Raw genomic sequence first — 563,345 nt, forward strand, 5'->3', positions numbered from 1 at the left:
GACAATCATAACATACATTATAAAACCTTAAAATCCTGTAATTTCTTAGGCACAGACTGAATCTAAGGACAAATAATTCTCTATCAGAACAGACAGGTTTGCCAGTGTGAGCAAACTATGGACAGTGTTGTAATGCAGCAGATCAAACAAACAAAACCTGTTATTGATAACTACTACAGTATGTAAAATATCCAGCTTCTCTTGACCTTCTCAGTAAAACACCAGATACCATTCAAGTTAAGAGGCATTTCCTGTAGCACCTTTGGAAATGAAATCACACCTTTTTTGGATTAAGTGGCATCAAAAGCAAATCAATAAGTGAGTGCTGATAACACAACAAGTGCCTTTAAACAGCTACTAACACAGTCAGTGTCCTAGTTAGTGACCATATGTCTCCCTGGCCATGGAAGTGATGCAGTATTTCAGGTAGATTTCTGAATGGAATCAAAGCTCTTGTAGTTTGTGTCGCTTCACACACAATCTTCAATTTTTATCTAAATGTGAGGCACTTGCAAAATAAAAATGTTAACTAAAAATCTCAATCATCAGTCTTTTTTGTTAGACCTCTGAGCTGTCACTGTTACTGAGGCCTTGTGTCATCATAGGCTCTGTGCTGCTGGAGCTCGTGGGTACATCCTTTTTCTCCCGCTTGGACCGAACCAGCAACACCACCACAATGATGATGAGCACCGTGAGCAGCAGCCCGACAAAGACACCAATGATCAACACTAGTCTGTCGTCACTGTCGTCTTTCTGGTTGAGCTCACGGGGAATGATCCCTTTGGTGAAGATCTCCCTCTCTGGGCTGGTCCTCCTCTGGCTGCTCTGATCCAGCGCGATGTGCAAGATGTTGGTGCCACGATTGTTGCTCACGCCAATATCCTCTATGATGTCTGGCACATCATTGGCAGATCTTCTGTGGCGATTTTGACCCTTTAGTTGCACATTTGTGTGCTGGCTTAATGAATGGTACTCCAGGCTTCTCTTCCCTATGCCCCGGTTAGCGTTGTCCCGAGAACGGACTGTGTAGATAGTGTGAATGTACCACTCTCTCCCTGCGGACACCTGGAAAGAGCAACAGTTATTGTTTTCAAAATGATACCTGTAGCTCATTTTTATGGTGCAGCTTTTTGTAGAGCACCAATTTCCTTGTTGAACAATAAGAGTTCAGCAATAAAAGAAGAAGATCCACCATAAAACACTGTTAGAAATAAAAAACACTATCAATGTGAATTCTCTTCTTGGACCCATTTTAATGATTGTTATTTTTCTGCATTCCTGTAAAATTGCCAAAATATAAACAATATCCGGTAACCTCAAATGTATAACTCCAGTGTATTTATATGTATTTTGAAAGGAGAAAAGTTTTCTGCTGTTGGAAAATACTCATTAGGCTTGTAGACATTCTCATACTGACACTTTAACAAGGCAAGAAAAGTCAGACTCACTGACAAGAAGAAGCAATCAGTACTTGATGAAAAGAGGAGAGTCTGAATCATGCAGTGTATATATATATGATCCTGTCATCGGAGACCATATAAAGGACAGCTGCCACAGTGACAAGACTGTTAACTTTCAATAAGACTTCTATGTGCGGGGATGCAGAAAGTGTCAGGTTATAGATTTTTTTCTCAGCTTGTTAAGAAGATAAAGTAAAATATCAAAAGAAAAAAAGCATCTTTTAATGTAACTTTCTATGACTCATGTACAGTACAGTGTGTTTTTATCCTGCGTTTCCACTTGGTCTTGACTCAGTAGGAAAAAATGTAAATTCCAGCACAAAATAACTAGAAAATAACCAGAAAATAACCCAGATTGTTGAAATATGAGAATGTGTAGCATTTGAAAGTTTGTATTGAAGGTGTTTCTTGTACCAAGCCTACAAACTGACCTGGAAGAGAGCTGAGGAATCCATTCTGAAACCATCTGACCCAGGTTGTCTCACTAGAGCTAAAGCGCCGGGGTCGTCCACTGCCAGGAAGGCGTTGAAAGCTACATTTCCAAATGACTTAGCTTGGGTCTCAGGCTGGGCCTTGTCCTTGTGTGGATAGATCAAATAGAAAGGAATATTTAGGTTTGGAAGGACACAAATCATATGTGACATGATGATAAATATATTGCTGTTACACTTACAATTATTTTGAATCTGTAGAGTAGAGATGGAGCATCAGCCAGACAGCCAAATTCAAAGTTGCTGGGGTTGTATTTTGGGACGTATCCATCAGCTCCAGTACAGAGGAAGACTTTCTCTATATTACAAATAAAAGAGTCGCCCAAATTCTGCACTGGATCCACCATCACTCGGCCGTAGATTAAATCCCCTAAAGGAAGAGAAATACAGTTTTCATCATGGCAAAACTCATTGCATGTATATAAACTTCATGGTTTAGTTGGAAGTCGTACAGAGGAACTCCACTGATATCCACTAATGCAGTTCTCTCAAATAACTTATTTAGCTTAGACTACAACAACAACCTCAGCTAAATATGTTTTGTCAGTCTTCACAAAAAAGCATACTAAATTCACTTTGACAGCAGCTTCAAGGATTTTATAAGACTTTCAAGAATTTAGGTTCTCATTAGTACAGTAGCTTGTTTTGGGGATAAGACATGAAAGAGGTCAAAATGACACTTCATGGAGGCCTATTTTATATTTTATTTTTATCATGGAGAGTCACAAAATAATGGGGGAACATGTCTGCTATATATAGCACATTTACAGCCAACCTTGTCTTGTGCTATTTCAAATCCTCAAACATCCAAGAGCATTTGGCATTTTATAACTGCATGTCAAGATTCAAGATTCAAGATTCAAGAACTTTATTTGTCATTTGTCATTTGTGCATGCACACATAGGAACTCTTGTGCCGTCATTTGTTCAGAGAGTCAACTTAAAAAGACACACAAAAAAGACACATAAATCTATAAAACATATACCTCTCTAGAAATAATAAAAGTGCATAAAACCCTATATAAAGGGAAAGTGAGAGCAGTGTAAATTGCACAGGTATATTGCACATTTATGTTACTGCTTTACCCTGTGAGAAGGCAGTGTCACTCTCTTGTCCAAAGCCCATGGAGCCATCTGAGAGCCAGAGTGTCCTTTTAGCAAGTAAAATCATCTGTGTGTTCAGGCTGAACTCAGCAGCCACAGGGTCGCTAACCTGGAAACACATGACACAAACACAAACAGACAAATTCAAGCAAGGTTAAAAATACAAGGTGACACAAAGTGAACAATCTTTATTGAGCCCGTCAACACAACCACTAAGTGTTGAAACTATTACTTTCATATTTCTTTCCTTATTTTAGTCCATATTTGGTTGCTTATCCTAGTTTTGCTGACTGAATTGCTCTAAAGGGATTTAAAAAAAGCTTATTTTTGTGATTTTAAATGAGTTGATATTACCTGCTGAAATCGGATGTCCAAGTCAAAGGTAAGAGGCTCTCTGGGATTGCAGACAGGAGGGATGGTGTACTCCAGGCTGATAGGAGATGTACAGGCGATCAGCTTCACTGTGTACGTACCAGAGTAGTCACGCACCTGATAGGAAAAATCATGTCCAGTAAGAATTAGGTTTAGAAAACAGAAAAGAAAAAAAAAACAGTTAAACTGCTCTTTTGAGAACAAAATGTTTCCTCACAGCAAAATCAGAAACAAATGTCCACTGCTGGATGGGCTGGTTGTAGGTTGGCTCATTCCTCACAAGACTGAGGTTAAAGGTCAAACCAGGGTGGTCCGGACACATGACCATGGAGGTGAGGGTTGAAGCTGATAAGAATTTCATTGATTACATTACATGATATGTACCAGTATAATCACAATACTAAAATACTGTAAATGTGTTTTAAATATGCAATATGACAAATATCATATAAATCATAATATCATACAAAGCATTTGTGAAATTATTAATTATCATCTAAAAGCTGAGTGAATTCTCTTCTACATTAAACATGTTCTATAACAGTGCATGCAAAGCTTTTTTCTCTTAATTTCTTCTTTTTTTTTTTTTTTTAGAGCTGTGGGTTATTTAAATATATGTATATATATTATTATGACGTGCAATAAAGCAGCATTATATACCACATAAAATTCAGAAACTGCTACACCTCTACAGTATACTGTAACATACCTGGATGCCCAAAGACAAACAGGCCTCTGAATCGAGCCTCAGTGCGGAAGTTGACTACTAGTCGTCCCTGGTCATTTATACGCATGCTAGTTGGGTACAGGGCACCTGCAAAGACAGGCACAGACAGCGTTAATTTGGCTACTTAATGAATTTACAATATGTCATTCATTAATAAATTAATAATAATAAATATAGTTTAAAGTAGTCCTCAATTTTGTGTTGGAGACTAATGTTAAATCTTACCTTGCAATTCTGCCTCAGGTGGGCTACCGATACCATCCCTCCATAAGATGGCAGTGTCGTACACAAATGTGAGCCTCAGCTCTGACTGCAAGTCAAAGTGCTGCCATCCCCCTGCTCCCACAGGGGAGTGGAAGACATAGGACACATAAAGTGGAACTCGTAAGGTCACATAGGACTGGACCAAATTCAACACCTGCAGTGAAAACCAACATACTGTGTCAGAGTATTTGTACTTCACAGTTTAACAACCTTGATACAGTAATAGCAAGCCTTAAAAAATCATGTACAGCACCTCTGAGAAGAACAATATTCTGTCAATAAAGATGATATAAGCACGTTCAGTACTGAATACTGTAGTGCTTTATTAAGTCCACAGACTGAATAGAACCTATAGCACACATTACTGGGAAATAATGCATATAACTCCAAGGGGGTATCATTATGTTTGCTTGACAGTTTACAGCTATTAGATTTAATGTGTTCATGGGCTTATTACAGATTAGGTACAGAACTTCAATTGAAAATCAAATTTGTCAAAATCATGATGTATTGCTGTTTTTACTCAGCCAAAAATGCTTATTTACATGTGTTAAGGACATTCCTCCAAACTTTTCTTCTCTAAAAAGAGATGTCCTAAAATGCACAAAGGATTCCAAGTGGTGAAAGTCCTCAGAGGGAGCACACTCTCTGGTATCTGCACTTTCCTCTGACCTGTGAAAGGTACCTGCCTGCACCGGCACTACGTACATGTGGAGACGTGCCTATGCCTCTGGGTGCTGAGAGCTCAGGGAAATGATTTGCAGAATGGCCCTCTGACACAACCTGCTGGGCTTTAATAGATTCCTGTGGTGGTGTTAAGCTGGGCACAAAGCCCCACACTGACACAACACTGGTCTCGACCTGAACAGAGTTGTCTCCTCTCAGCCTGTCTGTCCACTTAGATGTACACTCAGGTCACAGTGTTCCCACAAACAAAGACCGTTTCTCTTTCCATTGATCCTGCCTTACAGATCCTGAAACTAAACCTGTGACGCCTCAGTCTACGCATCTACATACCGTCTTTTGCTCTGTTCAAGAGTAACCATAGCAACAAAATCTACATACAGAACAGTATAAGAGCTGAATGTACACCGTGTGATGAAAAGACACTAGAGACAAGAAGATTGCAAGATATTTATTGATCAGGCCTCAATAGATAGATGGTCAAAATCATTCATCTTCTTTTCCTTTTTTTTTTGACTTATTGGATTATCTCTGATCAATATGGCTCCTAATCAATAAAGAAGTGCAGTCTATCCGGACCAATTATTGCAAAGCATGTATGTGATCAATTTCTGACCTCAGGGTATTACTGCTGACTGAGGTGAATTAATATCAGCGGCTTTCTTGTCAAGACATGTTTATTACTGCTGTATTGACATTTACATCATGTGGCTGCAGGCAACACTTGCTGAGTGAAGGCATCATCTGGGTGATGTCTTTGCTATTTATAAAATATATAATGAATGCTCTTGTTTTATTGATGGTGACTGTTTAGCCCCTGTGTATTGTACTAATTTTACAAGCTTTTTCTGTGTTTTGTATGTCATCAGTCTTGTGCTTGTGTTTTATTTATAGTTTGTATGTGATTACACTTTTTACACTTTTTGTTATATGGTTGTCTTGGTTGTGTATTTGCAGGGCTTTTGTCATCAGTTGGTTTTTCATGCTAAAATAAGACTAACTATCTATTATATAAACTAAAAATGAGAAACTCCTATTATAATAACAAACCAGTACATAGTACATTCTTATATACCTTCAGAGCATAAACATATTTGCTAGTGCTGTAGGGCTTTAATTAATAATCCTCAGTACGGCGCGTAGAGGAGGTTTTCACTGCGATGTGCCCTGTGCACTCTTTCAGTTCTCCTTTATCAACACTCTACCATAATTAACTGCAAGTCAACTAACAGTAGGTTTCCAAGGTGAATGCAAATGTTAGATGCTGTAAGGCTTGTGCATTAGGAGGACTACGACGGGCTTCCAGTTCCACATATAATAGCTGCTACTGCTAAGAGAGAACACATTGTGCACATGGAAAAACAGACTAACAAAGATTTTTATGAGGCTGCTGGTCATTGACTTGCCACTTTGACAAGACAAATAACTGCTCCTACTGGGAGTTAAAGGAAACAGGGTGTTGGGTTAGTCATTACTACGGATGTTGACATGGGTCTCCAGACAATAATGGATAACTCCTCTACAGGCTAGTATTTACTTTAGGATTTTTGAAGGAAAACAAAGTCAGAAAGCAAGGTTTTCATATGCTTGTAAATTATTAATTAGAATTGAAAATCCCAGAGGATTTTAGAATAAAAATGGGCAAGACTTGTTATAGGACAAAGCAGATCAGTAACTGCTGAGTTCACATTCCTGCTCTCAAGGGGGTCTTCAGCTTTATTAACTGACTCCTCGCACTTCATGTCTAGTGATGACAAATAGGGTCAGAGGTGAACTAAAGTTCAAAGGTGGGGTTCCTTACCTGTCCATCAGTCCCAATGTTGCCTCCACAATCACTGAGCAGCTCAGACATGTCATAGTAGCTGCTAAATTCCCACAAACAAGCCTCCAAATTGAGATTTCTGTAGAATCGTAGTGTACTGAATCCTCTGAGGGAAGTGCTGTATTGGTAAGGCGATGTCTCTCCAATCACTTCTGGATTTTTGGTGGCCTCAGTGAGGAAGCCATAGCGAGTCTTGACTTCAGCATAGTCCAACAAATTGGAGCAGCGATGGTTGCCAACACGAGTACCATCAGGGCTCAGCGTGAGCTCAAAGTTAGACAAGGATCTGGTGGATACTACAGGCAACATACCTGAGGGAGTATATATACACATAGCAGTTAGAAAGTGGAAGCGAAAGACTGTAAATTATCAATAAAGGAAAAACTAACTGATGTAGCTTCTTAGTAAAATAATTTGGTTGATTAGTTACACGGGACAAGATTGCCCAGCTCAGGAGGGTTGTTAAACTGACAACCTGCTGGTTTTGAGATAGTTTATTAGAGAAGCAATATTTTCACTAAACTCTGCTTTCTTATGTACCATCAATGTGAGGCATGGTGATCGTTAGCTTGATGAGGTTGGGGTGGTCTGTGTCTTCTGCTCCAGTGTACCGTAGCTTGGCAGAGAAGGGCTCAGCCCCCACAGTGCCTACAACACCAGGCTGACACATTCCTGCATAAACACCATGACAAACAAAACATTAAAAAAAATGTCCCCAACAAATCCACCACAGAAAAGTATTTTATCTTTTAGTTTTCTGTCAGAGCAAAAACAGCAAGTACTGCAGTGGGAGAGGAAAACACTGCCAGCAGCTGCTTATCGTGTTAAGCCATTTCCATAAGAGGAAAGAAGCTGCACTCACCCTCATCCATGCTGATGGACACTATGGGGCTACTGAGCTCCAGTCCTTCATCTCCATTAGAGTTCACAGCCCTTGCGGCACACTGAACCCTAGAACCATGCTGGAAGTAGACTGAATCCAGAGTGATGAGCTTGGATGAGGTGAAGAAGGTATCAAAGTCAACTTCCCTCATTGGACTGGTGACGCCATCTGAGCCTGTTGGGGCACTGACAAGCCAACGGTAACGGGTCAGGGTGTTGTTGATGTTCTCACTCACACAGATAGAACCTGTTTTGTCATAGTCTGGATGCTTGGGGTTACAGGCCTGAAAAAAACAGAAAGAAAATGCTTGTCAGTGAAATCCATGCTAAAATCATTCTGCAGTGCTGATGAGCCCTCAAGGTAGCTGGTAACTGAGCAAAGTATGCACATCTGTCAAATACTATCTAACTGATAGCATTGACCTGTTTTCAAACTTCACTTGTGAGACAAAAAGCTTCACAAAATAAATCATTAGTAGAGTTAATGACTAAAAAATAAGTCACTAAGTATTCATTAGTCAGATTATTATCAGTTGGGACATACAGTGACACAAATAACAGGGTATCCAGCCACAGGGAGAGAGTCCCTGGTCCTATCGATGTCATCATAATGCAGGAGAGAAACCACTCTGGGCACTGAAGGGAAGGTGACATCTGCCATGCTGCTGGTTTCCTCTATATAGATTATGGCTTTGCTCATCTGTTGATTGACAAGAAAGGGCAAATAAGACGATGTTAATGTAGAACAAATTGCTGCTGTCTTGTAATGTGAGCCAGGTAGTTACACATCTGACAGTTAAATTATATGCAAATTCGGCTTAATTTTCACCTTTGTCTCTGCTACCATGTTCTCATCAGGCTTCAGGTGCACAGTGAGTGCCTCCCTCATTTCTCTAACACCATCATATAAAATCTCCACCTCCACATAGTGCTCTGTGTCACCTTCTTTGAACACAATTTCTGCAGAGAAATAAATAAATTTAATAAACATTTCTTCAGGACACTTCAGAACTTTCCAGTTCTAATAAAAGCACAGTCTAGCAGCACTCACCCTCGGATATAGGATGATAGTCTTCCCCAGAAGTAGCAGATCCATCCTTGGTGTGAATTCGAACAACAGAAACCTTGGAGGTGTCTCCAACACGCAGCACTGGAATCTTCACCACAGATATTTGGCCACTTTCCTTTGGTTCATTCACACTGAATTTGGTCTCCCCAAATTTAATAATAGCCTCTGAGAAAGCATGACATAGTCAAAATCATGTTAGTAAACTGTAACTGTGGCATGCCATGGATTAAAGCATGTGTGTGCAACTATTCAAATATGAAGCCTTGCAGTGGTCATTCATATATAGGCAATGTGTTAGATTTGGGTACATGCAGATGAACAAGCTAAAACCAACACAGACCACACCAATATTATTTGACTTTATTCATTAACAAAATGTATGTCATTAGAATAAATTTAAACCATAAATTTACTCCATCATTTTAGCATTTTAATAACCATAAAATGTATGCTAACAGTAGCTTGAAACAGAACTATTGTAAACAACACATACTTACTGTCTGCATCATCATTTATCTTGATAAGTATTTCATTCTGCCCCCCAATAGATGCTCCAAATGGAGATTCACTTTTGGGCCTTCCCAACACAAGACGCAGCTCCTCCTCTTCTTCATGTTCCGTGTCATCAACTAGCACCAGAACACAAGGCTTTTCAATCTCTCCTGAGAAAAAAGCAAAGGGAAAATATATTAAGTAAAATGTCCTTTTAATTTATTTGAACAAGTCAAGCAAACTCAAACAGATATGTTATTACAACACCTGGTAAGAAGGTGATGATGGAGGCGTCGGTGTTAGGTCTCTCATTGAAATCCATCATGACCTGGGCTGTCCCCTGTCTGCTGTAGCATCGTACTGTGGACTTGTAGCTGATATCACCACTGCGGTATACAGTAGCCGAGATCTGTCCTGAGTTCTCATTGCCCACATACACAGCATCACGGAACTGCACCTTTGGCACTAAAACAACACAATTCAACCCATAAATCATCATGATCACGATCACTATAAATCACTAAATGTAAACACTTGAATAAATTCAATGAAGATAATCACTCACAGTCTGAAACAGAGTCATTGATGAAGATAGTAGCCTTGTTTGGCTCTCCAAGGATGCCATTCATGGGCATCCTGAGTACCAGCTCAAACTTCTCTGGCCCCTCCAGTACCGGCTGGCCCAAGTCATCCAAGATGGTCACACGAAACGTCTGCATGGTGACCCCCGGTGCGAAGTCCAGATTCCGGCTGATCCCCACGTAATCCACACCAGCTGCTCGACAACACAATATAGGTCAAGCACAGAGTGTTTATGGAATATAGTGGACATAACATAAATGGACAGTACTTTCTCTTATTTCAACAGCAGTTCTCATGTTACTTCATAATTCATTTGTGAATGTCAGGCAGCGAGCAAGATGAAAGGATATACCCCATGTGCTGACAAAATGACGCTTTCTATCTCATGGTCAATGGCCATGAACAGTTGGAATTTGTTACATGATAAAAGGAATGCTGCTAGAAACTGGATAGCTCCCAGAGCGCAAACAGGTTATTCATTTGCCATTCTTTGAAGAGATTGGGTATTGAGAGCTCACCCCTTGCCCATAGGCTTTTCTCATGTGGCCCAGTTATGTGAGTAAGTGTGGGCTTGCATTTCTATCATGCTGCATATGATTAGATGCTAGTTATTTTTACGGTTGTAATGCAGGCAAGAGCAGAGATGCTAAAAATCTATGCAAGGGGGAGAGGATTGCCTGGGGCAGGAGATAATAGACGCTGTAGGGAAACCTTGGGGAAATCGTAGCCAGACTTTAAGTCCAGAGCACTTACCAACATACAGAACAATCAGAATGCATTCCTAAAGCTCTGTCCTCACTCAAACCACTATTATCTTCATGTCACTGTGCATATCTAATACCTACAAGGCAATGGCCCAACAGTGAAGCCCTGTCTTTTCAAACCTAAAACAATGTTTACATTCCCCAGGTCATCCACCACACATATCCATTGTTAACATCTCCTTGGACTCGTGAGCTCAGGAAAACAGAGTGACAGGGTGACGACACAAGTCTATTGTTATGGTTTCCATTTCTCCAAGCACTAACTAGCTAAAGCTGGCCAAGAAAGGTGCCTTGCACAGACACATACCCTCAGCTGAGACAGGATCTGTCTTTCTCGAGCGCACTGTAACGGTTCCTCCTTTGGAAAGATCAGTTCCTGTCCTCCACACCTGCACTTCCACAAAGCCATCGCTCTCATCCACATGGTAGTCTGTGTTGCCAAAGTAGAAGACAGGAGCTGGAAAGAACAACAGGGGAAGAAATGAAGATTATGAAGAAAAGCACACAGGAGGATGTAATCCATAATCATCTTTTACTTGTTTCTAAACAGGATATTTGAATGCTTGGTGTAATTGCCGAGTTGAATCTGTAATAGCTAGCGTACTCTGGAAGATTAGCACTGATTACAGGAGAAATTGAAAAACCAACAGGTAGCCAAGGCTGTAATTGTACCCTTTAAACACTTTCTAACTTCCTGGAATGGTGTTTTAGGGGGATTTCTCCATCTACAAGTACTAAAAAAACAAAAAGCAACCTGAAGGCAGAGCTAATATTGATTTCCTAGTTTGGTCTGGATGAGCTTGTTGGTGTAGTTGACTTTAATAGTGATGGGTCTGAGAGGCAGACAGGAGGCCTGACAGGAGGTCTGGGGGATGTAGAGCTTGATGTGCCAGCCCAGGCCTGCCTGACTGCAATTAGTGGTTCTATGAGCTGAGATTCCACTGCAGCCAAACTCACCCACTGTTATTCTATTTAACCCCTTCAGACCCTGTTTCCTCTCAACAATGCATGTCATGCTGCTTGTAAAATGGTTGCTTAAGGGCTTGGACCTCAGTGAACGTTCCCTTTGGGAGGTGCAGTAGGCTACTGAAGCACTGTATGAACTGCCATCACAAAGAGACTATTTATGGACTTAAACTGCAGGGAGTCATTCACAGTCCATTATACAAATACAGAAATAACCTGAGGAACCAAGAGATGAAACCAATCCAAATAAGCAATTTTTAGCTCTGAAATGCACACATCCTTATAATTGATCAAATACATCATTGTTATGACTAACAGAGACAAGTAACTACTGAACAGTATAAACCTTATTCTTTTGAGAGAAACTGTGACCAAATAATGAATAAATTAAGTGATGGTCCATGGGAAGAGTTGTGGTTTCCATGACAATGGAGCTCAGCACCTACAAAGCGGTACTTAGCTCTTTCTCATCACACAGTGTGAGACAAAAAGGAGAGCTTGTATTTGGACCTGAGTGATAACTTAACTGAACAAAAACAAATCCATACTGTTGTAACTCCCTAAACACACACAACTATGTAGCTACTTTTGACTTCAACACTTTCGTCAAGTTTGCTGACAACACAGCTGTGGTGTGCCTGATCACAGATAATCATGACAAGACCTTTATCAAGACTGAAGAGCTGGCAGTGGATTTGGGAAAAAGCAATACCTCCTTTAATATCAGCAGGTCAGATAGCCTCAGTGGAAAGGGTGGACAGCTTCAAGTATCTTGGTGTCTACATCACCAAGGGCCTGACCTGAGTGCTGCATACTGGCTCAGTGGTGAGAAAGGCAAGGCAGAGACTGTTCCAATCCAAAACAGGAATTTCTACCTGTGCACCACCAAGAGACGAGAAACATCACTGCCTGGTACAAACAGCACTACAAGACCCTGCAAGGAGTGCTTTGTTTGGCTCAACATACAATAGGTGGTGCTTAGCCCTGCGTATAGGATATTTACACCAGGTGCTGCAAGAATAAGGCAAGGAGACTCATTAAGGATCCCAACAACCTGTATAGCAGTCTTTTCTCTCTGCTGCGGTCAGGAAGAAGTTACCGGATACACCAGGCCAGCACTGAGAGGCTGAAGAGCCTCTAATCAGGCCACTAAAATCCTAAATGAGGTCACTGCCTAAAACCCCAAAAATCATACATTATATTTATCAGTTACTATTCTGGTTCTATTTAAATTATTCTAATTAAATTTAATTAATTTCAAATTAAAAAACTGATAAGATTACATTTCACTGGGATTGCACTTTATATAATGACAAGTGGCAAATAAAACTTGACTGATTGACCGAATATGCTACATACAGTAATGAAACCAAAGTAAAGGAGCAAAGGAAGACACAGATTAACTGTGTAAAACTGTCAGTCAGCAGTGCTGCCAGGCACAATTACTGATCAGAAAAAAGCCTCTGTTTATCGTTTTGCACTATATAATTATAGTTCCAAGTAATACAGTCTCAATGATATGTCATACTGTATTTTGATATAGCCTCTCTTGGCAGTAACATCTCTCCATCCACAAGATATGACACGTTTTAAAAGGGAAATAGTCTTTTTAGGCAAACCCTTTGGATTTGTGGTTCTGAGAGCTGCATGTGTGGTTTAAGTGCAAGCAAAGGACACAAACCTTTATGCTTTAATCTGTCCTGAAAGCACAGCCAGAACAATGAGTGCTGCATCAAGAGGCTTGCAGCTGCCAGAATTTCTCCCCACAGAGAAACCAAACAAAGATGGTTTTGGCTGCCTGCACTGGGTCCCCAACATGAGGAGTAATCAGATCTAGTAGCCTGAGGTTGGCAGCCAGGCCCTGTTGTACTAGTCCAGTAATCAGATAAGGTTTGTGAAGCAGACAAATGGTGAGCTTCAAAGAGCTACGGCCCATTAACTGAAAGGTAAACCGTTGGCTCCTGGATTTCATCAGTCGAGCCAGCAGCAGACTACACCTCCAAATAGCACATTTAAGGTTACCTGGATATAAGTGGAGATTATCCAGATTTAGACCTACATATAATGTCAAATTATGTCAAATATAATAACTCTAATTCATATAAAAAACAACGTTTCTGAATTCATAGAATTATATATAGCATACTTTATTTGTGTTGACAAATGGTTTGATAGGTCTGTGAAGTTACATAACAATGGAAATACTGATAAAAAAGAAACTACTGTGATTTTTCCTTCTTAGAAATAATAAATACATAACCACAAGTCAGAAATAAGAGCAACTTAATATATTAATTATACCTGTCAATTTACTGTGCAATATGCCAGAATCAAAAAGCGAACGATATCTTTACTGTTGCATACTGTACCTTTGAACATAAAATAAAGAAAGAGGCACAAGGAGAGACACCATCATCCCTGAGGGGACTGCTACACTCAAACTGACTGTTTGATTTCACTTGAACTTTGCATGACATTCCCACAGCGCTAAGTGGCTTCTCTAATGGTGAGATTCAACTAAGCCCTGGTAAATTCTCCTTTACCCAACGCCTGCTCAACGAATCTATCTCAAGCAGCAAAAAGCATTCAACAGTAGCTCCATATTCAGCAAAGAATCATCTACAATAATAATCATCAACCATTGTCAGAAACAGAGACATTTTCAAAACAGGCTCTGGATTGAGTGTTTTAAGACTGTTGATGAAAGTCAGCACCTCTCTGCTTAAGTACTTTGGACATCTGTTTATATCAGAATGAATGAGAATCCAGGTGAGACATAATGACAGGGTACGTGGGTTCCCCCTGGATTCATCCCCATCCAGGATATACAGCACATACACAGGACCCGCCCATCTTTAAAACAGCTCATAATCATACCTTTAGAACCAGAGCAAAATTTACAGGCAACTGACACAAGACTATAAATACGCAAGGAGACTCCTGCTGTACAAGTATTCTCATGTCTTACGCCCCCAACCACCAAAACATTTTCCCGGATGCAGAGTCAGTATCAAACAGCTATTACCGCTGCAAGAAAGGACACGTTTCTCTAAACCCGTCTCAGGCGAAAGCCACAGTGGAAACTGTTCGGATGTGGCCATTTATGTACAGATGGTCTGCTGTTGGGAAAATAGCAGGTATTCTGAGGACAGCTTTCCATGCTTGAACTGTAGCATGCATGGACTAGTTGTAAACTTTTCATGCCAAGTTGCCATGAGATTTATCTTAATGCAGAGAAAAGGGTATTCATAATTTATGTTCCTGCTGTAAAAAAAAGTGGTAAACTGTGTTAGCAGCATCTTGTGCCTTGGAAGGCTTAGAGTGTGTGTGTGTGTGTGTGTGTGTGTGTGTGTGTGTGTGTGTGTGTGTGTGTGTGTGTGTGTGTGTGTGTGACAACAAGGGTATGATAATACATTAGGCAGAGTGTTGAGAGTTCCCTATAATATATAAACAACAAACAGATGTAACCTTTTGGACTCATGCACATACACTTTCCTGCTAATTACCGCACCACCTTTTCATGTATTATTGACCTTGTCTATTATAACCTCCTTTTGTTGTTTACTTTATCCTTCAAAGCTGTGTTTTGCTATCATTTAGATTCTGTGTGTCATTCGTGTTGTGCCCTTACTTGTTATTTTGATTTTAATTGATTGTTCCATGCTATTATTTGCTTTTCAGTTAGATTTCTTTCCACCTCTTTGCCCTCTCCAATTTAGTTGTTTTTGCCATTGCACACTCCTACACTGTGTACAGTTCCATGTGCCTTCTCAGATAGCATGGTTGGATTATCCTGGGTAAGGGTACCAGAGGGCAAAATGAGCTGTGCTCTCTATTCCTCCCGGTCTGTTTTTAATGTGCGTGGTTTGTTGCATGGTAATTTATCATTTTAGGAAAACACACCATGTAAGCACAGTTCTAAAACCATTTAAAAATCAATCAAGGTCTTAACTGCACGGGGACGCTCCAATACAGGATCTCAAGATAATAAAACAGAGTAGGAACCACCCTAAGGCATCTCAGCATATCTGCTGAGATGGTCAGTTGATATTATGGTTTAGTGGCGCATATTCTCAAAAAAAGACTATTAACATGCAAGGCATCACACTATCCCTCTGAGACAGCAGTGCTGGAATGAGTTTTGCTTTGGATTACATAATAGTCTAGTGAACTTTTTCACAGCAACCTATGTTCAATCTCACCTTAGCCTACACCGTTTTTATGCAACTAAAATATGGTAAGAAATACATTCCCTCTTCTCATCAGGGTACTTCCAGTGGTCCACCAATAAGCGGCTAAAAAGGTTTGACTCTTACACTGTAACCAATCAACCAACCAAGCAGTGAATATGTTTTTTAAAGGTTTGAAAGAGAATCAATTCATGCCCTATTACATCCAATACGCTACTAACATACAAATAGACAGCACCGCAGCAGAGTGAGGCTTTGTGTGCTAGGCTTATTTCCAAAGTATTTAGTATGCCTTTCACTCCCAAAGCAAAACCTTAACCAGCTATTTGTTTATGTCCAAGTCATCAGTCAGATCTTAGTGGATGTGCAGGAAAAGCAGGCTGTTAAACTCTTTGTCTGTCATTGTAGACTGGATACAACCAAGATCCTCCTCTTGCTCTTGCTGAACAGACAAAATGAACAATCAGCAGAGTAGAAAGTGCAGCAAACAGACAATGATTCCTCACCACTTTTGTGCAGAATGTCAACTGTGCTTTTGTTTGTTTGTTTGTTTGATTTAAGCATCTGGACAGACTTGAAGTTCAGCAGTTTGAAAATGGACCCTAAATAAACTTCAAGCTACCTTTTTAATATTTATTATATACATTATTATTATATTATATATATTATACACATGATGCAGATCTCTCATTTTTTATATTTTTTTGTTTAGTGATATCACAATATATACCATGAGCACATAGAAATGTATCATCCGTCAGTAATTGTGACTGTTTACACCAAGGTAACTATCCCTTTAATATTGGTGCTCAGTACTCACCAACAACATGATGGAGCTGTAGAGCAACCTCAGGCCACACATCAATATCCAACTGACCTCCTGGGTTAGGTTTGTGATGACCCCTGGTGTCATCTTTGTTTGCTGTGTGTTTCACCCACCTGTTCTACTTTTGTAGGTGATTGTTAACATGATTGGGAACACCCTCAGGTTATTTCAGTCCTGCATAGATCACTCTCTGTCTCTGATTTCTTGCCACTCTTTCCTGGGTTTGGTTTAGTTATGCTGTTTTACAACTAAATGTTTTGTTTTGCACGCAACAACACCCATACACATATCCTCCAATCATGCACATTACATCCACTGACTCTGTTATCCACACTCCATATTGCGAATATTTAGTATTTTTTTTAGTATTAAGTTTTTGTTGTTGTTTCTTTGTTTGTTTGGTCTAATTTGGTTGATTGTGTTAAATAAGTTAGTCAGTCAAAGCTAGCATGAGTAAATTGATGAGTAGCTCTCTGCAACGCACAGTGATAATATAAAATATAAAATTACACTTACAACAATAGAGCATTTTGTCTGACTCATAAATAGACAAAATGTGAGTGCACTTCTGTAAATGAACACAGGGCATGCAGACTACATGCATCTGAAGTCAAAATAAGTTGCAAAACATTTCCAGTACTCAATGATTATTATTTACACTTTTCAGTTTCAGTAAATGTACAAGATTTAACCCATCTACTAAGTCTTTTTTCTGCATATATTTCTACCTGGGATCAGTTGCTAGCAAAGCTCTTTTAGAGCCCCAGATATCAGTTCATATGTCATGTAAGAGTCAGCTAGTTTTTATTTCAAACAAAGCTGATTTTAATTACACCATCTGTGGGGTGAAGGCGTGGTGAAGGTTAATTAGTCAACTTGATGTTTTGGTTAGACAGAAAATATATATTCTCTTCCATGACACAGGTCTGCAGAACTAGTTATTGGTGAAGCAAACTTGAGTGTAAAATATATATACACATTCTCAATTTAGATTCCCATAAACTGTCAATTAAACATCAGATCCTTGGCAGACAATACGAGTTCCACCTCCTGCTGCAGTTGTGTAGTTTCTTGCAAAGGCTTGTACCTAGGTGGCCAGGACTGTGTGCTTGCAGGGAGCAGAGAGTGCAAACATCGATGCCCTGTGGCTTCTAATTTCATTATATTGTGCTACTCTGGTTTGCTGGCTTGCTAACAGGATTTTTTTTTTTTTCTGATATCAGTAGTGCACAAGTTTCTATTTGCTGAAAGCCCTCCTGGGGAGCTCCAGCATAGCCCTCTCACAGGCATGGACAGGTGCTCAGCCAGGCACCAACTCTCTCCTCCCATGTAAACCCACTGAACAGCTATTTCCACAAAAGAAAAGACAAAGAAGGATGTGATGCCCCCATTCGCCTCCCTCCCATATCCTGGAGTGAAATTCAGAAAAGGAACCTGGATTACAAACTGAAATTGAATACCTTGGAAGGATAGGTGAACTGAAAGTGGGAATTAATCTCCTGTAGCCTTTCTACTCTGTTTCTACTCAGACAGGAGATTGGTCTGGTTCTTCTTTCCTCAGAACTATTTACCATTTACTCCTCCATCAGTGTTCAAGTCATTTCATTATCACCTCCTTTAGGGAGATATGAAGACTTGACACCACCTTCTTTGTCCCTACTCTTCACATTCCATTTATTCAGTGGATGCAGGCACCCTAAACACCTCCAGCACCAAATCCAAATTACACTTTGGAGGTGTTGCTGCACCATCTTCACACATATTGTGTGGGTGTGTGTGTGTGTATGTGCATGCCTTTGTGTGTTTTCAGGCAGTTGATCTAATTTCAGGTAATTGTGCCATTATAATAAAGAACCACGATGCTGGACAACAGTTCCAGGCATTGTTTGTACCTCTATAATTTAAAAGAAAGTCTTGAAAACAGTAAGAGTCAGGTTTTGAGAAGAACAATAAAAGGTGAACAAAGGATCTTTCTACAAAAGAATGCTGCAGTTTTGCTTTAAATCATACTGTACAGGGGCACCCTTGTGAGTTTGGTGCTTTCTGACAACTGATATGCATAAGAAGATTATGATTGTCACTCAGCCATAATGGCCAAGCCCGAGGCTTTAACATGATTACAGATAAAGCAGGAATAAACAGACTGTTAACGCTGGTTGTCAGTTTGAGTTAATCCTATGATGCACTGACTCCTCTATTCTCCTGTTTCTGTGTGATAATACATTGAGGACCTCTAATTTAGGCAAAAGCAAGTTTCAACTCTGTAGAGCGAAACATTTCTTGGTATATTTTATAATGAATGTACCTTTTAGGCTACAAAAAATAATTGAATATAGATTACTTAATAGCTGTTAGATAAGATAATAACTCTATGAAAAAGCAGTAATACACATGAATGTGGACATGCTGACCTGAAACTGTGTCCCACCAAAAGAGTTTTTTCCTAAACCATTGACTCTTTTCCTTTGTTCTTCTGAGCCCACATCCAAAGCAAACAAGTTGGCATACCTTATCTTTTGTGGCACTTCCTGACATCTATGTGCTTTATTTGTCATCCTCCCTGTTTTTCATATATCCTTGACGTAAATGACAAGCGATAGCACTGTATGAGTCAGACAGTCATAGACATGAATCAGTAATGTTTCAAACCAATCAGCTCTCAGACAATTTCTACACATGACTTACACAGTTCGAGTGAGAGCCATTTATAAAGACTTCAATGCTGTTTTAGTGTGACGACTGTTGCACATCCTATACTGTGTGTGTCTCCACAGCTGTCTTGGATGTCTAGAGCCAATACTCAGGAGCAGTAGAGGTCAAAAGGCCCTGTACTCACACTCAAGTTACACCGGACGCTGCTACAGTGAGAAAACATTCCAACCATGTACCCTCCTTCCTCAAACAGGTCAAACAAATCCACTTGAAGTGTGTCTGCCTCAAGTCTCATGGGAATAGAAGGTGAAAATAACCTGTTACACAGTCTGAAAACCGCTGCTGCTGCAGCCTCTAAGACAACACCTCTTAACCACAGGTTCCAGACTCATGATTTTTGTCCTGTAAATACAATTCTTGGGAGGAGAAATAAGACGTTAAATCAATAGAGGTTCATATGACTTCATGTGGTTATTTTAGCAGCATGCTGAAGGAAAAGGTGCAAACGCCAGGTAAACCGTCACCAACCAAAATCAATACTTTTATTTCTGTGGCTGGGCTATTAGATAGTCAGCTTTCTATGAGCACAACACAATATCGAAACAGCTCAACAAAGTTGCAAATGAATACTGCTATTTTGAAAACGTATTTTATGAAGTCTTCAGCAGCATGTACCATACTAGGAAATGGAGTGGTCTCCTACAATAGGAAGACTAAAGTAGTTAAAAAAGTTAAAGAAGATTAAATTAAATCTCCATGACACTAATTTACTTCATTTACATTCAAAACTCTACTGACCATAATCTTCTCACTATTTAACCTAAGCAATTAGGTAATGGAAATGCTGAATTGGGTAGTGTGTCATCACCCCAATTATCTACTTTCAAATAGGTTTTGATTTAAGCGGGAGAAAAAAACAGTTCCACAATCATGATGGGTTTTTCAGCTCCACAGCCTGCCTGCTATCACAGAGTCTGACTTCACAGCAGTGCTTCCGGAGATTGTCAGTCTGATAGGGAACTCAGGAATGGACGTCAGGTGTTGGGGAACAAAGAGGCGTCAGGGAGATATGGGAGACTATCAGCCCTCCAGTCTGAGCCTGCAGATATGAGATAAAGGTTTTGCCCCCAGAAAGGAGGCTCACACACTCAAACGCTTTCTCCCAGAGACACTGCCACACAAGCACAAGCATACACAGGAGAAAAAACCCACACACACAAAACATGTTTGCTGTCTACCTACCTGCTTGCTAACCAGTCTGAATATGGGCCCTATTTTTTCTGAAATAGGGCATAAGTGTAGATCCTAGTCTTAATTTCCTCACCATCAGTGTTGGCGCAACCCAGGACACACAAGTGAGGAAAAGGGATGTCCGCTTGATTATGAAAGCTGGATCCCAGAGGGGTTTTACTAAGGAAAAGGAGATATCTCCAAAGGTGGAATTACAACTCAAAGGGAGCAAAATTCATCTGGCATATAGACTCCTATGATGAACTCAGGGCTCTAGGCCTCTGGAGATGTCTCCTTTTCCTCAGTGAAACCCATCTGGGATCCAGCTCTTTCATAATCAAGTGGACATGCTCTTTTCTTACACAGAGGCCATACTCTTTACATTTAGAATATATCCATCTCTATCCGTGCAGGTGTTTATGAATGAGACTGACAACATCCTGCAGATTAAGATACTGCTTTTTCTAAGAGACCTCTTGATATAAAAAATTGCTTAAGTTTACTCTCAATAATTACATAACCATGCCTATTGAACAGTTCTACCATGTCAGCATACTTAATGCCCAGTTCAAAGAAAAATTCAATGAGCCGACCCATACTGGGGTGTTGTGCCGCAGGCAGCTGAGCAGAAATAGACATATGCTCAGAAGGAAGAAGAAATGTATTGCCAGGTAACACAAACTTATCTATTTTGGGAGAGAACACAAAAAAATATCTCACTGTGAACCTTTGGAGGCTCCGTAGAACTGACAACTGCAAATATTTTGAGACTTGACTAGAGACAGCAAAACAAAAAATAATCCTGATGAAATGACTTAGCTCATGAATTTTTGAGTCCAAGTGGATGTTTGTGCGAGATGTAATGAAATTACACACAGGTGAGTTCACACTGACCTTGACCTTTGACCTTTACACACCAAAATCTATTCAGTCTATCTTGAATCCAATTGGATGTTTGTGCTAAATTTCAAGAAATTCCCTGGATTATATTATTGGTCCTTAAAAATTGTGTTTTGATTCTCATGTCAATCTGCAGTAGATGAAAAATGTGTAGCAAACTGAAAGGGGCAAAAACTTAAATAAAAACTTACCAATTGAAACCACATGTCTGTGTTTGTGATAAGAGGTGGTGTGAGAAGGTATTATTGCAAACTCAATTTCATGCCAAAATGAGCACCAAAATTACACTGCGTTGCCTAATCTGCATAAACCAGCCTCAGCTGCGCCTCTCCTTCCTTGTTGGTGCAAATGCCAGGAAAGAACCAGATCGGCACATGCGCAAAAACAAAGACTAGCACCTCTGAATGAAGGCTGTGTTTAGCCTGGTGCTGGTCTTGCACCGGCAGCAACCAGGGCCCTGAGTGTCCTTGGATCAATTTATACAGCAACAATTATAAATGTTTGCAATATTGCAACTTACAGTTTCCACTTTTTAAGACTAATTTCCATCCAGTACATGTATGAAACAAGTGATTGCACATATACAGTAATACCTCCAACAAGCTCAGATAAAGGCCCCTCTAACCATGAAACAAATGGAACCATGGAACAGAACAGAAAAGTCTTATCTATTAACAGCACATGTGATTCAGTAATCAGAACTCATTAATCTTGAGTATAATGCTCTTTACCTCCTTCTATGTAAGTTTGTTTTAAGTTGTCTATACACAACTCACCATTGTCTCATGTATGAATCACTTAATTGGTTGCAGCCTAAATCTACTGTATGAGGCAATTTGACTGGTTCATCATGCAATAGCCCTTTTGTTTTTCCCCGAAGTTTTCAAAGAAGTGAGACTCAGGTCATTCCAATACAAAACTCCATCCATTTGGAATATTCTTCCTCTTCTGAGCTCTATTACCTCTTTCTGCTGCTTTCAGACATCTTTATTTTCTTGTCCTAAAACAACTTGTTGATGCTTCTAATTTAAAGTAGTGTGTATTTATACTACTCATAGCACAGACCAACTGCTTCAATAGCTCTTGATATAATTGATTTATTATCCAGGTTATTGTATCCAATTCTTTTTCTTCTTATCTTTGTCTGTAGGACCCCATTGACCCCAAATGAGATGCTATATCTCAAAAAACTATATTCAAAGCTCTTTAATTATGTGTACCTTCACAGACTCCTTGACACTATATTGCATTCCACTTCACACTTGATGCTTGGTGAAATGTGATCTTACCATCATCCATATCGGGTATGATAGTGATTCTGGCTGTAGGGAACTCTGAGCCCAGACGGCCCCCCATGGGCATGCTGAGGGTGACATTGAAGCTTTCCTCGTCTTCATACAGCGAGTCATCGATGATCACAACTCGGCAGGATTTCTCCACCTCTCCCTTGTCGAATCGGAGAATGCTGTGATGTTCCTCAGGCCTGGAGATGTAATCAGAGTAGGACAACACTGTGGTGGGGACTGTGCCTGTGGCTGAAACTATGTGGACAGAAAAGAGAAGAAAGCAAGTTAATATACAGTATACTTTTTTTCTCAAATAAAAAAAGTTGTACATAAATATAATTAACTATTACCCATAAATTTGAGTTTCATTAAGAAAGTTGAATGCATCACTGAATGACTGAGATGATGCCAGCAACATATTTATCTAGTTACTCACAAACATTTGTTTACTCTGTGTACACATCATAGCAAAACAGCTTATCCTAAATCAAGAAAAATCTTCAATCTGGACTTGCATTTTATCATTTAGAGAAACACTTTAATCCAACATTGAACTTATTTTCCCTTCACTTTTTCTCTAGTTTTAAAGTTGACATCATGTGACAACTGAACAGCTGTCACTGAGTCAATAATGAAAGACCATATATGCATATGTGTCACCTTGCACCTGCTTTTTATGCTTATGAATAAAACTCATTCAAACAGTGAGCAGGTGAATTTCTTCACTTCATTCACCATCTGCTACAGCTGCTATCTGCACAGTCTAGGACCGATTTCAAAGAAGAAAGCGAATCAAAATGAATGATAAGTACTGAAGTGAGGAATAGCTATCATGTCGCTCCCCATTACTCTGTCACTTGAATCATCACATCTGTGCCTAAAGATACACATAATTTAGAGTTTAAACTTCAAAACTTCCGACATTCAACACTTGTTTTACCTTGCTGGGTGTAGCAGATGACCATGAGCTCCTGACTGACATCACCACTCCTGTGCACAGGGATAAGCAGCTCACCAATGTCCTCTTCTATGTTGTATGCAGCTGAGGGAATGTACACTGTTGACTCTGTATCAGAGGAAAGTCAAACATCAGTATATCAGATCATCACTTTGACAAATCACATTAATGTTATTTGAGTTGAATACCATAGTGTTAAATATTATCTGACTTGTAGTTTCTGTGTTTGATCAGTTCTCTGGCAAATTAAATGTAAACTGATCTCAACTGAATGATCAGAGATGAAGAAAAAGGAGGAAGCCTCAGGACATCAAATCATTTGTGGTAGTATTTGCATAAAAAGCATAATTACATAAAACAATATTAATTATAATATATATAATTATATATATTATATAATAAGTAGAACCAGGCTTGCAGACTTGCAGACTTACAGCCTGTGCTCTGGGACCAGTGACTGCCCTCATAACATCTCTGTGGATGGTGCTTTAATTATATTTTATCAAAAACCACTATCAACTGTTTGTTCATCAACAGCAAATATTCCAACCAATGGTCAGCTAACACTGATACACAACATAACAAATAAAGAGACAGCACTGGTTACTGACCCAGCAAATGATACAGATGGATGTGGAAAATGTTTCATTTCATATATTTTAAGAAGTCTATTGTTAACTGTCTGTATAAACTGCCAAGAACAAAAAGGTGTGTTAATTCGGTTTTCAAGCAGAGGCACGTTAAGGCATTCTTCTTTTTTTTTCAATTGACAGTTTTACTGGCAGCTCCCCATCTCTTTATCTCCTTCCCTCTTTAAGCTGTGTATGGCAATCAAAAAGGTAATGAGCTTGCAACATTTCAACCCTGAAATCTACAGAGCTCAGAGAGAACCTTTGTACCTTTCTCTGTGAGTATCATTGCTGCACATATTAACAAGGCCTTGGTAAGTCAACAGTACTTGACCCGTCCATTCCCATCCTGAGGACCATCCAAACAATTGAATAGGATGATACGGCTACTCTTGGCGTCTTGTAGCTGTTTCCAGTTTGAAACGCTTTAGTCTACGGCGGCCTAATGGGGCCAACCGCTTCATTTGGGGGAGAAAAGCTGCAAGTACAGAAACGATGCAAACTCCAAAACACAAACAAAAGTCAAAACAAATACAACTACAAAATCATGCTGCAAATAAAAAACACGCTGCAAGAAACAAAAACAAATGCATAAACGTCAAATGCACTGCAAATAAGGAAATGATCGTTTCTGTACTTGCAGCTGTTCTCCCCCAAATGAAGCGGTTGGCTCCGGTCGGCCACCATATTACTCACTCTGGTCTGAAAAAATAGATTTTTCAACCCTGCATGGTGGCAGGCCCTGGGCAATGACATTCTGTGCTTACAGTAAAAGAAATGAAAACTACATTTTTATGAGTCCTCAGAGTTTATCTGACCTTAAAATACTTTAAAACTTTAGAAAACATAAACTGTTTAATGATAGAATAATAGACATATGGCTGCAGAAGGGATAAGTCTGCTCAAGGCGTAAGTAAACAAAAATAGAATTTGACATCTTGCAGAGACATAGTTAACAGTTTTGTTGATTTCCCTCCAGAGACTGATGTTTTGTCAGACAAAGTCCTAGCTGAGCATGTTAATTAGCATAAATCTTTGGCAGCAAATTCTTCCTATTCCTTCAATGAAGCCCTAAGGGATGAGGAGAAATGTTATCCATATTTATATAACACAGTTATTTATCTGAACTCTATAAAGCTGTTTTCAGAAACACTGTCATCTGTTCCAGTAGCACTTCTCCCATATTAACATTATGATTATTTTACATGCAAGGGAAGTCAGCATGGGTTAGGTCCCTGTCTTTTTGACCTTGTTTATCTCCTGAAAATACTGCCATTAAAATTGGTTTGCTTTTTCTCATTATGTATTTTCATGTTTAAGTTGGACTCAAGACATTAGTCCCTCTCACTTCTCAGTCTTCATGTGAATTAATCTTGTACTACTCTGATGTCCTCAGGCAGATAGACAGGAGCAGTTCCACGATCAATCCCCAGAACATGAAACAGCAGACGTGATGACTGAAGTATTCCTAAATGAACTCTCTACTGCTAGAAAAAAGACCCACCTTCAGATACTCTTACAGTGATTTGTAAAATTCAGTTTGTTCCTTGAAATGTAGCTTACTTTGAGGACTTGTGCATCATTTTAGTGTACCTACTTTTCAATAAATGTTATTCCTTTTAGCAATGTTTCATGTTCTTGGCCCCAGAGAAGGGATATGTAGTGTGCTGTGTTTGTTGCTGGCAATGTAGTTTGTCAAAGGTGTGTTGGTCATCCAAATTGCACCTCTTATTCAAAATATAACTGATATCTTTGTCATCTACAATTGATGTCTGTAAGTAAATGCTGAACATACAGTGTGTGTACAAAGGTGGGTTACTCTTTGATTCAAGACATGTGACATCAAACTCAATGTGTTGCCTTTAAAGTTAAGTTCAGTGCTTTGTCTCTTATTGGAAACAGCGTCAAAGTGCTGTGTCCGTCAGGTCTCAGAAACAGTGACAGAGTTAGCGCTCTGTTCGTGTATTTTTATAGCAGCTCTGCAGCTCTCTTCTTCAGCGGGACACAGACAGGAAAGACAGACTGATGAGCACATGTTGCTGAACGCGTTCATAATACGCTTCTGCCTTGGAGACTGTTTGTCTGTAAGTAGCCTAATATGTGTAAATAATTATCTGACACTTTTGGCATTTTTTTAGGAAAGTCATGTTTCTTTTCTGTTTTGTCAGGTAGTAATTACAGCAGTAGACTGAATTATAACTGTTGTGGTACAGTTAGTTGACCTGGGTTTTTATAGAGTAGAGTCCTGCTTTATTTTTTGGTGAGAATTGTGCATTTATGTAATTATGAGTATGATACGTGCCATCTCTATGGATATGTTAATGTTTGTATACTGATTTATGTTCTTATCTCTGTAATATTTCAATATTAAAGTCAAGCCTTGTGTGGTTATTGGAAGACTCATGGATAGTTAACTGGCCGTCTAGCTTTGCACAGGTATACACGCTCAGACACTCAAACTGATATTTCAAATGGCTGAAAAATGTTGCTCTCAAACTCCACTGAAGCTTTACTTGTAATACCTAGGTGTTCTACCATTTTAGGTTATAGTTTATTTAGGGTGGACTTAATTTAAAAGGAACCTATAATGCTTGGCCTTATCCTCTGTCATATATATAATGTTACAATGTCAGATATTCATATTTAACATGGCCAAAGTGTCAGATAATGAGTTTAGGGTTAGGGTGAGGTAAAAAGCACTGGCTTCCAACTGTTTTTTTTTTTCTACTTTCAAAACGAGCTGATGTCATCTCATGAAAGATTTATTTATATCATCATCTGCTCATCAGCGTGCGCCCTCTGTGCTAACATTATGGTAATTTTTCCATTGTTTTGGGGTTAGTCGAATCAAACCTTTACCTGCTTATCAATCCTCATCATCACTGTGGCCGTTTCTGCTTGTACTATTCCTCTCTGCATTATTTATAACTCACTTGCTGGAGAAAGAGCTCCAAATATTTTCCATTTCTTGTTGCATTGACTAATGCAGTGAAGAACATATTTCCTATAAGTTCTTCACAATAAAACTCCTGTTATTTAGTCATTTAAAAGCTTTTAATATGAAGCAGTGAAGCAGGAAATGTAGGGTTTGCATTGGTGGTAACTTAACATGACTATGGTAAGGTTGCCCCTTGGCAGGCTTCTCAATTTAGACAAGAATAATAAATATATGAGAGAGTCTTGTGAGTGCTACTGACAAGTGAAATCATCACTGACCGTCATCAGGGTCGAGGATCTCCACAGTAGCGACCTCTGGGTATTCAAGGGCTGCCATCACAGGCTCAGACAGAATGATCTGGAAGGTCTCTGACACCTCATACTCGCTATCTGACTGGATCCGGACCTTCCAGGTGGCTGTGGTCTGGCCCGGATTGAACTGCACCTGTTTCTGAGATTTCCCCCGGAAATCTTTGTCCTTTTCTGCAGTGCCATCCTTGGTGCCAATACCTTATGAAGGACATAGAAAAAACGGGTTATTACCATAGAAATCTGCAAAACCTGTGAAAATTACATACAATAGCAGCAAAGGATAATGAACGGGTAATTATCTTTGAATAAGCAAATTGTATTTTATTGCATTCTGTGAATCTTAATATCTATATAACTGTAGGGTTTTATAAATTGTCTTATAGATAGATTTACTGCTCTACTGTTGTTTTTTTCTTTTTCATCTGTTATAAAACCAGAATAATATCACACCCCCGTAGCTTTAACCCCTCAATATATTCCAATCCACTGGTTGCAGTTTCCCACCCTAAAGTGTTTCGAATGGCCATGATGGGAATAAAGCCAATTATCCCTCATGTCAGTCTGGTCTCAGCAGCAGTAGTTGGAGGCTGACTTGCGTTGTATGACCTTCAGCATGTGAGCTGTTTGATGGGGCCCACAGTTACTATTGTTGTGACACTGGCAGGATTCCTGTTGAGCATGAGCACTAGAGCCGGTGAAATGTCACACAGAATCTCCACTGTCTTTGTAAAATGGCCACACAATGCACAGCAGGAGTGTGGCAGTACATAGAAAGAAATGGCTGCACACCACAAGGCAATCCTACATGCTGCCACAAATGTAGGAAAAAAAGATTTTACTGGGTGAATAAAACTCTGGAACAGGAGCTCTTTAAAATGTTTTAAAGAATTTGTTCACAACTGAAGGAGGAAGAAAGAAAATAAAAAAACTGGAATATCACATCAGTACTACCAACAAGATCTTCAATAGACCACAGATTGAGAAATGCATGAGTTTGGGTTTTTGAGAAAATTACCATTCTGTTCTTTGATGAAAATAAGAAGTGGGCTTTGATATGCAAGTACAGACAGAAGGAAAAGGCTTGTGCCCATATGTGCTGAGATGAAATGGTCAAGCTCAATGGAGCTTGAAAAATCAGCAGTCTTCAAAGCTAGGAGAGGAGAGACTATGATTTGCTCCTAACTCTATCTCCTGCACAATGCCTAGAGTAGATGGCCCTCATCACAGCAGTCACTCTAAGGCTGAGTGCCACCTGCACTGTGCACATTGACCAGTGAAGCAGCAGACCACCAGTGGGCTCCTCTGATCAGTGTTCACACAGGCAGGGCTGGGCAAGGGGAAAAATCTCCAGTTTTCATGAGAAGGCACTGGCCTGGGCTCAGTCGCTCATTGCAATATTGAGGCAGATGGGTAGCTTGAATTGTCAGGCTTATCTGGTAGCCTGTTTATGCCTCCTAATCAAAACCATTTTTGTTGTTTTTGCTCCCCTACCCTCACTGCAGCAGAGAAAGGGGGAAACTACAAATGATGATACCACTTTACTGGGAGAGGATATTGGTTGTTAGTGCACCTGCAGTGGAAATGCTGCACGTGTGTTTTTGAAGCATGTAAATTATAGGTAGCATGTTTCTAAATAAAACCATATAGTTTCCTCTACCATTGCCTTGGTGGTGCAGCCAGCCCATTAATGGGACCCTCTGAAAGAAACAAAATATTTTATTTATATTTAAAAAAAACTAACATGTGTGCTGCCCTCCCCAAAGCTGCCAACCGAGGGGGAAACACTGCCATAGTTAATTATTAAAGCCTGCTATACAATTGTGTTGCTTTCAGGACCTCTGAATATGGTTGTGCTATTGCTGAAACATGGCAGACAAAGGGCGAAAGATAGGCGTATTACAAATAGACATTCATGTAATGATATGTAAAGATTGGAGGGGTATGTAATGGTATGTAAAAAATTAATAATTTCATTAGGTCTGCAAATGTTTTACTTGGCTGGAAGTTAAAAAGAAATATTTCCATGATCTTTTGATAAGACTAACAAAAAAGATCAGTGTGGTGTCTGATCAAAGAATCATTGCCTGAGGATGTTAACATGTTCACATACTGTAATGAAAAATGGTTAACATAAAAGGTTTCAACACTTGTGTATTTGGAAAGACTACATTGCTATCAGTACTTTAAGGGCATTGTCAAAACAAAACGGTTCTGGTTGGACTTAGGGAAAAAAAATCTCAATTACACATTCCTTAACATGTGTTCTATAACCAGCAGGGAGATGTACATCATCCTCCCTCATTCATTATCATTCCTCTACATTCTGCCTCAATCAGAAGAAAAAGCTGTCCTTTGAAAACCTATGGTTTGGATTTGATAGCACACAACCACAATTTCTGAAAATGCAAGGCATTTTTTTTTCTTGGGGGAACTGAACCCAGAGTGCATCCTAAGTTCAGAGTAGCGCTTCTTTAATTTATAATGCGACCATTAATAAAACAGTAGTGATGCCCCGGAAAATCAAAACAAGGGACAATTATTTGATTATTTGCCTGAGCTCCTTATATGAAAGATATTATTTTGTTGTTTGATATTAATTTGCAAAAAGATCACTTAGGGGTCATAACACAGGCATTTGAGTTGATTTATTATTTATTTTTTCCTTTTGTTCTTACACTTTATCAGTGTGAACAATAAAACAAGTGTATTATAAATGCAAAGTTATTTTTTTATCCTATATATTTGCCCGCAGAATATGATGATCTGTCAAAGGATTTATAATGTTTTATTTCACTGACTCACTTAGGGTAGAAATACTGTGCAGTCTGAGGTATTATAAAGGTCAGCAAAATTTGCATATCACCTCAGAGATGTTTCATTAGCTGGAGGCCCTGGGGCATACAAAGATACAGACGCCAGTACAATAAATGATCCTGCAGGATTTGACCTTTAACATCAAGTCATTTTAATTACACCTCATTTTTATAGACATAATAAATGGAAGCACTAAAGAAAGCCATTGGTGCCAGTTGTAAGAATTCCTGCCACTCATAAACTCAAATACAGCAGCTCGTTTTTTTTTTAACAGTGTTAACAGTTATTGTTCGTTTAGTTCCGGCCAGTAAATTGTCTCGACTAACATTTGGAGTAGCACTTTTCGGAGGCCACTAACTTCGGGTGACCTTTCTCATGTGCCCATGCAGTCTCTGGGGGATTGTCATGTGCTATTGTGTGATTGGAATGTAAATACTGGGCAGAGGAGAGGGGTGAGAGGTCATGACCTATGTGGCCCTAAAGGGTGTCCGGGCCAGCCTTAGGGACGTCTTATATCAGACAGAGTGTGTGTGTGTGTGTGTGTGTGTGTGTGTGTGTGTGTGTGTGTGTGTGTGTGTGTGTTTGTTTCTAGCTGTCTATCAACATGCAGGCCTCTGGCACTCTGTGTTCTCAAAAGTAAAAAAGGAAGATAAAAATGGTCTTTTGTCAAGAGGTTACATTTTTCATTTGTGTCTATCTGACTGTCACTTAATAAGATAAAAAGAATCAGTAGATTCAGCAAGTTAAGCCATGAATGAGTGCGTTTGTGGTATGAAACAAGGATTTTTTTCTTTTTAATAAGATTTCACAGCAACATGAACACATTTGTATATTTCCTTAAGATGTACTGCACTTACCTGAATGCAAACCACATAGCCAAACGGTAACATATGTAATGCAAACCAAATAAAATTACATATGCTACTATTTGCCTATTTTGATGTTTTAAAATGATAATGTATTACAATATATGCATTTTGATTCGATGCAGATCTGGATACAGATAAAGATTAAACCTTTCTTTCTTAAAATACAAACATAAGGATTAATAATAAATAGTCTTCGTCAACATGAGAGACTTGATGGAATTAAAAAGTATCTGCTTACTAACAAACGAAGTCTCCCCCAGGTAGCCTCGACGTCTTAGCACCACCTCCAGGAACTTGACCTCTTCATCCACCACGTAGTGTTCCTTCTCTAAAGAGATCCAAGCCCAGTTCAGACGAAACTGCTGGTTCCTCAGTTTGTTGCCTCCTGCAGTAAAACAATTCATACAGTTAGAACTCACCATAAGGCATGGGGAAGCATGAAGTGAAATAGGCTGACTGGGACTTAATAAACCACAACATGTTTTGAATATTAATATATCTATTTGTCACTGGGATGGTGCAGCAATTTCAATACCCCTTATTAGAAGTATTTCTTGGATACCTTCAGGACTTGACTTTGAGACTCCTAGCCAGCACTCAGTGGGAGGTGTGAAGGGTGCACAGCCCTTATGCAAAAGGAATAGGGTTTGTGCTATCTAATTGCTTCATTTCTAATTAAGATAAAAGGTGTCTGTTTCCTGTCTGAACTAGGTTATTTTATCCTTGCCTTTTGAAGTTGGATTCAAAGGCAGAGGCTACAGTCCTGGAGGGCATCAGTGCTACCGTTTGACCATAAAGAGTCAAAGCATCGCACACACACAGGCATCAAATACAGGCAGATACACAAACACTGATAAAAAGAAAAAATGTGCAAGACGTACACACACCAGCTCATACAGAAACCACAGCAGACTTCAATGTGGTCATTTCTAGAGCTCTGACTAGCAGTCTATATAATTATTCATTGGTTCCTAAAAACCTCCATGCAGTCACCAGCCCGCACAGAGCTGCTGCCTGCTGGCATAGCGGATGAAGATGGTGAGATCCAGACGACTGAGCCACTAAACATCTGGCAGTTCTGAAAGTGGTGGAATAAAAGTGAAACTGCCAGAAGGATACAGGGGCAGTGGTTCAGTGATTTGATGAGAGTGTTGCTTTTGTTTGTGTTAGGCACGACTGAGGCCCCCTCCCCACCCCCACCCCCCACCTCACCCTGGGTGTTACGGTCAGTAAAACTGTCACGTCCAGATGACTGCTCCACTGTTTCCATTCCCTTTCTTAATGGGCACGGTGAGACCTATACACATTCACCCAGGGAGTTTTATTATGTGTGAGGGTGTGTGCATTTACGAGTTTGCGTGTGTGTGAGTGTGTGCAAATGGGAAATCTCCTTGCACCTGTTCATATCGCTTCCCTTTAATCTGTCTACATATGTCCCATATTTATCTTACTGCCACTTACAGAGACGCTTTTTGATAATATAGACCTTTATCTGGGACAAAACGATAAAGTCAGTGTCACGCACATGGACAACAGAGTGTCCCCCCCATCTCTTTATAAATCAACAACTCATTTTAATCATTTATTTGAATATATTCCATTAATCTATAATGAACACATGGACGTTCTTTGATGTTTTTCTACCAGATAGGACATGAAAAAAAAACAGCAAATATGAAGAATCTAATGAGATACTAACGAAACACACCTTTCTCTAATTGATCTGTGCAGTTCTGATAACCCACACGCATGGTCTTTATCAAAAATCTTAGAGGGAAAAAAATACAGAAGACAGGTGCTGATGTTTCATGAATGAATAGATGCAGTTCAGAACTTCAGACAGACTGTGATGTCAACACTGAGCTGAAATTGGGACAAAAGGCTTCAGAACGTCTGAAGAAACAAGACGAGAATCTGCTTTTCTCTCTTAACAGACGTTGTATACATTTCATGAAATTTTCATGAATACAGAATTCCTTTCTCTGTTTCAAAATAGATGTTGTTTCCGTCACAGCTGGTCTCAATATTTTAAGTGGTGAAACATTGTTGATCTAAAAATAATCACTGTCGATGGAAGACTTTTTTGAGTTTCTATTGTTGGTGCTCTTTTGTGGTTCCACTCAACCATGCGGTCCATGTGAATAACTCGATCCCTCTGTTTATTCCAAATAAGCTGCTATTACTACTGATAGTAATGTGATGTGGTCCATGACTGTTGTGCCAAAATTTGCATCTCTTACAGCAAGATTATTAGGAGAGAATAAAAGACAAGTAAACCATAGCAGATGGTAGCAGATTAAGTTTGACAAACATGATATTTGTTGCACTGTTTGGAAAGCTAGCGGTAAGAATTCAATGTAACACCTAAAATAATGTGTTCACAGTTTTTTAGGGTATACAATTTTTGACACAATACTGCAAATTGCAAATATAAAGGTTGATTTGCCATTGTATTTTTTTAGCTGGCAATAGAGCCACACAACTAATATGTGTATTTTTTTAATAAAAATGTCTCAAGTGACACAGTTAATAACTCATGCATTGTTGAGGTCTACCACAGTGGAGGATTTTTGCTTCCTGTGTGTTCCACATCAGTCTTGTGGAGACAGGCGACCTGTGTATGACAGGACCTCCCTACTCCATTTGGATTATAGCCAGCAGTATGGCACGCATGCCACTGGTAAACACTACATGTGTGATCTCTGAGTCGTGAAGGAGCCTGTCCTCCGCTGAGGTAATGGAAACAGAGAAGGTTGGCTATTTATCTGAACACACACACACACACACACACACACACACACACACACACACACACACACACACACACACACACACACACACACACACACACACACACTCTTTGTAATAGTAATGACACCGTTTATACACTTGATCTGATGTATAATTCTAGAAAATGGATAAAATAAATGATTAATGCATCATCCCTCTATAATCAAACACTCAGGCAGGGACATTCCAGGACTATTTAACGGTAGGATTCATCCCAAATACCTCACACATTTTGATAACAACTTTAAATAGTGATGTGCTTTGCTTCATTATTTACATGACACTGAAGAAACAGCCCACACATCAAACTAAGCCTCAAAGAGCCAGCTGTCCCTTTCTAGATGAATCACATTAAACACCTGTTTGACTTTATAGTGAGAACAGTGTGACAGTATTCACAAACATAAAGTGGATTTATCAATTATTCATTTTTCATATCCGGCTAGGTCCAAAGAGGATAGCTCCCAAAGCAATGCTTTCAAATCTCAGAGGAAATAATTTATGTTCATAGTTTATACCACATACAATCCTATCATGACATGAGCAAATATTGAGTTAAGAAGGCCTTAAAGTCCTGCTAAAGCTGCAATGGCCTTCGGGGAGCTGGGGAGTGAAGGTGCTCGTTTCCAGAGGACCACTTCACTCCTCCAGATTTCTTTCTAATTAAGATAAGCAGGGGTTGGATGGAATAAGTCCACTTCAAAGAGGCCCCAAGGAAAACACCAGAGTTAATCTTTCACTAGCACTCACAGTACTGACACAGAATTTAGTGGACAATATCGGTATCTCTTATGTTCAGGTCCATGCACTGCACTGCAGTTCACTGCAGAAGCATACATCACCTGCAGTCACTGCAAGCATAAGCTGCTCCTAACAGGAACATTAACCATGAGATTCTATTTCTGCATAATATCCATACTATCATTCAAATAATAAGGCAGTAACAGGAGTCCTACAAAAGCAGTACTTGTAATCTTAATTAATTCATTGGATTAATCGACCACCTGCCTCACTTGTCTTGTTGCTTTCTTGTAACGTTTGTGATTAAAAAAAAACTCCAAAATCCCTCTAAATAATAGTGTCAGAAAAGTTCCTAAAATTTAAATCAGCTCTTCACAAAAGCCCTTGTCCAGTACATGTAGCTGCACTTCTAAACACAAGCGTTGTCCACTAACATGGTGGATGGGTGGTGAGGGACAGAAGCCTTTTGAGCGAAGCCAAAGAATGTGGGAGGCTCGGCCGTGCCAACTTAGTGCCCCTGTCTCCTCCCTGCACACATGTTGCAGGCGGCCTTATTTGGTCACTGTCAAGTATCGTGGGGCCACAATGCCCTGTGGATCCTCGTCTGTTCATTCAGCCAGGCAGACAGACAGGCGGCCCTTTGCCCACAGAGCCAGCATCACACTGATTAGGGCGGATAAATTGGGACCAGCCAGCGAATCCTGTTCAATAGACACAATACATCTAAAAATACTAATGATCATATACTGCAAATGGACTTTGTGTCTGTAGTCTATTGTAGCATTAGGATGCCCAGTAACATATTACAGAAATAGATAAACAATTGTGCGCAGGACGGCAACATGCTCACAGGCCATAGATTTTACTTTCTACTCTTTCATATTACAATTAAAGAAGGGTTAGGACCAATAATTAGTTCCTGTTTCCAATAAATTTAATTTCACACTTTTTCAAAAGGGGAATATTAAAATCTGGACAAATTCCAGCTCCACACTTAATTAGTTTAAATGCATGTACTGTAAATAGTGAATTTAAACCAGCAATAACTGATTTACATTATCATTCATTTGGATTCAAGGATCCGGTCACCAATGAATGTCCAATATTCTCTTGTCTATGTGACTTTTAGCTCTGTATTTGGTCTCTACCGACTTTTTAGCTGCTAATTGCTTGACTACTGCAGCCATATATGTTCACACTTCGCTATAATTAACTGTGTCTGTTTGATACTGAGCATTTTGTGTACAATTGGTTTGTATATGTTTTTGCTGAAAACAGCTGCCTGTAAAAAATTTAAAACTTTAACTTTGTAGTCTCAAATTACTCAAAAAATGTAAAAAATGTAAATACATTGTTCCCTCAAATATTTCTATAATATGGGGTATGATGAATACTGCAGTGTTTAAAGGGTGTTAGTCGGGCTTTAATCTTTTAATCTTAAAATTAATTTAGTTTAGTTTAGTAGCTTTATTGTCATTATATTGAGGGTCAGACAACAATATAACGAAATTTAGATAATTAGAGGTAAAATTACCTCAAAAATGAATACCAACTACTGATCTTGAAAAATCTGTGACAAATACGAACATATTTCATCGTAGATAGTACTAACTCTAAAATGAGTTTTCTTTCAGTTCCATAATGTACCAGACCATACCAGCATATTTTTCACCTCTCCAATTAAGGGAAAAAGGATATGATAATCCTGTTGAAGGAAAGAAAGCACATGGCAGAGCAGAGAGAGAGAGAGCTATATGGTCTAATCACCCTAAGCCTTGTATCAGCAGTAACGAGTGGGGAGTTGGCCATGGCTTGAAAGATTTAAAACTGTTATGATTTCACAGGCCCTAAACCCTTTGCTGCCAGAACAGCCTTTCAGGGAACTAATCTGCCGTAAATTTGGCTGCTCTGCAGGGTCCATCCTGGTTGCTGCCACCTCTGTGTCCACTTTGACATAGTGGTCACTCTGAGACGACATTTGAGGTGCCTGAAAGAAAGGCCAAAGGCGCTTCTGAACAAAAGTGCTGGGTCAGAGAGCCATGCAAGGCTTAAAGCGAGCAAGGCTTTGCTCTCAGCAGGGAAAGTCCTTTGAGATTAACATCTGAACCACAACTATAAAGTGGTTTAACCCTAAATACTTTTTCCACATTTGTAAATTAACAGATGGAATAACGTTCAGTCAATTTTTTTAGTAAAATATCTTGAATGAACATTTGCTAAAACTCTTTAGCGAGTGTTTTTACATCTACAGCATAATAAATACAGAATCAAATGAATACGCACTTTATAACACCTACTTTATACACTCATAACTACGGTAGTTGTTCTGGAGTCAACACAAACTTTTTATACTTTGTGGATCATAGCTCATTGTCTACTAAACACGATACATTTTTCTACCTTTTAACACACACACACACACACACACACACACACACACACATATATATATATATATATTCATCTTCAATTGCTCATGGGAACAAGGGCATACTTTAAAAATGCTGCAGATGTTTATTAGTGTGCACTATGAACCAAAAGTCATTCAAAGTACAGCACTTAAATTTTTAGTTTAGGATATCAATGTGCATTCTGTAAATTAAAAATGTGCTTCAGTGCACTTATAAATGCTGTCCTCCACAGTAGGAATGACAGTAAGAAACCTTTTAAGTAAAGCGACAACCTTCATCCTGTCCCCAACTTTTGATTATCAAATTGCAGCAAAAGGTTGTTGTGGAAACCGCTTTGCAACCTTCTTCCTGTATCACAAAGTAGGAGCCTCACTTTTGTGTGGAAAGGCAGTGAGGAATTTCCAGAACTCTTATTTCAGATGGGGCTCCTTTATATGTAGCCCAGGAGTGAAATGTGGCTGAGAAATACTGTACAGTGTGATTGTAAGGAAAGGTCATTCTGTCCTGGGAGTCTGCTCCACGCTCCAGTGTTTTCACACACTGCCATAGATGACGTCATTTGTCATCTGCTACAGAAAACACTTCACACAAAAACACATGGGAGTACTTTGGCCAGAAGTTCTTTGGCTTCTGTGTTTCTTAAGTCATTGAGGAACATGAGACACCAAATTAATTTTTTTAAAAAAGCATATGAATCAAAGTGCAGGTGTGAAGAAAAATGTCAGTAGACAGTAAAACAGGTCAAAAATATTCAAAGGACACTAGGTCCTTTGAAATTTAGGTAGGGCCATTTTTTCTCTGTGCCGAGACATTACTGACATCATGTACATGCAAACAACCTGGGTTTTTAAGTATAATCCTATTAGCCTCGCCTGGAAACATTAGTTGAAACAGAATCTTTCCAAACACGTTAAGGATTAGCAAGCAGCCAACTCTGGATGCACAACCTTGCAGAAGATCTACTCTGTTGCGGGTTGCTGATTTCCAACCAAGGGCACAGGGTGTCCTGCCAAGCAGCCAAGATCAGGACTTATCCCTGATCATGGCTTCATCACTAATTCTGGAAAATCAAGTTCAGACTTGGGTGGGCGCAAGTTATGAAAAGTATTTCGTTCTTTTTGGTTGAACTACAATCATTAACTAAATAACTAAAAATACCAACTCGGGGTTGTGGCCTCTGCCAACAAGTGAAGGTGCAGTTTACATCCATGTCTGTCCAGACTCATATATTTGCATGGCCAATAAAGCTGGTTCTGATAGGAAATTCTAAAGTGTGGACGCGTAACATACATCTTCAACTCAGCAGCACAGAAGATCTAATCACTATATTTTCAAGGTGGGCACCCAAGGTTAGTGTCACTAATTCAGTATCAGACCAAATGTGAAATATAGTCAAAATCTCCCATTATGTTCCTGAGTTATGGCGTTGAATAATGGCAAAAAAAAAGTGTTTTTTAGCAGAACATCATGATATCACAGTGATCCTTTGACCTTTTGGATATAAAATGTCATAACTTCATCATTTTATCTTATATGTGTGATATATATTTGTGTGAAACTTTGTAATAATTAGTGTATGAATTCTGAGGTATGACCAAAAACATGTTTTGTGAGGTCACAGTGTCCTTGACTTTTGATCACCAAATTCTAATCAGTTCATCCTTGACTCCAAGTGGACGTTTCTGCCAAATTTAAAGAAATTCACTCAAGGCGTTGCTGAGATATTGCGTTCACAAAAATGGGACAAACAGATGAACGGACAGACAACCCAAAAACATATTGCTTTAAAAGGCATAAAAGGTGAAAGATTCAGAACAAACTCTCAACCCACTATTAAATACATATAGTACATCTGAATAGTTTATATTCCACTAACATATATAAGAAGCATTTTGTTGTCTGGCCTCGCTCAGCGGAGTGAACTATGGGCCTCAAAACTGAAAAGATGAAAAGTCAAACCCTCTGCATAAGCGCTCAAAGAAATCAATGAACTGACCTCGAGTTTTGGAACCCATCCAAATAAGGTATAAAAGTTGTTGCTGAGGGCTTTGCTTGTTTCGATTGTTTAGGTGAGGTCATACAAAGTATTCCTTGATTGCCCTTGAATGGCATTCCTGTCTGTCAAAGAGGATGCAGCCTCAAGTGTCTTAATTAACAGTCACCCACACGGTTTAAAGAGCAAAAGCCTCAACTCTCAATAGCACGGGAAATAACAGCAAAAGGCTGAATTAGCAGCTGCAGGCTTTTCTCTAGAATTCACATGTAAAGGTCATTGTGGGTTTAAAATCAAGAGTTTCTCGCTCATTAGCAGTCAATTATACACAGACTGACAGCCACAAGGCCAAAGTTACTGGAGTAGCTTTGAAAAATCTTCCATATAAATAAAAGAGGAAACTTGTAAAATACATCTATAACCATTTAAAAATTATATATGAACCCATTAATACCTGCCTTCACAGTAAGTTGAAAAATAATTACATGTCACCTCTTTTAAGCTTGTCTTTAAATAATAAAAGAAAATGTCAGACACTCCCTGCCTAAAGAAATGAGCTCATTAAGAGAAAAATCTGGTTATATCTTAGGGACTGAAATGATTGCATTGTTACAAGTGGATGTTTTATAACTCCACTCTCTAATGCTACTGGTGACTGAATACAAAAGAACAGAGGTATAGTGAAATAACAAGGAGATACAAGCGGGAGTGTGAAAATGTGAGAGAAAACAAAGCAACATAAGGATGCAGGATGAAGGGACTTGATAAAGAGAGGGGGACGTTCTTTTTCTTGACCCCTGAATGCACAGTGTTTGCTCTCTTGTCAGACCGAATAATGGTGGACTGTTTGCTGAAAGCAGCAGTGTGAGGCCATAGAATATAAAACCGCATCCCAGTCCCACAGACTCATGAGCTACATACTAATAGAGCTGAGTGTTTGTCGCGGCTGTTATCAGGGCCAGCCTCCATTGGTTTCATTTATAAAGACATGTTTCAACAGTTGTGACTTGCAAATCCCCAAATGTAAAAAAGGCTTTCATCTGAGAGGAAAATGCTCCCTGAAAAGAAGAAACGGTAATTTCTAAAGAAGTGTTAAATGACTCTTGGTTTATTTGTGTATGACTGTGGTGAAAAGGAGCCTCCAAGTAGAACTATGCAAACCTGCATGTTAAAGATAAGCATGCGCATTCATGAAAAGAGGGGAGAAAGTGTCTGAGGATTTAGTGTTGTTATTGTCTTCTTTGTAATATTGGACTAGATTAGTTTTCAATGCAGAACAAACTCAATGTTCAAAATAATGTACAGCATATTACTTCTAAGGATGCTTGCAACATTTTATTTAAACACTAAAACAGAAAACATATATTTCGCTGCATCATTCTTAACAAAACCAATATAGGATGATAGAAATTTTATGATAAAAAAGCTCAAAGATCTTCTGATGATGTCAGAGACACTCTGGTTGTTGCATTGATGAATTATTAAAAAATCAAATTCAAATAAGGATGAAATGGTGACAGCTTTGAAATAACACTCTCAACATTTCATCCTTATTTGAGTGCTATATAGAAAGATTTTATTATTATTATTATTATTATTATTATTATTATTATTATATTATCATTCTGCGACCCTATTGATACAAGGCTGGTATTTTTAATAAAACAAACATATTAGTGTTTAGGAATTGCAAAACACAGTATACCAAACTGCATAATATGAGAAATAGTAGGCAGTAGACATTAGAAGTGTCCTTTACTGGATTATGCTGTGTGAAGTCTGCCATCAGGCCTTTCAGCCTTCTAGTGCTGAACAGGGAAATATAAGCTGTGATATAAGCTACATTAACATAGTGAAGTATGGGCTATGTATCAGTCTCATCTACTGTATAATCTTACAACATTAAGGTGCTCCATCAGATTTCCTATACAGAAGTAGTGATGGAAACTTTATGTCACATGAGTATTCACTTAAAAGATGTCCTTCATTTACTGGTTTATAACTCCCAGGCAAAATGGTAAATGAGTACAGAGTATTATTTTCTAATACAGGTTGTCAGTCATGGAGGTGGCAAATGATTTAATATGGTTAGGGGTTACAGTGTTGAAGATGATGACTGAATTGAAGAGCAAAAACGTTCATAAGTTGAAGCTCACTGATAGAGACAGATAACAACAAGGAAGGAACCTATCTGGAGGTTGTTAACACATTTGAATCAAATGTGTTAAAAACTCAACAAAACATAAACTTCATGAACTTCCAAAACCTGCTTTCTGTGTCCAGACTGTCATAAACCCTCCTGCATCCCCCTGTAGACAGCAACAGCGTAAACAGAGCAAGTTAAAATATATCCCCAAACTTTACTACTTTAAACAATCCGATTAAAATAAATACTGTGCCCAAGAGTTGCTCTGTAGTTGGTTTCACCGACAATAAATCCAAAACCGCTGATCTCCAAATTGTTCCCCTGTCATGTCCTAAAAAAGACCCTGAGAGAAGGTCTTTATGTCTCTGAGCTATATAAATCAGAGAGAGAGAAAGGGGGTGTTGATAAAAATAAAAGGGATGTTGCAATGGCTTTGGACACAGTTGGGATGGAGGAAGAAAGGCAAAGGAGAGCACACTAATGAGAGGTCTTCTGTCCAGTAACGTAGGACATGCCATCCTGTCCTATTGGCTTATGTATTGGCCGCTGCTCGATTGTCAGTGTGTGAAATGAGTCACCTGTGTTACTTGATCCTGTAAGCTCAACTCAGCTTATTTTAGCGGTGAAAAGACAAACCATTTTTACTTCCATTAATTGAATATTAACAGCTGTTCCCTATTAGTAGCACAGATGCTTATCAGTCACAGCACAACTGCAAGGGCAGGTCAGTGGCAGCGAGCCTGTGTGCACTCATCTGCTATGCAGAATCAAGGTAGCTAATAATTGTATGAAACTTCATAACCTCCTGTAACCTACATTATATGAATAATATGTTACATTGGAGCTTGAGTTCTTTGTAGACTATGAACAGTAACTGGTTGTGTCTCTTGTCAGGGCACAGTGATATTGCTAGCTAGCATACTATTTGTAGAGCAGGGCTGAAAAGTCAAATAGTTCGCTGGTAGTATCTGAAGACTCAGTAAGGAAAAAATAGATGTCTGGGTAGGACACATCTGGCCATTCTGTGGGGTTATTGCACCAGTTTGATGCTGCGAGACTTAAGGAACATGACTGAAGATGGATCATATTATCTTGTATGTTACGTGTTCTATGGCTGGCAGAGCGGACATATATTTACTTGACAAAGTCTCTTTGAGTCATTTATCAACTAATTTGATTCTGGTGATTTTCTATTGGTTTAGTTTTGTGCTGATATTTTACATTGAAGTCTATGGTGAGTGTCACCCAAAAAAGGGGCGGGAAGTAGTTGCTAGTCAAAGTTCCTGGATGAGTCAGTCTGATGTATTAAGGGAATCCAAAGATACACAACCTAGTGTGAGGATAAAGACACCTGGACCCCTGAGGAATAGAATAAAGTAATTAGATTAAACAAGTTCTATCTCTCAGACACTGAAAACTATTAGATCTGAAGGACAAAAGCTAAATGTCAAAGGGAAAAAACATGAGAGGTGGGCAGAAGTTGCATTATAGCCTACAGCTCTATCTTTGACATTTTAACTCACAGACACCGAATGCCCTTTAAAGAATTATCAACTGTCTTTAGAAGGTAAGTTGAGTGCAAATTAGCTTTCACAGGTTTCACAGTACCCTAATAGCACTAAATGTCCCCTCACTGCAATGAAACCTAATGCTCTCTCAAAAAAAAAAAAAAAAAAATCTGTTCTCTCACATGGCTTATTGACCGGTGCAACCTTTAAAGTATTACAGTACAATTTTGTGGTAATTGTGACAGCTTCAGACAATTTCTTGGGGATTTAAGGAGCTAAATGTAACTAGTGTATCAGATTGAGTTGATGTCGAGACTTGCACCATGTGGCTTGTCTTTGTTTTTCTAGTCACAATTGCTTGCTAATATGTAACTCTTCACTCCAAGCCCGTGTCCTGGAAAACCAAGATAAGCCCAGGCGCTCTAGTTAATTTCAACCAGTAAGACATTCCTTAGTATTCTTCATGGGGGAGGGGTTCATCTGAGCTCTGGACATTTCCAATGTTGTTCCATATATGCTTTTTTTAGTTATATTAATGTTCCTCAAAGCTTCACGGGACAGCAAACAAAAATAAGAAAACTTGATAAGAAAACAAATTGCTGTAAGAACTCACCCATGCATCAAATACAATTTTGGATGCATACATATTCTAATACAAAATACTTGAAATAGGTCATTAGAAAACAACTTTGGTGTGCAGGCTTAAATTGGAACAGCTAAAAAGCCCAGTCTGTTTTAGTTAGATACAATATATGCTGCCTACAGCACCGTAAAAAGAGACCAGATAAGTATGATTGATTAACAAGGCACCGTCTACATTTTAACACAAAACATGACTGGCTTTCACTTGCATTACTTGTCACCTGACAATAGCTCTTTTAAATACTGCAACTGGAAACCTGCTTTTTTTAGCCCCTTGTTAAAAGTTGACTTTTCAGAGATGTACAATAGGCGCTTGAGGGGAACATGAAGTAAAAGATGAGAATGTTCTCTGACTTAAAACAGTTTGAGACTGTCGCATATTTTAAGAAATGGAAGCGCGATACATACTTCACATTATTTGTTTACAGCTAATCAAGTATGTGGCAAATATCGAAATAATTTCCATTCATATGCAGAAGAGGCTGCATACCCGCAGGGCTCACCTTCCACATTTGATCCCTCACATGTCAACACAGGCGGTGTTTAGAGAGACGAACTGCACATCAGCACATTCATGCCATTGCTACAGGCGACAGGAAGCAGCTTGATGCCTTGCCCCCACCAATACTGGGACCAACAGAGCACTTCTATCTTTCATCTCCTCTGACTGCATTTCCCTCCCATTTCTCAAGTAGATAGCTTCTCATATCCTGCCTATCAGGCTTCACTTGGGGAAAGCAGGTGGTGGAGGTGGTGGTGAGAGGGAGCTTTATCCACACAAAAAATTCCCAAAGGGTTTCATCAACACCTTTTATGAGATGAGAACCGTGTTACTCAAGACACACTCCTATCATGAAAGCTTCCCAAGAGAGTTCACTTCAAACTATCTACAGCATATATTTTCTTGGCATACTGAAATGCTAATGATATCAAAATAAAAGGAACTGGTGTTTTTCTTGGTCTACATCATAGCACTCTAATCAAACGACACAACAGCTTGAAATCAAAGACAAAGCAGTTATCAATTAAACTGTAGTTGATGCCCAGCATCTTGATGCAACATTTTAGCAGTGCCAGCTTCATCTCTGATTATGGGATCAGGCAGCTGGCCCCAAGATGGATAGATGGTGGATGCTTTGTGTGCGTACGTGCATACGTGCGTGCGTATATAAAATGTGTATACAAAGGAGGTGTAGCCTGCATCAGACTCCAATCCTGAAACCCTGGCTCAGCTGGAGAGAGTTGTGACACTTACAGCCTTAGCCCAGCTGTCAGAGGCTTATCATGCAGCAGAGAGGAGCAGCTCAGGCACACTGCTGGGATTCAGGGGCCAAAAACACATTATCCAGAGTGATTTTGCAAAATTGAACAAAAGCTCTGCTTCTGTGAAGAGAGACACAGTAGCGACTGCAGCACCACTGATTCGCCGAGTTCCTGCTGTTTTCGAGAAATATCACATTTCTAAAAACAGTCTCATTGAATCGTTTGATGTTTTACAGTATGGCCAAATATCAAACAAGACACAAACTGATGCTCCCATATGAGAGCTTTTATTTCACTTTTATCATAGATGTAAAATATTCCCAAACTGTTCCATTGTGCAGTTTCTGATTTACACAATCTAAATCCTTTCCTGTTACCATTGAAAGAAAACTTGTAATGTTTTTTATACATATATTTATCACGTTTTCTCGAGTTGATGTGACTCCTGACCTACATTACAAACTTCAGTATGTGAGCTTTTTTCAAAAAAGAGGGATTTTCTACTAAGTCAGTGCTTGAACAATCTCAGTTCTGCTAGACCGATATCCTAAGGCAGGTATGACGACACATCATCATCGAGGGAACAAGCCTGGGCCTGGATTCTTTATTCTGCTGGGAATCCGCCTTTGCTTTGTTAACCCTGGCTCCACACACTTATTTTGGCAGCATACATATAAAGACAGAGGAAAGGAATCATCAAGCCGGGTTTCCCTTGTGTTTTCCAAAAGGGAAAATGAGGGCACATCAATGCAAGAGGGTGCAGCATGTTTCACTGACTTTGATATGTGATATACAATTACTACAAGAACGAAATATTTATAAAATATTGCTCTCACTTTTCTAAAACATTATGTATCCTAAATGCAGAGGCAGCAGATGATTTAAACAGGGGGTGTTTAAATGTAATCTGCTCTCAACAGAAATAATTACAATGGAGAAAAAGAAGAATGAAATAGACATCTGGTAATAGTAATTCAACAGACGGAAAGCCAAGGAAAAAATTAAAAGCATTAATTAAACAGATTTCATAATAGAGCAATACAGCTTTAACCAAGATGTTTTGGCTTACTCGTCGTGTAGAATGAGCCAATCAATAATAAAGGCATTTCAATCTTTTTTCATAGGAATTACATTGGCTGAAGTCTGTTGCATTATTATAAATGTTTCATCATCTCCTAGCCGATGAGTACAGGTTCTTCACTAGTTTGGTTAACCAGTGCAGCACTATCGACATATTCTTTTACTTTAGGCATCTCTGTACATCACACACACATAAAAGGAAGATACACTTGTAGATACACTGTGTTTTTCTTGTGTTGAATAGAAATGACTGATGCTTTGAAAAAAGCATTGCAAATACTGTATATAATACTGCAATGCAGACCAGTGAAAAAAATCTTAACTGAAAATTAACCACTGAGGACATAAGGGACGAGTTAGCCACACAAATCACTCTCCGTCTAAAACAATTAGCCTAAATCCTCTCTGTAATTCAGATTGTTTTTATTCTCAAAGTGAAGCAGCTGTTACCCAGGAATCGCTCTGTCATCAACCCCTGGATGTTTTATCAGAAAACATTTTATTGACTGCAACACAGATGGACTGTGATGAAAGCCTAACACCCTAAAATCTCTTTGAAACGCGAGTGGACCAGCCATGTAATTTGCTGAAGTTTACAGCATATTTTATGTATATGATTCATAGGTACCAAGGACAGAGGAATGTTATACCCCCCAAGAAAAGTGTAGAGGAAGACAATTTTATTAATAACAGGATAGAAACACAAAGAAAACTGCAGAGTCATCACCTGCGCTGTGATGGGGATATTATACCGTACACAAATACTCTATACTAACCTCACAACTGCATGTGAGTGCATGTCCTCCTTTACTTCTGTTGTGCTCAAGCACGCTACAGGGAGAAAGATAATCCCTCCTAACCTGGGATTAGACAGGAGGGGAAACAAGGGAGGTGGATTCAAGTATGCACTGGGTGTCACAAGCGATTACACACCGATAACATGGGAGATGTAGTCAATTTACAGCAGATGTTACTGCAGACTGAAATGGTCCGGAGCATTTATTAGGTAAGGGTACCAACAGTGATCTGAACTTATCTTGTTAAATGAAGCAGAAATAACAAACAAAACACACTTGTTGAGGTAGGTGCTGCAAACTTGTATTGGAAACTGGAGAGGAGAAACATTCCTCTACTGTGTCAGGGATGCCATGTAAGACTAAATGTTCCAGTCAGGAATTTGCTTTGTGTTGTAGACTGCAGACCAATTTCACTAAAAAGCTGAATTATTGATTTACATAGTCTATGCACTTTAAATACTAAACAAGTGGGAAATAGGCAGGAACACTGGACATCCAGTAGCGGTAGAGTTTGACCTTCAGAAGTAGCACATTTGTATAAACCGCACAACCAATAATCTTTGCCTGCCTTTTCTTTAAAAAGAAAGAAAAAAAAGAGGTGGCAGTGAGTGCAAGGAATGAAAAACAAAAGGCCACAGCAGTGTGTCTGTCAGTAGGAACATCCCTGAGGCTGACTGACTGGAGGCAGACAAGGATTCAGCTCCACAAACAACTGCCTGGGAATGCCAGGGCTTGTGTGTGTTCAAGTAAGCTCACCTGAATGCACCCAAATCCTCAGGAGAAAAGGGGAGGGCTGAAGTCCCCCGAAACACAGCAATTAACTGACTTAGAATGACAGGAGCAGCCCCCTCCCGAACACATGCATACATGCGTAGAAACACAAACACCCAGATACCAATCTAAACAAGAAACGTTAATTAAAGAGCTTTCAGGTACATACTTTTGTTTGTGACTTCTCTGACCAGGTGTGATGTTTCTCAAAAACAGTAAACAGACTACCAAAAAATTAATATGTGTAACTTCAGTCCTCAGTGATTATTCATTCAAAGCTTTGACAAGCTTGACAAATAGCTAGACACACAAGCAGCTATGAAAAAATAAGCCCTGTCATTTTGGCAAAAGCACCTTAAATACAGCTGTAAAGGCACACGGTGACAGCTTTCGGTGTTGAAAGAGAAACTGGAGTAGAAAATAACACATGAAGTCCACAAATTAGGTATACAGAATATTAAAAAGTGGTTGACTATCATAAAGAATGTGCACTATGCAAGGACAACTCAAAACGTTAAATCAATTCACTTGTCAATCAGTCAATGAATTGAGTACTCCAGTTTGACACAACTTTTGATGATGAACAACACAAATATAATGTTTAGCCCAAAAAACTCACTCCAAAGACTCAGTCGGCTCAAATTATAGATAATAACTTAATAATTTGTACTTTGCTTGTAGCTGTATATTTCACTTTTATATAAACATTTGACCGAAATTGACTCCTTAAAGAAATGTGGTAATAATATATATAAAGACATTACAACCATGCATTGCAACCATGACAATTATCCCCTTAACATCCTTCGCCCGCCGGCGGGCGATTTCCACCTCCCGCGGCTGAAATTATGATACGCAGCAATATATACAGCTTCAACTTCCGTCAATATGGACATGCTATACATCGTTAGAAAGGTTAGAATCTCCACAATGAAACCATCCAGTTGATTTAACAGAAATCACGAGCACCAAACTATAAATCATTCATATTTACCGGCATGGTAAACGTGAGGTACATAAAATAAACAGCGACTCCCTACCTTTGAAGCGGTCATGAAGCCCAATTATGTGTCCATTCCTCAATTGTTTATATTCATTCTGTTCATAAGAATCCACTGATCAAAAGTATCAAAATGGTTTTTCATAAAATTATTCCAGCTTCTGAATATTGTCCTGTAAAGTCCATTGTTCACTGTCTGCCAACTTTGATCGTCAAATAAAATCCAAACTTTCCCGAGCCTTAGCGATATTTTCCTTAGTTCCTGTATAGTGTTGTTGGGTATGCTTGTTTTCCTTATCTTCCTACCTACAAAACAAAAGTGTCCCTATCTTTTTCTGTTGAGTTTTCATCCCGGTACACCCCGTGAAAGAGACCAAGCGCTCCCAGTTTGGAGGACCAATAGTCTCGGTCTTCTGTTTTTTGAGGCCCTAGTATAGCCTAGGCTTATTGGCTATCAACATGTCAATCATTCAGGATTGTAGCCAATAAATTTACCTTTCCAACGATTTCTTTTATACAGTCTATGGTCCACAGTCTATGCATGTCCATGGGGGGTTAGTATGACTCAAACTATGACGTCGCGTAACCAGTTGCAGGCTCACTTCTAAGAGCATAGCGCATGAGTGTAGTAGTGACGCACGCTCGCCCGGACATTTAAACTTTTTTCTACGGCTATTTTGGATATTTTACGACGCCAAAAGCTACAAAGACGACCAAGTATGTACTGGAAGAGGCTTTGGAGGCTTTTGGAGATGGTTATGGTATCTGAAGAAAGTGAAGATAGTGAATATGACTCTGAGAAAGAGGAGATGTTTACTGACGGACTTCACTACATCTTAGATCGGTGAGTAACGGTATCTTTGATAATGCTTTATAGATTTTATCTGTTTATTTATTTATTTATTTAGCCATGAATGAAAGCTGAATTAACGTTAGTGGGGGGGGGGGGGGGGGGGTTCTGCTTATTCAGAAGTACAGTAGAAAAAAGTGAAAACAGTACAGTCAAGTAGCGTTTCACAAAATGGCTGCCAGCCACTAAATCAAAACAACACAATAAATCCAAGGAGTGGTGGGGGAGGGGAGGAGAGGGGATCTGCTTATTTTGACGTACAGTAAAATACAGTAGCGTTTCACAAAATGGCTGCCAGCCATTAAATGACAACTACACAGCACAATACTTTGCAAATTGTCCCCTGGTAGCTGTAGTTTCAACTGTAGGACTAAAGTTATGTAATCCACCTCTTTCTTTGTGTGCCCCTAATTCCACTTTTATTTAGATTTTTTTATCAAGCTTGTAAACAAATTGAACTGATTTTTTTATTTACTGTATTGACTTTACATTAGGCTTTTATTTATTGTGAATGCCCAGACACTGGGAATCTCCCCCCAATACAATTATTCTGTTTATTACAGTTATTTTTTTCTGATGTTTTTGTGTAATTTTTTGTACTATAATTTGTTTACATCTGTGCATTACATTGTGATTTGTAGGTCACAGACTGACAGTGATGTAGATTTGGAGCCTGAGACTGAGGCAGACAGACCCCCAACCCCCTTCTCCTGCTGTGGGCGGTCGTCAGAAGCGTCAACGATCCGCTTCTGCATCACCTGGACCAAGGACCTGCATCAACATCCCACCCCCACCCATCCACCTCATGTTGCACTGCACCCCCAAACCCAACAGTATTTGCATTACTTTTTACTTTTATACACTTTTTTATAGTTTTTGTATGTTGTTCATATTTAGTTCATATTCTGTATATTTTGTATAGTTTATTCATTGTTCATATTTTGTTGATATTGATACAGTTGTACATATAGTACTAGTACATTTGAAGAATAAAAAAAAAATCCTTGTTTGAAATTCAGCTCAGTATAGTCTGTCATTTTTGTTACTTAGCATTCTGTAGTGTCTTGTCACATGACAATATTTCAATATAGCCACCTAAAAACATGTGGAGACATGTGGATGCTAAGGGGTTAAGATACACCCTAAGATATGACCCTTGCAAAAAAAAAGTCTGAGTTAGCAGCAATTATGAAGTATTATATTTGACCGTATATGTCATTATGGAATCCTCTATGTGATATGATTATACAGTGCTATCAGCAATCATAACACAATCATATGTTTATAATATGTAACAAACATAGACATCACAGAAAGAGTTGCCCAAGTAGTAATGTTTTAGTCACACAGTATGATTTTTTAATTGTGCCACAAACTAATTAGAAATGATAAGGACTTTGGTATGTGGCCTAACTGTTCTGTTGTTACTTGTGGCAAAAGCCCATCTGTTGTCTTTATGTAGCCAAGTTAATTGAGTGAACTAAGCAACTTCTCTTCAAGTTTAAATTACATAAGCATGATTGATCCAGCTACTGTAAGTAAAATCACTTACTCATATTTTACCATCCTTCATAGCAGTTCTTAAAAATGATGAATAATACATATTTGCCCATTCAAACCAAAGGTCATTATTGCAACCAATATAGAACTGTGGCAAATATTAGACAGGAGCTAACATGGATTCAAGTTTGACAAATTTTGGTGTGAACTCTCCATTTATATTTAAAATGACACATCAATTGTTGCCAAGAAGAACTCAGTCCCTAGCAGCTAAGTATAAGAGACACAAAACTATGCCCTGTAGCAAGATAATCAATCTTTCAGAGAAACTATGATCTCAGCTTTCACAGCTAAGACAATGTTGTGGTCAGATGTCTTGCTTCCATAAGTGTTTGGATAGAGTGTAATGAATGGCTTGCCACTTTCCATTCATATACCCTTTATGAAAAAACATGCCAAAAGTAAATTAGTGCCCTGGCCTGTAATTGGTGCAGACTGTGAGTCATTTTATTTTTGGATTGACTATGGAGCCAGTAGAAATCCGATAACAATCAGTTTTGTGGGACACTGATCCCAATGAAATAAATGCACTTTTGAGCAGAAGGAAAGTGACAATAGATACTATCAGTGGGTTCAACTAGTTCTGAAACAAGTAGTTGATAAATCGATTGACAAAAAAATAATTGTATAACAATAGTTGTTAAGTAGTAATTAATAAGGCAAAAGCTGTTTTTAATTTGCTGTTCAAGTTGCTCATACAGTATAAGAGGATTATTTGTTCAATATTGCTGTAAAAATAAATTAAATTGAATATCTTTGTGTTTAGTTGGATGAAATAAGCTATTTGAAAAACTCACTTTATAATAAAGTGTCAGGAGGATATTCCACTATTTCTCTAAGGTTTTATAGATGAAATTATAATCAATTCAATGACAAAAATAGAACAGTGAAAACAACCATTAGCTGCAGCCCTGGCTTCAGTTCTCCAGTAGTATTGTATGTACCGTAAACATAATCACCATCCTAAAATACATATACCAGTATATGCCCATAAAATTTAGGTGCACATACATATCAGCAGACAACAGCAATATACCCAAAATTGTGCACACATTCATGATTCATGACAGCTGTTAGTACAAACTCCTGGAATCACACTGAACAGCTGTGACATAAAAGGTAACTTTTCACCCTAAAAAACTGGCAATCGCAGTTGGTAAATTTCCCAATGAACTTGAAGCAAGGAGGAGAATGTTTTCCACTGCTGAACATGACAGAGTGCAGCTGTGTGCCAGTGTACACCATTCAGCTCCTCCCCGACATGACTGTTCAAAGAGCTGGAGGCTCTGTCTGGGGATTTAGGGCAGCCACCAGCACAGCTTAAATCTTATTTTTTTTAAATGTTCACTGACTGCCTCACAAGCTGCAGTGCAGTACGTGTTGAGTCCTTATGGATGGGTCATCCAACATGACTCTTCATCAATTTGTCAAGCCATTAAGGTGCCGCTATGAAGCACGATTCCCACATCAAAGACATTTTAGAGATATATGATGTGTTTGACAGTTGCAATTTAATGTTTTAGTTTGAGAGCACAACTGTGACAGAGAACAAAATAAGACATATGTTGTTTTGAATCCACTTAAGTCTAAAAGCAATGTAAAAGATTGTATGGAAAGCAAAAAGCAAATCTAATAGCCAGTTCTGGAAGATAAACTAGCAGTGTTGAATACAAATATGTCATCAAGCATCAAGCAAGCTAGAAAGAGAGCGAAAGTGAGAGAGTTAGAAGCCCTGTGAGTCAATAGGGAAGGCACTAAGTGAACTTCTCAATATAACAAAGGAGCTCTGGAAAGGCTCAACACAAGTTTGCCAGCAGCTCAGGTAGAGCATTGTTATTCAGTATCACCTCCTGATAAGGAGTTGCCCCCTGCATTTTAGTCATCACTCATTAGCACTGCATCCACCTGTTAGCATTGATGTTAACCTGTCTATTATTCAACTGAAGCCACAGATTAGTTTCCAGCCTAGAGATGAGAAAATGTATACAGGGGCCCACTGAGGTGCTTGTGGGAAAAAAGGGCCCCTATTAGAGAGGTATTTTGTGCTCACTTATCACCACTGAAGAATAGCAGAAAGGACACGCTGTCAGGCACGCTGCTTCTATTAATCGACAACACCGGCATGATTGCCTCAAACCATTCACAGAGCCTGTGCATGATTACATGTAGAAATAAGTCTTGACTAATTGTTCTACTAATTACTTACTTGCTAAATCAATCATTACTTTCTAAATCAGGAGGCCCGTGCATGAAAAAATAATGAATGGGGAGTGAGCTGTGTAGTCTGTAGGCTACTGCACAGTAAGACTACAATGAATGTTCAGCTACAAAGTTAATAAGCATGGAAACTATGACATTCAAATGTTTTGCTATTAGTGGAGTGCAAAATCAACAGAGCATAATAGATCCAAGAGTTATCTAAAAAAGCTTTCTTTTTCCTTTTCCTGGCTTCTGGTTCACTGCATGCCTATTTTCCCATTTGCCCATGCTGAAATAAGAAACTGTGTGAATGCTCCTAGAAATCTCACCACACAACTTTTACTTAGATATTCTGCTAAATTTAACACATTATAAAGTGCATGCAAGCTGTTCCTTTCCCTTTGTGGAGAAAGCTGAGTTTCTTAAAGTTAAACTTGAGACTGTGCATAAATTCAATATTTCAGCCTCAAAAGTTGGCATAACCAGGAATAATTTCAACCGTAACCGTGTGCTTTCCACAGAGGACAGCTTAAAGAGGGCATATTTAAATATAGTCACTTACCATTGTCTTCAATTGAGAAGTAGAAGATGTCATTTGTAGCGTTGTCACTGTCCCTCAGAACATAGCATATGTTCATGTCATCAATTTCAGCTGAAAATAGATACATTAGCATAAATATTCATGATAATCTACTCATAAAAATTCACAAAACTTTATTTGACTTAAATGTCAGTAAGTACTCCCGAGACCTGCTTTAAGAGAAATGTTGAGTTTATGTGATGAAATGTTCACGCTGCATAGTGTCGGGGGAATCTGAAAAGAGAAACTGCCTGGTAACAAGAGCTGTACATCTGTTAGACTCCTGAATGACACTGAACATAAAGAATAGCTTGATTCTCGGGGCTACATCACTGTGGTCTGTTTGTCATCTCACATGTTTATAGGCAAGGTTCTTTATATCCCTGGATCTGGAAGATTGTGAAGATTACAACCCTTACTGTCTTCAATATTTGATGTCAAAACATTTCCCTTCAAAGGGACCAATGCAAAAATAAATACCCACAACTTCCAAATGCCCAGGAGATAGTGTCTTTATTCAGTGTCTGTTTACTCTTGTGAGAATTCTTGAAATATTGAACAGGCCACTTGGGGAAAGCATCTCACAGTGACTCAGTAAATAAAAGCAGGGAATGCATTGATACTGACTGTGCACTGTAACTTCTGGACTGATGTTTGCATAGCCAGTGGCCCCCTCCCTTTTACATGTTTACATGTTCACATTATATATCATTGTGTCTGTAATCCCCTTGTCTTTTGTCAAAAAAAATATTACCCTGGCAATGTACAAATCACCACTGGTTTTCTCCCACAGTGGCATACATTAGGCACTGTTTGAAAAATGCACTCCTCTAGTGAGATCTGGTCAGCCTGAGGCACTGGCATACTTCATTTCTGTAAACAGGCAGTCTCTTGAGTTGAAACAAAAACCTTTATGTGGGAACTCAACATTTTTCTGGCAGCAGAGGAGAGTACACTTAGCAGAGTGAATGAAAGAGAATGGGCTCAAATACCTATGCAGTACATTACAAATCTAACAGAATGTCACAAGGTTGCAGAGTTGATTGAAATGCTGCTCTCTTACCTTGTGTGAAGGCAGTGATAGTGGCATTTCCTTTGCCGAGGTTGATCAGGTAGCCGTGCTCTGGAGCAACACTAATCCTAAAGGTCACCGAATCCTGAATGCTGTCTCTGTCTTCTGCTTTAAGAGTCTTACTGGTGAACACAAACCCCAAGTGACCAGTCTCTAGAACCCGCAAGGTTGGAGCACCCTTGTTAACCACAATCTGCGGTACTCCATTATCCACTGGGAGGACAGTTATCTTCATCATTTGGGGCTTTCGAGTCCCAAATGCTGTATCAGGGAAGACATAGAAGTCTGTGTGAGTGCCATCAGTGACAGTGAAGGAGAAACTGTCCTCAGCACTCTCTGTGCCATCATGTTTGTAGCTGATCATGTTCTCATTCAGATCCTGCTTTGTGAAGGAGGTGACAGGCCGGGTGTTGTTGAAGAGCAGGTGACCATGAACTGGGATTTGAGTGACTGTGAATTTCAAGAGGCGGTCAACAGTGTCTCTGTCCTCTACTGTTAGCTCAAAAGGCGTGATGAGTTTGTTCTCTCCCTCTGTCACCACCAGGCCATGTACAGTCACCACAGGCTTTTTGTTGTCTACATCAGTGATGGAAATGCGGAAAGTGCGAAACACAGGGTTGTAGCCATCAGTCACTTCAAATTCAAAGCTGTCCATTTTCACCTCATCGTCAGCAGTGTGGATGTAGTAGACTTTGTTGCCGGCCAGCTGGAGCTGTGTAAAGGATGAAATTGGCATCCCAGGTGTGTCTGTGCACTCCAGATGTCCTCTCATCGGAGCCCGGGTGATTGTAAAAACCAAGTGTTCATCTGGACTGTTTAGGTCGCTGGTACTGAGCAGGTCTGTTGTCAGAGAAACCCTGCCACCCTCTTTGAGTGATACACCTTTACTGATTACATCTGGGAAAACCATGTCAATGCCACCCACTGTAACATAAAAGTATCTGTCAATCAAAGGGTTAATACCATCTGTCACATCAAACTTGATGAGGTCGCGAATGCCCTCTTGCCCATTATGTATGTACACAATCAAACCCTGGTCCACTTCATTCTGTGTGAAGTTCATGCCAACAGTGATATTTTGCATCGTCCCAGAGGGCATTGTTTTCTGTAAATACCCCTGACCAGGCCCATAGCGAATGATGTAAGTTAGCGAACTATCCTCAGAGTCCAGATCAGTAGCTTTTAAAACGTTGCTGTTTATGACTTTCATGTCACCTATCTCAATTTCAAGGCCATCATTGATAACCATCCTCGGGGTTTCATCGTCTACGGGGATAATCATAACTATTACCGTTTTCTCCACACTGAACTTTCCATCTGTGAGAACAATATCAAAGCTGTCCTCTGTGGTCTCTGAGTCATCATGCTCATACACAATGCTTGAGGCCTCCCTGATCTGATCCAAGGTGAAGTTAGAGACAGGCACAGTGCCGGTAGTGAGCTGATTCAGAATAAATCCATGCTTTGGAGGTTTGGTGATAATGAATGTGAGCCGATCAGAGGGGAGATCTGCATCAGCACCATTCAGAATGGGGGTGTCAATGACTATGTTCATGCCCTCCATAACTACAAACTCTCTCATGTAAATTTCAGGCTTTTCATCATTAGAGGGGATTATGGAGATAGGGAAAAAATGCCTTTCAGAGAAATTGATGCCATCAGAGCATCTGAATGTAAACCTGTCCTCCACAGGCTCCACTCCTTTGTGAATGCTTTGAACATAGGAAATGTGATTCTGTCTTATATCCTTGATGGTGAAAGCACTAATAGCTGTCCCAGACCTGGATTTCTCTGAGCCTGGGGCTGGGGAGATATTTTCTACATAGCCTGAAGTCGGCTGTACAATGATTGTACAAAGGAGGTCATCATTGGGGGTGTCGACATCATCAGCGCTTATATAAAGGATTTGAATTACATTTTTCCCTCCTTCCACAACAGTGAACTGTGGCCCCACAAAAACCTCTGGAGCCTGGCTGTCCAAGGGAAGAATAGTTACATGCACTCTGACACCTGTGATCTTATTGCCTCCAACAGTCCACTCATCAGACATGTCCGTCAGTGTGAGATTGAAAAAGTCCTCCTTTGTTGTAAAGCCTATCTCCCCATTGGTATGAGCATAGACCACAAGGCCGTTGATGATATCAGCTTGGGTGAATGTACCAGATGGGACCCCTCTCACCAGGATTTCACCTAATGATGGCGGGTCCTCAACAATGAAGGTCAAACGAAGGTCATCTGTGTCCTCATCTCTCCCCTGAATTACATTACTTGTAATTTCTGTTGCCCCATTTTCCAGTACATCTATATAGGAGCCAATTGTGCCAGCCGGAAGACTGATAGTTGGAGTCTCATCATCAATAGGCTTCACACTAATCTTTATAATAATTGGGACAACGTGAACCCCATCACTGACATCAATTTGTATTGAATCAACTGTTGATTCATCTCCATTGTGGATGTAGGAAATTCTACCATTTCCAATATCCTCTAAGCGGAAAGTGTCTCCTTTTTTCATAACAGTGAATGTAAACTGCATCTGGCCATGCAGCGGAGGCTGAGTAATAGTAAAAGATATCACTTTGCTGTCTGTGTCTGTGTCTGAGGTGTCCAGCTCAGCACTTGTGATGATATGTGTACCACGTTCAAACACAGTAAACCCAGAGTTGGTTATTTGAGGTGGCATGTTGTCCACAGGCTTTAAAAATATAGTGAAAACCCCATCAACACTATTTCCGGAAATATCTTCCACAATATATCTAAACTGCAAAACATGTATGGTTATTCCAAGCTCAAGATCAGGTGGTCTGTAAGCTATTTTATGGTGGTTAATTTGTGCCTGAGTGAAAGTATTGACTACAGTGTTTGGCTTTTCAGTTAATACCAGAGCTCCCAATACAACAGGGCTATTCTCATCTGTATCCGTCGGTGGCTGGATGATTGTATATTTGAGATCCCGATCCTCTGAGTCGAGGTCAGTGTAACGAAGTAATTTCTTTCGGAAGTGAGTAAGCTGATACTCGTGCACAGTCATTTGCAGAGTTGTACCTGGATATATTTCAGGCGGGAGGTCATCAACTGGGAGAATTTTGACGATGAATGAGCTCTCACTTGATTGATTTGGTGGGTCATTGTCATCTTGAACTCTAAACACAAACTGATCCATGACTGTGCTGGTACTGTGGGGGCCAGTGTGTTTGTAAAACAGTTTACCATCAGTTATGTCCTGCTGCAACCACTCAGTCACTGCTTTCTCATACATTTCATCCTGTGTATTAAACTTCCAGGTTGATGGGTCCTCTGGGGCCTCGGACTGACGCAGCAACACCTGTCCGATTGTGGAAAACGGAGGCTCTATTGTGAATTTTATGGTAGAATCCTCTGAATCGATGTCTGCTGCGCTGAGCATGAGTGAGGAGATTGGCATCATTTGGTTTTTGAATAAATTCAAACCAGTGTTGGCATTGATTATAGGAGGCTCATCATCAGTTGGAACAACAGTGATTGGAAACAGAAACTCCACCTCATTTGCACCATCTGTCATCCTGAAAATAATATTGTCACTGTATGTGTCACTGCCGTCATGTTGATAAATGACAACTCCAGCACTGAGGTCAGCAGGGGTGAAAAATTTCCTCCTGGAGCCCAGAACAGTTAAGTCCCCATGCCTCAGCCCATCAATTACAGCTATTTTGACTTTGTCTAAATTGTCCTCATCACTGATTTCCAGATTTTGTGAACTAGACAGGGGTCTAGACTGTCCCTCATACAGTAACTGGCCAGTGTTTTTAGTCACCACAGGAGCCAATGTGTTCATAGGCTTAACAACAATCATGAAAGCAAAAGGGTCTGACACAGCCCCCTCTGTGTCTACAACCTCAAACTCAATCTGGAAAATCCGCTCAGTGTCTGAATCCACAGCAGGGGGTTTGTATGCGATTTTCAAGTCTTTGAGGTCTCCTTGGTAAAATGAGGTTATTGGTAAATTCCTATCATCTGTGCTCACTATGTAGCCCTCCTCATAGGACAGGGGGGATGTGATGTTGAAAATTAATTCGTCAGGATTAGACTCAACATCCTCTGCAGCCAGCATGTCCGTGGTTATAGCTGTCATTACAAACTGGTCCACTTCCATCATCATCATTGCCACAAAGCTTGGTTTAGGTGCTGTGTTATCCTCTCCCTCTTTAATTCTCACTAAAATCTGGAAAAATTCCTGCTTGAGCAAATTGCCCTCTTTATCATGCAATTCCACAAGCATTGGAATGTAATCTCTGTTTGGTGACTTCAAGGCAAAAGTGTGCTGATAACGGATGTTCAGATTAATAAAATCATCACAATCCACCATTGTTCCAAGGCTGCCCTCTTCTATAAGTTTTCCGTACCTGGGCAGCATGCTGCCACTGGATAGAGAGGCGATTTTGCATTGCTGTGCGTTTCTGTCATAGGTAAATTCTAATATTCTTCTATCGATGGGGTTACTTATGCCGAGCACTTTCTCAACGGTGAGTGGCATGTTTTTGGTTAGCACTTCCAGCTGTGTGAAAATGACTTCCACCTCCATCATGAAAGGTATTATAATGGTATCCGTTTGGGTATCATACCGGAGTTGTAATTTCACTCTGTCCCTCGGTGGACTCCTGGAGCCAAAGTGAGAGTACTTCACGTCGTTGGGGCCGAATTCACACGGAAACTTTTTCGGAGACAGGTGTCCAGGCCTTTGAGACAAGGGATCATTGTCTAGGACTGTTATGCTGCATCTATCACCGGGTTGAACTTGAATAACCAAATCGTTGATGGGATCAATGAAGACTGATCTCCCGAAAGGCACGCGGATCCCATTATTGGCAACCAATATCGTGTCCTCTGACAGCTCGGACCTCAAGGCGTATGATAATCCATAGCTGTCAAAAACCTGCGCAACTGCATCACCTGTCAGAATCACCGCAAGCAGAATCAAAGCAGCTCCGGTCCCGTGCAGATGCGAGGGAATAATCCAAGCCATTTGTAGTGTAGACCCGTGGAGAAGACGCGTTGAACTTTGCGCATAGGCTACACCCTTTATAAACTAAGTACAGCGGTTAAAGTTGCAAGAATATAAATCAGACTTGGACAATATCACGCACCTATTGGCAGTAAGGTGCACCATTCTCTCACAGCAGCTGTACACTGATAACCTGAACTTCATAGTCCTGCTTTGATGAAGTAAAGAGAGTTACGCCCTCCTCTCTGCGGATTGGTTGAGACCTCCGCTGGAATGCGTTTGTCACAATTTGAATGGACGTGAATTGTGTCATTCAGGGGGGACAAAACGATGCCGCGTGGGCTCATCAGTTTGGATAAAGGTAAGAAAAAAGGTAAATATGGTGATGTTTGGACATAAGGTATGACTAAAAGCCTGCAGTATAACCATACATTCAATTTATGGTCGAAACATTTAAGATGAATAAAGCACACCGAATCTACCTATGTTGTTTTAAATACATTTATTTTCACGTCAGACGTATTCCTTTATGCAGACTGTTCTTAATAACGAGGAAAAGCAACGGAGAGTATAACTGTAAAAGACAGTCATGACTGATAGTATGACAGGAGAAATGCTTTGTCTCCCTCTCGTGGTTTGCGCTGATGAGGATGTTATGCACATTTTCAACCAGGCATCTTGTCATCTTGTTCCAAATGAAAATCTGGTTTATCATGAGATTCTTATATCAACAGGTTCTGCATTGCATGTGCAGCACCATCATACAACACTATGTATTGTCTGGCAATGGGCTCATAATGAAGTAAAATCACTGCAGCTGTTTTTTAATGTTTGAGCCAGTTCATAACCACCAGAGCTGATGGCAAGTAAGCACTGCAGGGATCTGACAATCATGCAATGAAATCTATGTGGCCACAATACACTCTACTCCTCTCAACAGATGTCACCCTGCAAAATAACCCACAAACCACTCTTCAATCATGAGTCAAAAGGTCTAATAGTTGAGTCATGCAGGGGCATTGTCCCATTTACTGTGATGCTGCTCTCTCATCATACAGGTCTTCCAGGTAGCAGACACTTCCCCCAGGAGAGCACTCTTCCGACTCCTGACAAGCCCAGTCATGATCCTGTGCCTCTCTGCACCACTCATCTGGAGAAGCAGTGTTGATTAAGAGGACACCCACATACTTTATGCAGCTCAGCAGGGCAGGTCAAAATGACTCAATTATATTAAAAGTTGGCTTGATTTTGGCACGACAAGCACGGCTGCACATCCAGACAAGAATCACAGATCTTTTAGAACAAACAGTGTCCATGGGGGAGCCTGATTGTGTTGAACAGAGAGAGAGAGTCATGCAAAATCTAATATTCTCTTGTTACCAAAAGTAGGCTTTTATATAGTATTGGTGCAACATCCACACAGTCATAAAAAATGTCAGTAAACTGGGGAAAAATGTCTCTAACGCAACCATGGTATTTATTCTACTGTACATTGCTAAAGACAAAGCTGCCCTGCATGTTTGATTTACACTAGCCTTTATAGATGGATGCACACACACATACCTACACACCCCTGTACAGGGTTAGGTATGTGTAGCATAGAACATTATATTGCCTAGATAATTTGACTTCAACTGCGCTGAGTCCCCTCTGATCCCTTTTAGATTATTTTCATTCCATCCACAAACTCCTGGGTGCAACCATTGTGTCTGCACCTACCTATATTTCTGCATTAACAAGTCAACATACAAACCATCTCGCAGCTGGCATGTGTTGAAATCAGTACACAGTAGCTGCCATAACAAACTATGCAGTTGAGTTGCAGTGGACACTGTTGACAGGGTCCAATTATAAATATAGCCAAGCAAACTGCAAGGCAAAGCCCTCAGGCCCTGACAGCTTCTAGTTATAAGAGAAAATGAAAAAGTGGATGAACAGAACTTTCTGACAGCGGCGATGGCAGACAGGGAATTGGATCATATCCAAACCTTCATTCCTATTTTTGAGATGAAGGGAAGTTTGATGATGTTCTGTCCTATCACATTTATATCAAATTTATTGTAAATGACCAGTCCTCCTTATAGAAGATAGAACCGTTGGTCTATAGAGGAAGTGAAGATACCAATCGCACCCCTGGTATGCAAGGTGATTTATTGTGAGTGCAAAGATACACAAGCCAAGCAGGGGGGGTTAGACTGAAATATTGCAATTCACCTCAACTTTGGGTACCACTTATAAATGTAATAAAATAACAACAGATAACTTTAAGTTGCTCATCCATTTAAGATTTCCTCACAGTCGAAAGCCAAAACATTCAAAGCTGTGTTTTTTCCTGGAGCTCACCTAGTTACTACTTCTGTTATATTTCAGTTTGTTTTGCTTTGTAGTGACTCTAGTGTCAGATGCATCTATAATCTAAAAATATCTTGTTTTTCCTGTTGTTCACACTGGAGCTAACTTTCAATTTGCTCTCATCTTAACGCCCTGCCTTGACATCACTGTACACACACCGACATGACAAACACTAGAAGGTTTGCATTCCCTGTTATCAGTGACAGCATTGTTATTATAACTGTGTTAACAGAGATATACATCATGGAAGGCGCCTTGAGCTCCGAGAAGTGACATCATCAAGTCAATCTGATACAGGGAAAATGAGGTGCTGCAGGATGGATCATCTGTGTGTTCAATCTGAGACCAAGACCAAACCCATACTATCATTACTTTGTAGTTATGTACAAGGTCTTTACAGTATATGCATGTAACATGTGTAAATTAGTGTTGCTGTACATGCTAATACCCTGTTTTTCATTTTTTATGAGTATGGAAAATAGCCTTCATGTGCACTACCCTGGTCAAAAAATAATAGCTAAAAATAGAATAAGTATATTAGAATTAGATAAAATAGACCCATATTAGTTAAAAAAAAACCTAGTGTGAATGAAATAATGTGCTTAATATAAACAAAATACATCAAATGTACTCTATAATGTATTGTACAGTATCTGATATCATTTCCAGTTAATTTCCTCCATACTGCAAAGCTACACAATAGCAATTTTGTGATCCTTTATACAATTCCTATCTCTATCTATACATTGCAGCAGCATTGTCTGTCTGTCACCAGAAACACTCGTGATAATTGCCTCCTGTGGTGTCACCCAAATGTTTATCTTGCTGTTGCTAAAGTGACTCCAATCTAACAATTGCTTGGACTTATCAGGGCTATTTTTGTTGGTGGTTATTCCCTGGAGACAATACAACCCCAGGCTCACTGATCTCATTAAGGCTATTTTAGTTCATTAGGTCTCTGTCACTGACAATTCATTTGATAGTTGAAGCTGGAATGGTGGCAGCAGCTACTCTGAAGTCTTCCCCTATAAAAGCAAATTGTGTAACCTATAGAAACACAATGCTCAGCCAACCGGCAGCCAAATCCATCTTCCCCAGCTTATGTTACTCTGGGGAAACTACAGACCAAAAAAGGCGGCGAAACCAGTCAAGTTTAATCATATTCTTTATTTCTCAAATTCCCCAGGTGTTCATAAGACTATAACATATCACCAGAGCGAATGTACTGCTTTGCAAACAAAAAAAGTTAGGTTTATATACGGCTTGCTTTTAACAAATAGATTCAAGGCAAAGTGTTTTGCAGAAAACAGAGGAGACAAAAATAGATGAAATCCAAAGATAATTTATACAAGAGAAGAAGAGTGAGGACACATGTGCGCACATGCACTCACGTGCAAATGAGGTACTGACATTTAAGAAGAATTATATTCATCGGGGACTGGTGTATATAATTCTGCTTTTTATACCTCAAAAACTGTTTCATTTGCAGAGTATGAAGCTTGTTCAGGAGTGAACCACAATCAAAAATTCAGAAAGACAAAGGTTAATTGACTGTCCTGACACAAATAACAGAAACAGTTTTCATAATGTGTGTCTTCGTCCAAAGTGAGACTATAATTTATACTACACATGCACTCATAGTATAGTGATAATAATGATAAATGTCGATTTTAATGACTTCCTAACAGTGAAAAGGAAAGTATTGTTTCAAGAGGCTTTAGATATAAGTGTATGTTATTAATTTAATAACAGTACTGGTAGATTATCTCGGACGGGAGGTTAACGAATTTTCACAAGACTTAAACCTTAAAATATGGGAGATATATGACATCGAGGCAAATCGGGATCATAATAGTAAACATACAAAATACACTATAATACAATACAGTATATCTGAGTTGCTGATTCATTGTTCACCTTCCTTTTACAAAGATAGCTGTAACGTGATTAAATCAGATCACCTTGCAAACCTTTTCTGTCTGCAAGTCCAACATATTAAAACTGAGAATTCATTCTTTCCTTCACATTTCATCATCTTACTGTCCTGTTTCTTTGGCACATTTGATAATCTTTTGTAAAATAGCAATATATAGTAGACATGAACTGGCGTGAAATCTGAAATCTAGGGTTGACATGTTATTTTAAAATAATTTAAAACGCTTAGTTCAGTATATTTTGTTAGTTTCAATAATATAAAAAATGTTGCCATGTTGTCCAGAACAGATGTGGGTTTCCTAAGTGTTTAAACATTACAAAAAGCTAAGAAACTATTTAAATTAATGCCAGTAAATGTATTGTTTTCAGTTCATTGAGTGCTGCAATCACACTGTGCTGGTACCAAATCAAAGTTTCTGTCTGTGCCAGCAATTAATTACTTGATGTTGTTTCACCCTTGTAAGTACACCATGTTACAGAGAGATTCTAATGAAGCATGAAATATAACGCTGTGCCCAAAAGCCTCTAACAGCATAAAAGCAATTGTATGTGCAACAGGGCATTGTCAAAACTGCTTTCATTACATTCTAACTAACCTGACTGATGTGGTGGCACTTATGGACACACATAAATGCCAACCCGAAGACATTTAATATTTAAACATTCATCCATAACTGAAAACTGTGTCTTTGACTTTAGGCTTTTATATGTTATTAAAACTCAAAATCTTTGGCTTCCTGTGGACTTGTGGTCGCCCACAGGCCAAAGGTTACATCATTTAATCGGATTGCTGCAAGATACCCCGCAGGCCTTCCTTCTCCTGATGAGTTTTAAAGCTGAGAGGCACTTAACATGTATGCCCACCCTGCGGGATGAACTCATTTATACTGTGCAAAAAGAAAGAGAAATGAGAACTCACCTGGTGGGAGTCACTGTGTGATATCTGGATGTTGTCACATCAGCAGCAGAACAATTTGACTATGAGATCTCAGATGTAATTCTTAGAAAACAAAAGTACAAAGTCTGAAGCATGTGATCCTCTGCACATTATGAAAATGATTTTGTTTTTTTATTTGATTTGATTTTTTGATTGAAGTAGCTGCAATAGCAAACACAAATTGTGCAATAATAATCACTGAGATGCTCAAGTTATTCCATTAAAGTAAAGGGTTGTTATCTTGTATGTTGTGGCTGTACATTTTTGCCATTCCTCTCTTAGTTTACTGCATTTTGGCCTCCTCAACCCTTTTTGAGTTACCGCTTTGTACTGTACTGGATGTATTGTCTTTCTACTCTGTTTGATCTAAAGTTGCAGACTATGTCAGCAACAATACAATCTAGATGAAAGAGAATGCATTTACTAGATGCTCATGAAAAAGTTGCACACACTGCACATGTGGGGACAATAATGCTTTCTCTTTGGTCGTGTATCTGTGTTATCACTGTTATTTTATTCTCAAGATGTATTTCTTATTTTAAAAAAAGACCAAACCTATTTTGTTGGATTTATCCTGACATAATGACATTTACTGCCACAGAGTGACAGCGTCTGTATGGGTGCCTATTGTTCCAATATTCTGGGGAATGTCTCAAATATTTCCAAGTTCCCCTGCCAAGCTTTAATTGACTTAATCTTTCCATTAGCCCTAAATCGCCAAAGTCAGCTGTCATTTGGTAGCGTTAACTGTTGTAACAAGGTGCTTTTTCATGCTTCATGATAGATGTGAGTTTTAGCTATGAGACTTAAGGATGATGTTTAACCTCCTAACCCCTGCAGCACTCTGCACAAAACAGACATACACAACCAGTACCACACACACATCTTCCCCACTGACAGCTCTAATAAGCACCAGCACACAAACTGACACAAACACTTGTTCATTTTTGTCAGGTGATGGGGTGTTGCTGATCTTACTGAGTTCACTAAATACCCCCATAGACAGACATAAACAAAGTCTATAACCTCCATGCTTCATCAACCCCTACAGGTAGCAAAAATAGATTTAAAAAAAACAACCCTGCAGAGTGGAGACAATCCAAACAGAAACATTTTTTTATGTACAGTGCCCTATAAATTGTAACAGCTATGCATATCATGTACCATATACTTTACAGCCACTGCCAGGAGATGGCAACATCACATTATTCAATAAGTGAGTTGTATACACAATAGTTTTTCATTATACATGTAATATATTAGAACAAGAAGAGCTAATGAAAGAAACTGACTAATGGTGTATAAACAATACACAAAGGCAATTACTGTGTAAAATTGGGTGTTTTTTAATTTAATGTCTGTTCAACTTTATTAATATGAAGCTAATGCCAAACTGATACCTTCAGTACACTTGGAATTAGTGTATCACATTCGCAGTGAAAACGTATTAATGTCCTGCTTGCAGTGGGAAAAGTAACCATTACCATGGCATAATGTCAGATATAATTGTCAGGTCTCTTCAGTTTGGTTCAACTTGTCAGTCTAGCTATATTGTAGCTGAGTTGTATCACTACTGAAAGACTGGCAGGCCTAATTAGTTCAAGACCTTATCTAATGACTTTGAATTTCTGCTGTAAGTCTGACTATTGCATCAGTGTTCATTTTTAGAAGCGGGTCAAAACCTGGCCGACACATACTACATCTAATTGAGGGAGAGCTGGACTGCAATGCCAAATGAGTTCTTCACTGACATCCACAGCAAAGACTGACGACCTCCCTTGAAAATGAGTTTTGAAAATGTAATGATTTTATTTTAAATTCATGTATCTCTTAAATGTATGCAAGGTAGTGTATTTGTTATGACCCCACGTAAATGAATTTAATTGAAGAAAGCTGAAGAAGCATGAAGCATTTTGCAACCTAATGTTGGAATGTAATTGTATACATGTATAAATGTATAAATGCAAAGATGAAGGATTTGAAACTATAATGATTCTTATTAAGGAAAACAAATGTTATCTCACTTGACAGAATTATGATTTATCATCATGTCAGAACCGCTTAGTAATACAACATATAACATAACATAATATAAACACCTAACAATTAGTATTAAATTGTGATACTGCAAACCTCTACTGCTGGTAGCTGGTAAACCAGAAGCCTGATCTAAAATTTACCAGATATTTTTTACTGTAAGTATATTTTGCAGTATATATTATTTATTATTCCCAGATTAAAGACATATACCCCACGTGCTGGCATAAAAAAAGTGAGAGTCATTGCATACTTAAGAAAAGTGAAAGCAGTAATCAACATGTCAGAAACTGGGTCAGAGAACTTTTATGGCAATAGCACACATCATTAACAAATATTTGGCCCAGATTTTCTAACCCCCACTAAACATCTTTGTAGGAAGTTTATCTTCTGATCAAACAACCTCCCTTTAATTCGCAGATCAGGGACTTTCTTAAGGAATGTTTTTTCCAAATATGGAGCTGCTGCAAGACAGACAGTCAAAAAAAAGTCTGTAGGCGAGAGACTCATCAAGATTTTGGCAGAGAGGTAGAGCTCTGTCTGCCCTCTAGTGGTAATACACTGAGTCAAATACAGTGATATTATTAAAGAGTCAATCAGATTTTTTTTAGCCTGTAAATTTCAGATACAGTAAATTAACTTGTTACCTATAGATACAAAATCAGTATTGCCTAAATCCCTTTTCACTGCTATATTATAACAGATTTAAGACTAAGAAAATATTATTAGTTTAGGTTTAGTTGCTGTCTAGAGTAAGTGTGTGTGATAAAACTGTCAGTCACTTTTGACATGATAATATGGCTCCATTCCTGAGTTGTTTATTTTGATGAGCAAAGCATTTGATTCATGGTCTGTGCCTCTAAGATAGTTTCGAGTGTGGACTTTCCAAAGGAGCCAGCTCTCTGGGTCGGTAGCTTTATCACCAGCCAAAAACAAATAGTGCTTTGACACAAGGGTACACAGGGTGCAGAAATAATGGATAAACCTGTATTATAGTTGAGTAGATTGGGAAAAAGAAATGCATTACAGCAGGTCACATACTGTCTGGTGTCAATCGTGTCTATCAACAACCAGCACAGAAATACAGTAATACAGCAGATCATACAGTGTGACCTTCAGTTATGCTATGAGAGGAATTTCTACCTTTTCCTCTAAAAAAATGAACAGGTAATATTTAAGAGGTGGCCATCAGGGCATTCATATTCAGTTGGAATAAATAGAAAAGACACTCTCTATTGAATGCTCCTCAGGGCACAGTACTGTATAGCAGCTGCTCTGCTGTGCTCTCTAATATTGAAAAAAAAACAAGGTACAAAAAGGAAAAATACAGCATTTGCTCACATTTTAACAGATCCCATAAAACACAGTGAATTGATCATTTTGGGCTTTAATAGGCGTGAATCAGAAGCTGCCAAATTAGCTTTTTTCGCCTTGTTCTTCTAATTTAGATGATTCATGTATTGCTTTAGTGTGATTTCATGTAGAATATTGTTTTCTTAGGTTATGGCTTCATAGTCTTTGAAAGAAAATCTACAATTTAGTATGACAAACACACATGAAACACATATAATTTGCATTAACTCTTAAATCACTGCCATCAATGAATGAGGTAATCCATGTTGTCTATATTCATATTAGCTACTTCTGTTGCTCCCAAAAAACAGATAGGTTCAGTGTAGCTATAGATATGCATTCCTCTGTTGTCCATGATCTTTTATCACAATTAGTAGACAAATTCAATAAATCATTTGAAGAAAACAAACAAACAAAACTTTGGCTGCATGGAAAATTAGTTTTTCCATGCAGCCTGTTTAGCTTTCTAAAACTGGCTGTAATTGACATAAAAAAAGGAAATGCATTAAGTTTAAGCACACCCATTTGAAGCAGGAAGCTTTTATGTATTATTAATATCAAGATGTTCACACATTTTCCTTTATAGTGCAACTGCAACCTGATCTTCCCTCTTCAGAAGCCCATTATGGTGGAGTCCAACCTTTAGTCAACAGTCATGTTCATTGTGGCTGTATTTTTCCTTTCTTTTGTTTTAAATCACATTTAAATCAATCTTGAAAGAACTGTGACATTTATTTACCAATCTGCTACAAGAAAATAAAAATGCTGGCCTGTAGCTTATAAACGAAGACAAACTGAGTCTTTAGTAAAATTAAAAATTAAGAGGGACCCTAACCCTAACCCATACATAGTATTGGGACTGACATAGCTTAGCTCCCATGAACATTTACGAAGGATTTACACAGGAGTGTTCTGTCAGTTGCATAGCATCTTGTGGCAGTGAAATACTTTGCATATGTCCCTGAAAGACATCTGCATCATACAGTTCAACCTTGGATAGTTGTGTTAACTCTTTGGGGCAGGCTTCTCTCCATATATCATATTATCCACCTACATAGCTGGAGACATCATTTCAATACAGCAAATAAAGTGTTGCATAAACCCATAACATGGCGAGTAGAAGGTCACACTGAGTCTGAGAGCCACCCACATTACTTTTCCTGCCAAAATCACCTTCTTATATAACTAAACATCATTTTAGGCTACAAAGACAGATGATTAAATGTGATTTTGTTTAGACTTTGCAGACGTCAACCAGTTCCCTTCTCTAATCTGTGGGTTTTTTTGTTTGTTTTCCACTCTTTCATTCAACACATTACTATCAATGTTGAATATAGTCAGCCTGCAGTCATGTGTTTTTACTTTGACTTGTTTTTCGTTTTGTCTTTCAGTTCGGCAGAATAAACCCCTCTTATGCCAGGTTGCACGAAAAGTTAAATTTTAGTTCACAAAATGGAATGAATGAGTTGTCAATTTGTCAATATTTTAGATTGGACAGGTGGATGTTGTTACCTGCTAGGCATTTCTGCCTGCCATGCCTCCAATGGTACCATGCGGTCAGCTACAGGGTCATCAGCTGGAGACCAGTGGTGGACCAGTGACTTGCGCCTCAGTCATAGCCAAAGGCTGCCCTTCTCTGCTGGATTCTCTCCTCCCATGGGATAGTGAGCTCAATGAGTAGAGCAGTCTATACAGCAGCAGACAAGAGCACTATGTCTGGACAGAGAGGTGTGGAGGTGATCTCAGGGGGGAAGTGCAACTGCTTACCGATATCAACCCTCATTTGCCAATCTTGTCCTGGATACAGGCATGTAGGATGGTTCTTTGAGCTGGAGTCTTCTCTGCTCTCTCCAGGCTTGACAAACTGGATTGAGGTTTTTCTTGGTGTTGAGCTGTTTCTTGCAGCTTGCCTGCAGGTTTCCAGAACTTAAGCCAGCTTCCTCGGGATCTGACCGTGCCCCATTGATAGCACCCTTGTGCTAGACAGCATATGTTGTAAACTTGTATTATGGGTGTTGCAGACAGGGCAGCTCTCCACCCTGCCAAACCACTGATGGGGGTCTCTTGGGTATGGGAGTGTCATACGTTGCCCTAAGCAGGCCTACCGATCTATTGAAAGTGACCTCTCATGTGGTCCAGCATCACTATCAGCCCTTTGCCACTGCCTTGACTTTATACAGCTTCTGTTCTGCCCTTGTTACCTCTTCCATCATCCATTGATTTCCATTCTTTCTTTGTGGCTTTGGACCAGAGACCTGGAGCTTCTCCCCAGTCAAGCCCTGCTTGTCCTATTTACCATGATTCATGTAATCAATCAGTGTGTTCCTAATGACTTCATATCATTGTTCTACATTTCTGTTTTAATTAGTGCTTTTTAAGAATGCCAATGTATGTTGTCATTGGGTCCTAATTTAAACTGTCGCACACTCAGTCAGGAGACAGCAGACATTGATTTGCTCATGTGCTCTGTTGATGACCCTAAATACTGCTCTTCCCACGGGTCTACTGGGAAAGAGTTAACACTAATCCTAAAATAACAATCTGTTTTTTGACATAATTCCATAGCTAATAATGTTTTGAGAACAAATGTTATTATGATTTTATTATGATGGTTGTTTCTTACCATGTTTTTGGTAGGATAAAAGTAATTTTGTCCTGCAAAGCATGATGTATTAAAACACCCACCCCAACTATTAAACCATCATAACCCATGACCAGCTTTTAATGTAAAAGTTTTAACAATACATGCAGTCAATAAAATATTATTTTGTCAGTGTCACTTTTCTCATTAAAACACCAGATTGTCTTGCAGATGACTTGCAATGAGTGAGATATGATAAGATAGCTACAGTACAGTGATGATATATATACTTGACTATGCCTATGACTAAACCAAAACCTCAAATACTTGTGTTAAGATGTTTATTTTACCCTTGCGAAAGTTCTCTTCTAATAAGGTCACAACAAGACAGCCAAATAAAAAGATGAAAAATGCGTTCAGCATGATGGATAAACTTTTCTCTCCTCATATCTCAAGGGGGGAAACATTAACATACAGTACAGTCTGTTTTATTGCCATTTCTTATGGATCTGGAAGAAAGAGATTTAGAGAGAGTTAGAGGTCTCTTAGCAACTGTGCATGCTCACACTAGCCAGCTTAGCTAAATTACCCTCACTCAGAGTTCAATAGAAAAACATGTTAAAGTTATTTCATATTTTCAAAGCTCCAGGCAGGGTTTTTCATGGGAAAATGAGGTGAGTTCGGGTATCAACTGATTCAATTCTGTGCTTTTCATGAGAAAATCTGCAACATTACTGAAAGTCAACACGTGCAAATGTATTTCAGATGGCATAAATCATCTAATTTGTACAAATGACAGTTAACAAGGCCTATGTGTTTTCATATCCTCAGTACCTACTTTACACAATGAGGTTTCTGTATTCCTTGTAGTTTTCAAAAACATCACATGATATATTTTAACATTGTACTAGTTCCCCTTATAGTTTATAATCTGGAGCCTACGGCAGCCATGCTAGCATGTGCTACTGCATCCACTCCTTCAGTCTTCGCTATGTTTCTCTCATCTGAAGACATAGAGAGATCTATCACTCCTGTATGCATGAATATCCTCCTTTTCCAAAGGTACTCTACCGAACAAGGTTTTTAATACGTTTTATTTTTAGCTTCATGGTTCTTTACTGACATAAAATTCACCTTATGAGAAGTAATACTGAACTCATGTTCATTAAGTTGTCAGAACTCCAGCTGACCATGTTTCTATGTGTTCTGAGGAAATTATTTATTTGTTGGACATTTATGCCTTTGTGTGGTGACAGATGAGAGATGACAGAAAACAAGAGTTGAAAGAGGGAGAGACACACAACACGTCTGTTAGTGAAATTAATTGCAGACATTACGGTTACACTGTATGAGACGTAATCATTGGGCTACCAGGGTGTGCCGGCCATACTGGTAAGTCAGTAGCGTCCTGAACTTTCATTGACTTCACAAACCTATCTACAAAGATACTGTATGAGATGGGAAACATAAGGTACTCAATCTCTTAAAACAAGTTATGGCCAAATGATGCTATGTTATGTTACTGTACATTGCAAGACAGGTCTTCTTGAGGGCAACAAAGCTGAGCTCAAGTGGCCACTTTTTAGGCTTATTTTAGTTTTTTGTTGAGTGGGTTTTGTTTTTGTTCTTTTTGTTGTTCATTGTTCATTGTTCATTTTTACTCAGTATGAAAAGCTGGCTAAAGCCAAGCTGTGGTTTGGGATAGAGGATGTTATTTTGGGCAAGTAAACAACTGAGACAGAGAAGTATACAGTATGGTCACACACATCTAATACTCTTTTCCTATTTATGTAACTGTTTTGCCCTTTAGAGCTAAGGGGAGACCGGTGATCAACGGATGGAAACTCATCACAGTAAATATCAGATTCACAAGGAATTCATTAATGTCCCACTATTGTTTATGACCTTACAGTGTGTCCACCCTCTCAGCCTGTGACAAGATCACTCAAATTTCAATTGTTTTTATGTTTTGGAGATAATTTTTGTGGGCAAAACTGGCTTAATGGATCTTTAAAATAAGGAAAATTGAAATATTTAGTATCTTACATTGTTTTTATATAGGCTTAGTCTATATACTTTTAACATGACCAGCAGCAGTGACTTGTTTCCTTCGTGGAAAACCAACATTTTTTTCACCACACCTTGGTTTTGCTGTGACATAGTCTCCGTTTAAAAGGGCGCGGTGATGGTTTCTATTCAAGAGTTAAGAGTGTTGTTTCTCTTCTTCTCCCCACCTGATCACGCGTGTGTTAGCCTACATCGAAGAAAATGTGCAGGATAGAGATCCGAGATAGGCTATGCAACCAAAATGTCCTTACAGATGAGAGAGCGAAATGGGTGGGCGGGGGATTTCATGACATGCCATTAAGTTACAGTGTCTTCAGTGGAGACTTAGTGATAAGATGAGGATCCTGCCGCGTAAGTTTCCTTTCTGACAGACGCAGTCTCTGTTTCTCCGTCGAGTGAAAAGCAACAGGAAGACGGTGAGTTTCTGTGTGTCTTTTGCGCATGATTACTATAAGCGTCGGCTTGATTGTATGCAATTTAGGATATGTTTCTATAAGATAAATATCATAATATGTGAACATTTCATGTAGCTTCTGTTTAGTCACTTGCTGTGAAATAATGGTCTTTAAGTTTTCTGCGAATATTACCAAATTTCACCAGATTTCAAATTATCTTTGTGTTAATTTAAACTGTTGTAAATGTGAATAGGAAGTGTTTTCATTATGTGTTGTCATTATTTTAAGTAAAGACAGCAAACACATCATTTTGGTCAATTATGTCCTAAAAATAAAACATAAACCAATTCTGAACTGAATACTGCTTTTATTAGTTTTTTTAAAGAAAATAAATTGATGTAATAATCTATATTTTACCCATTGTGTGTGAAACATCAGAGCCAACAATGTAACCTGATCTCATATGTTTTCCCTGTCATGTTATTTTTCATCCACATTCAGTTGAGACTTTGCTGCTGTGCTGTAGCAACAATGTCACAGCTGTATTACAGGAAAACTGGAAACTCTACATACAGGGACCGCATCCCCCTGCGGATTGTGCGGTCTGAGTCTGAGCTCTCTGGCCTGGAGAAGGCCTACCTGGGGGCTGTTGAAAAGGGGGACTATGCAAGTGTGAAACAAGCCCTGGAGGAGGCTGAGATCTACTTTAGGATCAATATCAACTGCATCGACCCCCTGGGACGCACAGCTCTGCTCATCGCCATTGAAAATGAGAACCTGGAGATTATCGAGCTTCTGCTTAGCTATAATGTGTATGTGGGTGATGCCCTGCTACATGCCATTCGCAAAGAAGTGGTTGGGGCCGTAGAGCTGCTGCTCAATCACAAGAAACCACGTGGAGAAAAACAGGTAGGCCGCCACAGATAGCATGCCACATAGAGATTACATTTCCACGGGTGCTTTTCTTATAGACTTGAAAACATTTAGTGTATTTCCATGAACTTTATTACATCAATCAATTGTATTTTATTCAGGCAGATTTATAAAGTCAATAACAATCACTTCTTCTATCCATGGATGAATTCACCCTCTGCAGCAAGATGCCAAAGAAAATCAAAACATATTTTATACAGCACAATATATTATACTAAAGTGCCATTTACTATTTACTTCCTTTACTTTTGTTTAAGACTTCAATTTTGTACTAGTTCATCATGTTTGTCCATGGGTATCAGCAGTTTAGAAAATAGATTTGTGGATTTTAATTCCATGTTTAACTTTCATGGACACTAGTGCGACTTGGACAGCAAAGTTCAATATAGGGGCACTGCACATTGTAACTATTAGTTCAGTGTAATATCAGATTGTATAGGATCCCAGAAGGGATAGAGATAAAAGAAAGGAAAAAATGCTTTCCTGTGTCTTGTAGATTCAGGCTTGATTGCGTTTACTGTCGGAATTCAGCTCTTGTTTTCTGCTGGAAGGTTGCACCACTGATACTCTTTGAGGTGCTGCTGTGGATCTTTTTGCCACAGCTTTTATACAAAAAGTCTTTATCCACAGGTTCTCTAACAGGCAGTTTGATAGAGACCCTAGTTGCATGCAACTTCTTGACATCTTTGTATATTTGTTGACCCTGCTGTGTCTCACTCTAATGGACTTTGTGTAGAACGTTGTGTGTAGAGAATGGAAATGAGAAAAAGGTTGTGCTTGCCTCCAACTAGGAAGATATGTTCAGGCCAGTTGAACCACAAGTCATTAGCTGTGTGCTCGCTGTTAGACAAGATAGTCAGAGACCCAAGACAGATGAAATTATACCAATTCAAAGTCTCTATACAGCTTCTAGAGGTTCCAATTCCTGTGAGGGATTTAAAAAGCTTTGTGAACTATCTGATAAAATAATGATGTGTAATAATGCAATGTGTAATGCACCAGGAAGATATTTTGAGGCCAGATGAACAACATGCAGCTTTCATATCTGTTCTTTTGTGTGTTTTTCTCTTGGCTATGTGAAAAGGTCCCACCGATTCTACTGGACAAACAGTTTTCAGATTTCACCCCAGACATCACTCCAATCATCCTTGCAGCCCACACCAACAACTATGAGATCATCAAACTGCTTGTGCAGCGAGGTGTCTCCATACCTCAGCCACATGCAGTGCGCTGCAACTGCTTTGAGTGTGCGTCCAGTTCAGATGTGGATGGCTTGCGTCATTCACGCTCTCGTCTCAACATCTACAAGGCCCTCTCCAGCCCATCTCTCATTGCCCTCTCCAGTGAGGATCCTTTTCTCACAGCTTTTCAGCTCAGCTGGGAGCTGAAGGAGCTCAGCACAGTGGAGAATGAGTTCAAGTCAGAATATGAGGAGCTGTCCCACATTTGTAAGCAATTTGCAAAAGACCTCTTAGACCAGACCCGAAGCTCTAAAGAATTGCAGATAATCCTTAACTACCGTGATGACAGCAACCCTCTGCTGGATGAGAGTACTAATGATCTGGCCCGATTGAAGCTGGCTATCAAATATTGTCAGAAAGAGGTAAGTTGTATGTGATATCCTCTTTGTCACATGACTCCTGCGACCTTCAGCAGTATAGCACCAGTTGTGGGATAGAAAAGGACTGTATTTTGTTTTGGTAAACATATAGATATACTGACAGGGTGTTACAGTATATATTGACACGTATGAACAATTACAACATGAAATAAATATAAATGTAGACTAAATGACTAAAACACTGCCAAGATGAGCTGTAAATGGCTTGAGGGTGGAGATGTCCTGTGGGAGTTTAGAACAACATGTAATTGCCAGGCTGGCTCTTAATGCAATGCATTACAGTAGGCCTCTCAGAGAGTCCCATGACGACTGGATAATTGGGGATAATGATGGAATAAGTGATGGCCATTTCCCTGAAATACAAACTCATAATATTTTAATTAGGAAGGGAACCTTTTACCGCCTTTTAACATCTTCTTTGGAATATTTGGGCAGTTTTCTGTAATTTGTTTTGAAATAAGCTACTAAAAAATACACATGCCAAATGACAAAACTGTTTCACAATAATCAAGCAACTAGTAAAAAAGTAAAAACAGATATTACGTTTATAATGGATCATATCTATAAATGTATTTGCAAAAGGTGACAACAATAAAAGTATAAGCTGGTAAAAATCTATTCCTTTGCTCTTAGTCATCATATTTAGAAAAATGTCATTTTCACATATTTCTTAACAATAGGAGTCCTTGAAATGTGGCACTATAGTATCCAAAAATTTGATTTCAGAATTGTACAATTGTCATATTTCAGACAGCTGGCATTGTGTGAATTAAAGATTAGTCTAAATACACAAAAAGTATTAACAACTACATGTGCTGCAATTGGTTACCAAACCAAAGGTTTACAGCTCAACTCAGTGACTGTTTTGTTATTATTTTACATTATTGTTATATTGCCTGTTATTATTACCTGAGCCTAAAACACAATCAGTAAGATTACATTTACCTAAAACCACAGTGGTAAAAAAAAGGTACTAAATACAAGGGAGATGTCTGAATTTGCCCCTCCCTGAGCTACTACCTTATCGTGGTGGAGGGGTCCCAATGTCCCAATGACCCCAGGAGCTCAGTTGTCGGGGGCTTTATGCCCCTGGTAGGGTCACCCATCGCAAACAGGTCCGGGGGGAGGGATCAGACAAAGCGTACACCCCTTATGATGAGTGAAATATATGGTCAATCGTTTCCCTTGCCCGGACGCCCCCCCCCCCCCCCCCCCCCCCCCCCCCCCCCCGTGGAGCCAGGCCTGGGGGTGGGGCTCGATGGCGAGCGCCTGCTGGCCGGGCCTGCACCCATGGGGCCTGGCGGATCCTGACTGTTGTTTGTGCCTATGGTCCAAACAGCAGTTCAGAGTATCCACCCTTTCTGGACTCCTTGGAGGGGGTGCTTGAAAGTGCTCCCTCTGGGGATTCCCTCGTTCTGCTGGGGGACTTCAACGCTCAAGTCGGCAGCGACAGTGAGACCTGGAAGGGTGTGATTGGGAGGATTGCCCCCCCCCCGATCTGAACCCGAGTGGTGTTTTGTTATTGGACGTCTGTGCTCGTCACAGATTGTCCATAACGAACACCATGTTCAAGCATAAGGGTGTCCATATGTGCACTTGGCACCAGGACACCCTAGGCAGCAGTTCGATGATTGACTTTGTAGTCGTGTCATTGGACTTGCGGACGCATGCAATCGGGCAAAGAAAGGGGCGGAGCTGTCAACTGATCACCACCTGGTGGTGAGTTGGCTCCGATGGTGGGGGAGGATGCCGGTCAGACCTGACAGGCCCAAACGTATTGTGAGGGTCTGCTAGGAACATCTGGCAGAGTCTCCTGTCAACTCCCACCTCCGGAAGAGCTTTGATCATGTATCGGGGGAGGCGGGGGACATTGAGTCCAAGTGGGCCATGTTCCGTGCCTCCATTGTCAATGCTGCGGACCGGTGCTGTGGCTGTAAGGTGGTCGTGCCTGTCGTGGCGGCAATACCCTAACCCGCTGGTGGACACCGGTGGTGAAGGATGCCGTCAAGCTGAAGAAGGAGTCCTTTAGGGCCTTTTTGGCCTGTGGGACGCCAGAGGCAGCAGGCAGGTACCGACAGGCCAAGTGGAGTGAAGCTCAATTACCTCAGGGTCTTGTTTACGAGTGAGGGAAGGATGGAGCGGAAGATCGACAGGTGGATCGGTGCGATGTCTGCAGTAATGTGGGTTCTGTACAGATCCGTCGTGGTGAAGAGGGAGCTGAGCCGAAAGAACAATAAAAGTATAAGCTGGTAAAAATCTATTCCTTTGCTCTTAGTCATCATATTTAGAAAAATGTCATTTTCACATATTTCTTAACAATAGGAGTCCTTGAAATGTGGCACTATAGTATCCAAAAATTTGATTTCAGAATTGTACAATTGTCATATTTCAGACAGCTGGCATTGTGTGAATTAAAGATTAGTCTAAATACACAAAAAGTATTAACAACTACATGTGCTGCAATTGGTTACCAAACCAAAGGTTTACAGCTCAACTCAGTGACTGTTTTGTTATTATTTTACATTATTGTTATATTGCCTGTTATTATTACCTGAGCCTAAAACACAATCAGTAAGATTACATTTACCTAAAACCACAGTGGTAAAAAAAAGGTACTAAATACAAGGGAGATGTCTGAATTTGCCCCTGTCCCAATGACCCCAGGAGCTCAGTTGTCGGGGGCTTTATGCCCCTGGTAGGGTCACCCATCGCAAACAGGTCCGGGGGGAGGGATCAGACAAAGCGTACACCCCTTATGATGAGTGAAATATATGGTCAATCGTTTCCCTTGCCCGGACGCCCCCCCCCCCCCCCCCCCCCCGTGGAGCCAGGCCTGGGGGTGGGGCTCGATGGCGAGCGCCTGCTGGCCGGGCCTGCACCCATGGGGCCTGGCGGATCCTGACTGTTGTTTGTGCCTATGGTCCAAACAGCAGTTCAGAGTATCCACCCTTTCTGGACTCCTTGGAGGGGGTGCTTGAAAGTGCTCCCTCTGGGGATTCCCTCGTTCTGCTGGGGGACTTCAACGCTCAAGTCGGCAGCGACAGTGAGACCTGGAAGGGTGTGATTGGGAGGATTGCCCCCCCCCCGATCTGAACCCGAGTGGTGTTTTGTTATTGGACGTCTGTGCTCGTCACAGATTGTCCATAACGAACACCATGTTCAAGCATAAGGGTGTCCATATGTGCACTTGGCACCAGGACACCCTAGGCAGCAGTTCGATGATTGACTTTGTAGTCGTGTCATTGGACTTGCGGACGCATGCAATCGGGCAAAGAAAGGGGCAGAGCTGTCAACTGATCACCACCTGGTGGTGAGTTGGCTCCGATGGTGGGGGAGGATGCCGGTCAGACCTGACAGGCCCAAACGTATTGTGAGGGTCTGCTAGGAACATCTGGCAGAGTCTCCTGTCAACTCCCACCTCCGGAAGAGCTTTGATCATGTATCGGGGGAGGCGGGGGACATTGAGTCCAAGTGGGCCATGTTCCGTGCCTCCATTGTCAATGCTGCGGACCGGTGCTGTGGCTGTAAGGTGGTCGTGCCTGTCGTGGCGGCAATACCCTAACCCGCTGGTGGACACCGGTGGTGAAGGATGCCGTCAAGCTGAAGAAGGAGTCCTTTAGGGCCTTTTTGGCCTGTGGGACGCCAGAGGCAGCAGGCAGGTACCGACAGGCCAAGTGGAGTGAAGCTCAATTACCTCAGGGTCTTGTTTACGAGTGAGGGAAGGATGGAGCGGAAGATCGACAGGTGGATCGGTGCGATGTCTGCAGTAATGTGGGTTCTGTACAGATCCGTCGTGGTGAAGAGGGAGCTGAGCCGAAAGAACAATAAAAGTATAAGCTGGTAAAAATCTATTCCTTTGCTCTTAGTCATCATATTTAGAAAAATGTCATTTTCACATATTTCTTAACAATAGGAGTCCTTGAAATGTGGCACTATAGTATCCAAAAATTTGATTTCAGAATTGTACAATTGTCATATTTCAGACAGCTGGCATTGTGTGAATTAAAGATTAGTCTAAATACACAAAAAGTATTAACAACTACATGTGCTGCAATTGGTTACCAAACCAAAGGTTTACAGCTCAACTCAGTGACTGTTTTGTTATTATTTTACATTATTGTTATATTGCCTGTTATTATTACCTGAGCCTAAAACACAATCAGTAAGATTACATTTACCTAAAACCACAGTGGTAAAAAAAAGGTACTAAATACAAGGGAGATGTCTGAATTTGCCCCTCCCTGAGCTACTACCTTATCGTGGTGGAGGGGTCCCAATGTCCCAATGACCCCAGGAGCTCAGTTGTCGGGGGCTTTATGCCCCTGGTAGGGTCACCCATCGCAAACAGGTCCGGGGGGAGGGATCAGACAAAGCGTACACCCCTTATGATGAGTGAAATATATGGTCAATCGTTTCCCTTGCCCGGACGCCCCCCCCCCCCCCCCCCCCCGTGGAGCCAGGCCTGGGGGTGGGGCTCGATGGCGAGCGCCTGCTGGCCGGGCCTGCACCCATGGGGCCTGGCGGATCCTGACTGTTGTTTGTGCCTATGGTCCAAACAGCAGTTCAGAGTATCCACCCTTTCTGGACTCCTTGGAGGGGGTGCTTGAAAGTGCTCCCTCTGGGGATTCCCTCGTTCTGCTGGGGGACTTCAACGCTCAAGTCGGCAGCGACAGTGAGACCTGGAAGGGTGTGATTGGGAGGATTGCCCCCCCCCCGATCTGAACCCAAGTGGTGTTTTGTTATTGGACGTCTGTGCTCGTCACAGATTGTCCATAACGAACACCATGTTCAAGCATAAGGGTGTCCATATGTGCACTTGGCACCAGGACACCCTAGGCAGCAGTTCGATGATTGACTTTGTAGTCGTGTCATTGGACTTGCGGACGCATGCAATCGGGCAAAGAAAGGGGCGGAGCTGTCAACTGATCACCACCTGGTGGTGAGTTGGCTCCGATGGTGGGGGAGGATGCCGGTCAGACCTGACAGGCCCAAACGTATTGTGAGGGTCTGCTAGGAACATCTGGCAGAGTCTCCTGTCAACTCCCACCTCCGGAAGAGCTTTGATCATGTATCGGGGGAGGCGGGGGACATTGAGTCCAAGTGGGCCATGTTCCGTGCCTCCATTGTCAATGCTGCGGACCGGTGCTGTGGCTGTAAGGTGGTCGTGCCTGTCGTGGCGGCAATACCCTAACCCGCTGGTGGACACCGGTGGTGAAGGATGCCGTCAAGCTGAAGAAGGAGTCCTTTAGGGCCTTTTTGGCCTGTGGGACGCCAGAGGCAGCAGGCAGGTACCGACAGGCCAAGTGGAGTGAAGCTCAATTACCTCAGGGTCTTGTTTACGAGTGAGGGAAGGATGGAGCGGAAGATCGACAGGTGGATCGGTGCGATGTCTGCAGTAATGTGGGTTCTGTACAGATCCGTCGTGGTGAAGAGGGAGCTGAGCCGAAAGAACAATAAAAGTATAAGCTGGTAAAAATCTATTCCTTTGCTCTTAGTCATCATATTTAGAAAAATGTCATTTTCACATATTTCTTAACAATAGGAGTCCTTGAAATGTGGCACTATAGTATCCAAAAATTTGATTTCAGAATTGTACAATTGTCATATTTCAGACAGCTGGCATTGTGTGAATTAAAGATTAGTCTAAATACACAAAAAGTATTAACAACTACATGTGCTGCAATTGGTTACCAAACCAAAGGTTTACAGCTCAACTCAGTGACTGTTTTGTTATTATTTTACATTATTGTTATATTGCCTGTTATTATTACCTGAGCCTAAAACACAATCAGTAAGATTACATTTACCTAAAACCACAGTGGTAAAAAAAAGGTACTAAATACAAGGGAGATGTCTGAATTTGCCCCTCCCTGAGCTACTACCTTATCGTGGTGGAGGGGTCCCAATGTCCCAATGACCCCAGGAGCTCAGTTGTCGGGGGCTTTATGCCCCTGGTAGGGTCACCCATCGCAAACAGGTCCGGGGGGAGGGATCAGACAAAGCGTACACCCCTTATGATGAGTGAAATATATGGTCAATCGTTTCCCTTGCCCGGACGCCCCCCCCCCCCCCCCCCCCCCCGTGGAGCCAGGCCTGGGGGTGGGGCTCGATGGCGAGCGCCTGCTGGCCGGGCCTGCACCCATGGGGCCTGGCGGATCCTGACTGTTGTTTGTGCCTATGGTCCAAACAGCAGTTCAGAGTATCCACCCTTTCTGGACTCCTTGGAGGGGGTGCTTGAAAGTGCTCCCTCTGGGGATTCCCTCGTTCTGCTGGGGGACTTCAACGCTCAAGTCGGCAGCGACAGTGAGACCTGGAAGGGTGTGATTGGGAGGATTGCCCCCCCCCCGATCTGAACCCGAGTGGTGTTTTGTTATTGGACGTCTGTGCTCGTCACAGATTGTCCATAACGAACACCATGTTCAAGCATAAGGGTGTCCATATGTGCACTTGGCACCAGGACACCCTAGGCAGCAGTTCGATGATTGACTTTGTAGTCGTGTCATTGGACTTGCGGACGCATGCAATCGGGCAAAGAAAGGGGCGGAGCTGTCAACTGATCACCACCTGGTGGTGAGTTGGCTCCGATGGTGGGGGAGGATGCCGGTCAGACCTGACAGGCCCAAACGTATTGTGAGGGTCTGCTAGGAACATCTGGCAGAGTCTCCTGTCAACTCCCACCTCCGGAAGAGCTTTGATCATGTATCGGGGGAGGCGGGGGACATTGAGTCCAAGTGGGCCATGTTCCGTGCCTCCATTGTCAATGCTGCGGACCGGTGCTGTGGCTGTAAGGTGGTCGTGCCTGTCGTGGCGGCAATACCCTAACCCGCTGGTGGACACCGGTGGTGAAGGATGCCGTCAAGCTGAAGAAGGAGTCCTTTAGGGCCTTTTTGGCCTGTGGGACGCCAGAGGCAGCAGGCAGGTACCGACAGGCCAAGTGGAGTGAAGCTCAATTACCTCAGGGTCTTGTTTACGAGTGAGGGAAGGATGGAGCGGAAGATCGACAGGTGGATCGGTGCGATGTCTGCAGTAATGTGGGTTCTGTACAGATCCGTCGTGGTGAAGAGGGAGCTGAGCCGAAAGGCAAAGCTCTTGATTTACTAGTCGATCTTCGTTCCTACCCTCACCTATGGTCATGAGCTTTGGGTAGTGATCGAGAGAACAAATTCGTGGGTACAATCGGCCGAAATGAGTTTCCTTCGTAGGGTGGCTGGGCTCTCCCTTAGAGATAGCGTGAGAAGCTCGGTCATCCGGGAGGAGCTCGGAGTAGACTCGCTGCTCCTCCACGTTGAGAGGAGCCAGATGAGGTGGCTTGGGCTTCTAGTTAGGATGCCCCTCGGACGCCTCCCTGGTGAGGTGTTCAGGGCATGCCCCACAGGTAGGAGACCCCAGGGAAGACCCATGACACGCTGGAGAGACTATGTCCCTTGGCTGGCCTGTGAACGCCTCGGGATCCCCCGGGAAGAGCTTGATGAAGTGGCTGGGGAGAGGAAAGTCTGGGCTTCCCTGCTTAGGCTGCTGCCCACGTGACTCGACCGTTGGACGAGTAACAAAGCAATTGCTAATATAGCAACACAACCTCAGGCATGCCTTGTATAGCTGTGCCACTCATCTTGTGCATTTAATTATTTGCAATATACCTTAGAATGAGATTGAATCTAGAACAATCAATTAAGGTGATAAAGCAAAGAGCTTAATTTGTTTTCCCCACAGGCGCTCAGACATGTGATGCATTTGTGTGGTGCTGTGCAACTCATTGCCACTATTATTTGTATGCTATCCCTGTATAAAGTAAGTGATGATGATAGAGTTGTTTTTCAACTGGCGTATTATGCAAAATAATGCAAATTATGTTTAATTACTTTTGTATTATACCAAGAATTATGATAAATAGTCCATTGTTCGTGGCCCATAGGCAGTATGCTGCATATGGTATACAATGCAAAGTATGGTAAATTTAAAGGTAATGTCAGTGATTCTGGAGAAAGACCGAAAGACTGAAACATCAAAAATAAATAGACCTCTCCCTTCGTGCTCCTTCAGAAGTGCCACCCCCACAAAATTATGGACTTGTGTTGTGGCAATGCCGAGGCAATGACACAACTTGGCTAGCTGACCAAAAGAAAACATATGGCAGTATCTGGGGCAATGCGTCACTCTCACGTGACATCACAAGCAGAAAAAAACTTTTCACACTTCTCACTCAGACTGCGTTCAGTGTCTCTGTCCACAGAAGCAGTCTGTCAGCTGCAGGTCCTGGAGAGCTGAGAGGACAGCGGCTAGCCAAACTGCTTTCACCAGAGTGACTCAGAAATTTACTAAACCAAAACAGTTTGCATGTCAGCTTCACAGGAACAAATAGACAGTGTGAAGCGGGCTCACAGACAGGTTGAGAGCATAGATCAATCAATGTAATGGTTAACAAGTTCAAAACACAAATATAGTAGGATATTTGTGTAATGTAAATAGCTGCTAGCTCAAGACTTCACTAAGTGCAACATATATAGACTTGGCTGGAACAGTGTTGGGTAGCTCATAGGGAGGGGAATCCAAATTGTCCAATTCCTTGAAATTGTATGCCTCCGAGCTTATCAATTTATTTTATAGATGCCAAGGAACAGAAAAGGCGGAATTCATCTGTGACAGTGGTGAAGCCTGCGCACACGCTGAAGTTATCTTCAGCTGTCTTGTAGTTTGTCTTCAAAAATGGCAGTGGTTGCAAACATGTTTCAATTTAATGACTAAATAATTATCTTTATGAGATGAACATAAAGTTTACTGTGAACCTTCTGGGCGCTTAACAGGCTAACGTTGGCAGTGAGCAGTAACAAATGAGACCAGCTGATCAAACACTACAGCATTTAACAACGGTGAGGTGAAGAAAATAACTCGGTACTTAGTCTGTTTCACCTTAATAACCCTGCGCCCACTCAGTGGACAGTGATGACTGTGATAACGGTGCAGCAGAGAGGCTGCTGTCCACTGCTGGATATGTAACATTAATATATAAAATTAACATTAATTACAGAAAAGCAAGAGAGTGGAAGATGCTTTCAAATGAATGGATGAATTAATTCAGTTAACTTTTCACTGCGGACCATTTATCTTACCAATCATCAGCATGCAAGGTCACTGATAAACAGTGGAGACAATAAAACAGTTGCATTGTTATTGAAAACCTACTGTATGTAGGCCAACTGATTGATGAAATCAAGGGAATTGATAAAGAATCAGACCAATAAGCAGAATTAATAATGTCATTGGTACCAATAAAATCTTATTGATTCCCATCCCTGGTGGCACACTTTGAGCCACTTTGTTTGTTCCTATGTACAGAGGCTGGGCTGGACTAGCTAGTGGACTGTGAATTTGACAAATAGTGTACAATCTTTCTCCAGAATCATTGACTCCATCTGTAATAACTTCGGCCAATGTGATTGCATCTAATGTTGCATCTAATGTTCTCTACTGGAATGCAATATAAGTCACACCTTTTGTTGCAGTATCTCAGTAACAAGTGGTGCAAATTTTGGATTTAAGTATTAAGTATCTACCATGAAAAAGCGAAATTAATGAATACCTTCTTTTTGTTGTTCAAATTTACTAGCACAGCCTTTTTTATTTTATACTGTTTCATTAGAATGCACTGGAGGGATTTGTTCTTAGCAATGTAGGCACAATAAAAAAGTGTAGCATCACTGCTGTGCCACTGCAATGGTTATAATTTGGAGACATACTAGAATTCATCAACTACATTGACTTGACTTTTGTTGTGACAAACTTAATACTTGACACAAAGAGCACAGTTCATAGCCCCTTTTCGACCAAAAGTGTGACTCAAGTTAAGTCAATTCATTTATAGAGCACATTTAAAAATAACATGCTTTTTACAGAGTGATTGGAATTACAATCAAATTAAAACACAGATATAATTTCAGTGTCAAAGCAGTCCACAGTTTTGGGCCTACAATGGACAATGCCCGATCACCCCTGAATTTTATTTTATTTTATTTGAAGAACAGTGATTGGACTCAGGTTGACTTGAAATGGTTTAATTACACCATCAAACAGAAGGCCATAAACAGTCGAACAGTTTTCTGTTTAAGATCAGTTATTGAGGGAGGTGGCCATGACTACATATTAAAAGATTAGTGTCATCATTATAGATCAGTATAAGGCGTTGTGCTCCAGATGCTCGCAAACTGAAGATACATACAGTAACTCTACAGTTTTTGCTGCCATAAAGGCTATAAACCATAAGAAAAAATAATTTGGAAATGCTGAATATTTGCCTTGACATGGCCATTATGCATGTTGTTCTGTAATGCAAGTGCGGTATATTGTATATTCAGTACATTAATGCTAATGACCAGAAGAATAACACGTCTTTAAATTGGGCTGCTCTGAGTGTTCGCTATTATAGACTGCTGTAAAGAAAAGCCACCAAAGTGGTTACAGAATTTTAATGGACTACATAGGCTACCAGCAATTACTAGATGTCCACATTATTAGTGGTCATTGTTCCATTAATGTGTATTTCCCTGCTATTTCCTCTGTCTCTGTCCATTAAAATCCTTTAAATGTGATTTGTAAGCATTTAAACCTGAAAAAATTAAAAGCAAGGAAGGGAATCAAAGGCACTCATTCTGCTCTGGACTGCTGTTTTTTATTTTATTGCTTAGTGGTTTCTCTGTATGCTTGGAGAGAGAACATGGCCCTGTAATGGTAAAGTAAGAATAACAAGTTAGAAAAACACTAATGAAACTCTATGTTCACTGATGAAACTCTATCTTCAATACATTGTGGTAGATTTACAACATTCAAACTACTATACTTTAGTGGGATTACAAATCCTACTTTACAGTTAAACTGACACCTTAAATAGCCGTCTCAATCAAAATTAAGATTCACATGATGCCACATGACCTAAGACTCTCTGGGTTCTTTGATGTTTATATGAACTGCCGTGTAGCTCATTATTTTATGATTGAATAAGTGTAAAACAGAGTAGGTCCGTGCTTTTAAAAAAAATGACGTTGTTTTGTAAGGGGTGTGAGACATAAACTATATTCTGACTGTTGTAAATGCTATCTACCAAAAATAACAGCATGGCAAGTCAATCTCACAAGCACAGATAGGAAATATTAAAGATGTCAGATTCTGCATTGATAGATGACCTCATCACCTACAACTCTGCTCTATAGTACCATAATGGGTATCCATTTAGCCATAACTTGGTTAAATCGAAATTAACTTCAATCATCATCTGCAGATATCCAGCAGATGTCAAATCAAATCTCAGAGGGCAGAGAAAATGTGTACAAGAAACAGATTTGACAATCGCTTCTTAACAGAGGATCAGAGAACACTAGTCCACTTTCAACTTTTGCCTTATACGCTTACCAGATGATATTTATTTTGTATTTTACAGTTTTTATTCAGGCCAGAATAATCTCAAAAACATTATGCCTCTCTTTCTTTTCTTGTCCATCTCTCTGTGTCCAATGGGATGAAGAAAACTGGCATTATGGCAAACCTTTAATGTTGGCCAACATAACTATATCTTAAAAATATCAAAAGGGGATGTCAGAAGAAGATTTATTGATGTAAAGAAAGTTTTACACGTATGTCATGAAACATGCTTAACACACGAATGGTTTTGAGGGTTTTTTATTTCAGGAGGAAAAATATTGTATACTGAGATAATTCTCTAATTAATTGCACATCAACATTGGGTATTGCCCCACTACTGGCAATTTTAATAGTATTTATTGCCTTTAATGTTGTTTTGTTTATAAAGTTTTGTTTTGTGTACTGTCTGTACTGTAGGTCGTGGATGGCGGTTATGATTTTTCCACTATTTTCTGATTATATTTCTAAGACAAAGAATTAATTTCAGTTATCTATTTATTTGTCTCTTTCTCAGTTTGTTGCTCAGCCCAACTGTCAGCAGCTTCTGGCGTCACGGTGGTATGATGAGTTCCCAGGCTGGAGGAGGCGTCATTGGTTTGTGAAACTCATCACATGTATCTTCATTGGCCTCCTCTTTCCACTGTTCTCCATCCTCTACTTGGTCTCTCCAAAGAACCGTTACGGGTTATTCATTCGTAAGCCCTTCATCAAGTTCATCTGTCATACTGCTTCCTATCTGACCTTCCTCTTCCTGCTCCTCCTGGCCTCGCAGCATATAGCCAGTGCACATTATGAGCTTCAGGGCCCAGCGCCCACCACTGTGGAATGGATGATCCTGCCCTGGGTTCTCGGTAATATACACACACAATAACAGACGCCTTGTTTAGCCTTGTTTTAGCATGCATCTGTACAGTGAAGTGATATAAATTCATTGTTGAATGAAATCTAACAGAGCTGGTTACTATGAGTGTGTTTGCTACTATCAGTTTGTCATATGTTGTTTGGACCTGTGGGATCACACCTGACAGTGGCAAAATTAAAAATGAACTCTTTTGTTTGTTCATGTTTTCAAGGTTTCATATGGACAGAGATCAAACAGATGTGGGACAGTGGTTTTGAAGACTACATAGATGACTGGTGGAACTTAATGGACTTCATAATGAACTCTTTGTATCTTGCCACCATTTCCCTGAAGATTGTTGCCTATGCAAAGGTATATTATGCAGTTCAGTTATTTGACAGTCATAGATTAAAAAAGTTTGTGATCTACACAGCATATTATAGATCATTTTAAAGTTTACTTCAATTTAAAAAACTTGTATTTTTGCCCTACATTTTACATATTTATCAGTTGAAAAGTATAACTATGCTAGAAATTTGACATTTTTTTCTGATGATAGTCTATGTAGTCATTCTTCTCCTTCTTTTTAACAGTACAGCGGGCACAAACCCAGATCCTCCTGGGAAATGTGGCACCCAACTTTGGTTGCAGAGGCATTGTTTGCCATCGCTAACATCTTCAGCTCCTTGCGCCTCATCTGTCTGTTCACTGCCAACTCCCATCTGGGCCCCTTACAGATCTCATTGGGTCGTATGCTCCTGGACATCCTCAAGTTCCTCTTTATCTACTGTCTAGTGCTGCTAGCCTTTGCCAATGGTCTCAACCAACTCTACTTTTACTATGAAACAACGGGGGATGGTAATTGCAAGGGTATTCGCTGCAGTAACCAAAACAATGCTTTCTCAACGCAAGTTTTTTTTTAAATTAATTCTCCCTAACATATATGCATTGTGAAATATTAATACATTTGTTTTTCAGCAGCACAAAGTCTGATGTATGGTTGTTTGCTTTTCAGGCTATTTGAGACACTACAGTCATTATTCTGGTCTGTATTTGGCCTGATTTCTCTCTACGTGACCAATGTAAAGCCAGACCATGTATTCACTGAGTTTGTGGGAACTACCATGTTTGGCACGTACAATGTCATCTCCCTAGTAGTTCTACTGAACATGCTCATTGCAATGATGAACAACTCCTACCAGCACATTGCTGTGAGTGGTGAAGCTAATCTGTTTTATGGTTTAATTACACTCATTTTTCTTTTTGCAAATATTGTTAATAAATTGTTGTTGGTTTGTTTTTTCAGGATCATGCAGATATAGAGTGGAAATTTGCTAGAACAAAACTATGGATGAGCTACTTTGAAGAAGGGGGAACTTTGCCATCTCCATTCAATATAATCCCCAGTCCCAAGTCGGTTTGTTATCTCATTGGATGGATAAAGACTCATATGTTATGGAGACAAAGCATAAAAAGGCTTGAAACCTTCCAAACTGTGGGGGTAAGTTGTTTCCAGAAATTTGTTCTGATCTGTGTTGTTCCCTAAATGCATATCATACATTTTCAGTGCCTGTCTGGTATTATTGCCTCAAAGCGTGTGGCTCAAAAACGAGTAACAGTCTGTTCTCTTCAGAAATTGATTTTTCACAGAATTAATGTATCATAAAATTTCTAATTGAGAAAGGGAAAGTAATACCTGAGAAGACAACACTTGTGTTTCTCAACTCTCTGCCAATTTACAAAGAGACTTAATATTATTATTTACTGAGCTTGATAAGATGGAACTTTACCGGTTATGGGAAACTGACTTGAAAATGTTGCCGGTGCAGACTAGTATCTTCTCTGATCTTCTCTGACGAGATCCCCTCGAGGATCTCCTCTCAACTTGAAGTTTTATTTGAAATTCGGACTTGGAAGTCGTTGGTTTTTGTTTTTCTGTTTTATTGTTAATTGTTCTTGTTTAGGAAACCATGGTCTAATGTTACACAGGTGTACACAAGTTGAAAAGAGTATATGCATCATCAGGAATATAAGATAGTCACGCTAAATGTCAATGGGCTGCATAATCCAATTAAAAGCAGTAAAATTATAGCTTAAATGAAACGAGAAAAGCTGCAGGTAGTTTCTTTAGAACATGAAAATTTCAAAATACCTATTACTCATCTCATAAATCAGGCCGTAGGAGGGGAGTGGCTATACTGATCCCTAATACAGTAAATTTTGAATTTATTTCAGAAGTGAAAGATAAGGAAGGGAGATTTGTTTTAATAAAGGGCATATTAGATAATGAAGAAGTAACTTTACTTAACGTGTATGCCCTCCTAGGGAGCAAAAAAAAGTTTTTCAAGAAATTATTTGAATTGATAGTCTTGGAAACACAGGGGATTCTAATTTATGGTGGTGATCTTAATGTCCAACTTCAACCTAAATTAGATACATCTAATCAGCGGCAATAGAAAAATCCAAATGCCATTTTAGTCCATTGGATGCTTGCAGAGCTGGGTCTGATTGACGTGTGAAGAGAGTCTCATCCAGGAGAAAAACAATTCACCTATTATTCCTCATGTCACTGTGTATATTCACAAATGGATTATTAATTTATATATAAATCAGACTGGCACAGAGTCAGGGACTGTAAGATAGGGATTAGGGACGTATCTGATCATTCAGGGGTGTACCTAACTCTGCACCTAACTAATCAACGGGAAAAAATACATTCTAGAGACTTAATACAAGCATTTTAAATGACAAAACAGTACAGAAACAGATTCAACAGGAATTTGAAACATATTTACAAAATAATGATAATGGAGAGGTGTCTCGAAATACTGGGACGCAGCAAAGGCAGTCGTTCAAGGTAAAATTATTGCCCTCACGACCTTTCGGAAAAAGGAAAAACAGAGAAGACTTACAGGAGGAAATTAAGTCATTACAAATTAGACACACTGAACAAAAAGATCCTCAGATATTAACTAGAGAAAGGGAAAGTAATGATCTTACCATTGTAAAAAAAAATTATGTCTGTTGTTAATTGACCATTTTTTCTTTTACTGTAGAGACGTGCGGCCGAAAATGTTAGGCAAAACCATGAGTATCAGGTAGTTATTTTTTTCTCCACTGTAATGTTTGATGATTTCTGTTTAATTTAGTCAGCCTAATTTATGACTTGTTTTTCTCAAAAAACAATGTTTACTTTTCAGGAGGTTTTAAGGAACCTAGTGAAGCGGTATGTGGCCGCAAAGATTAGAGATGCCAAGACAGCGGAAGGATTGACAGAAGATAATTTCAAGGTAGTATGCACAACATGGATACCTTGAATACCCACTTGTTTTTCATTGCTTCGTAATCTCTGCTGTATTTGTTCTCGATAATTAACAGGAGCTTAAGCAAGATATCTCCAGCTTCCGCTATGAAGTCCTGGGAATGATGAAGGGTAAATCTCAAGGTGGGGTAGTTGGTACAGTTGCAAGCTCAACCTTGGCTTACCCCGGAAACTCGTTCAAGTACTCTCCCAAATTCTCTACCGATGAGTCACAACAGAAGCTGAACGTGTTTGGTGTGACCACTGTGCTGAGCGGAGCTGCAGCCACCAACAACCCTGATTGCTCCACCAGGCTAGCCAATACTCTAGTTGTCCCAACCAGTGCAGAAAAGAATCAAAACAAGCTAGCCCAAATTGTCTCAGAAGCTGGATTCCTCCAGAGACAGAGCAGACATCTCTCTCAGGAATGTGATGAAATACACTCATTGTCAGAGGATGATACTGAGAAGGTGAAAGTGGAAGTTGTACAGAAAGTAGAGAAGGACATTCAGGAAACTGATCATTCATTCACACAGCAAACTAAAGAAGCTAAAAATGGGAAAAAAACATATAAAAATTAATCTGCAACAATAGCCACGGTTATGTTACATTTCTTAATTCAGTTCTTCAGCTTCCATTTACACAACAGTTGTAAAGTAGTTTATCAAATTATACTAAAATAATTTTCCAACGTTAAGCAATACTGTAGTTAAATTATATATTCATTTTGAATAACCTTATATCCTGTTATGTATATAATAATGAAGTAATATACTGTAATGTTACAATAGCTCACAGTATATTTCATGCTTTCAGCCCTGATCAATAGAAGGCAGACAACAATGCTGAGTGAGGATGGACCTTGGTGAGTGCTGACTTGATGCTCAGGGAATAATGAAACAAGTTAGTAATTCATGTATCACCTGGAGCTATTACTTCCTGCTGCCTATCACCTACTCCTCCATCTTGTACTGTCATGTTAACAGTAATATGCAAAAAAATACTATATCTTATTTATCTATAGACTAGAAGTATTATTTCTAATATGCTGACAGTATTCAGTCCTTTTTGATAAAATTGTTTTTAACACTGTAGCTCTGTGACAATCACTGCAAATAAAAATAGTACAAATTAAATGTATTATTATGAAATTGTTATATATCACCTATTATTGACAAATTATGCAGTTGATTAACAAGTAATGTAGAACTTACTGTTGAATGATGTTGATGATGATGATGTTGATTAAACACAGCTTTTCTTTTACTCCACTGTTGCCTTTCTAACTTGTTCAGGGTCAGATCAAAGGTAAAATCCTATTTTCATGTTGTTACAGGTAGCAGGATTGTCACAGGGATTATTCCTCAACCATGTGCTTGCATTAGCTACTTTGCAGGGCATAAAGGCCCTTCTGCAATTTGTGTATTACTGATTTTTTTTCTAATTTGTGACATGTATAAATTACTCTGTGACTAAATAAAAGAAAAAAAGCTCTTTCAAAAAGTGTTTTTTTTTTTTTAGCCTGGATTGATTCCCATGATTGACTGATTCTTGGTCTACAGAAAAATAAATCTTCTGAGTGCTGCCATAAGGTTGACATTTGTGACATAGTCAGCTCTTTAGTGGACAAACATGAAATTTGCTACAGACATTGAAGTTCCCAAGAGAATCATAAAACTTAAGTGATCCCCTTCCTTTTCCTCTAGCACCTCCAGCTGGTCAAAGTTTTCACTCACTGCGGGGAGCTGAAAAGATAGACAGCTGCTTCTGTGGGTAGAGACGCTGGGGGCAGATCAAGTGAGGAAGGCAGAGTGTGGATTGGCAGTTGTTCTCACATGAGATGCATTTTTTTCCACTCATGATAATGTTTAAGTGGAACAGAAGTGGCTCTCAATCGAACACATTGCTCTGGATTCTGCTATATTTTTTCTTTTGGTCAGCTAGGCCACTTGAGTCGTTGCCTTGAAGATGCACATCCAATCATTTGGGGGATAGAACCTCTGAAGAAGCACAAAGGCAGAGGTGTATTTGTTTCTTGTTGAGTTCAAATCAATAATAATTTTCCTGAATCTCTGAATCTACGTTTAGCTTATAATCACCAAAAATGATTCAAGCATATCATTAATTGAAAGTAATAGCTTTTAGTTATCAATTTCATTAGTGTTATGCTGTTGAAAGTAAGTTACTCATATTCTTTATGTGCACTGATATTAAACTTCACACCTTCAAAGCCTTAAGCTGCAAGCAGCCTGGGGTGCTAGATGAAGTCTTTAGGTCTCTGTTACCATAGCAGCCAAGAGCAAATCACACTATCTTTAGAAAGCCAATCAACAGACTGTTTTGGTCTTTGTAGTCTATCTAAAAAGCTTATTCATTTTAGATTGCTGTCCCATTTCAACCTTTCATTCCCACATAAAAAGGGGCTTATTATCAAGATCTAAAGAGAAGAAACTGTACTTTGGATTGAAAATGAATTTATGCTTTGTGACACATGCAGTGTTTGTGTGTGTCAGTGGCTGTGAAAGTGACTGATTAAGACTTAGAGTGTTCTTAAAGTGTAAAAGCCACACTGCCTTTTATTATTACTGTTGTGAGTTCAGCTGTGCCATTAATTCTCCATGCAAGCAAATACAGTCTTTAGTTTGGAAATTGGCTGAATGAAGAATGTTGGGATTGTAAAGTTAATGTATTCCAGTATTTGGGATTTTTAGGAGAGATGAAAAGCCTCGCTAAGGATTTTATGCATAAGAGCTCTTCTAAAGCCTGTGGCTAATCAGGTTCATAAGTGCCATGAAAGTGTCATCTTTTTCAATGGATGTGGTATGCTGAATTATTCATTTTCTGTTATCTTTTACCTTTTTACTTTCACACTCACTGTTAAAAAAACAAACAGCCAGCCAGAGAGATATAATTTCCTGCTAACACTGTCAACATCTGGCTAGCCAGGAGGTTGATCAACATGTGCAAGGTGAGATGATTTAAGTGATGCCACGTGGGTATGCTGAGTAACACAGATTGGTAAAACTGAACAACAGTTACGCTTTGCAGCCTAGTTCAGTCTTTGTTTTCTTGCCAAGGACATTTGGCTTGCAGCACAGCAAATAACACGCCAAACCCATCAATAAAACAGATTAAAAACAGTCAGACGCCGTGATATTTGCAGTATATAAGCAACATTTTACAATCTGTAATCAACCATTGCTACTAGTCATTCCTATGTAAATGGGAGATTGAGTGAAAGTGTAACAGTAGTTATTGAGGATAGCGATAGAGAAAAACTTTGGTAATTATTCTTGATGTGAAGCATCTTCATTAAACATACTAAAATAGGAAATAGCTTTATTTATAAGGAGTAGTATATTTTTGTATCTTTTTTTAAATCCAAAAACATGTTGACATGTGCTGATGTTGACAACTAATGCTGTCTTTTAGTTGCAGATTACATTTTAACAGTATTTCCACATGCTGCATCTAAGCCATGTAACTGACCATCATTTCCTGTTTTCTTGTGTCTGTAATTGTAGCCAAGGGTTGCACTGTTAACATGAAAGTACAAATGTCTGTTTACCATTGTGTTGGTGTTGCCAGATTTGCCAAACAGTCTTAGAGGGCTGTTGAGACTCCATTAAGAATACATTTGACAATATGTAAACAGTAGTTTGACTGCTGTCTAGTTTAATTTAGGATATATAAGTAGATATATAGTAGTTCTGCTTAAAACTGAAAACACTAACTGAACCATTAAAATACTTTACACTGATATTTAGGTTGTCTAGTTCAAGTAAAGCATCCATATTTCAAATTATAATTTATCCCGATATTTATTCCCTAACCCAACCCAAAGTAGAAGATACAATATCTGTGATCCATGCACAAGTACTGTGAGACCCTGCCTGGCTTGAGGAGACTGCTCACCCCACCACCACCACCACTAGATGGGGCAAACCACATTCTGAAAGATCTTTCAATCACTGCTCTGGCATTTGTTCAGAGCAAAGATTACTTATGCAATGTTTCTTTGTGGTCCAAATAAGTGGCACTTCTAGAGACGAGATACAGCTGTATTCTGCAGCTTAAGCATTCAGTCTACACAGTATGTCTCTTAATGAGGTGCTCAGCTTCAGGGCTCTATGCTGAACAGTTTTGTTGAAGAGCATTGAGAAGTATATTTATTTGCAATTCATTTAGACTGATCATTGAGATTTAAATCTTAAATTCTTTGAAAAATACCAATAGTTTGCTGATACTGCCACATAACAGGTAACAATTTCTTCACGCTACAGCTTTTAATGTGACTTTTCAAATTGTCACATTTCTAGAAAACTAGTCAAATTAAACTAGAAATAATGTTAGGGTTAGGGTTACATATCTTATATCTAACCCCCTTGTGTTCCTTTAAGGGCAATTTCCTTACAGTGTACAATGTTTTAGAACAACAAACCTTCTCAAAAGATATGCATCATTTATATTTAAGGTGCAACATATTAACATTAAAACATACATTTAAACTATTTTTTAAAATGTGGTTGTGATCCCATTTCTAAAAAAATGGTTGTCCATTAATAATACAATTTTTGGAGGGCCGTTACAATATTGATCATATTAAGAATTGCACTAAATATAAAGATATATAATTCAGAATTCATCCTACAAAAAAGATAGAGCCCTCTGTGTATAGAAATGTGGCTTTTGAGTTCTGGGTGGTCCATGCATGAGTATGAAATGTTGCCATCCTCCTTGAGTGGAGGGTGAGACATGAGGTATATAAACTCCCACTCTGAGTCTGCTCCCTTTACTCTGGGTCTGGAAAGGCTAGCTAAGGAACCAAGGATGAAGCTCCTTTTTGTAGCTGCCTTTGCACTCTTTGTGCTCTCTACCTTTGATAAGGCTGATTCCTCAGCATATGACAAAATCGTCGCCCACAGTCGCATCAGGGCAAGGAAAGAAGGGTAAGCATATTAATATTCTTTATTTAGATTTTTTTTTTGACTCCCTTGTGATGCCTTGTTATGTAATCCCAGTTTGCATGTAGTAATAGTCTTAGTAATAGTAGTCTTGATCATAATAAACATAATTTATCACCAGTGGTGTCTTTTGCATTTTATGTGAAAGCTGCCTCTCACCAAATCTGCAGTTGCAATTGCTTTACAAAAATACTGATTGTTCATTAATGACATATGGTATGAAATATTATTGAATAATAGATTTAGCATTGAAGTTTATTTACAAAAGCCACTAATCCAGCAGGGCTATAGCTGTCGAGTGAGAACTAAAACCTGAAAAAAAAGATTTTATATCCAGCAGGCATGGATGTCATTACTCATATTTGACTTGATTTGCCTTGTTTCAGAAGCAGCAGGGTTTATTGCCAAATAATTACTCACATATGACTGTCTGGTATCTAAACCAGGGAGGTCTGCTCGTTATATAATAGTTCACATGTGAATCACGTTTAGATTTCCCATCGAAAAGCTGAAATTTACCTGCCGATTAATGCTGCATTTCCTTTTCACTCTCAATCATCTATCAGACCCAATGTCTGCGCGCTCCAGCAAGTCATGGGAACCAAGAAGAAGTACTTCAGCACTTGTCGTAATTGGTACCAAGGGGCCATCTGTGGAAAGAAAGCGTAAGTGTTGTTTCATGTTTCCAAAAGCCCAAAGTTGTTCCTCCTTTTTAAAGCAGAACATTACAAGCATATTCAATCACATTAAAGTTTAAACTGATTGTCAAGTTAAAATTTAAAAGTTTAAGAATGCATCTCTCTTGAGTATCTGCTTCTTCTCCATCCACTACTTCTTCTTTTTAGGTTTTCATGGAAATGTGGATGTTTCCATAGAGACAGACATCTGTTATCTTACTCTGCTACAGCTTAAAATGAGAAACACATTTATGGATGCAGCTCTAAACTCTTTGTATTAAAGACTTTCCTATTCGATTATATAAACTGCGAGTTAGCTTAGGAAGCCTGGTCTAGTTGAATGCCACAGTGGTGAACCACCGATTCCAGGATATGATGTGGCTGCAAAATGTCGACTGTATTCATGAATGGAAAAGCATTCAGCCCAATCATTTTGGACCACCTCTTTTTTTCTCTTATTGTTCCAGGCATCTCAGCACTTTTGTGTTAAAACATGGATCAAAGCCATGCAGCCATGCATTTACAGTCACTCCTTTTCTCTCCATCTCTCTCATGTGCACTCACATGCACACTCACACACTCACAAACACATTCAGTTTTCCCTCTATGCCTGGGTTATGAGCGAATCATGCTTAACACTGTAAATAGGCGTAGTTCTTCATGATGACTACACTTTGCTCACTGAATTTGGCAAGACAAATTAGGAAAGAGCCAAAGAATGTTATCTGTTCCTGAGGGAGTCTTTAACTTGACAGTTGAGGCAAATCATTTGCAGTCGTCTCCTTTACTAATTTACACCTGTTACATTATGGGGTACTCCCATTTTAGTCACACAAATACTTCTTGAAAGCAGTGCTACACTGGAGGCTGTGTCAAAGTCAAAACTATTATTTATTAGTTATTAGTCTCATTAGTTCAAACTTTAAAGTTTACTACTTAAGTTTGTTGGTAAATTCAAGAGAAATTTTATTTAACTGGTTTCTGATTTAGAGGATCGACAGACTTGTTAATGTACTGCAGAGCAAAAAGGAGATGGAAACATATACAGTTGGAAGCATAAAGATGCACAACAAATGTAAAGTATTATTCTTTTCCAGAACACATTAGTTATCATGACTTAACACATTAGTTATCATGACACAGATCATATTCCCAAATGACCCTCCCATCTTCCCTCTGGTTTCTTCCCTGTCTTTCCGCAAACCCCCGGATATTTCCCAGCAGTCCACATGCAATAAAAAAAACAATTTATTTGATGGTAATTGCTCCAATCTGTATAACTGGATCTGTATGGAGTGGATTTAAAGAAAAACAATTTTCCTGAAATTTTCATTATTATTGATGAAGTTTAGTATATGCGTGTACACCTTTGATATCGGTGTCTAGATCTAAAAATTGGGAACACTGCATATATACACAACACAAAAAGGGGTCTCTTTTAGTGTACCTAAGAAGCAACAGGAAAGGATTACCATTCTGAACATATAAAATAATTCAGCCTAACTAGCAGACCAAGATAATCTGCTGTAAAATGGCTTAAATTAAACTTTTTAGTAACTTTTAGTGCTCAGTCTAACTTTATTTATAAAGTCTTCAACCACTGAAGTTTAATTCAACAAAAGGGCTCTATCTCCCCCCCCAAAAAAAGTGTACAACCAAATTTCCAAACTGACCATTAATGTTGGGTTGAATTGGAATAAAGTCACATACAGTATATGTTTGACCAAGTTACCGTGAATCTGAGTGGAACAGTTCTTTTATGGAGATGCTGACAAGTCAAAAGTTTCCATATGCATGGCCAGACAATCCCTCTGTGTGGGAGAGCAATGTAGCGAAGGTTTTGCTGACTCTGCCCCAATACAGCTTGTGTGATCTCATCCCAGTCCCTCTGACTCCATTCAACTTTAATTCAAAAAGAGGTTCAGTTAGCCATGACCCAGAATCTTTGGTCTGTTCCCTGTGTGAGACATCAGCAGATATTAACCATGAGTAACCCACCACAGTAAAGGGAACAAGTCTACTCTAGAAGTCTTCTCTTTCGACTAAAATACACAGTTGTTTAGTCATTGCTTGCTGGTGATTAATGTCAACATAAGATTTCTGCTCTGTGTACACAATTGTGCTGTGTTAATCACTTACAGTCTTAAACATTGTATCCAGATGTAAAGGCCTGTCCTGAATTCCAAGCCAAATAAAAAATAAAAATAGATGTTTGTTTTCTGAAACAAAAAGAACATTTTTTAATTAACAACTGTACTTGTACAGTCTGTTCCATATTTGTTTGTCTCCAAACATGCTGACAGTCACTTTTATCTGTCTTGAACTCCAAAAGCTTTCCTGGTGTGGAAATGGAGATGTCACAGGGAAACTGCTGATAAAGAAGAAATGCTTAATTTAGAAACTTTAGCACACCCCTCAGATAAAGTGCATTCTTCCTGTAGTTGGATTGTGTGTCATATAGAACCAGGACTCCCACACATGATACTGCTACATGTTATACTGCATCATATACATGCATCATTTCAGAGTAACTTGTAAACACAATCGCTTGATAATGTTGAGCTGAAATGAGAAAAGAAGCTTCCCTGTTGGAGCATTCTTATAATAAAAACTGGGCAAAAATGAACTCCCCAGCCAACTCTGGAACACATGTGGTAGTCTGTATCTTAATAGGTACATCTGTGGTGTTCTTTACGTCCTGCGGGTCTTTTTTTGTTGTCTCACACCCATTAAGTATTTGAGGTGAAATGTACATCTGGTTTTCCAGAGGCTGGAGACAATGCTATAGTTCCAACATGTTCAAACCTGCTGCTGACACAAGGGTTATAGTCATGTTTATATATCTAGCAGCTGCTCTTTTGTGCCTAGTAGTCAAAAGAAGAAAATTCTTCTCTTATCTTTTTCCAACAGCAAATAAACACTTCTTATTTATATCTATTTCATCTGAACAGAAATCAGACTGTTCATTCTCTAAACTATGAAAATCTGTAAAATAAATAAATAAATAAAACCATGTGAAAACTCCGGTGAAAACTAAATAATGTTGTTTTTCAGATTAGGTCAGCTGTTTCCATACACATCATCAAACCCTAAGTTCCTCTAATTACACTGCAGTTTTTCAAGGCCAGCATCTTAATGTTCCTGAGGTTAACCAAATGCCAAGGAGAGTCCAAGCTAATTGTTTAGCTTCAAAGGGGAGGTCTTAGTAATATAAATCTACTACTGTAATGGTAGCCTAATCCTAGCAGCACCATTTCCATTAGGTTTTGGCCCAAGCTGTTGGATCACATGAACTGTTTTTGTGATTAAGGAGATAATGAGTAACATGTGGAAACACTGAATACACAAGACCAACACTGAATGAGGATTCAGTTCAAAATTTGGTATCCAGATAAAATATACATTTCTCATACAGTCATGTTGAAAGATGTTTGCAAACACATTTTCAAAACAGTGTGCTACTTATTTTAGTTAATACCCACAATTGTGATCTGTGTCTTTTGTCTGTAGGACTGTGCTTTACGAGTGCTGCCCAGGATACATGAAACTGGAAGGCATGCGTGGTTGCCCTGCAGGTACAGTATGTTAAATGCTACACTGTTGTAAATTTACTGTATAAAGGTTATATGAAGCTGTGTCCTCCAAATGCAGAGCAGCTGTATGCTATTTTTGAAATCACACCAAATAAACCAGAAGAGGATGTTCTAACATATTGTCAGCACATGTAGTCTTTCTTTTCAAGCCCCAGATGTTTTAGATGTTTCCTATTTTTATATTCAGACAGACAGGCTAACATGTCATGAAATCTATTGTAAATTTATTTTTTTTGTAATTTTTCAGTGGCCCCAATTGACCATGTGTATGGCACCTTGGGTCTGGTGAAGGCCACTTCAACCCAAAAATACTCTGACATTTCTAAGCTGAGGCCTGAGATTGAGGGATCTGGATCATACACCTTCTTTGCCCCAAGCAACGACGCCTGGGAGCTTTTGGATGAAGTGAGTAAAGGACAAAACATTAAGCTGTGGAACCACTCTATCTGTGAAGGTTTTAATATCTCATTTTCATCTCCTAACAGTCAGTGAGGAGTGCACTGGTCAGCAATGTCAACATTGAATTGTACAACGCTCTGCATTATCACATGGCCAACAAACGCCTTTTGACCAAAGATTTAAGGAATGGATTGACAGTCAACTCCATGTACAATGACCTTGGTCTCCATATTAATCATTACTCCAATGGGGTGAGTACTGTCATTCAGTATCATTAAAGCAATCACCTTGTAGTTTCAGTGGAGTAATATTGCTGTGTATATTATGTACAGGTGGTGACTGTGAACTGTGCCAGGATTATCCATGGTAACCAGGTTGCCACCAATGGTATTGTGCATGTTATTGACCGTGTCATCAGCAGTGTTGGAAACACCATCCAGGATGTCATCGAGGTTGACGATGACCTGACAACTCTGTATGTGAGTATGAGTATGAGTGTGAGTATACAGTACACAGAGGTAGATAAAGTAAGGACAAACAGAGTACTTGCAAACACTGCTGCAAAGGTGGGTCACATTGGGCTGCATGCAAGACATCAAAAAGTGTAAAGAAGGCAAATCATTTATTTCCTTTACTTTTTCATTTAACAGGCATAGTGCATAGTATATGAAATCATACATGAAAATAAATATTAAAAAGTTATTTAAATACAGTCCAAGTATGTACATTAAAAAAATAATAAAAATAAGGGCATCAGCCAACAAACAGCAACCTTGACGACACAGGCTGGGTTACATTGGATGTACAAGAAATTAAACAACATACATATAGTTTGCATTTGTGATTGAATAACCTTAATTATATTTTTAAGATGATTAGGTTATTATGTCTATCACCTGCAAATGTTTCTATCAATTCAGTTGTATACTGAAGTCCACTAAATAAACTCATTCCATTGAAATCATCATCTAGGACGTGGCACAGAACTCTGGACTCTTGGAAAAGCTGGGTGAGCCAGGACAGTACACTTTGTTTGCCCCCACCAACGAAGCCTTTGAAAGCCTGGGCAGTGATGTGCTGGAGAGGCTTCAGGGCGACAAGGAGGTCCTCAAAGGTAAACCAGACTTTTATTCTCAGTGGTCTGTCACATTTTTTCAGTGCTTTACGACAGGGATTACTCAAGGCATTGTAAACATTGCAGTGGACACTGCCTGAGGCTTAATATTAACAGTGGCAAACTAGGGCCATATTTATATTTAATGAAGGTACAGGAAAAGAAAAGCAGTGGTTCCCAGGCAGCATGTCTGCCAGACCGAGTTACCCATAAAGGGGCTTTTCTTTTTTTTCACATGTTCAACTTCTTGCAATTCGAAACAGATGAAGCCACAATAGTCTGTACAGTGGATCTGGAACTTACACACATTTGGCAAGCTATACATAACAAAGTTGTGTGGCGAAGCAATAAAAATAGGTCTCCAATTTCAAATCATGCATGAAATTGTCGTTGGAAAGTCAAGCAGTGCAACACGTTATTTGACAATCTAATTTTTATAGTTATAAATGTTTTGAGTAGGGACGAATCTGTATACTGTAGCTATTCTTATTTTCCTCAAACATTTTCAAGGATTATAATTCTTGAAAAACAAGAAACAGCTGCTTCAATGAGCAAGCTGGTCAGATTGGCAACAACTCAACCTTTTTATTAGCCCAGGTTTGCCCTGTGATGTGAGATCAGACCACTTCACACAAAATTAAACGGAACTGTGAAGAAATCGTAAGTTTTCTTACTCAAGGACCCAAGGGATCTAAAGGGTCTTCCGGTTTCCAGGGTTTTACATCATCAGCTGCACTGTAACATGAGAAAGGACATAAAATAGCTCATGAAACCAACTGACCTACTCTTCATTCAAATATAAATCTACCTATACATTAATTTTGACTTTGTCTCATTTTTTCAGCTCTTCTGAATTACCACCGCCTGAACTCAATGCAGTGTTCTGAGGCCATCATGTCTGGCAGCTCTTATGAGACCCTGGAGGGTAGCAACATTGAGATTGGCTGTGATGGTGAAAGTTTAACAGTCAATGGCATTAAGATGGTGCTCAAGAAGGACATTGTCACCACCAATGGAGTCATCCATCTTATTGACAAAGTGCTCATGCCAGACTCAGGTTAGAGTCCTGTTTCCTCTTTTCTATTTATATTATTATACTGTATTATAGTTTACTATATAAATACAAATATTATGCAGGTTTTTAGTGTTTTTTGTAATGCAGATTTTAATGGTGTCCCGATTTCCTCTTCCTTTTAAGCAAAGCAGGTGATGGAACTGCTGGGAACTTCCCAGTCAACCTTCGCTGACTTGGTGTCTGAGCTGGGCCTTTCTACTTCCATGAATCCAGACGATGAGTACACTTTGCTGGCTCCCGTCAATAATGTCTTCAATGGTGCGTCACATACTGGTCATTATATCATGCACTCCCCTGTTTTTTTTCTCTTTGCAGGTGGCTAAATATGAGCCCTGGCCTCTCCACAATCAGTCACAGTCTATAATAAAGGGAAATACGTTTTATTTTCCCCTTGTGTGCTGTATCATGGGTGAATAGATCTTTGCACAATTATGGAGCTTAGGGGAAATTATAGAAGCTTTATGCCAGGTTTGACCAAAGACCTACTCCCCCAGAGAACATTCCTGCGTTTCACCCAACTAGAGTCGAGATGTTTTGTTTCTCAAACTAGAATGTACAGTGAATCCAGGAAGAATTTGTATCTCTAAAGGCATACAGTTTTACATGAGTGTATGCACAAAATAGCAACAACTGTATGTAGGAGGAAGCTTACATTCACTGCAGTTTATTCATAATCAATCTACAGACCAGTGCAGTAAATCACTGATAGCAAACATGTCTTTGCCTGTGGTTGGTGTTGCAGCTGCTGCTCATGGGACACTGTAGCCAAAATAAGTAAAACATATTAAATATTAATGCATTGTCTCTTGATAAAGCTGATGCATTACATGAAAATGTACAAAGTGTGTTTACTATTTTAATGAGAAATGTAAAATATTTTCTTTCCACTACAGATGACGTGATGGCCATGGATCAAGATACACTCAGGATTATCCTGGAGAATCACATTGTGAAGAGTAACGTTGTCCTAGGGCAGTTGTACAATGGTCAGCTGCTGGAGACCATTGGAGGAAAGCGTCTGAGGGTCTTCATCTATCGCACAGTGCGTGTTTTTCTCTGAAGTCATTCCTAAAAATTGTCCATCAATCTTTATGTCTTTGAGATATAACATAAATCCCCTTGCCTTTAACTTGTGGTCTATTTCTTCAGGCTGTGTGCATTGAGAATTCATGTCTGATAAGGGGCAGTAAAGAAGGAAGCAATGGGGCCCTTCATCTCATGAGGACTCTGCTGAAACCGGCAGAACAATCTATGTTTGAAATTCTGACCGAACATGGAGGGTTCAAGTGAGTACAGGGCAATGCACATAGTGGCCTATGGTATTAAAATGCAGCATATGACTCAAACCACATATTTCTGTATCTTTACATTAAATCCATATGGCATGTAATGTATGTGGATGAGAAAGTGCTGTTGTTGTAATATAGTGGTTTCTGTAACAGCCAAGTTACTGTTTTCTTTTCCGTGCTGCAGGATCTTTTTGTCTTTGATGGAGGCTGCTGGCTTGACAGACCTGCTGAAACAAGAGGGAGAATTTACCCTGTTTGCCCCAAGCGATAAGTCTTTTGCTGCATGGAGCGAGAGAGATTTGGAGTTTTTGAAGAGTAAGTCCTTTAGACTCCCTTTGTCTTTTAAAGGTTCAGTGTGTTTAACGGCATCTAGTGGTGTGGTACAACATGGCAGGCTCCATGGAAGAGGACCTGCTCCCTATGTAGATCTAAAAGGTTAATTCTAATGTAGCAAAAACACAGCAATTGTGATTTGATTATGCACTAATTAAAACATATTTGTGAGTATTATATTCCATTTTTGTTCCACTGGATGCCAATTCTACACACTGCACCTTTGCTGTGTTAACAAGCACTTACAATATGTTGCTAGTTCATTTAGTTTATGTGTTTGCTTTTTCCTTCCAGGTGACATAGATGCTCTCAGAACCATCCTTCTGTATCACATCAATAATGGTATCTTTATTGGTGGTGGTTTGGAGTCTGGGGTTACAAATCTTCTCAAGTCTCTCCAGGGCAGCAACCTCAAAGTGTTGTTTGTAAGTAGTGCAGCAAGACAGAACATGTTATCTTAAGGCAATAAACCCATTTGTTATATTTAAGTATAAAAGTTAGCTAAATGTATTTTGTTTGTTCAGAAAGGTATCCTTTATGCTGGTGTCACAACATAAAGGATAATAACATTATGAACTGTACAACTGAGTTCATTCCTCATATTAAAAAAAAACTGGTTCATACAAGCCCGTTATTATTATGTGGTTTTCTTGTCTGTAATTGTTTTCAACCTTCTCCTTCAGGCAAACAACACTGTGCAAGTGAATTCTGTCCATGTCCCTGAATCTGATATAATGGCCACAAATGGAGTCATTCACTATGTCAACCAAGTCTTGTATCCTGGAGGTATAATTTATACCCGGTCAACTTGTTATTACACCCTTCCTTTTGTAAATCTGTCAAGAGATGCATTCTCTGAACTGTTTTTATTGCTGTTGTAAAGGCCTGAAATGTGGTTAACACCCTTCACTTTCTTCCAGATATTCCTGTTGGAAACATGGAACTGCTCACGCTTTTGAAGAGGCTCATCACTTACATGCAAATCAAGGTGTTGTTTAAGAAATATAATACTATGGCTGCCAAAATACAATTTATGTAACTTGGTATAAAGTGCAAGGCAAGAACCTGCTTGAAAAACCATTTAATTAAAGCATTAAGCTAATGTTTTTAAAGAAGGTTTAACCCAAGACAGAATTCAACAGTTGAATCATGAACATTTTCCATAGAAAAAAGAAATTACAGGCCATGTTCTGCAGAATACACACATACATGTTCTACTCAGATTATGGACATATTGTGACTATTTTGTTAATGCATAATGTGCGTATAATGTATAATATAATCTGTTTTTTCCCCCAGTACATTTCAGGATTCAGATATCAGGAAATTCCCCTTACATTTTTGAGTAAGTAGCAATGTCATTGTTTTGCCTTTTGTTTTGTTGTTTGTATTTATTTAAAAGAAGAGAAAAAAATGCAGTACAATATTTAAAATATCATGTATCATATGTCATTATAGAGACTTGTGTGATCCAGGAAGGTACAGTAATGATGACTGAGTATCATCATCATCATGTTGTTCCTCATCATGATGGTTAATTAAACAATTGCACGCACACACAAAAAAGGGTGGGGGTTACTGACTGTTAAGTTGAAACGTGTGCACATCAAGCACTTTTATTCATCCTGATAATCACACACACACATGCAAGTACGAGCACCCTTATGCAAGGCGTGACAGCTTAAGTAGCAGTTATCAGAGAGAAGAAAGGAGACTCTCCCTTATGTTACAGGCTAATTCATGTACAGTGCCAGTCAGCAATAAAATGGATCAAAACAGACAATCACAGTTGAAACTATTTTGCAGGGCCTACCATCACCAAGGTTACTAGAATCATTGAGGGTGAGCCTTCCTACACCAAGGTCACCAGGGTCATTGAGGCTGAGCCCGCCTTCACCAAGGTTACCAGAGTCATTGAGGCTGAGCCTTCCATCACCAAGGTGACCAGAGTCATTGAGGGTGAACCCACCATCACTAAAGTCACCAGGGTCGTCTCAGGTAAACGTTTTTTTTTAACTACTTGAATCAAGATGTCAATGGCTTTGTATCACTTATCACTATTATCTCGGGGACTGATACATGCTGTTGTTTCCAGGCCCCACGTACTCCGTCAGCACTGGCACCAACAACATAGCCCTGGAAGGTCAGTGAAAGTGTATTTGAACACAGACTTTTTAGGACAAGTCCACTTATTTAAGCATGTGAGCTTACTGTTCTAGTTTGTGTAATTATAATGATCAATTCGTTGCTCACTCCTCTCTGCAACATTTGGTTGGATTAGTGGAAAAATGTGTGGGTTCCCTAATTTCCACTTTGTCTCATAAATTTAAACCAATAACTCCACTTGCTAGATGATGATGAATGATCAAATAGATGTGAAAAAAAGTATTACAATGTAATTGTTGTTGACAATCCTCAAAGCTCTGCTGCAAAGTACATTCAGGGTAACATACCCAGAATATAAATTTGCTATAATTCATCTCTGTACAAAATATTCCAGTTTCACTTAAAGGACATTTTCTTTTTTGTTAAGGAGCTGATCTCTCAAGTATTGCCACCATTGAGGGGAACCCTAATTTTGATGCTGATAGTCTTACCAGAATGATCCAAGGTGAGTTTTTATCAAATTTTACATCTCAGTGACTGGGAAAGAATAATGAATAAATAATAAATAAATAAATATGTGTGTTGCCATTGTAGCAGGCAGTTCAAGAAGAACCCCTTCTACAAACCTGCAAACTAGTTCAGGCAGTCAATTTAAGTCCACTGCTACACTCACATGGCATACACACTGCAATATCAATATATATGTGTACTTGCTTGCTTGCTGGGACTTAGTAGAGGAGATTGATACCACTCTTATGTCTGCATGGTAAATATGAAGCTACTGCCAGCAGCTGGTTAACACAAAGATAGGAAACAGTGAAACAGCTAGCCTGGTTAGCTACCAATCTAAAGCTCACAAATTACATGTTGATTTATGTATGTGTAAACAATTGACATGTAACATGTTGAGCTCTATAGGTGTGGAGAGGGTGGGTTTAGCTACTTTTGAATGCAGCCAGGCTAGCTACATTCAACTCTACCGAAATTACATCAATCTTCTGGTCTAACTCTTAGCAAGAAAGCAAATAAATATTTCCCATAATATTCCTTTAAGTTTACTATTACATTACATTCTTTTGCTGCCATGCCTGCTGCCACACCACTCACCTGAGAGCTAAGCTGACACTTGGTGCTCATGCCACTGCAGCTGCTGTTCATTTAGCATTTCATAAATTCATGCACCTCCACCTCAGCATTCACCTGTACACTGTGAGACATTCCTCTATCATTATTAATCACTATATGCTGAGCTTGGTGTTTCCATTTGGGAATAAATGAAGTCAGAGCGTATAGAATATGTAGGTGTTGCTGCCTATAGAAAGGCAGCTTACATATTCTACATTCACAACATGTCTTTTCCACGTGAGCTGACAGGTTTTATCCTTTTACTTTCCTACCAGCTGGCAACAGGAGAAGGGGAAGGGACTGAGCATGGACAGAAGAGAACATCAACGTAAAGGCAGAGGAAAACCAAACCCAGAGGTTGAAACTGGTGTAGTTTCTTTTAGTAGTACAGGGGATACATTTAAAATGACAGTGATTACAAATATACTGTAACAGGTAACTGACATAAAATAAAACAGTTGTCATAAACAATAAATGGTGCTTTGAATGTATATGTATTGAGTGTGCAGTGTCTGCAAATAGTCTTTTGGTTCAGCATACTGTAAACAAAGTTCAAATGAACATTTTGGCATGACTTTAAAGACAGAGCAAGTCAGGGTAGCAATAAAAATCTTTTAAATCCAAGCCATTAGAGTAGCAATAAAAACTTTTAAATTCTAAACTTTTCTGTGCTAAAGGTTAAGGTTAAAGCAACAAGATTGTGATAACTGTTTGGAAACATTTTATAAATATCATGCATGATAAAAATTGAAAAAAATGATGATGTGTTTTCAGACGTTTACTGTTTTATTGTTTAATTTCTTTGGCTGTAAGTTGTTTAGGGTTTTTTGTCTTTGCGTGTATCATTTGGAACAGGCTTTCTATTTTCCAGACATTTTCCAATAAAGTGCATTCTTTGATATAAATATGCCCATTTAAAAGGGCATCTGGTGATGGTGGTTTGGAGCAGTTTCTAATGTCCTTGTAAGGCTCTACACTGGTTCAAGAAAGAGAACTCAAGTATCAAATGTCAGATCTTAATATCATGTCTGCATTTTGTTTTTCCAAGTTTTTCCCAGTACATGGTCTTAAAATTAGACTCTAAGATTCCTGTATCATCCTTTTTAATGGCCCAGTCATTATACTTAATGTTTAAGGGGGAGCCTGGCTGTCCACTTGAGGTTCAAGCAGAAATTTTAAATATGAAATAAACTGGGTTTGATAAAAACAACCTCTCTTTTTCAATTTCTCATGGAATCTGTGTCTTCATATGCTACTGCACACAAACGTACATAAAATACATTGGAAAGACTAATAACTTGCAGTATAAGTTGCATAATGTGAAAATAATTCTATAATTTCAAATTAAGATCAGTAATTAAATCATTTTATTGCCAGTGGGTATTATCAAATAAATATTGAATGCTTTGCCATATGCTGTTTATCAGAAAACGGTGTGAATCATTTTTATGCTGAAATTTGTCACAATGCAGAAAGTTGAAATATTTGGCCCGAGGTTGCAACAAAATCATTTGAGCTGTTGTGTGCAGATATTTGTGGTCAGGCCCAATTCTTCTGTAGTTTTGTCTCATGTGAACAATTATTCATTGCAGAGTTTATGGCTTCTTGGATTGACTAAAATGAGTACAAATATGAGCAATTACCCAAGCACAAACGCAATGATTCCAATATGGCAACGTGTCAAAAGTCATTTTTTTGTTCATCTGTAATTTCACAACAAAAAAGTTGTATTCAAAAACAGGCTTTACTGTGCCAAGTAGCTGGTTCACCACCACATGTAAACCAACAGAAGTGGTTGAAGTGGTTTTATTATGAACTAATTATCATTGTGTTACCATTTACATATTGGTTTAGTCAGTCCTATTTCAAATGACTTTTTTAATTTAGTTTATGAACCAATCAGCAACATGAAGTACACTTATATGTTCCTTTATTATAAAAAAAATAGATAAAACAACTTTTTCTCTAAACACATTAACATATTCAACAGACTGAAACATATGGATACATTACAAACTGACTTCATTACTAAATAACAATCACAGCATTAGAGTAGCAGCTCAATTTGGCATTGTGTCAGGAGAAATAAATCTGTTGTAGATGTTGTGTAACTACTTTTTCAGCGTAGAGAAGGACAGAGAAGCACCATATTCCCAGTAAAGGTTTTATAAGAAGATAAAAGAAGATTGGGGGGGGGGGGGGGTGTATGATATTAAATCTTCTTTTAGTGTGTATGTGGTTGGCTGGGAAGTCCCCACAATCATATTAATAAAGGTAATAAATCCTTTATAACAACATAAAGTATATATGTTTATTGTTTTTTTAAACATTACCCTTGAATGGAAACCCACAAAATATGTTTAGATTGAGTCTACTTCAGTCACCTTAGATTTACAAGCAGAAATTAAGTCACTTTATTTAAGTAAACTGCAAAATCGTCCAATTCTTGCTACAGGGAGAGAATACATTCTGCAGCCAGACGTGAAGCGGGCAATATTTTACACATTTACAACATTCTTCGAGAATTGAGAAAACATCTGTTGGAAGATCCTATTGCTTTTCCATTCGGTGTTGGATTTTCCACACTGTACTCAGCAGCGATCTCCCAATCAATTACAAAGTCATTTATGAGACTGCTGATCACCAACGAGAGATTCAAATTTCACTTGACTTGGCATGGCTCTTTCTACTGCTCATCACTATCATCAACAGGCAGCTGTCTGCTCATTCTTAAGTGAAACCACGCAACAGGTAAATTCACGTATCTTTATGCTAAATGTGTGCTTTTGCAGAAGTTATCTTTCAGGCTTTTCTTGTTTGTAATGCGTCTGTTTCCTGTGCTTGACATTAATCACAATTCAAAAGTGAACCATTCTGTAGTCTGTGTGCAAAAAACAATTTTTAAAACGCTAGAAAAGTAAAATTAGCATTTTAAATTTAGTCCTGAATCCAGAATCCCTTATTATTTATCTCTGAGCAGACAGCAAAAACAGAGCAAAGGCCAAAGTAACAAAACAGACTATGAAAAACACAAAGATAACAATGAATTTAATACCCAAATTAATATAATAGGTGATAAATTCCAGTTGTTTCAATATTAGGGAATGATTTATAGAAAAGATAATAGGTGCTAACTGCAGCTCTTCTTCAGTGTCCAACTTGAAAATGTTGGAATAGTTAAAGTTCTCTGCAATGTAGATTTTATGCCAGGACACACAAAAAAAGCTTTTAAAAACATATTTTATTGTTATATTTAACCGAAAAGTTCAGCCGTATTTGACATTTGACAAACAATATTTTGCAAATGAATAACTTAAATTTTGTGACCAAACTCCCAAATGTCGACAGGTTTAAATTTGCCTATAGAAGAATATGACTCATTGTAAGATATTATTGATGTAGTATAGAAGTATACTTCATCTGACCTACAATAGTAGGAGTTCAGGGACCGTTACAGTCTGTTTTTAATCTGCCAACATCAATCATGTTAGCATACCAGAAGAACTTTGGCCCACTATGTATCGGGAATGCCTTGGATACAGCTGTGTGAAAGTAACTCGTCATCTGGATGCAACATTGATTCCAAAGAACTGACATGTTCCTGGCACAGCAGCTATGCGTCAGTCTCAGATGAGTTTCCACTGCAGCGCTGTCATGTATAGATTTGGCCAAGATAGAATGAAATCTGCCATCATCCACATAGCACGGGACTGTGATTGAACATTATGTACCCAAGCAGTAAAGCAATTTGCACTTTATTCACACTGGAGGAAACATGAATCAGTCCCACTAATCTCCCGCTGAGTTGTGAGTGACAGTTCTAGGCCAGGGAAGCTTTTCTTTACATTGTATGATTACAAAACCATAACACATCACATGAATTGACAGGGTGACTCTCAAAACTAATATGTTACAGATACTGATTATTAATCAAGAGGTGTATTAATCCGGCGCGCAGGTGGGCGAGTGGTTAGAGCGCATGCCATACAGTATACGCAGCCGACCCCGGTTCGAATACCGATCGGAGGTCCTTTGCTGCATGTCACCCCCCCCTCTCTCCCATGTTTCCTGTCGATCTACTGATGAATAATGGCGTCTATGCCAACAAAATCTTGAAAAAAAAGAGTATTAAGTATTTCATTATCTTGTAACAAAATTACGTAAGTATTTGCAAGGGTTTGAAACACTGTGTAAGAATAGCTTATCAGCAATACTAATGACTCAGTATTTACTTGATCTAGCTCTCATGTAGCAACAATAATTGCTTTGCTGTGGGAAAATTCTGGGCTTTTATCTTCATGGTCTCATGACGGCTGCTCAATTTTTTCTAAAACAAATTACAACCAGTCCTAATATATTCTCTGACTTGGATCCAAAAATGGAAAAAGAAAAAAAAAGTAATAAGAGACCACAATTGAACATGGAAAGTGATCAATTTACTATAAATAACTCATTATTAGGAAATGTATTGTTATTATTATTAATTTCAGTTTCATTGGATATAGTCATTTCATGTCAACTTTTATGTCCTAATGTCCAGTTTCTTGGTTACACGTAATTCAATAATTTCAGTTTTCATAACAACACATTTAAAAAATGTAGAATACACAGAAACAGTAACTAAACTGCTTCCTTTATTTAGCTTCCAATAAGATTGCTAATGATGTAGCTGACTAACTTGCTAGGCTAGGCTGTGAGCTTGGATTATTACTCAGCATTGAACTGACGTGCTTGTTATGACAATAAGTATGACAAAAGTACATTTCATGATTGTTTCATTTATTTATTTATTTCATATTGAATACTTTGGGGGTCCATATGTCAGGAAAGTTTCTGATTGTAGCTATGGCTTCTATATATTGTGTATTGTTGATCAATAGTTTATTCAGTAACACTTCACAGTAAAGGTAAAAAAGATACTGTATGATTAGTTTACAAGGAACAAGCAAGAAGGATTTCCTCTGTTTCTGTTGCATATAAGTGGAAAAATACTGTTTAACAAAGCCAATTAATAACCTGCTTTTTGGGTGCACTAACCTCTGTTTGCTTGACAATGTCAAACTTGTTTCGTGAGACAAGCCTAGGCAGAGATTTGCACCTTTTAAAAACTTTCCACTAAAATCCATGTATTGCCTTTTTCAGAAGAACAGGCATCTTGTAAAGACACTAACCTTCAAGAATTTGTTTTTTCCGGTGAGGGTTCAAATTTCTCCGGAATTTCATTTGAAATTATATTTCTTAATATTGCAACACACCGTATTTTTTCCTTTTTGTTTTTATCGATGTAATAAGAACCACATTTACAAACTTGTCTTCCATAAAACCATTTCCAAGCAGTTACACTAATGACTATTAATCCAAACTTGTCGTTGCTAAGGACATATAGAGCACAACAACTTAAGTTTTCCATCTCTGTGTTATGTGTCACACAGGGAGGCTGAATTCAAAAATTACATAAACTGTCATGCTCTGACAGACTGCCAGGAATAATTGCCAGAGCGACATGAATAGAGCCCAATAAATTACCTTCCCTATGGTCAAGCAAGACAATTTATTGAGCATCTTCTGCCAAGGGCTTTATATGCTACGTGGCTACAAATGTATTCATCTTTCTCTCTAGAAGTGTATGTTGTGGGTGTGTATACGTACAACCAAATGTTTTTAGTTTGCACTTTATATTAATGTCAATTTAATGTAGTTTTTTTTTTAAATAACAACTGTAAATATGAACAGCATCATAATTATCAATCATAATGAAGTCTGTGACCCTAGACATGTCTCATCGTATGGCTGAGTTCAAAACATGAAGACTTTAAAGTTGGTTCAACTGTTTCCACTGATGATTACCCAAACATTGCATAATATCTGGCCTCCCCAAATGATGCAAGAGGAGGAGATCATAACTTCACTCTCTAGATGGATTTATTACAAAAGAATAGGTTTTAATGATTTTTTTAATGAACACCTGTTAGCTTTTGTCCCTCCCACTGTCGATAGCTAGCAATAAAGTTTTGATGGCTTTGTACATTTGTAAACACAAGCATTTAAGAGAAAATCTATCATACTAGACTCATGGATGCATTATAAGAGCTGGATACTGGAACAAAAATGGCGCCCCTTAAGTCCTATAAGAATTGCTCTGCTGGTGCATATGCCAAAAAAAGTTTCTAGCTTCCGGGTTTGCTTTTCACATTATGCAGCCTACTGACTATGCACAGTAGTGGTGGTCTATGAGGACAGAGCTTTTTGGGCCATGGGAGATTTTTGGCAGCAATACTGTGAGTGACCACTGGGAAAAATTGACTGCAAGACTGAGCAGCGGTACACTATCCTGCTCTTATAATACATCCATGACTAGACTCTGTAGAAACTGTCTGAAGTACGAGACCACATCCTTATCACGTGCCCAAACTGTGACTTAAATGGTTACAAATGTGTCCTTAGATACACATAAACACAGACTTCCACCAACGTATACAGCCAACAAATGTCTGCTTTGTCTTATGCTCTTGAAAAACCATCTACTGTAGCATGGTGAAAAACACTGATCCCTTCCTTCACCTAGTTTTAAATATGGTCCACTGACACAAAATTGCCATAAGCTGTTGCAACTATGATTCACTTCCACTTTTATTAAGCAACAACTGAACATTTTCATGCGTCTTCACAGTAAATGTTCTCTAATGGTGCCACTTTGCTTCATCCCTTCCATCAAATATATTGTGATATTTTGCTCATGCTACATAAACATTAACAAAATGAGCCATTATGGTTAAACTACTATGTATAGATGTGTCTTTCAGCTTTGACAACTTAATATATCTTCCCTGAAACAGAGCCTTTACATAATCCCCCCCCCCCCCATCATCATTTTCTTAACACTGAGTATTTGTAGAATTTGAATATTTCCAACTTTTCTTCCCCCTATAGTGATAGTATAAAAAAGACAGAGCTGCTGTAATTAACAAATTCTAAAAATAGTGGCTTAAGGAAATTTTTTATCAAATGCTGTGTGTGGTGAAATTTTTAAGTAAGTTTTTGCCTAATTCAAATCCAGCTCAGATGGTGTGATGTAAGAACTACAGTATGAGCTTTATTGTTATTCTGTAAAATATTACAATGCCCTGTAAATGTTTCAGGGGCTTTCTTATCCACATGTTTTCCACTATTTAAATCAGTATCTCTTTGATTTAAACATATGTGCTGTCTTCAGATGGATTCAATATTTTCCTCTGTGAGAAGGAGACAGTCGTTTAGAGTTTAAATCACTCCAGGCAGGTCTAAATACAGATGATTTGGCTATAGTGTAGATAATTACATCGGAATAAAAACCACATGGGGATTAAATAATATTTTGATTCTGTCAAGTAAGTAGCACCTCATTATTTAGCCACAAATCACTCCATGTTCCTTTTCTTCTCTAGATTTTGAAGTAAATGTCACATAAAAATACAAAAGATAGCATTGCTTAATTCACCAATGGGAATCAAATGACACAGTGTCTGTAACAAATGAGGAAATCACTGGACCATTGCCACACAGAAGCAATACGACAATATTTTAAGAACAAGCTCTTCCTGGACCCCTGTCTAGTGCTGGATTTAAAGCGCTGTCTAAATCACATATGAATGGCACATGTGATATAGCCTCACATTCATGCTGAGTGGCCAAATTGTGAGCTGTCCACATCAATTCAGAAGTCTGTTGGTCCGTGAATGCGTGATTATACTCTAATTAAATTAAAACATACTTATTAATATTACATTCAATTTTTTCCTCTATGATTTGAAACATGCAGCTATAAATATATCCGTCATTTAAGTGTTTTTTTAATGCTGTCCATGGAAGTTTCCATGGAAATGTTAGATAATGAGGTAATTTTGTATCCTTCAGAGAATCTTGTGACAGATATGGTTTTCCTTAATCTGAGCCTTTTATCCACACAAAATTCCCTTTTTCCACCCTTCATCTGTTCCCCCAAACGGTGCTTTCCAACTCCAGGCTTCTATGTCTTAAATTTCTTTTGAAGATGTCACATTGAGGTTCCCTGTCATATATCAGTGTACATCTCACATTAAGTTAAATATCTCAGTGCTGAGCTTGGATCGAGTAGTTTAATACTGAGACCTGTCCGGTTACCAAAGAATTAATGGCAGTTTGACCACCAGCAGCTGCAGTTTTTTTCCCCCAAATTCCATGGGTCTTTCAACACACAAGAGGGATCAACAGCATGCAACTTCCCACACAGTTTGTCCAGCACAGGCAGATGGATAGAAAATATTAGGTAATGTTCATTTTTTAATGGAAAATACACTCTCTGACAGTAAGATTTCTAAGATCCAGTATCTGGATTATTCTCTTTATTTTTGACAAATATGAGAATTCCAGAACCAACGCACTCAGTCATCACTGACAGAACAACAATCTTGTTTTTACTCTTTTGTTACCGGTAAACCTTTTTTTGCCCCTGCAGCTGTATATTTGACCTGGTGTTTTGATGTTTTCTTTTGAAATATAGTCTGACAGCTGAGAGCTCCTGCATGCTGATGGAAGGACACATGAGGATACATAAGTCATTGCCCTCAGGTTCAACTCATTTCATTACCTGGGCCAACCCAAACACAGGACACACCTTGGTTACACTTGAATCTCAGCTTGCATGATACATCAAAGTTTTTAACTCTTTCAGAAGCCTGCAACAAAGAGATAAAGACTGATATTTTAATGAGGTTATAAGTTGTTGTGAGCTAATGGTGATTTCTGATAAATGAAATGGCAGTCTGTTAAAGTTGTGTTGGTTGTGTATTTAGTGAAAATTTCTCTCCTAAAATTTATAAACTAGTTCAGCAGCTGGGGGTGTTTTTAGTGCTATATTAGTGCTCCCAAGAGGAATATAGTCCCTTGTCTACATAGGAGGTAAGAAACTCCAGTGAATGCTGCTTTCATCTGCTGTCATATTGCATACAGCACATATATTGGACAGTGGTCTAATAACACACTTTATTTTTACTGGAAATTTACCTGAGCGCTGTTGGCTTGCATGAAAGTTTGGAGAAAATGATAAAATTCAAAGTATTATTGAGCCAGTGAAACAGTTTTAATTGGACAGTATAACCAACAGAATATGCCTAGATCTGGTCTTGTTTGTGATTTTTCCAGGCTCACCCTTGTGGAAAACATTTTCTGCTGTGCCAAAAGAGGATATGAAACATAAAGTTCAAGTGTTTACTGTATCCAAATGGTGTAAAGCGTTTTGTCATATCACTAGATGTTGTAACCCCGTAGACTATCATTTACTATAACGTTCTCCTTCTTGAGTATGCCGTCCAAATTCCAATAATGAAGTTGTGACTAAATATAAAACCATTTAACCTGCAAAGGAAGTAGTGAAAAGTTGCATAATGTCTTTTGTGTCTGTGGTAGAAGGTTTGCCTGGTCAAGGAAAGACCCACAAAAACATTCTTTTGACCAAAACAGAACATATTTTTATAGTCAAATGATGAAGCAAATATGACTGTTTGGAAAAAGTGTGACATGTCTTTTAGCCGTAAGTAGTCATTTTACCCCATGAGTAAACCAAATAGAACCTTAACCATAGTGGCGTCAGATGGGAAAACATTTTAACTGTGGCAGCTGTGATTCATAACAGCTTTGGAAGGCACAGATAAATGTTGCCCTTCTGATAGGGGAGTTAGAAACAATGTATGTATGTTGTTAAATGAAATAATAAAGTGATGCCAACAGAGACTGCTTAGGCTTGGAGACTATGAGCTTTTAATAAAAAAAGCTTGCAATATAAAGTGTAAGGATTGAGTGGAGAGATTTGCGTGAAGGAATGCCCTAGCGAAAAACACTATCTATAAACAATTTAAGAATTCTGCATGCTTAGTGCTTGACCTTTCAGTAAGGACAAAAAGTTAGGATATCTTGGCCTTCATGGAATCTACTTTTAACATTCCTTTTCTTTAATCTGGGTCTTGTGAGTTGCCCAACTTTATAGACGTTAATTAAGTCACCTAATTATTTATACTGTGGTCTAAACCAATTGTAAAATATGTCTCCCTTGAGGTTCCCTTTTTTTCAGTGTAATCCAAGTATTCGCTGTCTTTTACAGTAACAATGCATCACAGCGGATTTATGAACACATGCGCACAGCAAGGAGCCTAGGAAACTCTGAATTACGCTACCTAAGGGAATGCTGTTGAAAACATCCACTGTATGTGACTAATTAAGCCATTAGTGTACTGATTCATAGTGTAATCATTGTTCATTACAAGCTACATGTTCATATAAGAGTTTTGTTTCTTTGCTAGTCACAGGAGTAGGAAGGCAATGCTTTACTCTTTTCCTTCAAGATCAGTTAGCTGATGGCCAACAAGACTCCCCCTCCCCCAGCAGTTTCTGGAAGTCATGAGCCACGTAGACGGGATTCCCTAAGCTTTCATGGTTCAGACTTCCAGTCTGCTGTTTCCTCTTAGTTCAGCCAGTGTTGGTCGAATAGTCTGAGACCTGGCTCAGTGTATTTCCGTGTCAATGCAGGGAGACAAAATTCACATTTTAGAGTCAGTCTCTAAAATGTGGACAATATAATATTATTGGAAAGCCAACTATTTGAATACTATGTATTATTTTATATAAAAAAGGAATCTTTGTAAGAAATTCCATGTTTTCTCTGGAGGACAAACAGATGAAAAAAGGCATTTTTCATGTGCAATATAAACTTCATTTATTGAGAAAAATATAAAAAGTTTTATTTAGAACTAGTTTTTTCCCTATTAAAAGGTTTTTTTATTGAGTTTTTCCTTATTCAAATCAAAGGTCTAAGGACATAGGTTGTTGTACAGCTGTACAAACTGTAAACCCCTTGGGGCAAATTTGGGATTTTTGATATTGAGCTATATAATTTTTTTTTACTTGACTTAACTTGAACCACGGCAAGTCCATCATTACATATTCATGTTGTGCATTGAAGTATGGTTGGATAGAATAGCAGTTTATTTTCAAGCCAAGACAGAATCTCCACAGAATCTCCACTGGAGCACCTTATCTAAATTACAGGAAAATATGCGTCACATGATACATAATGTATTTTGAATTTTCCATGTCATGCAAGTCCATTAAAAACAATGACTTGGAAATGATTTGACTCATTAAAACCAGGGAGCGGAATTAAACTTGATTAGATCAAACAGCAAATGTTTGAAGATTTCTTTCAGACATGTTTTAAGACATATAAAAACAATTATCATTTTATGTCGTTTGTATACTTGGACCACAATTTGCTTCCAAACAAGCAGTGATGCCACAAGTCACACTTGTACATACTGTACACGCCTTAAACTGAGAGTTGAGGTGAACACAGGAAAACTTTCCTTTCCCTTCAGCAGATGAATATGACAACAGCCTTCAAGTGTCAAAGTCTGCACATACATTATTCTGCCCACTGAGGGTCAGACATCTAAGTTAAGTAACAAGAAGCAAAACACATTTCTAAGTTATGGGAAACTGAAGGATAATATTGTCAATGTTAAGTTTCAAAAAGTTCATCACAGGCTATTGTAGACATTTTATATGATGGTGATAAAGAACACTGCATTTTATGATAGGATGAGCATCATAACTTTAAAAAAGATAACAGCTAAAGATGAAGGTCATGTGACTTTTGAAATAGATTTATTTTTCCAGTAATTTTGCAGCATGATGGGGCAGTTACAGGGTTGTTTCGGTACATATTTTGAAAGCTAAACACCAGGTCCTGCCTTGTTATTCTTACATCATTGCTCAGAATGTATTACATTTATAAATGTCATGTTTGAGTTGCAAATGTCAAACTTTGAAGAGAGGCTGAATTGTCTCATTTGTAGCCTTGAGACAAGACAATATCGCTCATGCAGCCACTCCTAAATGCTGCTGATGAATTCCTCTATGTGTGCTGGCATGCTGAACACATCTGTGTTTTCCACACTTGGAGATTTGGCCGACTGCTGTAAGTCATGATGAGCTGAGGCAAGTGGTAACATTGTCACTGCACAGCAAGATTTGTGTTGGAGTCTAACTTTCATTGTGGGTTATAGTATTACTTGAGTAAACAAATTAATTTTGACTTTATGATATTCACTTTTTTTCTGATGTGTTTTTAATCTATTGCCTTTTAAGACAGTAACCAAACTATCTTACTGCAGACTGTATGTGTGGCAAAAAAACAAATGATGGTATAGGCATCTGATGTTTTTCCAAGCAATGTTATTTCCATTTCAATCTGCTGCAGACCATTAATCATGCCTTTTTCAACACTCACTTTAAAGACTTTGTCAGTCTTGATGATAATCACAGTATTTGTATGTATCTTAAGGGCACTCACTCTCTCAGGAATGCTTGGACCAAATTCTTTCATATCAATCATTTACCTCCTTTTTTAATAAACAATATCTTCTCATCTAAATTTAAAAACTGAATGACAACAAAGCACTTGTTCCTTATTTTTCACTCTCTTAGATCGATTGTTGGCTGTCTTCGTGTTGATGTAGCAGACCCAATATGTTTGGCTTTCCCCCATACTTTCCTGCCAGTGATATTCAACTGTCTTGGGAAACCGCACCAATGATGTTTGCATGTGTTTGTGAATCTTCCATTACTGGCTTTGTCATTAGTATGGCTTATCGACTTGATATTCTTAAAATATGGTCTGTGACTATGGGCTCATGCATGTGATTTTCAACATGCAAATATGCAAACACTTGAACTGACTCATACCACTAAATCTGTTAATTATTTTTTTTACTGAGCCAAGACTATTAAATGTGGTCTAAAAAAGACAGAACTTATCTCAGAAGTACACTTCTGACTTGACTTCAAACAACGAGTTTCAAAATGAATGTGGTTCATCAGACTGGCTGGGAGAAAACCATTACATGTGTCTACAGTATGTTTGTCTGAAAAGAAAGTATATAATATGTGCAACATAATAAAAATTAGTGGATGAAGATAAAGTGTTCAATGGTAAGTAAAAGTACACTCTGCAGGTCTAAACAGAAACATGTAGCCACAATTATACAGCAGCAAAACTACTTAAAATGCCTTAGCCTGAAAGTAACCCCAACTACATGAATATAATTCACTAGTTGAGCCATGCACAGACAAGCTGCCACTCCCTTATTTTTTCATGTGATTAAAAATATAAGAACAAAGAAACAAGAGGCAACGGTGGGTAAACTGAGATCTATTATCTTGAATTTGGGGTTTTCACAGAGGAAAATGTCTTACCACAATAACCTCCCTGAGTTGAAATTTATGGCTGGGAAACATACCTTAGTTTAGTGCGAGTGACGTCAGATATCTCAGACATTTCTCCTGAGGTATAAAGTGCTCATGCATGCAGTGCTGTCAGAATGCTGGAAGGACGTACTATAGCCTCTGGTGAAGCTAGTAACTTTTTAACAGCTCCGTGATTTATTGAAGAAATGTTTTTCTTTTTTTCTTACGACGACCGGGCACATAAACATTTACCTTCATGTCATACTTAATCATTCGTGGTATAAGACTGCTTTAGATTAGATGTACCCCATCCCATATTTAGCACGTTTTCAACCACATTGACATAGTGGCTAAACTGGGGACAGTGTTTTTCCAAATATTGGCGCCTTGCTTTACTTCAAGCTTAACACTCTGCCGCTTCTTGGAGTCAGAAAAGAACAGGATCTCTCTCTTCCCATTAATCACAGCACTCAGACAGGTTTACTGGAGACTGTGATCCTATCTCGTTTTCTTCATCCACCATTAGTAAGAAGTTGGGGGACTGGCTTAAATCGGCCTGCTGTAACTTATAAGGATTTCAACTGAGAACAATGAACATTTGTTAATATACTGGAAACTTTTTCATACTATTTCACAATTTCATATACTATGAATCTTAATGATAAATGTAGAAATCTCAAAGCTCAGAAGACTTACTGATATGACCTATCTATCATTTCTAACTACGGCATGATTAATGGAGTGAAGTGTCTTAAAATTTTTCACAATACCTTTTAAAAATGAAGGAGAGTTACAAGCTCAAAGACGGTAACCTCAGGCAACACATAACAGCTGAACTCAAACTGCAGCATCAACCTAGATGGCAGTTGAAGCCTGTAAACCAGACCATTTTTCTGACAAGTTTTATGACGCAAAGACACATATCATAATAATTGTATCCTCTCGTGCATTTATCCAGTTGGTTTGCAGTTTAAATTACACAACAGCTGCTGAAATCTTTTAATCAAGATTCATTTGAAAAGTTTCCCCTACTGAGAAATTATTGTTTTCAAAAGGTCACCTCACTATGTTAAGACTGTACATTCTTACCCATGTCATGAGCTCGCTGGTTAACACTTCTTGAAATCAAATTCCTGAACGAATTACTTCTTGTTGCCAGTATATACTCTCTGCACTATGGGGACAGTGATTTGCTATATTATGAGCCTCAGCAGAAGGTTGAGAGGAAACTGTGACTCAAGGTTCTGATGTCTGCTAGGAACTATATTAGTTCATATGGGTTTTATTAGGCATTTGTGCCTAAAAAATAACTAGATGTGGGACACAGGACAATGCTGCCCTGTTTTTTGTCAGCTTTGTTTTTAACAGTTTCAGTAGGAAATGAAAGACGACATGACTTTTGATTTGGAGTCATGTGCTGTCCATTTTCCCTTTTGTCCTGGGGTCTGTTTTCTTCAGATTTTGTCAAAAATCATGTAGTTCATTCATGAAAATGAAACTATTAACCTTTAATAAATCTGATTATTTTGTGAACATGAAAGACATGAAATTCAATGTATTGAACATTTTGTTTCATTGGTATTTAATTTTTATTCACAAGGGAGGGCTGGGCACAACCTAACACATTTTGGTTTTAGCTAAATAATTAAAAAACATATTTGAGCAAGATTAATCATCACAAAAGAACATCTGAAGATTGTTTCTAGGACTTACCATTCTTGTACAATTGCACCGAGAGTGGTTGGAGTCAAATGAGACAACTTACCTCATGGGCAGGTTAATTGTAACAGACAGAGTGTTAGTTGTAACACTTGCTACAAAGGCTTGCTTGTATCTGATCTACAAATGGTTCAGACTGATCAGACTCTTGTGTGGATTCTCACGTGATCTTGTGAATCCAGTTGCCTTGCAAGGTAAGATGATAGACACATGATTCATCCATTCACCTGCCAAGTGCCTGCCCTTTTCCAGAAAGTTTCCAAGCATGACTTCTCAGATGGTTCCATGTAACAGCCCTCTGATGCAATCGATTACTGACACAACACTGCAGTCATTTAAGTGAGTCAAACTTTGTGTTTGTGGTCTTTTTGTGTGCATGTCTTCATCAAGTTGACTTCCTCAGAAGATTACCAACACTAGCAGCACTTATTGGTTTGTATTAATAAATTAACATTTATAGCCTTTTTATTTTACCATTTATGCAAGAAGACTAAAGTCTAAAATTGAAGCTCCATGTGAATACAGTTCACTAAATATAATAGCGAGAATAGCAGAGCATCAGTGAAACTAATTTAATATTGCTTCTTATTTTTATTTTACTTTCAGAAGCATGTACATCACTTGAATAGTGGCTCTATTGTACCATTCATCATTTATCATTGTGTTACAATTTCTTTTCCTTTTACTGAAACACTCGGGTTAGATTATTCTGACAGGCTGTTTAAGTTGAATAAAATCTCAATGTGGCAATTTTCCTTTGCATCTGGCAGCTTTTGATAAAAAACATTAACACAGCAATAACAATGAGAACAATAACAAAGTTGTCATTGCATCCCAAAACATGATGAAGTGAAACCAAGTTTAGACTTCTATTTTGTAGTCTTTTGGCAAATTTGCTCTGAGCTAACACGACATCCATGACTCTAGTTAAAAAGCCATTGTTATGACCGGCTTGTGGACCACAACAAAAGAGGGAGATGCATGCCAAACTTAGTAATAATGAACTGAAATTTATTGAGAGTAGTAACAAAAACGGAAAGCAAAAATTTTTTGTTTCCAAGCATGACTTCTCAGATGGTTCCATGTAACAGCCCTCTGATGCAATCGATTACTGACCCAACGCTGCAGTCATTTAAGTGAGTCAAACTTTGTGTTTGTGGTCTTTTTGTGTGCATGTCTTCGTCAAGTTGACTTCCTCAGAAGATTACCAACACTAGCAGCTCTTATTGGTTTGTAGGCAAATTAGCTAGCTATTGTAGCAAACAAACAGTATGCCAACGTTACTCTTTTATTATTACCATAATCAGATGTTTTGCACCTCATTTGGATATTTTCTCATCTGTCTGTGTGAAATGTCCACATTTATGGTAGAAGTTAGTTAACTGGACCCTCTTCAGTTCATATGTAAGGATAAGAGGTATTGCAGATGTGATGTACCAAGCTCTTTCTGTTGACAAATTTGTATATTAGCAGCATAGTGTGTGTGTGCAGCAGAGTTAATGATTCCACTTGCCATTTCTAACTGTCCTGTTTTTAATGTATATTTGCACTGATTTTAATTTATTATTGGTCATTTATCTGTTTCGTATTGTGTTATGTATTTTATTATTTTATTATTTATTTTCTCTGGATAATAATAATGGATATTACCACAGAGATTATGAGAGTGATATGAGTGCAGCACCCTCTGCTGGGCCCCTGCAGACTTGGGGGGGGGTACTCCTTGAACTCAGGTAACAGTCTGTGAATGCCGTCTCTGTGGTAGGTGCACATTTTATCAGCTCCGTAAAAATATCAACCTTGTTTTTAAGCCTCCAATCATTGGATAAAATACTGTATGTCAATATTACCAGTGTTTTGAATTGTTTAAATCAGGTTGTTGAGAGCACCATGTTTGCTAGCTTAATCCCTGTATGACAAATCGTATGGGGTAGCTGCTAGCCAGCACCAAGTCAACTTATCTTATTTTATGTTATTTGTTTTGAGAAGTCCATGTGACACACTGACTGTGGGATATCACTCCTTTTACCATCAGGTATGAGGTATTGTTCATTTAATTTACATGTAACAAAAGTAACAGTCTGTGAATGCCGTCTCTGTGCTTTTTTGAGAAGTCCATGTGAGAGACTGACTCTGGGATATCACTCCTTTTACCATTAGAATAAATTGCAGGTTGATGACAAAAGTAACAGTGGTGGTGCTTCTTTCACAACACAACGCAACCGAGATACAAAACCGCTGCATGTGCATGTGCCGAAAAATTCCATTTTGGAGTAAAAGTAAAATTTGACACACTACTTTTTGGATTTTGACTCATCAAATTTTGTATACAGCCTTGGAGAACTGGAATAGACAGTTCTGCTATATGACCAAGATCAATCCAAACATGACAGCCATTGATCAAAAAACTAACATGAAATTGGCTATAACCCATTGACCATTTGTCCAATCATCAAATGCCTTAAACATATACCTCAAAACCCAGTGGACAGAATTTCACCAGTTTAGATGTACATGCTCTTGGGGCAAGTATTAACCAAAATCTGAAGTGCCATATTGACTGTTGCAGATGGGAGCGGCATATCATATGTTTGCTTGTAACTCAAGATGCCTTTGAGCAATCCTAATTAAACTCACTGGAGACATCCTGCATTATCTCCTGCACATACACGTCAAGTTTGTTCACATCTGATGAAGGGAGGATCTTTGAGTGGGCAATTATTAGCTGGGTTGACATGGAGCCTAATATTCCGGTTAAAATCGGTTTAGAAGCGGGGTAGAATATTGCTTTTCCCAAACCGATCAAAGGTAAAATTTTATCAAGTAAACGTTGAAGCGGAAAGTTGTCTCACTGCGTTCTTTCTGTGCATGCTCCGCCTTGACATAGCCTAAATGCGCAGTGACATAGCCTAAATGCTCAGTGATGTTTCCTCACTTGTAGTTATGGTGGCTTCCAAGCAGAGCAACTGGTCCACAGTGGAGAGCTTGTTTCTTATTCAAACTCTAAAAGAAATAAAATATTATCTCACGTATTATTGTACACCGTCTCTTCCGTAGTGCCTCCAGTAGGAGTGCCTTATTATCAAGCTGTTGCTTGAATAAAAGTGTCACAACAGAAACTGCTGTGCTAAGCAGTTGACAGATCAATCAATCAATCAATCACGTGATGTTTACATCAATCTGCGCATGTCACACAATCGGAATGAAAAAAAGTCTCCATGTAAACCTGGCTATTGAAATGCTGCATGTCTGTGATGATGAATTGAATGTGTGATTGGTCTAATTCATTCTTTAAACAAAATTAAACTAGCTAAAGGGACTTTGCTCACCTTTGTGAAGCCTGAAACCCACTAGTTGATGCTTATGGCTTTAATTTTGACTGATTGTGCTGCTTCATTCTTTTCAGTGCAAAAAGGTTTGAAGCTGAAAAATGAAGAACAGCAGTTGGGGAGAATAATTGGTCAGCCAAAGACAAACTGGGGTAATTTTAGAGAAATTATAAAAGCTAATAGGGGCACAATGGTAGAGAACTGCAGAATAGCCTGTAAATATCTGCAATACAGAGCTCTATAGTCGTTACAGGCTCCTTCCAGGTTTCATCTGCTGAATTCCCCCATTAATAAATTAACATTTATAGCCTTTTTATTTTACCATTTATGCAAGAAGACTAAAGTCTAAAATTGAAGCTCCATGTGAATACAGTTTACTAAATATAATAGCGAGAATAGCAGAGCATCAGTGAAACTAATTTAATGTTGCTTCTTATTTTTATTTTACTTTCAGAAGCATGTACATCACTTGAATAGTGGCTCTATTGTACCATTCATCATTTATCATTGTGTTACAATTTCTTTTCCTTTTACTGAAACACTCGGGTTAGATTATTCTGACAGGCTGTTTAAGTTGAATAAAATCTCAATGTGGCAATTTTCCTTTGCATCTGGCAGCTTTTGATAAAAAACATTAACACAGCAATAACAATGAGAACAATAACAAAGTTGTCATTGCATCCCAAAACATGATGAAGTGAAACCAAGTTTAGACTTCTATTTTGAAGTCTTCTGGTAAATTTGCTCTGAGCTAACACGACATCCATGACTCTAGTTAAAAAGCCATTGTTATGACCGGCTTGTGGACCACAACAAAAGAGGGAGATGCATGCCAAACTTAGTAATAATGAAATAATGAATAACGGAAAGCAATGAAGTGTGAAAATCAGTATCATTGATGTTTGAAAGTGTATGAATGTGTTTGCTATTGTGAGGTTCAAGTTGTTGAGGGGACTGGAATCAGGGCAGGCACTGGCCAGGTGTTCCCATTTAGTAATCTGGGCACCTCAGCTCCACCCATCCAAGGACCTGAACACACACACACACACACACACACACACACACACACACACACACACACACACACACACACACACACACACACACACACACACACACACACAAGGAACTAAAGAGAGCCAGCAATCCGCACTGATGATATGCACATTTGTTGCTCATATGTAAACCAACATGTAAGACAGAAGTCATGTTTCACCAGCATGTTTCATTTATTTGTTGTTGTGAAACTCACCACGAGGAAACAAAGTAACTTTACAGCTTCCTTATGGAGACTAATCTGGCAAAATAATCAACATGTGACATGATACTCAATACAACTTACTACACTAACTTCCATGCTTGACAAGAACAATAAATAACAAGAACAATGAAATAGAAGGAGAATGGTTGAGAATGATACACATATAGTATTATAAAGATGGCAAAGTGCATTGACTGTACTGTAAATGGACAAAAGGACAACAGAACAACAATAAATTCTGAATCAATAAATGTTCCTTGTTTCATTGGGTATAACAGAGTGAAACAGGATATGAAGGTGAGTTATATATATATATATGAGTGGCACTATATTACCTCCACAGAGCAGAGCATGTCCAGTCTGGTCCCTGTGCTGTGGAGAAAGAAGATAGCTGTGGTATCTGTGCATGATGTATGCCGGGAATCTGTCAAACTGGCGATGAAACTGATGTTTATCACATACCTTTCTTTGGGGTCAGTGACTTCCCAGACTCATGCAGAAACTGGCAGCAGTCCGAATAATAAAATGGGGACATGAAACATTGTGAAAAAATGACTTTTTACTTAACAATGCATGTTAACTTGCACAACTGACTTTTAAAGCCTGTAGCCTTTTCTGTTTAATGCTGCTTTGCTTAAAATAGGCAATCTACTGTTCATTAGTGGCACATTTCTACCAAGTAGTAGGCTTAATCATTTCCATGCTTAGACAAAATGCTTAAATTATGAGGGTCATAAACTTGATGAAGTTGAACCCACAGCAGTAAAAATACCACTCCAGCTCTATGTATCATCACAGCTTTGCATTTGAGATGGGAGTTGGCGCCCTCTGCAGATAAAAGTCATCCATTAGTATTCCTGTCCCTTTTAATAGTCATTAGTATTCCAATACCCATATTTACAGTGTCAAACATATGGCTGTGAAAGAAACTTTTTTAAAAGACATTTTCAATAACGCAAGCATGTGTGCAACATTTTCATCAATGTGATGCTCAACAAACATCACAACCCAGTGTCATGCAGTTTCCCATCAACCAGCCATGGAATTATGTTTACTGATCAATATTAAAGTACATAGGGAAGTTATCATAACTATTGTAGGCAGTAAGAGAAAGTATTGAACAGTGATAAAGTACAACTTTAAGTATTGCTTAAGTTTATAGATGTTTTAATTATTAAAAAAAGGAATCCATTAATAAATTATTCTGTGTTTGCCATAATAAAAAATGTAAACAATAAAACACTGAAATATACTATGCACTTTTTTGATTTCTGTTATCTATCTATCTATCTATCTATCTATCTATCTATCTATCTATCTATCTATCTATCTATCTATCTATCTAACTAACATGTGACCATTTTCTGTCTCTTTGATTGCTGGTTGGTGTGAGCTTATAAGAGGGAGCTCTGACTGTTGGGAATAAACTTGTAGCATTGAATCCTAAACAGCTGTTTGTTTTTTGCGTCTATGCTGTGGGTGGTCAGTAAACAAGAAAATGTCAGATGTTGCATTAAAGTGGACTCTTCCTGTTTTCTCAGGCTAGTGTTGGGTCTGGCCCTAAGTGTTCTTGTAGAATAAATTTTATTTAGCTTTGTTGCATTCAGAAATAAGATCAGCACAAATACAGCTGACTGTGATACAAAATATCTGAAACATCTCAAGGAACTCCATCAGGGATTTGGGGACATCACTGACCAAATGCTCTGATGTGTGCCCGCATGCAGCTTGAAATGGGCTTGAAATATTTTTCTTAATATATTTTTCTTTCATTTTAGGAATGCCATTTTAACAAATCTAGATTAATCTGTACTACTGATGGTTTTGTAGTAATCATTTCTTTCTATTCTAATTGCCTCTGTTTGCCCCTGTATTTAACATATTAACTGGAAGCTATAGTACGTGACCATGTCTCTATTGACACCTATTTAAATTATATATTGTAGTTCTTCACTGTGGTCACTGGAGGGCGGTAAAGATTGATTACCGGTTTTAAGGCTACATTGTGGTCAACCAAAAGTATCACAGTTGTTTTGATGAATTACACTCACCTCTCTACTCAAAAATATGTTTTTTTTCCTGTTCCCACAGTTGGATGTTTGAGCTTCACAGGATGCTGTATTTGTAGAGTTTGACATGAAGAAGGCTGTTTTCACATCCATCTGCTGAAAGTGGAAAGTTTCTTTGTATCTGTAGGAAAAGCTGTGTTTTTTTTCTTCCAAATCGAATGTATTTTTGGCGGCCTACACATTCACAAAAACTCATAAAAATGTGCACACATATCAGACCTGGCCCCAAATTCATCATGCATGATGAGGGTCCCACGTCCATGTGTCAATATTGACTCATCATCTGATTTACATGAAATTCACATGGTGTGCATAGCATGCTTGATCTATCCTGTGGTGATTTGTCAGTGTTATGGTGAAGTGGACACAGGAGAGCTGTATTGTTATTCTAAAGAAAAATAAAACTTTTTTTTTTTTTAATTATTTTATTCCTGTTTACTCTGAGCTAAAAAGACAGGCTACATTATTACCTCCTGCGCCACAGTCAAGTATATATATATATATATATATATATATCCTCACTCTACTCTAATCTAGCTACTGCAGTCTCCTCGTGACATGAAATCATGACAATTGTAGCTTGGAATTTTCCCCTAAAGTGAGACAAAATCGTTTTCTAGCCAGAGGGTCTGCTATACGCCACTGCGAAAGTAAAACACTTACAAATTTTTCAGTTTGAGCTTCGTGGTCCTGGTACCCTATTTTGTGCCCCTGGTAAGTCCTCTGGAAACCTGAGCTCAGGTCTGCTGGCTGTAGGGGCTTCACCACCAATAGGAATCTTCCACTTGGACATGGTGTTGTGGTCTATATAGGGTGGAGACATACAGCATTAATATTGATACTAATTACCTAATGAAAGCACAAATGCTAGAATTAAAATCATCACAGCTGTTAACAGAGCTTATATAGAGACTATGCTCTATTGGGTCTCTATGACTCTGAAAATCATGAGTTTTACTGCCCTACAGCGGTCAAAGAGAGGAACTGCAATATTAATTTGTCAAAAAAAAGCGTCAATACAGATTACCTGTATTATACAGGTTACCTAATATTATAATTTCTGCTTACAGTTTTTCTCAGTTGCTCTGGTACATTTCTCGAATCATCCTCGACATTTGCAAAACAGTAAGTGCATTTCTCAAAACAATTCCTACAAATAGCAAAACACCATGGATTACCTGCAAAAGCCAGTCTCTTGCTCAAAATCCTTAGTTCATCTCTCAAAAGTAAATATCTGTGTCAATGAACATGTCAGTGCCATCAGAATGGCAAGTCTTGTGTCATTGTGGTGTACAGATAAGACAGCCAAATTGCTTACATAATTATGTTGTCAATATAACAGTGTACTCTGGAGGGATGTTCTAATGTAAACTATGGCTAAAGTTTTGAAGACAATTATTGTAAATTTTAAGTTACACCGTAGTGTATGTGGGAGATTGATTGCAAGAGACTGGACAAGATTCGCATTTACACTTTTACTGTTAGTACTGTAATTTGTTGACAGACCATGTCATTGCGATACAGAAAGGAAAAGATAGCACTGCATAGCACAAAGAAAAAAACAAAAAAACAAAAGTAGAAATGTTAACATAGGACAGTCTCCTTAGGGAAAACTGTACATGCAGTGCTGTAGGAATTACAGTGCAGTCTTTTTACACCTCCTGATGTTCCTGTCTGTTGTGCCACAACTTCTCACCTATAGTTATGTTCCTGTCCCCGTTAATTTTCATATTTAGACACTGAAACTTTTTCAATGCGAATAATACAAATATGAATATGGCAATTAGCAGTGTTTAGTAAAACAAATTCATATTAGTGAAAAGTGCAAAGCCAGTCAAGTATCCCCCACCGCATTCTGTGAACACCCGCCTCACTGTGCTTCTGATTGGCTCTGATGCTGATATCCTTATCCAACCCTAAACAATCGAACCAATCGAACGAACGAAGGTGAAAACTAGCCAATCAGGTATAGTAGGGCGGGTCTTCGCTGAATACGGATGGGAAAAGTTAAGGTTATGACGATAGCCGTGCTTTGTAAAGTCGATACGAGCACTCTAGCCTACATAAGGAACTCGTGACAACTCGCATTAGCGACTGCTTACATTATTAACTTTACGAAAATTGACGGTTACTGAAGTCAACTTTATACGAAGACTTGAAGGGGTTGTTTATCTGACGACAGAGAGTACGTAACGTTAGCTACGAGATAGCTAACTGGCTAATTAAGCTGTCATTCGGAGTTTGTCGCTCACTGGGGTAAGTGTGGATAAGTTAGCTGACAGAGTTGTCTTGCTGATGTATTCATTCATGTATTTATGCTGCTGTTGATTTAATGACATGGCGCAGCTGAACAGAGACGTCAGCTGTTGATCGTTTCTGTTAGCGAAAATAGCATCACTATTAGCTTGTTTGAGCTTACTATAGGTTGTGTCATGCAGGGTCACGTTACGTATCTGTCAGGAAGCGTCATTGTTTCAATGTGACAGTTCACAATATTGATATTATATAAAATAATGTTAATTTTGTTTTTGTCTTATTGATCATGTTGTAAACTATACATGTGTTAAGGATACAGTATAATCCACATGAAATCTAATTTAAATTGTCATTTCAGAGGGAATGGAGAAAGCTAAACAGGATGCATTTGACAATGCTAGACTTCAGGTGATCAAAGATGGCTATGAGAGGGCCTTTGAGTGCATCAATAAAGGGCTGACATCAGATGAAGCTGGAAACAAGGCAGAGGCCCTGGAGCTCTACAAAAAAGGCCGGCAACACCTTCTCAGAGCCATCAGTGTGCCTACACATGGAGAGGAGTGCTTCGGCAGCTCCTGGGAATCAGCCAGAGAGATGCAGCAGAAGATGCGGGAGACGCTGAACAACATCACCACTCGCCTGGCCATATTAGAGACCAGCTCTGACCCCCACACTGGACCATCGCATAGCTTCAGTAGCGGTGTGTCTAGGCCGAGTGCGATAGACGAGTCTGCAGAAGCCCTCTACCCACAACTCCCTGCCAAAGAGAAGCCAGACAGGCCAACTCCACCAAACCTACTTTCTGTTAATGGCCAAGCAGCAGGAGCAGTAGGAGGCATGCCTGCATGCAGCACTGTGGGTCAATCTCTTTCACCTACCAGACAGCCAGTGTTTCTAGGTGACCAGCCTCCAGCTTACTCTGCTCAGGCGGCTGATGGCCACCTCTCTATTTCATACGGAACTGAATCAGGGGAGCTGTCATTGGTTAGTGATGAGTTCTACAGTCGTACGTCGAATTCAACACCATCTCCCCAGAGCATGGCTGAAGAGGGAGAGGAGATGCTGTATATCCCTCACGGGGTTCAGATATTCTTTGTAACACCAGAGGGGCAAGTGAGCGCCCCGTCGTACCCGGGCTACCTGCGGCTGGTGAAGTTTACTAGTGATCGCTCTGAAAGAATGCCCAACAGACCACCAGCATTTCTGCAGGTAAGCGATACATTCTCCCCCAGCAGGTGTTTCACCAAATGTATTACCTTATTTAGAGCTTGACGTAACTAGATAAGCCACCCTCATGCCCATCTGATGCAATGAGTTGAATTGAAATGTCATCACAGCATAGTCACCAGTTCTTTCCAGGCTTTCTTGTGCCCTTTAACCTGATTTTGTAAGATGTTTGCTCCGCTCATCAAGACAGTGAGTCATCTGTGGACGGAGATAGGCCTGTTAATGATCTCTATCCCTCGCCCTATGGACGTGATCATGTGAGCTCTGTTGACTAAATCCCCTAATCCCACTGGGTGATACTGTCATCCTCCTGGGAAATCCCAGATCAGGATCATTACTGGCTCAAAATGAAACAAAGATGGCACTTAAGACGTGACCTACTAGACGTTTATTTTTTGACAGAAAGGTCATGTACTGCCTCCTCTACATCTAACAAACCAGACCATGCCCTGGATTATCTTACTACTGTCCTATTATAAAAACAATATGAATATATATTTATTAAAGGACTGTTCACAAGGCAGTTAAGCAATAAATATTATACAGATGTCATTTGTTACACATTTTCCACTTATACATGAAATACACAGTGACATACCAGATAATAGATACACCTGTATTGTCTAATTCAATCAAATCCAGCAGTCCTGTAATAAATCCAGCATCACTTTCATGTTCCCAAACATCTGCCCTTAGTACTACCAACTACTTCTTTATCCAGGTAAATGTCACCATTTGACAGGGAGACCATCATCATTCTCCTGCAGTCAGTGTTGTCTGGTATGCCAGAGATGATGAATTTACATTGTCTTGGTAGTAACATAAATGATAATATTAATGTTAACTGTATTTATATAGCACCTTTTAAAACAAACTAAGTGCTTTACAGTAAAAACAGATAATGAAAGTAAAATATCCAAAGTAAAAACATAGACAATATACAATAAATTAATAACACAAAAAATATCAACAGTTAAGAAAAAGCAATACGATAAAAGTGAGTCTTAAGAAGAGATTTAAAAGATGACACTTAGTGATACTGTGCTGACCAGTTAGCACATTATCCTGGTGGGTGATTCTCATGAACCCAACCTTTGGTATGTCTTAGAAGATTTTAGAGGCATACTCATGAAAACTAGAAATATTATTATATTATTTGAACAATCATTATGTCTATTATGTGGCACGGTTACCAAAATAGTATTTTTTATGTGTTTTATCATAAATTTATTACTGTAATGCGTCCAAAGAAAAAAATTATTCACCTCAATTTAGCATTATAAATATTCAAGCAAGTTCATAAAAATAAATATGAATTTCATTACTTTCTTTCATTACTGTTGCACTGTGTTGACAGCGTTTTTTTTAAATAAAGATATTTGGACCCATAATGCATCACAAAGAAGAGAAAGATGGCTACAAGCTAAGATTGTTTGACATGTTTTGATCATAATTGTTAAGTTTCTCCTTGCATATGCATATTTCCACACCATAGGTGAACATTACTGTAATGTGTAATATCTCATGTTATTAGTTATCAATTAGATAGTTTTATAGTTTACTGTACTACTAAGAAGATATTAGAGAGCTCAAACTGTTGGTTTTTTAGCTGAGTCATCATGGCATGCTACCATTTTAAGCTAGCTTAGGTGGATGTCATTCATTACCGTAATGTGTAGCTTTCATTACCATGTAATATGAGGCCTGTTGCAATAATGAAAGATAAGATTACGGTGATGAACAGTTTATTTTATATAGTAATACATTTATAGTACATATAAACTTTATTACAGTATGTTATTGTTTATTACACCTTAATTAAACAGTTTTTATATAGTTTTTTTTCTTACTTATGCTAATTTATGCTATCTAATATTCCCTAATATGAAGGGCAAAAGGAAGTGAACAGAAGAGGGCTGCATCAAGAGCTAGGGTGGAGAAACATAGGCAGAAGATTGTTTTAGCAATCCAGACCTTCTAGAGAAGTATTGGAGAAAGGAAAGAGAAAGGTAGGCCTAAATAAGGATAGAGAATAGCAAATTATATTACGAAGCACACACACACACACACACACACTACACTCACTCACATACACACACACATTCACTCACTCACTCACTTACATACACATACACACACACACACACAGTTGTTGCATTTTTGAGAAAGTAAGAGGCATAATACTGTAACTATTACAGTATTAGGTCAGGAAAGGTCCTTCCGGTGCCAGTAAAGTATGTGTAAGCTGAAGAAGTTGCTGTCTCAGAAGTAATTCAGAAGTAGAAGTGGTTTCATATCAGTTTTCCTACTGATACATCTCATATTTTAACAGGTATCAGAAGCGCAAGGAAAAGGGGTTGCTAAAGGCAGCTGCAGACCTAACACCCACACAGCTGCAGAAACAAAAAAAAATGGAGGGGAAATTCAAACAGATATAACAAAAAGAAACACACAGTCCAAATTATATTGAATGAAACCCCTCCCTCAGACGACAATGCGGATGCAAACCCCAACCCTCAACCTCAACCCCGACCATCTAAAATGATCGCCCAACCAATGAACATAAACTACTGTATAATCAGCCCGCAACATCAACACCAAAGAGAAAGAAAACACAAAATGAGAGACAAACTAAGTAAGGCGCAAAAGATACTCAGTGAAAAAAATAAGAAACTAGATTGTCTGAGGAAAAAATTAAAACGGTTGGAGAAACACAGATCCACAGTGCTGCTTGCAAGTCAAGCCAAAAAGAGGATAGAGAACAACAAGAAACAGTGTGAGAGAAGCGAGAGAAGCAAAAGAAGAAGGCTGGTTGACAACATCAGACTCTTCCTAAACAGAGATGATGTGTCCACAGTAATACATAGTAAAGCTGGGGAGGTCAGGAAGGTTGGACAAATTTACACAAAGAGGTTCCTCTCAGATACTATGGAAAATCTCCACAAGTTCTCAGACAGAGAAACATGTGCCTGTAAAATTCATGAGAATTTTTCAAGTAAAGTAAAAAAAAATTGCACCAGTTTGGGATAATAAATACAATAACCATTACTAATCTGGTGGCTTCATCCGTCTGTGATATAGAAAACACTGATTGCATGTTTGGCAGATGTGAAACCTGCAAGGATCTTACATTCCCTGTGGTAGTGGATCCTACAACAAAAAACAAAATTGTATCATGGAGTGAGTGGGTGACAAGGTCGACACCAGTGACCAAGAAACAGCAGGATGGCACTACGACTGAGCTTGACATGACAACCACAACCCTTGACAAGAAAGTTGCTAACATTGAGAAACTTGTAGAGCTAACCAAGACAGACCTGCCCCATGTCTGTACTCATTTATACAACATTGGGCACCAGTTCAAAAAGGGTGTGTTTGTGTGTGTGTATACAATGGTTTTTGATTTTTGCAATGAGTTGTACCATGTTCATGAGAATCACCCTGGTGTGTTGTCTTTTTCACTTACAGACACACAGGGCTGATTTTGCTGTTGCAATTTTAGTTGGCAGGGATGCAATAAATGTAACTCCTGAATGTAGCAGTGAGGTCAGGTATTGATTAGACAGAATGGGATTTCAACGAAGTATCTGTGTAGGCTGGTCGCTAAGGTTGTGTGACAACAATTTGCACAAAAGGGCACTTAGTCCTTAATTTTTCTGATGTAATTTAGTCTTTTAATAGCACAGAAAGAAATCAGGTACACTGTTCCTTTGTCCCCAGCCAGGGTACAAATCATTAAGCCTTTGAGCCACTAGATTGGTTTGTAAATGTGGCGGCCATAAAGTAAACACCACAAGTGATAAGATAAGAAATGATTTAAAACATTTGTGTTCAGATCCTAAATTAATAGTTTATATAATTAAATCCAACTTGTGCTTTTTTTTGTGTGCTGTTTGTCAAAAAGCCACTGCACAGATGCTAGTGGATCATGAGACTGAAATTTGACTCCTCATTGGGGAATTTCCCAGGTGCTACTGGCAGAGGGTGACATCAGTCATTCACATGAGTGCAAGTGATTATCTTAACCCTGCTTACACTGCCTCACCCTATAATCCTGTTAGACACACAGCAGTCAGAGGGAGAGAGTGTCCTCTGGTTTGTCTTCTCTCAGACGTTTCATTGTGTTGCACTAATCACAAACATTCCTAACTAATCAGAAGCAAAACAAACTTTAGGACAACATGCCAGGTGGTCATTAGGAGGTTACCTATAAAAGCCTACAGTTAAAGTTAATCTTATATTTGATTGTATATACACTTACCGTGATGTATTGCTCAGAATATTTTGAGATATGACATCATACATAATCTTATTCACTATCACTTCTTTAAATGATTTTTCTTAACTTCTTCTATCTCTTTGCAGGTGTGTGACTGGCTGTACCCTCTCATGGCCATGGACTCACCAGTGTTGCTGTGTAACACTGGTGTGTTTATGTTTCCGGACATGATGGCGCCAACTCCAGGCTATTATGTCGGGGTGGTGCTATCCTCTGAGCTGCCTGCTGCACAGAGAGAGCTGTTCAAGGACCTGCTGTCCCAGATGACAGATCTGAGGGTTCAGGTCAGTGCTGATATGCAGACAGGACCACAACAGCACAGCACAGGTTTTGACATTCTTTGGGGAATAGGCTTTTGAAGACATATAAAAATAGGTCATCTATAACGAAATGCTGTGTATGCTTTTTCTCCCCCCTTTCCATCTTATTTCCTAGACGCTTAAAGAAACTTCATTCTATTTCTGTGCCATTCCACACTGTTTTTGTGTCAAAATATTTTTAAATAAGTATTTTAAGTCACCCAGGTATTATTAGACTACGCCTTTTTATAGGCAAGGCAAGGCAGCATTATTTATATAATGCAACTCAATGTGCTTTACATTAACAAACATTTAACAGTAAGAATTGGAAGCATAAAAATATGCAATTAAAATAGAGAGAAAAAAACAACTAATTATATAAAAAAAAAACAAAGTACAGAAAAATGGAAAGAGAGAAAGAAAATTTAAAAAAATCCCCTTGTGCAAGTGGTGAGCACAGCAAGTTATTTAAGGAAAATGAGACGGTGAATGTAGACTGTTGTGCCATTGTTTGATTGATCTATATTAAGTTAAAACTAGAACACCTAAGCTTTGGGTGTTGAAACTGACTACACAAATGAACTCAATTTCTTTCCACACACACACACGAAAAAAAAATCTGTATTTGGGAAGCCAACCAAATGGATTTTCCCTCACACAGATGTTTTTATATTTTAAATTCTGTGTCAAAGTGCAGACTGACTTCAAAAGTTAACAAAATGGTGCAGTCACATGCAAATGTTAGTTAACTTGAAAATTCAATTATGTCTTTCATTCCAAAACACCCTCCCCCCTCCTCGTGCTTGATCATCACCAAAAAATCCTGAAATGTATGAAACAGATCTATTCCTCCCATTAAAAAAATAAGAAATAATGTAGTTGCTGCTTACGGAAGCTTTTTAGGCTCCAGACTGAGTGGATTTGAAATCTTGTCATAGTTTTGGCCTGGCATGAAGCTCATGCTCCTACTTACTTCTGAGCTGGCACACTTCTCACAGTTGCCCTGCCTCAGCATTGCAGGGATTTGAGACAGGCAGGGGAGGAGAATTAATTAGATTTAATGCTCTTATCTTTAGCAGTTACAGTAGAACAACCTCAGAGCTTCATTTGAAAGACAAGTGCCAGTTCAGCCATGATGGAGGAAGAGACACTTGCTCAGACTGATGCAAAGCAAGGTCATTTCTAATGTATGCGGGTCAGGCTAGGTTTCTCTGATGGACCTGGTTCCCCATCAGCAAGTATGCACTTTTGTATTCTTGTTATGTCTGTGTCAAGTAGAAGATTTGGAGGATTTTAGCACAAAGGGAGACTGTTTTCTGACTACACAGATATGTGATGTTTTAAAATAGCAATCTCTTTAAACAAATAGAGCATTGTAACAAGTGGCACAGACGAATGAGAGGAGCTATTGTGTGAATGAAGGGGGGGGCCGTTACTTAGAGACAGCTTACAGCTAGCACAAAGAAGCAGAAGGGTTGCCAACAGATTTTGACTGACACGTAGTTATTATTTTTGCCAACTCTGTCTCTTTTATAATAGCTAATGTGTCTGTATGATCAGGTTCCAGATGAAGCTGAAGACAACATTAACCTCAGTCAAAAGGTGTCCATCGTTCCAACTGAGGAGACTGTGCCAGCTGCGACACAGGAGGAAGAGGAGGAGGAGGATAAAGCTCTGCCCGAGTGGAGTGAAAAGGTGGCAAGTGGGATTTTGACAGGTGAGGTCACATCTGGAATACCTTTGTACTTTAGTTTTTAGCAATTATTTACAAGATTATTACATTATAGGAAAGAAATGGAAAAAAATATTGTTGGTGTTGTAGGTAGGTGAGCAGCCTAGCGTAACTATCCCTGTGTGATCCTGTTTGTCCTCTCAGGTGCGTCCTGGTTAAGCTGGGGCCTCGTGAAAGGAGCCGAGTTCACAGGCAAGGCCATTCACAAGGGGGCATCTAAACTCAGAGAACACATCACCCCAGAGGACAAACCCACCCAAGTCAGCCCCACAGTCACCAAAGGCCTGCATGTTGCCAAGCAGGCGACGGGGGGAGCTGTAAAAGTCAGCCAGTTCCTAGGTAGGTGACTAAATCATCTTTGGTCAGCATGTTTCACTGTCCTCGTGTGGTCATTTGGCCATAGATGTGTAATTGAGTAATGCTGTGTCACTGCAGTGGACGGGGTGTGTACTGTTGCTGGCTGTGTGGGTCGGGAGTTGGCTCCACACGTGAAAAAACATGGAGGAAAGCTGCTTCCAGAGTCCATGAAGAAAGACAAGGATGGGCGTTCCAACATAGATGGAGCCATGGTGGTGGCGGCCAGCGGAGTGCAAGGTAGAGTGCACTGACACTTTTTTAAATTCACTAAGTGGATGATTAGAAGAATATTACTCAAATACCTCTCACATTCTTAAGCTTTATAGCCATAATGAAGCTTAGTGTTTGTGCCCAGGATTTGCAACCATGTGGACTGGTTTGGAAGTAGCAGCTAAAGACATCACCACGAGTGTCGCATCAGAGACAGTAACCACTGTAAAACACAAGTAAGTCCACCTTTCTATTTAAAAATGACTTGTCTGACCACTGTCACTTACTAAAATATGAAATGATCCAGATTTTTGCACAACACTGCTTGCCTGACTGTTTTTGTAATGTGAAAGTTGCAAATGACCTCTTGCATTATACAAACAAAACCAAACGTGCTCACTCTCTCTCCTCTTCAATTTACTTTGCAGATTTAGGGGTCTACAAAACCTCTTTGACCCACCTAATGAGAAGAACTGTAATTCTTCTTAATTATACAAAGCTGTTTAACTCTTTACACCACTAATCACAAGCATGACATGAGCCCATATTTTCTCTTTCCTTAAAAAAAAAAAAAAAAAGATTTGGGTCTTGCACAAAGCACTCTAAAATCTTCTGTGCTGTGCTAATTCACTGCTCTTCACCTTTGTGCCCAGATACATGATGGCGCCGCTTTCTCTGATTTCTCCACATATTTCTAATGGAAATCCCACAACACACAATGTTTCTGTGCTGCCTGACTTTGAAATATACCAATATTGTATGATTTGGTGTTATATGTTCCAATGATGAACAAAATACACAATATATACGTGAATATTAATTTATTTAGGTTTGGACGTTATGACTGTACAGAGTGAGGTGACAGAAATTTGTCAACCATTTCTCTGCTCAAAAGTGGAGTCTGCAATTCTGGAAAAAGATTGTTCAATACGCGTTTGCCACATCCATCGAATATCTCCTCACAGTGCGCTAGCTGTCTGTTCTGTGGGCGCACTGAAGAGAAATCGGGTATTTATACACATGCCTGGCTCTGTAAGTGGAAAACAAAGTAGGTCAGGCCGAGCCACAAAACAGTATTCCAGCCAATCGGTTTGTGCTTGTGCACATTACAGGAGGAAGTCATCAGAGCAGCTGTCTGTAATGAAATGACAGTCTCCCAACTTCAGCACCCATTGCATGGTAGGGGAGGGGAAGGTAAAGAAGATGTGGTCACTTTACATAGAAAGCATTTTTGTGCATCTCATGGAGAGCCCTGTTTTACACTCTGAGTCTGTTTCTGTCATATTTAATGATGTATAATCTGAGCACACAGTTGTTTAAATGACAGAAATATTCTACTAGGTATCTATTTTGAAGCTATTAACCATATTTACATTGATTGATCAAGGCTCCCAGTCTGTCTGTGAGCTCACTGTTTCATTAGGCAGGTTCCCCTCATTTGGGGGTTGGAGCTTCTTAAAGAGCATGACAGGAGAGATACATTTGTTTTGATTGTAGTTCAAATATGAACAATCTTTCTCCAGAATCATTGACTCCACCTTTTAATAAAGCTGCTTGGTTTTTTGTTTTTTTTGCTGCAAATCAATGAGCAGGACTTTCTTCCTGAATTTACATTAATTTTGCATCTATGTGATAAAGCACCTTAATTTATCAGGTATTTAATAAACCTGATTAGCAAATACTAGAATCCTATATGGTTATTCTAACCTTAAACATTTTCTAAATTTAATTTACAGAAAATTTACAATATCACAATATATGTCAGTATTGTGATACTAAAATATACCCTGTTTACAGTGATAGCTGATCATATTCATATCACCCTCCCCTAGATGTCTGAATTACAGTGAACAAGTATTAGTATTGATTAAAATGAATTCTGGCAGAAAAACATTTCTAAATTCCAGATTGTGGACTTGCATGGGTGTAATCCTCCTGTTTAAATACACACACTGCATGGCATCTTGGCAATCCTCGCACTGCATATTAATTCTCCTCAAATCCTCTGTCTTTCACCTCTTACTCTGACCTCTCACCCAATCTGACTTCTAATGAAGGTACGGTGCAGAAGCAGGAAACGCTACAGACCACGCTGTCAATTCTGCCATTAATGTCGGTATCACTGCCTTCAATATTGATAACCTGGGGATCAAAGCTGTGGCGAAAAGGACTGGCAGGCACACGGCACAGGCCATTTTGGAAGACTACCACCTTCAGGAAAAACCAGAGAACAAGAAGCAAGTGGAGAAATCCAAGAAGTAGGCAGTAGTGCCAGCCTCCTTCCCTTGCTCAGCAATGCCTTAAAAAAATTGTATTCTTCTATCAAATAAATATATATTTAATATTCTTTTATTTATGATATGATTTATATTCACAAGATAACTCCTGTTATATGCATATCATATAGTTTGATACAGCTCTTAAGCACTTTAATCTATCATATAAAATATTGTAGATGGACCTAGACAGAGAAACAGCTGATTATATAATCCAAAAATACATTTTAATTTTAGTTACACAGTATATTGATATACAGTATGGAATAGATTTTGTAAACTGGTTAATTAATCTGCAATTTCACATCATTCAGGTATTATCAATTAACTTGTAACATAACAATGTCACTGTTTGTACAAAGAAAGCATTGGATTGCTGTTGACTAGCCACTGAAATCTTTCCTAACCTTTATGAAGCTTTGGTCTGTAAGGGTAAGTGCAATTTGTGTACTTTGAATAAATGAAAGGAATAATAATATCTGTATATCACTATGCAGATTCTAACTGCTTTTGACAAAAATAATGGTTGACACATTGTTTTCCCCTGTGGTGTTTAATGTAAGACGTAATCACTGCTGCTCACTGTGCCTGCAATTATCAAATGAAAAGCAAAAATCTAATATTTTGTAAATTTGTTGCAGCTGCATAACAGAAAGTTGTTGCCTATGTATCAATGAAGGTTACAGAAATTCTTCAAGAGGAGGCTAAAACTGTAAAAGTGATGTATTTTTGTTCTGCTGGTTTGTCCATTTCACTCAAACTGTTCCCATATATTTTCAGAATGTTAATGTTGTATTTAATATAAAAACTATAGATTGCATTATTTTGATGTATAGAAAAAAACTTGAACAAAATGTGACTTTTTGAAGTGTGATGCTAAGTGTGTAACTAAACCAGCTGGTCGTTTCCTTAGTGAAGTGATGATGTGGGTTGGGGTTTTTTTTCTCTCTTTTTACTTTGCAGCTTTAAGCCCTCAGCAGGTGATTGTTGCCCATTAAGATGACTTTTCCACTGGAAATACTGAAACATTTCTGACAAAATAAAACGGTTAAAAGAAATGAGTTGCTGAGTTTTTGAAGATTTTATTTTTTTGTTGCCATACTATGTAAGCACAAGATGGATTTGAACATAAATTCTCATTTTTCAACTACTGAAGCAGATATTATGCAGTGAACTATAGCACATTTCATACACAGGGGCAACTCAATGTGCTTTACATGAAACAAAATATTAAACAGTAGAAACAACATTGGAAACATTAAATTAAAGACCAGAAAACCCAAATATAATGAAAAGAAAACGAAAAGCTAGACTAAAATAGAGAATAAAAATGTTACTATATTGAAGCTAACAGCCTATTACCGCCATCTAGCAGCTGTAAGTTGTATTGTGTCATGTTTTTTTTGCAACAGACTGTATTATAGTGCAGGTTTATTCTGTAAATTATCTTTTTCAACTGAATTAGGAACTGTTATGTGTGATGAAGTCTGATATGTTTCATTCCACAGAATAGTCATGGGCTGTTGGAAAGAAATGTTTTTGTACTGTGGAGTCAGCGAAATTTCACTAGGAAAAAAAAGTTGCACTAAAATTAGGTTGCATGTGTGTACCATAGTCAAAATGACTTAATGAATTAACACTAATACATGCCAGATGTAGTTATTAATAAGAAGGTAAAACAAACAAAAAACAGCAGTCCTAAAATGGCTTCCCCATGATGAACCACAAAATGTCCATCATTTATGGATTGGCTAGTTTTAAAACAGACTCATGGAAAATACAATACAATATGACTGCTCTGCTGTACCTCAGAAATTAAAGGAACATACATACTATAATTCTTTGTTGCAAGAACTAGAGATATACTTAACATGAATGGGGATGCCACCTGTAAGTTAGGTGTGCTGTGCTGCATACTTGACTTAACTCATTTGTTGATTGTAACTAAGAAGATATTTCAAAATCCTTCCATATTTTACACTGTAACTATAGATATGTACTGCATGCCAACCTGCTACCCCCCTCAAGCAAATCACATCAATGTAATTTTAGCTCAATCTTATATATGACAGAAATGCTATCAAAAAGTAATGACCAACTTCATCTTTCATATGCATTGTAGACCATCACAAAGCCATAACACGTCTCTTCAAACAATATAGCCAATCCAAACTGCAAAAATATGGTAGAGGTCTAGCATATCATGAGTGGCATTTCATAACACGTTAGTTTAATCCTGTGTAATGTGAAAGAACAGTGTTTGCAAGATTAGCATCAGGGAAGCATAAGTTGCCATTGGTATCTAACAGCAAAATGTACTGACTGCATCCTGTCTGAGATCCACTGAGGTCACTCTCCTGGAGGAGTCTTGAGTCACACAGACCATCTGATGCTAGCTGATATACATTTTCACAAGTGAGATCATCAGTAGTTGTAGTTGTACCTTGATAAAAGGATGATGGAATTATTGCTTGATTTGTAAAATCTACTGCTGAAACACTGTCAGCTGGACCAACCAAAGGTGCATCGATCTGACTTTGTTCAACTAGAATTTGAATTGAATTTGTTACAGCACTCCATTCAGATGGACTATAGGTTTGGCCAAAGTCACTGATTGAATAGCAACAGGGTCTACAAGGTCAAGAGGGGCATCCCATAACACACAACAAAAGGCTGGGAAGGGTCCCACCTGCTGTAAAAAAATATATTTATTGCTGATATGAAGGCACATGAAGTGGGGTTCAAGAATGATGTTGGCTTCAACCAGTTATTTTCCACATCCTAAAACGAGGCAGAGATAAATTGATCCTGGCACACTGGCAGCAATACTCCTCGGGGGAACAGATGATTTGTTCAAAGGTAATGGCGGGCCATGCACTGTGGTCAGGTCACCAGCTGAAGGAAACATTTGATTCATCATTTGAGAATTGGTTATTGTACAAAACGGCTGATATATTTAGAGTTCTGCTGAGTGTATCTTCTTGAGACATGATCTGAAATTAATGTTTACAGATTCACACTGCAGCAGATTCTCAAACAACACAAGGCATAGTCAATACAACTGCAACAACAAACAAACAGCATATGAGGTAACAAATAATTGACTTCTTACTGTAGTAGCTGGCTTTGCTCTCTGGGAAGTGGTCCTCTTTCACTGCAATGCTTTTCTGTAGAAAAGATTTTATCATTAAAAATGTTATGTAAAAAGCTCATAAACAGCACACTCACATTTTCATCGTATTACCCTGTGATAAAAAATACATTAAGTCATAAAAAAATCAAAGTAAAAGTTTGGCTTTCCTTGCAGTTAAAATGATGCACTTGACCCACTTTAGACAGACTGTCTGGAGGCAGCGACTCCCTCAGGTAGCTCATGTGTCTTGCAGTGAGCTCTAATGCGGTTGTCATGTTGAACTGACCACTGACAAATGGCAAAAGGTCGCACATGGGTGTGAAGAGAATGCAAGTGTCAACATGTTCTCATTTGAAACTGGTGAAAACAGGTAAAATATTACTTGAGAATATGTCACAGTTAACTGGAGCCATAAGTTATTGTTGATATAGTGTCACCACTTAACTTATTTCAAATTAGGAATATAACACAATGTAAAAGCTGCTAATGCCTCAACTGAAAACCCAAGTTTAAAAAGATAACACATCTATAATCAGCCGAGTCCAGCCTCTGTTTATTTTCCTTGCAAGAAGGAAAATCTCACACAGAAAAGAGATGGCTCTTTCTATTAGTAGGTCCATTTATAGACTCATCCTTAGACCTGAAGCAAAACACAACCCTGAATCCACACAAAACACATTGATGTCTCCATCATATTCATACCCATTAATTTAGATATTACAGTTTTAAAAAGTAGATGCAACTTGTTTAATGCTTTTCTCTTACTGCTCAGATGCTGAAGTTCATACAGTATATGGAAGGATATGCTCCTAGGTTTGTCCAAAAATAAATAGTCAATCATTAACTGAAAGATCAAATAAATAAGATTATGAGGATGGGTGCATACGCTGTTCAGGGGAGTATGCTATAGGCTATCTGCACTCCATCTTCATGCTTCATGAAATAAGTCAACTTTTCCACAACTCACAAGTTTATCTATTAAATTAAAAATTTTAGGTGGAAAGCCTCATCAGCAAACTAACCTTTTGAGAGTATCCTTCACACCTTTAAGGATAAGTGAATTGTTCCTTCACCCAGCCAGCTGGACAAATGCCCAGTAATAAACTAATAGTTTGGATCAGGTTGAATGAATTCAGAGATGCTGATAGTCATATATGTTAGGATGTGTCCAAGTTAGGACAAGATGTGGAGGCCTATGAAAGTAATATGGCAATCTGCTGTGAAGACTGCGATATAAAAACACATGCTAATTACACACTAGGTGGAATTCTGATTATACTTTAAGGTGCAATGTGTTGAGTGACATACATTTTAAGTCAAGCTGATAGTTTCAGGTCTGAAAAACTGAAGCCAATGCAGAAGTGCCTTAAACCTGCATTCTCTCTAGTGGCCATCAGGGGGTGACTACAGTAGCTCCAAAAGTCCAATTGTATGAACATTTATGAGACAATTATCCAATTTCTAATTTGATGAAGTAAACAGTTTCCTATTGAGTCTATAGTCTCAACTGCTAGTTCCCAGTCTTCCTTAACACAGCATAGCATAATGTTGATTTTTTAAAATTATAGTCCCAATAAATAATGTGACAATAATGCAGTAGATTTAGGGCGTGGCTACATTGTGATTGACAAGTCTCTACAACAGCAACAATGTTGGGTAGGTAACGTTACCATGAGTAACCCCAAATTCACATATCATAGGCATAACTGTCAGTATGTCTGTGTGTTTTCAGTTCATGAAATTATAATAATTTACAACATTTTAGTCTAGTTTCAGTCTAAAAAGTCTTCAACAGCAAATTGTACTCAGAGCCCTCAGTGATGGTCATTTTTTCCAGTAAATCCATTTTGTTTTAATGGTTTTAACCCTATTTTTCATTAGCGAAAATGAGCATTAGCTGATCATGGTTAACCTTAGGCTGTACTACTACTAATACTCCATGCTGTCAGCTCCACCCTCTCTCCCAATGAGAAATCAAGATGGCGATGGTCAAAATGTGTCCTTCAGCTTAGCTCTCATCATCTCCAGGTGTGACTTAACTAATTCATTACTCTGCATTTCCTATACCTGTGTGAGTTGGCGTTCAATCAGGTCAGACTTCACTTCCTCATCCTCATGATCATCTCCAGCAGGTACTCTGTCCAGTCAGCTTGTGTAAGGCTCAGTGGCAATTTTAGACCCTTTTCAGGGATGTTCTACCATCACTAAAATTGATCTCAGCACCCCTAAAAATAAATATATAATTATTGCATTTAAAAAAAAAAAAAAAAAAGTTTAATTATTACTTTAATTATTTTGCAAGCCTGTCTTTTAGAGATGGGACAAAAACCTATGCTACAGGTTCAAATGGTTTTATTTTAACAGGTTTAATGTACTGTCATTATTAATGTGTTTCCCTCAGGGTTCATTAACTATCTTAGAGTGCTCTCTGTAGAAATCTGTCATTGTTTATTCTGAAGCATTATCAATCATTATAGTAGACCACGCTACTATGTATGAATATTTATTGTTGTAATTTACGTTATCCGGTTAAATTAATTATTTAGCAAGGGGTTTGCAGGACATTGTATGTTGAATTGTCATTAGGAGCAGAGCACCCCTAAAGGTCTGATCCTAAAATCGCCCCTGGTAAGGCTATCTTATTTTGGGGCAAATTAGTAGCAAACATAAAGGAAAACTGTCATTGTATGAGGCGTTGTTTGAAATCTGATTGTTGTCAAGTGTGTTTATCATTGACCTCACGGCTATCATCATTTCGCCAATTAGAGACAGCTGCAGAAGTAGTTTAGCAGCAAAATGTTGATGATGTGTGGGAATGTGAGGAGACACCTGCTAGCTAACCACAAACGAGCAATGGTTTTAAACTCATTCAGTCTGGGCTACTTGACTAATAGGTGAACTGTCTACTACACCGTTCAAACGTGAGGTTCAAGCTGCTGCGAGTACGCGCACTGTCAGGGAATGTGCACGAGCAGCGCTGACACCCGAGCAGTCCTGTGTAAATCACTGCAATGGCAGAGGGAGGGGGAAGGACACCGGCTACAGCCCTGCCTCCTCTCTGCATCATGTGAACACCACAGCAGAGTAGACACACGCCAGACAGGCAGACGCACCATCACAGGGGCAACAAAGGGACGCATGGTTCATGTAAGGCATCAAATGAATAAATGATTCATTGAGATAAGTTCCGCTTTTGCAGATTCGCGTTTTTATTGCATCTGTCCTCACCTTAAAGGTAAGAGAAATTCCACCATTACAAGAAAAACTCATTCTGCTCCGTTTTCATGCAATATTTAACATTTTTATTTAACCTACCTATGACAAAAACCCTTAAGCCAAGATCAAGCTGGTGCAGTTATGATGTTACATTATCTACTGCAAATGCATGTGAATTTTATTGCTATAAATATTGCATTGAGTCAAACCAGGCAGAATGAAATGGGTGTGACATGTTACTTCATAATCTGTCCACTAGCAGTATCAATGCTTGTATCTTTGCTGTTTGAGGAGTGTAAGCAACTAGGCTGGCATTTAACACAGTATGTAAGTTCATTTGAAAGATTTTATTCAAATGGAAATTCCCCCTTGTATTATTTAGGGTGTCATAGCATTGCACAGTCATGGAGCTGGAGCACTTTGATGAGAGGGACAAGGCTCAGAGATACACCCGAAGGGGCTCAAGAGGGAATGGGCTCCCCAGTCCCACTCATAGTGCTCACTGCAGCCTGTACAGAACCAGGACACTGCAAGCACTGAGCGTAGAAAAGAAGGCCAAGAAGATACGTTTCTACCGCAATGGAGACCGCTACTTCAAAGGGATTTTGTATGCCGTTTCTCAGGAGAGATTTAGGTCTCTAGATGCACTCCTGGCTGACCTTACAAGAAGTCTCTCAGATAATGTCAACCTGCCCCAAGGGGTGCGGACCATATATTCCATTGATGGCATTACAAAGATCACCAGTATGGACCAGCTGGTGGAAGGTGAGCAATGTTCTTGAATGGTTGTAAGGCTGCCCAAAAATATGTTTATATTGTGTGATGTGAGATTAAGTTACAAACTCCACAATGTAACAAGTCACTACAGATGTAAACTACATGCCTGACTTTCCTTCTTAGAGGTAGCCAATTATTTGTGGAGTAATGGGAAATCTGTTAATGTGTCTTGATTTCTGCAGGAGAAAGCTATGTTTGTGCATCCATAGAGCCCTACAAGAAACTGGATTACACAAAAAATGTAAATCCCAACTGGGCGGCTGGTGCTAAGACTGCAGCTGCCCTCCGTGAACCTTCTTCCCTCGGTAGTGCCAAGGCTGGATACCCAGAAACTAAGGAGAGTAAGGACTTCATCAGACCCAAACTGGTAACCATTGTCCGCAGTGGCGTGAAGCCTCGCAAGGCCGTACGGATCTTGCTCAACAAGAAGACTGCACACTCCTTTGAGCAAGTCATGACTGACATCACAGACGCCATTATGCTGGACTCAGGAGTTGTCAAAAGGATCTATACCGTTGATGGCAAGATGGTAGGTGTTAAATGATCATTCTTAGTGGTAATTTAGTAAACCTCATATAGTAACTGATAAAGCATTTTTAATTAGGGTACAAATTGGACAACATTCGAGTCATGCTATGGATTTGAAAGTCTTAATACAAAACACATAAGTCAATGTACGAGGATAAATAGAATATGTAGTGAGGTATTGTTCTTTTTGTGATTAGTGGACAACTTTTTACATGCAAAATGGGCTAAGGAAAATCTAGGAAATGTTAAATTTACACAGTTAAACTTCATAGTCACAGCATGAGAGGTATCTCTTTAAATTATGTAGTAGTTAACTGTGCACCAATTAATGAATCAGCTTTTGGTCTCAGTGACCTTTGCACAGGCTCAGATTTTGCATGATTTTCACTGCTCCCTAGACTCTTGTCACTTGGAGGGATTAAACAAACTTATTGTCAGTTGCAAAAGACACACTGTGTAGTTCAGGGCACAGTTCTGGGCAACAAAAAGTTAAAATTGCAAGTGAAGTTGATTGATAATCTCCCTGTAGATTTGGTAGCGGTAGTACTTGCAGGACCTTCTAAGTGCTATACACTGATAAAAGATAAGAGTGTTTTTCTTTCTCCATTGATACATTAATTGCTCTGAAGAGGAAAATATGTTTCTGATGGATATGAGTCAAAAGGACACTGGCTTGAAATGTTGTGCATCTGTTTATGCCTTGGTTTAGTGCATTACATATCTACATTTTGCTGTCAGGACGGCTATCCTATCTTGTTTTATTACCTCAGCACAATGTACATAAGGCAGCCTTAATGTACATTTGCAGTCTTCACAGAATAAGGAATCAGCTTAATTTGTAAAGTTAGGAAATGTTGGAGGTTCACAAGAAATACAGTTTTGCCTCTGACATGTCTTTGTCATGTCTTTGAGAATTTCTTCCTTTCTCAAGGAGAGACAACCAAGTACGCTCTGTCAGCTGGGAATATTTGGTAAATCTATTATGAGAAATAGGTTTCTAGGACTCCATTTAATAGTGTGCTACTGTTTGGTAGGAATATGAAATGGATATCCACTTACTGAGTTAGTACCAGGAGAGCAATCTGATCAGTGACTTTTTGCACCCAGATACCAATCTCTTTTGTATTCTCTTCTCTCCCATATATTGAAAAGAACACCGTTCAATATCCATTCTGAACATTATTATATCTTGGTGATCATCCGTCATGTAAGTGTCTGATTTCACACATTCTACCCATCCATTTCTTTAATTAACATTCCTTTGGATATTACAGCAATTACAAGACACAAGGGTTTAGCTTTATGACCTGATATGGATGGAGGCACTTCAAATGTACCTGAAAAATAAGTTATGAAACATCCCACAGAAATATTCAGCTCTATAACTAAACATATTCACAAACTTACCTCAACTCTCTCTTAGTATCCTTATCACAAAATATAATGAGTTTTTTTTCTCTCTGATGGTTTCTATGGTGACATGGTTTCCTGAGCTGGTTGCTAAGGAACAGCCTCTGCGGCAGAGCAGTGCAGTAGTGATGTCAGGACTGTAGGTGTAGTGTGAGAGAGCTCATAGATGCAGTGCTTGGTCTGTCAGCCTTATTATACACATGGCGGCAAGATGGAGCACATGGCAGAGTTTATAGTGTAATCCCAGGATAGGACCCATTCTGAAATGTTGTGTACAGGAAACAGTTGGTGCTTTTCACACCAACAAACAAATCTGCCATCACATATCCACTTACCAAATAATCATACTTCCTAGAATATGTATGGAAGTATAAATTAACATAAAAAATGTTTTTTTTTTTTTAAATATAGTGTTAATGTCCTATATACACCTTCCTAATTAGCTGTTGTATTACATGTATTGCAGTTCTGTGCTCTAGTTTTCCTACTTTGTGCTTTTTGTCATGTTGTGACTCCAGATGGCCAAATAAGCACCCGGTGGCAACAAAGGGCCTGTTTTCACGGGTGTTTACCCTTTGGTAAATGACCTGCTTGCACTTTGGGTCCTGTGACACAGGCATTAATCATTGGCATGTTAACTAGACTTAACACCTTATTAGCCTTAATATCTACTTAAAATGGCATAACTGATATTATGCATTTGTTTGCAATTTTAGCTTTTAACAGCTATGGTCCCTGATGATATACTTAATCACGTTTATCCCCCTTGTCTGTTGTACAACAGAAGCCTGGAGATTTCTTTCATTTCTTGTTTGTTCATAGTTATTTTGGGCTCTTGGATCTGCATAGCAGGTGGCTTTGCTTCTTGGCTGTTCCTTCATATTGCTGAGTCATTCTGTAATGGTGTTCTGCCATGAGAGACCGGATTAACATGGCCAAATGGACACAACCAAGTTAATGGTCTTAGGCTGCACTTTGTGAGCCTCTGATGACTGATAAGAATAACATTATCCATACGGAAAATGGTACAAACATCGGGTAGAGAGAGTGTGATAGACAAACAGACACCCTGTAGACAAGGACCTTCAAGGCATTACGCCTGGTGTGATCCTGCTGTCATGTGTGGGATGAAGCAATGAGTATTTGCCTGTCTGAGTAGGTTTGAGAAGACTTGGCCTATGGCATTCCCATCCCCACTGTAATGGCTATGGCTTTCCACTGTAATTGTATTATGCAGACCACTAACTTCCCTGTGTTAGAGTCAGTGCTTCTTGTTGAAACTGATGTCAACATCCACCCGAGGACCGAGCCTGGCTTGACATCGATTCATGAAAGCAGGGGCTTTATCCTCTGTGGTAAAATTATTCAGTAGATGTGATAAACAGCTCAGTCATGCTTTTGAAATTAGATACCGAGTTGAAGTGGTTAGCAGATTTATGGTGATCTAAGGGTCACACAGCAGAAGCTAACATATGTTTTCCAATTAATTTCTTCCTTTTGACCTTGACTGCCATCCCCAAGTTTGGCCTATGTGTGCCCACAATGAACAAATCTCTGTTGGCCTCTGCTAATACCATAGATGCCATTTCTGCATGAGGAATCAGTTGTTTCACAAAGTAGTTAAAAATAATGATCAAATTATATTTTCCTACAGTTCAGTGGGTTTATTTAAGTAGGTGTTAAAATATATAATAGCCTATCATAGTGGATATTATTGTTACAAAAATAATACTATTTAATGTAGGAAAATATGATTAAAATATTACTTGTGTTACTTTTGTCCTGCTGTTGTAACATATAGTTCTGAATGTTGGCCATTAGAAACCTCTCACTGTAGCTTAAGGGCAGCAGGATGGATAAAAGATAGGAAGGCTGTCTGGCTTTCCTCTCACCAACTGCTGTGACTTGGCTATTAATCACAGCGTGGCCGCTTGCTGACTGTCCCATTGCATTTGGTACAGAGGAGAATTCTTCCCTCTTATCCTCATTTTGTTCTAAAAGGCTTGTAATTATGCTTTCAGTGAAAGTGGAAGTTGCTGCTCTACTACATTTTTCTTGAGTGCTCTAATTTTTACAGCATGTCAAATAAGTACTGTGAGCAATGTTTAAAGCAGATACAGAGTCTGTGCTATGCAGTTTCTATTAGTGATGATAAAGCAAAATTACATTTAATCGTACAGGAAGTACGATTAAACATCTCTTGGTGATTTAACATGACTTGTATATAGATGAATTCTAAAACGCTTCTTTGTGTGAAATGGCAGATTACCTTTATAATATCTCCAAGCAATCCTTTTTCAAAAAAATGACTTGGAAATTGGTTGTCTTTCTGCTGTGGAAAATTAGACATTGCTAGAACTACCAAGAGCTAAATATAGAAACTGATAGACAAGGACACTCGAAACATGTGAGCTAGTATAAATGCAATGAGTTTAAATGTATATTTTAGTTTTGAGTGTGTCTTTTATGGAGCTAAACATCAGTGCATAGTGCTGACCAGCACTTTTTAAGACTGCTCTTTCATCTGATGTATCTTCACAGCTGCTGCAGTAACAGCACTAGTCAAAAAAATGGAACATTCCCTCACATTTACTTGAATGAGGGTGCAGCCGAACAAAATCAAGAGATCAAATTTGAATCATATATGTTTATTTTTTCCAGGACATGTGAGTGGATACAGTAGAGGATGGATAAACACACTGCAGAAATAGTTGTCCCTAAATTCCTGAAAACCGTGTAAAAACATTCAAGTATGTTCTCAAACTGCATATAGCGTCAACTCATTCAAAATGAAGTAGAGCAGTGTTCAGTCATTCACTTCAAAGGGGAGATTCAGCACCCTGGAGAGCTCCACCTGTCCACTGGTGGAGCATTGTTATTACCAGTTTGTGTGTCTTTTTGTGTAATTTATGGTAATTTACATTGCTCAGATTGATTACCTTCTATAACATGTATTCCTTCTACTGTGTTTTACTTTGGTCTGAATTTCAGGAGCAACGCTCGTGCTTGCGGAAATCACAGATAAAACCCTGACGATCAATATTTGCACATAATGCTCCAGGACCTGTGTGTGTGTGTGTGTGTGTGTGTGTGTTCGTGTTAGGGGGAGGGGAGGCCTGATGGAGCTGCTGTGTCACTGAGCCAGCAGCCAGGGATATGTAATCAATATAAAGTAGCACATTCATGATTGCCCCAGTTATGCTGAAAAAGCATAGGTGTGAGGTTTCATATTTCCTAGAATTCAAGATGAACAAAATGTATCACTGTAAATCTCAAATTTAAAAAAGAGGAGTGGCTCTAATGAAATCAGCGAGCTCAAGAAAGGCTTTTAGATGGAACATATTTTGTCACTCTTGAGCTGGACATTGTTAATATGGTCTTATACTGTTGATTAGATGTCTGTTAGTGGCTGTTACCCCTTAATACCAAATATCTACCATCAAAGCCTGATACCATGCTCCTTACTACTGGTCAGATTTATCTTTTTTTGTTTTTATTTAGCAGTTTTACGAGAGAGCTTGGGAGTGTCATCCAACAAAGGTTTTAAGCCTAATTTGATCCCACAGTGTCATAATGCCAAGGTGGTGTTCATTATCTTGTCTCATCCAGACTGATGGTGTCATTGTTCTGGTTTCTGCGGTTTGTACTGCTCACTGCTCCAGATAGAGACTGACAGTGGATCTTAAAGTAGCCGTGTCCCTCTCATCGTCTCAAACTCAGCTGGGATTCTGCCTGGTCTCCTTGGCAACAAATGTGCAGCTCTCCTCCCTTTGGGATCCCGCGCTCTTTTTGGAGGAGGGGTGGGACACAGTGGCCATCATAGTGGGGCGCCAACAAGGGAAAGGACCCTACTAAGCCCTCCTTCAATGCCCAGTGTTTATTTTAAGATGTCACGGCTGAGTGACCTTTGGTTATTCGGCGGGGCTCTTGCTGCAGGTTACTGATAAACCAATCCCTTTTGTTTGGTGGATAATCCAATATTTCATTTTTGGCAAATGGTCTATGTGCTAATGATACAATATTTTCCTTTTCATTTACACTTCATTTTTATGTTTATTTGAATATAATGGTAATTCTGAAATTTAAAGTGTAGGCCTACATTTTCTCTAAAATAATTTTTTTTTTTTTAACAGTAAGCAGGATATTAGCATATCCCATTGTAACTAAGGATGATATAATGACATTTAGGATATGGTTAGAGGACAGTGTGGTTGACAGATTGTGGTGGCTTTCCTTTTTGGCCTACTTTGTTCAACGCATTAGTTGCTCGACTTATCTTATTTGACTCCTGCTGAACTCTTTGTGCTTAATGGTGAGACTACTAAATAATGTATGTAGGCCTACTGTATTAGTGGTTTGCAATTAGCTGTGCTTATGTTTCTCATCTGATTCTACCTTCATATTTAAGTATTAACCTTGTCCTCAACTACATTGTAAAAACATTTGACTACAGGCATTGAGCGCTGAGACCCTAATTCAAAATAAAGAAAAAATAACTAATATCAATATGGCGTCACAGTGTGTTCAGAGGTTTTGCTGAGTCCTTCACTGAGGAAATGAAAATGAGCTGTACATCCTTTGGCACACCACTGTTGTTAAGTAGCCTGGGTATACCCATGCTCTCATTCCAGCGAGATTCTACTTCGCTCAGAAAGTTAGCATAGCCACCAAGACAAAATCTTCACCTGAGATAGGGAACCAATCACAGAACGGGGAGGCGGGCTCAAGGCGATGACGGCCGTAGAGCGACTTCGTTTACATCCAACATGGCGGCCACGGAGATGCAGGTGCTAAATAAATTGGAAGGCAAGTTCACTTTAAAAATAGAACAAAAACTTGCGCTTCATGATTTTTCCTTCATAAAAAGCATGTGTTCGCGCTGCTCCCTACAGGCTCTGAATACGTCATCGTGTGTCGTTGATATGATTGGCTGTAAGTTTCTCAGTAGCATACAGATTTGAACGACATTCGTTGATCCCGCCTCAAGTCAATGAACGACTCCTCGCCAGACCCTACCTCACATGAGATTGAGACGCGGTCTGGTGTTAGCCAGGCTAGTAGTTAAGTATATCCATAACCCTTTTGAGCAGAAGGTCAGGACTCCATAAGCATCTTTATTTATTTATGACACTGCATCCTCTGAGATGGGCTTCTATATTAATGACAGCAGCAGATGCACCAACTCTTTGTAGAAAAGTATTTATCATTATTTTGCACTTGGCATCAAATCATATGTGATGACTGTTCTTAAGCATCACTGCTGTCCTCTGGCTGAGGGTAAAATTCAGTCTCCTTCCATATTACAATTCATAGTATGCTTTTCAGTTTTTCTACAATTTTTAATAGATTTTAGATTTAGTTGATCAGATTTTAACTAAAAGATCTAGTCAATTATAAAATTGTTTCCACTTGAGAACAATATTGTACTGGCTTGCTGAATTGGTTAACTGGTGTTAAAAACATGTTTTAACATGATTTTACACATAATAGTGCAGGACAATAGAGAGCAATTAACTTAATCTCCCACCAGGGATGGAAACAATTTAATGACAGACAGAGTGCATTTGTCACAGACTGTACTGCATTAAATCTAACAGGTTTAAAATGAGATTTTCTTTGCTTAGTGGTTACCCCAGAGACATTTTCATCTGTAGCCAGGCTGATACACCACTAGAGAAAAATGGTTAATTCTATTATTCACATGCATAGTAGTATTAATTTTCCCCATGTACTTTGGCCACTTTGAGTATGCAATAGCAGTGTACCTGCAGCCTTATATCTTGAAGCCAGTGGCATTGTTTTCTCACCTGGACACTGAGATGTCCTGAACTGTGGGATTTTGAGAAAAACAAGTAACTCTTTCCATTTATACATCTGTATAATTAGATTTGAGAAAATTGTTTTTAACTGAATATACAAATCATGAGAGGCCTAGGTTCAAATGGTCATTTGTTCATAATATTACAAAGGTTGATGTTTCAAAGGTCATAGTAGGGTTAATGCTGCTTTTGTGTAATCCTGTATGAACTGACATTAGACAATTGTAGTTTATAGTCTAACTAATGTGTATATGTAATAAGCTGTTTTCACATCTTCAGAGATCACTGTGAATGTATTAACCAATCATTTATCTTTCAAAAGGACAATCTCCTAAATGATGGTTGCATTTGCATGTGACATTTTATTCAGTATATTTTATGCACATGACATTGGGATGGTTATATGATGTCTGAAAACTACACGGCCCTCTGAGGTGTTTTTATGGGTGTTGGTCATTAAGCTATCAAAATGCTACTACTATCTTCCTAAGATGCTCCATTAAATGTTGAAAGTGGTCCAAAACTGGCTTGGGATGGAGCAGCAGCAGTTTCAGTGTGTGGATCTGTGCACTAATCATCCAGAGATATTGATACAGTATTATTTAAGATATTACTGTATTATTGTACTGTGACTGACAGAAAACATTTTTATCTTTACTAGGTCTCCTGCCTTCAGGATTTTTTTGGAGATGATGATATATTCTTCGCTTGTGGCCCTGAGAAGTTCCGTTATCAAGATGACTTCAATTTGGATGAAACTGGTGAGTGTACCTTTTTAAAATTATACAAGGCTTAGATCACATAGTGGGAAGAGCCTAGCACTAACGCCTCCAGGGTTACAGTATGTTTTGTTGCTGTACTTTAAATAGCTTTTTATGAACCTGTCCACCTTTTATGGCACAAGTAGTAAATACTGAATGTTCCAAGCAATGAAACGATTGTTGTATGTCTTGCAGATTTTTACTTGTACATCTATTCTCATGACATTTCTGTTATTGTTACTCCTCAGATTGTTATTTATCATACCATTAGAAGTACTGCAAGTCTATCAATATATCAATCAATCAATCAATCAATCAATCAATCAATCAATCAGTCTTTATTTGTATAGTGCCAAATCACAACAAAGTAATCTCAGGCACTTTACACATGGAGCAGATTCTAAACCTTACTCTTCAGGTTTTCATTTTAAAGAGACCCAACATTCCCACATGAGCAAGCACTTTGCTCAAATACAGATTCACTTCACTTTGAATACAGATTACAAAAGTGGACATTATCATTGCCCTCATTCACCCACATTACCTACTTTTATAGCAGTTATATGCTATAAACTATGTGTATTATGAATATTTGTGACTGTGGTTTAGTCTGATGGTCTATATTACTGATGCATACTGATGAAGATTTTCTAGTTGCCAGTATTTGGAGCTCCAGAGAAGCATTGTTCATTTTCTCTCTAGCAGATGGATAAAGTTAAAATTTAGGAGGCCTAGTATGACCCCTCCCCCTTTTTATCTGTAGAATGCAGGGTGGCAAAGTCTCAATCGTATGGACGGCTCCCCTCCTTGCAGGGACGTTCTTCCCCACGAAGTGGTGGGATGTCCCGCAGAAGCAAGTCTCCCTCATCCACTGGTTCAGGTGAGACTTTAACTGTAACACAAATCCATATTACACATTCATGATGAGCAGGTTTTGAGTATGTAATGTGTTCACTGTGGAAAAGTGACAAAAGTAAGTACACTGCAAAACGGTTCATATGCATACCAAAGTGCTCTCGATTTGAGTGTACTGTTGATGGTCACTATTCTACCACAATGTAATTCACAAAGGAAATGGAGGATCCACTTACAGCTAGACAAAACTGAAACTAACTGTGAATAGTATTGAAACAGCTGGGGGAACACTTGACACATGTATTGCATTATTTCCTGATGGTATAAAACCATGTAGTGTGTTGATTTTTTTTAAAATATACTAACTACAAAAAAAATATTAAAAGATGTATGTTGTTTGTAGTTAATACATGAAATATGGATTTGGGACAGATCGTATGTGTGTATTTGGGTGTTATGTCTTGACACAAGGAGACAAACAAAAGGAAAATCTATTGATCTAACGTTTCACCCAATGGTTTTAGCATTATTCTTATATGCATACACCATGATAAACTTTTTGTCTCCATATCTGATGTGCCTACAGCTAATGGGACTGCAGGCAGTCAGTTGTCCACCCCTCGATCTGGAAAATCTCCAAGCCCCTCTCCAACCAGTCCAGCTAGCCTCCGAAGACGCCAGGTAATGAAAATGAATGTTCCTATAAACAAGCTAATAAAGTTAGATTTATAACGAAAGATCTACATCGTATACAATATTTATTTTAAATGATGACATTTATTGTACAAGAGAGGCTTGGTTAAGACATGTAACAATATTTTGAATCAGTGAATAAGCTATAAAGTATTAGTGGTAACATCATATTTAAAAGAAGCCTTGTCGTGTACTGATGGGAATACATTTGATTAATTTCTCACCATCAGATATTGCCAAAAAAATGTGCTAGCCACCACTAGTAATTACATCAGTGACCTTTTTATTCATTTAGCGGTAATGAGACTGAAAGTGGTTATTTTTAATGAGTGATTTTTGAAAGATGGCACAGGTGATCATAGGCCTGTGTACACTGATGTAAATATCAGCTCAATTACATATTTCTGAGTTCAGGACAAAAAATTTAAAAAAACCACTGCACACTGCTGTGTTTGTAGATATATGATGAAGCTCCAGAGCTGTCTTTTGGATGAAACATTATATGTACTGCTGCAGCACATTTGCACCGTCATTATCTTAGATCTGTGAAGGACAACAAAATTGTGAGACTGCATAGCACAGTCAACTCTGGAGCCAAATCCATTATCAGTGATACCATCATTAATTAATCATAAAGCTGGCTGGGGTTACTATTATGGCTGTAGCAATGGTTTGATATTTTCTCTCAATCCCGTTACAAACTACATGGCAGTCTTTATCTTGGTGAAAAGGTTAGTGTTAAGTTTCACCACGCTTGATTTATTTCTGCCTATTCTCAAACTGCGTACTCAAGGCTGGCAGAGTGGAACAAATAGGCTTTGTGTAAGCTGGCTGTAATCACGTTTTTACAGGCTTTGCCTTCTCTGAAGTTTGTGTAAGACAAGTTTATCAGTGTGTCTTTTGTTGTCACTCCATGGCTGTCTCTTGTTTCCAGGGATCTCAGCACAGTGGCTCCTCACTGTCTTTAGCTTCTACTAAGGTATGCAGCTCAATGGATGAAGGAGATGGGCTTGGCAGTGAAGGTAAGATGTTGCCTAAGACATGAGCCGACTAAGTCATATATTTACTACTGTTTTATAGCTTTTACAATATCAATCTTATGTTTCACTCTACAGTTGAGCTCTTGGATGAGTACCCATCAGTCCCTGCCTCCATAGCAGAGAGGTACAAAGTGGGGAGGACTTTAGGGGACGGAAACTTTGCTGTGGTCCGAGAGTGTATGGAGAGATCCACTGGAAGAGAGTACGCTCTGAAAATCATTAGCAAAGATAAATGCAGAGGAAAGGTGAGCTGGTCTCTGCATCTTCAGGACTTCAGTTATTATTATACCTCCATGTTTGGGCTAATTCATTGTCAGGGAGATTCTTATTTGTTTCTTTAATTTCTGTATTGATCTCTTCCAGGGCTAAAATATTGAGTCTAGATCATTTCTTCTCTCTTATTAACACAATCATATGAACACAAGGTCAATGTGTAGTTTGTAAATACATTTGGGATGATGTTAAAAATCATGAGTTAATGGAGGGGTAGTGAGAACGGGTTAGGAAAGTAAATAAACATTTTTATTCTCGTTTTGTTTGCTGCCTTTATATATCTGTTTTTATTTCCATGTTCAAAATAAATAAATACGTTAATACATCCAAATTCAACATAGCTATTACGTGTTATGGAATATCACAGTTTTGTCATTGATTGATGTTTCCCCGAAATGATTGAAAAGGCAGCTCCTCAGTCTCACAGTGCACTGATAGGTACTGTATGTTCAACTTATCACTGTTCAGTATTAATAGATTTTCCTTTGATCAAATCTCCTGTGTCATGTTCACAGGAGCACATGATCCAGAGTGAGGTGTCGATCCTTCGGCGTGTGAAACATCCCAACATCGTCCTTTTAATTGAGGAAATGGACACCTACAATGAGCTCTATCTAGTAATGGAGTTGGTTAAGGTACTCCACATTTATTCATTCTTACAAAGAGATGTCAGCCTTAGATTTCACAGTGGCTCATTTTGGCCTTCTTTTTGAGCATTAGCTTTGTTTAATCCACGTTCCCTATTTCCACACATCTGAATGTTTTAATTGTTTTTATGAGTCTCTAAAACCTCTCATCTGCATCTTACAAAACTGGCAACTTGCACTCCATAATATTCTCTCTGCAGGGCGGTGATCTCTTTGATGCCATCACCTCCTCCAACAAATACACAGAGCGGGATGCCAGCTGTATGCTGTTCAATCTGGCAAGTGCCATCAAGTACCTGCACAGTCTCAATATTGTCCACAGAGACATAAAACCAGAAAATCTGTTGGTAAGTGTGACTCTACAAAGCTTTTAGTGTCTGGTTGTTTGGCACACAGACAAACACCTCCTCTATAGAGTGTAACCTATCTTTAATTGTTGCTTTTTATTCTCTATCTAAAATGTAGTTTTAGAGATGGAAAACCAGATATGTCAATTGAATTGATACAGGACATTAATCAATTAGTCTAAGCAAAAAATAAAAGCAACTTAATGTGTTTTCCCGTTATCACAGAGTTTTTTATTTTATATTTATTCAGTTTATTGATAAGGACAATGCAAGTTAAAATAGTGCCACTTCCACTCATTACAAACAAGTTGAAATACTGATGTTCTGCATACAGAGATTATGGCTATTTCTGGTTTTAAACTCCAGTCTCTAGTTTAGAGTTATAGTACCTCTACTTTTCTCACATGTCAAATGTTTCCAGATGAACAAAAGTCTGTTTTCACTGTAATGTAAATACAGCTCTAACTCAGTCTATATATTTCAGCTCTATAAAGTTTCTGCACTGCTACTGTTGGCTAATTTTACTGTCACATAGTGCTCATTAATGAATACTTTACTGCAGTAATGTGTAATAATTGGTGACCTCATCACCCAAGGCTTCTTATTTCCTCTTATTGTATGTGTTACACAGGTATATGAGCACCAGGATGGTAGTAAATCTCTGAAGCTAGGGGACTTTGGCCTGGCTACTGTCGTCAACGGGCCCCTCTATACTGTGTGTGGCACTCCTACCTATGTAGCTCCAGAGATCGTTACTGAGAAGGGGTGAGTTATCATTATTATTATTATTATTATTATTAGGACATGACTGTGGAGGAAAAGTTAGAAAATGTATCATAATCCAAAAGAAAGCTTACTAGTTGCAGCAGTCTTTTGTTGCCCCGATGAATCATCTTCCTTTTCATTTACAGGTATGGCCTCAAGGTGGATATTTGGGCAGCTGGTGTCATCACTTACATACTGCTGTGTGGCTTTCCTCCTTTCCGTGGGTATGTGCTCCTGTATCTGAAGGTTTATTTTGAGTCTTTATGAATATTTGGCCCACCACATAAATGCCTCCATCCATTAAAAGTCCCGGTTGCATCTATTGTTGTTCCTCTTTGGTTTAGTAACTCGTTTTATTGTGTGCCATCAGAAGTAAAAACTATCCATGCCTGTGGTTTCAATTTCTACAGCAGTGGTGAAGATCAGGAGGCTCTGTTTGAACAGATTTTGAGGGGTCAGCTTGATTTCCCAGCACCATACTGGGACAATGTGTCTGACACTGCCAAGGTTTGTCTCTGGAAGTAGTCTTTTCATCTGCTGTATCTTTGCTCTGTGTGACACGCTTGAATCTGTCAGTGATCTGCTTCTGTGGTGTCTCAGGCTGCAGTATTTGACTTGATATTCATAGATGATATGTTTCTCTTTAGGCTCTGATCACTGGGATGCTGCAGGTCGATGTGGATCAGAGATTCACACCTGTACAGGTTCTTGACCATCCCTGGGTTAATGTAAGTCCAGCATTTATCATCTTTTGTGTACATTAAAGTACTTCTATCAGAGACTATGCGGTGTGATACAACTGGTAGAGTTGCTGAAGCTTTGTTGTGTGCATTCTCCAGGATGATGGTGGTGCAGAGAACCAGCACCAGCTGCCTGTGGCTGGGAAGATCAAGAAGCACTTCAACACAGGGCCCAAACACAACATCACTGCAGCAGGAGTGTCAGTTATTACAGTAAGGACCCCTCTGCACCCCTCCACACACTAACACTGCATGCAACTCTGCTCCAGCACATTTTAGCTGTGCTTTTTGTTTTTGGAAATGCGCTCCAGCAACGATGCAAAATTAAAAATACCTACACTTTGAATCACAATATGCGCCTACTGCTTAATTCTTTTAGATGTTAAAAAAGCGTTTCATCTTTATGCTTTGGATGTCATTAAATTTTAAGTTGCAGACAGCATTGCCTGCTATTGGCCTGAAGCACATGAATCCATTACAAACTATTTTTGTACTTTCGTACTCCTCCATTTCATTTTATTCTGCATATATGTCATTTGCTTCTTGCTGCCAGGTCATCTTGTGTGTGTGCTCTTGCTCTCATCTGTCTGTTAGATGGACTGTCAGCACTCTTGTCAGGAAAACTTAGATAAGTTTGCCCAGGTTTCGGTAGATGTGATTTCTTGAACAGTTTCAGAGCTGAGTTGAATTTGTGCATTTGGCAGGAAGGCAAATAACCTACATATTCTGCTCTTTCACCACCTGCTTTTGATTGGGGAAATCTATTGCATTCCTCTACATTTCTCATATCTACATTTATTTAATATTTATTTTACAGGTAAGCCATGAACTCAGTTGCGAAATTGAACTATTTCTATACAGAATACTGTACAGAATGTTAGTTGACAGTGAGATGATATTTCTATTGGTTTTTTCCCTTTCATCTCAGCAGTTAATACTGAAGTGTGTAGTTGTGCGCTTTCATGCTAATCAGGTCAGCGATGCTTGAAGTTCAAGGTGATCCACTGAGTTGCGCTCGTCTCTCTCTGCTCAGCTTGAACGGGACTTTACCATCCAGAGGTCAGGGTCTTTGGACCACTACCAGCATACAGGATTGTACTGGATAAGGTATGACGTAGAGTAGTGCTTCCATGGCAATGTGCTGGCAGTCTCCATTTCTCATCCCCTGAAAGGTTTGACTCATTGCCAAGCAGTGGCGCTTTTCTCATGCTTCACCCTTCTTTTGCTTCATCAAATTCATCGACTTGATCAAGTTACTTGATCTTACCAAAGCTGGGACTATTTTCTCCTACCTGGAGTGCAGTTTACCGTGCTCTTTACTTATTCTGCATAGACAGTTATGCATTCAAAATACTAACTCCTTTTGAGTGCATGTTACATATCGAGCCACACGGGTTTGAGTGCATTGTTGCTTCTTTATAAGTGCTGTCACTGATGTAAATATGTGACACACCTATTGCCAGAGTGTATTGCCTCTTGTTGCTTTTCATGCTCTTGTTGTGCTGTACTAGTTGCTGTGTCCTCAGAGTGGACAAGTAGTGGGACAAATGCAGCTTTTCAGATACAACTGCATGCTTATTTCAGCTTAATTGGACCACCACTGAGGCACTTTGGTCAATTAGATAATACCACTCCCCATCTTTTTGGTCTTGTGGGGAAGCTAATGGTTGCTGCTGTTTCACCCTCCCTCAGACCACCCCACTTGATAAGGAGAAGCAAGTTTTCAGACGAAGACGCCACGATGATGTGAAGCCCGCTCACCACCTCCAGCATAGTATCGGTGCCGGCGCCTCCTACAGTGTCAACCCCAGCCTCTCCCCCAATGAGTCTGAAGATTAATCGTGTAGTCGACACTGTCCGTTCACCCACCTCTCCGTTCTAGCTTCCTGCCTGAGGCCACAGCACCATCCACCCCTCTGGGGAAAAGTCTGAGAGGGTGGTGTGCAAAACGGAAAGACCCAACACTTTGTTTAGTCTGCTGACTTGGATGTTCAGACTGCCTGTACCTATTTTATTTTTTCTGCCGTAATACTTTGATTTTAGTTACAGACTACTTTGGTCAGAGTAAGAGACAAGTTAGTGTCTCTTGATTTCAGATTACAACTTCAGAGCATGCAACAGTGTAAAATATTTTCCCTTTCTCTTCTTAAAAAAAAAAAAAAAAGCCACCAAACTGTTAAAGCCTTATTTCTACACAGCAAGCACTGGTCCATTGTAGTACTATAGAGCCCTCTACTGGTTAATATTGTATACTGCAGGAGAGCCAACCTGCTTCATGAAGCACTTAGGGTTTTAGTGGAAATGGTGAATGCAAAACATTTAAACCTAAGCTTCTGGATTTTAAATGACTTGATTTTGTGATATGACAGTTCAGTACATACTGATTTTAACACAAATACTTGTTTGGAAAGTAATTTTCATGCAACAATAGATCACTCAGTTCAATATTTAACAGTAACAGCCTGTTACAGTATATTATTTGACAGCTAGATTACCCTGTGCTGTGGAACTTGAGGTTCTGGTGCATAAATCTTAAATATACTTTTTAAGAAGACTTTACAAAACTGAACAGACATGCTGCTATATTGTTACCATAAACATTAGCTGTACTGAGCAGATTGTGTGTTTTTTGTGTGGGACAAATGAAGAGTTAATTTGCAAAAACAGATAAAAGCCAAACAGCTGTTTGATACTCCTGGAGTGCACACACATAAATACCACAGTTAAGGATATTCTAAATCATGTTTTTTGTATCAATCAAATGGGTAATTTTTAAATTAATTTTGAACTCTTTGTCTGTTTTTGCAAATTAACTTTTCAAATATTATTCTGCCACCCAGTAGCACGCCTCATAAAGATAACCGAGGGCGCTAAAGTTTGACTGTTGGTGGCCGAGCTAACCTGGTGGATTGAGGATGATTAGTGACACAGTTTAGTTAGCGTACATGTCTGTGAGTGTAAAAGGTTGTAATTCAGTGGTGGTACAGATGAATGTCAGTGCAATGTAGTTGATAGTAAGTGCATGTTAAAAGCCTTGCCTTGGCACATATGGGTTTAAGTGCAATTAGGTGTACCGCCCAGTGGGCACAGTATCAAATTTGCCCAATGCAGTGCTGGAATGAGTGAGAATGAATCTGTTGCCTGTATATTATTGACAGCCAACTGACACACTTCTCTGTCAAAGGGGGGCAATTAGCTTTTTTTCACACACACTGAAATAAAAAACAAGTTAAATGTTGGTTAACAAAGCAAAGTGCTTCCAGAAAAATCCATGATCTAAATATTTGTTCATACAATCAATACTTGTGTCAGACTTTTTTAAATACTCAGATCAAACAATATGACTAAGTCTAGCTCTCTGGACTGTATGGTACTGTATGTCCTCTGACCACTTCATACATGGCTCACTATAGACCAGATATTCATGGATGTAAATGTCCTCTTCTCTTCTTCAGAGACTGTACCCTGCATGTGTGCTAATATGCATCCTAAATTAGTTGTTCTGGTCTTTTACTGTTCAATATACACCTGTCAGATATGAAACCATTTCTGTTGTCATTGTGTCTTGGTGAATGCAGTTCAGTTAAGGCAGACTATAGTCATACCATTGCCGAGTAAAGACTTGTATATACATATTTTAAAAGAAATGTGACATCACAACACTGACTTTGTTTGAAGAAAGGGCTCTTAAGTTTCGACTGGAAGGGAATGAACCAAAAAGCACAAGGAAAAGCAGGTTGTGATATTGACTTTTTGGGAATGTGTTAGCTTCCTCAATACTGTATCTGTTTTCATCATCTGAAAAAAAAACCCATGTAATGTTTAGATACAGGATTTAAAAAATGGCACTCAGACAACCAGGAATGTCAGTATTGTTTGGAAGCAAATAGGAAATGTGAATTCTGTATTATGTCCATCCATAGTCCATTAATGTAAGGATGTTTATAAAACAACATGAAGGAGAAGAAAACAGAAAAGATCTATTGTTATGGTTACAAAGCAAACTTCCAACAATGTACCAAAACTGGGAATAAAAATAATTTAATTACTTTGTGACTCAGTGGGTAGCTCTGTGTGAACGACGGCTTGACTGCAACAAATCAGACAGCAGATGGCAGTAAAACCAAACATGAGTTTATAAGATCTAGAGAATCCCACCTTCAGTTGCTTAATATCATTCATTTAGTACATTACCAGTGAAAAGTTCAGACACACTTTTTCATTCTAGTGAATGGGTCAGCAGGTGAGTCCAAACTTTTGACAGGCACTGTATATTTTACACATGATGCATTAACACATACATGAATGTTTTGACACCCCAACATGACAAGAAATACTCCTCACACTGGTAGATTCAGTTTTATTAAAAACACAAAAAATGAATGCAGTTGAATTTACAGTAATCAATTTTAATATTATGGCATAACATATTCTACCTCTGCAAAAACATATGTAAAAACAATTGGCAATACAAATGAAATATATAAATGATATCTTAAAATATATTACATGAAACCAAAATGCTTAATGCTAACAGTGTATTAACAAAATTATCTCTTTCAAGCAAACTTAGATTTTCTAGTAAAAATTATTTCATGGAAAACAAAGTAGGACTAATGTCTTCAGTAGCTTTTAGCATGCAAACACTCAGCTTTGGGCTTTTGAGTGGTGTCTCTTGTGGTACTGCTACAAAATCAAGATGCAAACTCAAAACCTATTTGCATATTTTGTCAAAAACAGCATCTCACAGCAACCGACTTCTCATTTCTGCAAATTAAATGCAGACATAATAGTTTTCTCATCACCAAAAATAGACCACAGTCATTCCTGGAACACTATCCTGTTAATTAGATCTTTTTATTTGTCACACAACTGAAAGCCATTTTTAGACCATTTAAGCAACCAAGTAATAATATTGCTTACCAGTGCATGGTGTTACAGCATGAACTAGTATTCATGACTTCAGATTAACAATGGACAAGCAAACTGAAAAAAACTGAGATGCACAAGTAACAGTATTAATGTCTGCAGAATGTCTTTAGAAATTACGCTTCCCTTTACAAAATGCCTTACAGCTCTACCACATACACAAACACCCTAACAGTCATGACATACTATTCAACAAATGTGATATTTAATCCTCTGGATATGTTTTTTTGAACAAAACTAATCAAAAAAATGTTGGTAATTGTTGTACCAAATGACGTATATAAATCATTTCCAGATCTTACAGACAAGAGTTACTTGCCTTTCAGAAACAAAACAGTCCTCAATTTCAAATAAATGCAGAAATGTCACAATTTTGCTGACATTGTGATCAAAGACAGATATTTCACAAAGGACAAAGCTCACACTGAATTTGACTCTTCTTCCATATAGACACAAACACAACAAAGTAACGGCAAACATTTTGTCTTTTTGTCACATATACATACATCTGACCACTGCTAATAACAATGAGCAAACAATGGTCATGAACATGTATTACTAATAACTAATATCTGAAGTGCAAATGAAGACATTTTGACTCACATGATGGAAATGTTGGCTAATCTAACAGCATTTAGATCTCTCAGCCTTTACAGGGAAGAAACACTTTACACTGTCCATATACATACATATATATACATACACAGGTTTTCATTCTTTTTTTTTTTCTAGAAAAGTGTTCCAAGTGAGATATGCATCTGATATACAAATTTTGTATAAATGTTCCTAACACAGGATTTACTTTATTTTGCATTTTCACAGTTTGAAACAGGAACTTAAAGGTTTGCATTGGATGTGTTTTTTTTAACTTAACCGTTTAATTGTGTTGAGTTGATCTCACTTGCCTTGTTCAGAACAACAGACCTGCTGGAAATGCTTCAGCTGTTGCTCAGGTAAGACATGAAAACCAACAGAAAATGTGTCCCGATTGTTCAGCACAGCAACAGACAACAGTTTTGCCTCAAAGGCCAGATGAACTCATGTAAACGCACCTTGTTTTTTATTAGCTTCAACGTGCCGCTAGTCTCCAGTCCACAGGATTTCCTCCATGCTCGCTGGATCTTCTGCAGCATAGGCGGTTACTGGTTGGTAGGAGTCCCTCTTTCCCTCAACACTTGCCTCCTGCTGTATGGAGCTGCCCTTTACTCTCCTCAGTACCGGTTTTGATGCTCGTAGTGCCACCGATTGAAATCTATGTTAAATGCTACGATACTCCCAGAGGCCATGCCTGTGATCAGAGTCCTGAAGAGCAACACAACCACAGAAAAGATAAAAAAAATGAAAAATGTGGAAAACAAAAAAAAACTACAATTAAACTAAAACTATACATTTAATCTCAATATTGGATTTAAAAAACATTTAATGTAAAATGTACATTCCTTCTATGAGCAAGGAAGTCACAGATATTAAATGTATTAATTGTTAAAGATTATTTCCATTCATATGACCAGTTTGTTAAAATGTCCATTGTGGTGAATGAAACAAGCACAAGAGGTCAACAGGGGCTGTGACAGTAAATTACCGGATTTCTCTGAAAACTCAAATAGACCATTGAGTCCCACTGTCTTACTGCTGCCCCTTTGCCCTCATGTCCACGGCTGGTTGGTATGTAGGAAAAGCAGCTGATTTCACAGGGTCGTCTTATATTGCTACACCCCAAGGGCTTAAATGCTCAAGCACAATGAACAGAGCTGCAGCAGAATGCCTCTCTGTAAATGGAGGTTCAGAGCAGGGCTCACTTGCCTTACCTTAATGTTAACTAATTGCGGAAAAAGATTTTTCTGAAATTGTACAAATAATAATAAAATTGTAATAATAAATAATAATAACAAAAATAAATATCTGCCGGTCCTCTGCACACATAAACAGATTATGAAGTTCGTCATGATGGTGGTTCTTTGAGTTAATTTGTTTAAGAAACAAGAGTCTGTTTAGGGCCGGACTGTTAAGGGGACTAAGGGGGATTTGGCCTGTAGCTGTGAAGTGCAGCTTGAATGTTCAGACTGTCTAACCTCTCTTGACTGCCAGGGTCAAATGATGACGTCAGGCGTATGGCCCCAGAGCCAACACTGTCGCCTCTGCGCCGAAGTCCAGGGAGCCATTATATGACTCCTGACGAATCTTACAGAATGCAAAAACATGCTGCTGACCTGCTGACAGATTTGTGTGCTCACTGTACTCTGCTCATCCAAAATAAGTGCATTCTTCGAACAAACCCCTGTAACTTTTGTCGCTATGGCAACTGTAGGTTCAGTTCAAAGGAAAAGGATGGTGGATATTCCATTGACTAAAATATGCCCTGACAACCCTGAAGCAAACAGGCAACAAGGCTTTTACCTCAACCTGCACACATTTAAATATGAGCATGGAATCACATATCGCAGGACACAGATGACACAAGCATTTTTATATTTAACTAAAAATGGTAAAGCCAAGACTTCATGCACTTTAACGTTCTTTTCATTTGTACACTACACTGTATACACTAAAGTGTGCAGTTCTTTTTACTTCTGAGCTTAAAATAATCTTTTTGTTTGCTTCTCTTCATCTATACGTTATTGTTTTGACTAGTATAGATTCAACACAGGAAATCTATATATTTGTATAATATGAGCAGGAGATAGTTCATCATCATGGGTCTCTGCATACACAGTTTCTTTCTGGCCTTAAATTCACTACCATACAACTACTTGCTCTGACCTTTGATCGTGTGATAGGTCCATGGCTCTGATGCCAGCGTCACAGCCAGGGTACATGTAGAGCTGTTTGAAGTCGCAGGCCTGCCAAATCTCCACCACGCCACTGTCCCCACCTGTCACCAGGTTGTGGCCATCGCTGCTCAGGAGAATAGCCTACAGCAGGGATAGATAGGTGTTAATGTCACTTCCTACTAACTGTTTATTATGGTGGATGTAAAGTATGAGCATGACATACAGCAGCAATGTGCATTTATGTTTTATACAAATATAAGATGGATTATTGATTATAATATTCATACTAATATTTATATTTCACATGCATCCTGTAAGGGACAATTTGGACTATATACTATGATCCAGGCCATGTAAAGTACTGGATGAAAAAAAACCTACTGTATCAGTTATATTTCTGTTTAATGAATCTCTCACTGCTATCTTTGTGGGGATTGTGAAGCTTGTTTTGTTTTTTACTGAAGATTAAAATAATATAATTATTTGAGTATTCTAGGCTGCAGATGAACAAAGATGTATCCACATTTTTGTTGGAGCAGGCTGGTGTCAAAAAGTCAGCTTACCCTGGTGGAATCATTGACCTCCATCTGTGCCAACAGTTTTCCATTAATGCTGAAGTTGCAGAAGCCGCCTCTCTCGTAGTAGATGATGCAGTGGCCCTCGCTGGACACTGAGATCAGCCGCGGGCACTGATAGTGGTCTGGCCCTTCCAGAGCCCGCAGAAGGTCCCCAGTGATGGTATGGACCAGACATGGACCCTCTACCGAACAGAGAAACACACACATAAACACACACAACACTTTTTTGTCCACCAGCCAAATGGCTAGTGAATGTTTACCACTCAATAGATTACCATTGTTTCTTTGGCTAGTGTTAAACTGTACTTAATTGTGCAAAAAAATCTAAATAGCTAATGAGTATGTTCAGAGGTGAACTGGTGTTTTGTCCCATGGGTTGGATTTTTGGGTTGTTCAGCTGGGCACACATGCAGGTGTGGTGTGTTAATGGGAATGTATACCGATCTATGAGAGTTCTGTATAAAACGATAGCTATATATCCTTCATACAACTTAGGGCCTGATTTACTAAAGGTTTGCGTGTGTAAAAACATGGGCAAACTTGACATCACCCGCAAAAAATGTGCAAGCTGATCTACTAACGCAGCGCACTGAGGTTTGCGTCTTGCAACTGTGTAAGATAATACACGATGTCCATTTAGTACATTTGCCATAATGAATATGTAATATGGGGCGTTTCAACCTCAGTGTGCAAAATACAGGGAGGAGAAAATGCAAATATATTATTTAGCACACGCATTGTGATTTACCAAACCTAAAGGTAATTTATTTTTCTGACGCTAACTGCGTCTATAAATAATACCTTTGAAGGGCAGGTATTAACCAGCTGAGCACTGCACACAGATGACTACTGTTACTGTGGAGAGGAGGAGAAGGAGGCAAAATGACAGAATACGTACATGATGGAGTTTTTCCACCTGTACTAATAATTTTGGAGTGGAATATTTTTGGTTTTACTAACAGCATTGACTTAATAATAAAATAATCTCCCATTTCTGGTAATATTTGTTTTTCTTATAACTCAATATATTTGTTAACCTCTTCCACTAGAACCTGATCACATTTCATTTTGTGCTTGCAGCTTTCTGCTTGTCCAAACTCTCCATTCAGACACGCAAAACCCTCATTTAAATACTGCTGTCTGCACCCTGTTGCACCTGTTTTCATTTACGCATTTATTCTCAGTAGATCACCCGCAAAACTCACACAAACGTAACACGCAATCTATTGCACCGTGCACGCAATTTAGTACCTACTATTTGGGATCTTAGTAAATCAGGCCCATACTGAATAAAAAGATGAAGCATGCTCACTTAGTTCTCTCTGAAGACAGGGACATACAGGGGGAACAGAAAAGCACACTGACCTTTGGTTCCACTGATGACTAGGCCCAGCTCTGCACAGACTGACACGCACACCACTTCCTGGTCATGACCTGTCAGAACAGCTCGTGGTGCTGGATAGTCACCTAAAAGATTAGAGATACATGATATGATCAAATTTAATCAGTTAAATCTGTTATCTGACGCTGAAAACAACTAAACAATCTGAAAGACATATTGCAACAGTCTATAATTTGCCACTTTACAGGGTGATGATGGGTTTTCTGTGTTTATACGACGACCAAACCTCAATTTGGCAATAAAATCATATAAACACAAGCACTGTGTTTGTGACACACATCTGCTCACTGGGAGGTCCCTTTGAATTGTCATGTTAATGCAGGGATGCCCAGTGATGACAGTCCAGCCATTTGATTGTATCCCATGTGTCACATGATTGATGATGGCTGGGGGAGAGGTTAGTGAGGGGAGTGTCACGGCACCTGGAGCCGACCTCGAGTACTGCTAGCAGTATGAAGGCAGGCGTCTTTCTGAAATGCACTGATCACCAATACTGCATAAACATCCTTTCCCTTAATACTGCAGGGGGTTCAGTCAATAATTTAGACAACAGCATACTTGAATTGTCATACAGTCGAGTTAAATGAATTAATCACTAAATGTACGTAATCATTGGACATTATCCATACACAAGGAAATGTGGCCAATGAAAAGCAGAAAACATGGATGTCTGGAAAAAAAGTCATTCTTTGATTAATGTTTCAGAGAGCAGAAAGAGTGTAGTTTTGTAGCTTTTACACCACTCATTTCTGGAGAAAAAAACAGCTACTATCACACAATGTCATGTCCTATTTTACCTAAGACATGAAAATATAACATAGCAATAAGGATTTAAATGTATTTTATTGAAAATGAAAATGACAAGAACTTTATGGAACTTTGGGGTTTATTGTATAACCATTAGAGCCATCAGTCTTCACTGCTTCATCATAAAAAGAAATCCTCATAACTACTATCTTTTAAAACTATTAACTGTTAATTTAACAAAAAGCGATGTCAATAGATACGTGTCAAATTGGACCCAGAACAGCCTCGATGGACAAACATTTGTAGCACCTATACAAAAGTATAACATTTAAAATATTTTCATGTTTGTGCATTTTGGGCAACTTTAGGAAAAGTCATCAAATTTCGGAGTAAAATACATTTTGGGTGTTTTTACAGCTGTCAAATGTCTGGTTAAGTTAAACTCTCTGTACGATGTGTTTGTTTTTAATCCTACTGCAATTTGTACATTCCTAAAATGCGATTAGTATTATCACTACGTTTCACCCCACTGGTGATGAAAAACTCATGTCAAATTAATACCATCCAATGAATATGGCCGCTTGTTTTCATACATGTGACCAAAAGTTCAACAAAGTCAGTAGAAGTTTGAATTCATCTAGGTGACATTAATGTCCTGATAGATGATGTAGACATATGTCAGATCACTCTTCACTACTCCTCCAGCCACCCCCATCTCTTTCTCCCGCTCGGCATATCACTTCTAAATCTGCAGCAGTCCAGTCAGTGAGCCGGACTGTGATCGATGCAGCACAGTCCCTTAGAGACCTGGACCTGAGCTACGCTGTCAGTCCCAGCACCCGCTGCTGTGGGGGGCTGAATAGGACAAGTGTCAGAAAAAGCCTCCAGGGGGAAAAAGGGAGCTTGTGCAGCTCACCTACCCGACAAAAGATTCAATCACCCTACACTGCACACCCTCCACCCTCTTCGAGCCCTTGGGACGAGCTGGAGTCAGCCACCACAATTACCCGCTGCAAATATCCCCTCACACCGGTGTGATGGGCTGAGTCTGAGAGGCAGGGCCATGATTGAGCTGGAAGTTATTTTAATTATTACACATTTAAGACACATGAAGCCTTTTGGGGCACGGGTGAAATCAATTTCTTGGGCACGCCACATCTGCAGGACGAGGGGAGCAGTGATCCGGTGGACCGCTGCTACATATTCACGCTGTCCTCAACCAGCATTACAGAAAATATAATAGGCATGAAATCACCAGAATGAGTCCTGTAGAAAGGATCGCTCAATGAATAAGCTGGTAAGTATGAGAATAAAGAGGAATTTGATACTCTTTGTGCTTTCTGACATTCATTTGAGGACTTCCTATGTGGAGATATGGGAAGGTGGTAGTAGTTTATCCTTAAGGGTCCGTGCAAATGCCTACCATCCATATCTGACTGATATTAGCTGGCTGCAGAGATCTGTATAATGCTGTGTCAAGCATACAGTCTATTCTGAGCCATTTCCCACTACATTGTCACTTTTCTTTAACAAAATCTAGGTCCAGCTGATTCTGTGTATTCTTGGACAAAACTAGATTATTATCTGCTGCCTTCAGTGTTTTCTGACATTGTGATACATTGATGAGATATTTCTAAGTGACTGAAAACAATCTGAGTGGAAATACAACCTGTCTTTTGTTTCTTGAGATGAGGTATGCAACTTCCTTTCCCTTTGTCCGTTAAAGATGCATTGTAAGCACTAGTAGCGTTAATATCAGGGGAATACTGTTTTCTTGCTGCAGTAACAGAAGTGCTATTGCCCCTTGCTAATTGGAGGCAACCAAGCTGAAATTCTTAATTAACTGTCGGAGCCTCAGTGAAGTTAATTAGAGAACACTCGCAACTAATCCGAAGCTCCTAGAATCTGTGACAATTGGAAACACAAGATCGCCTAGCACGCACACACACACACACACACACACACTATAGTGTCATCCAGAAATGTAATACAAACACACACTTCATCGTCTTGAGTTTTTCCATCCTACACCATATATGGTGCTCCTCACTTGTACAGTACTGTAACAGCTGCTTCCTCTTTCCTGATGGATTGTTTTGAACACAGACAATCAGTGAGAATGAGCAACTAAATGAACTGAGCAGCAGAAATCACACACTGGGGTCTACCATTTTGAATGCCAAGACATCTGGAGTCCTCTTCTTGAAAGCAGCGCAGCTCAATGCGATGAATCATGCTAATATATTACAGCTACAGTGCAGATAAATTATCCTCTCCCTGTCTCTTCACTTTATTTGATTTCTAGTGTAGAGCCTCTTTTTTTCCAGCGTTGATCAAAGACTTGTGCTATATTAGTTTGTAGAAATACTAACTGTAGTCCCATGCACCTTTTATGCTTCATTTCACAACTCATAATTCATAGATGGAAAACAAAATGATGTAAAATGTTAAAATCCTTGCCCTTGTCCAGATGGAAATGCTACTGTACACTTTGTGTGTGTGTGTGCAGTGAATACTTATGTCCATGCGTGTACTCACTGTTATTGGGGTTGTCGCCAATAATATGGTGCCTCCCACTCCAGTACCATAGCAGCAGGGTCGCATCCCTGGACCCAGACACGATGTAGCAGTCTCCTCCAATGTAAGACTCTGACCTGGCCAGACATGTCACCACATCCCAGTGGCCGAAAACTATCTGGGTCAGCTTTCCTAAAGAAGATAATGCACACACATGATTTTAATGCTGGAAAACTCTGGTCAGAAGATCTTGAAATGCAACATGGAAAAACTATTGCCAATAGTGTTTTCAAAGACCAACTGACTGTAGTTAAGGGAGAATTAGATCCAGTATTTCTCAAAGTCCAAGTGGTTCCCCGCCTTTTGGCTTATGTCTTCTCGAAATTACATAAAGTTTACTTGTGACAGCTCATCACAGGTTATGGCATTAGAGAAGACATGAGTTGAGCAGTTCAACCCACAAGTGAATTTTCTCTGTTTCATTTGAAGGATTTCTTAGAGGCCTGAAGAGGTGAAATCATCCAGTATTTCACAAGAGAAAAGAAAACAACAAAAAATAAACACAAAAGGCTTTTTCTTCTTCAATCATCTTGAGATAAATCTCTTCAGATTTATGTTTGGATCGTATGGAGGGGTTTCCATCTGGACCCAGTGAATTAAATGTTGCTGTGGGCATTTTGAATTTTAGTGATAATTACTTATTCATTATTATGTTGCTGACATTATCATGTTGCCCTTGCTGAATCATAAAAAATGGAGAGAAAATTGGTAAAAGGTACAAGACATGTCAGGAGACAGCAGTGAGTATACTGTATTATTCCCATCATAGCGCTCAGTCCTCCACACACCAGTGCACACCTCTATAGAAAATAGAGTTTACACTGTAACCTACCTGTCTCGGAGGAGTACACACGAAAGCTCTTGTCCCAGAAGCCACACACCAGGATGTAGCGGTTGTCAGCTGTCACCACGAAACAGTGTGTGGTGATTTGGATGCTCTGGTCCACTAGGTCTGTGATCTGACGCTTGTTGCTTCCAGTATTGTTAGCTATAAAAAGAAAGAAGACACACTGAGCACATGTGTCAATATCTGGACAACTACAAACAATTTCTACATTTTAAACAGACCGTTGAAGCCAATATTAATATGAAAGTAATCAGTTCTGTTTATTTTTAATGACAACATAACTAACTCACCAATCAGAGAGTCCATCTCTATGGGTAGATAATGGGCCTGCTCCAGAGAGTAACCTGGAGCTCCTCTGAGACCTGGATTCAGGCAGGGATACAGGAGGAATTGAATCATTGAGGATATTCGTAACCACTGAATGTGTACATTCTTACATACACACAAACACACACACCTGCTACCCTTTTCAAAGCCAAAATTAACTCAATTTCCTCCAGCTGATGGAAGTAATGGAGGTGGATCAGAAAGATTCCCATCTGTCTTACTGGGCTTTTGCTTTTTTGTCAAATTGAATGGAGACATTTTCTCTCTCATGCGAGAGAGTATTTGGAGCCAGTTTTGAAACAGCAACATGCCTCAAAATATGGAGGCCTTATTATCATCATTATTTTGAAACACCAAACCACATAGCCCTTCTCTCTGACATAATGGCAAGGGTGTTGCAGCTGTGTTCATTAGTGTGGGAGCAGCCAGAGCAGCAACACAGTGCAGACTCTTTGGTCCTGAGCTCAGTGTGTTTCTACTGTGACAGATGGGGACGTGTGAGGAGAATGTGGTGCAGTTGCGGCCTAATTTCCTAGTAACCATTGCTTTGGCCCTCTGACCCTGAGGTGAGGCTGATTCTCAGGGAGGGGCTCTGTGGGTAATGTTGTTCACACATGTCTGAGCAGGAACATGTGGAAACACTCATGGTTAGCTTACCTGGGAGGTGCTAGCCTCTCACGTAGCCAGCTGGCTACAGCTCTATTATGAGTGGTGGGCAGGTTTGTGTGTGATGATGAAGTGATTTTACAGGGTCACTGCTGTAATAGGTATTGCATGTGGCATTGCACACTTTTTTTTTACAAGGGCATGTGTGTCCAGTATGTTTGAACAGATCACCTGCCATATGCGCTGAGCTCCACTCACCAACTGTGTTGTGCCATCGGTTGACAGCGAATAGGCGGCTGCAGGTGACTGTGACCACAGCAGGTATGGTAAGATGTGGCAGGGTGTTAGCGGCCACGTGTGTTACTGGTGAATTTGATGGAAACTTCAACACCATGATGACATCTTGCTGCATCTGGTCCTTGAACATGAGTGGACTCTGTGGAAGGAAACACTATTGAGTAGAAGAGAGAAAAGAGGGAGTGTGGAAAAGGATGGAGGGGTGTGATGGAGGGAGAGGAGTAGTAGTAGTAATAGGAAGAGGAAAGGGAAGGAACCGGAAGTCAAGAAATGGAGAAAATGAAAAGAGGTATGAACAGATGAGAGAAAGAATGGAAAGAGGCAATTAGTGTGGAGGTTGGAGGAAAAAACTAGGTACACACACAGAGGAGAGCTACATGAGCTGACCCCTGTCTGGACTGTACAGTCAAACAAAGGGACTGGTCAGACAAGGGTAAGACATGGAAAACTGGAATGGAGTAGGCTGTACATATGAGATGATGCATACATGATATACGTGTATCAGAAAGATTCAGTTTGGTCCACAAAGAAGAAGCATAAAAAGCTATTGCAGCTCTTTTGCTTTTGAAAATGTGCTTCCTTTCTCACCTTAAAATTCAACTCAACTTTTACATGTAGCAGGAGTAAAAGCAATGGAAGAGAGTGATCCTGACAGTGCTCTGAGTTATGGGCAAGATTTAGTTCTTATCTTATACCTGATTCTGGAGGCTTTTGACAGAAATGGACAGAAGTGGATGAAAACATTCACATCTGTTGCAAAAGTTTAAAAAATGAACTAAAAGGTCTCAAGTGGACCTACCTTACAAAGTTTCTTGTAAGGAGAAACAGAGAGAGCCATGTGGGGATAATGAGGGCTAGGCTGGCTATTACATGGATTAGACAGAGAAGAGAGGCTTATGACAGAAAGAGAGGAGCTACTAGGCCAGTAGGGAGCACTCTTCCCTTTACACCACTCAGCCAGTAGGCAGTAACCACTATAAAACACTGCAGACAACCTGTACTGAAAATGCATTGTTATATTGCAGTTCTGTGACCTACATGAAGTGAGTCTTCTGAAATATTTATCTTTTGTTGTAAAAGACTGGATCAAAGGAAATATATAGAAGTGAGGAATTGGGGACATTTATCTCAATCTTTGTCTACCTATTAACTCAGGCACGCAAACACACACCATCCAGGCTTGCACAGGTCCACACAACCTCCTTCACACACACCAGAGGTGCAGAGAATTTTCCCAGCATGCTCGTTGCTCTCACCAGGTGCATGGCAGAGCTGCGTGGAGGATGTGGCTCAATAAGCAACTGAGATGGCGTCTGTCCAAAGCTCTGGATCTGCGCCTCTGTGGCCTGCGGGGGAGAGAGAGGGGAGAAGGAGAGAGAGAGCGGCTGTCACAATCAATATGCATCAAAGTGATGGGTCAATGCGTTACTTGACAATGCAAGCAAATCCTAACTCAGCCGTGCCTCTGAGGAAGGGGGGAGGTAAAGGGAAAGGGGTGCACTCCCAATCCGCCTGGGTGCTCCCCCTTCCCCCCTTTGCCTGCAGAGTCATCCAAGTGTTAGTATGGAAGAGACAAGCCTTTTCCTATTAACATGCTTCAGTTAACCATTCCCATTTCCATGCGCAGGGGCCCCCACTGCACAAACGTTAACCTGGAGTGACATCCAGCTAGGACTGCAGCAGGCCGGCTTGCTTTTAGATGTTATTGTGCTTGAAACAAAGAGGAAAAGCACGTGTATGCACACACACATATACCAATGAGGAAGGAAAAAGCACACAGGGTGATTTGGGTTAGGGAAGGTTAGGGATGAAGGATGATTTATGAGGTATAAAATATGAGTCTGTATGCTTGTGACTGAGAAGGAAAAAAACTAAAAAACAGCCCAAGTCGCACCTTGAGTAAAGTAAAGAAAAAAACAGCACAACACTGGATAAATCAAGCCTTTTCTATTATTAGAATATAACTTCCATTTACACAGACAAAGATCTCCTTTGCCTCCAGTGTGAAAGGGAAAAAAGCAGGTATCAAGAGCTGCTGAGCTTGACTGAAAGTGGGGCACTCCACGGTGGGAGTGATTGATGTGACTGGAGCCACTTCCACCATCAGAGGGGAGCTTGTAGACGTCCGTCAATGCCACTGTGCACAATGGAACATACATCGCTCAGCCTTTCGCCTGCCCCTCTGACTGCCTGGGTGACTAGCCCTCATTTTCCTCCGCCTGTACACACCACTCACTATCAAAAGGACCCATTGGGTAGCACATGCCACAGTGGGAGATGTGGCAAGGGAAGTTTGGAGGTGATACTGGATTAGGACAGGCCACCTGCAAGCCACACAGCCGCCCCCAACATCCACTGGTCACTTCCTATCTTGCACAGCACCAAAAAAGGCCCTGTCCACACGGTTGAGTACTGTCACACTGCAGTGAAAGTTTCATGTGAGTTGGTGAGCACATTTGGCAATCATTAAGTGTTAGTCAGTGTTTCTTTACAACGCAGTCTGTCAAGTAATAAGCAACTGACATTATGGCTATTTAAGGTTAGGTTTGGGGTGAGGGTCACAATGACAATGACTTAAATGGGGCCATGTGGAAAACATCACCATATTTCTTGTGATATTCTATTACCAGTGAAACTGGGCTGTTGCATGCCCCATTTTGGTCGTCTTAGACAACCTTGAAGCCAACAAATATTTCCAGAGTGCAAGGAGGAAAATATGTATGGGTTTGTGTTTTTGTGTGTGTTGTGGGGAGGGGGTCTGAGTTATTGAAGGTTAACTCAAGAACATGTTCTTCCACTAGATGATCAAAACATGTCAATATCTCTCAGGTGCTTCAACACTAATCCTCTCTGAGGTATGTCAGAAATGTATCTCTATCTCGGACTGAGGTGGAGAGCACTTAACAGGCAAGTTCATTATTTTAAGTCACTTCAGGCTCTGCTTTTTGGCTGATAAGTGACACTTATTGCCAAAGCCATCTGGATGATCTCCCCTCCTAGCAACAACTGCCTTGCTTGGGTGAGCACCAAACATCCATCATAATGCACTGTGTCTGCCTGTCTGTCTCACTTTGTTCGCATATGATTTTGGGATAAGTAAAAGGCTTCAGAGGTGAGTGGCTACAGCTCTCTCTCTCTGTATCTGCTGCTTGGTTCCCAAACTGGTGACAGAGAGTCTTTGGAGGATGATCCCCCAACATCATACTCCAGTGCACTCATGCAAAGCAGCAACACAACAGCTCTGTCAGACAGAATGCAGACACGGCCTTGCGTTGACCCGCTAAGAAGCGTGGGATCATGCTGAGTCACGACACCTGAGATTGGCAGATCAACTACAAACATGAAGCTGCACCACCTTTTACCTTTTGACAGATGTGATAGATTACAGACATCAATTTGCTTTCATTTAGTACTTGTGGCTTTTAAGTGGTATAAACAGATTGTAAAAACAGATCAAAATGTTTCAGAAACTATTCACGAATATACATACATAAAAATGAAACATTTACAGTGGAGTCCAAAAGTCTGAGACAATTTAAGGGAAAGTGGTCTTAGACTTTTGGACCCCACTGTATATAAAATTTAATTATCTAATTGCATCATGGCTTGCATTTTCTTGTGACAATACTTTACATGCCAATGGAAATTTGTTGAAGATAAGCTTATCTGGATTTATTTTAATCCTTAAGTACAAACATTGGCTTGAGGGTGTTTTTTTCTGTGATAGCTCAGGAGTTGACATGTGCACTACTGTATGTGGGAGCAGAAATGTCTCCAAAAATGTGTCTACCAGTAGGTGATTGTCTCTATTGTAGCTACCATTACAGACAATGCATGCTATAGCCTATATATGTTTTACACATGAAGGGAGTTTTGTATTATTAAGGTCAGACATTAAAACACTGTATCAGCTAGTTTGTCAGCTGTTTCTAAGCCCTTCATTGGCTAGCCACGGCACACTTTGTTGTCTTTGTTGACCCAATAAATAGTCACAAGAGGCAGGAGCGGCAGTGGCAGTGGAAGAGGAATAGATTCCCACTGATGAATAATTTGTCTGTTTACTTCTGAGTGACATTGTGGGGTCTGAATCAAGGGGTTGCTGTCATGTTTTTCCATAAGAGAAGGCTGTCAGGAGGAACATCGCAGCGCACTGCTGTTCCGGCAGTGTGCCCAGTAGAGCTGTCACCGTGCCCTAAACCACAGGGTGTCATCATTTCCATCTGACACACGGACGGAAATTATCTTTCATGACCTCTAATTTCTTGACATTTCAAATGCCTTAATTGTTATGACTAATGCCAGTTCTGCAGTTTCACCTGTCATGCTTAAAATGAATCAATACCCTGGAGTCAATCGTCACATTTCAGCAGGTCCTAGCAAGACATTCATTGGGCGCTTTTCCATGCTCCACCTCACTGACGCAGCCAGGCATTGCACAGACTGGCCTGTGTGGGATAGTAGGAGTGATAAACAGTAATGGTAATAATAGTACAATAAATTCTGCAGGAAATCACCTACAACATTACCATTATATTACCATTGACTGTGAAGGAAATGGTTCATTTAAATTAAACTATTTCACCTTAGAGCAAGTACAGTGGGAGTGGTGCCTGGAGAAATAATGTGATGGGGAAATTCTAATACTGGGCGTTCATTTATTTATTTATCTTTTATTTTCTACACTTAACATATTTTCAGAGTTGCAAAAGGTCATCTGAAAAATGGTTTGCACTGTAATTACCTATGCACCTACTTTACAGCTTATACATACAAGGAAATCAAACAATTATGTTCTAACATCTCAGTTTAGTAGACTGGTTCATGATGACATTTCAGGATACTGCTATGTTTTATTGCCTGAGGTTTACATATACAAGGTTATGCTTTATGTCACAATGAAAAGAAGAATCCAACTGGAATGAAAACATGACAAAGGTATGAATGCTTGTCTTAATTAGTGCTCATCATATCAGCATTATATCAGCTGCAATTAGCTGAGCCAATTTCTCTCTCCAGCACAAATACATTCATGTGTCACAATGGCGACTACATCAGCTAGGGACAATTATGGAGTCTGAGTAGCAGGCTTCCTAATGTGCAGCTAACTAACAGTACTGTCAGCTCTCAAAGTAGGCAAGGTGGGAGACAGCAACAAACCTCAACCTGCCTGATGCAAAAAAAAAAAAAAACATGGTCTAAAATCTTTCTCAAAATAATGAAAAACCAAACCTTCCACAATATGGTTTGGTAATTAGATCAGCCAAATCTTCTGCAGGTGATTTGCATAATGGTCACTTGATAAATAAAGGCGCCCCTGGAAGTGACAGTATATAAATGACTTGTTTTGCAGACAGCAGATGGTGGATATCACAGAGAGAGAGACGAGCTCACCCTAGAAAGTACCACAATGCATGCCAGCTGCTGCAGTCTCTGCTCCCCTTTCCCCTCTACGCAATTATGCTATTCACAAGTAGTACACTTGAGCTCATAGATATTCAATTAATTACTTAAGAACAAGAGGATTCACTCCCTCATCTATTGACTGAGTGACCTCTGTTGATTGATCAAAGGGCTCAGTCAGATTCATTGATCCGAAGGCAAGGAACATACAGTATACTCAGTGCCAGAAATGAAAAAAAAGATCTAAGACTAATGCAGACAGATATTAAAAGATTACTGTTTATCTAAAAGAAAGGAAATTAATAACTCACTCACAAAATGACAGTTACCACAACACACTCGATGAGTCAGCAGTTGTGCTTGATTCTCTCACGGTTACATTTGCATGACACAATAATTGATTGACAGATGCATGATATGAATGCTCCTGGAGCTGTAGCACATGCCAGGACAAATAGAGGCAGGAAGTTGTGCTTATGGCAAATGAGAGAGGGAGGGGAGGGGTCAGTCACAATGGCAATGTATGTGGGTATGTGTGTGTGTGTGTGTGTGTGCCTTACTTCTCTGAGCGAAGGGTCAGTGATACTGTCCAGGTTGACAGAGCCCTCGTAAGTCAGGTAGTGAAAGACGTTGAGGGCACGCACTGCCTCTGGGCCTCGCTGCTTGTAGCCGAAAATAAGGTCAATCCACTGATGCAGCTGACATGACACAAACTCGCTTTCCAGGGCCTGTCAGAGGAGTACAGGGCAATTAGAGGTGAGAGGCATACCAGCAGCGCACAGCACATGGACCAAAAGACACAATACAAATTGTACACCCACCACACAACAGCGAGCACAACAAAACACAGCGTACTTTACTGGATGCAGATGATGACCTACTAGCACATTACATCACCAGAAAAAAAGAAGAAAAAAAAATCACAAAACAAAAAAACTTTCATATAACTATAATGACAAGTGTTTAACCTGTTTTTCTGCACATGAAGACCACAGAAAAATACAGGCACAGAAGCTGCATTTCTCCTCCTTTAAATGTAATCAGGTAACTCCCCCATATCACATTCTCCTGTCCACTTAAAACATCAACCCACCATCTTTGTAGACAAAGAGATCAGTTCAATACTAACAGGGATCCAATTTACTGTAAAGCTATCCGCACAAGCAACACTGATAAATTACTTGCAAGAGTGAAAAAGGAGACGAGATTTCTTGTGGGTGTGTAAGTGAGAGAGTCAGGATAAGATTTAAGGCTGGTGATTATTATAAATATACCTATGGAATCTATGCAATGAGGGGTTTGATGCATTTTTCCACAATATGGTACAATGTAATTCCCATGCATGCTAGTGTAAGGCTTTGCTAGAGGAATTTACACTCCTCCCCTAGCGTCAGGAATAACAGCCATTACCAACAAAGCCTGCTCAAGCACACAGAGGCAGAGTTTGCCACAGGGCATATCACTACAATTGAAAGTGGCACATGCAAAGATGGGAAGTGGGAGGAAGAGAGAGGGAGGGAAGGAGGGAGGGAGAAAGAGATGAAAAATAGAGGCAGAGTGAGAGAGAGGGAGGGAGAGAGAGAGAGAGAGAGAGAGAGGGGGAGGCAGGGAGAGATCCACTGACAGAAATGAAATAATAGAGGAAGCAAGAGTGTGGGCTAGCTAGGGAACAGAACAAAAGAAAGACAAAAGAAACGGAGGCAGAGGACTATGATTTTCTGCGTGTGTGAATACTGGTCTGTGAATGTAACAATGCAAGGAAACATCACACATGTATCCTTCAACAGTGAGAAAATATCCACAGTAATCCTTTTTTCAGGCATCCTCTCTCCTTGTTTTGGAGATGCAGACATGCCCGTAACAACTCCCAGCTTCTCTTGCTTCTCTCTCCCCCCTCTCCACCCCCCCCCCCCCCCCCCACACTCTGCTGGTGTACAAGCCTGATAGAGCTCGACCAGGCAGCGTGGGTAGAGCACAGGGAAAGGTCACCTCCGTAAGACCGGTCCAGCTCTGTCACTCCAGATGAAAAGGTCAAGTGTGTTCCCACAGTCTCCTACCTCTGGTCTAAAAACACTGTGGCCTCTAACCTCAGGATACATACCACACATGAAACTTTTTGTCCTCCTAACAGTACAATTGAGGATGCACTGGTTTTAGGGAGGAGCCCACTCATCAAGCCTTAATTAGAAAGTGGAAGTGTATTATATGTATTATACTGTCACCACTCTTAACTGAGACAGTATATTTTCCTAATTGTTATTAAAAATGTTAGAGTTGTAAATTATACATTTCAAAATATGAATCAAAACATTAATGTAAGCAAAGTACAAACTGTATCATTATTTAATTCTCTCTTTTTAGTATAGCAGTCATCACAGAGTGGTCAAGCTGGGAAACATGAGCATGAGTATGTGTAGAGCATGTGTGCAGTCTACTGACAGTGTGGTTCAGTATTTGTGGGTACTGAAGCTCAAATTTAATTAGCTCAAATAATTAGCTTTTGTCTAAATTGTAAGTCAACTACATGCAGCTTTACTTCAGCTTTAACAACGAGTTTATTCTAGATGTCAACTTTTGTTAAAAATATGTGCTTTTTTTCAAATTTGGTCAAAATGCTGCTCCAATAGCGGCACATGCAATGGCCATTCATCATGCAGCAGATTTTTTTGTGTTGTCTTTCATTAGGTTTAGCGGGGGAGAACTGCGATTTTCTCCAGTAAGTGATTCCAGATTAAAGGGAGAACAGAGTTTATGTGACGGCGAGAGACGAGTCGGATCTCCATTTCTGCCTCCAGAAACCTGCTGGGAGTTGTGGGCCACATGTTGATAGGCCGTCTGTATTAAATGTGCACATACCGACATTCACACACATGCAGGCAGAAAGGGCCCTGCACACTGCTAGAGTGATGAGGCCCTGCATTACAGGCGGTAACACAATAGGGCAAACTTGCCCTCAGTTTTGTCCTTTAGTGACATCACTGGGGTCAGAGGTACAGTGTTAGTATTGAGCGGTGCACTTTATTAAATGCTTCATGAATAAGACAAGGAGACCCAAATGCATGGGAAGGTTAAAAAGAAGAGAAGGAAATGGATTGTGAGAAGGAGGCAGAAACACTAAATGTGAAGAGTTCATTAAATTGGTACATCTACAGTCATTTACAGTGTATCATCTCATCCTATTTTATATTTAGTACAGCACTGTAGTCTATTGTGAGTACAAATTACACCAAAGTGTATAAAATGAAAAGATGTGCCACACAAGAGAACAAGCACAACTTCTACTGAATAGTATGAGATGAATATCTGAATATCTAAAATATTGTTAAATAATCTTTATATCATAATTTAAAAACAATATATGGTGAATTCAAGATGAGAACAAAGACATTTTGCTGGCAGATAAAGAATTAATGTGGAATTAATGTTTTAATACTACCTGAAAATGTTCTATTTTCTATTTTCTGACAATGTAATCATACGTGAAACTTAGAATTGGACAACAATGCTTAAACCTTACCATTCTGTTTATCCTAACAAAGTCTTCAGGTTTCTTGGCCCAGGCCGGCAAGTCCACATCATGAACCATGATCCCATCGTCCCTCAGTCCCAAATAGTAGCCATTACTGTTGACAAACATCTCTGGTAGGTAGTAGAATTCAGGAGTCAGTTCCTGTGTTTCAAAGGAAGAGGAAAGTTCATGTTATATAGCTGACTGTCAAGACCAAGTTTTCACCATATAATCCACTAACAATTCAGCCAAGTGCAAGAAATAACATGTGGGGACAGAGCCACAAAAACAGAGAAAAAAGGTTTCTGTATCCCACTGAGATGAAGTGAGAATTCAAGGGGAAAGGTAACACAAACAAACTGAACAGCAGGCCACAAGAAGGCGGTGAGAGGTGCTAGTCCAGTTATTCCAGGCAGAGGTGTTAGGTGTGTTAAATGAAACTGGAACTGAGGTGGGTTTTTCTCCCTGGTCTCTGGGATCTTGTGATGGGGTCAGGACCTCGCAGTCGAGGGGAAGTCAGTATAGTAAAGGAGCCCCCAACGTAAAGCCTGGTGTGAGTCCATACACTGAAGAAGAGAGTAAATATTTACCCGACTATTCTTAAAGGAATTTCTCCTGTGTTGAAGGGACCACTCTTGTATTTTGACATGTAACACATCATTTAAACTTAACATTGGCCATTTTTCAAAGCATGCCATTCTTTTTAGACTTTTTACCATCCAGACAGCCACCGAAGTACACTATGAATGTCAGCTTGCAGAGTTGCTTGAGATAGGTAATACACTATGGTGTTTTGTTGTCTTCACTTTTTTGTCAAAGTTTAGAGACCGTTTCAAAAGCTATAGCAAAAACTCATTTTTGCTTATTTATATAACCGGATTATGGATTTATCTCAATATCATTATTATTATATTTGGATTTGATTTTCTAGTAATTCATTATGGGCAAAGCTTTTTCATTGGGAAGTCTTGACATTTAGTTCCAATACTATCTATGAAAGCAACCAAAAATGACCATAATTTCATTTTGACAAAAGAAAAAAATCCAATGAGACACCATTTAATGATCCCCTATTCAAATTTCTAGACGTTTGACTATCTCTAAATGAACAGATGGCTTCCTGTTGGGCAATCAATCAAAAAAATACGCAAGTTAGTTAGTTACTGGGCTAAAATGTGCAACTACTATGACTGATAGGGTATTATGCAATAGTAAATTAAGTACACTTCCTGTGATTTTGCAGTCTCCTCCCTGATCCCTTATCCTCCTGATCATACAGCTACGAAAGGATGAGTGAGTAAAGCCTCCACACAATGATGCACATGAGGAATGTGGATCCTTTGTCTCTGTCCTCATTAGCAAACATACACACAAGACAAGTTAAATGTTGTCCTTTGCCTCTTAGCCTGAGATGAGTCAATTTCCAAGATATTTGAACTCCTTGTATCAGGAATGTTTTATGAACGCAGTGTTTTGTCAGATTCAGTGGTACTATAGAGTTTTATATTGCCTATGGGATACATAACACAGCTTTTAGGCCCCTATAAATCACCAGGTTTTGAGAGAGCAAGTTAGCATGACATGGTACAGGCCAATAACACTGCTGGTCTGCTGTTGGTCACATTTCACCCTCCGCACACGACAAGGCCAGGAGTGAAGTAGTCATTCCTCTGTTTCCCTCTGTCTCTCAAATACACACACATAACCACACTTTCTCTCCCCTTTTTCGTTTCTAAACTTCCTGCCGTAACTCACCACCAAGCCGTTAAAACTGCCAGCTCCGTTTTCAAGCCACCCTCCCTTGGCAGCCATTAATTCTGCAACAGCATCGTAATGGGCTAACAAGTCAATCACACAAGCCTCCATTGCTTTACACTGTGTCACCTTAATGACATGTTCGTCAGAATCTGTCACCAGTGGAGTGCTGCTAGATTCCATCAGACAGCATGGTGGCAGATCGTGTGTGTGTGTGTGTGCGTGTGTGTGAGCGTGCCCATTACTTCCAACAAAAGTCTACTTCTTTTTGCCTATGGGTGGCTGCTGTGCCAGTTTAACATAACTGTGTGCGCTCACATGTAGTAATTAATGAGAGGTATGGATGCACATTAATGACGGGGTGGTCGAGGAGGTGAGGTCCTGGTAGGAGCAGGGTTGTTTCCATTTGACTTGGTCTTTTAGGAGGTCATCCCCATCAGGGGTTCAACCACCCTCGGTCTTGTTGTCATTACTGCTGGAGGAGGCCAGGGTTAATGAAGAGACCCTGGTAAAAACAAGCTGCCTTTTAATCAGAAGCCTCATGCCCTCCTCAGTGGATTGGGCCAAAACTGACCTTAACCTCCGTTAAGTCTCAGTTGCTACATGGTGGCCGTGTGTGCATGCTGTTTGTGTGTGTGTGTGTGCTAGCATGTTTAGCTGCCTTTTGGAAATCTTTTTATTTTATTTCATGTTATCATGGATAGGACATTCCCAAGACAGAAACCATTTAGAAAATAATCATTTTATGCATAGTATGTTCAAGATTATTAATATAAAAAGGGATAGAAGACATAATAAAAATAAATAATGCAAGAGATTAGAAAAAAGGGAAGACAGCAATTGCTAATATTGTGATCAGTCTTGTAGTCAATTGCCTCATAGTATAGCACTATTGCAGCATAAGCTAACCAAACAAGCTCTTGCATAATATTTCTCTCCCTCTAATACATTATGAAATACCAGCATTGTCATCCACAGAACAATTCCTCTCCTAATAGATCAGTAACCATCTTATGTGTGTAAAAACAAATGCATGCAGACATACAAGTAGTTGAAAGTAGCCTGTATTTGTTAACAGGGTGGCGTTTGACTATTCAGCTATTCGCTGGCTTGCAGCTTTCTGCCTCTGCCTCACAAAGATTCTTGGCTGCTCTCCCCCAGATCCTGTCAAGTAAAAGCCCTGTCTGTACATAAAAGACTACATTTTAAATAGCTTTTGTCATTAATGCTTTATTAATTGCCTGGGGCAACACTACCGAATACAGGGTGTGCTAGAAATATATGACACTTTGAGGTCAGTGCATATTCCTGCTGCGTGTTATGCAGTGGGCAAAATGGAGGCGAACCAGCAGGGTTCAGCGTTTTCGGTGACTGCTCTGTGGATTTGCAGAGGGAGGGCTTTGTCTCTCTCTCAGACGCAGCCTTTGTTCAAACTCATGAGTGCTTGCATGCACAGATACAAGATGAGTCTACCTCTGAGATAGTTTGTTGTCTGCAGAAGATAAATCAAATGTGCTTTTCTAAGTGCTCTGGGTCTTCCTGTACACTGTGTTTCTTTGTGATTCGCTGTTTGGATGAGGCATTTATAATTAATGGTATTTTTTTTTGCAATGGTGTAGGAGCACACTAACTGGGGAGGGGGGGCATAGTGGCTTGGCATAGTTATATTGCCAATTTCCTGGTAGATATAACCTACAATATGATATGATATTTTATTATTATTGTCGTTGGAATTAGACACCTTACTCCGACAGACCCAGATCTACAGTACTAGACCTGTGCATCCACATAAATGAAAAAGATGACTTTGCTTTTATTGTGATCCTCACCTTCACATCAGATGTGTCCCTCTGACAGTTCCTCCAGGAGTGGGCAATGCCTGAAAAGGTTCGGTCTGGGTGGTCAAATTTGTTGCTGTTGGCACTGAGGAAGAACGTGGTGAAGGGCTCCTGTGAAGAAAGCAAATTCAACATCACAATGATGAACGATCTCCACCTTCATTATCTTTTCCACCCTGTTGTCATTCATTTTGATTGCAATCATCATAATCTACATGATAAAAATCTCAGTACTGTTCTGAACTTATGACATTACCGTGCAACTTATTCAATATACATGTGATTTTTCTGCAATAGATCATTGTTATTCTTTGCTGTAGCAGAATGAGGAATCTCTATAGAGATCAGTCATTCATTGTATCCAGGCCTGAGGGAAAATTAATTAGTGTTCTTCCTGAGTACAGTGAGCTATAATGATAATTGGCTCAAATTTGGTTTTCTAAGCCTGAGATGGCGATCATTGCCGGTTGGAGCGGATGGATCACTCACCAAAGGAAGAAAGGGATTGTGGGAACAAACCCACAGAGGCCAATCTAACGGCTGTCAACAGAACTCCCTCAGTTCATCATCCTCTCTCTACTAATGATGGGGGAGGAGGAGAAATACAGTACAACTCCCCATAAAGCTCTTTCAAATTAATAAGCTGACTTCAAAATCTAATGTACACCAACTCAAAGAGGCCATGTGGGTTATAAGGGCCAGTTTTGAGGGGAATAGATTGGGAGAGAGCGTGCATGTCCCTCCTCCTTCTCTTTCAGAGTAAATGAGGACAGTGCTCAGTAACCTTGATGGACATGTCTCCAACGCTCACTGGGTTGCCTGAAACACATAAACCTGTCACAGCAGCCTCTGTAAATCATTACCCAGCCACTCTTTATTTAGTTCACATATGCTGGTTTACTGGCCTGTGAAATGTGTTTTCTGAGCGCCATTGGTCTAACTGGGGCCCAATCAAATTGAGATGTTGAGCTGTTTCCTGTGCAGAAGCCGACAGACCTCAAAGTAACAGCATCATCAAGTCTGACAAGTGACAATCAACTAATGCAGACTCAAAAATGAGGGTGTGGGTCTGAATTCGTTCCTATACAGAGGCTTGACTGATCCTCAGATTTTTGAAGACAGTACAGTAAGGCGTGTGTAAGGCGAGTTGAAAAAGTGATTTTACTCACTATTCTGATGAGCCAGTGCAGAGCTGAGGCAGCTGTGGAGTAGTGGGAGTTGTAATGACAAGGTGGCGTCTGGTCGTCTTCCCAAGTCTCATAGCGTTCAGCGTAGAATGCTGCACGCTTTGGATTCAGAGCCCCAACAGGCTAGAAAGAAATGTAGAAATACAAAGTTCACTCTTTACTGTTAAGCAATGTATTCTTTTTGTAATTTGCATCATTAAAATAAAGCTTTAAAGATCCATGTAAACACCAGATATTCTTCATTGTTAAAATTTCAAAACTGTTGATTTCTATGTATCCTTAAAGGTCATATTGTAATACAGTATGTATGAGACAGCAATGACATGCAATACCTTCTTTCTTGAATCCAGGTACTACCATTATCTGGCAATTCATAAAAATAATAGTAATGGGTAAACAGTGTTTACAGTGTTATTAAAGTGTTTTACTCTGCCCATTTTAATATCATAGTACCAGAAGAAGATGGACAACCAAGAGACTCAAAAATGTGATATTACTTGTATAATGTAGTCTAATTTTCCTCATTTGTCATTCAACTACCCAAGTTGCACTCACATCCTCACAAAAGAGAGCTGTGCATATTTTTTTGGGAGGAGGTCCACACACTGTCGGTCTGGTGGAACGAAGGAAATGGAAAAGAGGGAAAACCATCTAGGACTGAGCATCAATGGTGAGGCGGTGGAGAGGTTTACCAGCTTTAGGTTTCTGGGGGTCCACATCACTGATCTCACCTGGAGCCTGAACGTTACACATCTCATAAAAAAACCCAACTTTTTTTGAGGACCCTACAGCGCAGCGGGCTGGCCAAACAACTGCTAATGAACTTTTACCACTGCACCATAGAATCCACCTTGACATATTGCTGTACAGTGTGGTATTCCAGCTGCACTGCTACAGACAGGAAGAACCTGCAGCGAGTAATTTAAACATCAGATCTCCTCTTCTTTCCAAGTTAGAGGACATCCACTCAACCCACCTACAGATACGTGTGGAAAGCATCTTCAGAGACCCAACCCACCCTGGACAGTCACTATTTTCCACTCTCCCGTCAGGCAGACTGAGAATCATCCAAGCACGCACAAACAGACTGAGAAACAGTTTTTTTCCCTCGGGCTGTGGACTGCCTTCAAAAGCTCTAAAGCAAATACAATATGTAAATGAAAACCAATGCAATATTCTCTATTTTTCTATAACTGAATTATTTATTTATTGACTTTTTATATGACAATTATTATGTATTATATTTTAAGGCAATTATTCATTTTAGTACACCCAGTGATTTTTATTTTTGCTGCTTTTTTTGGAATGCTGCAGAACTAAGTTTTGTGGTATTGTTTTATCAGTGCAATGACAAAGTATCTATTTCCTACATGAACAACCCGATATTAATTGTTTTTTAAGTCTTAAATTGGAAACAAATTCTACTGCAAACAGATACAGTACTTCTTATGACCGGTCTGTATTTAAAATTAAGTTTTAATGATCATGCAGTTAATTGAGAGGGTTATGGAAAAATATTCACTCCATATACATGTAAAATAAATTATTTGAGCGCACAGAAGCATCCATATAAAATTAACTCTTTTTGGTGAAGCTCTTAGTATGTGAAATGGCTTTGGTTCTTGCACCACAATTTCTAGTTTGCACCTTCTAGTTGCTATTCATACTATATCTATAGTGTATACCAAAGCAACACAATGATTTGCTGCCAATACTCACATCATGTAGTGACACAACGGTTCAAACTCCCTTTAACTTACTTTATTAAAGACCGTGCCACAGTACAGGCAATGAAGCTACAGTACGTCCACTTTGATTAAAATATGTGTATATTACTGGCTTGTCCATTACTTGTGCGTTGAGCATAATTAACAAAAATAGGCTTGTAGAGTCTCAGTAGTTCCCTGTTAGACTGCATGTGGTGAGGGCAGCTAAGAGGCTGGGGGAGAGTTCAGGGCAGACAAGGAGCTTTACTCTGGGATTTGTCTGTCGGACCCCATTATTCTCCTGAACCCTAAAAAGCTCCTGTTGCGCTGTCTTCTGTCTGGAATTTACAGGGGTATGATGGTAGGGGTGAGCAAGATGGCGCACTGAGGGTGGAGGGAGGAGATATGAGCAACTCCTGCTAAATGTTGTGAGTAATCCATGTGGATTAACCCTGGTTGACCTGATTTACACCCAGCATACCCACCAAGCCAAACACTTTAGTAAGAACTGCTACTCCCATGTGTATTCAGCCCTTCTGTACTACTGTACATGTGCTAATTTGAGTCACCAGGACCCACAAAATGGTCTTAAAATCACTACAAGAAGAGTTGAATCAACAACAGTAACTGAAAAAAAAAAATTATAATCCAGTATTTATTGTGGAAAAAGTGTATTAGACTGTATTACATTTGACATATTATTATGTTATATATATTATGCATGTTATTATAAAAGCTCCCAACAATTTCCTATTATTAATGTAAGAACTAGAAGAAATCCCAAACCAGCCTTTTAATGGTAAATAGCGGTGCTTCGAATTGTCCAAAATGCTAAATGAGTAATGTACAGTGTCAACACTCAAACTACAAATCTCAGAAATCATAAAAACTCTCATATTTGATGTTCTGCATTTGAAGAAATGCCGCCTAATTATTGTGAGGATATAAAACTGAAAAAATTACATTGGTGCTATTTTTTTTGACATCCATCCAATTATTTCATAGTTAGACCAAACCTTGGATAGCGTGGTTCATTATTTAACCGCAGCCTCAGTAATAACTTCAATATTGTACTGACACCATCGCTGGGTTTTTGCCCTTTGGCGGCTGTTTCACTTTCATGTGTTCTTATGGCAACAAAATTACTCTCATTAAACATACGTTTAGTGGAGAATAATTTGCCGTCTCTGCCTTTTCAATCACTCAATCCAATATAAGAGCCTCCGAGGCATATTGGCAGTCAATATTAATATACTCAGTACCAGTGATTCGGTTATAGATGGGGGAGGGAGGCTGGTAAAGTAATCAATGGCAGCTTTTCTACCTGAAAGCTGCAGCTCAGAGGTCAGAAGAAATAAAATAAAATCCGTTATTTCAAAATTGTCTGAGATGGATGCCTAAAAATAAAGCCACTTTAGCCTAACATTATTGAAATTTCACTGGTATTGTTTCAGCTGGGTACAGTTTGCATTAAAACTCAGTACAACAGACAGTCTCCTCGTCATTTAGAAGATTACAGTCATATCCGTGTGTGGCACAACCCACATGCTTGAAGCTCAAAGTCAAAATTAAATGGGGCCAGTTTTTCTTTTGTTTCTTCCTTAAAATTGAATGGCAGTCCACATCAGTGTTAGCACAATTGAATAGACTGAAAGAGAAGTTTATTGAGATCTGCATAGATTTATGAGGTGATAATAGCCTTGCATGTGACGTCTGGGCCCAGCTGGATCGGGGTGCAAGCCACAAGATGTCTCACACTCTGTAAAACCACCGCTAGTTTAACTAATGCAGGTTTGAGCTGTATGAAAGGTCCAGGTAAGACATGTGGCAGAGGCAGAAGAATAAGGAAAAGACAGCTGCAGGTAAAAGTAATGAGTGTGAGAGAGGAAAAAATAAACACTTCATGTTACAGGTATTAGAACCAAAGGTCAGACTGATTGGCAGGATTTTGATTTACAATGTTTTACTTGCCCATTTCATTGTCATGGTAACAGAAGAAAATGGACAACAACCTAACTCATGTTTTTCATCAGTAAGGGTATGTGATATGACCAATATACTGCTTTGGGATTTTTCAACCTGGACCCCATTTTCCCATCCTTTTGTGTGAGTGACTAATGGGGACAACCGTTTTTGAAATAGGTCCAGTATTGAGCAAGAGCACTTTAGCTGGCAATAGCAAAACGGGCCATTGCCAATGGAGCAAATGCTTCTCTTTAATGTCATGTACATTTACTAAAACTACTTGTTTTTGCCACTGGCATGCTCAGATTGTTATTATGAGTGCCTAACAACATTATGGAAGGACCATACAGAGAAATAAAATGTTTTTCTTTACCTTAAGCTTGATCCGTCCAGTTTGTCATTGTGTCTAACCACTCAATAAGTCTCACTCTGAAATTTGTGAAAGTTGAGTTGTTGCAGGAAGACAACAGTGGAAATGTGATTGAGAGTTGGAGAGAGGAGTTGTGGAGTTTGCAGCATTTAAGTGCAGAAAGCATGGCTTACTTTATCTGAAACATTTTCAAAGTCATGGCTGAATAATTAGTTGATTATTTTGCTGTCTTCCTGCAACAACTCTCACAAGATTTCAGGGCGAGACGTCTCTTTGAGTGAGACTTGGTCAGACACAGTAATAAATATAATGCCCATAATGCCCATTGTCACACACTTGTAGTAACAATGTGAGCCCATCAGTGGCAAGAACAAGCATTTTATTACATGTACCTTGATGATGTGCACTGTTGGATTACATTGCTTGGCTGAATCAGTCTCACTCAATACTGGACCAGTATCAAAAACTGTTTTCCCAACTAGTCATTAAGTAAAACAAATGATGGAAAATAGGGCCAATGTTGATCTTGAAGTTTGCCTTTAAATGGATTTCATTAACTAAAATTCAAGTTTTCACAACTTTACATTTTTTGCACTTGCAAAAAGTAGACTCAGACTCCATTCTACTGCCATCAGTTTCTCTACCTTTTCATGAGAGTAAACTAACCACAAACACCTCCTGAATGAAGAACACAGTTACAAGGTAGGAATCCAATGATAGTTTACTGACAAGTTATGTCCTGTTAATTATCTTACTTGGCTCTACTTCAATGAAACAAAAAATGTTCCGTGTTCCAGTGTAATATAATGAGATGTTTTCTACGTGTCTGCTGTTGTGTGTAAGAATGCTTTCATTTTGTTTTCTTGAAAACTTGTGTTGGTGAATTTGTAGATGTTTTTTATTAACTCTGGTTGCTGTCATCTTAACGGGAATTTTCACCTGGCACACTGCTCAAACTGGGACTTTTACAGATTACTTTTACAAATGTCAAAAAAATACACCAAACTCACTGAAATGTTTAAAAAGAAACACAACAGACTACAGATAAAGATAAAGAAACCCTGACAACTGATCCACTAGCAATTTCGCAGGTGATGCAGTTCCCTGTATTGATATACATATAATGAAGCATGATAGATGTACCATATATTTATAGAAAGAAGGTGCATGTGCATTGTAAAATACAAAGATGAATGACAAATTAAGATACAAATCTGAATAAATGAGAGGAGAAGGAACAGTGAAGTTGTTTTGTCTTGTGGTGACCCAAAACCCAAACACAAGACACATGGTTTTTACTTTAATTTGCCAACCATCTGCATATTAAAACAAGGTTGTAAAACACAATCTTAAGATAATGGGGTTGTTGTATCCTCCAAAATCAACATCAGACTATAAAAATGTTGAACTTAGAAAGTGCTCAGCAGTGTACTTCTCCTTGTGCACATTTGTGTTCCAGCTTTGTTTTGTTATTCATTTTGTTGCCCTATTGGTGCACGATAGTTATGATTGCAGTTGCACTTATAATATTTTGTCTAAATGTTCAACACGGCTCAATATTTACATGCTTTGATTCAATCTTGTATATTAACTTAAGATTATTCCTATCTGCCCTAGCCTCAAATGCACATTGTATTGAATAAAGCAAGTGTTTTAAGCAAAAACAGGTTAAAACTTATCAATAAAAGGAACCATGTAAAATCTCAATGAACTGACCTCTGGTGGCCTTGGAGTCTAAAAGAGACACTACTTCGACAACATGTTCACCAAGAAAATTCACCTTTCAGCTACAAGAACATGTACTGTAAGCTTTGCACAACGTGGCTCCCATACTGTTGTTCCAGGAGAGTCAAAGCATAAAGCAAACTGAAAGGCTACTTCAAGGTTCATCCAAATCCTGTATATCTCTGCAGAGCCGCAGAGTGCTGCCTTTGCCATCAGAAAACATGCTATAAATACATGTATGGAATATTCCTAATTTTCCTCAGAAATGTCAAATTCAATGTTCTGGTTAAATAAAACAAATAAGTGTGTTCCACTTGCATTATACTTTTATACCTTGTTTTGACTACCAACGAACAGCAACATATATACGAGAGGCGTATGACTGATTAGCTATTTTATGACAAAAAATGCAAACCCAGTGGATCTTTAGTGCCTTTAGTCCTGTCATTCTCACCATCTGTTGATAAGCCCAAACCAGGCTCTGCTTACCTCTACTCAACAAAGAATAATCACCTCTTCCTTTTTCCCTGCATTGCATTTCATACTGATCACAGACATGAAAACAATTGGTTTAGACAGTTCCACACTTGCTCCTTTCTGAGTTCATTTCTTGGATAACACCTGACCCAGAGAAATACAGCAACACTACTAAACAAAGTATGATCAAACGCAGATTTGGCTTCACGTTCAATCAAGATCATTTCTGGTGTTGCAGTCCAAAGATGCAGGAAATAAACGTGGCTGTTGGTGAGTGAGTATACAGAGAGTGCCTCCATTTGTTTGGGTATATCTAAGCTTCCTCCCAAAGAGACACATATTGCATTTTATATTTCAAAAGAAATTACATTACAGTATGCTGCTATGGTGCTCTGTCAGGAGCAGTCGCAGTCATTTTTGCTTGCCTTGTCAGAGGCACGGCTGCATGCAGCTCCAGTCTAATGCAATCAAGTTGCTCCAACTCAAAATAAAGCAGATGTGCTCCCAAACAGTGTGACTGGAGTGGAAGTGAGGGTGAAAAAGGCTCCATTATGGAAAGAAAAGGGTGGAGGGGATATTTACAGAACCCACACTCTGTCTGCGTTAGTCAGAGTGTGTCTCTTAGAGATGATCAGCTTTCACTGAGGACCACAGCAAAAAAACAGAGAAGGAGGCAGTTAGATTCAAAAGCAGTCTCTCCATCTTAGCACAGCTCATCCAAAATATGCTTACAAAGGTTTCGTGAGGTAAATCAACAATATCAGTTCTATTTGTGTAGAAGTAGGAAAAACATGTGTGTAAACACTTTGAACTGCATGGATTAAGAAATGTGCTTCTTTTTTTTTCTTGGTCTCTGTCTAAAACCAATATTTCACATAGGATATAATAAATTCTGGCCAGTGGATAAAGACAAACACAGAGTTAACCAACATCTGTTCCTTTTGTCTTTTTTACGCAATTATGGGAATTTCTAACACATCATTTAACAGCTATGAGGAAAATTAGCTTCCCCTGGCCTTATCTATCACCCACTTGTCACTCCATCCAGAAATAATCATTAGAATCTGATGAAGCACTTCACTGCATGAATGTATCTGACATCCAAATATGCAGAACTCTGGCCTGGGGGCAGTGCTATGCAGTGTTCAATAGCACAGTTCACAGCTGACTGAATCCCCAACCAGCAGGTAATTGTAGGTGTGTGCAGCAGGTTTGGGAGGAAATTATTTGGCAGATCAGTGCAGAGCTCCAGCCGTTAAAACAATGCTGTCCATCAAGTGGCAGTCACATGGATTTGTCAAACAGGTCTCTGGTATGGCTCTGATGTGTGGGAAAGAAAGCCTCCTGAATTGTGCAATAACATCGTGGGATCATTTGAGAACGACTGAAGTGTGTTATTAATGTTTATAATTTAGCTACAGTCACAATTCAGCTGGTACTATAACAGTTACAGTTTACTGGTGTAATGTTGCAGCTGCAGAGTGATGGATAATGTTACATGAGATGATTTGATATTATTCAACTGCAGAAAAAAAGCGAACCACTACTTATAACACTGTCTAAATGGATCTATTGCAATATATCAAAAATTGTCAAAATTGAAAACTGACATAAGATTCTTGCTCAGATAAATATATATATAATATTATTATCAGTTTCAGATTTAAATCATGATTTTGCCAATTTGTAACAGTAGTGCATTGTATTTTTTATTTATTCATATATTTAGACTACATTTAACAATTGAGAGCTTTTAACCTCTAATATTAAATTAAAAAACAAAAGTTTTGTAGCTTTGTAGTTTGTGTTTATATTCTTCAAAGTAAGGTATCCTGCTGGTGTTGGTACCACAACTCAAGTATCGTATTGACACTAGCTTCAAAAAATGTCAAATGATTGCCAGCCTGAATAACAATGCATACAGCATACATGGCACACAGCCACACCCACCGGACATACACCTCAGAGAGATGCACAGAGCCCCAATATACAATGAACACATCTCTAGAGACTGTGCAACTCTGATCCATAATTGAACAAAAGGGCAGACCAAGCAGGGAGCAGAAATGTGGGGGCCTCTGTCCCTCCCTGCTATACTAGCTGTGAACTTTTGGAGGTAAGAGCCCCGGGGTTCCAAGGACAACTGTCAGGAGACACAGGCTGTGAACTCATGCTAATGAAGGCAGCTCAGTCCTGTAAACAGCATGGGAGGATGTCACTGGAATACATTACAATACATAACTGTCTCCCCAGGGCAGGAGGGTTGCACATGGCTTAGGCCTGATCATCCCCCTCAACACACATACGCATGCATACACACTCATACACACACACACACACACACACACACACACACTCTGGCTCTGTAAGCCCACCTGGATACCCCACAGGCTGGAGCCGCCAAAAGTGCTGAGATGATGGCAGCAAAGACGTGCAACTGAGCAGTTTGTCCAAAAACATTCTGCGTTTACTGAAATGTGAAGAAGTGCTCCTGAGCAGTGGGAGCACATTTTTCAAACTCATAACACTCTATCTAACTTGTTCCTGATTCTTTGATTGTTTCATCGTAACTTCTTTTTCTTATTTATTTCAAGTTCTCTTCCTCTCCCACTACATAACACGGCACACACATGCCTTGAAAAGCTGAAAATTGATACAAACTGTTGAGAACTGAGATGGCAAAGTGAAGCTCTTTGTCAGAATGTCGGCGCTTTGAAGGAAACAAGGGGGAATGAGGGAGCGATAAAGTGAGCGAGAGAAAGAGAGCTCAGACAGGAATGCGACTGTTTTCAGGTCAGTGAGCTGCAGTGTGCGTATGCGAGAGAGAGAGAGAGAGAGAGAGAGAGAGAGAGAGAGAGAGAGAAACAGATAGAGAGGGGGGTGGTAAACCAGTAAACCAGGCCACAGTTTGTGGTAGGGTGATCTGTCTTTTCCCCTTCATTTAAAGACAGAACAAATATAACGTTGAACTTTATCTCCTAGGGTTGTGGGGCATTAGTGTCATTGTGTCTGAGCTCTTGTGATTTGGCAGCGTTAGCAGAACTCTCGCTACTGCACAGCTTGATGTGTTTTCGACCTGCCACAATTAGAACGACTTTCACTGCAATGCTGAGCTGTGCTTGTGACCTGCTCTTATCAGTTCATCAACCTTCAAAATAAGTCAAACTCAAGCACAGACTAAATGTCACTACTAAGAACTGAAGTATTAAATGGAAACATTTGGTGGATACAATTAACAGATATCCAAATGTTGTGCTGAATCTTTGACACAAGACAGAATGATATTTGAACATTTTAGGAAGTTACAATCAGCATTTTCCACTTTCTGCATTCCATCTCTGCATGTGTTTGCTTTACCATTAAATATGATATTCTTTTACAGTCTGGGCCTTTATAAGAAAATCTGCTCCACTCAGAGCCAGCTGCCCCTTCTTGCTCCGCGTCCCCTCCTCCATCATACTGAGGTGTATGGCCAAAGGGGCTTTAGTACCTTTGAGAGATCTCTGAAGTTCCCTGGTAAGGTCAAATCCAGCTCCTCTGAGTCGTAGTTGGTGAGGACCCAGGGAAAGACCGGGTACTGGTTCAGGTCATTGTACGTCCTCCCTAGACACACAGAGCAGACGGAAATCTATGAGTGATGAAGGGTTGGATGGGAACAGAGGGGTTGAAAGCGGGGCAGGGTACACTCAAGGCTTCAGTTTCTTTGGGGGATCAGCATGCAACATTCCAACAAGCCCCCAATCTCTGGACCCTCCGTCAGACGTACTTCCTGTCTCATAGGGAGTCTGCCAGGGAAACACGTATACTAATGGTAAGCTTTGTCTGCTGCGTGAGAATGTTTTCTGTGCTCCCCATGCCTTAGCCTGCTGAGTGTAATGTATCTATGGACTGTAGGAGTCTTTAATTTTAAAGCCTGCATGCGTATTTTTACATTGTATGGAGTGTATGTAATTAGAGAGATATAGGATCTTCTGGGGGCCATGACTCCACACGCTTAAAATGTCACTGCAAGTTTGATCTGCTGATTGGCCAGATGTGAATTATGCTCTGGCAGTGGGAATATGGTTTTCAGATGGCAAAACGTGTCATAGGAAATCCATGGGAAAAGCAGAGAGCATGTAACATTTTGTCACTGATGCTCTACTTTTCTTTTGAAGATGACACTGATACAGCTGCAAGGTCAGGTGGTGGCCAGTTGTAATCCAGGACGGGGTTAGGTCTGCTGTGGATGGTTTTGTTGAATTTTTTACAGCTGTTAATAAATCAATACTAAAGCGTAAATTCAAAGCAAAAATGACAGTAAAAAAAGGCAATGACATATATTTTGACTCACTAAGACAAATGAAAATAAATTACAAAATGAAGCAATGTCAGCTCTAAGGTCTGAACACATTCCTATGATGTGAACACAATACAAGTGTTACCACATATTGGCCCAGACACATTTCACATTTGGTTTTTTTCCCTCTCCATCATTGATGATTAGACACTCCTGCACATTTTGCATTGATAATGTTACAAGTTTTTGTGATTATTGATGTTAATGAAGCACTTACAGCAACCAAGAATAGCTCAGATCAGCAAGTTTAATTGTATAATGTGACATTTTATCTCCATATCAAATTATAAGCTAAAGTATGTCAAATAAGATAACCATTCCTAAATCTTCTAGCTATAGTCTTAAAGTTATTTAATGATTTTGTACAATATTTTCTCAACCAATCCAGCAGGTATGTCTCTGCTCGCTCATGGAGTGCAGCACATCGACATTAGAGAACCTAAATCTAGCTGAGCGAGCGAGTGATAACGTCTGACAGGCTAGTCAATGCTAGGTCTTCTGAGAAGTAGCCAGGGTCTCGGGGAAGCTGGACAGCATAATTATCCAGGTTAATGCCACATAGTGAAAAGACATCATCGGGCTGAATGTTGAGGAAGAGTCAGGGGCGTTGGTGTGGTTAGACCATGGTGCTGAGGCCTGAGTAAGGATGGCAGGATGTTAATAGCAGTGGAATAGTGTTTAATTAGAAGACCACTTCCCGTTCGCACCTCTTCCCAGCACTTCACCCCCCGCCTGTCTACCGCCCACACTATTCTGACAACCCTGTCAGCCCAGGTCATTACCAGGGATTTTTAATGAATTTTGGGCATGTTTTTCTGTCTGCCTTACATCTAATTAGCTGACAATAATGTATCGAACTCAAGCATGGGCTAAATATAAATATGCATGAATATGCAGTGAGAGAGAGGATGACACTTCTCAGAGCAAAGTAGCGTGCAGTCGCTCTCGCCTCCCCTGTTAGTTGCAGTTCAGATCAGAGAGTCGACAACAGAGCCTCTCAACTCCACAGACACACATGTCTACGCTCTCACAAAGCCAGGCACTAATTATCTGGCAAAATCTCCTGTGCCTGCTCGTTGCTTCAAACAGTAGACTCCTACAAACACTGAAGCGTACCGCGTTGAGGACCACTTAAGGATACGATGGATTCTTAAATAAATAGGACATACCTGAGAACTCCTATAGTATGTTTCCAGTGCCACTGACACATAAAGTTTATTAATCATGATTGCTAAACCTAAAGTCATGAGACTCTAATAGGGAAGATGTTCACATAGATAATAGATTAAAACATAACACTTTCAGCACTTGTAAATTTTGCCTGCATAAGGAAGAAAAACAAACCAGAATCTATCTATTTAACTGATGGGTGTAAAAAAAACTCTGAATCTATTATTTCTGTAGCTTCAGTTTTTTCCAAATCATAAGCACAGAGTTTCACTTGGGATTTACAGGTTTGTACATCATTAGGAAGCCTTACCTGATATAGTGTTGAGAAACATGAGGTACTCAAAGTTAGATATCTCTCTCCTCTGCCAGCGCTGGGTCATGTTTGAGGATTTAAAAAGCTGCCGGGGGGTGGCCAGGGAGATGCGCCTGGAAAAAACATTTAAACTGTAAGTCAGACAACAGACGGTTGATTTTTAGTAATGGACATTTTCAAACTTATATTTGTAAAATGTTAAAGCCAAACAGCACCAACAGTACTGTATATGAAGCTGAGCTTAAATTCAAAGGATTGGCACATCACAGTAAAGTGGGACATGAATGATGACATTTAGTAGATGATAACCAGCTCTATGTTTAGCACTTCAGTTTTATAATGAACACACTGAGACGAAGAGCATACATAAAACATTTCAACCTGCAATCTAAGGAAGCATACAATGAATGCAGTGGTTTTCACAGTTACATCTTTTTGATTCCACTAGCTTAAATGAGCTAGGTCCAATTAAAAAACCCTTAAATGACACAGTTAATTAAGTGTTAATTCAGGGAGGTTTGCCTAATACTCCACTTGTATTCCACTTAATTAAAGTAAGACTGAAGGAAACATGCTTGCTTCGTAGCTGTGTATAAATAGGCCTGTTATCACTGTGAATCTGGGGTTTTCTCTGTCTGCAGTGGCCTGGCTGCAGCCCTGCTGTATAGAGTCTTCTGTCAGAGAATTAGGTCAGTTCAGTCAGGGTCAGTGCACATTCACTTCAATGATGGGAGCAATGGGACTTCAAATGACTGCTACAGGCCAAACTGCACAGACGCTCCAACACACAACAGAGAGGAGGTAACGTAGGCAACGAAGGGATGAAACTAGAAATAGCTGTCTGTGTTCTATTAGTTTTATTCTGGCATTACTTCTGAGAGAGTGTGACCCACCTAGCTTGTGGGAGCCCGTAGCTGGTTCCCACTCCAACTCGAGGAAGGCTGTAGACTACTTTCTTTACTGTAGCCTGGTCAGGAAAGTTGAACAGGACTGATGCTGTGAACAGTGAGACACAGTACTTAATGATGGGTAAAGGAAAAGAACTTGACTTTAAAAAGCTGTAATTGGCACTTCACCTACTTCTGTTAGCCATAAAGACCTCCATTGCAGTGTTCTGAAGGAGGTACCGTCTTGCAAAGACTGCCCGGATCTCACTGAACATCCACTTCCCGTGTAAGCCCTCAGTGTATGCTAAGACCTATACGATAGAGGAGGAGGACAGAAAAATCAGGATAAACATTTTTTTTAACAGTATTGTTTGACTTCTCATAGCAGGAAATACTAATGAAATGCAAGACAATTGATGACGGCTCTGTTCTAAGCGTCCCAATAAGCCGTGACAGTGTGACAGTGAGCTAGCATGCACACCTGTGCTTTTCTGACTTTCACGTGTCAAAATGTCCTCTGTGAAATATTTAAATGGGGCAAGTTATTATATTATGATTTAAGTTATTTGTATTGATGTAAACTTAGCCACTGCTTTGCTTTGATGCATTCACAAAAACAGTAAAATCCTACGAAGGAGAGATCAGTGTTTGACATTTATTCACTGCCTTGCTATTAAAAGTTGGCAGCTGCTGTGCCTTTTAGTATTTCTTAAAAACAAAGACAATAGCTAATGAAAGATACTCAGTCATTTAAAAAGTACTCTCATATAGTTATTCTGAATAAAACTTCCTACTGCCAGTCGCTGAGTATCTTAATATAGCTGTCTTGTTAACAGTGGCTGGAAATGGAAAAGTATTGTAGTTCAGTCTTGTGGGAATTGCGGAAAACCTGCTGCTCACAAGCTAATTTACTCTAACCATTATGGTACTCAAATGAACTTCTTCATAATTATTTGATGTGTTGTATTCAAAATTAAACTTATTTCCACTGTAACAAAGCATTTGTGAGGCATTAAATGATATCTCAAGGCACTTCTCTACACAATTTGAAGCTCTCTACACATTCTCTGTGTGTGTTTCACACTTGTTTAGTTGGTCTAGAGTAAAGGTAAGTGGTCAAAAAACGATCCCCTGGGTCAGTGACACATAAATAATCAATAAAAACCATCATACCGAGGAGAGGGCAGACAAAGGATCATTAGTGTATGCAGCACCACTGGGACTGCAGAGCCACGCACAGAAAACCACAATAGTTGTTCTGACAGGTGAGAATGGTCCCCTCACACACCTTTCCCTCCCCCCACCACCCCTTTCATCTCACTTCCCTCCAACTGAACAATTTTGTCCAACAGTATGAGCCGCAGAGCAACCTCATCAACTCCCAAGGTTATAATCACACATAGGTTCAGTGCAGAGTGTGTGTGTGTGTGTGTGAGGGAGAATAAAGATATAACAGAGTAGCAAGGGGGTGAGGCCCTACAGTACTATTAGTGTGTGTGTGTGTGTGTGTGTGTGGATGTGGATGTCTGTATGTGTATGGGGGGTGATTGAGGTGGAGTAAGCAGGGAGGGAGGGAAGCAGAATGAGATGTTCAGCTGGGTTAGGCCTGATGCTAATGCTCATTTAAAATAGTGACAGGCTGGAAGAGTGCAGCGTGAGTCGGGCTGCCTTAATTTCTCCCTGGAATAGCTCATGCCCGACCTCCATGCCACATCCAAAATCTCTGGAGCTCAATTAAAATTGGATTAGGTGGAGATACTGGATGTGCAGCACAGCATCTCTGGTGCTCTCCTCCCAGTAATGCCCCTGCTTGACACCTCTGCAACCCCCAACTCAAACAGTTGTCATAGAGACAGCATAGCCCAGAGGAGGCAGTGTGTGGACTAGAGGGGGGGATAGAGAGGAGGGGAGGTGAGGTGGAGGGATAGCTATAGCTGCAAATGCACTGCTGAGGGCCAGCAGCAGCTCACTAGTAGGCAGGGTAGCTTTTATCCCCCGCCTGCTCTGCAACCAGATGTTCTAGATGTGTCTTCTGAGTGCAATGCTGAAAGGCAAGTCATACAAATATGCATCATGGGAAGGCTACAACGTCTTACTCCATCAATGCACTAGTGAGCTGTTATTTGAATACATATTCATAACATAAGTTATTTCGATGTGTCTGAATGGTTTGTCATTTTCTGCACAGTCTCTGCTCATTTTATTTTATGTTTGTAATTTAACAATGTCATAAATTTGCCGCCTGAATTTTCCATTTGGTATATTATCCATTAGAAATGGTAACATACCAATAAAAACCCACCAAGTAATAAACCAAGCAGTTTACGCTGTTTTGTCAAACACGCCACTGCCCATTGTTAAGAATTAAAAATGCATCATTGTAGCTATAACAAGTTAGCTCTAAAGTGATTGTCAGTAAACTAATATTTTAGCACTGGCTGTTTCTTGTTACCCAGCTTAAGTGAAGTTTTTTGCTGCTGTGACAAAGTGCAGGCCAAAGGCTTAGCTGTCAACAAAAGAGAGGCTAAAGAGGAGAAAAAAGAACTGATTTCAAACAGCCCAGATCAAAAAATTTGTCATAACAACAAAGCTTTAGTCTAAACCAACACACAGGGGCCCCTGTAGACTTGGAGATTTGACAAAGCCCAGCCCTCATTTTTGGAGGCCCAGCTGTAAAAAATGCCATTTAATGAACCTGTCTGCTGAAGCTGTCCCCTGCCTGTCAGAGGTGTCAGCCAGTGACAAGCGCTGGGGACGGCCGCCTCCAGTCACAGACAGGCCTGCCAGCTGGAGACTTCGGCCCCAATCTAATCACGCCACCAGAAAGGGACCGGCGCTCTGCTCTTGGTCTGTCACGCTCAGGGCTGGGGGAGCAGCGAGGGGGGCGATGGAGGGGTCTGCTATGGCCGACAAGCGCAGCCTTTTGTTTCCACACAGGTCCCTCCATGCAGGCTCATTAGGAGCGAGAGGCGCATGCGCTGCTCTGCCAGCTGCAGGGAGATATACCTCTCCAGCATAATAGCCATAATGCAATTTAACGTCTCTGTCCTTTCTTTCCTTTATTCCCCTTCTCTTCTTTCCCAGATTTGACAGAGGGCAGGCTGCATTCTGCCTGTAGAACATCACAGGGGGAAAATGTAAAATATTGTGATAGATGAGATGAGGAGAGGCACAGGTGACACCAGTGTTTAGACTGAAACTCATATATAATAATGTGCAGATGCTCAAATGGAGCACATCATACTTTAAAGTGATAGGAAACCACTTCATGCATGGAAATGGATTCTAATCATATCTGACGTCCGAATAGCTTTAACTGCACATTGGCTGAGACACTATGACAGACGTTATTAATAAATCTAACGAAGAATTTTCTCTAAAACCTGATGCAATTTTTTCCTATATGGAACTGTACAATCCCTGTATTGCATTTATACCAAAATAGGAGAATAATATAATTCAGTGAGACCTCCAAGCCAGCATGACTGATATATTTATATGAGACTGTGGAGCACTCTGACATCCTGGTATCACAGCACCTCTGCTGCATTCTTCTCAGATTTGTCTAATAGGCTTCCACTATAAAGCCTCACAACTGCATAGTCCCAGGCGGCCAGAGAGAACAGTGAAGTGAAAGAATAAGGGGAGGATACGAGAGGCCGTTTCATTTTGAGTGATATGACTACTCCCCCAGGAGCAAGTGGGATGGATTTCACACATGGCAATTTGGAGGATCAGCACACACTGCGTATACTGTATTCAATGGCTGACCTCAGGCAATATGGGCCAAATCTGTGAAGAGGTTGAGCAGTCAGAGAAGGCAAGGAGAAAGCATAAAATCTGGTAACAGTGAGAACAGAGAGCAATTCTTGGCTGAATAGGAGAGCATCATTGGCCATTGACACAATGTTAGACTGGGTAACGAAGAATTTAATTATGAGCATATTTGAAATAAAAACACATACAAGGCTAAATCAGAACATGTATGTTTAACACCAATAATACCAAAAAAAACCCCCAACAACTTAAAGAGATAGTTCACCGAAATTCCAACATAATGTATTCCTCACTTATCTAGTGCTACCATATCTACACATGCAGGAGTTTGTCTGAATTTTGAGTTATGTCTTTTTCAACCCCAAAATAATGGAGGTTAATAGAATTTATTTCTTATGCTCACAGAAATGAAAAATTAGATCTTATAAAAATCAAAAGTACATTGGTATTTTTTTGGGGGGGGGCAATGTTGCTGTTGATTATTTTTAAATTGGCTAAATACCAAAGGACAACATATATATTTCATATATTTTTATAATTTGGGTGATTTACATACACATTACACATTTATATACATATTTTTGCATTAAAATTACTCAGGTGTCAGGTGTTCAACACACTGTGAAGTTACACTAATACTGGCACATTTAACTTTATAAAGTCATGCAGACAGAAATCTTGGTCGTATGACCACGACGTGCACAAATCCACACTAAAACTTTTCATTTGAATCCCTTTTACATCCTGCCAAGATTTATAATGTCTGCCTGAGCATCAAAGCATGTTTCTCATCTGATCCTTCCTTATGTGACAACTGTTACGAAGTGTAGAAATACAAAACTGTAAAAGATTCCCCCAGATTATAAAAAAAAAATAAAAAATCAGTATTCCACTTCCACTCTCTGCGGGGCCCATATCTCAACTTCAATAAAGTAGCAGGCTCCTAATGCAGGTATTGGGGGAAAACAAGATACAGATTTGCATAATCAGTGTCACTATACATTTGGGTGGTAGCTGGAGTGTGGCAAGATGACACAGCTCGGGTGCTCTGGCAAGACCAGTGGGATAAAGGAGATGAATATGCATTAAATATGCTGGCAGTTCACTGCCCCAAATGTCCAGCCAAGTTTGTCAATAACATTTATGTCAGGGATGGTATTACACGCACATTAGCGGGCCCTGCAGCACTGTCTACAACACTGCTATGGTAGGACAGGTGGGAGGAGCCATTATCCTGGTATGCAATTTCTTCTTAAAAACTCAAGCTCTTTACACATTTTGTGTGTGCATGTTAATATATAAAGCCCCAAGAAATGCAATGAAAAAAGAATCCAAACAGTTTCTCATACTTCTCTAGTGATGAGGTTTGGATGAAGTTTGGCATCAAGCCAGTTGAGTTAGTGGTTGTTGCAAACAATCCAAGAAGAGAATGCATTTCTTTCATGATCTTACTGCTATTAGTGGGAACATGTAGAAATATATCATTCATATATTATTATAAGAGCACAGTTTATGTCGTTTTTGTATTTAATTCACACAGACATGAGTGCACACACACTTTCACACTGCCCTCTCTCAGACTTGGAGGTGGATGCACTTTTCTTCACACTCTCATCCTTCACATCTAGTAAAGATAAACAACACTGAACAGCAATGAAGTTACTGCCTATGTACAAAATTGTCACACATGCTCCTGTTGTAAGCAACTCTTACCAAACATAATATACAGTAACCTTTAAAAAAAAGCGATGTCAAACATACATTAGAATGAATTCAGCAGGTGGAAAAAAATGATGTAAAAACTGCATCTCCAAGTCCATCACCACAAATTACAGCTGTGTAGGTGGATAATATCCCTATTTGATCATTTCAATTTAATTCAAAACACACGGTTCCCATTTGTCTCTCAGTTAATCAGTGTTTGGCAGATGTTTTCAAGAGACTGTCTTGATGTATTAAATAATGACACCTATTTAAAATCGCTGCTCCCACAGTTTGGGAATGGATAACTTGCCCTCTTCCACATATGTACTGTATTTTTGAAATCTATCATAGTTGAGATTTTACACCTCCACCAATCTACAAATAAGCATCTAAACTAATAATATTACATTTTGTAGCAGCGTTGATGATCGTGAATAAGACGTGAAGTGTATGCATTTTTTGCCTCCTTTTAAGTATCATTATAACATTATGAGGGCTACGCTGGTGTGGTAGCAAGTACATAAACATCAGACAAACATGTGTGTGTGTGTAAAAAAGGGACACAATAAACATATGAACATGCTCAAGTACTGACCCACCCACAGCCACATCCACACACATACATAAACACACTTAGTGAGCACATCATCCAGATAAACAGCTTGGGGTGCCTTTACTAAGGAGCTTGAGAGAAGGGATGCAGTCATTTGGTATGGGGTCTTTTCAGCAAGCTTTTCCTAATGGGACTTTTTCAGGGACTTGTCAGCCTTAAGATGACTGAAATCTTCCTGGCCTGGGTACCAGCTTCCTCTGGCTGCCACTGAGAGTGCCAAACTGATCGCTTTAAATCCCACTTTTCTTTTCCTTTTTTTTTTTCTTCTCTGGTGTGTGGGAGGGATAACGGTTCAGAGCAAGACAGTGAAGAAGAGAAAGAACGAGACAAGGATGAAGAGGCGGAGAGACAGAGGAGGAGAGGGACAGAAAGAGCAAGTGGTTAGACAGGAAGGCCTGATGAGCAATGAGCGCCTCACTCGTCCTCAATTAATCTTGTCTCTCTACCTTTGCTTAGGCGCTTCCCTCAGCACCAAGGTAATAACGACACCCTCATCCATTATCCTTTTATCCCTGTTATTCACTGGGAATTGCTTAATAATATGTTACAGATTTGTCCCCCTTCATATAATTCTTTCTGTCATTCGCAGTATATCATCTGAAAAACACGCAGCCCCCTTTCTGCTGGACACTCTTTGAGGATTATCGTGGGTGACACCTTCGTGATGCAGCCAGAATCTGGAGCATCATTTTTTCAGGCATAAAGTAGAATTACCCTGACTTATCTGTCATTGCCAAAAGCACAACAAGCCATTCATGGCCAAAGCAAAGGTGGAACTGGTTCTTATCGGCTTCTCCGAACGAGGGGGCTTGTAAATTTATGCTAATGAGGGCCTTTTGTCATCCAGGCTCACCCCTTGGGGCTGAACAGGGCTTGCAAGGGGTGATAATCTGGCTGTTGAGTGCACTAGATAATTTGTACTTTATACTCATGTAATTATATAGTTTAAATCTTTTTACCAGTGCTAATCCTGTGGCACGAGGAAGTGTCTTAACCACGTCTATGGTTCTTAGAGGCGCTAGTTAACGCGCATCTGACTCTCTCTCACAAAATCACGTAGGAGGAGGAGTGCAACACTGATATAATTACTCTGACTTTCTGTAGACCGTGCTATGAATCCTCATATCATTTTGATTCACCTTAGCAGGCAGGCAGAAAGCCAAGCTAGAGGCCTGGGGCTACGGGAGACAACTCGGAAAAAGGTGAAAACAAGCAGAGCTGAAAGAGCTCTTCCCATTTTTGTCAGAAGAGAAAGATGGAGGATACCAGGAAAATGGACTGAAAGGAGTAAAAATAAGTGTAGTAGGGCAGCTTTGCGCTGCCTTTGAGGTCTCTCTATTGTCCAGTGGGAATCCAGGCCATCTTGTGTGCCTGCCAAAGCCGACAGCCTCTGACAAGCTGCTTGGCGAGCTGTAATTTGACTAATTACATTGGATTAGACCATATTAATGCAAGCTGTTTTCTCCAGGGTCACTGACCCACCCAGTGTGTCTCTCGCTATAGTTTCCCCTTATTTGGTGTAAACAAAAGACAACAAAATAAGGTAGACTCTGTGTGTTTCTTGAAATGATAAAAAATGCATCTACTGTATATCACTGACATTTTTTATAATGGGAGAAAATGTGTTGCAACAAGGCATCCACAGCACAGAAAGCTGTGACATACAGCCACCACTTTCCTGAAGCACATCACATTGATAATAAACTAAATCCCTCTGCAGGAAAAGAAAGGCAAAATAAGGACTTTTATGGTTCTCACAGAAGTTTCAGAGACAGATGGGGGATATGTTTCCACAGGCTGACAACAACAGCACAGAACTTCATTTTATTTTTACTTTTATCTTAACAAAATATCAGGATGAAATCTGAGTAATGAGGCACTGTTTTTATGTGTGGTTTGGTCGCACAGATGTTTTTTCTTCTAATGAGGAAATGGTGTGTTGAAATCCATGATTGATATAAATGATGAAAGACAAATTATTTGATCTGCTTTAATATGAGCAGATACACTCAGAAAACCCAGAAAGAATGCTTATTTATCAGAAAAAAGAAGGGAAACCTACACTCATTTGCATTTGCAAAAAATTCACAATGAAAGGGGGGGAAATGAGCCATAGAATGTGTGTGTTTTAATACAAGTGCTCTCCCAATTGTACCAAATCAATTTGAGTTTCACACAATGGAGAGGCAGCTTCACTGTTTGTATGTGCTCCTCTGCCTTGAACACGGTGTAATAATACTCTTAAACCAGGCGTTATAAAGACAGAATACCAAAGAGGCTTACAGCCTTGGTTTCATGAAACATTTAGGCAAAAGTTCCAAGGGTTGAGGATGATGAAAGAAGGTAAGCTTGAAAATGGGCTTCTGGGATCCACAGCCCTTATTGTACAGAAGTCACATCAAATTAATACTGAGGGCCATTTGCAGCCTTTCTTCTCTTGAGCTTTTCAGAACGGATTAGCTATGAAAACTCAGAAATTACTAAAGCACCTATTAGGCATTATGCTCACCCTTTCTTCTCTTTCCCTTTGAAAGTCATTGAATGTGCTTCACTTCTCTCATACTTAAATTCACAAGTTGTTTGCATACTTAAAAGAATGTCAGTTTTATAAAATGTGTCATATAGAATGTACAGTTTCCACTTGCACACTAGGAAACCCATATCCACTATTTATTTTCAAATAAATATTTACTCACAAACACATTTAACACTATTTGCAATGTTGCCACATAACCATACATAATTTTGTGAATATATTTTAATGTTTAATATTGTATAAGCATGTTATTTGTTAATGTTAATAAAACTATGTTGCAGGATTTTTTAGACGACTGCTTGTAGTTTAGTGTGATGATGCAGGCCAATGTTCAGGCGTAAAGAGCCTGTTTCTGGGGCTCTCTCAGGCTCTCCGCATCCTTCTTTGCTTTCTCTATGCCTCTTCAAAGAAGCGCAGGGAGTGCATGAATTGTAATTATGGCTCCTAACAGGATTCAAGAGGACCCAAACGATGGCACTTGAGAAACAGGTCGTGTGGAGTTAAACGGCTGTCAGACACTCAAAGCTCCCCAGCATGTGAACAAACCCACAAAGGCTGGACGTGTCCATTTCTAGGGCCCTCCTACCCACTTTCCCTCTCATAGAGAGAGATTAAAGATTAACTAAGACCCCTTTAAAGACCCATATAGCCTTTCTGCATTTAACACATTACATTTTTCAAGATGTGTTACAGTTTTCAAGGTAAGATACTGGACTTGAAAATGAGGACAAGAAATGCACGATTTTGACTTGAATCCAATCAATGAAAACTACTGAAGTTATGAGGAAATAAATGCTTGGCAAAATTCAGGGCAAATGTGAAAACACCAGTGCAACATGTGAGGAGGAAGCAGAGCCGTGTGAGAGATCAGGTAATTGGTACCACCTGAAAAACCAATCTAACCACAGTGTCAGATTATCTCCGGACCTCGCCTTCAGAATAACGGAAAAGATCATCTGTGCTCCCCAGACACTTTCAATGACTCTCCGGGGCACAAGACCCCTCACTACACATTAAAGAGTCCAGCCCTCAGTCAGGCCCTATCCAACTTCAGCCCCATCCCACTTCCCAAAAGCATCCAAAAGAAACCAACCTGCAGCGTGAAGTCCCTATGCATGACCCTTATTAAACCCTTAATTGGATTGAGACCCTCTAAGAAAAAAAATTCAACATCGTTCATTCAGCTGAGATTTTCTTTAGCATTCCTTCCAGTAGTTTGCCACTTCAACAATAACATTCAAAATCAAGTGACTGAAAACTTTTTTACCCTTTCAAAACACAACCAGATTTTCCAAAAAATGGGAGTTCAGGCAAAACCTTTTTCACCTTGTTTTTCTTTTTAAGGCAAAGCAGTATTTGATTTTCACAGGGTGCAAGTGACAGGCTGAAACAAAGCCCAGCGCAGGCCATTGTGTAGCCTTTCACTGTTGTAATGGTCTTAAAACGGCTACAAGCAGGGATCTATTCAGTGGTGACCAGGCTGCTCAGCTCTCTTCTCCATATCCAAGACAAACTCTGAACTAAGCGGGAACTCTGAGGTCAGCTGATGAGAGAAAAAGGGACTGAGTTCACTCATAACCATAGTCTCAGACTATCAGTGCCTGTGGAAGTTCTCCACACATTTACACTAATTATATAGAATAAATAGCGCCATAACAACAACATCAATCAAGTTCATTACGGAAAATAACATAATGACAATAATTATAATAATATCTCATTAAGAAAGAGAATGAGAGACAGGGGAGAATTAATAGCAGACAGGTGTACAACACACCGCAATTATGGAACCTGAAATTAGTTCATTGCCTCAAGGCAAACAGAAGAGAAAGGGAAGGTTGTAAGGGAGGGAGGGTGTGTGTATGTGTGTGTGTGGAGTGTGTGGTGTGTGTGTGTGTGTGTGGGGGGGGGGGGGGTGGGGGGGGTGGGGGGCTGGTTTCAGGGCTGGAAGTAAGACTGATAGAGAGAGGCTCACTGACAAAAAAAGGAATTGCAAATAAGCAAACAAAAATGTCTTAAATGTGTAAATTAGGGAGAAAAATAAGAGGGAAAAGCAGCTTTTCCCTGCAGACTGGTGCCTTAGATGAGAAGGGAGCAGCGAAACGTGATCAAGGGGAGCCGTGGAGCGGTGCGGCAGGCGTCAAGATGAGCACTCAGCCAGCGAGTGGCAGCTTCTCCTTTTCCAGTCAATCATTCATTACAGAGCCAAGTGCTGTGGAGGAGTGCCTCCTCTTTTTGACCTATCATATTACTGCCTCTGTAAACTCCTAATCCCCCCTTCGTTAGATGGTGTCAACAGCCGACATGCTCTCACCCTGGCGCTGCACTCCCTGCTCAGGCACCTCCCAAGCCCTGCCAAGACCACAGAGTTTACACTCTAATAAAATCGTTTGAAATTTAACAAGGTAGAACGGTACAACTTTATCCATCTTTTTGGTGCTTTCATCCACCTTTTGGGCTGGTTTGTTTTTTCTTTCATTTGAAAGACATTCAGAGAATTCACTCGCTAACTAGTTAACTTTTTCTTGTTTGTTTCATCAATTGCATCTTTCCAGTTTATGGTAAGCAATACTAAGAAAGTCTGACTTTAGCTCTTCAATCTTTCACAGCCCGGTTGTTTTCGCCTTGGGGCTGTTCCTGAGCAGGTGAAAGCCTGGAGGCAGGAACCTGCACATCAGCACTTCTTCGTCCATCATGACTCTTTCATGGGGAGCCCGTCTCCCGTGCTTCTCTAATAGAGCCCAGTGAGATGACTACTATAATGAGTCCAACAGATGAAAGCCCAGCAGGACAAAACAACTTTCAGATACATCTCCAAACACACACGCCAGGACTAGCACCAATCAGGGACTCGCTGTGGGAATGTTATTTAGGTTAACAAAAGAATCAGATGCAGGCTGGATAAAAAGGAAACCAGATGAATCCTCTGTATTTTGGCAGAAGTCCAGAAAAGGAGTTTTGGGGTGAGTGAGTATGACATGCTGATCAAAAACAGCAAACAATCCAGCAATCAAGTTCATCATAGGCATGTGCAACATATCACATACTCCACTGTCCTTCACTCAAATGCATTAGCACACAGACCCCGCCTTCTCTCTCTCTCTCTCTCTCTCTCTCTCACACACACACACACACACACAGAACCAGTGTGTGAATGGGTTTAGGTAGGGTCCCAATTTAAACTGACAGATACCAGATAGTAGATACTCAAGGAAATGACAGCTCTGATTTAGGATGGTCCTGATTTTAGCTGAATGTGACACTGTCACAACAAAACTATTACACATGAGTGAAGCCCAGCAAAGTTAATATACTTCATTTCATAATGACATATAGCACACAAGGCAGTCTGTGTGAGGATCTTAAAATATCTTACCTTATTGGGAAATATATATGTAAATGTATGAGATAAACTTTGTCACGCTGGAGACACACCTACCACATAACACGGTTTAAAGGATGTTAATTACCGTATAAAATAAGCAATTGGCATCTTGCCCCATATGGCCCACTTTTTCAGTGAGGAAGATGGAAATGGAGGAGGGGTAGATTTGATTGTGACATGCTCTCCGTCTGTGCCCCAAACTGTGTGGCTTTGCCAGTAACAGGCTAATATTCAGCACAGCTCACCATCACCAGAACTAATGAAAGTAGACAAAATGTCTCTGCTGCCATCTTTGTCTAGCATCCGCTCAGGGTGAGCCTTCCTCTTTCCCTCCTTTCCTTTTCACCTCCCCTCTTTCCCCTTGCTCTTGAAGGGAGGGTGACAGCGGCATAAAATGGTGGCGAGCAAATGTGCCTTCCATGTGGCAGCAGTGGTGGGGGTGACAGGCCAGGCTGAGGCCAGCGCTATCAGCAGTGTGTGGCTGTTGCTCTGAACAAGCTGGACGGTCGCCACGGAGGATCAAGGCCGAGCAGAAACAGCCCACCCATCCGCAACACAAAACTGCCAGTTCTTTGATAAATAATAACTTAGTTGTCTAGGGTGGCTTATTAATAACTGACTGCACATCATCCTGCTATTCCTAATTGGCAATGTCAGATGTTTTAATGAGCAGAACTACATTCGGAAATCCTTTCTAGATAACAGCCATTCTTATTATAACACTTAAACCAATGTGCTATTGTACTAGATATAAATATCACATAAAACTTTAAGATGTTTCTAAGCTTCCTGTAGAAACTATAAAGTGCCATGAGATAAACTTTCTGGGTTATATAAATACAATTCAGTTTATTAAACTTGAAATATTAAATATAAAACACTTGAATGTCTCTTAAAATATATCCAGCCATACATTAAACTGCTGAACAAAGCAAACTCCCTTCATTCGGCAATATGTGGTTGAGTCATTCAGGGTGTTGTTAGTTAACCCTGAGCTCTGAGGATGATAAAGCAAAGGCATAAATCACAGAGTGAAACAAGGCAGACTCCAGCGATCCCTTAATGGAAATTATCTGTCAATATGCTGGAGTCAATTCACACGTGTCAGCTGGGCTCAGCACACAATGGGCCAGCCAACTTATGAACTCCCAGCACCACTCCACCAAGTCCATAAAACAACTGGCAACGCCACTGGGGAGCACTCCGAGACACCACCCTCTTGCACAGACCACCAGATGACACAGATGGGGCGAAACCAAACAAAGACGAGACTCCCTTTGTACAAAGAGGGACCCCTTTCAAAAGCCATTCATGCAACAAATTGGGGAAATCTGGCCATGCAACACTCTGGGTTTGCTCTTTTATTAGCATGAGCCTTACGTCACAGTAAGTGAAATCAGATTTATGACTCTTTGCTACAAAGGTGGTTAAAATCGAGCTCACTTTTAACGACAGAAAAAAGTTTTTTAAAGCCATGTTAACCAAGAACGGTTAAACTACGTTATCCCTGAACAGTTATTTTGTGCACAAGGCCATTTACTACACATGCATCAAACTACACAAAGCTAATGAGGAAAACTACACACAAGGACAAAGCTGATCAGAGATTGCCTGTGCAGTTGATGGACTGTTTGGCTAAATATAGCTAACTTTACCAACATGCTTAACATATTTTTATTTTATTATTGTGAAATTATCTTAACAAGCTTGCAAACAAATTAACTTCACAGTAGTTTCTATTTTTTGTTCACTATACAGTAGTATAATAATGATTCTTCACAGTCATAGATAATAATGACTTTTAATAATAATAATAATAATAATAATAATAATAATAATAATGATAATAATGATAATAATTATCATTATTATCATTATTATTATATGGTCCTCCATTTTATGGTAGCTCTAAACAGCACCAAGCCTTAGTACTTTCAAAGGCAACCCATCAGGTTGGGAGGTTTGTTTCCATGTAGGTCATTAAATATGTGCACACAAGCTTTCTCTTATTAGGCCCTCTGCATTTTCCTTCTCTTGTGCTTGTTCTCAGCTGCACACCCGTGCTGCTGCAGCAATCTGCATAGAGAGACATTTGTCATCATTAGCCCTGCTCTGACAGTTGGCACCCAGCACCTCAGATCTCTAGGACTGGCAATTATGAACCCTTCATCCCTTATTTAGGCAACATCACCTAATTTTATCACAGGCCTCACCAGCAGCATTTGATTACCAATAGCTTCAAACATAGTATATGCCTCCGACTCTTTTTATTCCTTTTGTTTTGTGGTTTAATGTACTACCACTCTTAGACCAGATGACATATGGGGAAGCACTGTGTTTAGTTAATCTGAGATGTGAAATTACTTATAAGACACATGGGCTGCAGAGAACTGTAGAAGAGCATCATGGGGTCAGTGGGCAGATGATTACAGCGCCCACCTCTAGATGGTAGACATCTCGCAGACATTAAGATTAATCACACTGCTACTGCCTGAATTGTTGCCTTCTATAACAGACAAGAAGGAAAACAGACCCACAGTTTCCCTTGAAAAAAATGAAGTAAAATGAAAATGAATCAAGAGTAGCGTGCTGCATGTTTAAACAAACAGGTCAATTCTTTGAGAACAATCTAAGCTCTACCATTTGTAGAAAAAATATGCTGAATAAAGTAATAATAAACCAGCTGCAATCCCACTCCAGTCTCTAACACACATAATGTTTAGCATTGTCATGTACAACAAAATACATTACTAAACTGGGTGCTAATGAAACAAGTGGAAATCACAACGCCAGCACTTTCACTGCATCCAACTGCCAACTGTATAACCTGTGCAGAAAAAAAAGGTGCACTGAACACTATCGCCTAAGCCTGTTTTTCTTTCTGTGAAGCAAACCAGACATTTTCTGGATCGTTATTTTGGCAAACAAAACTGAGTTCTATTCATGCTAAATTCATGCAAATACATGCATGTAATTTATCACGAAGGCTGACAAGCGTACCATATTGTGGAGGGGAGGGGTGAAGGGCCAAATGAAGCTGAGACAATCAATTAAGTTTCATAATTTACACTTTTCTCTACCTTTCTGTTTTCAGAAAATTTGCATCACGCTGATAAGATTGGTGTTTGGAGTGTATATATCTCGTCAATCTGGATCCCAGTAAACAGAGCCTGTTGAGTTGATCACTAGAGGGGCTCTGAGAGCCTCTGGCTATGTGGACCAGCTTCCTGACTTCTCCAATGGAGGCTGCTAATACACAGTGGAGAGAAAAACAAATGAATGGACACAATCCAAAGGGGGTCCAAAAATTAGTTGGCCTCCTACAGAGACACCATATTGCTTGGAATAATAATGTCCCGTTATTAAAAATCCCAATGACAATTTCATTTTGTCACAAATAAAATTATAGAAAATGTGTCAAAATGAGTGGCTGTCCCATGAGATTAAACTATATTATTTCTCACAGTGTTGATGTCACATCTCTGAAATGTCACTGCTTTAAATCTGATTTATACAGAAATATGTCATCCTATTAAGTCCCCTTAGACTAATCTGCACATTAGCTTGGGAGCTAGCTGGTAAACTCCCTTTATATGGGATCTAGTTTGAAATTCTCTTTTTCCAAATGAAATGACCCCAGAAACATAGCGCAAAAGCATATGGCAGACATTAGTTGTTGTTGCGTAATAGGATTATTAAAATAATAGTATGTCATCTATAATTATGGTGCCAGTTAGATGACTGCTGGTTATAAAGGTCTTGATCCAGATTAAAATAAGCTAAAGGCTTACATCACATCATTGAGTATTTTGTTATTAGCAGTGGGGTAATACAGAAAATTGAAACTTAAAAGTTATGTACTGTTTTGAGACACTATATTAATGTTAAATGTACAACCTTTTGTTTATAACAATTTATAGGGTTCTGTTGGTTAAATGAGCCAATAAATGTACATTTTTGTAGAGCATGGTTTTTTTGGTTTTTTTTCCTCCCTCGAGACTCATTTGTTTTTTTATATTATCTTTTATTAGAGGCTTTACATATCATTTTGTACATACAAATTCATCAGAGATAAATATCATTTGAACATAAATAAATATATGTATAATAAAATACACAGACTGCCTATTACAAATGTATTACCCTTGAGAATAAGATAAAAAGTAAACCAAGATATATTTAATGAGATCGGCTACAGTCAGTGAAATATAATTTCAAGTCGCTCAAAGCATGAGCGCTGCGGTGTCATCAAAGGGTGATTTCAGCCATCAGACAAGTACCATTGACCCTGTGCCCGGCCATGTTAACAGGACTATCAGTCTTGCTAGAAGAAAAGAAAAAGAAAAATGGCGGAAAAAAATGAATAAGTGTAGAGGCATGCTCTGGAAACAAAGAGGCCTTCAAAACAGGGTCACATGCTCGTGCAAAATTAGGGGAAGCAGAAGTCATTGTATTGATTTACACAATCATGCATGCACTTTGCTGGGTCAGAAATAGGCCTGTGCTGGAATCGCAGCCCCATATATCACACTGGAAGGCCTCCAATAGCCTAGCGGGATGGCAAATGAAGCAACAAAGCTTGCAATGTTGTAATGGTAAAGATATGGGTAAGAGGATTGGGTTGTCTTAGGCCAGACCTGACAACTGCTGGAGTCTTGGGACTGCAGAGCAGGTTGTGTGTTGCTGTGAGATCTTTGTAGCCACATGCTTTAGATTAAGAGGTGATAATCTCAATGAAAATCCTCTCCTTCTATCACGCAATTGATGGCCAAAGGCTGGAGCACAAACTCAAGAGGTGCAACTGGATTCGGAGGTATCTGACTTGGAGCAAGATAGCCTGAAAAGTTAGGCTAGTCTGGTTTCAATAAAAGGCAAGTACCTGCTGGGCCACAGACAGTGGGAGAGAGTGAAACAAAAGACTATCAAAGCCTGAGAGGGGAAGAGGCTTTTAGCTACCTCTCACCACATGAAAACCTTCCATAATATCCTCCATATCCTCCAAAAACATGTCAATAGGAATACATATTTACATTCATATTACTGTGACATTTAATCATTACATGTGATAAGAAATTCAATATAGGTCTTATTTTATTATTATGAACTATAAACCTTAATCATGGCCCAAAATTTGATTCATGAAAAAATGTTTTAAAAAATACAATGCTACACCATCATTTCTGCCTGGTAACAGTGTGAAACTGTCACTGGTGCTTGCCAAGAAGCTACTGGCAGTGTGTCCGTGACAGGCTGTGATGATAATGGGAGTCACCTATCTATCAGGGTCCTTCCCGCACACAGCACCTCAGCTCAGATGCATCCATGTAGTCAGATTCAGAGCTGACGAGCAGCGGTTTGCCCTCATAATGTCTGGTCGTATGCAGTTCTGACTAGAGCAGAGATGAGTGTAAATGCCTTTGTGTTCTTTATCTGATCCGTGCAGCATTATCTTTTTGAAGTCCTCTTCAAAGCATGCACTGTACCTTGTGAGATGGAGTGCCAGTGCAATGATGAGAGCCAGAGAGGGTTTAGTGTGGATGCAAGATCTCTTTATTGTGAATCACTGTCTGTACAAGAGAGGCATAGCTGTAACCTAGAACAACCCATCAATGCATCATAGGACTGTATATGAAATGATCAACCATGTATTAAAAGTCTTATTATTTAGTATCTTCTTTTTAAAAAAATATTTAAACTATGTATTTTAATTCTGTATTGATGTTGTTACTCTTACAGTCTTGATAATATAAATATATTTTATAAAACTATTAACAGATTGTAGAAAACCATATTAATAAGTAATGTTACCTTCATTTTAAAAAATAAAGCTTAATCATTGATCTGTAAGAAAATAAAAGCAATAATACTTTTGGCATTAGCACCAATTTCAAGTACAGATTAACACATTAATACATCCACATGTTGAGAATTTGAAAACACTGGAATATATAGTATATTACATAGGTTCATATTCATTTTGTTCCAAATTTAAAAGTTGATGAAAACTGTTAAATGTTTTAGGTATTTTTAATTCTTACAATCTACATGAATTAAATGCGTGAAAATACAATCTGGTCCCGGATAGTAAAAGAGCGACACAGATACGCCTACTGATCCCGCACATTAACACACAAGCTGCATATATGAATTATCCAAAGCTTCACAGTCGCGTTAATTAATTTGTCAAATATACTCAATCTGAGGTTAGAGCGCTAAACTTTTTCATCTTTCTAAAATAAGCCTGCTAGTTCACCAGACTATTCGATAGATTTAAATAACCCTAAGAGAACTACTTCATCAACTAAATCATGAACACTTTAATACATGGATTCAAAAATAAAACGCACAAATAAGACAGACCTTATTTATAAAAAATACATATATATTTTGCGTCATAAAAAACTTCCTAAATGACACCACTCTGTTTTTTATTTATCGGAAGTGCCTTGCGTGGAAGAAATTAGATCCGGTCCAGTTGAGAAAAATAAGAATATTTAAATAATTCGTCAAAAATATATGTTTTATTCTCCAAAGACATCACCAACGACATTCTCAGTTTTAAACACACCTACTGTATCTTATATGATTCAATATAGCAAACTAAAAAAAAATGCTGGATAGTCCAAGAAAAAGCAACGTGAAGCAGTGAAAATTGTTTTTTTTTTCCTCTCCAAAATGCGTAGGTTTACTTCCGCTCCTCGATATACTACAACTACCTGTACTTTTAACTTGTATATAACACCCGGGGATGAATTTGTTTTCGATAAACTGGGAAGTGGTGACGCATCGGACAGCGATTGGATATCTTGGTTTCAACTCCTCCCTTATAATAAAGAGTGTGTGTGTCTCCCTGTTGTAAAGCACAGCAACACCGGCCGCCTGCATCAGGAGGGCACACTTCACTCTGCGCAATTACGCGGACTCTTAACTGGCACGGTGATCAGAGAAACACCAAAAAGGCAATTTTCCCCCCTCGAAGAACACAGGGTTGATATGGACTTTTAAATCAGACGATCCTGCTCATTTCAAGGACTTGCTTCGAGTACTTTAATGCAGTTTACCGTACAACAGCTGTGAATGTTATGATATGATTTTTACGCATGTGCTCTGAGCACAGCCTTGCATAGTTGTCTTACAAATAGACATTTATTTTTTTCTTTTTAAATAGCTTTCTTTCTTCTCTAAAATTGGCTCCCGTACAAACAGCCGCGTTGGATCCCTCGGCTTATTGCGAGACTCCGGTGTATAACCCGGATCTCTGCCCTAATATGATAGCCGCTCAGGCAAAGTTGGTGTATCACCTCAACAAATACTACAACGAGAAATGTCAGTCTCGAAAAGCAGCCATCTCCAAGACCATCCGGGAGGTGTGCAAGGTGGTATCGGATGTCCTGAAGGAGGTCGAGGTCCAGGAGCCCCGCTTCATCAGCTCTCTCAGCGAGATGGATAATCGTTTCGAGGGACTGGAGGTCATTTCACCCACCGAGTTTGAGGTTGTACTCTATCTGAATCAGATGGGAGTATTCAACTTTGTGGATGACGGGTCTCTCCCGGGCTGCGCCGTGCTCAAGCTCAGCGACGGCCGAAAGAGAAGCATGTCTCTCTGGGTTGAATTCATCACAGCCTCCGGTTACCTCTCTGCGCGCAAAATCCGCTCGAGATTTCAGACACTGGTAGCACAGGCAGTGGACAAATGCAGCTACAGAGATGTTGTCAAAATGGTCGCTGACACGAGTGAGGTGAAGTTGCGCATTAGAGACAGATATGTGGTGCAAATCACGCCCGCGTTCAAGTGCACTGGGATCTGGCCACGAAGCGCTGCGCACTGGCCTCTCCCTCACATCCCATGGCCGGGACCTAACAGAGTGGCAGAAGTCAAAGCGGAAGGTTTCAATCTTTTATCCAAAGAGTGCTACTCGCTGAACGGCAAGCAGAGCTCAGCAGAGAGCGACGCCTGGGTCTTGCAGTTCGCCGAGGCCGAGAACCGGCTCCTCCTGGGTGGATGCAGGAAGAAATGCTTGTCAGTCCTCAAAGCTTTACGCGACCGTCACCTCGAACTGCCGGGGACACCCCTAAACAACTACCACATGAAAACTTTGGTTTCCTACGAGTGTGAGAAGCATCCCAGGGAGTCAGACTGGGATGAGAACTGTCTCGGTGACCGCCTGAACGGGATATTATTGCAGCTTATTTCGTGTTTGCAGTGCAGAAGGTGTCCGCATTATTTCCTGCCTAATTTAGACCTGTTTCAAGGAAAACCTCACTCTGCTCTAGAGAACGCAGCCAAACAGACTTGGCGACTGGCAAGAGAAATACTGACCAACCCCAAAAGCTTGGAGAAACTCTGAGGTAAAAAAAAAAAATATGTTAGTTCACCTCGTCTTACAAAATGTGGTTAAGAGGCCTAACAAGCTCAAATACGGACAGAAAAAAAAATATCGCCAAAACAATTTGCAAAGTCTTGTGAAATGTGACTGTCCTCTGTTGTTGAATATGTTTTGGCCTAGCCTGTTTCAAGATGAATTTTATGACAGTTTGGTTCGCCACTATCCCCGTGCACCTTTTGGCGGTGTCAATATTTAGGAGCAAGTTTAAATTATTGGCTACCATTATAATCGAAAAGGCCACCTCAGCAGTGGATTATTTTTCTCTCCGTGCCACACGGTTGCCTAAATCCTAAATTTCCTTAAATGCTTTAAAATAAAGCCCCATGAGAAGCCTTTTAAAAACACACATCTGTACATTTTATAGGCTACTGTAAATACATTCATAGATTGTGATTCCAGTGGTCTGAAATTGTGAATGTTGTTCTGTGACACGTAAATAGGATCCACCTGTTTAAATCTACTTCTGATTTTTTTTTCTTTATCTGGTAGAAACGTTATTAATTTATACTTGCATCAGTGGTAGTCTGATTCCTCTGTTTCAATGGACATTTTCTAATTTTTGAAAGTTTACATTTTGATGGTAGGCGTATAAGACATTTTGTTACATTGAAAACATTCCATCACTTTACTTGAATTATTATTTAAAGTACTCGAACTTTTTTTTTTTTGGTTGTTGTTTTTTCTCGACCATGCTTAGGCCTACATGATAACAAAAGAAAAGAAAATGATAACATATATATATATATAGTATATATATGTATATATATATTGCAGTTTAATTGAAAAAAATGCACTTGAAATACACTGGATTATAACATCTGTGATCTGATCTTTTTTTTATTTCTGTCTTTGATCTAATTTAAAGAGCTAATAAAACGAGCTGTTTTATATTTGTGTCCCATTATGGTTTTATTAAATGTATTTTTGACAGTAGTGAAGTAGGCCCAATAGGTACTATGCAATAATATAATGAAGTCTGTAATTGCAGGCTCTATTGCTTTTAGGTGTTCTATATGAATGAGTCTGACAGCCTAAAAAATTTAAAAAGGAGAGTAAGGAACAATTTTAAACACACAATTTAGATTTTTATAAACCACAATCCCATAAATCCCTGTGTGTTATTATTGTTCTATACATAGCGGTTCAGTCTGTACAGGAGGCCTATATGATCATAATAAGAATGTGTGTGTGTGTGTGTGTGTGTGTGTGTGTGTGTGTGTGTGTGTGTGTGTGTGTGTGTGTGTGTGTGGGTGGAGGGTGGAGGGGGGCATAAATAATAGGATTTTAAAAACACGCAAATTGGAAATGATCCGTGATTGTGAAGAGAGCATTTAAATAAGTGAAGCGCACTTATCTGAACACACCACCTGTGCAAAAGTCAATTTTTCCTTTTTTCATTATGCGTCAATAATGAATTTAGTGAATGTTTAACACCTGGCGGACAGTTACAGTGAACATAGAATATACTGTGAAACATGTCGGAAAGCAAACCGCCCACTCTGAAACTTTGGGTGCACAAGCAACTTGCTTACATGTTACTTACCTTTGAGTCGACCCTTGTGAAGGCAGGGTCATCCTCATCCACCTCAAAGTAGATTTCAGTGGTGGTGATGGACAGAGTCCCCCGGGCCACCAGGACAGGGGCAACAAGCTGGGCCGGGCTACTCAGGACCACTGGGCCTGCAGAGTGGAAGCAATGGGGAAAAGGGGGTAAGAGGGTGGAAAGGGGGGGGGGGACCAGCCACATGTCGAATCAGTGATAATTTTCATGTGAAATAAAGCGAGGCTGAGGTTAATTCTGTAAAACCGACATTATCTATGCGATTACACAGGATCCATCACGCCCACGGCCTGCCTGCACCAAACTACCGCTGCAGCCTGCGCGCATAAAGATTAATGGAAATGATGTGATTTTAAAATGAATTATTATAGTTCAGTGTGATATTACACATCATAAAAAAAAAAAAATCAAGACTTTTTTCGGTAGTGTTACAGTCATTATCACTGACGGCGCGACAAAAGTGCGTCTTCTGAACGCGTTTGTTTCTCTTTGTATTGTAGGCTACATCTTCATATATGCATCACCCGGCCTATAAATAAACAGAGGTGTCAACATGCCTGTTTGTTTTTGGTAAGTGATGCACTTATAACAAAAGATATGTTGTGATCAGATGGCATCATAACGCAAACAGGCCAACACTGCTGAAAAAATATCCCCATGAAATTAAACAATCAGTTAAATTAAAAAGACAAATATTTACTTTCCTCACATGCTAATATTGTACATTTCATTTTGCGTTATAGGTCTCTAATGCGAATTCACACCATTGATATTTTTGAGTCTCCTTTAAAAATAGGTTAAAGTGGATTCCGAAAAAATGTGACTCTCGATACACCTAGCTTCTATTTTTAAAAAGCTGTAGGCTATAGGAAAACCATACAACTTCATATCTCGTTTTCATGTCTAAATAATTGTCCGTGTTTTAAGGTGGGTTTGTGACCCTGGTCAGCTGATAGTGATCACATCTTTATTTCAGTCTCCTCCCTCCTCCTCCTCCTCTCCTCCTCTGCTTCATCCTCCATGTTCTCAGATCAGTGTCGATGTGGAGCACCGTTACAGTGATTTGTCTCCTCTCAAACGAAAAGCTCTCGAAATCAGAATATTTATCGATCTTCTAAACTCCAAAGAGCCACTTTAATGTCTCATCAATCTTAATCTGCGTTCCTCAGCCAATTATGGCCGATCCTGTTACAGGAATACAAGTGGATTTCGGTCTCAACTCCCAGAGCGCTCCTTCATCGCTCTTGCAGGCTGCAGTCAAACCCTCCCGCGGTTTTTTTCCCCTCAGTGTTGCTCGGGTCCATTAACGGTGATCCTATCTGCTGATGCTATCAGCTCAGGCGCTACACGTTGCTTACAAGCCTCATATAGGAGAAATACTTGCAGTAACCTCAGCCCGTGTACAGTTGAGATAAGATTTTGGTGTATTTAAAAAGAAAAAAAGAAGGGGGAAAAAAGGAAAAAGAAATGTCGCCAATGAACAGCAATGAGAAATGATAGGATTTAGTTATAAAATATAATTAATATTAAAATTAAAATAAATTAATACTATTAGTAGTAATTGTGGTATTATTTCTGCCTGTTGACGCTCTTTTGTATAAATAGTGCAATCTGAAAGGAATCTGACTTTATGTCCACTGGAGCTGAATTATAACACCATCCACTTCTTATCAACAATAACAATTTTCGGCTAATGCTTTGCCTCAAGAGCTGCACACAGAGAAAGACACTAGCCTGAAGCATTAAGCCACAGCATCCGTTGCTCATAGGCAGGAAGAGGATTAGGCATTAATCCCCTCAGGGATCCTTCCATAATTAGGCTATATGGCATTAAAATGTTTACACGAGAATAATGAAATTAAGGGCAAGTTATACAGACTGAGTGGTGTATATAGGCTAAAGCTTGGAATAACAGGCTGTTGGGTTGTTCTTTTAATGAAAATGCAAATATTTGTCAAGTGACAAGCTGATTTAATGAAGTGATGAAAAGTCATTTTTTGGTGTGGTGGGAGTTTGGGAGAACTGGGCAGGAGATGGGTATATTATTACCCACAATCCATCCACCGGACTACAGTGCTAGATTAGGCTGCATTCTTTTCTTTTCTTTTTTACATTATGGGAGAAACACAAGTGGAAGTGAGCTACTTGTACACCTGAGCATTATAAATCACATGCAAACATTGTACATGGTGACTTACTGTAGACACACACTACCACAGCTGCAATCATTCTAATCTACAGCGTGCCAAGTATAAGAGGCACAGCACCTTATTGTTCATTTGAGTCACTGAAGCAATGATCATTTTCCCACTGTTTCATAATTGATAAAACATTCATAAAATATGATATAAAATATAGAGTAATATATATTGTGCTACAGAATATTTAATAAGGCTGCATAATAAAATATTGAAATCGTACTACATAAAAAATTCAAGCACTGCTTATGTTTTGTTTTTGACACTGCACACATTCTTTTTATATTAAGTAAAGACCTGTAGACCTTTGCAAAAAAAAAAAAAAGAAATTTGAGGAATATGCTGGAGTAACAACCCCCCTTCCTCCTTCACTTTTTTGAAATACACATTCAGAAATGTTGTGTTGGTTTCATTCTTTTTATAAACTTGTCACCACTCAAGGGATCAGTACTGTGAATGGGGACGAAAATGGATACAGATAGGCTAAATTAAGGCTGAACAAAATGGTTGTGGCCGCTAAACCACACTTCGGGGTATACTAACATGGTTTGGGTATGCCAGCAGAAGAGTAAAATCTACCGACTCTTGTCTGACAAGAGAAATGCTTTGTGAGGCTCAGTCTCTTCTCTTCTTTCCTCTCACATGCTCATCTTAAGTTCCTATTTCACCCGATTACAATGTGTGCACACATAAAGGCTCATTTAATGCCAGTGCAAGCACAGACAGCATTTCCAATGTTTGTGGGGGAGCAAAACTAATCATAGGTTCAGTAACCACAACCGCCTCGGCCCTTGAGTGCAGGCGCCGCCCCTCTGGCAGCAACGGCAGGCACTGACCCAATGGCTGGCAGGAGGAGCACTGTTGTTGACAAGGATCTAGTCCCGGATCTCTCATTAAGGCTGTTCATGCCTGAGATTAGATACAGGCCAAGCACAGACAGTGCATCCTGGTAAAAACATTACCCAAACGTTGCAGTGTGAGGGAGCTCCCCTATTGGTAAAAATATGAACTCAACATAGATTGAACATAAGAAAAACAAAATAAAACATTCAGAATCCCGTCATCTATTCTCTTAAGTCAATATCCACATTCAAAGAGTGGTTTATAATTTGGAACAAGCTCACACCTCATAAATGCATGTATGTCACTCATTACCTTATCCTTAGCAGCTCTGGTTTTATACGGGTCATTATTAGCTCTATGAAAAGGACATCCCACTTGTATTTTGGCGCCCGCCTTACTCTTTAGATGGGGCAGCACAGGGTTCATCTGACAGACATGGCGTGTTTGGCTGCCGACTGGCCCTGGGACAAAGAGGAGGGGTTAGCCTCCTTTGAGATTCATCTGTGGCATCTTAGAGGGGATTTCACTGCTCAGCAGTGCCCTGGTTCAGCATGAGCCTCATATACTAAGCCATGATAACTCACCAATGGATACAAGACAATGAAACAGATATTATAATTGAAGTGTTTGGGAATTTGAAGCATTGAGTCTACTTTCATATAATTTGTATGTGTAAGAAACTATGCTATGGCTAACATGCATTCCAATGGTAGCTGTAATCCTGCACATATTTAACACATTTTGGTAACAATACAGATGTCAACTAGAAGGATTCTGCAATTAAACCTATGACTCCAATTAAAACAAACTTTAAGGCATATTGCAGCCTGTTAATAACTTAAAATTGCGCAATTTCCATATCAGTTTTGTTATTTTTAAGGACAACCCAGCTCATTAGTGAGTGAATTCTTTGAAAGTAGGACAAGCTCAAACATCAGGCAACACTGAAATTAACTATTTTAATAAATATGTCAGTTTGATGGCTAAAGAATGTGTATACAGTATTTTCTTTTCGTTTACATCATCTAAAGTAGCAATTAACCTAAAATAACAAAAGTGTCAATAACAATGGCCAAAGACTGATGGCGAAACCGATTCCTTTACTGACTTTATTATCCTTGTCACAGGAACACAGGGAATATTTTTGTATTCTATGATGATTGCCAGGGTTGAGTATGACTTTATATCTCACTACAAAGCCTGTATCATTTGGGCACTACTAGACGCTGCTTATTTAAACCGCCAATTGTTTGTACGATGTGTTAAGTGAAGATTTGGCTCTACTGAGTACATAGTCCAGCATTTTTGATCTGTGTTCAAAATTCAAGTAAACTCTGGCTAACTTACCTTTTAAAGCCATAGCAGTTACTTGTAAAGCTGCTCAAGGTTGGCTTGATGGTTTGGCTCGAACACAGCATGCGATGCCAGTAAAATTACAGGATGTTTGGGCAAACGTCGCCTTGGCAGTGAGTTGCATTATTGACTGAATTGTGTCAGAGAGTGTATAAAAGCTGGGTTAAGGTATTGGACATAAAATAAATAAGTACAGATTAATAAAGATTTTATATTTTATTTGTCTTTCCTCAGCTGTTAAGGGCCAAAGAATCCCTTAATGATGGCTCACCGTAGAGAGAATGAGGGTTAGTTTAACTAATTAAGTTGTTGTCGGCTCTCCCTTAAAATCCAAATGCTCACATCCACACAGAAAATACACATTTTTATGCTATTTCTTTGTCAAGGTGCTTTCCAGGTTCAGTTTAAATGTAACACATTTCATCAAATTAAATGAGAGTTCATTTCTGTCTTTTTTATTTATTTATTTTGTTAATTAACTGGACCGTCTACTGGGAAAACACAATTATACAGAATTTGAAAAACTAAAATAATATTTAAATTGATTATGTTGTGATAGTTATAGTGATATGTCTGTTTGATTCGGTGTGTGTTTATTTTGCTGTATTTTGTTTGTAAATTCAGTGTTATGGGAGTTTTACTTAGAGTTTTACTCACTAGTTTTTTATAAATTTTAATCAGTATCATCATGATATTGTGAAAAAAAAGTGTTAACAGGTATCTTATATCAGGTGAAACTTTAGTTTGGCCTTATTAAAGTGTAATTAGCCATAGAAGAGCATTATCACTACATTATAATGATCTGTTAGTCCTTTGTATTAATATTATTCATTTTAATATGAGTTAAACAACTTGAACTTGGTACAGCTATTGAATTCATAAAAAAAAATGTTTTTGGATTGTATCTCCCTACCCTTGAGGATACCATTTTAGGCAACAGTTTAAATAAGGTCATTGTAATATCAAGCACTGGGAAGCAATGACTCATATCAACTTTAATCACCGATTGCAAGAAACAATATCTGGATTGATGATCTTTGCAGTGTTAGTTTAACTTTACAAGACTTGCCTCTTGAGACACACTCGAGGTGCTGACGAAATCCAAAACAAAACATAGGAGGACACTTATGACACAAAAACAATATTAAGCTATCAAACTTAAGCAAACCTGTTCATATCAGCACAGCTTCACAAATACAGTATTTGGCTTCACAAATACAGTGAAGCCATATACTGCAGGGATCAACCTGTAAACTCAAACCTCAAATACATATGCAGATATATTTTAAATACTAAATTATATTAATGCCAAATATCTTCCCATTTCAAATGTATTGTTGCCAGTGCACTATAATTAGTTAAAAGCTGCTTAATTGATCAAAACAATTAATTTCATGTACCGATATTAATCACTGTAACTATCCCAGCTATAACGAGGAGGACAGATAAAAGACAGGTGCCGATGCTCCAGCAGAAGTGGTGTTGACTTGGGGTTAATGAAGGAATTCTGTGCTGACTTACCACCCAGGTTGTCCATCTCCTTCTCCTGCAGCAGGCTGACGGCATCGTCGTCTCCATCCAGCAGCAGCTCTGTCTCAGGGTTCTGGCTGGCCACGGTTTGGCTGCGGAAGGTCTTCTTAGACTTGACCACCTCGTCCTCCTCTGTGCCTGGGAAAAAATAGAGAGGAGAAGAGAGTCTGTTAAATACAAACTTTCCGAACTCCTCGAGCTCTGATCAGTATCAATTGTTGGCTATATTTGCCATTACCTGGTTGAGTCATTTACATGCAATTATCTTGCCTGGCCTGAAATTATTTATGAAAAGGGTGAGCTGCTACACTTGTTGATTGAGCAGAGGTTGGCTTCGAAAAAAGAAAAGAACGATGCAGTAAGAACATCTGCTAAGCCTTCTTTTTTTTTTTTTTGTTAACATAAAAATCTACCCATAAATAATTTGGGTAAACCAGAGTTATACGCTTAATGGATTCAAGTTGAGTTTACAAGGGAGGCCCAAACCAAATTAGCAGTGTGATTGTCTGTAATGTGTCAACAAAACAAATCAGCATTTATAGGCTTACAAAATAAATATTATTACTTTGAGCAAAAAAAAATAAAAAATAAAATAAAAAAGTGGGGAATCTCTGCATGTAATATACAATGATACGCAGGATAAACCTGATATGAGATATTGACTAATGTGCTTGCCATAGCATATGAAAGAATGTCAGGGTACATATTAGCTCACTGAATACATTTCACATGGTTGAACATCAGAGGTGTTTCAGCTTTTATTTTTAGACAAGGTCAACAATGAAACCCTATCTGGATCTTGAAAGACCAGCAGTTGAATGGAGGGATACAACTCAAGCTCATAGTCGATTAGAGATATCATTTTGTGCTTTTGGAGGCTTGACAAGAGTGAGACTGAACAGACAGCACAATTAGGAGGCTGCTTACACCAGGACTTTATCATATGGCTATAGTGGAGCACGCTCATTGAAAAAAGATGTGTTCATCCATTCTGCAAAACAAAGAGGTCTCACAACACATTTATCAGCTTAAATCAGCTCATCACCAACATGTGCCTGCCACACGGCTGCTCATGACGTTTATGTGAATTTGTCTTTCTGAAGTTTAATGTAGGAAATAACCAAAGGAAAAGGAACGAAAGGAAGAACACATATCACGAAATGGGAGGTGGCTGACACCCGTCTGACATGTTTCCTTTCAGCACAGTTCTTAATTCGCCTCTCCCTCCCCTGAGGAACATGTACCTTGTCTTGAAGAGGTCACATTTGACTGTTGTCAACATTGCTACCAAGAAAAAACTCTGCTTCCTGCTCTGTCTCATATCTGGTGTGCTTTCATCAGGCGGAGGGAAGAAGTCTTGCGTTTCGGAAATGAATTCTGTGCAATGTTAAAGGCAAAAGCCAGCCAGCGGTCAGGGATCAAAGCAGAATGAGTGAAACTTAAAACTGTAATTCTGTAAACCATCATTATGCTCAGAGTAAATGAGGGAAAGCACAGCAGACATGCTGATGTTCTGATTGGCAACTTTGTATGGGGTTGAATAGACCAAATAAACTATGCTGATTTCTACACGCACATGACCAACATCAACCGGAACAGTGCAGAGCTTTACCCACAGAGCAATTTAGTTCTCACAGAAAACATAATATGGTTATAAATAACGAGAAATGAAGAGGTATGACACGCAGGAGAAAATGTGCTGACATGAAAAGCGATCTGGTCATGAGTGATAGCCTATTGACTCGAAGACATTCTTGTATTAAAAGTGCAGCAGTAAAAACGGCCGCCATTTGTCACTATTAAAGGACATCTTGTGCAGTCGTGTCAAGGCAGACTCGTTAGAAAGCTTTTCGTGTGCTCACCCTTGACCGCTGTACAGAAAACCAAAGAGAGAGCGACCCTTTGAATATCTGATATAATTCATATGAAGTGTGTGCAGGCTGGGGTTGATGCTACTGTACTGTATGTGCACATTCGTTTCTTCACCTCCAGAGCATTCAGTATAATAATATAACATAATTTATAATTTAACATAATTTATCATCCTAGAATTCAACTAAGGTGTTCCTCAGCAAATTGCACGACCAATAGGATATTAAGCTGATCTTTAGAAAAACTGTTTAATTGGTTGAGTGCTATTAAACACAAAATGACAAAAACTCATAAAACTACCAAGGAGAACAATTACAAACAGATGTTTCAGTTTTGGGTTAGGGTTAGAGTATTTCTCTCAAATCCTATTAAAATTGTATTTCATTAAATCAATTGGTAAAATTTACACTGAATAGAAGAATCTTGGCTTATGTCGTGTCACACCAACTAGCATCCATGTAATTAACTTTACAAAGTCAGCAGCTCACCAGAAGCCAGTGCCAATGGCTTTTCAACATCGCTGAAAGAATGACAGCAGTTTCATGTCATGTCTGCTCTCAAGTCCTTCAGGAACAGTGCCAGAAGAAGCCACCAATCACCAGTCTCAAGGGTCCTCTTGTTCAATCACAGAGTTGAACTGCCTTGGAGTGCACTAATTACACTCAGTAAAGTGCATTGCAGAGCTTTCGCGACCCCATTGGAGACTGATGAAGATCTGCCAGCTGTGACCGAAGGATTCAACAGGGATAGATGGTCTAGTTCTGCACATTTTTCTAGAAAAAAAGCTGAAAATATTTACTTACTATGGGAATCTACATTTATGTGGGTCCGAGATGTTCACCTAAAGGATCTCTTCTTGGATCTTGTGATTTTCAAGATTGCATTATAAATCATTATAAAAATCTATCATTTTAGTTTCAATGTCATATTTCTGTGATGGAGGTTTGTATAATGGCCAACACTATGCCTTAAAGGTCCAGTGTGTTTGATTTAGTGGCATCTGGCTAGTGTTTGGTTTGTCTGTTCTGGGCTGCTGTAGAAATATGGTGATGCAACATGGTGGGCTTCATGGAAGAGGACCTCGTACCCTTGACTGATATTAAAGATCTGGTGAAAGCTCTGGAGTCCATGCTGTCTGTATATAAGTATGTATACTTTATATATATACTGTAACTGTATTGCTGCTATCTTGGCCAGGTCTCCCTTGTTAAAGAGATTGGACTAACCTGGTTAAATAAAGGCGCAATAAAAATAAATAAATAAAAATGTGGACAAAACTTTCAAAACTTTTTTGTTTTATTCTGAAGTTGGAGATATTTTAGAAATAGAATAGAAAAAGAGAGATGGATGCATTTCAATTGTTTCCTCAGGCTTAAAAGTGCAGTGTGTACAATTTAGTGGCATCTAGCAGAACAGACTTGGCATTAATTAAATATAATATTAAAACATGTGTTTTTATTAGTGAATAATCACCTGAAAAGAATTGCTGAGTTTTTATTACCTTAGAATGAGTCATTTAAATCTACATAGGGAGCGGGAGTGGGGTCCTCTTCCATGGAGCCCACCATGTTGCACCACCATATTTCTACAGCAGCCCAGAACAGACAAAACAAACACTAGCCAGATGCCACTAAATCAAACACACTGGACCTTTAAGGCATAGTGTTGGCCATTATACAAACCTCCATCACAGAAATATGACACTGAGACTAAAATTATATTTAGATTTTTATAATGATTTAGAATGCAATCTTGAAAATCAAAGGAAGAAAGGAATGTGATCCTTTTTAGACCCTATAATGAGACCCCCATGGCCTTTTTCCTGCTGATGTAACGTGGTGAGAGACTACGTTTTAAGTTTAAGTCAATGACATATTAGTTTGATTTGGTGGAAGGAGCAGAACAGCAGGTTTTGTTTTATTAAATTGTGATGATCTTATTGAATCGATTTTAAGTTCACAGCTAGTAAAACAGGATGAGGTCACCATTAAAGATTCCCTGTTTTTATTTAAAAAGTGACAGTTTTACAGGAAGTTAAAATGTCAATTCCATTGTATTTTTAATTTAATAAATGCAAAGTTGAGTTGCATTAGTACAGAACAATCATGAGCAACGATATTTTATTTGACACAAGACAAAGAAATTATGATCTTCCTGGAAGCCACGGGGGAATGAAGTCAAGTAAATGTATTATTTTGTGAACAAGCGAAAGCTCTGCTGAAATAAACTTTATATTCTCAGAGAAACTTTGGAAACATTTCATTGTTCAGTAGTTTTACTATTCAATATGGAATAGATAAGAGTTTAAAGGCCTTTAAAAGACTGTTGAATCTACCATAATACTGTTGCCAAGGGTCCATGTTTCATATACTGCTATGCTGGAGAGTTTTGTGGCACTAGCCTTTCTTTTTTATGGCCTCAGAGGAGTCGGCAAGCATGTGCTTTTGTGAGTCTCCTATGTGTTACACACCCTGCCTCAACCACTTCACCACCACTCCTCAAAAAAAAAAATCCACATCATGTTTTACTTAGGGTTCAACTAACTTGTATGGGTACTTCTCCTCAAGAGGAAAAAAAAAAGAAGCTGATCACACAAATACTTGGGTAATTCAATATACACGACTATAAATAAAACACAAAATTCCTCAGGTTGCTCATTTTGAAAGGTTTTCATGAGGTGGTTTGATAAGTGATGCAAGATCTGGATAATATGCTGGAAAAAGGTCAAATGCAGGGCTCTTGAAGAAATCACTGAATGTTTGTCAATTGATATGACAGGCAACATTTTAGACACAGCTAAAGCTATCTTGACCTCTTCCTAAACACAGACTTTAAACTTTCGAGCTTTTGCAGGAATTATTCTGTTTCATGTCTCATCCTGTCAAGTCCGTAGATAACACGTAATACTACACGGTTCCATCTCTTATTTACCACACTATCTCGTAATGTACATCAGTGTTTTGAGCAATCTTCCCAACATCCCTATATAACGTGAGCTCTATAGAATGTTTTAAATATATCTCTTCCGTTTCCCAGACTCTATCTGTTTCAGATCCTGCCCTCCTACGCACCCTCTCCACAGGCTCCACATTCCACATGGAGAGAAAAAGTTGTGTCCACGGGATTGCATTACCGCTAAAGCGATGCAATTCTGCCCTCTGTCTCTTCACTTTTATTTACTCTGCACTGAAAGATGAAATGAGAGGAAAAATGACAGCTTCATACTTCCTGTGATGCAAGCCATCCGTTTTGCAGAGTGTGTGTTTTGAGACTGTTAAAGTAAACATCATAACTTTGATGTAGGGGAGTTTATACAGTGCAGACGCTTCCTCTTGGGGTGATCTTTATTCAATATCCTGGGATGTGCCGTGCATGTCTACTGTGCTGCCAGAGGTTACAAACAACCTCATCTTTTCCCCATCAAAACATTAACAGCAGTGTCTAATAATACTCTCATCTGGACCTGAACTCCAGCTGTTTCTGAGCAAATCATGTATCTATATACTGAAATGTTGCATTCAAATGTCTGGATTTGAATGTTAGCAAATGTCCTGATGTAATTTTTCACAGTTTAATGTATTTTCATTGTAAAGCTACAAAAGGTTAATATCGCATCACGAGGCCGGTGCCTCTGCTGCAGTAAAGAGCTATAAAGATCTCTGCCCGGGGCAATCAGCTCTGAGAGAGAAGCTCCTCACCTGAAATGAGACAGCAAGGACACCTGGAGGTAAAACACCCCGTTAAACACTTGGATCAATATTAACGTGACTTCCATTTCATGCTTGCCCAATTCCAGTCACCTAACTATACACTCTAATACTGAGCAGTGGCTGGCTGTAACAGGGCAGGTTATTACAGGCAGAGGGCAGAGACAGAATGTGCTGGCTAAGCTGTCAATGCCGCTAATAGACAACGAGGTAGAGTTTAACCTCCCATCACATACATCCACAATGTACACTCACACAAAGACACACACTTTGCACAAAAGTGATTATGAAGAATACATTGGTGCACTGGTTTTGCCAATAAATCAACTTGTTTTAAAAAAAAAAAGAAAAGTTTCCTCCCCACGTTTCCACTCTTGGAGAATTTCAGTTGTATGACTTTTAGGAACAATGTTAATTTTTCAGAGATGATCTACAGTTTCAAAGAAAAGTGCGAGATTCTTGGATGCTGTCAAAAAAAAAAAAAAAAAACGACATAGGCCACTCACTCACTGAAATGTTATTTGTGAGAAAAAAAAAATCTTTCCAGTTCACTTTCATTTTCCCCAAGTGAGCTCGTAAGACTGACGTTTACTGCGAACACAACAGTGTAAGTCTGCCCTCTTCAAACACAGCATTGTGGCTGAGCGTATATTGTCATATCCTGCTGTCAAACCAGAAACTGTGTATTCAATTTGGACAACCTACTGTTCCCCCAATAGTTGCAGATTTTAAAGCTTTAATAACGACCCTCAATGGCCAACTCACACAAGCTGCTTTGTTTTACTTCTCTGGTGCCTATGCAGCAACAGTAACCCACTAAAAAATTCTATAGAGTCCTCCCTGTCAAATCCCAGAAACAAAGTTAGGATATTATGACTAATGGATATCCACCTCTGAGCCTCTGCACCAGGGTTATCTGTTAAAGATAGGCCTTATCTTTAATACCATGGTAATTAAAAGTGAATATTCATAAAAAAACACAACCTGTCATAATACATTTAAACAAAAAACTGCCAACTGTCTCTGCCAACAAAATCTACTGAAGTTCTACAAAAGAACAAAAGATCCTTCTCATTTCAGCTCATAACAAAACCTGGCCTACGCTGTGCAACCACATCAAAGCCTGCTGGAATAATCCTGAAAGTGCAGCTCACCTCTCAAGGAGAGCAAGAGGGCCATCCGACCGCAGGCGATCCCTTTCACTTGACAAGTTTATACATTATTCCGCTCATTAAAACCACCACATGCCAGCTGGGCTTCAACAAGTTTTCAGTCAACTGCACTGAGGCACTAATGTCAAACAACAGAAACAAAACTGCTATCTCAGAGGCATATTCCTGTGATTTGAATTTACAGCTATTTTTGGAATTTTCTGGAGGAAATATGTTATATAAGTCACTAAATGAGAGAATACACACATATAGTAGGACCAAAGAATTTGAGCAATTGTGTAAAGGTTAAAGAGGGTAATTAAAGATGCCACCAAAATATAATATACTGCTGCCTTCACTATAATCTTCCTCTCAGATTTTATATAAATTTGATCCAAGTTATCTACTATTATTATTTACTGGTTATCATTTACAGTTAGAGGCTATATTCATGTAATTTATTTGCAGATGATACTGAAATTCCCTGATAGCTTTTAATATTTGTTTTTCTATTGATATTTCTGTTTTAGTCAATTTAATAGTCTCTCTTTTTAGTTTCTCTAATTAAGTAAAGAAACAGACCACATACTCTGTTAAAGTGTATTATCCGTTATAGTGTATAATCACCTGAAAACAAGGATTGCAATGTTTCCATTATCTTATAACGAGCCCTTTATATCTACATGGGATCCTCTTCTATGTACCCTGCCACATTACAGTGCCTAGTTCTGTAGAAGCCCAGAACAGACAAACTAAACTGGCTCTAGAGAGGGCCTTTCACATTTTTTGTGACCACTGTAGGTTCTCCTACATGCTTGGAGGGGGAGGGTGAGGTATCTACAGTTGTTCACAATCTGAAACCTCACTCTAAATCCCTCTCTAAATCTTACACACTGGTCCTTTAAGACTGCTAATTGCTGTGTTTTCCTCCCGACTACAGTATCAACACATCACCAAAAGCCTGCAAAATTAGCATATGGCTAAAAATAATAGAACTACTACAAAATCTAAAGCAGACGGTGCAATTATTGCATGTGTGTCTCATATATGGACCACCTGCAGCCGAGGCAGCAGCTGGCATGTGTTTATCTGCAGAGCTGCAATGATCTTCATACAGCAGCTGAAAGAGGCCAGATGACATCCTGAACCAAGCCAACGGTCAGCATCAGTAGCTCAATGCTGAGATACACATGAAGCTTGTGGTCATCATGTATGTGCTGCTGTAAGTCTCCAGTCATTTTATAGGGCTACCCTGAATATAATCCATTGCCTGTTTTCTATTTTCTATAAAGAAGGTGCTTACTCCATTAATTTCAGAATCAATTCATTCACCCTTGTGCCTTTAATAAATTCGCTCTGCTATTCAATTACATTGGGACAGAAGGGCCAGGGGTGTTTAATAGTACTGGGCTGCTTTCCTTTAAAAGTCGGTGTTGCATGACATAAGGCAAAACTGACACAAGGTGGTGGGCAACACTACAAGACTGCCCAGGTCAATAAGAAAAGTTTCAGGCAAAGAGGAGAAAACAGTAAAAGGAGAAATCCAATTTGTTCCTGAGAATGTGTTTTGATGGAAATAAAAAAGTGCAATAAAATAGATGTGTCATATTCAATTCACACGACTCATAAATATGTTACTATAAAAATGACCCTTAACCTCTGCTGAATAATATGCTAAAGTTTTCTATGATGCTTTAACGGCAACACTGACATTCAAAGTTAAATGTGGGAATTTTCAGCTCTCACCATACTCCTGCAATGTCTTGCATGAGACATCCAAGTGGGTGGAGCCAAATGGGTTCCTGACAAATCTCCGCCTCCGGCGCAGGTCATCTTCCCAGTAGTCCAGACGCCAGAAGTCATGCAACTGACTATAAAAGAGACAAGAAGACAGTTAAGTACAATCACAAATTGCATGTGCACTCACAACATGAAAATTTGAAATGTAAGTATTAAAAGAAGAAAAAAGAAAGAGACAAGAAGACAGGCAGTTTAGACAGAGCACACACCTCTCATTGATAGTTTGGTTACAGCAGCTACTTCCTTATCACAGGAAAACATCTTGAGGAGAAAAATCAGGCCACAGATAGCAGATTTATTAGGCTGACTAGTGGCATGCTCTGCAGAGGCCCAGTAATGTTAGCTCTACTAAAGCCCATAGCATCAGAACAGCAGGGAGCAGCAGCAACCACTGCGCACATAAATCACAGGCACTCCCATTAACTAATACAGCATCAAATTACAAGTATAAATGGCACAGCTTGCCTCCTTTTTTACAATGTTTTTTAACAAGTCTTGTAAATCAAAGGTAGGAACCTCAACGCAGACAGCGTGGGGTTTAATGATCGGGGTCTTGGGGCGGTTGAGGCATGAGCCTATAAAGCAAGCCCCCTCCCTGCATATGTGGAGCCATGATTAAAATAATGTGCTGAAATATTCATTGAAATGATTCCCAGAGCCCTGGAGCAACCCGACAGAAAATTGCATTTTTATTCATTATTAATAACAGCGAATTAGGGTCGTAAAAAAGAGAAAAAGAAGAAAACAGTTCCAGCATGTGGTAACCATCTTTATAAATGATTATTCCAACATTAGTGAGGACCTGGGATAATTTTATTGCTTGCAGCTAATGCAAACCATTAAGCATCAGGACTAGCATTAGGTTACTAAGTGCTGCTTGTTCCAACTGTGCACTAGCTGGAGCTATTTCAAAGCCTTTATGTTTCCTTTGGAGGGAAATGTAGCACAAAAAAAGTCTTGTCTTAATTTACCCTTAACAGGGAAGAGGTTAGTTAAAGAAATAGCAATGATTCAAATATTTTGTGTACAGCTGACATTGGGATAGAGGTGACTGCCTCATTTCATTTTCTTTTAATCTAAATGTAAGGAAATGTGCCATCACTGTTTTGGTTGAACTTCAACAGCTACATAACAGTATGTGTGGATAGGCTAAAACAATCCCATATCACACAGTTTCATTCATACAGACATTTTTATTGCTATTTAATCCATACACAGGAACTACATGATGTATAACATGTTCTTATCTAAAATGTTGTCCTTACCTTCATATTATAAAAAAAGCACAAAAAAGCCATCCAAAGCTACAAATGAAACCTTGGATCTATACTATATGTCCAAATCCAAGATTTTTCAGTGTGTGCAGGATACAGTAATGGCTTGGCTGGCAGCCTTCTATTTCATTGTATGGTTTCTGCCCCCTTCCCTGCCATAGTATTGAGGCAGTCTAAACAGATTAAAGTGTTACAGGGGATCACATCACAAAATACAGCCTCCTTGCTCCATGAATATAATATCTACAAATGTCAGAAATCAAGAGGCTCAGGAGACTTAGCCTGGCTCTGACAGCAACAAGAGCTCAGTTTCAGTTAAATATCAATCAAAATTGAGTATGTGTGTGTGCGCGCATGTGTGCACACGTTGTATGCACAGAGTATCACGAGCCGCTGCATGCAAAGCAAGACTAACGCCTTGAGCTTGTCCCCTGTCAATCTCCCTTAAAGCTTAACTGAGGAAAAGAGAGATGTCAGTGGGTGGAAAGGAGAAACCCACGTAAATGATATTGTAAACGCAAGATTACACAGTGTGAAAAATGTAAATCCACTGTAGGCAACCGGGGCGATTACTGCTGAAGATTATGTCCCCTAATTCTTAGTGCAAATAGACAGCAGATGACAGTGGGGGATAAATCCTCCCCTTTGAAGATTTCCTTTTACCAGTATTAACTGTATTTGATGCGTTTTATTTGGTTCGCTAAAGGACACTCATTTGTGTCCAAGTTTAAGTTTGCTTTCAGCCAAAATAAATTAATCTGTCTTAAACAGAAATCTAATGCAACAACAAACCACACTCCCAACAATGACTGATTAAGGAGTTTGATGCCAAAATTTTGTCCTGTGCAGATGGTTTCAGTTTGGATGTGGTATTCTGGTGTTTGACTAGAACCTGTGATACTCTAGACTATGTGGTCAATACTAGACCGGATTTTGACTGTGCCAAAGTGCCGTACTGAAGGAACCTCCTCTCTGAGGGTGGTCCAGAAAGTGTTCAGGAGGATTGGACTCCCAGTGGAGATCTGCAGCCAGGTGCTACTGAGCTCACACACAGGATTTCAGAGCCCTCGGGCCACCAAACCACACATCCATATTTTAGGAGTGTGTGTGGGGAGGGGGGGGGGGGGGGGGTAAAACAAATAACTTTGATGTTATCTCAAAATCAATGTGATCTGCATGCATATTTGACTCAATCCCATATAGTAAAATTGTACTTGGCAAGAAAGTGCACACACTACAGACAATATATTTTCAGTAGAGGTGGTAAAACACAATTCCTGCAACAGAATTATTAATAGAAAGCTGGTTGTCTGTATTGTCTCTGTGACAACAACAAATTGTCCATCCAATAGCATTCTTTATTAAGCAGAGTTGTTTCGAGACCTCCCTATTTTCCACATCAAATGTGTCTGGTTTCATGACAACCATAAAGAATGACTGTGAGCCGGCCTCCTCCTACTGGCAAAATTTATTAGTCCAGTCACCCATCAATCACCCAAATGGATTTCAAACCGCATTTTAAAAGCTAATTTTCCAGCACTGATAACCTACTACAGGAAACGGGAGCACCATTATTTATGGATGCTTTCAGACTTGCTAAGTGCAGCAGGATAAATGTGTAAGAGGACTATCGTCTATTCTCCTCTTTTTCAAATAGGTATTTAAAGCACATCTTTCCTCAAGGACTGAGTGTTGAGATTTTTGAGGTGCCAGATCTAACACCTCAGCCTACTGGGAATGTGTTTTGTTTGTAAAAGGAAAGGGGAAGCTGACAGGCATAATTCACAATAAGATGGGGAGGAAAAGAGGAAAAGAAAAATAAAGGGATTGATAACAGTTTTATAGGAAACTATAATATCATTCTAGAAAAGAGAGATACTTTCGACAGCTGTCAAGAGCCCATAATGGAAAAGAGGATGATATATTCATAGCACTACTGTTGTATTAGGGCAGCAAAACATTGTTTCCACATATTTTCTCTGATTCTTTGGAGAGCAGTATTGATGATCTAGTAAGAGTAAACTTGAGCCAAAGCATGGAAAGAGCGTTTCTATTACCAGGTTAAAGGTGCTTGCTTGAGGCCTGAATTGTCTGCAAAAAAGCAAAAGTAGTCAAACACTCAGTAAAAGGCCACATTAGTAAAAGGAAAACAAAAAGTATAAATTACAAGTCAGCTACATCAGAGTACTCCAAACTGGCTCAAATCCCTACAATTAAGATGCAATTATTGAAATAATAGTAATTGAAATAATAAAACTAATTAAGTCCATCTGCTTAATAATTAACGTCATGGCTTTAAGTCACTTAAACAAGAATGGCCAAGTGAAACATGCACAGGGCTGGATTGCAGACAGATGAGGATCTCATTGTTAAGGATTTCCTTTTTATTCTATTTATGCTCAGAGGAGATTTGTGTGAGGCGGTCGGGAGGAAGGACAGGGACATGCTGATTCAATAAAACACCATTATACTCCTTTTAAAAGCTTCCATTGGTGACATGAGTAGGGGGTAATTATAATAAATACCAGTAATCAGTGACAATTCTATTCAAAGGAGCAGTGACTGGTTTCTATCACACATACACACACACAAACACACCCACACACACGTCAGTTTTTAGTGTTACTCTGAGGACAAGTGATCTTTTCTTTCATTTTCAGTTGTCCTAATAGACTCCAACTATGAGTCCATGAGGAATGTACTTGAGATGCAATTGTCACTGTTTTGTATTTAAAAGTAGTGATTCAAATATTTATTTGAAAATACTTAAAAATAAAACGAAATAAAATAAAATAACACATTCATTCATAATCCAAACAGGATTGTCTAGGAAAATAAGGACATTTTTTTTTTTCAACCAAACATTACTTTCCTGAAACCATCCTTTTGAATCTATAAAAATGACAACCACACATATGCATCCTTAATGATAGGGATTCCTCACATCACGAAAATCGTTGTGTAGCCAGCCAGAAAGTAGAAACCGACGAAATGCAAAATAAAAGAAAAAAAATAGTCTGTCAACCAGTGCATTCTTTTGGTGAGCATTTTTACGCCACATTCCTCAACATACTGCTGCAACATCGAGAAAAAAACAACACACACGGACACTGTGCGTCAAAAAGTGGTGACTGGGAACCATATGGTGGATGAGCATTTCTCAGCCCACTGCTTTCAAAGTAACCTATAAACCGAGAAAAAAATACTGAGTAATTTCCTCTATAAAAACACATCAAGTTTGATCATGCATGATGCGCATGCCAAGTGTTAAGTGACTTTGTGGCCAACATCATGATCACATTATCACAGAGGGCTGGAAATGGTACACAGAACTTTCATCTCTTTATTTTCTCCATTTCTTATTATCACTGCACTCAACACTGATGCAGACGTGAGGACATTAAGCTACGATCCAAGTGCTTCTAGTTATTGGATATGACTTTTCTTTTGTAGATGAAGAGATGGAGAGTAAACACACTGAGCAATGGGTATAGGACAAAGACAAAAGGGAAACAACACACAGCAGCAACAGTATAAACTCCAGGTCATCTGGTGTAATGAAGACAGATGGACGCTATCAGACGAGGGATGAAGAGCCATACTGTACTGTAGGTGAACTCTCTTGGATCGCCAGCTTTGCGGATCTCCATCTTTCGTCGGACATGGGGCACAGTCAGGCGATGCCCGGCTCAATTTCAACACCCGATGAAATTGATGATTGTGTGAATGGGCCTCTTTCCAGAGATAATTAGCACAGTGTGCAAGGTTAAGAGTGCCCCAAGGGAACAGAGCCCGGTGTAGGTCAAGAACAAATGCAAGTAGAATATCAGTTTGCAAGAACAAAAGGAGCATAATGTTTTAAATAAGATCTAATTAAAAGAAGAATAAAAAACATTATCACTTGCAAGCTGCTTTAAATGGAGATCTATTTAACTCTCGCTCGAGAGTGGACTCGAAAATCATAGGTCTTTGGTGGAAGACATAATAGCATCCTTTACAACCTCTTATCTAGCAAAAAATGGTGATTTGAAGGCATCTTATTTAACAGTAATTCCTGGTGATACTAAATGCTACTAATATATTCTTACTACTAATATTCTACTATTTAACACAAAGTAACTGTTTAGTAGAATGGATCATCTTGCTACTGTGGATGTGAGAAAAGGTCATATTTTGAATTAGGTGCGTTATACTGTCGAGATTACTTTTTTTAATATTATGCTCAATGGCTCAACCAGAGACCTTGGCCTTCCTTTTCTGCCCTGGAGAGGTTAACAAACGTCAAACCCTGTGAGACTATCAGGCCATTTGGGTGTAACCCCCCATTGTGTTAGTGGACTTCTATTAGAATTGATAACCCTTTCAGGCAAGACCAAGTACTCTGGGCACATCATGAGTAAAAAGGTTCATTCCATCACAAAGTTATTATCCACAGGCAGATTGTTACCATTCATCACGTGTGAGAGATGAAACTCACTGTTAGTCAAGGGAAACGGCTGTTTCACTGTCTTGCTGCAGATCGATATATGCCGCCATTTTACTTTCTCTCGTCTGCTACAAAAAAGTAATTATACAGAAGAAATGTTGACAATCAATAGACTAGTCAGGTAAGGTTAAGGTCTGCTGTGGGGGCCAGCGGAGGCTCTCGTGTCAGCTGTCAGTGATGCTGCTGATGTGAACATGGACACTCGCATGGGAATAAAAGGAGGTTTGTCTCCTTCAGCCCCTTTTACTTATCTGTTAGGTTGGTTGTGTCACCACAATTAGTTCCTGAGGAGTGTTGGTAAATGAATAGAAGTGAATCATAGGGCAAAGAAGCACTGAATTTCAGGTTGTTAGTATTTTAGTTGAAGCGTCAGCAATATAGGTGTGTCTGTGTAAGGCTACATTACCTGTATATGTAAATTGTAATTGTATATAACCACTTCTGTGATGCAGAAAAACAAAACAAAATAATTCTACATTTTAAAAAATGCAACAGAAATGAATTTATATAAATATCTATAAGCTGGTATGTACCAGTCACTGTGTAATTGTAACCGTTTTAATGTGTGTGGAACAGTTGCTGTTTAATTTACTGTTCAGCAGTGTGAGAGAATTGCAGAAGGAGAGATATTTATAATACTGCCACAGTAAAGTAGTCCAGTGTTACCAAAATGGTGGATGATTTTCTTGAATGAATTCATCAGCCTTGCCTTGACATCTACTTTCACTTTAGACAAGTCTGAACTTTATAATCCACTGGCAGGGTTCAGAGGTCAACAACAGAGGGGACCAGGGGGCAGGGAAAATCACTCTCTCCCTGGAAAAAACTCTGACATCCAATTTTCAACTTGATTTATCAGTGTAAAGCTAAAATTGATAGTGTGTCATTACTGGGCAGGGAGCTGTCTTGGGGAGATGTATCAAAGCCTCCTCGTTTTGATTTAGCGCGGCGGATCAATACCACCCTATACTGTTTCAATTTGAGGAGTATTGATTTTCCTATGCTGGCTCTATACAGGGGGACATTCATCATCAAGCAAGCATATAGTATGATCTAGCAGGCCACCATAGGGTCTGATCTGGTTATTCTCCTCTCAGATCACATGACTGCACAGCAGCTGTTTTCAAGCCTTGCACAGTTCATTTCCTTGTCGTCGGCTGTTGTCATACGTGCTGCAATACAATTTCTTACACTGTTTGCCGCACAGAAGACAACAGCTCAAAATGGAGTGGCCCTCAGAGGTGCAGATAAGCTGCATATGTCTGTAATTCGGGACAAACACATGCACCTCTTAATGGCAGGCCAGGTGGCAATACCCATCTAATGACTACAGTTGCAAATGCACACTGGTAAAAGGGGGGTATAACTACAAGTCATACTAGTTCCTGTGTCTTGCCTGCCTAAGAATAATTTTGTTTATAATATATTCTACACAAATGATAAATATCCTTTGGCATGTCTCAAGGCAGAACTTAGGAGTAAAAGGCAAAGCAATTTCAGTACACGAGGGTGAAAACAAATATTAACAGCTAAAGTCTCTCTTTCTCTCTGCCTCTCTCTCTCTCTCTCACACACACACACATGCACACTCACACAAACACACACAGATATAACAGACAGCCACCTCAAAATGCTTGAGGGCTTTATATTTTACAAGAGCAGCATAAATGGGAAAGTTAATGTAGCATTGAATAAGACTAAGCTGTTGAACTGCAACACTGCCTTGAGCTTGTGAGCATATTGCATCATTTTTCTTCACCAGCAGGTTACCATTAAATTTGAATTTGTTGGAAGTTTTGCGGTATCATTTACAATGCATTCATGCTCAATAACCTTTTGTTTCAATGCAAATGCTATGCGTCTGAGAGGGACTCCATAAATATTTGAACAAGAGCCCAGAATTCAATCCAATAGATTTTGCCATGGGTACTTCTGCTAAGGTTCAGTCAATTTTATGAAAATCTGCACTCTTCTCCATCACTGCCAAAATATTTTTTCATTTGACCATATCTATAATGAAAAACATTAATGCAACATTTTTATACCTATAAATTTAAATATGAGCTTAGATATATTTTTGTTAATGCACAATTTTTGTCTTGAAGCTCTTTAATTTCCATCTATGAAAAGAGTAACACCTACACACAGACACACTGATTTATTTATGTTTCAATCCCATTGAAAATAATCTTTTTTTTTTGTTTTCTTTTCAGCTTTGTTGGCCTTGTACATACATTAATATGTTTAAAATATTGCTCCCTCTTGTAATTCTTAAATGAACCACTTCAACAGAAAAAAAGGATTTTTGTAGAGTGAATTATGCCAATACAGCTACAACTGAATCATGAAGCACATAGCAAGCAACAGTAGCCCATAGGCTTCCAAACTATTTTATTCAATCCATGAAAAAAAGAAACCAAATGTAGCGGCTCATGACATCTGCTGTTTTGGGTGGAAAAATCTTTGAACTTTACAGCGAGTCATGTAGCCGTAAAAAGTAATTACACGAGCTAGAATATTTTTCTTGACAACGGTAAACGTTGTTTAAGATATGAAACAAACCCAATTTCAGCAAACACGGTTACACATCTGCATTGTATTTTCAAAAAAAAATGAAAAAAAGAAAACCAAAAGCTACTGTTTCAGCAAAGAGGCAAAATTCGTTTTGGCAAATCAGCAGCGGTGGTTTGTGTAAGAGTGGCATACTTTCTCTCGAGTGCCTGATCTTTGTCAGGATGCAGCTCACAGCATGATAAACAGACATATTCAGATCAATATTTGGTTTTACTTTAAACTCTGCCTCTGACTTGATTCCACTGATCTGAATTTCACTGTTGAAAAAGACAGTAATGAGCATTCAAACAGTACTACAGTTTCCCCTGCAAGCATAACTGAACCTCTCTCATCATATACTTTGAACAATTGCATGCATACTGTAACTTAGATCTATAACACAAGATACATGGTCAAACTCTCAGCTCTTAGCTCAATACAAATATTTTTTTTGAAAGGCCTTCTGATATAACAAGCTCTTGATCCTTCCCCTCTGCAGTGGTGTCTGTGGGACCATGTGGATGCAGGCGAGTGGTGGGAGGCAGAGCAGGAGAGCCGGCGGTTATTTTAACAGGGCCCATGGGGAAGTCTGCAACTACCACCAGGTGCTGCTCTGTGTTACTGAGAGGGTCAATGAATGCCTGGACAACACTGCAGAAACACCCCCAGCCCCCCATCTTCCACCCCGGTCTGTTGAACAACTGGCCAATCAGCTGTCCCCAGGGGATTAAGCCACTCCACACTGTAATTGCGTTTGCTGACCAGATCGCTGACCCTATTGGATTCTGGGAAAATTACATTAACTGGTGGTCCCATCCCATCACTGCAGAATTTTGTGAACAGGTAACTTTTGTCCTCTAGGTTGGACCTAACGTGGCCCGTGTTGGTCTAAATGTGATCTTCATACATCAAAGTGAAGGGGCTTACCTCTGGGCCAGTGTCCCCCAGGCACCGTGCTTGTTGGTGAGGATGTTGACGATCTTCTGCTTTAACTGGTTGGCCGTCACATGGTCTCTGTGTTTAGCAGCACTGATCAGGTGGTCACACATTTTCTCTTCTTCTTTTCTATCAGCAGCATATTGAGCACAGTTGGACTAATTTGATATTTAAAAAAAAAGAAAGAAGGGAAGGGGGGGGGGGGCAACATAATGTGTGAACATCATCATATATTTATGGCTTTAGGTACAGTATGCCCTGCCAAAAGTGATGTCTGACATTGTTGTAATAGCATTTGAGAATATTTTACTTGAATAAAGCCAGAATAATATATATCCTCTAATGGAGCATTTGTCACGCTGAAGAATGTTATGGCTTCATTCAGCACACTTGAGTGCATAAAGATATTAGTGGACGGCTGAGAGATATATTTCTGCTCCCTTGGAGGAGTGTAGTAAATCATGGCGAGCGGATGAAGGCAGTCCATTCCCTAAATGCGGACAGATGAGGCTCCCTGCTAGGTAGCTGTGGATAGTGCTATTAGGGGAGAAGGGGAAATACTATAATAGATCCACAAAGAATACCGCTGTCAAGGTTAACAAAGCTACACTGCCATTATACCAAAGGGCATGCCATTGTCTTGCTTCATAGTAATGGTGTTAAATGTAAATATGCAGTTATATTTTCTAGGACAAAATGTAACATAAGAATGCACTCCTTTTTTATAACCTGCAATACATTTAAGATAACAACAATCTGATGTAAATAATGCTTGATTCAGTATTTGGGAATATGTTAGGTGTCAAGATGATAAAGTTTTAAAAAATGCATAATCACAACGTCCGTGGTTTGATTCTTGCAGCTGACCTTCATTGCTGCATGTCATCCTGCTTTCTATCTACAGTAATCGTTTCCTTTGTCTCTGCACGCCTAACTGCACAATACACGCAAAAGAAATAATGTGAGAAAAAAAATGTGTGTTGAAAATAAAGTATCCAAAATGTGAAATATAGCTAAAATACATAGATTTGTGTTTTAATATTGGTTTTAAATCAAGTTCCAGAAGTCAGTGCGTCTGAGAAAAAGTGTTCCAGGTGGCTAAAAGTAATCTAGAGGAGCACATCTGACTCTATCTTTGCTGCTGAAACAAGATTGTCTTACTGTGCCACCCTGGGGGAACTCTTGCTAATATTCAAAACCTAATTTGCTAACAGAAGCTGGAAGTTAATTGAATTTCCTGCTTCAAATTTGAATTCTGTCAGATAGTATACTTCAACATATTCTTCATAAAGGAGATAACTCAATCTCTGCTTGTCACCTCACATTACCACGTGATGCTGTGACAAATATCAAATGTTATTTATCACTTTAAAGCATATGACGCTTCACCCTGACACCAACTTAATTGTAAAAATGTCTTATCTGCGTCCTGAATCTTCAATCTTGGAGAGTGGGTAATAAAGTAACGTCAGACCTAGATGAAAAGTGTAGGCTGTCTGGAGTTGGCAGACAGAACGGATGGGGCCAGGTACACTTCCCCCTTCTCCTGACATTGCATATCTAGCCGTCTCTTCCAGTTTATCTACCAGGTCAAGGATCCTCAAGAACTGTATATCAAGCAGCTGTTTGAGGATGGCTGCTTTTTCCAGATAAGAAACTCATCACTCCCAACATGTACAAGCTGTTAACAGAGGTGACGATAGGATGTGTATGTGTGTGTAGGCTTGTGTTGGCACGTTTGTGTGATTACACACACACACACACACACACACACACACACACACACACACACACACACACACACACACACACACACACACACACACACACACACACACACACACACACACGTCCTCTAATGTTCTACAACAACACTATATTTTAATACAGTAAAAAAATTTCCATTCATTTCTATTGTATTCTGTTTATTTAATGTGCTATTCAGCTGAACCTGAGCCTGCATCCAATAATACAAGGTCAATTTCTTTCTTATGGTGGTTTAATACAAACAGAGGAAACTGTAATGCACCATCATTGCAAGAAAATTAATATTCACAAATTGCTATAACCTCATTAGTTTTCCTTTCATGTCTGAAACGGGAGTGGTTTGATGTGGGTGGCCTAAATGTAAACTCAGGAGGCCACCCCCAAAGTTGGTTGGAAAAGCTCATATCAAAATCCTAAATTAATATTGTTGGCATATCCCTTTGCTACAAGTAATTGAATTCCTTTATAAAGAATTGTACTGGTGAGAATTTAATCCTTGTGAGGACACAGAGGGATGAGATTATTGAACATATACAGTTGGATGTCTGTTCCATGCTAATAGGATTTGTTTAGGGTTAATTAGCACATGGACAAAATGGTCTATTTTCAAGGCAAATGATTTAACTTGAATTTAGAAAAGCAAGAAAGAACACAGTTTGTACCTCAAACTCTGCATGTTTGTGGACGTCCTCTGCTCGCTGCCTATTCAGGATGAACTCAGCTTCGTTGGCAACCCGCACTATGTGGTCCTTCATAGCGTGGCAGAGCAACCTTTAACATTGCAGAGAAAGTTAAATAAACCAGACTGCATGTCTCAAACGCATGCTATTAATTATTCATTATGAAATATAGCATTTGCATTAGCTATAGCCTGTTGTAATGACACCCCTAAGGAAGGCGCAAGGTTAAGGTAAAATATAACTTGTCAGAATTGTGTGACATTGTATTTGTTGAAAGAATGGACTAGTAAACAGCATCATTGCTCTGTGATATGTTGCGGGGCTGCAGGTCAGTGACGGATCTCTCTGTAGCATTAAGAGAAGGAATGGAGTGTCATTAGAGCATTGAAGCCTGTCTGGCACACTCTTGATTGACTGGGCATCCCTTCCCACTGACCAGAGCATCAACCCTGCACCTGTATTGCTGACAAGTCTGGCCGTAGACAACTTCTCACATGACTGACTGTGGAGACCCTGCCCACAGTCTAATTTAAATTCCAGTATCTTTAAAATTTGAAAAAAAAACACCCTGGCTATTGTGTGCAGATTACATGCCATTTTACACCCCATTAGGCTAGCTTTGTTTTAATTAAAAGGAGCCCCTGTTCCTCTCCAGTGCTTGATACAGATTGTAATTTCCCTCCTGTCCCAAGGAGAGGCAATAATCCAGAGGCTGCATTCATCAGCTGCTATTGCCTCTTTAACTGTTGACAAGCACTCATTAATAGACAGACGTTCAGTGTTCAAAGAGAGTGGCTGACAACGCCGAGCTTTGTTTTGAAACCAAGAATAGATGTGAAACCAAGTTGACAAGTGATAAAGACTGAAAAAAACCATACACACTCTGCACTACACTTTTGCATTATTATCTCAGAGATAAGGAATTCTTATTAACACAATTATTCACACTTAAGACTGGATTTTACCCTTGTTTTTTGGCTAAAGGCAATCACCTAAAATACCCTAGTTGAACACTGCCTTATCTGGTGATCACACATGTGCTGTAAATCAAAATCATAAAAATAAAACCAGTTCAAAGACAAATGATCTCTAATCTTATGGATCAGAATAGAAGAAGTCTTTTGAAGTGCTAAATTGGTTCTAAATCATTACCTTATACTGCATTTCAAAATGTTTTATTGTTGAGTGCCTCCAAGTACCATATACTTTGTCTTTTCATAACATAAGTCAGTAGTCAACACCGTGATCTCTGCAGACTTAACTTTTGGGGCTTTAAAGCAATGCCATTAAATTACTGTAAACAGAAAATAATCCTGAATGTACTTGTGAGTCTATACTGAGCTATGTCAATATGGTAACCTGAGGCCGGACTCTGGCATGGATGATGGTACAGTCATGCTAGAAAAGAGAATCAATAATGAAGAAGAAAGATCAGTTTATGTTCAAAGTAATTAAAGGTTTCATTCTGTGTATTTTAGTGCATCTGATTACAGGTTTGCATGTAACCTGCTGTTCCTCTGTTTTCATGAAACAGAGGAACAGCACGTAAATACCTCCCTGTTGTTGAACATACAACAGATACATGGTCTGTGTCAGCCACGCCTTGTAAGGCACACAGAGGTAACAGACTAGCTTTCTCTAGATCTGCCTAGTTAAGCAGAGCAGGTGTGAGAAGACTTGAGTAAGACCGGGAAATTATGTATCTGTCAGCAGCACCCTGGACAGCACCGTGTGGCCCGACTGACTGAAACTCTTTGTTCCAGGGCCAGCGGGGGACTGAGAGAAGCCTAGCTGGACTGAGGAAAGAGGCTGGGATACAGGGGGCCTGGCCAGATGGGTCAGCAGATGGGCAAGGAGGCTGAGCCGCCCCTGATCTGCTCTACAGAAAACACTAAGTCTGGCCACACCCAGAGAGCAGAGGAAGAGGGAGAGAGAGCGAGAGAGAGAGCGAGAGCGAGAGAGAGACAGAGAGACAGAGAGAGAGAGAGAGGGAGAGGGAGAGAGAGAGAGAGAGACAGAGACAGAGAGAGAATGAGAAACAAGAGATATTTAGAAATACAGTAAGGCTGGCAAAGATAGAGAGAGATAATGAGGCAGACAGTGAGCTAGTGTATATACATTCCTACTTCAACCACTCACCACAATCTTATTTACATTTACCCCGTACAGAGAAGCCAACAAAGAGGTTTAGAGATTTTCTTCATCCTTCTACTTTGTCCAACAACATTTTTACAAATGCCAGAAATGAAGAAAAAAAGAAAATACACATACAGATAACAAAAAAGATTGATAAATGACTGCTTGGCTGAGGGATTAAACCTACAGTGAATGGATACATTACCTTCCTTCATTGATTAGCTCAATGAATGCCAGGCCAGCATTCTTCTGAATGGAGTTCTGCCACTCCTGAAATGAGAGAGTTTTTTTTATTTTGTTATTCAATGAAGCTCTGACTTTTTGATTAGTTTTAAGGCTGTAAATAGTTAAAGTTCCAGAAAAAAAACTGAATACAATTAAATCCCATTAAATGATATTAGACACACCATGTAAAATGGCCAATTTTGTTGAAGTATCACAGAGGCAGGAAAGCAAAAAAAAATAAACTTAACAAAAAAACCCCACTTTCTCACACAGCCAAAAAGTAAAATAGCAAAGCAGTGAGTAAGAAATGTTCCTTTTGATCCAATATGCAACAAAATCTTTCAGAAATGCATGACAAGAATCACATGTCACCATCCAAATTGCATATTTCAACTGTAATTGAGATTATATTTGATAGCTTGTAATTCAAGTAGGTAAAGAAAGCATTTCGTTCGTACGTCCTTTGAGGAAAAAGTGATGGCTATAAAAAGCTGAAATCCTGCACCACATGTGTGACCATCCTTTCTTCCTCTGTGAAAAGATCTGTAAACACAGGAGAGATGTAATTGTGGGATGAAACTGTATCCTCTCACTTAAATACAGCCATTTCCTCTGTCCCTTACAGTGACAGATTACTGAGCAGGCTTACTGAGCCCTGCAGTGTGCGCCTGGAAGGGATCCGAGCCCTGGGCCGGACTGCCAGCACTTGCTGCCTCACAACATGCTCTGGAAATGATTAAAAAGCAGTTTGAGAGCGCGCCTTTCACTGTGGGAAATTCGGCTCTCCTGTACCCTCACTGAGGTGCAAATGGAATGGAAAACAGAGAAGGCCACAGTTCAAAAGAAGAGGGAAAACACAGGAAAAATGAAAGGAAAAAGGTTTTTAAGTCCTGAGGGCTGTTAATGTATATACAATTGAAGTCTATTCATATAGATAAAGGGCCTTTGAACACGACTATCCATTTCAATTTTTCAATTAATATTACTGTCTGTTTCAAACAGAAAGAATAAATGGAGAAATATAAACCTTGTTCACACATACACAGCTTGTTCTATGTCAGTGTGTACACAAGGTACTGTAAGTAGCATTTGTTGTACAGTACCACAATAACTGACATTGACATTATTATGTATGGGCATGTGTTTTTGTACACAGTTGTCATGCCTGACACATAGCGGTTCATGCAAGAGTACACAGTCTGACCCTATGATGCGTTAAGTCAGGGAGATGGTGCTGACAAACTGCTGAGCATCTGGTCTCCAAATGTTCCCTGTGACCCCTTCCTCTGCTACAGTATCTGCCTGGAATAAGCTGTTCTTGATTTAGACAGGGATCATGTACAGTCAGTCTTCTGAGGTTCTCCTTGCACCACACTCACGTGACAAAAATAAATACGGAAATCAAGGCAAATATGACACTTGGGCAATGGCAGGAAAGTGGCAGCAGGTCAATGGAGCAAGAACTAGTCAAATTTGCTATCTTGTCTGAGGTATGCTTGTTGACAGCTCAGATAGCACTTCAGAGACTTTCTTTTTTCTTGTCTTTTTTTTACTGGAGTGCAGAGCTCCCAAAGGAGGCTGCCTTTGATTGCAGAGATTTTAAAAAGTCCTCTGCTGCCCATTTGAAGACAATTAGGCCTGACGTGCACCTCCTTTAGAATGAGATGTGATCCTTGATGTAAATGTAAACCATGAGGAGAGTGCAGCACCTCTAGCCACTGGAACTTGGTTTAGTGGCTGGGATAAAAATAATAAAATAAAATAATAATCTGGGGATTTTAAGATGCATCAATTGAGGTATTGGCCGTTTGGGAGCAGAAGAGCTCCACAACAAACTGATAAAGTCTCTGCATATTATATGTGCATATGTATTATGGCTAACTTTTCAGCGAACACTTCCTACTTACACATCCAGCAGACATGGATTAGGATCCTTTTTGTCATGTTTCTGGTGACCGGACATAATTTTAACTTTCAATTGACATTGTCATCTCAGGTTTAGTTTCCAAAAACTCCTGAGAAAAAAATGTGTTCATCAGCTGCTCGCTCACTACTGCTGCTGGAAACTAGGTTCATCTGAACGATTAAACTGAAAAAGAACAGAAACTTGCACCTCTCTGACATACTGTGCAAACTGGGAAATTTCAGATGATCAAAGATTATGCTGAAGGTTAATTTTGGGAAATAGCACCATTCTTCCACTTATCCTTGAAAATACCACCACCAACAGGAGACAACAGCTTGCTGGCCTTGAGAAGATTTTCTCTCCTCCCACTTTCATCTTCCTGAAATTCAGCAGGTCACTAAGTATTTGTGGTGTTTCAATCCAACCTGTCAGTGTGCAGGAGCCTTTGCTTTTATCTGCTCCGTTATACTCTCCACATCTGGAGGCCTTCCATCGCTAAATCTCTGTGGCTCCACTCTAGATCCCCCCTGTATGTTTAAGCTGTTACAAGAAACAGAGTCGCTTGACCTTTTCATTCAGCTGCCCAGGCTGAGGAAAGACACATAGTGTCGGCAGCCATGGTCAGCTACACGATGATTGCTGTGATTAGTATGCATAAATAAGAAAAGGCAGATCATTAGCACTAATTTATTCATAAAACTGACAGGTCACCAAACAGAGAGGGACTAAAGGTCAGCTAAGTGCCCTCCTTGCTGTATTAAAACATTAGTGTTGAAATATGTGAGGGATACGTTGAAGCTGACATTTTAGTGATGTCAGCCAAAGCTCAACCTCCATGTGAGAAAACTTGCTGTGCTTTTTGAGATACAGCATGTGACGCAGAGGACATTAATTAGGAGTATATTGTATGTTACAGTGTATGCTAAAGCATGGTAAAGCAGTTCTGCCTGAATCAGCTTTGTCATGTGAAAGAAGTAATGTAGGAGACAGTGATAAACTATGCATCTTTATAGTATGATTTTTCATTACATATCATATTAGCTGGTAACATGACTGATGCTGGTATTAGTATACAAAGCAATGGCTCATCTCTATCTGGAAGGTTGTAGAAGGACACCCAGCTATATGGTCCAGTTTCAAGGCCTCACTGTCTGATCGATATCTCAGCCTGTGTTTCATCCCCAGAGCCTCTAATGGCAGGAACCTCTGGAGGTGCATTAATGCTGTCTGTGTAAAGGGGGGATGGACTCAGACCCCTAACAGTATGCTGACGATCTCATCTGCAATAAATCCAAGAGCTGGAAAAAGCAACTTCCCAGAGTTACTCTACAGACAGAAAAGCGGGAGAAAAAGTAGCCTGTCAAAAACCTTCAAAAGAACAACAATAACTCAATGCTGGCTGCCCCTTTTATGCACATTTTTTAGAGGAAAGCCCCTGAATAATGGCCTCCATATAACAGAGGCTGAGCACCCTGCTGAAGAGGGCTTTGGATGGCAGATACCATGGAGCACACATAGTGGCAATCCACCTCTTCAAGTCTCTGGCCCTGCAGTCTGGATTCACAAAGAGGCACCAAGTAATGGCTTCCTTATGGGCTCCCGATGCAAGACTGATGGGCTGACAGAAGGTATGTTAAATATCTCCTGTTCTAACTGCTACATTGGGGCTTTGACCTTCTCTAAAACAAGGGCTTAACAAGAGATTCAGAGGGTCAGCTTGGAGGTGATCAGTCACTTGCAGCGTTGCATGAGGTGGGGCTCGTTTCTCTTAAAGAAGGCTAGGGATTAAAGCTCTGAGGTGTAGTGAGAAAGTCACTGGATTCTGTATGAAGCTGCATGTTGTCATCAGTTTAATTTAAGTTTAATTCGCTTATGGGACATTTAAAAAAAGAAAACTATGATAAACAAAACTCCAGCAGAGATTAGATAACTTGTTCTCTGATCTAAGACATTGCCCTTATAATTAACTACAAATAAAGACTTTTGAACTTTTTTTGCGATATGGGCTACATAAAGACCGAATCTCTGTTTAAAATATGCATACATATAGAGATGAATAAAATGGACTGTTTAATCATCCAAATTTGCCAGATTTTCTATTCAACAATAGGTTTCTTATTGCACATCTCCACCAACTGATGCCATACAACATTTTGAGGAGCACATGAGCAGAAAATACAGTAAAAACATTATATTACAGAGAAAAAAAGATGAGACAAAAAAAACAAAGGGAGGCTGAGAGAGAAGATTGTGAGGAGAAGGAAGAAAAAAAAACTCACTTGAGAACAAAGCAGCATGACAAGCTCCACCACTGATGTGCTTGACTTCATGCACACTAGACCTGTGGAGACAAAACAGATGAACCACAAACACAATAAGATATTAACCACGATAGTCAGTGTATTATTTAACATTCTCATTATTCAATATCTGTGGGCTTTATCAGTAGATAGTTATTTCATTATGTATGTAGCATGAAATATTCATGATAACCATGTATACATTATTCTTAAACATATATATTCTGATTAGTTCATTAATTGCTTCCAATTTACACTTTATAAAAATATAACAAAAAACAAATGTTTTCATCTGCACAAAACAGATGCACACATGTAGATGTGAGCAGCCCTGCTGTACACACACACACACACTCACACCTACTTTACATGCACATGTGCTCACAGAAGTGAACACAGACATTCACAGCTTCTTCCCTCATCTCCATTCTGTAGACGGCGAGAGCCGCAGAAGCAGACAACGCTCTAATGAAACAAGGGCAGGTGTGAAAAGCTCATTTGCAGAAACAATGGCTGCAACTGGTCCCTTATTCTGCACCTCCAGCTCTTTCTGTTACTCTGCAGAGAGCCATTAAAGGTGCAGTCATTAGTAAAGAAAAGAAAGCAATTCTCCAGGCCTCATTATATACTGCCAGCAGTACAACTATGTGCCACACAGCTGCCATTGTTTCATGGGTGACAGGATGTCAATCAGAGGAGAAAACTGAATATTCTTAATCAAAGATTTCAGTCGCCTTATTTTTAATGAGTGCATGGGATGTGCACTGTCCAGTATACAGCACCCACAATATGTGATAGTGGTTCAAGTGGCATGCCTATTATTTTTTGTAATAATGCAATAATGGTCACATTACTACATGTTTTGTAGTAGTATGTCGATGATGTACCTGAACACCTTCCAGGGAGTAAAAGACAGACATCTGCAACATCATCTCTGTATTATTGTACTGTGGATAAAAAGTTAAAATTTCTCTGTGCATTCTATTCAAATGTGGACAACATTGTAGGTCCATCATCAAAACTGAAAATACAAGACAAGCACCTGCTACGACTGCTATAATGTTGGACAACAACAAAATAATAGTTAGGATCAAGTTATTAATGTTTGTATTAGATTATAATTCAAATTTCTAGTGTGTCACATTACTGCTAAGATTCTGTAACATCAGCAGTGTTTGTTAGTTTCTACTTTGGTTGGATGAGAAACACTAAATGTATATAATTCATGAAGTCAAATTCTTGTTATCTATGTCATTTTAATTCAGATTTATATTGTTGAAGACAGTTCAGGATTAACCATAACAGGTCAACCAGACAACATAGTTTCACTTATATAAATACTGTACAATACAACACAGAATCCTAAATATTCCGAACACTGAACTGGTTGCTAATACTACATCCGTCTCTATTCATGAGTGGAGACTATCCAAGAGAGTGTATTGTAAATACTCTGAAAGGATGTGACCCTTCTCTTGTACACACTGTGCCACGGCTGACCCTTTGTTATAGCAGTGACATGCTGAGCCATAAGTCAGTCTAGTCTGACACAGAAGTCAGGTGGCCAACTGACCCTGGTCTTGTGCTGGTAGACAAACTAAATGCATTCTATTTAAACACGGCCTGCCAGTCCCTTCCTGTAAACAGGGCAGGGTTAAGGCGTGGGTGAATGTGGCATTGTGGGGTGATGTGCCGGCAGGCTGGGCCACGCAGGGGACAGCAAGAAGCAGGCGGCAGGCATCACAACAGCAGCAGTGTTCACACTCAGGCCTTACCAACCGACTCCAAGTGTAAAGCTCAGGGTGCACTCAACATAATTGCCGCAGTGACCACATGTCTGCAAAAGAGGGTGGGGGGTGAAGGAATAGGGTGAGGCAAAGGGGCACACGGGGCACAGGGGGGCTCGACCCCGGGCAATCTAAGGAGTGATGGATGGCTGGTAATTACTGGTAAATGGAGCGCCTTTGCACTACAGCACAGTATTTCAACTGTGAGCCTAGGAAGGGACAGGAAGAAAAGGAGAAAGAGAGAGAGAGAAGGACAGCAATCTCAGCTCCACCATTTGGACAAACACACTATAACTAGGAAAGACTTGAGTGGTTCAATAAAGCAAAAGATTTAAAGAGCATGTGATAAATCAGGGCATTTGTTTAGTCTGATAAACCTATTGTAATCCATGTCAGGGTGCACTTTTCTCAGACCCAGACAGGGTTAAACATATCTGGTGAGGAGTGCTGAGGCTCAAGCTGTCTATCTACGACCTTGTTTGTGGGGTTACACTCTCAGCTCAGCTCTGGTTTGTCAGCTTGGTCAGTCTGCTGACAGACTTTGAGTGAAAGGGTAACAGACATATTCACACTTGTCAAGTCTATGCTACCTGATTTTTCATTCCTTTCCCCTGAGTTTGAGCGAGTAGCTTTGGCCACATGTACGTGATGTACACACATGTCTATTTGCATATGTATATAATGTACAGTATATGCATGATGTATTAAGGAAAAACTGCCTGTTTGTGGAAATTAACTGCCTGGGACACGGAAAATGGAAACAACTTTTTAAAAATGCAATCAGCACTACTTTAAATGTCCTTTTAATGACTGTAGACAAGAGATCAATTAATCATTTCACCAATTATTTTGACAAGATCAGTTTGTGTCAAATACACAGGGACCTGCTCACATGTAAGCTTGTTAAGGTTGATTACTTTTGAAACGTAAATAGCAGTAACAACTCCTGATTTAAGAAAATATATATATTTTTAAAACGCTTGAAACACCAAATGAGCTGAGCAAAATACATGACATTTTAACAGTAACCTATTGGCAGCAATGGGAGGCATTTCCAATCATTGCCATTAAAGGTAACTGGCAATATAAAAAGTATACAAATAAACTATGCTCAGGGAAGTAGACAAGTGGCGTCAGACAATTTCTTTCAGGAACCGGCTTTAATAAAGTCACAGCAGTGCATTCTTTCAGTCTGCTGTCATTCTCTGCGTAGACCTCTGAAACTAATATCGGTTTAGCTTACTGTTAAAAGAACAGACTTTGGCAGTGAAAAAAGGAAAGGATATAATTTTGCTTTGTGCAAACTTCAAGACAAGAGACTGGAGGCCACACACATACACTGTGCACTGTGCACACATGCACAAATGCCTGCAGACACACTCAATGCCACACACACCAGCTTGTGCCGGCTGTGGTGGCAGTGTGTTCTAGTGAAAAGAAGCCAAAACAAGCCTGAGGAATAGAGTGGCAGTGCACACAGATACAGGCAGTGATTCCCTGAGGTTAGGCACAAGTAACACTGTGAAAGGCTGCCAACCTGGGGCCTGAGGAAGGCACTGGGAGTCTTCATACAGCCACCAGGAAACAAAACTAGAGCCCAGAGTGGAGTGCTTTAGATCTATCATACACTTCTGCCAACACTGTGCACAACTCAACCAGTTCTGCCTTTCGAATACTTGCGATCTGACTGCTGTAATTCTGTTTAAAATAAAGTTATGAAAGCTATTATAGGAAGACATTAGTAATCATGGGGCTGTGACAGAGAGCACAGAGAGTCTGTGCTGAAACACTAATTATTCCAGGTTTTACTTGCAGCACTGTATTACTTTAACATCAACAAAGCATTACTGCATTATCCCTGAGACATTAGTGCAAATTTAACAAGGCCTCTGTAAGCATCTACACTTTATTCTACTTTCCATCTGAGTGGATTTGGATTGGACTGTGCAGAAAATCTGTTGGATTGTTTTAGGGCACGGAGTAGGAAAAAGGTCGAATTTCTTCCAATGTAAATAGAGCTATTGCTTTCAGATTTTGGCAAATGGCAAACAGTCTAGCAAAATACCACAAGTTCATTCTGATATTAAAAAAAACAACATTTGACCAAAAAAAGACAAAAATCCCTCTGACACCACAAAACGGAGTGAGTTGGAGATGCAATCTTAGATTTGAGAACTATTAGTACTAAAAATATCACGGGCAGGAGGCAAAGGCCACCAATGATTTCAACATTTGTTTCAACTTGACATTTTTCATCATTTGTTGTGACTATGAAACACTGATGTTTAAAAATACTACATCTAGGAACAACTCTTAATATGTGGAGTGAATCATAAGGAAGACAAACACACAGATGCCACAAGATGAATGAAAGAGAAAGCGGATTTAATCTGAATGTGACAGAGCCCCAGCTTTTGTGCAAAATAGTGACTTTCCTGTCAACAGCTACTACGATGTATGCATCCATCAACGAGGCAGCCAAAGAAGTACATACAGTCGTAGGGCACTGGGGACAGGATTCACACACACACACACACACACACACACACACACACACACACACACACACACACACACACACACACACACACACACACACACACACACACACACACACACACACACACACACACACACACACACACACACAGCTAGAGAATTACAATGCTGCCTATGACACCTGTACCTTCTATGAGCAACTCTTGTCCATGACTGCCCAGCAGGGTGCGTGATAGAAAGGGCGCAAAGTCCACAAAGATCTCTCTCAGCAGGGGTGCCACCTTTTCTAGAGCCCTCTCTAGCTTTGTAGTTATGCTGTGAAAGAGAAAAAAAAAGAAGACATGAAAGCAATTTAGACACCTGAAATACAGTAAAAGTGAATGGGATGAATCGACTCACTGCACACAGCTAACAACCGTTAGTGTGTAGCCAGACTGAGAGTACTGTTGGGTGCAGAAGGTAACTAACACATTTCAGAGGATGCAAACCAAGCCAGATAGCCATAAGAGCAGCTGCTATCACTGGGGATGTCAAAAAAGATAAAATTTTATATCACTGAAAGCCATGAAAACACATTTGTTGCATTCAAAGAAGATGTCTCACCAGTTGTTTGCATCCTTTGTTGTGACAAGTTACCATGCTTGCACATAGGATCACATTTCTGCATTGCGGAGGGAAGTTCCTTATCCTCTACACACTCACTACATGCTGCTGCCTGACATTATCTAAGCACCTGAGAGAAACTGTGAACTGGAGTCATGCAGCCAGACAACTCAGACTGTATACAAGCAGAGATACGACTATAGCTGCAACATATCTCTGTGTATACACATAGATACTAGGCAACATGAGGAGAGTTGAAGCTTGTTTTCCCAGCTAAAATGGGCAGAAAGCAGCAGGATAAGAAGAAAATGAGAGAAAAGAGAGGAAAGGTTTAGTGTGGGATTTGTTTGAGTTTGTAGTCAGGTATTTAGTCCTGTGTGTGCATATGTGAGGTGTGATCTGCCTTCTAGCATCTTGGGAAAACACAGCAGAGGAAAGACAGACTAGTAGAGAGAACAGGGTGCAGGGTGTACTACTACTGTAGGTGACTAATGTAGATTTCCTTGCCTATGACACTGGCCTGCACCTCTGGAGGCTGCCTGTAATCCTGTCAGGGAGCTAAAGGGTTTGTGCTCAGGAGGTGTCAGTCCCTGGCGTAGTGGACACTGGTCCACTTCACAAAAGGCACTGAAATAGAAAGAAAAATGAAAAATGAAACCACAGGCAGTATTTGCTTCATGTTGTTCTGTGACTTAAGGGTTGGGCCCATGACCCAATTATATTTTCAACTGTTTCATCTTTGGTATTAACAAAAAAAATTACATTTATTCAGTGGACTGGAAAAGGCAATTTAGCTTGACTGTTTTTTCTCTATCTAAAATATAAGTTAGGCATCAGGAGGCTCTCGAGATGGTACAATCATTGACTTCACAGTTACGCTAAGTGATGTCGGTTACTGCTGCCATGGCAACAGAATCTCTGTTCCTCCAGCAGAACACACAGAGGCAAAGAAAAAGAGAGAAAGAGCCTCCAGAGAAAGACCTGGGCTCTCAGCAGTCAGTGGGAGAGCAGGACTAAGGATGTATGTCACAAACTATTAGAGCAGGAGGAGATGAGTCAAGGTCACAACAAAATACACACAAAGAAATACACAACTGTTAAACACAAAATAATAAGTAAAGCTTCACCATCATGCTCACATAAACCCACCTCAAATATACCTTGTTGTGGCATTATATTTTTAATACATAGAAACAAAGACAGTCTTTTAAATTAAAGGTGAATATGAAGACAATATGGTTATCCATCAGATCAGATCAGGTAATATAATCAATTCATTAATAATCAGCTCACATAGAAAAATAACAAAAACATTTGCGAGAAAAACAAGCAAAAAATAAAATCCAAACACAACTTTGCAAATGAATAGATGTTATCATACAATTTTAATAAAGTGAGTTTACTAACATAGGAAATAAGATTAAGGGGGAACTGAGAGGGTCCTGTTGTACCTCATGTTTTCCACTGTGTCTTCTGGCATGGGGGCCACCGTCTGTACGGCTGGTAGACTCTTACTGGTGGCTCCGTTGACAAAACTGGATGAAGAAGAACTGTTAGAAGCCGCAGCATCTGTGGCTCCTGCAGGGAAAAACATTCAGAAACATGCAACATTAGAGCATCGCAAGAATAAAAACCAATGTGTTAATGATACTTATTCATTTTAAAGTGAGGTGAGTATTAATGAAAACACATTTAAAATAAAAAAATGTTAATCTTTGTACTATTTTGTTGAAATATGAAAAGCATTACTGGTCTCTGTCACCTCCAGAGACCATGAACTTAGGCGATGCCATGCAGACTGAAGTAATTTAAAGAAAAAGTAAAAAAAATGGTGGAAAATTGGAAAAACAGAGCTGCAGTCTGGCTCTTATCAGTGGACTGCATCAGTCAGCACAAATTTCAACCCAGTCAAACAATGGAAATATGGTAACAGTGTACCATATCTTTAACTCAATCCAAAACAACCTAAACGGGTTGTTCAAACTGGTGTCAGCAGTAACATGTGAAACTATTTTGCTTACTGAGATGACAAAGATGAAGTGCCAACCGACATACCAAATCTCTGACAAACTCGAAACATCATCCCCATCAAATTTCTACATATTACACTTCTGTTTCTGTGTCAAAGCAAAATTAGGGTATTTTGACCACAGTAATTGTAAGGTGAGCGTCAAGTCACATCTTCTTGGCAGTGTATGCACGAGCATAAAATCATTCTGACTGTCCTTGTGAGAGGTTAAAACCAGGGAAAGTGAGATCATGGGGTCTGGGTTAGAGCCTGTGGCTTAAGCTGAAAGAACACTTTGACTTGGATACATTTCTCACATTCCTACAGAGGGGCTCTGGGAGGAGAGGGAGATTTTTTTTTTAATGGAGCACATTAAAAAGGTGTTGGAGTTCCTAATGGCTCTTGGTGTTAAGTGGCTCCTTTCAGAGGCCCAGACTACAGGAGCCTTGAGGTGGAACTGGTTCAATGCAGCAGAGCCCCAGGAGAAGCAATGTGACAGCAGGGGGAGGGAGAAGGTCATGCTGTCAATTAGACAGGAAAACACTACACAGGCTAGTACTATTAAAAGGCGTTTGGTTAATTCTATAATTCAGATAGATTAAAGGGAATTGTTTGATTTGGTTGCATCAGGAGGAATCCTTGGGACTGAAACATGGATTTTATGTGGCATACACAGAGCTGCTGCAGACACTGATAGGAAGGTAAATAGCGCCATCTGGTGGTATGAACCTCTGCACAGTAATACAAGATCACATGACCCAGCAGGGGGAAAACATTGTTTCTATTTTTGGTATGGGTTCACAGAAAAAGAAAACTGGCTTTGTCATGAGATGAACAGTAATTGCTCAAATTAAGCACTCGCAAATTGCTCTAAAATAGTATAATTTGAAAATTTGCCACATTACCATGCCATATTTTAATTGTGTAAGTATGTTCCAGTAACCTTGTGCATGACCTACCCGTGGTGTTGATCATGCTTTTGGGGGTTGCAGAGGCAGCAGCAAAGATATTAGGGGTGCTGCCAGCTGTCAGTCCAGCAGAGGTGCTGCTGCTGTTGCTTCCCACTGTGTTAACTGTTAGGCTGCCAGGAGAGGGCTTCTTCACAGGCACCACCACACTCCTACAGGGAATACACACAATATCTTTCATTCACACATTCACATAATTGAATTATTCTAACAGAGTAAAATATTGTAGAAATTCAACAGAGTTCACATGGTAATACTTTGTGCAGTGTGAACAGCGGTGGATGTAAAAAGGTCAGCAGACATCAGTGAAGAAGAACTGGAGGCTGTGAGTTTATGTCCTTTGTTAAGCAAGTGTCTTTCCTGCTAAAGTGCCCTTGAGCAAGGCACTGAATCTTTCAGGGTGCTGTAGTAACTGCAGGTGATGACAACAGACTCAAACTGTGATAATGCAGTAGAATTATTTATACACTCTGACTAGTAACCTTAACATAATAAAAAGACAGTATAAAATAAATGTTTTCAGTTTTGTGGGTGGATTATAAGTGAGTCCAGTGACTGAGAGCTGGCGTTTGCAAATTAGCCTTGTGTCAGAGGTTGAGATTAAATTAACCAGCTATATACACAGTAGCAGGTTAGCTACTAACTAGGTTTTTTGGCCCTGGTCATAGGACAGAAAATGAATTTTGATTCAAAAGTTAACTTTCTAATCTTTTCTTTCTACAATACCCAGCAGACAATGTTGAGAAGAATTTAATTCTTTCATATTTTTTTCTGAGAAAAAATAGCAAGAATAATAAAAGTATATATAAAGAATAGCAATAATAAGAATAGCAATTATCTTCACCGTCTCTCACTGCTCTCAAGCGCTTCCAGCATGAGCATGCCCAGACATTCGTCAGAACATTCACAAAGGTAAACATCCTGACCTGTAACTCCATCTTTCAGTATAACATATGCAATGCAAACTCACACGAATGCGCACGCACACACACACACGCACACACACACATGCATGCAAACAGGAGGCTAAAGTAAATAAACCTGAGGGCAAGAGGCCAGCCAGGCAGCTACTACACTTTCCTTTACATCTGCTTTTGCCACCGGTGGCCCTCTGCTGCCCTCTGCTCTGCTCAGACGAGCTGAAAACATACCACACTCTAATGAGAGACTCCCCAGGAGCAACTTGGCAGTTGTTACTGACACGCATTTGCATAGCTACCGTCTGTGTTCTGACTGACAAAACTATGGCTCATTGAGCACCAGATTCAAGACCTTTCTATTTGGCATTTGCTCTGTACAGAAATACAGTGGAGCATCTGGTTTTGACAGGCAATACATATGTAGAGTGTTAGACATATTTACATGTTACAACCTATACACTACAGGCTTTTATACTGTGTTCCTAGATAGATCAAGTTTTAAATCTTGTCAAGGAGCTGAGACATCAGCTGGCTGAGACATCAGGATGATAGATGAATAATTACACACAAGAAGTCAACAAGAGACCTAAAAATACCCTTTTATTAGCAGAGTCTACTGTACTAAACATCACATGGTTTTAGCAGAGCTCATGAATGAACCATGTGAAGAAAAGCTTGTGGAGACTTGAGATGAAAGTTACACTTATGACCTCAAGTAAAGCACGGACATAATACTAACCCACCAGACCTCTGTTCACATGCAGTCTGATTGGGCAAGGATTAAAGATGATTCAGTGAACTTGGCCCTGCAAGAGCTCCCTGACAGGAAAGAGAAGGAAAGCTTGTCCTTATCAGGTCTGCAGTTGGCCTTTCGGTTTGTGAGGGTGCCAGATAATGTCTTGTCCAATCTCCTGCAGTTACTCTGGGTGACACAGGCCAGGCCTCTGCTCTGTCATGAGCTAAGCCCTCTGTCATCTGAAGCAAATCCCTAGAAATCCCTCAACAAAACAATACAGACTTTTACTGTTTTATTTTTGCTTTTTTATATATCCACAGTTCCTCCCTTGGATGAGGTAAAACATGCTGGACTCCATGGGAAACAAATCAAACTTGGACTGGATGCATTTCAGGCTTTATGGTAATTTGTCTTACATCTCTTTCCACAACTGAATTCCGAATAACATCAAAGATATGCTGTTTTATGTAACAGATGAAATAGCTCTATAGTTACTTTCTATGGGAAAAAAATATTATATTACACATTACAATACCAAAACTAGTGCTTTAAAAAAATCCAGATCAAAATCAACTCAATCACACAGGGGAGTAAAAAGAGTCAGAGAAAGCTTGAAAGCTTACTGAAATATTCATATCTCCAGAGATACAGCTATGCTCTGAAGAGCACTGATGACAAGTATCATTTATTTAGTAGATCTCTGTACTTGTTTCCTCTATGAAATCTCATTGACACATATCAGGACATCGCAAGCATGTTTTGAATGTGGGAACTGGGCATGAATTTAATCTCGCTTTCCAAATTTACGCCTCACTTGTGTCTTTCAGCGGATGCCTGCCTTTTCTTTGGCATGGCTGGGATGTTACATTAGATCTACAGGATGTTGATAAAACATGAACCTCTTTTAATGAATAATTCATTAGCTGAGTGCTCATGAATCATGTATAGATTATCTAGTGCATATTTTATTAATACAATTGTCTTAATTGAGTTGCAGAGAATAAAGCAAGGATTAATCTTGGAATGAATATTAATTAGTTCTGCGGCTGTGGGAGATAAGTGTGGTGTAAAGTATAACCAAAGAAATGTTTCCTTTATAAATTCAACAGGCAGGACTTAATCTAATAGTGCTCTATTTCGTAATACGAGGAAAGATAGAGAGGAAATATGCTTACATTCCATTTGCAAATTCAATTAAAACCAATTATCATTGCTCTCTGTCGTGTGTAAAGTAAAATCCGTGAGAACAAACAATATCTCACACAGCTAATGTAGAGACCTTTTGGGAAGATGAGAGGAAAATAGAGGAAGTCGAGGATTACTGAAGTATTTCTGTACTGTATTCCCATCTGGACTACCGGAAATGCGGATGTAGAGCAATTTAAACCCCTCTTCTTTGAAAGTCTCAAGTAGAGAGGCTCTGAGACGACTGGCCCCGTGCACTCCACTTTAAGTCATTTTTCTCTTCCTTTTTCTTTTTTGATGTTGTCACTCCCAATCTATTGCCGCACTGACAGACAAATGAAAGGCCTGTCCATGGCTGGCAGCTCATTTCGCTGGCAGGTGGCAAACAATTAGACACGGCAAATAGAGGCTGGAGGGGGAGTGACATGAAAAGCATGAGACAAAGTTGTATATGTGGTCAGGAGGGTTTGTGTGAAAGCATTTCAAAAATAATACACTTTGCCGTAGCAACTCATTTCAGGCTGCCAGTTCCCATTACGAATGTGAGTGGTGAGGGTGACAGGTCTGGCCGTGGTATGGCAGGAGGTCGCTTCTGTTTAATCTGTCATCAACGCCCTGGAGACCCCCACTCTCTCAGCTGTCCTCTCTTCGCATACTCCTCCCATCTTCTCCCCTATTCATCAGTTTCACCTCATCCCAGCACAGCAGTAGTAGCATACATTAAAATAAAGGGAGGTCCCATTGTCACGCCTGACTCACGTTGTCCTCTGTGTCCCTCCTTCTCTCTGAGGCTGGCCACTGACTACACAAGCACACACGGAAACTGCTACCAGAGGACCTCTGGAGTTTTGTTTGTGCTAAACCAATTTAAATTACTTCCAGAAAAATTACAATTTTCAATCATAGGAGACATAGATCAGGGGGAGCTGAAACTTGAAATCCCCGCAGGAGCAGGTTTGTAAACTTCCAAATCCAGATAGATTACTGTGTAGTTTTATCTAAATCAGGAATGTAAATAAACCCCAGCAGAGCCACAGTACTTCAGAGATCTTTTCAAACACAAAAATTCTTGGCTGTGGGGGATGAGTGCAATACAAGTGGCCTGAAATGAATAATTTGTCGCATGCTACTTGGAAACCATTAGTGGTACACTGGATAAATAAAATAAACCCAGAGGATTAACATCAGTAATCTACGGTGAACTGAATGATGGCAAGCAAACACACACAAACACAAAATGAAATGGCCAGCAATCCTTCACTAGCTATCCTAGAGGAATGAATGCTATCATCTAACACAGTATCATTTGTTTCAACTTCTTTTGCTTGCCTTTAACTAAGTTTACTTTAACTATAAAGAACAAAATATGTCTTCAAATAAGTTAAAGCACCATACCAGGTTTTTTTAACCCCTTAACTACACATGGTATACTCTATTCTTTGGGTTTTTGTTGCCCTATTTCACATGCATGCTCTACAATTTTTTCTTACCATTCATATTGGTTTCCATTAATTTCATTTGGTTAAAATTAAAGAAAAACTACAAGCAGCAGCAGAACAATGAATATCAAATGTGCATTCATCTTTGTCAAGTAAAATCACTTTTGTTCATCAATGTACTGCAAGTCTGCTTTTATACTGTATTATGTAGCTATGATAATGTGACTTGTGATCAATATTAATTCTGATTTAATACAGACTTAATTATCACTTTGATAGATTTGACAAAAACAAGTTTGCTAATTGATATTCAGTTGGGAAAGACATGAATGGAAACCCATGAATGTTAAAAATACATCCAAAAATCTAAAATACAACAATATGGGTTGCAATACAATGCGATCTGGCGTTGTGCACATGTTTATAGTAAATATGCTACAAAATACAAAACCTGGTTCAATCACACAACACACAGAAGCTGCAACATTCCTTTACCACAATGAGTTTCTGCACAACAGACCAAACAATGACGCTTCCTCACCTGTCAAAGGAGTGGAACTGCATGGGCAGCATGGCCTGAGCCTGGGCATTGGCAGCATGGTCTGGATAGGACACAAGCTCCAGCCCAGCCTCCATACTGTCCACTGGGGATGCCACCAGGCTCTTCAGAATCTCCTTGACATTGATGCCCTTGTTAGGCTGGCTAATACTGATGATGGAAGAGGGTGGTTTAAACACATCCACGTTGGGTGAATCAGACAGGCTGTCTTCTGACTTCTTTACTTCTGAGGAGAGGGTAGACAAGAGTTCGCTCATGGCATCTGGCCCTCCTGCACTGTGGTCCAGGTCAGACCCATTAAGGATACTGACTACATGCTCCTCTCCGATACCAGAGTCTGTGTGGGGAAGAGAGCCTTGCATGTGGAGGTCTTCTAATGGTGCAGAATGGTCCTTACTGTTGTCAAATGTTAGCGGTGTTTCTGCAGAACACACATTCATACATACATAAAACAGGGAGAGACAGGTAAAAAAGACCCTTAAAAATACTGCTTATGTACAATCAAAATAGCATTTTCAGGGGAGTGTTTCTTGCATCTGACAATGGTGTGATACAAAACAAGTATTCCTGATACACAGGTAGGTATTCTATGTCCACATTAAAGGGGACAGAAATGTGTCAAATGTGAAAATTTGAACATTAATAACCATGTTCTCATCATTTGTAAATTATTAATTATTAACTCAAAAATGTCCACAGCCATGTCTTCAAACTACATTTTTCATCTCATTAACTGATCAAATTTACAGTGATGCAAAACAAATCCTCACAAGTTGAGAAGAACCAGCTAATGTTTGGTGTTTATACTAGGTTAACGTTTTCAATGATTCCATGATTTTAAATGTATATCAGTCCTTATGCTACGTCAATCAAAATATCATATTTATTGATGTCTGTTAATAGATACCAATGCCAACAGAAAAACTGCATGCTTGTGCTCACTTTAGATTCCTGTAAAAAGACCAGTGTGCCAGCGCAGCTTCTTAGATCTCTCTCCAGAAGCTCTGATCCTCTGGTGTGATTATCTCTCTGTTATGCTCCTTTCATGTTAATAAAACATGAATCCTTTTCTTTAGCTTCTTCCTGTCTTATGCACTGGTATATTTATTTAACTGCTTTGAAACAGTGATAGAGGATTAAGATAGCTGCTCTATTATTCTGGTACATAATATGCTGCACCTCTTTCTAAAAATGAGATGCTGGGCATAAATGGAGAATCTTAAAATCTACACCACCTGCAGAGTTGCTTATCTAGTTTGATTCTGGTTCATCCTGATCCAGTGGTTACCTAGATGCAAGGTCAGCCATATTAATATTCATCACATGCCCCCTAACAAGGTCAGCAGGGTCTGATTTAGCCTGCAAGTTGTCTGGCTTCCTGGTCTATCACAGACAATCGTCTGCCACATGCCGTCTGGAAAATTCCCCCATTTTCTAGTGAAATTTATGAAGGCGGCAGTGTGCCTCTCTCCTCCCAGCAACCTCTATGATCCCATTCTCCTCTGGTGGATTGCTTGCCTAATGGGCACTGACAGATGGGGCTGAAAATAGCAAGCCTGGCTCCACTGCCCCAAAACCCACAGTAGTTGGCCAGCATGCTGCCGCTTTCTCATCTCTCAACTTCTTACTGCTCATCTTCTTTCCTCATTCTATGTGTATTCCAAGCCCTTCATATTGCTTTCATATTTCCTTCGGCCTCTCTCCTCCTCCTCCTCCTCCTCTTGTTTCTTTTATTCACTTCACCTTTTGTCTGAATGGAAGTTGATAAAGTATGCTCACTCGTGCATCTCATAATAGCAAGTCGGCACTGCAGAAGGCGTTGCATTAAACCTTTGTAGGCAGCCACCGATTTCCTTTCATGTGACTTAATGTATGATTTATGGCTAGAGGCACATACTACCTTTCATTTCAGAGAGAACGATGATGCCAATTCAAGTTCATAACTACCCTCTCCAGCCCCAATCTCCTTTTGCTTCCACATTTAATTCTGTGCGGTGCAATTAGTAGAGTTCATGAATAAATCATAGGTGAGCCAGTGGAGTGCAGGCAGGGCATCCCTGCTATTTTACTGAATGAGTTCTCAGCTCAAGCTGGCAAGAGTGTATCCGAGAGGACCAAGGACACTTAAGAGCCATTTATATCAGACACAGTCACCACAAGCTAACATTAGGTGAGCAAGAAGAATGGATATAAGAAAGTTAGGGCACAGCTGTCAACACCTGTGCTGGTTGGTGAGTTGATCTCTTGGCGCATGCTGCGGCCAGATTGGTTGCTTATCCTGGCAGTCTCACGTTGAGGTTCCAGAATGTCACGGTACTTGGAGACCATGAGGACAGAGATGAAGTACACCACGGCCAAAGCCAGGAACTGGGCTTGCTTACTGTCATCCTGTGGAGAAGAATAACAACACGTTTACGCCACTCTCTATTCGGAAGATTCAAACAATTCACCACTGCTGCCTGAAATGCTTCCCTCACAGTATGCACCTTGCATAAACCACCATGAAAACACATTCAAGTACAGCCAGTGTCCTCTAACATATTTCTAATACGTGTTTTGAAATACGTTGTATATCCATTCAGATTTTGTGGTTTTGTTTTCCGCAGACAGCAGCTCAGATGAAAATGTCACTTTTGTTGTTTCACCGGTTGATTGAAGGGTGTTCCACCGCACATCTGTTTGTCTGCCAAAAAACTAATTCTGTTTTCAAGACTGAGAGTTTGCAATAAACACAAGCATGCTACACTCATACACAGACGCATACTCACCACATCACGAAACACCACAGCGCGCAGTCGATTAATGTCCACGTCCTGCAGAAGGCGATCAGGGTCCTTGATGGGAGACAGGTTACTAGGGACATTCTCTAAAGCTGTCTTAAGCAGAAAGATAACACAGTATCACATGCAGCTGTGTTCAAAGGCTTTTGCTCTAACTTCTCTTTTAACATACTGTAATCTTAGAGGTTAGAAGACAAAAAATGCCAGCATGTGGATATGGATGGTGACATCTTGTAATGTTTAAATCACACTTAAAGAAACTGACTTAGCATCACCAGTCAGGTAACATAATTATCATGAGGCAAGGTATGAAGCAAGAAGTCTTCTCACAGTAAAATGCAATGTGGAGATAATATTTCCAACTAAGGGCACAGAAAGCAAAGTTATGGGATTTTGGACAGGTGAGAGAGGTGACATGTACCTTGTTGGAAGTCGCTGCATTTTGCAGAATTTCCTGAGTCTTGTTGTTGTTAGGAATGGAAGACTTATTTCCTCTTTCTCTGTGTCTCTGCCTGCACTCCAGACAGTTTCTCACTGCCACACAACACACTGCGCACACAGAGACAGACACATACAGCATACAAATAGGCTCTCATTTTAGAGTTAAATGGAAATTAAATGTTGATAACGTGCATGACCTCTTTAAAACTAATCAGTTATCTCTGATGACTATTTGTTCCAGGCTGCCAGGACAGAGTGTGGGAGTCAAATCAGCAGCCAGACTGATTTCACACTGAAGCCAGTGATGAGAAATCTTATGTTTGTAACGAGGAGACTGTGAAATCTGAAGGCTATTTCCCATCGCCCAGAGCACAAGTCAACAATCCAACAAATACAGGCTCTCATACACACACAGCCACCGGCCTAGACAGATATAGACACAGATTTATTCTCACGCACACAGACAAAAAACAGACACAAATACAAACACATTTGCAATTTACTTGTGAGAAATTTCACTGTATTTAGATTTTTACTGAGCAGCTGATTCAATGAAAATCACAATAATAATAATAAAAACAGTAATTCTGAATTCAGCTGTTGTCTTCATTGCATTCAAACAAATTTCACCAAATCTCTATTATGTACTTTTATATTCAGACACAAAAGGGCAAAGAGGACTGCATGGAGTCCTATGAGGCAGACCGATGACAGACACAAAAGGCTACCATTTGTAAAGAGTACCTGATTGCACTGCAAATGATTCTCTTTGCTTGTTATGAATTCTAAAATGATGATCCTATCATTTCTTAATGCTGGAAACCGCAGAACATCCACGCACACACATCTTCATCACAAGTAATTTATTATACAATTAGCACAGGACTCTTAAATTAATTAGCTGATCAACCGAGGGGGTTTTCAGGGATTACTGGAATTATTAGGACGTGTTAAGAGAATACTGTCACAATTGTGATCTTACCAAGTCTCAGGCATTGACGCATCAGCCCACCAGAGGACATGTTTTTCTCAGCCTCAATCTCGCTAAAGTTGAGGGAGCTTGAGAACACCAATACGTCCACCATAACCATGAGACGGGACAGGAAAGTGATGGCGGTCTCTGAGGACATGCCCTGTGTCGCCTCGATGTTCTCCAGCTCCGTCTTACACATCACCAAGGAAGAATCAATCACAATCACATAAAACAAAAGTGCACATGTACAAGATCATGTCTGCCACATGCCTACGTCTAGTTTTGATTAAAGCAACTCCATATTTAAAAAACAGGCTATTAAGGTACAGTGAGTGAGATTTTTAATAATTTTGGGGGTTGAGCAACCACTTGCTTTTATCTGTAAACTCAAATTTCCTTTACTTTAAACATGGAGAGCTATTCAAATGAAATGTAAGAGAGTTGTACCATATGCAATGGCCCAAAGGTAGAGGACAATTTTAAATCAGTTTAAAAAGAGAGATAAATTAGAATAGTATTGACACTTACCTTGGCACTCTAGACATGCAAAGAAAAAATAAACAAAAGAGGATTATTATTCAATTCAAGACTGCAGATTAAATCTGATAACTACAGTAAAAGTAAAAATGAGTGACACAAAGTTGAGTGAATTACAAACATAAGATATGTTATCTGAGGAAGCCAAGAATGGCCGTGCTTGCAATTTTTTTTTTTAATGCCGTTAACTCGAGATCACAAGTTAATTTATCTCGGTATCTCGAGAGAATAAAAGGCTGATTTCTCGAGATAACGAGATAATTTATCACAAGATTTATCAAGCGTGGAGCTAATTCTCATTTCTTCATTCCTGTCTTCTCCTCTACGTGTCTCCCTCACATGGGTAGTTCAAGAATTTAGATAAAGCACAAGAAGCCTTTAAGTGACTCTAAAAGGACACGGGTTACGATATTGTTGGTTCTTATTCCCTCTCTAATCTAATAAAAAGAAAATACTTGAAACATATATACACACATATATATACACATACACATATATATCATATTATGACCAGTTGTTAATCAATCTGCCATTTCGCTGTGACAGAGATGTCATTAATAAAAGGTGCTGTCAATGGTAATGGATACTCCTTGATGTGACATTTTCAGCTTAAATCAGTTTCTACAGTTGTCAAGATGCCATCTATCCTTGCTGGCATGGCACTCCTGATCTCATTCCTGATAAACATTGTTTGTAATAAAAAGGAAACAACCTTTTCTTTTTCCTTGATAACAGGTTGATTATCTCGTTATCTTGAGACAACAAAGCTTGTTTTCTTGAGATAATGAAATAATTAACTCGTGATCTTGAGATAACGGCATAAAAAAAATAAAAAATGCAAGCACAGACATTCTCAGCTTCTGTAGTTATCAAAGTAGTGTAAAAACCAATAATTGAATCTGAGCAATGAAGATGGCTCTGATCAATAAATGCACACATGTCTAATTTCCCTAAGGCGCATACTGTATACTGTATACTGTAGTAAATCAAAGGCAAAAATAGACCAAACATTCATATAAACTGACCACTAGATGGCATTATTCCCCTACAGTGAACACAGAGAGCTGCACTTACCGATGGAGAGGTGGCCGCTGAGAGCAGGGGCAAGATTCCTCCGCAGGCAATAATGATGTTGTCTACCATTTGTGAGATAAGGTGGATTGTATTATGGACAAAAATAATGTTCTCATTACTATTGACAAAGTCCATGACAGATTTGGTGGAGTGGCTGCAGAAGAAAGAAGGGGGAAAAAACAGGATTATTATGGGTGTAAGCATGTTCACATTATACACATTACACAGCAGCTATAAACATATGCAGTGCAGTAAACATAAAACAATTGGAGCATGTATAAGAAAAGCTGTTTTCCTTATATGTATAAAACAGCAATAAAACTTATGTTAGTTCTGTCACAGAGGGGTAATCTGAGTATCACTACAAGCACCATGCTCACCCTCCCTCTCTGTCTCTCTCTCTCTCTCAAGTGCACATAAACCACTTCACACACCTCCTCCAGACATGGACATCACTTTCCAGTGCAAACAGCAGGTCAGTGAGCAGTCTCTGGTGCATTCCTGACCATTTGAACTCTGGGATGCGGAACATAGTGGTGCGTGGCCCAGGGCTGAACTGACGTCGCTGTTCCTCTGTCATGGGCGTTCCCCTGAAGCCTAAGTCCACACGTATGTCCCTCTCCATCTGAGTTGCTAGGCGGCCCTGTAGACTCTGATGGCAGATTAATCAATCACTCAAACACAGTAAATGAATGACTTGGACATTACATCTCCAAATCTTGTTCATTATGAGATACTGTATAAAGGCTAATTGTTAGTCACATTCCTATTCTTCAACCTTAATGAGATATTATGCTACAGTCACACTGTTTACAATGAATGATGAATTGCCAGATTAAAGTGAGTCCTCAGATAACCTCTTCCAGCAGATAAAGAAAAAAATATAACAAGCTCAATGTACCTGATGAAAGTGAGATGAATGAGTCAGCAAGGTGCCTCAAAAAGTCTGTTTAAAAAGCGATGAATTGAACATGAGCAATTTCACAACAGCAGAGAAAGGTTTAAAAATAAACTCTGCCTCCCACTGTTCCTCCGTCAGTGACCCAGTCCAGGCCATAGAGCCTGACCTTTGAGAAAGAGTGCAGCTCATATGAGATGAGGGAACAATGAACAAATCCCAAGTGATTATTGCAGAATAATGCTTTGTCTATTTCTGCCCTCCTGTTGGCTCAGCCAACTTTTCCAGCAGCCCAGATTCCTGAGTCTCAGAGGGATGTTGCCTGATGTGCACCAGGCCATCCTGTCCCCATTACAAGCAGTGGTGAGGAGGGGAATGATCCCTATGGGTCTGTTAATATAGAACTGTTGACACTAAAGGTCAATACATCCTGACAATGGCAAATGTTCCCCCTCGTCGCTTTCAACTCTTTGACCCTGGAGCTCTTATGTTTGAGCATTCATGATCCTCTGCTGTTGCATTTACCTCTGGCTATGAGCTTTCAGGATATTTTCAACGAAGTCAGTGAATCTCTATTATTTCTTCTATGAGACAGTCTGACAATGGTAACAATGTTGTTGTTTTTTTCAAATTACATGAATGAACTACTTTTATACGAACCTGTGTAGTGGCTCTTGTCTGAATCTTCCTCATCTCTTTGTCTTTGCCATCATCTGATCTCTCTGTGTCAGAGGTGCTGCCTGTAGCATCTGCTGTGCTGCTCGTCTTAATAGCTGAAGGCTCCCCTTCAGATGCTGTTCCAGTTGTGCCCTCAGTGGCCTCAGTCTTGGTACCAGCCACTGAGCTGATGCCCTCCAAGGCTGCCTGTAGTTCAAACTCATCCTTTTCCAGGATGCTGGGTAAGGAGCCAAGCTCAGAGCTGCCAGACATGTGAGCTAGAAGGCCCAGGTCAACACTGGCACTGGTGTGGACTGGAAGCTCTGGGCTGGACAGGACCAGAGGCTCAGCTGGACTTGAGTCAGGCAGTAGCTTGTCCTCTATGCTTCCTGCCACCTTTCCAAACAGGAAATTGTTGCTGTTAGGGATGCTGTCCTTGTCATCATCTAGTGTAATGAGAGGAGGTGTATTTTGGTCATCCATGCTCCCCTTTGGTAACAACACACTATTGACGTTACTATTGAGTTTTTCCACAGCAGCACAATAAACATTATCCAACAGAGAATCCACCTCCACCAGTGACCCATTCTCAGATACTCCAAGAGTTTCAGAGGACAAGTCCATATCATCCATCTTAACCTCTGTAGCCTCCACCTTTTCAGCTTTGATGTCCACCAGAAGGTCATGGACTTCGACCCTGACCCCATTTACTGTACCTCCTGTTCCTCTGAGACCCTCTTCGAGCCCTTTCCCTTCAGCCAGCAGGTTGCGCGAATCAGCACTCTCATAGTCTGCCTCACTCTCAGGGGTCTGGGAGTTATCATCCATTTCTCTGATCTCAATGGCACCCTTAATGCCAGAGGCCTGAGCAGATAAACCAGAGATGGTGCTGACCAAACCCTTCTTCCCTTTCTTAATATTTTCCTCTTCCTGACGCTGGTACTCTTCATACATTTTAGCCAAGTACTCCTTATGAGCCTCATATGTCACCTATGAAAACACAATTTTATAGACAATGTTAGCCGTATTGTATGTTCGGTGAAGATCAGTTAAGAAGCAAAACTGTGACAGAATATCTAAAAATATCTCCATCAACAGCAGAGGTCAGTGTTTCCTCTGTGTTGTAGAGTGGAGTACAGTACTCACCTTGGAGTGGGCTATAGAGAGTGTGTCCACCCACACGCGCCACCCTCCCCACTCATACTTGATGGCATGGTAGAGTAGAATACGAAAGATGTTGTACACCATCTCAGTGATCTTCTGCTCGTCAGAGTTTTTGGGGTTGATGTACCCCAGAGAAAACATCCAGTCCTGCCATACTGAGCACTGAAGCAGACATCTGCAATACACACACAACATAAAAGTATGCAATACGTGAGCCACATAATACAAGTTTGAGTATGTGAAGTAAACCCTGATCCTCTTCTCTAACTTTTTTGCCTGTATGAGATTTTTATTTGAAAGAAAGACCTTCAGTGTGATTGAACCAGACATGATGTGGTTATGTGGTGCTTTTCTTGATGTTTCTCCTTAACATCTTTTTTTTGTGTCAAAAGAACACACCAGTGTTATTTTGCATTTTGTTATTCAAGTTGCAACAGATTGTTTTGATCATTTGGCAATCCATATATTAAACTGTTTGATTATTTGGCAGCAGTATCTCACAAAACAAAAGGACAGCCAAGATATAAAAGCAGAAAGAAATGAAAACCAATTAAGTTTTTTTTGTGTTATTGAACAGTTTGACTTGACAAAGTACTTTCTGCCTGTTAATTTTAAGCTAATTATGTTGTTGATTTAGGTCAGTAATTTCCTAAGACCTATAATTTAATTTCAATGTGTGTGTGTGTGTGTATGTTTAAAAAAAAAAAAAAAAAAGAATAAATTGAGTGTGAAGTGAAAAGGAAAAAATGCAGCAACTGTCAAAAACTGTCACAGAAACATCTGCTGGAGAGTATGTGCGTGTCTAAGGATGGTTTAGCATCAATATGAGCCCATTAAACATGGGACGAGGAGGGGGAACAGTGTGCCTTTTTTCTTTTCTTTTTGATACATTTAATCAGGGAGATAATTGATGGAGTGGGTAAGTAAAAGGCACTTAAAGTTCTGCTCACCGTCTGTTCTCTCGGCTGTTGCTGAACAGTTTAATCATGTCGGAAAGGAAGAGCCGCCGAACTTCCATCAGCTCTATGCTGGGGGAGGAGTTCTTCAGTGAGGTGGCTACCACTTTAAGAATCACTGATAGCAAATGGAGGCAGACACAAATAACCAACACACTGTCAATATTGCCACAAAACCAGGTACTTTATAAAGAATGAAACTCAATGTTGCCACATAACAACGGCCTTACTTGGGTTCTGTATCTTGACAGTGGAGTCTGGCTCAGGATGAGGTTTGTGAACGACCTGTGTGCATACCTGCTCTGTCAGAATCTGTTGCAGGAAGAGGTGAGGTGATTATCTGTCACACAGTCTTTACACAGAGACTAGTGGTGCAGTAATTATGGAACATTTGAAAGTAAAATGTTTCTGTTACCTCATACAGAGTGTTATAGGTCGTCACTGTCACAGTATTGGTGTGCAGCATGAGCCTTTCTCCCAGGAGAGTAAAGAGGCTGTGTGTGTGCATGATCTCCACCTTCCTCCTGTGGATAAACACACACACAGAGACATAATGGTAAAGTGGCTTGTTTAGAGCTCCATAAGCCACTGGAAGGATCAGTGAGTGCCGTCAGCTTGCTTCCCTACTCTCACCCACGGGAGCTGGGCTCTGGAGACAAGTGTCAAGAACTGCCTGGTGTCATAAATTGGGGGAATTTCAAGGTGTGTAGGATAACGAAGTTAGCCTGTCACCAACAATGGCTCTGAGATACAATAGAGGCACAGCCAGGTGAATGGGTTCAACAGTGACAAACTACTTCTGCAAACAGCATCAAAACTGCTGTCACAATACTGAGGCAAAGCTGCTCTACTGTGCTGCTGCTGCCTCAAGATGAGTTGGGATTTTCCTAATAAGACAATACCTTTCTGTATTTTGACTAGGCTGGCAAATTGGACACTTAGCAGAAGAGTAGTGTTTCTTTCAAATGTATAATGGGAGAAAAGGGCGGACTGATGAAGCATAGCAAGCTAAGATGAAGTCTGCAGTGAAGCAGTGAGGAGAACAAGCCTTCTTGTAAACGCTTCCATGAAAGTAAATGCAGACAAAATTACTCTTTTTTTTCCCTTGGATGTGGTTTAAATCATCTGTCAAGACAATGTTAAAATGAAGGGACACTGGTTTAAATAGGAAAATTACACTATAATAATGTTTATTCAGCCAGAAAAGAAGAGATCAAACACCCTGCTGCTAGACAGATAAGAAGATGGCAGGGAAGGAGTACATTTCAAGGCAAGAATATAAGCCTAGCATACAATATTTAATTTAATTTAAACCTGCAGTGCAGAACTTTTACATATAAATGAATGTCCATTACATTCAAGCCACTGCCAAACGAGTTCACATAACTCTGATGAAGCCTAACACCTCCAGAGAAATCTCTCTGTATTTCACAGTGTACAGAGTTTTTAAACCTCATGGCGGGTGTGATATTCTCGTGCTGGTCATTTGGCTGTTAATTATGCGGCTCTTCTAGACTTTACAAATTAACCAAATTGATCAGTCCGAGTCAGCGAAACGAGTCATTTTACAGGGAGGAGGGGTGTATTTATCCACCATTTTACAGCCTCAACAGTAGGTTACAGCCAGTGGTGTAATGGCCATTGAGCATACTGGGACAAATCCTAGTGGACCAGTAGACCATCAAAAAATATGGTTTTGGGTCAGTGGACCATTAAAACATATCCGTTTTTACCATTTTGCCCTCTCTGTGTTATTCGGGGTGTGCATGAGAACATGTTTTATGCCTGTGTCAGGCAATCACAGCTGAGTAAACCCCTTTACTCTCACTGCCAGAAGGGGGAGACAAAAATCCCATACTCCAGCATCAAAACAGATGATTAAGTCTACATCATCTACAACCTACATCTTTGTTAACCCAGATAGAATCAACAATATCTAACATCACTAAAGTAATACATGTACAAATGACAAATTAAATTGAAAGAAGCTAATAACCTCAACAAAGCATTGAAGAAACATTCTTTATGAGCTGCACTAGAGCTCATATTGAACAAGGATGCTTTAACATGTATGAAAGCTATTAACGTAAAGGGTGAAAGCAGGCCTTCAGGAGGCACACATGTCTCTTGAGGATACAGTCCATTCACTTGTGCCTAGGGCAGTCTAGCATGGGCTTACACCTTCCCTTTCTCTCCATTCAGCAGGCACCAGTAACACCATAACACCTGGTGCTGCATCATTGTGAGCACAGCAAAAACCCTATTTATTCTCCTTCATCCCTGCATCCCACATTCTGAATCTTGGGTTCTCCACTCGTAAGCACTCTCTCTCCTCTCTCCAATGTGCAATATGCAGAGGATATGCTGACATCCAAGTGGGTATTTTATTATTTATTTCACTCTGTGGGACAGTAACTTGGACCTCTTCCACCTTTTTCTTATGTGAAGTAATGGTTTTAGGGCACAAAGCCAGCGATTCAGGTGTTCTACAAAGAACTGCACCCTCATTTGCAAAATTGGCTTCAAGTCAAGAGTTTCTGGCTTTTCAAATTGTACCCCTTTTCAAGGGAGTGTGAGAACAGATGAATCATCTCTCTGAACATAAAGCCCGATTTATGTTTATTCTGTTTCTAACCTACACACCTAGTCATCTCTTTAACATGGGCACTGCAGGCATTTGCAACAAATTTAAATAACAAAACAACATGCAGTAAATGACAGCATTAGACACGTATTATTAGGCACAGATTCTGTAAACCATCCAATGATTTACTAATCTTACAACTATTCATAAAAAACAACACTCATGAGTGTGTAATTATCATCTACTACACAGCTCTTGGAATGGGTTACTTACTTATGGCCCAAATGCTTGAGGAAATATCCAAGGACTTTGAGGGATTGTACTCGAATGCTTTCACTCTTGGAGGCCATGAGCTTGTAGATTACCCTAGAATAGACACAAGCAACGGTGAACGCTGGCAACGGCACACTGTCTTGACAGAATAAAATATAGCCCTGTTGATGAAAAGGCCCTGCACTGGTTAGCTGACATCCACTTTCCTTCAGAGTAAATTTACATTAGCATTAAATGAATGTCTTAATGAAAGTAGCAAGCTTTTCAACAATGGATTCTTTAAAAGTCACAAGCAGTGCTACACTGTGTGTATTTATATTTTATTGGATCAAATGGGGTAAATTTGATCATCCATGTCTTATTGTGTAATTGTGTCATATTGTAAAGTGTTTTTTTCCTAACTTAACATACAAATTAGGGTATTCATTAGTCACATATGCATGCAGCAATAGCACAAGCATCAGATGCTTAGGTTTATTTTGTGAAATCACCACCTAATTTAGTGCCTGAACAGCAAAAGGATTGTGTCTTCCCCTAAGGGACTTACCGTATTCCATTTCTCTGGTCAAAAGCAGGGATCATGGAGGCTGGATGCTCAGACATCAAGGCTACCACCAACTGCAACACATCATGCAGATTCTCATCCTGCAGACAAACCGTGAGAGACAGACTATCTGAGAGAAAATGGTAAAGACAACTGGTATAGAGAAAAAGGGAAAGTGTAACTGCAACTGCACCAAAGACATTATGTACTCTATGTGTCTAGCGATTGTATCACTTGCAATTGCAGACTACGCTTTGGCCCTGGTAAACCTTACAACAGTGTAGGGGCAGTAGCTGGCCACAGCACAATGAAAAGTACACTAGTAATTGAAAAGATCGATTCATCTTGCTGGTAAGTGTATTGGCTTAGAAAAAGAAAAAAAAAAAAATTCTCCAGGAATAGCAGCCCTAAAGATGAAATGTGACCTTGAAGCTTAGTGCAGTAAAGTGGCACACTAACACACTGAGTGCATACACTTGAAGCAGAAATAGACTCTCATGTACCTCATGCATGGTTAACAAATAGTTCAGGATGCTCTGCAGCTCATCCTCCTTGACACCTCTGTCCTGAAAGCATGCATAAGTTGGAGACAAAAAAATAAATAGTGTTAATGGCAAAAAATTAGAGAAGGATCATTGAATTGCAAAGCCACAGAAAGTCCAATATTCTGATAAAACGCATGATAATTGCATTCATTTTGGTACAATTAAAAAGTAGTTACTAGTAATTTATCATTCAGCATTCCTTTTAGTCCCTTTCATTATTGCTTAGCTAGGATGTACAATTGATGCACCTGGTACGATAACATTGATATCACCAACACATTAGTCAGATAGCTGGTTGCCATGAACGTTTGGCATGATAATAACACACAGCCTCCAACCCAGTTTACTGTCCAGTATTTTGATTCCTCTTATTTCTGCCATGCCCCTGGAGAGCCTGTTACAGAATGCAGGATAATTATCTGCAGAGGTAGAACATGCTGGGATGTGGGCAGCAATACAGTGAGTTAAACTCCAATGAAAAGCCTGCGCCTCATCAAATATATAGTCCAGCACTCTAATTATTTAGTTGTTTGTCTTTAGGATAAGCAACTCATTTAGTGAGTTGAACATAAAAATAATGATAAATACCTGCCATACATTTACAGAGTCACAAGTGATGCCTTGAAAGGATTAACGTAGTCTTATAAACAGTCAACAAACTCTGAAGTATTCAATCACAATTAATTAAAGAAAATAATTAAACTATTTGTCTCATTTGTTTCAGCACCACTGGCATTCCAATTAAGCTCACAGTTTTTTTAGAAGTAATAAATAAATAAATAAATAGCAATGACATTATGAAGCAGCAGACCAGAAGAAACTTTTTAAGGATATCACAAGAAAAGCTGACAATCTCAACTATTTCCCAGTGCAGCTCAAAATCAAGCATCATGAGGGGCTGTGAGGCATGGAGACAGCTGGGATATACCTTCAGGATGAGTTGCTTGAGGAAGAGAAGCATGAACGCCCTCAGAGAAACTATTTCTTTTTGGGTCGGCCTTGGACCATCTGTAGTTGGAGAGAGAAAGTGAAAGAAGTAATAAAACTGAAAAAGAAAGTATCATAATAATAAGTTATCTTCCTGTTTGATGCTGTCTGTTTTCCAGCCTCCTCTATATTATTAATGTTTCCACTGTCAGTTTTATTCTTGGTTCATTTTCATGATCTCAAGTTCCTTTTTGATGATTTTTTGATTGATAATGAAATATTTCTCTCACTGATGTCTTGTGTTCTCAGCTCTATGAGCTTTGAGAAAATAAGACAAAACAGGCAAAAACAGACATCTTCAAAGACATCTTCTGTTTCTTTCATGATATAATTACCTACTTAAAGATTTACAACATATACCTTGAGTTTGTGCACCAAAACCTAGACAGGAAGTGTGGCGCATAAAGTAGTGCTAGACTTTCACTTTGTAAACACAGTTAATTGACAATTAATAAAAAATAAAAAATAAACGTTTTATGTAGATTGAAAGCTTTAAGTAAAAGAAGTTTAATTTAGAGTATACAGCCAAGATCACTCAATGATACATGCTGCATCCAAAGTCTGTGTGTATCGTAGGTAGCCTTGGCCACAACGTATTGACCGGGCAGTACGTCCAAGGTTGCCATGCTTACACCTGCCCATCACATTCGCCAACCTCTCATTAAAAACACCCATAATGCATTTGCAAACTTAGGGTTGACGTAAACTACGCACTTCAATTCATTCCTGCCATGAACCTCATTCCACATCTGAAGGGCTGAACACTGTCAGCAGGTGGGAATATGTTGTGCAAATGAAGAAGAATGACAGAACATGACAGAAAGCATTGATTAACTGTCATATCACAGCAGCTGCTGCAGTATTGGGTTGGTTAGCATGAGAATTAATTTTGACATGGTCAGAGCCTATTCAATATCCACAGCTCCTTTGTTTTCAACTAAAAAGTGTTTGTGCATACATTAGAGTCAACACACTAATGGGCTGCAGCAAGAGGCAGATGTGCAACACAGAGCTATATAGTTAGACACATCAGAAAACACAGGTTATATTACATAAATTAACACTAACAATACAAACATGAATGATTATAAGCACTCTCAATGTAGCACAAAGGCTCCATTTTGGCAGTAAAACCTGGCAATGGTGTCATATATTCATTAATTTGTTATTCATCCTGTGTAGCCAGGTATAAATATCTTGACAAAATCTTATGCATTTGCAGAGGTATTAAATTTCAATAACTGAGTCAAGCGCAACAGCAAAAGCCTTTCAGGAAGAAATGGTCACTTTGCTCAATGTCTGTCTTCTCCTCTCAGCCCTGATAAACCCTAACTTCCACCTTGGCCGGACACATGTTCATTTAAAATGAGGGACAATGCTTTGATGACAGATACAATGTCAGCAGACACCTGATCATCCTACTGCTCCAACAGCCAGTCAATGTAATCAAGGATGAGGCTCCCTGAGGTTGCAGGAGGACAGCAAGTGTTGCTGCATCACGACACTGATTAATAGCACGAGAGAGGAAAATCCAGTGCAGGGACAGAGGCTGACATGGAAGGGATGATAAGAACATTATTACTGCAGCCACTGCATCCAAGTTATTCACAACCAATTATGCTCAGCAGCTCTGCACAGCTCTTGTTTCGCATTCACAGATTGCTTTATGTCCTGAATCCCAAGGGCAGAGGGAGAGTTTATTGAAAAACGATTTATGCCCATGTGATTAATGCAAGAATCCTATTTTGACTTATGACTGATGATAATTAAGTCACAGCAAGCACAACGCATGCGCCTTGTATGCTTGAGCAAACTGAATATTTAAATGTATTTAAATATTTTTTTTTAAAAACCAAGAATAATGATATTTCCACTGCCAAAACAAAGGCTCATAAAACACTCAGATGCAACAAGCAGTTTTAATTGGCTTCACAAATTCTTCATAGTTTGTAGCTGCTGTATGCTTTGTCTGCTTAACCTCATCTGTTTAGAGCACCTGGAGTGTGTTGACTTTAAATTGCGAGGCGGTGTTAAAAAAAAGAGCATACATGTGCCAAACCATTCCCTAACATCATTGTAATCAGTAATTTGTGTCTTACATGAGACTAATATATGAGAATGAGGGCACACACACACAAAGGTATTCATCCACCTTGATCACATTATTCCTGTGAAGCACCTCTACATGTCTGTCAGTGCTGAGTTCTCCTGTAATGGAAATGAGACGGAACCAGTTTGAATTGAACGAGGTGACTGGCCAAACAGCTTTACCGCCAATCTCATTACTCATTATTAAGTAAAACCGAGTCAGGGGCAAAGACAGAGACAAAAGGGGAGTGATAGAGATTGAGACAGATTATGTGCTGGCTTGTGGGTACATGTCACAGACTGAGAGAAGTTGAGGAATGGGCATCTGTGGGTGAGTGCCCGCAGTGTTTCTGTGTATAACCGAATGATACATGGCTTTAATTTGATAGCACTCTCTATTAAGACCTGAGGGAAAAAAGAGAAAGCACTTCCAGAAACAGAGTGAGTAGCTGCAGAAGCTCCGTTTTAAATGTCCTCTCTGTGTCCCTATAATTGAACACTTCATTATCTGCTTGGCTCCCTGCCTCTTTATATGTGTCTTTGTTTGCTCATTTCTCAGTTTAGGACAGAGAAAAACTGACCTGCCAAATCAAGCACAGATCAATGGAAGCAGACCCACTCGGAAAATTACCTACAGCAGGAAAGTGATCTATTTCAAGATATGTCTTCCTCGGAATCTTGGCCATTTTCTCAGCCCATTACATCCTCCCAGGGATTCTCCAACATCTAGCACCATACGTACAGTTGTGTTAAAGAGAGGCTTTACTTAGAAGCTCACTGGAAGAATCTAGTTAACAAATATAGATTACTCCAATATGTGTTAATGCACACTACTTTGCAATCAAACATAACAAGTTTGTGTGTCAATCTTCATTCGATCAAGTGTGTTGTCTCGCACTTTAAAAATCAAAAATCAAAAACATATTGTATGGATTCACCCACAACCATTCTTTTCAGTCAATTATGGACCCATACTTATATTCTAAACTAATCCTGTATCAGGTATCAAACAAGGCTTTCTTAGACTTTTTGCTCCAAGCTACTTCCAGACTTTATATTTTATTGCCTTTTTTAAGATTGAGCCCAGATGCCTTGTGAAGGAAACTCATTTCAGCCACAAATGCTTACAGTCACTATCCAAAGCTCATGAACATAGATTAAGTTGAAATGTAGACTGGTAAATCAAGAGCAGCACAAGTATTGTAACCTACACTGTGTATGATTTGTATCTTTGCAACCTGTGTTGACATCCCATACAAAGCAGAACAACACTATACTAGAGTGCCTGAGGCTACACAGAAACAGATTTCCCATAAAAGGTTTTTTGACATTGAAATGTAGTATATGACGATGGTCAAAGAAACACAAAAACTATCTAGAATGTACAATGCAGTGGACATGATATTAAAAAAAAGTAATGAGAAGTTCCTCTGATGTCTGATCTAAATATAGCACACTGCCCTAGAACATGAGCTCTAGAAAGGTATGAGCTTTCATCACTTATTAAGTCTTGTAAAGTTCCCTTGTACAGTATAAGAATGAATAAATTACACAGTTTAAGTAGAAAGGATAAATTAAAATCAGGAAAAAGTTAGATTTAGGGGTCTGACTGATCTAGCTTACAGAAATCTGTGCCCATATTATCCCTGCTAACCTCAATTTAGAGGTCACCACCACTATTAGTAGGAAATCAATTAGGATCACTCCCCGCTCTAACAGATCAAGAACGTAGGCCACCTGCTTTGATGTGGCATATACTGTATATTAAAAGCTAATAGCTATATTCAGCCAACTTACACTGCCTGTAAGAATGCATCATCATCTCACAGTGTGAATGAATGTGATAGAAATTATTAGTGGTGCTAACAGTGGAAGAATCACCTTTGACTGTATGACAAATATAGCATCTGTGCTGTCAGAATACAAGCTTTAACCTTCAGTAAGTAGATTTAATCAGGCCTTGATGCAGCACAAACTGAGCTCTCAGTGCTGTTATAAAACAACCCCTATACTTGGACAATGATAGTTTCGCAAAAGAAAAATGGAGAGTAAAATGGAAATGACAGTTCAAGGACACTTTCAGTCCCAGCACATCCTGCTTGGTGACGTACTGCTGTGAGTGAGGATGCCAGTCATACTACTGGCCCAGGTTTTAGAGGCCTAACACCCACACCACACACCCTAGTGGGATGACAGTATTGATGTGGCGTGTCTGCCTCACTGTCATCTCCAGTGATGGCCACGGTCCTAAAAGCTGACAAGTGAGCGTTTCCATGTGGAGATGAGTCATTTCAAATGTGGGGGAGCTGCTGCTATTATAGAAAGACACTTTGATAGCAGGCTTCTGACTGCGCACAATGATTGTGATTGGTTCACACCCAATGATTCCCTTTACAAAACAATGAGCTTCACTTGGATGAGCCTTCAGTGAAAGAAGAAAGAGGTTATATAAAAATAATCCCACATCAAATCCTATTATATTATACACATCATATTAAATAAACCTGACTTGAGTTGAGAAGAAAATCCCAAAAATGCTAAATGTGCTCACCAAGACCCTTCGGTGTGATGCCGCTGCTGTCTACAGGGTTGATAGCCCAGTAGTAGTACTTCAGAGTATGCATGAGCTGAAGCACTGTGCCCACTCGTCGAATCGTGTTGTAGATGGTTGCTGTACCAATGAACTCAGCGGAGAGGTACGTGTAGAGAGAGAGCTGCACCTGAAGTGGAACACACACATTCATATGTATCCATGTTATTAATTGCAGAGCGTAAATCTACTTAAAACTTAATCCTCTGAACCTGATACCTTTCTAGACCATCCAACACATTTTACTGTGGTGGATTGCAGTCACTGAGCCTATTATCCCTGGAGGTGTATGGTGATGGCTACTGACCTTATGTACTCAATTTCATAATTGTTGCAGCTGCACTCTTTTTAGTGATGATTAGCATGTCCTCTGAAATTAGCAACACGCCTGACGAGAATCCTTAATCCCACTAGCTATCCCAGCACTAAATGCCAAGGGCTTTTTCCCATATGTCATAAATTATAGGATATTAATGAATCAAATGTGAGTCACGATGACAGGTGGTTAGGATGTGAGCATCCCTTGATAGGGTTTGAGTCTACTGAAATGAAATTGGAGAGAACCGAACACTGCACTGTTGGTAATATAATTTCCATAAAAACAGAAAAGTAGAATACATTTACGAAATTGTATTTGTCTGCTATAGGACAAGGTCAGTAAGTCCATGTAATTAATGCATATTGCATGCTCCCATCATTCACACAGCTGGTTCTGTACCCTGTGCAGCTTGAGGATAGGGACAGACGAAATGTGGACTGTGTAGTGTGTCCTAAGGGAAGAAGCCAGTGCAGCTTCTGTGCCGATGAAGCTAAAAGTGGTCTAACCCACTTCATTACCTCGCTGTTTCTCTCTTTTTTTTCTCCCTCCCTCTCTATGCTCTATTTTGAAGGAGTGTCGCAGGCAGGCCTCCAGACACTTTTGTATTCATTTTCCTCCTTTTATGTATTCATGGCTCTGCCCCACCAGCAGCATTCCTGAGGCAAATGTATTCGCCACACAAACATGGCTCCTTTGATATACATCATCACATTTTTTCATCTGTCATTATATTAAGGAGGGGGCAGAAAAACTCTGGAACATTCAAAAAACTTTGGTGGGTTCAGCACAAGAGAGCCAATTTTGTATGAGTGAGAGGATATAATATGAAGCAGGTGTATGTAGTGCACTCTTCAGACATTTTGGAGTAGTCTGGTCAAATTCAATTGGGCCTGAGCACAAACTGTCAAGGGGGGGAACTGCAAAAAATGATTCAAACTGACAACTAAAAAAGACTAACTCACTAACTAAAGACAAACTAGTTATGACTTTTACTCATTATGAGTTGCAGTATCAGAAAAATATGGGTATGCAAGTTTTCCATCTGCTATCAGATTTCATCACTATGTTCATCACACAAACACTTACTGCCATGGGGCATTGCACCAAAACTGTCAGTAGTGTGATATGCACTTGACAACAAGCAAAATTTACACCGCTCTTTCCTCTGAAACATAGGCACGTGTCTGGAATGGCAGATTCAATTGTCGTCTTTACACATACAATGATGAAGAAAAGTACTACTAAATCCTTCGGTTGCTGAAGACTCCTGATATGCACCCACCTCAGCCTGGAGTACATGGACTGAGTTACCTACAGTAGCTCACCTTGGCAGGAGTGTAGATCCAGATGGCAGCATTGAACAGGATGTGGTCACACAGCTGCTTCAACAGTGGCGCCCCATGTGTTAGACCATCCAAATATTTAGCAAAGGAGAGGAATTGCTCTAATACAGCCCTGGTGATGTGTGCACGTGATGACTGTAAGAAGAAGCACAAAGTTGTGTTAAACAAGGATCATAATGCTAAGCCTATTCTGCTGCTGGCGTGTATTTCTCCTCCCATACTGACTGCATTATGGTTTAGTAGTGAAAACATATATAGATAACATTTATGTTGGTCTTTAAGTATTAAAAAAGCATAAAAGTACCTAATTTACAGAACAGATTTGACAGTTAAAACAAGAGAGAAGGTTGAAAAATGTTACATAGAGAAAAAAAAGTAATTAATTATCATGTCATGCCCAGCCCAACCTGGGAAGAGGCATCAGAGCAGCCAATGCAGCTTATAAAAGGAAGATTGAGGACAACTTCAGTAGCAACAACATGCGGCCGGCAGGTGTGGCAGGGAGTCCAACATCTCACCCATTATAAATCCTGCAACACCACAAAGGCTGAGGGTGACACTGGACTTGCAGAGGAGCTGAACAACTTCTTTGCACACTTCGAGGTGGAGGGACTCAGAGCAGCTACAGTTCAAACATCAGACTGCAGCAGCTCTAGCCTCACCGTGCAGGAACATGAGGTGAGGGGAGCACCGAGGGCCGTGAATCCTAGGAAGGCTGCCGGGCCAGATGGAATGACTGGGTGGGTTCTCAGGGAATGTGCAGACCAGCTGGCCGGTGTCTTCACCAACATCTTTAACGAGTCACTGTATCAGTGCATCATCCCATCATGCCTGAAGTCAGCCACTATTGTCCCGCTGCCCAAAAAGACCTTCATTAGCAGCCTCAACGACTACTGACCAGTGGCTCTGACACCAGTCATAATGAAATGTTTTGAGAAACTGGTCCGATGTCACATCATGTCCTGCCTCCCAGCCACACTTGATGCATTTCAATTAGCATATAGAGCTAACAGATCAACAGAGGATGCCATTGCCACAGCACTCCATGCCACCATCTCTCACCTGGAACATCCAGGGCATTATGCCAGGCTGCTCTTCATTGACTTTAGCTCTGCCTTCAATACTATACTTCCGGACAGACTTACAGGAAAATTACTGGACATTGGACTTCCTTTCACCACCTGCTAGTCAGAGTGGGTCCTCATCTTTCCACAGCCCTCAGCCTCAGCACTGGCTCTCCACAGGGCTGTGTGCTGAGTCCTCTTCTGTACACTCTGTACACATATGACTGTGTCAGCACCCACCCAAGCAACGTCGTCGTTAAGTTTGCTGACGACACCACCGTGGTGGGACTCATCTCTGAGGGTGATGAGACGTCATACAGGACTGAAATCCAGAGGTTGGTGGGATGGTGTGCTGAAAATAATTTGGTCCTCAACACATCAAAAACCAAAAAACTGATCGTGGATTACAGAAGGAGGAAGCCCGTTCTTCAGTCCATCTACATCAACGGGGAGGTCGTGGAGAGGGTGTCCAGCTATAAGTAACTCGGTGTCCACATAGATGCAGACCTCAAATGGAGCACCAAGACCTTGGAGGTTGTGAAGAAGGCCCAACAATGCCTCCACTTTCTTAGGATCATCAGAAGTGTCAACCTAAAGAGGGAGCTGCTGACAGTTTTCTACCGCTGTTCCATTGAGTGTGTGCTCACCTACTGTATCTCTTTGTGGTTCGCCAGCTGCACCACAGCACACTAGAAGGCACTTAAAAGGGTCATCAAAACTGCCCAAAAAAATCATTGGCAACCCTCTCCCCTCCCTGGAGGACCTCTACAACGCTCGCTGTCTTAAGAGGGCACGCAGCATCTTGAAAGATAGCACACACCCAGGACACCATGTGTTTGAGCTGCTGCCTTCTGGCAGGGGATTCAGGGCTTTAAAATCACGTACAAACAGACTGAGAGACAGTTTTTTAAAGAGGGCAATAACAATACTAAATGCAAACATCTGACATGACTCATCTCTATTGCTCTTTTATGCACTGCTACTTTTGTATTTATTTTAATTTATATGTGATTGAACTTGCTTGTTGCACCGGAGGGGACAGTAGTCCAATTTCGTTGTACTATTGTACTTGTACTAAGATTTATCTTATCTTATCTTATCTTATCTTATCTTATCTTATCCAAACAGGCTTACAAGACACGACGAAAAAAGAAAAAAGCAAAGAGTCACAAAAAGGCACAAACCAGATACCAGATACAGGTAATGCTAAACAAATAAACCATCCTAACATTTTTTCCAAGCTTTAGACTTATAAACATTAAAATTAAACAACCACTCCATTCTGTCTTCATCAGAGTAACAAAACATCTCTGGTTTTTGAACAGACATTTCATTAAATAACAGTGTTCATAACTCATCATAGAAAGGACAATACAGAGATAACCTGTCATCCTCTTGAATATTATTATAGATTATTATTATAATCTGCCAACTTCAAGGTTCAAGGGAAGGGTTGCTGTTCTCAGCTGTGCTACTAAGGACCTTTGACTTCTTGTTAAGTTTGCTATAATGTAGGATTCAGCCATAACTGTGCTTGATTTGAATACACAGTATGTTCGTAGTTTGGGTTTTAACAAAATATCATTTAACCACTTCAAATACAGCAAGTAGCTCTGTTCTGATTGTGGGTGTACAACATGATACATTATTGCTATACATATATTGTAACCTAGCTTCTTGAAACATAGCTCATATTTCTTTAGCCCATGGAGAGCTGTGTGACTTACTCCAAAGAAAAACCTTCTTATTGACCCTGTTTTCTGACATATTAAGCAAACAATTCATTCATCATGTCACATTTTCGCCTTATTGAACCAGGAAGCCAACCCATATCACCCTAGAAAATAGCATGCACTATGTTCTGTATAGAGTCTGCTATTTTAAATTCCTTAAAGCCCCATATCCCTGAAGCATAGTTTAGTATGGGGGAGACACGTGCATCATAAAGTCGTGAGTAAGTAAAATATCCAAGATTTTTACATATCTTAAACTTGCTGACATCAGCCCCTAATGCTCTCCCAGCTGAATCCACTAACATTTTAGTTCCAACTTCCAGAGTCATACGTTCATCAAGAGTAAATCCCAAATATTTGTATGTATTGTGCCTTAATATATGTATGCATTTATTTCTTTAATGTCTGTTATGCTCTGATTTGGGTGCTGTTTATGCAGCAGTTTGCATGTTGGCGCTGGTGATAACCTGATCTACTTAATAATTTTGTCAAGTTTCTGAATTTAAAAAAAAGCTTCAACTAATTTAGGCCAAGTTGTAGATGCTTGACTTTGGAGAGAATTTCACTTTGATGAGTACTGTTACCGCTCCTGTCTGGCACCTGTTCTCTGCCCAGGTGGGGACTTGGTGAGGGCAGGAGAGAGGGAAAAATGAAGGTGTAGCATAAACAGATCATGACCAGATGGTGCGATATCTGAAAGTGTGAAATCTGGCAGCGGGAAGGAAGGGAAAAAAATAAATAAAAGGAGGCACTTCTCAGGTGCCGACTCTGCCTAGCTGTTAGTTAACAGAAGCTGAAGCCAGCAGGCAGGCAAGTCACTGAGTGACAAAGTGGAGTCATTTCTCGGTGCTCCAAAAGAATCAGCACTCTGGGGAGGCAAGCAAGCTGCTAGATCTGCATCACAAAATGGGTAAATAAAGACTGATGCAGAAAGAGAGAGAAACTGGGGGGGGGGGGGGGGCGCTTGTGGTTGTTCTTCCCCTAGCTCTGTTTAGTTCAAAAACACATTCAGGACTCAGACTGTTAACATGGCAGGTGGCGTGCAGACATCATACAGTGAACCAAGATAGTAGTAGTGTTCATTTTCCATTCACCATTCACTCAAGAAGGAAATTAATGTTCATTCACTTTTCAAATCACTGTTCAAAAGAGAAAATAAATGAGTCACTTTTAATGTCTAGTATCTGTTAACCTTTTCTTGAAAGTACAAGAATAAACAGCAAAGTACAGACATGGAGAAATTAGATCTGCTAATAATAAAGAAACACATTTCTGAAAAATGATGAATAACTGAGGTTAGGAAATTGTTGTGATACGTTATAGAGGCTCTATGTTACCTTCTCTAGCAGGTATCCAATCACCAAAAAGCCCTTTCCTCCAAGCATCTGCTCCTGCATGGCCACAGAGCTCTTCAGCAGCTCAACCAGAAAGGCCAACAGAGTGGCACTGCAAAATAATAAGACACAACATTTCACACTGAGATAAAATAGCCATCTATTCACAGGCACGCTGTCCTTTTAGAAAACACTCATCAGGTGGCGAAGGACTTATTCTACAAACTACACCAGTGTGAGGAGCCAGTGTAGCAGAGGGGGGAAAAACAAGGTCATTTTCAGAGGATGTTAGCAATCAGCTGGGAACACTAGCCCACCACTTTCATCTCTCTTCAATTCAGAAGAAAATGTTGGCTCGCTGGGCTCTCTGGGGACAGAGACTGGTCTGGGGGGGATGAATTGTAACAGGGTGTAACTGTGTGCTATGTGTGTGAGGTGGAGGGAAAAGGGGGAAAAAGCAGTCCACTGAAGGCGATTTTTTTCTTTGTTGCAGGGCTTTTTCAGTTGAAGCCCTTGGCTGAGTGACAGTGGTGCTCAGTGACACTTCTTAATCGGCTTTCCCTCACATCCTCTAGTGGACTCCACTCTAGCGCAACAATCACAAGGACACAATCCTATGCAGGCTTGCCCATAGATTCTGCACATACACTACATACACTATATGCATACAAACTCATATCATCTAATGTTACTTGTACTGCTGTATGTCTCTGTTTGTCAGCTGCTCATTTCTTAATACTACTGCGACTTAGCAGTATTTGAGCCGAGGAAGCACAGACAGAACAGGGTGACACTCAACTCTTTGGCTCCTAGATCAGTCTTGGATCGTTTAACCACTAGCACTAGCACTCCTTCCAATTTGGCAGAGCAGTAGTGACTGATGTTGTATAACTACTGTTAGGAATTGAAGGTGGCACAGAGTAATTTGAAATGATTGTTGTTGTTATTTTAATCACCATTCAGCTGTGCTGTTGAGAACAGTCATAGCAGATTCATGGGCAGTGTCGAGACTTAACTGTTGGAGAAACTTTGAACTCCTCAGCCCAGCAGGCTTTAGAAAGACTCAGTCTGAAAGCCAAGACAAGGACAAGAGAAGTGTTGGGTAGTGAGTGACACACTGTGAAGGAAAGACCCTCGACATATCAGTGAGGGGGAAAGAGGAACAGAAGATCAGAGATGAAAGAAAAATACAGAGGAGGAAAGCTTTGGGCATCAGGGATTTGTGCTGATGTGTGGCCACTCCTGCATCTATCAAATCATAATACTGTCGCTAAACCAACACTGGATAAGACCACAGCTCTGACACCATCCAGAGCACAGTGGGAGAGGTTTGGACTGGCCAGCTCAGCATGATGGGGAAGAGTGTCTAAGCCAGTGAGTAGGCAATAATGGAAACTGGACTATTGCTTGACCAAGGCTGTCATACACAGATATACTGGTAATATGCCTGTAATGATAATTACATTATCGACTTATCGTACAATACATGGACATGACCTTGATCATTTTTGCAGACCTTGATACTGCCCTTGTGTTTGTTGACTGAAGAGAGGTGCATAGCATGTGTTTCAAGAAAGAGAGAGAGAGTGAGCGTGTTCAGTTTAGGTTATTTGTCGGTAAATAAAAGCTACAACTCCTCAAGACCTGAGACAATTTCCTGTGTCCTGTTTGCCACCTGCTGATTAAAGTGAAGGGGTTAGCTCTGTAGATAGTGACAATGGGTTAACCTAGCCGGGCTAGGCTCACTTAAGGTGGACCGACCTTTAAAGTGGACCATCTGTTCTCATTGTAGTGACAATCTCAGCTGCTGCAGAACTAAGAGTGGAGAAATGTCAGGCTGCTGAGTCTCTCCTGAGTTTTGTATTATCCCCATGTTAACTGCAACTGTGGCATGAAATGGTCTTATGAAGACAATAATATCATTAATCGCAATCATTTTCTAAGAGAATATATTGTCCAACAAAATTAGTAGGCGTGACAGGCCTATCTGGTATTATTGTACATGTTGATGAATATACATGTTTAAAATTACATTTGATGCAATGTAGATACACCCATATCATGAAGTCATGTGACATGACATGAGCACAATGAACTGTATTTTGTGACAGGTTCAATCTGCTTGCTGCTCTTTTACAGAGTTTGATTTCTCATTTCTTCCACACTTTATTTTACTGCCAGTTACCAAACCAACAACAATAGTGATAATGACAACATAATGACTGCAAATTCCCAATTAGGAAAAATGAGGTGTTTCTTTGCAGCTACATTTTAATTAAGGCTGATAATACAGATAAATATTCATTAATTGGAAAAAAAAAATCTGCTCTTGTGCGATGTGGAAGTATCATTAATATTACTTGAGCTGTTTTCCATGATGTGTCACAAACACAGCCTCCCATCCAAATCTAAAAGGGCCCTGGATCAAAGGATCAAAAAGTAATGAAATTCTGAATGACTCCAAACTGAGTTTTATTGGTCCCCTGCAGTTTCATGTGTATAATATCTAAAGCATTGACTCAGATCTCCAGATATTAAAACAGTAACAATAACAATTTTCTTACCACACAGTCATATCCACTTGACTGTCATTTAGCTGATGGTAGTCCAGCTGAGCAAAGAGTGGAAAGAGCACCTGCATCCCACCAATGGAATGGATGGCACTGTGGATGGAGTGAGTCACTGTGGCTTTCACATCCTGCAAAAACAATGTAAAACCCACTGAACAACACCATTATAACGACATAACATGTTTAAAAACCAGGATCTGGGGTACTGTACACAAAGTCAGAGCTGATTTTGAGTAAAGCAACTAACCTGCAGCATAAGGGCATGGGGTGAGTGCACAAAGATGGAGGCATTTTCTTTAGGTGAAGACTCCAGGCAGAGTTGGGCATCAGTGGCCTTGGCATTATAGGTAAAGGCGATGGAGCTGGCTAGCTTGCCGTCATACAGTACCTGCTTGTGATGTTCTGCTAAGTGGATATCACTCTCTGACTTGAACTTAAATGTGCTCTGGGAGAAAGAGAGAGAGATCAAAAGAGGGGAAAGGAAAGAGGGAAAAAGAAAGTGAGAGATTGAGTAGCTCTTTCCTGCACATGTACCCTATCAGTGTCCCCTGAGTGTTATCTTTTAATTATAACTTGATTAAAAATATCTATTCAAGAATGAAAAATGAAAAGATACTTTTTTCCTTTTTTGTATTAGCAACCACACATTTCTAGAATATTTCAGGAGTGAGGGTTCCTGTTCCTCGGTTTTTGACATCAACAAATATGTCACAGTATATAATTATGTTAAAAATACATTTTTCAGATATATTTTCTATACGGATTAAAGCTGGTTTATTCATCTCTATTCTTCTGTGATGCTGCAATCAACAACATGGCAGCAGGGTATTTTCTTTTTAGCAATGCAATCCATTCTTGACACAATAAACACACTAAACAGGTTGTACCACCAGAGCCAGGAGTGAAATCAAGCTGCACTATGGTGTTACATTGCTTAAGAAAAGCTATATTCAAGGTGCAAGAGAATAACAAAGCAAGACTAACAGAGACCATGAGTTAATTTCCAATTTATAATAATAATAATGTTTATTTCACAATGCTAACATTTGAATGATATCTCTCATAGGGGGCATATGACATATCGAGTTAAATTACACAACTATATTAAATATGTATTTGTTGCATATCTCTCCTCAGTTGGTTTCATTTTGTTGTGCTTTGAATGTTTAAGTTGGCGCCTTCCCTTTTTATCTCTGTGGGGACATTGTTTGATGACAATCTTCAAGTTCTACTGCAGAGCACAATGATTAGGAGGAACAGCGGCTGATGAGAAGGATCAAAGTTGCTTTGATACCACAGATGATTGTTCACCTGCATTCATTTACCCAAGTAATTTACTGCTCTGGAGAAAATTCAAGTCAAACACAGTCACTGCTGAATTATCATGAAGATATACTGAAATGGAAAAAGTCTGCAAAGAGACCCTGCAGTGATTGCAGACTTGCACTTAGCCTGCATGAAGATTTTTATGAATGCATAGGTTTCTTTACCATATAAGTTTTGTGGGTCTTTTTTATGTTTAAACACACTTTACACTTATTAAACAGGAGCAAATATGAGAAGTTTTTCCAAAATGGCTTTAAAAACACCTTCAAAATAAAGCTGGTAGTCTGCAATTTAGCTTCAAGTTACTGTGTCGCTTCACATCCAAAGTAATCAGACTAGCCAAAATCCTCTGCACACAAAATAGACTCAATATTTATTTATTGAATTTCAGCTTCATACCAGAGAGAGATTAAAATCTAGAATTAAATTACAACCATCTAAAATACAATAAATATGTAAATCTTTAAGCCAACTTTACATATACAGTATTCTGCTTGTAGTGCTGCCAACCCATGTAAAGAGCAGTGGATTGTATTTGGACATTTGGAAACCTTTAAAGGAATGCTGCAAAAAAAGCAGGTCAACAGGCCAGAGTTTGTGCACAAAAAGTTATATCTATTTTCAAAAACATTTACGAAACAGAAGCAAAAAGGTACACTCTGCTATAAAAACAAACAGATCAAATCTATAGCCTCAAAACAAGCTGCCACCTCCTCTCTTCCCTACTCCCTTCAATAGACCAGTGACTGACCTTTTACCATCTCAGCCTCACCTCACTGAAACATACCATCTCAGGTTACCACAGAATAGTAAATGGTATAGTACATAGAATTGCTACTGCTGAAAATTTCCTACAGAAAACACACACAAATCATACAAAACGTCATTAACCACTTAACGCACGCTGTTCCGTGTACGGAACGGGACGGATGTTAGGAGGTAGCCACAAGTTCTTCTGAATGTTTTAAACACCAACCCTTAAACATATATATTCATGCCGTACATCGTTGGAAAGCTTAGATTGTCCTGATTCATTCAAGACCATCTCAGTGGCTCACAGCCGTAATAGTATTAGCGATTAGCTCGGCTAGCCCCTGAGCTAAGTAAGAAAAGCTATAATGCCTACATACCTTCAAAGTCTTCCCTTTATCCACAACGATCATCTTATGACTCAGCACTTTCTGTACAGCTCGCCAAATATCCATTCTTGTGAAATATGAAATCCGTTTCCATAAAACCGAAATACTTTCCTCAATATGTCCATGTATTTAGTCCAACACGTAACGTAATAACACAAATAACAAACCATATACGGTCCGTTTACGTCATTTCCTGACCTGCACGTCCATCTCAGAGTACACGTGACTAGATGTTTACGACCGTGAGCCTCTTCTGCTTCTGACGACACCACACACAAGCCAATCGGTGTTTAGGATTAGGCAGTACATGTCTCCAAAGCTCCAAAGCCAATGAGGACATGTGACCGACAACAATGACGACATGGCTTTCTCCAAAGCCAATGAGGACATGTGACCGACAACAATGACGACATGGCTTTGATTGACTGCAGAGCAAGCACCAACCGATTACGTCAGCGGACTGGGGGCGGGGCTAACGTTTATTAGCCGGCTAGCAGGGTTAACGTTTATTAGCCGGCTAGCGGGGCTAACGTTTACTAACAGACTAGCGTGGCATTTACAGAGGGTTAAAGATTTGTTGATTAAAAGTACTATTTTTATATCTTTTTTTTGCCAAAGCTGTCGTCTTCTTCTTTTTAATTCTTCTTCTTCTTCTTCGTTTCCGGCAGGCTAGATGCCCTGCGCCACGTTGCTGCCTCTCACTGGTGGATCATGGAAGTGCTTCAAAGGCGCGCGCTGGCAACGTTATACAGGGAGGTAATCGCGTGGCTCCTTGCCAGTGGAGAAGCAACAGGTTCGTAAGAGGTGCACTGGCTCTAGCACTAGCTCCGAACCAGCACTTGCCCCAGCTTGGTGGAAAAGTGGTATTAGTGATTTAACACAAAAACACTAGAAATACAAAGAAGCAGGGCTTAGTGAAAAGGGAGAGGAACAACCTTTTCACAAAACTGTATTAATCCAGTTTTATAATCTGCATTTTTAAAGATGTTTTGATGTATCTTATGTGTCTTGAGATTTCTTTAGGATTGTTGCTGGCTTAAGATATTTTCAGGCATTCTGATGACTATTTTAAAGGGAACTGGCAGTTCCATCACTCAGTGGCTTAGTACCACATTCATTATGGCCAACATAACAAATTGCTGATCGATAACAGACCAGCCTTAATTTACTCAATTAGCTGTTGACAGATGAGCTGAATTAATCTGTCAATGTAGTGTGAGTGGAATATGCTTGATAAGAAAATCCATTCCTCCAATCAGAGGGGTTGAATTATAGATAAATGAGAGAAATATTTTTGCTTCCCTTTCTGACTCATGGACAGCGAGCAGATGGTAATAAGATAAGCCGAGATGGAAAGTGTTGAATAACAGTGAGGAAACATCCATCTGGTCCTTGAGGGACTGTAGATAAATACAATATATTATGCAACACAAACAAAAAGGGTTCATGCACCTGCCTAAAAGGCATCCAAATCTGGGTTGCTTGTTTTCAGTGGGAGTAAATGGATAAAAGGGGAGCTGACTCAGGCTGTCAATTGTACAATGGAGAGTGCAGAATTTTAAGTAGGTGGCAACCTTTAGAAGAAACATCCACGCACATTTTTAAATACCAGTGTCTTTATATGGCATACCTGCTAAAAAATATTCCACAACACTACATCATATCAGATGGTATCGACCCGAGATCTTTAGCATCTGGGCTTTAGATTTTACTTCTTCTTATTTTACAAAAGTTAAAATAAAGTTACTTACATCATTGTATGCTGGATAGTGCTCTAAATGTTTTCTGGCAGAATTATTCTAGCCAGCGTTTTACAGGGCAGCTCCACAAACTGAGAGGGTTGAACTCTAATGGCATGTCTCCCAGGCAAATGATTAAAAAAGCATAAGAGGTATTCTGTTCATCTGCTATGATCAAGTCTACACAGAAGCCAGCATGCCTCTCATCAAATAGTCTCTAACATCCTTCAAAAGTTCCTACTCATGGAACCCAAGTGACAAGAAATAACAAGCTCCAGTGCCCACTACTTGAGCATTAGCCCTGCCGCTGCATGATGATCTCATGGGTTGTGACTAACAAACCCAGCAACATGACAGCATCATTCCACAATCAGCCAGTCATATAAAAACATTAGAGTGAAATTGTATTCTTCCTCTCCCAGAGCCAAAGGTTGTTTTGTTGACCAGGGGCGTCCCTGTGACTCACTTGAAGAAACAGGCTCACAGCTGACAAGCTGGGGAACATCTGTTTTACCTGAGATCTTGTCTGCATGCATTAAATATAGTCAATAACGGACTTAATTGCAATTAATTCATTGTACTAAAGCAGATTTAAAAAGTTTGTGTTAAATAAATGTAGATGTTGTTTGAAATTAGTCATGTTTCCATCTGTTTCAGCTGAGGAGCTTCTGTTTTCAGTAGCCCTTGTTTGTTTGTCAGTAATCTGTCAAAATGCTGTTTATTGATCTCACTGAAATCTGGTAAAAGGTTAGGCCATTGGCTAAGGAACGAGTGAGTTTTAGATTCAGATTCAGATCCACGGAAATATCCAGGACTTTTATCTTGTTGCAAGACATTCGATTTTTTGATCAATTTTGTCATTTCCTCATGACTGTTCTCACAGTACATGAATGAACATCCTGCTCACGTATCCCGTGATTCTATCACTATGTGTATTTGATGTACATTTAAAATGTCTAAACATTATACATCCGGAGTGAATAATATGTTCTAATTATGAATGAGACAAGGCTGTTGCTCTATGGATAGCTTTGAGGCAATAACAAGCTGGGAGGTTTACTATAAATAAGCCTATATTTGCTGGTATGTAGACCTTTATAGAATCTCTGGCATGTGTGAGGGATGAGGGAAGACCAGAATTGTGCAGCTCCTCCTCCTACAGAAATCTGTGGTGCATATTGGAGAGCATTGTTGGCACAAATTCAATGGGCTAATCTGTCCTCATGTAGAACACATATGGTAATGATGATAGAGGGTAAAGACAGAAATAACTCTAAGTGCATCATGAAAAAGACGTAAAGTCATGCCTTAATTATTGTGAGTCAACACAATGACTAATACTTGGTGTTCAATGAAGCTGTCACTGGATATTTCTGTGATGGTTGTTACTTTACGACTCCAGACCAGGCTATTTCCCAGAGCCTGAAAGCGATAAGTAGTTATCCAACATAAACACAGTAAGAAGGCTTTGTGTAACTCTAGATGTTTTCTGGAAGCAATTCAGAACTATATTTTTTTTATCAAATGTGCAAAATTGTGAGGCAATTCCCTTATATGAATCCTTCAGCCAACAATATCCTGGACTTTCCCTAAGGCTTATGAACTTTGCTAAAACAGCAATGATAAACGACAGTCAGATATGACAGCCAGCTGCTGTCAGCCTCAGTGTCCGCAGAACTGCCACTTCCCCTTGATGTAATCTCTGAATGGCTGGGAATGTTTCAAATCAGTCACAGAAATGGCAATATATAGTAGAAGTCGTTTGGTATTTTCAATGAAATGGCTAGAAGTCCATTTAGGTTCAGAGTGCAATTTAGTATACAGCAATATGAAAAGAGCCCCCAGGAGCTGTCAGATTTACAGCCATAAATCATAACATGCATTAAAAACAGTAACCCTAGGCAGCAATAATCTCTACATTTCAACAAACCACCGAAGTTATAGTTATATTCAATACACTATGTGAGCGAGGGAAAGTGTCAATCATCAAACATGCATGAAAGGACCACGGATCAGAAAAAATATCTTACAGCATCTCAGATGCTTCTTCTCGATCTGTGGAGCTGAGCTGAAACAAGTATAAAGAAAATCCAATGTATACGCTGATGTATGCTGTGGGTACCTTTCACATTTGAACCGATACCAGTGGCTGTCAAACAGGGGCATTATATATTGTTGTCAATGAGTGTTATTATATGTGCTTGAGTAGTGGGTGAAATTTGAAACCCACCTGCCAATTTAAGTGACTTTTTGTTGCATTTTTTGCTGCACACTTTTATCAGCTAAAAACAAGAATACAGAAGGAGAGGAAGAATGAGATTACAAATAACAGGGCTCCAGCAGCAAGCTACACTGCTTGGATCCCTAATATCCAATCAGCAGAACTGACAACTCCATGACCCTTCTTCATCAACTCACCTGGCTGGCTCTGTCACTCTTGCCATTACCAACACTGTTCACAGCTTCATCAATAGCAGGTAATTGTCTCCCCAGGACATGCTCTTCATTATATCAAGAAATCTGGAGAATTGCTCCGCTGTGTGTTACCTCTCTAATAGAAGGTCTACAACCACAATTAAGGAAGGAAACGGGAAGTCACCAGCTATTAGTGAAAAAAAACAATGAAGCCTCCTGGGAATCTCTAGGCATTCATAGATCTGCTTGAAATCACAAACATCCATCTCAGGCATCAACAGTACATGTACTGAATTCATGCTGCTGACTGAGTTTCCTGGCTGCTATAAAAAGCCAAATTTTGGTGTGCCCTAGTAGCCTGCGGGTTAAGACACATGCCACATAAGAGAAACGCCTGCAGTTCGATTCTGGCAGGGAACCTAGGTTGCATGTCATCCCCCATCACTCTCTCCCTTTCGTTTCCTGTCAATTCTCTTCACACTTGGTACAATAAAGGCCATCTTGAAACCCATCGGCTATCTGTTCGACAAGGATTTAGTCTCTGGGGCCACGGCTAATATTTCGGGGACTCGAGCGTAACCAGCAGATAACCGGGCCAAGACTTCCTTTTCCTTGCACTGGTCATTGTTAACAGTCTGATCAGAAACTACATGACATTTCAGCTAATATAGACATTTTTGTTCATAATATAGACATGTATATCCTTATATAGACATTTCTGTAACCAGATATATGCGTATGAATACAGTTATATTTTAAAAAGCACATTTTGTCAGCAGCTACAAAGTGTCTGAAACATACAACTTCAAAAGTGATTTGGTAGTGTGGGTCATTCCTCCATTTGCGACACAGTTCCGGGTTTAAAACAGCAGCAATTTGTGAGCAAAAGAGAGAATAAATCGAGGGCACATCCTGTATCCTACCTTAATATTTATAATATGGGGATCCAGAGTAAATAAAATAAATATATAAAACTGTGAACTTTTTTTTTTTGTCATTATGATAAATATTCACAGCTGAATCCCTCTCTGGGTGGGTCAGCATCTTTCTATATTAAAAATCTTTTTGGCCTTTGTCAAGAAGCTTAGGAGTGCTACACCTGCTGCAGCCGATATAAGTCAGCTCAGGACTCTATTCCCCCCGGAGTGCCTGCTGCTTGCCTCCGTGCATTGTGCTATTATTCCCCAGAAGTAGGTAATTTATGCAGCCGTTTATCTTGGAGGAAAAGCATCGCTCCAAGGACAGAGACACAAGGCAAAGGAACTGTAGCAGGGCAGCACAAGGCACTGATTTCACAGATTGATAGGTTATGCAGGCTGCTTACATGTAATCTAATTTGGTCACCCTCAAGTACATACCTTATAGCCTGGTCCAAGCTGATGAATTGCAAATATCTGTGCGGGATTGAGGGCCTCACTGAACACATAGACAGCTCCTAGCTGGCCGCAGAATACTCTGTTAGCATCTGCTGTCTCTGAGGACCCCAGGAAGCACTTATCATAACTCTGCGAGAGGGATATAAAGAGACATGCTTAATCATTTCATAGTTTGGAACTGAAATAAAATATCCAAAAGTGTCACACAGCTGAATTAGGTGGAGGGCAGGAAATGGCAAGTACATTTGATTGTGCAAATGGGATAAAGTAATAAAAAACACTGGAGTGCAGAAACACAGCTTATGAACATTCTGGTAAAATGTCTGTTTTTAACAGTTTTGTACTAAGCCTGCAGGAAAACTACACGTTTGGTCAGAAAAAAAATGAACATCACCTGTTATGTTGGTTCCATAATGGTAAGACAAAAACAATAGCACTGATTTACAAAGATTAGGAAGCTCATTAAAACCTTTGGGGAAGTGAGAATATAGCTGTGATTACATTCAGAATTTCTAACAACTGACGGATAGTGATAATGGAAAGAAAACCACCAGATTTGTTTATAGAAGAATGACAAAAAAACGTGAACTTGTCTAGATGTGCCCATGTTAAGAAAGTTCTACCTACACCTACAACAAACCTACAAAATACAATTCATTATGCTTACAGTTATGTAGATTTTAAGCTTCCGTCTTATTATTTGGTGAGAAAAAGTATACCATATACACATAGAAAAAAATATCTAAACAACAGGAACATTCCAGATGTCAGTACATGACCAGTTATGTGAGCCAGCTGTTTCAAATAATTCAGGGAAATGTTAAGTTGCAAGGGTGTACTGTAGGGTATTATCTTATAATAAGTACTGTGTGTACTACTGATGTGGTTTTGTGATAATGTTATGCTACTTCATTCTATGCATTTTTACTTGTCTTGTAGTATGGCTGTGGTGTGATTTCTAGTGTCTCTGTAATGTAGATGTTCCTGCAGCCATTACAGAGAAAATCCTCCTCTTCAGGGTAATGCTACATAATGGTGGACTGTTCTCTTCAGGGATGGGGCCATTCTTCCACAAAAAAGGATTCTTCACAAACTAAGACAGGTTTAGGTAATGTGGTGGAATATTTCATGAAGCACACTTACATCTCCACCTGTCGTTTGTGCAATCTCCTGTTGAATACAAAGCTACAGCAGCACACCTTTACAATGTGTCTCCTATGCCTCAAAGTACAAATTGCTTTTTAAACCAGTCATAAACAGCCATGTGGAACGACTGTTTTCATTCTAGCTTAAAGTCATTCAAACTTGCAAAGTTCATACTGTTACAACCAGCCCACACAATGTTGTCATACATTTTAAATAAGACAGCTTCAGTCTAATTGTTTTCAGTCTGTGCACATGCATTATATACAGTTGCTTCTAATATTCATGGCATTTTTCAATATACTGTATACATAAATCTATTCTCCACATGGTTGATATTCTCCCTTCCACCCTCTATTGCAAGACACAGTTGTGACACATGAATATTCAAATTAAGAATAAGCTTGCAGTCATATTTCTGAGAGAAATCCATGTTGATACGGTAAAACTCACTGTGCTTAATGCAGCACTGTTGAAGATTTTTTCCCACTAACAATTTCCAGTTATGTAAGATTGTAATGGGAAAGCCTCAGTAAGTTGGGGGGCAAAAAAGTGATAACAATGGGAATAAAAAGATGAGTACTTACATCATTTGTGTTGACATGCCATGCCATATCCCCGTAAGAAACCAGTTGCCCGTTAACATAGCATCGAATTTCACTGTTCCTCCAGCGGCTGTAGATGTGAACTATGCTGATCATGTACCACTGAGGATGAGAAGAGTCAGAATGAGTTAATAAGTGAGCTACAGAATACATGACCTAATAAGTGGATCGTTCTTTTTAAAGTACATCTTGACATTTATGGAGTTTGGTTTATAAAACCACCATTTCAGCTGTCCAATTTCTTTCTTTTAAAACCAGAAAAAACCAAAGACTAGAACTAGAAAACATCAGCCATGAGGTTTGCTACCTAATGTTCTTAAATCTGAAGTGGAACAGTGTGAATAATAGATCAGAGTAAAAGCTACGAGACAGCAAGACAGCTTATTTTTCACTCACCACAAAGCCACGTCAAAAACTGGCTGTAATTATACAGTGGTGAAACACTAACTACAGCTAGAGGGGTCTTGAAAATGTCATGTCAAGAAAGAGACCATAGTTGCCCTACTTGTTGGTATTGTATTGATATGTAAACAGCAACAGTTTGATCGCTTTTTTTTTTAAATCAACAAGCCTGAAAAACATGATCAATACTATTTTAATACTTATTAAAGCTAAAAATAATGCACAGTTATTCACTTCAGAGTTGCATGTTGCCTCCAAATCTGACTTAATTCATTTTAGATGCAACATACCCTTGTTTATTAGGTGTATTACTCATCAAGTCAATACATCAGATGATATGTTAATATAAACACCAAAAATCAGTTTGAAATGTAATTGCTTTGCCAATATTTGCTGATGTATTGCATTTATATACAGTACATTATTTATTCACATCAGTGCACTTCTAACTTTCTGGTCTAGAATAAGACAGATTTCTGTCTTATTCTAGGATTTATCTCATATACTGTGTTGCTGATGCAGCAGTTGTGCCACTGATGTCAATTCTTTTGATTTAAAATGAGCGATCTGTCCAAATATTTCTCCTCACTCAGATCTTTTTCCTCTTTGAATTAGAAAATTAAAAAGGGAGCCATCAGTTTAATCATTAGTCAAAACCTTGGGATTCAAAGCACAGGGAATCATTGTGCTGGACAACTTTAGACAATACACTGGGGTCTTTTACAGTTATCAAAATAACATCTAGCAATCCAATACCATAAATAAGTACTTTATTATTCTAAAGCAAATGGGGAAACATAACAGTCTATTTGTGGACAGCCAAGATGTTTGTTGACTGCAACATATATGACCTTGACTAAAATGATTTTCTCAGGACTTTGTTTTCCTACCAGAGTGATTGTTATTCATGAACAGAAACAGTTCAGAATAGTAAAGAGCTTGCAGTCATTCAACATTTCTCAGCTCTCTGCAACTTTTATTTTAAAAAACATCATGGTAAAATATGTGCACGCTGAGTAAGGGTAGGCACAAACACTCACAGCTGTATGTGATATGTTGTCTATCCCTAAAGTGACTGTGTGCCCACTGTTTATTGGTTTGACCCAAAAGGCTGAGCACTCTAATGGAATTACAGCCATCCACACACAAAAGTAGGGACACTTAAAAAAGGATTGATGGCTAAGGGAAAGAGTGCAAGCTGCCCAGAGGTAATTAAGAATAGCATTTATCCACAGATGTCTGTACCCAAAATCAATTAAAACTTAATTCTACATGTTTTATCTTCTAGCGGTCTTCTCGCCTCTACAATACGACACCTGAGCTGTGGCAGTAATAATGGGGTCAAAAGTTGTTTCTCTAAGTGTTATGTGAAGGCTCTAATTGTTTGACACATGCTTTGAGCCAGTCTTTCTTCTCTGCAAGGATAGGTATGCTACTCTGACATTCCACGCTAAATTAACTTTCTTTTTCTCATCTGCATTTACATCCAATTACACCTGTAAGACTCCTCTGGGGGCCTGAAACACATCAGGCATATGTGTAGACATACAACTTTGTAATGCCAATAAAAAGAGAGCTAATTGCGGATAGGGGGAATGTTGCTTAAACTGCAGGGTGTTGTAAAAGAGCAGTGTAATTTGTTTGTTTCAAATGAAACCTTAAGTCTTTATCATTTTCTTTTTAGCTGAAGCCACAATTATGTACAACACTGTACACACAATCAGTTGCTATAATACCGGAACTACCCTGTATTTCTTAATAATACAAAGTATATTATTTCATTTAACATAACCTTTACTAAGAATAAATATCCCTGAACATACTGTATTATATAGGTTTTATTAACAGAATTGTGTCTAATTATGCAGTGACTAAAAAATATCTGATACTCTTCCATCACTAGTGTTTTACCTGAATTGTGAGTGAACTGTGATCTGTCTGACCTGTGGTTCAGTTCAAGCTTCACCTTACATCATATACTAAGAGTGGTTAAAAACCAAACTTGCACTTACCTTTCTGGGCTGAAAGTCATATTTCACACAATGCTGGAAACCTTTTCCTTTTGACTTGAGTGATGTCACAATCAAGCAGTTCCCAACAAAATGTGCAGAGTACCCTATGCCCTTGCTGGTGCGAAAGCTGTAAACAGAAACATGTATATATCATGAGTTGCAATTGTGAGTAAACAAAATGTATTCATCATTTATCATTTATGACTTATTTACCTAAGCATATTAACACCTTAGCATATTTACTCTCTAGTTACCGAAGCACACCGCACATAGCATACAAGCTAATAACTGAAATGAAATTGTGTCTCTTTTTCTGCATAATAGGATTGGGGTCAACATCATTCTTGAATGCCTTGTGCTGCAAAGACACAAAAAAATTTGAGCAAGTAATTGGCAGGTAACTCTTAATATTTAAGTTCAAGTTTATTTATGTAGCACCTTTCACAGACACCCGTCATGAAGTGCTTCACAGTCAAAATAAAACAAAGCTAAACAACAGATAAAACACACAGGAGAAAAACAAGCATAAAACACAACATAAAATACCATATGCTACCTAAATGCCTGTCTGAATAGATACGTTTTTAATTGCTTTTTAAAAGAATCCATCAGAGTTATTGGGAAACTATTCCAAAGATTAGGTGCTGCCGACTGGAATGCAGGATTTCCTGGAGTCTTAAAATGTGGCCAAGGGACACGTAGAAGACCTTGGTTAGAAGATCTAAGAACCCAGCTCATGGTGTGAGCATGTAGAAAATCTACGATATAATGTAGACCCTGGCCATGAACGGCTCTACACGTGAGTATCAAAATTTGAAAATTCAAGGAAGCCCATGCAGAGAGGTTAAAAAAAGTTGTAATGTGTGATTAACACAGCAGCATTTTGAGGTTCATAAATAGTCCAATGAAGTGAAAAACATCACACCTAGACTAAAGCACCAAGGTTCTGCCTGATCACTGAGTGAATGTTTTTGAGAGCAATGATCAAGACTACAGTTTTAACTGCAATTAACGGCAGGAAATGATTTGCCATCCATTTAAACAGTTGTTCAATACAAACAGTCTCTAAACCTTATGAGGCTTGAAGTCAAAGTATTATTGGATGTCGTCAGCATACAAATGACAGGAGATGTTGCTGAAACTATTGATAATCGTTCCTATTTGAAGCATGTTTATGGAGAATAAAATAGGCTCCAAGATCAATTCATGTGGACACCACGTGATAAAGCAGCAGGGTCTGACACAAGTCCACCTACACAGACTGAGAAAGTCCTATCAATGAGATAGGAGGATAACTTAAATGCAGTCCACGAAATGCCCACCAGGTGTTTAGCCTGTGGATTAATGTGGTGGTCAATAGTACTGAATGCTGCACTAAGGTCATTATGGCTGTAAATCCAGTGTTTGAATAATTTGCTTTTCAACAACCTTTTCTAAAATTCTGGACAAGAGTTTAGAAAAAGACCTAGAGTTCTCTGGCAGAGAGGGGTCCAGATAGGAGGAGACACACCATGATACAAGAGGAGGCTTACAACATTAAATAAGCAGGGACCAATGAAATTAAAAACCTTTAAGAACAGTGATGTTGACAGGACATCTAGTGAGGTTGAATCTTTCCTATAAAGGCTGTAACATTGTCTATGGAGGCAAGGTATTTAACAATGGATAGGTTATAAAATATTTAAGAAAGTTATTGCAGTTACCATTGGAGCAATATTACACATAGTATCATCAGTATGAATACTAATAATAATGGTAATTAACTTCATTTGTACAACATACTTCATAGAATGTAGCTCAAAGTGCTTTACAGAGGAAAATAAAATCAAAGACATATTAAAAAGAAGACATGAGGGCAATTCTATAAATAACAAACAGCAACAAAAGAGAGCAAAAAAGAAATAAAAAACCAAAAAGTATTAAAAGAGTAAAAAGGTAGGACAGAAGAATCAAATAAAAAGAAAGAAAAGAAAATTAATTAAAAAGGAAGATAATAAAATGGGGTCTTAAAAATATCAACAGAAGATTAAAATCCCAAACCATTAGGACACTGTCCAGCTTTATAATAGATGATAGATCAGCCAAATCTGATAAGAAGGAGCAGAAATTAAAATACAATAAATATGGTTTAGCTGACCGGCTCCAGATATGTGCAGTTCAAAAGAGCAGTAAGACTTAAGGCATATTTATGCTCAACATTAAATACGGATCCGGATACGGATGGAGCCTTCTGTCCATGTTCTGCGTTCATTGTGTCCGTATTTCTGGACATTTCCATAAAGCTTACGGATACGGACCAAATGGAGCAGTACCACCGGAAACCATGGGGCGGGGCAGTGTTACTGTCACTACTCGATACGTAGCACTAATGAGACACGAAAAAGAAATAAAAATGGTGGAACTTTTTGAGGTTGTGCGAGTTGGTTAGAAACTTTAAACATATTGTTTTTGTCTTTTATGCAAGAGGAACATTATCAATATCTCCTCCACAGTCGCCATGATTGTTGCTGTCATGAACTTTTGACTCTGGCCTGCCCCCTGGTGGATGTATTGGTTAACATCCATGCCAACGTAAAGGACGCATGGAAGTATGTGAGCAGTGATGGTAACGTTGTTCGAAAAGGACGTATACATTTTCGCACGTACGTTGAGAATAAATGGGTGCTTACTATCTGGCATGTAAACTTGCTCCTAAAAAGTACGGCAAGTCATAACCCATCCAAGACCATAACCCATCAGCTGGGGCACGCTGATAAAAGAGCAGTCTGCAGGACAAAGTTTGATGAGATGGGAATAGTCCATATTCTGCTACCATGTCATGAATAGGGTTGCAAAATTCTGGGAATTTTCAAAGTAGGAAACTTTCCATGGGAATTAGTGAAAATGCAAAATTGTATGTGAGCCTATAACACTTTTTGTTGTTCAATGAAAGAGTCGATTAAAGTTCTAATCAGAAATAAATCAGTCAAAATGTTTTTTTTATTGTATTAGTTTACATGCATCTACCTATGACAAAACAAAATGTTTATATTTATGTTTGTATGTGTAAAGTTAACAACTTGGAATATTTCCAAAATTCCCCAGCTTAACTTCCCATGGAAAGTTTCTGTAAATTTATCAGAAATGTTCCGTCCCTTTGCAACCCTAATTAGGAACATGAAGTCCCTACTTTCCCGGCAAAATATCATTAAGGACAAGTGTCTTATTTGCAATAGAATAGAGCATTTATTGGAGACATCTTGACTGCACAGTGATGAGAGATTCACCTTCTAATGTGCAGTGTGGACAGGAGATCCTGTCACTAGTAATGATCTGTATGAGGAAACTGCCCAGCGTGAGGATTAATGACAAATGAGTCCGGCAGTGGGTACCAGGAGGGACAGTACTCTGTGCCACCAAAGATGGTGGCTGTCCAGGGAGGGTGTGTGAGATGTAAACAGTCAGGCACATAGAGAGGACTGTATGGCAGGTTGTAGGTTAACCTCTTGCATTCGGCTCCATCAGTCCTGAAGATGGAGAAAGGATCCCAAAACAGATAAAAATTGTCAATATAACCTATATTATGAGCTCTGCAGGCAGACTTTAGCCAAGTGTTGAGAGTGAGAATTTTACTGAAATGCCCTGCTCCATAGGCCGGTGTGGGAATAGCACCAGAAATGGAAAACAGATATTCCACAATTACCTAAAAAGTTAAAAAGGCAGTTAAAATCATTTTTGGTCAGGTCAGACTGCTCACAAGCTGCATTATTTGTCCCCACATGAACAATTACTCATTTGGCAGAAGACAAGAGTGAATGCAGACGCCATGGGGGTTTATCCAGGATGCCAAACAACTGCTCCAGGGGAACAGTGTGTTGCTGCACAGATATTATCGAATCCCCAACAATTAATGTGGTCAAAGAGAAGAGGGGATGGAGATAAGACAGCTTTGAGTTCTCAGGACAGGAGAGTGCACAATCTGTTTCTGCACTGTCTGCTGAAGTAGCTAACTGAGGATGGAGTGTCCAAGCAGGCGAGTGTTATGGCAAGGCAGCAACCTCAGACTTCAGAGAGGACTTCCATGCTAGCTCAAGGCATGTAAGACCTCCAAAGCGTCTGATCACAGCCTCTTTCAAGATCTTAAGATGAGAAACGGAGGTCATTACTTGAGATGAAGGCAGTTGATTTGTCTTCCCATTTGAATGGCGGGACACTCAAACGCTGCTAGCCACCAGGGGTGAAGACGCTGCAGTTTCAGCAGGCGCAGGGTTTCAGATTAGGACCAGTCAAAAGTTGAGTGGACTGGAGTGACGTTAGACAGGGTTGCATAGCGGTTGGAAAGGCTTAGCTGAGGTGGTGAGGCAGCCCTGTCCAAGTATCTCTCGCAACTGCAGACCACCACTTCAGTCCAGCATGACTGATGGTTGCATGTCAAGTGGGAGGAAAGCTGTGGACAGGTGGAGGGATCCCCACAGAATTGTATCCTGGATGATTGTAATGATCTGTTGACCTGCCCAGAAGCCCCATCCATGAAGCAGAACAGAGGAGTCTTTCTTCTGAAGTTCATCAGAAAGCCGTCAAATATCCTCCGTAAGGTCAGTGATCTTTTTGTTTTGCTTTGATTTTATTGGGGGGGGGGGGGTGTTCTTGCTTTCTGAAGTAGCACATAGTCCTCACAGGGCAAAGTTTGCATAGTTGAGTCAGTGAAAAAAAATTTGCCTGACCAAGCAAGTAGCTGGAGACAGTAGCCACAGTGTAATGCAGCTGAATTTCTTCCCACACTGCTCACAGGCATATGGTTTCTTCTAGAAAGACCATGTTCTGCAGGATGCTTCTCCCAGTTAGGGTCCTGCAGTGTTCATCATTCAGATGGTTTTTCACCATGAGCCGAATTACATGGAGAGGTCACCTCCTCTCCAAGTCAACTTGAACCAACGACCAAAAAGGAAAAAAAGCCGTTTCACATTAAAAATAAGTGTTTCTCTGATGCTATTCAGCAGACAAAAGCAACAATTTTGATGAAAAGTGATGCTTTTTCAGTCTGATCCTTTCATTATGATTTTCTTGAATCCGCAGATAAAATATACATGCAGTGTTTCCCACAAATCTGATTATTTTTGTGGTGGTAGCTGATGGGAGAAATCTTTTTTTCAAATGTGTCTATGTACTGTAGAGGTGAATGGGATATTATTGTTATGATTCTAGCTTCTAACTATTAAAATGCTGCAATAAAAGCAGTAAAAGACAAAAAAATAGAAACATGCTCATTTTAAACAACATTTGTGACCATTTGAGAATAGATTTTACAAGGTGCACATGAATGCACTTCTGAGCATTGATTCGAGTCAAGTCCCATGTTCTTACAGACTATGGTCTGCGCTTTTTAGTGATGGAGACTCACAATCAATCTTTAAGTGTTTCAATTTTTAAGTGGAGTGCGACTGTGCCTGTCAACTGTAGATTGCCTGACATGACTGCAGGGTAAAAGATCAGAGAGAGAGCTTAGAGGAGGCTGTTTATGTGCAGCAGGGCGAGAATGAGTCAGTGCAGGTGCTTCTGCATCTGTTTGGGAGTATATAACAGCTCCAAAAGTTGAGAATGAATTTATGGCTGGCAAAGTTTTACTGTGGTGAGCTGCCACAAATATGAATGTATGGGAAACCCTGATATAATGTCAGCAGCACTGAGGAAATGTCAGCTGTATACAGTATGAGTAGAGTCTGTATAATCCAATCCTGAACACACACAAACAGCCTTTAAACACTGCACTACTTCTGTATTGTTTCTCTGCTTGGACTGAACATCATTTTCACTGCTAAAATCTACTCAATATTATTCCAAAACTTTAGGTCTATAGCTGTCTCCCATCTTCAAAGCCCCCCATCACCACCACCCACTGGGATCATCTAAAACAAACAGGCCTATTTGTCGGGACAGATAAAGAGAGCACCGGCTTTTATACTGTGGGGGGTGCATGCAGGACTAGTAAAAAAGAGCCCCACACCTAGCTACCACCGTGCCAGCCAAGATGCTCTCGATAAGCCGACTTGTGATTATACATGAGGTGAAAAGCTGCAACCTTGGTCCGCTTCTGAAGATACATTCTTTTTTTGTTGTCTACACACCCTGCCACTGAGCTCTGAGGCCCTCAGAGCAATGCATAAACAGGATTAGCTCGGCATATCTCACCTTTTTTGTGACTCTATCTGTAAGGATTCGCTGCCACATGAATACCAAAAATTTAGCTTAGCCAATATTTATTTTTCTCTTTTTCATGTTACACTTCAGAGAAACACAGAGCAAGTCCTTCCATGATGAGAAGATTCTTTCATTCAAACTGTGTGATCTAGCCAAAGCAATGGCAGGCAGCAGATGATTAACAGTGCACTAACTGTCATCCCTGACCAATACGTACAAACAGTCCCTGTCAGCCAACTCTACCTTTTCATCTTTCATATCTCTTTCATTCCCTTCCACAGCTCTTTTATATGTCTCATTATATTCTGTGATTTTCTCCCTGACTATCACCTCACATTTAGGTAAGTGATTTTAGCATTAATTACCCCCAAAACCTCTACAAGAGCTGGGGTGCGGGCCTTATGTGGCAGATATTCAAATCTAAATGAACACCATCACGGTGCCTCCCACTGCAGCAGTCCATCTCTGCAACATTGGCTGTTGCAGAGATGGAGCCACTGTATTTCATGCTTCCATGGGTTTTAATCTCAGTAATCTCACCTAATTCCCTCTTTCTCTATTATAATACATGATATTATCTGGGAAAAAATGAGGGCCCTTTCACAAACCACATTACATAAGTGTTGAGTTGCCATTGTGTGAAAAATAATGTCTGTAAAACTGTTTTAACCTTGAAAAACAACTTCCAGTCATAATCCGCTTAGATGAGGAAATCACTGTAGGTCACAACAGAGTATCAGACACCATACTGCGTTGTCAATAAAGCTGCTGGTAGCTTTGCAGGTCTGTAGATCATTTGAATACATACTGTAGGATGTGATGTTATGATCCCTTGTGTTCCCTCTGCACTAAACTAATGAAATTTGCTGTTGTGTGCAAATAGTGATAGAGACTCGGTCCACCATTGAGGTTTTCAAGTAGGCACTTTTTATCATTAATATGGAAAAGGATAGGATTTCAAATGCATGGCCACAGCAATTAGATTGATGAAAAACATGAAAGTGTATGTTTCCCCTCCTCTGTGTCATAATGTGAACTTTATGCAACTGTAAAAAAACTAGCAGTGTATTGACAACATTGGAAACACAGAGCACAAATGTATGTAATTGATGTGCACTCACCAGTAGAGATATGGTTTGTCCTTGTCCACATTGATGTTGTTCAAGGGATCCATTCTGAACCAGGTGTTAAATGTAAACCCATTCTGATAAGGCCACTTGGCAATAGGAGGTAAAGCAATGGCCTGGGGGCAGAAAAATATGCCAAAAAACACATCATGTAGGTTAAGAGCACCTTGTTTAAAAATCTGCCGCACTGCCTCTGATAACAGTTCCAAGTTAGGGTTATAAAATTAAGCTATGTAGAAATCAATTTAGTCAGAGCACAAAACCATGGTGTTTAAAATGACTGACTACAATGGATCTATTATAGATAAGCTGTGATTTCATGCCACATTTTCACACAATGCTTGTATTTAATATAAATGTATAGATTTTTTGCTCAGGTCACATAAACGCCTATCTTTTAGTAGATTCATCACTGTATAAAATAAAATAGCACACAGGGAATTGCAAATATGTGGTGACCTCCAAGATGTTGCTGGCTAACTGACTGCACTTTAATTCCTGCTCATGTTGAATATTTTATGATGGCAAATGTCAAGCCACTTTGAAATGAATCCAGCCTTTATTCCCCATCCTATCTGCATGTGGGTAAAGTTGCTAAGATTTGATGGAGAGACTTGTTTAAAACAACTTTTTAATCATCAAGAAGGTATTTAATAAAATCACTGTGAGGATTTATTTACTTACTTTAATCAACATGTTTTGGCATGATGCTAAATGTGCAGAGCAAGCTTTTAGCCTTGCTAAGTGTAACAGTTAATTAGAATAAGGTAGTGAACTGTATACCCCACTAGTTCTGTCTTATAACAGGCTGCCTATCTCTCTTTACCTACAATATTTACTATACTTTATCACTGCTTTCTCTCAATATATTAGCTGTTCCTGCACCCATTACATTTACTCACACTAACAATGTTTATCTTTCTTACATTGAATAGATACTTCACATTAAAACTTTAAACACTATCAATAATTTGAACTCCATTTATGCACACAGTATCCATATAGCTGAATCCACAATCATGTAAAGGCCAGTTAAAAACCTGTTTTCTTGGAATTGTCAAAAATTCTTACTGTAGGATCATAAATCCTAAAATGAAGTCAGGTTGTATTAGAGTGGGTCCATCAAAAAAGTTCATGATAATACCCATCAGACAATAACCATTTTGCTGAAATCAATTTTTCACAATAATCTCATGACATAAAACTGTACAGAGCCAAGCACATGTTGAAGTAAACATTTTGAAAGGGAGTTACTCTTAAGGTTTTGGCTATTAAACGTAGTATGTGTCATCTATAAGGTCTATTAGTATTGTGTAACACATCTTACTTTGTTAAATTCTGCATTTGAATGATCAATAATCCACTTATAACTGCCGGGCCTGGTTTGAAATTCATGCTATTTGAATTTAAAGATTAAAAATTGCAGGATGGAAATAAGTGAATGCTTACTGCTGCACTGCGACCAGGAAAGTTGAAGAAGGCATCTGGGCCGTGTCTCTGGGGCATCTGATTCAGCACCGACAACACTTTGACTGCGTGCCTCGGCTGCACAGGTGGTAAAGATGAAAGAGAAGTTACTACACATTCAAGGCTGTCTCTCAGACTGTTTTGACTGAAGACAGTCGATACACTGTCCGTTGGCTCATTCGCTCATTCTGCAGTTTGTCAATTACAGAACAACCCCAAACAGATCAGCGTAATGGCTCTCTAGGGGCATCTCAAGTGACACACTTGTGTCTAACGCACTGCATCTGGTCCCTGATATCACTTACCCAGACGTTGCCTTCCCCCCGTAGCATGCTAAAAAGAATCTTCAGTTCCTTCACTGTGATGCTGTAGCTGGCCAGCACTCCCAACATGTCCACCAGCAAGTCTTTAAAGGCAGGATAGACAGTATGTATCACCAAATACACACATACATAAACAAGAGGAGAACAAGAAGTGAAATTATAATCATCAGCTGCAGCTGCAGCTGCATTTCAGAAACATTACAATCCATCCACATGTATTCATATGCATCTCTCCCTAGATAAAAAGTAACAGTGTTTCTTTGGTTTAACTTCATTCTCACTAAGTGCATTGTCTGTGAAATGATCTTGCATTCATCACACAGACACTTCCACTGCAATTACATGGGAACTGACTTGTAAATCAAAGTGATGTCTAAATGGTACATTGTTTAACTCACAGGCATAGGAACACCACAGGGAATATGCATTTTGTTTTCATCAGCTGAAACATAATTTATAAGCTACACAAGGTATGGATGTAATTTGCACTGTGCAAAATACCGAAGTGACACTGACTTCCAGAGACAACAACACTGTGACATGAATACAGATTTGAGGGTCTCATTCCCTGATGGCTTGTAAGTATTGAAAAAAACAAGAATAAAAACTGGCTAGTGGTCCCTGCTGCAACTGCTTCATAAACCCCATTCATGTATAAAGACTGGGGAGGCATGGGGATGATGAATATATACACAAATGACTTCATCAAATCAAGTCATTCATCTATGAGATATTGTACTGTGCTAATGACCACAGTAGTGCTGGTCAATTTTTTGACTTGATTGTGGTGCAACACAAAATTGAAGCGGCAAATGAGTTTACTATTCAACACATAAAATATTCTAGATCCAATATACAATAGTGTGATATATTTGCAAATCAAAGACCTCCTTAAAGAGATACGTACAAGCAATTAAAAAGGACTGTTTGAATTCAGTGTGAATGAATATTTTCTTTCAAGTGTCACTGTGACTTTTATTAATAACTGGTATATCAAAGAATTGTTTGAATTACTAAGAAATGAAAGTAGTTAAATTACAAAGCACATTCCAAACATTCATCTTTTATTGCTTCTACCTTCTCAATATGTTTGAAGGAGGTCTTAAATTCAATGCTGCCTTTCTACAGTTTCTTTCTCCTTTTGCATGATTTTTTTTTTTACATTATTACCACACAGAAAAAAAGCCACCCAAGAAAAATTAAATAGTTTTCAAACTTTGAAGTTCTGAAAGTTCTTTTTTGTTGACTTCTGATGTGAAGTTTTGTGGGAAATACACCTAGACATCTGAAAAGGCTTGTAGATGGAAATGAGCTTTCTTCACCCACAATCTATATAGCAACTTTGTGCGTCTATTCAAAATGCAGATCTATTAAAAGATACGGAGCTAATGTTTTGTTGCCTGACAGAGAGCTGAAACACAAGAGAGCATAACCCATGCTTATGTGCTGGACATTAACATAATAACAATCAATATGAAAATGAATGTACGACCTCTGCTATTTAGCAATAAAAGACCTGCTCACCTGCAATCATGTCATCGACTGAGCTCATTTTGAGCAGCACCTGCTGGATGAGGCCCACCTCCGTGCTCGTCTGCAGGTTTCGCACACTCTTCCGAAGGATGGCGGTGAACATGCTCCAGATTTCAGCCTGGCAGGTGACGTCACAGTGCTCCAGCAGCTCCACCATGCAGCCAATACTCTCTGCATCCTGAATAATGAAGTTTGTCTCCAGATCAAACTCACCACCCACCAACTGCAGAATAAGATGGGACAGATAGAGAAGCAGAGACAAGGAGCCGATTTGATCAATGTTGTTTAAATTGAAATTAAGACAGTAAATTACAATAATGTTCTTGCATTGAGTAACATGGATTAAATGCTAAACTTTCACACGGAGCAGTACAGTTTGACCCAGCTTTTACACCCTGCTCTTGATCAGTTTGATCTTCTCTCTGAGTTGAAATTAACCGAGAGCGCACTTTCACATATTTTCCAGGTCACTGCTCACATGTTAAAGAGCTGACCAACACTGGAAGAAGAGAATGAAGATCTCTTTCCTTCTAAAAGGTTTTGATCAGAATTTAAGTACCCGTGAAAAGAAAAAAAAAAAAGACTGGCATTTAATGAAAAGCGAAGGGGAAGGGATTCCCTTTAACCCCGTTGTCCCTTTAGAGTCACAAATGATCATCACTATTAAGAAAGTAGAAAACAACAATCAATAGTGCAGTTCTTCAAGTTCAACAAGCATGAAATTAGTCCAGTATAGAAGTGCTCAGTATATATGGAGAGCACTGACAACAACTTGCTGGTGGGCATCAAAGCAAGCAGGTGGAAAATAGGCCTAGATACCCAGTGCACATTACTGTGATTGACAGGTAATAGGTAGGTGAGATCAAAAGCAGCCTAAAGTAGCGGAAAGAGCCTAGTCCATGGAGGTATAAACCAAGCTTCACCTCAATTATCATCAGATCTCGGTGCAATTACGTAACAAAGATGTGTGTCACTGGACTGCTTGGAATTAAGGAATGGAGAAACAGTCTCTCTACAGAGTTCAAGTGTTATGCAGTTTATAATAGAGAGGAACTCCTCAAAAGGCAGTAGTCTCTCACAGGTATAGCTTTATCTTAATGTGGAAAGTGTGAGCAGGTGAAAAGTGAAAGAAGGTCTTATAGGAAACCCTGCACTTAACACTAATGTAGGTTTGTGCAGTTTCAAAAAAAAATTTAAATGAACTACATACATTTTTGACAATCATCCCCAATGTTGAAAATCAGACTGAAAACCAGACATCTTTGTTTAAGAACTCAGAGTGCAGAGATACTATAAAGTGAGGCACTAACAATAACAGGCATTCACAGCTTGAAAACTCATGGGATGGCAGTTATATGCAGTGTGAATCATCTCAGTGGTCAAAATGTGGAGACGATACCTATAAAGCTGAGCAAGCTGTAACAAATCTGTCCTCTAATTACAGTCTCTATGTTAACTGCTATGGAAAATTAACAGACTAGCGCCGAGCTCGTTATCAGGATGCAGACAATACTTAATGCCAAACTGCCCGCTCCTCCTACCACCTGCACTGTACCACCATGCATGTCCTGATGCAGAATGCCAAACAAATTATGTTGCTTCATCCTTCTGTTGGGTGAAACATGCTGCATCTGGTGGCCAAATCTAATTGTGTAGTTAATATAATATTTTGCAATATATAAGTAGTTTGGTAGCAAAACTCCCATCATGCCCAAAAGATTCATTCATTTATACAAAAGGGATATTTATACACATATCAAATTAGGCTTATATTAAACTTTTGCTGCAAATACTGCATGTGGAGAAAACCATATTTTATCAAATGATGTGCTCATCCAACCTGAGCACATCATTTAAGCAATTAATTAAAAACTATATTCATATGAATAAAAGTCAAATATGACTTTGAATGAATGGAATTATATTAACCATATGAAATATCAGAGAGAACAAAAATCTAATAAGGGAGTCTGTACAGCACCTGTTAAGCTCCCTTAAGCATTAAGATCATTAATGAATTCCAGTGAAGGTGCAAATGTCTCGCTATCAAAGATGAATATGTTTAAGTACCAAATGTGCAGCACTGTGAGACAAGAAAGTTTTTCATGGTCACTTTAATGTCACAACAAGGACATTCTGCACAAGCTGCATAAGAAAGGAAAAATGTGAATTTATAAATCAGCAGTAACACTGTGTTTAGTTACTGTATGTTTCCCTACTAACACAGTGTGTTTATATGGTACTTACTTACAGAATGAGATAATTTTATGGATCCAGAGGCTGTCAAAGGTTTTTCATTTTGAAGCCTTCATCATGGTTAGCACACAACACACCACAAAGAACAGTTAAATAAAATAGATGTTAGCAGACAAAAGGGCACATCACCTAATACTGCATGCAAGGAGATAGAAAGAGGTCTAGACTAAACCTCATGACTCTCCAGTGCTGTTTCCATTAATAACACCATTTGCAACATTCACAGGCACACCACAGTCCTGAGAAGTGGTAGAACTGCATATTTGGATCCCCACAATAATTTTCAACCATTATTCTGCAAGAGGTAAATTAAGACATGGAATCACTGATTACGCACTTAACACACGAAGAGATGAGCTTCTCTAAACCACACAAAACCAATCAAAGCAGAGCTTGAATACCACTTAATTTCAGAGATATAAAGCCTGTAATCAATGCTAAGAAGTAAATGACCAAATTCTTTGAAACAGAGACGAATTTGCACACTGTTAACATACTACAATGTTAAAAACTATTTCAACTTAGTTAAAGCAACCTTAGACTCATCATGTCATGAAGAGGTAATGTTATAAGCATTCTAACAGTTTGCAAATATACTTTGTTTTATTACTTTGTTTTAATTACTTAGCTGAAAACATGTTTAAGAAAAAATATCTGAGGGCCTCATGGTGGTGAGTAGTTAAGACCCCTACCACGTATTGTGATTGCAACGTTCAAAACCAGCTCAATTGGTGACTGAGAAACTTCCTCATCCAAATCTCATTTCTTCCTCGTCATTTCCTGTCCACAATTCTACCAAAACCTGTCTAATAAAGGAACATATCCAGATTACATGTACAGTACCAGTCAAAGGTTTGGACACATTTTTGGGAAAGTATGTCCAATCGTTTGACTGGTACTGGTACCAATGATACAAATTTAGCTTAGATTTATTTAGTTTCCTTTGAGAAAACATACACACCAGTCCCAAACTTGGCAGGGATGACCTGAGGAAAATCAAATGAAATGAAAAAAAACTACAAAAAAAAAAAAAAAAACAAGTGCTGAGGAACTATCCACAAAACGAAAGAAATCTGAACAAGAATTCCCCCATTAGGACCAAATGGCTGGTCTAGCTTTAGAGATGAAACCTGCCAGAAAGCAACAATCTCTGCAACACTTCATTAAATAGGCCTTATTTGTAGAATGACAAGATCCTCTCGTAAGTGAAAGACACATGGCAGCTTGCCTGGAGTTTACTTAATGTCTCTAAACCTGAAAGCATTAGACACAAATATTGTGTGGTCTAGTGAGACAAAAATGGAGCTATGGCCAGAGCTAATGGCAGTGGCAACATTATCCAAAAAGCCAGGAAGCCATAAAAAAGCGAGATCTTCAAAGAAAAGCTGCATTAGGACGGTCTCAGAATTCACCTTCCAGCATGACAATGAGCTTTCAGCACACAGAAAAAACAGTGCTGCAGTGCTTCACAACAAGCCTCCGAATGTCTGGTGGCCCTGGCGCCAGCTGAGGCCAGGAGGTGAAACTCTTTGAAAATTTTTGGTAAGACCTGAAGATTGGAGTTGTCGGACTGTACTCATCCATCTGACATGACCAATGAGCATCTGCAGAAAGAACATTAGAATGGTCGCTTGAAGATATGCAGTAATCGTTGTAAATTGTGCTTTTACAAAGAAAAAGAAAGTCTGTATATTTCAGTACATCTGATAGTCCTGAGTTTTATGTTAAATAAACTTGCAGCATTGTGTGGAATACAAACAACCCAAATTAGGTCTGCCAAAACCATGTATTTTAGTTTTAGTAGTTTCTTAACTATGAAAAGCTTGATCCAATTAAAACATGTGTCACACTCACCCCTTAAAGTTCTATTACAACCATCTAATGAGCGCCACGAAGAAGTAGTCTGAGGGTGTAGTAGAGTATCATTTAACACGATACAGTATGCTTTCTGCGACTGCAATGTAATTCTCATGTTTAAAAGGGAACCATGGAGGCAACAAGAGGCACATACAAAACACGAAAGGTGAATATTTTTTCTCTCCAAAAACTCCTCCAATAGAAATGAATGTTTCATTGTGTGTCTGACTACCCGCTGGCTCTCCCATACTTATCTAAAATGCCCCAACAGCTGGAAACACTGACAGTGAGAGAATGAGACTGTAAGTTCATCTATTTTGTGCTTATCTCTGACTTCAACTCCTGATGGTTTCCAATGATATAACACTGCTAGCCTTGGTCTGTTTACCACAGTTAAAGCCGGCAGCAGCTCAGTGTGTTGGTGAGGCTCAGCTCCTCTCCTAAATCCTTTCTTATTGACACTCTGAGATCACAGCAGTATCAGCAATCTGCACTACAAAGCCACTGCTGTCACAAGTTTCATACATTTCAAATGCAAATGAGTCATTTAAAGAAACAGGGGTTAATTTTACACAACATACCACATTTACTACAGGGATAATGATCATGTGAAGTGTTCCTTTATTTTTCCTTGTATTGAATTTGTATTTTACTTGATTACTTTTACATCCAGGATGTTGTGAAATGCCATCACTAATGAAACTAAAAACTCAATAAATATTAAAAAGTATATAAAACAGCTGAAATTCAAATTTTGAAACATCATGACAGGCCTTGTGATCTTCATGTGTCCACCACATTTACATAAAATAAAAAACCCTTCTAAATTTAGCACATAATGTGAATGATTTTCAAATTATTTTTGCAAGTAAGAAAAAGCTTATTAGCCAGCACCTATTGTTGCTTCCATGACTTCCATTATGCAGCCATTATAATGTCTTTGTTTTTTTTCTGAATGCAAGAGCAGCTAATTGATGTTTTGATGACAACAGCCAAAGAGTTCATTCATTCATTCATGTGTGATAGATGGGACCTGAAGTGTGTTCTTTGTGTGTGGCTAACAGCTCAGCATACATTATGTCTTACCTAACTAATCAATCATGCAGGTATTTATAGCATCGTTTGCCTGATGTGTAAAGTAAGTGAAGTCCAGTGCAAAGTTTAAAGCAAGGCTGTAATCTGAAGCTATTACAGTGAAGTTCACAGTTCAGAAATAGGGCTGATGCAAGCTGAGCTGATGCTACAATATATGCTGACTACTGTTTTAAAAATGTTTTGCACAGGTAACTCCTGTCCTGTGAATAAATGCGTTGCACCAGTGCTTCATTCTGAAATTGTAATCAGGTTTCAGTTTGTGTTAGTAACTCATACACGTCTGCCTTTTTATCTCACAGTAGCATTACATTTCTTCCTCGCAATTCACATCCATCAATGTAATACAATCCACCAGATAAGTGCAGCTTCCAAAAAAAAAAAGAAGTTAAAATGTTATAAAATATAATATAGCTTAAACATTTGACTGTGACACTTATTTGACACGTACTAACTGGTGATATTTAAGACCCACTCTCAGCTTAATGAAGGATATTTTAGATATGTTAAACATGTACTCATGAACAGTTACTGCCCTGTCTACATGAAATATGTAATATTTAAACTTTGAATGTCATATCTCTGTCTCTCAACAGGCTGTTCCCCTGCAGCAAGTGGCAGAGCTACATCACAGTGAGTGATGAAGACCACAGCAGCAAAATGAAGAGAGAGTGAAGCTTGATGCAGGACTGGAGAAGAACTGTTCTTGAGCTTCTGGGATTTGTAACTTCTAAACTAATGCACAGTGTATGCACTCCAGTCCAGGCATGTGTGTGGAAGAAGTGCATCAGGGTCTGAAATACAGTGTTGGGCTGCCAAGTCATATGGATGTGTTGTTTATAAATACTGTTGCTGTGTATTGCAATACAATTTCTACCCGTAGGGTTGCTTTTCTTGCTCTGCTCCTTTCTCTATCTCTTTCCTTCTTTGCACACCCACCCAACTCATACATATTCACATTATTTCCTAGCAAACACAACCTCAACTTGAATTAAATCCTCTGCCATTTCTTTAAATGTACTATAATTCAACATCAAAGAGGCGAGGAAGTTCTGTTAGTGTGAATGCACAGAATTGCAGAGACAGAAAATCTTTGTTGTGTGGCATCCTCGTGTAATGGAGAGAAGCAAATTCAGCAGCCAACAATTCATATTGCATGATGCAAATACAGGTGTGATGGTTCAAATCAGAGTTTTGCAGATGGAGGTAAAGCTAACCCATTTCCATGTTCCTTGGGAGGGGGGAGGCAGAAAGGAAGGAGGAAACCTGCTTCCTGCAGCTCTGCCGAATCATATAATTTCAATTAAGAATATCTTCCGCTTGTTATTAAGACACTTGCAAGCTCAGTGAAGCTGTTGAATATGATTTGCAAACCAGAGGAAGGAGGGAAGTTCTAGAGGCAACACTACAGTGTGAGGCAGGCAGGTAATACTACTTTAATTAGGCTGGTATCTATGCAGCCCAACCTGGCAGACCTGTTAGCATGGTTACACTGGAGTGTAGTGTAGTGAGTGACAGTTTCCTGCCTTAAAGGGAAGGCCTTACTATTCATAAACCAGAGATGAAACTCAATTGGATATGTCTATCAGCCCTGTACACTGATGATGTCAGTCACATTCACATCACCTGGCTGACCTGGAAACAATGAGATCTTGTGATGTTGCAGATAACCCAGCAGAGCGTGCTGTGCCTGGGGAAATGAAAGAAGGCAATACAGTGGAGTATGAGGCAGAGAATTAAGAGAGTTACATCTGAGCCCTTAAGAATCCATCCACTTTCAACCGCTTCTGATTAGGCCAGGGCTGAAGGCTCGCCGTCGCCATGGTGACAGGCAGCAAAGATTGGACTTGAGACAGTTTCCAAGGAAAGCCTACAGTGACCAATGTTGAAAATAAATAGGACTGATGTCCTGTTTACGAAGACTTCTGGTGGAGTGCAAACACTACAGTGAAGGAGTCTCTATGGCGCCAATGTGAAGAGCAGGAATGTCCACACTGATATTTTTGAATTAATGAAATGGGATGTGTTACTGTTCCAAAGATTAATTCGCATAGATTGCCAGATGTGAACAGTAGAGTACTGTAGAGGTTGAAAGGAGACATTTCCACCCCTTATCTCTAAGTAAATATTGTTGTAACAGACCCTTCTCCCCTGTTTCAAAATCAAATTTTTGCCTCCAAAATCCTCATTTAACTGGGTGATCTAGTGCCCAGACACGACCATCACAATCAGGGATTTCACTGGCTTGATAAAAGCCAAGATACACTTGTCTTAAGTTTGCCCATTAGGATTGTTATGCTCTCAAACCAAAAGGCTAGAGGCGAGTGTTCAAGTTCTAGCAACACTAATGTCTCTGGATCTGTGTGATGCATTCATGTTCTAGCATAAAGCTGTAACGTATGATGTTCAGTGTTGCTAACAAAACAGTGCTGTATTCACAAGCAGAAGAAACAATGGACGTTATCAAAAGAACAATATAACTTAGTGGCTTATTCCAAAAAAATCACTGCTAATACTTAAAAGCTTAAGACTCCGACTAAACTTGACCATACCACAAACAACAAGAAGTTTAGTTGCAGAACAGCCTGCAGCTGATTTTTAAACCAAAAACAGTCAAAGGGATGAAGTCTGATGCAAAAACATAGTATGCCAATGTAAAGAGGAAGAAACAATGGATGGACTATTCTGCAGCCAAGGGCTTAGCAGCACAAGAGGGAGTTTAAAACAAAACACAATATCCTGTCTGTGTATTTGGATTTTCCGACAGCCCCACTCACTTCATGACCACACTACTAAGTATTTTTCAGCCACAATAAAGCAAAGGCAGACACATTTATTTGAGCTGTACAAAAACAAAAATACACTTATTTTGTCCATGGATTTGTTATTTTTACATGACTTACCCTTTTTTATTGGAATATGATCTTTTTTTAGATTGCCTTTAATTTCAGGTCCAGGGTGATGTGGTAATACAAAAACAACAAACAGAATGGTAAAAATAAAAGGACAATGAGGCAGGAAATTCAAGTCATAATGTTGTATAAAGGATGTATTTGTTTCTAAATGTAGCTGCAAATACCTTATCTTCAAATAGCAATCCTATAGTGATATGGGTTAGAGCATTAAAATAACCTTTGGTGTATTAATGGAGCATTTAACACTAGACTAGAGTAGACTTGCCAATACAATCATGACACAAAAAGATTAAAACCACAAAATTAAAAACCCCCCTTTTTTGTCTTCTAAAAAAAAAACCCAACAATTTATGCAAAGGAGTTTTTAAACACTGAAAGACCAGAACCATTCAATAAACTGCACTTACAGTCAGAGTGCCAGTTCGCCTGAGAATCATTTGCATTTATTTAGTTTTCAGTCTGTCATCACACTGTAAATGCCAAAGCAAATGACTTGAAAAGGAAGATGTAGGAATATATAATGCAAACAATAGCAAACATTGAGACTAAATGGCATTGCCACTCTGGGGAACCTTTTCTGAAGAGTTGAGCCAGAAGTATACCGAGGGCCATTCTTTCTTTACTTTAAAATAAAAAAAAATAAAATAAAAGGTCAAGCCAGTTAAGAGATAGGGTGGTGGAAAACTGGGGGAGTGTCAAATACGTAACACATCAGCTTATTGCTTCTGTGGTTCCGTCGTAGTTGGATGAATGGCCCTCACATCGATTCTGAACCACACTAATGATCACACTTCAAATGCCCTATCTATCCACTCTGCCTCACTGATGAGTTAAGCACATCACAGAGCTGCATACAGACTGGGAGCAAAAAAAAAAAAATCTTTCTCCCTTTAAAAAAACAACAATCATGTGGAGAGCACAGCGAGAAACCGAGAAAGGCACAGTTAGCCAAGTTGGAAATATTAGTTTCCATCTTGTTCAGTCACATTCTTCAAAATTCCGTTATCAGGACTTGTTGTGTCAATAACGCATTGTGTCATTTTCATTCACTCATAAGAGCTAACTGAAATTTAAAAAAATACCAATTATTGACTCAAAACAAAAACTCAGAATAGAGACTGTCATGAGAAAAATCATCAAACTATAGAGAAACAATTGGTGATAGCATTACTGAAAAAAGAAGCAACTTATAATAAACTTAAAAATATCCAAGAATAAAACATTTTTTAAAAAGCCAAATGATTTCAATCAAATGTATCTATAAAAATAAATGCAGTAGTAATTTGGAGTATAAAGCACTGAAGATAATGGATTTGAAAATAGGTCGATACCAACGAAATTGTCATCAAGTGGGAGCAATCTGATATCTAGCATTGTATAATGATGCCTGGAAAAATAATATCCTAATAGAGAATATTAATATAAACTAAAAACATAGAGGGTTTGGGTTAGGGTTAGGGTTAGTTCCTAACAAACTGGTTGGCACGGTGGTGCAGTGTTTAGCACTGTCGCCTCACAGCAAGAGGGTTCTGGGTTTCGAACCCGCCAGCCAGCTGGGGCCCTTCTGTGTGGAGTTTGCATGTTCTCCCTGTGCCTGCATGGGTTCTCTCCGGGTACTCCAGCTTCCTCTCACAGACCAAAAACATGTAGGCTAGGTTGATTGGAGACTCTAAATTTCCCGTATGTGTGAACATGTGTGAATGGTTGTCTGTCTAATAATCTGCGTTAGCCCTGCGATGGAATGGTGACCCAGTGACAGCTGGGATTGGCTCCAGCTCCCCCCGTAACTCTCTAGAGAGGATCAGCGTTTTGGAGAATGAATGAATGAATGAATAAAAATCATCTGCATATAATTAAACAGAAAAAGCGTTAAGGAGATCAATATAGAAAACAGAAATGGTCCCACAGTAGAACTTTGAGTTACACCTTTTTGCCAAACAGTACCACTTTGTTTTCTGTATTGATTATACAAATCAAACTATAACAATGCATATTGGGAAAGGCCAACAGCATGGAGATTACCTGAAAGACAATAAATGAAATGCTTTAGCCCAACCAAGAAGTCAAATAAATATTGCTCTTGAGAAATTAGCATTATCACATGCAGAAAATACATCATTAGTGAATTTAGAAGGACAAAAAAAATACTTGAAATTCAGATAAGATATTTTTACTATTAAAAAATACTGTGATAATTGATTGTTAATACATTTTTAAAAACTACATCTGTTGGTCTGCTTGTTTAGTCCTTAATGTATAATCAGAAGCTAAATGTTATTTTGGGCTTTCAGACCTTTCAAAATCACTGTGCAATTAACCAGATATTTTCTTTTCCCAAACTGTTGTTATTTTGATGTCAGGGTGCACAAGGAAAGATTATTCCAGTTGCAGAGATCCAAGACTGGTGCAAAATACTGCAATATTTAACAAAAAACATGCAAGAAATCATTGGGAGTGTGTGAGTCTCTTTCCCCACCACAGGTTTCTGGTTGCACTCATTAAGATACTGCTCATCTCACATCTTCAACTCATCTCCCAGGTGCTCTAGCTACTGTATCTTGGTTCTTGGCTGCAATAAAATAAAACAAAACATGTTTGAAACATTCCTTCTGTATGGAGACTGTATGTTCTCCACATGCCTATATGTGGGTTCGCTCCAGGCACTCTGACTTCCTCCCACAGACCAAAAACATGCTGCTTAGGTGAATCGGTCAGTCTAACTTGTCTCTAGGTGTGAATGTAAGTGTGAATGGTTGTTTGTCTCTCTATATGTTTGGCGACCCATCCTCACCTGGACGTACCCTACTTCTCGCCCAATGACAGCTGGGATTGGCTCCAGCCCCCCGCAACCCTCTAGATAATAAGTGATATAGAAAATGAATGAATGAATGGTTTGAAAACTGTCACAGCTCACAACAAGATTCAAACTGTTTGAAACATTATGATGGGCATGAGCACTTATTCCATTATTCTGTGTCTACATGCTTTAAATGTTGTAAGTATGATCATATCATGTTTGTATTAATTATACTAGAGAAACTGAGAAGAAAAGACAGAGAACTCTCAGGCAATATTATCAATTGGCAATAAGGTTTGCTTGAGTTTGAAAATAACAGATGAGAGAGACAGAGAAAGTGTGCAGGCCTTGCAATGCTACCAGACTCTGAAGCGCTCTGACAGTAACAAAAGACCATAGCTTGTGCCTGAAATGCTTCATAGAGTGGAACACTTCCTCATTTTCTACTTAATCCAGGCTCATATTTGCATAGCCACCATCACGCAACTGTGTGAAAACTGCATCAATCTGACAGCCAAAAATGTAACAGCAGTCTTGTAGCTTCTGACTGACAGCACACAAACTTATCTCTGATTTCATGCTACAACTTGCTGATTAAACACAGCCAGAATCTGTTGATAATCAGCATGAACAGCTTTATCCAGAAGTTAGAACCAAACTTTTGTCACCTTGCTACAGACTATAAAGTAGATGTTTATGTCATAACAGACTACAGAGTATATGATTGAGTTGCTCTACCAAGACAGGTGAGAGGACGCAGACTGCATAATGCCCACTGCTCTCTCTGTGTGACACCTGGGGAGTTCAGTCTATCAACAACCAAAAAAAAGGCAGCTACCTGGTATGTCTGAATTTCTGAGTACATCTCTTGCCATGTACAGTCAGTGTGTGGATCCACAGTAAGTCTACATTTGACATCAATACACCTGGCAGCGGTTGAGCATTATAACAACTTTGCCAGAAAGAAAGGAAGCAGTTATAATTAATGCAAGGAAGCATAGAAGCATCAAAGACAACAACAATTAAGGTGTCAAGTAAACCAACCTTTGAGGCCAACATCCCATGACTGCAGCCACTGTGTCTGAAATTCTGACGTGAAAATAACAACAGCATTTATTAACAGGATCTTAATGGGATTGTTGACTGTTTGACTGCATTTAAAGAAAGATTAGCATAAACCTGATGAGAATGTGACCTGAATAAATCCCTAATTCCCCTCCCAAACCATGATAAAGACATCAGTAGGTTTGTTGTATTGTTTGTGGAAACATTTCTAAAGATTCAAAGATTACAAAGCTTTAGTCAACTAAATGCCTCCAGCATACAAATGTGACTAACAAGTCCCTAGGAAATGGAAGATGAAAGGTGCTTCATAATGATTCAGTATACCATGGAATCCACCACAGAGACAGTTAATGGAGTCATGCTGTGTTTCTTCCTTTCTCCTAATTTCATTTGGAATTACACAACTGTATCACCTGTCTGTAATTATCTGTTTGTCAGTTTAGTGATAACTTTGTTTTCTCACATTCTGATAATTGGCTGGGCTTAGCGTGGTGTGACTATATTAATAAACAAAGTTGACACATTATGAAAATAGTTATTGGTTAAATTTTTGCTGCTCGCGGAAAGTAACATAATGTAAGATAAAAGACTCAATTTTCAGACATAATGGTTTTGCTTAATTGCATATTTCCCAGCACAGGTGTTTGAAATGAGTCTAAACATAAATTGTCTCATTTAACTGTACTGTGTAGCCTATGTAACACAGATCATCATAATATTAATTCTAGCAGTCTATTTAAGCCAATGTTAACTGATTTTCACAGGGCTAATTGTTACTAAATTGCTATTTATGTGTCAACATATTTCACAGTCAGGTCCCCAATTTGAATCTGTAGCAATTTCAGTGTTCTTCTTAATTACTTCAATATACTTTATATAAATTTAAATAACAAATGAAGCTGCTGAATACACTTAAATAGCTTCTTCACTACCGATATTGAGCAATTACTTCATTTGGTGCAATAAAATGTGTAAAAAAAACGATTTTAAGTTCAAAAATCTGAGATTAAAGCTATACCCTTTTGAATCATTGCAGTGATATCAGCAAAGAACTTTGATATCAGACCAGAGTTTATAAGATATATATCATAAGGTGTGGTTGTGTCAGGATAGCACACATTGATGTTTGTGATAAAAAAATGTCAAAGCTGTAAATCTTTTTACAACCAGATGGGATCAGGCTTTCACTGTCAGGCCACCAAACTCTAAAAATGCACCTCCAATAGAGGTTAGATAAGCGGTCTGCGTCCCTAAAAACATTTAAAGGTGCAGTTTGTAGAATTTGTACAGCAGCATTTAGTGGAACATGAAATATAATATTCATAAGTTGTGTTTTTTCATTAGCTTAAAATGAGCCATTTATATCTACATAGGGAGGCAGGTGTACTTCCATGGAGTCAACCATTTTGCACCACCATGTTTTAGCAGCCTAGAATGGACAAACTAAAGCTCTAGAGGGGGCCTTTCACATTTCTTTCGTAACCACTGTAGGTTCTCCACGACTGAAAGTGGATGGGGAGAGGAGGGGGATTCATCTAAAGTAACACTGAATATGTGTATGTATGTGTGTACTGTATGTGCATGAATGTTGATGTCATTATCATTATTATTCACAGGAGCAATACAGTTTTGATTTTGAGTAAATACTGAACTACTTCAAATTGTTCTCTGTTGTAGCAGTCACTGTAGCTCTGTAACAACCAGGCTCATGTCTGTATCAGTTTCAAGTAGACAGTCAAGGTCACAGTGGAAAATATTTTTCAGTGACTATATTTCACTCCAAATAACAGGGTTAGTCTGGGTTAATTGGAGCGTAACAGATACACTTGAAGGCGCAATTGGTGCAGGTTTTGCAGTAGTGTTGTCTAGCAAGGTTTCAGGACTTTTTTATGGTCCTGGACCCAGCCCCTCCTCCCCCCAACACGAAAAGAACATTAATAAGTTATAGTAGTAATACAAAATATAATATTCTGACTGATCTTCTAATGAAAGCCAATGGGCATTAAACATGAGGGGTACAGAAAAATTAAGTCTCAAGTGACAACAATCACAAGATTTTTTAAATGGCTAAAAGAGAAGTTTATAGTTCACCTTTTTTGTCCCTTTTTTGTCATTGCTTCACTAGGAAGATGATCACATGAGCCCTGGTTTTAATCAGTTCATAGTAGCCAACTTTACAAAAGCTATTGTTCGGGTAATGTTGAACTAAGAAACTAAGACAATCAATAACATGGTTCTTCCACTTCTCAAGTGTGACATCCCATCTTTGCTCCATCAGCTGATTAGGAGAACTGCTAATATCCAACAGCACGAGGAGGATTTAATCAAATCCAGACTTTTAGAGTGAACTATTGTGAACTGTTCTGCAGTCTGACCAAAGATTAAGAGGCTGAGGGAAGACAGCTACACTGTGTGCGTTTGTGTGTGAAGTGGAAATTGTGCTGGCAGAGAGTAACATGAGCCAATATGTTTACTGAGTGGATTGAGGTTATCATTAAAAGTGCAGCTTAGGGCAGACATGGAAGATCAACAACAGTCATATAGAGCTCACTGTTGCTGAGACTTGGAACTCTTCAGCCCGGCAGGCTAAGCCTCTGGCAGCATTCAGACTAAAAGGCATGGCACAGGTACACACCGTGAAGAAAAGAGCAAATGAAAGAGATGGCAATGCTGCAGTATGGAGAACAAAACACTAGTTAGGGAGAGTGCAGCACTCATTTTATTCAGGGTCAAAATCATGCATTTATCTAAGGGGAGTTCATTAGACTAAATTAAAAGCTACAAGAAGACAAAGAGAACAGAAAACCTGAGTATAGAGGTTTGATTCCAGGAGATTTAGTGAAGCAACAAGTCAAGACAGAGCCGGCATACACACATTTTAAACATAAATAAGAAAGACTCTGTGTTAAATATGTATTTTTAATGTAGGAAAGCAGAGAGAAATGACATAGATAAGGGCCAGGCACAGTTGGCAGAGGACAGAGGCCAGTGCATCTCCTCATCTGATCTGTGCACAGCAGAGTGACCGTGTCCCACCATGCATCACTGCCACCTCATATATCTAATCTCATCATCTGATCCTGGCAGTGTACAGCTGTATTAAATGTCCTGTTCTCCTGTCCCTGCCACTACATCAGTGAACTGTGTCATTTCATTTCTAACATGTTCTCTTATAATAGCCAATCTATCCGCCACGTCTGGGAAATAAATAAATATCGAAGTGAAAGAACAAACATCAGACAAAGTAGCAGTTAACATTATTGGTTTCAATGACGAGAAAACATACCTTACATCTTGATCTCTCACTCTGCAAACAACACAAACACTAAAAATAGTTATTCATCAATATCTTTAACGAAATTTTGGCCTTATTTTTCTCAAGACTTACACCACATTCTGACATGGCACAGCTGCTACAATTATTTCAATCACAGAGAAAATTATATCAAATCAGCAGTCCCTCAGTAAATACTAAGAAAACTATCTGTGATTTATTTAAGAGGAAGGGAATAGGTGATCACACTGAAAGAGCGCAGAAGCACAGAAACATGACCTGAACAAGACTCGAGGCTAATGGCGTTTCGTCGTCCCGTGGATGGTAGAAAATGTGTTTGGGATGAACAGAGATCTTTTCCGGGACATCTCTGTGACGAAATTATTTTAAATGATCACTTAGAAAATAACCAACTGAACTGAGTGCTGACTACCACGGAGCACATCTTCTCATGCTGTTACTATAGTTACTATCACAGGCTGGCTCATCAGTACAAGACCTGAAATGTTCCCCACAGTACCGGACCACGGAGCTGCCTTGGTTACCACATCACCCCGGTAACGCAATCACGTCACGCCCACCAAGAGTCAAGAAGATCACTGTTTAACTGTTGTGTGAGCCGCTCAAGTGATGGGACAAGAATTATTCCCTCAGGCTTGACATAAGCAATGATGTGCTAAGACATTTAGAGACATAAGACAGATGTTTAGAATATAGTGGCTATAAAGAATAGAGTACTACAGGAATCCATACTATATTTACCACATTGGTCTATATACTGTATAAGAGAGAAATATGTCTGGAAAAGTGTGGTTGTCTTTTACTTGAGGTAATGTTCACAACATCTGTTTTTCTTTTTTAATTGATAAAGTAGCAGTGAAAAACTGCCTCTGACTATGCGGAGCATTGCATTATGGGTTGTTTGTAACCTTAATGTTGCTAGGCATTGGCTGGTGCCTTAAAGTCTGTTTTTTTAGTGAGTGTGTTAGAGAGTGTTTGGTCAGTCCAGTTTAACCTGCAGGAGTTTCTGAAGACTCATGTAACATGTGAAATAAATTGATGATGAATGAAAATGAGTCACAGTACTACCCTGACTGTGTGTGAGTACATTACCTAGCATTAACACTATTTCAATAGTATTGTGGTATTTTGTGTTATAATATAAGCTTTAAACATGGATGGTAGTGATGCACAGATTTCAGTTATATCTATGGGTTAATCTGCTGATTGGGCGGGTCGGGTCATAAAAATTAACATTCTGATTAATAGTGGATAGGTTGCGAATGGTGAAATAATACATTATTAATGAGGAAAATATGAATTACATTCTCTAAAATGAGAACATAGCAGAGAACAGAACAGAGCTGCGGGCACCAATTACTGACTCACAACTAAGCAAACTAACAGGGAATAATAATAACAATAATAACTATTTTTTCTACAATTATACAAGAGAGATTGCTGAAGAAATTGGTGCACTCTGTTTGCTGCAATCTTTTCCAGACTGCATTATCAGGAGCAGAGACAAGACGGCAGCAAGCAGCACATACAGTACATAAATATGAAACTGTACTGTAAAAGCACAGTTCACATTGGAAATGTTTACACTTACTGAAAGCAGCATCTCTAATCTTTAAAGTAAATCATTAAAGTCTCACACATCAACAGGGGTGGATTTAGTGATATGGGGGCACCAGGCAAACTGTATCTTGCTTTAGAAAGTAAAGTAACTACATGTTGATTTTTGGATGGTTAACATACACTTGCTTTTCAAGATGCTTGTGGGACGGTGGTGAGTCTTCGTCTGGACCCGTCTGAATATTTAAAGTCAAGTGTAAAAGGCCTCAACTCGTGAAGGTTGTGAACACTGTCTCTTTTCATCGTCTCTGTCAATAATTTAAGAAGAAAATGAAATGCACCCATCTCGAGAAGCTCAAAAAGTGCAATTTGCCTAGCTGCATGGACTTAATTAAAATGGTCAGGGTGTTTGCTTATGCTTAGACCTAAATTAGCGCTAATAGCATGATTGCCATTACCATCAGGAAAACGAAATAAATGGAAATACATGTCAGGTGTGGTAAAAATCACTTAGCTCTGTATCCCACTTCATCGTACAATTTGTATTTAATTTGAAGGTGAGATTGGAGCACAAAGAACCATAGGGGTCCTGTTATTTCATTGTGAGATGTCAGTATTCATAAATAAAATAATTGGCAACTTTTGCACTCCCTGATAATCACGAAACTAAGCTTCAGCAATTGAAAGAAAAAGGGTAGTGAGGGAAAAGTATTGTGAGAAGCTTTTTTCTTTTTTTTGTAGCTCCCCTTGCAAGCTATGAGAACTGGATATTATTCAAATCCCAAAAGCCAGAGGGGTGAATACATTGAAAAGTTTGAAGGTGAAACTAGGTAACAATGGAACATAGGGGTCCTGCTATTAAATAAATATAATGTCAAATTATATATACTCGGCCTGCTCTGCATAATAAAAATTGTCAACATGTTTTAGGTTTTACCCCCCACCCCTAGCCTTGCAGGACAACCTGGAGCTCAGATCTTTGCAACTACCACAATATGGACTTTATGGGCAAAGTAAAGAGCTGGAAGACTCCCTCCATGTGGAAGGCTATGAAGAGACTGATTACTGCAGTGATAAATAGGCAAGATTCCCTCAGCTCCAACCCCAGACATCAGCTGCCTGTCTTCAGCTCCCTTTACAGCTCCCTTCTTGTGGAACCCAATGGAGAATAGAGAAACTAGACTTCTGACATGTCAAACAGGAGGGTCCGCTTTAAGTGAAAATGACACGTTTAGCTTTGTTATATGGAGCGCTCATTTTTTATGGATTCATATTGTGTAAAATGCTTTTATACTGCGTCAAGACTGTCTAACTTCAGTTGAGTGCCAAACTACGTCATGTGGAGCAGCTGATGAACGAGGGTGGCCTTTCATCTGTGGCCAGTCTTAAACTTTAAAGAAGCTGAACTGATGAAAACTAAAATGGGGATCAAAGCCCAATAACGCAGGTCTGTTTGCTTGAATGACACTTAAAGGAAAACGTATGAGAGCATCTTGCCTTTTTTCTACTCTAATTAACCACACCTTTGAGCCGGCCACACTGACTGCAGCAGTTAGTGGGAAAGCGGTCTGGGTCCAAGGTGGGGGAAAAAACTCCCCAAGCTACACTGCTTTTCCTATCTCATATTCACAGCTTACTGTGTGGCAACACAACCCTGTTTACTATTCTGGTGGGTTATATCATGTGGTCGTTCGTCTAATCCCTAGAAATGCTTGGAATTGTCAAACAGGAGAAGTGTTCACCTCTCCAGTGGGAGAGAAAAAGAAAATTACAAGGCAATCTTGCAGAAAATATATCTGGCAAAAGAAAAGAGTGTTTGCTGTGTGAATACATATACAATACCTGACTAAATGGCACTACTAGTCACAGAACACCATATTATCTGATATGAGTGGTTAACTGACACAACGACCACCCTTGGGACACAGGAAGGAAAAGATGTACTGTCTGATTCTAGGCCAAAAAAGAAGGAGATCACTTAAGCAAACAAAACAGAGCTAAAATATTTTGTACATGGCCTGAGTGGCAACACCATGTTAATCTAAATATAGGTTGTACAGACATGTGTTGTCCAAAAACTAGAGCTGAGTAAATTGGCAGCTACCTTAACTTAGTTATACATTTGACCCAAGATAGACAGTCACCTTGAGGGTACTCTGCACTGCAGCATTCTCCTCTGTTCACCTTTGTTGATGCAGTCAAGCCATGTGCTATAATCCTATAATACAGGACAGCTGAAACAAAAACATCTTCCTCTCCATCTCTGAACACACAAGTGTGAACCAAGCCTCAAATTCCCAGCTAATTAAGCACATTAGATATGGAGCAATAGTTGTGAGCTGGTATTAACCCCGCTGACCTTGAGATATAATTTAGTTGAAATCAGGCTCACATTTCAAAACACATCAAGTTGCATCTGCACTGGGTGAAGCAGACAGCTGGGGATGGATCCAACAGTTGAGGGCTTTGTGATTAGAGTGCACAGTTTCCTGCTGCTGACTACTGCTGTCAAAAAGCATATGCTCTCCTGATGTCTCATATACTGTTAAGCGAGAAGAAATCCACATCCATCCAGAAATATGTGCTTCTAGTTTGTAGGAGAGGAGAGGAGAGGAGAGGAGAGGAGAGGAGAGGAGAGAATGAGTTTAAAGGTTCACTGCTGATAAAAACATCTCTGCTTGATAGAGGGAAGAAAAGTACACTGCAATGCAGACACCAGAGAGGGAGATGGAGAGGGAAGAGGAAAAACAGAAGGTTAGGATAGACCTTTTGCAGGCAAGAAAGGAAAAAAGATGAAAAGAGAATGACAGCAGAGAGCTCTTGACACTGTCCTCTCCAGATCATCAAAGTGTCACTTCTCTTACCGGACAAGGGCTGTAGCAAGATGTCCTCCAGGTTAAAAACAGGGATCAGTATGCAGGTCACAGGACAGAAGGAGGAAGGGAGAGGACAAAAGTGTTGGAGACAGTCCAGTGTTTACTGCAGCAATTCCCCATTTCTTCTGTCTGACCAAAACACTCCAATAACACTGTTTCCTCACCATTTTGGCAAACCTCAGATGACACAGGCAGATACAGATGTGCCATCCAGATATTAACAGTGTTAAACATAAAGTAATTATTTCAACAAAAAGGAAAATACTTATATCCTTTATTTAGGTTGGGAGTGAGTTGTTGCCCCAAGTATCTCAGGGTCTTGTTCACGAGTGAGGGTAAGATGGAGTGGGAGTGGTGCAGCATCAGAAATAATGCAGGTGTTGTACCAGAACATTGTGGTGACGCAAGACCTGAGCCAGAAGGCAAAGCTCTCAATTTACTGGTTAGTCTACGTCCCAACCCTCATCTATGGACACGAGCTTTGGGTAGTGACTGAAAGAAAGAGATTGTGGATATAAGAGGCAGAAATGAGTTTCCATTGTAGGGCGTTTAGACTCAGTCTGAGAGCTTGGACATCTGGGGGGAGCTCAGAGTAGAGCTGCTGCTAAGGAGCCAGCCGAGTTGCTTTGGGCACATGGGTAGGATGCCTCCTGGGCGCCTCTCTCTGGAGGAGCTCCAGGCACGCCCAACTTGTAGGAAACCCCAGGGCAGACCCATAACGTGCTGGAGGGACAACATATCTCTTCTGGCCTTGGAACATTTTGGGATCCCCCAGGAGAAGCTGGAGGGCATGGCTTGGGTGAAGGATGTCTGGATTGGATGCCACACCGGCCCAGTCACAAATAAGCAAGCAGAAAATAGATGGATTGATCCTTTATCTAAGTTCAGTTTCACTTTTTTGTCTTCAGGGCAGATGCACTGCAGCTACAGTACATAGAAGCAGATATTAAGGTTACTGAAGTGGAGTAATGACAGACACTGTTCCTAACACTCTCACTATTCTACTTTCTTTCTAACTATTATGAACACCTACTAAAACATCCTGTGGGGTTTGAACTGATCTCTTTATTGAACAAATGTCCTTCCATGAAGTCAAAACCACAAGAATTGATACATTGTAGCTGAACACTGAGGTCACATCTCTCTGCCTCATGGTGAGTCAGGTATTTCATTCATCCAAGTAGCCTTCTCTCACTGGATTTATGTACTGTATAGCTGAGCAAAGAAATAAACCATCTTCTATATCTTCCTTAAAATCTGTGTAAAGTCAATTCATTGATTTACTTCTAAACATATTATACATGTTGGAAAATGGTTACAGAAAACATGTGAAAAGGCTGATAACTATGCAGTACTGAATTGTGGAGATAAAGCCTTAAACTGTTTCAACCCTCTCATTTTTCCTGATAATCTGAGCCTGCAAAAAACGGGTACTCCGTGACGTAGTGGTGTGCCCACGTGACCTTGGTCCCTCCCCTAATAGCCTATAAGACCGAGAGTCCGCTCTCCTCAGTGGTTAACTTGCCTAGTGGCAAGTTATTGTTACTACATCTAACACCACTACTACTACAATTAGCCTCTGAGTTAGCCGCCGAGCTCTCAGACCTAGCGTCCATGTTTCGATGTAGAGGTGGTGACTTTGACAGGTGACACTTGGTAGGGGGCGGGGTTTCAGCAAACTCGGCGGGCACTCCCACAGCGTTGGGAGCAGAGACAGAGGTTGATTTTTACACAACTTTGAAGCCTAACTTCATATATTTGGCCATTTTTAAAAATTTGGCAGGGTGGTTAACAACAGACTTTTCTGTGGTATGTCAAACTCAGAGTACATATTTATTCTTACTTTACACAGACTTTGATAAAAATTCATGAGGGAAAATGTAAAATGCTGAGTCCTAAGACAAGAACGGAGCACATACCACAGCCGTATCTCCACTTCTCACAGAAGCAGAAGCATAAATATATCTGCAAGCAGCAATGATCAGGATTTAAGCAGACTGAAAGCATTTGGATGCTTGTTTCTTATTTAATTGACAAGAAGCAAAGCTCCTCATTCACTGTGGTCATCTCTACATGCTGCTGCTGTTGAAGCATCCACTTTCAGAAACATTTGATGTAGTGTGTGACCTTCAGTGAAGACGTGTTTCACATGACTATATTTGTTGCTATTTTGATAAAAACTGATTGGCTTGTTTAATCCCTTATGAGACCCAGATACTTTTAGGGTACAAGAATAATAATGATCCTAACAAATACAATGAGGTTCCAGTAGCTTCACTGCCTGGGTCTCTGGTAAAACATTCCCCTTTCTTCTTTTTTAGGATTTCTCAGATTTCCACACTCACAGATCCTCGCCTGGGGCATGTACATTTAAATCCCCCTAATCTTTTTCCCCTTTAATGTAATCTGTATTTACATGAACCACCAAGCAACTTTCCACCGACTATACTTCAAATGCTGGAGATACAAGACATGCCCGACCAACCGAGACTCTCAGCTCAACCCAACCTGCATATGATGAACTGAGGAAATAATGTACGCAAAACAATAATGCACACAGCATCAAAAGGAGCTCTCCTCTACAACATTAAAATTCTCCAGGGTTCTGGATGGAAATATGGACGCTCTAAAGGGAGAGTTTAACAAGATTCAAATGCACCTGGACAATTTTTTCCACGTTTGATGTTATCTCTTCGTAATACGGTTTTTAATACTTGCAGGGTTAAAACTATTAATGCTTAAAAGTAAAGCACTTAGCGGTAACAAAGTGCTACATTTGTAATTACATGGAAAAAGCTGCAATTGGCGTAATAGTGCGTGGGCTCAGTTGTGGGTGCACACCAGGTCTTGTAGCATCAGAAGAGGGCAATGCAAAAAGCAGTGGGGGTGGCAGATGAAGATTAAATGGATCAGGACACTGGTTGTCCATGCATCATTACACTAGATACTAGTTAGACCATGCTCTAATAGACAGAGGATGAGCACAATTAATCAGATGTCCATGCTCCTATTGATTATATTTGTAGTAACAGTAGGCGGAGAGCTTTGCATATTCAATGTGAGGCAGGGGTCAAGTAGGATACCCTGTCATCTCTCAGTGCAGGTACATTAACAGCTTCACAGGTCCAACTTCAAAGGCTTCTCAGGTCAAGGCATGCCATTGGGAATAGTGGGAGTGTGCGTGGGAGGGAGGGCATTGCTGTACACGCTATACCCTTTGACTATATTGGTCAAACTTTCAAAATGAGGGAGCAGAATGGCTGCCTATCAAAACAGGCAATACGTGAGGACAATATGATAATTTATGATGATTTGACAGTCATTAGTCTGCTGTCGTTCTTCAGTCTGCATACTGTCAAATACTGTCATGTCTATCTGCTCTTCCTGCAGGGCTCTTCAGACCAGGTGTTGGTCTCTGTCCTCATGACTTATGCTGCACCTTACCTTCAGCTGTCTCTTTAAGCACCAGCTGCCCTCTCACTACTCCGTAACCTCCACAAGGGCTGGCTACTTCAGCCAATTTCAACACCTCTGAGTCCTTGCAGTGTTGCCTTTCTCCCCCCTGGTCCTACAGTGTAATTACTTGACTGCTCACTGGCTGCCCCACCTGCCTGGCCTGTCAGTCCTGGAAAATTCATGGTCATTACCCAGAGACAAAAGGACAAATCTCACCCCATGCTGGACCCCATATGCTCCACGTGTTGATTTTGAGTAACATATGAATTATGCACACACTTGAGGCACAAAACTGAGCACATGAATGCGTTTTACTGCATTGAGTAGAATTTCATCATCCAGTGAAAACCTCAAAACTCAACAGTTATTTTACTTTCTTGTATTCCAGGTCAGCATACAGAAAAGTAAAGAAATCTCTGTTCCTTTGTGAGGATTTACCCATGGCTGCCGGAATCCTTACTGATTCTACTGTCATGCCAGGTGGAATATGAAATAAGTGTAGCTGCATTTCTATCTGGGGCATGCTAGACACTTGCTTGCATCTTTAATTTCTCCAATTCAAAAAGATGCATCCTGCTGGTGTGATAAGGTAAACCCTCCCAAATGTGTAAAAGTCTAAATTCAAAAGTGAATGAAAGCACAACACAGCAATGAAGAAAAGTTAAAGAATTTAAATGTCTTGGCAAAAATCGTGCTACGTCTCATGTATCAAAGACATTTCCTTAGGCACGATTTTTCACTTCTCATCTCTATGGTAAAGAATGCTGTTTTTTGTTTTGTTGTCAAGCAGCTGCCACAGATTTTCAGATTTCAAAAGAAAGGTGGTGAGTGAAGCGTGGTGCTTAGAGAGCAGAGCATGCCAAGTCAGAGTGGACCAAAAAATATATATGTTCTGTGAGGTATGCCCTGCAAGGATACATTATATCACATGTATGAGCATTAATGTTGTTGCAAAATTTTGGTGAAAAGAACCAACACAACAACAACTTACAATTTAAAAATAAATTAAATGAGTGTTTTCTGTCATATTTGTGAAAAAAGTACTGCTAATACACATTTTCCAAATAAGACTATTTTATCAGATGTATTATAATCTCATATTTTGCTCATAGTGCTCATAGTGTGCTGCCGAAACACTTTTGTTTTTAATTCAGAGTCCATGTTAACAGACTAGAGCGCCCACACAGCCTCAGTAGACGCATGTGTCACACGAGGCTGCTGTGTCACATCACCTAGAGATTCGGGGTCTCACCTATTTTTCCTACTTGCAAAACGCATCTCAGCAAAGATAGATAAATAGTGAAAATGATCTGGTCATAGTCATGTTAACAAAATATCTACAATATTACACCTTATAATGTTTCAATGTCTTTATGTGTAGAATATGTTACAGACAATACATGACACGACTGCAGGTCACCCTGCACACTGCAGCCAGGGCAGGGAGCTTCTATGGACAGGGAACTCCAGCGCAGAGAGTCAATGACACATGGAGTTTATTTTTTTGACTCTTCCTCACTTTCCATGATATTAGTTGAAACCTTATTGTTTTTGTTTGGAGGTATATGGTGTTCTGCAGGGCTTTTCTTCACTTGGAGTGATGATAGCGGGGGATTAACTGGCAGATATAATCAATATAATCAGAAAAAAAACATCTAGTGTGAGGAGTATATGTGGCTGACACAGAAGTAGCCCCAACCAAGACACATGTCCATCATATAGTTTATTTTTCCACAACTGACCACACGCTGCTTAACCTTATTCTGTCTCTACTAAATCATATGAAACATTATATTATTGATGGCCATTATCAAAGTCAAACTCTATGTTGAAAGACAGGGCATGCAACTGCACCAACACAGCCTGTGTGAACACTGCAACACAACAGTGCAGCGACACACACGCACAGCAGACGTAGACATGTCCGATATGGCAAGGGTCAGTCTGTTTAAATGTCTTTTAAACTCTTAAATGGGTGGATCCATTGACGGAGACAAGTTTTAATTAACAGCATCTATGTAATTGTTTGTTGTGGAGAAACTATTTAAAGAGTTCAGTATCAATGTAGAGACCAAACTGCTTCATCACTCAATAAGACGGCATCAAATGAAGAGGCCAGTCAGTCAGAACACAAACAGGTGAATATTTCCTTGGCTTAATGGTACTGCAACCTCTACATCAACCCTGACTGTCATGTTCATGCTGAGAGAAAATGAAAAGAAAATGAATAATTCAACCTCAGCATGGGTACTCTATGGAGAAAAGCGGAGTAGGGACACACACACATCATACATTAAAGCATATGAATATGTACAAGTCAAACATACAAACAAAAATTCTATCTAATCTTGAGGCCGGCTGCAGGGCTTTACCAGAATGTCTGATGTTTTGAGATACCATACATTCAACTCACTCCTCTGTCGGTGGACTGTTGTGACAAAGTCGGAGAAGGAGGCAATTCCTTGCCCTTCTGCAGCTGAGATTTTTACAAGCTCTGAAAGCTCCTCTGAACCAAGCCACAGCTACATAAAACAACACAGCTGAGTGCCTTGCTCAGTTTATATCAGGCAAAGACAAAGTGCTTTTCACTTTTCTCTCCAGTTAAATGTCAAATGGCTTATCAGGCACCAAAAACAAATAAAAGACAGCCAAAAAAAAGCAGGGATCATTTGCATGGAAGGCTGTTATTGACAGTCTTTCCGCACTGAAGTGTAGAGGGAACAACTTGTGAAAACCTATGAAAGAGCAACCATTTCAGACTGAGAGTAAACACAGGAAACAGGACGGAGTTATAGTGTAAAACCAAATCGATCAGAGACACAAACTAAGAAAACAGCTAGAGTTTTATGTAAGACTGTCCATGTGTGGGCTGCATGTTTTTGCATGACTGTGGTATGATCACAGCACAGTGATTGATGACTCTATTATGCTCTTATTTGATCTACTGTGTAATTACTTAAATCAACACAACCTGTCAGCCTCAATCTGCTAAACATCATGAGGCTGCTGAACAGATTGTTGCTCACTGAAAGTGGGAGTAACGTCAACAATGGATCCTCTCATTCACATGTCTGATCAATCCCAGATTGATTGTGTTATAGACTGCTCGACCAACATCTGTAGGGTAGATGCAGATTCAGCCATATGTAACTGCTCAGAAAATGTGAGGGTAGAAGTGTGTATATTAAATAAATACCAAATTAAATGAAACGGGATGAGCGTGGCACAATAACTGCACAGATGGCATACTGTTTCATCATATTGACTTAGCTTAAAGCTCAACTCCAGCCTCTCAATTGTTACTTCTTGTTAGCAGCTAACATTCTTGCACAAACAGCGAATAAGGGTTTGGGTAATAGTTGGACGTAATCCATTGCCATGGCAACCAAATTGCCATTCTAACACACTGGCAATGTGCCAAAACGATAGTGATATTATGACTTAACTTGTCTACTTACCTTAGCATTAGCTATAAACCAGTTCACATGTCAGGAACAGAGAAATGTGAAATCCACAGGTGAAATCAGATTATGGTAAATTCCTCCTGAGAGGCCAGACCCGGTTCTACAAGGGTGTAAAAGCATGCTCTGTACCCTCAGTTTAATATTTTTTTGTACCTTCAGTTTAATATTTTGTACCCTCAGTTGAAATTTGAATAATAAATGCCGAGTGCAGTGTGGTAGGTCTTAGGTACATGGACTGTGTGGACTTCTCCATGCACACCTGCTATTCTGCTTCATGTGTGTGCAGCAGTGCAGTGTGCAAAAAGGCCAAGTGAAGGTGAATATATATCACATTCACGGGTGTGGTGATTGATATATTCTCTCAGCCAGTCATATCACTGCTCTAATAGCTCTGATACTGTTGCGCTAATCACAGTTAAATATGATAACAACAGCTCAACATGTCACCATAAATCTGCACCCAAAGACAGATGGTGTAGATTTTTTCATCAATTAGTTACTATAATAGCAATTGAAATAAAAAATAAAAGAAATTGATTTGGTTTAGACTAAATGCTTATATTGGACTGACTTTCAGCAATAATTCAAATGTATCTCATATCAGACACATTCACATAATTCAGTAATTAATGTTACACAGTTACACAATAGTGTTAACAATGCAATATGTTTCAAGGAAAAACATTACATTACATTACATTATATTTTCTTAAAAAGAAAGTTGAGGTGGTCAAGTTGTTAGAGCGCATGCCATAGACCCTGGTTTGAATCCCTGCCGCAGGTCTTTTTATGCATGTCACATCCCCCTCTCTCTCCCATGTTTCCTGTCTGTCTATTGCTAAATAAAGGTGTCTATGCCAGATGAAAAAAAAAAAGTTGGAAAAGCCACGCTAACCCGCCACCTCCTTTGTAAGTTACTCAACATTGTCAGGAAATGACTCAGAAAAATATGACATATCTTTAAAATGCCAAAATATACACTGGGGGCGGGGGGCTGTAAAGGATTTATACAGAAGAGGATTAGGGCTACTGTGGGAAAATCTGACTTTTCAGAATTCTGACTTTAAACTCAGAATTCTGAGAAAAAAAGTCAGAACTCACTTTTTTTCCCCCCACAGTGGCCCTAATCCTCTTCCGTAGATTTATACCCTGCAGGACTTCAACATTATTTTTGAGCATTGCTAGGCAACAAACATACTTTGTAAACTAATTTATAGTTTGTCAACTAAATCTATAAAAGCAATTATTTGAACAAAAACAGAGATCCTAAAGATCCTTTTCATGTGTCACACTTGAACACAATGTCAATATTTCATGTAAAGCAGTCAAGCAAGATTTCCAAAGATTGTTTACTATGACTTCAGCAAGAACAAAAGCAGAAAAACATTCCAAATCCACTCGTGTTGTTCCCCACAACTGTTACCACTTGTCATTAGTAGATAAAAACTCTGAAAACTTTTTTTTTTTTGGAGAAGTGAAGTGACTGTTTAAAGTGTGTACTGCCCAACAAATCAGTGAAAAGGCATTTACTGTAAAAACTACATCCCAGAATTCACTCTTGACTTAATAAGGTCCAATAGAATTAGTTACATGCATAGATGATTTTCAAATTTACGAGGAACCATGGATACTTTTGGTGATATTACTACCCAGTATGGCAATTACTATGTAAATGTTTGGTGGTAATAATGACACTGATGGTAAATGTGTAAAAGTGCTGTTACACTATAAGCCACATCCACCCATTCACACACAAACACACTGATGGCAGAAAGCTACCATGCAGGGTGCTGGCACCGCCATCGGGAGCAATTTGGAGCTCAGTATCTTGCCCAAGGATACATCGGTGTGTGGACAGAAGGGGCAGGGGATCAACGTGAATAAAATTAACAAGGATGTCTACATCTGTTCTAAGGTAAGTCAACATCGTATTTGAGGCAACATATTGTCACTTTGCTGGAAAGAAATATTAAGTTATCTTTAACATCTCTAACGTTAGCTAAAGTTAGCCTAACGTTAGCTCCTAGCTGCGTTGTTCATCATGTCACTTTGTTTGCTGGGAGTTCATTGACCTATTTTGTTCTAGTTTTTGTACTTTGGTGATGGTACATCATTGTTAGCTGTTGTCCAAAGGGCTCTAGTTAAACTAACGTTAACTTCTGGAGCTTAGCTTTGTAGCACCAAACTAACAGAGAGACACTCTTGGTAAAGATGGTTAAAAGGCTGCTATATTTTTCTCAAGCTTTTTATCGACCTTCTCAACAATAATATGATTAATATATCCCTCCAATGCGTAGTTTCGACCCTTTTTGGTGACTTCTAGATGATATCTGATCTTTCTGTCAATCAATGGCCTCCTGCGAAATGTCTCCTACTGTGACACCTGCCATAGCGCCTGTCGCTGAATGTTGATCGTTTGTCCGAGTGAATGGAGGGGGGCGTGGCTTACCCATAGGTCAATTAGTGGAAGATAGCTCTACCTTCTGAGCCACAGTTGACCCTGTTAATTATCAGGTCCATATCTCAGAATGTATGGGCATAAGCATGTGTGAACATTTATAAATCATAAATGGAGTGTGAGCAACCTGATATAAAGACAGACAAAGGGGCCAGATGGCTATGAAACAGCAGAGTCACCCTATAGTGCCAACAGTGGCGTTTGCCCACAGCGTGAAGCCCGTCACATCATCTGTCCTCAAAAAGCAAAGCAATTACCTCCACAAATGAAGAGAAAAAAGCAAACCTAGAATGCTTCTATAATTACATAACGGGCAAAAGGACACTAACAAGTAAAAGCTAGTTTAACCTTAGTTATGTGCCGCCCAGCTGAGAACATTCTGGCAGATACTGCAACAGATGTAACTGTATTTTCTTCATAATAGTCATAGATAAACGAGACACCTAATTTTAACAATCTGAGCCATTTATCTGATTGAGATACTGAAGGGTTTGAGGTTATAATACATTTTAAAAGCTACCAATGCTATGAAGGGTCTGCTTTGTTTTCTACATCAATCCTATAGTTATTAAATATTACAAATGGTTAACATTGATTTTGTATTACTGTTTGTTTGTCGTGTTTATCTTGATCATATACTCCTAATTTAATGGATTTGCTCCATAAGAATTTTATTCTAACTAGGTTGCACAAAAAACATACTGACAAATCCATTTACTAAATTGTATTTGACATATAATGTGTTCATTTGAATAAAAACCTATCTGATGATTCTGTTAAAATAATTGTGTGAATTAGAGTTCATTTTTTTGTTGAAATCTTAACAGTGACTGTTGCTGTGGTGGTTTGGGTTTGCACTTTCCAGAGATCATTTGTCAAAATGACAGTGTTCCATTATTTTTTCCCCCCAAGGAAACATAACTAAAATACCCAGTTCCTCCTTTTGTATTAAACAACAGCTATAAATGAAGGTCAGGAGCTGGTACCACAAATTGTATGTTTGAATCTTTCTTATGCAGGATTTTCCAGCTAAGCACTGCAAAAACTGTGGTGTTCAATGAAATGAGTTCAATACGTTCTCATCTCATCACAGCAGAGTGTTGACAGCTCGTTTATAAAATGGGCCAAAGTCAAGTCAAAATGGAACAATATGGTTTTAAACGTTAGACTAATTGCAATTCCAATGCTAAAAGCCCAGTAATCACCATGGTAGGATCCAAACAGTGATGTCTTAATGCCAATGTTTACTGAACAGTAGCACAACTGGAGTGTGTTTGGAATACTAGCAAGCATCTTAAGAGTCAGAGCAAAGGAGAGGAGAGGATTGAGCAGCCAAGAAACACGGTCACTGAGGCAACACGCACACTAATCTGCAGATGCCCGGAGTGACACTTGGCCATGCTCTCTGACACATGGCAATCACATGGCTCAGTGCAGAAACACAGGCCCATCGTCCACAACACCACTGACTCAGTGACATACCTGGAAGCACCAGCTGCCCTCTGCCTAAGAATGAATGTACTGACAGGGGCCGACTGTCTCCCCCTGTCAAGTGTCATTCTGGAGCCTTCGCAGACGGAGAGACGTGAGATTATTTAGAGTTGAACTGACAGTGTTAACAGTGAGGGGTTTGATTCACGTCCCTACACTTACAGGCAGGAAGAATTTCATCTTTAATCCGGGTACTCAAGTAATCCAGTTTTTGTTTGATACGTGTTAATGTCGTAATTTTAGAGTAACCTGGTTAAACTGTGACTACTGTCATGAGGATTATGTTCAATGCTGTCCATGGATTTTTAAAGTGGTTACCGCAGAGATACACACACACAAAAGAGAGAGAGGGTCACAGAGTGGGCTGGGTGGGGGTGGGGTATCAAACACACGCAAACTGAGACAGCAGCTCCAAATGTGACAACAGAGGAGCAGAGCCGCTTGCCGATCGGCGCGGAGAAATACACATCCGTTGTGAACTGAAGGGCTGTGGCACGCACAAGAATTTCCGAGCGCGGCTTCCACGTCCGGTCTGAACCTGCCGTAAATTGATCCCGACCTAATCATCAGGGATTTTTGGAAAAATGTGTTATACAAGTAGTGTAGCTCCTTTAAGGAATAGCTCAGTGCTATGAAGTTAGAAGTATAGCTGTAAATAGTGCAATGTGTGTACAGTTAGGTTATTTGTAGGTGAAAACATGCTACTACTCAAGACCCAAGCCAAGTTCCCATGTCTCGCTTGCCACCCAGCTGCTTTGAAGGGAGTTAGTCCCAAAGCTAGCAACAACTCAATTCACCCAGACTCACTTCAGGTGGACTCCTCTAAAGGCTTTTCCTTTTGTGTATTTATATTATCTTGGTTTCAAACCAAGAGAAATTCATATTAATCATGGTAATGATCCGTTTCCATTTGGTTGCCTGTTTACGGCCTCATATCCCCTTTGTACATTTACTTTTTATCCAGTTTTAAGCCACATTATGCTACACTCATTAGATTGCGGTCATTTTTAACTATATATTGTAACCGGATAAAAGAGTAAATCTTAAGTTATCAAAGAAACAAGCTAACGTTAGCAGCAGCTCAGCTCATAGCCCCTCCGGACTTCCTGTCTCTTTACTCAGCATTTTCACTGGTTCTAATCACTGGGTCTGTTGTTTTGGAAATGAGGAGACCTCTGCAGATCATTCAGCTCTCAGCAAAAATCTCCTGAAGAGTTAACACTGAGGGAATCCTAACCAGGAGGAGCAGGTTGTTTAACAATGAAGACAACAAACTCCGTCTTTTGTTACTGTTTTGATTGAGGGACACCTAGCAGCAAAATATTACATAGAATGCGTTTAAGGACCAGCTACTTTCATTTTAGTGACAATCCCAGCCACTCCGCTGAGTTTTGCTCATCATCCCACAGTAACTGTGCCTCTGCTAGTAAATGAATGAATGCAATGTTTAGATACATAATTTAAAATGAGATTAAAGTCCTTCATGACACACATAAGAACACAACACTGGAGTCCAGCCATACACAATCAAAAGGGCTAAAGCCTGTCTAGAGGAAAAAATACAGCTAAACATGACAGCTCAGAGTTCAGCCTACAACGTCCTGCATTTAGAATTCAAAGAAGGTCTAGCACACTTTTATAGAAAAACGTCTTACTTTGCACAAAAAAATGCTTCAATAGAAATGGTCATTTAAATGCTGAATGTTTACAAGCTTTCTGTAGAATAGCAGCATGCCTCATTAATGTTAATGGTGTGCATGTAGCATATATAATGAAAAAATAATTTTCTTGCAAATTCTCAATCTCATGAATATATTTCACTGGAATGCATTAATGTGGTTATAGCAGGACTGAATGTACTTAAGTCATACTGATGGAGTAGAACACTTGAGGGTAATAACGGCTGGTTGATTGACTGTATAGAACATGTTTTCTTCTCCTCTACTTACTCTTTTTTTTTGTCTGTCACTCCACAGCTACTTACTTTTTTTCCCCTGACAAGCTCACGATGACCCCCCCCCCCCCCCCCCCCCCCCCCCCCCCCTTCTCATATAACAGGTCACATACTCAATCTCATAAACCAGCAACAGAACACTGGTCAAGAAGTGAAACATGCTTGATTGCTGGAAGCACAGTAAAATAATTCCCACTCACTGACTGAAATGACAGCTGTCACTGGCAATGAATGAACACATGACATAACACAGGAGCTGAAAACACGTCCAAGTTCAGTGGCGGGTGAGATGTTGGAAAGTAAGCATTTGTGTTACAGTGCAATACAAACATCAATGCTTATGATGCAACATATTGTGTGAACAAGGAAAGAAGCTTCAGCTGACAGCAGTATCAGACCAAAGTCTCGCCATGCTAACAGAATCATCATTTAGTTAGAATTAGGGCCCGACCAATACTGGATTTTTGGGGCAGATGCCTATGCTGATTAGCCTGGGTAAACCCACACTCTCTTTCCAGCGACATTCCACTTCGCTCAGAAAGTTAGCATGGCCACCAAGACAAAATTTTCGCCTGAGATAGGGAACCAATCACAGAACGGGGAGGCGGGCTCAAGACGATGATGACCGTAGAGCTACTCTGTTTACATCCAGCATGGCGGCCACGGAGATGCAGCAACCGTTCAAAGCAGCAATAGATTGTCTGCTAAATAAATTGGAAGGCAAGTTCACTTTGAAAATAGAACAAAAACTTGCTCTGAATGATTTTTCCTTCATAAAAAGGGTGTGTTTGCACTGCTCCCTACAGGCTCAGAATATGTCATTGTGTATCGTTGATATGATTGGCTGTAAGTTTGTCCAGTAGCGTACAGAAGCATTTGATGGTCATTCGTTGATCCTGCCTCAAATACGAGACCCTACCTCAATTGTGGTGGCGTTAGCAAGGCTATATGCTGATATAAGTGAGTAATAAAAGCCGATATCTATATATATATATATCTAATATAAACACACTTTTTTTCTTTTTCTTTTCAAATGTGGTTACCAAATACTTGTGACAATAATATGCAATGGAGACATGAAATTTTACAGTTTAAGAATACATTTACAACACTGAAACAGTGTATTTCACAGGGAATTTACTATGCAGTGCACACACAGCATTCATGTTATAAATATTTTCTATAAGCACCATTCAGAGCCCCTTTACTATTATACAACAATGCCCCATAAAATCCAAAAACAAACCACTGACAACTGAGGGTATATTATTATTCCAGTACATTTAATTTGAAATAGCATGTATAGAAATCCCATTACAGATATTAAAATATTATTTTCCCCAGTCTGTGGTTCAGATAATCACCACATTGTTTTTCTCAGAAAGATTATTTTACCCCTCAACTATCCAATAAGCTAGGGCTGAAAGAGTGCATCATAAATGTTGTTGTCAGGCAGGTCACTCTGGGTTCAGGACAAGTTTAAGACAGTGTCAGAGACAAAAAGTCTGCACTGCTCTGTGGATCCTCTTGATCAGCCTTTGAGTTGCCGTTCAGAATACAAGGTTAATGAAGGATCAGATTTGACAGAGTTTTACTGACATTTACTCCCAGTGACCAAAAGTAACATCTTGGTTCACCAGCCAAATTGTTAAATTAAAAACGTTATCTTCAAAAATATCCTTTACAGGAGGAAATGTTAAGTTTCTCAAATATGATGATCAGGCTCAAAAGATACTGACTCCAGAGAAAAGAGGGGACAGTTTGCAAAGCTTTTTGCTTCACTTGTAGCGCAAATGGAGCAGACAGTCAACTGAGATTCTATTAGATTGAGAGCTATGCGCCCCGGTAGCCACAATGACTGCGGTTCAAGTCTGGCATCAGACCCTGTTGCGTGTCACCATCCCATATCTCCCTCCCCTTCATTTCCTGTTAACTCTCTCCACTGTCATTTCAGTTAAGTGGCTCTAACTCCAGTGAAGAGAGAAGCAGACCAGCCTTGACTGAGTTTGTGACAAACATAAACTTAAATCATGTTTATGGAACACAATGGTCCTTTAAGAGTGTTGGCAATTGATTATCTGCAATAAAAAATAAAAATAAATAAAAAAAGAAAGAGTCCAATTTATACTAGAAGAATACCAACATAAATACTAGAGAAGCCTTCCTTAAACAGGGACTATATGAAGAGGCCATCACACAGCATCTGCTGGTTATGAGTCATGGACACAGAGCTACACAGTTGATTCATGGAGACATTAACAATGACCACGGCAGGATTGTAGCCACAGGAAAACTTCCTATTGTTAGCCGTGAAGATCAACTTGGAACAATCTAATCATTGTTAATGCCGACATTGTGAACACATTGTTGTTATAAAGTGCAAGCACAGCTGCCACATAGATTTAGCTTGGCTGTCCCGGAGTAGTGCTGAGGCTGTCCTGAACTTCTCCTCACCCCTTCTCCCGTCCTCCATCTAATACCCTCGTCTGGTGAAACAGTGGTTTCTACAAGGTCAGCAGAGGCTTGCATAAGATGTGGCCATGATTCACTGGAGAAAAAAAAAAAAACCTCCCCAAAAACTAGAAAACAAACAAAACTCAAACTGTAAAAGCTAAACTAAAATACTATATTAAACCTGCATAATTCTGATACTAAATAATATGTATATAACTAAATAAATGCATATTCTCATTTAATGTAAGCATACAAAAGTGTTGGTTCAGTAACCATTATATCAAGGTATTCTGGAGAAGGACCCATACAGTATATTTACCACCAACTCTATACTGTAATAGAAAAGAGGAATTATCTGTCATACAGCGCAAGTGTTTGCCAAATAGCATTGTTGGTTTTCATTCTCACCATCCATTTCAGAGTTATTGATTTAGACGTGGAGCACCTGGTGAAAGCAAATATAGCCCCGGTAGGACTGAAAACTAGCAGTACTACTATATGTTTGTGATGGCATATCTATAGGCTTTTCTATAGTACACAATACTTTGTCTGTTATACCAGAACAACTCTGATTCTCTCCAGGAACTCATAGACACATATTTACACTTTGGGCAGACAAGGTTGTCAGCAGGATAATGTCAACTGTGCGCTTTCTAGGAGATTCTCTCTTGAAAAAGTGTGTCTGCACTACTTCTCTGGCTGCAGCATGGTCCCCTTGAAATATAGCACAGCTTGCTAGAATTATGGGAATATAAGTGCAGCAATGAACATATTTAGACTGTAAATATAAGAATTTCAATTGTTTAATACAACAGCAACACTAGTCCATAATACATTTTCAGTAAGAATTGTCCATTTTCCAAACACAAAATATATTTGACTTTTTATATTATTTTTATTTCTCATATACTGTATATATGAGATTATTTTTTACTCAAGTGAAAGCAATGCTTGAGGGGAGAGATAGGACTGACAGGTGAGATACAGATACTATGGATAGATAAAAAACCAACAGCCTCCAGCTATGAAAAAGCCATGCATGATCATCCATGCTGAGAAATCAAATATAGTCAACACAATTTATTGAAACAGCCAAATGTAAGCTGTGTCCAGAGAGGGATTTTCTGCCCAAAGCCAGGAAATATGAGATAAAGTACTCAAACATTAATCAAAGCGTGTATTATCACTCAGAAGCATGATGCTGGGATTCAGCATCCTTTCACCACTCTGAACACTCTGTATTCACATTACTAGAAGAGTAAGACTGTCACACTGTCCCAAACTGTGCTCCATATAGGCCATCTAATTCCATGCTGAATCATCTTCAACCAAATGCCACGGCAGTAATCCTCCTCTGCAAGAGACTCTGGAGCAACAGTGAGGCTCTCGAGCCAGATGTTCCTTTCAAAGCGGTCCAACTCTCACAACTAATAGCATTAGCCTGAGACACACATTTAGGATCTAGCCTTTGCTTGAAATTGGACTTCAGCATACCCAAATGTTCCCATACAGTGACTGAATTACATCCCCAAAGCTACATAACACATGCACATTGCAGTATGAAGCGGTAATTCATTAGACTGATACTGTGTGCACTGTGCTAGATCAGCAGCAGCTCAGTTGTTGTTCTAAGAGACAGGCAGAATTTGTAGATTAGGTATTTTACTGTCAAAAAATAACCTGATATTGAATCTGAACTACACATACTTTACAGAATGTAAACTCTTTCAATAATGTCTTTGGGCATTTCATGCACTTTGCATATAGCACCATTTAAATCACCACAGAATTAAATGTGGCACAAAAAATCCCATCTATAGGCTCCATAAATCATTAAAGGGATGAAACTAATGATATTTTTCTCAATCAATTAATCTGCAGATTATTCTCTTGATTAAACGATTGCTGCTTGGTCTATGAATTACGAGAACAAAGTTAGCAGTACTCATTGCAATTTGCTAAAGTCCCAAATAATGCTTACAAATTGCTTTATTTGTCCGACCAACAGTCCAAAACCCAAATATATTCATGATACAAATGAAAGCAGCAGATCCTCAGAACTGAGGGACTGAAACTAGGGAATGTTTGGTATTTTTGCATGAAAAATGAGTTCAATGATTTATCTATTATGAAAATGAGGGCAGATTTTTGTTTCTACTCACAGACATAATTTTCTGTTGATGGAGAAAATGTTTCAGCTCCAAATCATTTTAATTTCCACATTTTAGGTTTTTAAATGAAAATAAAAAAACACAATCTGAACTGATTGACTATACAGGAGAGGCCAGGCTACCATTTCTAATTCCTGTAATTAAAGTAGAACATAGAAGCAGAACATATACTGTAAAGGTGGTCATTAGTCATGAATATACATATGCATGAACACTTTTGTGCCAGGGAAATCTGCACCACTAATATTTCATTAGAGACATTCCTAAATATTCAATAGTAAACTGGTGAGAGTCCATTTACATGTTTTTTTTTTCTAATGTTGTACATTGAACCAGAAAAACAAGCAGACGGACACCGAAAAGTATGTCCAAGAAGTGGCTAATTATAAAAAGATCCTGTTATAATGTGGCAGAGAAGATAATGAGCCACAAAAATGTATAATGTCTTTGTTCATTACACTGATCCCTTAGTATTAATTGTAATCCAAACCCCTAACTCTCAATAAGCCCTCCATTATTTCCCCCTTTACTTCAGCTACATTAAATCAGTGTGTGATCTAGCTCTTTCAGAGTCCTTCATGCTTCAATATGAGCAGGAAATGGAAACATCCCAGCTGTACTGGAGCAATACATAAACATCTAGGAGATTGATTACACGAACCACTATCAAAAGCAAAGCCTTCACAGGATTGCGAAAGCAGGCGAGCATGATGAACACAACACCCTGGCCTCAGTCATCCGGTAGCAACATACTGCAGCCTATTGCGCTGCAGCACTCCAAGACTAAAGGGAATGAAGTGTAAATGAAAACATAACGTTGGAAACAGAGACATCCCATCAACAGCTCAAGTCCTGTCAGGCATAATGTAGAAATCTGCATTCACAGCACGCATCATTAACTGCCTAGTGGCTCATGTGCAACGGAGAATTATAAATCTGTCACTTCCTGTAATACGGACCTCGGGTGCCTTATGCTACACCAATAAAGTGAGTTTATCTCAGTTGTATACGTTCTGTCTCTGGCAGAGATGGAAAGAGAGACTTGAGAGAGAGACTGCTTATACAAAGACCACATTTCCATTGGGAAGCAAGCGTTGCATGACAGCAAACATGTATTGCAGTACTCGTATGACACAGCTTTCAGAACAATACTTTGGGGTAGGGCTGTTCGACTATGGAAAAAAACATAATCACGATTATTTGGGTCAAAATTGAAATCACGATTATTAAAACAATTTTTTTAAGCTTTAAAAACATGCTGCATTTATTGGACATTTCTTGTCCATTCGGCTTAATACATTTTTTCTCCAAGCAGCTGCCTTTTATCTGCCAATGCCAACGCAACACAAAGCAGAAAATGTGCAGCGATATTAGTGCTGAGCGAGTTAAGATGACAATAGTTCACACATCACATCCTGGTTTTTAATAATTAGTCAGTAAACTTAGCATTGTCTGATGCAGGCTGGAAACCGTGGCCTTTTATTTACAGTTAAAACATTTTGCCGTGTGTTTCAACTTCTGTCAGACTAAGGCCAGGTTCAGACTGGACATGGAAGAGTCGCGATAAGTTGCGAAGCGCCGAGGAGCGGAGCTATTTTCGTTTCGGCGCTCATGTTAACCAATGGTGTCATTCACATAGGAAGTGCCGCAGCGCTCTGCCCCGCTGCTGGCGATTGTTTCAGCATCTGGTGTATTTTCTCTGTGGCTTCCGGTAGCTTCCGGTCTAAGCTTTCAAAATAAAACCTTTGTTATTGTGCGCTTCTCATTATTTTTAACAAACAAAGTTGGGGCTTGTAATATTACGGGAGATTCCTGGGAGAAAAGACAAAACGGGAGGGCAGTGGGAAATGGGTCTAAAATACGTTAGCAGCTCTGGTGTACAGTGCATGCTGTGGGGGAGGGACGGAAATACGCATGTGCAGCTTTTTGAAGACTGTTTCTATACAAGGTTGCACAAGAGAAAATGACAAAAAATCGTTTCCCCCCCGATTTTATTAGTTTTGAGATCGTTTGGCCCTAAAATCGTAATCATGATCAAATTTTGATTAATTGAGCAACTTTACTTTGGGGTCGATTCTTTCAGTCTCACAATAAAAAAAAAAAAATAGCCACCCAGCAATTCTATTCAAACAGAGAAACAACTGTATCTAGAACAAAAACTTCAATATATTAAATTCATGCCATCTCAACTGGGTCAAATGTAGTTTTATGTCACAGCTGCTTTATGAGGAAACAAGCGTGTTACTTGTAATGCATTCTTTCTGTTAAAAACAGGTTTTATCCCACTAAATTACCAACTATGTGCATGCATATTTTTGTTTTGTTGTACTTAGTGAGCTGAGAAAATGTCATGATTTACATTTCCATGATTTGAATACATTTGAATAAATTACTTTTTTTTCCCAATGTAAAGATAAAAAGAGTCGCAAAAGATGAGGAGGACAGGCGCCGAGGAGAGACAGCTGCTGCTATTCAAACAAAACACTGAGGGTCTTTTACTTGTTATCAAGCAAAATTAGGTTTCCTGATTTAAGGATGTTCAAAAAATTCTTCAACACAGACAAAATTCATGTGCTCACTCACCCCCTGACATCTAATTACACTGCTGGCTGCTTGTGGATTCATTCACATATATTTGTTTTTAAGCTAGGCCACATCCAATACAAGCCAAACAACTGTCTAACATTGCAGTGCAAGAACAAAAGCGCATGGCTTTCATCTCTAATGACTCTGATCTATTCATTCATTCAAATATTCGTGTCAGATACAAATTAGTAGTTTAGTCTATTTGTTGATCAAATTATTATTTGGTAGGAACAGACCAGAGGTTTTATTTGCACCCTAACCATCACTGTGAAGTCAACACTTTGCTGCACTAACTGACTGTCACCCTGCTGCAGTGAGCAATATGACTTTGCATGTTTGCCTGATCAGAGATGCAGCTCATCTCCATAGAAATGAGCATGTGTGCGTAGGGACTTGTCGCTATGGGGGAAGACAACGCATTAACACCCAGGCTGGGATTTGGTTGACTGCCAACAACAGCTCCGCCTGGTAGTAAGCTTGAGTATTCACATTGTTGCTGCTGACAATGATCCAACACACTTGTCTCTGCCTGGTTAACAGCGGCTAAGTGACTGACCCACTGCATTGTAATACTAGCAATGTTTCATCATGTTGTCCTGTCAGTTGTTTTGGCATGTAAGGTGTACTGTTTGCCAAGATCATTCAAAAATGTGCTGAATAGTTGTGAATATCCTACATGTAGAAGGGAGACTGAATTCAATCATTCAGATGCATGTAAAGCTATGTTAGCTCAAAGTCTAGCACATGCAGCAGGTTATCTCTGAGGAAAGTGAGCAACATACAGTATATATTGGTTGGTATATTAAAGGTTGGTTGAGGGTGAACAATGCCAAATTGGATCCAGCATAAATGTAATGTCATCTCATTGTAACAGAAATATCATCACAACCAAACCACAAACAGGCACAACTTGATAGGAACAAAATAAGCTTTTGGAAATTACCATCGTAGCTCAGCCAGGCACAAAATAAGATTTGAAATCTAAAGGGAACTTTGTCTTACATAAATAAATTCAACGATACTTCCAAAGAATACTGGAGCGCAAATTGTGTTCATTTAGAGTGTGAGCCTGTTGACCTCCATGTCTTTGTCAGTCCAAACTTGAAATGAAAGCAGCAAGCAGAAAAGAAGAAAAGGTACTTGGAAGATATTATCAAGCTTTGTACTATCTGTCCATTTCACTGTTGCCTCTCCTAACAGGATTTTGCACACTTCTCCACATCACACTCAGCAACAGCAACACATTTCTATACCTTGAAAATACAGTTATGACAGACAGGGTCAGCCGCTGTCACTGACTCCCCACAAACAGTACTCAGTTATGCCCCTGGTAAAAAGAAATTACCCCACTGAGCTAGGAGATGCATCCCAGAATGCACCCTGGCACTAATGTAGGCGGCAGCCAAATAATATACCATCAGCATTTCTCCAGGGTAACATTGCATGAGCGGGTAAGACGGATGAGCAAAGCAAGAGGAGAATAAGGCCGAAGGGAAAACAGAGAGAAAATAGATCCGTGGCCTTTTCACAGTGGTTTGATCCAGCTCTTTAGCATTTCCTTAAGGCACTGACTGTTGGTTATCAATGAAACCATAAAGGGTCTGTGCATAACTGCATTTCGCATTTTGGTGATGTTATCTAGAGAACGCTTACTAATAGAACAAACCTGAATTTCTATCATGGCCACATTAGACACAGTGAATGCTGAAAAAGAGAATTGTTTTATTGACCAAGTAGACTACAGTAGCAGCCCATTTAAGAGCGTAGTATGAGGCTAAATTTCACCACAATAACAACAGTGGAAACATTGCTATTTTCTCTTTGCAAGACCGTGGGCCAGATTTACTATGAAAATGATGCAGGGCAAATTTGTGTATTAAGCCGTGGTTTGCAAAGGCAGCAGGTTATTACGCGGGCAGCTCCTGGATGCAGAATGGACCTCCTCCAGGTGCATTCTGTGAGGGAAGCTAACAGGCTCAGCTCAGCCATAGGATTAACATGAATGAAAAAAAAGAAGTTTATTTTGAAATTAAAATGATTATTAATTATTATATTATTAATATTGCAATGTTTAGGACTTGATATATTATGAATGCAAATGGGAAATGAATAGAGATGAACAAAATGTACGAGCCATCAGTGAGGGCAGAGTAGCAGCAGAACCTGTGGAGGTAGATATGGTATCAATACATCTGATGTGTCACTAGTATAATGCTGTGCATGCAGTCAAATGTATTAAATAAATAAATGTGTCTAATGTAAAACACATAACAGTGCATCTACAGCCTGTAGTGATTTTCCAAAACAATGATCAATTTCAAATTTAATTTAAATACACATTAGTAACCATTTCCCACACCATGTTCACTTACAAAATAATTAGTGTTCATCATTAATTAGGCTATTGCTCTGTTTTTCATTTTAAGAATTTAATTTAGTTATAGTTTCTGCATTTTATAGCTTGTGTATTTTTGCCTGCCTGAGTGCAGTCCTCTGAATATTTTTGTAGTAAGAGATTTAGATTTAGATTTAGATTTCTTTAGAATAAAGGTAAAGTTACATTTCTTTTTCCACTGCAACCTTCTTTGTGGCGGGTATAAAACCCATCTGCACTATGTTTACGCCTGCTTTTTAAAGGCTAGAGATTTTTCCATGCAAAACACACCATTGCAAATGCATGACCTAAATCCAGCTGAAAGCTTAGTCAACCTCTGTTAACGTGTCTCTTCCTACTGTTTGTGTATGTTAAATACAAACAGTAGATGGTAAAATAAACGCATAGGCAATGAAGACAGAGATGCAGCTTGAAAACATTCATAAAAATGACACCAACCGCGACACCAGTCTGGTGGGTCTGTTCAATAAATACACAATGTGTCTGGGGCAAACTGTGCTACATCTGTGCCCAAAAAAAGAAAAAAACAGCTAAAGAAGCCCTAGTAAATCTGGCCCTGACTGAGTATAATAAAAGTGACAACAAATATATACAAATCCCAATTAGATCACGGTCAAGGGCATCAAGATTCAGACAAGAAGGCAACTGCACTCCTATCAAAGAAATCTCAAATGTTGGAAAATCATTTTTGGCTGACATGGCAGCTAATGGGAAATATTATAAATGCAGTCATTAATTTTGTCCTTGGTTAAGGACAAGAAAATGCATATCAGCATGCTCTCTGAATCAATCAACAGTTCAGGCAAATTACTATTAAACAAACAAATTTGCACGGAATATGATTTTCTGAATTTCCCCTCAAATCCTGCAGTAAGAAGACTGTGATCGAGTAGATGAGAGGAAACTGCTGTTGGCAGAAATTGGATGGCTTAGGAGAGGATATGCTTTCCTGAGGAAGCATAATTTTAGCATACTCCGATGCATGTGGTTCACACTTGAAAAAGCTTATTGAAGAATTTATGAAGGTGAGTAAGGCTATTCCTGATAACTGCTGAAGAGTTAATTCAATTCCATGTAAGACATGTAGCGTATTGGGCTACTATGGGTTATATTAACAGGATTCATGTTATACACGATTGATCCATGCAGGTAAAGTATTTTTCATTGACCCATGTCACTCAGAACTCTGAGTGCACATCTGTATGTGATGCTCTTCACACAGAAGAGCATCTCTTGATCTGCAGGAGAGCATCAGCATCATGCTTAAGGACATTTCAGCAGGGCACAAGTAGAGGTGTAAATAAAAAATACACAAGTTTCAGATCAATAACATCCACATCAGATTGAAATGTCAGTAGCCACTGCATACTGATGGAGTTTGTTTTTTCAGCACTTTTGGAAAATGCCTTAAACAAAAAGAAACAAGACTAAATCAATTATACAGAATGTGAAATGGTTATGTAACACATGAATACTTACAAAGGGTCTGCAGTAAACAGCAAACAAAGGTGAGGACCCAGTAGGTAATATTCCAAGTGACTAAGAAAACAATTGTGCAATAGTGACATTTACAAAACTGTACAAGAGCCAAGAGGTGATATCGATCCAAGTCTGATCAAAGAGGGAAACTGACTCAACAGCATCACAGGGATGCTTAAAGTGAAGCCCAACCACAACTGAAAACAGCTAAAGCCACACACATCTCAAAGTCTTTCATTTATAATGCATTTCTAGATGGTGCAGATTGTCCTTTCAAACATAAGGGTTTCGGCTCTGATGTGATATGTAATTTTTCATTCAATACTATGAAACAAAAGTTAATTCATTTAAGCCAGCTTTCATTCTATTTTGAGCTATTTCCATAAGGGATAATACGTTTTGCAATTCCCAATAAACACTGTTACAAGAGGAATTAAAGCATCAAGTCATCTACAGCCGCAGACATGCCTGAACTGCAAAAGTGATAAAAACCTCCCTTGTAAAGTTGCCAGCTTGGAGTACTTTTTGAATGTGGGACATGAATTTTAGATGGCCTCAACAAGGACAACTAGCACAGAGCGGGAAATAAAAATTCTTCTCAGAAACCATCATCTAAATGGAAACATTTATTTGTGATTGTTATATGGGAGTTTCCAAACTTCGATTCAATACAGAATTACTGGATTTAAGTCCATACTGTAACAGAAGTAACACAACAGATGTCTTTTAACTGTTAACTGTTAACATTTCTGGAGATCACAGAGAAATAGACAACTAAATCAAAAATCAAGATTTTGTGACATAATCTATGATGGTCTCATTAGATGGAGGACTAGAGCAAATGTATCTAATAGAAACACAAGAAAACAGTATAACTCAAATGTATTTAATCACATAATTTATAATATAATAAAAAAGAAGGACCGTTTAATAGCACTTCACCCTCAGTTTTTAATGTAGACCTTGACAAGCGGTATTAGGCAGAATGATTTTAGAGATTAGAGAAGGTTGGGCTGAAATTTAAGATGGGAGCTAAACTATTTTTAATAGTTAAGCTATTAAATCTTAAAAGGGTAATTTGATTATTGGGGAGTTGTCATAAATATATCTTACAAAGAATGACTCGAATATGATATTTGTAAGATAGATTAAGTATATTTGACATCTATTGTTTCATGTAATGTGTTAACAGAATGAGTTTTAAAATGGGCCAAAGGTTGAGAGAAGTCAAGGCTCTTCTACAACTTTTTGCGTAACCATTAGCAACATGATGTTAAGTATGTGTATACAGAGAGATAAAAGTAATAGTAATGTCAATAGCAATATGGAGAGAAAATAATCCCCAAAAATCCCTTTGCTTGCACTGTATTCTGCTCTACTGAGGTAACTGTCCTCCCTGGGTGATATATATTCCTCTGTCGCAACATACTGTTGTAACATCTGTTTTCCAGATGTTTGCAAAAATCGAAGCAGAAAATCTGTGCCATCGCTGATCGCAATGATATCTGCCCGATGAATTTGATCAACACTGACAGGCAAAAACAGCAGCAGACTTGCCTTAAAAACAGGACAAAAGGAAAAAAGTCACATGCTGTTAAAAAAAAAAAGAGTAAATCTGAAACAACCTTTCAGCACAACCAGCGCAAGGGTCACAAATGCTCTTCAGGATCACACAGAAACAGCGGCTGTAAATTCGTAGGTGGTGCAGTCTTGATATCCCCTAAAAACTGTAATAAACTGATCTTTCCTGATTATTGATATGACAGACAGTATAAACAACCTGCAACACGTACAGACTGTCACAGTAAGCCATCTGGGAAAGAAATCTACTACACAGGCATTCCTCACTTTGTCAGATGGGTTGTGATTATGGGGTGAATGATTTGTGGGATTTAACCAGGGGGTGTGCAGTTCATATGGCTCTGCAAATCTCCATTAAAAAACATGAAATAAGGAAAACTCGACATCACTGTAAATCACCACACGTAGCGTAATAGTACGCTAGTGATTATCAGTGAATATAAGAAAGCTTCTGCTGTAAAATTGCACACTGATGCACATCTAACACACAGCGACAAGTAAAAAGACTGACTTCAGATATACAAGTTGGATAATGTCTCCAGGTGAAATGGTAGAGCTCAAAGCCTCTTTCTTTCTCCGTTTAATTCCTGTGGAAATACATCAACCTTGAAGGCAGGACTCCACAACCGGTCTTATAACACATTATCTTAATTACAGCTTTCATTTCAGGCTGCCTATACATGAAAGATTAATGACATCCCCCTTTAATTAGCTTTGATAAGGGATGGTGGCAGAAAACTGTGGCACCTGGGTGTTTAGCACATTCAATTTCTCTGTCGCACAAACAAAATCTTTTAGGGTCATGTGAGACAATCATGTTCAATTCTCATTTAATTGACCTGTTAATGTTTAGAGTGAAACACTGTTCTGAGAGCTGCCAAAATAACGCTTAGCAGGACTATTTTGTAAATCACTTAAATAGAACATACATTCCTTAATTATTGTTCGGCTTATTTTTACTCACTGGGGGATGGAGCTTATCCTAGAATTCATTTGGCAAAGACAAACTGAACAGATCGTCAGTCCATCCTTGGGGCTAACTCAGACAGAAAGTCACTCACTCCCACATGCACACCTATTAGCAATTTAGAGCCTTGAATTCACCTAAATCTATGAACTGTGGGCAGACTATCCACCAAAAAAAATCGATGCTAGCTCCTAAGAGGACTGGTAGAATGTACACAGATGCTTCTAGTTTTGAGAAGCAGCCAGCCACTGTACCGTTGTGCTAGTGATTTTTCTTTCAATTACAAACAATAATGACTAACTTGGCTTTTGATACAGTAAGTTTCATACAAAAAAGTGTCTCTTTTATTTGCTTTATTTTGTCCTGACTGAATAAAATTGCTCTCAGAAGCATATTGTAATCAGAAACAGCAAGGATCAGTGATTACTAATCATGGTCCAATGTGCATCATTACGCCGGTCTTAAGGATAATTGTAATAGCATGTGTAATGCCATTCAGCTAATGAAAATAATTGATCCTGCAACTATCGATGATTACATATGTAAAGAAGCAATAAGGGTCTAGAAAACACTGGGATTCTATCAACTATTTCAAATTTAAAATAAAAGCTATAAAAGAGTCTGCCTCATTACCATATTTAAATTTGGACAACACATCTACACTTCCTACCACTATGCAACAGTGAAGCCAAAATATCTCCTCTCCAGAAGCTACCATCTTGCTTGTGTGATGTCATTTGGAGCCAGTGCCCGCACAGTAGAGTTAGTTGGGGGGATGACCACCCATGGGACAGAGGTTTGAGAGCAGCTATTACAGTTGTCAATCATGTTGTCACACCACCTTTTTTATTAAATGACTAATTGAAAACACTTCAGTGCAATAACTACCTAAAATTACAGAAATCATCTTTGGGAAATATTTGTTGTTTTTTGGCTCATTTCACATCTGCTAACATGTAGGGGGGGAGGGGGTGGAATTTATTACCTATACTGCAGCCAGCCACCAGATTTTGGCTTCACTTTTGGGGAGTTGTCAGGTCATTCATCTTTATACACAGGCAATTGCCTCCCTATAGTAAAGACTCAGCAAATAACAGAGAATTAACAGTGAAATCACGATGACAGGAAAGGGAGTACTGTAGCAATAAGAGTAATCTCCACTGATAGTAGGATATTTTCTAGTAATGTTTGCCAACTGGTAGAGGATTTAAGTCCGCTTTTATAGAGCTTAGGCCAGCAAGGTGAAGCATGACATTTAAGTGATAATCCACCTAAAATCTCCCTGTTATCCAACTTTCAAACCATGGCTAGTAACACAGTTTTGTTCTTCATAGAAAATAGTGGCTGTGGCCAGCTTGAGTTGATATGAATTCCAAGATTTCAGCACTGAAAGATTTTTACAGTGAAAAAAGAAAATAACAACTTCCACAGATACACATTTTCATACAAATCTGTAAAATACTGTAGACCTGTTAGTAGCTTTATTCATGCAGTCCCTCAAGACAAATGGCAAATGTAGTTGAAAGCTACAAACATAAACAGCTAACTGCAGAAGCCACAAACAGAATCTTTATTGAGCCATATTTTGACATAGTGGCTGAAATATGAATATGTGGAACATGCTAAGTATACAAGTGAATCATGGATAAGTGGATTGTGCTGCAGGGGCTGTTTGACAAATTTCTGTGGATGTTTAGATACTTTTTTCCTGCCATGAAAACGTATTATTATTAATGAGCAATCTGCCAACTTTTAACACCCACATTTCAAGTCTGCAGTGGGTGGGTGTTTGATGCTAAAAGAGTGTGATTCGGGTTGAATATCAATTTGAGGAAGCCTGAATGAGCTTGGTGGTGATTTTTACCTAACATGACAGTCCAAGTACCTACAGTGTATTGTCATCATGCTTTTGAGTTAATATCAACCAGTTTTTGACAGCACATGAGAACTCCTAAATGTCAGGATCAAGATGAAGATGTGCTGTTCAAGGTTTATCTGATTTCATAGGTCACATTATCTGCTTTCACACTTCTCTAACAGAACTCATTATCCACTAGATCAGGGGTCTTCAACGTTTTCCATGCCAAGGACGCGCAAAAGGATGGAGAGATGGAGCAGGGACCCCCTACTTATATTGTATATTAAATTGGTCCTATAGTGTATAAATAATGTATGAATGTTTTTATTTTAAACATGTGCAAGGTACGGCCTCGTGATTGGCACAGCAGCGATAGGGGCGGGTCCTCCTCGTTGGTGGGACAGGTGTTGTGAATGAACCAGTGCCCAGCTTGAAAGAGCTCCTGTGTGTCGCTGAATGTGTGCATTGCTGACTGAAAGACGTCTTCTGCCTCCATTTATCTGTTCACTACAGTGTGTTGGATTCATGTTAATGTGTATTTAAAGACATTGCAATTTGTGGAAAAAATTGCGAGGGGAAAAAAAAAAAAAAAAAAAAAATCAACAAAAACTTTCACAACCCCCTTTTGAAGACCTCTGCACTAGGTCATACAGGACTTTGCTCATGAAGAGTAAATTCACTTTCGCTTTCATCAGGGAACTGTTCATTGCCTGATTCATACCTAGTGACAACTAAAAATACCAATAAATACACCATGACGCAAACCCACTTTGTTACAACTTCATACTTAGAAAACAATAAGCAATATCCCCATACTTATACCAAATTTGATTAGGTGTGTAAAACTGTATTTATGATCAGAGCTTATAAGCAGCTTTAATCTAATGTGTAGCTGAAAATGGTTGCTGATGTTTCTGAAGAGACTAAAAAATTGGCCCCCACAGTATTTCACTGGACAATAATTTATCCAGTGTATGTAAAATGGAAAATGGGGTATCAAGGTTGTCATACACACTCTACTCTTTCTATGCAAGTCTACTGTTGCAGCCTGCTTTGTGGGCAAATCCAAGCCAAAGAATGCACTTATCACACATGCTTCACATTATCCTGTTAATCCTGTAATATCAAATTGACATTCTAAATAAATTGTTAGGATTTTTTGTATAGTTGTAGGAGTATGTAACCTGGTTGCCAGTCTGTCAACCCAGAGATAAACAGGAAAACTGTACACATTGTTTTGTCTTCTACTGCTGACAGTATATTTGGAAAGCCTCCAGAACCTCATGACTCTAAACAGGAATAATCTGATGAATGAGTCAGAGTACGTCATTCAGATGAGACCAAAATATTGATATGAGGTAAAGTATATAACCGCAGAGCTGAAAGTTCTGGGACACCGTAATTGCATCTTATGAGAGTGTTTTGGGTCTAATTCAATAACAATAAACATTTCTGATGTGTGGTGCACATTTCATATATCTAACCAGTACAGGGGCCGGTCAAAATGTGCCTGTAAGAAACAAATTGATTGTTTGGTTTTCAGTATTGCAGCTTTAACACACAGAAAAATAAATACTGTTGATGTGAAGTGTGAATGACCAACCGCTACCACTACCAACAACATCAAAAGGCAGTAACATACAGATGTTAAGTACTGTAATAGTGAATCTTTTCTGATTGTAAGTATAATGATGGCTGTTTTTAAAATAATAATACATAACAGAGCTTTTAATAACCATTCTAAAATAAAGTGGAGCTGTCATACTTGGCTCTTAGATTATTCTTATTTTCTGCACCTTCAGTTCAGATTTGAGTGGATATGTTTGCTATAAAGATTTGTGCTTTGTCTGTAATGGCGCTTTGCAATCCACACCATTTTGGAGCATATGAGACAAACTGTTTTTCAGCTGCCAGTAGAAAGTATTTCCCTTATTTTGTATTAGGCTCTGTGTGCTTCCAAAACTTTGGTGACCTACGCTGAACCAGGTACCTGAACATCGTTACTCGTTACTGCTGCTGATCTGCTAAACATGCTACTAACGCTACACTTTTTCTCTAGACATTTTCTCTTTTTAAAGCATAAAGACCCATGCCATGCCTTGTCTATGGTCTACCTCTGACACACTCAAGTCAATCGAAAGAGCTCTGAAGCTCTGCCCTGTCCCTGCACAGAGCGGAGCAACACACTGATCTCTACTTTATTATTTCTAGTTTATAAAATTATCAATATTAAACATATTGCATGTCCAAATTGAACCAAATTCAACACTGCACTCCCTTGGGTCTCCAGCTATGCAGCCATAAAATGTGGAGTTGAGTGGATGAGCAGTTTGAGACATACATGAAGGACATACATATTGATATACATACAGACATTTGGTAGAGAGCATATCAAGTGTCCTAGATTAAATATAGAAATTGATTTTCTAAGTAGAACTTCACTCTAGTAAAATACCTAAATGAACAGTTACATCAGATCAGTGTTACTGTCAAATTTTACAGCTTGGCAGTTCAACAAGAACTACAGCTAAAAAACAAAATATGTAATATCATCTATCATGAAAAGGCACTTTCATGATAGATGATCGGAGGATCCTCAAACCCCGAGTTTTTCCAAGATGTTCCTTGGAGACGGAGAAAAACATTATTATTTCATTACTCCGCAAATTGGACCCCATGAGATACAGTAAAGGATCTTTCAGGATTTTCAGACCGCCTCGCTCACTTCAAAAATAACCTTTAGTTATAAGTGTAAAAATGATTGTAGTCATGGCATCAGACAGGAACGTTATCTGCATGACAGTGTTCTCTACTCTTTTCCTTGGCTAGTATGTTCATGTACATGTTGTGATGTAATTTAAATGAAGGGGCTCATATAATAACAATTATATATGGTTCATTTGTATGCAATAATTCAATAGAGGGCTTTACTTCTGTTTGCAAACAAGTCAAGAGGATGTAAATGAGCCTGATATCTTCAATAGATAACAACTTCTGTTAATTAAACCTGTCTTTCAACATTTTTGGAATAGTATGTGACAGAGATATATCTGAATAAATTATGCTCTACTGCGCAGTATGATAGAAATAAGAGCTGTAATACTATGGTGAAATTACTTTTGAATATAAATATGTACAAAGGATGAAAGACAGTGATGACAGGCATGTTCTGCGTTCAGTAAGGTCAATAAAGCAAAATGAATGATCTCGTAAACAAGATCAGTCTGATACAAATAAATGGAGAATCTTTTATCTAGACAATCAGTGCTGAGCAAAAGAATAAGGTGGACTGCAGTGTGTTCTCTCCTGTGCACATTTCCTGTGAAAACATTGAAAAGTGTAAGGGGCAAGGTGCCAGAGTCTAGAAGGCTATTGCAGTGTTGCTCTCATGTCTCAACATGCCAAGGGCTACAATTTGTCCTGCTCTACAAAGTGGATTTCTGTAGCGCCAGAACAAGTCAGAATTAATCTCTAGTGTGCTAACAAGGAGAGACCAAATCCTGCAAGTTACACTATGCTGTATTCCTCCTGCAGATGCTCAAGGCAGAGATATGTGCTGGCTCAACAGTCTCTTCACACTACGCATCTAGCCTAGATTTAACTGTAGTTACACCTCAAATCGAGCCACTAATCTTAACTAATGAGTCAAGTGATATGCTGTATTTCACAACTGTAGGTCTAAATCACTGTTTTTCCCTATGCAAACTGACTTCATCAGCTAACCATTGCCATACAATGGACTCATATCTCCTTCCACCTTGTGCTGACATTCATTACTGCTCACTCTCCTCTCAATGTGTGGGAATGAACTTGACAGTCCTTTCAAAAAGTGGAAAACCCTTAGAGGCAATGCTGCCAGGATCAATATACAGGAGAAGGTGATGACCATCACACTCCCACAAATGCTTACATGTTAATTAAGAGCCGGTACAGAATTTACCAATATACTCTTCATTTTAAGCACACTACAGAAGAGGTACATTGATCAAATTATTACTGACACTAGCCAGTAATTGAACCCACTGCTCAGGTGTGGTGGCAGAAATTCAAGCTCCCTGCCTAGTCTTAAAAACTGTAATAATATCATATTTTGGTCATCCTTAGATTTGGAAAGCCTGAAACCCCCCACCACACAAACACACAGCAGCAGCAGCACTCCTGTGTCAACCCTATCCCAACAAAACTGCCATCTGAAATAAGTTGTGTACTCACATTACACTTGAAACTCAGCATGTATGCCACTTATCTTCACTGACATCATTCACATCGGTCTACATAGTTTACAAGCCGTCACACTGAAGTTGGAACTTTGGTAAACTTGAAAACTTGCGTTATTGTCCTCCATCACTAAACCCACCATCTCTGCCTAAATGTGTGACTTTTCAATGTTTTCTGCTCGGGACATAAGCTCATATTAGTCCAGCAAATAAATAATTATGTGCATAGCCTGTACAAAAGTGCATTTGCCATGTGTCATCATGATGTTTTTTATTGCTAATACTGAATATCTTTCTCGATTCAGGATTAGGTAATAACGTCCATCCATGGAGCAGGAGGAGGAGGAGGAGGAAAAAACACGATTGCTTACCAAATTCAGCACCGTTTCAACAATATCCCGGTTGCTAACCTCTCCAACCTGGATCAGTCCGATGAGAACAGCAAATTTCATCTTGATATTCCGGATTGGTACTGATGGATTGATAATCCCAGCCGGGAGGACCACTGAACCCGAGTCGGACATCATCATTGTCTCACCGCCAGCAGCGGAGCCTGCAGCCGCGTGATGCCCGTGACCTGGAGGAGGTTGTTGGTCCGAGAGCGACACCGAGCCCGGCATCGTCGCCGGTCTCTCGCTTGTCATTTCCACCCAACTCAGGGGGTGTCTGAAGCTGGCCTGCCCTCCTTTAATATATTTAATCACTGCTGCTCTGGAGCTTCAAAGAAGAAAATGAAAGAGAGGAAGAGTCGCGAAACCGAGAAAAACAACATGAAAACACCAACAAGAAATCACTATCTGTCAGTCACATCCACTCTAGAGAGTTCCGGTGAGTCAGTCCGGTGTGTTGTCGGTGCCAGCCGGTTAACTGAGCGGACTGACCTGCGCTGTGAACACCAGTGTGTGTTTGTGTGTGTGTCTATTTGAGTGCCGCTCTCTGGGATGCGCGTCTTCGTGTCTCCGTGTCTGTCACCGCAATGTTGCCGCCCCCTGCCTGCGGCTCCACTCAACAGCCTGCACTGGATGCGAGGATGAAGCCGAAGCCTCACCTATGCTTCGGCTAGTGGCCATGCAAGCTTCACCTTGCATGGTCACTTACTGTTACATTTACAAAGTTTGTCTTTGCAGTTGTCAGTTGGCTAGTTGTCTTGCTGACCCAGTTACATTTTTCCAGTGAACTTAAAACTAAAACTTCACATATTTTGACAGCAGCCATACTCATACGGTACTCAACTGGTTTCCGAAACAAATGGCACCCGGAAGTTATAACTACCCTACTGCAAAAAATATAGCCAATATTATAGAAGTGGAAAAATGGAAAATAATTTCAAATAAGCCTAAGAGTTATGCAAAAATGGGCTGGATAAAAAAGTCTAACCTTTATATAGTTAATTTTTGCTGCTATGACTAATTAGCAAGAAAAATGAAAAGGACCTGCAGACATCTTGACCTCTTCCGCTGCAATTGACAGGAAGTCACGTTGTTTAATAAATTGATTTAAAACATTGCATAACACATTTAAAATCATTTTCTTTGTATTGGCCTTTTTTTAATCTTCCATTTGCTAACTTCTCAGTTTTAAATATTTTACAAAGTATTTTAAAGTCTTTAAGAGAGTCAACTGACTAATCTAGCCTATATATATATATTAAATTATGTTTTCAACTTCAAGGGTTGAAAAAACACAAAAAGAACTTATGCTTCAGTAATTTCCTGTCAACTGTGGTCAAAATAATAACACAAACAGGACAATAGTGCACTGTGAATGTCACATGACTTCCTGTCACTTGTAGAGGCAAAGGTAAATATGTCTATGTCCACCATTTTGTCTGCAGTTTGGTACTCTTGAGAAAAATAGCAGGTGTACCTAATAACTATATAAAAGCTCTGCTCCATTTAGGTGACCCAGAAAGTCAGTGTGCTAACACTCCTAAATGGAATTCATAAATAGTTGATCATTATTAGTTGCACCTGTTTAGCAAGGAATAATATATGCCACCACAAAGCTCTGTTAATGTCATGCTTAAGGAGCACCTCATGCAGATATGCCTACATGAAATAGGACATTTTTCACTTTCACTCTTCTCAGGATCAAATTAATTTAACCCAACTCAATGTACGGAGTGTCACAGCGCATACTGTCTGTTTTTTATTTATTTACTGTACTGTCTTTTTTAATATTTATTTGTCCTGTGTTCATGCTCTCATATCTAAAGGCCCTATAGCACCTACCTAATAACATTTCATTTAAGACCAATTATAGTGCACACATGAGATCTGAGTTGTATGGCTATGTACATTTTTGGCTATTAGGTTCATTAAACCTGTAAAGGTATAATGGTGAATAGTAGGCTAGTGACCACTGTGCCTATTAATAGGTGTCTTTAAGAGTATCATTTAATTAAGAAACGTAGCTGCAGACATATACTATCTTTTTATTTAAAATAATTTCTGAAGGTACACCTGGGTACATGCACTGGGCACTCATGCATTCAAACTCCATGTGCACAGTTCCTTGATCAGTCTGTGAGGTACAAAGGAGTACTCTAAGTCATCTAAGCAAAGCAACACTTCCTTTTGCAGTTCCCCTTGATCAACTACAAGTCAAGATTTCTTACAGTGCTCCTGGTGAGTTTCCATTATCCCTATGTTTTTGACAGATTAGACTAGAAAACTCAAATGCCATTCTGAATGCTTTGCCTCAATTACTCTTGACCGAGCCTGTTTCATTTTCACACATTTTTGCCGTTAATTAACAGATAGGAAAAATGTGTGTTTCAAATTAATTACCCCTTTGACTGATGAGGACAGTTTCCCTTTGTAATGAATGTAAAACTAAAGCAATGTAGTGCATGTAGTTGCATTGCATCTGCCATCAACCTTAATAATGCATTCTACAGAGAAATGTGGTACATGTGCATAGTTAGAAAAATAATTTGCTTGTGAATTAATCAATTAAAAACACGAATTAAAACTTACAAATACATTTTGGAGTAATTTCAATTAATCTGAGAGGATAAATATAGTTTGAAAAGCCATGAGGTTCCAGTAGTTACATAAAAGAGACTGTTTGACAGCTTGGCAACAATCCTGTCCATCGTCCTGACTGACAGCCGGAAGATGAGCTTGCATTTCATGACCTCATTAAGCTGATCTGTGTCAACATGCCTTCAAAAGAGGTAGAAATAATGTCAGGCTTTACACAGCTGTACCTATCATGTCTACTACTGTGCAGTTTCACAGCTTGATTTAATTTGTGGTAACGCAATGCAGAAAAATTGACAATTTAATTATTTAGTCTCACCAATGATTTAATAAAATATTTAATCTGGCAACGTTGGTTGTTTCTATCTCACTATAGTCTTACTGTATGTTTAGACATGGCTAATGGTAATTTAATTTAAAGAATGAGTTAATATATGGAATTAGTCCATATATGTGTTTGTTATTCTGTTGTCCCAACATATTACATTATCTAATGTCTTTAATGTCAGTGTGAAATCACTTCCAGGAACTCCTCATATCCTCTCATACAGTGTTCATCCCTTTTTGCTCGTCCCCGTTTAAAGAGAAACATTATCCTGCCAGTGATTGTGCTGAATCGAGGTCAATGGATTGGGTTTGACTTTGCCATCAAAGGGTCAAAGGTTATTCTGCAAGTGTAATAAGCTCAACAAGCTATCACAACAATACATCATAAGTATGCTTGTTAAATTGAAAGTTGGTGCCCTTCAAGACTGAAACAATTACTGTCGTTGACCATTATCATTGATTTGTACACCATATTGTCAACCTGTAGAAAATAACAGAAAATGCTTAGAAAAGAGAACTAAATTTCAAAGATGTTTTCATATGGGAAAATAGTATGAGGCCAGGGTATAGACACGTTCTGCTGATCAGAAAGGGCCATCTAGTGGACAGAAATGAACCAAGGTTTATGTTTTTTGTCCATAGACTACATTTTATGAGGAATGTCGATATAATATGAATTACAGTCTTCATTTGTTGTGTTGCTTGCATTTAAAATGAGTTGAAATTGAGATTTCAATTCAGTAAGCTATCCATACAAATCCATCTTCACATGTGATACCTGCATCATGTATTTGCTAGAAATGGCCAGCAGGGGTCCCTCACATCCCAGATCAGGAAGAACTGTGTTTTGTTAGTACAGTTAATATTTTAGCTCTTTGGGTATGAGTACAACACTGTACATTATTGTGGTACATTAAAAAAATATATCTATATATATATATATATATAGATATATATATTTCACACCCACAGTAAGAATTAGTCAAAATTGAAACATTTTATTATTTTAATAGTTTTATTGTTTTTAAATTATGTCTTGTGACAACTGCACAATCCAGTACCCTAAAGCAGGTATGACCAAGTCAAACCTTATGTCATTCTTTTCACAACCATAAGAGGTCAAAGTTTGATAAAATTACACCCATTCCAAGATGACAATACTGAAGCAAAGTAAATCCAGCTTACAATTTTGTACCATGTGTATTACAGGAGGATTGACACAGTGGAAGAATCAATATATAGGAAATATGTACTATTAATCCCTTCACAAATATACAATATATACATCTATTTTGCATGTACAGTATGTTCACACATATATATACAGACTCTTGTGTGTACATAATAATAATTATAGCTTTAAATCTGACATAACATAAAACATATACATGCTTCGCAGAAGCGTTTAAGAGCTTGAATGTCCTAGACATTGTAGAATATAGCGACAATAATATAATATTATTAAAGATAATAATTATTATAATATAGAGGTTTAGCAACATCAAGGTAAATAAATCCTAATGCTATGGACATTGGCAGGATGATTGAGTTCCCATTGAGTAATTGTGCTCAGCACCTACGAGGTGTCCTCTTTTGTCATTGTGCAGAGGAGCTCAAAATGATTTTCAGAGCATGTGTACAAAAATTCAATAAACTGTGCTTTAGTTTTGGAATCGTGTCTATGCTTTGTGTCTGCCTCTTAGCAATGACTCGAAAGACTCTTTCTTGATCTCATGCTGAGCAGACACAACAGGCAAGGGTTTCAGATTTTGGTCTCTGGGCCATCTGTGATGAGTGGCTGAAAGGAGTTGCGGATCCTGGCAGCTTCTGCAGCACAAAGGTGACCAAAAGCTTTGTTGTACCAGTCTGGTGTCCTTCCCCTGAAATAAAAATACTATTTAGTGTGCACACATATGTGCCCTATGCATAAGGAGCATAAATAAATATATTAAAAAGTAAACTAAACCCACATGTTAAAATGCATTTATTTATATTTAATGTGCATTTTGCTAAAAGAGTTAGTGACAAAATCTTGTACAGTGATTCTTACTTCAAGTCAACTCTGCAGATATGAGTCAGTCTGGACTTTCCTGAGCCACAGGGCTCCAGCAAGTAGTTGGACTCCAGCACAATAGCTCTTACCCCTCCAACAGAAGGGCAATCTTCATGCTCTATAGACACAGAAACCAGGGAGCATGCGCCTTTGGGCAAGTCTGTTCTCCATGACCTTGAAAAAATCAGAATGAGATTATGACTTGTAAATGAGATATCTTTTATATTAATAGTAAAACTGCAAAATATTTAACAGTGCCATTGTATCTGTTTTTCTTCATATTACCACTCACCTGAGCACTACAAAGTCCCTACTGGGATGGGGGGGCATACGGCTGAGGACATACTGAAACACTTCTGTCTGCTTGTCAAGTGTCTCACACACTTTCCATTGCAGAAGGTCCACATCCCACAGGTGGCGCTCTCGCAGCACTCGGTTCAACACAACTGATGGTGGTGCTTCCACCTCCACAGACACTCTCCAGCGTCTCAAAGGGTTCCCATCTCCCACCTGGACAAAACACAAACACACAAAGCATCCTGTTAACTTATAGACATTGAAATTATTTTGAAGATTAAGTAATTAATAAGCTCCACAGCAAAAGACCCGACCTTTTTATAGTAGAGCTCTGTATTATCAGAGCTGCTGCAGGACACCCAGTGTTTGGACTTTTCCCGGGCCTCTTTGAGCAGGTTCTGAAGTCTTCCCTCCAGATGAGTTTGATACGTTCCATCATCATCCTCCAGCTGCTTGCATAGCTCATCAATTGTTGGTGCATGCAAGTCAGCCTCCACATATGAATTACGTGACTGAGTAACCATCTCATGAGGGATCTAACAGGTGTAAAAAAGCATGAGGTAAGCAAACATAAATCGAATATCCTCTGGATATTGCATCCAGGCTTGAAATTCTTGCATCACTTCAACTGAAGGTTCTCATACCTCAAAGAGACGGTTGCACTCTATGATCATATGAGCGAGGCCCTGTGTTGCTGCTAAGTTTTCATTTAGATCCTTCTGGTCTGGTCTGCCAGTGGAGTACTTCTTCTGCATGGCCCTGGGGGGTTATGAGGAGAGAAAACTTATTAGGCCGGCAGAGTCGCCAGGTCAACATCTCTACAAAATGTAGGATATAAACCCTTCCTACACTCTGCAGGAAACCCCTTTGATCCTTTAAGCAACCATTTCAACATGGTAAATTAGAAAGCATTGCTTTGTTTGTACACAGCATGATCTCATAAAACACTGAGCTGTAAAAAAGAGTGTGCAGTTAGTTATTTTAAAACTGGCCCAGAAAGAGAGTAGGAGAGTCTATCTTTATGGAGTCATAGGTGAAGATAATAATTCAGGAGTTAATAAGATGCATGCATGTCTAGTTCATTAGTTTATGAGGCACATAGTGGCAGATTATGTGGCTGCCCTAAAATTACAGACACCATAAGATGACGCAAGGGGAAAAAAACTGTGTTTCTGGTTAGAATTTACCTTGGTGAGAGATTGTCTTTCTTGAGTATGTTGAGATGGAAGAGGGAGGGTGCTAGGCAAACAGCAATGTTCATGGGTGTCATCTGGTTCTCCTCCACAGAGGAAGTGACATCACTCAGGAAACAAAGCAGTGTCTGCAGCACCTCTCGGTTTTCATCTGACATTAGCATGATGGCTGCCTGGACAGCCTGCAACCTTTGGTCCTTTGGCACATCTGTATGTATGAGAGAATGTATTTTTATCCTTTCTGTTTAACAGTTATATTGATTAGAGAGAAAAAGTGGTAATGACTTCTCAGAGGTCAAATTACATTTTCATAACTGCAAGTACTCTATGTAAGTTCCTATGCAATTTTCAAAACAAAAACAAGTGGGACACTAAAATTAACATGGTACAAAACACAAGAAAAGAGGGTTTTATGTCCTTACATTGGTATATATGGAGGAAGGTCTCCCCTAGCTTGCTGGTGAGCAGGGGTTCAGGTAAATCCCTGAAGAACTGCTTCACCATGTCAGCCACATCATAGGCAGACTGTTCTTCATAGTTCACATTATCTGGAGAGCTCTCATTCATCTGTCTCAGAGCTTGAATACGAGACTTCACCCCTGATTTACGAAAAAGACCAACCTAGGAGCAAAACAGACACATTAATGTTAACTACACAGCTAACAGCATTGTCTGACTACATTGTACAGTAGTTCCGCTCCCTGTATTGTTGTCATACTGTTATTGTATGTGTCTGCAACCTGTGTCAGTGATTATGAACTGAAACCGTACACTATATTATACACATTAGATAAACCCAACTGATTGTTAGATCACATGTGAAATTGAAAGTCACATGAGAGTATGTGTCCTGTGGCTGACCTGATCAAGACACTGGCTCCTCAGGAACCGCAGGGCCTGCTGCAGGCCAAGGGGCAGGGGTTGTCCAGAACGCTGTACATGCACTATGAGAGGTACTCCGAACACATTCTTATCCTTATAATCTGGTACCTTCATTCTCTTCATGAACTTTGGCACGGACCTAGGAGACACAGCACAATACTCAGTCGACTGGGTTAGCAAAAAGACTGCAAAACAAAATATATATATACTCCTTAATTAAAAAAAGAATGGTACTAACTGTTAAGCCAGGGGGGATATGGGCTTTTAAATTTAGACCTAATCTAATCACATTGGGCAAATAGACAAATTAACCACACTTATATAGTATTTTTAGTAAATACAGGTTACTAGGGCAAACTGCAGTATATGATCCACTGTGTTGAAAAAGGGGGCACAGTAGATGATATGTTGTGCAGAGGATGGCACCCCAGACATAAACTTTTTGAAATGTTCCCCTCTGGCAAGAGGATAAAGTCTGTTAAGACCAAAGCCTCATACCACAAGAAGAGTTTCTTGCCACCTTTAGCCAGCCTCATTAACAAGGCCAGGACCACCACTCACACAGACTCTAAAATGTAATTTCACCAATGAAAAAAGATTTTTTTGATCATTAATCCCCCCCCCATAGTAGAGCTGAGAAATTTAAATGAGTCTCACCAAGTCCAGCCGTGCTTGTTGGACATCGAGTACTTCTCCATGATTGCAGTGAGGCGCAGTAGAGAGAACTTCTGCAACAAACTCAGCTGGCCTGCTGACTGGTTTGTAATCTGCAGCGATGCCACTGAGTGGCTTAGACGATTGGAAATCTGAAAGCTTGGCCATCGTAACCTAATGCCACAAAAGACCAAATAGAAATATTGCACTGTGAAGACTTCTAGTGATAAAAAGGACAGTTGTTAAATTAATGTGGTTTCATGAGCCTTACCGATTGGGTCTTGTCAGCGAAGCACCTACTCCTGAGTCCCTCCTTTCCCTGAGCCTTGTAGATTCTGTCTCTGCAAGTGATACTCTGTCTTTGTCCCCATCACTAGGTGTAGTCTGGCTTTCCGTTACAGAATTCCCCTCAAAGTCCAATGTGATCTGACTGAAAGACTGGAGGCCTACTGTATCCCCCCTCTCTCTGTCTGCTTGTGTCAACCCTTCTCCTACAGGCAGCACATTCATAGACCAGTGGTCAACTATCTGCTGCAGACCATTAACATGCATCAAGATATCATCCAGGTGAGGGAACAGGTCCTCTTTCTCCAGGTCTATCAGGTCTCCAGTGCTGGCGTACAGGTGTGAGCCAGGAACATTATCATACACACTGATGCGGCTTCCTCTGGAGCAGCACTGGGTGACAGGCCTGGATTCTTTTCTGCATGAAATTAGTGGGGAGTCCAGGAGCACCCTACTAGAGCGCCAGTCAATAGAGGCCCCATTGGTTGGTGACAAGCTTTCTATGGACAGTGCTTTGGGGAAGGTTCCCGGCTTGTGGTCTTTAGGAATGTGAACCACCAGGTCCTCATAGGAGCAGAATTCGTTCCTGCGGTTTTGTTCTGCAACTTTATTCACTTGAGTGCCTGAGAAGATGTCTATATCCTCCAAATACATGCCACTACGCTTGTAGTCAGCCCGGTGAGGTTTGCGCTCTTTTAGGCTGGGTGTGCTGACAGCACTTCCACTGGAATGGCTGCTAACTTCACTGCTGGACTGGGACGGCATAACTTTGTGGGATGGTGGTTCTGGAGCTCCACCATCTCCATTTATGATCTCCACACACCGCAGCGTCTTCAGAGCCTGAGCCTCCTGCTGCAGCACTGGAGCACTGATAACTAACGACTTACGACCGCTTCCCAGTGTCCCCCTAGAGCGCAATGTCTCCATGCGTTTCAGGAAATCTTTGGCCCGTATGCGACTTGCCTTGCCGTGTTTATCAGGCAGGGAGCCGTAGTGAGCAATGTCTTTGGGGATGTGAGGCATTGTGAGGGAAGTAGAGTCTGGCATTGCTGCAGAATCTGAGCAGGTGCGGTTGGAGCAGTCAGAGTCCTCCGTGCTGAGGCCCCTATGACCGCTTCCCCCGCTACTCTCACTGTGCAAAGAGGTGACCTCCTGCTCACTCAGGTCCGTCAGAACACTTTCACTGCTGGTGGTAGTTCGTAAAGGCACGCCGTTCCCGGTCGGCTGATCCTCTCTGTGGTTTCCCAGCAGACAGTCAATGTCCTGCAACCTGGACCAACGCCGACTGCTCCACTCAAAGGTCCATTTGTCACTGATAGCAAACAGGTCTTCTTCATCAGAGTCTTCACTCTAGGAGAAGACAGAAAAACACAAAAATCTGTTTGTCTCAGCGTACCATAATTATGTTACATTGATTATTCTGGCCTAACTAATTAAATGTATATGTACTTTGAATCTTCTTTGTAGAAATTAATGTTTCTGTTCTATTCTGCTCATCATGTCTTTTTATCTTCCCTTCCTATTACATGATTACAAATTATTATACAATTAAATTAAAAAGGTCATGCATGCATGCATGATGATATATATTAAGATTGACATGAAACTATATGAACTATATCATACATATCATCTAGATATATATTTAGACATATCTGCCAGAAAGGACAATTAAATAGGAACTGTAGGAAATAGCTGGAGGGGGTGTCTGCTCAGAATTAATAACATTAAACAATCAGTCAACAGTGATATAACACCAGACAAATTGTTTCTTTAAAAAGACTTTGCCAGAAATAGACCAAGGCAGGAAAACATCTTTATATAAGCCAGCAGGCTACATTCCAAAGTGGGGACAGATAAAAAAGTAATTATACTCAATAGGCATGAATGCAACAATGGTATGATCTCAAATATCACAGAATCTAGGCTACGGGGATGAAGCCAGATCATATTTGTGTTGGTGCAGGAACATGCATAACTTAAGGCAATCTTATGAAGGCAGTGATGTTTGTCCTCTGTTTCTTAGAAATTTCAAGAAATAATACTTTTAGGGTACAACACATAATAACACCAAAGAGTTCGATATAAGGTTTTAATAACACCTTGTAAAATAAAAACAAAAACATAGCACCCATTTGTAATGTTATCCCTACTGCATATACTGCTCTATAGTGTTGACCTAAGAAAGATCAACCTAACAAGACAAGACACACATATACATATACATATGCATCATTTTGATGACAGAGCTAGCTATCAAGAGTAGATACTTACTTTCTTCTTCGGAAGGTTTACGTCAAGTTTCATAGAGGCACACTTGTTCAAGGTGTTGAGTCGCCTGAAAGAAAGATGTCCCAAAGATAAAACTGCTGTCTACAAACAATAGATATCACCAGAATAGGCTCTTAATGAGCACTCTACAAATAAATATCATTCTGTTTTTATTTAAGCGTTAACCTGATCTGGATATACGACCAGACCCAGAGGGAAACTCAGTTTGTCCGCACCACAATTTCCTAAACCTAATGAACACTGGTAATTGTCAGTTGCTCTGGTCTCTTTCTTTCAGAGTTAGATCTAAGTGATTGTGGCTTGAATGATGGTGTGTGGTAAATTTGGAGAAAGGTGAATTTAAGGTCAACCAATCGATTAGCTGCATTTCTGTTCTACACACACAGCCTGGTTCATTCAGTCCAGACATCTGTAGGCTATCTACAGATGAATCTTCTGTATTGTGCCATTTTGCACATGGCATGCTAATGACATACACATGATTCAATTATTTCTTAATTTTGAGTCATGTCTAAGAAGACCTACACCAACATGCAGTTTATAACATACATTTTTCTGTGTGAAACAAAGTCACATGAGAGCTGCTTACAATGCTTTTGAAATACTAATGCAAAGTTCTTAAATTCAGTTTTCAAAAACGCTCTCAGAGAACCAATACAACATTTTCAATATCTGTCATGAACAATACAGACTGGGTCTTGGAGAATGTGCCCAACAATTAGAGGTTTTGGGTGTGCAAATTGGGATATATTAAGTAACAGCACTAAAACTGTACATGAACCAACAATAGCACAATGGAAAGGATGACTCTATAAGAAAATTCACTCCAGCATACTGTGCCTTGGCTTAAGGCAACAACAACAAAAAACTTGTTTGTGGTATGATAATCACTAGCTTCAAGCTTTAGCTAACAGTTTTTTTGTTTGTTTTTTACAGATTGATAGTATCATTCTGTGACAGTCAATGACCTCAGATGATGGGGGTTAGCCAAACAACAAGTTCCCATGATTGTTACTGGAGATAGCAGGACCCAACTAAAGGGAGGATTTCTAAGCTGGGGGGCCCTTTATTCCACAGGCCTAAAGAGCTTTGAATGTGGTTGCTAAAATAGGAGGCTTCTTAGCAGGTGATCAGAGAGAGCACTCACATACATGAAATATCTATCAATTTCAGCTCCATCAAAGACAACCACAGTATGTTGGGTGGTATTTATTTTTACACACAAGACTGTGGCGAAATAACTGACAACAAAGCCATCCTTATGTTACCATAGAGATGCTGGGAAGTCATGGACAAAATCACATTGGATTTGGAACTGTTTCCAATTGTTTCCTATCCCGTGGCCAGTTTGGAATTTAGATGAGTTGCTTTAGGGTTGTTTAGAGTCACAGTATATTGAGCTCTGCAAGGCACCCCTCATGCTCCTCCTGCCTCCCTTTCGGGATGGTTGCCATAGTAACTGTGGTAACTGAGTGCTGTTTTCATCTTGGTTTGAAAAAAGTACATGAGCCGTCTTGCCCTACAAGGGAGTGATGTGGAAACCACCAGTTGTTGGCTTAGTGCACTTAATACTCTTTGGCAAATTAGGAAAATACATGCTCATCCAACATTTCTAATACAGTTGTGTCACAGAGGAGAGCACACTGCTCTTGTCATTAAAGCATTTTTAAATCTGTCTTCAAGAGTAGTGTGAAGAAAATATTTTATTCATGATATCCATAAAGGTGTAATTCACCACTTTGAATATGATGATATGTGGTAGAAATGTGTGAGCTTTGAAATCGGTGCCCTATCACTAAAGAAAACTGAGAAGAAGGCTGTTGATTCTTCATATCGCTCTTAATCCTTCAACAACCAGAATGCCTTTCCTGTATCTCATCTAAACCAGTGAGCTACTCAGAGTCTGTTTACAACCAGTTAGCAAAGACTGAGCAGTGTCCTTGAGCTTTACTGAGGCATATTTTCATTTACAAATTTTTTTTACTCAATGAGTCTGTATATACCAGTGTGCAAGTACCATAACAAAATGGAGGGAAGGTTAATTTTTACTGTTTATTGCAAGATACAACTCACATTGTAATGATACAATGCTGGTTGAATATTAGCAAAGTTTACCCTTAAGACACAACATCAAAAAAACAAAAATACCATAAAATTAAACCTTTAACATTGTGAGATAATGTTTTGTTTTTTTAATCTTAAAGAGCATATAACATTTCTTATTCATCCAAATGAATAAGTACTTGTGTCATTCTAAGTGGTGCACTTAGGTCCACTACTTAGAGGCAAGGAAATAATTTGTGACATTAACTAACTAGTTGGCTCATGGATGAGCCATCTGCTTTTCAGTGTCAATCAAAAGTCTGGTTACCTGCAAAGAGGTTCCACAAGATCTTTGTCCAGAAAGTCATGGTCTCTTTTCACAGGAGTGATGTCAATGGGGAACTGGGAATCTGAGGAAAAAGGGCATTCGGGCAATTGTGTGAAATGAGGTTGATATGTCAGTGGTTGTTCAACAGACAGTGATCATGGATAAGATACATGGAAAAAAGATCAGGGAACAACATTCTTTCCAGAATGACATTGAAAGTGGGGAGACCATCAAACTTGTTTTGTATGTGATGCTAATGAGAAGAGGCAGAATTTGCCCAAATAACAGAGCTGTTGCTCGTGCAGGCATTACGTCTTGCACTGGGTATGGGCCTCCTGTTACATAACTTAAGAGACTCCAGACCCTCCGAATCTAACATTCCACTGCATCCATGTGAAGTTATTAACTTTTTATGAAAAGCAGAAGCAGCAGTGAGGACTTAGACCTCAACCAGGCTCAGCCTGTTATTTAATGGGACAGACACTGAGATACCTGATTATGTCCTAATAATAAATAATGTAATTTGTAATACACATCCCCCAGAATCAAGAGTGAAACTTAAATTAATCTTTCTCTCTCGCTCCTGCAGCCACTACCAGAGCACATTACTGGAGTTCTGTTACAACTGGCTACAAACGGTCGGCAAACAAATATATTGCACCAAAGCACATCAAAAGATCTGAGGGAGAAGAGCTACTTTAAGCTCTGATAAAAACCCATTTCTTCCCATGGCTTCACTCTTTGACATGTTTATGTAGAAACTCTAGCTTAGAAAAGATTAGACTTTAAAAGAAGCTGATGTTACGCTTGTTTTTTGATGTCTGGGGATTCGTCTGGAGCCCTAGCTGCGAGGCTTCCTGAGGACAGTTGTGTAAATGGGGCTCACTATGCAGCCCATGAATACATGGTTTTGTGTACAGTGTCAGGGACTAGGGTGACAGACCAGATGACACTGTGTACTATTATTCACTCATCTTAAAAAGCCCACATTAGCTATAACAGTCTTTCATTTTATAACAGATATAAAAGAGCTAAAATAAAAATGCCCCATTTTTGGTTTATTACAGAGCTCCTTTATTGTTGCTATACTTCATTAATCTCTGTCCTTTAACCAAACAACATCCCCCCTCTTTGTGATGACTACTGTGTGTGGCAGTTTACTGAGTATTTACCTTCAAAGAGCTGAGCATACTGGGGAAATCCTGCTGCCCGCAGCCAGTCACACGCCTCCTTCGCCTCAATTTCTGAAACAGAAGAATGTGTTCTTAGGATGAGAGAAATAATTTAAACTTACCCACATTTCACTTTCATTTTGGCAAAACCAAGGAAGCATTTAACATGATAATAAAATACAAACTAAAGCTTCTGGTAACCTACAGACACAACAGAGGTGGTGTAGATGGGCAGAGCTGAGTGAATCTGAAACTGAAACTCTGTATGATTATTTTGAGATAGCTGGGATGTGATGACGACCCTGCCAGTCAGTCAGTCTGGCTGGATGTATCCAAGCTCACCCAAAGGTGACATGACAATCTGGTGACTTTTTTTTTTTACTTTTAAGACTGTATGATAACAAAGAAAGGCAATAGAAAAAAAGCCAACCAGAGGAACTATTATTTTCTATAATAGTACCAAAATAAGTGTCTATATTTAAATAGGCTGCCTCAAGTATTGTTTAAAGGGAAACAACAATATTTAAGACAACAAAAAATGAAGATAACAATACAAAACTATCATTCAGGTTAAAGATCTTCTCAAAAGTATCAGAGCTCATTTGACTAGAGTAGATTTCAACTGACTTATCACCCTGACTTTCTGATAAGGACCCCAGTCAGTCAGGATCACGTACTGGCCCTGTTGACTTACAGGTTGAGCCGTCTGCATGCTCCACAGTCGCTGATGACAAGGAGAGGAAACAGACCATTGGCACCTTTCCATTAATGCTAATAGAGCTAGGTGCCATTTACTGCCCCAGCGAGACATGCTGTCTGACACACCAGTGCTACAGGACACAGGTTACTTTACATTGATAAAGAACATTTAAAACTATGTTTAATGTATAACTAAATAAATAAATCTGAAATGTAAATACTCACACCAGTCTCTATAAATGTAGATGTTCCCTTATTTTTTACAAAAGAAATCTGATAAAATCTTAAAATGATGAGCAGCAAAATACCCAAGCTATTATTTTTGTTAATTTATTATTTATTATACAACATTGCTTACTCTACAGCTACTGTTGAGCATTTGCAATCTGCCTATATGGTGAGTGGAAGAAATATCCTTACCAGTGCCTCAGAAACCACACAGCTAATAAATGTCCTACAGTCTTGTATTTTCATACACACACCTGTAATTTAGCCAGCCTTTCAGAATATAAAGAATCTCTGAATCCTTGCAAGAGCATAAATACCACGTCCAAGCAAAGTCACAAATAAACTGCACCCATGGGCAACAAACAGATCTCCCATCACACATCTCAGGTCTCAGTTCCACTCCCTGTCTGTGCCTGTCACACTACGGCTGAAACACGAAACGCGGCCATTCATCACACAATACTGCGTAATTACAGCGACTGTAGCCCTGCAATACAGATACTGCTATCACCCCTTTAGCTTTTTCAAAACTGTTGATCCAGGACTCACCTGTGCTGCTTCACATCTGTGTCACAGAGGAAATCAATGAGAAGTGACTTTGGTCTTCAGACCGACCGGCAACTGAATAAATATTAACAGTTCCCTGTGTCCTTGGATGACAAAAAAAGGTCTACTGTTTACTCCCTTAACCAGCAGTTGAGTCAACATGTGTCTGCCGCCAGTGGCCACTCTGCTCTGTTCCCACCTGTATCACCAGGAGGTAAAGGCTGTCTGTTCAGCCAGGCTTCCCTCCCAGGTGGATAATATCAGCCCTGTATTATTCCATTGCCAGGTCCTCTTGTGTCCCACAGCCGCAGGTTGGACCACTGGGAGCAGTGGCAGTAACATGAGCTGGGAATTCCTCTCTGTTTGGCATTCTGTAACATGATACCGAGACATTCTGTCCTCTCATCCTCTCTCTAAGGAAATCTCTTGTGGATAAAAGACTGGGCGGGCATCTTGCCAAAGAATGAGAACCTGTGTTAGCTCTCCACAACCCACAGCTTTAAAACTGTGTACAGTATAAAATTACAGTTTCACAAAAAGATGAGACCCAGTTTGACCGTGACACAAAGGCCAAAATGTCAAAAGCTGTGTGCTACTAAAGTATCTGTGCCAAGGGCGACTCCTTTCTTTACATTTCACTTTATGCAACGTTCACTATGATCATTGGTTATGCAATTCATAACTGCGATATGACATTTAACAATGCGCCTCAGGAAAAGAACCTTGGATAGTATTTTGTCTGAACAGAAGCAATCAATGCCAAAATTATGACAGCTTTAAACACACACATTCCACACTCCTTTAGAAAATATTTGCAGGGTAACAGACAAGAGTAAAAATTTTCCAGGATTTTATGATATGCTTTGTTTTGTCCCGAGAGTCGTCTTTCTTAAAGCAAAGCCATGTGTCTAACAGTTATCCTTTTCCTTTCATGCTCTTTAAGAAAACAGAAATATACCGGATTCATTCATTCAGGGTTATTGTGATTAAAAACGAGCCACCATCATCATTGAAACACAGGCCTTAATATGTCTACACTCCACAATCCCTGAATGAACTCACATCGTAATTTATATCCATTAATAAATCATTGTGTACTTACGGGATATTTTCATCATACAGCCAGAATGTTTCATATATCCGTCAAGACTTAAGAGTGTCTCTCAACATGTCAGAGCATCTTTTTCTCTTCCCACGCTGAACCGCATTCCTGCTCTCTCTGAGCACAGCTTGCAGTTTGAACTCAGATCCACAACTCCCTCTTCCCCTTTCTCTTTCCATCTACCCCCCAACCACCATGTGCCTGTCCCAACACTAAATCTCTCCTTCAACCCACCCCTTTCTGTGGCAGACTCCCTAACGCTCACCCCCTCTCCCACCACCCTTCAGCTCCTTGTGCCCGACCCTCCTACCCAGCTCTGCCCACGACAACTCTTTTATATCCCACTCAGCACATTTTTGGCAAAGATCTAAACTGCAGCCAAACAGTGAGTATTGAATTCTGGGACTCTTTTAGTCCATCTACTGATATATTCCTTTGTTTTCAATCATTCTGGCCAGATTACATGATGATAGCTTTTAAAATCCTTCAACTTTTGCCCTAAGAACTGTTGAAGTTGATGTGGGAAATGTTTAATTTAAACAAACAAAAGGGAAGCGTGGTTTCGCAGAGTCCAGATGTTGTTCCAGCAGCTCAATGAAATGGAAAAACCGTAGGCAGCTGAACTGGGGGAAAACCATGACATAAACTGTCAGCAATCAGCAGCAGTGAATCATGCTGAGGCACCCGACTCACAAGACTCCACGCTAACATCACCAGAATGATATATTCGTCTACTCCCCCGTCTCCGTCTCAGCCTTGTTGTCTGAGGAAAAATCAATGAATGAAAGGAACTGTGTGATCCGTGTCATCTGAGACAGCGACAGTCACTTGACATAAAACAAAGAAGTTATTTAATGAATACCTGAACAGACATCCTAATACATGACAAATACAAATAATGACTACTCGTAAATATACACTCCTTGGCAACAAATTTCAACATCTATCCAAATTTACAGTGTCAGTTCTTCAGATTATTAAAAAGAAAACATGAAATACAAGCACATTCAAGCACACGCACATGAATCAAATCCAAGATGCTACAACAAGGGGGTTTGCCAAGTGAATACATTGGAGTGAGATAGTAATCTTTATTTTCTCATTGTTTCTGATGATTCCCTTATTTGGGAAGGCAGAAACAGTAATGACTGTGGTCTATTTGCTCAAGAAGAGATCCATTTTCATCTGTAAACCTGCTGTCACCTTTTCCAAATTCTATCTATTACATGGCCACGTTTTACATGATATTATAAAACATGAGATCACCAAAATATCTGATGAATTAGGAAATAATATTAGTTTAAATGCATGGACAAAATGACCTGTGTTTTAAATTACTAGGCTTTGCCATAGCACTGTGATTACATAAGATATCACATCCATCCCCAGTTTCCTATAGCGCAAGTAGAATTCCAGATGTTGTCCATTTCTACTGTGCCTGTCTCACTTTGTGTCGTCTGCCATTTTCTCTTGTAAAACACAGCTCTTCTGACCTACTGGGGCCAGGACTGGGCATAAAGCAGCAAGCACAGACAGAATGACATAGGCAGTCCACTTTAGTCACCTTAACAAACCATCTAGCAATAAATACATTCAGCACGTCAGAGCTTTAAAAGCACTCTAAAACAAACTGCTCAAATTTACTCAAAGTACTAGCTGCAGACCTTACAAATGTGTCTGTCTGTTCCTCCCCCACACTCCACTGCTGCACTGAATGAATCAGCCAGACAAGCCAGCCTCATATATCAGTCAAAAAAACACAGACCATAACTGAGCACTGAGATTGTCTGTATCAAAAACACCTGGAGAAGGACGGAGTGAGCCAGCAATATGGGGAAAAAAAAGATTCCACCAGTGGGCTGGCTGGCAGAGAGGTGTTGTCACGCTGGGAGGCATGGAGGAGAGGCCTCTCTTCCCCCTTTATGATGCTAATTGCACACAGACACCCACTCACAGTGAGCAGTCAGCTTACTGTAAAAGTAGACTAGACAGCCAGCCAGGGGAAACACACTACCCCCTCCTCTAGTCTGCCCAAAACCACAACATCTGATGTCTCATGCCCAAAATAACTTAACATTTCCTGTTGTCCAATAATTTGAAATTGTGCATGGGGGAGAAAACAGAAAGCACAAATAATGATGAGCGACTGCCAAAAGATGGACATGAAAGCCAAGAGGCAACATGGTTGTCGATACTGGAGACATGGGACATCTGAGGTCCCGTTAGGGGAATGCTGGCAATCCACGATTATTTTCAAGAGTAAGTTCTAATTAACACAGCTCTATGTGACTCCCAATAGGCAACATCCTCAGGACAAAATGCCACATTTGTCAGCATATCAGGAGGTGTCACTCACGACTACCACAACACATCTTCAGTTCACAACATCCTCATCATCAGTATAAAAGGGAAGGTGTTGAGACAAAGGACAATAGCAAACTCCAAGAGATTGTCTGTCTATAAAGGTGAGTAACACAGAGAATGTGACTTTATTGGCACATGAGCTGGCTGGCTCCACAGGCCGAGTAATTACACAAAGTCGGTATTGAATCACAGACAGACTTCCAGCCACCTCTTTTGATCCAACGGGGCACACAGGGGACCTGTCGTTATCCCACAGTCGACACGGGATGCAGGTTTAAAATGATCAGCCCTGGGCTACGTTGCTAAGACACCGAAGCAAAATTTCCTAAAATACAAATGAGCTAGCAAATCCTGAGCCCGCTTTTGCCCTGTGGTCCACAGTGACCCGTGGAGCGATCTTTTCAGAGGACCACAGGTCTCCACTAACAAGTAGATATACCGCGCAGACCTCAATGCCTCCTGGAGGACAGGGAATTGAAGACAAACACAGTAGTGCCAGCCCAAGAACAATCAGTGCCAAGGAGTCATTAGCATTCTGAACCTGTGTAAGTTAGGGTTTCACAGACATCCATGATTCATTCAAACAACCAATTCTGGTCATTACAATTCAGAATTTAAATTAGAGTGCAACTCATCATCATCTGCTTTTTCTTCTCCTTTCTATTCAAGAAAGATTCCAGCATCTGCAGTGTTCCTCTGCTCTAACAATCTGCTTTTAAAAGCTTTTAGAATTTTTTTTAATGATCGCCACTGGTGAAAACTTTGATTTCACAGCACGTGCACACACACACACACACACACACACACACACACACACACACACACACACACACACACACACACACACACACACACACACACACACACACACACACACACACACACACACACACACACAGAGAAAGAGCTTATTGATTCTGAGAGTAAATAACATGACTATGTGAGCTAGGGAGCTGCTGTTGTTGACCATTGCCAAAGCCTGCTGGGTCAAAAGTCATCTGAGCTGTGTTTTTCTCTTGAGGTCCTGTATTGAATTTAAACAAGAGCAGCACAGCTGTGGTAACACTCTCCTTCACCTCTGAAAGACACCCAGAGAGAAAGTCCTTTCATCTACAGGGGTAACAACCCATCAACTCTCTCTCCCTCTCTATCACTCTTTCAAGTCTGGATATACCAGCTACAGCTTTCGCAGCATAGGCTACTAATGATAATACAATGCCCAATGACGACTTTAAAATACCCAGACACTCATTCACATACTCTTTTGTCTTTACAGCGTCAGTTACTAGAGGTCTCATAATAAAATCCAAAGCTGATTCACTTATATTTCACACAATACCAGTGAAAATCAAGATGGGTAACTACTTGAAGCGGGAGGGGGGGGGGGTGTATTACTGTTAAAACCATATGGGGTCAGCATGATGTTGTAAACATTTCCTAACTGTGGAAAATCACTTCACGCTGTGAAGAGATGTGTTCCAAGTCACTAAACAACAGTCTGGGAGAGACAGATTATCCAAGGGTCGCTGTCTCATACCACCACAAATAGCCTTTCAGTGAAGGATTTACAAATTATCCCAGACCCAAACTGCAAAATGATAGCTCACTGGATTTGGTGTGGTGTCACAGCCAGAAGATAAATAATGGGCTATGATGTGTGGGCTGCGCAGCCTCAGAACAAGCCCAGGCTTCAAAGTTCAAATCATTAGCTCTGCTGTGTTGTTATCCAAATGATTTCAGTGTCTCAGTTTTTAAAATGACCACATGATGATTCCCTGGGGTAGCTTATCAAACAGCGAAAAGCAAGGGAAGTGTCGAGTGTACTCCAGCTTCACAGACAGGTGTCCTCCTTCTTCCTCTTTGGTCTCACTACACGATACCTTGGCACGACTTCCAGCAGACACTTCAAGAAGAGTGTCCTTTATTAGAGAAAGGACCTCTGACCCCAAATCTCTAGGAAAGAGGAGACACCTCAGCAATTTCCACGTCCTGAAGTACCTCCACTTTACTGCCAGCAACTATGAACAGAGCAGAGATCAATCAGCAGAACTTTCTGTGGAATACATACTCCAGTGACTTCCAAAGCACGATGCACAAGCTAAACACTTCCAGACACTGGACCATAGCCATGTTCCCACGCACGTTTAAGTGTTTTGACAACCTTCTTGGAGGCCTTTATGAAGGATTTGCTTTCTTTGGTGATAAAAACATCAACTTTGGCTTTTAGAGATTTCCTTTTTCATTTCTTCCAGGCATACCTCCCTGAAATCCTGGACTATTTCTTCAACCCAGTGTTGATCTTTGAAGAGTAATCATTGTGCTAGTTGTCCATTTGAGGTTATTCACTTTATCCACAGTGCAGTATAAATAATTTAGACTGGACAGTGATAGCACACACAGGGGTTTACTATCTATGATTATACTCAGCAGTTTTCCTCTCTCATGATGATTTCAGCCCAATAGTATTTTTCAGTCTTATTGTTTTTGGTCCTCACACCAAAATATATTTTATCAAGTGAGGCCCTAAAAGCATGATAAATCTTTCCAAGCAGCATTTAAACAGCAAGCCCTTACAAATTAGTATTAGTATTGTACTTATGGGCATCTCTGCTGCCCTTGGTCTAGTTGTAAGGAGTGCAAATGGAGAGTTCAATTCAGGGCCTGCCTGACTTTTCCCTTCAGCGCCTGTCTCTGTCCATAAGCATCCCATTGGAGCTCTCTACTTCCCTCTCTCTCCTCCCTCTCCCTTTTTCCATCTTCCTCCCTCCCTCCCTCACAGCTAGACTCTGATCTGGGCTTTTTCAGATTGTCTTCAACTCTGTCCCTTACACAAGCTCCCTCACAGCTGCTTCCTGTGTTAAGTTAACAGTATCCCCCTTTATCCAACCAGCATATTCCCTAAGTTCTGTGTGTTTGTGTGTCTGTTCTGATTTGAAGTCCATACATGTCTTGTTTTATGTAAAGCACACTAGGCTGCATGCCTTACCATGTCATGCTGTTTTCTCACTCATAATATATGGTTGTGTAGCTGTAATTCTTCCTTCCCTTTGATAGCCTATATAAACACTATAATTTGGTATTCCGAGAGCGCCATATAACACAACTAAAGGAGGATGACTATGAATTACTGACAAACACTCAGCCAGCTGACCCAAAATTATGTCTCACACATGGAAAAGAATTGACTGGAAAGTTATTAACACATGTTTCTCACAGCACCCACACAAATCAAATGTCTCATGATGAAAGCCCTGCTACGTTCAGCAGACGCTAATAAGAATGAATGATACTGTAAACTAACAAATTATGTTTCATGTGTGGTAAAGGCTCTGTACAGCACAGGACACTAAAGAAAAACATCCAGAAGAAACTCCTCTGAAGTCCTGCAGTGCCCCATTAGGTCCACCTCCCTCTCATTTGGACTGGATCCCAGAGGGGACTACATGGGGTTCCCTCCTTCTCTGAGAATGGCCTCATAGAGTCAGAGGGTATAGAGGGGGCCAATGCCAGAACAAGGGCCCCTACCGTGAGAAAGCCCTCTCAGGACCTCCGCAATAAAAGCATGGAGCCATCCCTCGGGACGCTGGTCCTAATTAACGACATCAAAGTGAACGGCCACAAGACTGCCTCAGGAGCCTCGCAGACCTCATGCAACGGACTTCATAGTTGCAGCAGAGATGATACTGCCAGCACGTGGTGTGATGATGAAGCTTATCAAGAATGCAACCCATGGAAAGAGCTACGCGATTGTTGGACTTTATCAGAGCATCCACACAGTGTCTCCCTCACACACACAACGAGGGCCATTTGTCATGTGTGGTCATGAATAACAGGCTGTGTTCAGACAGTCACCCCCTGGCTGAAAGGCCTATAAAGTAAAGAGACAGCGGCTGAATGTCTGAGGTTTGGATGCATGCTGCCTCTGCCTCTGTCAGTTTTTCCAGCTAATAGCACGCAATGTACATTTCTACCACAGGAGGGCAGCCAAGTGTTGAACTCTGACAAGGTTGAAATGCAGAGGCGGGGAAAAAGTGCTATATAATGAACCATGGTGAGAATGCAATGTGCTTTGGATCTTAGCCTGAAATAGCAGCTGTATAACAGATTCAAATTGATTTAAAGCTGGGTGTTACACATTAGCTGACAGTTATCTCATGCTGTCTTGATATTGATGTGAAATGTGTTGTCTTTAGATCAGCAGATTGGCTGCTTTCTGTTTTGTAAAACATAAATCCATTAAATGGAGATGTTTGAAACATATTTAATTTATTCAAAACAAATTCTCTGTGGCTTTAAAAAGGCCAAATCCCAAGACTATTCACAAAAGAACCTTTCTTATAACTAAGAAATGACTATTAAGGTCGAAACATATTGTACCATTTTCTGGATTAAGGTTGATAAGGCTTTTTTCATGAATTAGCACTTTCTAATCTGTGGAATGTAAAAGACCTGAGAACAGGAGAAGTTTTACATCATGGGTCTGTTAATGTGTGACTTTCCGTTCCTGTTACAGTACAACCAAGACATTTCAGAAATATCCACTTAGCAAATGATTAGCCCTGCATATGTGGCAGCTGTCAGCTACTCTGACTGAGTAGGAACTACAGTAATTCATACAGAAGAAGGATATGACTTCTGCCTGCCACCTACAGGCGTAAACCGGGAATCAAGAAATTCATAATTGTGACCTTTATTTACCAGAGGCGGTTGGATTCTTGAATCATTTACCCGTCCATTATCAGCACGGCGGGAAATTACCAACACTTTGGAAACAGTGGCTGGTGACTTGTGGGATGTACACCAAGAGCCACTAAGAGCTGCTGCCAAATCAGAGGCTGTATATCCCTGCAGATGGTGACCTAGATCTATAATGTACAGTATAGGGATTGACCTGTAATAAATTGCGAAACTCTGTTTGTTTTAGGTAGTATTGTACTATGTAATTTGTATTCAAGTGAATATGCAAATCTTTTTCCCCTGGGAGAATTTAGAAATACAGGAGAAAAAATCACACAAATCAACACACATCTAATTTAATCTAATGATAAAGTATTTACGTGGACAATCACTTTCAGACAGAAACTGATACAGAAATTTCAGAAATCATTGCAAGAGAAATTTGGACATGATTGCTTCACATTGCTACTTTTATAACAACTTCAGCACAGCATAAAAGTATACTCACAATGACAATGGTGATACAAGCAGGTATAATGTTTGCTGCTTGCATGGCAAACAATACAAGGCAATATACAAGATATATAAATACAAGATCCATTACCTTCCATCTAACCATCAATCCACTTTCTAAAACCAAACCTTATTAACCAAACAGCTTATCATGTTCGGGTTGGTATAGGTCACATAACTGTAACCAGCATGCATTGCGTGATACACCCTGGACATTTAAGCAGTCTACTGCAAGGCTACCAGTTATAGACTGAATTTCCCAGTTCACCTAATCTGTAGATGAAACACACAGACAAAGGAAGAACATACAAAAGGTGTTAGAGTGAGCCACTGCACACCCATTATACCCTCATGAAACATTATAGTTTTAGTCATTTAATATATATTAGTATAACAGAGGCACAAATAAGGGTACATGCCATACATTTAATTATTTAAAGTTCTATGACTGTAGTGCTAGAGGTAAACAACCAGCTAATCACATTGTCAAAATTGCTTTTCGCTCCTTGTCAGTATTATTTACTGCCCTCTGAAGGCAGCAAACAAAATCTGCATTACAATCACATCTACAATAAGCTGGTTCATGAATAAAAGATTGAGTGGGTTCATGTGAACTAAGTAAACAATGCGGGGGGCTACATCGTCACTTATCATCAAATCTCTATTTGAATCAAGGAGCAGTTATATTTGTTTCACATGCAGATGATATAACGTGCCACATGTTGTAGTAGACCATTGATGAATAATTCAGTGCTTTTGAGAGAGGAGTCCTAAGAGAGAGAGGGCAGTTTCCAACTAGATTCCACACCCCGAAGAGCCTTTTCACCATTACAACTTCTTAAACGACAGGACACTACAAACCCCTCTTCAGTTGCTGGTTTCTAACAATTGCTAGTCTAGTAGTCAGAGGAAGAACAGAGGGTAGAGGGTTTAGCTTGTCCTCTTAAGCTCAAGTGTTCCTGTCCTCTCTATGCAAAGAATTTTAACTGTGTAAACTGTTTTATACATAATCCAGCTCATAAACTTTTTGCTAGTGCCTGAGAGGGCTATCTCTGTTGGAAACTTTGCACATAAAACATTATCACTAAACTTCTCTAAACCTTGATATAAAACTGTACGTGTTTGAAGTTGAATAAAGCAAAATACAATCAACACCACGTACATATTTAGTGCTGAACAAACTGACATGTAGACAAGCAATGTGCATGTTCTGTACAGTACAAACACTGTTATGTGCCAGCACAGGAACAAATGTAGCTGACAGCACGTTAACCTGAAAGACTCAAGCCTTTCAGCCATGACAGCCAAACAAAAGGCACGCTTTGAAACTCCAGAACACAGACAGATTCACTGACAAGCACACAGCTGCCGCACAATATCTCGTCATTTGACAAGGGCCGCCCAACATCCTTAACCACAGCAGAATGCAATAATGGACTTTCCAGGGCAAAGATCGGAGCCCACTCGCTGCATCAAGGTCAATAAGCCACGAAGAAGGGCCATGGAAGGGTCACACTGGACAGAGCTTCTTGTCTGAAACACAACAGGCTTCAATGAGGAAAATCACCAAAGAGCCACTGTCAGCAAGCAAGCTTTTAGTCACGGTGTAGCATTCAGCTGCTCAAGGGTTCTACCAACGCCCCAATGAAGTTTCAAGGACTTTCCATGGCTAAACAGAAAAACTTTCAAACTTTCATGTTTAAAATGTATCTGTAAACAGTTGGTAACGTGTGATGTCTACTATTCAACTTGCTGCAGAAAAAAAGAGCTGAAACATAACACAGTAATACACCGTTGCGGCCACATTCCTATTAGATGATTCACTAAGTTTATTCCCTGGCATTTTCTGAAACACCCAATAAATGTAGGAGTCAAATTCTATCTATAAAAACCAACAAAAATACAACCATTTGAACATGTCCTAATACATCATACATGCCAGAGCCAGTGGAAACCTACACAGACAAAATTAGAGAGGCCAACCATGTCTCATGGTAGATCTGAAGATAGTTAACAGTCTTATAGAAAAGCATACACCCTAACCATTTGCTTTTCCCTCAAAAATTAGCTTAGAGAAGGTAGAAATATGTGAGGCTAAATTATACAAAATGTTAAATGTGGTAATTGTAACAGTCCTGTTTCTGATGCATGAGTAGCGACAGCAGATGAAAAAATCCTGAGAATCTGGATTCCAGATGGGCCGAGTAGTGAGGAATCGAGGCAGACAGACCAGCAAGCTGCAATAACACAGTAGCCCGTCCAGAGTGACGGAGTATGGAATACTCCTCTAAAACCAGAGGAATATTTTCAGAAGAGGAGAAACATTCCCGCTCAATAAAAACAGGCCTTTTCCTTTTAACAACGATCCACAACGTGCCTGTTCCTTTTGACATCACACAGCTGTGCATTTATATCCATTTAGTCTCTGAGCCGCTAAGACCTTTTAGGCAGAATTTTTGGACAGTAAGAACCTTCAATCAATCCTCCTTTTTTGTCAGGAGCTCATCACAGTGGACTGAGCGAGAAGCCACACACACAGCTCTGGTAGCTTTGAAATACCATCATTTCGGAAACGTGACTAAGACCCCACAGGCTTCCCTGGAATTTTGGGTGAAACAATACATGAGTAACTCTGCCCATCACCATGGCCCCTACTCACTTTCAACATGCTATGTCAACAGGGCCGGCCAGCTGGAATGCAGGAGCCACTGCAATGCATGGAGGTAATTCCTGTGGCTCGACACACACTCTTCATTCAGACCCTTAAAATGCTGCCCTGCTGTTATTGGTGGCATTTCAAATTCATAGGACTAAAATGGTCTTCTCCTGAGAAAAATATGAGTAAACTGTCATACTGCAAGAAAATTATTCAATTATAATGGGCAAGTTATATAAAAACAAAATATCATTACCAAAATTAGACAAGAAGATTGTTGAAAATTGCATAATCAGCACTTAAAACAAATTTGAAGGACAATCTTTTATTTTCATAGAAACAGGCACCCTGGGATAACTGCATTTGGGACGCTGGTGAGAATCTGTATTAAGTTTCTTATACAAACAGTTTTATATTATATGGGATTAATTCACTGGAAAGTTAACATTTACTGTGGTTGTGGCCTTTGATTACTGTTACTTATTGCAGAATTTTTGTAACAACCCCTTTTCTGTGACACCTGTTTCTTTTGTGAAAGTGTTTTTGTCCTTTTGAGCCTTTTTAGTTTGAGTGATATGTGTTTGGTGTGTCTGTCAGTCCATTTTCCTCTGCACACCTGTCCATCAGCTGGAATCAGCACACCTGCCTGCCATCAAGCCATCACCACTTCTGGACAAGAACCCTACACTGACAGCCCTCTCCACCGATTGTCATGCCATTCACGGTTTGTCAATGTACCACGCTAGCTCTGACGGCAGTCAATTAGCCTTCCTGCAAGTTTGTTTGCCTGCCTGCCACTTTACCTTACATCTGTTCTCTTTGTCTCCAGGATTACCTGCCTGCCTCACCTGGCCACCAAGTCCGCCAGCTCACATCCTCAGGATTCCCTCTGCCAAACATCTTCCTGGATTCCACCCCCTTATCTCAGCAGCCCCTCCAGCCAGTCACCATATCACTGTGTAACTAAGGAGTTTAAAAGGCGAAACGACAGCCATTTCAAACAGACGAAACAGCTGAAGTTGATAGTTGACGTTCACTCAGACTGCACTGAAACAAAACCAAATAATATTTAAATGCATTTAAAACACATACACGTTCATGCTGCACCTCAAAAAAGGCCTACCTTACCCATGAAAATAAAAGCTGTTTAACCTTAGATAAAAAGATCCCCAAAACCACTACAAACATGTACATAGTTTCTACCCTTGTCACAGATGACCACAATTGTTGGTTTGCTGTCAAGCTAGACATCTGTAATCTGAAAACACATGCCAGGTTACATGACTACACATGCCTCAAAACATCAGATCATGGAGATTTCCTCCTGAAAACAAGTGTACATATACACAGCTCTAGGCCATCTTTACACATCAATCCAAAAGTAGGCTCTATGTGTGTGTGTGTCACGTCATCATAATCTCACAACATCGGCTCGGGAACTCTTTGCTCACACAAGACGCTGCATTATCTGACTCATGCTCTGATTATAGTGTGACTAGGAATGGAACTATGCTGATTTATTGCTATGTGATGGCTAAAGCTCACTGATGAAGCATCTTCTGCTATGAAATGTGGTCACCCTTTGATCCAGAGTCGAGGTGCTCACACCTGCGGAGGGGAGGGGGGAGTGGAGAGTGGGAGTGTTTTGTACTCTCTATTGTTATGCCTTCCCTGCCCCCTCTTGAGGCCTGTACTACGAAGCTGAATTTTCTCTTATCGAGGTAAGTTCATGGTTAACCCTGGGGTTTCCGTCCTACGACACTGGTTCACTTCTTACCGGGGTAAATTACCATGGTAACTTATGCTGAACGGCTAACCTGCTCCGGAGCAGGTTATGTTCTGGATAAGAGTTTTTAGGGAGATGCAATCCTTTAGATGTCCTCAATGACATCCTATACGAAAGGTACAGAATGATTTTCAAGTGACATTAATTTTATTACTACTTTTTAATTGTAAAAATTGACCAAAATATATATTTAAATAAGAATCCTTGTGGCACATGAGGGATATTAGTCTGTATGTTATACAGTTGGTTTGACATCATTCACTCAAATGGCTGAAGTGCATAATAGGTTTGTATTTTGAATGTCAAATGAATGTTGATGAATATTAAACTAACTTAATGTCGCTATGAAATGTCTGTGCTGTAATAAAGTGAAATTGAATGATCAGAGTGCTGTCTGTTTATATTGTCCGATGAATTAATATTGTCTCACAAATTTACGCATTAACAGAGTCTGCAATTTTCTGCCAGCACTCGTTCCTGGCTTTTGCTGCGGCAACAGTGTTGCTTTTGGCCTGGATGATGTGTTTGAATGCTTCATATTTTTGAAGAATAATTGTCTGCTCCTCCATGGTAAAGTAGTCTGCTCTGCAGAGTTTCTCCATGTTTGTGATTGGTCAGATGCTGCAAACACCACCCCTTTTATGTGAGCGTGCAGTGGAAAACCCTGAGTTCAATTACTGAGTTGATAACCAGCTTCGTAGTACCGCTTATCAGGATTGCGAATGTCTGGGTAAGTCAACCCAGGTAATGGAGAGATATCCCGGGTATGTTAATCCAGCTTCGTAGTACAAGGGATTGACTTTGTATCTCCAGGTAAATTGAAAGTCAAAAAGTTACATGGCTTTGGAGAAAGCTGAGGTCAGGTCAGGCTGTGGTAAAAAAACTCACCACTATTGCTCTGTTGACTACATACAGCAGCCCACCAATGAGCTGAGGGCTTGTAAAACTGTCAACCAAGACATTTGTCGATATCTCCTGTTTACATTGTGGGCTTACCTCTTGTTATATAACTGGTCATGAAGCTTATCCTCTATCAGTGTTTGTTAGCAATTGAACTTTTGACTACCTACTGGCTGAAGGTCAAGTTTGCTTTGTCTGCAGACACTCTGTTATCACTTTGACACTTAGATTTTCAAGATCATTCCTATTGAATTTCACGTTTGGTTGAAAACAAGTAAACAAGAATATGAGACATATGACAAAGGCAATCAGCTATTCCCAAAGAAACACGACAATGCCCTTGCTCACTTGCCAACATTCTGCTGTCATGGTCTCACATTCTTAGTTATGTGTCATATCTTATTCATACATCTGGGCTATAAACATAGCTACTCTTAGCATACTTTCAGGTATGACTGAGAGTGATTAATAAAACAGAATACTTAAGCACTGGCTCTTCAGGCAAATAATAAAACAGCTGGATACAAACCAAAAGACCACACTCTGAACTGTCACTTATTTGAACGCCTCTCCTACCTCCAGCAATCCTCTTGAGCAGTTGCTGCCTGGCAATGATCCTGCCCAGCCTGTACCCAGAGCGTCTGCAGTGATGGTCCATTCTCAGGTAGATATCCTGAGTCTCTGGGGTCATACTACCCAGACACTCGCTACCCGTGGACTCTGGGAGCTCCCGAAACATAACTGAGACACTTTACCCCAAAATAAGCTCCTGATCACTGACTGATACACACTCACCCACACACTTTCCCACCAACAGAAAACTTCACATACAGGCGCAAAAAGCCCAAAGTGAGCTAAGAGGGAAGGCAGAGTGAAGCCTAGGGGGAGGAGTGCCAACACTTCAGTCGATCTTTACAGATCATGTGACTGCAGAGAGGCCAATGGCAAGGGAGAAATGGGAGTACTGCCCACCATGCCGAGCTGAATCCAATGTCTGTGTGAACGCTTGTCAACTTCCCCCTACTCTGGAGGGAAATATAAATACCATTGGAATGCCTATGAACTGAGTAAGGAGAGCAGGAGTGGAAGAAAGAGGGGTGTGGGAGGGCTTAACAAAATAGTGGTTTTTGGACCCGCCCTGCCCTAGAACAACTCATCTGCTGTTGCTGGTCACACAGGTGCCAAGTTTACTGGGCGAGAGTGAGTCTGTGCCATTTAGGGAAAACTACAGAGAAGGCGAAAGAGAGGAAGAAGTTGTTTTCCTAGTTGGAGAATGCAGATTTTTGCTCCCCCACCCCCACCACATAACCCCTACTTCCAGCCGCAGGAAGGCCTCTCAGCAGGTCTCCTCAAAGTGTCAACTCCTCAGGGGAGAAAGAAATTTTAGCTTGGATACATATGAGTGACCTAGATCCCCTTTACTCAACACAAAAGGAAAGATGAGGCTTCAGCATGTCATCTGTTTGGTTTTGGAAATTAAAGTCTTTCCTGACACTAAAAACCTTCCGTTTCCCAATACCATACTACAAATTAATAATATTGTACTTCACAATACACTAATTTTAATAGTATGCCATTTTTGCAGTTAGTACACAAAGGGTCAATGTGCTCTTCCATTTTGTAGTAACAGGGAAATGTGTGCCAACATATGTCCATCAAACTGTGACTTTGGATAAAAAGAGAAAGAACAAAATAGGATTTTCTAAAGCAGTAAGAATTATATAAAGAAATACAATATATGATAAAATTTTGAGTTGGAGACAAAGGCAAAATGAATTGGAAACAATTTCATGACTGTCTGTCAAATACTTTATTTGAGATCTTCCTGGAGATGTTTCACCATCATCCACATTTTCTTTTTATTTTATTCAGCTGTGAGTTCACTGTATAGTTCCCCCTTTTCAGCTTGAAAGCACGACATCCTCAAAGCAATGCTTATTTATTATGTAGAACGGAACTGGGACACAATCAAACAATGCTCTGGCGGCGTGGAATATTTAAAAAGCAATCATCATTTGGGATGATAACCTCTCATGAAAAATTAAACTTGTGCCTCGTGCCAGCCAGTTTACGCCTTGGAACAACAGTCTCCTCACACCTGAAATGAAGTCCACATCCACACAAGCAGACCCACCCAATACCAGTCAGGGCCCCAGCCACTTTCCTTGTCACCGTCCTGGTCTCTGCATACAGGCTTGCCTGTGTAGTAGTAACATGGCGCCATACATGTGAATCGAGCACAAATGGGCAAGCGACCAAGTTAAACACAGCCCCTGTCTGTTCCTCTCCCTGGCTGGCAAAATCCACCTTAGCTTCAGCTCACAAAGACCACAATTCAGCAGCACACTTCAGAGCCTGCTGCACATTTTCATAAACTTCTCCTGGGTTTAATAGCTCTCCCCACACACCCTCGGGTGGAGCTATTTTTAATATGTGATTGTTGGTTTTTTAAATTGCAAGGTGATGGTGAGACACTATTCAGATTATTTCATTGAGAGGTGAGTCATTTTTACACACTCAAAAAACACCTGTGGTCATTCATACCGCACTAGGAACATTTAAGGTGTCAGATGCTAAAAGTGAGTGGCAGCGAAATGATCTCCGTGAACCCACTTCTGTGTTTTCTTCTTCTCTAGACGTCTAGACGAGGGAATTCAGAGTGCATCATGCAACACCATTATGAATGAGATCAATGGTGTTTTCATCTCTGTCCATGCTCAAATACTTCAGCAGAGATTGCGAAAGGGCTGTGAGAGCTGCAGTGCTCACTATGGATGTCCTTGTGTTTAACTTTGTGCTGTATGGCATGAAAAATGGCTGTGGTGTGTCCTCCGTAGGAGTGCTGTATGTCATGCACAGTGACTCAAGGCCTTATCAAACTTGTTCTAACATGCCTGCGTCTGGGTTTCAGAGCTCAACTACTACACAGCATGGCAACAGGAATCCAGACTCACATCACAAACATACACAAGCACAAATACACACTGACGCTCTGTAAGATGCCGGCCGGCTTGACTGAATGGATTTGACTTTGGATTGCACATTACAGTGAAGGCAGTTATTGTGTAATGACACATAAAGCCATGTTGAAATACAGGCACTTATTGCATGTCCAACCTTCATTCAGTCTCCACTGCAACACTCAGCTTCAAGTGGTGCAGCAGGTGTGATTACAAAAGGGAAACTTGTATTCTGACGCTTGAAGTTGAGGCTTGGGGCCCACGAATGATGAGTATGGAGGCAGATGAGTGGGGTTTAGACACTGCTGTGATGTGGTTTGATTCAGTGGCAGACACATGTAATCTGCGCTGGGCAGTCCTTGCTCTGGCGTGGTTACGTTTCCTGTGGTTTAAAGCTTAAGAATAGCCCCAGTGTGACTGAAGATTTCCACCTTGTGAGCCATCAAATGTCTGAATCCTGAGCTCAGGTCTGGGAGTTAATCAAACTAATACTGCAGGACCAGTTGAGCTGCTCCACGGGTAACTTGAAGCATTTAGAGAGCCCCTTTAAATGGCCTAGTGTATAAGATGCAGACTTTTCAACCCACTACAGCTGTGACTCAGAGTTGACACACTAAGGACCTTTTAGCAAGCCTCCATCTAAAATTTTCAGACAGTAATCTCATCATTAGTACTAAGCACCCCTTAAGCAGCAGCAAGAAGCTACTGGGTTTTACCCAAAATAGAGGTGTGTCCCAAGATACTTTGCAATAAATGTGCTCTTAAAGAATCTAATAGCTTCAGATGGCACAGTCATATATGAATAGTCTCCCAATTTCCCATATTTTTCATTTTTGGAGTCTTCAAAAATTTACTAATATAAGCAAACTGAGTCAAACCCTTACAGTGTATAAGGATGCACTGTATTTGTAATGTATCTCTTTGCAGGCTGTGACAATCACATCAATCAGTATTTGGCTCCTGCTTTTTTGTCAAGCTGCAACAGTTAACACCTATTAATCACCCAGTGGTAGATGATGATGGTAGAGTTTTTAATATATTTGCTCACTGCAGAGTGACCTTTAGCAAATGCAGCAGAGAACAGATACAGTATAACAGTCTGAAATCTAGATCTGAATGCGCCACAAGCTCTACTTATCTCATCTGATGCACATAAATTTAAGGCCATTAGTTCAGAGTCCTTGCTTTAATAAGTGTGAGTGTATGTCTGTGACAGCTTCCATCCATCAGTGTTTAGCCTCTGTGATTTGAAACACACCAATCTCCTTATAGACTAGCCAGATACAACCTTTCTACAACCTAGAAATGTGCCATCATGGTTGTACAGCACCTGACCTAAATTTCACAGAAATCCATGGCTCCTAAATTCGCCTAGAATCTGTTTTAGAGATGTTTTCCAAGATGTTTTCTGCTGCCTGTCCCAGCTATCACATGAAGATAGCATCTTTAGTCAGCCTGAGAGCCACAAAAAACTGCAAACTATATATTTCTGTAAAACACGTAACAACAGAGAAGTGTTCACTTTTAGACCACCTGTCAAGTCAGTCCGCTCTTTCAGGCAGGTCTATATGTGGCTCCTCATAGTTTTTTATGTATGCACAAAGCTCAAGGCCTCGGGACTGAATATACTGCCAGATGCACGGCACACATAACCAAGATATCTACGGCATATGAGAGAATGAAAGATTAATGTGTCAAATATCCAAACAATGCAAGACTCAGCTGCTGCATCAGTGAAGCTCCTCAACAGGCTGCACAGCTGAGCCGAAAGCATACTAAACTTCATGCACAAAACACACAGCCATGTGTGAAATAGCAGCTTTGAATACTGTTAAACAAACGGAGCACACCAGCAGAATGAGATATGTTCTGTTATATCAAATGAAACATCTGTTCCTTATTTGCATGACTTCAGCACTTAAACTCCTCCTGATGAAGACAGAGCTGTTTTGTAATTCATGAAGTTGACTGCTGTGGTCAATTCACTGCACCTAGTGGTACAGTTCAGTTACTACACAAATAATTGATCTTTACTCCCACTCACACACAGCTATCTATCACTGCTACACCCATTAACCTCTAAATATTCAGTGTTCTCAATGTTTCTTATTAGCCTATCTTAAAGTAGCTTTATAGTTTAAAGTTAAAGAAGTTATAAATGTTTCAACAATGTATAACATAAAATGTCCATATTCCAAATGATAAATGCTACTTAATGACTGCAACAACAAATTAAGTGAGCAATGTCAGGTGTTTTTGCACAATTCATACACATCAACTTGCAATTTAAACTAGAATTTGACTACAAAGTTCAGTTTAATCAATATTCAGCTGCTCAATATGTGTTGTTCCCCACAGGGACAGGTGTAATATTTTAAGAGGCTGAAACAAATATGTCTATCGACTATTTCATTGGAATTGCATTGCTAGAGAACAGCTTGGGCATATGTGTCTTTCCAAAAGCTGAATCCATCTGTCATGTTTAAATGTGAAACTATATGAAATGGTCTATTCTATTTCAAGGAGAGTGAGATAGTAAAACAGCTGCAATGTTGTTCATTTTACTAATGGAAAATGAAAGTCTATGCCAAGACATTTAGAATATTAAAAAAAGAATCCAAATACTGTTAATTAATATTGAATTAACATTAGAATTATGTTTTCTAAATGCAAATTAAAATTCCTTTATATTGCTCATTTGTTTTATGATAATTTAAGGCTCTCTATATGCCTTCATACCACAAATCAAATGTAAAAATGATAAACTATTTTCAACTCTTAAACTCATCCTTTATGCATTTTCCATTCAGTATAAAAATGACTCATCAGCGCCACCCCGCGGCAGCGCCAGGCCTACCGTCATGTATAACGGATAGTTAGGATGAAAGCGCTGTACAGAGATTTCCTACACGTGTATGAAAGGCTTATAGGCTTTGTTATATCGCTCAGAATGTGCTCAAATTCAGTTCATTCAGATTATAGTTCACTAAAACTGCGCGCCCATATAATATAATCTTATAGTTTGAACATAAAAGTGCCACATTTTGATTTGATTTGTTTTAATGATTTGATCACATGAAACATTTTAATTCACTTTAAGATACATATTTATATACTGAACCTAACCTGCTGACTGAACTTAAAGGAGAAAGTACCAATATCAACAGGAAACGATACATTGTCCTGTTAATATTAAATAGTTATCTTTTCTGCAAAAATAGGTGATCACTGTTACAGTAATGTACACCAGGGGGTTATGTCATTCAGTCACTTCCACCTTAAAGTCAAATTGACTAATAAAAATGACTGTAATGTAATAAAAAGATGAATTAAGAGAAGTTTTCCTGCAGTGGTGGTTATGTGTAATAAGCCGGGCTCGGAGCTGCGTGCAGCGGGTTACTGACCTGCCAGTCTCCGCTCTCTGACATTCTTCCAGAGTAAATCCCAGGCTTTGGATGTGGAGTTCCGCAGCTGCTCGCTGAAAGAGCGCCGGAGCTTCAGTTTAGTTGAATTTCTTTTAGATGTCATCGCAAATCCTCCACTTGGACATAATAACAAAGTCCTCCTGGTTTCACACAATCCCGTTATGTTAAAGTCTCCGGCAGAAAAATCACCTTTCTTTTTCCCGGTTTAAGTTTAAGTTTTTTTTCTACTCCAGCAGTAAACTTGACTTCAGTGGCCAGTCTTCCAAACAAGTTGTCACCATTGCCAGGAAAAAAATAAACAAATCAGCTGTATTCCTCTCTTCTTTCAATAAAATGAAGGAAAAGTAACAAAATGATAGTAAAAGCACCTCGACAGACATTCACACTTCATACCAGATGTATGTACGCGCGCCTGTATGTGTGTGTGTATGTGTGTGTGAGAAGAGATTCACGCGCGGCGAGCGCTACACAGCCTTGATGCCTTCAAGTACAGATGGAAATATGTCGACTCCCAGCTGAGCGCATATGATTCATAATGATAGGAAAGGAGGAATGGAGAGTGTGGAGGAGTGATGTTAACAACAGATGTTAAAATGTGTGAGAAAATGTTTAACATTAAATGTCACATGTTTATGGATACCTACTCTGCAAACAGACTTTTGTAGCTTTACATGACAATATTCCAATAAACCGTTATAGACCATCATCAGGAGGTCTCCTTATTGTGTTGACAAGTTTGTGTAAATACTCAAGTTTCAAAAAAATCTATAGAGCTTTTCTTACTTTAAAACCATAAAATAATGAAATAATCTAAAAAAAAACAAAAAACATTTTAGCTATACTGCTGTTGTGGCACTAAAAAATACTACAGCTGCCAATTGTTTTGAGCCTACATGTTATTTCAGTCCATCCTCACAAGAAAAAGTACAGCGTTGTCACACTATAAAACATAATTATTTTTTGGAGACCAGGAGAGCATTATTGCAGCCGGTAGAGGAGATGGCGTGAATGAATTATTAGTTGTTTTGCCGGCCTGAATTTTAGACCTTTACTGTTGTTTTTTTTACGAGGATGTGTTGGCTATTTAGAATTCAGCAAAATATGTGACAATGCTGTGATCAAAAAATATTTACCCTTCAGTTTGCTACTGCAGCACAAAAAAGCCCAAGTGTGAGCTATAGCAAGAAGTAGTGCCAGATTTAGACCAACAGCAATTCTGACAACTCCTGCATATGACTTTGAAGTGGGAAGAGGAACGAGGAGTGCCTGAATGCATCATATGTGACAACCCACTCAATACCCCACCACCACCACCACCACTACAAACACACACCACAGCTATCAAATGACAATTTAAAACTGAGCGATCACTTTCTCTGGGTTTATACTTTATTATTATACCTAAACAATATGACAAGCTACTTAAAATAACTGATTACAATAGTGTTCTGTTATAGGAAATAGTGTGTCCGTGGTTGATATGAATAACTCTTAACTGTCTTAGTCCGCAGCAGCTGCTCATTTTTTCTGGATGTCTCTAAAACATGTGATTTACATTTATTAACTATTATTGGGATTTTAATCTTTTTTTTTTGTTGGGACAATGTTGTTTTAAAACTTAAAGACAGTTCAGTGTGTTCTCCTCGGATAGGTTAGAATAAGTCAACCCTTTAAATGAGACATGGGTTCAGTTTCAGCTCCATTTACTTTTGTTGTCACAATATCTTGCACTGCAGACACTGAAAAGAAAAGAAAACCTCAGTGTGTCCAAAGTATATACATGATTAGTCCTTCTATAAGGTTTCTTCTACCTGAAAGACAGCAGCAGCTTCAGTAATCATCACACCATAATTATTTTAGGAATTTCCTCCTATTATTGTGTGCCCATTCAGGCAGTGCATGACCTAAGAACGGTGATATCATATCAGCTGCATTCATTTCTCGGTCACCGACTGGAATTACTGTTATAACATGTATAATTCCATTATAAACACACAGTCTTGACACAAAGCGACTGGCTCAAGATTGACAGTTTCTTAAATGAACAAACCTCAGCTGACCTCAGTCTGCCCTCTCTGTGTGAAGCTGAGCCAACATTACTTAATTTCAATAAGTATATAGACCCCATTTGGCACTGAGCAGGATTTACAGATCACTACAAGCTGACATTGTGAGATATCTGTGCAGCAAAGCAGTGTGTAGGTGCTGAAAGAATATTATTGAAGGGCTCAATTTTCAATTTGTTCTGACTTACACTGAAATCATGTGCAGTCAGGAGGGATAAACCCAAAACCTGCTCCTAAGAGTCCAAGTGAACTGCTCTGATCTTGCTGGATCTGACATGAAAACATTAACAGCTACATCTGTCAGGTTCAAGTCAGGCACTTCATTCTGTGCTACAGATCGAAACTCCCAATGAAGCGAAATATTGCAGGGAATGAACTAAATCATTTTCACAGTGTGACAGCTTTTCATCTGCACCTGGACCTTTAACTGAATTTGTCACCGTTATTTCAAGGCTTAATGGGTCCAAGGAATGAAAGATGTTTGAGAAAATATAGATACTTCTTGAGGTTTAGTGTGGGTCAGAGGGAGAAACCTGTTCACCAGTGACCAGCATGTTACTATTTTAAGCCCCATTTGTTCTGTGACTCTTCAGGAAGGGTCAGGGTTCGACTGAGTCAAGCACTGTGTTTTCCGCTGGTCACATAAACCATAAAACACACAGGGAGAAATGCTTAAAACGAACCAACAAATTCTGACAATTTAACTTAATGTAAAGAAGCAGTCAATTCCTTTTGTAATTCAAGTTAGTATTACCATTATTTTACTAATCCTTAGATTGATAGAGAAAAAGATAAAGAATGAGTATATTAGATGTCAGGATGGTAAACTAGGTGTTAAACAAGGTCTCCATGTCCAGACTCAGTGACTGACAAGACAGGACTGGACAGACAGACAATACCGGCCCTGTCAGCCCCAGACAGTAAAAGTGATGGAGGTAGCGCAGCAACGAGGTTCTGACCTCTCTTGACATGAATCACAACTCACACAATAAAGATGAGCATTATCATGGCGAGAATCACTGTGGCTAGACTATGACTTTGTCTCTGGAGTGATGCTTGGCAGTGGAAGTAATGCAAGGGATGCAAAGAGAGGAAACATCCATCAACTTGAGAATGTTTTCCCTTCACTGACTCACCCACTTGTTTGTTTTGGCCGTGCAGCTTTAGAAAGCGCTCGTTTTCCGTTTCCCTAAAAACCTGGCACATTTTCTGGACCAGCGTTTGTCCCCTCTCTCTCACCATCCCACCCCCGTCTTTCATAAACACATACAGATAAACACACACATATTTATTAGTACACTAGTTATCTAAATTCCAGCGTTTGTATGCGTGTGTTTGTGCTGCCTGTGTCCATGTCTGATGACTGATGTGGTATGCTGCCCCACAGCTGCAGTGGGAAAATCCCAGATGTAAGGAAACTGATTTCTCCTCCGTGACTGGGTCATGTTGTTGGCCAGGAGGTCTTACACCAGGCCCCCTTGAATAGTCTGGGAGATTGCTCTTCACAGCCTAATGGAAACAAGGCTCAGGGAGTGGGGAGATCTCCCCTTCGCCCCCACCCAGGCCCCTGAGGGCTCGTCCCAGGCATGTGCTATAAATTTCCTGACCATATATTCCCAAGTCGAGTTCATTTTTCCAGAGGAGCCACACATGTGGTGTATATCTGGGTTTAGATTACGGGATTGAGGAAGGAGCTGATTTTGGTCCCAATCCATTAAAGTGGTCACTAATTCTGTTTTCTTAGAGGACCATCCGTCGTAACGTCATGGTTTGGAGGTTATTCTTTACCAGAGTCATTAATTCCCAAACAGATGATCAATTACGTCAAATCTGTGTTCAAAACAGAGATAACGCATAAAAAACTGCACATTTTAAGTTACCTCTTGGGTTTATCCAAATCTTCCCTATGGAGTAGTTTGTTACATAACTTCACCTTTTGTATTTAACTGTGACAAGTGAGACAAGAACTCAAAAGTTTGTTTCAAAATCATGAAACTGTTGTAGAGTTGAGAGCTCGCAGGGGTCAAAGTTTGTATAAAGAGGCTTGAAGAATGTAAAACTGGCATGACAAGCGTATGTGGCTATTGTTTCATTGAATGACAAAGCATGTAATGTTGTCAGGTCTGAATCTGTTAAGGCCGCATTGCCCACAAAAATGCATGGGAAAACATTTACACCAACGTTCAGCACCTGGTTTATATTAGAGCAATGAGGATTTAATCACAGAGGTACATTTCTCTCTCTATCACTCTCTTTCTCGTTCTTTTCACTCTATTTTTCTCTCAGAGGCGGCAGATGTAAAATACAGTAATGTTTTATTGATTTTAAGTACAGTGGAAGATTATTTTCTCCCACGGACCAATTTAGATAATCTTTCTGGTGATGACAAATGTAGATCAGCAAAGAATACAGGATGACGGGATAACTCTTTATAAACAACATCTTATTCTTTACTGGAAGAGTGACATCAGCCTCCATTAAACAACAGGAAGTTGATGTTTACATTTCAACATGAACCTTGGCCCATGAGTAAAACTGCAACTAACAGCCTAACAAGGAACAAAGGAGATAAAAATGACATCTGCCTAAGATTAAATGTACAATAAGACTTTAGTTTTCCGTTGCATGACAAATGTCCTGCATGTAGAATCCAATCAGAAATCAGCAGTGTTGCCTCTAAAGTTCTCAAGCTGCTACACAGATCAAAACAGTTCCATATAATAGAAACCAAAATTGCCAGCATGTGTTAAATGTGGCTCATTTGTTTTCAAAGCTGAGTTAGATTTAGAAATATAGAAGAATGTGTTTTTTGAAAGTAAGATGCCCTCCTAATCAAAAACATGCTTTATTTGTACTTTTGTATTTGTACTTTGTACTCTCTTTAAAATACCCTCAAATTAATGATGAGTTTTATTAATGACGCATGTGTGGAGTCGGTGTAGTTGCCTCTGTTGCCAACTATTCTGCTCAACTCATCAGCCTTGATAAGGTGGAAGCACAGTGCAGGTATTGTTTTCAAAGTGAGACACAAACAGGTCCTGCTGGGCCCTTAACTTTTAAAGCCGGGGATCCAGAGAGCAGAGAGGATGCAGGAAGTCTGCTCTGCCTCTGCCTGCTATTGCTCTTTGATTGTTGAGCCAAATTGTTTAATCAGGTCTGAAACCACAAGAAAGCTGCAGTGCTACACTGCCCCAGGACAGAGCCTCTTTTAACAACATGCTGTGTTTTTTGTTATCTGGGTACAGGTGGAAGTGCACAGCTATGTAAATCTCCAGTAGCATGGTTTCCTGCGGCCTTGCTTCAGTGCGGAAAGACACTGTGTTTGGTGTGAGCTGTGACACGCGCTCGGCCAAGCTGAGGAGGTGGAGGGGAGGGCTGTAAACCAAGCGGAGGTGCAGACATTTTGCCTCCCTGCAACATCTGGAATCTCTGTGGTTTATGTAGGAAATATGGGAAGTTGGTGACAGAGCCAATGTGGTTGCTGTATTGAAACCGACCCTGAGGAAATGTGCTTGGCTTGGAAACTGTATGTGTGTGTATACACAGAAGAACTAAGGAACTACAAAAATGGATTGTTTGGAATCATTTACAGCAGAATGGTCAGCATTCATGGTACAAACAAATGCATGTACACACACACACACAAAAGGAGATAACAGGGCTCGAGCCTGTTGACTATATAGTCACTACATCCTGGTGTGAGACCCTGAAGGAGTGTGGCCCTTCCTGGCTCATTACTTCCTAAATCTTGTTTCTGCCTTTCTTTTGAGTTGGCAGTTGAGTGCTGGACCAACCTGTTAGCTTTTGTGTTGCTTCACACACACACACACACACACACACACACACACACACACACACACACACACACACACACACACACACACACACACACACACACACACACACACGCCTGTAGTCCTGTGACTGGCTTGCATCCTGACAGGGCTGCCCACGTCTCCTTCTCCTTAGTTTACAAAATCCAGACCTAAATTCCTCAAGACACACACACAATTACACGCACACACACACACACGCGCGCGCGCACACACACACGCACACACACACACACACAAAAACACTCATCTTGGTTGTCATAAGGAAGTTGTTTCATGAGGGATTTATTGCTTCTTTTTTTAATTGGCAGTGTGGGTATAATTGGGAATTTCAACAATAAACCTGTTTCCTCTCACTGAAGAATATAAAACTGGCGTGGAATAAAGTTTCTGTTAAATCTACTCCATGAACACCAATCCACACAATGGCAAGATCAAACCAGATGATTTATACTTGGCAATCAATTACACCCAAACATGATCCGAATAGTTGAACATGATGATCTCACTCAGGATAACAGCCTTGAAGGCATTATTAAATGATATTATGTTCTATTTTATGTATGATAGGTACAATAATTGCTATGAAAATGTTGAAATTGCAATAAAAACGTTAAAAGATTTTCAGTGCGGGTTAACCAAATAGTTTCTCAAATGTTTTCACAACCTTGACAAATTACTGTATATACAAAGAGAAGTCTAGAAATACTACCAGGCTTCTTTTTTTTCCTTCACTCTCACTGTCAAACAGTCAAGCTGGCCTCTGCACTCAGGAAACCACAAGTCATTTTCCATCTTTCCATGTGTGGAATTTTTCATGCACTCGTCATGCCAGCAGCACCCTTTATAGCCTAAACTGGATCTACAAATGACGACTTGCTTGTAAATTTAGCGCATGATGTCACTGATCTGGTACCTGTTAGCCAATGGATGGACGGGGAGCGAAAATAACGGTATAATCTCATGAAAATGTATTTTCCTGCTATAGGCAGACTTTACATCAAGACATTTCACAATGTTCAGGTCTGTCTTTAAATAGTCAAAGAGCAGATGAAAACGCTTGGCTGTATTCAAACACTGTGGTGGAAAAAATGTGCTACGTTGCCTTTTCTTTTCAATAGCAAAGCCACTTCTAATGAACCACACATATTCTTAGGGGCAACACAGAGGTAAGACAGATTCATTGACACGTCTCATTTTCAACCAACTCTAAAAAATCCTGTGTTGTGATGTCTCCAAAAATGGTATACTCTTCATAAAGAGGACAAGTGTCTCTTTGCCACCGGTACACTCATATTATCCACATTATTTCCAAGGGATAGATCTGTGTTGTCAAATTTGACATTTTTTCCCTGTTTAGCCAGAATTACACAAACTCAACTTGAGTTTGCAGTCTTGTGAAATGAACGATGGCTTCTCAATTTCTCAATATCAATATCTCAATATGTGGGATCTTCATTCAAAAGTAAGGACATATAATTTTAAACTTCCAAAGTAAACCAGTTCAAATTTACATATATATTAAGTCCATAATTTATATTATAAAAACAAGAATATGTCTCATCTTTGGATACACTGTTAACAGATGCCTACAGTCACAGCTGCAGAAAACGTTGTTCCAAATGATGATTACTATGTGTGCTATGTGACCAAAAAATAAGTAAAGTATATTAAGGGAAATCTTAATGCTGCAATAGTCTAATATATTTTAGACAATAGTGTACTTCAGACTTTACAGCAACAGTTTGAGGAAGGCCCTTTTCTTTTTTCCATCATGAATAAAAAAATATCAAAACACTTTTCAGAGTTTGGTCTAAACAGATCCCTGACCTCACTTTGTGAAAGCCTTTGTAGAGTGACAGCTGATATGGCAGGACATCAACACACATGGTTTTGGAGATGTTAAACAAGCTAAACAATCACATATGGGTGTCCACATAATTTTGGACATATTTATACTTGTTTGGCTTTTGTACAACTGAGCTAAGACATTTCCAGCAACTGAGCTACACTCACCAATCAGTTTACCATCACATACAGTAACACACCGCAGAGACATAAAAAGGCATCCACGACTTTTTGTTATTCTTGACATTTAGCAAAAATACTACAATTCTTTTAAAATAAGCTATTCCTTTAAAGACCCTTAGCCTCCCCTTGGGAACTATGTGACACTTAGCTAAGTTTGGACCTTTACTGTCACAACAAAAAAGATTTCCTAATAAAAACAGGAGTGAGGTCAGCATCCAGCGAATAACAACACAGTTAATGAACCCACTTACAGCTTAAAACGTCCAATGCAACATCTGATTTCAATATTCCTGTCAGCCCCTTTATCTTGTTGAACATGCTCTGATTACAGTTACGAAGGTGACTATTTCATATCTCCTCATTTGTTGCCATGAACCTCTTGTGATGTGTATATTATGGTTCCTAACGGGCCTCTAGAGAGACACACAGTGTCGGGCAAAAGAGAGAGAGAGAGAGACTGCAGCTGTCTGAGGTCACAGTCAGCCTCCACCAGCCGGCTGTGACCCTGGGTGAGACTGGAGCCCTGGCTCTGAGAACAGCTGAGGAATATGCAGGAGTCAAAAACAGATAAGACAACCCTGCTGTGATGCATTAGTAGCCATGGACATTATATAATACCCACTGGTGCCTCATCTATAACTGGACAGGTGATTCATATAGCAGTGTATACTCACTGAGGCCCACAGAGGAGTCGTTTCACATCAAGATGGATGCTCACATTGGCCAGTCTCATACTGTCAGAGTCATGAGTAAAACGCTGGCAAAGATGTTGCAACTCTACTGTGCAATTCATCCAAATCATCAGGTGCTTTAGTTTTTCTTTGTGTAAAGTGAAACAAACCTGTACAGTCACCGTTCTTTATAGTAGTTTTTGTAGAACACTGTTAAAAGAAGAAATCTGTAACTGCTTCACATAAGTAAATAAAGTTTTTACATTTGCATGACATCAAAACCACAATGTCATGCAGGTATTTCCAGGAGAAAAGAAAATCCTTGCGGAACTGATGCCTTTTGCGTTACATGAAGCAGCAACAGAAAGACAACCAGGTAGTCTGCATGAACAAGGACTCACCATAGTTAGCATACAAATAAAAGAGCAACACCTACTGTACAGATGTTTAATTTCATCAACAAAACATTCAGAGGAAAGTACGTCACGGCACTGTTGACACCATCCAACCGACCTCTGATATGTATAGTGCCAAAACACCACAGCTACTACTGCTCATCACTAAAAATGTTGCCAACATAAAACAAAGAATCTCTCTGATTACAATTCTTATTTCATGAGGAACATTCACTACACAGGCTACTGTGTACTGCTTACATTTTCTTGCTTTAGATCCAACTCATTCACGGTTAACTTAAACTCACTTTCACAGTTTATAGCCCATGTCAAAGACATTTCCCTTAGAGCCAGAAAAGTCTGCAACTTGATTAGATGACCCTGAAATCAGAATCAATAAATCCTGTAAGGCTGGATTTGGGGAATCCATTAGCACATGGCATTTAACACTGACACTGAAGGAAAAATGGCTTAATTAAAACACTCAAACCCTGCAATTCCCCCCTTTTCTGCAGCATTTCCCTGAGAGTCAGTCACACTGGTATGAGGGACAGGGGGCTTTACGTTACTTTCCTTACAAATTAAAAGAAAGTCTCCAAGGGATTCACAGTTTCCCCTTTGTTTTTCTTGTAATCAGTGGCAGGAGATTTCCACATTGAAAGTAGATTAGCATATTTATTCAGAGAGGGGATCTGTATAAATGTGCACTGTCTATTTGAAACCTCAGAGGCAGAGTGGCATATTTCGGCCAGTTCGGGGCCAGATAGGGCTGTTTAAGTATTTCCTCTTAAGTCTTTTTCCTCTCAGACTGACGTTTGGGAAGGTGATGTTTATCATAACAAAAGGACATGACCATTTATTTGTGCAAGTTACAAGTCAGTGAGTCCTGCATAACTTCTTCTCCTTGGACCCTGCCTCTCTTTTTGTTATTTTACCCTCTCTAGAGCAATCTTTATTTTTCTATTTAACAAAAACACATTTGCGACACATATACTACCTGTGGACAAAATCATTAATATAAACATATGTCTGCCCACTAATACATAAATATTTGAGTCCTGACAGATAAAAGCAGCTTTATCCTCCTTTTTGTACTGTATCTCTGACAGGGACATGGCTGGATATACCTATAGCTTTCAGCATTGCAGCATCACTGCAGATTCATTATTTCTATGATTAATGCCAGTTAAGGCAGCAGGGTTTTGAAGATGAACATGGTTGCCTCCTCTCACCAGAGGAAGACATTAATTTCCACCATACAATTAAAGAGACTGTAGGGAATACATCTCCATACAAATTACACTGTGTGAGAGGGAATAAGGCACTTTTGGCTCATCATCTACTCAAGCCTTGAAAAATGCTCTATAAACGTTGAGTAATGCCTTCAGAAAATAAACATTTGAGAGGGAGGATTAACCTCTTTTCCCCCTGCATAGACCAAATCTTCCCTGAGCATATCCATATGTGGTTTAAAGATGGAGTTGTGGCTTTTGTTTTTTGCCTGAGGAAAAACAAAACAACATGTCAAGAGGGCTAAAAGGTCTAGTGTTTTTTCCATAAATGCTTTGCATGATCTTAAATAAATAAAAACAAGTAAGAAGGGTTACGAAATCCCCTGAACTATTTTTTGAAATCTCTGCGCCCCATCTCATTCCTAACCACTGCAGAGCTTAACAGAGCAGTAAAAGCAGAAAGCAGAGATGAATAAAGTATTTTAAAGCCCCACCAGCATCCCCTAGAGGCTTTGTGACTGATTAACTTTCACCGTGTCCTCTATAGTGGCATTCACTTTTTGCAGCAAACATCATCTAAATGTTATGAAGCATCATCACAACTTCTGATAACGAGACTAAGAACAAGCATAGACATGATAGCAATGTTCACTTTAATAAATTCATACAAGATTTTAAATACATCTCCTCTGTACACCCTTTAATATCTTGCTTTTCTACACCAGAATGTTTAATCTATAGGTACCTATTGATTACAGTGGTGTGTATACTTGTAAACATACAGTATGTGCAGACCATGTGCACACAAGAGCAATAAAAATACACTACATTTATAGCACAGAATACCAATGGTCTCACTGCTGCTTCTCTATTTTGGATCTGGACCCAAAGAATGTGATTTCCTCTCCTGGACAATGTCATTTTAATGAGGTGGACGGTGTTGTTATGGTCGATACTGAGAACCATCTGGCCGCCTCATATCCGTGTCATAAAAGAGGTCTCCTCAGCCCAGCTGTAAAATACAAACAGGGAATATCGCACCTCATGTGCCTGACTCTGCCAGCTTTGTCCCTTTTACATCATTATCATTCTTGAGGCTATTTTGTCATTAGATCCCAATTCAAACCATATGTTGATTTCATTCACTTCATGATTAAATAGTGTTACAGTGACACTGATTCTGGTCTGGCTGATGTCAGACAACCACCTAAAAGGGAAACCATGTGGCTTGCTATGAAAATCATATGGTGGAAAAACATAATGACATATGCATTTGAAGAGAATCTCATAGCTGTGTTGACAAACTTGTTGATGTTATGCACGGTGGTCTCCCACTCATGTTTCCAAGAATTACAGTTTGGAACGACCAGCGATCGGTCACAGCGCATATCTCATGCACAGCAGTAGACCACACATTAGTTAACTGCTGCATAAAAGTGACATGGAATTTTTCCAGACCATAATGTCCACTTGTGCGGTACCATCATGCACAACAGAGGTCATGTGAGAGTGCAACCTGAGCCTAAAATGGCATCTACCCAAATCCCACAGCTGCCCCCCAAGGGCCACATCACACCAGGCTAAATATTTCCCCTCAGCAAAACAGAAACAATGATCTGGCACTCTGCCTAATTTTAACTGCATCCCGCCAAGTGACCAATATATGAAAGGCCTTTAAAATAAGAGACTTGGACATTCTTGAGACACCGGATGGGAGGGAGCTCGCCGACACCTGTGGCCGTCAGTCATACTAACATTGTCTGAGGCCTGAGCAATGCCACCATGCAAGCCAAGACACAGTGTAGGATCAACTTGCAGGGTGATTTTCTTGATGTGCAGCACTGCTTCAGTATACAGTACAATCATAACTGCAGACCAAGACCGAACAGATGCCCTAAAGATCAAGCTTTGAAATTGATCCAGACATAAAGTTCTATCAGACACACAAAGACCCCAGGATGTCTAAAAGAAAATTTACCATGACAGCAGTGTCTGAATTCAATATTTTAGCATAAAAGTTTCTTTTCATTTTGCATTTCTGATTGTCATTTCATTGCAGAATTCATGTCAAACAGAGATGTGTAGTTAAAAGAAATTGGAAAGGAACATCTGCATACTGAACTTAGTGCAAAGTCTGCATTGATTTATTATTAATTTTTCCATCCCAGTGAATGCAAATTTCATTGCCATAACATTCATTTGATTATGTAAGCAAAGTTTCTGCTATAATGGTCTTCCTGCCTAGCTTTTTTTAGAGTCAGTGGGTGATTCAACAGCATGCACTGAGCAGAAAGGAAGAAAGGAGATAAGCCCTGTGGGCATTTCAGACTCTCTGCTCCACCTGAATAACATCTGTGTAAGTGAACAGAAACCTATGAAAATATCAAGTTTGTGACCTGGGAAAAGCTGGGAAAAAACAAAGAATTTCTTACCTGAACCTGCTGCATCAGTCATCTTATTAAACATCTACAAGACAAAAGAAAGACCAGAGCATCAGTCAATGAAGCATAGCGGCTACATTATATCCCTTCACTTCATTTTAAGGAGGCATTACTGAAACCAAAGACAAGAAGAATGTGAGCAAAGACTATAAAACTAAGACTTTGGTTTTGAATGTAGCTCTATACTCTGAAAGACTTAAAAACACATTTCTGGCTGTGAAAACCATTAAGAGACACACGCCCAATTCCCTGAAGTCAGGATTGGAGGATGCCTCCCCACATTCTTCAATAATACAATCACTGTCATAATAACAAAGTCAATACAGAGCTTCCACAACAGTTACGGTGGCATGATTTAGCACTTGTTAACTCTGCATGCTATCTGTTGTCACTGCAGTGATATCTCAGGAAATGAACCAAATAAAAAACACTAAAACGTGTTCCACATACGGTTCCCCTGAAGTACTAACTGGTTAATTGTTAGTTTTGGGAAAGTGGTGTATCTTTAATCTGAGTTATGAGGAAAAGCAGAGAAGGGATGATACAGAATATCTGACTGCAAGATGAAACATCAAAACTAGATTCTTACTTAGAAATGGAAACAGCATTTCCTGATTTTTGTGGTTAAATTTGTAAGTGACTGCAGGTGCCAAAGGATTGAAAGTCTTCTCCTGATTTAGACCAGTAGAGATCGCTTTCCTTTTCTCACTCAACTTTCTCCTCCTTTTCTCCTCTGTGCCCCTGATTTATACTCCTGTTTGCTTGCCCTGTTTCCACATTGCTGCCTGGCAGACACCAAGCTCCGAACAAACTCCTAGCCTGCCTATTTCCGATTCTGTTGACCCTCTATCGTGACAGTCGGTTGGCAATCAGCCCATGTGGTGCTCATTCAAATTTCTATCAACATTACTGCAAAGGTTTTCTTGTTAAGTTGGACTCAACACAATAATTTGGTCGTGTATAGCATGTTTTATGAGGGCCCTGGCCCTGTGGTGTTGTCATGGCTGCAGAAATGCTCACGGTGTAAAGAAAGACTTGACTGGATGAGCCGACCTATATGGCTGGCACTTCGCTGCGACAACAAAGACCTGATTGGCAGGACTAAATAGGACAGGTGGGTTTGTTGCACACAATCTGTCTTTGTTACATTCTCCTTGACAGATTTAGACCAAGCAGCAAATGATGTAGGAGGCCAACATGCACTTTGCAGTCCACTTTTAATTGTTTCAGATGATTAATACGATTTAAAGCAGCAAACAGGCAAACAAGGAAAAACAGGTCATAAAAGTGTGACTCATAACTGCATGTATTTTTACCTCTGTTTAAACATGGTAGAGGTGTGCAGGGCCTCTGAAAACTATGAGGTGCAGCCACTGATGTATCCGTCATTATTGACTGTGAGATTTGGCACAGACTGGAAGCATCTCTTCACGTATCTCAACACTTCTGCAACAGAGTTCAAAGGTAAGACTTGATGTACAGAAACAAGGGTCGTTATCTCTGAGCTCTCAAAATCACATGCTACATGTGTCTTTGAAGGAAAGGGAGATAGGACTGTCTTCTGTAAATGCAATGGACCCACTATGTCTCCAAAGACCAGCTTTTGATCCAGTTTCAGAAATAAATTCGTGAAAATTAGCACTCCAAAAACCAGATGCCGGGCCCCAGTGGAGATGTGCCGATTTGACAAGGCTTCAAAGACTTGAAAACATCACTCTCTCTCTCTCTCTTATTCGACAGCCAAGAGAAAGTATTTTATCCTGGCATATCTCAAGCCATGACCCACTTTAAACACGCATTGACCTACTTGAGTCCAATCTCCGTCAGATGGTGGACACATGTCAAGGGTTGCAGGTCAGGAAAAGTGACATTGTCGACACAGGAGCGGACTGGGCTGCTCCTTGCTTACACCAACAAGGATGTTTATATGGAGTGACAGGTCTGTGTGGGTGAATGATAGCTGCTGGTCCAGCACAAATGACAACCTGAATGAGAGTCAACAGGGCACTTACAGGACCGGTCAGGCCGAACGACAGAGCAGTACATCCTCTGTTTTGCCAGTGTCTGTCAACACCAATTAAATGTAGGAATCCTCAACCCAAATACGTCTCTAGTCACCAATAACAGAACAACATAGAACAGTAAACAGATGCCCTCAAGCAGACTTTCTGCTCAACAGCAAAGTCAATAGGGCCACAAATAACAATTCTTTCATTATCAATTAATCTGTCCATTATTCTTTTGATTATTCAACTAATAGCTTAGTCCATAAGATGTCCGAAAATAGTGTGGTTTCCCAGAGCCAAAGATGATGTCTTCACATTTCTTGTTTTACAAAACAAAACTCAAAGATGTTAAATTAATGTTCAATTTTAAAAAACAACCAACAAGGGTTCGGTTGCAATGACCAATAAAAGAGATTTTTTTTTTTTTGTCTAAAAATATTGTCTTGTTTTTTGTTTTTTTAAATGTAATCAAACCTTTATCAGTATAAGAACACATGAATAACTTAGATTTAGTCCTTGTCTCATCTCAGTCTCTGTATTAAAAGACATGTTGGTCAGTTTGGTGAGTGTTTTCAAAAGAAGAGATGAAAATAACTGACTTTGCAGATGAATAGTTTTAAAACTTAGACAATCCTTGTTTCAGTAACTTTCAGTAACTCTACATTTTAGGACAAAGGTTGATATGCAGTCTATTGACAAAAGGGACGTACCATATTCTTACAGTCCCTGTGTAAGTAGTGATATGAAAAATAAAACATAAAAATAGAAATAATATTTACATCCAACAAGATAAAATACTTACTTAACACCCAACACATTCCAACTGAGATTAACTCTACATGCATGATGTGTTGCAGATTGAGTGAGATACGAGGTGCATTCCAGTTTTTAGAGATCATACAAAGACGAGGGGAAGCCAACGGTTGTCGTACAGGTGCCAAAAACTTTTACCAGATACTTCCATAAAACATCTCTCACTCAAGCTGTAACTGCCTATTCAAGCAGGGTGTACTGGCTCACACACTGGGCTGGTTTATTCTTAGACTCTGAGACTATGTGATTCAAACTGCATTGCATTCTTGCTCCCTTCTGTCAGACGTTTCGTACGGACTCCAGAGCTCTTGTGTAAGAGACAGAGGGGACAGAAGAGGAAAAATCTCTCTGCATGTGCAATATTGCTGACATGTTGTCTCATCCCGTTTTGGAAACTTTGCACACCAAAAAACGTAAACTTGAGCTTTTACTAAGCTCATAAGATCCCAGTGTCATAATGTAATCAATCTTCAGCATTCAGAGCACCCACATGTCTGTGGAGAAAATGATCAATGTCTTTCCCCCACAAATCAAAAACTATTTTAAACTTATTTTTGAACTCTCAGAAGGAAACCCACATTAGATTTGAGAAATATTCTTCCTAGAATCATAGACTTTACTAAACCTAGACACAGATTTCCACAGAGTGACATGTGATCTGGGGCCTAATTAAAATTATTATGTTCAAGGTTACATTGCAGCAAAAATACACTTCTCTTAAGCATTCGTGAACATTCCCAGCTGTCTTTGAGCTGAGTTTTAACCCAAGCTGCTGTCATTTTCGAGAGGCAGTTATGGGTTTGTTAAAAGAGACAGGTGGCATCTACTCTGAGAACCAAACATTTTATTGAAAGTACCCGGTGCCCACATACACAATAATCGTTCTTTGACTCGCCAATCTAATTACTTTTAACTCTCTCACTGCGATATTTATGAAAGCCTGCATTGTGATTCCAATATCCTGCAGTACAAAGTATACTATATAGTGTTTTTTTGCCTCAGCTAAACAAAACAAAACCTTCATATACCATGAATCTGATATAATTGGGAAGATTTAATGAAACTTGAAGGTGTATAAGAACCAGAATGGATGCTTGCAGTTTTCTCTTGTAGACAGGTTGTTTGCCATCACGTTGCTGCAGAGCCATCAAGACAGCACAAAGCACAAGCTGAAAGGCATTGAATTTTAAACCCGCCCTGCATTCTCCAAATCCCTCAGTTGTCTGTTTCTTTTAGGGGAGTTGAATAGTGACATTTATATACTTTGTCCAGCACAAGTGAGTCCGGTTTGTTTAAGAATGCTTAAGCTGACCTTATTTCTAACGCAAACCTCAAATATTTACAGATGTGGAGAGAAAAGCTGCTTTGCATGAGGGAATCTGGACATTTCAGTTGAGTGATGGATTTATCTTAAAAAAGTAAAAAGGAACGCACTTTTGTAATGTTTTCATTTGTAATATGGTTTTGCACAAACACAGTGATAGCGGTCAACTATGTGATTGTTTCACAGATTATATTAATAAAGCAAACTGATAAGAAACCATCAGAAAATATTAAATGCCATCTGTTTTTTATCTTCAGTTTGTTCCTGAACTGTTCTTTTCCTAGATTCAGTCTCAGAATTATTGTTCACTCACCATGAAAAACCGATGGATAAAACAGGTGTATAAACTGAGAGATTTAATGATGTAACCTAACCATATGGCTAAAACGAGACTGCTCAGCAATTCTCAACAACAAAGACTACAAGGAGAAGTTTCAATTAAATTCACTAGTTTCATATTGTAAAAACGTAGTGGTGAAAAAGTCAGATAGATCATTTAGGATGAGCACAAGAAGAAAAATTCCCAGCTACAGACAGACATGAAGTTTGAATTAGCAGGGAGAAATACTTTGTGCAGTGCAGGAAGCAAACAGGTCATGGCAGTCACCCAAAAATGCTAAAGCCAGATTTGAGTTGAAAAAAGAAAACATGTTCATCCAGTCTTAGGGTTAGACGTGAAGGAATTTAGCAGCTCAAGCTTTAAGGAGGAGAGTCGGCTCACTGTATGCACCAAGTTTATATTGCACTACAGACAATCTAATTGCTAACCCATGATCAAATTAGAGAAACCATTAGGATGCCTGCAGGAATCTTAGAGACACTTACCGTCTTCTTGGTTCTTGCTCTTGTTCCCATGGAGGCACCGCGAGGAGCAGAAGACCTGTCTTGGATTGGGCATGCCACTCTGTCTGGTCTTCGGAGAGCTTGGTCGTTCAGGGTTTGGTTCAATGTGGGCTTTGAAACAGCACCCCGCTGCAACAACATCACAACAACAATCAAGACGGGATCTGTCTCTGTCTGTCCGACCAGACTAGGACAGGATGGTCTCAACGGTGGCCAGGGGAAAAGAAAACAAGAGGCTGAGGTCAACGGCTGGGGAAGTGAAATCTCCACTCTCAATTCAGCTTGACAGAGGCACACAAAGGATCCTGTATGTGTGGATCTTCTTTTGAGAGGACAGAGATTATGACCTTGTCAAATATCCCAGTAAAGATGTCTTGTCTTGCCCAGTCGCCTGTCATTAGTTAAAGCAAGTAATAGTGAATGCCTGGGATGGTTATGCAGATGTCTGGGAGGCATGTAATTCCTAATGGACCAAATCATACAAACTCCCCTCAAATACAACAGCTCCTCTGTGCAGTACATACATATGAACCCCAAAGGAGCACTTTTGTTCCCAAATGCTAACTCTTGTGGGATATTTTCATGAAACATGCCACCATGAGAAGAACCTCTTTTCGAAACAGAGTTATATGGTCCCAGTTACAACCTCAAAAGCACAATAGCTGTCTGTTCTTGCTGCACCATTCTGACCCGGCTAAAGCACTGTAGACTCCAGTATCACATCTGAGAGTTACAGACCTCCATCATAAAACAGACTCAAGTCGGAGAGACAGTTAAAGACGGCCTTACAAAGCCCACAGTGTGACAGACAGACTATATCCTCATACCCCACTGGTCACAGACACACTCACAAGAGATCAACATATTGTATTTCTCTTCAGATACAGGGTACAGACTTTACGGGTAACCACGGGTTGAGTTGGCAGACCTTAAATCTAAACCTACAGTGCAGCACTTTTTAAGACTGACAAGAGTATAAAATTCTGTTGAACACCTGTTGCTTACAGGTCTGAATAATCCATTGGGATTTTCTCTCCACAAAGCAAAGTAAATTGATTTAGGGAAGGTTGAAAGCATGACCAAGTATGCAGCATACGCTTTGCAGGAATTTGTACAGTACCAACTGTGACAGTTGTGCACATACTGAAAGTTTAAGTGCTGCTATTCACATGCTGTTAAATAACACAGGTTGCACACAGTGTTTTCCTCTGTGGAACTGTTTATAAGTAAGATTAGGATGTTATCGTGTTCAGTGAACATATTCTCACCTGTTTCTTGCGTGTTGGGCAGGGCGTGCTAGAGGGGGAGGAGCTTGCACTCAGAGCCTCCTCTATGTCCAGATTAAGTTGGTCCAGCTTCCTCATCAGCTGACTCAGGGACTCTGACCAGGGAGACTTGACCTGCGGAGACTCCTGTGGGCAATATAGAGGTACTGAGGTAAGAAAAAAAACTATCCCTGCTATTTAAGTATTGAGTCAGACATTGAGTCAATTTTCCGAATTTTAACAAAATGTTTGGGTTTTGTTTTATTCCAATTATGAGGGGGGCAATTGAATGTTTTTTTGTTTTAGTTTTTTTTAAATATATTACTTTAAAATTTACAATATGACTAGTTTTATCAGATTTTTTAAAACATTAATTATAACATTCAACACAATTAGTGTTACTGTAAAATGTTGGCATTTTTATATAGTTGGTGGGTCTTACCTAGATTTTCATATGTATGTGTGAAATTGTAATATTCTAGAATGAAACAAATTTATAAAAGCAATTTTTTTTCACAGCATGTCAGCATTTTTAGATTATATAAAGTTGCAAGCAGTGGAAACAATAAAATAAACGTTACTCTTATAGATATTCATAGATAAAGCACATGCAGCCGTTTTCTTGTAGGCTACACACATTCACAGTACCACACACACACATTTTCAGGTCTAATTTGAGGTTAATGTCATGTTGAATTGCTTATTCTTCATCAAACCTGCTTTGCATCTTAATTATTAGCTTGACCTGACCTTCATCAAAATCAAAAAATATCTGTTTAAATCTGACTTTCAAACAGTAATTGAAATTACGAGTAACATTTGGGTCATTAGTTGACTGAAGTAATCATCTGTCATCTCTGGCAGGTTTATTTAACACATGAGAGCTTTCAGTAAAGCTAGTCAATGTTGTCAGTTTACAACAGAGTGATAAACTCAAACAAGAGTTAAAGCAAATCCAAAAAAAGAGACTTGTAAAATTGCATATGCTACATCAGTGGACAACACTGCTGCCACACATGGAAATGTGATCTGTTCAGCCGCTTCCTGGGGTGAAAGAGCAAAGGAGGAGGGCTCCAGACATGTGTGCCATATGAAGCATGATGGAATTCCCTGCACTGGCTTTCACTGTTCCCCAGACACTCAGTGTATATAAATAGACCATCCTCACACAGACATGAGCTGTGTCTGAGGATCTGGAGGTCCAGCCTCATAAATTAGCAGGATACACCTCAGTCACCAGAGCATAAATTAACATTTTAGTTTTGCAACCTGAGCGGGAGTCGGGCTGACAGAGAGAGGAGATGTCACAGTGTGTGTGTGTGTGCGGGTGTATTTATGACATGTGTTGCAGAGAGGATCACATGTAACATACTACTCAACAACATCACCCCACAACCTTTTCAAGAATCCAAGTATGAAATCCAAAACCAATGAGGGTTGGATTTTCTGGGGAAGGTGGTGACAGTGACTTGAAATGATTTTTGACAAAGTTGTAACGTTATGGATGACATGGAAGGAATATGGTTGCTCCTCGAAGTTTAGGATTCGTTAAGATAGACTCACAGGTCAGTCTCTGAATGCAAACTCTAGGGTTTTGTTATTCAAACTGGGTGGAAACAATTAGGGTTTTGAAAAACCCTGCATGGCAGAACCATTCCAGTCTTTGAGGCATTGGGCATTATTTGGGCATTGACATGTAGTTCATTATGGAGGAGAATGGGAGGAGAGCATTGTTTCCGGTAAGGCAATCCTTAATAAAATGTGGGGCGTAGGTTTTTGCTAATGGCCTTTCTCCCTGCTGTTCAAGCAACTACTGAGCATTTAGAAATTCCCAGACTAAAATAGGTAAAGACTACATTATACAGCTGTCAGCTTAAAAAAAACTCCTGAATTTCTCTGACAGTATTACTGCATGTGATAAACTCAACTCTAGGCTTCAAAATTTCCAAATTGGAAAACTATAGACAACATCGCCAACAGCTACAGTGTCTTCACGTGTTTCAGTCAGTGGTTCCATGATGCTGAATGTGTCCATCTCAATTTAAAAAGGACCTGGAAGGAAATATAAAAAACTAAGGAGCAACCATCCCACAAATAAACTGTCAAAATAAACCCAAAACAACAAAACCATTAATTTATCCTGGAATGGAACTAAAAACCAAGACTGAACGCTTTACTGCTGGTCATTTTCATTGAATCAGGTCATTTTTCCATGGCAACATTATGACTCTCAGTGAACAAATAGTTTGTTGAAGGGAAACCCCCACAATATGTGTGTCAGGGTGTGGTGGTCCCTGTTAGTTAGAAATATCTGAAATAATTGAAGACATTTGTTTTAGTATTTTCACTCAGTCACTCTGTTACTATGAGATAGAAAACAGAAATTTGAGTTTAGATGAGGACAGGACATCGTTGTGTTGGCCATCAATAGACTGTTAGTCAGCAACATCATTCACATTAAGAAATCTCAGTCTTGTGAGTTTGATTAGGAACAATTCTTTGTAAATATTTCATAATTTAACATTTGTACAGTAATTATTATGACTTTATATAGCAGGGGAAATAAACATCTCAAAATAATTCTTCATGAAGCTGTACGTCACATATATTCATACATATGTTGGCACAGATGGGCTAATATTCTTTCGCATTCTTCCTAAACTAAGAAGAATTAAGGGACCGGACACCAGACGGTCCATTCACCCTGCTGACCACCCAGGGTCAGCTGACTGACCCAGCACTGGGAGAAAGTTCACTTTTCCACTCAATCCCAGAGGAATGACATATGTAAATCTGGTCAATCCCCGGCTGACCCTTGAGGCATGAGAAGTCACCTGGGGTCACAAAGAGGAAAAAAAAGCTTCCTTTCTCTGCCGTGTCTGTCTTCCAAGTGTGGTGCTGCAAGGATTGTAAAAAGTTTGACATGGGATCAGTATGTTTAGACATCATAATCCTCTGTGTCTGTCAGACACATGAATAGGCTCTCACCTTTTTTTTATATTTTGTATTGGTTGCTGTCACGACCTAAAACTGACCAATAAAAACCATCTTATACAGCTACAGCAGCACTAAGTGGAACAAGAGTAATGTAGATGGATCTTTGCCTGGACATTTCTCACCATGTAAGCTTTTTGCTTCCAATTTCATAAGATAAAAAATGAACAGTGAGTCCGGGCAAATCCTCCCACATACGTTTACAGTTCCCAGATATTCTCCAGGGAGCTGTACATCAGCATGTCATCACAGATTAAGGACATGATAGCCTCAAATTCCTTGTTAGGGGGATCAAGAGATATACAGTAAATATGCATGAAATGTGCTATTTTATTTGATAGGTGTAATTTGATTAGTGTGTATTTTAGAGTATCTTAGAACATGTGTGTGTATTTCTTTTAGAAAGACTGAGATTATGGCTTCATGTACAACACGATAATACAATAATACAACAAGTTTTCTTTATCAAGCTGAGATCAATTACGGAGTCATAGCTGATAAGTGAAGCATAACTATTCAAGATAAATTAAAGGGTTTGCTACACAAATACAAAAAAATTGAAGAAAAAAAACATTGCTCCACAAAGCTTATTTTTCACTCTTCACTCTGATGATATTCTGTTTGGAAGATGACTGAATAATTTTACTTTTGGACAAAAAAATGATACAAATGAACTTGTCATGACATGTGACGATGAGCAGTCACAAGTGGGCTTGTTTTGTGTCATGAGTTCACAACCACAAAAAAAGCTGGGAATCATTGAGTTAAAAGGCATTTGTTCTCCCTCAGATCGATAAGAAGAAAATACCCTCAAAAATATATCTCTTCCAGCCTGCAGCAAAATCACAGAAAACGTATTTTGTATAAGGAATGGAAATGAAAGATGCTGAAGATCTTGTGAGCTGGACTCAATAAGTCAGTTTAATCAGTTAATTAACCCCTGGAGTCAAACAAACACAAATGCAAGTAACAGATGCCTCATTCTGGCACATGCTTGAGCCAAATCTGGAACACATTCACACTGTCTCTTTTCAGTGACATCCCCACAAGGTGCTGTTTAGGAATGTGTTTTAGGAATGGGGCAAATTCCAGAGAAGGCTTGACGCTCAAGTGAGACACTACCCTTGATTCATCTCTTCGTGCCTTTCTCCTCGATCCGGCCCCGGCTATTGTGTGAAGTCCTCACACCATGGCAACTGGGCTGGTATGAGTCAATCCTTTAGATAAATGCATTAATGTTATCTTCTCAGGACAACAAAATGTGAGCTGACTATAACTTTATCAGCGCAAATTGGCCACATTGTGAACACCAACATGGCGGCTTTGACATGGAAATGAGGAGTTAAGTGTGTGAGCTCTGGGCTCAGTGCCTAGTCTGTGCCACCCACAGAGAGTGCCAGAGATCACCATGGAGGTATCCAAATGTAGCAGCCGGTCATGCGAGAGGGCAACGGCTACCTGGCTACTTCCAAGGAATAAATTACACTCTTAATCTCCTGCAATGCAAAAGAAGCATCTGAACACAGCCATTCTGTCTATTCAGAATGGAAAAGATAGGTAAAGTAAGATGTGTAATTTTAAGGGCATTCAGTGACAGATGACCTAAGCAATGCAGGCACGGGAGAATCATGAGAAAACACACATTGGAAACTCATGCATATAGTGCCCTCATATGGTTAATGTTAACAACTGCATTTATATGCTGTTCAGAATTGCATACATTTGTATTTGTAATATTTTGTTAACTATTTATTCCTTCATACTTTGGATAGTTTAGTGTTGTGCCATGCATTATAAAAAACATATGCATTCATTAAAAATGAATACTGGTTTAATGCCCTCATTATTCTGCCTTTGTATAATTATTTGACTTTTGGGTGCAGTTGAAGCAATCTTTTTATGCAAAGACCTATTTTTTTTGTGATTCTGTGATTGGATAATGTTTATGTCTGCATATCTATCTGTATGGGGTGATATGGGAATAAAGAAGAAGGGCAGTGAAGTGAAAAACAGCTTCTTTTCACTTATATTTTCATGTGAAATCAATGCCAGCTTGTCACGTGAAATGTAAGTCTTTCTTACAGTGATGCCCGCACCATAGGCCAACATATGATAACACATTATCTGGTGTGACGGCATGAGAAGCACTGACTTGCCAGCCTTTGATAATATTTACAACAGGCTCCCTGGATTCCCTGCATTCTTCCGCTGTTCTCCAAAACAACCCATTCAGAGCAGAGTGTCATTGCACATAAAGCAGCAGCATTGCCTCAACAACATGCCCAACCAACAGACAGAGAGGCTAATCTCCAGCAGCCGTTTACATGTGCGCTTTATCTGCAGACTGTTTAGAAAAGCACGACAGTTATGTGCCATTGGATATGTTCTCTCCAGTGCTAACGGACAACATATTTAACAGTGAACATATTCATAAATGTCCATATGAGACTTTAAAAGGGCAATAAAAAGCAGGGATGAGGGGTTACAGGAAGGTTTCAACCAAGGTCGGGGTAAAGGTTGTGTGAAAAGCAGACTAAAATGTGCCTTGACTTGCTGGAGGGAAGGGAACCGTTCAGTAATGGAAGGCTAAGTTCAGTGTTAATACGAGCTGTGATGGGCTCTGTCAAAACACTACTGCCTGCCGAGGGAGTGGAGAGAAAGCAGAAGCTGTTTGCATTCCTTCTGGATCTGTGTTTCACCAGAACAAATGTGAAGTCATTATGCTCATATTTACACCAACTATGCATTATCTCACAGTGAAATGATGCTGGCTGCTGGAAGCTGGCAAAAATGGACATTTGCACTCTGGTCTTTTCCTTGTACGGACCAAAGACGGTGCCACTGCAAATCCATTTTTCTTACAAAGTTCTTTGGATTTCAATATCTGTGTTTCTTCCAAGTGCCTTTAATCGATTTAGTCTCTCCATTTCCATTTTTTATGTTAAATTTGGGTCAATTTACAAGTATTACTCGAACTGTAAATTAAATCACAAGAGGTATTGATATTGAAAACAGGTATGTGTCAGTGAATGATACGGTTGTTGTCCAGTGTTCCAGCTTTGGTTGATTTGTAGACATGGTTGCTATTTATTGTGTTTATTTGACCATTTCTACATTTCATTGTTTTTATTGTTGCTGAAATTACTTCATACCATACTTGTTTGTTATTTATGTGTTGGTATTTTACATTTTTTTTGCTATTCTACTGTTTTATTGCTGTATAACACTCTTGCAAGACAGGTCAGTTATTTGCTTTATTTGACATTTTATTGTTATTACTGTGAATGTTATCATATATTGTATATCTTTCTAGCCTGTGTGAGTGTGAACTCTGGGCACTGCTGTAAAACAGCTTAATGCTCAGGCAAATTTTGTTGAATAAAAATGGCTTTAAAAAAATTAATTGAGTTTTTTTTTACTTCATTCTATTTTCACTTGTGTGAATATATATGAAATACATGCAACACAATTAATGTGTTTAGTCACATCAAACACCATGTCATATGTGATTAATTTACCAACAGGTATCCGGGTTTTGGACATTTCTAGTTATAAATTGACATGATGGAGGCACATGGTTATTATGAAAATATAAGAAATTGCAGAATTGAAGAAAAAAGATGTGATTTTTGTTATTTGATTTAGTTTTAATAAGGATTTATAACAATGGTTATTTCCAATTATGATGTATAATTGATCACAATTTCATATGTAAAATATATTTCACATGCATTTTATTAACCTTCATTTTAAAATCCCTCTGTCTTTGCACAGCACTTTAAAAATAAACTCGCCTTTCTTGTAAGTCTGTGCCTCCAAATGTCTCCTCTAGTTTTTGACATTAGTTAAAATGCGAATACAACATCAATGCAGTGGCACCAGTGAATAATTATGCAGCATACCTCCTTACTGCTAGTCTCCCCTTCTGCTTCATAACCACAGTTGCTGTTTACATGGTCAGTTTCTGCTTGGGCACTCACAGCACCTCTCCTCTTCGGGTTGTCTTTGCCGTTGCCCCTGTGTCTAAGATTGACGAGGAGCTCTCTATTCTGAGGCAGCTCTGGGAACACATCGTCGTCATCATCATCATCACCATCACCATCACCATGATCATCCTCTTCCTCCTCCTGTGAAGACTCTCCGCCGTCAGAGCTCTCATTGATGAAAGTGTGGTTCTCGCTGTAGTCTGAAAAAGTGATGCAGCTTGGTTTGTGTTTCACAATGCGGGGCAGATCCAGGAGTCTCCGGCTTGAATCACGTACAGTCTCAGTCACAGTAAGGGTAGGAGAGGAGTCCAGATTGGGGGTCATGCATGGGTCCTCTGCATTTAGAATGACATGGCCATTTGAAATAGTCTCTAACGTCTTGAAGTCTGTTTTCACACATTCACAGTTTAAGTGTGCCGTCTGACCAGGATCAAGCACCTGGTCACACTGTCCTTTAGTGCCAGGAACGGGAAGTGGAAAGTTACCACAACAGTCCTCTTTAGAGCCTGCCTCATGAAGCTGAGTGGAGTCCAGTGTGCTCAGGTCCAAAGGTGCATCCCCAGGATTTACTGACACTTGCTCAGTGTCCTGAAGGCTGGCAGCTTCTACAAATTCATTGTTGTTATGACAGACACCAATAAAACTCTTCTTCAGCTTGGCTATGTTGTGATCTGGGTCCAACAGCGAGCAGCTTTGGGCTTCAAGGAGACTATCATTCCCTCTGTGGTCTGGTGAGCCATTACTTGAGAGAGCAGAGCTTTCTGAAGACACCTCCTGTGTAGACAATTTGTGTGACCCTAAATCTGTCCAAGACTGATGTCCCTCCAAAGTCACCACAGGTGGAATCTCCATTGTTGTTTTATTCTACAGTTTTTCATAATTTAAAACATATATCCACAGGTATTTGTGCTTGATGTATCGGATGGCCATGTTCTATCCAAGATGCTCAGACGACCTGAAACATAAATGAAAGTATGTGAATGGCATGCGATACATGTGATAAGCATCAAGACCACAAAACATATAAAACAAAATGGACTATACATACATCTTTATGTGTTTCTGGATATCTCTGTGTCCTGTGAAGATCAAAGTCTCGGTATAGACACAAAGTTTGATTTAAAGCTTTTAAATCCAGGTCTGCACCGCTCTGAGTACGTGCCATCCAGCAAAAAGTTTGCTGTGAAATTGAACATCTGGCTCAGTCTGTGCTGTTCAAGTCTGGATCTGTTTCACACTCAATCGTGGTGACATCACTGCACAGAGGAATCTGACTGCTCTTCCCCAGTCAGTGATTTACTATGCACTACACCATTCATCAGGGCAGAAGATGTCCCTGGTTGGCTGTGGTTAACATCCCACTCACTCCTTCATTAAGCCCTTCTTTAAAACCCACCTTGGACAGGTCCAATACATCCAAACTACGCATGGAAAAACAAGCAATACCATTATTGTGCTGCTACAGATGGTTATCAGCTTGTTTAGCCACAAAAACTTTCCTCGGGTGACATTTTCAGACAGAACAACAGTGCAACTGAACCAGGAAGCTTTCAAAACAGACATAACCTAAACAAGATCTGCTCCGTACAAACAACATGTTTTTCTACTCTTGTTACATGAGAAAGACACTTTGTATGTTTGGACCACACACATTCTTCTAGAAGATAATGTTATTTCAAAGCATTTTACAAAATTTGCTACACAGCTAAATTAAGTTAATTAATGTTAATTATTTTTGCAAACATGGATATCTGCTGTTTCTGTGAGAAAGCTGTTGTTGGCAGCGCCTTTACCATGGCCTTGAGACACTTGACACACATACCACACAAACATGCATACACAAATGCACGCAAATACACTTGTTTGCTTTTAGGATAAAAGCAGATAAAACAAACTCAGACAAGGGCAAAATCTAAAACGGACTAAGCTGACGCAAAGATGGAAATTTAGAAAATGTATGCAGCCCATATGTAGTAGCTACTCCATACATCATGACAACATTACATTATAAGTGGATGCAAATGCTATATAGTGCCTCTTGTAAAACCTGTCCCTACATGGTGACTGTGAAGTGAGTGTACAGGAGATTAGAGTTCCTTCCAAGAAACCCGTCTTTTAAAAAACACTATGCAAAGAAGGTCCCATTATTCTCAAATGAATGCAGAGCAGATTTAAATGAAGGGAAGAAGTCAGTGAGAAAATGAACTGGCAATGTTGACTCACAGGACCACAACTTATTTAGAAGGGTGGAAAAAAAGCATCCAGTGTTGGAGAATTTTCTACAGAAATGTCCCGAGCAAATCTTCTCACATACAAAACAACCTATAGTAAAACTTTCTTAACTCCTCTAAAGTGGGAGAGAGAAATTAGAGTTAACATCCATTTCTATATAAGCTAATGCCATTAATCACTGGATCAGTTCCAGAGGAAAACCAAAAAAAACCGACTCACCTGAATGGAAAATAGTTGTCTGTGTTGTCCAAGCAGTGTCACCAAGATCATGGCAAAACAGTGGCTATGAGGGTTGTTACTAGCAGAGACAGAAGGTTGGACGGCCCCCTTCCTGAGCCACACTTATGTCCCCATAGGCCTATTCTGTTAAAAGGCAAGCTTGTCATCACAACTATCACCCCCCCCTCCTCTATCTTCCCCAGGGGGCTGCAGGAGCGTTCAGCTAGCAGGGACTAAACCATTCAGAATATGCGTAAGTGCAGGGAGAATGTGTACTTGTTTGGAGATGGAAAGGGGAGGAGAAAGGAGTGAGAGGGGTGGGTGGTGGGGAGAGAAGGAGAAGCTGGCACTGTAAAAGAACAAGGTGAAATGGGCTACCAGCCCTCACAAAACAGGCTGAGCGGAATGGTTGGCTTCATGGGCCGAGCAGTGCAGGAGCAAGATGAACCGCAGCCATGACCTACAGTATCGCTTCCAAACACCAGGTTAAGGAATGCTTTCAAGTCATAGGGGAAAGTACAATGATTTACTGCAGCATATTGCAGATATAAGATGATATTTTTTGCAAGAGGATTTGATGCTGAACTGAAACCAAAAGCATGTTTCCTTAAGTTTTTATGCAACATTATATATAGGAGAAAAAAATGCATGTATTAGACAGCGAGCCAATCATATGATCACATTACTCACATTATAAATCATGAAATGACAGGATGCTTTCTAGTATGTTAAGGCAAAGGTCGCACTATTGATACTTTATTCACACCTTGTTAGAACTGAAAAGGCAAAAATGTATTTGAGCAATCAGAGATTATTAAGGCTTGCACAATTACATTCCAACTAAAAAAACTAAATAAACACATGCACACAAAAAAAGCAAAGCATGTAAAAGAAAAAAAAGCCCTACCACATTGAAAATGTGTGCCAAACTATTCCTCCTTTTGTGATTCTGTGTGAGTTAAAAAATACCTGTAGGGAGAAGAAGATCCAAATACAATATAGCACATGTAGGGATTGTGAGTGTCTAAAAGTGAGTGAAAGTGAAAGATGAGTATGGAGAGTTAACATATAAGGGGCATGTCTGAGCATTTGCTTGTGCATTGGCTGAGGACTTTGTGCATTTATGCTGCCCCTAGGTTCCCTGGTAGGACAGGAGTGTTGCAGGAGGAATTTCTGACTTCACACTCTGTAAATTGTCTTTAATTTTATACCATGGGGGTGTGGCTTTGTTAATTAATTAATTCATTTGTTTGTTTCTTAATTCCTTCATTCAGTCTCCTCACCAGGAGTGAGGGTGTAAAGCCTTGGCCACAAATCAACACTTGGACTTAGTTTGACCTGGCCAGGGGGGGAGAAATGAGCACTGACTGACTTCTCTCATTCACAAAATACTTTGAAATGTGCCCATGGCTGAGATTCTTTCTCAACAATGATTCAAAGCTTCCTTGTATTTTTTTACAAGCGTTCTTCAGCCTCCACCCACTGCTGTAAGTACATACGCACTTTACATACATTTTCCCATCAATGAGTAATTGTCCTGCTTTGGACAATGACGACTGCACACAACCAAAGAGAAGATACTCTGTACTGGACAACACACTGAATTATCTGTCTCACTAAAGTGGACAAAAGGGAGAGAATTATTTTGATGTACAATTAAGAAATCTATAAACCTTGCAGTTATTCATTCTTGACATAGCAACAGTTCAACAGAAGTAAATCTACTGTTTGGCCAGGGAGATAAGGTGTATGTGTGCAAACTTTTAATGTTTCCTGATGTTTTGTTCTGAGTGAGTGACATTCCTGATGTCCTTGTTGGGTATCTGTATTTACATTTCTCCTATTGTCTGAGTGGTTATATGGAAAGGTTACTGAAGGCAAGCAAGAAGTTTGACTTTTGCCAACTCTGCAAATCAAGTGGAATAACTTGATCCAAATAATTTCCAACAACTAAAACATATCTATAAATCAGTTCATATAATCAAAATGAGTTGTGGCACAACTGGCAGAAGATTTGCTGTGGATAACTTTTTAAATGGTAGCCACAGTGTTGTATTCCATTAATTGGAAACAGGACAGGTCTTTTTTTGAAGGTGAACACAACAAAAAGTGAAAGAGAGGAACAGAAAGAGAGAGAAATTGTCTGTGCTCTGAGGCAGATCTTTCAGTGAAAAACTTTTGGGAAACGCCAGCTTGAACAATTGGCTGCACTTGATGAATAGCAGCTTTCTCTCTGTCCAATCTGTCTGAGCTTTGGAGGTGAACAGTCCAAGGCCACTGGGAGTGAGAACAGTTCGGCTCAAAAGCAGCTGGATGTTCTCAAAAGCTAACCTGGGAGGCCCTGTCTGCCCCTGGCGCTGATAAATAAAAAGAAAAAAAAATAGCCTTGTTGGTGTCACTGCAAGAAAAACACTTTTCCTCCACAGGAAGGAAATGAACAAAAGGAAATGTCACAGATTCTGTCCTGCAATAACTGGTGTGTTATGTATTTTGAGACATGGCATACATATCAATAAATGCTATATCTACAAAAATGTACATCACACATTTTCAATCAGCTTGATTGTGCATTATTTCCATTTAAATGCTTTCAGTATGTGTAATTACCAAAAAAAAACCTAAAATCCAAAACTAAAATAGCTCTCATGGGTAAGGTGGTTTCATGGTTCAGATCCAACTAGTGTTTGGTGGCTACTAGAAGCTGCCTGACATTTTCTTTGATCAGTAATCTTAATATTTGTTTGCACTATACAGTCAATTCAATCGTCCATATTGTAATTTTAGTACTGTTATGTCTGTCCAATATTTCACCATCTGATAAGCGGGATCTCCTCCTCTGTAGCTCTTCTTAGTTATCGCTCTCTTTTTTCTTTGTGTGTGTTAGTGTGTGGGGGGGTGTGGGAAGGGGGGGGGGGGGTTGTGGGTGTGGGGGAGGTGTTCTATCCATCCAAATTGAGGGTCTAATGATAGAGGGAGTTGGATGTTGTACAAATTGTAAAGCCCTTTAAGGAAGATTTGTGGTTTGTGCTTTATTCTGTGAATAATATGACTTCACTTTCAAATACAAAGTATGTAATTGCAAATGAACATGTTGTAGCCTGTGTATCAATTTCAGCCTGAATTCTAAATGTTACGTTTTAACAATAAAGTCACAGAGCTGTTTTAAAATAAATGGAAACAAGTCAAGGTTTTTTCCAAGGCTGGTGAACAATCAGGAGCAACTTCCCGCTGCAGATCACCGCTATGTCAACTATGTCAAGACAGGATTGGGGGGACGTGGACAGCCTGCCAAAGCAAACTGCCAGAGATGGCAGGCATACCAAGGCCCGGACGCAGATCCTCAGCCGGCAGAGTAGCTCACTGGAAACCCCTCCAGAAAGAAGCAAATGTGAGTATAAGAGGATATTACTGTTTGTTTTTGGCTGATTTACAGAGCGATAAAGATAATAAATTCCCAGTCTGTTCACCATTCAATTGAGCTAGAAGAGTTAAGAAATTGAAAATGACAGAGTTCATGACCCAATCACAAAGGAATTGCAACACCTGAGGGGACAAAGCACTCTTTCGATGAATTATTACTCTCAAAACAGCCTACAAATGTATGCTTTTAGGTACAAAATTGAATCCGTTAAACACATTTGTTTCCATTTTAGATTTTGTTCTCGTTTCAGTCCGTGAAAAATATGACAGTTTGACACACCCGACATACTGACTCAAGCTTGTGCAATATATTTCAGCTCTTGAGTACACACAGCCACCAGATATGCTTTAAAAATACTCATCAGGACACCTCACTGGTGCTGGAGAGTAAATAGTAATCATATTTGTTGAGTTGTATCTTCGGTATTTAACCTAACTGCATTGTATTGCACTTGAATATATTTAAGGGAATATGTTTTGATAATCTTTACTTTGGGTAAATCATGTAAAATAAATCATTAAAAGATGCAGTGAAATTTGGAGTTTGAAAGACACATCATTTAAAAGACATGGGATTTTTTAACAGGCGTGGGTGTTGTCAATGTGCACTCTGGGAAATGTAGGATCCAGCATTCTATGGGGATGAGTCATATTATTGAATAAATGTCAACATATCTGTGTTCCACTGCAACAACTGCGAACACACCTTTTTCAATCTGAAATTCATGAGAAAGTATGAACGTGTAGTATTAAGCACTCCTTGAACTACTTACATACCACACCTCATGACAGTAATTGCTGCTAACTGCCTGCTAAATTAATAGAGACTGACAATAATAACCAACAGAGGAACATGTGGATGTGTTGAGCATAAAGACATCTGAAGTGTGTGTGTCACAACCTCAAAGAAAAGTGTGAGTCACATTTAAATATTGAAATGGTACACATGATTATATGTTTCTGTGTATTCATTTTACCAAAACTTTCATCTTGACTGAAAACAGCTGCTATATAACCAACCACTGAATGGATTACGACTTGTGAAATAGTTTTACGGTGTACATGGAGAAACACATTATGTGCTGTCATTTCTCTAGTTGTCTCCTCTCTCCCTCTTTGCCTTATCAGTGGTATCATCACGGCTGTCAAGACGGGGCAGACATTCTCAAGTGTCTGTGGTCTCCACATGGCATAGTGAGATTAAAGTGAGGGGATGAGAATGAAGCCAGCTGTGTTGCTGAAACATGTGGCTGTATGGTCACAGGTTTGCCTGAGAGCAATGCATGTTATTGCTGCACAGAACAAGAGTGGGTCTGTTAAGACAGTAAAGATTGACAGTGTTGACATCTATAGTTTGGAAAATTATTAAGTCTCATCTGCTTCTGAAATACTGTGATGAAATCCCAACATGTTGCCTTCATGTCTAAGGATAGTGGTTATGAAAGCAACAAAATACTTTATGATAATATTGCATGCAGTGCTCTTATGTAACATGAACCATACCCAGCTGTGGAAAACAGACAAACACAATACAAATGTAAACATCATTAGAAAACATTCCAGCAATACCACAGTCTGACTCAATATCGCTGCTGCTTTTCAACTCCCCTACGGATTCCCAGCATACCACAGACCATAGGCAGATGTTCTGCATTATCACTTTTCTCCGTGGTCCTACTTTGTCTCTATCTCAAGAACTGATCATATTATCACAGAGTTGTTGTTTAAAGGGTTGTACATGCTCATTGCTCATATTTTGTCAGTAGTTAGTTCTTGTCAGAAATACAGTTCTTTTACTATTTAAAACATGTTTTCATAGACCATCTCTGTGGAATAGAGATCTGACAGAAACTCAGCAGATTTCAGCATGCTTTCTGTCTAGTCATAACAAAGAGAGATGAATGTGAGTAGAGAACTGTGATTGAGAATGAAGATTTCCTCAATATAATTGCTTTTCAGGATAGAACAGCTGTTTAATAGCTAACTAAAAATCACAGCTGTAAAAAGGTATCAGCTGTAACAGATCAAAAAAAACAGAAAAGAACATCAGATGAGAGATTCATGTTTTCACTGGGTGAAGACATCGATGATTAAACCAAGACTGATAAGGGTTTTGCAGTTTTTAAATGTCTTATACAAATGGTTTCTACTTTTTAAAAGTGTTTCTATACTCAGCATCTCAAACAAACTCAAAACTTAAAAATCACATATTTGTTGTATAATTAGACTCAACTGTACCTTCAACACCCTATGCAAGCCTTTACTTCTTGCATTCAATTTGTTGTGTGTGTGTGTAAAAGCAAAGCCTAAACTTGCTGGTTTATTGCTCTATTTCAAGCACAAATTTATCTTAGGTAATGCAATTATTTATATTAGCCACCAATGAAGTGCTCCTGAATTCACCAAATTTCACGTGTAACACTGATAAATTACTGAGATAATATTATTTCCCCAAAGGATCAAAAACCATCACACCACCCATTTATAAATTCCAAGGAAAAAAGTTATGAACAACTGCCGACAGTTTATTCCTTTAAGTGTGAAGAAATGTTATTTTTAGCCTGAAGTCCTGGCATTTCATCGGCTCACACATTGCCCCTTTCTGATAACACATGAAGCGAATACCAGCTCTTTACCACACCACAGCCACAAAACTTAAAGGACATTCCCAAAAAATTAATGAAAAGGAGATTCCCATTTGAGTGATATAAACACTGACTGAAATGATGGTAAACCATACTACCACACTGCGATTTCACAGTCGGTCTCCCCAGCATGTCTGTGAATATAGAAGGACAGGAGTGGATGAGAGGTGAATCTGCTCTGCCTTTCAGGTGATCGGGGGATTGCCTCGGAGGGTTGAGGCAGTAGGCTGTCACCATGACACAAAGAGAGCAGCTACAAATTAATTCACTCCAACAACAACCCCTGTCCTCACCTGCTGCAACATGCTCTGCCAGCACTCGCAATCAACCAGCAAATTCCTTCCGCTCTGAGTTGTGAGGTGGAGGGTGAGGACAGGGGGTTTGTGGTCTTGATGTTGTGATTGTGATGTTGTGTAATTGACAGGTATGCTTAAATCTAGTGTCTGATGCAAATATCCCACCCAACGCCTCCACTGGGGTTAGACAACACACATGTTTGCTTCCTGGAACGTGAAAAAACATGCCAGGATGACAGGGCTATTCAGGGTTATTCATTTGGTTAAATACACAGTTTGAACAGCATAAAATTGATTCCATCCATGTGTGAATCAACGAGTATGTAGGTATTTATGGTTCAACACGTTTTTAGATCTGTGACTTTTTATATTAAAAAGCTTGACTACAATGTATGACAACACAATGAGAGGGAAAAAAAGATGTTCGGCCTACATGATTTAGAGGGCAGAATAACATTCATGAGTTGTCCTGGTTCTATTTTGCACAGTGAGAGAAGAGATCAAAGCTGAGCAGTTGTCAGCTTCGTCTTTTGTCTTTGCTAGGAATGAGATCTGGATCCTTGAAAACAGCTGCCCTGAAGCAGAATGCTGCTCACTCACAGCTGACAGTCAGCTGTGGTTTCGCTTCACTAGTGCAAAATATTAAAAAAGGACCATAGCAGTGTGTTAACTCTCACCACAAATCATTTTGCTGACTATTTTCAAATAAATTCTTTGAAATTTTAGATGTTTGGATTTTAGACTGTCACCGTTTCAAGTACCTAATGGTTTTCATCTTGATTCGTGCCTGCTTTGTGTAATCCATCATGCTGAAGATCAAGTTTGCATAACATTTTGTCTGTGTTACATTATCATTGCATGTAATACAGTTTAAGTCTGCACTGCATAGTAACATAACAATAATATAGTACTTTAAGACTTTAAGAGAGTCTGCCAACTGATTTTCATACATGGAACAAATGGAAAACAATGGATGCCAAAAACAGTAAAAAAAAAAAAAAAAAGTACATACAAATTTCTAAAACACAACAGTATTGTTTGCAAAATAAATATTTTTTTATTTGTACAATAGTATTAAATATAGTGAAACCTGCAAAACCATCAGTGTCCTTTAGAAAGAGAGGATAGCATGAAAAGAGACACTAAATCAAAAGCAGAGTGGGAAATCTATATGTTAATGAATTAATATAACCTTTATCTACTGCACGAGGTTGAACAAGCTGTGTGTCAGGATATATTGGCGCTCCTTCTCCTCCACTCTCTGTTTGAAATGCCTGTTAACAAGGCTGAACTCAGTAATTGATTTTACCGCTTTAATCTCCTCTCTCTATTATGAGGAGATTTCTCCTCTGCACCTGGGGCCACCACTCTGGTCTTTTTCTTATCTGCCCGAGAGTACACTAACCCCTCCCAGTGGGGGCTGTACTAATCCCCCATCCACAAACCTCTTTATACACACACATACGCACATGCACTCACTCTCTCATGGGAGAACCCCACAACCGACAGTATGCCAGACAGTGCCTTGAGCTGCCTGACAGCAATGTAAAACAGAGACAGATGGAGAGGCAAAACCAGACACAAAAGGACAGATCAGTACAGTGATGATGTGTTTTTCAAGCTAAGAAACAAATTCATCCCTTAAAGTACCAACATGTCAAAATGCAAATATTTTTTAAAATTCTGGTCATTACATTAAAAATTCTGTACTTCACTCACCTTTCTACAGAGTCCTGAAACTGTAGCACACAGGAGAGTAGGCGGTATCTCTCAGGCTGTGGGTTTGATATGATTTAAGAGTGTCACCATAAATGATCTTCCACCACAGTGTTTAACCAGGGCCGTTTCAAGGAATTTGGGGGCCCCAAGCAAAATGAACTTGGAGGCCCCACCACCACCACCGCCCACCGACGCCGACACCCCCTGGACCACAGCAAAAAAAACCTACGCCCCGCCCGCCCAAAGCCTACAGGAACCACAGCATAAGGGCCGTTTCCACCGCAGGAACTTCGGGGTACTTTTACGGGGCCGTGGCCGTTGGTTCGTGTCTCCACCGCAGGAACCGTCTCCAAAGGACAGGGTTCCGGAACTTTTACAGGAACCAAGCGAGTCCCTGCCTCGGAGTAGGTACTCAGAACGGCCCCGAAAAACTCTTGCGTGCTGATTGGATAATACTCAAGGCGGGAAGTGACGTCAATGAAAGCTCCAAAATAGCCGGCATTTTTAAAAACCCAAATAGCCGGCGTTTTAAAACAATAATACATACACAAAAAAATGGCAGATAAATGGACAGACGAGGAGGTCCAGGCGTTGCTGGCCTTTTATGGCAACGAAGAGGTACAGCGGGGGTTTGAGTCCTGTCGGAGAAATGAAAAAATGTATTTGGCTATTTCGGAACATTTGGATTTATTGGGCATACACCACACAGCTAAACAGTGTAGAGAAAAATTAAAAAAACTTAAACAAGATTATAAAAAACTGAAGGACCACAATAATAAAAGCGGTGCCAACAGGAAGATTAATAAGTGGTACACGCAGCTGGATAGTATTCTGGGTCATCGGCCAGCTTACACATGTAACCCGGGGACAAAAGACTCTGCTCCACCGCCGCAGCCGTCGACGTCGTCGAGCCAGTACCAGACCCTAGCTCTGGAGGACATCGCGGCTTGTCCCGACGAGCTTTTTTCTTCAGGTAATAATTTCATAACTACACTTACTTTAACAGTTTGGATAACGCAACAAGCTAGTCTGGAGATGAGTAACTTTGTTAGTTAAATGGCATAGAGCTTTTGGGGGTGAACATTTATGTTATTGAATGATAAATGTTGCTGTAATGTATCTGATCAAAATATTGGCGTTATAGGCTGGTTTTCCTCACCCCGCTTGTTAGTGTTGGTCGTGTTGCCTATGAAGGTAGATTTGTGTCTTTATTATTCAATCAAAAAAAAAGTTAATTTTGGGGATTGAATAATAAAGACACAAATGTCCTACCCATAATAAGGCCCAAATACAAAAAAGGTTAATTCAATATATTTTCAATTTTTTTTAAAATCACTTCAATCGAAAAAAACATTTTCAATCAAAGAAAAAAAGTATTTATATTTTAAATATTTTTTTGCATTCAAACACTTTTTTTCTTTGATTGAAAATGTTTTTTTCGATTGAAGTGATTTAAAAAAAATGAAAATATGTTCTTTGATTGAATTAACTTTTTTTGATTTAACTTTTTTTGAGCTAACTTTAGCAATTAATAGTCTTAGCCTGGTACTTAATTTGTGGGTGCAATACAATACGCCTGTCGCATGTTAGTAATGCAATGCAAGTTTCTTATGTATTTCTGTTGTGTTACGTTTTTGTGTTTTAGAGCAACACTTGGAGTCCACGCAGGGGTCTTTTATGGAGCCCCCTTCCTGCAGTACCCCTCGCCATCCCGAAGGGTCCAGACCATTCAGTGAGTAAAGTCATTTAAACCTAACGTAATACTGACTTCAGAGTGGACATGCTCAGTTAAGCTTAAATACAAAGTGATGTGTTTTGATGAAGGTGGCACCTGTCTGCAAGTCAAGGTAGCTTTATTTACACACACGTTATAATGAGTTACCCCCAGGCTGGCTTCTTAAGAATAAATAAATACATTTCTTTCTTTGAAAGAAATTGATCCCCAAGATCTGGCTCCCTTCAAAGACCCATAAATCCCATCTATAATGTTTTCTATTCTATTTCTCTACAGAAAAGAGGAAGAGAGAGATTGATTTGGATGCGTTGAGGGAGCTGGAAGAGGAAAGCAGGAGGGAGGCCAGGGAAGAGCGAGAGCTGCTTTTTAAGAGGCTGGAGGAGCACGAACAACGGGCGGCTGCTGCACGCGAGAGGGAGCAGATCCTGAGAAGACAGGAGGCAGAGGAGTCGAGGCAGCAAATGGTTAGATTCCAGTGTGGGCTCTTGGCAATGCTTGGGATGCTCCTCAAGCCCCAGTCCCAGTCCCAGCCTGAGCCACCTCCACTGGACTAAATATATTAAGAGTTTTTGTATATAGTTATTTATATTAAGAGTTTTTGTATATAGTTATTTATATTAAGAGTTTTTGTATATAGTTATTTATATTAAGAGTTTTTGTATATAGTTATTTATATTAAGAGTTTTTGTATATAGTTATTTATATTAAGAGTTTTTGTATATAGTTATTTATATTAAGAGTACTTTATATTGTTATTTACATTGGTTTGCACTGTATATAGTTAATGTTTTATTGCACTTTTCGATGTGGTTCTATTTGTAAATAAACCTTTGCACAACAACAGTTGTTATTCAAGTGTTTAATATTCCAACAACAACAAACAAAATCAGTAGAACATGAACATAACAAAAGGCAAACAAATGAACAGTGAAGTTATGGAATGATTGTGACATTTAATGGAAAGACAGTAAAATATGATTTAATTCAAGAAATTATTTAAAACCAAAACTTTAGAAAGAAAAATAAGCTCAGGCTTCAGTCTACAAAAACAGAGAACAACAAAAGAGATTAATTAATTCGTAAGAGAAATTATTTATGGAATTTATTGTTAATTTATTTTGTAAATGATCGAAAGAAAAAAAACTAAAACAAACCTTTAACATCAAATATTACTGAGGTGATGCATTAGAGCAGCACGTGCTGCAACACCTGCATCTGCTCCGTCTAGCGGCGGTGCATCAGGCTGGTTGAGGTTCACCTGGTCAGCCCATTCCTCCCTAAAGTCCTCCCCATGGCTCTCGCACAGATTGTGTAGCACACAGCACGTAACCACCATAGACTTCACTGTCTCTAAACTGCAGTCATTTCTTTTCAGCAGACATCGCCATCTTCCCTTCAGTCTTCCAAAAGCATTTTCTACCACCACCCTAGCTCTGCTGAGCTTGAAGTTATAATTTGACTGCTCTGCAGTTAGGCGGCCATTGTCCATGAATGGCTTCATGAGCCAGCTCATCTGGGGATAGGCAGCATCGCCCAAGATGTAATACCCCATGTCATGGCCCTCAATGACACGATTACGTCCTGTGAACATCCTGTCAGGCATATTCCAGAGTCCGGATCTTCGCAGTACTCTGGCATCATGCAGACTGCCAGGCAGCCCAGCGAACACACTCCAGAAAAGTCCTCTCCCATCCACTACTGCCTGCAGGACAATAGAGTACCAACCTTTCCTGTTATAGTACTCGGTATGGTACTCCTGCGGTGCCAGGATTGGAATGTGTGAACCATCTATGGCTCCAACACATTGTGGCAACCCCCACCTGTTTTCGAAGTAGTTCGCCATTTCATTAAGCGTATCTGCACTAGGGAACTGGATAACTTCAGGCCACAGTATGTCCTCCACAGCAGAACAGAAGGCCTTTAAGCATTTGCAGGCGGTAGATCGGCTTACCCCAAATAGGTGGGCAACACTCCTGTAGTCTGCATTTGTTGCTAGTTTCCAGACCGCTATAGCTACCCTTTGCTGGAGGGGAACACACAGCCGATAATTTGTGTCCTGCTTCTCCAGCGCTGGTTGCACCCGCTGACACAGATATGCAAAGGTTTCCTTTGACATGCGGAAATTTTGCACCCACTGCTCATCAGAGAAAGTCGGCACAACCACTTTCCACCATTCCTCACTTCTCTTGTGGGTCCAAACAATGGGAGCAGTACGCCGTGCACATTGTAGAAGAATCTGTAACACAGTAAATTGCATTAACGTTAACTCTCACTTCATCAAAACACTGTGTTTGTCACCAAAGTGAAATGAACATGATTTGAAGCCTTAAATGCTGCAGCACAAAGTGATATATTAGAAAACTGTTTATACATTCACAATAAACATGACCATAGAGTACAGTAAAATAATAGTAGAGTAGCAGAAGAATTGTAAACTAGAGCAGAGTATAGAAGAACAGTAGCATACAGAGTAGTAGAGTCTGGGCCTTAAAGTATACCCCCCAGCCCATATGGGCCCCGCCCCCGCCTATAACAACTATCTTTTTTTAACGCAATGTAGGGTTCATGTCAATGTCTGTATTTTGAGCATAACAATAAAACAAATATTTAAAATAAAATAAAAGCTATAATGGTCCATAGTTTTCTTTGATACGTCTGAGTGATGAGGAGGAGTCAAATGCTCAGGACCATGGACAGTGTCAAAGACAGCTCCTGATATCATTACCGGCCGCGCGCACTAATGATGTGTGTGTTTATGTGTAGCAGCGGTTGCAGTTTCCCACATAAAAAAATGTGATTAAATGTGTGTTATCTAGCAAGTGTTGGTCGGTAAATTTACCAATTACAATTCTGTCCCACCAGTCTTGACATGATGTGCGTGTTGCATGTGCTTATCAGCGGGGAAGCGAGATCCAAGTGGTCTGTCCAGACGCATTTTAATGCCTGTATAAATTCGGAGGAGCTGTCCACTTGTCATCTGATCACAAAGGTAATAAATACGGTGATAATACCAGGTGTAAAGAGCCTCTAAGACACATTTTGCAAACCGCAGACCGAGTCCCGCTCCCGGGTGTCACCTCTTTACAAACAACACACTGTGGCAGCGGAGCATAATCAGGACCAATGAACGAAAAACCAAAATTTAAATAATCAGGGTCATACTTCCTCCGTTTTCTGCCTGCCTCTGTACTCACTCTCATTTTGACCTGAGGTACTAAAAATCGATCCATTGTGCTGTAGTTGCTGTAGTTAACCAGATGATACAATTTATTCTTTCGCGCCTCCCCTGAAGTGCGCTCGCGCCCCCCTGGGGAGGCGCGCCTCACACTTTGAAAACCGCTGCTGTAGAATATAAGAATAGTAGAGTGGAGAAGAGTAGAAAAAATGTAGAGTAGAGCACAATGGACTCATAGAATAATAAAGTAGAGTAATATAATAGTAGAGTACACCAGACTAGTAAAATAGAGTACAGTAGAATACAGTACATTACAATAGAGTAAAGCAGAGCAGTGTAGTAGTTTGTGTTATTAAAAGTAGCTTACCCTTCGTCTGAGTCTGCGACGACGAAGTCCATCCTCTGTTAAGGAAACTTCCATAATTCTTCTTACTATTCTCTGTCTTGTTTCCTCTCTGACCCTTTCAGCCCTGTCGAAGTCCTCTTCCAAACGTCTTCTCCTCTCATTCATAGCTCCCACCGCCATGTAAACGAAGAGACACGCCAGAAACCCAGCAACCACCTCCGCTCCTTCCATGTTCAAAATCTTCTTTCTTCTTTCTTCTGTCTTCTTTCTTCTGTCTTCTTTCTTCTGTCTTCTTTCTTCTGTCTTCTTTCTTCTTTCTTCTTCTTACTTCTGCTTATTCTATCTTCGTTCATCTGCTTCTTCTATCTTCTTACTTCTGCTTCTTGGCCGTGACGTAATCGAATAATGATTACGTCACGGCCATTGGGCGGGAACTTCCTCTCACTCGGCCCTCTCAGTGGAGACACGGCGGTTGACAGGGCCGAGTGAGAGGAAGGTTCCTGAAGAAGTTCCTGTCCCTCTAATAGTTCCAGGAACTTCTTCAGTGGAAACGGCCCTATAGACACACTGTTGAAGTTCAACCATACATTATATCAATAAAATATTTCTTAACATTGCAAATACTGCTTACAAATGTTGCATATAGGCTACTGCACACATAGTGTGTTTACTTATTTTATTTGAACATTTGCAATCAACATATAAACAAACTGCAAATTCGGTATTAAATATAAAATCCAACATAGATAAAAGTACACACACACATATAAGATTAACCGTTAAAAAATATGCAAAATATCTACATCTGCTGTTTGCGAAAGACCTGCGAACATCACGCTCAATTGACATAACGGCTAGTCCTGTGAGCCTCTCTTGGCTCATGGTGGACCTCATATATGTCTTTATCAGCTCGATTACGCTGACGCAAAAAATACGTTGACGCAAAAACTGTGCGTCGATGCGTCGTTTGAAAACAAAAAACGAGTAGCGGTAGAGGCAGCAGCAACGCAAGTGAGTCAGTTGACTCTGATCAATGTAAAAAACGAACTCGTAATTCTGTACCTGGCTGCCACATCAATGCTAACATTCCTCCACTCCAATGCATGACTACATCATGTCTTGGATTAAACACACACACTACACACACATAGACACACATTACACACCGTATTCTAGAGTGAAAAGGCAGAGTGTATGTTCCTATGAATGAAGAGCAGTTTATCCTCTTAATGCACGCTGTTCCTCTTACGGGACGGGACGGATATTAGTAGGTAGCGACACGTTCTTCTGAATGTTTTAAACAGCAACCCTTAAACATATATATTCATGCCGTGCATTGTTAGGAAGATTAGATTGTCCTGATTCATTCAAGACCACTCACACATTGTATGGTTGCTCACAGCCGTAATAGTATTAGCAATTAGCTCGGCTAGCCACTCAGCTAAAGTAAGAACAGCTATAATGCTACATACCTTCAAAGTCTTCCCTTTATCCACAACGATCATCTTATGACTCAGGACTTTCTGTACAGCTCGCCAAATATCCATTCTTGTGAAATATGAAATCCGTTTCCATAAAACTGGAATATTTTCCTCAATATGTCCATGTATTCAGTCCAACACGTAACGTAATAACACAAATAACCTGTCCTGTTGCAACGGGCCTGTGTTTAACCAGCTCAGCAACAACTCGCTACACCTAAACAGGAGAAGAGTTGACTGTGACCGCTACAGAGGAGGACAGAGGAGGACAGAGGAGGAGAAAATGAAGATAGTCAGGGTCCACACAAACATCAGAGAGAAAATATCTTATAACAGCTCTTCTTATATGTATGTAAATACAATGAGGAGGAAAAGCAATTATGTCATGGTTGAAAGTTGAAAACTCTAAATGTAAAGTAGGCTTTGAACATGAACAATGTTCTGAGAAAAAAAAATCTGAGAAAAGGGGAATAGACAATGAACAAAACCTCATGAATGATACATTCATCTAATTTGAATCAGTTCTCTATTAAATGTGACTTTGCTCTCAGAAAGAAATCTGTATGCATGCAGGAAAAAAATCGTTTTCATAAAAAATAGGAACAAGCTGTCAATATTGACAGCACAGGATGGTGAAATGAACAATGCATTCACTCAACTATAGAAATAATGTATACTTGCTCACACTTGTGGCACTCACTGTATCTCATATATTTGATATATATAATATATATATATGTATGTATATATCATATATTATTATATTGCCAATAAAGTAAAAGTAAAATGCAAGAATCCTATATCACACAAATAGACCAACTAACTTCTAATGTGATACTATAAATCCAGTGATTCAGTGTTTCCAACAGTATTTTGGGAGACTATGGTAGTTGGTCCTCAATCCAACCCTGTAGGGGGGTCCGGAGGCATGCTCCCCCGGGGGAAAATGTTCACATTTTTAAAGTCAAATGCATCATTCTGGTGCACTCTGAAAGCTGAAAGCACTCTGAAATATTAAGAGGTTATAGCTATAAAAATATTTGTGCTTTAGTAATTTAACTGGTGGTTGATTAGGTATGAATGATGATGACACACCCACAAAGTACAGGAAATACATTTTACCAGTTAATAAATGTTCCAACAGACCTTTAAAAAAACCCTAATGTCCATATTTCAGCTCTGAAGTTTATTTGTGCTGTTATTGAACTGATTCACTGGCTTTCTTACTGTAGCCTACTGTTGCCCGTTATCAATGAGAAAATTTAAACTTCTGTCATGCAAAATCAATAATAGAGAAAAATATACCGCTCACCTGATATCAGACCTGATGAAGCTAAATAAAAATAATCAAACTGAACAAAAAATGAGAATCTTTTTAAAAATTGGTACAAATCTTGCACAGACTTAATTGTGCATATGTTGTTTTTTTATTTCTGTGTCAAACCAAACATCTTGCCCATGCCACATGGGATTGCAAGACATTGTCGTTTTAGAAATATGCATCTTCCAGTAATATACGAAAAGAAAAAAAAAATCTAAAATGGACTGTTTGCAGAAAAATAACTTTTAAATATCTAAATCCTATTCTGATAGAGAGCTTTATTTCTCTTCTCACAGGCGCTGTCCAAGTAACTGGCTTGTGCACGTCATATGTGAGCAACAGCCACTTTAGTCTTTGTGCATCATCCATATTTCCAAAGTCAGTATCTGTTTTAATCTTACTAAACAAATGATTGAACTAAGTATTTTGCAGTTCCCAGTAAAAAGGACAGGAGAAAATTAATCAGCAAACATATGGATCTGACTGACAGATAAAGCTTTGTTTTACCTTTTTATATCTGCAGTGTTCACTTCCAATCAGTAGATGGCGGTAATCAACCATAAAACCAACACACTGTGTGTTATTTCCACTCCATGACAGAGGATGGCAGTCATGGAGAGGAGAGATTCAATTTAACATCCGTCAACAAACAAACGAGACATTATCCTGGACTTTCATAACTGCATTTCCCTGTCTTATATCAGTGACTGACATTTAGGATTAACGTTAGTCAAAGAAATGACTTGCATAAAACAAATATTTTCTAAAAGACCTCGGTTAAAACTCGAGAGGTTGTTCGGTGCAGCTTTCACCTCCTGCAGATGTTTGTACACTGAGCAAGTAGGAACATTTCACTTATTACATTTATACATATTTAACTTAACACTGCGTTTGCTAACCGTCCACATGTTTTCATTTAACGCAGGTGAGACATGAATCCAGCGGACTCCCAATAGTTCATCACAGCAAGTATGTGTGTGAGCTCCCTCCCAATCATAGGTTTCCAATGGACAAGTTTCCCAGAGTGTTTAACTTTCTTATCAAAGATCAGGTCATTACAGAGAAACAGGTGAGTGAGCCATTGATAATCGCATGTAATTAAATGGAATAATAATGATGATTAAAATACTTAGTCAATTAATCAGTTCAAGAATATCAATCAGCAGCGGCTATGACCGTTGATTATTAAGTTATTCACCCAGGAAAATGATATTGTCCCCTTATATAATTTACATGATCTAAATCTTTGGGTTTTGGACTCTGGGTCAGACAAAACAAGAATATTAAAGATGCTATTTTGGCTCTGGGAAATTCTGGCTTTTTTTATTTTTTAAAGCAGTTAACCAATTAACAACTATAGTTGGTATTAATAGATTTGGAAACTGATCTCTCATATTTTGCTGTGATTTTAAATGTCCTTCCTCGCAGTAGGTGTGGGTTCCTGAAATTGCCTCTAAAGATTTATTGAGTTGTGTGCACACTGATGAATACTTGAACAACTTCATTAATGGGAAAATAAATGAACAAGAACAGAGGAGGACAGGCTTCCCCTGGAGTGAAGGCATAGTGAGACGCTGTCGATATGAAACAGGTGAGAGGAACATTTTGATGTGTCAGCTTGGACTGCAAGGACCACACACCACACCACAAGGGCAGGTTCACCTTCTCTCTTGTTGACAGGTGGGACAGTTCTTGCAGCTGAATTAGCTCTGCAGAGGGGTCTGGCCTGCAGTACGGCAGGAGGAACCCATCACGCGTTTCCAAGCTACGGTTCAGGGTTTTGCCTCCTCAATGACTTAGCAGTTGCAGCCAAATACCTGATGGAGAACTCCTCGCACAAGAGAAAGGTTCTGATTGTGGATCTTGATGTGCATCAGGTAGACTGAACATGCTCTGCCGCTTTAACTTGTTTTATAGTCTGACCAATATGTCACAAATTCTAACATTTCCCTTGTTTCTAATGTATAAGCAGAAAAGTAAGCTTCTTCCTTGTGAATCCAACAGGGTGATGGCAGTGCTTTTATATTTAAAGAGGAGCCATGTGTGTTTACATTCTCGGTGCATTGTGGGAAAAACTTCCCACTCCGTAAACAACAGAGTGACCTCGATATCAGCTTGGAGGATGGACTGGAAGACAAGGAGTACCTCTCCTCAGGCATGTCAATATAAAACATAATAATTAACCTAAAACTTTGTGTTCAATGTTTAAGTAATACTGTTACAGTCAAGTCACTACAATCTCTATTAAGTCCCAGAGTTTATTTTATTTTAGTTTAATCAGTTTCCACCAACTAACGATACATTTTTACCTTAACAGTTGAAGCGCACCTTCCCTGGGTGCTAGAGACATTTCGTCCAGACCTGGTTCTGTATGATGCAGGTGTTGACCCCCACTGGGAAGATGAACTTGGGAGACTCCGCCTGACTGACCAAGGTGAGTGATAACTTTGACCCATAAGTATCTTTATTTACATATCATCTACAGACATATTTGGATGACCTGTGGTATCTCATAGGGCTGTATCAGAGGGACCTGTATGTATTGAAGACAGTGGTGAGCAAAGGCGTTCCTGTCGCTGCTGTTATTGGAGGAGGGTACTCAAGAGACATCGACAAACTGGCCCTCAGGCACTCGATCGTCCACAGGGCAGCGACTCAGGTAAAGGACACAGAACTGTTTGAGCAGATGTTACTAAATGCAACTTTTCAATACAGATGTTTGAATTACAAAAATATACTGTCTATTACCTGTCTTTGTTAGGAAGTAATGATGTTCTTCGTGTTTCAGGTATGGAGGGAGTGTGGGCTGTAGAACTTTTTTTCGCTGACATGAGATGATCAAGAGGATTAAGAAGCAAAAAATTAGGATATTTATACCAACCAATTCATAGACTTGAAACACTACATCCCGTGTATTGTTGATTAACTATATTATACTAACATATTTGTAATAATAGATTTCTAAATGACCTTATGTTCTTGTTTCTGAACTGTGAACTTTTGCATATGAACCAGGACTTCTGCCATTACAAACGTTTGTGGAAAAAAAAAGAGCTAATAAAATTGCTCTACATAGGGTCCATTTTACCAAAAAACGTTGGTCATTGTGAGACTATTGCATGTGATTTTTCTGTAATGCGGGATGTTGGCTAAAGAGTGCATCAGGCATTCAGCAACCTGCTGGTTACCTCATGACAGATACTGTATCAGTATTCCTATTAAATATTCAGCTAACTCTATTTGTGGTTGTCATTAATTTGTACATCAACATTGTCAGAAAATGCACCACAATACTCATGAACAAAAATATTTAATAAAGAAAAAACAAATTCAAACTATTTACATCAGGTCACAAAATACATTAAAGTACCAGTGTCACTTCAGAACAAACATAGTTGGTCCACACATACTGTTCTGATAAGGATGTGCACCCTCCTTGGCACAAGGGCACAGATAACCAGTATGTTTCAAGTTTCCCCTATTTTTATGTCACTCACATCAAGCAGCAACATACTTGCGGTACAGTGCAATGTTTATTCACAGTATATGAGGCAGTTGGATTTGCTGAAACACACAAGTGGTATATTCAGCTTTAACACAAGACAATACACATAAGTATTACATAAACAACATCAAGCACATACTGGCAACACCTTGGAGAAAACAGCAGGCAATTGGCACAAATGTTTTGGAAGATATTCTGCACAACTTTTGAGCTCTTACAATAGTGTTGATAATAGATTACACATGAGCAGTTTACAGAAAGTCCCAACAAATTGTACACAACAGTTGCTGCAAGTACAGCTCCTCGTACACTGAGTTTAGGAACGTGCAATTGTAAAGCAGGCAGACACAAAGAATAAAGTAGAATTTCTTCGCTGTAAACAAATATAAACATTTAAGAGCAGATGGAAGAGTATACTTCTGTGTCTTCTGACCTCATTGGCTAATATTAAAAGTCCACATAGGAAAACAGTGCATTTCTTAACATCTCCCTAGCAGAAAAGCTATTTCAAAAGAGCTAAAATTATTAGCAGCACTGAATTTCACCGTGGTTTGATAATAAAAATTAATGCTTGATGCTTTGAGAGAACACACACAGGAAATCTGGATACTGCTTGTTGGTTTCTTGTCTTAAAATGTAATAAATACTTTAAAAATGTGGTATACAGTAGTAGCCATTGTTGAACACCACCATCCTCTGTGCATCTAAAATAATATTTAATGCTAGATATGTATAGCTTAGTCATGTATCTGGTTCCAGGGTTACTAAAAATGTACAAGAGAATTAAAAAAATGAATTTCTTTTTAACAGTTAAGTAGAGAATTGCAGCAATGGTGGATTTAGTTTAGTGTCAAAATGCCAAATCCAAAAAATGTGGAACTTCAACAATGGTGGACCTGTATAATAATGCACTTTCCAGTTACAAGAATGCAATAATCTTCAAATGTGTGATTCAGTGCTGAAATTTGAGGCAGAGGCAATGCAAACTAAAACAAGTTAAAATTATATTTTCCATAACTGAACTTTCTCTGCCACCACACACCAGTTAGCATGATCAAAGTAGGTGTGTTTGACATGAAGCTCTTCAACGTGATTCTCTATCAGCTCTGCAAGTTCTCCCTCCCTGAAGACATGATAGTACCTCAGGCAAGAGCCTTCCACCTGCCCCTCACTCCCCTGAGGACTCTGTGTGCTTTCCTGCTGCTCTTTTTCCTGTGGCCTGCCGTCACTCTCCTCTCCAGACTGCTTCAGATGCTCTTTCTGGAAAGGAACTAGGTCTGGCAGAGCCAGAGAGCCACACTCCTGTGCTAAAGATACAGGGACGCTCTCGTTTTCTGTGCCGTTGGTGCAAGTGTTGTTACTGCCAGGATCTTTTCGCCCCTTGTGCAGATCTGTGACCGAGTCAAAGACATCCTCCTCTGATCCAATTACAGATGGAGGGTAAAAGAAGCTCGAGACCTGTTTGATGAGGCCTCGTCCTCTCCCACACTGGCCGGCTTTGTTCCCCTCGGTTTCCCCTGTGGGAGAAGATAAAGTGCTCAAGTCTCTGGAGGATGACCGGGAAATGGCTAAACTTCCAAAGTCGAACACAGAGTCCAAAGACCTGGAAAAGAACCACAGTCTCTGCGTCCTCTGCTGCGGTGTGGTGCAGGTCAGCTCTTCTTCGTCTGCTACTGAGGATGTGCTTCTAACCTTCCTGTGCTTGTCATTGCTGTCTATGGCTTCACTCACGCTCTGTGCTGCGCACCTCCTTCTTGATTTGGCATGTTCCAGGTTTAAGCTGGAGGGCGAGTGAGGGTTGGGGTTCCAGGGAACGAAGATGTCCTGTTTCTCAAATTTACGACGCTTCTGCTCCATGGCCCACACGTAGATCATGATTTGTCCACCCACCCGCAAGGTGCGAGCCATTTCCTTTATTGCTCGAATACGACGCTCTTTGGTGGACAAGTGATGGATGACTGTAACAAAAACATCAATTTGTCAGAATTAAGCAGAGTGGCGAGTAGGCATTTAATCAATTATGATGTTGTGTCACATTTAGCACTTGCAGTCACCATAACACATTATGTACACTTTGAATGGCACACAAGATAAATTAATAGAGTGGGTGTCTGCCATTGTCTTTAGTCCTAATTACGCTCTTTTGTTGGAGGACAGACATGAATTATTTCACACTGTTGACTAGGCAACATTACCTGCAATAGAAAGCACAGCGTCGAAGCAGCCATCTCTGTAAGGCAAATGCAGACCATCGCACATCTGGACCTCGTGTCCTTGGCTCCAGGCAAAGTCCACCAGGGGGCGACAAACATCGCAACCCAGCTTGAACACCTCCTTGTTGATGTGGAGATACTTGCCATTGCCACAGCCTGCCAAGGAGACGATGATATTACATTTTAGAGGATGATCAGAAATGATTGTTGACATGATTAGATTTTAAATATTTCTTCCCACTCTTTGAGAGAAGACAGCTTTAGAATGACTTATTGTATCGCCCCCCCATGAATTACTCAACAGGCACTTGTCATCATGTATCATGTTTTCTTTCAAGATAGCATGACTACCGGAGGTGACACTCACCAATGTCAGCAATGATGCTCCCTGGCTGCAGGTCCAGCAGGAATTGTCGAACCTTTGGCCAGGCTTTATAGCGGCTGTCGTTGAAATAAGGAGCAATCTTGTCATAGACACTGTGCACATGATCTCTCTCGAGCTGGCTGGCAGCTTCCTCCATCATAATCGTCCAGGCTGCCTAATGCAGCAGCCTCACAGCATCATGCCTGCCGGGACAAACACATCTCTGTGCTTATTTCAGAATGATGACCCCATCAAATAGTTAATACATTTCATTGAGGAAAATCAAAAGTAGTATTGATGGCCCCCTGAAAGGAACAGCACAGCGGTGTTCCTCTCTACATGCTGGTTAAGGTCCAACAAGGTCAGCTGGAAACCTTCATCAGCAGAAATACTCAAACATATGTCAGGCAACCAAGGTAATTTAACACCACACTCTCTGCTTTGTACTTCAAGCACCTGCTGCAGTTATGATCAATCAGCCTCCTCTCCTCATGTTCACACACTCTGCAGCCCTCGAAAAGGACAGACTGATATCAAGAACTATGAACACAAGTCATCAGGTTTAATTTGTCATCAATTGTCTGTGGTTGTGTAAAAAACAGAGCAGGGACCAGTTCCCATCTTGCAGACCACTCAGCAGGTCCATTTCCAAAGCAGCTGTGTCAAATTGTTTTAACGATAACACAGAAGCAAAAGGTCAGTACATAAATAATCGTTGCTGGCAACAAGATGAGAAGCAAACAACATCAATCATGTCTGAGTGAAAGTTCTTTTAACAAAGATTTTCATTAGCCTGTTACACTCTGAGCAGAATGCTTCTGCTGAAAATTTCATCCAGTGTCAGAAACAAAAGAAGGTTTCAGCATCAGCTCCATTCTACAAATCACTTTCACCCGAGATGACCTTCATTGATACTGAGGACTTTTAATTCCCTGGAAATTCAAGGCTAAAATATACACATATGGATAGATTACCAGTTTGACTCTTACTGAATGGTGTGTTACAGCTTTAGTTGAGGCTGTCACTGTAATTCTAAAATAAAGTAACGATCCGTCTTCTTCCTTCAATACTTTCTAGTGGCTGAGAAACATTAATAATAAGGTGTTCCCCCTTTAAACAAACAGAAATACATTTCCTACAGAGTTTTAGACTCATTGCAAATTTGGGGATTATGTAATTGTGATGTTTGTGTTACGTCTGGTTTTCACAGCTCCCACTGCAGTTGTCGCAATTCATAAGGATGCGGCCCACAGCTCCTGCAGTGCTGCTGCAGCTCCCTCAAGCACTGCATGGACAAAGAGTTTTCCTCAGTTATTATCCATAAGAATAACATTTTTATTTTAAGCGATTCATTTCATTTCATTTAATGCTTATTTGTTAGGGACAGACACAGTATACACCAAGAACTGCAAAGCAATTATCCAATGCAATGTATCACATCATGTATAGTATAGCCACTACACAGATAGACAGATAGACAGATAGATAGATAGATAGATAGATAGATAGATAGATAGCTTTTAAAATCCTTTGTTTATTTTTTTTTAAATGTTAACAATTTTTGTCAGTTTTGAGTTCAGTAGGCAGGATATTCCATGTGTTAATACCCTTTATAGAAAAGGAAATCTGGCCAAAGGAGGTATTGCTGTATGATACTTTACAGTTCCCTGCAATGATATTCCTAGTGAACAATCCAAAGGCCTGTTACAGTCGCACCCTGTCACAGAGAGCCTGAGGAGCCTGGCCATGTAAATACTTCCAGATTGACATTTTCCAATGCGATATTTAGTCAAAAGCATGTTCAGCTTTCTCAGGATGTGACTATTGTGTGATCTTGTTGGTGTTTTGTCAAATATTTTTATTGCACAGTTGTATAACCTCTGGTTTAGCCACTGATGAACTTGCATATAGGCTTTATTTTAGCTCCATCAAATGTTGATTAGTCTAAATGTGTACATATTGACTTTTGCTGTTCTACTAATTTGTTTTAACATGTTAGTCAATTTCCAGGCGAGCATCCAACATTAGACCTCAGTATTTGACCTGAGAATTTGATTGATTATTGATCTCAACATCTAGTTCAGTTGATGTGGGCCATCTTCTGGAAGAACAACACATGGAAACTGTTTTTTACATTAAAGTGTCAAAAACTAGTTGTCAACAAGCGTTGCTCTAGCTTATTTCCACACTTCCAAGGATATCACACTATCCATGGAGGTGTTGATCAAGTGAGTTAGCAATTAAGCCAATACATCACCATGCCTTTCAAGAATGCAACATCTAGACATCACCGATCTTGTAAATATGTCAATTCTTTCAATAACTTGTTTTTTTCAGTTATTTCTTGCAGTTCAACAGACCAGCAAGTTTGCTCAACTGACCCTCTAACAATCATTAAATGCTTGTGCAAGCTATCTGCTGTTCTAGATAATTAGGTTTCCAACCCTGAGTTCATGTTTTCCTGTGATTTTATCAAAGTTTTTACTTGTTTCCAGATTAACAAATTGTTTTCTTTTGCCATCGTTATCTTAACAATGTCATGTTTTTGCGGTCCATAGCTCTTCAATTACTCAGTTTTAAAGCCCTTTGTATTAGGTTAATAGCAATATTTGTTTGGCTCTTTCAAAAAGGCTTTGAATGTGAGATCCCTTTGTTTCATTTGTTGTCTGGTCAACGTGTTTTCCCATGGAAAGTATTTCTTCTTATTTTAGTTTTTAGATGTTTTAAAAAGTAACTTGCATATAATGTTATCAATGATGTTCATGAAATCATTATAGCATGTATTCAGGTCATTGTTTTGCATGTCCATGTCACCAAGTGTTATCACAAGTTTATCTGATTTCAGCAAACTATCGTTGGCAAAGCATTTCTTTCTTTGTTTCCTGGCTGATAGAGTCATAATATGATCCGACAGTCCTGTTATGAGATTGTACGCCTTCACAATGCATTCCTACCAGTATAAAATATCAAACCAATCTGGGACTTGGTTGATCTGGTGATTCAGCTTGGCCATTTATTTTTCTGACTGACTTAGATGTGGAACATTTGAGATTCTTTTTAGTTTTCCTTGTCAGTCTAGTTAATATTAAAATCACCAAAAATCATCACTTCTGTTTTATGAATGTTAGCTTTAAGCATTTTTTCTAGATTATCATAAAATCCACTACCACATGTAGGAGGGCTGCAAAGCTCAAATATGGAAGTACACATATGCTTTTAATTCTAAACATTAGATTTAAAAAAATCATAATCAAGCTGTATACTTGAATCTCTTATATAAATAACCACTCCAATAACATATGCAGTTTTGATTGGTGCTCATTTGACTATTTTATTTTATTTGAATATCAGGGATCATTTACACAATATCTCAAAAATGAAATAAAAAAGCTTTGTACCAGATTTAGCTACCAGCTGATTTCCATCTGCAGTCCCTGGTCAGGTAAAGCAAACAATAAAACACAGAGTAAGCTGGTGGATATGTTCCAGAGCATGTGACTGTGTGGTTTAATTGATTAAGCAAACCCACACATACACCAATGTTCATCACACTGCCCACAAGATTTGACAAACAGATTATGTACTAACAAATGCTCACCAGGCTGAACAGATTGGACTCTAAAAGCTGATCTCTACAAATCTGAATGAGATTCTCAGAGCTGCTTTTTTGCAGGAAAAAAAGATGGTACAATTATTCACATGCTTTGCACATGCTTGCAGCTTGGGATCAGGTTGATCAAGTTGGCTGAACTGACCAGGTTTGATGAAAAAAATGTGGGCTTATAAAAACATTTGTTATAGACTGTGCGCTCTCAATTTAACTCTTGAATAAGTTAGTTAAGTCTGTAATCAACATCATTACACATAATGCAGTATCAGTGCACTACATGGGTAAGTCTGATGCAGGTGCTTTGAAGCCACACTTCAGATTTTCCCCTCACAATGATCAGTGTGACAAGGATTTTCTGCTTGGCGTGATAAAGAGGGGATTTTTTTCCCTTTGAGTCACATGTGAGAGTTGAAAAGTGTTTTGCTAATCCATCCCAGCATGCATCATACATCACTGCCATATGTTACACAATCAATGAGTGCTGTAAATAAAACACAGTTTTGGCCAATAATACAGCTATACCAACAGTTCCATGTAAAACATATCCCATTGCATTTCATACTATTTAATTATGATGCACTCCAGGTTACTGAGGGATGTATCCACAGTGTTAAATTCTGCTTATGATAGAGTTCTGTAAGATGGCATTGAATTGAAAAACAAAAAAGTCCCTCAAACAAATGTTAACATTTCTATTTATCCCTGTTCTGCTGTGTCTGTCTGTCTGTAAAGAAATGCACAACAACAAATCCAAAACAGAGCAATGCAGCCTAATGAACCATGTAATACCACAGTGCACTTTGCTGATGAGGTTACCAGAAGGAAAGCTATCAGACATTTTCCCTTCTTCTTTTTTCAAAGACATTAGACAGATGTGTCCTTGAACATAATATTGTTTGGTGCCAACTGTGTGCATCCGCGTCCACAAAGAACACTTGGAACATTACACACTGGTTATTAGTAACAAAGGCCAACCTGTGCTACGTGAAATGCAAATATGTCTCTCAATAAACAAGCTGTTGGAACTGTACCCTCTGTATGCATTAAAAGGCCTGTGTATACTCCTCTATTGGAAAAGACAGAGTATGTGTGCAGCATCCCATCTCTTCTCACTCAGGCCTATTTCTAGACCACCATCATCTGCATCATCCCAGCCGAGTTAAAGGAAAACATCACTTATGTAACATTGTAATCTGGCCTCCTACAGTATTGTTTGTGCTCAATTCTGCCTGAGTTTCCCCCTCTGCTCACCAAACGGTGGTAGTCCTCCGCTGACATTATGTAACCAGCAGCTGGGAGGCTCAGGCTGCTGACTGACAGTGAAGAGATAAATTAAATCAGAGGACCGAGGCAATGTCTGGCACTCAGATTTAGTCTGATGTACAGGACATAGACTGAATAAAGATAAGACATGATAATAAGATTTTGCTTTTGAATTTAGCTTCCCAGTTAAATTTTCAAATCAAAAATAAGTTGCACAAAAACAAAAAGATTTTAGGCAGAACATAAGTGGGTCTCAATATACGCAGTTCTTTGGCACCATTCTTTAAACATTTTTCTCTGAGCATGCTGATAACTGACTGCACACAGGTCAAACCACAGCAGTGCTTTGATGAGATTAGTGGTGTTATTTTAAACAGATAGTGCTGCACAGTCATTGTGCTTGCTGCCACTAACCACTGCATGAACACAAGTAGCCACAGAGAACAGGTTTACCCATCAAGTGTGCCAGCAGTAAATGACTCAACATGTGGTGAATGGTAGTCTCCTGAATTTAAACTCCCCTCATTCCATCTATTGTTCTCACACTGAACATGAACTGTTGGCTATGTGTTTGTCATGTTAAGAGTGGAAACTGATCTAAATGTATTAAGCTGTGATTTAGAGCACAATCAGTCTTTTTGAAACTCGTTAAATCTGCATCATTGAGCTATATGATTCATTTAGTGTTATGTGAATTCTAATTATTAGTACAAACTCATTTATAGTTATTTGATAATGGGTAGCCTATGCATTTGACCTCCCTAGCACAGGATACTTTTGTGTCCCATCAAAGTTTCTTAAATTGATGGAATCAATTCTAGATTAAAGCAATTAATCCAATTAACCATTTTAAAGCTATTTAACCAACGCAAATATGTTTGACACAACGCAATAAATATTATGATAATGCCAATATTTGCAGACACCGAATCCACTTACCGTATAACTTAACGTGTGAGCCTCCGTGCAGTGATCCGCCTCTATGTCCAGCTGGAGGTAACTTCCCTCTCTGCAGGTGCGATTGATCTCTATATAATCGATCTGCCATTACAATCACAGACACGCGCTCCACACGGCGGCACGGAGCACATTATCAACGACATTGTGAAGACGGATCACATCAGCGGAGCAGAGTACCTGCCGTCTGTCTGAGGCTGCCAGCATGTTCAGTCTCACACCTGTCAAGCTACTGGAAATGTGGAGCAACACTTCCGGTGACGTGTCTAAAAATGAAAGCAAACAGATCTGCTTAATAAACTGTTCCTCCACAAAGATGAACTTTATTAATAATGAATATTCGAATATATTATCAATAATACATTATGTGTAATATATTCTTACACACTAAAAATCAGTAGACTTCTTAACAATGTGACCACCCTTTCTTTGTAAGCAGAAAATCACAGAATCTAGTCAAATAATGATAATGTGCTTTATTATTGCGCCTTTCAAACCAATGATACAAAGTGCTTTACACACAACAAATGATAGAAACAGGAATACATGGATTCAAATGAAAAAGGCAGATCAGTAAACAGACGTTCAGAGTGCCTTATATGTATGTCTAAAAGGTGCTGTGTAAAAAACAAAAGAGGAAAAACATTTATAGGAAATAAGATGTTAATCAGGATCAAAAAACTCAAACAGCTTAAGAATGGCAGAGAGCTCTGGAACAAACACACTGCAGTTATTTTTGTCTTGTTCTGTGCTGCTCTATCGACTGACTGACCCATTGATTTATTGATTGTCTGACTCAAGCCATCACTGATCCTCTTTTTGCCTGAATGGATGTCAGATACCAGCTAAAAACAATACTGGTGAACACACTGAATTGCATGTTTTATGTGTGATTTTACCTCATCCTACCAACATATCAACATACAAGGACTAATAGCAGTGTAAGAAACAACCAACCATAGCAAAATGTTAAACATATCTCAAAACATTAATAGTTATGTTATTAATGTCATTGGATTTTTTTATACTGTATTCATACTGTGTAAAACTAAACTATATATGCTACTTTTCTTTAATACAAATTGCAACATTTTTTTTCCGAAGTACAGTCTTTCCACAAAGGCTTCAAGAGGACTGACACAGTGCCCCTTCCCCTTTTGATAGTGTGTGATACTTTAAATCAGGACAGGACCTGTGCACGGACCCCCATGGTAAACATGAACTCAATAAGTAGTTCCAGCTATTAAATTGGGTGTTTTTGACTGAGGTTCTTCCAAGTACTCCAATACACTGGTATTTTATAAAAGCACTAATAAAAACAGAAATAGAAAACAACTATATGAAGTCATTAGGAACAAATTGATAGACAAAGTCATGAAAAACTGGAACAATAGAACAAAGCACTTGTCAGACATGACAACATATATACCTCTGGACTCTGTGGGGACGCCAGGAGGTAGTATAAAGGTTGAAATAATACCTACTTAATACGACTCCAGGTTTATCAAATGTCCTTTCATGTATTCTCTTTATGCTACTGAATATTTTCATGTTATTTTCTTTTCTTTTCTCTCTTTTTCTGTCACAGTAACATTATTTTATGCTTTTATTTGGAAAACCACATCGCCTCTCTTCTGGTGTCATTGACGCAGACTTGACTCAGCTGATTGGTCGCTGGTGTGTGTGAAGATGAGACGCTGTGCTGTTGCAGGAACAGGCCTGCCATTGGCTAATCGCCTCACGTGACAACCACAATAAACAACGTGAACCAAGGAGTAGCCAACACCTCCTGTCCTGTTTCCGTTTAAAAGAAATGTAAAGGGAATACTTTGCAGATATCAAGTACATGCATAGATTGAAGTCTAATACAAACAGTCATCCGCATATCTATATTATTCTAATGAGAGTTTATGCTTCATCCCCTTTTCCATGAGGATAAAAGGCCTTTAACCTCTATTAAATAGCCTAGTAGAAAAAGCTAATCCAATCATAAAACATGTATAGTATTAACATACATGACAGCCAGCAGACCTATTGTACTCAAGATCCATCCTGTATGAAAATGAGCCTGTCTTATCGAGTTTTTGTTGTCCTTTGCCTCATATGTGGGTTTCAGCTCTGATTTTTTTTTTGTCTGCCCTTTTTGTCTCTTAAGATGGTTAATGGCGGTGACTTAATTGTGGCTCATCACCACCATTCAGGGAGCCCAAAGCGCTCGTCTCGTCTCCCTCACATCATCATCATTCAAAGCACACATGCTCATTTTCTGCTGCCTGCTGCCTCCCATTACATTCACAAACCTTAACCCCTTGGGACGTGCACAGTATGAACCACACACTGCTGGATGCACAGGGTGAGATGGTGGAAAACACACTGAATCCCCTCAAGGTCAGGCTGATAAACAGCAGAAACTTCTGCTTCCACATGGCTGCCATCACTGTCAGTGTCACTTCCATCTTTGTTTAATCTATTTTATCATGAATTCAAACAGCCATCAGGAACCATCCTGTATTGTGTTTGTGTTTCAAGGACTCTTGACAGCCCCGAGCCAGCAGATTTTCTATTCAGCTGCAAATATTCCTAAAAAGGAAAATTATAATAAGAATGAGAAAAACCTGACTATCAAGAGTCTCTCTTGTGGAGAAAACTAAAAACAAAATTTGAATTGTAATCTAAAAATGTGCTTATCGTGTTAATATAAGCCTTTGCCATTTACAGTAAACTTGGTAAGTCAGTAAAGCCACTCAAAAAGACCATAAATGCAGGTACAAAATAACACAACTTTCTTTTCTGATGCATATTTCTGTGTACAGGTTTCTGTTGAGTGGGACAGTCCATTTTGTGTTGCCAACAGAGAAAACACAGGCATGTTGGCTCCTCCTTACATTAAAACTCATGACTTTTCCTGTTTCTGACATCCTGTTGTTGAATAACAGCAGGATATCGAGTCACAGTGGCACAAAATACAAATTACAGTTGGCATCGCCTCGCTGTTGACAGAATTTCTGAGAGTTCTGGGTGACTAAAATCCAAGTGTTGATACATTAAAGCGTATACAATGCTGGTGCGTGAAAGAAGTGCAAAAATTCGAAATCTTAAACTCCATGATATAAAAGTACAACTTTAACTATTTTAATCAAACGTTTGTGGGAGGTGCTGGAGCTAAAAATAATTGCACAGTATAATGATAAGAAGAGCATCCTATCCTTTCTAATAATAGGAAGGTCATTTCCAAGCATGCTTGAAGAAGGTCACAGCCCAGACAACAAGCGGGCCTCAGTAGGCTACATGAATATTGCACAGATTATACAGATGCTCTCCCTGTCATTATAATCAAAGCTGAAATAGAAATCTCAAGAACTGCCAGTACATGACAAGCAAGGTGTCTTCCTACATGAGGTCACGTCTCTGATCGTGTGTGTGGAGGATGCAAATCGAACCGCTAGTTTTAGAAAGCTTGTCTGCAGGTCAAACTGTTCAAAGGTCTTTGGTGTTGGATCAGGATCTAAAACAATAATCTTGTTTTTCCATGGAAATAACCTGAGCTGTTACAGAGCAGCTCATTGCTCATGTCAGAGGGTTCAGCGAGTTTCTGCTCCTGCTCACATACGTACATACTGCAGCTTTATGAAAGTCTAGGATGTTGAACAGCTCCAGGATTTCAAAGGTCAAAGCTTTTAATTTTAAAGATACCGAAGGTAGCCGTCATCTGGTTCCATGCTGAGAATATGATGGAGTTGATGATTTCTTAAGAGATTATTTCATCCTACTTTAAATGTTGTCCCTGCCTCTAAGCATGAGTGCTTTAGATCTCAATAAGATATGATCAAATGTTTAAGATCAAACTGCTATTTCTTCAATGGAGACAGTTGGGCATTGGCATTCACTAAATGGGAAATCACTACCTCCAGTGATTCTTTTTAAAACAAGGTCACAGGTCAAGGAGATTTAACCAGACTTAATCAGACAGATCTTCATTTCAACATTCTATATTTTTATGAATTATGAGCACTATTACATTTTACAAGCTGGAAGCCTTTTTTGAACAATTCCATTCATCCTTTTCTATTTATGGTAAATGTGTTTTATAATTGCATAATTTAAATTAACCTAACCCTTTCACTGTTACGGATTGGATTTATATAAACCCAAATCATGTATGTCCTCTGTTTCTCCCCAAGATTTACACTGTTCAGGCTGTAACACATTCTTCTAACTCAAGTATACATTATCTTGGCTAATCTTATATCTCATGTACACTGCAGAAAAAAAGTGTTTCTTGGCTTGCACATTGGCACTGAGTTGTGTAGATCAAGGTCAGAGCTCTGTTAAACTACTGTATTAGAGAAAAGGCAGGAAACTGCAGACAAAGGCACAAAGTATACTGCAGTCTGAATCATCACTATGTCTGTCACCATATGAAGCAAATACTTTTATTCATAAAAGACTACCAAATAATTACATGGATCACAATAGTGTGAGGAAATACCACAGTCCTCTGTTTGGTAAAAATCTTTTGAAACCAACTGAATTAACAGGTTATGATCAAAGTGCTGTTAAAATTGATGTCATCTTTGTATTTGAAATACTGAAACATAACAAAAGACAAAACAATATAACTTCAGTTAAAAACACAGTGACTGAATGGTGTTGCATCAGTTTTTAAACACTGCAAAATCCAGTTACGTGACAAGAAGATATGTGAAAAATCACAATGACAGAACTCATGAAAAAGAACAAACTGAACTGATAGAGAGGAAATCATTGAAATACAGGCTGAAAGTCACGTAACATGCTTAACACACCACAGAGTCTCATTCAACAACAAATTGGCATTTACTGCAGGGTTCCTCCTTTCTGTGAACATCCAGAATACCCAGAATCTGCATGTACAGTTCTTGGTTAGAAATAAAAAATCTAACTTTATGTACTTGCACTTGTTCTATTTTTAAACATGAAACAGTGCCTGCATAATGTGAAGCAGAGAACATGACAGGTAGCCCAGATCTAGCTACACAGAAATATGTTCATTTATCCCAAAAATCCACAGGGTACATGTTCAGGATATGAGCATATAGAACACATGGTACATTTACTGTGTCGAGCAGCAAACAGACTGAATCACATGTTCCTGCTCTATAAGAGAGATGTATTTGAGTAACGAGTGTTAGAACCAGAGAAAATGCATCGAGGCTCTTCAGCTTTGCACAGGGCTTGGCTGATTGGAAAAAAAGTCAACAAAACAGCACCTCTGTGCTGCTTTAATGAACACCTGAGGGAATACACAGGCAAAATGTGATTTCCTGAGAGACACAGTAATGAATGCTATCAGACACAGACCTTTTCACACTCACCATTATTCAGCTGTATATCAGAGCTTCTACTGTGATAAGGTCTCTATACATGGCTTCCCACTGTCATTTACTAAAAGGTGTAGTGACATTTTTCTGCTTTGGCCAACTAGTCTCATTTAAAAAAAAGTCTGTGTGTTTACCAAGACTGAACAGTTACTGGTAGATTTACAATGCACTTCACAAAAATGAGATCAATAAATAAATAAATATTCCAATTGAGAAACAGTATTGAGAAAGAGAGTTTTTTTGCTTGGCAGTTCAGGTCTGACAATATTAATATAGTCTGACTTTTCACCCTGAATCTGGACATATTTTGAGAAGGAAAATATTTGGGCCACAAAACGTGCAAAACTCTGGTGGAGGTATTCATCACTCTGTCCTGTCACACAGCTGCATTTGATACAATAGAAAACCTTTAACTACTGAGATTGTGAGAAAAATAATATGAATTATTTAAAACATACAAACATGAAAGGTGGAACTGTCATGGAAAATTGTATTTTGGTGTCCCCTGCAGGCATAAGTAGAGAACAAAAGCAGAAATATGCTTGCATGCCAAAGTGGAGAATTAACTAATAAACGTCATGTTTACCAGAACAAAGAAACATTCACAGTTGCTCTACAGATTTCAAGGAATTACAAGAAGTCAAAAACAATGTGAATAACCAACTGGTAATGGATTAAGACATAAACTGGAGAGGCAGATGAGAACAACCTCAATTTTGCTGCATATTTCACACTGAGTGTACAGTCTGACATATCAGTGAAAAAATACCAAGAGAGACTTGAAAGATTTGACTATTCCTAGCAAAAATGTTAGAGATAAAAATTTAATCATGAAAAAATAAAAAAAATATCTCTTCTTTGTTTACATACATTTACACTATACAAAAACAATTTCAATTCAAGTAGAAACAGCAGTTGATAATATTTACATGTTACAAAAATTGTTGTTCTTCAAGGCAAATTATTTGGCAGTGAAATACCTGAAAATACTAATAGAAATCTCTGTTGTTCCTCATCTGTGGTTGCTCAGGCCGACGTCTCTGGTTCACGTGAGGCGGCTTTAGTGAACTCATGACGATGTCAATGGAAATGGGAAATGAAAAGCGATCCATCATCAGTGCAATCTTCTCCTGGGTAACACCGTGTTTATTCCTCCTGGAGAACAGACAACAACAGGCGTAGCATTAGGATGCAAGTTTTTCAAAGCCTACACTGTAAATATAATATGATAAAGAAGTAATCATACTTTTCCAACTCATGAGGGTCAAACTTCCACCTGGTGTCCGGTTCACAAAAGTCCACTCTGTATCCCCTCTCCAAGGCCTGACAAAAAAAATAATTGTCATCCATGATTAATGTAGGTGGTGTTGTACTGATCTAACAAAGACATCAACTAAATACATTTACATGTAATATCACCACCCACCATCTTGACATATGGCTGCATTTCCCAGGCTTGGATGTTTGTGTTATCAATAATAACAGGAGAACAGCCATCATCCATAGCATCTTTAGCTGAAAGAGGATAAAACCAAAAAAAAGAAGGTTGAAATAAGCCACGGTAAGAAAATGAACAGAGCAGAAATGCCTTCGTAACTAACATTTTTCATAACATGGAAATACTTTTCATCAAAAGGACAAGTCTCTTAAAACAACAGTCATGTGCCTAAATGAACACTGAAAGATGTTTGTCTTGTTCTAATCATCCCTACTGTTCATGCAGACCATTAGATGATCCCCTCATAAATATATTAAATAAATACATCTAACGTTGATCTGAAGCTAATATGAAGCTTCAGCTGTCCAAATGAGTCAAATCAAGTAAAAACCTTTTCAGTGTTACAATCTTTTAAACCCTGTCCATGCCTTATATAGGCTTCAGATCAACTTTTAAATGCAATTCTGAACATTTTTGACTGTGTGGATACACTGTGTATTTCATCCCCCATCACTTACATTGAAAGCAGATTTGAAGGGGATCTTTTAATAGCCAGTATGACACCTGACTGTTGTGTTAAGACAGGTTTGGATAACAGTAAACCAACCCTATAACCTGTATAAGCATTTAAGTAGACAACACCTCTGCTCTGGTTCCATTCATGTGCCTTTCCAAGAAGTCCTAGTTCATAGTGGTAGCCATCTTTATAAGCAAAGTAGTCATCTGTGCTCAGTATTAACCCACTGGGACCAGTGGAGAGCAACTCCCTGTGAGAAAGATGGTCACAAATGGTTTTTAATACAAATTAAAAAACATAAAACACACAACAACAAATTCATTTTCTACACTCCGGATTACACACAGATGTACCTTGCCATTGTTGATTTTCCAGACCCTGGTAATCCCCTCATCAAGATCAGCACCAAGGAAGAATGTTGGGAACGAGTGTTATCAGGGGGTCGGGGGTGATGCTGTCGCTCCCACAGTTCATTTTCTGAATCAAATCTCTGGCGCCAGTCAAAATCTTCACTAAATTCAGACCACTCCTCTTGTTTATCTCTAGACCATCCAACATTAACATAATCTGGCCGTGCAACATGGTCATAACCCCGTTCATCCCTGTCATGTTTGTATGGAGTATCTCTAATAAACTCCTGAGAGGGGTGACTGCATTCATTTGTCGAAAAGGGTGGAAAAGGAGGCTGGTCTCTATACTGGTTTATCATGCCTGTGTCGATCCTGTTGGGATTGATGTGTGATGGTAGGTCTGGTGGATTTAGGAATGCAGATGGCAGGGGTGGAGGATGTAAAAGAGGCCTGTCAAATCTTGGGTTTGGTGGTCTGTTTGGTGGATGAGGATAATGCTGCGGATCATGAGCAGGTGTAACCACACCAGAGTTCATGTCAATGCCTGACCTCGGTCTTTTGGGGTTGTACGGCTCATGTTGATACGAAGATGGCCATTTCTGTCCGCCGCGTCTCTGGTGAGCATCTGTGTCTGCCTGTCTGGGTGTGTTATCAGTTTTCTCCTGGTTTGTGCGCTCTCTCTCTTTCTTGGTGGATGTTTTGGGATGTAGGGATGGTTGTACAACACCTGCATCTTGTTTCCCTGGGTTAACAATAGTGCCATCAGGAGCATCAAGCTTCTTGAGCTCTTTGTAAAACTCACTCAGTGTGTCTTCAATGTCAGTCTTTACTGTGGCAGTCTTTACTGTGGCAGTCTTTGGAGGAAACGCTGGACCAATGAAGGTGGTGCTGGTGAATCCTACCTCCTTTAAAACACGCTCCTTCTCATTTGTGTGTGGACTGCTGGAGTTATTGCTCACACATGTTGGACCATTTTCTTGAGACATCTGCAGGAAATTCAAAACGAAATGAATACACTGAGCAACTACACATTTCAAGCTTAATGTATTTGTACGGTTGGATTTTGGTGTTTGATTACAGTTAGTGTGGGCAAATCAGCCTAATATCGATACTAAGAATATCTCGTTAGCTGACCGATATAAATGCATAGGGCCTACATGTTACTATTTTAACATACTTACCATCTGTTTTTAGAGGATATTCGTGCTAAAAGTGGTTAAAAAACAACGTTAACAAAATAATTCCGGCATAAAATCTACACATTGCAGCTTTGTGTTTACGGAAGTGATATCGCTATTTTTCTTTTTCTCTTTTATAAATTAGGGCTGTCGACTGAATTAGCGCCCCCAGGTGGACTGAAACAGTAATCGCCGATCACCTTGTCGTGAACTGAAGGACATTTGATATGACATATGAGGAAAAGCACAGGTGTAAATCATAAAAGAAATGATGGCTGCTGGTTTCAGGGTCTTGGTAATGTACATGCTTCACGTACATTGCACACATGGACATTTTATTATTTTATTTACACAGATTGTTTATTGAATATAGTATGTTATTTTTTTATGTTTCATTTAATTTGATTTATTTTATCACTTTCACTCTTACACTTACTTTTTCCAATATACTGCTTGTGTCAATTTGAATTTCTCCCAAGAGGGATCAATAAATATACATCTTATCTTAATATATTTTAAGATATACATATATAATCTATGTGTATGTATATGTTCTATTGATGCTGTGTGCTCTAACATTCTTCCTACATCATTTGGAAATTGCGTTTCAAAGCATTGCTTTTGGACCAATATGTTGTAATATTTTGTTTGGTAATTGACATATCTAACATGCCCCAGTTATTAACCTTTCAGTTTAAAGAAGAGGAGTATCTAATTTTCTTTTCTTCAAAGAAGCCCTGAACTATTAAAGCACTTTACATTTTGGTCATGGATGATGTATACTGAGCTGTAGTTTGTTTAATACAGGGCTTAGATAGGCTAGGCTACAGGGTTTAATACAGAACAATCAATTAGTTGTTTGGTCTTTAAATATCAGAAAATGGTGAAAAATGTAACTCACTATTTCCCAAAGCCACAGCTATATGAAACAAAACTAAATAAACAAGAAAATATTTATATTTTAGAGGCTGGTTCAGAGAATTTTTTGATTCCAAATGATCAATTATTAAAATAGGTGGCAATAAATTCAATAACTGGCAAATGATAAATTAACTAATCGTATGTTTTTTTTAGAACTTAATTTGTCGCTATCAACGGATGGGCAACCAGTATCTCCCTGATCAGCCTCAAACACAACACAAATATGAAGATAAATAGCAATTGATTGACTTACCTTCCTTAGCTACCAGGTATGAATATAGAAACAGTGTGAAGCAATGAAATGATTACTGTTGTCAAGTGATAGTGATTTCACCTCTTTAATGAGTCCAGTGAAACTACCAAACAACCACAGAATAAAGCCTTTATATTCACACATTTGTACAGCTTTTTAAACGTTGTAGTGCACTTATCATCATACAGTCTATATACCAACATGTAATGCCTGAGTATCAATCATAGCCAGCTCCTCATCGTTCACCCATTCATCCTCCACCGTCAAAACAACAGGTTTGGGAGCTGGAGTCTGTACAGTTTTTAAAGTGCTAGGTGTCCCAGACCTCCGAGGGGGATTGAATGTCTTATTTACAGACGGTGAAGCCACTGAGCCTAGATTTGACACAGGTGGTGGTGATGGGATACGAGACAGATAGTCCAGAGCTCTCCTCCTCTTCAGGCTTTTCGGGTCTTTCTCTGTTAAACCGTTTCCCAGTGGAGGGTTCCTGCCCACAGGCGTGAAGGATCCAAGGCTTCGGATTGGCTGCTGAGATATCACATGAATAGCAGAACACATTATATTTTTAAAGACACTCATTGTTTATAGGAGTGAATGAGCTAAACAGTCCCAAATACTACATCAACTACATAAACTCACACTTGTCTTTGTGTCTTGTATTCTGTCTGTTGTAGTCTGCTGCAGTACTGCTGGGGTCCTTGGTTGCAGAGCTGGAGAGGAGATGGAGCTCATGCCAACAGAGCTGATTAAATGTGAAAGCTTCTCCTCAGCAGTAAGAAAGAAGTTCTTCTGACCCTAAAAATACATGACAAAAATGTAATTTTAAGATTTTTTTGTGGTTAGGAAGCACATTACTCTGACTGCAATGTCCTCAGATTGATTCCTTGGCTTTTTTTGCACATCATTTCCCATCTTCCTCTATCCTCATTCCCTGTCACCACTCTATTGTCCCCCACTTTTAATAAAGACAAAATGTCCCCAAATGAAGTTTTTACAATACTGTTGTTTGGGAACTTTACTTGCTGTTGATAATAGAGATACAGGAGCAGAAACAAAAATGCAGAGAGATGGCATGCAGTAAAGGTATCTTAAGCACTATTCTACCAGATGCATATCTAAAAATGTTTTTAAAAAACCCTCATAGTGTTGTTCTTTTAAAAGTTAGCTCAGACAGCATGACAAAATGTCATAATTGAGAAATACTGTTGTTCCTATATTATTCTTCTCCTATTATTCTGATTTCTTTTGAACATGATGCAATTTGGCTGTAAGAATGAATCCATCCTTTACAAATAAGGTGTCTTTGAATCGAAGAAAAAAAACAAAACAGACCAAAACACCATTTTTGATGTATGTCAGCAGCTTTACAGGTAATTGATAATAATACACTGTACCTGGACCAGGTTTCTGATTTGACAGAGGGATTCCTGTAGATGTGTTTCCTTGGGGTTTGCTGAGAAGGCGATGAGATCTCCAGCATACACAACAGGAATGGGAGATGTAGACTGACCTCTCAGCTGAAGGTTGCTGAGAGCTAACAGTGCACGTGGTTTCACTACATCTTCCACACCAGACTGAGCCAAGCTGCTAAAACAACGCACTTTAACGAAGTTCAGTTTCCCATCGACCAGATAAAATGCAGGAGAGGAACCTGTGTTCAAAAGTATGGTAATTTAGTTAACACTACATTGTTAACAGGCAGAAACAGTTAGGAAAAAGAAAAATCACCTACCTTGACCATCAGTGATACTGATGACATATCCTGTGAGGTCAACCTCTCCACAGAGCGGCTGGAATTCTGGGTTTTGGAGATCCACAAAAGTTGCAGACACCCTTGATTGAAAGTGTGTTGATAACCATTCCTTTGAACCCTGAATGAAAAGCCAAAAATGAAGTATTAAAAAACATTTGTATCTAATTTACTGTATAAATAATTCCCTGTGCTGAAGACAGTTTGTTTTTTCAGTACCTGTATGTCCTGAAACTGTGTTTTCTTGTTCCCGGTGAGCTGAACAGTTTCAATACCACCGCGCTTTTTTCCATCTGAAGTGGTGAGGTTATAGACTTTGTATCGACAGCCTTCCTTTAACGAAGACTGAAGGTCTGAGGACGGTCGCCACATGTTCAACTGGTAAACTAAGACAAGCACACAAAAAACAACATTATTATAAATCAGTCTTTAAATAGTACATTTAAGTACCCAAACTAAATGAAGACAAACGAGGACACACCACTGCTGCTTTGACTCATTGAGTCAGCAATGCAGAGTCTCCAAACAGGAGTAACGTCACGTTTGGGACAGGTCCCCTCATTTTCCTCTGCATTTTCTAGAGCACGACGGTACCGGTCCTGCAGTTCAGCCTGCTTCTTCTCAATCAGAGAGCGCCTGTAGGTATGTAGAGTCTCCAACTGTTGTTCACTCAAATGAGCCTTAAACATAGAAGTGAACAGATGTTCAATCAAAACTTTACATTAATAGAATGTCTGAAGTTAATCTGCACAAGAACTCAATATGTAAAGTAAGTTTCTTATCACCTCAAGGTAAGCTGGATCATCCTGAACTGCTTCATACAGCGCTTCTCCATCTTGCAGACTTGCAATATCCTGACGACTGATTGTCCGTCTTCTGCGTTGAGGTTTGTTATTACCTGAGGAAAACAACTTGTTCAAATGTATTCCATTTAAGTCTGTACTAAACACGCTGAAAACACGATTCCTACCTTTTTCTTCCTTCTCAAATTCTGCTTGAATCTTTGCAAACACAATCTCCATAGCCTTTTGCTTCTGGCTGTTGTAGCGTCTCGCCTCCTTTTCTTCTGCACGGACAGAACGGAACACAACGCCACCATCTGGTTTCCTCTCCATCCACTGGAAAAACATGACAAACAAACTGTCACATAGCATCATGCCATGAACTGACAGGAGTAATAGTATATTAGTACATGAGAAAACGCACTTGTATGGGGTAGCTTCTCAGTATGACAATGTCCACACATCCAACAGGCCCTCCATTGCTGTACAAACAGGAGAGAGGCAGCAGGAATGGCCTTGGATCCCTGAAAAATCCAAGCTTAGTATCCCATCGTGCTGGTCTGCTGCTATTGGCACAAATCTGAAAAGACAGACAATTGGCAAACAAGTCAGAATCAATGTTCTGACTTGATCTCCGGCATTGGTTGAGTCTGTCCATTATATTCAATATGCCATATATTCCGACGACGATTTTCGATGTCGACTTTACACGTGAAGAATGGACATCCCATTAACCTTCAGTCAGTACATATTGTAAACTCCCCTCACAAAGAGAAAGGAATTCAAGAATTCATGTAAAATAAAGGGGAGACTTAAAAGAAAAGAAAACAAATAAAATATATAGATCATAAAAAAGTCAAACAGAGAGGAAAAAGATAAGTAAATAAATAAATAAAAATAAGAAAAGGGAGGGGGGGTTGATGGCCACCCTTAATATTCTGTTCTCTACTTCCACTTTTTATGTTTTTCCCCATTCCCTTAATATACCTTTAACATGAGAGATTCAGGTGCCTCTAGAGGGGAGCAAGCATCTTGGGATCCCATCAGCTGAGCCCCATGGATGATCAGCTTTCCACCAACAGCCAGTCGACCTTTGTGAAGCATGGCAGTCAAGGGATCATCCAGCTGGGCTTTAATGGTGTACCATCCATCTGTCAGCCAAACGACTGCACATGGGTTTTCAGCCTTTGCATCAGCACTGTGTGGAGTCTTGGCATCATTGTGACTTTGTCTGGTTGGGTAGTGACCCCTAGAGACGACCCCGCAAACACAGAGAACCAGGGTTTTGGCTGCTGTGTCATCCTTTTCCATGATCTTTCTCAGAGCTGGCCTGCGACTGTGGTCCACCTCAACATCATATCTGAAACAAACCCGTAAGATAAAACAAAGACATTTAAATGTTGTAGAGAAAGAGGCAAGTACTATAAGCACTCTTGGGTGCTTTACAGTAACAAACTTAGACACAGTATTTATGCTAATTTCTTATGATTACATTATTAAAACTTAACAATGACACAGTAATGACAGAGCCTTTTGTATATGTCACGCAAACTGGCAACAAGCTACAGTTACAATCAAAATTATTCAACCCCCATTGCATTTTAGGTTTATTGGCAAAATCTAAATTTTTTCCGGTGTTTGCAATAAACAAATTACAAAAGAACAGTTTAAATAGTTAAATAAAACTAATATTACAAGGATTTTATCCAAATTCAACACTAAATATTACTTTCAATGACTACTGCAGTTTCAAAAAACTGATGCCTGACTTTGAACCCCATTGAAAATCTCTGGTGGGATTTGAAAAAGGCAGTTGCAGCACGCAAACCCACAAATATTAGTGAACTGAAGGCCTTTGCCCATGAGGAAGGGGCCAAGATCCCTCAGGAACGCTGCCAGGAACGCAGTAGTCATTAAAAGTGGCATTTTGTGTTGAATTTGGAGAAACCACTTGTAATATTAGTTGTGTTGAGCTGTTTAAATTGTTCTTGTTTGATTTGTTTATTGCAAACAGTTGCCAAGAAACCTTATTTGTAGTGGGGGTTGAATAATTTTGATTGAAACTGTATGTATAATGTGAGAGATAGTTCACTGATTATATTGTAAGACACCTTTTGCACCAAGAGGAGTAGATATCTTGTTAATTTCAAGATTAAATCAATTAAAACTGCAGTAACAAAGCAACCTAAAATCACCCATAATTCTACATACCTGTATTTGAGTTGTAGGAGAACTTGCTCTGGGGTGAGACAGAGGCTGCCCATTGTTCCTGGAAAGGATCTTTCCATGGAGGCCTGCTTCCACACAATCCATCTGTAGTGATTATACACCCACTCCTCACTGATCAGTTTAGGATCCACACCTGGGGTGTCACATAAAGCTCTGCGGACAGTGTGGGACAAGATCACATTTAGTGCAGTCTGCATTTGCAAATACACCTGGTGTCTCAAACATTATGATTAGTTCAACAGTATTACTAAAGTTAACCTCAATTTAATGTCATTGATACCTATAGAACTCTTCTTTCCCTGCAGTCCCGTCCTTGCTTGGGATCAGCCATCCGCCATCAGCAAGCTGAACACCACCGTCATCAATGAATGCTTCCCGTTTGAGGAACTGCTGTATACTGAAGCGAAACGACTGTGCATTCTCACTGGTGATCTCAGACACATGCTGATGCACTCCGTATCCGTACAGCTTAAAAAACATGAACATGAACATGTTATAAAGTTGTTTACATGACAGTGCTGTCATTTTTAACCAAATACAACAAAGATAACCATGATAAAAAACACTCTAAAGCCCAGTGTGAGTTTTGGCCTTACCTGTTTTTGGGTGTATTTTGCAGGGGGCTTTCCATTCACTGCATCTTTTAGTGGGATCTTTGACACTCCTGAAGTTTTGGTTAGAAATAAGCTCCCTGGCAGAGGTCTGATAGTCTGGCGCTTCTTTTTCCTGATCCTCATGTCTTGCATATCTCGTGCCAGCTCTATGTTCTGAAGAGTCTGAATTTCTGTTAACAGACCATAAATAGGTAATTATTTTTCCTGTGTTATGCTGCGTACTATTCCAGCGTATTACACTGACATCATCAAAAAAGGTTACCTTGACTTCTGGATAATGTGTCCGCCACTTCTGAAGCCTCTGTAGCAGAATCCTCTGTTCTATAGCCAACAGGACTTTTACGGTTTTCCACAAGATCATCCTTTGTGTTATCAGCCAAGGCCACCGTATGAGTAACTTCTGTGCTTTTATTACCAGTTACATCTGTAGTGCTTTGTCCGCTTGTCTTTTTAGTGGGTGGTACAAAAGTGTTGCTGTTTGAAGGCATTACAGAGACACAGTGGTGTTTATCCTCCTCCTCTTGTAGTTTAGAGCTCTCTTGGACAATAGTTCTTTGTTTTTTGAATGGAGGAACAAACACAGGTGTTCTTATGTTGTCCTTGACCATGTTATTCTTGTGAGTGTCCGTCTTTGAATTCTTCAAGAATGGAGGAACAAATGCTGGTATCGTAGAATGAGTGGATTTTCTGTCACCTGGGGATGAGTGTGGTGTTGCCTGCTGCAGTCTGGTTACCATGTAGTTTTTTCCATCCCTATAAGACAAAAAATTACATGACTATGGGATAACTTATGCCCACTCCTTAAAAGCATGGTCAACAGTCCACATGCAGCTTACCTGTTTGGCCTTGTGATGTTTGGATGAAGAGAGACGCTGTACTTGAAAACTCTCCTGTCTTTCATTACAGCTTAAGTGACAAAAATACAAATTAAGAGCCATTTAACTTATGAAAGGAAATATGTAGTATTTGGAAAATGTGTTGCATTACTATGATTTACCAGTTGGACAGCTTTTTTCTGGCTGAAGTGTTGATCCTCTTGGACTACTAACAGTTCTGTCAAATTCATCCAGTAATCGTCTTTTCAGGGGAGGCTGACCTATTACACACCAGCAAGGCAATAGTTTATGGTTAATGCTCACAACAAATATAAACAAAGAAAAGCAGCTCATGGTTAAGATAAAATCATTTTAGTTAAGCACAACATGAGAACAGCGTATTTAATTTTAAGTATTTGAAGAAACTGAAATATTTAGACATTAAAATGAGTAGCAAAAATGCAATTCCATTTCTTCAAATAATCTGAATTTCAAATTACATCTGAAAACCATGAGACAAGTTGTGCAGCCTAAATCAAAATACTTCACAATAACTTAAAATGTCTAATTAATAACTCTGACACTTACCGGTCATATTAGTATCCTCTGCCAATCTCTTCCCTGTTGTTTTCTGCTCCTCTACACATTCCTTGCTGGATTTTGGGTTATCTTGCTGTGGCATATTTTCAAAAGTCATAGAGAGACTTTGGCCAGCTAGACCTTCGTCTTCTAACAAAGCTTTAGTGCAGTCCAGGGCTTCCTGGGCAAGAAACTTCTGCTGGGCTTCTGTGCAGCCACTGAGGTTGAGTGACTGAAAGTTTAGAACTGAAGACTCTTCTGTCCTTTTGAACTCCAGCTTCTTACTGCTGCTTGTCTGCTTTATTTCGTAGCCCATTATGTCTGGCCTAGTCTCTCCGCAGGGATTCAGCACCCCCGAGATAACACATTTGTCCTCTTTAAATTTACATGTATCTGTAACTGTCTTCTCTTTGATAAAGTTACAACCATGTACACTTGAATTTTGAAGGATTTTATTTTCACTGTCAGTCTCTCGGAAAGAACGGTGAGATTTAACAATCTGGGGGTCACTTTCAGCAAGAATGTTCTTGTTACATGTTGTTGAGAGATTGTAATTTGAGGGTCTTTTCACATCTTTTGATAGACCTGGATTGTGAGTGTCAACTGGGGCTGTTGAGTATGAGTTTAAATCAGGACACTCCAAACCATCTTTTACTTGAACAGAATCAGTATCAATTTCTCTCAAAAGGTTCTTTGCTTTCAAAAGATTTTTCTGTGACACTTGGACTTTTGTTCCCCCTGCAGTTGTGAAGCCACAATGTGTTTTTTCCTTATTATTTTGAGCATCTTCTGATTTCTTCTCACTTTTCAATGTGTCTGAAACAGCTGGGATGTCTGTGTTCAAACTGTCCTCAACATCACAGTCTTTGAAGAAGGCATCGGTCTCCTGCATTGCTTTAACTGTGATAGAATCATCATCAAATTCTTTCAAAAGATTTTTTGCTTTCAACAGATTTTGCTCTGACACACGGACTATTGCTCCCCCTGCTGTTGAGAAACCAGAATGTAGTTTTTCTTTATTTTGAGCATTTTCTTGCTTGTTATCGTTCTTCCTTTTTTCTGAAACAACTGGGATCTCTGAACTGGGACTGATGTCATCAAAGAGAGATTTTGCCCTCTGGAGGGCCTCAGATGAAAATTCTACTGGCTTACCACTGGCTGCAAGAAATCCACTATTTTTGGGTAGTGGACCAGGAAACGGCATCTTGAAATGAGGTGGTCTTGCATTGGTTTTATCCGCATCGTCATCACATTCACTCAACAGGGATTTTGCCCTTGTTAGAGCTGCAGATGAAATGGCGACTCCTTTGCCACTGGCTGTCTGAAATCCAACATTTTGTGGTGTTCCTTCTTTTTGTTTCAGTTGTCTGTTTGTGTCCTCGAATGTAGCACTTTCATTCAGCAGAGACTTTGCTTTTACTATTGCATCATCTGACACTGACACTTTCTTTACACTGGCTGTACAGTATCCACCGTCATTGTTCAATTCATCAACAGCAGAGGAAACAAGCTTCTTTGCTATTGTGCACGATGACAAGGAAAGTGGCTTTGCCATCGAGTATGAGTTTGCATGTAAAAAAGGTGCATCACTCAAAGCCAGTGTGTTCTTAAAAACACCTTTGTGAATCTCCACATTATCGTAATGCAGCATCTTTTCATGGTGTACATCTGGTCCAGCTTTCACATGTTCAAACTCTGTGTATCCACTGACAGGCTCCTCAGAAACATTTACTGTTACCCCTGGAACATTTTTAAATGTTGGGAGGATATTCTTCTTGTTGACACTTTCCTTACTTTTCTGTTTTACTGACATGGTGTCATTACTGTCCTTAACATCACAGTCTTTGAAGGAAGCATCAGTCTCTTGCATTGCTTTAACTGACATAGAATCATCATCATCAAATTCTTTCAAAAGATTTTTTGCTTTCAACAGATTTTGCTGTGACACACAGATTATTGTTCCTCCTGCTGTTGAGAAACCACGATGCAGTTTTTCTTTGTCTTGGCCATTTTCTTGTTTCTTATCATTCTTCCTAACTGAAACAGCTGGGATCTCTGAACTGGAACTGATGTCATCAAAGAGAGCGTTTGCCCTCTGGAGGGCCTCAGATGAAAATGCTACTGGCTTACCACTGGCTGCAAGAAATCCACTACCTCTGGGTGGTGAATCATGGACTGGAGTCTTGGAATATTTTTGGTTTCCACTGACTTCATCCTCAACTCCATCATATTCACCAATCAAAGATTTTGCTGCAGATGAAATAACAACTCCTTTTCCACTAGCTGTCTTAAAGCCACTTGGCTGATTGGTAAAACGACTGGTTCTTGAAGAGTTTGTTTTTTGTTTCATTTGCTGGTCTGTGTCCTTGTGTGTCTGAATTTCATTCAGAAGACACTTTGCTTTTGTCATTGCATTAACTGATACAGACACTTTCTTGCCGCTGGCTGTACAGAAACCACCAACGCTCAAATCATCGGTGGCAGAGGAGCCAATACTATTTGATGTTGTGCACAAGGGAGAAGACGACTTTGCTGTTAAAGACTGGTTTCCATGAAAAGAAGACTTGTCAATCTCCATATCATGCTGGAGAACCTCAGTAAGGTGTACAGATGGTTCAGAATTTACATTTTCTAACTCCGTGTGTCTTTTGACAGGTTCTTCAGAAAGGTTTACTTTGATCCCAGTAAGACTTTCACATTTTGAAAGGTTTTTCTTATGACTGAAACTTCCAGGCAAGGTTTCTATACTATTCTTATGTTTTACCGAAGTGCCACCACTACTATCCACATTATCACAGTCTTTGAAGAGAGCATTTGCCTTTTGCATTGCTTTTGCTGAAATAGAAATCCCTTTCCCATTGGCCATCTGGAACCCGCTTCGACATGTGAGCTTTGAATGATCCTTTTCATGAGGTACCAAGTTATTATCCACACTGTCCTTGTGCTCTGCTTTGCTATATTTTTCACAAGTTTGCTTGTCTGGTGGGTTTTTATCTGAAACAAGATTCTCCTCTAAATCAGCAAACAAAGCTCTAGCTTTGCTCAGACACTTTTTTGAAACCCTCAAAACATTTCCTCCAGCAGTTTTAAATCCCATGCCAAGTGTCAAAGGATTTTTGTTGTTTGGCAAGCTTTTGTCATCGTGTTCAGCTCTGTCAAGATTTTCACTTGACATAATAAAACTACTACCTTCAGCAATGTTCTTAGAAGAGGAAGGTACATTTCCAGAAGAGACGGTTTCTTTCTTCATTCCACCAGAGAATGGCATTTCTGCTGACTTACTTGTGTCAGGATTTATTTCATCTGAAACTAAGGCAATTTTTCCAGGTATCATTGTTGTTGGCACAGGCTTTTCAGCATCTGAACTAAAACTATCATCAAAATCTATACCGGAAAGAAAATCTGGGTCAAGTTCTTTGTCAGCTTTTTGGGGAGAGGTGGCATTATCTTGACATTGTTGGTTTGGCGTTGCAATTTTAAACTGTGTGAATTCAAACTGGCTATCTGCTTCTTCCAATAGAGTGCACAGTTCTGTCACGTCAGCTTTTTGTGAAGCTGTTAATTGGCAATTGATGTCCCTGACTGTTTCACTTGATGAAAGTGCATGGTTTGAGAAAGAAGTTTTTGTTTTCAAAGATCCATGAGTTTCATCTTTAGTGTCATGACCACATTTGGTGGGCTGATCACTACACCTTTCACGTTCACTCTCTTCAAAGAGATGTTTGGCTCTCTCCAGGTTGGCTGAAGATATTCTTATACCCTTATTTGAGGCTGTTTTGAATCCTGATGCATGGACGGATGGGAGAGAAACAATTGTTTTCTCTGGCAGGCTGCCATGAACTTGACCACTGACTGGAATGCAATTAACATTATCGACAGCTCCTTTTCCACTGGTGGGTGGAAGTGTTAATGTGATTTTTGTTTGAGGCTTGTTCTCTCTGCCAAGGTCCAATGTGTGGTTTTCCTTTACTACAAAAGACAGGCTGGCGTCAGTTTCAGTGCCATGTAAAATACCCTCTGAATGTACTTTCCCGTTTCCTTTATTTGTAGGCTGAAAAGGAGTGGTCCACTGTTGAGTTTGAGCCTCTTTCTCTGAGGTGGGAAGAGCAGAAAATGCAGTCATATGAGTGCTATCAGCCACAGCAGACTGGAATCCACTGTCACAAATAGTTTTCTCATTGATGGAGTTATTTTGGTTAGTGGCAGAAAGATGTCTTCTGTTACTGACGCCATCACAGTCATGTTGAAGGCTTGCTTGCCTTGCTTTGTGCTTAGCTTGTTTCAAGGCGGACAGACATGCTGAAGGACAGAAACCATTTTGAGGAGTATCCTCTGCTGCTTCACTCAATTTAATGTGGTCTGACATTTGACTGAAGTCTTGTGCAAAAGCTATGCAAAGCTGTGACATTTCAACATCCTGGACTTTTGCTTGTACAGAGGGAGGCAGGTTTTCTTCAGTGACATTTTCCAGTTGTTGCATCTCATTCTTCCCTTCAAAGGTTTTATTGTGGATGTTGCCACAGTCCCCTTTATCTTGGGCATTTGGCAGATGCTTAACGTTCAATCCTTGCGCTGAAATAAAGCATAACACCGAACAATTTAGTGAATAAATTGTATGTATGTACAGTTGCAATCAAAATTATTCAACCCCCATTAGATTTTAGGTTTATTGGCAAAATTTAAAAATGTTCAGGTGTTTACAATAAACAAATTACACAAGAATAGTTTAAATAGTTAAATAAAACTAATATTACAAAGCTATGCATCACGTTTGCAGCAGGTCATAACAGCAAAAGGGTGCTCTACTAAGCACTAAAGATGCTTGCCATGAAGGGGTTGAATAATTTGAGAGTGCAGTAGTCATTAAAAGTGGCATTTTGTGTTGAATTTGGAGAAACCACTTGTACTATTAGTTGTGTTGAGCTATTTAAATTGTTCTTGTTTGATTTGTTTATTGCAAACAGCTGCTAGTTTGTACATTTTGCCAATGAACCTAATTTGCAGTGGGGGTTGAATAATTTTGATTGCAGCTGTATGTATGTATAAATCAATACTTTGCCATGCATAAGAAATGTATGAATAGAAAGAAACTAGAATACCTGGTGATGAGTCAATCTTCTGAGAATGAATTTCCTTTTCTTGCACTTGGGGTTTCGAAGATTTCACAGTGTAAACAAATTGTCTCTTTTTCTTGATAAATCCAGAATCTGAGATTTTCAAGGATGGTCTGACAAGCTGGCTACAATCAGAGTCACTCTGTAGCTGTTTTTTTAAACAGTTGTTTTCCACTTGTGCAGCAGGACTGTTATTATGGCCCACAGTAGAGTTTGGTATTTCAGATAAACTCAATGGAGACCACTGAGTGGTTCCCATGTCTCCAGTTTTCACTGGACTTTTCAAGTGTGGGGATAAAGGAGCTCTGCTTGGCTGCTGATCAGCTGTTCTTTGGCCACTGGACACAGCCGTGTTCATTGTCAAGATCTGTGTGGAGCTGCAGCCAGGTTCTTTTGCTGAAATGATTTGCTTCCTTTTTATTCTGTCAGTTTTCACTTTTCTAAGTGCTGAACTGCTGTTGGAGAAAAATCCTGAAAGAACATTTTCAGCCCCATCAAAAACATTTGCTACAGTGGTGCAAATTTCTCCATCCTCAATAGCATCTGGTAGCTTCTGTTTACAGACATCACTCTGGATATGTGAACTCTGAGAAGGAGAGTTGTGAGGCTCTGGATTCTGATCAGCCTCAGGAGAATCAGCACCTGTTGATGACAGACTAGTTATCAGTATTGTTTTGCATTATGGCATCTAAGAGTCTTTCCACAGTTTTACATCACAATATCAGTCAATCTGTGCAATACATAGTTATCTCAGTCACATTCAGAACTACCTAACCATCTTACAATGACAAAATATGACAGAAAAACATGGTACCTTCTTGAATCATGGGAGGAATAAGGTCACTGTGTTTTGGTGACACAGTTCCAACTCTGGATGCATTTGAAAGTGAGGGGAAAAGCTTCCGTACAAACTGAGAGAGATAAGAAAAAAAAACATTAGCAGAAGCAATTTGACATTTCACTGTTTATTTTTATTTTTACTGTAACAATGTTACAGTTGTTAATGTTTTTTCCAGGTCATAAAAAAGAGAATGCATTGAGTATTTTTACATTTTAAAAATCAAATAAAGATTTTTAAAATGAGAGAGACTATCCTTTCATGGAGATAAATATGTACTGTATCGTGTGTGTTAAAACTGGACAGAGTACTCACAACAACACTTTGGTCCTCAAAAAGATTAACTGGGCAGGGACTCTCGTCAGTTTTAGCTACAGCATTGAGACAAAACAAACATAACTAACAGATCAGGTTTATGCATTTATACATTAATTGCTTGTCCCAAATTACACAATATTGAAAATATAAATATACATGCATAAATAAATGCAAAAACAAACACATTTTCTTACATAAAATCAGTGTGGAAGGCACTGCTGGTGGGGTATTCAGAGAACTGGTCCATGATATATCGGGATGAATTTGTGCACCAAGACTTTCAGATATATACTTTGCGTAGCTGACCTGTATCATTACAAAAAAAGGAGGAAATTAAGGGAAACCTTCAAGTTATCCATTACTCCATATTCAAAGAAATATAACATCACTGTTAGATATAAAACACTTACTGGGGATTTCTGTGGTGTCTGAAGCAGATCTGTACAAATGAAAAAGAAAACATATTAGTGGTAATGCTTACACGTTTATTTAAGATATGATTCAATCAACAGATAATATAATGAGGAATTTGCAGCTCACCAAAACTTTCCTCAGCCTGAGGCTGGACACCTTCATATTTTGAACCTGGCACCCTAAAAATAATGAGAGGCATAAACTCCCAACAGCAGTGACAACACTAGTCATTTGAGGAAATTCATCTCGAAATAACATTGACTCCATAAATACTGAATATATGGGAATGGATTTTAGTTGTGAACTTATAAACCCTTTCATAAAGGATTATTTGTTTCTAATGAGTTTTGCTTTGATTGAACAAAAACTTGAGAATCTATGTAGCTCTTTTAAAAATGGAAAAACCTTCCAACAACACTATGCAAAAACGAATTTGGAATATATAAAAACAGACACTCACCCCTCTTTTGAAATCTGAATAATATATGGACTTCTTGTCCATGGCAGTGTTTCTTTTTCTAGGGGGAGCATAGAGAAATGTTTTTTTAGATGCAAGCTCAACGAAGCTCCTGAATGCAGACATAAGCAGTTACATTAAAATATGAGTTTATGTATTGTGCCAAATGTAAAGTACATTTCTGCAAAAATGCATCAGTGTTAATGGTTATAGCAAACATTACCTGGTTCAGAAGTGAAAGACTGCTCATCCTTGGCTTCAGGTGACACAACTCGTCTGTGTCTGAAAACTTTAGGGGTTGAAAACAACTGACTCTCCACAGCAGTTTCATCAAAGGGTGTTTTAAAGTTTCCATCTTTGTATGCACACAAGTCATCTTGATCAGAGAAATTTTTCTCAGTTTTGACTGCCTGAGCTGTCAGTACATCAAACCAGTCATGGTCCAGTGGTCCCAGCTCTATAATGGAAAATAAAAATGGTTTGTTTGTTCTTTAGTTTTAAGCAAACTAACTCATACATGTGTGTGAGTGAGTGAGTGTGTTTTGTGTTTTCAGAGAAAGTATTGTTTGCTTGTTTATGCAGCTAGACTTGCAGGATTTACAGTCAATGCTGTGTGTTGTTTCCGGTTACTACACTCGATTGCATTTAACTGTACAGATGTTCAGACTCAAAACGCCGTTGTTACCTCTCCAGGTGTCGTCTTTGAATGTGTCGTACATGCTTTCTGGTGGTAAATCCATTCCAGGTGATGTGTAATCCCTAAAGTTTCCTATGTGGCACACCTGCAGAAACAAAACCACAGTTAGCAAACAGACATCGATCTAAGCTAAGTTAGCTATGTGTTAAATGATGGATCCTCAGGGGGACATGGCCAGTTTCCTTCCTGCTGTTTCCGACCACAGGTTACATTGCTGCTACTCAAGTACTCAGTATCATTAGCTAACGCGATAATAAAACTTCTCAGATAGACAAACGAGAAGGCGACGTTAGCTAACGTTTGGTTCACCCTCTTATGAAGTACTACAGTAGGTTGACAATGTTTAGAAAACGTAGATATTTAGCCAAACTCAGGTTACACCCCTGCTCATTTTGTAAAAAGAAAACAGCAACATTTTTCTTGAAGTTACTAAACTCACCATGACGGCGTACGACAGTGTCCAACCTTCATGTCCAGACGAAATCCTTCACAACGTATTGATGACAAACCAAAAAAAACGATGAAAAGATGATAGAGTGCAATTTCTACGTGTCAACTTTATAGCTAAGCTAGTCTGCAGCATTGCTACCAAAACAAACCTGGCGCGCCATGCTCCAGTGTGTGACTGTGATTGGTGGCCCAGCCTCCTGTCTTCTTCTGTGGTTTCACTGGAGGACTAACGTTAAAGCTTATACCGCGCCATCTACTGTGTCAAAAAAGTGTAACATCATGAATTTAAACAATAAAACCTAACAAATGAACAAACACAAAAACTACAAAGGAGTTATATTTTACTAAATCCGTTTTAACCTGTAATTGTTTATCTACCACCCTGCTGTTCAGTCTTTCAAGCACAACCTTTGTTAAGAGTTTTGCTTTCAGATGTTTTATTAGGCTATAGAAAGTGTATGAACCCCATGAACCAAAAGTCACATTCTGTCTTTGTGTTATACTTATGAATGTAATTATAGTAAAAATAAATGATCCCCCTTAAGGACCCCTACCGGTTCCCAAACATACTTTGAGAAACTATGGAAGTTTCTGCCAATGTGAAACAAAATTATAGAAGTTATTATGAGAAACTTTCTCAAAATAATTACATAATAACTCAAAATAATGACTTATCTTATAGATGTATTAGTATTTCATTATTCTGAAATATTCATTATTTTGAGAAAGTTTCTCATTATTTTGAGTTACAGGATTTACATTTCATCACATCAGCAGAAATGGACTTCGATAAGAAACACAGTCACATGAGAATGGACTGATCCACAAGCAGACTGGTAGAGCTTTTTGGGTGGTGCACAGCTTTAAAGGACTGCTGAAGAGGTTGCACCCTGGGAATACTTGGGTGTGCAGCTTTATGAAGCTACAGTATATTTTACTATCTGAGGATTCCCTTTCCAAAAGAAACTTATGTAATTAAAATAAAAAATAAAAATAATGATCATTTGTACAAATCATACAATGAAGCCATATTTAACAAATGTAAGTTTTATTTGTATTGTTACATAAGTGTACAGAACACCAAAGTACAGAAGTACAGTACATTGCAAAGGCAGTAGTATTTACAAGGCGAGAGGCTACACCAACAGTTCTTCTGGGAAGCTTTACAAATATGTAGCTATCTCTTTCATTCTGGATGCAACTCAAATTTTAAGTTCATAAAAATACAATCCTATGAGTCTGAGTAAAGCCCCCACTGGACTATGTACAATAATTCATTTAAAATATTTGTTTGTTCATAAACATTATTACTACAGTTATAATACATAGAATTTGCAAGCTTGGCAGATTTAACAGATGAAACAAAATATTTGTTTAGTCTGATAAAAGCATGTTTTTCTCTTGAAAACAATATAAATAATTTGTCTATTTGCTAAAAGCTGCACAGTTAAAAGGTACAGTAAGATGTTTTAAGTAACAGATAACCCACACAGCAGCAAGGTATGTAGGTCTGGGAGACATTACAGTAGATTTGCAGCATGTCAAAGTAGTTAAATGTGAACAATATATAAATCAATATCCATAATTCCATCTACAGTATGATGGTCGTCAGGTTTAAATCACACACTCAAGCACACACACACCACACCCATACCCACACTCAAATGCACGCGCACACACACACACACACACACACACACACACACACGCACATACACAAACGCACACACACAACTTTAAGCAAATAATGAAGCCTCCCTTTTTCTGTACTAACAATGTTTGTTTTCCAATGCTATGATACTCAAATACATTCTTTCAGGAGGATACAGTAAAAGTCTTCAACTTCTGTGAAGGATTGCACATTTTCCCTTGACAATTAAAACAACATAACTGAATCACTTAACTTTGGTATGTCATTAGTTAAATGTGAAAGTTGTTGACCTCAGTAGCAAGTGGTCGCTTTGTGACATCTATTATTAGTGCAATAAAAGCCTTTATTTCTTTACAAAACAACAGTATTGCTGCACGTCTGAAGATCATATTTGATGACATTCGGATGTACTCTGAGCTAGAAGAGAAAGGGAGGCTTTGTTATTCCCAGGTGAGAGCTCGTAAACCACTGAGATGATAGCAGCAACCTCAGACAGGACTAGAGGCGAGGCATGGGACAAGGTATTATGCAGGGATGGGTGTCACACACTGCTAGTCTGCCATCAAAGAGTTGAGCCTGAAAGCCTGGAGTCTGGGAGGAAAGCTGTGATGGCTCGATAGCCCTGAGCTCGCCGGATCATGTCCCGAATCTCTCCATTAAGTTCCATTAACTTGACAGAGATTTCTGTTAAGTCCTGCTTTGAGCCCACCAGAGCAAAAGTTCCTGTCTGACCCAAGGTTTGATGTCTGAAGAAGATGTTCAGTAAGGTCTGGACTTCATTCTCAGAGTGGCTTCCAAAGATGTCATTAGGCCACATTTTTCTGCAATTAAAAATAGGTATTTGTTTGACTGAGAACAATATTTGACAGCATGCAATCCAAATAAACAATGAAATAAGCCTTTTGCTTTTCTCACCTGCACTCCCGAATATGGCGGATGGATGACGCAAACTCGTTGTTCTTCAAACCCTCGAGAATGGCTTGCACAGCGGCCTCGGAAGAACTGAAGGTGGGCTCAGAGCAGGAGCTCTCACAGGCAGAAATCTCACCATTCGTCACTGAGGTTGCTGCTACTCTCAGGTTACTCTTCAACTCATTGAGCTCTCTGGACATGTTTGTCAGCTAAAGGTTGAGAGGGATTCATATTATTAAACAGGGACATAGATTAAACAGTGGGTATGATGGTTCCAAAAAGAGGGAATAAACACAATTGCATGGTGTACTCACCCTGGGAACAGAGCTTATTGCATGGACCTGTTCAATCAGCTTACAGTAGGACTGAAAAAGCAGCAACAGCTGAAAGTGGAGTTTGTAGAGTCTTTGACAGAGCTCCAGTTGCTGAAAAGTAAGAACAAAATACTGAGCAAATTTGTTTTCATTGCTAGTTCTCACTTACTAGATTTTACTGTAGGCTACTTTATTTTATTGCGTACTATTTTTTTTTTTTTTTTTTTTTTAGAGTTCTGCTATTTGGTGGATAATAAACTTACATACAACTACTGTACAACAACTTCTAGATAGGTGTCACACCTGCAGGAGCTATTTAAAGACCATTTAAAACAACAAAGAGAAACAAGCCTCATCCAACTTACAGCCAGAGATTCCATTTGCTACAAAGCAAGCATGTTACAGGACAGAAAAGAAGTAAGGAAAACAGAGAATCAAAGGAAGGGCATGCAATTCCTTATTTTTCATTTTAAAATAGGTGAGAGGTATTAACTGAGGGCTTTTTGTTGACATGCAAAGAGGAAGAAAAGTGAGGGTTGATGCATGTGGGTAAATTAGAACTTAAAGAAGGGATAATATTCACCATGAGATATTAAAAAAGCCAAGAGAAAAAAGCAAGCAAATTCACAATTTTGCCTGTTCATTTGCACAAATGCACTCACTTCAATGGTAATCTCTTGCCAAACTATATTATCACATTCTACTTGCTCTTAATTGTCAGGTTTCCTTTTTCCTGTCCTTTCCTTTCCTACCGTATCAAGTGAGTGTAATTGTTTACTGATAGATTAAATGCAACTTAAGAGAACTTGCTCTCATGCCCAGCAGAGCCAAAAATGATCACAATGCACAATTGAATGAGATAATCAAAGTGACGTGCGGCAACTCAAGGTTGTCAGAAAGTTGACATTCACATAGTGTGAGAAAATTAGAGGTAACACTCACAGAGCTACAGTATCACAGAGTAATCGTAATGCAAAAAGTACAATATGAGAGATCAGTTTCAATTGAATCTTTAATACTTTCAATCATTTTTGTAAGATTAGCTATGACCTACAAGATACGATCCAGCATTTTACATTATCCTTTAAGTGATAGCATGTCAGTGTTAATGCTCAAATTCCTAACAAATTAACATTTTACCTTTTCCTCATGCTCTGCTGGTTGACATGTTATGACAGTGCCCCCAGGACTCCTGGGAAAGGTGGCCTTACAGTTGCTCAACCACTGTGGATAATAGAGAAGAGACAACATAATCACTACTACTAACTAAGAACAAACAGGTGCCACTCAGACTTTAAAGCGTAATATTTGATCTCCTTACGGTGAGAACTCCATCCTTTTTGTTGTTGTAAGTATCAAGATACTCTTGAAGTTCCAACACACTGAATTTCATTTTTTCCAGGAGTCCACAAGACATAATCTGCGAAAATAAAGTTTTATTATTACATTTGTTCATCTGCCACTAATATGTTACACTGTAAAAAAAAAAAAAAAAAAAAAAAGTATTATAAATTGAAAATTGTTGGGTTTCTCACTGTGTCTGCATCGATGAATAGTGTTGGACACTCTGAGCATGATGTCAGCATTTGAGAAGACCTCAGAAACTTGGAACCTAATCCTCTAAGTCCGTCACTGAGGTAAGTCACAGCGTCACATGTCAGGGAACAAAATTTGGTCTGGATACTCTGCAATGCAAGAACAGGCCGGCTGTAATACTGTCCTAGTCACTCCTACATCATTCAAAGTATTTACCGTACATTCTATCATTACTTTAGTTTTTCCTAACATCCTAAAACAGTGCCTTCTTTGTAATTAATCAGACCTCTTCTAAAAGGTTGCCTCTTTTTCCAAAGGTCAGTCACTTAGATGACTAATCCTGTTACCCTTTCAGTTGAACTATTTGGTTTGGAAAGGCACACAGTTAATGGAATTTATGTGTAGCGTGGCTTGAAGGTAATTCTATAATACCTGAAATAATGAAGAGAACACTTGGAAAGTATATACTACACAGGCTCCATCTGAGTCAGACACAAGCTGGTTGATGTGACGTCGCCAAGCCTCTTCTGCATCGCTGCATACCACCGGCTGGAAAGCTGCGAGGATGGCTGAGAAGAAGGGTGATGGTGGCGGGGAAGAACGGGACTCTAGCATGTCATCTCTCTCCTCCTCCGCAAGGCTGAGTGAACACAATTAAATTAACTTGATTTACTTAAGCTATCTTTTTTTTTTAGCAACGTGGCTGTGAGAAGAGTTGTGAGTGTGTACCTGGGTAAGCAGCTGTCTAGGTCCAGTTGTCCTTTGCAATCACTGTGAACAATGTCCAGGCTCAAACTATCACCACAGTGAAAATCAGAGGGAAGTTCATGGATGGAGAGAGAGACGTCATCTTCACGGACATTTAAATCTTCGTCTTCTAGTGATGAGTCATTCTGAAAGAAAGCAAAGGAGACACGCCTTCTCAGCATTTGGAAAAAATAATTAAAGTCATTAGCAAATACTGTAGCAGCATGCAGTAAAGGTTATTATTAATGGCAATTATCTCCCTCTGTTATATTTAAATGTAAAACAGATAACTTGGATACACTAACCTTGCCAGGGGACCCTATGGACACTCCTTGTGGTGTTTTCTCTTATTTGGTAAATTCAGTGTGCATCAATTGTGCCAATTAAATAGATTATAAAATAATTTAAATCAGCCAGCATCGAGTCTCTGCACACTCATGTTTTGGGACAGGCAATGTGTAAACCTTTCTTGACTTCCCACATGCCAAGAGTTTTTAGTTGTTGCTTAGAGCCACCCAAGCAGAAGAAATAGGTATACACATTGCCTTAAACAGACAGACACAGAAAGAAAGAGACCTTTTCACTATTGCTGACTATCACCCCCTAACATCCCAGGACAATCTCTGCCACAATTAAAGGCACAAGCTACTCCAAAGCATTATGATTTGCCTGCTAGTTTTTACTTCATTCTCCTTTTAGCATGCAGTTACTGAAATATCTAGAAATGACTGGCTCATGCTCTACTTTAAAGAGAGGAAAAGTAGAAAAGTCATAGCGATGCAAAAAAATAGTTAAGATAGACTGAACCCAAAGCACATAAAACATCCAACACATTTCACAAAAGAAGTTGCAAGAGGATAGCTCCTATTTGGCAAAATTAGTAAAAAACTCAAGTATAGAATTGCGATAGGAATTAGTAGTTCCCAGAATCTCAGACACTCTGAAGCCCTTATTCACCCGCTGCTTCGAGTCCTCTGGCAGTTGGGCCTCGAAGCTAGGATTTTTGGTGTTCAGCGGAGTTGAATCAGCTGAAGTTGGATTGCAAAAGGCGGAGGGAGAGTCCATACTATTGATCTCTGCTGTTGGAGAGAGGCTGACAACCTGCAAAGAGACAAAGTCAAACGTAAGATCTCTTAATAATACGTGTCATTTTTCAACAACGATTAAAGCTCTTTAGGAACGCTGAAAAAAACAACTCAATACACTGAATTGAAACTGACTGTAACACTGTGAAGTCTCCAACATTCCTGAGCAGCCTGTAAGCACTGACAGTGGTAGAGTGTTAGACAAACCAGGAACATGAGAGGAGTGGTGTGACAGCTGCGTGGACACGACAGCTTGGCATATGTTACCACACTTTCCACAAAAATGTATGACGGTTGTACTGTATGATGATCATTAGTCATGGAATAACAGAAAGATGATGCAAAAGTTAAATTAAGTCTCACTAACGGTCCTTGAACACAGAATCTTTAATTACACAGCAAAATTAGATGTTTTGTGTGCATTGTGCAACAATGACAGCAACCTTTTGGTGGCACAAGAGGAAAGCCTATGGTTTTCCTTGCATTATAACTTTAATTTACCGGCATATAAACAAAAATAGACTTACAAGCTGTGAGTGGGAGAGTATCTGGCTGGCAGTGAGGGAATCCTCCTCAGACGACTCGTCTGAGTATTCATGGGTGATCTTGCTGAGGCTGGGCATGCTGATGGACAGCTGGCTCTCCTCCAGGGTCTGCAGGTCACTTTGGTCTAGACTGTCCATGGAGCGTCTACGCACACCCCAGTTAAAGTTATCCATGGTCTCTCCCTATAACAGAGACCGGCCTTTAGTTAGCAAAGTACCAAGAAGCACAGTATGATCTCTCAAACACAAACACATGCACACACAGATATTGTACACACAAATTCACACAACCATGCAGTGTAGGTTCAAAGAGGGGAAGACTCTCTCTGAGTTTTTTTCTTCTAGCAACAAATGGGAGGAATACTGCAGTTTGATGTAGTGTCATGAACACTTCAGTGATCAAAGTGGCCAAGAAGCTGGAGAAGCTGGCAGAAAAGTTTGGATTTGAGAATACCCTGATATAGTCAGACTTTAAATATTTACAGGTTCTCATCCTTTTAGTCAAACTGTTTAAGATGCAGAATGACTTTTCATATGGACATGTCTCTGGAGATGTGGGCCAACTTCCATATTCCATCAAAGCTCCACATCAACAGATCAAAAAAGGGAGATTTTCTTTGGTGATTAGCTTGATAACTACCACTAATGTGAAGCAACAGCTTGGGTAAAGCATTAAAATATTTTTGCTATTTTTGAAACATTTTCCTCACACATGAAACTATCAAACTGTGGTGCATTTTTGTTGACCACAGCAGTTATCTGTCAGTCTGAAGTTTTTGCACCACAAGGAGGAAACAAATACTGTGTTCCAGGATATAAAATTGTGTATTTGTGTGTTGTGTAATATACACACAGTGGGGTCAAATAGGCTGAAACCACTTTCCCAGTCAAGTGAATGGAAATTTTATGGGCTGTTGTGGGTTTTATGCTTGCCTAACATGGAAGCACTAAAATTAGAAAAAGTGATACCCTTATTCAAATAACCCAATATAAATTACACTTAATTCAATCAGTTAAATGAACAACAGTATTACTGCTTTAACAATAATAATGTGTATATCATCAGAATCAATGAAGGGATGTCTCGTGTTTACATGCATATCACTTGGAATGATTATGTGAAGTCAAAAACATATTATACACACTGTGTTCCCATTACTTCAAACTGAGTGAATATCTCTCTAACTCTACATGAACACTGCAGAATCTCAACTGTATATTTCGTGGCATACACATTAATGTGCTACCCCTTGCCATCGGGATAGAAGTTCATTAAATAATCTACAGTATACAAGCAAACACTCGTTTAAAGAACACAGCAAGAAGAATTGTAGCATGACTAAACTTACCTGTAGCTCCTAGATAGCACACACAGAAAAAACAGAAAAAGAAACCCCATTACACAGAGCAGGTAGAACCAAAACCACTTAAGATTGCTTTTTGGCGAAATATACATCTGCATACTAATGTCTATCTTGCTTTACCAGTATTTTAAAACGGTGAACTCACCTCTCCATCTTCAAGCTCCACATCCAGGAAGTCAAAGTCCTTGAAGACTCTGAATTGCTGCTCTGACGTGGTGTCATCCATGTTGTCGGGGTCTCGGGTACCATCATCAGAGGACACCTGGCTAGGCTGGTGCTCCATGAGGTCTAGATCCCCACAACTGGAGAAAATCACCTATACACACACACATACAGACAGACAATAATCAAATGGGCTTACTGGCTGTTCCTGAATGTATGATATTGAAGGGTTGAAATTCAGCACTGCTAAAATATGGTATATCTTACCGAAGGATTTTTGGTTAACCCCACTTCTTGTCCACACAACGATAACACATTCACCAGTTTCTCTCGTGTTCTTTTCTGCAGAGGGAGAGGTAAATGGAAATATTTTTAAATAATTTGGATGGCTTGTATTGAATTATTGAAATGATGACAGAATGCAATCTCACTTGAACCACAGTTCTAAAGTTTTAAAGTGACAATGCCAATGTGTTTGTCCTTATTACACACACAAAAAAATATTGAATACACAGACTAAATCAAATTGCAAATGCATATTTTCACTCCTCACATTGTGAACATCATTCTGAAGAGGAAATTTAAGAATTGCTTACCTGTGAGGATTGCGGCCTCTTCCAGCTGACTGGCACTAGGACGTTGTTGGAGGTGGATCCGGAGGAGGTAGAGGAGGTACTTCGAGTCACTGTTGTGGTTCTGCTTTTCCCATCATGGCCTGGAGAGCCCTGCAGGTCATCGTAACGCCGACCAATCACCGGTGTCTAACAGCATGGATACAAACAAATTGACATGTGCAGGCAGGAAGCCTTGATGAATCAGGGAAAGTTTGAGGAAGAAAAAGTCCCTTTCTCCTCAGCCGATCCATAACTCAGGCTTCATGGCAGTTCCTTCTCCTTCTGAACTTTGACAGTTGCAAGATATGTTGCAATCTGGCATTAATTTGCTATCAAAGTTCACCGTTTTTATTCCATTTCTCATTCCAAATGCTTGAGAGATTCGAAGATAATGAATCCCATATCTCTTCTACTTGCTTCCTTCAGTCTAAAAATATCTTGGTATTTTAAGAAATATCAGTAGTTTCTTGAGTGTGTCTCAATGTTATGTACACACGCTGGTGGCTATTCACATACAAAAGACGGCAGCTAAGAGCTGACATCATTTCCTGCTATTCATGAACTACACAAATAGCTCCCTGTTCAGTTCCCACACATACACCCCTCTGTATCTTGGACATCACTTTCATGCGCTGCACTGCTTGGCTAATTGTGTTTACCTTTCGAGCTTTCAAGCTAATCTCAAGGGGTTTGGTCAAAAAGAAATATCAACATTAAGGAAAGGGAAGAAATGTTTCCTTTCCAAAAAGATTCCACATAACCTCAACAAGCACCACACCCTGGAAAATACAGGAAAAAATACAGGGGCAAACATAGTAGCACTACGCTTTCCACAAAGCTAAAACAAAGAAATTTCTTACAAGATTCTTTAAAAAAAGTTACTTTTACACAATAATGTTATAGTAAGAAAGGAAAGTCAAAGAAATAGTCTCTAACCTCAGATATGTCAAAATGGAAATCCAGTGTTTTCCCAGGCAAGGCCTTGGAGGACCGATCCCAGACACGGCTGATGTCCTCATAGGAGAGGTCACTTTGTGGGAAGGAAGGCTGCACCAAGCTGGCCGATCGAGAAACCACCAGCTTCAGAATATTTAGTGCTTCCCTCCAATGGACAGTCTATAGTCAGCACAGACATACACACAGCAATTCACCCATACACACAGACAAAAACCAACACAACCACATGTTTAGAGAGAGGCAACCACAAAAGTCTTTTTGTGTGTTTTAATGTAGTTCTATTTTTGGAGACAGAGGTGTTCTGGCAGATGCCCTACAGTGGGAAGTGAGAGGAAAATTGATTCAGAAGGAGAATAAGCAGAGTCCTCGCTTGCAGTAGACTGTTTATAGTTTGGGTGTGTCTACAAATTTACTGCTCTGAACACAAGACAGCTTTTTTTCCTCTGTGAACATTTTCAAAAGGAACAGGGAACACAAGACTCTTACTCAGACCCTTGTGCCTAAAAATTTCCACTGATCACATCATATCTGTGTGATGCAAAGGCTTTCACTTTCCAGGCACATGTACTATATCAGGCCACAGAAAAAAAAACGGACTGCTTTTAACTATGAATCAATGTTGGGACAGGCACACAGTCACTGCATGACCAAATAAATAATCTAAAGTAAAACACTACTTTAACTCACCTGTACAAATTTCTCAATTGTCTTGAGCACCTCCATGTTGAAGGGTTTGGCTTGAATTCCACTCAGGTCCATGTGACTCAGGAGGCTGTAGATGATTTGTAAAAGGGTCTGCTGCATAGTGGGGAGGCCTTTCTCCAACAGCTGTCACAAAATAATTACATTTATTTAGCACCATTTTAGAAACTAATATTAAAAAATACTGGATAGCACCGATACTGTGATAAGCAAACATACATATAAAACATATGAACAGCTGATAGCATAGCTGTACAAACCTCTGCCATGTAAGTGACCAGGCTGAGAGTGATATCCGAGAAGGCTTCGTGAAGATATCGACACACTACATTTACCCAAGAGAAGCAGTCTCGTGTGTAAGAGTGTGTCTTATACAGAGTCATGACATGAGCAAGGTTGGAGAGCTTGGCGTTCTTCTCCTCAAGGCAAACCTACACACAAGAAGTATATCAGATTAAAACATGTTATCAGCTAAAAAATGAGTATAGACATATGTTAATAGAGCCAAACCTGGGCTATCCTCTCAGCAACATCTTGACAGAAATGTGTGGGGCCATCAAAGTTCTGCACGAGATGCGGGATCAGGCAGAGAACATTCAAAGGAAATCCTAATAGATGAAACAGATGTTAATTAATTATTTCATACGAAAATATTAACTTTGAAAAATCACTGTGAGATGCTCGCTGTCATGTACATCATGTGTATCCAGGAATAAAGCTATTTCATGAGCCAGGATGATGGTGGTTTAACAATATTGGCACTATATACTGTATTCATTAACAGTAACATCAAATCTAAAAAATATGAGCATTATTATTATATGTTTTAAGCCCATCTACCCATCAAGCCCTACTGTATAGTGTGTACCTATAGCTTGTGAAGTGTCCACGACAGGCACTCGTGACACAGGCGTGAGTTGCCAGAAGAGCTGAAGTGTGAGGTCAGTGGTGGACAGGGAGGTGAAGCCCTTCAGTAACAGCTGCTGGAGCCCAGTGAAGCTGCTCCATTTCAGCTGGCTCTGCAGTTTCTCCAGCTTCTCCCTGTTCTCTGGTTTGTCCAACGACAAGTGGCTCAGCAGCTTATTCAAGAGTCTCAAAGACATCTGATACTCAAATTCAAAGTCTGACTCCATCAGTGAAACGGCCACCCAGAAGATGGTGGCCAGCAGGTTACTAGGATGATTGATGTTGGTTGGGTCAGTGATGTTGTCTTTAGATGAGGAAGTGCTGCGGGTTTTGGCTAACAAAGCCTGCTGCTCATAGGCTTGAATACGGTCCAGTGTTGCGCTGCGTGGTGGATCAGACCATCTATCCGCCTCACCAAACTTCTTGGGGACAGAGGAGCTTCTCTGATGTCGGCTCCTCTCTTCCCTTCTGAGGTTGAGCTGCCCTGTGCTTTTCCTGTTGGACATCAGCTTTAAACTGGTGAGGAAATCTGGAGATGATGCTCTGGGATTAAACAAACAATAAATTAAAGTTACGAGACATTTCAACAAAAAATAATTTCCATAAAACAAAAAATATGTAGAGGAGACACAAACCTTGTCAAGATAGCCATGAGGTCATTGTTCTTGAGACATTCAGCCAAGTTGTCCACCACAGATTCTAGAGTTAGCAACACTTCCATTACATAGCCCTGCGAGAGAGAAACAAGAGACAGCTGAACTTTTATGTAGCCCTATTTCGTTGAAAATGTAGGGCTGCTAAGGCTCCACTTTTTTTATTAAAACTTGGATGAATTTAAAAAGAGGTTATGTATTGTTTGTATGCTTTTAAAAAGTAGCAGATGGATTTTGATGGACAGATTAGATGATGATCTAGGATTTCTGCGATTAGATGATTATTGGATATAATGCAGCGCTCATGAGCTGATAAGAGGGTCAAACATCTGGGGCATCCAAGTCATTTACTAAACAGCACTGCATCCACGTGCTATTTGCTTAAAAAAAACTGAAGATAAATTATAAACCAATACTGAAGCTGAGGCTGCTGGTTTTCAGCTTATATAATTCCTCAGTTTCTGTTTACTGTTCTGAGGCCTATTATAAATTGTTTAGCTGATGGGTGGAGACAGCAATAAAGAAGGAAAAGACTCAAGTCCTACATGGATTATCCATAAGCACTAGAGTTTAGTACAGCATAGTGGTCTCATACTCACATCCACATACCTACACACATCATATACACACACACACACGCACACACACAGCACTAACCTGCACTTCTTCTCCATGTTCTCCGACTACTTCCACCAGCCTTGAGAGTAGGTCGGACACACCGTGGGCAGAGATGGGTTGACGGAGGGCTCGAAACACCTGGAAGGAGCGGCCAGCATAGTGACGCGATGAACTACACAAGGCTGTCTGCAGCGCCACGTCACTTAGCTGCTGCTCCAGGTGGAAATCTAACACAGACAGAGAGGGGAATGTCAATGAAAACTGAACTGTTGAATAGCAAAGATAGTGAACATTTCTACATGAGGGGTGAATATATATTCCAAGGTTTACCTGATTTGGATTCTTTGAACACAGATACCACATGTCGCAGGAAGTTCGTCAGCTGCCCAGTGCTTTTTGAAATTTGATTCTTTGCTGAAATGTCTTCATGGCACCAGAGTGGTCCATACGCTCTATAGAACAACAGTATCTCAGTCACTAACAACACATAATATGTTTTCTTTTTGGATGTCTGTTAGAAGTGGGAACCCAGGCCTAAGTATGAGTACCTATACTGGCAAAACATTCAAAACAATTCACATGATAATCATGCACTATCTATACAGCACCACTAGGTGGTAACCTACATCAAGAAGTATGAGAAAGTACATAAGTGAGTCATAATGATATTTCTGAATTAATCTGTAAAATGTTTTTGGTGGATAATGTATTTATTTATCTAAAAGTTGATTCTTGTAGCTTAACAACACTACTGCACATGCCAGTAATGATTCTCAATACTATTGTAACAACATATCAACATGAGTACCTTGTGGTTAAAAACTCTATGAGCTTGTTAGTCTTCTCGTCCATTTTATTGGAGGCAAGTTCCTCCATCTCCTGTGAGATCTCGGGCAGGTTGTTGCTGCTGCCCCCCAGGCTCAGACTGGACGATGTAGAAGAAGAACTCAGACCAGAGTCTGGCACAGGAGATGCCTGGCACTCCCGTAGGAAGTCAAAACCTCCTGAACACAACAGAGGAACAGGGGTGTGATCAGAAACAGGTTGCAGTGGTTAATTTGGATGTTTGAATTCATTTCCAACATTCATGTGGAGATGGCAGGAGTTAATCACTGAGATCATGTAGCGAGCAGCATGGCCTTTGTTTTAACATGTCTGGAATTTGAATTAGCCTTATCTACTAATTTAATGTGGTGGAGCTGTCCAGTTTAACTAATAATCGGCTGCAAATTTAATCTTCCTGTTGTTGATGTACAAACAGACTACAAGATATTATACATTTACATACAGCAAACATGGGAGTGAAGTTACAATGACTGAGAGGAAAACGGGATGTTATCTTTGGATCGTAATGGCAATGTTATCATTCTGTTTTATTCATAATAAATCCCTATTTTTAGTATGCAATTTGCACTTAATTGGTCAAATGCACAATGAATATTCTGGGCATTTCAAAATGTCTAGACATTTGCAAAACAAATTTATGGCAGGGGGAGGGGAGTCAAACCAGCCTATCCAAGCCCTAGCAGATGGCCCCAATTGGGGCAAGGGGATAAAAATAGCAGTGTGGAATGCTTTAATCAAGACCTTTGATGTCCTCTGTGCTCAATATTGCTTTTGGCACAGTGTCCAAATATTTTCTCCCCAGATAAGAAACTTATCTATCCTATGATGGGAATGTAAGCCATTCCCTCCTGATGTTCAAGTTCATATTAGCCAGAGAGAAGATCAATATGTCAAATGCTCTGACAACTAGACCCAGGTTAATCTTTTTGTAAAGTTATAAGTCATATGTACTGTATATGATATTTTTTCAAGTTGAACGTATGTATACAAATGAGTATTAATAAAGGCCTATAAATGTACCTGTAGGTGAATACTCTGGCTGAAGGCTTGGTTTGCATGTGAGGGTCTTGGTGCCATTTATTTCTCGTGTCTGCAGTAGGACTGAGGCGATGGCCTGGAAGTTGTTTTTACAGGATAGTGCAATAAGCAGGTGGAGGAGGAGACGTTTGCTGTGCTCAAACACCTCAGGACGGTAGTGATCCATGCCTGAAGAGAGAAACACAATCAGCAACTTGTTCTTTGAATAGTAGGCGTCATTTGTTATAGCAATAAGTTCCCTTTCCAGTTTCACAACCTTTAGCTCAGAGTCCGCCCAAAAAATGTAACCGTCCAAAATGGAACTGCATTTAAATAATCAGTGATAAATCTTTTTAGACTCATAATACTTGACAATTTTTTATTTTCATCATCTGCACTCATCTATTGTCCCTACATTACAAAAAATATGTATATGTTATTGATCTTACATATATGGGTTTCACTTAGATTAATGATTATAGCGTGAACTTACCCAAAAACAGGGCGTGTAGTAGTAAAGGGAGGTGCATGGCCCAATCCTCTCTCACACTGTGGTCCACTACCATCTCTGTCATAAAGATGACTGCTATATTACACCTGTAACATAAAACATGGTACACACTGTAATTATTATATGAAGCACACGTTGCACATTTCAGATATTACAGTAAATCAAAACAGGACCAGCCACAAAAGGATGACCTTGTTAGGCACTACATCACTACAGACAATTGTTATGTGCTCTCTTAACCTACAGATACTTATAAGCAATCAATTAGAAATTAGTGTATAAATATTAACCTTGGCAGGTGATTATAGGACACATAGGACACAACTTTCAGCATTTTTGTCTCATTTTAAAATCAACTCAAGTAGTCAGAAAGTACAATTTCAATTTCTGTTTTAACGTGATAGTCTAACCTGTGTAGTGGTCCTCTGGGAATGATGGTCTCAGGCAAAAAGTCCACCAGTGGAGCCCAACATCCTCCATTTACAGGCATGGGCAGAGGATGAGGCTGGTTGGTTTCAACCACGACCATCAGCCAATCAGCATAAGGAGGAAGAGGTTCATCTAAAAACAGAAAATTGGACTGCTATAAAGTAGTTCGCCACATTCACAAAAATTACAATAAAACTAGAAATACTGCCTTGTAGTTGTATACGTCCAGCCAGTCAAGTTGCAGTTTACATCTACGTCTGTCCAGACTCATATAATATTTGTCATGAAGACTTTGATGAAATTTAATAAAAGGTCTTGAGTGTATATTTTTTGGTGAAATGGAAGTTACTACTATACTGACATATGATTCCAGTTATTCATTTCCTGTGAGAAACATGCTGTCCTCACTAAGACTATTTTTACAGAGAAGTACAGAGGACTGAGAGAGAGCTTCTACACATGGTGTAACGATAACCACCTGAAGCTCAATATCAGCAAAACCAATGAGCTTGTAGTGGACTACCATAGGAACAGGTGGCCCCCTGTCCTTGTTGACATCCAGGGAGAGGAGGTGAAGGTGGACTAATACAAGTACCAGTGTTTCCCCTACAAATTGTACAGGCCTGGCAGGCTGCCAGACCAACGAGAACCCCCACCAGGCCAAAAAAAATGTTGTAATTGCTAAAAATAACGTGAAATATCCATTTATTCAGAAATCCCTGTGTGGGTGGCCTCCCTGTGTAGTGCTGTTCCAAAATGTGATCAACCTCTGTGTTCTTGCCTGGGAAACTCTTGGTAGCGTAACCTCTTTAAGGAATGAGTAAATAAATGTTGCAGCTTCTCCAGACAAAGAAAAGTCATGTCTGTTGTTTCCTTAACTTCAGAAGGGTGTTAACTCCAAAGTTAGTAACACTGGGTTGGCCTAACCTGACAATGCTAAACAGAGAAACAGAGAATGGAAAAATGTGTGGCTGCTGAGTCTCTCCAGAGTTTGTGGTTCCTGAGACATCTCATTCTTGAGAAAAGTGACAGATGTGAGGTTACAGTGACCTGTAACCACCAAAACATTATCAGTTCATCCTTGAGTCTAAGTAGATGTTTGTGCCAAATTTGAAGAAATTCCCTTAAAGTTATCGGGAGATGCCGCGTTCATGTGAATGGGACGTGTATATACTGTAGCTTTATGGATGGACAGACGGACAGACGGACAAACTGAAGAAATAATGCCTCTGGCCACGGCTCTTGCAATCGTGGAGGCATAAAAATTGGCTTGCCTCGATTCTTCATGAATTAACATGGATTGCATGTAGCCACATAGAGAAGTAGAGAACTGATGCAAACAAGAGGTGCATTCAAATAGTTTTAAAATACAAAAAACAATAAATAGGGAAGAACTTAAATTTTGAGGATTAGCTCTTAAAGGCTATTAGGGATGCTTTTCGTTGTGTCATTACTCATACTCACAACAAAGCTGTTTTTGGACCGCTGGCAGCAGTGTAGAGGCACTGAGCTCCACTACTTTTATTTCAGTGCCAGTTCTCACCGAAGCCTTTTAAGAGCCCCAGGACACTCTGCACTGCTCATGCATTATCAATGACACCAAGACGGTCACCACCTTGCCCTGCAACCCAGTCTGTGTATTCAACACTCACAAGACCATGACAAGCACGTTTTTTAAAAGCTTGTGTGTTACCAAAATATACTCACTCTTATCTTCATCATAAGATCCACCTGAGCTGTTGCTGTACCGTGATTCCAGGCGGTTGTGTGTTCGCATTATGTGGCTAAGCCTGGCAAGAAAAAAAAACATTATGATGGCTCTTCAATACTTTAATTAAACGGCAAGCATTAAGATCTCATTGTTGACTGTACCTCTCCTCGTTCTCCTTTGCTGTCTTGGTATCATCTGAGTCAGGAAAGCTTTCCTGGCCTGCAACAACAGTATTGCTGCTCGATGTGGTGCCTATGAGTGACAAAAGGACAGAATACTTTTTACAGTATGTTCAAGAAAAGTCAACTGACCAAGATTTTTAACAACAACACAGCTTCAAATTCATGACTGGCGTCTGTGCTGTTCAGGTTTCTATGGTTGGCCATTAAGTGGTTCAATGTAGCAGATGGGATTTCCTGGTTGGTTGACTTTCCCTTTAAAAAAAGGGATGTAGCTTAGTTAAAGGACATACCTGAGGCTGCTGTGGAGGCCTTGCTTGTGGCAGTGAAGCGATAGAAAGGAGGGCTATCACAGTGCTGCACCACAGGGTTTACCGGATCTGTTTGTTGTAACTCAAATATCAACTCCTCCATGGTTTGCATAGTGTTGTTTCGACACAGAAAGATCACCACCTTCTTTATCTGAACAAACATATTACAAAATTCCAGTGATAAAACTGTCAAGGGTAAAAGAAAAAACATTTTTCAGAAGGCTGAATGATACATAATGGATGATATATAATGATCTTACATATGGCAGGAGGGTGGTGTCACTGCTGACACCACACAGGCTGATGAGAAACTGCAGGGCAGTTCTCAGATTGTTGCTCCACTTCTCGTTGCTGACTAAAGCATTCCAGGCGTTTTCCATCTCTGGTCCAGGTAAGTCATCTCCATACTGTGTACATACATACCATTATATTAGCTTGCTTTGACCTTAGATTACCTGCATCCAGATTCATTATGATTGCCCAGTGTGACTTTACCTTGGCAGTCATGAACATGAGATTATTGAGAACCATAGATGTGGCTTGTAGGGAGCCCCAGCCAGTGCCCTTCAGTTGGTGGGACGAAGCTATGCTGGTCGCCCGACTAGAAGCGTCATAATCCGAAGTGCACGGTGTGAAGACTGGGAGCAACAAGCCGCTATCCACCAGCTCAATGTTACCAAGCCAGGGCAGGAGGTAGGTCAGCATGATTTGCCTCCCATTGGGATGGGTGGTGGGGAACCTCTGGCTAACCTCTGGAACAAGCATAATGAAGGCAATACTAACATCAGAATAACATCAGTGTGAACTGCAGTGTTTATATCCTGCACAGGAATCAAACACATAATGTATACTCAGTTTCACCATAATTGCCTGTTTAATCCTGATCCACATATGAATTCAACTTAAACTTAGCAGTGTTTCTGTGGTCAGTGGGAGTCTCCATAGAAACAGCAAATGTGCGGGTAGTGGGAGAGAAAGGCTTCTTAAGGAAGATGAGTAAGCAGCATTTAGCGGGAAACCAAGAGAAGATGAGAAGCCTGTGAGAGTATTCCAGCTGGCAGAAATACCACAGCTAACCCCACTGTAGCCACACACACACACACACACACACACACACACACACACACACACGAAAATACTATATGAAGAGCTACCTGAGAAGAGAGGAAGTGTGAGTTCAGGGTACATCCTGGCCAGCTGGCTGGAGAGCTGGGGCAGGGAGACACTGTAAAGAGGTGGCAGTGGACCATGGGTGCCATAAAGGATATTGTTTGGCTTCTGCTCTGCAATCCTCTTGGAGTACACAAACAACTTAGCTTCAAGAATCTGCTCAAAAAAAAGGGAAGTGTGTCAAGTAGACTGCATTTATCCACAGAACATTACATATGGCACAACAAACATCATTGCTCGCATTTCTCACCTGCATTAGCTGCATTGAAATCTCATAGATTTCTCTGTTGGTGTCTGATGCCTTGAAGAGCACCAGATTTAGTAATGTCACTATATCACTTGGGTAGTTTCTACAAATAAGAAAGGAAAAAACATTACATTACATTACAATGACATTATGTTTGAGTATTTAAAGGTCTGAGCTTGGGTTAATGTTTTTGAGATAAAGCAAGAGAGGAAGGCCAATCTCAGATGAATAGTGAGCCCTTTAAGAGGATTAACTGAGGTGATGCTTTGAAGCTTAAGCTAATTTGCCAGTGGTTTCCCTTTGTACAAGAAATCTGGATGATCTAGAGGATACAGTATCTAACTTCATTAAGCGAAACATTCATTAATTGAATCTCAAAAGAAATGGCATGGCAGTAAAGAAAAGAAAGCATTCTGTAAACTCAACAAAAAAAAATGAAGATCAGATCACCACTGCCCCTGATAAAAAACTATGTGTAGCAGAAGTTGACCTTAATTACTGAAATAACAGAGAGATTGTGAGACTTACCTGCTGCCACAGACTGTAGCAATGGCTTTGAAGCAGCCTGAGGCAAGCTGGTAGGAGCCTGTGTAGCAGCGATCCACAGCCCAGTTGAAAAGGTTGACCTGGTCGGCATTGAGCTCCAGGAGCAGGATGACTACTTCACAGCCAAGCTGGTGGACCTGAGCCAGGAGTAGATATCAATATAGACGCTCCTGTATTTCACTTCTTTTTTAAGGATCTGTTGTATATATTCCCAATTTTACAATAGCTACTTTACAGGATGGTGTCTGCTTTGAAAGATTCAGTGATTGAGAGTAAAATGATTCCAGTAGCTATACTTCTGTCACACCAAAAAAGATGATCGATTACATTTTCTTGGCTAACTGTACACTTAATGCTACTCCTCTAGCCAACTGAGAAGCTCAGTCAATTTTGCAGAGAAGGAATGTGTAGAATAAACATGCACATGCTTTATCTTGTATCACAGAAAACTGAAATGAAAACAATATCAGACAAATTTATTTTCAAACAAAACCCTCCTTCACTACTTGCCAGCACTCCCACAAGATAATAGTGAACAGTTGGCAAGGACTAGTGTTGGGCTTTTACAAAGCAGACTTCAGCAAGCTACCAGGGCAGCTTTCTGGGTCAGCTTTTTGTTTAAATGCACCACAGTGGTAAAGTAATGGCCACATACCCGCTGATCCTGGCAGGCTAGGATATTATCCAGCCACTTATAGAGGTACCCATCTGGAGAGAGGCCAACGTTATCAAACACAGGCCCGCAGCACAGCACAGCAGACATGGCCTGGAAGAACACACAACAGTCAAATATGCTGACATGTTTTAACACTCAAGACAAATGTATTCATCCTACATTTTTCCACCCCGAGGAAGAATTGTTAGATCATAGCAGAAAAAGCACCATATCTAATCCCAATGTGGTTATTCAACACAACTTTAAACAAGCAGGAGTGGATGATGTCAACATTTTAAATCATACTGATCTTGAATATTTGACTTAGCTGCTGTGGTGCTCAGTGCTGTAATAGGCAATACTTTATATAGCTCAGTCGAGTAGCTGGAAGTACGTGTTGAATTTCCAGAATCCACGTTACGTAACAGTAAACCACAGCACCCATGTTTACCAACCGAGTCTAAGATAGTGGTGTGATGAGTGAGGTAACAATTTTCTAGATGTAGTGCACGCTCACACAATGCAATTGAGAAGAGACTGTACACATCTTACAGGTAAAGAAAAGTCTACAACACCAGGATTACACTGCAAGAAATTGTCTCAAAGTCAGAAGGAATAAGACTCTTGACATTTAAGCAAGCATTGTTATATAGAAGTATATTGAATGTAAAAGTTAATAAAATCTTAATATTCAGTTCTTACAGACCTAAAATTTCAGATGGCTAGAAATCCCGATTTGTGTTATTGGCCATGTTATTCTTCACGATATGTACTCCTCATTTATACAATGCTCACAACTTTAGACTGAGATTAAAATCAATAGACTTGCAATGCAAACATCACTGCCTCCTTCTATAACATGTTTACCTTTAGGGCACAGTATTGATATCTTGTGATTTGGTGATTCCTGTCACTGTAACGGTCTAGAGGTGTGAACATGATGCTGAAAGGGCCGGCCCACTGACTGAAGAGGATGAAGAGGTGATGCCGCAGGCTCTGCTGTGGAAACAGGAAGCGCCTGTGGTGCACTAGGGTGGGAGACAAACAAGCCTGTTACTGGTTAGTTCATTTAAAATGTAAAGACATCTTAAATGCTTAAACTAAGGTATAAAAGTGAATTTTCCAATATAGTAATCAGGTGTTGATATCCCCTGACAGATCATTAGTCATTCAGTGTGGACTTGTGAATGCTTGGCAACCAATGAGTCATCACCTGTCCTTGCCTGCTCTCTGTCCTTAAGCTGCACTATTTTTGGAACTACTCCTCTTGGGTTACGTCCAAATCAAGATCAATATCAAGAGTCTTGAGCGCCCTGTGCTGTGCTAACCCCAGCCAAATTGAAGCCCATTATGTAATTCGCAATCCACAAATGGATGAGAAGGATTGTATTAGGCATCCATATAAAACAAAAGTATAACACAAACAGTTTTTATTCGGTTATCAATCAGTCTGACCTGCACAGCATTGTCTGGTCTGACAAGAACGGACTGTGAAGCTGAACTAATGGAAGGAATTTGATCACCTGGTACACATTGGATGAGATTGGCCACCATGGCACTGAAGTGAGCTCGGATGTCCTTGAGGATCTCTGCATCTTTGTCATTCTCAGCTTCCAGAAGCATCCGGGTTAGATCCACATACTCCAGGAACAGAGCGCCCAGAGCCAGGGTGTCACGTTCCAGGGCTCCGTTTGTACTGTGGGATCACAGAGAAAACGGAGACGGCAGTGAGACGAAATCAAAAACCAAAGAGAATGTAACTAATATATTAAACACTTAACTCTTTAATATACAGTAAAAGTCAATTATAAGGTGTTATATCATTAGGAAAAAGTCAAGATCATATCCAGATGAACCTGCTAAGATATTTTACTTGTGCTCCTTTTCTGTGTACTGTGAGTGTGACATTGTCCAGTGTGGGGCTGTATTGTGTCAACTTCTGGCACACTAACCTGTCACTGATGACACTTGCATCAGCAAGCAGCTCAAAGATCCGCAGCAGCTGCAGTCTCAGGAGATCTCGTCGCTCACGCCGCTTCTTGTTCTACAAAAAATTCATTAAGAAAAATCCTTAATGACAAATGGCTGTACTTATACAACAGATGACATCTTTCCTTTTTGAGATTTTCTGACACATGCTAGCTATCTGGTGAGGTCAGGCCACTGTCTACAATACTTTATTAACAAATTCACTCTAATGGTACCTACTTTACTTATATCATATACTCCCCTGCAAATAAAATCAACCAACCTCAGGTCTTCTTTCCAATGCTTCTTTCATTAGTGGATGTAGCTCCTCCACAAGTTCCCTGTGTGCAGACAATGAAAATATAATCTGTTGTAGTAATTAAGAAACAACTAGTGAAAATATTTAGTGGACAAAGCTGATTTTCTTTTTCAAGGAAAAACATCTGAAACACATCTGAAAAAACAGCTGAAAAAACAGATTTCTAGGAAACAATTTGGATGTAAATGGCAGCAAGAGAACACTTTATTATAATCCTCTGTTCATCTCTCTTTTAAATCCACACAAATACAGGTCATCATGGACTTAATTATGTGGAAAATAATGGACTGTGCTCTCCAACTTCCATTTCACTGGTTCTGAGACAAAAACTAAACTACAGCTTAAATCAGCAGTCAAAACAAGTTATTATATATCTTGAACACAATTTACGTTGATAATAAAACTCACATGAAAAACAAATCATCAATTGTAACAGGAAATTTGAATTGAAATTGGTTTGTTCAGGCAAATAAACGAACTTAGTGTAGAACATTTAAATACCATTCTTTGATATACCTGAAAACAAGGGAATTGGTACGGCCAAAGCCCAGAACTAATGATTCTGTCAACTCAATGCTCTCTGCCCTCATCAGTGGAACCAACTGCTTCAGAAGCCAAGCCACAGATGGGCTCCCGATAACCTGAAACATCAAACACCCACAGTTCAGTCACACAAATAAACCTCTCACGGTGCTTGAGCACACTAATTACACAAGGCCGCACAGAGATAAGTGTCTGTACAGTTAAAAATATATCAGCTTCCTGGTCCATTCATGTCAAATAGCTGCTGTGCAATTTGATGCTTTGAGTTTGAATGTCAACAAGCTCCATATGAACACCTGATCCTGCAGAGACAAAGCACTGGGAGAATTAATAAGGCCAGAGGACAAGGAGGCAACAACCTTGTTATCGTAGCTGACACCGCTGTCGGGTGTGGCAGCTGTGATCTCAGGTGTCGATGCTCTCAGATGGCCGGGGCTCATGATACTGGGCTTGGCCACCCCAAAGCAAAGGATCAGGTAGTTTCTCCACAAGGTTACGTAATTGTCTCCACTGCCAGAGGTGCTGGTCTTCTTCGCATACACTGGGTTACTGGAGAATCACACAAAACATAAGTATTAATCTTGTCCAGGCTACTAAAAACAGAGGATCTTGTGACGTTTTTATATTCAATGAGGAACTAGTAGTATCAGGTAGTTATACTTAAAACAAGTGATAAGATCTCATTTTCCCTTTTGAACTCACTCCAAGATTTGAAGACACTTACTTTGGATCCACCAGGGGCATGAGCATCTGCATTCGAGTGAAGGCGTAGGGCCAGGCGTAGCTCAGAGCTGTTGGACAGTGCTTGGGCAGGTTGTCCTGTCGGAGGAGGCTATATACACACAGTACCCAGGGGTCCTTCACAGACTGGGCAAAGATCCACACATGTGAAGGGCTCCTAATGTCATAATGACTGTTGACGAGAAGTGCATTCCACTCCACAAGCCACTGAAGGTCCACATGGTGACCAGCTTGCATGGCGGCCTGTGAACAGCGAGTGGCACAGCAGGGTCAGGGGTCATGATGAACTGACTAATTATCCTTATGCCTAATGTGAATTATTTAGAATGTGAAAAATGAGCAAGGCGGAAATTAAACATTTGCTGCATTATTCTGTTCTCAATAAATTTGTATTATCAGCGTCATGTTGTCAGTCTGATGATTACACAAATGAGAGAAGTCAAACGGTCACCAGCTGTTCACTTCCAGCTGTTCCATTCATATTTTTGGACATGTTAGATAACCAAACTGAGCTTCAATTGCAGACTCAATGTAAAAAGCATTGTTTGGTGATGAATCCATACTAAGCAGTTCAAAGAGATCTTTTTTTATACCAGCAGCTTGAGTTTCCTGAGTTGGCACAATTAACATGCATCTCACTTTTCTATCTGGAAGTCAAATGACATGAAATTGTTGGTGTGTTACGGAAATGCAAAACATGACAACTTACCGTGTCAGAGACTGCAACGTTGACAAAACTCTCCAAGATTACAGGACTGAGCTGGTCCATAATCTCAATCATTGCTTTATCATCATCCTACAGTTGACAGAGTATAAAATCACAGTCTGTACATTCAGCTAGCAAAATTCTACTATATTCTGTCACTTAATTTTTGGTTTCTCTCAACTTACCTCAGACTGTCCGATGGTCATAAAGAGACTACGTATCTCCTTGAGTATGGCGATAGCCAGTCTGCGGGTGCTCAGCTGACAAGAACAGAGCAGGACAAGTGCCAGACCCTCAACAGCATGCAGCACTGTGGAGTGAGGACCTCGCTCTGCAGGCATCTTCAGATTTGAACTTGTTTGCAGCAGCTGTGACATAAACATCACAATAAAACAAAAGCTGATTTATTGCAATCATTTCTTGTTTAGTGCCTGACATTTATTATTTCATATTTATTTAGATTGCTGACTGTTATTTAAAAGCGCTTGTCACACAATAACACAAAAATGTGCCATTACAGACAGGAGCATCTATCATGGTTAAGGTATAAGTGTGTACCTCGGCAGTGTGTATCTTAGCAGTGTCACAGCTCTTCCCTGGGACGGCCAGGGTGAGTTTCCACTGTGTGAGCAGTTGTAGCAGTAATTTGAGGGAAGTATCTAACAGCCCCTGGTGGGTGTCTTGGACCTCCCGCAACAGGAAGTTAGTGAATCCAAACAGGACGTCGTCACGCCAGTCAGAGAAATCTACCAGCAGACTTTGTAATGAATTCTGAGCTATGAGTCGTAACTCATCATCCATGTGAATTGTCAATCTGAAAAAAAAGACAAAGACATTTTTTTTTTGATAAATGCAGTCTCAAGCATAGAGTAAATCCAAATTACTTCATGCTTATAGATTCAGATGAATTTAGCCTAAGGATTTTTTTTTGGCGGGCAGGATTTTTACAGTGAAAAAATCACATCTCTATCTCTATTAAACAAAATTGACTTCCTTCAACAATATAGCTAGGAAGTCAGTATTATCTCCACATTTCATGACCATTATATGTTGTATATTTATTTAGAACATAGTATTATAGTGGGATTTAAGCATAAAACACTGTGTTTGAGACTGTGCCAGCAGGAAATACAGGTTATTACCCTGCATGGCACTTGAAAATCTGTCTACAACTTTGAAGTCTCTCCAAACACACAATAATGACACTTGATTAGATCTCTGCTAAATCAGCTTTGCTGGGCTTGGTCTTTCATGTAAACGGGGTTGCCCCCAAGACAGCAACTCACCGAGAGAGCAGGTCTATGAGCTCTGGCTTTGACATCCCATCAGGCAGGATGCGAGGAATGGCAGCAACACATGTCCTGAACAAGTCGATCTTGGGTTTCCTTTCACCTCTGCAAAGATCAGATTGTAATTTTACATGCAAAAGCTGCTGCAACAGGTTTAACTGCCAAGTGTAAATTGAAGAGGTATTGTAATAAATAACTGGATTGTCATACAGTTGACAGTTGGCAGGAGTTAATTAAATTGAGGGCTAATTAATGATGGCACAGTAACCACATTTAACACTGCTGTGCTGAGTCCCTGAGTTTGGTTAACTTTAAATGTTTTGACCGTTAGGATGCCAGAGCAATAAGCACACATACGTGATCATGTCCTCAGGCTCCTTGTTCAACATCTGAGCATTAGTCATCATCATGCAGCGTCCCACCTCCTTATCCAGGTGTCTGAGGATGTTGTCAATAGCTTTACGCACATGATAATAATACTGTGACATCCCTGGAGAAGATGACAGAGGAAACACTGTTATTAATCAGAGGGAGTCCATCTAATTTGGTGCTAATGGTGTCAGGGTTATGTAAGTCTGCAAAAGCATGACATTTTCAACATTCCTGACCAAGGTCTGCTTTGCTCACCGATGACTTTGGCCTCTTCATCTGTCAGCGTTTTGCTCAGGTATGTCTTCTTCACTCTGAGTGTGTTCCCAGAGGGCAAAGTGCAACCAGTGTTAGGCATTGGAGGTTCGCCGTCCTTCTGCTGCAGTTTATCAGCTATGACCAGGAATGCTCTCAAACCAATATTCATTCTCTGCAGAACAAAGACATTTTATGTTCAGCTGTTTGTTATGAATAATAATAATACTAATACTTAATGCAACAGCTGATGTGGACTGAATTTGTTTATAAAGTTTAAGTAACGTGTACCTCTGGATTAAGACTAAAGGCTTTTGCAGGTTTCCCAACACAAAGAAGGTCATAGATAATTTCTTTCATGGCAAAATCAAGTCTTTCCTGCAATGAAATACAGAGAAAAAAATATGTTAAACAGTCATGAATTTCACAAAATGTCATGTCAAGTGTGCAATATTGGTTATAATATATATATAGGTTATAGCTGGGAATTACATGAAATATTAATTGTTACAGTGTGACTTAAAATATAGTATAGTACAGTACGTCCTTGTTTACCTGTGCAATAAACTGGATGATTTTGACAAAGATATTGAGAGGCATGTCTCTTGGTACCACACTGCGTGATCCTTTGGGAAACAGTGTTGTCACAATAGTGTTGAGGCGGCTGTGGACACAGAAAATAATTCATTATGAAAACCCTCATTGAACACTTATTTAAATCATAGATGTGTAAAATTACAGAGAAAACTATATAAAATGTGTATTAAATTGTCCCATTTTGTACAGGTAACCCATTTGAGGATCCACTTGGACAGAGGCTTATTTTAAGGCTAGTTTATTTTGGGCCTAATTAACACATTTGAAAAGTCTGGCTTGACCTGTTTGGGATTCCTCAAGTGGGCTCAAGGCTCATAATCATGTCTGTAAGCTGCTGATAAACCTGTGGGCCACCAGCACTGACAATCTGCTGCAGGCCTGACCCCAGGCCTGTACTCTTGTACACAGAAAGCAAAGCATTCCTCTTTTCCAAACACCAATAAAATCAATAACAAGGAAGGGAGGTTTGGTGTTAAATTTCTGCTTAAAATAACTTCCCTGTTCTTCCCTTAAGCCATAAAATGTTTTCAGGTGTTGACCATGGGCTTTATCAGTGTGTTTCTTACAGTTTATAAAGGGAGATGTTTTGTTTCCCTTGAAATGAACATCCCCAGTAAAGATATCTATCTATAAAAATAAGACTGGGACATGTTGGGCTGCGCTCACCATGTCAAGAAGGTAGATAAGAATTTAAACTACTTACCCCTGTGTTGCAGTGTTGCTCTCACACTTGATTCTGATCATGTAGACCCACAACAGACGATAAAGGGACTCCAGTGCAACGCGTGCCATTTTAGGGTCTCTACTCTGTAATAAATGTACATTAATAGTAGACAAGTCAACAACAGAAGCACAAAACCTTTGCAGCCAACTTTGAACTTAAATGTGACAAATCAGTTTTTTTGGTTGGCTATAATATAATAAGAACACCGAAGATATCATTAGTGTAATCACACTATGCTTGTATAATAAATTTAATGCTGATGAGGACAGTTAGGAAAATTATTGCCTTAAGCCTTAAGTACACCGTTCAGATATCAGATATTATGTAAGACAACCAATCTTTATGAATCTACATATGTCCTAAACAAAGGCTACTGTGATCTGAGTTACTGACTGCTGCTTTCCACATTACATTACCTTCAGGTTTGAGAGGCAGTTGTTAAGGAAGACATGCCATCTGTTGAGGAAGAACTGTTTCTGGCTGACACACAGCAGGCACGTCACCAGTGGGTAAAAGGCCTGTGTAGAGAACAGCAAATGTTCAGATTTATCATTGTTTATCATACATCATGGCATTGTTAAAATAGCTTCAAACTGGCTGAGAAAACAGGCTGAACATTTCTAGTTTCCACATTTCATGATTGAGGTTGTCTTTTGAGAGCATAATTTAAGGAACTGTGAATTATCTGCAAAGAAATCTGCATAAGTGTTATTTCATATGTAAACCAGTTTCTTTTGAAGACAAAGTTATGTTTTCTCCTTTTGTAATGCTTTCTGCTGATGATGCATCATTCATAAAATGTGTCTGTCAAGCATAATCGCTGCCTGAGAGGAGTCTAGACATTCTGTAAGAGCAAGTTACTGTTCCATAAGGATTATTGTCTTTCCATCTCAGTATAAAGTGCTGTGGTGTAATGCTTTATTGAAGACACACATATGCTTATACCTAGTGCACTTCCCTTTTCATGCTTTGAAAGGCTGCCTGTCTTCCTTCATAATTTATTTCTAGTGAGGACACTGATGTTGCAAGAGAACATTACGCAAGAGTGACCTTGAAATGCTTGAAGATTCACAGAGACCACAGGCATCCAGGCTATCTAAACATGCAGCAAAGGGTGTCAGGCTGAAAATGGAGGTGGAAAACACAAACAGGCACTACATTCTGTGTCAGTTGTGTTTTCTAGAGGATAACTGACCAGTGAGTGCTTCTTTCTGGAGGATAAGTCCAGGGTTGTGTCGTACAAACTGTCCACAAAGTTCCTCAGGCAGGGAACGTTCACCTCATTCTTCACGGCCTACAAGAACATCACACACAGTCACATGACAAGACAAGTACCATTTTTTCCCCATGAAACCAAAAATATTTTTTAATGTATGTGGTAAAACTTACTGCTGCAACAGGAACCAAGATCTCAACAAAGAGACCAGCCAAGGCATGCTTGATGTCCTTGTCTTTGACTTCTAGGAAGTAGTGAGCACATTCCTGCGTAAAAGAGAATGTCAAATGGCTTAATTCACAAAAACAACTAATATCACTTTCTATATATGAGGAGAGTATTAAGAAACTCACCTAAGAAGTAAACACACCTGATACTGTATAGTCAAATTTAAACTTAAACTTTAAACTGCGTGGGAATAAAAAACACAGTCATGGTCGAAAAAATCCTGACATCTGACATATTGGTGAAATGAGCCTTGACAGTTTAGAATGTTTTGTAAAGATAACATTCAAACAAAAATCAATAAATTGAAGAAAATATGGCATGAAACTATAGAATATAGCTTCTAATCTTAACTGAGATGAGGGCAGATAAAGTATAAAGCTGGTTAATGACAGTCATTTGCAAGCCATTTGAAGTCTGTTGTACCTGCATGAACTGGAAAGAGGCTTCAAAATCCTCGACGGGATACATCTTAATTCGGAAGAACTTGACCCCCATGATGAGGCTAATAGTACTCTGGACTACATATGGACTCTGCTCTTTCTGCCGCAGCTCCTTTAGCTCAGTCATAAACTTCTTCTTCACAGCAGGAAACCTAAGGAAAAAAAAAACTAAATGAGATTCTATATAAAGACACTCAGACAAATCCCAAATCAGCACTTCCACAAAAAGTTTCCTCTACTGAGACGTGACGCATATCCATACAGTGACAACATATTCAGGGAGCATGCCCCCCAAAAATATCATCTCCTATATTCAGACTACAAGTCTGCGTCCCAAGATGAACTCCTCCTCTAGCACCTGATCCCCTGCCCAAATTGAACCAGAGATGGGATTTTTCAGTCGGTCTAAATTTAGAAGATAATTCATCATGAGAGCTCATATGAGCGTATCTTAACCTCTTCCCTGGTGGCTATTACTGTGCTTGCAAAAACTGAATACAGCTGTTTCTGCATTTTGTTGCATGAGAGGACGAACTGCTTGTTAATTATATCTACGGAAACAGTGAACTGCAAATATGAACTGTATCAAAAAAAGAAACAATCTCTCTGAAGATACTCCAAATACAACAATGAGATTTATCAGAATCATTTTTGTTTACACTGAAACTCTTGACCTTTGAGTTTTCTAACATCAGAGGAAAGCAAAAAATATCTGTAAAAGCCTTTAGTAAAGTGTCTCCTACAGGAAATTAAGCAGAGCACACTTTGGATAGTAGGTATGCAGTGTGCTCACCAACCATATCTCTATTTTAAGGGTTTGTTCCCTGCTGCAATGATCTGAAAACTTCAAATAAACAGACATCAATTTCCAGTCCTAGTTTGGTGTGAAGAGGACCTGTCCAAAAGTGTGTCGTCCCTACAGTATGTTCCAGTCTCTTGAACAGGGGAATCTTTTGCAGCAAGGCATTAGAGATGGCAACACACTATCATGATGTGGCATGACACCAATAAAGATTTAACAGCCAAAGGAAATGGATGGAAAGAAGGAAGAAAACAGTAACATTCAGTAATATTATTATACTGCATTTCCATCTTTGTTAACTGAATTATTATTATTATTATTATTATTATTATTATCATTATCATAGTGCAGTCATTATTTCAACATTACTTGGATTGGGCCAATACTCCTATGACTTCAGCATAGAGGTCTGCTACAGTGTGCATGTTGCCAGTGTTAGGACCATGATACCTGTGAGAAAAAAACACAAGAGAAAGAAAAGTAAATCTTTTTTAAAAACTTTTAAAAATTAGGAAAGAAGGAAGGAACCGTGCTGGAAAATAACTTACCCCTCTTTGTATCTAAAGTGCTTAAAGGCTAAGTTAATGACTTCATTGACCAAGCTGTCAAGGACTGGGTGGAGCAGCATCTAGTTAAGAATCAGGAGACACAATAGCAGGATAATGAATGTTCAAAAACAACATAATCATCCAAAAAGCACCCAACGGAAAAACTCAAACAAGTGAGTTTTATATCATAGAGTAATTTTGTGAGAGTTGAGTCACCTGTTTCAAAACTTCTATAAGTACAAGAGAGAAGATGAAGTCAATGGCCAAATCCCTCCTTTCAAGTAGAAAATCTCTCTGCTGCTCATCACTGTTAGAAAAAGGAAAAAAAAAAACAAAAGCAGCAGGTTTGCTATGATCATACAAAAGTGAGTTTCACATTTTGTTTCTTCACAGTTTTCTATTGGTGACACATTGTTGCATGAAGAAATTCATTTAATGATTCTTACTTTTTGGACTTGGTGTTGGCTCTTGGCCGGTACTCGTGCAACTCTTCCTCTAGTCCATTTTGTCTTTTGTACCAGTCAAACAAAGTGCGCAGGATGGAGGGGAGACAGTACTCAGCCAAAGAACTCATGGAGCTTATCAACTGAAAGAACAAAACATACATTGCACTAATGAATGTTTGCATTTGGCAGTTAACATACCAGAGAAAGTGATAACAATCAGGGTTTCCTTTGTTTATTTGTACAGCAATTTCAATAAAAATACAGCAGCACACAAGCATTCATTAACATTTACTGTAAGTTTTCTTATGCTTGTAAAAAAAAAGAAAGGGGTTAGATAATATGAAGCATCTTTTGAGTGAAATCCAATGGTACATTAAGGTAGAGGGATGAGAGTGAGTGGTTAGCTGGCCGACACTGGGACTGTGTGGAAAGACAAGGTGCCCATGGGGCTGTCTTCATCAGTCTTGGGGGAGGGAGAGGGAAAGGAAGGAACGGGCTGGCCAGGCCGGGCTGGGCACACAGGAAGGGAGGAGAGTCTGGTTGTGCCGGGGAACACAGCGAACCCTTCATTCAGCACGAGGCTGGAGAAGAATCCTGGCTCTGTGTGGCTGCTGAATGGCCTCACGCAGCAGCACAAACACACCCCTGTGGCTGTGAAAGAGCCTTCTCTGCAGAGCCACAAACCTGCTAGACACACCTAGCACAGAGTCAGTGCCAGCTCACAAGGTAAACACTCCTGCCCTTGACTGGCTCTGAAAGACCTTTTTGGATGTGAGCAGGCCTTTCACCCATCAGCCTTTTCATGTTACAGTGCATCACACAGTATTCAAGATGTGAAAATTGACTTGCCTGTGTGCTCATACTGAGAGGAGAAACACGCTAGCCTTTTATATCAAATCTAAGAAAAATGTGGAGATACAAACTAATATGCACATACAAAAATAAGATTTCTTTGTAAACCAGATCTATTTCAAAATACCGTAAAAAATGGTGTATGAAAATGGTGAAAAATGGTGTATAAGACGCAGTCTCTTTTGGGGGGTCTCATGCTGGGAAAAACACGTTTCTATAAAAGACTGGTTTATTTGACGGCACTAATAACTATTCATTTATAAATACATATGTTTATACTTAACTTTCTCAATTTACACTTATTAGAAACATAATTAAAACACAAATATGACACCTGAATCTATGTGTAGGGTCAATGGTTAATGGCCCGGTAATGATTTGCTTAACTCAACTGGACTGGTATAGGCTATTAACTCAGACTGGGTTCGGTTTAGGCTGAGTTTCAATTAAACCTTTTAAAAGAACACAGTAACTTTACACATTTGATAGAGTGTGTAGCTGTGTGCTTACTCGAGTCCCAAAAACTCTTCATCAGATCTTTAGCTGTGCGCAAATATTGCGCCCAAGTCACAGTAAGTCTCAACAAGCACACTGTACCCGGACTCTGTGTCAGTCCCAGAGTCACACAAAGCATCCTCCTCTGTTCCATCCAATAGAAAAACAACAAAGTTAGTGAATCTTTTATTCTTCAGATGTGTGATCATACTGTGTGTCGTTGCCACAGCACAATGTCAGTTTGGTCTGTAAATACTAAAACACACTGAATCAGCACCTGCCGGTGAACAGGCCAGGCTTTATTTTTTATTTTTCTGTACAACATACAGCAGTAACCAGTCATATTTAGACTACCTATTTTAATTAGCTGCAGACACAGCTGAAGTGCGTGCATGCTTTACATAGCTGTTAATAGAAAATTATAGTTCATAAGTGTGGACGCTCACATCGTTATCTTTATAAATATAGTTATTGTTCTTAGTGTGGATGGCCCTTTACATACCTACAGTATATTCAGATCAAGATCCAACCTCTCTCTGTATTTTGCTGGTGAATAGGACACACCGGTGTATAAGACACACCCCACTTTTCAATGAAAAAAATATCCTGGGCTTCACAGTACTTACTTGGTCAAACTGAGGATCTTCTCCCCTCTGCAGTGACTTTGTTAATGGCTTTTCCTGCAAAACAAAGAAAAAAATGGGTTATTTTCACAGGGATTCTAACTAGCAAAGTTCTCTGAAGTTTATGGATGAAGCTCATAACTTCATCCATGCTGTCTGAAGAGTGTGTGAAGTATTTTTGAACAGGGATCCATTACAGCCCTGCTAATGAGAGAGCCATCAATCAGTCTGATGCTTGGATGGCATGAGCAGGCTGGGTCCGATATTAAAAATGGGACATTCATGACGGCTCCCATTATTACAGTCTTCTATCATCTGTGATAAAGGCCTCTGTGGGGGATTAAGGCTCAACATGCTCTTCTCTGTTCTGCGGATAGTTTCTTGGTAGCTGTACCAAATCATTTCACACTGACACATCTTATGTAGGCTGAAAGAACTGAAATATTACGAGCTGTTAACCAAGATGGAGTCATAAAAATGCTGCACTGCCTGCAGAGCTGAAACTATTTGTTTATTCATCAATTAGTCGCAAAATTAATCTCTAACTCAGTACATAAATGCCAAACATTTTCTAGCACCCAGTAACCTAAATATGAGAATGTCATGTTTTATTTCTCCTCTAACAGTGAATATCTTTGGGTTTTAAATGATATTTCAAATAAAACAAGCAACTTGAAGAGTTTCAGCATTGGGAAACATATTATAATCTTCTGCGCTATGTTGAAAACAAATTCAAGAGTCATTTTGAATATTATTACAAAAGCTTCATTGCTGTTTTATATTGCAGATACTACATGCAGCTTTTGGGGAGAAGCAGCATCACTTTGGTGATGAAAAAACTGTCTGATATCAAATATTTAGTATAAGTCTAGCATCAGCTGGAGCGTGTTTATATCTACAGGTATATGCTTAACACATTAAAGAAACTGCTTTATTTGACCTTTTGTGTGTCCAGATACATCCCTGCTGTCTTGTTGGCGACATCACTTACTTGATGATTAATCTAAAACATTTAACTGTCTGACTTGTCTGACACTGACATTGCGTGGGCTGATGGTAATGCCACTCTCCTGCTTGCAGCTGGAACGCTAGCTAAGCCTTTGATGAACCTTTTAGTTTTTGGGCAAAAACAATTGCATCTGAGGAGCCCATCTGTGCTAGAGTGACAGAAAAATCGGTGGCTCTTACACTGTGGGGCTTTAAAGGATTTCGTTACCCTGTGTGGTGATACAGCAGCAATTGTATTTAATCATCAGAAATACAAACAGCATTTCTTGGAGGTGAATTTTTGTAGGTTTGATGTCATGCATTCGGTCCCTAAATTATAGAAAAATATAGACCTTTTTTTTTTAGTTTGGTCTGTATTTGATTAATATTGACTATAAATCACTGAACATGACACATTCTGTAAAAATACAATTTGTGACAATGAGGATGAGCAGGGTGGACAACTGTGTGCCAATATCTTCAAGGCAGGGTTAAAACAAATTACTCAATCAGTTTTCCACTGAGAGGAAAAACAAAAGAGAGAGACATCCTCCCTGCAGTCCTCTGGAGAGAGGCACATTAAAACGAGGGGCTGCACACTTTCCCTGTGGTAATTATCACTTCCCTGCAGACCAAGGCCGGTGACTAACAGCTTCCCATAAATCACTGCCTCTAAAACTGGAGACAGCAGTCTACAGCAGACTCATTGATATAAGACCCTAAGTAAAGTCATAGTATATCAGACCTGTTCAAACCACATGGAAGGGGGACTATATGTAGTAAATAATGTAATGCTGCCTTAGCACATAATGCAAAAGGTATGGTGACTACTGCAGAAAGTATTTTAGTTGGAGTGAGAGACTTTTCTTAGTAAAGTGGATCAGTCATTTATAGTTGACTTTCAGTAGTACTTGTAAGATACTAATGTGGTCCTTGGAGCAGGTGGTGAGTAGTGCCTGCATTAACGCACACAGACTCTTCCCGTCTGCCTGTCAACAGAATTATTTATGACAGCTGTTGTTTGCCTCAACGATCAGCTTCAACCCTGACTGGGCAAAAACTCCTCTTAATGGCTGCCTTTGTCTTGTCTCATCTAATTTTCCATTATTTCCTCATTAGTCAGTATTTTTGTCAATATATACAGACATGGGCAGGAAACAATAGTTAGAGAGGGAGGCTTAACAGTCAGTTCCAAATAGGCCAGAGCTGCAATTATTTTCATCTATCTATAAATGACAGGAACGTCTGTCTGTCTGTCTGTTATTCGCATATCTCTCAAACCGTTTATCTGATTGATTTCAAACGTGACGGGTGTCTTGCTACGGGCACGAGTAAGTGCAGTGCCAAGTTTGATGTTGTTTGGATAAGAAATGTAAAAGATATAGATAAATATATGGGTAAAAGAAGCACACATTTGTTACTGTCGCTCTAGCTGCTGGCCACTCCCTCTCTCACCTGGGATTTCCACCGGGTCCGTCAGTGGCGCGGAACGTTGTTTTATTTTGAAAAAAATAAATTATGCCTATTCTGTGTCTGACTTCCTGTCTGGTGCAATCTGCTCTGTTGAGCTTGTCACGATTTAGAAACAGCTCCGTCAAAAATAGAAATGCTGCGGATTGATAGTGCTGCTGGGATGCTGCTGGGGCGCTGCTGAGACGCGCCCGGTGGAAATTGGACTTCACACAGCACACTGAGCACAGCGCAGGATCAGAGTTACCCGGGATTTCCACCGAGTCCGTCAGCGCCACAGTTTTGCTCCGCCCTCTACCCGAAGTCAACTCACACTGGGCGTATCACGGCAGCGGAGCTCTGAGAGAGAAATCTGCCTTTAAAATAAAGTTGCACTGTAAATACAGTAATTGCGGTAGCCTAATTAAATCTGAACAAGTGCCTTTAGGCTACCGCAATTACTGTAGTAGCAGCACAACTAAAAGGCCAGATTTTGTTAACTTGCTCAAATTTAGTTAATTTGGTAATTGTATTTGATTTTTGTGCTTATACCATGTGTCAGTAGGCTACATAGCTAGATGGTGTCTTCATCTGTCTGATTCGTGTTTGTTGCTGAAATACAATCGGGAGGCAGCACGGGTTGTTTTATTTTGAAAGACACAAGTTTTATTATGCTGATTATGTGTCAGACTTCCTGTCTGGTGCAATCTGCTCTGTAGACGCGATTTAGAAATGGCTCCGTCAAAAATAGAAATGCCGCTGACGGACCAGGTGGAAATTGGGCTTTAGAGAAGGCAACGGAGCTTTGGCAGCTAAAATGTGAAATGCAATTCAGACCCTCAAAAAAAAGGTTGAAACCCAGGCTACTTTGTAGTAAAAACACATGCAAAAAAGAGATTTTGCACAGGCACTGCACTAGTTATAGACTGATTTACCAATTATATTCACAATTAATGAACTATTCATTAATTGATTAAATGTCAGAAAATAGCTGAAATGACTGTTACAATATCGAAAGGCCGGGGCTGGCTGCTTGTTTTGTCCCAACAGTCGAAAACTCCCAGATCATTATCACATAAGACAAGAAAAGCAGGAAATCTTAATAAATGGTTGGAGCACACGCTTTCTGTTTATCAACCAATTGATTATTGAAATTACTGTTTCAGATGTAGAACAGACTTTAAATATGTGAATGAATAACCTAAACCTCCTTAAGGCAGATGTACTGGTGCTTTCCCAAACAAATGATGAGGATTTTAATAAAACTGCAGAGTGTATTGAACTGAGTTTTTAAAATCTAGCTTTACGTTTGAGAAAATTCTCAAATGTAAAAGCTGGAGAGACAAAATGTGTATTATTTCGAGTTGTGATTATTTTTCTTTGTTTCAATCCAATGCGAGTTGATCAGTCCACTCTACTGAGCAGGGAAGTGACCTTTTCCAGTAAGGAGATCAATCACAAAAACCCAGAACTCCTATTTTGATAGTTAATTACACAAATTGTAACATTTCATTCAATTTTTCTATCTTACAAAGCTTAATTTGAGTGAATCCCTGACAGCCAATTATGTCCTTATTTTCATAATTGCCATGGTGTTCAGATACGTAGCCAGGACTCACTGGAAGTAGTACAACTGTTCATAAAATGGATTTTGGATTTCGGTCTTAACAGCTGCTAATGTAATGAAACATGTTTTGTCTCCATCAGTTCTGTGGTTCAAAATTTTAAAAGAATACAGTAGGTGACTATAACTCTTCCCTGGGGTTATTACAGCACGTTATTCCATGTTTTGTTTCAGATGGAGCTGGTGATTCACACACACAAAAACACACCTTCAGCTGACAGCAATTAAACATGACAAGGTACTTAACGTCTCCTCTTTAGTGACTGAGACTCAGTTGCATACCAAAGACCTTGACAGTAATATATCTCTGTGAAGTTAAAATTACTAAGGAAGTCATTAGTAGGAGTCAGGCTGTCAGTTGTCACAAAAACCATAAATTCATTCTGGTGACACTTTTTGTCTTTTTGGGCTCCCAACAATAGAGGTAACTGCACTTCAGTTATGGACCTTATTTTTTTTCCATTTAACGCCTCCTTCTACTTCTACTCCACTACTACTACAGAAACTAGTGCTTTTCTCCCCTATTTTTACCAGCTTGTTGTCAGATAAAAAAAATTAAAACAACAAAATATCATAAACTATATTTATGATGCTTTACTTGTGTGAGCAAGGGAGCACCCCTTTTACATGTCTATGAGTTCTTTATCAGTTCCACCAAAGAGACATTTCCCCCCTAAACTTCTTATAGACCCCAAATAGTAAGATGATCCAATATCTCTAAAAAGAAAAAAAAATAACCAAAATGCATTGTGTGAAACAATTAATACAAGTTTGCACAGCAGAACTTGTCTTGTAGTAATGTGTCAGTAATACCAATCTAATTATGTCATATATAATAATATATTTAAGTTCTCAGGGGCTATTTTCTGCAGAATAAGGAATTTTTGATTTGTTAAGTACATTTTAGCTTTTATTTAACAATATTTTATATTATGTTTACTTCTATTGGAGTACTAGGAAGGATCTGCATACCTCTTCCACCAGTGTTTGCAATTCATTGCTGTCAAACCAGTTATTGTGGGTCTGTGTGTCGAGCTTCCTGTCTGACCTTGTTAGAGTGGTTCACAACCTCAGGTTCAAGACTTCCACTAGAGGTCACAAAGTGATTAACGAGTCAGAAAATAAGAAAAAAAAGAAAGAAAAAAACCTCAACTCTATATAACACAATGTTTGTTGTCTTTTTAAAATTTTTCAAATATTAGCTTTTTTCTCACTGTATAATTAAATACTGTTCTGTAAATATGCCTCTTTGAACTGCTCACAAATGACAGATAACCTTCCTTTGACAAGGAGCTAGTAGATACGGTTGTATATTAAGTGGTGATGATCAAAAAAGATTGCAAGCCACTTTTATGGAACACCTCATATTGACCTAATAATACCAGCTGCAATTTTTGCTTTTTTCTTATATTTTATAGTAATAGGCACTCAACAATCCCCACAAATCTTTAAAAAGAGAAACCAAAGTAACCCTTCAGCCACTCTGCTGACTCACCAGCGGCTCAGCCATGATGATGCAGATCTTGCGCTCAGACATGGTGGTGAAGTTGGCGAATAGGCTCTTGAGGACGTACTCGCCCGGCTTGCTCTCTGGGTCGATGCTGATGGGCATCATGGCTGGAGGACCCTTCTCTCCCTGAGGACAGCAGACTGGAGGGATGGGGGGTTTACTGTATCCGTTCCCCACGGGCGAAGCTGCAGAAGCAACAAAAGAAACATGAGATGGGAAACAATTTTGTCAAGTAAAACATTGCCATTTCAAGCACAAATGAGTGGGACAGGATCAGCCACAGATCTACTGAGAAGTTTCCAAACATGGACATAAAGTTCCCAACATGTTGAACATTCCTGAGGGAGATTGTCCAAAGGGCACCGGCTTGCCCTGAGTCTGCTCTTTCTTTCCTACTGCTACAGTGCACAGCGCGCATGTGGAAATTAAAACACCATGGCCAGCAGCTGGTGTTTTCATTTCGTACCAAGGATGTCATTGCCCTTTGAGGGAAGCAAAAATCTTGTGCATGTGACCATCCTTCAGCCAGTGTTGTGATGTGGCCCACGTTTAATTACGGATGGCTTCGCTGAGGCCATAAAACCGCATGAACTAACTCACAAGTTAAAATTTACCTCAGTGTTACACTCTGCTGCCTCCGGACAAAAAAAACACTGCTAAATATAGTAAAGAACTGCATACAAACATCTCATTAGAGCAGTGAAAATTTTAATTTAGCTGGAATCTCTACAACCTCTAACTGCATGTCCACCTCACAAACTGCCATAAATCAGATGTGTAAAATATTCAGAGAGGTTTCTGGAAAGACAGAAAAGAGTTACTGCTTGACAATGAGAGGCACATTTACTTCAGCTTCTGGACTCTCTCTCTTTCTCTGTGTGTGTGTGTGTGTGTGTGTGTGTGTGTGTACTGTATGTGTGAGTGACAGGATAAATGACAGGACAGAAATTCACAAAGGCAGCAGCAAAGTTGAAGTACAGCCTGCCCTGTGTCAGACACACATTACATCTCTCAAACACCAGACTTTGTGGTCAGCACTTTAGTTTTGATTCCTTTGTGTTAAATTATAGATCAACATCAGAGACTGCAGAAGAAAGCTAGTTTAATCAGGATACCTAAAGGCAGTATGAACACTGACATTGAAGCCATTTATGTTCATCAAGTTGAGACACACCAAAATGCAACAGCACAAGTTAAACAGAGGAATCAGATAACTGCTAATTTAATTTAATGGCGTCTATAGTCTGCCAAAAGAGGGACCAAAAGCAGAAACATCAATTTTCTCACAGATCAAAAGTCCATGGGATGAAAACAGCTCTAATGAGTTGCCTAAACTGTTTTACTCAAAACTATTACCACTTTACTGTCGGTTAAAGGAAACTGTAAGCAAACATTGCTGAATCACACAGGTGAATGTGGAATAGAGATTATACAAATCTGTTGTGCAGAGCAGAAAAAATGGAGTTGAGCATACTTCTAATCTGCATTTTTTTATACTGTGATAGTATACAGCTCTGGCAAAGCTGCATAAGAGAGAAACACTGTGTTACCAGGATTTTATGGTACTACAGAAACATATCTTTCAAGGAATGCCCGGCATGTGTGAAGATCTCGTATGGCTTTCAGAACATGCTTCTCTCATTCATAACTCGGCACCTACCCAGGCCCTTGATGAAGCTGATGACGCTGGCCTTACTCCAGCACACAGCCGTCCCATCCATAGTGGGGAAGGAGGATATAGTATCCAGGGTTGTCCTGAATTAAGACAAATGCTTGCTAGTAAAATCCACTAATGTCCATGTCTTGTGTGTCAGCTGGCTCTGTCCTCCTGGGCATAATTTCCATGGCATAAAGAGCCAACAGCGGGTGTGTTTTAAAAAGTGGGAGTAGTGTTTGGTACAGGAGACCACGCAGTCTCTAGTCTCTCCCTCTCTCTCTTTCCCTCTCCCTCCCTGAGCTCCCTTCTGCTATGGCTTCCTCTAGCCTTGTGACCAACCAGTGGCTTCCAAGAGTGAAGGTCAGGCAGGAATTTTTAGCTAAGGCAAAGCACAGTGATGAGGTCCAACATGCTATGGTGGCATAGTTGTGTGACTATATTTATCCCGGGGTACACACTATACTGACAGAGCAGCCCTCCCCTTTCCTCCACCTCTGTGATCCTAAAGCACGAGGTACATACCACCAGTGTAAACACAATTCTTAATCAGACACTGCTTTAGCCCACTCCCTTTAAATTGAACGGAGGCAGCTTGACTCTTAAGCAAGTTAAAATCTTTGAGCATAATGCTTATTAAGGAAAACCAACAGTCTGAATTTTAGATAACTCTTCAGCAACAGAGAGTCTGGATGCAAACCAATTTGATTCAGTGAACATAGTATAGCATGTTTGATGGACATCTCATTTGCACTAAACGCTGCCATGTTATGAGATGTGAGGTGAAGAAAGCAACTAGTGTGCATATCAAGCACTTTCTCTTGCTCTGAGCGAACGAAGACAAACGAAAAAGGGGCTTGGGCACAGTGTGCATTACATCATCGCCATGCTGAAAACAAACTGAGCATGGTGGTGCTCCCTAGAGGACAATACAAACAAGCTAACAAGTGTCTCTCTCTCACACACACACACACACACACGCACACATACACATATGCACGCACATATACGCATGCGCAAAGAAAGTAGTTCCCTACATGCATCGATAGAGACTGTCCCACTGAGTAAACAACCACTTTAGCAGTCGTTTGTGAACAGAGTGGGTGGATATTTAGATACTGCTGACCTCCTTGACTGGGCCAGAAATTCCAGTGTCAACATAGACCTCTGGGAGCACTTTGTCCAGCTGCTGTGAGAATCATTGACAATGCATTTCTGTGAGCAAGTAGTGGGCAATGTACACTCTGTCAGGGCCTAACATGACCATGTAATACTTACCCACACCGCTGTACAGTATTAACATATTACTCTCCCAGACTGAGTATAAAAGGAACACTGTTCTTACCGTAGACGCTCCACTGAAGGTTAATGTTAATAAGAAAGTTTAAGTCATGTTATGTAATAAGTCGAAACCTTTTGTCGGCTGTTTTGGGTCATACATTTTTATGTCAAATATCTAGATGTGCCCAACTAGCTATATTTCCATCTTACAAGGAGAAAGGGAAAACATCTTTAAACATTACATTAAATGTATGACTTAAACTGCTAAAAAAGTAGCACTGATTTTTGTGCAAACTATATCATGTCTACAATTAATTAAAAAATTAACAGCTGCAAATCTCTCCTCATTTATCTGGAAGACTATTAGGAGTTGAATTTCAACTATTTTTGCTGAACTGCTTATCAAAAGAGGAGGCAACAACTGGAGCCAATGGAGTATTATCCTGATACTAATACATTATCACAAGTTCACAGTTTGAGTGTCTCAAAAAAAAATGGGGAGAGTAGAGAGAGTGAGAGAGTGATTACAGACCTCTGAGAAAAGCAGATTAAAATGTTGGTCTCAAACTATTGACCATCAGCCCTGTTTTAGTGAGCTGACATCATGCTGAGAACTGCTGCCTGCTGTGATAGAGCATTTCAGTCCATTTATATAAGTCCTTGTTAAAACGCCTGCATCTGTCTCTTCCAGCTGAACACAAGTGGATTTGTCTATGTATACCTTCTGAGCATAAGTAATGCACTGCAATCTTGGTTGAATTATAAAGAATGTGGTCAAATATAACAGATACACAACAGAAGAATACATAAAAATGAACAATTCAATACAAAAAGCTTCAAATAAATTCTGCATACTTGCATTTCATAACATAAAACTCAACAATATGTTTGAGTACTCATTAGAAGAGCACCGATGTGCTCTGCACGCTGCAACTCATCCCCTGCTCTGATTGGCTGACAGTGGACCGGCCTTCAGGCAATTTGAACACCAGACCTGACTCCGCTGACTCACAATGCCAGTTCTGTGCTGCTGGTTGTCACTGTTTTATTAGAGCTTGGCAAACTGACTTGTAAGAGACCAGTACCTGATGGGCCTTGGCTTTGTTTACCTTGTGGTCACAGGACAAATAGTAATAAATATACAGCAGGGAAATATGTTGGATCAGGGCAGTAATTCAAACAGATCATTTCTCATAATCAACAATGAAAGCGATAAATCAATTTTTTTCTTTAATATTCAGCAGCATCATATCAGATTTTTAAGGCCCAACACCCCAGTGTTTTTACATTAGTTTTCATTCGGTTCTGTTTCTGTGTCATCTTGTGATTCATTACATAACATGTAAATGGGAGATATGAGAGAGATGAGATTAGGAGATCACATATTTAATGAAAATGTTAAATGCAGAGCCGTGGATGGCTGCAGATATAGTACAATGACTGCCTGTGCCTTTATCAGCAAAGTGACCCACTGTGAGGATTATGCAACATCATCAGTAGATGGCTCAATGTTGAATGTGTAGACAAGGACAGCATGTTCTACGGTATCTCTTTACATCCACATTCAATAAATACACACAAGCTATCACACTATCTGGGGGGAGGGGAGGAGGGAGAGGGGTACGCTGACTTGCTACCCATTTCTCCCTTTCGATTTTTAAACATTTGTACATGGCAGATAATGCTTGTAAAGGGGTTTAGAAGGTAATCTATACCACAAGTGCTTTGTAACGGTGCAGACATTTTTTTATTTAGTTTTTTACTTTATTCTTTTAAGTCCACCTCTCATATCTTAAAACAGAATTATGCCATGATCAGAAACAGGAAGGCATCCAGTCTCACCCTCATGGGCCTGATGGAAAGCAGTGAAGCCGTTACCTCTGGACAAAACATGCAACCAAGCTGAACCTCCACTAATCCTATTACTGTGTCCTGGCACTTAATAACATCTATTTAGACTCAGTCAGACTCACAGTCTAAACTAAAATAAGGCTTCAATTTAAACAGAAGCATCAACAATGACATGCTGAATCACCACCACCATCAGCAGAACATAAACATGTTACTGAATCTAGGTGATGTTACTGTATGATGGTGACTGTGTACAATGACCGACTTCTTAGTTAGTAGCTCTTACTAGATACTTGGAGGAAGTCCAAGTTACTGCATGTTCCTGGCTGTTGCTATGAGACACCATAAAACATTTTGGAAGTGTGATGCTCTGTTGCTAAAAGTATAATAATCCCACGTTTGCAAAAAACTGGCAAGCTAAACTATAAAATCACGCTCGGCTCAATCGGCAACAAGCAACAGCACGTCCCTGTCATGGACCACAACAGGAAAAAGAGGCTAAAAAGTCAGATTTCCCGTAGAGCTGCAGCCTCAGTCAGTTAGTCAGCTCTGTCAGTTGAGCACAACAACAACAAGAGAGACAAACTACTACTCACTGCCGCTCCATGATTTCAGCAGGGATTTGATGCTGATTTCAAAGAAGCCTGAGTCCTGCTGGCTGGCCATGGCTGCAGCTTCCTGTTGAGTGTCCCCCCTCTAGTTGTGGTTTCCCTCCAGTAGCAGCAGCAGCAGCAGCTGAGCTGGGACCAGCAGGTAGCGCCTGCTGTCACCTCTCTGTGACGCACACAATGCCGTTGTGCTGACGAGACCCTGAGAAAACACACGAGCACAGCTCTACCCCGTCTCTTGTGTCCTGTCCTTGGCTAACAGCCCTCTCTCTCTCCCTCCCTGCCTCTGCTACCTCCACACTCTCTCAACATCTCTCTCTATCTCTCTCTCTCTCTCTGTAAAGCTGTGGCAGGCAGTGGGCGGCAATGCAAGCTCCCTTTAAATAACTGCGCAGAGGCTGAGAGTGCAGGAAGCAATCCTCTTAGCACAGCGCAGTTAATAATAACTACTGTTTGTCTGCATGCAGGGCCTGATAACGATGACAGTGTTGGGCTTGTGCGTCTTTCAGCATGACTGAGAGCATCTGACAGGCTGGCACGACTGACAGATGAGATGGAGAACGCGGGATGTATGACACATTACAACATCTGTGAGACCAGAGGAAAGAAGACACTAAAGTGATCAGTAAGCAGCTGGGATTAACTGAACACACAGGGGCATCTACACAGGTGCAAGGGGCTGACTGTCATTTACTTCTTTACAATAGCAACTTTAAACAATTGTTGAATAAAAAGGTTAGTCAAATATTGCCAAGTTCTTTAGTTTTTTTAAATGATTTTTTTCTTGTTAAGGCTGCAACTAATTATTAGTATGGACATCATTTTTTCAGTAAAATGATTCAATGTTTAATGAAAAAAGGGTCAAATGATACACAGTGGTCTCCAGAGCTCTATTTGACATTTCCAGCATATTGTTCAGTATGACCAACAGTAGTGCTAGGCAATATGTACATATTATGATATACTATACATACACAATATATTACATATACACTATTATCTCAATATTGTGATGTGAACAGAAAACAGAAAGGCAGAGAAAAGTGATACAAAACACTTCATCAGCATGATCAGCCCATAAAATCTTGAAATAAATCTTGAGATGTCTATAATATGAAGTCAAATAGTAGAATTGACTAGTTGTCTTCTCATAGTGCCATCACATTATTCTTCCCATACAATAAGTAAAATACATTAGATTTAAACTGTCCAGTTGCCTTTTCTGAGCGTCTAATCCTAATCCTAACAACACTTACATATACATTTTAAAAAGATGCATGTCTTCAGCCATATGGACTATAAAACACATCCTCCAATCCCCCTTCCTCTGCTGCCTCTCATCGCTCTTAGTGTAATCCTATCAGAACTCTGTGTGTCCATCAAGCGACAGCCACTTGACCTTCATTACGTAACACTCTATGATGGAGAAGCCATCACTGGTCACAGACAGTGTTTGGTAAACACACATTTCTGAGGACTTTACACCCAAACAGCACTGTCTCGCTGTTCATGTAGCAGTGACGTAAGTCATTTAGTCATACAGGAAATATTTTTGGTTTTGTGCACTCTAACACAGTCTACAGCTTATTCATGTATGGTCCCGCCCTCTTTCCCACAGCAGTGACTGTGTTTTTATTTTTGTCAATAAACCACTTTGCAAAAAGAGCTGTTGTCCCTTTGTGTCATCATTTATGGGTGTTGTGTTTTTCAGTAACAACAATTGATTCATTTAGTCGGACTGCAACAGATGAACACTCCAGGGAATACAGCTTTTACATTAAGAGAAGACCATGACCAGTGATAATGTGTACTTTGCAGAGCTGTTCTGCTGGTTATACAAATACTGCATATGTAATCTGCATTAAAGGGGAAGGACCACAAGTGAATTCACAAACTGATGGACTTGATATCAAACATATCACTCTCATCACCATTACAACTATCGCAAAGACAAGACATTTTACAGGGGTAAGTCCCTACTAGTGATAGGAATAAGTCTCATTCTGTATTCAAGAATGAACATCTTAGCATATGGAAAATTGCTTTATTAAACAGAGAAAGTAAACAATTACAGTGGCTTTGGTTGTTATTCAGTCTCAATCTTCGGACATGCCCAGTATGATTTCCCTATAAGCAAATATCTCTTCACCCTAAAGTAATTGCCATATTCAGTCTAGTACAATACAATGTACAAATAACAGTATCTTACAGAGGCTGTGCTGCATAATCCTGTGTGTAAAAACACAAACTGTACACTCAAACATTACTCCATTTGAAACTAAACTGTTCTCATATAATGTGGCAGTTTTTGCAGTTCATGCTGCTTTCAGACTGATGTAATATTGAGTCAAACATGTGTCTAATTGGAGCAAAATTGGCTTAATTGTGGGGAATCACTTGGCCTATTATGGTCACAGAAACAGAACTTCATTACTGGTAACAGTGATCAGCCCAAATGGTTCACTTCCCTCACTTATCCATCAACTATAATCTGGTCAGTCTGACATGTCCAGTAAGAGGCCCTCCGAAGGGCAAACAGTTATGTAATTCCCCCGTTGAATCATTTTAGGGTTTTTTTCAACAAGGCTGCTAAACAGGAAAAGTCTAAGTAAAGGCGGACCAATGGACACACCTCAGACTTCCCAATGTCTCAAGTAAGATAGTGAAAATAAAAGAGGCACAAAAACACCAAATGTAGTTAATATTCTTTTTGATAATAAAATATGAAAAGTAGTATAAGTCCAAAATAACAACATAGATCCCCAAACTATTCACTGGCTCATCCTTCTCATTACAAAAATATCACAAAACCATAACAGTGAAGATATGAAGTTTATGAACCTCACCTGTCCTGACAAGCTGTGCTTCATATCATTTTAGAAGCAGTAATAACTTGTCTAAAGGACTGTCTCTCGGAGACTGGAGCTGACTGTAGAAGACAGAGATGAAACAAACTATGCACTCATTTAAAACAGATATATATACTGTCAAAGCAGATCAGAAGAATATGCAATGAACATGCCAGAAACGACAACTGCATGTTTGTGTCACGACACATCCAATAGTCATGAAAATATCTCAACTCCTGCCATTCTGCAGAAACCTAAATATAGTGTTTACGGCATAACACCCTATCTGGATGTCTCTAAACTTGTCAAGAGTAACTGCTGCCAAACATTTAGATGTAAAACACTGAAAGTCTGCTGGCGTACTGGATAGGATCTGTGCTGCTGCTTAGGAACTTGGAGGGAGCTACTTCAGTAACACTCTCATAATTACCACATTTTAAGGTCTGTTTATTGGCAGCACACGGGCAGTCATGTTTAGTCTCAAAGCAACATGTGAATGAGATAAATAATTCTGAAACACATCCTACACAACAATTCACAACAATTATTGGAAACATTTTTCCTTAATCAGGCTTTGCTGTATGTGGACAACAGCTCTGACAAATTAAGCACTTTTTAAAAGCATTATCAAGCTCTGATGAAGGTGAGGAATGTGAGGTATGTCTGTTCAGTTGAGCTATCTTTGTGGTATCAAGCTCAGACTACTCTTATTCTCTGCCCCTGGTGCGCTTCGTTTCTATGTTTTCCTCTCTTTTGCTCGTGTATTCTGATCTTCTTATTACACTGTTTCCTTTTCCCCAAGACGCAAGGAGGAAAGTAATTTTGGAAAGTGAAGAGACTATATGACCTCAACTACATGATGTCCAAAATTATGTAATGCACTCTCCCACTGTCTGAGTACATTATTAACAAGTCATCAGATTCCTAGGTAGATACGACAAATACAATGGTGAAGTGAGGCATTTCACAAAGTGATGGCAGTGGTGGATGAAAAGTGTCCAGGATCAATCTGCTGCTACTGCCTCTGCTGTATGTTTTCAATGATAATTTTAAAAAATCTCACAGATTCACAACTGAATTCTTGAGGCAATTACTTCAAAGAGTCAAAGCAGTACCTACTTTCAAGAATGGTGGGCCTCTTCTTGTGGCGCATCTTTTTAAACTTCCCTCTGAAGTCCCTGGGTGGGAATGGATCCAGAGGTAATCTGGCAATGTGCCCCAGAACAACCTCATCCAGTCCCTCAGAGCAATCCGTCTCAATCTCAGCCATGTCTCTCATAGCACTCTCCTCTGAAGACATGTTGGATGGCAGCGAGCCCACAGCTACTTCTATCATTCTTCCAAAAGAGTCATTTGAAGCTGTGCCAGGTTTTTCTCTTTTTTTTAAATGTAGTGTTCAATTTGTCTCTTCCTGTTCCTTCCTTACAAACTTCTTTCTTGTGGTGGAGCAGCAGATTTCTGCTGTGCAGAGATGCAGCCAGAGCTGTCAGCTTCAGTCTGCTAATGTGTTTTAACCCCTGCACTTGTCAGGGCAGTTCAGTAAGTTACAGTAACATTCATGAATTGGACAGGTATTGGATTACTTAGACAGTCCCTCCTCTTTTCAGCTAAAAAGCAAGAGGCAGAGAAGAGAGAGGCAAAGCCATGAGTAAAGAGGGAGGGAGAGGGAAAGAGAGGCAGCTCTGACAGCTACAACATCCCCGCCTACTTTATGCCCACGAGGCATTCCTGAATAAATATCCCGTATTTGTTTTGGAGACTACACATTAAAGTCTAAATAAACATGTTTTCCCCTGATAGTGTTAATTTCCCAATAAGATGGACTAAGCCAATTTAAGCAAATTTAATTATTAAATTACTGAGCTTTCATTACCAGCATAAATAAGAATATTTAAAAGTTGCGCAATGAGTCCTCTTCATAGTCCGAGATCTTTGACAGAAGAATTCATCCAGATGCATTGCAGGAGCTCCTTACTGGTTCCAGCAGCTCAGTACACAACATCTGCCCATTAGCACTTTGTTCTAGATCCAGTCATCTGAGTTGAGGCCCAGTAGTCTTCCAACTGTGTTATTTCCTGAAGTGTATGGCTAATGTGAAACCATCAACTACAGTAAAGTAATAAGTAGAACATAAATCCACAGCAACGTTTACACAGCATGCTCTAATAAGTCTTTTTCAACTACTGAAGTGAACAGTAACTGGACACACCTACCACATGAACCAGTTTTTCCAAGTCTGACCTACATCAGCAATACAAACACCATGTGTACGTACGTTTAGTTAAGGCGTTTTCTGTTTTAGTGAGAAACCACAGTAACAGCATGGAACAATCAGCCTATACACTTCTTTCATGCCATCAACACGTTTTTTCAAGGATGTGTGTTGCGGTACAAAACAATGTGGCCATCATTAAAATGTCACACATCACACCTTAACATGTCTAACTTCCCAGTAGACTGAACAAACAGGGCTGAACTGTGTCACAGAGAATACCTGCACAGCAGGAAGCCCTGGTAACAAGCAGTAATTTCACTTTTCATCCACCTGTCAAAGGAAAAGGGTAGATTAAAAAAGGTGAATTACAATTACCCATGAGTCTGGTCCTGACCTACTTGAAAGCATCCTTTGGGACAAGGATCATTATGTTGTCATTCTAAATAGCAAACAAAGCCCATAAATGTCTTCAAAACATCGGAAGACATGTTTTATGTTTGGGGTTGAAGGACTTGAAGGCCAACAGTAGGGAAAAAATCAAATTATTTAATAATACACACATAGAAACATATATTTATATGGAGGGAAACATACACAAAAATGCTGATTAGCATTAAAGACTTATTAAATCAAGTCCCACCTGCCTTCTTCCACTCTAGTCTAAGTTACAAATTAGTCTGGATTTAGGTTCAAACGTTACCTTTTATTAGAAATAGTTTTCATCTTTAACCACAGGTTACGTGATGCTCCTATCCTCTCTCTATTCCTCTGTATACAATTTCAAATAAAACGTTAAGTACTTAAGAAAGACAGAGGCTAGCGTCTTGTAATGCAGTATTACTGTAAATGACATGAAGTGGTTAAGGATATTATAGTAAAGGTGTGCCCTCTAGTGTTCAATTGAAGTATAATGCCAAGTAATGCCATGGGGTCAGCTCACTTTCACAGTTGATATCATAATGTTTACTTTTGGCTCTGTTAACTTATATATGAGCACCAGAGTACTTCCCAGCAGTTTACACATAAACATTCACACTCAATGTTTGCAGTTACTTGCTTGCTGAGTCTGACCTGAATTTAGCTCAAGCAAACTTGCAACCTGACAACATGAAACCACTAGACAGATGATCATCATTCAGTAGCTGAAGTAAATACAAGTAGGTGTCATTTGGTCTATATTTTGACCAATAATAGTTGGTCCTTCCATCTATTGACCAATAAATCTGGGACTGATGGAACTCTGACAAACTATAGCAGGAACAGCCAACAATAAGTTGGACATAACCTGAAAATAACTAGTGACAATGATTTTGTCTAAAATGTCCAAATATATCTGTCAATAATGGAATGTTTGAGCTAAATGAACAAACTTTTGCATATAATTTAACAATGGTTAATATTATACTATAAAAACTTACAGGTTTAGCATCAAAGCACTCTGTAGACGATGAGCTTTGTATATGAATGAAATTGAATACAAAAATACCACAATGAAATACATGATCAACAACCTATAACTCAGGGAAGAAAAAACAAACTACAATAATAAACTTCCACATAAAGTTTTGTCAAGTCTCAAAACCAACTGAAGCAATGACAAGCTGACATGACATCAAATCAGATCTAAAATAAACTGTAAAACTGTCCTGGGATTGTTTTATGGCATATGTCAGAATGTGGAGCAGGACTGCCTGGACTGAGAAACGAGGTTGGAGTCAGAACGGCCAATGAAACCAACACCCTCCAGCGGAGACAGAAGGCTGTTTCCATGGTGAGACACATTTAGATTAGCACAGGCAGAGCAGAACACGATGAATAATTGATAGATATCAGGCCCCAATGTTAGCACAAACCAGCTGAAGGTTAATTCCTGCTATGCTCATGGACTCTTGAATAGCACACAGATGCAACAAGTAGACAAACACACGGGGCACTGTGGGAACTAAAGCTGCATATCTACGACTGTTACATAACACACTTGTCAACTTAGAGTGATGAAATATCAGTGTATGTATGACTCTGCTGCTCATTTCTTCAGACACTCAGAAAAGAAGCTAAATAAAGCAACACAGAGATGATTAAATATTTACAAATCTCTTGAATGCAAAGTGACGGGAGTTAATACCACAATTTTTACAGGTCAGACAGCCCACTGGCATTTTTGACTTATCTATTGGAAATGTAAACTTTGAAGATCAACATGAACATTTAATTCAACCACCCTACAGGCAAAAAAAAACCACTCACTCTGGACACCATTCAGAGTGAGTAATTATTCAACGGGTCACCTATTCTCTACACTATTCTAGTTCTGGGTAAGGTCAACACACAAAAGGACCATTCAAGGGCTGCAAACAAGTCCACAAACTGCACCTGTTACCTCCTCTGATGGCCTGTTATCAACCCAGGGAGGGAGGGGCCTCATACCGAACACTTGTACCCACTGTGGCCTCAGGTGAGGTGAATACTGTGCATATCCAGTTGCAGTGAGGTGATTATGTTCTTAGGCATTGCAACAGGAATGCCTTACATCTGGGGAAAAAATACGTACAGTATTGATTGGTCCTAATAGATATATTTGAGAGTTTAGGCAAAGCCAGTGTGACATGCCATGCATACTAATTTACATTATTTATTTATTATTGACTCAGTCTTTTTGCCAGGTGGATAAGCCCAGGGATTCATCTGAGTAACTCAGCGGGGGATCATAAATATAAAAAAGGATAGACATACTCGGTTGAGTCATTAAAACCTTCATTATATCAATTTGCCTACAGGCATGAACAGCCTCTTTCATGAGTGAGGGTTCAAGTTGAAACTGTCTTTAAAAATATATTTATTGTCATTTTTGATGGTTCAAGTAGGAATGAGTTTTAAGAGATTACCCTACTTGACAGGAAGAACATTTTACAGTGTGCAGATATTGATAATATTGACAATAGCTTTTATGTGAGAGACACTTTCGGTTCACATTAACATGCATAAACATTTCCCTGTTCTGGAGTTCTGAGTTTCACTGGGTCTGTGTCAATAATGTCAAGTCAATTCAAGTCTACGTTATTTATGGAGCGCTACTACACAAACTATTTCTTCTATTTGTTTTGCAGTAGTACCAAACAAAACAAATGTCTCTTCTAAATCTGTGAGCAGTGTGAAGGTAAGATCCTTATTTATAAATCTGCAAGTCAGACATTGAGAATCTCATTTATGCAAAAAAATTGACCCAGTGATGTTCTTGAAATTACAGATCTGTAGTAAAACTCAAAAAGACACTGTTCTAATATTTGACTGAGTAACAAATACATGCATGATGGAGCATTTCTTGAATTTTGCATCATGCTATTCTAATGAGACTGCTTTTTTATTTCAGTTGGCAGAAATTTAAATTTAAATTGTTATGACTTTGTTGTACCTACAACATGTTTCACTTATGCTTTTCTTAATTGAAATTCATTTTTTCTTTTATTGTGTAGATTCACTGAACACACAAAGAGCTTTAACACTGTTTTATATAGTGAGGTGAACAAAAAGAGGAAAATAATGTTGCTCCAACAACAGAAATAATAAGACCAAGCAACATAAACATCCATCAAAGGTCAGAAGGACCCTGGAGCCTATCCCTGCATGCATGAGGTGAGCAGACTGTACATCATGGGCACAGTGGGTTGTGAGATGATTAATGAAAGAGGAAAGAAGGAAAAACAAAGTTCTGATATACAAATCTGTTTTCATTTTTTGGACTTTTTCTTTCATGTTTGGTGAAATATATTAGAGAATAAAAATAGATTAAAAATCACTATTTGGTGGAGCTGTTACTCACAGACATCTGAAATATGACCCCAACTACACACTGCTTTCAGTAAGATGTCAAACAAATATATTGTGTTTTAAAAGTTTGTCATGTTATCCATTCAAGTAAATAAAACAGTCAGTTAACTGTAGTGGAGAAGAAAGAACAATATTTCTCTCTGAAATGTAGTGGAACAACGTAGCATCAAATGGAAATACTCCAGTAGAGTACAAGTACCTCAAAATTGTACTTCATTAATACTACTTAGAGGAGGAAAGAGGAAAGTAAAACCTCCACATTTCATATGAGCTGCATGTTTTGGACAGCTAGGAAAGATAACTCACAGGAACACACTGTAAACATGTTATTTCTTTTTAAGGTGGAGGTAGACAATGACTGTTAAATTGAACATGCTATTTAGTCTTAACAAAATCAACACAACGTTTTCTTTCATGTTGGTAATGAAACGTTATCTACCCCATGTGTTATTCCATTCAGGATAGACCATTAACTTATTAAGTACTGCTTCAAGACCATCGTTACTTTCGCTTTGAGCCCGCGTTTGTCACACAAATGGACTTTGAAACTTGTGCATGTAAATAAATGTGCTTCTCTTTCAAACCTACAGTACATAACAATACACGAGTGGGAAAACAAATGTTGCTGCGACATTTGGCCACAGTGTTAATTGACCTTAAACGCTCGGTTTTAATTATAACACCACAACTCCCAACTGTTGAGGAAAATATCTACATTGATTTTTCCAGGTTGAGATAGGCCACATGTTACCGAAAAGCCAGAGAAACACATAGAAACACAAGTTGGGTTAGCTGTTTCTGGCTGGACAACAAGACTACCGTTTGTGTAGGCTACTTAAAGATTAATTCCTGGAAGAGCAAAGAAAGTTCCAGCCAACATTTGGAAAGGCGATAAATACCTTCGACTGCAGCAGGTGCCGTTATTTTGGTTGCTCCATCTCCATTTGAGATGAGAGTCCAAGTTGCAGAGTCCCTCCAGACACTCCACTTGTTCAGAGACACTTTTCCCTCTCTGTCTCCCTCCATCAGCTCTGTAGAGACTGACTCCGCCCCCCGCAGCCACCCTGCTCATGTCCTGCTGAATAATGAAACGCATGCATGTTGTAGGCTTTCTTCAATCTGCATGATGACCTGGCCTCGGGCCATGCCTGCCTCTATGAAACACATCTGCTGCCCGATGGTCAAAGTCTATTCACTAATATCACAATATCAGTAATATAGCACAGAATAGATCCGATAGCAGGATAATGCAGCAACTCTTTGGGTTAGAAAGAGCATGAAGATTGATGAGGCCAGTTTCTCTATGGCCTCCACGAAAACGTAAACACATTTTCTTGGAACAAGTCGTATAATAAAGGAATTAAAAGAAGTACAATGTACAATATGTCGCTTAAAATCATAAAAAATCAAATAAATAGATTATAGATCAAGTTTATTTCAAATGCATATATAGGTAAATGTAGGCTATTACAGACATATTTTAACAAATGTGCATTCCCAATTAAACTGTTTAGTTTATATCTTAAAATGCATTTGGCAATATATTATTGAGGTCATACTGGATGCATGGTGGTGGTGTACTGTGGTACATTATATTGAATGGTGTTCCTAATATTTTGTCCACTCCATTAAGATACATGAGGAGTGAACAATATTAGGAACACTTTTCTTAATATAATATAATGCACTCCAGTCAGTACACCACCACAACCCACTACAACCGCAATAATAAACATAAAGTAGAATTATCACCTTTCTGATAATTGTAACAAAAGTAAAAATAATGAGGAAACAGAATGATTTGTTCCACCATAGTTTTAGCAATACAATACGGTTATTGATTATGATACGTATGAATATCACACAATTTTTGCAGATAATTATCTAGATAAAATGTGTACTTTATTGATCCATGTAGTAAATGGAAATAGCACTTTGATGAGGATCCAGCAGATGGCGTTAAAGAACATGAAGAGGGGAAATTTCCTGAAAGAAAAGAATGTGAGACACCTTGACATATGCCTTTAGAAAAGAATGTGCGTGTAGGAGAGAAGTGTAGGAGAGGGAGATTTTCAAATAGGCAACCACACAAACACAAGACAGACTCACACTGACAGGACTTGACATTAGTATTAATGCTTCAAACACCCACAATTCTTAAAAGAAATACCTTTCACAAATATCTCAGCGGCTTCTTGTATGTGTCAGAGGTTAAAATATAAAGTCTGCTTTGCTTTTTGAACAAGGTGTTTATAACATGTCAACACAAAGCCTCAGAGAGACTCAGCTGGTGTTGACAGCAGACACCCTGACAAGGGTAGACTGAGTTCGATGGCTGGCCATCAAACTCTCAGACATCACTGTTTTAGCACTCAGGAAGAGTATGCCACTGATTCAAGATGATAGCATGCCCAAGAGCTCTGTCCAGAGCAGACCAACAAAATTGATTCGACAACTGTATGCGCACACTAGGGCTTGTTGCAACGACAGCAAAGCTCTCCAGTGCTGGTGAGTGACAAGTATGGAGCACCAGGTGCACTACATGACAAAAAGAAATACATTTTTAAAAGATTTTAAATGAACAAATATGTGCATGACAATATCTATGGTGGTTTGATACTAACAGAATGTACTCAACTTGAATGAAAAGTAGATCAGAATGTCAATGCCATCTGATTTATAATTATGCTTTGGGAAGTTTTGTCATGTGTATTTCTCTGTCAATATGACCCAGGTGTTCTTGGCTGCAATACTGGCTTTGGTGATAACACTGTTAGGCTGCCCATCAATGAAATTATACATCAGTGCCATAGCACAAAAGAAAGACAGAACTCAAAGCAGCTGAATAACTCAGGACGGCAGCTCTGACCTGATCAAGTGGTCCTTTCTGGTCTCTTCAAGGAATAGTGAAAAACTCAGGATGAAGGAGTATGTAGATGATTGTCACAGCACAGCGCCTTGATACACATGCAGGTAGTTTTCAGTTCTCAGATGAAAGTCTGCAAACCAATTAAAAAGAGATTCTATAAACCGGTTGTGAAAGCTATGACCCACACAGACATGCGTAAAATCACATTAGACACATCTTCTTCAAAGTAAGTTGAGCTTTACTTGGTGGTGGTGGTGGTGGTGTGTGTGTGTGTGTGTGTGTGTGTGTGTGTGTGTGTGTGGGGGGGGGGGGGGGGGGTTAAGTTCAATACCATCTTGGCAGTTTTCAAGGGTATTCTTCAGCTGCTGAAAGTCTTGCAGCTACCTTATTTTGGGGGATTTCTTGCTATGATCTGAAAGTTTTCAGTTTGTAACCTGCTCCACAGCTGACAGTCTGAGGCATGATGACCCTTGATTCATGCTTTTTAAGGAGTACAGGGGCCTGCCTTTGAAACCTTTGAGTTAGAGCACAAGAGATCAGTGCTCCACAGAGAGGCAGTTGCAGAGAGAGAAGGCACTGAAGCGGCAGGTCTGAGTGTGAATCAAAGCTCTCGTGTCTTGCTGGGATGCTTTCTGCATGGATTGGGCTGTGCTGCACAATTCTACAAGCAATATTGATGAGGCCACAGATGAGCTATGCAACTACAGCAAACTCTGCTAAGTATTTAAACAAGGACATGGTGAAATTTTGTTGGCACAGTCCTGTAATTGAATTATGATGTTAGAATACATGGATGTCAGATTTGTCTATATTTTAGTAATAGTCTAGATATGACCAGTGGCTAGAAAGTTTCACCTAGTTTAGTTTCATAGTTTGAATCACCACCAAGAGTGAGTAACAAAAAAATATAATTGACATTGTTCAGATAATTAGACTTGACTGAGGGATTAGTTATTCTTAACAAAGAGAAACTTGGAACAAATAACATTGGTTTTAGGTGATGTTGTTATTGGAGAGAAGAAAAATGAAAATTGAGGTATGTATAAAGACCAAGCAATAACATTGAAGATACTTTAAAAGATTTTTTGTCAGGTGTATGTCCGGTTTTTAACTTTAACAAACAGCTGGTAGATATGACTTATGGTTTTCATACAGATGGAAAGTGTTTGGGCCCTATACAATTTGCATACAGGACCCTGGGAGGTATAAAGATGCCATCTTACACCGCTGATGTTTTTAAACTAACATCTTAATGCTAAATACTCCTGAAAGCCTTTCAATCACTGTTTTCTCCAAAGCCTCACTTGGCAAGCTGACAGCTTCAAATGGCAGCAAGGAGTTACTGTGTATACCCAGAATTCATGTATCATCAGTAAACTGCTCACAGCACACTCATGTTTACTAACTGTAGCTTTGATTGCTTTATGCCAAAAGGATGAGGAGCCAAAGATCTAAGGAGACAACCTTTGCTGAATGGAGCAGTCACAAGCTTGCTGTTTGTATTTTTATTTTCTGTGAGCTGACAAGTGTTCAGGGTCCCACTTTGCAGGGATGAGACACTCTTCTCCACTGCAGCCCCACTTTTTGATCCATGCTGCTAAAACAGGTGTGTTTTTCCATAAATATCTTGCCTACTGTAGCGTTAAATTACAGGTTCTAATGCCATCACAGCAAAGGCATGCTTAGTGTGCAATCAAAACTATTTGTACATGAGCAGCGATGATCAGTGCAAAAATAATAAAGTTATAATAGTTTCTATAAACGCAAAGAAAAATCTACAGCACATCTGGGATGCAACCAAACCTGAAAAACATTAATAATGATCCCGTACATTAATGCAGTCTCATTCACAGTGGTGCTGAGAGAAAGAGTCCCCTTCGAAGAAGGGCCTGAAATTTACACAGAAGGGTCAAGGAGGGACAGGGGATGGTATGAAATTAAAAGATAATATATTACATTATTCAGATAAGCCAGTTACAATTAAGTGCAAGTCAGGAGCTGACAGCTTTAGCCACAGCAATGATTCCCTTTCATGCACAGCTAGCCACTTGGCACACTGTGCACGGCACACTGCAGCCACCATGCTCTGCACGACTAAGGGGACTTTAATAGGTTTTTCTTTCCACTTTAGGTTTAGCAACAAAACATACTGCCAGCTGCTGGTCAAGACATCAGTAGAGTCACACCTGTCTTGTTTGAGCACATTTTGCGAGATCAGCGTTTCACACACAACAAAGCAGCCTTGAAGTGACTTGTGAGTATATTGGAGCTTTATTCCCTGGTCTTAATTACTTGACATGCAGATGTTACTTGGCTATTTATTTGTTCACTTGGCACAGATAGTTGTAGTCAAGAATTAAAAAGACACACAAGCAAGTGAAGTCAGGTTCATGACTTAAAGTGTGTGCTATATATAGAAGCACTGTTATTCATAAGCTGTGCCAGCGTCACTATGATTTTCAAAGAGGCAGTGCCATTGTGTAATCTTCAAGAATACATTACTTTCATATCTGTGTACAAATGATGGATCTGTTCAATTTGCTTATTTTCCATTGGTGGCTGCTTTGGATGTTGCCATTTTTTATTAGAAGTGGATTAGGCAGGCTTGCCAAACTGTTAATGTATTATTATTTAGGTGAGTGATTATAAACATTGTAAGAAGAAATCAGACTCATCTGTTCCGTCTTGTCTTATGTTGCGCATCATTCCACTGTAACCATCAAAGATGATTGAAGTGTTACCACTTCACTGCTGTGGGGCTGAAATCATTGCATCTGATAATACTATCATGACCTTTATTATACATCTCTGTATCATATTCTGGTTTAATTTGCACAATCTGTCATTATTGCACCTGATCTCTTTCCAGCCTTGATGTTTTTGTTGTTGTTATGATGGGTCTGTTATTCTTTTTGACTGCTTACCATGTGAAGCAGCACAAATGAATGCAATTATACTAAATGAATATGAGTCCATAGAGAGAATAGACATTGATGTGAAGCTGGAAAGCGGCTGAAACATCTGTGGATGTGTGAACAGCATCAGTCTCACAGTAAGGACAGTATGAGAAAGCAGAGGTAAGCACTGTGTATCATTTTCCTGGAACTGATGCTCCAATTCATCATCCCCTCTCTGTCTGGTTTCAATCTGTCCTCTACCTGCTAATCTCCCCCAGGAGGGATAGCAGGCCGCGCCTGGCACAAAAGCGTGCAGGAAGGTAGCTTGTTTATCTTTGATTTTATCAACAATCTGCTTCTCTGGAATTATAACACACCACAAGACAATGCACCTTCAAATTATGAGATGTAAGAAATACTACTAAAAGTTATGAGGTAAAAACAAAAAAAACTAAAAACAAAAAAGGATGGCCAGATGGGCTTATCAAAACAATTGTGGAAGGGCATGATGTAACTGAGATGAATCAACAGAAGCTTAATATGTAAACAGGTCTGCTTGGATGTACACATATTCTTTTCATTATGTTTATTTAATTATATAAAGATGACATAGATGTGTGTCCATTACAAAGAGTCTTTGTTAATATTAAAATGAATCTCTAATCCTACTTCCATTGATTGACAGGCTACTGACAGAGCACAAGCATCTGTCTCTGTATCTGTTAGATCTGCTGTCGGTAAGCTGCTCTGCATGTTTCTTATTATGTGGAGGGCAATTAACGTGTCCTCTGATTCGTGTGTGCAGATCTCAAGGATGAAGGGCAAATCATTAAGTGTATGAATACGTGTCACCCTTTTGTATTTTACACCAATTTGCCTCACATAACTGGATTGGTCGACTTCAATCAAAGCCTCTATCAGTGACTATAAGTCTCTCACAGATGCCAAGTTGAATACAAACTAATAACATTAAGAGAGACAGTGAGCTACACTATACACTTGCAGAGCAGCAAATGCAGACAAATTACACAGCAGCAAAGACAATATAGTCTTAATGTTCTTGAAGCACTTATGCTGCTACAACTAATGAACATAATGCGTAATTCTATTTCAGTAAACCAAACAGAGCCAAACATTATGTTCAATCTCTATTCATCTGCATGTGGGGGTAGTTGTCTCATATTTCTAACAGTGTAATATCCATTCCTATTAACACAATCAAATGCATTGCTAATTACATTTCCATACTGCTATAGATATGTAGTGTGAACATTCAGCAGACCACCAAGCCTCAGTCCAGAGGTGACGTCACTACAATAAAAATCCATTACATCTTTTGGCAAAGCAATCATGTCTGGGTGAGAAGGTTAACACAAGCAATAAGGACATGCTTACTTGTATCCAAACTTAACTTGCTTTTCTCTGTTCTGTGAGTATGTTGGAGTGTGTATGCTTTAAGTGTTCAACCAAGAATGATGTAAGATCTTTAGTCATGCTAGTGGCTTGGAATTGTGATTTTGTGTGCTGGTTGGTCCACCATTTTGGCCCATACTGAAATATCTCAACACTTACTGGATGGATTACCTTCATTTTATCACAGATATTATTGGTGTCTAATAGATTTGGTTACCCCCTCTTGCTTTATACTTGGCGACCTATTTAACATTTAGATTTAGATTTAACATTCAAATTTATATTTAGATTTAACATTTAAATGTATATTTAGATTTAACATTTAGATTTAGATTTACATTTAACATTTACATTTAACATTTGGATTTAACATTTGGATTTAACATTTGGATTTAACATTTAGATTGAGATTTAATATTTAGATTGAGATTTAATATTTTGATTTATATTTAACATTTACATTTATATTTGACATTTAATATTAAGATTTAACATTTGCATTTATTGACATTTATATTATTAAGATTTAACATTTAACATATAGATTTATTTTTTACGTATACACATTTTTAGCATTCATATGTAACATGTTGTTTTACATGAATTTGTGTCTTAAATGAAAGAAAAATTAGCTAAATGTGAGAAAAGTGAGCTAAAAATATGTCATCTATAAAACTGTAACCAAAATTTTACAATCGGCACCCCATAGTATACAATGGGGTTAAAATGCCCCATATTGTATATTCATTATGGCAAACTAAATGGACAGCATGTACTATCTTGCACAGTTTAAAGACCTACAGTAAGCCTCAGCGCTCCCCGTTAATAGATCAGCTTGCACATTTTTTGCGGGCGATGTCATGTTTGCACACGTGTTTACACATGCAGATGCTAATCAGGTCCACAGCTTATTCAGTGTGCATGTCGAAGAGTCCTTGGTCAAGATGCTGAATCCCAAATTGCTCCTGAAGGTGTGAGTGTGTTGTATGAATGGGTGAGCATTAGAGACATTGCAGCTTGCATGGCAGCCTCTGCCGTGAGTGTATGACTGTATGTAAAGTGCTTTGAGTGAAAAGTGCTTTATAAATGCAGTGCATTTTAATGACTTTGCCTTTAGCCTCAGCTGCTTTGTGTTTAGTGTTAATTACCTAATGTTGGCTTGCTTACACACTAAACCAAGATGGTAGATATGTAAAGAAAACTCCAGGAATCATACATCGCTAACACAACTTTGAAAAAATAAACAAAACAGTGAGTGATTATAGAGAACAGTGAGATTACCATATGAAAAACAAAAGTGTAGACAGTCGGTGTCTGACTCCATCTAAAGTCCCCACAGAGGAAAGATGAAACAACAGAACTTCATTCTGCTTTAAATGTCATGCTTGATTACATCTTTCCCTTTTTTTTTGCTGATCTGTTGAAAGTTTCTGCACTCTAGCTTCATCGCTGCTGTATGAATTTGCATGAGGCCAGACATTCATGAGGCCAGAACAATAATAATGGAGACGATGAAGATAATGTAATACTGAAGACAATTTAAGTGAAATTAATGACTAATGGGAACCTAATATAACTATATTCAAACTCAATAACTCAATGACAGATTCAATGTCAATCAGTTTGTTATATGTAGTTTTCTGCTGAAATGTTGGCAGCGTGCCTATGGAAAAATGATACCAGCCATATCCACTGCAACCACTGAAAGTTGCATTGCTCTGATTAAAATTTCAAACACGCTTGAGGATTCACCATAATTATTCTTTCACATTCATCATATGGTGAAACTGGAGATGCGAACACTCGAGGGAAATAATGTTTTCACTCCAAACAATTTCAACCTCTTGTTTCTGTCACTGATTCATACAGTTCATTAGTATGAGAGGATTGTGGTCAGCCCAAACTGGAAGAGGCTAAAAACGGACCGAGGCTTAAAGCAAAAAAAAAACAACAAAAAAACAAAAACAGAAATGGACAAACATCTCTGACTTTATAGTTCCATACCACTGCTGCTGGAGGGCAGAGTGCTGTGAAAAGAAACTCAGGAGGTGCTTGATCTTATTACCTTCATGCCGAGGAAGCACAACCACAGCTCTTACATCTGCAGTATGGTCCTACATAAAGAGAGAATGAAAAAACGAAAAGAGAAAAAGTGGACGCCTGTTCCTCAATAATCATAATGGCACTTGTTATTTAATGTCGTCAGAAGGACAGAAGGAGGGATTTTAAGTTTAATGGAACCCTGAGCCCTGTATGTGCAATTTGCAATGTGTATTTTTACATTGTACAATATTTGCACATTGTTTATTTCATTTTGCCTCGTATTTGACCTCTTTTATTCTAGTGGGTATGTATTAAGCACTTTATCATATCTATTATCTGTGCTGTTAGTCAAATCTGTGTCAAGCTGGATGTTTGTTCTCCTCCTACTGCAAATCATATCTACCTATGGGTACAAATAAAGTAACCTGAACCTGTATATTTTTATTCTGTTATCTTAGAGTGCACTAATGGATCCAGCAATTCATGTTTTCCTCTATTGTGCCTGATTGTTCATATGTGTGTTTTCGTGCAAGATTTAGGGGCTTAATTCCTTCTGGTGTTATCCCTGCTAAAAATAAATAAATATGTGCACTTGTGAGCACTTTGGATAAATGCCATACAATTGTATATATTCAAAAAAACAACATATATTTATCTAGACATGAATTAAAAACTTCATCTTACATCATCTCTCCCATCAATCTGACCAGAACATGCAGGATACACATAAAATAATCTTAAAACATGCAGGTAAATCATGACAAGATGACACCAGCTTGTTGATTTAAGAAATACCAGACCAGACCAGCCTGGAAATTGAGATCATTTGTGCATAAAATACATTGCTGATTTGTTGCAGCCACCACACTGCTTGATATTTGCCAAGAGTTGTCAACATACAGAGCAGGAGAGGGAGTATTCATGAGCATTGCTTTCTCTGTGTGGTGCCACCATCACTATGCAGATTCACAAATCAACAACAGCTTAATGAGTGTTGGCCTATGTGCTTTGTGAAAACACAACATGCACAAGTAAGACAGAGAACCAACAACCAACACATTGTTGGTTGTAGCCAAACACTACTAGCTCTCTTTTGATTTTTTTGTGCCTGGTCAAGTTACCCATATTTAACACTGCTCTTCATTCAAATGCATATTCAATTCTACTCTTCCCTCTTCCACCACACCATATTATTCTGGCTCCAGGTCATAAGTTCAAGGTGTTGTTATTCATGTGGTCTAACACATTCACTCCAAACATCACCTCAGAAATGAGCACTGGGCATAATATGTACCATCTTTTCATTAAAAAGTAGAAAGATTACTGTCCATATTTAGTTGCGACAATAAATGTCAATACTGTAGGTCAATAGTGACCAAATCTCTAAATAATAATGTCATAATCGTACACTTTCTGCATAGATAAGGTCTACTATATATTTTATTATAGTTTTTATAGTTGTGAGTGGTCAAAACAGAAAAAGCAGCATCTTTTAGTTACTCTGTCGCACACAAAGCTGGATATTGATCCTGCTGAATAATTTTACTATGCATATTTTAAAAAAAAAACAAAAAAACAAAAAAACACCAGAAACAACATGCCAAAAGATTATAACTTGTCTGCCAATTTTTAAATTTGTTGATATACCCTGTTGTTTGCTCCAAAATCAAATTAACTGTTGTATTTCCAGAGTTTGCTTCTCATATCAGAGACTACAGTTGCAACTTATGGAGCTTGTGCCTCTCTAACTTACCCACACGTCTCAAGATAATTACATTTCATGCAGAGATGAAAGTGAACAGGTGGCCATTTTTCTCTACTATCTGTGTCTGAAAGACAAATGAGGGTTAACATGTGTGGGAGGAATTCTGACTAGTTTCATCACAGCATGTTGTTTCAATGCTCAGCTATGGTATGACGGCACATGCACACTGGGCTATTTTGCACCCCATATTGTTTTGCTTATTTCACACTCGCCATCAATATAATGGTGGTTTCTTCTGTTCAGTGCTGAACAGTATTATTCTAACATTCACATGCTGAATATAATATGCCTGGGTCAAGGACCGTGGCCTCAGAATTGGAGTTGCTCCCCAGGTGCAGCACTGTGGCTGCCCAGTGCTCTTAAACAAAGTTGGCTTTGGTCAATTTAAGAGGATATATTTATCCACAGGCATTAATAAAGTACCAACTAACTTGCTGAGCCACAACATGTCCTAACCATACAGTGACTTAAGTGTAACCTCTGCAATGTATGTAAGAGACAAACCAATGTCACAGTCCTTGGACTGCACTAAATATAGGCAGAAATAACCTACAGTAGTGTGACTGGACCAAAATCAGAAGGTACAGATTTTTTCTATGAGAGCAATACACAACTCTCCCCTAATCCTGCAGCCGTGTCACACCTCAATACGTGCTGCTCATAATGTACACCTGCTGAGAATAGAGGTGAAACCTCACATATTCAAGTGCTCCCACACCTCTCACACTTAATGCACTAAGCTTGTTAAAATTAATACTTTCCCTGAGCCCATGACTATCAACAGACCTGCTGTCAGCTTCACATCATTATCTGTTACACCAAAACAAAACAACACTCCCAACACCCAAGTTGTTTATCATGATATACAGTGGGGTCTAAAGGTGAGACCATATTTAAAATCTCTATATCTCTTATATTTTTCACGTAACCATGGAAGTAAACAGAACATTTGCAGATACAGAAACATAAAAACCCCAAGATGTTATGACATAAAATGAAGAAGAAAAATGTGAGATTCTGCACTATTTCTAGGTCAGCAATCAAAGTTAGACCAATTTCACTCCTTTGTACAAAAGGTCAGACTTCCTTCAGTGGTATCCCATGTAACTATATTTGCAGCTGGTGTTCATCATCTGTTAGAAATATTGCTGTGCCTCAGGTTTCCAGTAGATCAAATTGTTATTCTAAGCAAAGACGGGCTTTGTCACCATCAAATCATAGCCTAAAGTAAAAGTTTTTGAGGGGGCAGTTCATTGAAGCCATTGATCAGTTGTATCCAAAACACATTCAATCAGACTAAAAGTGACCATCAGAAGATCAATAAATCAAGCTTAGTTCTGTGAGAGATAGAAAAGGAGCTTCATCACAGTTACAGAGTTTGTTAAATAAAGAATTCAAGACTCCACTCAGCCAAAGTACTGTCAAAAGAAGGCTGTGTTGTAGTGTCTCATAGGACAAGTAGCAGTTTCTAAACCACTTCTCAGGAGGGGAAACAAGGCCAAATGCTTGGGGTGAGCTTAGAAATACCAGAATCTCACAGTGGGTGACTGTAAGAAAGTCCTATTTAGTGATGAATCCAAGTTTGAGATTTGTTGCAGTAACAAAAGGATGTATGTAAGGAGATGAACAGGAGAGAGAATGATAACTCAGTGTATCAAACCACAATGAAACATGGTGTTGGGAATATTTAGGGGTGTTTTCTCTACTCTGGAAATGGACACCTGCACTGGATTCACTACACCGTAATTGATGATATTTAAAAAAAAATGATATTATCATTAATAGCACATTTGTATCTTGACTAGTGGTCTTGGGACCCAGCTTTACATCTTTGATTGACTCCTCAAGAAGTCTGTACTGCTAAATCAGAACTAAATAAATACGGTTTATTAGGCCATGAGAGCATTGTGAAATAACTGTGTAATAACCAATTAAATTCATGACAAATGAAAAACTAAGATCACAAAGTTTATTATTGAAGTTTATTGTTTGGATGTTTTACCTCTCACTCCGGCTGTATGTCTTGTTTTTAGTTCATTGTTATGTCAATAAAAAGTTGATCGCAAAAAAATATACGTGTATCCTAGATTATATATCAGCAGACTCCATTCACATCTTGGACAGCTAATAACATCTCCCCCCATCAGGGACATGATACAGTGTCCCATGCTGCAGCCTGAACTGATACAAAGAGTCTGTTGCTCCCCTGCCAATAAAACTGATTAACTCAGAATGATAGTCTGGGTCTTCACTGCACAAACATAGTACCTTGCAGCTCTATTCCTTCCTTCCTTTCCTTATTTGCTATTTATTGTTTTATGCTGGCTGGCTTTGTACAGTAATTAAGTTTTTCCAAAAGTGTACTTCGCTAATTGCACTCTTTGTAGGATATATTGCTCTGATATGTATATATATATATATATATATATATATATATATATATAGCACTGCCGGCTGCTTATTTATGTTTTCTTTGACTGTTTTTGTGTGCTTTCTGTGGTGACTTCCATGTCCAAGACACATTTCCCTGCAATGCAATAAAGTTTTTTTGATCCAATCTAATATGCTCTTGGAATAAGAAGCTTGTTGAGGGTAAGTATTCAGAAATACTTTAATCGCTATCAGTAGTCTGACACTATGACAGCATGCTATTTATTTTACTATTGAACTAGCTATAAAACCAATCTTGCGTAACGGGTGGTTAAGAGCCTTTTGACTTTCAACACTTGTCCTTGGCCTGGCTTTAACTGCAACTGCCCATTTACCAGCACATGTGTAGAAGTTAAACACCTCCTGTATTATCTGCTTCTTAGAAAAGAGCCCTCTCAAGCTCAGTATTGTAATATGACTGTGTTTATCTGTGGGGTTAAGCTGTGCCGGCACAATCACATTACCCTTTGAGGGCATCACTAAATTATACATATACATGAAAATAATTAATTTGCCAGTCAAGTCACCATTCATTATCATGATTTTCTTATTCTAAATAGACCAGCAAGGAGAAGACTCCTGCTGAGGAACACCTTTTGAATACATAATGTTCAAATGTTCAGTACAACCTGGGTGCCATCAGTGAAGTTCCCCCTCGGCAAAACAAGATTTTACATACCTCTAAAGCTTCTGTGTCTACATCTATATTAAATTGTTGACTTACAAACCGTGTTACACATCTGACTCATCAATTTGCTGATTTCAGGCCCTGTGAGAAAGACAGATTGGAGCAAAATTATCAAAAAAATTATAATTTACGGATGAATTTGTTTGCACTGTCAATCTGACCCCTTCTGCTGATTACGTGAAAATAAGCTTATTCACTGTCTTTTGTATTCTCTACTCAAAGATCTGGTACAAATCGGAAAGGAGCAAAATTAAAATCATACACAGAAACACCATGTTGTTTTTATACACAAAATAGGATGCATAATTATACATTGTGATTTGAAAGCTATTGTGTCTCACTCATTTACAAAGTACTTTTTCACTGAATGATTTATGGTTTAGTTTAAAATGAATGCATCTCTGAGATAACAAGAGTAAGAGTCTAAGCCACACTATGAAGCACAGTGGGTATAATGTTCTCTAACACTTGCTACATACCAAAATGTATTTTAGTCATAAATCCAAGTTTTGAAGAAGGTGAAAATTTGATCTGATAATGAAAAGGTACAAGATTCATTTTCAAGGGGGACAGGAACATCTGAACCAAATGCATCCAATATGGGGCATTTTACTAAAAAACATAAATGCCAAAAGAACTAGTTGTCAGGGGTTCTCCAAAGTCATCAATACACAACCAGCCAACAGACCAGCATTGCTATTCCTAATTGCTACAGCAGAAATGTGAATACACATTGTCCATTAAATGTTTCACCTAGCTGCATTTTCACTTCATGAGATCATGGGGAGAAGTTTCTGCAGTAGAAGTCTCATAATTAATTTGCAAATGAGATCTTTGCACTCTCTTTTGTTCCCCTGAAGGGATGGAAAACAGATTGGCAACAAATGAGAAGACTGAGTGATGTTAAAAGCCTCAGCTGAACTGACAGAAATTTGTGATGACTGCTTTTTTTTGTCAGCCCTGCTGGTCAGTGAATCCTCTGTAGAAAAAGCACTCATATTCAAACAGCCCAAAATGAAAATTCAAAACCGCCAACTGCTCACTAGTCAGGACTCTCCACAGCTCAGACATGCCTTTATTCAAATAGAGGTTGAATAATAATCCAGATATGTGAACCCCATTCTTTACTTAAAAAGGTAAAGGCAGACACTGAAGTATGACAATATGAACTCTTTATATAGTCCATTTGTAATGAGCTTCAAATGGACGATTAAAGCTGAATAGTTTTAGATGGAGCGTCTGCAAAGTGTCACAGTGGATCTGAGATGAGTTGCTGCTCACAACTTAACCTTATGGAATTTTACATAGATAGTTTATCCAAATTGCAACATTTTTATTTTTATCACAGTATTTTCAGTTTTCATAGAAACACTTGCTTCAGTAGAGAGTGCTTGCAATACCTTTTCAGTGATTTTGGACAAACAAAATACACCATTGGAGGCTGAAATCTCAGAGGTGGTTATTTCAAAACCATACAACTAAAACTCTCTGCATGGCTAGATACCAGTAGAAATAAGTGAGAGAAGTTTTCTTTTAAACAAATTTACACAAAATAGATTTTGCCTTTTCTTCACACAATGACTGTTTCTTGTGCATCCTTCCATCATTTATTATTATTAGCAAGAATAATTAAATAAAATAAATGCATAGAGTAAAAGAAGATAAAAGATTTTTAAAAAAAGATACTTGCAATAAACAGTTAAGGGAACATTATTATGGCACAATGAGTGGAATGAGTTAATGTAGGCATCTGTTTAGTGACTTAAATGATCATCAATGCTACTTTCATGTGTTCATAGTTAATGGTTTAAATGAGGTCTTGTCCAGGAGACCATCACTCACACCACTGAGGTCATGTCTTTTGTTTTATTCTGGGAATAAGGGAATGTATCTGTAGTGGAGTTTACAGTTAGATGACTTTTAAAGCATGACTCCATGTCTTTAGGTGATCAAAGTAACATAAAAATAATAAGATAATACGAATCCAGAAATTCCCCTCCAGAGTTTTATACCAGATGGTGTTGACTTTGAAATAACATTTAAACCTTCAGGTAGGGAAATAAAATCTTCAGAAAACATAAACTAGCAGTTCGTTGAATAACAAAAATGTAAAAACAATTTTCCAAAACATAATTATTCCAATGTATGTATTTTCTGAAGGTCAGTGGTTTCACAGGGACAACTAATGATCTCATTATATCTAAATCCATGCTACAACTCAAGACTCCTAGCTGAACATGGTGGACGTTTTGGAGGAAATGCAGTGATGCACTCATCCTCCTCCTTTACAGTTTTGGATAAGGATTATAGAGAAAAACTGAACACTCAAATCTGACCTGACTGGGATGTTGCTGCTGACACACTCCAAATACTAGCAGAGCAAGCATGTTGTGTGAACCTACTGTGCTTTGAATTACACAGAGGATTTCCCTCACTGCAAAGCGCTGTCTTACCACCACTCATCACTCCATGTGTGGGTGAGTCCCGCTAGGAACTTAACTTGTTTCCTGCAAATAGGTTACAATTCATATGTGTGTTAGGAAATGTCTACTTGACTTATTGCACTGCTTCAAGTGCCTGAGGCTAATAGACTTTTCATGAACTCGAGTCAGCCCACTGTGCTATTAGGACAGTGTAAATTTAGCACCACAATGCTGACAAAAAGTAGAGTAACATCTTCTGTATTACACTGTGTGTCTCAGACTGACAGTCATTTGTATCACCAAATGAAGATTTCAAATTCACATTAGTTCTGTGTAATTAATACCTCTATCTCTTTGGTCTTCAAAAGCTTTTGTGATTTTTATGAGGCAGCAGTGCAGCTTCCTTTTTTTTTTTTTTTTTAGAAAGAAGCATTAAAACAGCAAATTAATATTTTAAGAGGGCAAACAGCCAAAAGAAAGGTTTAATTCTTCAACCAGGGCTCAAGGTCTTTGAAAGACCTTTAATAATGGTCAGCAAATCACTGGGTCTGCGCTGCCAATTAATTATCTCTGACAGTTAATTTTGTGAGGAAAAGAAAGTGAAAATGAAAAA

At 39.4% G+C, this 563,345-nt stretch overlaps 14 protein-coding genes across 29 annotated transcripts; 6 read left to right on the top strand and 8 right to left on the bottom strand.

Annotated features, from left to right (window-relative positions):
- Window positions 1-377: 377 nt before the first annotated feature.
- frem2b (FRAS1 related extracellular matrix 2b) lies at window positions 378-59,686 on the bottom strand. The gene is made up of 24 exons (XM_053320447.1): window positions 54,676-59,686; window positions 53,595-53,684; window positions 31,520-31,666; window positions 27,566-27,796; window positions 23,703-23,828; window positions 22,766-23,017; window positions 11,020-11,169; window positions 9,932-10,141; window positions 9,634-9,831; window positions 9,372-9,536; window positions 8,857-9,039; window positions 8,635-8,765; window positions 8,350-8,505; window positions 7,786-8,089; window positions 7,464-7,595; window positions 6,903-7,234; window positions 4,379-4,571; window positions 4,136-4,240; window positions 3,644-3,771; window positions 3,409-3,543; window positions 3,037-3,163; window positions 2,134-2,321; window positions 1,892-2,038; window positions 378-1,065 (listed from the first exon to the last, which is right to left on the bottom strand). Exons 1-24 carry the CDS (start codon window positions 59,684-59,686, stop codon window positions 559-561), a joined length of 9,348 nt encoding a protein of 3,115 aa, XP_053176422.1. The 3' UTR covers window positions 378-558.
- Window positions 59,687-73,850: 14,164 nt separating this feature from the next.
- On the top strand, window positions 73,851-92,008 carry trpc4b (transient receptor potential cation channel, subfamily C, member 4b). Its single transcript, XM_053320461.1, has 10 exons — window positions 73,851-74,231; window positions 75,340-75,858; window positions 87,800-88,136; window positions 88,359-88,498; window positions 88,720-89,033; window positions 89,142-89,337; window positions 89,433-89,627; window positions 91,183-91,224; window positions 91,327-91,416; window positions 91,505-92,008. Exons 1-10 carry the CDS (start codon window positions 73,854-73,856, stop codon window positions 92,006-92,008), a joined length of 2,715 nt encoding a protein of 904 aa, XP_053176436.1. The 5' UTR covers window positions 73,851-73,853.
- Window positions 92,009-96,236: 4,228 nt separating this feature from the next.
- On the top strand, window positions 96,237-108,467 carry postnb (periostin, osteoblast specific factor b). Its single transcript, XM_053320467.1, has 20 exons — window positions 96,237-96,376; window positions 96,958-97,056; window positions 100,579-100,643; window positions 100,909-101,066; window positions 101,147-101,311; window positions 101,393-101,539; window positions 102,033-102,174; window positions 103,019-103,231; window positions 103,373-103,507; window positions 104,143-104,291; window positions 104,399-104,535; window positions 104,723-104,853; window positions 105,166-105,296; window positions 105,555-105,657; window positions 105,792-105,859; window positions 106,171-106,216; window positions 106,678-106,869; window positions 106,967-107,014; window positions 107,405-107,482; window positions 108,378-108,467. The coding sequence occupies exons 1-20, from the start codon at window positions 96,258-96,260 to the stop codon at window positions 108,404-108,406; spliced, it is 2,355 nt and encodes a 784-aa protein (XP_053176442.1). The 5' UTR covers window positions 96,237-96,257; the 3' UTR covers window positions 108,407-108,467.
- A 23,254-nt stretch (window positions 108,468-131,721) lies between these two features.
- On the top strand, window positions 131,722-143,425 carry spartb (spartin b). Of its 2 annotated transcripts, none has more exons than XM_053320465.1 (8): window positions 131,722-131,990; window positions 132,349-133,199; window positions 137,583-137,780; window positions 139,356-139,512; window positions 139,672-139,866; window positions 139,963-140,121; window positions 140,240-140,330; window positions 142,152-143,425. In XM_053320465.1, the coding sequence occupies exons 2-8, from the start codon at window positions 132,354-132,356 to the stop codon at window positions 142,354-142,356; spliced, it is 1,851 nt and encodes a 616-aa protein (XP_053176440.1). In that variant the 5' UTR covers window positions 131,722-131,990; window positions 132,349-132,353; the 3' UTR covers window positions 142,357-143,425. The 2 variants fall into 2 exon arrangements, with proteins under 2 accessions (XP_053176440.1, XP_053176441.1); XM_053320466.1 differs by lacking the exon at window positions 142,152-143,425 and adding an exon at window positions 140,523-142,139.
- Window positions 143,426-149,108: 5,683 nt separating this feature from the next.
- Window positions 149,109-165,213, top strand: LOC128360122 (serine/threonine-protein kinase DCLK1-like). Of its 3 annotated transcripts, XM_053320463.1 has the most exons (16): window positions 149,124-149,484; window positions 149,679-150,025; window positions 157,915-158,014; window positions 158,778-158,894; window positions 159,456-159,550; window positions 160,497-160,578; window positions 160,678-160,847; window positions 161,391-161,510; window positions 161,723-161,869; window positions 162,501-162,634; window positions 162,781-162,858; window positions 163,045-163,141; window positions 163,282-163,362; window positions 163,474-163,587; window positions 164,408-164,481; window positions 165,067-165,124. In XM_053320463.1, the coding sequence occupies exons 1-16, from the start codon at window positions 149,124-149,126 to the stop codon at window positions 165,122-165,124; spliced, it is 2,175 nt and encodes a 724-aa protein (XP_053176438.1). The 3 variants fall into 3 exon arrangements, with proteins under 3 accessions (XP_053176439.1, XP_053176438.1, XP_053176437.1); XM_053320464.1 differs by lacking the exon at window positions 164,408-164,481 and having other exon boundaries at window positions 149,109-149,484; window positions 160,497-160,584; window positions 165,067-165,213; XM_053320462.1 differs by lacking the exon at window positions 164,408-164,481 and having other exon boundaries at window positions 160,497-160,584; window positions 163,048-163,141; window positions 165,067-165,213.
- A 4,301-nt stretch (window positions 165,214-169,514) lies between these two features.
- On the bottom strand, window positions 169,515-375,602 carry nbeab (neurobeachin b). Of its 4 annotated transcripts, XM_053320450.1 has the most exons (59): window positions 375,330-375,485; window positions 322,709-322,940; window positions 321,167-321,267; window positions 320,844-320,939; window positions 319,389-319,510; window positions 312,091-312,217; window positions 309,659-309,778; window positions 307,911-308,057; window positions 300,181-300,378; window positions 299,928-300,061; window positions 297,367-297,475; window positions 293,215-293,367; window positions 291,532-291,700; window positions 286,834-286,913; window positions 285,864-285,926; window positions 285,364-285,461; window positions 284,817-284,909; window positions 283,860-283,865; window positions 282,375-282,483; window positions 282,190-282,271; window positions 281,954-282,077; window positions 280,986-281,178; window positions 279,843-280,829; window positions 278,719-278,936; window positions 278,285-278,438; window positions 277,188-277,210; window positions 276,683-276,864; window positions 275,681-275,808; window positions 275,248-275,313; window positions 274,699-274,867; window positions 272,462-272,900; window positions 267,632-267,792; window positions 266,116-266,242; window positions 265,172-265,291; window positions 264,243-264,376; window positions 259,755-259,816; window positions 255,550-255,614; window positions 253,191-253,299; window positions 250,753-250,919; window positions 241,459-241,583; window positions 232,950-233,120; window positions 227,041-227,186; window positions 205,289-205,406; window positions 205,102-205,204; window positions 204,206-204,321; window positions 201,877-201,989; window positions 192,126-192,266; window positions 190,948-191,067; window positions 187,373-187,525; window positions 184,416-184,583; window positions 179,712-179,801; window positions 178,417-178,609; window positions 177,516-177,587; window positions 177,211-177,366; window positions 176,340-176,510; window positions 173,018-173,119; window positions 171,638-171,834; window positions 171,064-171,215; window positions 169,515-169,605 (listed from the first exon to the last, which is right to left on the bottom strand). In XM_053320450.1, exons 1-59 carry the CDS (start codon window positions 375,483-375,485, stop codon window positions 169,515-169,517), a joined length of 8,721 nt encoding a protein of 2,906 aa, XP_053176425.1. The 4 variants fall into 4 exon arrangements, with proteins under 4 accessions (XP_053176425.1, XP_053176423.1, XP_053176424.1 ...); XM_053320448.1 differs by lacking the exons at window positions 277,188-277,210; window positions 283,860-283,865 and having other exon boundaries at window positions 227,041-227,177; window positions 232,974-233,120; window positions 276,683-276,863; window positions 278,279-278,438; window positions 375,330-375,602; XM_053320449.1 differs by lacking the exons at window positions 265,172-265,291; window positions 277,188-277,210; window positions 283,860-283,865 and having other exon boundaries at window positions 227,041-227,177; window positions 232,974-233,120; window positions 264,249-264,376; ... (2 more) ...; window positions 278,276-278,438; window positions 375,330-375,602.
- mab21l1 (mab-21-like 1) lies at window positions 224,379-225,458 on the top strand. The gene has a single exon (XM_053320475.1). It carries the CDS (start codon window positions 224,379-224,381, stop codon window positions 225,456-225,458), a length of 1,080 nt encoding a protein of 359 aa, XP_053176450.1.
- Window positions 375,603-379,242: 3,640 nt separating the features above from the next.
- stard13b (StAR-related lipid transfer (START) domain containing 13b) lies at window positions 379,243-437,710 on the bottom strand. Of its 7 annotated transcripts, XM_053320452.1 has the most exons (17): window positions 437,141-437,710; window positions 430,248-430,391; window positions 428,962-429,108; window positions 423,985-424,018; window positions 389,469-389,540; window positions 388,297-388,378; window positions 385,908-385,971; window positions 383,620-384,983; window positions 383,352-383,522; window positions 382,674-382,833; window positions 382,235-382,433; window positions 381,807-382,020; window positions 381,264-381,378; window positions 380,934-381,155; window positions 380,615-380,832; window positions 380,320-380,496; window positions 379,244-380,149 (listed from the first exon to the last, which is right to left on the bottom strand). In XM_053320452.1, exons 1-17 carry the CDS (start codon window positions 437,546-437,548, stop codon window positions 380,032-380,034), a joined length of 3,909 nt encoding a protein of 1,302 aa, XP_053176427.1. In that variant the 5' UTR covers window positions 437,549-437,710; the 3' UTR covers window positions 379,244-380,031. The 7 variants fall into 7 exon arrangements, with proteins under 7 accessions (XP_053176429.1, XP_053176428.1, XP_053176427.1 ...); XM_053320454.1 differs by lacking the exons at window positions 423,985-424,018; window positions 428,962-429,108; window positions 430,248-430,391; window positions 437,141-437,710 and adding an exon at window positions 411,304-411,959 and having other exon boundaries at window positions 379,243-380,149; XM_053320453.1 differs by lacking the exons at window positions 423,985-424,018; window positions 428,962-429,108; window positions 430,248-430,391; window positions 437,141-437,710 and adding an exon at window positions 405,516-405,760 and having other exon boundaries at window positions 379,243-380,149.
- A 12,815-nt stretch (window positions 437,711-450,525) lies between these two features.
- Window positions 450,526-453,242, bottom strand: LOC128359862 (uncharacterized). The gene is made up of 3 exons (XM_053320184.1): window positions 453,126-453,242; window positions 450,700-451,726; window positions 450,526-450,530 (listed from the first exon to the last, which is right to left on the bottom strand). Exons 1-3 carry the CDS (start codon window positions 453,240-453,242, stop codon window positions 450,526-450,528), a joined length of 1,149 nt encoding a protein of 382 aa, XP_053176159.1.
- Window positions 453,243-456,485: 3,243 nt separating this feature from the next.
- On the top strand, window positions 456,486-459,041 carry hdac12 (histone deacetylase 12). The gene is made up of 8 exons (XM_053320476.1): window positions 456,486-456,653; window positions 456,739-456,882; window positions 457,245-457,404; window positions 457,494-457,690; window positions 457,818-457,968; window positions 458,131-458,247; window positions 458,330-458,472; window positions 458,602-459,041. The coding sequence occupies exons 1-8, from the start codon at window positions 456,552-456,554 to the stop codon at window positions 458,623-458,625; spliced, it is 1,038 nt and encodes a 345-aa protein (XP_053176451.1). The 5' UTR covers window positions 456,486-456,551; the 3' UTR covers window positions 458,626-459,041.
- A 1,038-nt stretch (window positions 459,042-460,079) lies between these two features.
- trmt9b (tRNA methyltransferase 9B) lies at window positions 460,080-462,055 on the bottom strand. Its single transcript, XM_053320471.1, has 3 exons — window positions 461,899-462,055; window positions 461,514-461,687; window positions 460,080-461,276 (listed from the first exon to the last, which is right to left on the bottom strand). The coding sequence occupies exons 1-3, from the start codon at window positions 462,053-462,055 to the stop codon at window positions 460,321-460,323; spliced, it is 1,287 nt and encodes a 428-aa protein (XP_053176446.1). The 3' UTR covers window positions 460,080-460,320.
- Window positions 462,056-473,969: 11,914 nt separating this feature from the next.
- n4bp2l2 (NEDD4 binding protein 2-like 2) lies at window positions 473,970-476,668 on the bottom strand. Its single transcript, XM_053320470.1, has 6 exons — window positions 476,572-476,668; window positions 475,394-476,376; window positions 475,166-475,290; window positions 474,512-474,600; window positions 474,332-474,408; window positions 473,970-474,240 (listed from the first exon to the last, which is right to left on the bottom strand). Exons 1-6 carry the CDS (start codon window positions 476,572-476,574, stop codon window positions 474,075-474,077), a joined length of 1,443 nt encoding a protein of 480 aa, XP_053176445.1. The 5' UTR covers window positions 476,575-476,668; the 3' UTR covers window positions 473,970-474,074.
- A 1,172-nt stretch (window positions 476,669-477,840) lies between these two features.
- On the bottom strand, window positions 477,841-492,392 carry brca2 (BRCA2 DNA repair associated). The gene is made up of 29 exons (XM_053320185.1): window positions 492,338-492,392; window positions 491,876-492,109; window positions 491,656-491,713; window positions 491,322-491,374; window positions 491,192-491,220; window positions 490,976-491,087; window positions 490,779-490,834; window positions 490,440-490,536; window positions 489,611-490,267; window positions 488,947-489,083; window positions 488,539-488,603; window positions 487,965-488,101; window positions 484,521-487,934; window positions 484,115-484,213; window positions 483,954-484,023; window positions 483,380-483,870; window positions 483,100-483,287; window positions 482,784-482,971; window positions 482,486-482,656; window positions 481,262-481,634; window positions 480,699-480,854; window positions 480,463-480,610; window positions 480,278-480,390; window positions 479,974-480,172; window positions 479,712-479,878; window positions 479,475-479,613; window positions 479,137-479,393; window positions 478,382-478,537; window positions 477,841-478,267 (listed from the first exon to the last, which is right to left on the bottom strand). Exons 1-29 carry the CDS (start codon window positions 492,390-492,392, stop codon window positions 477,932-477,934), a joined length of 8,355 nt encoding a protein of 2,784 aa, XP_053176160.1. The 3' UTR covers window positions 477,841-477,931.
- Window positions 492,393-493,830: 1,438 nt separating this feature from the next.
- frya (furry homolog a (Drosophila)) lies at window positions 493,831-547,212 on the bottom strand. Of its 4 annotated transcripts, none has more exons than XM_053320445.1 (61): window positions 547,104-547,212; window positions 531,904-532,103; window positions 526,352-526,405; window positions 524,379-524,518; window positions 524,149-524,239; window positions 523,933-524,012; window positions 523,754-523,834; window positions 522,566-522,734; window positions 522,088-522,180; window positions 521,894-521,992; window positions 521,115-521,216; window positions 520,678-520,781; window positions 519,933-520,041; window positions 519,669-519,755; window positions 519,381-519,552; window positions 519,111-519,243; window positions 518,751-518,858; window positions 518,023-518,278; window positions 517,650-517,832; window positions 517,468-517,554; window positions 516,742-517,001; window positions 516,377-516,566; window positions 515,991-516,115; window positions 515,439-515,496; window positions 515,140-515,231; window positions 514,711-514,883; window positions 514,055-514,215; window positions 513,188-513,298; window positions 512,515-512,669; window positions 511,990-512,089; window positions 511,724-511,895; window positions 511,065-511,321; window positions 510,830-510,976; window positions 510,552-510,720; window positions 510,241-510,331; window positions 510,076-510,158; window positions 508,350-508,500; window positions 507,922-508,025; window positions 507,432-507,617; window positions 506,374-506,569; window positions 505,896-506,017; window positions 505,605-505,792; window positions 504,930-505,024; window positions 504,257-504,837; window positions 503,899-503,996; window positions 503,649-503,819; window positions 503,374-503,514; window positions 502,666-502,845; window positions 501,712-501,876; window positions 501,383-501,457; window positions 501,099-501,269; window positions 499,572-499,772; window positions 498,917-499,060; window positions 497,942-498,105; window positions 497,645-497,852; window positions 497,212-497,361; window positions 496,998-497,096; window positions 496,817-496,900; window positions 495,677-495,787; window positions 495,366-495,571; window positions 493,831-495,271 (listed from the first exon to the last, which is right to left on the bottom strand). In XM_053320445.1, exons 2-61 carry the CDS (start codon window positions 532,021-532,023, stop codon window positions 495,013-495,015), a joined length of 8,862 nt encoding a protein of 2,953 aa, XP_053176420.1. In that variant the 5' UTR covers window positions 532,024-532,103; window positions 547,104-547,212; the 3' UTR covers window positions 493,831-495,012. The 4 variants fall into 4 exon arrangements, 3 of the variants coding, with proteins under 3 accessions (XP_053176420.1, XP_053176421.1, XP_053176419.1); XM_053320446.1 differs by lacking the exon at window positions 547,104-547,212 and adding an exon at window positions 541,281-542,410; XM_053320444.1 differs by lacking the exon at window positions 547,104-547,212 and adding an exon at window positions 537,301-537,622.
- Between the last annotated feature and the right edge of the window lie 16,133 nt (window positions 547,213-563,345).

The sequence above is a fragment of the Scomber japonicus genome, chromosome 6 (assembly GCF_027409825.1).
Source record: "Scomber japonicus isolate fScoJap1 chromosome 6, fScoJap1.pri, whole genome shotgun sequence".
NCBI classification, from domain to species: Eukaryota; Metazoa; Chordata; class Actinopteri; order Scombriformes; family Scombridae; genus Scomber; species Scomber japonicus.

Excerpts from the sequence above, each read along its gene's own strand:
- brca2 (XM_053320185.1), bottom strand. The coding sequence starts at position 492,392 with ATGGATTTACCACCAGAAAGCATGTACGACACATTCAAAGACGACACC. Across the intron at positions 488,102-488,538 it reads CAAATAAAGGAAACGGGAAA|TGAAACAGTCAGGGACATCA; the intron begins GTACATTCAGAG and ends ACTTTCATCAAG. Across the intron at positions 480,173-480,277 it reads ATGATCCAGCTTACCTTGAG|GCTCATTTGAGTGAACAACA; the intron begins GTGATAAGAAAC and ends TCTATGTTTAAG.
- hdac12 (XM_053320476.1), top strand. The coding sequence starts at position 456,552 with ATGACTTGCATAAAACAAATATTTTCTAAAAGACCTCGGTTAAAACTC. Across the intron at positions 457,405-457,493 it reads ACGCTGTCGATATGAAACAG|GTGGGACAGTTCTTGCAGCT; the intron begins GTGAGAGGAACA and ends TCTTGTTGACAG. Across the intron at positions 458,473-458,601 it reads TCCACAGGGCAGCGACTCAG|GTATGGAGGGAGTGTGGGCT; the intron begins GTAAAGGACACA and ends TTCGTGTTTCAG.
- nbeab (XM_053320448.1), bottom strand. The coding sequence starts at position 375,602 with ATGACAAGCGAGAGACCGGCGACGATGCCGGGCTCGGTGTCGCTCTCG. Across the intron at positions 265,292-266,115 it reads GACACAGTGGAAAACATGAG|TGCCTTTTGTGAAGTGGACC; the intron begins GTACAACAGGAC and ends TTTCTATTTCAG. Across the intron at positions 177,367-177,515 it reads AGAGATGGACTCTCTGATTG|CTAACAATACTGGAAGCAAC; the intron begins GTGAGTTAGTTA and ends TTCTTTTTATAG.
- LOC128360122 (XM_053320464.1), top strand. The coding sequence starts at position 149,124 with ATGGAGCTGGAGCACTTTGATGAGAGGGACAAGGCTCAGAGATACACC. Across the intron at positions 160,585-160,677 it reads AGATGGGCTTGGCAGTGAAG|TTGAGCTCTTGGATGAGTAC; the intron begins GTAAGATGTTGC and ends TTCACTCTACAG. Across the intron at positions 160,848-161,390 it reads AAGATAAATGCAGAGGAAAG|GAGCACATGATCCAGAGTGA; the intron begins GTGAGCTGGTCT and ends TCATGTTCACAG.
- n4bp2l2 (XM_053320470.1), bottom strand. Across the intron at positions 475,291-475,393 it reads GGAAAATCAACAATGGCAAG|GGAGTTGCTCTCCACTGGTC; the intron begins GTACATCTGTGT and ends TCTTTCTCACAG. Across the intron at positions 474,241-474,331 it reads GACCCTCATGAGTTGGAAAA|GAGGAATAAACACGGTGTTA; the intron begins GTATGATTACTT and ends TCTGTTCTCCAG.
- frya (XM_053320446.1), bottom strand. The coding sequence starts at position 541,497 with ATGATAGAAGTAGCTGTGGGCTCGCTGCCATCCAACATGTCTTCAGAG. Across the intron at positions 524,240-524,378 it reads GCCAACACCAAGTCCAAAAA|TGATGAGCAGCAGAGAGATT; the intron begins GTAAGAATCATT and ends TTTTTCTAACAG. Across the intron at positions 521,993-522,087 it reads TCTTGGTTCCTGTTGCAGCA|GCCGTGAAGAATGAGGTGAA; the intron begins GTAAGTTTTACC and ends ATGTTCTTGTAG.
- LOC128359862 (XM_053320184.1), bottom strand. The coding sequence starts at position 453,242 with ATGGAAGGAGCGGAGGTGGTTGCTGGGTTTCTGGCGTGTCTCTTCGTT. Across the intron at positions 451,727-453,125 it reads ACTTCGACAGGGCTGAAAGG|ATTCTTCTACAATGTGCACG; the intron begins GTCAGAGAGGAA and ends ACTGTGTTACAG.
- frem2b (XM_053320447.1), bottom strand. The coding sequence starts at position 59,686 with ATGGCTTGGATTATTCCCTCGCATCTGCACGGGACCGGAGCTGCTTTG. Across the intron at positions 8,506-8,634 it reads ACATGGTAGCAGAGACAAAG|ATGAGCAAAGCCATAATCTA; the intron begins GTGAAAATTAAG and ends GTCAATCAACAG. Across the intron at positions 7,596-7,785 it reads GTCCATCAGCATGGATGAGG|GAATGTGTCAGCCTGGTGTT; the intron begins GTGAGTGCAGCT and ends GTGTTTATGCAG.
- trmt9b (XM_053320471.1), bottom strand. The coding sequence starts at position 462,055 with ATGATGGAGGAAGCTGCCAGCCAGCTCGAGAGAGATCATGTGCACAGT. Across the intron at positions 461,688-461,898 it reads GAGCATCATTGCTGACATTG|GCTGTGGCAATGGCAAGTAT; the intron begins GTGAGTGTCACC and ends TCTCCTTGGCAG. Across the intron at positions 461,277-461,513 it reads CGCTGTGCTTTCTATTGCAG|TCATCCATCACTTGTCCACC; the intron begins GTAATGTTGCCT and ends TTTTTGTTACAG.
- mab21l1 (XM_053320475.1), top strand. The coding sequence starts at position 224,379 with ATGATAGCCGCTCAGGCAAAGTTGGTGTATCACCTCAACAAATACTAC.
- spartb (XM_053320465.1), top strand. The coding sequence starts at position 132,354 with ATGGAGAAAGCTAAACAGGATGCATTTGACAATGCTAGACTTCAGGTG. Across the intron at positions 139,867-139,962 it reads AAAAGTCAGCCAGTTCCTAG|TGGACGGGGTGTGTACTGTT; the intron begins GTAGGTGACTAA and ends GTGTCACTGCAG. Across the intron at positions 140,331-142,151 it reads GTAACCACTGTAAAACACAA|GTACGGTGCAGAAGCAGGAA; the intron begins GTAAGTCCACCT and ends CTTCTAATGAAG.
- trpc4b (XM_053320461.1), top strand. The coding sequence starts at position 73,854 with ATGTCACAGCTGTATTACAGGAAAACTGGAAACTCTACATACAGGGAC. Across the intron at positions 89,338-89,432 it reads ACTCCTACCAGCACATTGCT|GATCATGCAGATATAGAGTG; the intron begins GTGAGTGGTGAA and ends TTGTTTTTTCAG. Across the intron at positions 89,628-91,182 it reads AAACCTTCCAAACTGTGGGG|AGACGTGCGGCCGAAAATGT; the intron begins GTAAGTTGTTTC and ends CTTTTACTGTAG.
- postnb (XM_053320467.1), top strand. The coding sequence starts at position 96,258 with ATGAAGCTCCTTTTTGTAGCTGCCTTTGCACTCTTTGTGCTCTCTACC. Across the intron at positions 97,057-100,578 it reads GCCATCTGTGGAAAGAAAGC|GACTGTGCTTTACGAGTGCT; the intron begins GTAAGTGTTGTT and ends TTTTGTCTGTAG. Across the intron at positions 106,870-106,966 it reads AGTCACCAGGGTCGTCTCAG|GCCCCACGTACTCCGTCAGC; the intron begins GTAAACGTTTTT and ends TGTTGTTTCCAG.
- stard13b (XM_053320452.1), bottom strand. The coding sequence starts at position 437,548 with ATGACCCCCAATCTGGACTCCTCTCCTACCCTTACTGTGACTGAGACT. Across the intron at positions 424,019-428,961 it reads GAGCAAGAACCAAGAAGACG|ATGTTTAATAAGATGACTGA; the intron begins GTAAGTGTCTCT and ends TTTGTCTTGTAG. Across the intron at positions 380,833-380,933 it reads CAGAGCTCTACTATAAAAAG|GTGGGAGATGGGAACCCTTT; the intron begins GTCGGGTCTTTT and ends TGTTTTGTCCAG.